The 548,753-nt window shown below is 43.9% G+C and overlaps 3 protein-coding genes, 1 long non-coding RNA gene, 1 other non-coding gene and 2 pseudogenes across 13 annotated transcripts, besides 35 other annotated features; 4 read left to right on the top strand and 3 right to left on the bottom strand.

Moving 5' to 3' along the window:
- Positions 1-16,861: 16,861 nt before the first annotated feature.
- PRR5L (proline rich 5 like) lies at positions 16,862-185,778 on the bottom strand. Of its 4 annotated transcripts, NM_024841.5 has the most exons (10): positions 105,908-106,081; positions 105,362-105,437; positions 80,781-81,069; positions 78,688-78,768; positions 62,763-62,811; positions 50,156-50,213; positions 44,590-44,681; positions 35,626-35,766; positions 30,731-30,857; positions 16,862-19,724 (listed from the first exon to the last, which is right to left on the bottom strand). In NM_024841.5, the coding sequence occupies exons 3-10, from the start codon at positions 80,942-80,944 to the stop codon at positions 19,330-19,332; spliced, it is 1,107 nt and encodes a 368-aa protein (NP_079117.3). In that variant the 5' UTR covers positions 80,945-81,069; positions 105,362-105,437; positions 105,908-106,081; the 3' UTR covers positions 16,862-19,329. The 4 variants fall into 4 exon arrangements, with proteins under 4 accessions (NP_079117.3, NP_001153639.1, NP_001153641.1 ...); NM_001160167.2 differs by lacking the exons at positions 105,362-105,437; positions 105,908-106,081 and adding an exon at positions 185,628-185,778; NM_001160169.1 differs by lacking the exons at positions 30,731-30,857; positions 105,362-105,437; positions 105,908-106,081.
- Positions 26,291-26,815: an enhancer, noted in NCBI's record as "H3K27ac-H3K4me1 hESC enhancer chr11:36476801-36477325 (GRCh37/hg19 assembly coordinates)". NCBI's record gives its function as "activates a minimal SCP1, AML or CMV promoter by ChIP-STARR-seq in primed H9 embryonic stem cells {active_cell/tissue: H9 hESC(primed)}" and the evidence as "EXISTENCE:reporter gene assay evidence [ECO:0000049][PMID:30033119]".
- Positions 40,294-40,383: an enhancer, noted in NCBI's record as "active region_4632". NCBI's record gives its function as "activates an Ori minimal core promoter by ATAC-STARR-seq in GM12878 lymphoblastoid cells {active_cell/tissue: GM12878}" and the evidence as "EXISTENCE:reporter gene assay evidence [ECO:0000049][PMID:35858748]".
- Positions 70,533-70,827: an enhancer, noted in NCBI's record as "tiled region #14138; K562 Activating DNase unmatched - State 8:EnhW". NCBI's record gives its function as "activates a minimal TATA promoter and a strong SV40 promoter by Sharpr-MPRA in K562 cells {active_cell/tissue: K562}" and the evidence as "EXISTENCE:reporter gene assay evidence [ECO:0000049][PMID:27701403]".
- Positions 104,300-104,871: an enhancer, noted in NCBI's record as "H3K4me1 hESC enhancer chr11:36398745-36399316 (GRCh37/hg19 assembly coordinates)". NCBI's record gives its function as "activates a minimal SCP1, AML or CMV promoter by ChIP-STARR-seq in naive H9 embryonic stem cells {active_cell/tissue: H9 hESC(naive)}" and the evidence as "EXISTENCE:reporter gene assay evidence [ECO:0000049][PMID:30033119]".
- Positions 104,557-104,706: a silencer, noted in NCBI's record as "silent region_3266". NCBI's record gives its function as "represses an Ori minimal core promoter by ATAC-STARR-seq in GM12878 lymphoblastoid cells {active_cell/tissue: GM12878}" and the evidence as "EXISTENCE:reporter gene assay evidence [ECO:0000049][PMID:35858748]".
- Positions 115,893-116,187: a silencer, noted in NCBI's record as "tiled region #5372; HepG2 Repressive non-DNase unmatched - State 24:Quies, and K562 Repressive DNase matched - State 9:DNaseU". NCBI's record gives its function as "represses a minimal TATA promoter and a strong SV40 promoter by Sharpr-MPRA in HepG2 and K562 cells {active_cell/tissue: HepG2 | K562}" and the evidence as "EXISTENCE:reporter gene assay evidence [ECO:0000049][PMID:27701403]".
- Positions 192,492-192,741: an enhancer, noted in NCBI's record as "active region_4631". NCBI's record gives its function as "activates an Ori minimal core promoter by ATAC-STARR-seq in GM12878 lymphoblastoid cells {active_cell/tissue: GM12878}" and the evidence as "EXISTENCE:reporter gene assay evidence [ECO:0000049][PMID:35858748]".
- Positions 192,492-193,280: a biological region, named in NCBI's record as "H3K27ac-H3K4me1 hESC enhancer GRCh37_chr11:36310336-36311038".
- Positions 192,578-193,280: an enhancer, noted in NCBI's record as "H3K27ac-H3K4me1 hESC enhancer chr11:36310336-36311038 (GRCh37/hg19 assembly coordinates)". NCBI's record gives its function as "activates a minimal SCP1, AML or CMV promoter by ChIP-STARR-seq in primed H9 embryonic stem cells {active_cell/tissue: H9 hESC(primed)}" and the evidence as "EXISTENCE:reporter gene assay evidence [ECO:0000049][PMID:30033119]".
- On the top strand, positions 192,642-209,774 carry COMMD9 (COMM domain containing 9). Of its 4 annotated transcripts, NM_001307937.2 has the most exons (7): positions 192,642-192,704; positions 195,221-195,245; positions 201,229-201,354; positions 203,450-203,589; positions 204,943-204,977; positions 205,826-205,929; positions 207,294-209,774. In NM_001307937.2, exons 2-7 carry the CDS (start codon positions 195,222-195,224, stop codon positions 207,432-207,434), a joined length of 570 nt encoding a protein of 189 aa, NP_001294866.1. In that variant the 5' UTR covers positions 192,642-192,704; position 195,221; the 3' UTR covers positions 207,435-209,774. The 4 variants fall into 4 exon arrangements, with proteins under 4 accessions (NP_001294866.1, NP_054905.2, NP_001095123.1 ...); NM_014186.4 differs by lacking the exon at positions 195,221-195,245; NM_001101653.2 differs by lacking the exons at positions 195,221-195,245; positions 201,229-201,354.
- Positions 244,573-244,867: a silencer, noted in NCBI's record as "tiled region #15199; HepG2 Repressive non-DNase unmatched - State 24:Quies". NCBI's record gives its function as "represses a minimal TATA promoter and a strong SV40 promoter by Sharpr-MPRA in HepG2 cells {active_cell/tissue: HepG2}" and the evidence as "EXISTENCE:reporter gene assay evidence [ECO:0000049][PMID:27701403]".
- Positions 249,930-538,004, bottom strand: LDLRAD3 (low density lipoprotein receptor class A domain containing 3). Of its 3 annotated transcripts, none has more exons than NM_174902.4 (6): positions 537,922-538,004; positions 445,817-445,963; positions 400,288-400,413; positions 383,605-383,739; positions 254,636-254,981; positions 249,930-252,906 (listed from the first exon to the last, which is right to left on the bottom strand). In NM_174902.4, the coding sequence occupies exons 1-6, from the start codon at positions 537,965-537,967 to the stop codon at positions 252,669-252,671; spliced, it is 1,038 nt and encodes a 345-aa protein (NP_777562.1). In that variant the 5' UTR covers positions 537,968-538,004; the 3' UTR covers positions 249,930-252,668. The 3 variants fall into 3 exon arrangements, with proteins under 3 accessions (NP_777562.1, NP_001291193.1, NP_001291192.1); NM_001304264.2 differs by lacking the exon at positions 445,817-445,963 and adding an exon at positions 297,958-298,073; NM_001304263.2 differs by lacking the exon at positions 445,817-445,963.
- Positions 299,233-299,527: a silencer, noted in NCBI's record as "tiled region #9208; K562 Repressive non-DNase unmatched - State 23:Low". NCBI's record gives its function as "represses a minimal TATA promoter and a strong SV40 promoter by Sharpr-MPRA in K562 cells {active_cell/tissue: K562}" and the evidence as "EXISTENCE:reporter gene assay evidence [ECO:0000049][PMID:27701403]".
- Positions 302,509-302,727: a silencer, noted in NCBI's record as "fragment chr11:36200889-36201107 (GRCh37/hg19 assembly coordinates)". NCBI's record gives its function as "represses an EF-1alpha promoter that drives an FKBP-Casp9 reporter gene in an ReSE screen in K562 erythroleukemia cells {active_cell/tissue: K562}" and the evidence as "EXISTENCE:reporter gene assay evidence [ECO:0000049][PMID:32094911]".
- Positions 328,540-328,709: an enhancer, noted in NCBI's record as "experimental_21355 CRE fragment used in MPRA reporter constructs". NCBI's record gives its function as "activates a minimal promoter by MPRAs in K562 erythroleukemia cells, with activity observed for the non-introgressed 11:36174992 variant allele {active_cell/tissue: K562}" and the evidence as "EXISTENCE:reporter gene assay evidence [ECO:0000049][PMID:34662402]".
- Positions 331,589-332,788: an enhancer, noted in NCBI's record as "P300/CBP strongly-dependent group 1 enhancer chr11:36170828-36172027 (GRCh37/hg19 assembly coordinates)". NCBI's record gives its function as "activates an origin of replication core promoter dependent on BRD2, BRD4, P300/CBP, MED14 and CDK7 cofactors, with strong dependence on P300/CBP, by STARR-seq in HCT116 cells {active_cell/tissue: HCT116}" and the evidence as "EXISTENCE:reporter gene assay evidence [ECO:0000049][PMID:35650434]".
- Positions 332,017-332,196: an enhancer, noted in NCBI's record as "active region_4630". NCBI's record gives its function as "activates an Ori minimal core promoter by ATAC-STARR-seq in GM12878 lymphoblastoid cells {active_cell/tissue: GM12878}" and the evidence as "EXISTENCE:reporter gene assay evidence [ECO:0000049][PMID:35858748]".
- Positions 332,076-332,649: an enhancer, noted in NCBI's record as "H3K27ac hESC enhancer chr11:36170967-36171540 (GRCh37/hg19 assembly coordinates)". NCBI's record gives its function as "activates a minimal SCP1, AML or CMV promoter by ChIP-STARR-seq in naive H9 embryonic stem cells {active_cell/tissue: H9 hESC(naive)}" and the evidence as "EXISTENCE:reporter gene assay evidence [ECO:0000049][PMID:30033119]".
- Positions 337,804-338,411: an enhancer, noted in NCBI's record as "H3K27ac-H3K4me1 hESC enhancer chr11:36165205-36165812 (GRCh37/hg19 assembly coordinates)". NCBI's record gives its function as "activates a minimal SCP1, AML or CMV promoter by ChIP-STARR-seq in naive H9 embryonic stem cells {active_cell/tissue: H9 hESC(naive)}" and the evidence as "EXISTENCE:reporter gene assay evidence [ECO:0000049][PMID:30033119]".
- Positions 358,037-358,206: an enhancer, noted in NCBI's record as "experimental_21343 CRE fragment used in MPRA reporter constructs". NCBI's record gives its function as "activates a minimal promoter by MPRAs in K562 erythroleukemia cells, with activity observed for both the introgressed and non-introgressed 11:36145495 variant alleles {active_cell/tissue: K562}" and the evidence as "EXISTENCE:reporter gene assay evidence [ECO:0000049][PMID:34662402]".
- Positions 370,250-370,773: an enhancer, noted in NCBI's record as "NANOG-H3K27ac-H3K4me1 hESC enhancer chr11:36132843-36133366 (GRCh37/hg19 assembly coordinates)". NCBI's record gives its function as "activates a minimal SCP1, AML or CMV promoter by ChIP-STARR-seq in primed H9 embryonic stem cells {active_cell/tissue: H9 hESC(primed)}" and the evidence as "EXISTENCE:reporter gene assay evidence [ECO:0000049][PMID:30033119]".
- Positions 371,824-372,347: an enhancer, noted in NCBI's record as "OCT4-NANOG-H3K27ac-H3K4me1 hESC enhancer chr11:36131269-36131792 (GRCh37/hg19 assembly coordinates)". NCBI's record gives its function as "activates a minimal SCP1, AML or CMV promoter by ChIP-STARR-seq in naive and primed H9 embryonic stem cells {active_cell/tissue: H9 hESC(naive and primed)}" and the evidence as "EXISTENCE:reporter gene assay evidence [ECO:0000049][PMID:30033119]".
- Positions 371,872-372,051: an enhancer, noted in NCBI's record as "active region_4629". NCBI's record gives its function as "activates an Ori minimal core promoter by ATAC-STARR-seq in GM12878 lymphoblastoid cells {active_cell/tissue: GM12878}" and the evidence as "EXISTENCE:reporter gene assay evidence [ECO:0000049][PMID:35858748]".
- Positions 372,872-373,395: an enhancer, noted in NCBI's record as "NANOG-H3K27ac-H3K4me1 hESC enhancer chr11:36130221-36130744 (GRCh37/hg19 assembly coordinates)". NCBI's record gives its function as "activates a minimal SCP1, AML or CMV promoter by ChIP-STARR-seq in primed H9 embryonic stem cells {active_cell/tissue: H9 hESC(primed)}" and the evidence as "EXISTENCE:reporter gene assay evidence [ECO:0000049][PMID:30033119]".
- Positions 373,396-373,921: an enhancer, noted in NCBI's record as "H3K27ac hESC enhancer chr11:36129695-36130220 (GRCh37/hg19 assembly coordinates)". NCBI's record gives its function as "activates a minimal SCP1, AML or CMV promoter by ChIP-STARR-seq in primed H9 embryonic stem cells {active_cell/tissue: H9 hESC(primed)}" and the evidence as "EXISTENCE:reporter gene assay evidence [ECO:0000049][PMID:30033119]".
- Positions 374,567-375,510: an enhancer, noted in NCBI's record as "H3K27ac-H3K4me1 hESC enhancer chr11:36128106-36129049 (GRCh37/hg19 assembly coordinates)". NCBI's record gives its function as "activates a minimal SCP1, AML or CMV promoter by ChIP-STARR-seq in primed H9 embryonic stem cells {active_cell/tissue: H9 hESC(primed)}" and the evidence as "EXISTENCE:reporter gene assay evidence [ECO:0000049][PMID:30033119]".
- Positions 375,511-376,455: an enhancer, noted in NCBI's record as "NANOG-H3K27ac-H3K4me1 hESC enhancer chr11:36127161-36128105 (GRCh37/hg19 assembly coordinates)". NCBI's record gives its function as "activates a minimal SCP1, AML or CMV promoter by ChIP-STARR-seq in naive and primed H9 embryonic stem cells {active_cell/tissue: H9 hESC(naive and primed)}" and the evidence as "EXISTENCE:reporter gene assay evidence [ECO:0000049][PMID:30033119]".
- Positions 380,116-380,285: an enhancer, noted in NCBI's record as "experimental_21313 CRE fragment used in MPRA reporter constructs". NCBI's record gives its function as "activates a minimal promoter by MPRAs in K562 erythroleukemia cells, with activity observed for the introgressed 11:36123416 variant allele {active_cell/tissue: K562}" and the evidence as "EXISTENCE:reporter gene assay evidence [ECO:0000049][PMID:34662402]".
- Positions 390,625-391,151: an enhancer, noted in NCBI's record as "H3K27ac-H3K4me1 hESC enhancer chr11:36112465-36112991 (GRCh37/hg19 assembly coordinates)". NCBI's record gives its function as "activates a minimal SCP1, AML or CMV promoter by ChIP-STARR-seq in naive H9 embryonic stem cells {active_cell/tissue: H9 hESC(naive)}" and the evidence as "EXISTENCE:reporter gene assay evidence [ECO:0000049][PMID:30033119]".
- Positions 391,152-391,679: an enhancer, noted in NCBI's record as "H3K27ac-H3K4me1 hESC enhancer chr11:36111937-36112464 (GRCh37/hg19 assembly coordinates)". NCBI's record gives its function as "activates a minimal SCP1, AML or CMV promoter by ChIP-STARR-seq in naive H9 embryonic stem cells {active_cell/tissue: H9 hESC(naive)}" and the evidence as "EXISTENCE:reporter gene assay evidence [ECO:0000049][PMID:30033119]".
- LOC101928510 (uncharacterized) lies at positions 404,165-418,783 on the top strand. The gene is made up of 2 exons (NR_135064.1): positions 404,165-404,321; positions 414,805-418,783. It is a non-coding gene; the product is annotated as an uncharacterized LOC101928510 (long non-coding RNA).
- Positions 442,888-443,395: an enhancer, noted in NCBI's record as "H3K4me1 hESC enhancer chr11:36060221-36060728 (GRCh37/hg19 assembly coordinates)". NCBI's record gives its function as "activates a minimal SCP1, AML or CMV promoter by ChIP-STARR-seq in naive H9 embryonic stem cells {active_cell/tissue: H9 hESC(naive)}" and the evidence as "EXISTENCE:reporter gene assay evidence [ECO:0000049][PMID:30033119]".
- Positions 448,653-448,947: an enhancer, noted in NCBI's record as "tiled region #260; HepG2 Activating non-DNase unmatched - State 22:ReprW". NCBI's record gives its function as "activates a minimal TATA promoter and a strong SV40 promoter by Sharpr-MPRA in HepG2 cells {active_cell/tissue: HepG2}" and the evidence as "EXISTENCE:reporter gene assay evidence [ECO:0000049][PMID:27701403]".
- Positions 463,098-464,297: an enhancer, noted in NCBI's record as "MED14-independent group 3 enhancer chr11:36039319-36040518 (GRCh37/hg19 assembly coordinates)". NCBI's record gives its function as "activates an origin of replication core promoter dependent on BRD2, BRD4, P300/CBP and CDK7 cofactors, and independent of MED14, by STARR-seq in HCT116 cells {active_cell/tissue: HCT116}" and the evidence as "EXISTENCE:reporter gene assay evidence [ECO:0000049][PMID:35650434]".
- Positions 471,862-471,968, bottom strand: MIR3973 (microRNA 3973). The gene has a single exon (NR_039769.1). It is a non-coding gene; the product is annotated as a microRNA 3973 (primary transcript).
- RPL12P31 (ribosomal protein L12 pseudogene 31) lies at positions 484,300-484,918 on the top strand (annotated as a pseudogene).
- Positions 494,875-495,376: an enhancer, noted in NCBI's record as "NANOG hESC enhancer chr11:36008240-36008741 (GRCh37/hg19 assembly coordinates)". NCBI's record gives its function as "activates a minimal SCP1, AML or CMV promoter by ChIP-STARR-seq in primed H9 embryonic stem cells {active_cell/tissue: H9 hESC(primed)}" and the evidence as "EXISTENCE:reporter gene assay evidence [ECO:0000049][PMID:30033119]".
- Positions 503,994-504,495: an enhancer, noted in NCBI's record as "NANOG hESC enhancer chr11:35999121-35999622 (GRCh37/hg19 assembly coordinates)". NCBI's record gives its function as "activates a minimal SCP1, AML or CMV promoter by ChIP-STARR-seq in primed H9 embryonic stem cells {active_cell/tissue: H9 hESC(primed)}" and the evidence as "EXISTENCE:reporter gene assay evidence [ECO:0000049][PMID:30033119]".
- Positions 509,729-509,918: an enhancer, noted in NCBI's record as "active region_4628". NCBI's record gives its function as "activates an Ori minimal core promoter by ATAC-STARR-seq in GM12878 lymphoblastoid cells {active_cell/tissue: GM12878}" and the evidence as "EXISTENCE:reporter gene assay evidence [ECO:0000049][PMID:35858748]".
- On the top strand, positions 513,193-515,256 carry WEE2P1 (WEE2 pseudogene 1; annotated as a pseudogene).
- Positions 537,654-538,093: a silencer, noted in NCBI's record as "silent region_3265". NCBI's record gives its function as "represses an Ori minimal core promoter by ATAC-STARR-seq in GM12878 lymphoblastoid cells {active_cell/tissue: GM12878}" and the evidence as "EXISTENCE:reporter gene assay evidence [ECO:0000049][PMID:35858748]".

Raw genomic sequence — 548,753 nt, 5'->3', positions numbered from 1 at the left:
GCTGCTATAAAGACACATGCACACGTATGTTTATTGCGGCATTATTCACAATAGCAAAGACTTGGAACCAACCCAAATGTCCAACAATGATAGACTGGATTAAGAAAATGTGGCACATATACACCATGGAATACTATGCAGCCATAAAAAATGATGAGTTCATGTCCTTTGTAGGGACATGGATGAAATTGGAAATCATCATTCTCAGTAAACTGTCACAAGAACAAAAAACCAAACACCGCATATTCTCACTCATAGGTGGGAATTGAACAATGAGATCACATGGACATAGGAAGGGGAATATCACACTCTGGGGACTGTTGTGGGGTGGGGGGAGGGGGGAGGGATAGCAGTGGGAGATATACCTAATGCTAGATGACGAGTTAGTGGGTGCAGCGCACCAGCATGGCACATGTATACATATGTAACTAACCTGCACAATGTGCACATGTACCCTAAAACTTAAAGTATAATTAAAAAAAAAAAAAAGACTGCATTTTACGAAACAAAATTAGGCCTAAGGAGAGAGGAACTTCCATAACTACTTTAGGTCCAGTGAGAAAAACAGATAAATTGAAAGTGTGAATTTGTTGGGAATAAATACCATGAATTTATTCCCAACAAATAGAGGCAGAAAGGGCTGTGGCTGTCTCTGCCTTCTCCCTAGTTACCAAACTCCCTGATTGGGTTTTTAAGCAAAGCTGCCTCTGTTGTGGAGCTATTAACAGCATTTTTAGGAAACTCTATGGGTCAACCCCTTTCTCTTCTAAAGTAGACTCAACTTCCCTAAGTGGAGTACAAAAGCTGGTAAGATATGTAATTACTTTATAAATGCCACCTTAATTTTTAAATTAAAATTCCAATGTTGTTAATCCCAGAGTAAGCAATGAATTTTTTAAAAATATTCCACTTCTTATTTTTGGTCAACTTCTCAACACTTCTATCATCTAGTCTATTCTGTACATGTCTGTTACTCTGTTGTCACCTTTTTAAAATTAACTGTTCTACCAGGGCCAACAGTGGCAAGAATACTTTACCATGACACTTGTAACCTTGTCAGGGAATGTTGCATAATCACAATAATTTTTGCTTCACCTGGGTAGGGTTTTGCATATTTCCATAGAAAAGCAAGTCTGATTGTCACAGAACTTATATTCCTGAAAGGTAAATTATAAAACCACACTGAAAAATAGATTCCCAAATTCTGAAAAATAATTGTTCCTGCCCTTCCCACTTTCCCACTTGTTCTAATATGATTGGCAGAGACTGAATTTTGTTTTTAATGTGAGTATTGGGGGTGGGGGACACTTGTCCAGGGAGGTCTGGCCTGTCTTGATCCTAGCTTCATTTCCCCCCAGGTCACTTAACCTGAAGCTAAATAGGTAAAGTAAGACAAAGCGCCAGCAAAAGTGTTTAAAGTAATAGTGGTGGCTCCGTACTTTGGGAGGCCCAGGCATGAGGATCACTTGAGGCCAGGAGTTTGAGACCCCAATACAGTGAGACCCCACCTCTACAGGAAAAAAAAAATTAAGTAGCTAGTCATTGCCTTTGTAATAGGTAGGAACCTGAAAGTAAAATTTATTTCAGCCCTAATGTGGTATTCCTTTGGAGCCATTTTGAAAGAAGAAAAGGAAAGCTCAGGTCTTCTGAATACAGCTGGGCTAATAGAGTTAAATTTGACTTTTAAAAATGCCTTTAGCATCAGTTTTTTGCAATGTTTTTTTCCTTTGGCTCAGAACCCACAGTAAAATTATATAGATTGATCATAGAAAGAAAATTAATATGCATACTGACTCAGCTGAAACAAAAAGGTTTATGAAACACCTCCTTTTACCACATTCTATGCTTTCTGGTATTTTCTGCCCTTTTTTTCACTTCTAAAATGTAGTCCAGGACACAAATGAGTTTATAAGACTGCAGCTTGCCTCTTGAGTCAAGACTGCCCGGAAGGTTAGAGGCCAAATTTGTTCACACACACACACGCGAACGCTGTCAAGGATCTTTAGTCCACAGGGGTCAGCCTGACCTCCCAGGACCCTATTTTCAGGGCCCTCCCAGCGCAGCCTTTCTCTAATTCCATGTGGTCTGGGCTCCAGTCCATCCAGCCCCTGCAGCCTCGCCTCTCAGGGCCTGGTCCTATTGCGTCTGCCTCTCCCTCCTTCCCCCAATCTGAGGTAATCTCGTTTTCTGGAAGGAAAACCCCATCTCCTCTCTTTTCCCCCAATATTCAGGTCCTCTCCCACTCCACTTCTCTAAACTCTTGGAAGAACTTGAGCTTTAGGAAAACAAAGTCCAGAAAGATTTACAAACTCCTTCGTTGTATTTTGTTAGTTTTGCCCCTGCCTCCCCTGAGGCAATGAGATAGGGTCTTAACTGTTTGAATGAGAGCAAAAGGGAAAAGAGGGTTGGGACATCTCAAAAAAATTACTTTCAACATTGAACATCTCCTTAATTAGAATGTGCACTTTCAAGAAAGGGGTAGACCTCTCGTAGATGGGAATCAAAGATACCTATTTTTGGCCCTTGTTAAAGAATAATTTTAAAAAAAGTATAATGACTCTCAAAACAGATACCAAATGAGCTCATGTGAAAGTTTTATTTCCCTCTGAGGAAATAAGGCACATGTTATAACTGACCCAAAGGAGAATCCAAAGAAAAGATACTCTTATGGACCAGGAATATTGAAATAAATATGCAAATGGAGCCAAAACTTGCTTCTTCCACACTGCAGGGAGAAAGTCAAGAGAACCTCCTGGATAAGACATAATTTGCATTTCTAGAACAATTATTTTGCATTATTATCAGTTATGTACAGGACAGAGTTGTAAAATAAGCTCCTTTAGACTCAAAACCAGATAGCCCTGTTATTCTATTCCAACTCTTATTTTAATCCTTCTTAGAATCAGCTATAAGCTGAAGAGTGTGCATAGACTAGACAATGCATAGTGTGCACAAATTTTTCACCACATTTGCAATAATTCAATTCAGTGTCTGAATTATAAATAAATAGGTTTTTGGTGCCCATTTCAGCCTAGAATTGGACTTCTCTTGTCAGTTGATGTGAGATGATAGCTGCTTATAGCTCCTACAAAACTCCGAACTGGAGGACATTGACAAGGCAAGAATAGAGCAAACCCAGCTCAAGAACCATGTGGCAGTAGGTGGCAGCAAAAGTCTTTCTAAAGAATGCAGCTTTCAGGAAATGCAGCCTTCAAAAAAAAAATTATAAAATAGGATTAACCTCGAGTCCTTGGACCTTTAAGGAGTCCATAAATCCCCCTGAGATTGTATGCAAAAGGTTACACTTGGTGCATTTTTCTAGGAAGAGGATTATTAAATTTTTGCTCTAAGTCTGGTGAAAATTACAAAGCACTTTCAGCAAATATTGGAAATCTTCTGTCCCAACTGTCATATTAATGAGTTAGCCGCCAAATCAGCTTCGAATTAGAAACAGCTGAGGAGTTATTACGTCAAGGCATATGAAAATGATATTTTTTAAGGTCAATTAAAAAGTCAAATATCAGCCATGTCATGTGATTCAACCTATTTATACAGATTCCTGGTGGTTTCCAGCCCCACCTGCTTTCTGATACAGCCAATAAGTGGATGAACACCTGAGATCACCTACCACATCCAAATTAAAGTTTATGAAAATGGATTGTTGGATTCCAGCCCATCCCAGGCCTCACAATGTTAAACTTCAGCTAACTCCATCTACTCTGAACAGTGTGAATCCATATGGCCTTAGATCATCACCAGCACCTAGTTTACCAGGCGATGTTCTCAAGGTGTCTAGTCTGAGTACCGTCAGCTTCAGAATCTCCTGAGGAGCTTATTAAAATGCAACCACCAAGGCCTACGTCAACCTCCCTGAATTAGACTCTGATGGTGGGAGCTGGAAGGGGGAAGAATCTACATTCAAACAGGCTCTCAGGTAGCTCTTCTGCACCTAAAGAGTAAGCACAGTAGATAGGAGGAGAAAGTATGAGTTGAGGTATATCAGCTATATCAAAGTATAATTGATAAAACATTAAAATCATGACTCATTCAAATATAGACACATGTCAGAGGTTTTATTCAGCTCGTTAGCTTATGATGGAGCCATTAGCTGGGAAAGCTGATTCTTGCAAGAGCACTCGAGGAAAAGGGCTTTATATAATCCACCAGGAAAAAATATTTTCAAAATGAAAAAAGTTAAAATTAGATTGCTAGGTTACGGATGAAACTGGTTAATGTCCTGCAGGCTAATAAAATCATAACCTTTGGAGTTATCTCTCTTACCAGAAATGAAAATACAATTAACATGTAACTTCACAGTATCTAAATAGCAAAGTCAAACACAGATACATTCTTCTAGAAAATTAAATGATCCTTGGGTGGACTTGTTAAATACTTCTCCAGTGTGACATTGAAAGAGCATGCCACTCAACTTTTTGCCTTACACGTTCAGGTTTTAAATAACTCTTCTATACAGTGAATGAATACAGCAGAACATAAATGGGTGGACTCTACAACTCTGGGTAAGACAATTCAGGCAGTTCAGGCTGGAGCAGATATATTCAAAAGCAAGAACCAATTCAGAGGGAGAAGAAAACTGACTAATATAGAGAGTTGATAGATAACCTCTTGGATTTATTTTAGACACTTAACTACAATCATTTCCTCCTCCTTTTTTAACAAGTGATTTGTCCTCTTCGTAGTGTTTTGTTTATAAGCTAGCCATTCCCTAATGATTTCTCTTAGAAGTTTCTCCTAAAAGTTCACTAAATTTTTGAACTTTGTTCTTTTGTTTTTAATCTAAAAATTTGGGTGCTGTGTTTGTTTAAACATCAGAAATGTCCTCTGATTTTTATGAAACAGTTACCAACCTGGGGGATTAAACTGTGACCATCAAGAAACATGAATCTAAATAGAAAAACCATGTGTTCCAAGCCAACCTCAATGTTTTCTCATAACTTCTTTTGCCTTTAGAGAGAGAGATTAGGAATGAGTATCTCTGTTGTAAATAAACATCTAAAGTTCACCAACTTCATTTCATTTTAATTCCTTCTAATTTCCAGTAAAATTAAAATACAGTAATTTTTTGTAAAGTAATCTTGATGGTTATCTCTAAGTAGGATTACTTCTTTGTACTTCTCTGTATTTTTCTTTACTTTCCTGTATTTTTTAACCCAAAAACTAACTTAATTTTTTAGCTAACTTAATTTAATTAGCTTAAGTTAATAAATTAACTTGATTTTTTAAAACCTACTTCATTGATCAAATTTACCATTCTTAAAGTTATTGATAATATCAACATCTACCACTTATTATTGGCAATTTAATTTTTTAGAATTGATGTTTTATTTTAAAATAACTATATTGAGGTATATTTTACATATTGTAGAATTCACCAATATCAAGATATTTGTACACCAATATTCATAGCAGCATTATTCACAATAGCTAAAACATGGAAACAACTCAAATGTCCATCAGTGGATGAATGGGTAAACAAAATGTGTTATATATATGCAATGAAATATTTCAGCCTTAAAAAGGAAGGAAATTTTGACAAATGGTACAACATGGATGAACCTTGAAGATATTAAGCCAAGTGAAATAAGCCAGATACGAAAGGACATATTTTGCATGATTCCATTTATATGAGGCACTAAGAGTAGCAAAATTCATAAGAGACAGAAAATAGAATGGTGGCTGCCAAGGGCTAGGGGAAGAGGGGATCAGGGAGTTAGTGTTTAATAGGTACAGAATTTCTGTTGGGGAAGATGAAAACATTATGGAGATGGGTGGTGGTGATGGTTGTACAACAACATGAATGTACTTAATGCCACAAAACTACACTAAAATACGGTTAAAATGTTAAATTTTAGCTTATGTGAATATTTTACCACAATAAAACACACATACAGAATGAAATTCTGATACATGCTACAACTTGGATGAATCTTGAAGACATTACGCTAAGTGAAATAAGCCAGGCACAAAAGAACATATAGTGCGTGATTTCACTTAAATGAAGTACCTAGGGCAGTCATTCAGAGAAAGCAGAATAGTGGTTGGCAGGAGCTGGGGGAAGGAGGGGATGTAGAGTTACTGTGTAATGGGTAGAGATTCTGTTTGGAAAGATGGAGAAAGTTCTGGAGGTGGATCATGTAGTAATGTAAATGTACTTCATGCTACTGAACTGTACACCCAAAACTGTTAAAATGGCAAAGTTATGCTATGCATATTCTACTGCAATTTAAAAAATAAGCAATATCAGGTGTACAATAATTTTTAGTAACTTTACCAAATGGTGCAACCATCAACATCAATTAGTTTTAGAACATTTTCATCCCTGCAGTAAGATCCCTCATGCCCATTTACATTTAATCCCCATTGCCATCCACAGCCCCAAACAATTAGTAATCTACTTCTGTCTCTATAAATTCTATTCAGCTCCCCTGGGCATTTCATATAAATGGAATCATGGAATAGGTGGTCTCTTGTGTATCACTTCTTTCATTTAGCACGTTTTTGAGGTCTGTTCATGATGTAGCATGTGTCAGCAGTTTGTTTCCTTTTGATTGCTGATTAGAATTCCACTGTATAGATATGCTTTGTTTTGTCTATCCATGCATGTCTCAACTGATGGGCATTTAGATTGTTTACAGTTTTGGCTATCATACATAATGCTACTATGAATACTGTCATGCAAGTTTTTGTGTAGACATGTTTTTGTTTCTCTTAGATAGATACCTAGGAATGGAATTGCCAACTCATGGCAGTTTTAGGTTTAGGTTTTGAGAAACTGCCAAACTGTTTTTCCAAGTGGCTCCACTATTTTACATTCCAACCAACAATATACAAGGGTTCTCATTTCTCCATATCCTTGCCAACATTTGTTATTGTCTGTCCTATCATGTCCATTCTAGTAAATGTGAAATGGTATCTCACACTTGGATTTGCATTTTGCTGATGACTAATGATGTTGAGCATCATTTCATGTGCTTTTTAGCCATTTGTATATTTTATTTGATAAAATGTTCGGTTCTTTTGCCTGTTTTTGATTGGGATGTTTGTCATCTTTTTAATGATTTCTAAGAGATCTTTGTTAATTCTGAGTGCAATCCTTGAACAGATACGTGTTTTACAAATACTTTCTCCCAACCTGTTGCTTATCTTTTCCGGTTTTCAGTGGTGTTTTTAAAACTGCAAAAGCTGAATTTTGATGAAGTCTAATTAATGGTTTTCTTTTATGGACCATGCTTTTGATAGCATATCTAAGAAATATTTGACTAACTCAGTATCTCAACAGTTGTCTTCTCTGTTTTCTTCTAAAATTTTTATTGTTTTAGCTCTTACATTAAGCCTGCAATCTATTATTGATTTTTCTGTATGGCTTGAGGTGAGTATCTAATTGTCCCACCACTAGTTGTTGAACAACATAGAACAGTTCTCCAATCAATTGCCTTGCATCTTTGTAAAAAAAAAAATTGACTATAAATGTAAGGATTTATTTCTGGGCTCTCAGTTCTGTTCCATTGATCTGTCTATCTTTGTGGTAGTAGCATTTTGTCTTTATTACTGTAGCTATAATAAGTTTTGAAATTTAGAAGTGAAAGTCCACCAAGTTTGCTCTTCCCTTTCAAAATTGTTTTAGCTATTGTAAATATTTTGTATTTCAACCTAAATTTTAGGATCTGCTTCTCAATTTCTACCCAAAAAGCCTGCTGAAATTGTGATCAGAATTGCATTGAATTTGTAGATCAGCTTGGGTACAATTGCCATCTTTGCAACACTGAGTCTTCCAATTCATGAACATGAAATGTCTCTCCCACTATTTACATCTTCCTTAATTTCCCTCAACAAAGATTTACACTTCTTTCATCGAATTTATTCTGGAATATTTTATTCCTTTTGATGCTATTGTAAGTGGAAGGTTATTCTTAATTTCATTTTTGGACTATTTATTGTTCACATATAGAAATACATCAATCTTATATCCTTTGACCTTGTTTTATTATAGTTGTCTTTTCCTTCTAAGAGGGGCTTGTAGGTGTGTGTATGCCTCAAGATTTTCCACATAAAGGATCATGTCATCTGAAATAAAGACAGCTTTGCTTTTTCCTTTTCAAACTAGATGCCTTTGTTTTTCCTTTTTGCCTGACTGCCCTGGCTAAAATCTGCAGGACTATGTTGAATGGAAGAGGCAAAAACAGGCATCGTTTCCTTGCTCCTCATCTTTGGGAGAAAGCATTCAGTCCCTCACCATCACATATGATGTTTGCTGTAGGTTTTTGCAGATGTCCTTCATCAGGTTGAGGAAATTCCCTCTATTCCAAGTTTGTTAAATTGTTTTGTTTTTTATCATGAATTGTGTTGGAATTTTGAAGTTTGTTTTTTAACTCTATTCATAGTAAAGACATCACATGCCAATTACAGAAATTAGGAACATATAGACAACTAAAAAGAGCAATATAACACTCAACACTCATGATCTTACCTACTCAGAGACAGCCTAAACCTTTTCTCTGCCATGTGTATGTATATGTGTATGAATACGTGTGTGTGTGTATATACCTTCTAATCCTGCAAGGTAGGCAGACATGATTAACTATAGCTTGCAGAAGAGAAAAAGATTTGCCAAAGGCCACACAGCTGGTTTAGCTGGGCATGAGAAAGGATCTGACTGATGGCAGTGGCAGCAGAGCAACAGAGAAAAAAGAAGGTGGGGTTTAAACCCTAAATAGTGACCCCTGATTTCTCTGTGAGTTGGTTCCCTACCTTGTGCCCACTGGCTTTCTGGTGGCAGGTTTCGGGGCTGAGCCTCATGGCTCTCACACATTGTGTTGGGGGAACCCACAGAAGGGATTTCTCTTGAGTGGAGCAACTTCCCTGTGGGAAACTAGGGGCTCTGAGGGGCTGCCCAGCAAGCTCTTGCCTTTCTCAGTGACTGTAATTCTGCTTGGCAGTGGATAACTACATTTTCCAAAGAGTGGAGGAGTTTACATTGGAGTTAAAAGCAAAGTCTCTGGAGCTGAACTATGTCTTGGTCCACATTCTGGGGCTGCCACTTATTAATTACTCCATGGCCTTGGACAAGTTAACTTACCATCTCTGTGCCTCAGTTTCTTCATGTGTAAAATATTAATAATAATAGCATCTACCTCACTGGGTTGATACGAGGGTTAAAGGAGATAATATAGAGAAAGCAAGGATTATGCTAGCAACTGGCTACAGTAAACCCTAAATAAGTATTAAATGTTATTATTACAATTATTTGCCACAGAAATATCCTTGGAGATCTCAGAAGCTTGGAAAACACATAGGTTTTTTGGACTCCCCCTACATAATTCTAGTTGTCCATCACCACAGCAGATGCCACAACCTTAGCCCATTTTCTCTGGAGGCTTTTCCAGTTGCACCTGCCCAGATAGTAAGAGGAGCGGCAGTTGATGGCAATATTCTGAGAGAAAGTGCCCCTCTGGTAGCTCAAGGGTAGATATAAGGCTCCATCCCCAGACTACCCACTTTAGGAAGTGCTTTATTTCATGGTTTCCTCCATGTTCCGCCTCCCACCCTGAAGATGGGCCCATTTGTTTCTCACTCTCAGGGCTCCCAAGCCCCTTCTACATAAGCCTGCTGCCTGTCCCCTCTTTCAGCCATATTTACATTTGGGGGAAAGACCATGGTTAGAGGTTGCTTGGGAAAGATTATCTGAATTTTTCTGCTCTGGCCACCCACATATGCATGCATGGATTCAGCCCGGGTCAGACAAGTCTCTCTTTATCCCCAAGTACTGCTGAACCCTTCCCCTTCAACTCCAAAGGAAAGACTTAACAGAGGTGAAGTCTAAAACCATGTGAGATGGTGCTCCTTAGAAGCAGCTGATTGGATCAGGGATGGATTCATGATTCTTGAATCAGACCAATCAGATTCTTGAGAATTTGGCACAAGAAATTCAAAGAAGTTAGGCTGTGATCCATGAATTGGAAGGTTCCTTAGACTCAGATTGGGATAGCCTTTTGGGGATCATGTGTACCCAAGGGCAGAGTATTTACAAAGAAGTGTGTGTGTGTGTGTGTGTGTGTGTGTGTGTGTGTGTGTGAAAGAGAGAGAGAGAGAGAGAGAGAGAGACAGGCAGACTACCTTTTTCAGAGTATCTTTTTCAGTCCAGAGTTCCAAGAGTCCCTGCAGAATGTCCTGCCCTTGGGTTAAATAATACTCCTGTGTGCACAGGACCTCTCCAACTAGTTCAGGCAAGCATACCACAGGCAGTATGGTGCTTAGAGCAGAGCAGCGATTAAAAGCTCTCTGGCAAGAGATCAGACAAAACTAGGTTTGAATGCTCTCTCTACCATTCTCTGGTTGTGTGACCTTAGGCAAGTTGTTCAAGTTGCTCAACCTCTCTGAGCTTTAATTTCCTCATCTAGTAAAATGGGGATGATAATATTTACTTCATAAAATTGCTCAGAGGACTACACAAAACAAAAGAATATGAAATACTTAGGATGGTGCTTGGCATATAGTCGATGACCAGTAAATGATAATTTATGTACAGGTTAAGCATCCCAAATCCAAAAATTGAAAATCTGAAATGCCCCCAAATCCAAAACTTTTTGAGCATCAACATAATGCTCAAAGGAAGTTCTCACTGAAGCATTTTGGATTTTGGATTTTCTGATTTGCGATGCTCAATTGGTAGGTAGGTATAATGCAAACATTCTAAAATCTGAAAAAACCCTGAAATCTGAAGCACTTCTGGTTCCAAGCATTTTGGGTAAGGGATACTCAACCTGTATTGCAATTCATATCTTCTCTTTGAATTGACCTTTTATCATTATGAAATTTCCATGATTCTAAATTGGTAACAGTTTCTTTTGCTAGTGTTTACATGGTATATCATTTTCCATTCTTTTATTTTCAATCTGTGTCCTTATATTCAACGTGTGTTTCTTATAAACAACATATTATTTTTTATCTTGTTTTACTAACTTTGTCTTTTCATCAGAGTGTTTACTCCATACATAATTACTGATATAGTTGTGTTTAAGTCTGCTAGCTTGCTTTGGGGCATGACCCTTACTCCTAGACTGTGGCCCTTTGGGGGTCTCAACCAAAGCCCAGGATGTTTGCCAAAGCCCTTCCACCTCAGTGGGACTTGAACCTCTAGCTCCTCAGCATCATGTGGCAGCTGAACTTGGTTCACATATTTAGCATCCCAGTTGTTTTCCTTTCTGCTGATTTCCTCTAGTTCTCACTGTACCTGCACATCTTAGGAGTCAGCCAACAACTTGAGGGGAACTTGTGTGCATACTTCTCATTCAGCCCTTCCTATCATTTTACCTTCAAACTCCAGCAGCTCTGCAAGCTTTAAACTCTCCTCTTAGCCTAGTTAGACTGCTGCTTTCTGCTGTTTACTCCCTTGTACCCTCACCCACTCCAGGGACTCGGGGAAATCCTCTCAGGGGAAAAGCCAGGAAGAATGTGGAGCTTTCCTCATGTTTCCTTTCTCTTGGGGATCACAGTCTCTCAGGTCCTGCCTGCACTGGATGTTCTCCAGTTCCTTTGAACAGTTCCTTTATATATTTTGCCCTGCTTTCCTAATTATTTTATAAGGACAATTAATCTGATACAAGCCATTCCCATATGGCCAGAACCAGAAGCCTAATGCGATTTCCACTTATTGAACCCTTCTCAAAACGGCTCTAGACTAGGCAGCAAAAGTTTCTGTTGGCAGGCAAATGACTTAATCCTTACTTCAGCCTACAGAGAATGAAATGACCTCATAAGTTGGACCACAAACAAAGCTATCTGAGATATTTGACTGATATCAGACTGAAATTTAAGCACTTGTTAAGAGTTAAGAGTTATGCAGTCCTGAGAATATAAAAGAATTCAGAAGTCTATTTGGTTCAAGGTATTTACATGGCTTAGGATGTCTCTCAAAAGTCATTAGACCTAGGCTAGAATCACCAAGGAAATGAAAAGCCAATCTAATGAGTGACTTAGTGAGAAATGCATACTGCTGAAGGTAACTGAAGAACTAGGCAATTGTACGATACAGGAACAAGGGCTCCGAGGTCACTTCTTTTAAGCTATGAAGTCATTGACTAAGCAACCACAAATAGGACCCAGTGTCTCTTGGGGACTCACACAAGGATCAAGTATGCTCCACCTATAAACTCAAGAATGCTGAGAAGCAACCACCAAAATTACTGGAAGGGATATAGTTTTCTTAGGTGGGGGGAAAAGAAGCCACTCAATGTCTGCAGCTCTGGGTCTCACACCCAAAGGAAATTTCTGGTAGTGATTTGCCTTGGTTACCTGGAATGGTTATTATCTTCTTTAGTGGATATTTTTTCAACCCTGGTTCATCAGTCAGGGGCTAGTCAGAGGACAAAGGCCACATCAAGTATTTTAACAGACAGAATTTAATATAAAGAATTATTAATCAAAAATTGGACAAATAAAATGGCAAAGAGGGGACCCAGAGGAATCACAGAGGTGGTAACTACAGGAAGCAACTACCACCCTTAGAACTGGGGAAACAAAAAGCAGTGTTAGGGGTTATTGAAATTTAAAAAGTTAGAGGAGGGGCCCCAGAGGGCTTCAGAATTCTGAGGAGGGGTCCCAGGCTGGACAGTGCTTGTATCTCTAAGGGGAGATGTTGAGGCTGGTTCTGGGAATGTGGATAAACTGCAAACAGTAACTCAACACTGCTGCTGGACCCAGCTGTCTATGCTAGGTGATGTGGACAAAGACAGGATGAGCCCAACTCCTCTCCCTCCACCAGTCCCCCAGGCTCCCTCTAGCGCCCTCCATTGGCAGAACCTACCAGGGACCCAGCTGACAAAGCAGCAATGTGGTTTGCAGAATCCCAGCCACAGCATCACAAAAAAAGGAAAAGGCTCGAAACTGAGAGACAATATCTCACCAACACTTCAGGAAGGTTTAGATTTAAGGGTAGAAATATTACAACTCCACTTTAAAATGTATAATTGAGAATTAATTTAGACTTGTGATTTTTTTAATGGTGACATCTAAGTTTAAGTAGAGTATAAAAACATTTAAGAGCACCTAGATTTATCTTTTAAGTTAAATTTATTCACTTCTATAAGAGTTTAAAATTTGGGATGATTTTGCTTGTGGTCAGAAAAACCAAAGTACTTAAAAAATAAATACATTAAATTTCTAAATCTGTTTTAAAATGTTTGAAGTGCTAAGCTATGCTTGTAAATAAGAGCAAGCATTATTGAAACACTCCTCCAAAATTATTGCCAAGATCTGCTAGACTTATAAAATAGAATAATATTTGTAAGCTGAATTTAAAAGCATAAAAAAGTTTAAGCTTTGCATCTGAAATGGAATATTGATTCTAAAGACAAAATTATGTTTATTAAATTAAATATAAACTTATTAAATTATTACTTTAAAGACAAATTTTAACATAAGTTTTTTTTTAAAAGCCCCGAAATCTTTTCTACATAAGAAATTTACTGTCCAGGATACCAGAGTCCCTACGCCATGAGGTTTTCTAGAAATGACTGCAGAAAAGCAAGAGATGCAGCTTTGTTCCTCAGCTTTTCTAGAAACGCTGGAACATCTCTTACCTTGTAGCAAGCTGAGCAGATTCTGCCCCTGGCTTAGCTATTCTTCATTTTCTATCAGGCTAGGGTACCTCCTAGAATAGAAAGGGATGACCACTGGACTTGTGGTGAACCTGGGGTCAAGTCCAAGCTCCATTGCTTAAAAGACCCAAGGCTCAGTTTGCTCATCTGCAAAATGAGGGTGACACCTGCCTTGCAAGGTTGTTGTGAGGAACAGCCTAGTACTCGGCCCTCATGCTAGATTCCTGAATGCAGAGAGGGTTAGGACAAGGAGGCTCTTGCCTGAGTTCACTGGCCTGGGACACTCCCTCTTCCTGGCAGGAGAGCTTCTTCAAAGAGATGGCTCTTTGATTGCTTCAAAGAGCAAACAACAGGTGCTCTCACTGTCCTCAGGACTGTCAGATCCCAAAGCAATCTCTTACCACAGACAGAAAGAGGGCAGGCCAAGAAAATGAGCTGGCTCTGGAGCAAAACATCCCCAGGAACAGGGTTAACTCTCTGCAGGGAAGTGGCAGACATTGGCTGGAGCAAAGGCAAGGAGTTGGAAGAAGGGCTCAGACTCCCACCTGTGTTCACTGGGTCACCTGGCCACACAGCCTCAGTTGGAACATGCTTGGAGAGAGCTGCATGGGGAAGATCCCTACCTGGAGAAAAAGGAGAGAGGCGGTGTCCTTTCTGCACATACCTGGGAGGGGCGGGGTGGGGATCAGAATTACACCATCCCATTCATTTATTCAATGCACAGGACTTAGAAACTTCTCTATTGTGAGGCCCTAAGCCTGCACATATAAATCCTACCCATTCTTGACTTCCTGGATTAAGCCCCTGAGAATGTATAGAGGTTGAAGTGGCTGCTTCTATCTGGAGAAGTGAGGAGGGCCCCCAGGGAGAGGGAACAGTGGGAGCATGGCAGGGGATGTGGAGATGAAAGGCAGCTTCCTGGGACAATGAACAGTCCTGGTGAAGCTGTTGGTCTCCAACTCGAGGGAGTCAAAGAGCAGCCAATGAGGCCAGGAAGGTAGGTGGGGCCAGCTTGTGAAGGACCTTGAAGTCAAGTTTAGGTGTGTGGATTATATCGAAAGCCAAGGAAAAGTTTTAAGCAGGGGTTGCATCTTAGATCAAATGGGAATGTCCATAAGGGAGAGATGGAGTCTGTACACAAATACAGGAAGTACCAAGTTGTGTAAGTCCAGACTGGGGATGGTGAGGGCCTGACAGAAGGCAATGAGGCAATTAGAGATTGGAGCCTGGGACTACAGAATCATGGTCTCTGTGGGAGTCTAGGCCATGGTGGGTGGAGGTCAGGCCGTAAAGTCCCCAGGCCATGTCACCCAGTCTCCCCTGAACACTGAGACCAGCACTTCTATGCTGCAGTTTCATCTTCCCAGGCTCCACAGTACATCCCATGGCTGGCCTTTCTCCTGCTGGGAGAGAGATTTCAGCAGAGGCGGCAGCAGAGCAGTACCCACAGAAATCTTCAGTCCAGCTGAGGAGGGATGGAGACAAGAAGAAGCATGCCAGAGAGGACACCAGTGTATCTCTGGCCAGCTGAGGGACTCAAGGACATTTAAGGACTTTCAGAAGAGCTTCAGCCAACTTACCACTGCTCCTTAGCGTGAAGGCAGAGCCCTGGGGGGGACACTTTTTGTCCATCTTGCTTTCCTTCTCTTTTCCCATCAAATTCCACTGGGCCGGAGGACAAGGAGTTTCCTCAGTAGCTAAGCTGGTCTTTTGGGAGCTTGCTACCCACAAAGAGTAATCAGTAGAAGCAGCAAAACCTAAGGATTATGTGGTAATCATTATTCTGTGGGGCAGAATAAAGACTCCCCCTCCCCCATCAAGGATGTCCACATCCTAATCCACAGTACCTGCAATGTATCCTACAAGGCAAAAGGGACTTTGCAGATGTGATTAGAGACCTTGAGTTGGGAGATAATCCTGGATTATCTGGATGGGCTCAATGTAATCAACAAGGGTCCTAGGGAGGCCGAATGTAGTTTGGAGTGATGCCATGTGAAAGGGACTCAACCCACCATTCACTGCTGGCTTTGAAGATGGAGGAAGAAAGCCACAAGCCAAGGAATATGGGCAGCCTCTAAGAGCTGGCAGAGGTAAGGAAACAGATTATCCCTTAAAGCTTCCAGAAAGGAATGCAGCCTTGACACCACCTTGATTTCAGCCCAGTGAGACCCGTCAGACTTCCAGCCAACGAACTGTAATAATAAATATGTTGTTTTGAGCTGCTAAGTCTGTGATAGTTATGGCAGTGATCGGAAACAAAGCAGATCGTAAGGCTGGCTCCTTGTCACTCAGCTCTTGAGTCAGTTGACTTGGAGAGAGACCTCCTTTGGCCATTCTACCCACCGTCATCCTTTCTTCACTCTCCAGTCACTGGCACTTTGCCATTTCATCCAGTGTTGTTTGGTAGTTGTGATGCTTGTGTTGACCTGATTTCCAGCCTTCCCCCCTATAGTGTAAGCTCCATGAGAGCAGGCACCTTGGTTATTTGTCCATCACTGTATCCCTAGTACGAAGAAAAGCGCCTACACACAATGGAAACTCCACAAGTGTTTGATGGGTAGATGGGTGGATGAATGAATATGATGGTGCACTGCTATGTCATGGGCACACTAATGACATGAAACCTGTTGAGGCAGAATGCTCAGTGGTTATTTACCATAGTTATGACCTGCAAAGGCTCAACCAAAACATACACACTCTCCTTTTACACCCTACAGGATGACTAATCAGTCACACCTCTTCAAAGGCTCTTATTAAGTCTTTAGCGGTCTCAGACTGTTGCTGCTATAAGCCTCCTAGAAGTATTTATGCAGAGTAAAACATAAATTTCCTCTGCCAAACAGAATCAGAGGGGAATATATGAGATCATCCATGAGTACATATGGTAACTGTTCCCTCTAGGTCAAATACTCTGGGAAGAAAGGCCAAGCTGGTTTTAGAAAAAGTATTGGCTTCTCAGACTTTTTTCAGTATTTTCTAGCTCCACAATATGTTTCTCCAGGAAATGAGTTGCCAATCCAGTCCAGGATTGCAAACAAAACCCAGGGAAGACTGGCTGAGCTAAGGCTGCTGTCTGACTGTGGAGTAGAGGCAACAAGAAAAGAGGAGGCAGAAGTTGGGGCAGGGAGTTTGAGGGAAAGATGCATCAAGATCTAATTTGAGGAAAAAAAAAAAAGATCTGATTTGACTGCTATACTTGCAAATTCGATCAAGACACCCCTGGGGCACCCAGCATGAGAATAGGGTAACATGGACAAAATGTTGTTTATTGAATCCATTTTGGAAACAGACAACATGAAAGGTTTCTGTGAGCTCACTTGAAGAGTCATGATTGCTTCCTGTCATCAAATGTCAACCATAAGAAAATCCTAGCATAAATAATGAAAATGAATCTAGGAGAGAAAAAGTGGTTAAGGACACCTCAGCTCTCACTCCAATAGCTCTCTGATAGCTAACATGACCATAAACATCAATAAAATTTTTTATAGGTACAGTCTATTTACTGCACAAATATCAAATGTGTACATCGATGGTAAAAAGTTGTAAACTGGCTAACAGTCATCAGCACTTAAGTACACTGGGTCTATACTGACACTTCCATTCTCATTTTAAGAGCTTATATATTTAATTGATGACTGCTCTCCTCATCAGGGACATTTAAGATATGGAAAAGGCATTTATATACACACGCACGCATGCACATATGCTTAACCTTACAAACTGAAAAAGTAAGCCCAAGCATGATTAATTAATTACTTTGCCTGGATCAATAAATACTAGTCTCAAATGTTAAGTGTACTAATAAGGACAGAAGCTATCAGTTACATAAATTATCATGTTGCTACCTACTGATGCTCCATTTGCTAATGCATGTTAGTCAGTCTGTAGACTTTATCCAACACATACATAGAGATTATTTTTTTGTTTGTTTGAAACTCTCAGCAGATCAGCAGATCTCTTTTGGACATTTCTCTCCCATCACTCTTAGGATGAAAATGAAATAACTCTTAAAATAAAATTTCTAAATTCCCAGCCATCAAGAGCACAATTCTAATCAATCATATTTCAAATCTTCACTCAGAAGGGAAATGCCATCAAGAGTTACATAATGAGAAGGTCTCATCACCGTGGCAGCTTAGACTGATCTTCACCTTCTCCCAGCACCCTCTTGCCATATTGGAAGCCAAGGTGGCTCATCTCTTTGAGATTTCATAAATACCAACAGGAAGGGTCAGAGGGGGAGCCTTGTCTTTTTTTCTGGAGCTGTTATCAGTGAGACCGACAACTACAAAGAGGAGGATAGGGATTCAAGGTGGATAAAAGCCCCCAGACCTGGAGGGAGCAGTAGAAGGATGCAGCACCGTGCCAAGGCCTGCTGCCCCCAAGTGCTTCACATGCTAGAAATTCTCAGCATTTCTTTAACCACAGAGAATAAACATCCTTCCAAAAGGTCCTGCCCACATCTCCCCTCTCTCCCAGCACTGTAAAGCATGGAAACATTCCATTTTCCATGCTTCCTGGAGAATCCTCTGCCTATGAGGCAAACTGGGTCTCCCCACCCCAATGCAGCTTTTCCTAGAAACCATGAAATTTACGAATTTACACAAGCCATTGTGGGTTCAAGTCCAGCTGCTTCTAGAGCTCTGTGACCTAACAGCCCTGCCCACCATGGATCTCTTTATCCTGAACCACTTCCAGTCTCTTTTCCCAGGAGCTCTGCTTGTGTTTTTAGTGTGAAGACTCACCCCACTGAAAATGAACAGTGCAAGATCCTATGTGCAAAATTTGCAAACATTTTTTTTTTTAAACGATACACATTTTAAAAATTCAAGTCAAATCCAGATAGATAGATACAGGCCAGTTGGTTGGTATCAGCTGGCCCCTCATACCCACCATAGGAAAGCATGATGAGAAAGTCCGTTTCTGAAATGAGAGAGACAAGAGGCACCAGCTTCTTATCTGGGGGTGAGTTCCTTGAGCTTGAGAGGAAGCCTGAGAGGGAAATGCTAAGGCTCAATGAAAGACAGGGCAGCTCCAGCCTCGCGGCCCTCCTGGGTCAAAAGCCAAAGGCCTCTGTGCAAGCAGCACATAGGATCTGGATGTAGGTTGAGGATAGATCCTCACCCACCAGTGGGGTAACTTTCCCAGCAATTCTGAAACTAAAATAAGGAAGGCACATTCCCAGAGCCCTGCTGAGTAGGGGCTTCAGGCTATTTTCACTCTACACAAAATGGGGGAGAGGAGTTCCCTCTCCACTAATTTTTCACCCATAAACCTCCACATCACTAGGAACCTAAAGGGGAACTCCAAAGGCCAACACATCCTTGGTGGTTATATGTGTTGTCCTGACAACCTCCTGCTCCAGAAATGCCAGGAGCATTGGATATGTCATTGGGAGCATCAGGCAGTCCAACATCGGAGGGAGAAAGGCCCAGAGATGAGGATCTGAGTCAGGCTGGCAAGGCTGGAGTCAGAAAGTGACCATTAGGCAACTGGTCACTACAATTGGTGGCTACAAAGAAGTGGTCACAGTCACCAAAATAAAGAGGTTTACAACAACGGTTTCCCCTTAGGTCATTTTGACCAGGACAGTACCCTAAAGGAAATAAGGCAGCATCGCATAAAGCAAGAGCCCCCCTCAGTAATCCACGGAGATGGAGGGGTCCTCATCCTGGTTGCAAAACAGGAGATGGAAAGGCCCAGGGGTGGCGACTCAGCTGAGGGAAGCACAGTTCAGCTCCGAGCCCTCCTGGCTGCCCCTGGCCCCCTCCTCCAGTCCGTCAGGGTTGTCAGTGATGTTGGGCTCACTGGAGCACTGCCGGTGGGGCGGGGGGAAGCTGGGTGGCAGGAGCAGGCACTTGTTCTCACTGCTGGCCTCCTCCCCCAGGCCCGAGTGCATCATGGTGGCCATGGCCAGCAGCTGGATGTCCGAGTGGGCATTGGCCACCGTGTGCCGCCGCACGCTGCCACACTTCTCCAGGTAGGCTTCCCCCTCCTGCTCTGTCAGTGGGGTCAAGACCATCTCATTCAGTGGCCGGCTGACTGCGGTTATCGGGGAGGCATAGTTCAGGACAGTCACCTTGGGCCGGACCCTGGAGTGCCGCCTGGCTGCAAGAGAAAAATCAGCAAAGACTGTTATTGGGGAGGGGGTATTGGTGCTTAAAAGCTCCTAATCCAACTGGGGGAAAAGAACAAGGTGCTCAACCTTTAGGAGCAGCTCTTAGGTGCAGCCCTGCCACAATGCAAGGGAGGAATCTGGTGATACCTAAATGTTTCTCTTGCAACTTTACCTGTTTATGCCAGATCCTGCCTGTAACCAACCCTACCCCACATATTAGGTGGTCACCAACAGACTTTCCTTGACAGATAAGAGTCAAGGGAATCTGGTGTGTTTTTCAGCTGCTGCCTGAGCTTCATTGGGTTTGCCCTAAAATTCCCTTTCAATCAATGTCCTCTGAGGACCTGAGCATTCCAAAAGAAGCACCCTGGCTTCCTGCAGGAGTGGCCTCTCCCATGCCAACAGGTGATATAAAAGAGTCTTCCTAAGCTGAAATCCAGAGGAAGAGATAACTGGGGAGTTACCTCAGTTGTCAAACCCAAGGTAGCAGGACTATCTTGCAAATCATACAGAACCACGACTATCAATGGCCCTCATCTCCTGCCAGGTGAAGGGTCTCAGACCTATGTTCTGTTCAAGTCAATTCTCCTGGACTCAAACAGCCTTTAGCATCATCAAAGAACAGGCTAGGTTCCATGGATCACCCCAAGGAGGCAGACACAGGAAGGCTGGATACTAATTATAAAACTGCTGCTTTTTGTTTTTTTTTTGAGACAGTTTTGCTCTTGTTACCCAGGCTGGAGTGCAGTGGTGTGATCTCAGCTCACTGCAACCTCCGCTTCCCAGGTTCAAGTGATTCTCCCACCTCAGCCTCCTGAGTTGCTGGGACTACAGGCGCCCACCACCATGCCCAGCTAATTTTTGTATTTTTACTAGAGACGGGGTTTCACCATGTTGGCCAGGGTGGTCCTGAACTCCTGACCTCAGGTGATCCACCCGCCTCAGCCTCCCAAAGTGCTGGGATTAAAGGTGTGAGCCACCACGTCCGGCCTAAACTGCTGCTTTTGAATTCTCATCATGTTCCAAAAACTGTGCTAAACCTAGACATTTTATCTTTTGAATCCCCCCCAAAACTGAACCTAAGTCATGGTATTGTATCAGTTTCCACTTTCCAGATGAGAAAACTGAGTCTCAGAGAGGGAATAGCTTACCCAAGGTCATATAGATAGAAGGTAGTTTAAGCTGGGACTCAAACAAGGTCTGTCTCTCTCCAGACCCTTGCTCTTCTAGCTGCCCATCCAAGGCCCACAGATAACTAGGGTAGGTGAAATACCTTAAGGGAAGGATGAGCCAAGTGGAGGGGCTTCAAGGGCCAGAAAAAGCATGCCCATCTGGAGATAGGAAACTTGCCTGGAGGATGTACACTGGAGATGGACCTTTAGGATGGCAGAACTCCCAGAAGCGGTAAAGGGGTGACAGAGTTCTGAGCAATGGCAGCAGCCTGAGAAAGCTGCTGAGACAGGTGCACCATCAGGTCACAGCCTGGCTGGAACAGACTCCAGGAGAGGTGCCCCGGCAGGCAGATGGAAGCACCTGTGGTACCAGGTCACAGCACAGCTGCGGGGACGCAGTTAACATCGAAGGTCATAGGGCAAGATGGACTGTGCTCAGGAAGCTTCCTTGGGCAGAAGTGTGGCAGAATGGGCTGGAGCCAGCGAGGCCAGCAGCGAGGAAAGCCAGGGAGAAGGCTCAGGTATTATATTCCATAATAAATAGGGATCGCATGTGAAAAAAGGTAATGCTAACATCAGTGTCAAAGTGAGAGGTGATCAGGAAAGGAAGTGGAGTTGTGGTGATGACAGTAAGGTGAGGATGACCGCTAGAGACACCACAGAGATACTACAGAGATACTACAGAACCCCACAACTAAGAGATCATGGGAGCGGGGCAGGGAGGAGGAGCTGTGGGACAGAACAAAGGAACGGCAGACTTGGGGGAGGGGCGAAGGATGGGGAGGATGCAGAGGAGGCAGCTTGTGAGACCCAGCGCCGGGTCCTGGCCACATCGCGTCTGAGATGCTGAAGGGGCAACCTCCACCGGCTGACAGACATGCAGTTTTGAGCTGGGAAAAGAAGTTTCTATCTAAAGACAGAAATTTGGTCATTTTCAAATAATATTTAAGGACAGTGAGAAATGTTGATAATATTTGGTGACAAAAGCAGAATATAAACAACAGTATTATATGCATTTTGTCCCTTTTTAAGCAAAACTGGGGTTATACTGGGTGTTGTACTCACCCACCACACCTGTGTATAAAAACTGGGAAATGCTACATCAAAATATCTAGTTATCATCTCTGGGCAAAGGTATTACCCGGTGATTTTTAAAATTTCATTATCTTTTTATTGATACGTCTTTAAAATTTTCATTCCCTATGTGGGCATTTTACGACAAGAAGAAAACATTTTAGGATATGAAAAATCAAAGTCCTCTGGAACTTAGTAATGGCTGGGGCCCTCCGAGTAAATGTGACCTCTCTGAAAATGAAGATGGGGTAAAGGACTACATTATTCCCGTGTGTACACCTATGCTGGGTGGATAAAATGAGAGGGGCTAACAGCACCACTTTCAGAGGGGCTAAAGTATTAACAGCTAACACACAGGATAGCACTTAAGAATGTTCGGTGCTGATCTGAGCATCTTGTATCTGTGAATAATTAAATCCTCTCAACCCAATGAGCTGGGTACTGCTATCACCACTGCCACCTTACAGATGGGGAAACTAAAGCACAGAGAGGTTAAATAACTTGTTCAACATTGCAAAGAAGAGGCAAAGCTGGGACTGGAGCACAGATGGCAGCCTCCAAAAACCGGGTAAGCCCCATTGCCTTTCCAGAAGGAAGGAAACCCTAGGGTGGGTCAGAGAGGCAGGAGAAGAACCAAAAAACTCAGATAACTGAAGCCTCGGGAGTAGAGTCCCAAGAGAGGAAGCAAATCTGACAGCAGCACCCCAGCTCCCAGGGCCTCTGCTCTCCCACCTTCACATGGGCTGCGCTAGGGCAGAAACATGCACAGAGTTTGGAATAGAGTAAGCACCATGACAAGGCTGGGTCCCTTGGTCCCAGAGAAGTCCCCCAACTCATGCTCCTCTTGAGGCAGTGCTGCCTCCTCTGCCACCTAGGCCTGGTATCATGTCACGAGCTGAGCGGCTCTGGACCTGAGAGAGGCAGAGGCGTGGGATGGTCCAGCCACTGCAACCGGTCTGGCCTGGGAGAGAGTAAATTTGAAGGCACGGCCATGGGAGAAACACAGCTTCAAAGGGCTGGGGGATGGGTGGATTCTGTTCTGGGCCTCCTCTTCTTTTCAGCCTCCTTTTCTGCCAGAGCACACCTCTTCCCAGCTTCCCAGTCACATACACCATTTCACCTGTCTCTGCCTTCCACAGTGCCCATATCTCTGACACCCTGAAGACCCAAGAGAAAGGTGTTCCCTCTGCCAGCCAGGCAGGACAATGCTGTGGGGAGAAAGGGAGTGGGGCCCAATGGTATCAGTATTTCCACCACACTTGGACAGGAGGGGGAACACCCCACTTTCCAAGAGGAAAGCAAACCATGCTGTTCACAGACTGGCCCATGGGGACACGTGGCTCATGCTGCTTTAGTTTACTCTCTGCTCTTCCAGTGGATCTGGAGGGCCCTAGACACGTGTGTCAGCCACTTCTAGAGCCAATGCTCCTGGAAGGAGATCACAGCAAGACCTGCCTACATCCATCTGCAAAGCTCACAGCAGCTCCCGTCATCGGACTGTTGTGTGTGTGTATAAATAATGAAGAGAATGAAATTCTAAACCTTTGGACTAAATCTTGAGTCTACTGGCTCAGAAGCCCAAGGGGCCTATTTGGTGGTGACAATAACAATTTTTCAAAATCAAAGGATATTACATAGAATTTAGAGTGTAGAGTGTGTTCCCACCCATGATCTCGCTGTTTAGTCCCAATCTCCCTCCAAAACAGAGTTGTTCTTAGTATGCCCACTGCACAGATGAGGAAGACTGAGGCTCAGCCCCGTTTCTCTTGGGTTCTAGATGGCAGTGCCCAGACTTTCCCCACTACACGCTGCTGTGTCTCAGGTGACTGCTGCTGCCCTCAGAAGACATGTTCCTTGAAGCAGCCCACCCACTGAAGTCAAGTAATAGCAAACACTGCCCCCCAGCAGATGCTACACAAGAAGCTGACACTGGCGCCCCTCTTTGGAGATAAGAGACAAAACGCCAAGGAGCAACCAAGAATACACCAGGCATTGGCAGCGGTTCTTTCTGAAGCATGGATGCTCGTACTCTCCAAGTTACACATTTCTATAATGTTCCCACATTCTTATAATACCTGTATTACTTTTATGATCTCCAAAATCAATAACTATAAAACAGAAGCACCAGAAGAGTTCAGAGCAGCAAGGATCCCATTGAAAAACTGTCCTTAAAAAAAATGCCCTTGAGAACAATTCATTTCTCTCTCACTGCTGATAGAAGTACACACTTCAGATTGCTGTTGGGAAACCCATGTGGGGACCTGAACCCTACAACCAGTCTAGCAGGAGACAGGACGAGACCTGTTTAGGGAGCATTTGCTTCATGCAGATGTCTGGGCCTCTGAGACTGGGTACCTACCTGCCAGGAGGGGTTTGTGCAAAGGGGAGGGTCAAAGAGGTAGACAGTAGTGACATTATTTCTAATGTTGCTAGAGATTTCGATGTTTTGTTTTGTTTTTTGTTTTGTTTTTTTTTTTTTTGAGACGGAGTCTCACTCTGTTGCCCAGGCTGGAGTGCAGTGGCGCGAACTTGGCTCACTACAAGCGCTGCCTACTGGGTTCACGCCATTCTCCTGCCTCAGCCTCCAGAGTAGCTGGGACTACAGGTGCCCACCACCACACCCAGCTAATTTTTTGTATTTTTAGCAGAGACAGGGTTTCACCGTGTTAGCCAGGATGGTCTCGAATTCCTGACCTCATGATCTGCCTGCCTTGGCCTCCCAAAGTGCTGGGATTACAGGCATGAGCCACTGTGCCCGGCCTCGATAATGTTTTATAAGAGTATGGGAGACTCCTCTCTTTGGGGAAGGGGTATCTGGAAAGATACAGTATTAATGTTAGATTTTATAACATGGCTGAAACTTGGAAGAAAGGCTGGGACCAGAGAAGACAGAGGGTAAATCGAGAGAACAGGAAATCAACTTGCTTGGCAGACACATGCAGCATCTTTGTAGGAAATGAGAATTCGTCAGATGATTTCCGCAGGTCCCAGCCCACTGGGATGAGCCAGGGAAAGGTGTCTCCAGTGATCCTTGGAGGGCCCAGGCAGCAAATGGACAAGAGAAGCCACTCTGGCTGCTCACAGGCCAAGAGCTGGAGCCAGAGGGGGGCTGCCCTGGAGGAGGAGACCACAACACCACCTGTCCCCACCTTCAACAAACACTACTACCTGTACATGCAAAATGCTGCACTAGCTGCAGAGAAGAAAAGAAACATAAATCTGATGTGGGGCCCCCAACAGGGGCTTGAGCCCAGCACACTTGTGTACCTCCATGCATGTATGTTCACATGTCAGGGGCACGAGTTCTTAGGAGGAACTATTTACTAAGCATCCATGATATGCTAGGTACTGTACCAAAAAGGAGGTGCTCCACTGATGGCTTCTAACCACTTCGCAGAAGAACCTGAAGTTGAGATGTGGAATAACAACAGTCATAGTTAGTGATGAAACCAGGACTCAAACCCAGAGCTGACAGCACAGGCCCAGCTTGTGACCCACATACACAAATAACTGTTAGAACAGGTCAGTGTGGCAAATGTCAGGTCAGAGATAGAGACGACAGCACCCTGGAAATTCAGAGGAGAAGGAAGAGAAGTCACAAAGCCTATTTCAGATGGGCTGTGCTTCTCTAGGCTTGACTTACAGACTGAACCACTCACTCACAGGAGAGGTCTGTGCCAGGTCCTGGGATACAAAATCCCTGCTCTCAACGAGCAAGCTCAGTGTAAGGGAGAGGCTGAGAAATAGGACATGGCAATACAGCAAGGCAAGGCCAAGGATGTGGTTTGGGATCCAGGGGAGGGATTGGGGAGGTACACACAACCTCCCCGGGGAGTGATTCCACGGACGCCAGGCCACCTTTAGCTGGGCGTCCATAACATAGCAGGCAGCTCTACCTGGCCCTTACCTGAGACAGGGCAGCTTCTTCCTCCTGCTGATCCTGAATGGAAGGACAGGGCCTCTGTGCTCAGCCCTCTGTGGCTCAGAAGTTGCTCCAGGCCACACAGCTGAGCCCCAGCTCTCGTGGTTTCCAAGGCCCTGCTCTCTCCACAGCTGCCTCAGCCTCTCTCCCCCTGCTGATGACTCACAGGAGAGGCTACAGCTCTTCCTTCTACTTTCTGGGTGGAATGTTTTCATTCCCAAGATTGGGTGTGGGCAGAGCCAGGACCACAGGGACCGCAAGGCTGTGTTGAGTCCCCCGGGCAGACAGCGTTTCCTTGCTAAGTTCCCGCCAGACTCCAGAGCCAAGCCTCAGACAAGTGCGTCAGCTGTGTCCCCACTGGGAGGTCAGGCCTGCTGGGCCCCTTGGGAGGCCTTAAAACTGAACGCCAGGCCCGGGGCTGGCAGACAGCGACCGACACTCTTGCTTCTTGTTCTCCTCCCCAATCTTTTTCTTCTCTGCTCCCGGGAAGGCAGGGCCCTGTCACCCAGGGAAGGGAATCTCCCACTAAGGGACTGATTACCCTGTGGGTACCCCCTGGGGCTCCAAACCAGCCCTTCCCTTGCAGTGGTGCCCTTTTAGCGGGAAGAGGGCCGGGTCCTGCCATTTCAGCTGGCATCTCCAGGCCACCTCTGCCTCCTCCTCTTCCCTTTCACACGGGGTGAGGCCAAGGGGAGGCTTTATTCCCTCCTCACTCACCAGGAGCCCTGCTGAACACTGGCATTCACTGGCATTCATCCCCTGCACCGGAGCCAGCAAGAGCAGCTCCTTTCAAACCCCCAGAGAGATGCAAAGCCTGGATAAGGCCGTCCTCGGGTCCTTTGTTGGGGACTTGGTTCCCAGGCTTTTGATCTCCCAGGCTCCCTGGCCAGGCCCCACCGGAGCGACCGCCATAATAAGGCCATTGTGACCCCAGCACACCAAGCCCGTGGTGGGTGTCCCTCTCCAGGCTGGCACCTGAAAGCCGTGAATGCTGGCTTGTCACGCAGAGAAGCTACAGTATCCTGAAGGAGAAGGGCCCTCCCCCAGGCAGACACAATGGAGGGAGGCCTGTGGGAGGCCAGGGCCTTTGTGTGGGAGAAGTCGAGCGTGCTGCTGAGTGTGTGCTCGGGAGGGCCCTGCAAACATCAGGGAAACAGCCTGGAGACTTCGGGGACTTGAAAGATGGGGCAAAGGCCAGCCTCTGAGGAGTCGGCCTTTTAAAAAAAAGTTTCACTATCCTCTTCCTCCTCCCTCAGCAACTCCCACTGTTGCAGAAAAGTGGCTGCTTTGGAGAGAGCGGCACGTTCTCTCTCACTCTCATCGTGGGCCTCTGACCTATGCGTACCCAGGGGTGAGGCCTGGCTGGCAGGAAGGGACACCTCCGGAGAATCCTCGTGCAGTCAAACACAGGCGCGGGCGCGTGGGTGCAGTGCGGAGCCCCGGGAATAAACCGCTTCTCTGGCTCTGGTCACCTACCCTGCGGGTGACCTGGAGACTGAAAGCACAACAGTACCTTGGAGGATGGAATGAGTTACGCGCCAAAACCCTGGTCAGTAATCCAGCGTGAGTGGTGGCTTCTGAAGGGATGAGTGGCCCCCACACCCTCCGCTGCCTACGACCACGCCTACCTATCCTCCGGCCCAAGTGAGCCACGGCAAAGCCCTCCCATAGGTAAAGGGGTTTATCACCCCCAACCCAACTCCTTAGTTTTTACTTCAGCCAGCGATCTCAATGCTCTCCTCCCACAGGCAAAATAAACCTTTTACTAAGGGGTAGACGGAGGCCCTGAGAGACCTCTCTTTATCTGGAAAGCAGTGTCCTCAGTCAGGATGGGCACTGCTGTGACCATTTTAGCTTCTTAGTATCCAGAGACATGGGGTGAAATGTCTGGCTTAGGATCCCTCTTGGGCTAAGGAACACCTCCTGGGCTGTCCCCTAATAAAGTCACCTCCTCAAAGTTAGCAGCGGTCAGTGGGGGTGGGGGTGGCGGTAGAGCATGTGGGGCAGCTGATAAAGTATCCACAGCTTGAGGCATTGGAATCCTGGCTCCATGTTACCTTAATCCTCACTTGCTTCCCCTGTAAACCTGGGAACAGCAGTGTCTGCTCCATGGTCCAGCATCCAGCACCCCCAGCACCATACCCAGGACGAGGTCTGTGTCCAGTAGCTCCCCTTGCCATCAGCTTCCTTGCAACTCTGAAGCCCTTTCAGTTCCTCTAACGCTCCTTCCTCTTGCTCACCTCCTGTCCTCCAAACCCTCCCAAGCTCCTCCCCTTGGCCTGGGGATAGTCATCCCTCTCTGTTTACTCAGCTAACTTATATTCATCCTGCAGGTCCCATCACAGACATCATTACTTCCTCCAGGTAGTCTTCCCTGATTCCCTAGTCAAGATGAAATCCCTGTGCCCTGGGACCCGTGGCCCCTGTACTTTCCCCCTCAGAACATGTGTACACTGATGAGACACTGCCTTGTTTGTGACTTCTTCCCTGGGCTGTGTGCTCTGGAGGGCAGGGATGGGTTGGCTTCATTTACAGATATAGCTATAGCACCTCCCAGTGTGCCAGGACAGGGTCTTAGTACACATTTGCTGAAATGATAATTTAAAATTAACCAAAAGAGGGTCACATCCTTCCCTCCCCGCCCCTAGTGCGACAACTCTCTAGAGGCAGGGACTGTCCTAGGTACAAGAATAAAACCTTGAGTCTTTGCTTTATAATTTGGCAAAAGTGTGCATTATTCTTATTTTAGCTAGAAAGCTAAAGCTATCCCCTCTTAGAGTGAGTCCTCACTGAACAAACTTCCCAATTGACTCTTGTTCCTGGGATAGGACACCAAAATATGCCACCACAAAATATGCCTCTTGGGCATAAGGATTTATGAACTGAAGGCAGTTAAGAAGCAGATACAGGAAGCTCTCTGTCCTCCCTCTATTTGCTTAAAGGCAGGATATAGATGTATAAAGACAAACGGTATCCCATCCCACTTCTACCAGGGAGAGCAAAGGTTAACCACTGAAGACAATTTTAGACCCTTATCAGCCAGCAATGCCAACAGAGAAACCTACATGAACAAGCCTCACTAACCAGCCCTTATCTGCCATCTATTTCCCTTGCCACAAGCTGCCACCCCTGAAGACTCAAAGTTGTTTTTCTTTGCCTTATCACTTCTCTAGAAATTTATTTTTTGTTGTTGAAGATGCTATATAAGCTGGAATTCAAAGCCATGTATTTAAGAACTACTGACTCCCTGGGTGTGACCCATGTATGTATGAAACATACAGTTTTAATAAGCTGCTGTTTGTTTTTCTCCTGTTAATGTGTTACAGGGTTCTGTTCCAACTAAGAGCTTAGGAGAGTTGGAAGAAAAACTGTTTTTCTTCCTCTACACTGGCATTAGGCCCAAACAATGGTAGCGTTCCTGCCATGGCCCAGCTAACCTGCTGACGTCCTGACAGCTCCCTGGATGCCCCAGTCCCCCAAAATTCAGTGAGCTGAGCCAGCAGGAAGGTGGACTCCAGGGAGACCGCAGCAACATGGCACCCCAGCTCAGAGTGGGGCTGCAGAAGACTGTTTTCCTTCAGTGTCATTGAAACTCTGGCCCATTCCAGCTCCTGGGAGGAATGAGTGAGGAAGGGAGGGAGGAAGGAGAAGAACCAGCAGGCAGCAGGCTGGGGCCAGCACCCTCCGATCTGTGGTGGCTGTGGTTAAGCTGGTGTCTCCAGAAAAACATGAGCAGGGTGGTGAAAACTGCCAGCTGGCCCTGGCTCTTGCTGTGGTAGAGAGGCCCAGGAAGGGGCAGGAACCTCACTGGAGGACGCTCCTTTCTTTGAAGCTCAACTATTACAACTCCATTAAAGTGAGAAGAGGGGGCATCAGGTTCCCAATTTGAGTAATCCATTTCTGCCTCTGCATCTCTCCATGGGTGCTGGCTCCCCTGGCCCTGAAGTACCGTTGCTGCCATCATCTAACATTTTTTGAGTGCCTACTATACGCCAGGCACCATTCCTGGGGACAGAACAATGAATAAAACATTTCTGCATTTTGAGCGTTTATATTTCAGACAATAACTGGGTTTTTTATTATTATAATTATTGGAAGCCTTATCATACAGCTATTTCTACAAAGACTGGTCTGAGAGCTATTTTGTATTATAGAGATATTTGTACTGAACCCATCTAGACTGCAGTGTCACTGAGAGAAGGAACAGATCTGATTCATCTCCAGATTTTCCATGGTGCCTGGTACAGAGCCTGACACTCACTGATGCTAGGTTTACAGCCATCAAAAAAAGGCCCCAACAGGATTTGTCCCCAAATGCAAGAGCCCCTTTCCTTGCCATGTGGTGGTACCTACAGAAATGGAGTGGGAGACAGCAACTCGATAACATCTGGCCATGCATACAAGTTGGCCTGACATTTCCAGTTGGTTTCAAAGGGAAATCTATCTCAGGAGGTTTCTCTACTCAACCAGAGGGAGGGTGTAACAAAGCACAGTTTCTGGTGTCAGATACAGAAAGATTAATGTCCTAGGCGCACCAAAATGATCAAAGCCACTGATCAAAGATGTGGATCAGACAAGCACCACCGCAAAGGCACAGTATCGGTCCTTGGGGAGGAATCATCAAGGGGGAGAAGGTTACTGCAACCTCCAGAGGCCAGGAATGTGAGTGCTTAAGATGCACGGATTTGCACTGACCCGCACAGGAAGCAAAAGGCTGTGCTCAGTTAAACAGTGCTGGTATCAGTGCTCAGTTAAACAGTGCTCAGTTAAACAGTGCTGGTATCATGATCACTGGGCCTCTTGACAACTTGAGAGCTGCACTCCTTACCCAGCGTGTACGTGGGGCCTGAGAAGCTACGGTCCCCGCTGATGCCGAGGAAAGGAGAAACCACTTGCTTCACCAGCTCCTCCAGTTGCAAATAACTCTCACTTGGGCCTGTGGGCTCGTGAACACTCTGGAAAATGAACAGCCAAGATACACAAAGGTCAGTGTTCATTGCCATGACCAGCAGGTTCTCACTCAACAAATCCTGATTGTCCTCCTCCAATGTACAAGGCTGTGTTGCTGGCAGGCAGCATCCTTGCAGTTAGGATGAAGGAAACTGAGGCCTGAAGCCTTAGTCACTTGTCATGGGTCACTGCAATTAGAACTGTGCATGGTTAGTACCACAGCAGCCTCTCCCACTGGGCCACCAATGCAGTGTGGGTGTCCCACCTCCAAGGCTGAGATCTGGCTGGTCTCAAAGACAATAATCCTACCCATACTGTCATCGTGACTGGTTCATAAACAGCACAGAGACATTTAACATATATTAATGCACGGAGGTCTCCTGACAATGCAAAGAGGAAGGTGCTCTTATTATCCCCCTTCTGTGGATGAAGAACTAAAGACCCAGAGAGCTTAAATACCTTGAGCAGAAAAACACAGCCAGTAAATGGCAAAAACCCTGAACTGGAACCCAGGCTATCTGGCTCTGATCCCCTCTTCTGCCACTTGCTAACAGGCTAGAAAAGAAGAGAGGAAAGAATATGGAAAAGTTCAGGGCTATAAGAGAAAGGGATAATTCTTTTTGAGCCAGGAATAGTTTTAGCGCCAAGATGAAGAGCCAATTAAAAACCCCGGCATGACAGGAGTCCTCAGAGCTAAGCCCTGAGTAAAGAATGGTCAAAACCAGAAAGGAGCCAGTAACCAATGTTTTCTAGAAAACTGGCAGACTCCTGGGGAGTTCAGCTTCTTGCTGGAAAGGACTCAAACATGCTGTCATGTTGAGGGGCTGCAAAGAAGCAAAGACCACCTGGCAGGAGAGGGGACTGGCCAGGAAAGAAACAAATCTCCATGGGGCTGTGCCCAGCCCAAGGGGTTAACATGCAAATTCTCGAAATGGAGTAGACTCTAAATCACTTTCACTTTCAAAGTAGACTCCACTCCAGTGCAGTGTTTCAGGGATTGAAGGGGAAGCTGTTCAGGTAATGAGGCAGGAAGGGCTGACTCCTGCATGTTGGCAATCCCAGGGGGAGATGTAAGCTGCCAAGGAAACAGGCTCTTCCTTGGCCCCTTTATGGTACCATTACACTGAGATGGGTGCGGCCAGGGGCTGGGGGAGAGAGGACACAGCTTCAGGAAATACAAGGAAGCTGAGGATGGGGCTATGGTGCAGATTTGGAGGTAGAAACAGGGCCAGAAGAGATGCAGAGAAAATGAGTGGCTTCTCCCCCAAACCTTCCATACCTGCTAAACAGGGAGGGACCACAGAAAAAGGAGAAGTGGCAAAAGGTGGGAAGAAAATGGATAATGAACACGTGATTTGGAGCTAGATGGTTTTCTCTCAGAAAAGTTGCTGCTGAGAACTTGGCTTGTGCACAGCCCTCTAGGAAGGTGCTGTCCTCAGCCCTTGGCTTGGCTGCCAAACAGCTATGGAATTTGTGTGGTCCAGCGTAAAATGAAAATGCAGGGCCTCGTGTTCAAAAATCATTAAGAGTGTCAAATGCTGATGGGAGAAAATAAAACCAAGCTCAGGGTCCTCTGAGTACAGGCTGCACACCCTGCCTGGCTGGGGCCCCTGAGAATGCACCATTCCGGTGGTCTCAGGACCTGTCTGCATCAGCTGGGAGGAAACAGATCTTCACAGTGGTCAATATCTCCGATTCTGCCTCTCACTGGGGCAGTTTGAAGGCAGAGCACATGGCCCACTGTAGGAGTATTTGTACAACTTGGGAAGGGTGGAGTTGGGTCAGGGACATTGTGGAAGAGCGACAGAAAAGACGGAGCTGAAGGCCTAAGAAAGAGCTCTTTTCTCTGTAGTAGGGTCAGGTAGTTTTGAAAAATATCAGCCCCAGGTCTCATGGCACTGTGGAAAGTGCATGTCTAGGGAGAGAATGGACAATTCTAAGTACGGAGGCCCAAATTTCCTGTAGCAGATATGGCCCCAGGGCAGTGCCACCTGGAAGTTCCATTCAGATCCAGAGGCCATCGCCCTTGCTGCTCAAGATGGACTTGGGCCGGGGAAAGATCCGGGTTCTTCACAGTCACATCCCCAGCCCCAGGCTCTAGAGCTCCTGGCAAGGAAGAACATGGGCCAAAGGCAACATTCCCAGGAAGCCCTCAGGGGAAGTGATGCCAGATGCCCTGCAGGAGAGAGGGACGATCTTTAATGGTCTGTAGGATGCCTGTGGGGCGTTTCCAAGTACCCTGGGAGACTGCAGAAGGGAGGCAGTAGTTGCCTAGAAAGGCTAAGTGGAGGTAGGAAGATAAGGGCTAAGGGATGGGGAGCAATCCAGCTCTCTTAATAAATGAGTACAAGACCTTGAGAAAAGTCGCCACCTTCTCTGAACCTCCATCTCAGCTGTGAGATGGGAAAAATAATGGTATAGACACAGGAGGAACCATTTCCTTGCCTGACTTTCTGGAAATTCGCCATGATCCCAGAGCTTCTTTGACTGTACTTCCCTCTGCCAAGAGAAGAAGCCCTACATGACGGTCACCAACATGGGTGTGAGGTCAGGGACCCAGCATCAGTCCTGCTCAACCTTCTACTAGCTGGTGCTATATTCCCTGGACAGTGTTTAATTAATACCTATTATGTGCCAAAGACTATGCTGGGTGCTGAGGGCACAAGGGCAAGGAGAAAACATTGACCTGCCTTGATTAGACAGGGGCTTGAGGACCCCAGAAGACAAAGTGTTCTGAGCAGGAGGAATGGTGATCACAAAGATCCCACGGCAGCCAGGAGAAGCCAAGAAGACCAGAAAAGTGAGTAAGTCAGGTTCCAGGCAGGGATGGAAGGGTGGGAGATGCTGAAGGCCAGGGTACAGACTTGGGCTGTTTTTCTAAGATCGATTGGAAACCACTGAAGAGTTTGAGGCCGTCCCATGGAGAGCAAATGGGGGTGGGGACCAGAGCGCATGAGGGTAGATTCTCCTGGGCAAGCAGTCTCACCTGTCTTTGGGGACTCAGGGGTATGATGACAGCTTTCTCATATGGCTGCAGGGCTACCTGGCACAGGGCCCGGAATGTTGGAATGTGATAGACACAGGCCCTCCTGTTCCAGCAGCAACAGGTGAGAGTCTTCACCTGCAGGACTGGATCAATTCTCCTTCCCACAAAACCAAACAAACCGCCACCGCCCAAAACACAAAGGAATCGCTTCTCAGCCCTAAACTATTATAAACTGATATGGGAAGATGGGAGCCCAACTTTCCGAATTTTCCTATCAGAATCCCAAAGGGCTCATTTTCAAGACTCCTTATTCAGGAAGCATGCTCTAATTAAGGCTTCTCAGACCCGAGCCCCACATGCATTTTTCTATCCCCCTCCTTCTCCATCTCTTCCATAAAAATACTTGACCTGGCATTCCGGCCAATTACACCCACCCTCATCCTATTAGGCAACTCTTCCTCCTCTCTAATTACAGGAAAGGGGGAGAATGCCCAGAAGGATGGCCCAGCTTCAAGGACTGAAAGAGAGCACCAGCTGGGGGATGTGGGGGAAGGATTGGGGCCCCAATGCCTGACATTCCATCACTGCTGTGAGGGCAGCAAGGGGTCATCACTAGCCTGATCAAGGATGAAGCCATCTTCCCTGAGGAAGGGCTCAGAGCTAATGCTGCAGCATCTGAACTTGTTACAGAGGTGAAGAGGCATAGTAGTCACCTCTTGGGGGTGTCCCTAGCCAAAAACCCTACTCGTCGAGAATTGTGTGCCCCCACCCATAGGAATGAGTTTGCCAAGGCCATGTTTATACTGCTTGATCTTATTCAAGGGTCATGGCTGATTGGGCAAAGAGGAATCATCTAGCCCAAGCTGGACCAATTAAATTATTTCCTCTGGGGAGGAAGCACAGTGTGCATAATTCCAAATCTTACTGCCTCTTCCTAACTGAGGGACCTCAGGCAAGCACACAAACTTACTAGGTTTCATTTTCCTCACCTCTAAAATGGGAATAACAATGCCTACTTCATACAGTGATTGTCTGGATTATCTGATTAAGGAAACAACACACTTAACGTCCTTGGCCTGTGCCCGGCACATAGCCAAGGACCAATATGTGTTAGCTCAAATTCCTAGTATTGATTTAGAATTGGGATTGAGTGACACTAGGCAGCCACTGGGCAGTCTCTTACTGGAAGCACATCAGCTGTGAGGTGTCACATTCGATCAGGTACAAACCAAACACAGAACATAAGCCTGCAGGGAGAAAAAGACCAAGTCCAGGAAAGATAGGATAAGATGAAGACAGACAAAGTAGCCCAGATACAAGTAGAGACTAGAAAGTAGAGAAAGGATGGTGGCTTCATGGCCTGAGACAGCCTCATTCCTGGTTGTAATCCCTCCTGAAGTCCATCTGCCCTAGGAGCTTTTCAGGGAGTTCCTCATCTGCTTAAGCTAGGCCAAAGTGTATTCTTTGCTGTGACTTGCAACTTGTGGCTCCCTGGCATCACTGGAGAGGGGAAAAGGGCATCTACTTCCTGAATGAAAGACTATGCTTCCCTCACTCCCCAGTGTGGTCCTGGCACCAAGCACAGCACCAGGACCTAACAGGTGCTCAGTGAATGCACCTCAAATGAACAAATGAATGAATGAATGAACACGGGCCAACAAACTAAATAGTAGTAAGCCAAGCTAAGGTGCTCTGGTCACTAGGTTCCTTCCCCCTCATCTCAGAAAGGCAATCTCTTCCCTCGCTCCCTCCCTCTGCCTTGGGGCAAGTCTCCAGCACAGCCTCACCTGCAGGATGAGCAACATCTGGACAATGGACGAGGGCAGCTTGGACTGGGCCAGCAGCAGCAGGTCACCCAGCTTCACCTTCAGCAAGACTAGGTCTCGGAAGCCCAGCAGGGAGATCTGGCGGATAGTCAGCTCCTGGCCCTAGAGGGGACAGAGGAGAGAGGGCCGGGAGGTGAGAGCTTACTGAATCTGCCACCGACCATGTGGGGTTCAAGACAACACATGTTTATATAGCACCAAAGATGGGATGAGGCGTCTGCAAGGGCCAGTGTGTCTTTCAAAGAGCCAAAGACCTGGCTCCTCTAGAATTAAAATGCTGTTAAGATAAGGCATGACTCAACCTGCCTACCTAAATGACCGAAAGACAATACAAGGCACATATAATCAGGGCCACACTATTATAAGTGCTATGAGTGGTCACGAAGGAGAGAAAGAGAAAGATGGGAGAAACAAAGAGAAGATCAATACTACCTCCCTACATTCAAGGCCGTTTTCTCAACTTCATCTATAATATATCTGAACATCTATCATACAAATAAAGAAGGAAAACACAGGACCTCTTAGATTGTTGTATAAATACTGTAATTTAGGAAGAAAAATAAATAGGAAAGTAGGAGAAAAGGGATTTGTTCAATTGTGGGGATGGGGTAGGGAGCAGAAGGTGAAAATAATAACTATAAATAAGCTAACATGTATTAAATTCTATGTGCTAGGCATGATTCTACATAGTTTAGATGTCAACCTGTGTAATCCCCACAACCACCCTTTGAGATAGGTACCATTATAAAACCCATTTCACAGATGAAACACCCAAAAACCCAGAGAGTTACTCTAATTCAACCAAAGTACAGCTGCGTTTCAAACCCAAACTTCTTGATTTTAGAGCTGCTCAAGTTTCCCAAGACCAAAAGAGAAAGGAAGGTGCACTTTTCAGTCTCCTTTACACAATACATACAACATGCACTAAAAATCAGTTGTTCTTGGTAGAGCCAAACCCATTTCACAGATGAAACACCTGAAAACCCAGAGACTTACTATAATACACCCAAAGTAGAGCAGGGTTTCAAACCCAAACTTCTTGATTTTAGAGCTCAAGTTTTTCAAGAACAAAAGAGAAAAGAGGGTGAATTTTTCAGACTCTCCTTTGCACACATACATACAAATGCACACTAAAAGCCGGTTGTTCCTGGTAGAACCAAAGACATCATTAGGGTACCCTCCCAAGCTGACCAAGGTTTAAGGATGTTTTATATTTCCTGCAACTCCATAGAGTTTTATAGAAACATGGTCAAGAGTGGTTTTGCTATCTCCATATCCCCTGACCCCCCACATCCAACAGATACACACAATCACCACCCATACATTTCAATACCATAAAAAATTATAAATAGAGCTCACATTATGTTGGGTGCTTTAAATAAGTTATCTTATAATGAGAGACTTTGACTGGGTTTTATTCCTTCAATATCTTTTAAAAGTTGGCCAGTTGGTACTACCTCTGTTGGATGGATTGATGGACAGAGATGCTGAGGCAACAGGAGAGAGCCAGCATTAGGCAGCATTATTCTGGCCAGGTCCTGGCTCTTGGTCCTTTGTGATGCTGGAAGCAGAGGGGACATAAACAACTTTTTGTTCACAACCTTCCAGGGAAGTGAACAATAGAACTGTCTGATTTAAACTATAGAATGTGGGAAGAGAGAAAAAGGAAGACTGGGGCAGGCAACCTTCTAGAAACTAGAACAGCAATTCTGGTGGGAAGGAAAGACTGCAAAGCAAAAGGAAACAATTCTAGGACCTCCTGCTCCAACAACTGCCAAATCACTTTCCAGAACTGATTATTTAGGAATTCCCTAGAAGGTCATCAAGGCATCCCGAAGGACTCTTCATTCCCCTGAACTGCACTCCAAATAGACGATTATTTTGCCTTATTGTTTTTGGTTTTGTATTTATATTATAAAACATTTAAAGGCAAAGATTAAAACAGATCAGAAAAAGGGCTTAAGGTAAAGTTACAAGTCCTCTTCGTCTAATCTCTTATTCTCACTCCACACTGGTAACTGCTCCTTGAGGTTTTTATTTATATTCTGAATTTCTCCAGAAAGTTCCTATATCCACAAAATCACATATAAAACCTTTAAACCCACACAGAGATTATACCCCTCCTACTGTTCTGCAGCTTGCTTTTGTTTCACTTTGTATATTTTGGACATCTTTTCATACCAGCACATATTGACCTCCCTCACTTGTAAGGCTGCGTAATATTCTACCACTGTGTGAACACACTGTGTGTAACCAACCATCTCCTGACCAAGATGCTTTCATTTGCACACGTGTGTGTGTGTGTTTCAAACATATTTATCCATGCCACGTTGGGCATATTTTATCAGCATATCCAGATTATTCTCCTGCAAAGGAAAATTACTCAATCCAAATATGCCTTTAAAAAGTCGTAAAAAAATACTGCCATGTTGCTCTCCAAAAAGATTGCATCCATTTGTACTCCCAGCAACAGTGTATAAGAGAGCCTACTGTCTTACACCAACTGGGGGGATGATTTCCTAAGTAGGATGACTAGGAAAATACAGGTCATAACCCCACTTAGGCAACTCTCAGGAGCTGTGCCCACACTTCCATAACAGTGCCAGTATATGGTAGACACTCAACAGTCACCCATTGTCAACTCATCTGCTCAGCCCATGACGTGGGAAAAACTCATCCAAATAACTGGATTATCTGCTGTGATTCCAACACATTTTATTGTGCAGAGAATAATAATGATATTGATGATGATGGCGACAATTCTTAAGCCCTTACTGTGTGTCATATGCAAAATTAAGTGCTTTTCAAGTATTATCTCACTTACTCTTCTTAACACTCCTGTGAAGCAAGTTTTATTATTTTCTAGAAGAAAACCAAGGCTCAGAGAAGCAAAGTTATCTTCCCAAGAATATCAAGATGATAAGTGGCAGACTGACAATGTGAACCCAGGTCAGTGACATGGTTTGGATATTTGTCCCCTCCAAATCTCATGTTGAAATGTTTTCTCCAGTGTTATAGGTGGGGCCTAGCAGGAGGTGTTTGGGTCATGAGAGCGGATCCCTCATGAATGGCTTAGGTGCCCTCCCCTTGGTGATAAGTGAGTTCTCAATTAATTCACATGAGAGCTAGTTGTTTAAAAGAGCCTGGTGCCTCTTCCCCCATCTCTTGCTTCCTTCTCTCATCATGTGATACACCGGCTCCCCATCACCTTTCTGCCACGGTTATAAGCTTCCTGAAGCCTCACCAGGAGCAGATGCTGGTACTGTGTTTCATATACAGCCTGCAGGACTGTAAGCCAAATAATAAACCTTGTTTTTTTAAATAAATAAATTACCCAGTCTCAGGTATTCCGTTGTAACAATGCAAAATGAACTAATACAGAAAATTGGTGCTAAGGAGTAGAATGTTGCTATGAAGATACCTGAAGGTGTGGAAGCAGCTCTGGAACTGGGTAATGAGCAGAGGTTGGAAGAGTTTGGAGGGCTCAGGGCTCAAAAGATGACAAAAAGACAAGGGAAGGTTTGGACCTTCTTTGAGACTAGTTAAATGGTAATAACTAAAATACTGATAGAAATAGGGACAGCAAAGGCCAGGCTGAGGTGGTCTCAAGTGGAAATGAGGCAGTTATTGGGAACTGGAATAAAAATCACCCTTTTTATGCCTTAGCAAATAATTTGTCTGTATTGTGTCCATGCCCGGGGGATTTGTGGGAGGTTGAACTTAAGAGTGATGACTTAGAGTATCTGGTAAAATAAATTTCTAGGGCGGGCACAGTAGCTCACACTTGTAATCCCAGCACTTTGGAAGGCCAAGGCGGGTGGATCACAAGGTCAGGAGTTTGAGACCAGCCTAGCCAATATGGTGAAACCCCATCTCTACTAAAAATACAAAAATTAGACTGGCATGGTGGCAGGCGCCTGTAATCCCAGCTACTTGGGAGGCTGAGGCAGGAGAATAGCTTGAACCCAGGAGGTGGAGGTTGTAGTGAGCTGAGATTGTGCCACTGCACTCTAGCCTGGGTGACAGAGTGAGACTCTGTCTCGAAAAAAAAAAAAATTATAAGAAACAAAGCATTCAAGATGTGGCATGGCTGCTTCGAACAGCCTAAGATCAGGAATAGGTGTAAAGGAATGACTTAAAGTTGGAACTTATAATTAAAAGGAAAACAGAGCATAAAAATTTGGAAAATTTGCAGCCTGGCCATGCAGTGAAGAAGGAAAAGGCATTTGCAGGAGAGAAATATAAGAGAGCTGTGGAACAATCACTTCCTAGAGAGATTTGCATGACTAAAAGGGAAACAGGTGCTGATAGCCAAGACCAGAGTTTAAAAAAGGCATTGAAGTCATTTCAGAAACCTCTGGGACAGTCCCTCCCATTACAGGCCCAGAAGCCTAAAGGAAATAATGGTTTTGGAGGCCACGCTCAGGGGATGCCTAGTGCTACCTCAGGACACTGCTGCCCACATCCCAGTTTCTCTGGCTCCAGCAGTGGCTCAAAGTGCCCCAGGTACCATTCCAGCTGTTACTCTGGAGGGAGCAAGCTATAAGCCTTGGTGGCTTCCACATAGTGCTAAGTCTACAGGTGCACAGAGTACAAGAGAAGGAGGCTTTGCAGCTTCCACCTAGATTTCAGAAGATGTATAGAAAAGCCTGGGTGCCCAAGCAGAAGCCTACCACAGGGGTGGAGCCCCCACAAAGAGACTCTACCAGGGCAGTGCCAAGGGGATATGTGGGGTTGGAGCCCCTGACACTTCCTAGTGGAGCCGTGGGAAGGGGGTTCTTGCCCTCTAGACCCAAGAAGGGTAGAGCCACCGGCTTGCACCCTGAGCCTGGAAAAACCACAGGCACTCAACTCCAATCTGTGAGAGCAGACCCAGGGGCTGGAACCCTTCAAAGCCACAGGGGCAGAGCTGCCCAGGGCCTTGGGAGCCCATCCTTTGCATCAGTATGTCCTGGATGTGGAACATGGGGTCAAAGACTATTTTGGAGCTTTAAGATTTAATGTCTGCTCTGCTGTGTTTCAGACTCAAGTGGGGCCTGCTGTCCCTTTCTTTTGGCCAAATTCTCCCTTTTGGAATGGGAATGTGTACCCAATGCCTGTGCCACCATTGTATCTTATAAGTAAATAACTTATTCTTGATTTTACAAGCTCGTAGGTGCAAGGAACTTGCCTTGAGTCTCAGATGAGACTTTGAACTTCTGATTGAGTTGATGCTGGAATAAATTAAGACTTTAGGGGACTATTGGGCAGGAATGATTGTATTTTGCGATGTGAGAAGGACATGAGATTTGGAGTACCAGGGGCAGAAAATATGGCTTAGATATTTGTCCCCTCCAAACGTCGTGTTGAAATGTGATCTCCAATGTTGGAGGTGGGGCCTAGTAGAAGGTAGAGTCATAGGGACAGATCCCTCATGAACAGCTTGGTGCCCTCCCCTTGGTAATGAGTGAGCTCTCACTCTTTAGTGAGTTTTCACTCTATTAGTTCTCACTCTATTAGTATGAGAGAGCTAGTTGTTTCAAAAAGTCTGCCACCTCCTCCCTGTCTCTTGCTTCCTCTTGCCATGTGATACACTGGCTCCCCTGTTGCCTTCTGCCATGAGTGAAGGCTTGCTGTGGCCTCACCTGGGGCAGATGCTGGCAACTACACTTCTTGTTCAGCCTACAGAACCATGAGCCAAACAAGCCTCTTTTCTCTATAAATTACCCAGTCTCGGGTATTCCTTTATAGCAACACAAACAGACTAACACAGTCAGTCATGAGCTAACTCTGCAGCTCATGCTTTGAACCACTTTGTTCCTCTTTGGCGCTGCTCCCCCTCCCTCATTTCTTCCCCAGATTATTCTGTTGCCATCATTTCTTCATATGAAATACCTGTAGTCATTTGGGTCTAGACTGGGCATGGGTAGTTATAGCACTCACCTGGAGAACATGATGGATTTTGCCTTTGGGACTTCTAAGCCCATGGTTAAACATTACACTCTCAGAAGAAAAGGCCTGGATTTATAAGTGACCAGCAGGGCATACTGAATCAGTACCTAGTACCTCCTGTGTTTAAAGGTGAGTTTAACCGGGCCAAGGACAGCAACATGCCACAACCATTTATGTTAGAACTGGCTCCAATATCCCAATCTCTCAATATCTAAATTCCTCCCCAGCATAGGTGGGGGGGAGGTTTTATCTTCAGAACTCCTCGCTGGTTCCCAACCCATAAAGGCCTTTTCTATATGCAGAATCTGGCCTTTGATGCAAGCAGAAAATACTTTTAAGGGAGGGTATGGGGTACCCGGTTTATACCAACCTGCCACATAAACAAGTTAATCATTGCTTTCTTAGAGGGTCATTTGGGGCCATTAACCAGAGCACTGGCTTGTTACCAGGACTTAGCCATCTCTTAGGCCCACAATGAATCAGAGAAGGAATTCCTACTAATCCAGAATTCACTTTTCTGTTCTTGTTTTAGGCTTGATGGGGAAAGCATAACAAAACCAAGCCTGTCTCCTCACAACCTACGTACTCCAAAAAAAATAACAGTGCATATCCCTGTTACCCAAATGCCATCCAGTTTCTCTAGGCTAAGCACAAAGAAAAAGTAAAGCCTAAGAGATACAGTCCTATAAAACTATAAATATGTGAACCTGGATCAGCTGAGAACAAAAAGGAGGAGGAAGGCACAGTTTGCCTTTTTCAGGGTATGCTATATACCTCTGATGACCATTTGCTGCAGATCTTCGCCACCTCCCCGGAATATTCCCTGTCCACAATCTGAATATGGACATGCCCATCTCACCCAAACCCAATTCAGCTAATTGAATAAAGCAGGGTTAGCACATGCGAATGGCCTCAGGAGTTGACAGGAAAAGGGAAGCCAGCAAGGTGGGGGCCATGGCAAACTCGAGAAGAGAAGCAGAATTCAAGTCAGTCATTGGGGAGTGAGGAGGTGAACAGGGGCAATATTAATTGTTGCCAGATCTTACCATCTTCCAAGAGAACTGAAACAGAGCTATCCTTAGACCCACATGTCTGGGCTCCTGCCTGGCTCTGAGCTTTTAAAACCCCCCTCCCCAACCTTTGCCCTCTTGACTATACTGGGGCTATGTCCACCCAGATCCTGCACTCTCCATTCTAGAACCATCTGGACACCTGCACCCTGGAATTCCCTACACAAATGGCCTGAAGAGAGACCCAGGGCCCCTCGAAATGGTGGTACCATGTTGCTGTCCTGGGTCTGGTTCAGTTTGCCTTTAAACGCAGGAGGCGCCAGGTACTGATTCAACATGCCCCTTTGTCCACCTACAAATGCAGGTCTTTCCTGCACACCCCTTCTAGTAGGGCTACCAGATAAAACACGGGATGCCCAGTTAAATTTGAAGAGTTTTTCAGTATAAATATGTCCCAAATATTGCATTATTTGCTTATATATGCAATTCAAATATAACTCAACATCCCGTAGTATTTATTTATTTCGAGACAGGGTTTTGCTCTGTCACCCAGGTTGTAGTGCAGTGGTGCAATCTCAGCTCACTACAGCTTCAATCGTCTGGGCTCAAGTGATCCTCCTACTTCAGCTTCCCTAGTACCTGAGACTACAGACACAAGCCACCATGCCTGGCTAGTTTTTTTTAATAGAGATGGGTTGTCATCATGTTGCCCAGCCTGGTCTCAAACTCCTGGGCTCAAGTGATCCACCCACCTCAGCCTCCCAAAGTGCTGTGCCCGGCCAACATCCTGTATTTTTATTTGCTTCATCTGGCAACCTTATCCCCATGCCTATCTTCCTGAGACAAGACTTACTGATGGCTGATGAGTGACTACTGTAAGGAAGGGGAAGGTTTCTGCAGGCTACAGGACAGAAGCTTCTATCTGTACTATCTTACTGGAAATGTTATGGGGTGGGTCTAACATGGAAAATGGAATCTATAAGCATAACCTCCCAGGTTTTAAATATTTGACAAATGTTTTCAGCAATCCAAAATTCCTTTAAAACACTGTTCAGACCAAACAATCTATGTGGTATAAGGTCATTCTACCCATTGCTTAATGGCTGTGTTCCTCTGCATACGACGCCCACACTTCAACAATACCTAATTACATACGAAGCCTCAACCCCAGTGGGAGGAGAGAAGAGGGAGTACACTGCAGCTTAAGTGAGAGAGACATGTATTTTGGAGAGGAACATCTATGGGTCAACCTCCCTTAGCGGTGGCTTCAACCTGGCAGTGACCATCGTGGTATTAGCTCTACAGAGACAAGGGGGCAAGGGTATCAACACAAATGGTAGGAGTAGAGGCCACAGAATAAGAATACTAGAGGTGTCATTCACATTTTATTCTAAATTCCTTATTTTGTAGGAGATACAATGGAGCTATGCTCACAGAAGATAAATGACTCTGCCCAAGCCCACACTCTTGAATCTAAGTCTACAGATTCCTAGTCGAGCATTCTTCCTACTAAATCACGTAGGATCCCTTACAGAGGAACACGGAATGTTACTCCTTTTTCATAATTTGAATGTGACGGCAAACTTGCTTTAAAATTATGCTTCACAAAAAAAAGTAGGGGGAGAGAAGAAAGATAGAGGCAGGGGAGAAAGAAAGAAAAGAAACAAGAAATCTCCCTTCCCCCATCTTCTGTACTTCTGAAAACTAAGAAAAACAAACCACTCCAAGAATATAAAGACATACTCAAAACCAAGAGGGTAACAAGAGCCTACAAATTGCTAGTTATGCAGGCACTCTTCTTCACTTGAAGTTAGGCCCTAAATATAGAACCAGAGAGCCCTTAAACAATCTCTAAACTCCTTAACCAATACAAGCGCCCAATCTCCAAGTTTTCTCCCATTTACCAGGAGCCCTCAGGCCGCAAGGGCCAGGAGAGAAGACAGATCGCTGAGGATGGCAGGAAGTGTTCCCCAATGAGACTAACCTGAACTGGATAAAATATTGCCTGCAGGGTAGGGAGAGTCTCAGTGAAGAAGTGGTCCCAGACTTCAGCCAGAACCTCAATGCGATTTTCACCTACAAGAGGGCGAGAAGATGGGAAGGGAGGAAGAAAGAAAAGAATTCGTCATTACTTGTAGGAGAGGCCAGAAGACAGTTCCACATAAAATGTCAAGCTGCACATGCTAAAAAACTTGCAGCCAGGAGCTATTAAAGCCCAGAGAGCAGAGGTGTGGTGCTACAGGATCTTAATTCCAGGCTAAGACCAACAGAGATTCTCAGGGCAGAAATATATTCCATCTCACAAGGGTGCACGTATTGATCCTAACTCTCTGGTCTTACTAATAAGTAATCTAAACTTACTAGTCTTCACTAGTAAGACTCTGAATGGGAGGCGCAGCATTAGGTGTGGGGAGGAAAGAGAGCTCATTACTTACATTTGATCTACAAGGTTTTACTATAGTAAATGTAGGACTGGGTGGGAGAACTCAACTGAAAATATGCAAATATGCCTTTCCATCCTCCAATCCAGAAAAGGGAGCTGACATCTTAAAATCACATAGTAATTGTTATTACATGAATTGTTACAACATTATCCAGCACTATGCTAGTTTACTTACCTATAAGATATCTCATGACTAGACTCTAATACCCCCGCTTTACAGGCTCAGAGAGGCCAACTAACTGCCCCAAAGTCACACAGCTCGAAGGCAGAGCTGTGATTCCAGAACCCATGCTCTTGGCCAATCTTATCCAGGAAGATCATGTGCACAGCTATATACTGTTTTGTTTTCTTACTCATTAAGATATTGGCTTTATTCTGGGTTTCAGCTGTCAATGGAGAGAGGCAGAAACAGAACTTGGAAACTGTTTCCTCCACCCACTTTACAGTAACTGGGAAGGCAGCATTCTCTGAAAAGGCCATCTGCAAAACACAGCACCTGCCTCCTGATGCTGTCCCTACTCACTTTGAGGATCAGGAAGCCTAAGCTATGGCCAAGTGTCCCTGCTACCCCAGGCTGGAGAGCACACAGGTCACCCAGTGCCATCAGAAGGCTGTGTGAGGAACTCTGCACCTCCAGGAAAGACGGGCCCTGGCAAAGAGGAGCCTGCACAGCATTTGCTGTTTAATGACCTAGATATCAGAGCTGATATTGGTCACTGCCTCTGCTCATCCCAGGCAGAGAAACTGGGTCAGCCAAGATTAGACACTGAGAGACGCGTTTGGCAAGACACTGCCAGTTCCACTGAATAAATCTTGAAAGATTCATTTGGCGCCTCCCGTCTATTAATTTAATGGGCAATAAAAGCAGTGGCTGGGGAGAGAGAATAGAACAAGGGCATGACTAGTAGCCAGGAGGTCCAAAGATGTGCAGATTTTGAAAGGTCAGGGTGAAATTCACAGGGGGAAAATGCAAATCCAGGGCACCCTCAACTTGCCTGTGCAAACCACTGATCACACTTTATCGGAACAGCTTATTCACTTCTTCTCTGTCTCGTCACTGGAACGGGATTGGGAATGGAGCCCCATCTGTCTTGCTCATCATAGTGCTTAGCATGGTGCAGCCACTTCAATAAATCAATCTTTTAAAATCTTTGCGTGAATGGATGGAAAGTGCCAAGTGTATAGATTTTTGCAGATACTGGGGCTGGTGAGTGGAAGGAGGTTACCATTTAACCCAAATATGGGACAGTGTAGAACAGGACTTAATAGTTAGCATGAACATTTTCCTTTGCTCCTAGGATAAAGAAAACATCAGTAATATGATCTACACAGCCCAGGAGAATCTGCCTCCTCCTCCTGGGTCTTGATCCTCTCTTTTGTATTCCTGTCAGCCTTTGGGCTCTAATCATCCCTCTTTCAGTCACCATTCTCTGTCATGCCACAGGGCCTTTGCATATGCTAGCCCTTCTGCCTTGACTGCTCTTTCTCTCCCTTCTTTACCTAACCTACTTCTGTTTATCTTTCTAGTTGCAGCTTGAACATCACTTCTAGGGGAAAGTCTCTCCCCATTGGTCAAACCACCCCGCTGCAGATTGTATTCTTAGTACTTGTCCTAGGTACAGTTTTATACTTGGTGATGATTTGATTCATGTGTGAGCTCCATGAGGGCCTGTAATGCTGTGATGGTTTTTCTGATTCCTGACTCCCCAGCACCTAGCAAAGTACTGGCTCATAGTAGATAATCAAATAAACATTTGATTGAAGCAGTCACCATCCTCTTTCAAATATAGGCTATGCTGTTTCACTGCAGGGAGGAGGAGGGGGAAGTCTAAAAGGACCCTCTCACAATCTGAGTCACCCTGGTTCCTAGAACCAAGGTGAACTCCAGCACCTGGATAATTTACCCCAAAGGGCAAAAGGTTACTCCAGCTTCTTTGTTGATGTCCCTTATCTTAAGCCTTCTACAACCAAGACAAGCAGAGGCCCTCTTGACCTGAAGGAGGGGAAGAAGAGAGAACCTTGCAGGTCAGCACTGGTGCCTACTTACTCCCCCTTTCAATGCCAAGACAGGATGCTCATTGGCACACAAGGTAATTCTGCAACCCAGCAGCAGTAAGACGCCTCCCGAGAACCCAGGTCTAATTGCTGGCTGCAAACTTCAGAGAGTAAGGGAGGTTTTGGAAAGCGTTCAGAGAAGAACATCTGACAGACACAGACCCAGCAACAGGGTAGCCCTGGGGGAGAAAGAGTTAAAGAACACAGGTGCCTTCCCTTCCAGAAACAGCCCATAAGTCAAGGACTTAGCTCCCTGCAAAAATGAAGGGGGTTGGATGGATGGTTCTAGGTGACCGTCCTATAAATCTGCCCTCTAATGTAACGCAGCAGTTTAGGTCACCAGAAGTATATAGGTAAGTATAAGAAACTTCCTAAGACTCAAGGTCACTAAGGCTCTGGAAAAGTTGAAGTTAACATGGCATCTTCTGCCCACAAAACAGCAATAAGTGGATATGAACAGCCACCTGTCTTTTCTGCATCAGTAAAGAAGGGGTGTGTATATATAGACATGTAAGTACCTAAGCGGAGATGTCGACAAAGAGGAGTTTGTTCAGTGACTGGACGGATCATATTAATTGTTTTCAAACTTTGTTTTATAGCAAGTTTTATCCAAACACAATTTTTCTTGGAGTTCTAATACATAAAATTAAAAAGTAGAGATGCCTGGTTGAAGATGGCAGAGTCCCTTAAAGGTTCCCCACATGCCTATTCACTGTACAGAACAGGCCCCAACACCCAGAACTCTAAGACTAGAAGAGACTCAGAGAATATGCCAGGCCTGGTGCTCTCAGGCCATGCCAGGGCAGGGGGACAGAATCTTGGATGAACTTTGTTCATCCTGTCTAGCCCCATTTCTGAGTTTTCACTCTGAGTGTATCTATGATGAGGGTTACTTGGGTGAGAGACATTCAACTTCCCCTTTTAAGGGCACTTGAACCTCTGGTTTTATTCAGTTTCTTTTTCATAGAGCTGTTTTTCCACATTTCCAGGAGCTTGTAATAACTCCCCAGATAACATACATACAATTAATATGGCCAGGGATAATGTTTCCTTTCCCTCCCTTTACCACGCAGTTGTCTTCCACATTTTTGTACTAGCCTGACTCCAAAATGCAAAAGAGGGCTGGGCACAGTGGCTCATGCCTGTAATCCCAGCACTTTGGGAGGCCAAGGCGGTGGATCATTTGAGGTCAGGAGTCGAGACCAGCCTGGCCAACATGGTGAAACGCCTACTAAATATACAAAAATTAGCTGGGCGTGGTGGCACGTGCCTGTAATCCCAGCTATTCAAGAGGCTGAGGCATGAGAATCACTTGAACCTGGGAGGTGGAGGTTGCAGTGAGACGAAATCATGCCACTGTACTCCAGCCTGGGCCACAGAAGTGAGACTCTGTCTCAAAAAAAGAAGCAAAAGAGCCACTAAATTCTTGGTCAAAGCAAGTCACCTAAGAATAAGCCCCTTCCTTTGACACATGAGAGGATAAAGCTAATGTAGCATACACATAAAATGGAATATTAGCCTTAAAATAAGAAGGGAATCCTGTCACATGCTACAACATGAATTTGAGGACCTTATGCTGAATAAAACTAAGCCAGTCTCAAAAGGACAAACACCATATGATTCCACTTATAAGACGCCTAGATTAGTCAAAGCATGGAAACAAAAAATAAGATGGTGGCTGTCGGGGGCTGAGGAAAGGGGGCAATGTTGGGAGTTGTTCAATGGACGTGGAGTTTCTGTTTTGCAAGATAAAGTTCTAGAGATCTGTTACACAACAATGTAAATATAATTAACACTACTGAACTGTAAAGTACTGAAATTATAAAGAGGGTATATTTTATATTGTGTGGGGTTTTGTTTAACCACAATTTAAATTTTTTTTTCTAAAGGTCTTGGGTTATTGGGTATTTATAAGGTTGAAAAAAAAATGTCATCGATGTATTCAAGGGAAGAATGGCTACAGGTTCAGCCAACTCTCAAATGTGCAAAGGTTAATTTCTAACCTCTATTCTTCCCAAGGCTTGGTAAGCATTAACTGTTTGCCAGACCTTGGAACTTTCCAGCGTCAGTTTCTCATTTTCCTTCCTACTTTGTCTTTCTAGGAGCCCCTTTCCTGGACACACTCGTGTCTTTCCCAGGGAATGGGAAGAAACAAAAGGATGATGACATGACACCTAATAAGTCTGGATCTGGAAGTAAGTTTGATCTACGGTTCATTAGGCTGGAGCAGAAAAAAAAGAAAGGGTCCGGTATGTTCGCCTGTGTGCCAGGTATGGTGTTATGCCACTCATGTGCCTTATATTCCCTACAACCCCTCACCCCAATTTATCACTTCAAAAATGATAAAAGCTGAGACTTGGAGAAACTAGTAACTAACCAAAAGTCACCCAAGAAGGAGGTGGCAAGCTAAGATCAAGCCCCACTTTGGTGGGAGCTAAGAGTAGCCCTTGGTAGAGTCATGGGGTTGGCTAATTCTTGCCTTTGGAACCTGTTTCTATCTCCATTCAGTTCCTTTCTTTCCTGTCAGTTGGACTTTAAACTCTAAGATCAGGAAATTTCCCTTTATCTATCAAATCATACCCTATTGAGTGAGTGCCTGCTTAGCCTAATGTCCTGCAAATGGACAGGACTCCTCTCTTCTATGACTCCCCAGAAATATTACAAAGGCCTGTAGGAAATAGCTCGGGACAGACCAGAGGAAATAGCATGGAGGATTCACAGTATAACTTATACCTTCAAAGGTGACCACCAGCCTGCATCCCATTAAAAACAAAAACAAAAACAAAAACAAAAACAAAACAAAAAAAAACCCTGAACAAGGTCTCCAAAGAAACCACCCCGTCCCACTACATTTTTCTGAAACACAGTTCTGACTTGCACTGCTGTGAGCAGCTGACTCAAATCAAAGTGCTGCTGCCTAGGTAGGGAGGAAACGGACAGGGTGAATCACTCGCTTGGAGCCTGCCCCTTCTGGACAGAAGCATCTCAGCCGTCCAGACATCAAAGACTGAGTCACAGAGGCCCCAGTCTACCAGGGCTGTCTTGTACTTGCCTTCACACAGCTTGATCTTCTCCTCCACAAAGAACAGTCCTTTTGCAAGAAGCTGGTTCTGCCAAAAGAGAACAAAGAACATAAGAATTTGGACAACTCCAGAGCGTAAGTGATGAACCCTCTTCCACTTCCAGTGGGCAAGGGCACAGAGTTCTAGGCACTTGTGTTCTAGCCGTGCCTCGGAGTTTAAGAAGCCTTTTTTCCTCTTGGAAGGTTAAGGCTTCCGGAGAAGACAGTGAGACTTCCCATAGCAAAAGAACGAGTGAGATAAGAGGCAAACCCAACCGCCACCCTCATCCCTCAGACGAGGGAAGAGGCATGACACAAACTTGGGATGAATTCGCTATTGTTGACACCCAGTGTCCTAGAGGCCCTTAGTGATCTAAACTCACAAAAGGAAGCATTGAGGCAATGGGAAACTATGCAGAAATAACATATTTTTTTTTAAAAAAAAAGATAAATTTAGGGCTTCTCACACTAGCATGAAAGAGACTGCGTGCAAAATCTTAAGCAGCAGTGAATATGCATCTGTCAATGAATGTGTGCATGGGAAATTGTGGAAAGAGAAAGTAAAGTCCTCTTGCAACTGCAACTAACAATTGTTGAGCGTCCTGTCTACATCATAAGATTTATATCCTTCATCTCATTTAATTCAATCCTATCAAGTTGGTGCTACTGTCCTCACTTTACTGATGGTTAGTGAAGAGACTGCTCAAGGCAGACAGACCTGGTCTTCCTGGGTCTGTAAGCCATGTTCTTTCCACTCCACTTCGCTGCCTTCCAGCAAGTCTTCCCACCCAGACCCCTTTCTTCCCTTGAAAGGCTATAGTTGGCCCCCTAAGACTTCTGCAAGTCACAGAAGCTCAGAGATCAATGACGGGCTGGTGTCTTTACACTCATGTCATATTATTAGATTACCCAGGCCTATGATTATGGGAGAGGCAGCTGCAAAGGTGATATGTATCTTACCAAAGTACCTAATGCATTCTTTAGCCTTCTCCATTATAAAACCCTAGATCCTACTGCAATGATAAAAGAAGCATATGGAGCAGAGTGGAAAGAACTTGGGTATCAGTTCAAGTTCCAGCTCAGCTACATTCTAGCTGTGCGATTTTGTATTTAATTTCCCTGAGTCCCAAGCTCCTCATATGTAAAATGGCATAATACTAGCAATACCATAACATTCTTCATTATAATCATTATAAACACATTAATCATTATAAACACATACACACAGTATTTTATGTCCTTAGTAATCAGCACTGGTGGTAGGAATAGTAATAGCTGCTATCTCAGCCCAACTTCTTCAAAAAAGGAGTGGGAGGCTGAGAGTCAGTAGTGAATGGGCCTTTATAAAATGTACTAATAGAACATTTTATCAAAGGTACTATCCCATTTCTGTGATGGATACACATTAACCAAATTCATACTCCTATTAAGATTTACAAAATATGACCTAATTTGAAAAAGTAACTGGTCATCAGGTAGTTCTTTCTTTTGAGATGGAGTCTTGATCTGTCACCCAGGCTGGAGTGCAGTAGTGGGATCTTGGCTCACTGCAACCTCTGTCTCCCAGGTTCACGCAATTCTCCCACCTCAGCCTCCTGTGTAGATGGGATTACAGGCACCAGCCACCATGCCCAGCTAATTTTTGTACTTTTTTGGTAGAGACGGGGTTTCACCATGTTGGCCAGGCTGGTCTCGAACTTTTGACCTTAAGTGATCTGCCCACCTCGGCCTCCCAAAGTGTTGGGATTACAGGTGTGAGACACCACACCCAGCCACCATGTAGTTTCAAGATGGCAGATAGAACACCAAATCAAAGTTACAGTGACACCATATAGGAATACACCAACTTTGTTAAAGGAAAAAAAAAAGCAATTCCTTCACAAAGAATTGTGAAACACACAGGCAATAAAGACAAAGCCCTAACCTGTTCTTTAGCTTCCAGCCAAGTTCATGAATCCCAGCTGGGTCATGGCAAGACTTTCTGGGTCAGAAAGCAAGAAAATACATCAGCACCAAATCGACATCTTGTGACAGCTGAGCTGGACATGAGTGGTCTGTGGAGGTGTGTTCAGATGGCAACCACTCCACCTGAATGCTTCTTAGCACAAATCTCATTTGTGCCCTGCAGTCTCCACCTGGTTGGTCCCTTTCACCTAGTCCAGGTGAGGTTCTCAGAACGTCCCCTTAGCATTCTGTGCATGGGCTCCTAAATGTCATTCTTCTCAGCACATCTAGTGTCAACACTGATGTTCCAGGCTTCTATTAAAACAACTTTCCTAACCCTCCCTAATTTCACATTTCTGAGATGCACCTATAGAGGTAATAGAGATCGCCTCTGTGATTCAATTTTCATCATTTTGTTCTATCACTATAATTATCTACATGGGGGGAGGATAGGGGGAACTGAGGCATGGACAGAAATGAAAACCTAGTCCAGGTGATAGCATGAGTTAACAGAAATTAATTCAAACCATTCATTTGTTAGAATTTTAGGTCCTTAGGAGTGAGGACCATATCTCATTTTAGTTAGTACCCTTGGCTCCTGGTATAGTACCTAGAACATAGTAGGTGCCTAATAAATATTTACTGAATATATATACTGGCTATTTTAGTGATAAAGATTTTTTATTTTTAAGAAGCCAAGATAAAAGACAGAATATTTTAAAGAAGAATAAGTGCTATAGGGTCCCTAAGTTTGTTGCCATTTTCTTCATTTGAATTAGAAAATCATTTGAAAATTACATTGTCCATATCTTATGGAATAAACCTCAAATCATGGCCTGGATTTTCCTTTCTTCTCCTTTCTAGGTCTTCTCCCTTCAAGGAGACCTTAGGAAAAAAAATCTTTTTTATATATTTTCAAGGAAAAGTAATTATTCCTATATTATGGAGAAATGATAAAGAAAATACTCTTTTAAAATTTGTCACAATACACAGCATGGAAATTCTATAGCTTAGACCAAAATAAGAGAAACACAAACTTGAGGTTAGAAGGGGTCTTAAGAATCATCTATACATTCTCTCCTCTCCCCAGTCCTACAGTCAAAATCAATTGGTCACACACATTTTGATGATATTTAGTAGATCCATTTCCATTTTCCAGGAGGCTAAAGTACCTTTCAAAGGCATCTTGAAAATCCTTATATAACCCCCTGCCCCCAGGAGTCTGTAGATTTTGCTCTTATCTTATAGCTGTATAAACCGAGGCTAGAAGTAGGGTCTCCCTCTCCAAAATTCCAATAAAAGACATGAGAGTGAGGCTCAGTCTCTCTACTACTCATGTTTTATTCAGCACACACTATCAGAGTAAGGATCTTTTGAGTTAGCCAAGCCCCAGGACTCTCTTCACTGGGGAACCACTGCCATCCACCCAATGGAGCTGTGCCCATCCATTCATGCTCCAACAACCGAGCCACAGCTGCATCTTCCAGCTTTGCTAATGGGTCTCAAACTGAACCCCAAATCTCCTCTCTAGAGAATTGGAGCCCCAAAGGGTCTTGCATTCTTAAGGCCCTTGTACTCTGAAGGCCTCCACTTGCAGTTGGGTGCTCTGCAGTTGATTCTTAGTATTTTTATCTTTGAATTTATGTTTTATAAGTGAAGTCTGAAGGGATAACAGAACATGCACTGGGGTCTAAAGCCCCAGCTCACCCATGGCCCTGCCTCCTCACCACCTCCCCAGGAGGGATTTTCAGGCACCTACACCTCACCCCTGGTGCCTGGGCTCCACCACCAATGTCACCCTACTCCCAAGGTGCTGACAGAGTCATGTTGGTGGAGGCCTCCGCACCGGTACAGGGAGAGTCAGGACTTGGCATGCACCCTGCAATGTTGTGGGGAGAGGCATAGTGCCAGCCATCCTGCACTCCCTGGACTGGCAGTGCTGCAGTGCAATTGCTGCTGACTCAATGGGGACCTCTCGCCCACTCTCCATCTAGGTACCAAGAGTGCCCAGTGCAGATGTGCAATCTCTTGGGGTTACCTGCCCACTATGAGCTGCAGTGGCAGGCCAGTGGGAAGGGGAGATTGGCATCCCCACACCAGTCTGGTGAGTAGAGTTGTTTTAGAAGAAGCCAGGGACACCAGTGTTGACATTAGAGGTGGTGAGAAGAATGGCATTCAGGATTCTTGCACAGAATGCTGAGTACCCACATGTTCCTTCTGCACTGGGCTCTGCAAATTATGAAGCTCACCCTGTCACTTCACCTAAAGATAGGCCAACTTGACATCTGTGGGGCTTAAGCCTGCTCAAATGGGTTGAAGGCGGGGCGAAACCCAGCCTTGGGTTTCAGGCAGCCATCTTGCATTGTTTGTTCTTCCTAAGTGTCCAGTCTTCCTGGACCTCACCTCACAGTATTCCCATCCCCTGACCAATGCCTGACTCCAGAAGTTTCTGAGTGTTTGCTGGCTGCTGAGCTGTAGTGATGGAGCTGTATGGTAACAGAGCTGGAGATGACCCAAGTTTCTCTTGTCCCACTCCTTGCCTGATGGCACCAACCCCACCACCTCCCCAGGCAGAAGACTAAGCCAAAAATGGTTACTAAATAGTAACCACCCAGGAAGCAACTTGGGACTTGGAACTGGGCCCATTGTTACTTAATGCATCCTCTCCCCACCCCATAAATGAACTTGGACACAGTCAAGTCGCACTATAATGAAGTGGCAAAGGAGATGGAAGTGAAAAAGAAAAACAGCTGACGTATCTAATTTTCCTAAGACATAGAAAAACGGGCTGCAAACAGAAAAATGAGGCTTAGCTAGGAAAAATGTAAACAAGATGTTTGGGGAAAGGCGTCTAAAACCACCCAGTCTTCAGTGGACAGGAAAGACCCAGCTCCTCCCGGGTCATCACAGAGGGTGGGTTGGAAAGGTGGGCAGAACAGAGCAGAGGGTGGCCATGGGTGGTGTGGGGCTACCAATGATGCATGCCTCCTGCCAAGCAGGCACCTTCACAACCCGGTGGGATGGACCCAGATGAGACGGATAACCAAGAAGGCTAGGTACAGGGAGAACCCCATCTTCCCAGCAGGAAGAACTTTCCACACAGACCAGGAAGCAGGAATTCTGTAAACACTAAGGCTGCTAGCTACCGTCCCTTTTAATGTTTTAGTGGTGATGACAATGCAGTAAGAATGTCAGTGGAGTCAGTTATTGGTTTTTACTCAGTGTCAGACACTGTCTTACAGTCTTTTCCTGCCTTCTCACATTTTACTTTCGCCACAACCTATCCACTTTTTGCAAATAAAGAACTTGAGGCTCAAAGAAGCAACTAGCAAGTGTGAGACCAGACTTTGCACCAAGGTTGGTCTGAATCCAAAGCCCATATCTTTCCCCTATTATATTCTTCTGGTTTACTTAGCAATAGTAATAAAAATACTGATACAAATACTTATACCTTGTTGACTGCTCACTATGTAATCAGGCACTTTGTGTACGTCATCTCACTTAGTAACCACATCAACCATATGAAGTAGTTCCCATGATTCCACCTGGATTACTATTAAGAAAACTGAGCATCAGAGAGACTAAGTAACGAGGCTGAGGTAAGTGTTCTAACAAAGTAAGTGTTCTAACAAAGATTAGAAGTGTTCTAACAAAGATTAGAAGATTAGATTAGTAAGTGTTCTAACAAAGATTAGAACCCAGACCTACTGGCAGAAGGGCTGGTGCTTTTAGACATCATGCTCTCCTGCCTTAGAGAGGTGTCCTATGTCCTTGCCCAGAGGAGAAAGCAGATGGGATCCATTACAGATTCAGATACTGGGGCAGTTGGCTTGGCAATCTCAGGCCATGTAACTGGGTTCTGCCACAGGGCCTCCACCCAGCTGGGCCTTCCTCTCGACTATCCACATTCAACATCTAGCAAGGGGAGTGCCTGGCACTCGAGTGGATTCCATTTCCAAGTGAGATATTCTTTCCTACCCCAGAGGGGTGGCAGCTGTGTTGCTCTGCCTTCCCAGAACCTGTGTTAACCAGTTTCACTCCAGACATTTGCTTCTGGTGATATCAATGTCTTAGAAGGTTCCTGTTGTTGGCATAAACCCAGGGCTGCAAATTATAGGCCACTTCCAGTTTTTTTTTTTCCTCTATGACTTTGAAAGGCCAGCCATCACCTCTAATGATGTGCACATCTCCTGTGAACCTGGATGCCTTCCTAGATAAACAACAAAGTCTTACAAACACAACTTACTCCCAGGCCCAGAGAGTTCCTAATAAGCCAATGTTGGTGTGTGTGGGTGTGATGAGACCCGCGAGAAGTCCCCAGATGGAGATTGAAGAAGTGGAAATTCGGTGCTAATGCTAATTCTTCATTTAGCACTGTTTCAGCCATAGTTAAAGCGTGCATTGGGGCCTTAAAAAGGTTATGTTTATAAGGAAGAAGGAAGACAGTCCATGTCTGACTTGCTGAACATGCAAAACGAAAACAACAACAAATAAAGTAACCCTGGAACTCCTCCTGCCTGGGTTTTTGGGTTTTTTCCTGGAGATTCCTTGAGGGCATTTTAAATATAATCCAAGAGATTTTTCTTCTGTGGCCAGATGACCTGGGCTGGGTCTTCATGCCACCATTTACTAGCTGTATGTATTTGTATCTTAGACAAATAACCCCCATCTCTGAGCCTCAGTGGCAGCATCTGTAAAAGAGGGATATGTAATAACAGAACCGTCCTCATCAGTTATCAGGAGGAATAAATGAGTTAGCCCAGGGGAAATGCTGAAAGCATTGCCAGACTTGAGCGTGCCTCACAATCATGCAGGACTCATCAAAACGCAGATTGTGGCTGGGGGCGGTGGCTCACACCTGTAATCCCAGCACTTTGGGAGGCCGAGGCGGGTGGATCACCTGAGGTCAGGAGTTCGAGACCAGCCTGACCAATATGGTGAAACTCTGTCTCTACTAAAATTACAAAAATTAGCTAGGCATGGTGGGGTGCGCCTGTAATCCCAACTACTCAGGAAGCTGAGCCAGGAGAATCACTTGAATCCGGGAGGCGGAGGTTGCATTGAGCCAAGATCGTGCCATTGCACTCCAGCCTGGGTGACAAGAGCAAGACTTTGTCTAAAAAAAAAAAAACAGATCACTTGGGCCCTAACCCCAGAGTTTCTGAATCCATTAAACTTTGCTTCTCTAACAGATTCCCAGCTGATACTGAAGCTCCTGGTTCGGGGACCATACTTTGAGAACCTTCAGCTTACAACAATGCCCAGCATGTACGTGCTTGAAAATGTTAGCCGTCACTACCATTATCATTAATTCTGTTCTCCTTATAGCTCTTCAAGAGCCTCAGAGAAAGTCACCTTATTGCTTTCCATATTGAACAAAAATTTCCCGACGCTTCCAACTCAGTTTCTACTTCTCATGCCCACTGAATCACTGAGTGTTTCCACTATTTTAATACCACGTTGTTTCCAGCATCTGCTCCTACCTTTTATGCCTCCCCCATCAATGCCCTAAGCCTGGCTCCTGCCATTCCTTTCTCTTCTACAGTAAATCACCAAATTCCATATATAATGAGTTCTTGCAAATACATACTTGTGTAGAATACCACACTTCCATGATTTAGGAGGAATTCTGTCCTCATAGAGCTTGAAAGGATTATAAAATCCCTAATTACACCTCATCTTCAGAGCTCATTTTCGGGTGATATATTTTCAGCCTTTGGTACCCATGTGTTCCTTTCTTCCACAACTGATGTGCAATAACCTGAGTCCAATGAGGATAAAGATTTGCCACTTCTGCAAGCCTATTGATTTTCATCTTTATCTCAATTATATTAAGACCTGTGGTCATCAATGTCAAGATCCATTTTTTTCCACGGAGACTCATAAAGTATGATAAAAGTACAATCAAAGTATTCAACTAATTGTACAAAATTCAAATAATTGCTAAGGAGATTAAGAATGGCAAAGCTGCTGAGAGGTGACCTCTGACAGGCAGCGAGCCCCACAGCGAGTAGCCCAAGACACCCAGGGGTGCTTCTCGAAGCCCCCAGTCTGGCTCCCCCTCATTCTCGCCCCTCACAGTGGCCAGTGGGAGCTTCTAGGCCACCCCAAAGCTTATAGATTCCACAGTGCTGTTCTTCTCTAAGTACTGGCCAAATCAAAAAATGCAACCTCTGATGACCTCTCACCTAAAAACATAACTTCTCCTCTGTCTTCTCACCAGATCCCCGCTCCACTTGTTCAAAGCCCCCCTGTGTAGATAGGCCCCAATTTTACCTTCAAAGCAGAGTGTATGTGGAATTCCTTTTACTACTTTCTGTTCACCCAATTAGCTCTTTTTCCATTTTGGGAGTCCTGCTTGTTAGAGGAGCCTGTCCAGCTGATCAAAGAACAGCTGAAACTTCTCTCTCCTCCTCAATTTGGATTTAGAAATCACAAAAGTTACCTTCACCACTCTTGATCTTCTCTCCATCCAGCTTGCCGTGAATCCTTAGAAGTCCTACCTTTGTCCCAACAAAGTATAATTGCCTTTTCTGGGCCTGATTTAAACTCTTTGCCATCCATCCGGGTCTTCAGTTAACGCTACACTCCTTCAGCTCTCTGCCATATGCTGTAAACTCTAGGGGAAACTGGCCTCCTGGGACTCTTGCAGATATGAGCAGCAAATGGAAAAATACATATATATGCATACATGCACACACACGTACACATACATGCACACAAATGTATCTCACACATTACCAGGTATCCATGACCTATTGACAACGGTAGTAGCTAAGTTTCCTCTCTTCCTAGTATTAACCCATTCAAAGCCACTGACTCTAGCCTGAGTTTCTATATCAAGCAAAACTCCAGTTCCAACAAAAGGAATTGAACTTTCTGGGCTTGGGGCAAAAGCTTATAACACACAAAACAAAGCCAGTAGATACAGAATAGCAGAAAGTGCAATCTGCAAACACACCCATGCTCTGAACCACCAAGATACCTAATGAGGTAAATAGGAAAATCCAGAACGTTTCATATCATCAGTTTCAAAAATTACAAGAAACCAATTATCCCTCAGAGCTGTTACTAGTATATAGTGTTTCTCTCGGAAACCCCAATTTTCCTTCCGGACACAATTCAAAACAGAGGGAAAGGGAAAAAAATCAATACTGGAAATGTCAGAGACTTTTCCAGCCAGTGCCTTATGGACGTGTAGCTGGGCTTCTGCAGATCACACAGCTTGTCTTCTCTGTGTGCAGGCATGAGATAAGCACAATTTTCCTACCTGCTTTCTCTTGGCCTCACCTGGGGTCATTTTCATTATTCCCCACTCAGGACATTCTGTGTTAAGACTCACAGAATGTAAATGAGAATGTTCGCTTTCAAAAGCAGAGCCACAGAAAGGGCTGTATGAGTGGCAAGCTCAGAGTTGGGGGTCAGGGTGAGGAGACAGACTTGACTGCTGAATGCAGATGTCTAGGCATGGCCATCTGAGCCTCTGCAATGCAGAGCCCAGCACCCAGGAAGCCCATCTTTCACCTTTCCCAACAGCCAGGTCCATGGTTTTGGTGACTTTCCTGTCCACCCCTGGGTTCCATTCCTCATCTGTCTCCAGGCCTTCCTTCTGCCCCTTTACTGGAGGAACACACTTTCTGGAGTTCCTCCTGACTTTCCCTCCTGAAACGACATCTGACAGTCAAATGTGAAGGCTAAGCTCGCCTCTACAAGCCTTCCCTCTGGGACGTGTCTCCTTATATGGAGATTTCTTCTGTAAAGTGAATGGTTTGAAACCAGCCCATTTTTAAGCAGTGCCTGGTAATGGGCTTTCCAAATCTGAGTCTCTGTTGAACCACCTGCATGACTAGGGCCAGAGCCAGGGCCACCTACATGATTATTCTTTGCATACTATTTTTCTTATATCAATCCACTTTTTAAACAAGTAAATACGTTTAAAACAGAAACCACAGCAACATAATTTACACTAAGTGGAATGGAACTCAATGATCAACTCAATGCCAACAAAATAATGTTAAGAAATCCTAACTAGTCAGCATCCCTAGCTGAAGACACTAAGTTCGAGGACTGCTCCTCCTTCTTCAAACGAGGGAGATTTCCAAGTCCTGGAGGAGGGGAGAGGACACCATGGTACAACTCAAGATCCTCTCTAGCACAATCCCAAGGGCGAAAGGAAAATAAAAGAGGAGAGCAGTTTCTAACCACAAGCCCTAATGTTATTTAATGTCATTGCACGCATCGCCTAAAATCATTTCAGTGATCTGTGGCAGAAAATCCCTCCCTCTCTCCCAGGAAGGTTTACTGAGTATCTACTTTGTTCCAGGAACTTTGTAGGGAGTGGGGAACCAAAAGACTAAAAAAGAAAGAAAAAAAAGCTGTGTGCCCACATGACACTTAAAATCTATTAAAAAAAGAAAAAAACAAAACTGTATCTAGGAGAGCCTTCTTTCCAGATCAGCACCTTAAATAAACTTCGATTTAAAACTGTGAAAACTAGTTCTCGCCCCACACCCCAGCAAGAGATTCTGTATTCACAAAGCAGCATTTCTGATTATGTTCCCGGTAGGAAATGACAAGTGGTTATTAGTTGTTAAGCATCTGGCATGCTTCGTAAGCAGTATTAACCGCCCCCAAAAACCTCAAGGCTTCCCAGATAAACAAGTCCCCACCCAAACACCCTTTCCTATCTGTCCTAGGGGTAACCCCCAGCACCAAAAGACAAATGACATTTAAAACCTGATTGAAACCACACCAAACCATGGAGCTTTTAAATGTCAAGGAGGAAGGCAATTCAACCCAGCAGGTTTCTCCAGGACTGACTGAAAAACCACTTCTCTGTAGTTAGCTTTAAAAAAAATCAATCAGTAGAGACAGCAAGAGAAGAGAGTGAGGCCAAGACTGACCTTTGAGTCAAGGGTGACTGAAATGATTCACATTTGTGACTAATTATCTCTCTCTTAATCTTTATGTTTGTCTCTCCCTGAACAGGAGCTGTCTTCCAAGCAGCTGAGACATATGACCCGATTGAATTCCAGGCTTCTGTTGGGTCTTGGTTTGTCCAGATTTAGAGGAGCTGTCCGTGTGTGTGTGTGTGTGTGTGTGTGTGTGTGTGTGTGTGTGTGTTTAAACAACTGACATGTCATTCTTTTAAAGTGCACATAAAAGTTTAAGCTTCCTGAATCTCATAAAGAAAAATTATAAAAGGATGCCTGTACTGTTTTCAAAACCTAAAATCTCTTTAAACTGTCTTAAAAGTATGCTCTATTTGGACACAGAATAACATTGCTAACTTGAAACCAAGATGTTAGGCATTTCATGCTACTTTCCCATTAAAAGAGATGGATTACACCTTAGAATAACACATAGGCACTTATATAAACTTAATAAGCACTTATTACTGTCTTACTCTCTGCTAGTCACTGAGCACTTTTTATAAATAACTTATTTAGTCTTCACGACAACCCTATAAGGTTTGGTCCTATTACTGCTGTTTCACAGAAAAGGAAATACAGAGAGGTAAAGCAACTTGCTCAAGGTCACATAGCTAGTAAGTGGCTATGCTGGGCACTGAACCCAAGCACTCTGCCTCTAAAGGCTGTGATCTTGACCACTACCCTATACTGCCCCCCTACACACTACGTACAGAGTGCTTTACATGTGTTATTTCACATAAAGCATATAATAAACTTTTAAGGTAAGTTGTATTTTTAGTCCCATTTCGCAGATGAGGAAACTGAGGCACAGGGAGGTGAAACAGCTTGCCCACTCAGCAAATGAGTGAGAAGTAGGGATTCTGACTTCACTAAGGTGCCGTCCAGTCAGTGACTCCTTGTCACTCAACACTCCCCATTCCCTCTCCACCATATGCCTTTGGTTAGAGTCATGAAAACAGCTTGCGTCTGTGAATTAGAAACTATCCTCTGATTGGTCCTGGAACCTTAAACTCACTAGCTTTATACCAACAATGTATAGACAGGGGAGAAGTCTGACTGATCCAGACAATGGATCCAGATGTGGTATGATTCAGGGTCCCCTGGGGGACCCCCACTACCCAAACTCTTTCAAGGGATCCCCATGGTCAAAACTATTTTCTCGGTAATACTAAGCTATTTGTTTTTTTCCCTTACATTCTCCACGAGTTTACAGTGGAATTTTCCCAAAACTACGTGGCATGCAATATCATTACAAATTGAAAGTGAAGCAGATATAAGAATCCAACTGTCTTCTATGAAGCCAGACAATGCAGAGATCTCCTTTCTATTTTATTCTGAGTTGTTTTTCATAAAAATGTAATTAGCACTAGTATGTAATAGGCTTATTACTTAAATACATTAAGACATATTTTAAAGCTCTTCAGGTTTAATTTCTATTATGGTAAAGATAGACATAACCCAAATAAGCAATACGTTTTACGAGTGTAAAGGGGTCCTGAGACCAAAATGCCTGAGAACTGCTGCATGAGACTGTGATCTCCATTAACTGCTGGGAGACACAGGAGTGGTGCCCCTCTGCAACGTGCAGCACACAGCAGGGACTTGAGATACGTAATTTTGTCTGTTGAAGGAATGTCCAACTGTACAGTATTGGCCACCCCTTTTAGGTCCATGCCCCCACATGCATGATAATGATGGATGCTCAGATCCACACAGCTTACCTGAAAATAGTCTGTAATGAATGATCCAAGTTCACTCTTCAACAGCCGCCTGGGGAGAAGGGAGAAGAGAAACACCGTCAAGCAGCCCTTGATGGTACAGCTCATGGTGACAATGTGCTCACCAGTGGCACGGGGTGGGGCCAGGTCTGAGATCTTGAGGGCACTTTCTTAGGTCCTGGTCCCCCTTCCCCCATTGTTATCATGGAATTGCAGTGATGGGAAGCCTAGAAGGAGATGCGTTCCTCAGTTCACTCTGAGAAAGTAGCACTGTGAAGAGGGCAGCTGGCCAAAGGAAATCCTAATTCTAGCAGAGCTGGTAGGGGCAGGCCAGGGCACCTGACTTTATATGAAGCAAAAAGAAGGAAGAGAAAGATCATCATTTTGCACTCCTCCACATTTGCAGAGCACTTTATAGTTTAAAACACATTTTTCATACATTCTTCAACTAAGGATTATAAAATGTATGTGGGGTGGGGTAGGAGTAATTATTTATTATTATTATTTTTTTGAGACAGAGTCTCGCTCTGTCTCCCAGGCTGGAGTGCAGTGGCGCAATCTTGGCTCACTGCAAGCTCCGCCTCCTGGGTTCATGCAATTCTCCTGCCTCAGCCTCCCGAGTAGCTGGGACCACAGGCGCCCGCCACCATGCCCGGCTAATTTTTTGTATTTTTAGTAGAGACAGAGTTTCACCATGTTAGCCAGGATGGTCTCGATCTCCTGACCTCGTGATCCGCCCGCCTCGGCCTCCCAAAGTGCTGGGATTACAGGTGTGAGCCACCGCGGGTAGTAGTAATTATTATTCTTCCTGTACAGATTTTTAAAATTATGCCTCAGAGAGTTCCCCAAAATAAGTCAGTGGCAGAGCCAAGATGTGAACCCAGACTTTCTGCAAATTCAACATCTTTTCCCATAACTCCACCCTGTCTCTCCTCCAAATCCAGAACCCCCTCCCCTCACCCTAACTTAAAATTCAACTTGGTACCATGGTTTGGGTGGTCTTACAACCCATGCCCAATGGACTGAGGCAGTCTTCCAAGGGGACCACAGCAGGGACAATAGAGAGATTTTATTTATCCAGCAACGAAGATGTATTGAGCAGCTCTTTATGTGTTACACGTTGTTCTAGCACAAGGAGTTCAAAGGTGAATGAGACAGACAAGGTCTCTGCTCTCTTCTTGGGGGCTGATGGATAGATAGCACGTTAATAAATATACTCACAAGATGATTTCAACGAATCTTAAGTGCTAATAAAATACAAATGGAAAATAGGGATATTGACACCAGCTCTCCTTTTCCCTGTGACAAATAATGGAACTATCCATACTATTCTTTATTTTGATCCAGACAAGGTAAGGGAACAAAAAGCAAGAATAACTGGCTCCCCAGATCCAGTGAGTAAACCCTTCATGATTTCAAATGACTTTCTTTGCTCATCCCATTGGCTATGGCTATTAAGGAGCAAATGCTCAAGTTTCTGACGACGCTTGCTGAGTATTCACTCCCCCAAAACACGTTCACTCATGTCACTGAAGGATAAACAGGAGGTTACAGCAAGATGTTATGTGCAGAGAAAACAGGCACAATAAAATTAAGACAAAAGAATAGAGAACCACCCATGATTTGAATTACTGTAGCAGAAAAAGCCCTGGAAAGCCACAAACACACGTTGAACAAAGAAAATACCTTCCTTTTCCCATGACAGAATATTTGTCTGTTGTGGATGCTGCATTTTGAGGGCCAATTTAAAGGCAGTCTCATGGAGGGCCACCCTGTCAACACAACCCAGGAGTTCTCTCAGATGTGGGCAGGTCTGATCCGAGAGGGAAGCCTTCATCAAAAGCCACTGGACTAAGAGCGGGTTGGGCATCACTAGTCTTTGAGGCAGAGGCTAGACATGTCTCTCAGACAGGAAACAGCAACCTATGGGGCAGCCCCAAGTGGACGGAGGCTTTGAAACAGGAAGAGGTAAGGAGATTGCTTCTGACCACAGGAGGGAGAAACACCTCCTAACAAAGTCTTCGTCATCCTTGGGAAGTCTCAAAACCATAGGTGAAGAAGCCAAGCTTTGCGCACAAGTGGAAAAACAAGTCCTACTGATAGGCTACTTAGGAGAGAGCTTCCCAAGGAGATATCTTGGGTACTCATGATGCTGAGGGACTAATGTGCTTCTGAGATCAAATAATACGCTGTGGAATTGGTGTCCCAAGGAACCCACAGTGGGAAAACACTATGCTCATGAAGATGCCATGGGTAAGATTGAAAAAGAAAAAGGTCGGGGTTAAGGGGGACTTCAAAATAAAAAACTATGGACACACTCCTGGAGAGCAGCACGGAGGAGGGATCTATGATGGTGTAATAATTGTGAGTTTGGGCTAGATATGACTGAACAAGTAAAGGTTGCCCCAGGCATCTCACAGCGGGATGCAGAAAAGCATCCTGATGCTACCCAGTTGAGGAATCCAAGACATCTCCTCCCCTCCTATCAGGGAGGGCACGAAGGGGCTTCACTCTACAGGGAGGGTGGAAGCACAGCAGCCTTACATTGCAGCTAGGGTGCAGCAAGCCACAGCCAAGGCCAGAATTCTGCAGAGTGTCCCAGGAAGAGAAAAGTCTAGGTAGAAATCAGCCAATAACAGAGCAGAAGCTAAAGAGCAGACAATGCAACTTCCAAGACAAAGACTTAGCAGAAAGGACTCTGAAGCTAGAAGCAGCTGTAACAGGGGGGATGAGATGGTAATGGTTAGGAATAAAGAAGTAGAACATGAAGAGGGGCCTTTCGCCATGCTGATAGTGATAACCATTTCTTTACTGAGGAGGAACCAGACACGATGTGGTAATCTGCTTTATATACTTTAAATGTAATGGGCCATAGCCAGGTACAGTAGGAGAACCACACACTTGTCCTTTTATAAAATCCAGAATGCAAAACCTTCTCCACTAGGTACTGTTCATAGAATTATCTGAACAGAAAAGACCTTTCTTAATAATTTAAGTCAAGATTCTATTGCTCTACCTGGGCAAATCAGTAAGCTACACTGCCCTTATCCCTTACAAAATCCTGCCTTCTGTCTGGGCATGATAACATGGTTAGACAGGGTCACATGTTATATATATATATGCAGAGTTTTTCATTGCAGCAAAATATAGAAATCAACATAAATATGCACCAATAAAGTGCTAATAAAAAGATTATGTTCATCCAGGCAATGGAATTCTATGCAACTATTTTAAAAAGGGTGTGAAGAAGTGCTCTAAATAATATGAAAGATCTAAGTCATAGTAAGCAAAGAAACAATGCAAGATACAGAACAGTGTGTACATACAACAGGCTACCTTGTAAAATGGGAAGAGAAAAATAAGAATACACATTTTAGTTTACACAACACTAACATATTTGTTGGTCAATTCCACTCTTATAACTTGCTGTTCAAGTCTGTATTACTATATGAAGGGGTTTCCCCATAGGCCCTTAGAATTGAAATATATAGCTCCTTGATTTTTAAACACAGAGAACACATATGCATTTTATTTATTTTTTAATTAATTAACTGTTTTTTATTGAGACAGAGTTGCACTCTGTTGCCCAAGCTGGAGTGCAGTGGTGTGATCTCAGCTCACTGCAACCTCTGCCTCCCGGGCTCAAGCAATTCTTATGCCTCAGCCTCCTGAGTAGCTGGGAGAGCAGGCGCGCAACACTGCTCCTGGCTAATTTTTCTATTTTTGGTAGAGATAGGGTTTCACCCTTTTGGGCAGACTGACCTCAAACTCCTGACCTCAGGTGATCTGCCCACCTTGGCCTCCCAAAGTGCTAGGATTACAGGCATGAGCCACTGTGCCTGGCCCACAGATGCATTTTTAAAAATCATATGTAAAGAAGCACTGGGTTGTGTGTCCTCTTCTCTATGTCTACATGTAAAGCCTTGGAGAAGCTTGAAGTTGTTGCTGGAAATTACGTAAGGCAACACAACACTTTAGCCAGCTTGATTCCCTGAAGTTTGAGGAAGATGCTGTCCCACAAACACCACATCACCAGAACCCAGTCTAGTCCACAGACCCTGTAGAAAGTATCCAGTATCTACTTTAAAGTTCATATGGAACCAAAAAAGAGCCCGCATCACCAAGGCAATCCTAAGCCAAAAGAACAAAGCTGGAGGCATCACACTACCTGACTTCAAACTATACTACAAGGCTACAGTAACCAAAACAGCATGGTACTGCTACCAAAACAGAGATATAGATCAATGGAACAGAACAGAGCCCACAGAAATAACGCTGCATATCTACAACTATCTGATCTTTGACAAACCTGAGAAAAACAAGCAATGGGGAAAGGATTCCCTATTTAATAAATGGTTCTGGGAAAACTGGCTAGCCATATGTAGAAAGCTGAAACTGGATCCCTTCCTTACACCTTATACAAAAATTAATTCAAGATGGATTAAAGACTTAAACGTTAGACCTAAAACCATAAAAACCCTAGAAGAAAACCTAGGCATTACCATTCAGGACATAGGCATGGGCAAGGACTTCATGTCTGAACACCAAAAGCAATGGCAACAAAAGCCAAAATTGACAAATGGGATCTAATTAAACTAAACAGCTTCTGCACAGCAAAAGAAACTACCATCAGAGTGAACAGGCAACCTACAAAATGGGAGAAAATTTTCACAACCTACTCATCTGACAAAGGGCTAATATCCAGAATCTACAATGAACTCAAACAAATTTACAAGAAAAAAACAAACAACCCCATCAAAAAGTGGGCGAAGGACATGAACAGACACTTCTCAAAAGAAGACATTTATGCAGCCAAAAAACATGAAAAAATGCTCAGCATCACTGGCCATCAGAGAAATGCAAATCAAAACCACAGTGAGATACCATCTCACACCAGTTAGAATGGCAATCATTAAAAAGTCAGGAAACAACAGGTGCTGGAGAGGATGTGGAGAAATAGGAACACTTTTACACTGTTGGTGGGACTGTAAACTAGTTCAACCATTGTGGAAGTCAGTGTGGCGATTCCTCAGGGATGTAGAACTAGAAATACCATTTGACCCAGCCATCCCATTACTGGGTATATACCCAAAGGACTATAAATCATGCTGCTATAAAGACACATGCACACGTATGTTTACTGTGGCACTATTCACAATAGGAAAGACTTGGAACCAACCCAAATGTCCAACAATGATAGACCGGATTAAGAAAATGTGGCACATATACACCATGGAATACTATGCAGCCATAAAAAAATGATGAGTTCATGTCCTTTGTAGGGACATGGATAAAAGTGGAAATCATCATTCTCAGTAAACTATCACAAGGACAAAAAACCAAACACCGCATGTTCTCACTCATAGGTGGGAATTGAACAATGAGAACACATGGACACAGGAAGGGGAACATCACACTCTGGGGACTGTTGTGGGGTGGGGGGAGGGGGGAGGGATAGCATTAGGAGATATACCTAATGCTAAATGACGAGTTAATGGGTGCAGCACACCAGCATGGCACATGTATACATATGTAACTAACCTGCACATTGTGCACACGTACACTAAAAGTATAATAATAATAAAATAAAATAAAATAAAATAAAAAATAGAAATAAATAAAATAAAGTATACAGTATCATCAGCTGTGTTTCCATATGTATTCCTTATACATGCATAAAGAAACTCTGGAAGAATACCCAATAAGCTACCGTTACTAATACTTATCTTTAAGGAAAAGAGAATGGAAAACTGGTTTCTGGGATACAGGGGTGGAGACTCTACTGTATACCCTTGCTATATGCGTAAAATTTTTGAACCATGTCAAAACAATCCTATTCAGAAACAAATTTTTAAGATTCTGAAGTTAATAACCACCACCAAGGTTACCGCAGCATGGCCAGAAGCCCGAGAAAGAATCGCAGGAGTAAGTCCCTACCAAGGTCATGACATCAGGAAGCAGGGTGTGTACCAGCTAACAGAGAATCCCACAAGTCCTGGGAATCCACCAATCCAGACCTGCCTCAAGCTGGTAACCCAAGAACCCTTGTTCTCAGGACTATAGAGAGTGAAGAGATGAGGAAAGGGGGCCAGGAGTCCCCAGCAGTGCTGGCTAGGCCAGCCTGTGAGCAGACTGTGGCTGAGTCATGTTACAAATCTACAATCCATGTATATACTCTGTTTATTCTGCTTGCATTGGTTTATAAGGAAAGAATGCTTCTGAAAAAAACCTCTATTCTTGTCTCAGCTGAATTGAGAGAAGGGGATTTTCCACACCTCTGTTCCGATACACCATCTCCAGTGGAACTTGGCAGACGCTTCCTCACTTAAAAGCTACCTTCCCCCCACCAAAAAAAGAGGAACTCAGAGTGGAGACCCCATTCATTAATTCTTTGAATCTTAGCCATTTACTGAAAACATAATGTTATGTGTTAGACATGGTTCTGGATGCTAGAAGAAAAGGATGAAACAGAGCTCAATGATTTCTCCTGGGCCCTATGAGAGAGTGATCTGGGCCACTCTCTTATAGGGCACAGGAGGTTCATCTTACCCAAAAGATGACAGTAAAAAATATCAAGGCATTAGACACCTAGGCCAAAATCACAATGGGACAATTCACCCTGTAGCCTGACTTACTTTTACCAATTTAATTTGTAAAGAACAAGAAAGAAGAGAAAAGCTGGAGAGAGACAGCCAAATTAAAGAGGCTGTGGTTTGTGGTTCCCTAGATGCAGGGAAGATGAAAATCCCGATTCCTAATACCTAGGCCATAAGCTCCTTTGAGGCTCAGGCCTAGAATCTGGCAGCCTTCCTTCCGCTTTTCCCACTCTATCCTAGGGTTGCTGCCCTGTCAACAGAAAAGCAATTACTTGTTAGAACAAACAATCATCATCATCATAACGAATAATAAACAAATTGCTCCTAGGATGGAACCCGGCATTTTTTTCTCCAATTAAAGTTTATTGAGCACTTGCTGGGTGCTGGACACCACTGTCAACAATGTAGGCGTTCCCACATTTAAGCCTAAAACAGAACTGTAAGCAGCAATAATATCCTCAATTTTAATATACAAGGAAACTGACCCAAGCAAGCACAGGCCAGAGATAACAAGTGTCTTGTTGAGATCAGGGAGCCCAGAGCTGCCTGGCTCTGCATCCTGGCAGCCACTTAGTAGCTGTTGTTAGCAATGACCCGGGAAAATTCACTGATTCTTCATACTTCAGTTTCCTCACCTAGAATGTGGGGAGGATAAGGATACCTACTTCACAGGATTACTGCACAAGTAAAATGGGTTAATCCTCATCAAATTGCTAGAACGCTGCCTGGCCCACAGCAAGGCTTGGCAAGCATGAGCTACTATGATTTCACCCAGGACTCTGAAGCCCTGGGTCTTGAAAACTCCAGCCCACTGCTTCTCGCATCTTCCTACAAGTATAGCCACACTAGCATTTCCTACACTGGGATTGAGGACCCAGGAGAAATTCATAAAGCAGGTAATATGTTAGGTAGGGCCAGACTAGCTGATGAAAGGATAAGAAGGTAGGAAGGTGGAGGCAGAGCTTTGGAGAAAAGAATTGCCGGGACGTGTAACTGACATGAAAGCAACCCCTCAGCCTCAGCAGCCCCCATATGCCATCTGTTTCACATATTGGACTTCCATGCCTGGTTTCATTTGAAAACAGAATTCTGCTGCTACCAACCACCACCACAAGCCACTGAGCTAGAAAAAGGGAAGCCGGGAGCTGAGGGTAATGTGAAGGGGACACTTACACGGGGCCTGACCAAAATGAGAAACTGGGCGTGAAGTTCAGCCAGAAGCCAAAAGGAGCCATAACAGGGGGAAAAAATGGGGAAGCACTGACTGGTCTACATTATCTCACCCTTTCTCCCTCCCAGGCTGACCAGCTGAGACACCACCCCAGTTGACAGGATTTCCTGTTATTACACAGACCTGCGATCTCACGCCTCACCGTCTTGTCAACTCAACTTCCCACTTCTGTGGGCTTAAAGGTAAAGGAGGCATTACTAAAAGCTGGAATCAAGCTGGTGGAGAGGCGCAGGGACAGCAGGATGGCAGCAGAGTGGGCAAGCGCGGAAGTGACAGAGGGAAATCACCTCGGATGGAGTCAGTCTGCCTTGCACACAGAGAAAGACCCAAGGTGGCAAAATCCCGCTGCTTGTCCCAACTCTCTTCCCACATGAGGTTAAAGACGATGAGGCAGCTTGCAAGAAGTGCTGCAGGTTAGCCAAGATGAGTTGGAATAACCATATCAGTAGTTAATATTTCTGCGCCATCTGGCAAGTAGGGTTTGCCCCAAGTTCTCTGGCCCTGCACCCTGGCCCTTTGGTGAGATCCGCCCAGACCGCCTCAAGATCCAGGAACAGCAGGGGTCCTCCAGAGTCCTGTGCCCAGTGCTGTAGCTGGTCAGTGCCCATCTAGCCTGACTGCTGAATGCTCTGAAATCACCCACCTCACTTCTGCAATAGGATATGTTTCAAGGAGGCAGCTTCTCTTAAGCAGGAACAGATAGAAAGGCCCCCTCCCCTTCTCTGGTCCATTCCATGGGAGCCCATGGGAGGTGGTGTCCTTGACTCAGGACATGGAGTACTCACACCCTTCGGGTGTCGGCATCCTAGTGGGTGGCAGTGGGAATAGTGAGAAACATGGAGGAAACTGACGAAGAGCATTTATTGAGCTCCTAGTTATGTGGCACACTATGCTCGGCAGTCTGCACACAGAATCTCAAATTCTCCAACAGCCTCACAGGTAGGAGTGTATCCTCATTTTGCAGATAAGATCGATGCTCAGAGCTTTGCCAGGGGCCATACATTGGTAGATCCCAACTCAAATGGAGGCCAACCTAATCAGGCAGTGGTACCCCCCATGCCACAGGGGCAGGCAGGCAAAGAAGGGAGGCAAGTGAGTGTGTACTGTAAGGACCAAGAAAGTCCCTCTAAAGCCAGCAGCCAGGCCTCAGCTCCCCTGACAGGCTCCACACCAGACCGTGAGTCCAGTGCCCAGATCTGACCTTTCCAGAGAGGCCGGAAACCTGGAGTTCTAGGTGAGATGTCCAGATTTCTAAACAACTTTTAGGCCAAACCACATGCGCCAACCCCATGGGTTTCCAATCTGCCATTTCTAACAACCCTTCTTAACCTGAAAGCCAAGTCTGTTTCTCAGCCACAGCAGGTACAAGGTAGTAACACATCATCAGGCAGAGTCACCCAGACCAAGAAGAGCCCTCATCTTAATCCCTCCAAAACTAGGCTCCTCAGAAGGGCAATGCCCCCCTTACCTCATGATCTATTCATGAACCTATGTCCAGGTACATCAAGCCCAAATCTGGATAATGCCAGCTCTGTGTGGCTCTTGCAGCCCACTTACTAAGGGTTTAAGCATGTGGGAGGCTTGGGTTCAAATCCCAGCTCAGGCACTTACTGGCTACATGACTCTGGGTGAGTTATTCCACCTCTCTGTATCTGTACTTCCTCCTTGTAAGACAGGGATACAGTATCTATCTCACAGGGTGTGGGGAGTTTTAAAAGAGTTGACACATATGAAGCACTTGGAACCTGGCATATACTAAAAGGCTAAGCAAGTGTCTGCAGTTATCATTACCTCGTGGCATCAGGCCTGGGACTGGTCTATGGCATCAGCCTGTGAGCTGGATCCAGGCTCACCTTCCTCCCGTCCCCTCCCAGCTCTTCCCCCCTACTGTGGGTCCCCCTCTCTTACAGTCAACACTCTGTTAAAGAGATGGAAAAATCGGAGGTGGATTTCCCTTTGGGTTTCAGGCAACCAACTGACTCAGAAGGAAGATATTTCAACTCAGACCTGTCAGAGATCAAACACAATTCTTGGAACCTCCTCTTTCCTTGAAAATCTCTGGGGTTTTCTTCACACCACCTCCCCCCTCCCAACAAGAACAGAAGCAGGGTGGTTGGAGAGAGAAGGAAAATGTGCGTTTCCTGTCTCAGGCCGGCTGCAGATAACTGATCTCTGGTTTCCGGAAACTTCATCTCTGAGCATTTATTTCTGCCGAGAAAAAGTCCTCCCAGGGAGTTTGAGGAGGCAGGAGGGCATGGAGTGAGTGGTGGTGGCAAGAACGTTAGATCCTCAACTGCCCTTTCTGCCTGCTCCCACTTCTGATTTCAACTTGGATATCATTTTCTCCTAGGTCTAATTGTGTGCCCATCCTCCACATGCCCCCAGCACTCCAGATTCCACCATCACCCCTCTAAAAGCGTTGCCTGAGAACTACCTGCCCAGTTCCTCTCTCATTCTGCTGTAAGATCTCCAAGACACAAACCACCTACTCAATGACCACCCCAGTATACAGCCCAGTACTGGGCAGAGCACTCCACATTTATTCAATAAATAAATCAATGAATCAATGGCCCCTGCTTCGACACACACACCCCAACACTCAAAGACTGAAAGCACTTATAAGAACATTGGCAAGCAGGTTCTTCAAAGAACCAGCAAACATCAGTCTTGCTTTTTTCACACTTTTCTAATTCTTCTCGGTTACATAAAATCAGTGGGAGAGGTGGCAGAAAAGACTGTTTAGGGAGAGTGTGCTCTTGTGTCAGCTTAGCTGCTCTTGTTCTTGGAAGGGCTCATGAAACCCAAACCTCTAACCCAGACTTTTCCTCGCTGCCAAAATGCAGCCACATCAGGGGTGAGGCTGGAGAGGGGTGTTAAAAACCGCACTAACACCCCATTGAGAATTCAAAACAAGAAGACTCCCAGAATCAGCCCGAACTCTGGCAGATGGAAATTTAGGGAAGCCAGAATTGTTGATTGGGATGCCTGGGGATTTAGCTAGAATACGTCTATTCTGAAAGGTCATTTTCTTGCCTTGAGAGATATTACAATGTGCAAGCTGTGCCTAAGGCAGTTTCAATGGGAAATATTCTGATTTATGGTTTTCATATCAATAGACCATGTGCCCTGACTTTTACATGGGACAACATTGGCCGCTATATTGAGGTGAGACGTTTCTGATGGATTTTTTTTTTTTTTGAGACAAATTCTCTCTCTGTCCCCCAGGCTGGAGTGCAGTGTGGCACGATCTTGGCTCACTGCAACCTCTGTCTCCCAGGTTCAAGCGATTCTCCTGCCTCAGCCTCCCAAAAATAGCTGGCTGGGATTACAGGCGCACACCACCACACCTGGCTAATTTTTGTATTTTTAGTAGAGTCAGGGTTTTGCCATGCTGGCCAGGCTGGTCTCAAACTCCTGACCTCAGGTGATCCACCTGCCTTGGCCTCTCAAAGTTCTGGGACTACGGGGTGAGCCACCGCACCTGGCCTGACAGATTTATTCTTAAAGGGTGGAGAAACCTGTCTTTGGATCCAATACTGTGTTTTAGAATTTGACCATCCTCAGTCCCAAGTTCTTCCTCATAATTACTTCAAAGTCTATCTGCTAACATTTAAACTAGAGTCTATTTTCAAAGACATGTCTTAAATGGAAAGGCCACTTATAATAATGACTGCATTACAAGACTCAGTTACATAAAACATCTACCTTCCTAGTCATCCTTTGCATTGGCTACTATTTAAATAAATTTGTATTTCCCAGGTACATACTAACCCTACAGATAGAAAGTGGCCAGGGTGGCTGGGATGAGTGACCCAAAGAATCTGATTTAGGCTTTGACTCCAGACTTGGATACTCCATCAAAAAGTTTATTACCATTTGGGTTCAGTAGAATGGAGAACTGAAAAAGTCATTTCCTCTTGTTCTTTTCTCTGTGGAAAGGAGAAACAGCTGGCTCTCCTTGTAAGAACTTAGCCTCACCCAAACTTCAACTCCAGGCACCACTCTTTGAGGATTCTGTCCCAGACTCTCTAGTTCAAAGTGAGCTCACCTCATCCAAACTGCTGGAGAAGTTTTTTCTGAGACAGGATCTTGCTCTGTTGCCCAGGCTGGAGTGCAGTATGCATCATCACGCCCAGCTTTTCATTTTATTTGTATTTTTTGTAGAAACTGGGGTTTCATTAAAGCTGGTCTCAAACACTTGGACTCAAGCGATCCTCCTGCCTCAGCCTCCCAAAGAGCTGGGATTACAGGTGGGAGCATGACACCTGGCCTGGAGAGGGTTATACACAGCACTATTCATGGGGCAATTCATCACGTTGGCCTGTGTTCTCATGCCTCGTACTCACCCATTATGTATCACTTTACTATTTCTTAACTGTTCACAGTAATAAGAATCATATGGCTAATATTTATTAAACCTTTATTAAATTACCAGACCCTGTGCTAAGGATGCTTTTAGCATTATCTCAATCCTCCCAATGACCATGAGGTTAGTGCTATTATTATCCTCATTTCATAAAAGACAAAACAGACTTAGAAAAATGAAGTCACTTGCCCAAGGTCACACAGCTAGCCCAGTCTTGATCCCTGGTCTCTCTGAATCCAGAAACTGCTCTCTTTGGTTAAAAATTTCCATTAAACTTAGCACAAACCCTCTTGCATATAACAGGACTGTCACAACTGAAAAATGGGCTGAAGAACTGAGGCTTCTCTGTTTGCACATCTCTTTCTGACATCCCTACCATCCTGTGCCCCACCCTCTCCACCAATCCTGCCTCAACCATGTTGAGTTGATAGATCTGTTCTGCAAACAAGTCTTCCAAAAGGAAAATCAAAACCCAAGTGTCTACTTGAATGTAACCAGAGAGCAGCCTATTTCAGTGTTTAAGATGCTGGAATAAAGGCAGCTGTGTTTACCTCCACACAGGCACTTGCTGATGTGGGAGGGCTAGCTTCATTCAACTTGAGACATCCAGGTCACGTCAATGCCTGGGAGATACTTCACATCTTCAGTTATATTCTGTGTCTCTGATGTGAAAGCCTATCTCCATCCTCTGGCCTTCTCTAAAATAGTGTGGCTAGAATGTAAGGTACAGAAACATGGGGAAGGAAAGCTCTGATTTTTTTTTTAAGCTTTGGCTTATTCTGGGCTCAATTTATATCTGGGCACATAGTTTCAAACCTCAACCATATGTATTTCCCACTAGTCTGAAAAATCAGTCAAGACACAGAGGAACATCTAGCAGCCCTAACCCCAACACTGGAAAGGAGGGCTGGGGGAGTGTCATGCTCCTCATGATGAGTGTTAGTCACAGGATGTGATAAGAGATGGGCTCACAGAGACCTCGGGAAAGGAACGATGGCAAAAAAAAAAAGATCAGGAACCATCAACTTAATCCTTCTCCCAACATAAGACCTCTCTTTCTGACACTACAATATAGTGCAAAGAACAAAGGTGTTGCTATGAGTCCCCCCAAAATTTATATGTCAAAGCCTTAACCCCCAATTTGATGGGATTTGGAGATGGGCCTTTGAGAGATACTTGGGTTTAGATGAGGTCATAAGAGTAGGGCCCACATGATTAGTGTCCTTATAAGGGACATCAGAGAGCTCTCTCTCCCCATCAAGTACAAAAGAGGTCATGTGTACACACAGTACACATCTTCCAGTCGGGAAGAGGGCCATCACCAGGAATGTAAATGACCGGCACCTTGATCTTGGACTTCCCAGCCTCCAGGACATTGAGAAATAAATTTTTGTTGTTTAAGTCATCCAGTCTATGGTATTTGTTATGGCAGCCCCGGTAGACTACTACAGGTATCTAAGTCAGAAAGGAGTTCAAATCCTTTTGCCACTGCTCATTGCTGTGTGACTTTTATTTAATTTCTCTAATGCATGATTTTCTCATTTATCAACTACTCATAACAAAGGGCTGTGGGGAGGGTTGAATGTGTTGATGGAGGAGAAAGGCACCTAGCATTTTCTGGGACTCAACACTCTGAAGCAGCAATGCCTCCCCAATGCATGCAATGGCTGGTGTTATAAAAGGGCAGCTTCTTGGCCATATTCAATCCACAGATGTGTTTTGTTTGGCCTGCACCAATGTTTGGGGAAATTTGGATTATTTACCAACATTTAAAAGTCAGAAAATTTACATAAACATCTCAATTTCCAGTTCTTCTTGAAAAATAAGAGATGTATCAGTGGGCCTGTGTTCTACCAGGGTAATCCTCTTTTGACAGAGGGCACGATCTCACTGCCAGGCATCCACGCCAGCTTCACCCATTCAGAAGACCTGCTTGGTACCTGAAGTCTTTTGAGTTAGCAGCTCCTGGGCTACCTGGGCTGGTGAAATCTGGCTTGACCTGTACCTCTCCCAGCTGTCCACAAACAGAGCTTTTAAGTACAATTTCAGGATCAGCCTCCCAAAGTGAAAAACAATTAGCACATTCCTGAGTCACTGTTTTATTTATTTATACTTCTATTGTGAACTAAAGAACCTCATGGAAAGGCCAGAATTTTAGTTCTTGGAGAAAAATGAAACTTCGCAACGTGTGTGTTGGCTGACCCCACTTTGCCCCTGTCACTCAACTTCTTGGGGCCTCAGTTTCCTCCTTTGTAAAATGAGGCCTTGGGCTAGATATCTTTTGTCTTTTTCCATATTTATGTAAGTAAGATGTGAAATTCAAGAACATGGATGGAAATTTAATACAATTCTAAAGACTTTAATGAAAGTAGAGCTCTTAAAACACCTCAATGACCTTAATGCAGGCCTTAACTAACAGTAAACAGGAACAGAACAATGGACTTGTTTATTGTTCTGCCCACTCCAGGGTTGGGTCTTTAGCCTTGAAGTTCTGCACTTAACATATCCAGAAACGAATGAATACCAGGACATGAAAAGACCTGATGGAGGCCAGGCACAGTGGCTCACGCCTGTAATCCCAGCACTTTGGGAGGCTGAGGTGGGTGGATCACGAGGTCAGGAGTTCAAGACCAGCCTGACCAAGATGATGAAACCTCGTCTCTACTAAAAATACTAAAATTAGCCAGGCATGGTGGTGGGCACCTGTGATCCCAGCTCAGGAGACTGAGGCAGGGAATTGCTTGATCCCAGGAAGCAGAGGTTGCAGTGAGCCCAGATGGTACCACTGCACTCCAGCCTGGGTAACAGAGCAAGACTCCGTTTAAAAAAAAAAAAAAAAAAAAAAGACCTGATGGATCGATCTCCTGTCCCTAGAAGATCCTGGTGCTCTGAGCCCTGCCTGACTTGCTGCTCTCATTTCACCAAAACATAGACCTAACTGCACAACTACTCAACTTCTGGTGCTCTATGCACATGGATGGGCCTTCTTTTGGTTCCTTGCTCATTGCAACCAGAGGAACTTTGCATGCGCAGTTTCTACCAACTGGAGCCCTGTTCACCTAGGTAATTTCCATGGATGTTTCAGATCACAGCAGCAGCATCACATCCACCATTCCTGGCCTCCTTGACAAAAATCAAGTCATTTTAACATATGCTTTCATCACAGCAGCTGTGTTGGAGTAGCTGTCTTAGTTGCATGTTTACATTTCACATGTGTGGCTAGTTGACTAATGATTCTCTTCCCAATGAATATAAATTCCAGGAGGGCAAGGTCCATGTCTGTCTTTGGTCCTTGCTGTCTCTCCAGTGCCTGGCCAACAGAGACGCACTCAAATGTTTGCTGGTAAGTCACTTAGTAAAAGGAAGAACACAATAAAACCTCAAGCAGTCTGGTTCCAACAACTAAGCTGAATTGCCTATTATGGTGCCTAATGGTTAGGAAGGGCACAATAAATGCTTACAGAATAAATGACAGCTGCCATCTATCAACTCTCCACCCCTTCCCCTACAAAACACACTACATACTGAACAAATGATTCTCTATGGATCAGAAGTCTAGACAGACACAGGTCTCAGAACGCAACAGCCATGAAAGCAGCATAGCTGACAGAAGAAGCAATAAGAATCAAGCAGGAAAAAAAAAAAAAAAACCCTTAAGGCTCCTAAGGCGGTAGCCCCTATGCCCCTGCTCAGGTTTATAGGGGAAAATGGCACCAAGTCTGGCCTGCCACATACCTGATGTTTTCGTTCAGGGCATAGAGCTCGTTGCTTTGCAAGCCACCCCCTTTGAAAACGTTGATCACAGCAGTCTGAACGCTACAGGAAAAGAGAATAACCCCTGGTTAGAGAATCTCCCTTCTTGGGCCATTTCAATAGCAGCTCAGGGCTGAAGGTGTGTGGAGTGACCAGGAAGCTCATAGCACAAACCTGGCCACACTCTCCATCCATCCTCCATTTCCTCAGTGTCCTTGGAGAGAAAGGAAGACCAAAGGCGAAAGGACTCAAAAGCAGCCCCCGCTTTCTTGCAAGCCAGCAGGTCTTCCTCCCTCACCTCGCTGGCGGCCCTGCTGGTGCAGCCACAGTCAAAGGCAGCCAGTGGGATCTGATCGCAGGAAACTGCATGGACCTGGGAGATTCCAAATGGCATTTCCTGCAAGCAGAAGCTGACCCATGCCTGCGGTTCTTTCACAGCCACTGTCTTCACAGGGAAGCTTGGTGGCCTTGAGCTAACATGAACCGGTAAGTCCTTTCCTTTTTAACAGCACTTTCCTTGGAAGAATTTCTCGCAGGCCAGCCTTACAGGCTCCTCACATGTCCACTCGTGTGAGGTGTACCGGCAGTAGAGTTAGTCCCTTGAGAGGCCATATCAGGGCTTACTCCACAGCCTCTGGGACGACAGCCCAGTGTTTCAGCAAAGGAGCTGCTTACAATCTTGTCTATATTAAGGCCCCTGGCCTTTCCTTTAAAGAACAGGGATCCATTTAACACCAAAACATTTTGGAGCCCCCTCTCTCCATCCCTATCATCAGAGTCCTGCTTTCTGTGTCCATTCATTTAAAATATCCATAATGGGCTGGGCACAGTGGCTCACGCCTGTAATCCCAGCACTTTGGGAGGCAGAGGCAGGTGGATCACTTGAGGTCAGGAGTTCGAGACCAGTCTGGCCAACATGGTGAAATCCCGTCTCTACTAAAAATACAAAATCAGTCAGGTGTGGTGGCACGCACTTGTAAACCCAGCTACTTAGGAGGCTGAGGCAGGAGAATCGCTTGAACCTGGGAGGCAGAGATTGCAGTTAGCCAAGATTGCACCACTGCACTCCAGCCTGGGTAACAGAGCAAGATTGTCTCAAGAAAAGAAAAAAGAGAAAAGATCCATAACGATCCAAACTACAAAGAATTCAGTCATGCTTCAAAATAATGATGCATTTAATTACTCCAAACAGTGTCTGCAAAGATTTGAAAAACAGTAGCCCACAAGCATATAAGACATAGTGCTGATTCAGTCTGCTCAATTCTTGGTGCACAAAAGGTTGGCTAGACACCTAACAAAACTCTGTGCCTCCTCTTCCAAGCACCTGTGGCTCACAGGTCTTCATAATCTTGGGTTTATGCCAATCATTTAATTTTTCACAGACATGTTTTATCTTCCCAAGTGGGAAGTAGGTTACTTAAGGTTTCTTATAGAAGCCCACTCTCGGATAGGCTGACAGTTTCAGGTGTGACTAATGAGCATGAATAGTGACCGTAAATTCCAGTGCAACTGTCCCAGTCTGGTAAACTGACTCTAACAGGCCAGAGGCCCTCAGTGGTCTATTTTCTGGCTACTGAAACAAAGAAAGCTAACAGACACGCTGGATATTAAAAAAAACTTGCTCTCTTGGCCAGGTGCAGTAGCTCACACCCATAATCCCAGCGCTTTGGAAGGCCGAGGTGGGAGTGATCCCTTGAGGCCAGGAGTTCAAGGCCAGCCTGGGCAGTATAGTGAGACCCCATCTCTTTAAAAAAAAATTGCTTTTTTAATTAGCTGGGTGTGGTGGCATGTGCCTGTAGTCCCAGCTACTCGGGAGGCTGGGGCAGGAGGATCGCCCGAGCCCAGAAGTTTGAGGCTGCAGTGAACTATAATTGCACGACTGCACTCCAGCCTGGGTGACAGAGTGAGACCCTGTCTCTTAAAAAAGGAAAAAAAGAAAATTTGCTCTCGTCATTATTTACCCCCATAATCACGGCCTTCCCAGAATCAGCAGAAGCTCAGTCAGCCCCCGGATGCCTCCCTCCCTGCCATGGCCCTTGGCAGCCCTCCACCCCACATCCTGCAGCCTCCTTCACCTGTTCCAGGCTGAGCTGGAGCTCAGCTGCAGAGCCTGCCGAGCTGCTTGGAATCGGGGAAGGTCGCTGAGCACGGGGGAGCTCATGAAGCGCGGTCTAGGCCTGCGGAAGGAGCCCATCTTGTGGAACTCGACGGGCAGAATGGGAGCGAAGCCGCGGGTCATAAGTCCTGGTGACAGTTCAGCTTCACCTCTAGGACCAGAAGGTTCCGAATGCCCTCGGAAAGGGCTTCTCCAGGGGCTGCCTTCAGGCCCTCAGGCTTTCTTAAAACCACAAACGTAGCCAACACCTGAAAAGAGAGGGAAGCTTTTATTGAGAACTCCTGGCCTGAGAACACCTCTTAGAGGAAGTTGGCTGGGACTTTCCAGCCTAACTACCCCGAAAACAACTGCGGGACCCAGCAATAGCATCTATTCCCTGGCAGGTTCCCATTCACAAGTTTGCACAGGGCTCTTTTCGGTTGTAACAGTGTGGTCACCCTCAAGTGGGAAGACAGTGACAATGGGGCCAGCCTAAGGCCAGTCCTGCAGAAAAATGATTTCTAAGCTGTGCTAGACTCTGGTTCCAATATGCAGCCATCAGTTTGAGCACTGCCTGGGTTCCTGTGGCCCACGATGTTGTGCAGTAAGAGATGGATTTTTAAAAAATGTCTCAAGGAGGACACAAGAGCTCCTCATCCTGGCATTGATGACCATCCATGATATGCCCTTACCAAGCCAGTCTGCATATATTGCTCAGTTTTTCTCAAAGTATCAGTGACTCTTCACTCAAGCACATCTCACCTTCCCTTACCTGCTGTTCCTTCACTCATTTCATCAGGACACACTCACTGAGTGTTTGCTATTTATTAACCACTGTGAGTTGCAGAACATCCAAAGATTTCTAAGACCAAATCCCTGCTCTCAGGGTACTCAGCCTATGGAGAAGATAACAGTCTTTTCAAGTATTCACTCATGCAATAAATATTTATTGAGCAGCTACTATGCATAGCCACTCAGGCACTGGGAGATATAAGATGGCTCCAGAGGCCCTGGTGCCCTGCCCCGTGGAGCTCGCAACCAGCAGGCACTCTTCTATGTCATGCACAGTCCTTCCCCCACACTTTTGCTCGTACCAACTACTCCTCTTGCCCAGAATTCTCTTCCTTTTTCCCTCTGCTTATTTAAACCCAACTCGCCCTGCAGGGTTGGGTTCAAGGACACTGTCCCCTTGTAGCAGTTGCTGGGAGACTTCATGGCTTCGCGGTTAAAGGCAGTGGCTTCAGGTTTGAGTCTTAACTTGGCCACTCCCAAGTTGTGTGACTTTGAACACACTGAGTCTGAAGTCCTCAGCTGTTACTAATGCCCACTTTCCAGGACTGGAGAGATGAAATGAGATCATGTGACATGGCTGGCAGAATGGCGGAGCCATGGGCCTCAAGGACTGGCTATTTCCATTCAGATGAATTTCTTTCTTTCCTTTACACCTTTGGACCTGTAATTTCAGTCTCTTATTCTTTAGTGACTCTAAAGTCTAAATGAATGACTTAAAAGGCGAGAATTAGAGTTCAGCAGAGTGAAGGACAAAAGGAAACACCACGAATCTCATAGTCACTTTTTACTTGACGGTTTAGTAGGTTTAGCCCAGAAGTGTTTTCACTGCCATCTCTCTCACCAGCTAACTCTGCTATGTCCCAAAAACTAATGATGCAAGAAAAAGATATTCTAGCCTTAAGTCAACCTTCAGGTTGCCAGGGGAGAAGATTTTTGCAGCTCCAGCTGGTTAGCACTTGAAGAAGGAGGAACCGAAGTCTCACCTCCAAATCAAACATGCTGTTGTGGTCAGAAGAGTGAGTTAAGCCACTCAGATGGGCATGGAGGCAAGCCATCGAGAGGGCACGGGAGGTGTTAGCAGCTATCTGCAGGCAACAGGCATAGCAACAAGGAACTTGTAATACGAAGAGGCAGAAAAGAAATGGCTTGTCCTGTCTCTTAACTTTTTTCTTTTAAGGAAAGCAGACTTATGTCCTGTTTTCCTGTACAGTCTTTGCCCCTTCACCCCCTGCTCAGAATGAGTTCAACAGTTTTGTTAAACTTTATTAACAAAAGAAGCATAACAGGCTGTCAAGTTTCAGAAGGCCTCAGCAGCTTCATAAATGCCACTGCAACGTGGAAAGATCTACACAAACCAAAAAATGAGGTGATGAAGAAATAAAGCCACAGAAGGTCCTTCCATATCCTTAAATTGGCTAGCTTTGGGATTTAACTCACCCAGTAAAGGTCACACTACTAAGACAGGATCCATTTCGCTGCCATTCTTCAAATGGACCTGCTAAATGCAATTCACCTGTGTAATTACAGGATATTAACTCCCTTTATGAGGATCTTAAACGAGTTAATGGAGCTGCCTCTCATTCCATGGCACTGGTACAGGGAAGTAGAAAAGTGAGCAGAATGGATCGTTCCAGGTGTTTACCCACCATCTTCCTGCCGAAACATCCACTTCTCCAGGAAACTGTAAGACACTGAGGACCGCAGGCTGGCTCCTGTCCCCGTCCACTTCTCAGTTAGTGTTCCCAGGCTGCCTAGTCCAGCAAAGCGCCTGGGCAGCCACAACCACGCACTCAGCCTCTCTTAAATAAGGGTCATTTTCAGCCTACGACTATGGCTCCCGCGGACTCAGATAAACTGCACAGTCACACACAACGAGTTGCCACTGACTCATTTTTCTCCTCCCGAATCCGCCACTCTCAATCCTGACAGCTGAAGAGAATGTGAAGCTGTCTTTGTCTCCACTGTTCCTACTGCCGGGCAGAGCCAAGAGACCTCCCCAGAGCAGCACAGGGAGGAAGGAGGAGGCCGTTGGGAGCATTGACAAGAGTGGCCTAAAGGGAAACGCTGATACACCCTGGGTTCACCTGCTACAGCGCTGGCCCGGCAGGCGCGGGCCTGTCCTGACCTATATCTGACAAGTCAGAAAATGACAGAACAGATGGGGCCTCGGAGTGGGGCCAGTCCAGGTCCCATTGACAGATGACAAAGGTATAGCAAAGAAGCAAAGAAACACATCCAAGGTGCTCGAGGCAGGAAGAGAGCCAGGACTGTGAGAGCTATTCCCCGACACCTGTTTGAGCATGTTCCCCAGCTCCCACCTAGGCCATTCTGCAAATTCCTTGAAGACAGGCATCGGGCTTTATTCACCTCTATATCCTCAAGACTAAGCTCACTGCTTAGCCTGGAATCCCAGCACTTTGGGAGGCCGAGGTGGGTGGATCACCTGAGGTCAGGAGTTCGAGACCAGCCTGACCAACATGGAGAAACCCCATCTCTACTAAAAATACAAAATGAGCCGGGCATGGGGGCGCATGCCTTTAATCCCGGCGACTCGGGGGGCTGAGGCAGGAGAATCGCTTGAACCTGAGAGGCAGAGGTTGCGGTGATCCGAGATCGTGCCATTGCACTATAGCCTGGGCAACAAGAGCGAAACTCGTCTCAAAAAAAAACAAAAAAAGAAAGAAAAGAAAGAAAAAGATGAAGGAAAAGAATTAAGAAGGCATTGGCTAGGCCAGGCACAGTCACTCACGTCTGTAATCCCGGCCAAGGCAGGCGGATCACCTGAGGTCAGGAGTTCGAGATCAGCCTGGTCAATATGGCAAAACCCTGTCTCTATTAAAAGTACAAAAATTAGCCGGGCATGGTGGTGCGTGCCTGTAGTCTCAGCTGCTCAGGAGGCTGAGGCAGGAGAATCGCTTGAATCCGAGAGGTGGAGGTTGCAGTGAGCCAAGATGGCACCACTGCACTCCAGCCTGGGCAACAAAGCAAGGCTTCTCTCTCAAAAAAAAAAAAAAAAAAAAAAAAAAAAAAGGCATCGGCTGCCTGGCTGACATGAAGCCAAGCATTGTCACAATACATAAACTTACTCAACCCTCACAAAATACCAGTTGAGCTGGGCACAGTGGCTCATGCCTGTAGTCCCAGCACTTTGGGAGGCCAAGATGGGTAGATCTCGAGGGCAGGAGTTCGAAATCAGACTGACCAACACGGTGAAACCCTGTCTCGACTAAAAATACAAAAATTAGCTGGGCGTGTTGGCGTGCCTGTAATCCTAGCTACTCAGGAGGCTGAGACAGGAGAATCGCTTGAACCCAGGAGGCAGGGGTTGCAGTGAGCCAAGATCGTGCCACTGCACTCCAGCCTGGGCAACAGAGCAAGACTCCATCTCAAAAAAAAAAAAAAAAAAGAAAAGAAAACTTGAACATCAGAGAAGTTAGGTAACCTACCCAAAGTCACACAGCTAGTGTGTGGCAGATCATTGACTGGTGCCTCATTCTCCAGCCCATTCCCACTTTTCCATGCTACCAAACTCAGCCAGAAAACTAGAATTGAAGCCACTAAGTTAGGAACTAAATTTCCTATCAAAAGTTCAATCTCATGCCCCTGAGATAAATAAGCTGGCATAAGGAACTCTATGACCATATTTGATGGGGCAAGAGGAGTGGTGAGAAAGGATGAAAGGAGAAAGAACAGCTGCCTTAGACACCCACTCCCTATGAGCTGTGTGACCTTGATCAAGTTACTTGACCTCTCTGAGTCTCAAATTCCTCCCACATGAAATGACCCTGAGTGACTACCTGAGGGTTGGAGGAGGATTAAATGGATAAATATTTGTCAAGCACTTAGAACTGTACCTGGCAAATAAGTGCTACATAAGAGCTCGTTCAATAAATAAAATCATGTTGTCGTAGTTATTTCTAAATTGCCAAGCCATGATAGCAGTGGGAATACAACAGCAGCTCCCTCTGCTTCTGGTGACGCAGTAGCGTCTGGAAATACTCCACTGAGGAGCAGACAAGTCCTCTGAGCCGCCATCCCCATCACAGTGCACCCAGGCTTGCCTCCTTAGCCCTTTAATAACTCATGACCTTATTTACTGACCCTACATCTCTGTGTAGCAAGTTCCTCAGTTTGAAAGTGTTTTTCTACACATGGTGTGCTTCTAAGTCTTACCTCAGTCCTGTAAGGCAGATGGAGCAGACAGTCTGTCACAAATTAGGAAACTGAGGCCTGAGCAGGCGCCTGACTTGGCCAAGCTTGGAAAGCTGTCAGGTCAGGGCTTCAGCCCCGGCCGGAAGTGTCCCAGACTCACGCCTGGCTCACTGTTGAGCCTGCCAGGAGATTCCTTTTTTCTTTTTTCCTATATATTTCAAAATATTTTCATTATGAAACATACTTTAAAAGTTTATACACACGCAAACATACATTTTAAATAATAATAATAGGCCAGGCATAGTGGCCCACGCCTATAATCCCAGCACTTTGGGAGGCTGAGGCGGGCGGACTGCTTGAGCCCAGGAGGTTGAGACCAGCCTGGGAAATGTAGTGAGACCCTGTCTCTACAAAAAATAAAAATAAAAATAAATTATTCAGGCATGGTAGTGTTTGCCCATATTCTTAGCTACTGAGGAGGCTAAGGCAGGATGATCGCTTGGGCCCAGGAGTTCAAGGTTACAGTGAGCTGTGATCATGTCACTGCACTCCACCCTAGGCAACGAAGCAAAACCCTGTTTCTATTAAAAAAAATAACTAATAAATAAATAATGATGAACTAGTACCTACTTAAGAAATAGAATGTTACCTTGGAAACTCTATGTGCCCCTATTTTTCTGATAATAGCATACTTGGTCATTTATTATAACAAACATAAGCATTCACATAACTCTATAACAAACATAGTGAAAGGCCTCTTTCTAGCCACTTAGCATAGAGCAGCTCTATCCTGTAGAACTTCAAGATGACAGAAATGTTCCGTATTTGTGCTGTCCAATATGGTAGCCACTAGCCATATATGGCTATTGAGAACTTGAAATGTGGCTAGTGCAACTGAGGAACTGAATTTTAATTTTATTTAATTGTTAATAGCTGCACACATGTGTACACACACATTCTTATTAATATCCTAAGAATGAGTAATGTTTTTCTTTCCTTCTAATAACACGTCATGGCCATCTTCCCATATCACTACATATTGATCTACTTTATTATGTTTAATGGTAGCTTGACTATTCCATTTAGGAGATATTACATTTTATTTAACCAGTCCCCTATGGGTAGATATTTAGGGAGTTTCCCCTTTTGTGGTTACTGTAAAGAATGAGCGAATCTGTGGGTCTTCGGGATGACATGACCATGTTTGTAAGGTGCCTTCTCAGCAATGGAACTTCTGAATCAAAGGGTCCAGAAATTCTTAGTTATGACTCCAATACCCACCCCCACCAGAGCCTAGAAATAGCATTGCAGAAAAGATGTTGAGAAGTATAATGCTTATAGCTCTGAAGGATGTACAGCCACAAATGTGTATCACTCAGAGCTCTGGGGGCAGATAAACCCTAAAATCAGTGGTCACTTTGCCATTCACTCACTGTGGTAGGCAGAAAAACATCTCCCCACCCCCCACAAAGATGCATACACTTGTCACCAAAACCTGTGAATATTATCTTATATGGCAAAAGATGCAATTCAGATAAGAATTTTGAGAAGAGAAGCTGGTCCCAGATTATCCAGGTGGGCCATAAACGCAATCACATGTGTCCTTATAAAGGGGATGCAGAAGTTACTAGAGACAGAAGAGGAGAAGACACAGACACGCATAGAGAAGAAGGTGATATGGAGACAGACGCAGGAACTGGAGTAATGCAGCCACCAGGAGCTGAAAGAGAAAAGAAGCAGATTCCCCCCTAGAGGGAATACAGCCCTGCCCCACCTTAATTCTGCACTTATGGCCTCCAGAACCATGAAAGAATAAATTTCTGTTGTTTGAAGCCATGAAGGCTGTGGTCATTTGTTATAGCAGCCACAAGAAACCAATAAACTCACAGTGTGACCTTGGACATCTCTGAGCTGCAGTTTCTACATCTGAAAAGTGAGAATAGGAAGAGTTACCTTGGAGAGCTGTGATGACCAGAAAGATTGTCTATGAAGTACTTTGCATGGTTCCTGGAACTGTATAGGTGCTAGACACAGGTGCAGTGGAGGCTGAGAGAAAAGGCACCCGAGTCAGGCTGGTGTCACCACTTCCTGTGGGGCATTGAGCAGGTGATTTAGGATTTGCAAGATATTGGATGAGATGACTCAAGTAGGGCTTAGAATACTCCTTGAACACAGCAAGTGCTTGATAAATGCTACCTATGGTTTCTTTTATTGCCTCCATTAGTACTACCCCTGTATTAGCCCGTTCAAACTGCTATTACAAAATACAGCAGGCTGCATGGCTTACACAACAGAAATTTGTTTTCTTACAGTTCTGGAGGCTAGAAGTCCACGATCAAGGTGTCAGCAGGGTTGATTTCCTTTGGGGTCTCTCTCCTTGGTTTACAGATGGCTGCCTTGTAGCCATGCCGTCACATGGTCTTTCCTCTGTGCACTCATGCCCTTGATGTTTCTCTTTATGTCCGAATTGCCTCTTCTAGGACACACACACAAAAATGGAAAGACATTCCATGTTCACTGATTGAAAGAATCGATATTGTTAAAATGTCCATACTATCTAAAGCAGTCTACAGATTGAATGCAATTCCAATCAAAATACTAATGACATTCTTCACAGAAATAGAAAAAACATCCTAAAATTTATATGAAACCATGAAAGACCCAGAATTGCCAAAGTCTCCAGAGCAAAAAGAACAAAACTGGAGGAATCACATTACCTGACTTCAAATTATACTACAGAGCTGTAGTAACCAAAACAGCATAGTACTGGCATAAAAAACAGACACACAGATTAGTGGAGCAGAATAGAGAACCTAGAAACAAATCCATACATTTAGAGTGAACTAATTTTTGACAAAGGTGCCAAGAACATACACTGAGGAAAGGACAGTCTCTTTAATAAATGGTGCTGGGAAAACTGGATATTCATATGCAGAAGAATGAAACTAGACCCCTATCTTATATATAAAAATCAAACCAAAATAGGTTAAAGACTTAAACCTAAGACCTTATACTATGAAACTACTAAAAGAAAGCATTAGGGAAACTCTCCAGGACATTGGACTGGGCAAAGATTTCTTGAGTAATACCCCACAAGCACAGGAAACCAAAGCAAAAATGGACAAATGAGATCACATTGAGCTAAAAAGCTTCTGCCCAGCAAAAGATACCAATCAACAAGGTGAAGAGACAACCCACAGAATGGGAGAAAATATTTGCAAACTATCCTTCTGACAAGGGATTAACAACCAGAACATATAAGAAGCTCAAACAACTCTATAGGAAAGAAATATAATAATCTGATTTTAAAATGGCCAAAATACCTGAATAGACATTTCTCAAAAGAAGACCTACAAATGGCAAACAGGTATATGAAAAGATGTGCAACATCATTTGATGTGGTTTGGCTCTGTGTCCCCACCCAAATCTCATGTTGAATTATAATCCCCATGTGTCAGGAGAGGGACCTGGTAGGAGGTGATTGGATCATGGAGGCAGTTTCCTCCATGCTGTTCTCATGAAAGTGAGTGAGTTCTCATGAGATCTGATGGTTTTAAAGTGTGTGGCAGTTCCAGCCTTGCTCTCTGTCTCTCTCTCCTGTCACTATGCTTTCCCTTTGCCTTCCCCCATGATTGTAAGTTTCCTGAGGCCTCCCTAGCCATGCGGAACTGTGAGTCAATTAAAACTCTGCTTTATAAATTACCCAGTCTCAGGTAGTTCTTTACAGCAGTGTGAAAATGGACTAATACATCATTGATCATCAGAGAAATGCAAATCAAAACTACAATGAGATATTATCTCCCCCTAATTAAAATGGCTTTTATGCAAAAGACAGGCAATAGCAAATGCCGGTGAGGATGTGAAGAAAAGGGAACCTTCATATACTGTTGGTGGGAATGTAAATTAGTGCAACCACTATAGAGAACAGTTTGGAGGTACCTCAAAAAACAAAAAATAGGGCTACCATATGATTCAGCAATCTCACTGCTGAGTATATACCCAAAAGAAAGGAAATCAGAATACAAAGGAGATATCTGCACTCCCATGTTTATTGCAGCACTATTCAAAATAGCCAAAATCTGTATGCAATCTAAGTGTCCATCAACAGACGAATGGATGAAGAAAATGTGGTACATGTACATAATGGAGTACTCTTCATCCATAAAAAAGAATGAGATCCTGTCATTTGCAACAACATGGGTGGAACTGGATATCATTATGTTAAGTGAAATAAGCCAGCCACAGAACAACAGACTTCACATGTTCTCATTTATTTGTGGTAGCTAAAAATTAAAATGATTGAACTCACGGAGACAGGAAAATGATGGTTACTAGAGACTTGGAAGGGGTAGTTGTGGTGGGAGGAAGGGGGGATGTTAAATGGGTAAAAAAATATAGTTAGGTAAAATGAACAAGATCTTGTACGTGATAGCACAATAGGGTGACTACAGTCAACTATATTTTAAAATAACTAAGAATATAATTGGAATGTTTGTAACACAAAGAAAGGAGAAATGCTTGAAGTGATGGATACCCCATTTACCCTGATGTGATTATTATGCATTGCATGCCTGTACCAAAATATCTCATGTACCCCATAAATATACACACTAAGTACCCACAAAAATTAAAAATTAAAAGAAATATTCTATGCCCAATGTCTCCAAGTTAGAGAAACTAGAATTTTGGTCCATATTTCTTTCGGAAGGACCAATGCCATTTACATTAAGAAAAATCCCCTTCAAAAGCAACTTAAAAGTTTTGGTGCTGAAAGGGTTAACTTCAGTTATCTGGAAAGCCCAGGCCCTGGGTCCGGGAAATTCGGTGGCAGTTACAGGGTTACTGGGAGGTATCACAGGCCTTGCTAACACTCAGCTTATATGAGTTTCATCAAAAACTTCCAAGATGTGTTTCTAGGAGAAAAAGAATGTGTCATCTCACTTTCTCCTCACAGCTGCCACGCCAGGGCATGGAGATGGGGCACAGCCCTGCCTGCTGGGGCAGTGGGTAGAGGAAGATGCTGCACTTAGTGGAAAATGCAAATGAATTCCACTAGGGCTCCAACCTTTGACTCTGAAAAGGGAAGTAGAATCATGGCCCAACAACTTAAAATAAAGAAGTGGGTGGCTTATAATAACTCTGAGGCTTCCAGGAAAAAGCCATTCTGAGTGTAAGTAACAAAGAAGTCAAAGAAAACAGCCATGCCATCTGATGTGCCTGCCTGGAAAACAAGGAGAAACTAGTTACCACGGAAACAAGAGAGATGGCCTCTTTTACACACAACCCTCGGAAGCTTCTGCAGTCAGAAAGCCCAGCGTGCAAATCCTTCCCTGGACCATGAACACAGGAATGACCCAATGTCCTTCCACACCACCAGGATTTAGATAATGATCGGTCAAACTCAACTGATCCATTCTCTAATTGCAGTCAGAATGGTCTTTCTAATGACAACCTTGATGATCATGATAGCACCATTTACTGACTGCCAACTGTGAGGCGGGCACTTGACATGTATTATCTCAGCATTTTAAAAATGAACTTAGAGGGTCTTGACTTTTAGTGAAATGGAATAGAAAATATCGGAGTGCATCACATTTGGAGAAAATAAATTTATTCATGATTACTGGGTTAAAATGCCTCATTTATTTCATACCTCATATGGCACTCAAAACTACATGAAAGCACCTGTTTGGAAGCACCTGTGTCTGATCTTACAACCACCAGAAGGCAGGTGCTATTACCAGCCCCAGCTTACAGAAAGGCAAATGGAGGTACAGAGTGTTTAACTTGTCTCAGGTAACACATCTCATGAGAAACGATGCTGGAACTAGAACCCAACAGTCCATAGCCCACAACGCTTATGTCACTCTTTGCTGCGATGCCTTCAACTGTTCCCCACAAGTCTTAGAATAAATTCACAAACTCCATCCTCACAGGCTCACTTCTCACCACTCTGAAGTCTGCTCATTGGCCTGCCTTCATGTCTTCCACCAGCACCTGCTCTGCCCCACCTCAGGACCCTTCCATGTGCTGTGGCCTCTATGTGAAATATTTCCCACCCAACTCTCCAGGTTCAAACCTGCACCCCCTTTATAGCCCACCTTCACTTGCTCAGAGACACCCTCCTTTCTCCTCACCCCTGATTAGGTTCCACCACCCCAGAGAGCACCCTCCCCACCTCCTTTGTCGTCTTGTCATAATCTGCCTTAATAAATGACTACAGAATTATTTGTTATAGGTTTGTGAGGCCCATAAGGGCAGGCACTGTCTGTCATGTTCTCAGGTACATCCCCAGGGCTTAGCACAGGGCCTAGTGAAGCAGGAATTCCACAGATATTCTCTGAATGAGTAAATGAGCCAGCTGTGTGTGAGGCATCATTGCTGAGAGACAGGAACCATAAGCAGGTGTCGGCTCAGAACATCAACATTTAAAATTACATGGGCATTTTGGGAGGCCAAGGCGGGTGGATCACCTGAGCTCAGGAGTTCGAGACCAGCCTGGCCAACATGGCGAAACCCCCGTCTCTACCAAAAATACAAAACTAGCCAGGTATGGTGGCGGGCGCCTGTAATCCCAGCTACTCAGGGGGCTGAGGCAGGAGAATTGCTTGAACCCAGAAGGCGGAGGTTGCAGTGAGCCGAGGTCGTGCCATTGCACTCCAGCCTGGGTGACAAGAGCAAAACTCTACCAAAAAAAAAAAAAAAAATACATGGGGCTTCACCATGGGTAAACACCATGGTACTGAAATCTGACTAACTTGGCTTCAAATCCAGCCTCTACAGCTTATTAGCTGGATGACCTGCGTATGTTCCTCATAGGCTCTGAATTTCAGTGTCCTTGTCTGTCAAATGGTTGTAATGCTTATGTGCACGTTGTTAAGATGAAAATGAGATAACCTAGATCACGGCCTCGCCCTGAGTAGGGGCGCAAAAAGCTATAGTTAGTATTAATATTTTTATACAACATTGTGTTCTTCACAAAACCCTCTTAGGCTTTGCAAGGTGATGGGTGGTGGGGTTGAGGGAGACAGGCACTTGAACGCATGGCTGGAGGGAGAGCAGTCTGAATTGACTGCTGTGGAAGGAAATGTGACAAGATCTACCGAAGTGACAAAGGCCATACCCTCTGACCAACAAATGTATTTCCAAGAATTTTATTCAAGGCACGTCAAGTGGCTTATGTAACATGGGTTTTTACTGCAGCCTTCTTTATAACAACAATGAGCTGGAAATAAGTGCTCACCAACAGGGAACTGGCCATATGTAAACTATGGTGTCCCATATACTGGAAGGTGATGCAGCTCTAAGAAAGAGCCGACCTTGAGCCGATCGTGGTGGCTTACGCCTGTAATCCCAGCACTTTGGGAGGCCGAGGCAGGCAGATCACGAGGTCAGGAGATCCAGACCATCCTAGCTAACACGGTGAAACCCCGTCTCTACTAAAAATACAAAAAAATCAGCCGGGCTTGGTGGCGGGCGCCTGTAGTCCCAGCTACTCCGGAGGCTGAGGCAGGAGAATGGCGTGAATCCGGGAGGCGGAGCTTGCAGTGAGCCGAGATCGCGCCACTGCATTCCAGCCTGGGCGACAGAGCGAGACTCCGTCTCAAAAAAAAAAAAAAAAAAGAAAGAAAGAGCCGACCTTGAATGAAAGAAAGGCTAAACACAGAGCCACGTGTACATTATGCTACCATCTATGTAAAAAGGATTAAAAAGAGCATTTACCCTTTTCACTGCATGTGCGTAAAATGTCTCTGGAAGGGCAAACCAGCAACAGATAACACTGGTTTCCCCTAGGGCAAGGAGCTGGGTAGCAGCGACACAGTAGGGAAGTCTTTTCTCTATAAGCCCTTTTGGACTTTTTGAATTCAGAAACATGAAAATGCCTTACTTCTTCAAATAAATAAATGTAAAGGCAATAGTGACTCCCCTAACCTCCTTTCCCCAAAAGGAAGACAACAAATAAAGGTCATATGATTTCTTCAAAGTCACCCAGCTGTTAGGAGGAAGTCAGGATTCAGCTTCTGATCCCAAGTTGGGCTCTAGCAATGACAGTTCATTCATTTGACACCAATTTTATTTATTCAGCATTTATTTCACAATAGGAGTGACCCTGTGCAGGAACATATGGGCTAGCAAATAAACACTGGCAGGAAAAGTAGATGAAAGGAAGAACCAATTTCTTTTCTTTTTTCTGCGCTATGCATCATAAATGGGCCGAAAGGGCCAGGCTGGGACCAGTTTAGGGAGTGAGGCAGGTGTGGACAGTAAGCTTGCTTTACTACCAGCACCTGCCCTGGCTAAAGGAGGCAGCCATTACTCAATCCGATCTGGTGTTTGCCATCTTAGGATATAAGCCTGGTTTTGCCAGATCTGATTTTTCCCAAGAAAGTCCAAAAATCCAAATTTTTAGAAATGTGAAATCACTGGATTTGTAAGTGTTGGCAACTAATTCACCAGGCCAACCAGCACTTTGAAGGCCAAACATGTAGGTTTGTGACCTTTATTCTACCCCATCACAGCTACAGCCTCCAGCCTTCTCAGACCTTTTATGTGGAGCCTAAGCCAGGTATAAGGTAAGCCTGCACTAATCAGTCCCTGTGGCCTTGGGCAAGTCACTTCACTTCTCTGGGTCTGCTGACTCACCATTCAATTAATGGTTTGGCCCAGCTGATGGCCACGATGATCTTTCACCATCTCTGGCTGTGCATTCAGCCCCTACCCTGGGAGCCATACACACTGAGAACCTTTGAGAGAGGAGGCAGGGGCTGATACCCTAACACAATACAAACTCAGAACCATCCCTCAGCCATGTTTGAACTCCCACCTACCACATCATCTAATTCACCAGCCTCTTAACTTGGCAGCTGTCTTATCTCACTGTCAGCCCATCACCGATTTCTTTTTTTTTATACTTTAAGTTCTAGGGTACATGTGCACAACGTGCAGGTTTGTTACATATGTATACATGTGCCATGTTGGTGTGCTACACCCATTAACTCATCGTTTACATTAGGTACATCTCCTAATGCTATCCTTCCTCCTCCCCACACTCCACGACAGGCCCCGGTGTGTGGTGTTCCCCACCCTGTGTCCAAGTGTTCTCATTGTTCAATTCCCACCTATGAATGAGAACATGCAGCCCATCACCGATTTCTCTATGAAGTCTTATGTATGACATACTCCCCTATGTATTATATACACACCCAGATACAGGGTAAGCCAGCAGCACCCAAGGTACTGCTAAAGGAAACACACAGAAGGCAGAACCCTCCAAGCCAGCATAGGAGACTAGATCTGGACCCCACGCCTGCCCCTGCGCCAGCCCATTGGATGGAAACCAGGTCACAAGCAGATTTTCAAAAGTGGTGGGGCCATTTGGTCAAATCAATTGTCAACCATGACTATTTTATTACCATTATGACTGCTGATTAGAATAATATTAACTATCATCAGAGGCTGGCCATGATGGTCAGGACTGTGTCAAGCCTCCATTTGCATCTATTCCCTCAGTTAATTTCTACTCTAAACCAAGGAGGTAGGTTTCATTAGGCTCATTTTGCAGATGAAGAAACCGAAGCATAGGGATTCACTTGCCCAAAGGCAGAAGACTAGGAAGAGGAACCAAGAGGCAAATCCTGTGTGATTCCAGAGCCTGAACTCCTGACCCCTGTCTTAAACAATGCAAGTGTGTGCCACACACAGAGCCGAGAGATTAAACGCCACCCATTTCTTCCCTGCATAAACATCACCCATAGCTTCTTACCTTAGAGCAAGAGGACTCTGCCCCTCAAGCAAGGAGTCTCTGTTTCCTAGTGGCACCCACAGACCAGGCTGCAGTTGTTGTGTTTGTTTACTTGTTCAGTGTCTGATGAGCCCTGACAGAATGGAAGCTCCTTAAAGGCAAAAATCTTGCCCGTCTTGTTCACTATTGTATCCTGGTGCCTAGCATAGTACTGAGCACATAAAAGGTACCCAATAAATATTTTTATTTTATTTATTTTTAACGTATTTTTAATTAGTTTTACTTTTTTTTTCTAAGACAAGGTCTCGCTCTGTCACCCAGGCTGGAGTATGGTGGCACAATCACAGCCCACTGCAGCCTTGACCTCCTGGCTCAAGCAATCCTCCCACCTCAGCCTCCTGAGTAGCTAGGACTACAGGTGTGTACCACCACACTCAGCTAATTTTTTGTAGAGACAGGTCTTGCTGTGTTGCCCAGACTAGTCTTGAACTCCTGGCCTCAAGTGATCCTTCCATTGCGGCCTCTCAAAATATTGGGATTACAGGTGTGAGCCACCATGCCTGCCCAAATATTTTTAAATGATGGAATGAAAGGTGCACTTCCAAGCCACCAGGAAGAGTAGCCTTCCCATTTCTGAGAGATCAGAATAATTTTCTTTGCTGCTGACTAAACTTGGGTCCACCTAAGCATTATTGTCCACGGGGACGTAGACCTGGACCACATGGGTGAGCAATCCTGAGTCTGTTTGCTGGTCAGTGGAGCCTACAGACATAGCAGAGCAGAAGTGCCTGCTACATAGCATAGCACAATTGTTTCTATTAAGGACCAATCTTTGCAACTCTTAGGAGACAAAAGCCGGCCAAAGAATGAACACTGACTCTCACAGACAAGAAAATGTTAAGGGTCAACTGTGAACTATGGAAAGGGCTCAACAGGAAGCAAGAGACAACTTTCTCAGGCGCTACTGGAAACCGAGTGCAGAGAGAAGAGTCTGAGAGTCCAAATTTGCACAACAATAAATATTAGGGCAAACAGGATACACGCTCAAGTGTTTATCTCTGCTTAACGGTGTTCACTAAGTGTCCACAGGATTCAGAAAGCTGACAATTTAGATGCACCTAGAAGTAATTATATCATCACATCATCATCACCTTGGCCTGCAAGCCACTGTATAATCACCAGAAAAATCCCCTTCTGTGATACAAGTTAAACAAAGCTGTGGGAAATAACCACACATCTTATTTACTCATCTATAAGCCTACTTTAAGTATCAAGTTTCTTGGAGTGCATATTGTCTGGGTGTGGCCCCCAAATGTCATCCAGAGTGATTCTGCAGCGCCTACCAGATGGTAAGCCAAAAAGTCTAGACACAAACAGTAGCTAAGACTGACCATTATGTGAGTGAGCAATTACATTTCTGACATGTAACGTATACAAAACCCTGGTGAGTGAAAGAGTAGTCAAAAGCTACAGTCTGGCAGCCAACAAGAGTTTTAAGTGTGGGAAAATGTGCTCTAGATTAAAATGTGCAACTTACTTTAAAAAATTAGCTCTACTCTCTCATGGCAGAAATAAGATAAAATGGTTTTTTCATAAGAAAAGGAGATAAGGCTGGGTGCAGTGCCTCATGCCTATAATCCCAGCAATTTAGGAGGCCAAAGTGGGAGAATCCCTTTAGGCCAGGAGTTTGAGACCAGCCTGGGCAATCTAGCCAGATCCCAACTCTAAAAAAAAAAAAAAAAAGCCAGGCATGGTGGTACATGCCTGTAGTCCTACCTACTCAGGAGGCTGAGGCAGGAGGATCCCTTGAGCCCAGGAGTTCAAGGCTGCAGTGAGCTACAATCATGCCACTGCACTCCAGTCTGTGTGACAAAGTGAGACACTATCTCCAAAAAAGAAAGAAAGAAAGAAAGAAAGAAGAGAGAAAAAGAAAAGAGGAGAAAAAGAGATGAAGGGAAGGGAAATTTCTTCTCAGGTAGTATAGCCAGGTATAACAGGCATTGAATAGAGGCTCAGAAAACTGATGGAAATATCCACATATGATCATTTCATGGAGGTAATGATTCCAATTCAAGTCCATTTAACTCAACCAAACATTAGAGTGTCCACTGGATGCCAGGATCTGAGTAAAGGAAGTTACAGGGGGCAAAGAAGAATAAATCATCTTCTCCCAGGGAGCTCAGGGTTTCTAAGGAAATATCCAAAAGTAATACTATAAATGCAGACACCAAGGGCTGTAATTGAAGATGGACAACTGAGACAAGATTGAGGCAGAAAGGTTAACTCACATTCTGGAGTTACGAAGCAAAGCTAATGAAAGGTCAACTGAAAACTACAGGTTCTCTACTTCCTTGCCCATAACACTAAAGAATATGGGGCCTGGAGACTGGAAAGGAAATTTTGAGAAGGAAGAACAAGTTTTCATAGGCAAGAAGCTTTAAAAGTTCAAGGTGTATCCAAGGTGTTAACTATGAAAGACCAGGTGTAGGATGAAAATATCACATTTCAACAAATATCTAGGGAGTACCTACTACTCTTGCCACAAAGATGAGCCAGATATGGCTCCTACAATAATATAATAATAAAAGGGAATAGTAATTGGTCATGATTAAAGAAAAAGACAGGGGAGGCCGAGGCGGGCAGATCACCTGAGGTCAGGAGTTTGAGACCAGCCTGGCCAACCTGGTGAAACCTCATCTCTACTAAAGATACAAAAATTAGCTGGGCGTGGTGGCAGGCGCCTGTAATTCCAGCTACTGGGGAGGCTGAGGCAGGAGAATCACTTGAACCCGGGAGGCAGTGATTGCAGTGATCCGTGATCACACCATTGCACTCCAGCCTGGGTGACAGAGCGAGACTCCATCTCAAAAAAAAAAAAAAAAAAGGAAAAGAAAGAAAAAGACAGGAAAGCCTAATGCTGGGATGGGAAACAATGCTTACAGCAGACCGAAGCAGAGAACGTGAACAAGATTAGCGGGTCAGGTGGGGAATGTGGCAAACTAAAGAGTGTCCTCAGACTCCTTTTGGTTTATTACAGAAAAGCTGAAAACCTGTGTTCAGATGTCAACTCTCCCAACTTTTAAATACTGGAGAAAATCATCTTGTTTTCTTCTTTTCCCCAAAATACAATGCAAGCCAAACAGTACATGTCTGATGCCAAAGTTTGGCCCACGGGCTGCCAGTTTGAGACTGGCATGGGACTGAGTGGGGACAAATGTACACAGCTGTTGACTGTGAGGGCCAAAGAAAAGAGATATTGTGAAGGTTACAGAGCTAAGCCTCAAGAAAAAGAAATACAGCCCTGGGAAAAATAAATAAAGTAATTGAACCAAAAAAATTAAACTCCAGAGGCCTGTGGTATAACATTTGCCACTAACATCTGCACAGCACTTTATAGTTCCTAAGGCTCTTCCTCATGTTATCCCACTTGGCCCCCAACAATCCTAGGAGGTAGACACTATTATTATTCCTATTTTAGAAGTGGAGAGTTTCTGGTTCAGAGCATTTAAGCAACTTGCCTGTGTGGTCCCATAGCTATGGAGGGATAACACCAGAACTCAGGTGTAGATCTTGTACTTTTTCAGACTGTCAAAGAGAAGAATTCCAGGCCATCTCTATCACCTTATTTTTAAGGAATATAGATTCCTGGGCCCTCCCCTAGTCATTTTCATTCACTGGGCCCAAGATACCTAAATTTGTACTTCCCAGATATCTTCCAAGTGATTCTGATGTACAACTAGGCTTGATAACACTGGTCTAGACCAATGTCCTCAACTAGGGGCGATTTTGTCCCACTGCCTGGAGACACTTTTTGATAGTCATAACTATGAGAGTGGAGGATGCCATGGGCATCTAATGGGTAGAGGCCAAGGATGCTGCCAAAAATCCTACTATGCACAGGACAGCCCCCACCACAAAGAATTATCCGCCAAAACCATCAATAGGGCCAAGGTGGGGAAGCCCTGACCAAGGCTCTAGTGCCCTGCTACCCGCATTGTAGTCTGGGAATCAACAGAATCAACATTGCCTGGGAGCTTCTTAGACATTCTGGCACCAGCCCAGACCTACTGAATCGGATTCTGTGGTTTAACAGGATCTCCAGGTGATGCATGTGCGCTTTCAGAAGCACAGCTCTAGACCATGCTTCCTTGGCCATCAAGGAATTTTAGAACAGAATGGAAGCTTAGTGGTAGGCCAAAGTCATTACTTTGTAAATAGGGAAACTGAGGCCCAGAATAACTGAGCAACTCACCATGGTCATACAGCTTGCTTATGGCAGAGCTGAGATCAGATTCCAGATCTCAATTCCTCAACCTGTGTTATCTCCATGATGCCCGTTAGGACCAAAATGAGGGCTCATTCAACAACCCTGCCTCTCTGAAAAGTTGATACCAACCTTGGTGGGGAGGTTTTCTTTTGTTTGAGACGGAGTCTCACTCTGTCACCCAGGCTGGAGTGAAGTGGCGCGATCTCCGCTCACTGCAGCCTCTGCCTCCCGGCTTCAAGCAATTCTCCTGCCTCAGCCTCCCGAGTAGCTGGGACTACAGGCACACGCCACCATGCCCGGCTCATTTTTTGTATTTTTAGTAGAGATGGGGTTTCACCATGCTGGTCAGGATGGTCTCGATCTCCTGACCTCATGATCCACCCGCCTCGGCCTCCCAAAGTGCTGGGATTACAGATGTGAGCCACCGCGCCCGGCTGGTGGGGAGCTTTTTTGAGGCCTGAAAGGAATCTATTGTCCTGTTGGTGAATAATTTAAAAAAAAATTATCCCAAACACCACAAAAGAGTACCATGTTTACCCAAGAATTCAGCCTGCGAGATGTTTTACAAGGAAAGTGGCCATACTGCTTCCATAGTGGTGGTGTCCGGGAGCTAGCATGATGAAACAGTTCTCCAAAATGATGGCAGCAGTCGATGTGGTCTCCTCAAAGACATCTGGGGAATGATATTGAGCCAGTTCCAGAGAAGTATTTAGAATTAAATGGCAGCATAAAAGGGTTTACACCAAGGATTTATGTGGCTGAGGTCACAAGCAGGTTGTGACAGGGTTTGAGGCAGCTTAGTTAAGTCTGATACAGACACACATCAGAGCCAATGGTAGATTTTTCTCCCCCTCCCCACCCACCCCTACCCTGCCCCCTGTCCTTGGGAAAAAGATAAAAACAAATCCTTTCAGCTATTCTTCCAGGCTCAACTTAAGCTAACATATACTCCAGTTCCTAAACAGCTGAGTCCATTGCAGTCCCTTAATCCTAGTATTTGCTGGAAACCCAACTGCTGCCAAAGATGCCATCAACAAAATACAGGACACATCCTGTGTCAAAAAGAACCAGCAAAGTTGGAGAAAGTTCTGTAATAGGTAATGTAAGGAGAGAACGGTAAAGTGGAAGTGTTGCCGGCATTTGGTAACCAGCTAAAGTGAAACCAGAATATTGATGTGTGGGTGAGGGAAACATATTCGCACCTCAAAATTGAGGGGAGAAAAAGAAGAATGAAAGCTTTGCAAGTTTAATACACGAGTAAATACATAATTTTATGTAACATATAATTCTATGCTAAATAAATTGAACAAATAATTAATGACAGGTTGTTTGGAGGGGGTAGATGTTTACAAGGTCTTCCCGTAGGCCACGGTCAGATGGATTTCTACTGCTCTCCACAAACCCTTCTAGCTGAGCCTAGCTGTGAGCTTCTGCTTTTTAACGAAGTTAGTATATAGTGATGTCATTTATTATCCTGCTCCAGAAATGCAATATTTTTTAAAAGGGGGGGAAAGCAGAGAATGTCCTCTACACATTTGAAGAATATATAAAAACCTCTAAAATCTCAGAATATGTTACAGCTGGAAATTTCAGGGAGTTTTTTAAAAAAGTCAGCTTAAATTTAATAGACCGTTTAAATTCTTAGTTGATGGTAATTAGGGAGCAAGAGGCATTTCTTTAAATGCTGCTAGACAGAACTTAATCCAATTTAGGTAATCACTAACCTTTGCTTTTTTTCTCTCTTTCTCTCTCCCGTACATGAAATCCGAGGATTAATCTACAAAGGCCATAAACTGGCAAAGCATAAAAAAAGAATATTTAAAGAGGGAGACTGAGTGACTGGAACCTCAAAGGGCCAAGTCTAATTAAAATGCAAACAGGTCCCACAGGCTCCCTAATTTATATTGACTATAAAGCCAACACCGGGCAGCAGAAGGCATCGGGAGGGAGGTGGAGACACTTCACCACTCTTCCCTTCTGGGAACCTCATCTAGTGTGTTCTGCAATGCGACAGCCATCCTCGCCCAGGCCAATGCTAGTAATTCTCTATATTCACAATATCCACAGCGCCTGACTTTCCTTCTTCTGTGGCATCACTACTGTCAGAATTATCCAGACTATCCCTTCAGGCTTCATTGTTCACCCACCTCCTGTCTCCTCATTTTAGAGTCCCTGAATAGCTCTGGCCTTGACTTCTGATCCAGAAACTTCCATGTGAACCACTAGGATTTTCTTGAGAACTTGGGACCCTGGGTTCTCCATGGAAGGCCTTCAAGGGTAGATATCAAAATGTACTGAAAAGAGCAAGACGCTTGAGTTCATGGCTGTGTGACACTGGGAAATTAACAACCCTCTCTGAGCCTCTGTTTTCTCATCTGAAAATAGAGAAAATAATACCTTCCTACCTGAGTTGTTGGGAGGCGCAAATACCATTACCATAGCTATACCTGACTCACAGAAGTTGCCCAATAAATAAGTCAGCTCATTTGTTTTAACTGTACAAGTTTCAAAGTAAATCTTGGATCCCCAGGTACTGACAAAAATGTGAATTAACTCAAATTCACCTCTGATGCCCCATCACTGCCATCCATCCCCCTCCTTGGCTCCATGTGAAATCTTCTCTTGTAAAACAGTGCTTTCTGCTTATCAGGGTACCGCTCTCTTTGTTCCCCAATTCCAAACCCCATAATATTCTGTACAAAATCCACAAAATATTTTATTCCTATATTTCAGCAACTAAAATATTAATTCACACTGACTTGTTAACAAAGGGTCATTTCTACAAGCATTGCCTTTAACATGTATTTACATTTTACATACAGAGAGGCAACTCTTGAGAACAAACCTTTAATGATGAACATTAGACATTGTAAGGATCTTTCAGAGGAACTCACACACTGTTTTTCAAATCAATTCTGTATTGGGTCTAGCTCTGCAAAAAGAATGAAAAGGAAAAAGGCTGCAATTTAAGAGAGATTTCAGCATATTTTACCTTGTACAAAAGGAACAGCCACAGGAAAACAGACACATGCATACCTACAAATCATTAGTATGGAGAAATCTGAAAAAATTAAGTAATCCACAAAGTCCTTACTGAATTCAATTTTCTACAGATAAATGGCTTTAATGCTGAAGATACATTAAGTCAAGGAGCAAAGTGAGGATTATGATTTAGGTCTGGACTATCAGCAAGAGATTTTCAGATAACCAATATAACAGTTTTCTAAAGACAAGATTAGGGCTTTTTTCCCCAATAACTGAGCCAATTTGTAACATTCTGTGAAATTTTGAAAATAAATAAAAAGCCATCCATCTAATCAACTATAACGTGAGCTAATCAACAATGGAGAATTGAAGGGAAAGACATGTCCAGACTATGAGTCTGGAGTAACAAATCTGTAATCCATTCTCAGCTCCATCCCTGTGTGTATGGCTTTAGACAAATTACTTAAATTCTCCAAGCCTCAGTGGGCTCATCTATATGATAGGGATATAATAGTACCTATATCATTGTTTGCATGAGGAGTATATAATATTATCAAAGTCTCTCAGTGCAAAGTTTAAGACATCATTAAGACCTCAAGAGGCATTTGCACCTTTCCCCTTTTTAAAACAAGTGGCACATATTTGTAATGTTCTAAGACAGAACATTATTGAAATTTCACCCACAGAAATAAATATATATCCATGGCCCTCTGGACCTGAAAGAAATGAGGTCCCACCCTTGAGAAACAAAGTAGTCTAAACTAAGCCTTTGAGAAATAAGCTAGTTAGACTTTCTTATTTCTAGTGCCTTTCTTCTTTTACATATTAGTGGTTCCAGTTGTTAGAAGCATCAGTAACATACTCAAAGAACAATGGTTGCAGTTGGAAAAACTGAAGACAACTTTGTGGATTGACCAAGCATCACTTCCCTTATCTGAAAGGCTACATGCTACAGAAACCGCTCTAAACAGCACCCTTGATCCTGATTCTAGGGCTGCAACCAGAGAAGACTAACCAGCCAGGTTCCACAGACAGGAGCCCTGCACCTTCGTCAGTCATACTGGGAACCTTACCAGGGGCTAAATTTTAAATGTGGCTAAATTAGTTTCTGCAAGCTCCATTTCCCCTCCTGACCCGCTAGCTGCTTCGTGTTGTCAGTAACAGCGCCTTCCACCCCAGAGCAATTTACCACAGCTCAGCACTTTGACATTTTGCAGTATGTAGGGCAATGAAATGTCATGACTGCAAATTTCTACGGTGGTCAGGATCACCAAAGAGAGGTCAAAAAGGGTAGTCTCCCGGGCTTGATCAGCAAGGGTCCCTTGAGGATGGTGGGGGATGAAGGCAGTACATTGGGCCGGTGGCATCCCTTTGGTCCTTAGCATGGGTCATCTGAATGTGCACGTGTCGTCTGGGCAACAGGTCCAGAATTCTGCCCAAGCAGGGAAGCCCGGAGATTCCAGCCCAGAGCTTTTTCCACGCGGGTCTCCGGGGCAGACGTGCAGCTCAGACGCAGCGCGTGAACCTTTCGTCTTGTGGGGCGCATCGCAGTAATTGAAACCTTGCGCACCGCAGGACTGCCGTGGCGTCTATAAATACTCACCGCCTAACTGCTGACAAACAAAACGCGGGCTCCCGGCACCGCGGGGGAAGAGGCGGCGGCAGCATGTGACCGAGGACAGGGACTGGGTAGAACTGGGGGTAACCCCTTTTGCCAGACAGGAAGGCATCCCAGAGCGGATTCCTGAAGCACAGTTAGCAAGCACACAGCCTGGTCCCACCCCGGGCGGCGGCCTCAAGGAAAATGGGCCGGAGGGTTGGGCAGGCAGGGTCCCAGCTGCCCGGGCGGGGCCCCTAGAGCGCCCCCTGCGTGCAGCGAGCCCGGCATGCGCGCACAGTAAGCGCGCAGAGGAAAGCCTCGCCGAAAGGAAGGCAGGCGGGAGAAATAAAACGGAAGGGGGATACTGCGGACTCCCAGCGCGGGGTCCGCAGCCGGGCCGTCCCAGGGCTTGCTCACAGCCCGTCCCGGCGGGATCCCCACTGGCTGGGCCCTGGCCCACCCTAGTCCGCAGAGCGCGCGCGTGCAGCAGCGCACGGGACAAAGTGGCTCCCTGCCCTGCCCTTCTCTCCCACGCCTCCCTCCAGAAAAAGGGGGACCGCCGGGAAAAGGCTGCTGCAGGCGCGAAATCTCCCGTGCTTAAGCGGGGTCAGCTCTTTAGATTTGCCCCCCAGAGGGAGAACGAGAGAGTCAAACAAGCCGACTTTCTTTTTCGACCTCCCGGCTCAGCCTAGGTCCCATGATCACCAGCATCCGCATCCCACCTCACGGCGGTACTTCAACCACCCTAAAGAGCAGACCGGGAGCGTGGCCTGCCCACCTCCCCACCATGGTGGTCTCGAGTAAGATCCCCTACGCCTGCCTGCAGCGTCCGATCGGAGGATCCTTAACCATGCAGGAGTTCCCACCTGGTTGCCCCCCCAAACGTGACACTTTTCCCTAGCTCCTACCCCCGCCACGCCGCGCCCCGTCAGATTAGCGCGCGGTAATTTTCGCTCAATCCTGCGCGGTTGCTGAGCCTATGACTCCGGCCCCTCCCAGAGACGCCCCCCACCCACCACTCACCTCCTTGGGGTCCCCGGCGTGAATCACCCCGAGTCGCGCACACCCGCCGCTCGCCTCCGCCCCAGACTCCGCGCGCCTAGGAAAAAGTTTCCGGTCTTCCCGAGGAAGTTTTCTCACCGGAGAGAAATGAGCGACCTGGATGGTTCTCCCCGTCGCGCTCTGCCCAGCTCTCCCTCCCTCCGTCCCTCCCTCCTCCCCCAGCTCTGCCCTCAGATGGGGTCCCGTCCAGCCTCGGTTCCTCTCCAGCGCGAGTCAACAAACGCTTCGGCCGCGGAGCTCCCACAGCCGGGCTGGTGACACGTTTCCCTCCTCTCTCATCTTACGGCCGCCTCCTCCTCCTCCTCCTCCTCCTCCTCCTCTTCCTCCTCCTCCCCCTTCTCCCCCTCCTCCCCTCTTCCTCCTTCTCCTCCCACTTTTCCTGTCCCGGGCACCTAGCTTTAGTGTCTCTCCAATGTCCCCCAACTCACTTCACCCCATCTCACTCCTCCTCCCCTTCAGCAACTCTCACCCTGCTGGGGAGAGCGGAGAGGGGGGCCCTGCACTTACATCCAGTTCAACAATTTCAGGAAATCCAAGCTTTTTGACTTAAAAAAAAAAAATTGCCGAGGAGGATGCAGCAGGTCAAGGGAGCTCCGTGCTTGCGTTTCTCTCACACAACGGGAGATCTGCAGCCGACCCCCGCCCCCGGCCCAGCTGCCCCGCAATGGGAAACTGCCAAGCCAAGAGGTGATTCTGGGGCTCACTTAAAAAGGAGCAGGGCGGAGCTGAAGAGAGGAGTGGAGCCTGGAACTCTGGCGATTCCAGAAGTTGTTTTAAGTGCATTGATGAAAATATAATGCAAGTGAAATCTTTCCCTTGTTTGCAAATTCTTTTAAAGCTCCCAAACTCATTTTCTAACTGCAGGTTTCATGAATTAGAGGGTCCTTCAGAGTTTGAAACCACAGAAAATCAACAAGCCAAAAATTAAAAATAATGCATAATTATTTTGAAAACTGTTGGGTTTTGTTTTGTTGTTGTTCTTGTTGTTTTTTGCAGGTGTTAAGAATTTAGTGCAGCTGTTTGCAGGACTCACTACCTGCATCATTTCACCCTATGGTTGAGCAGGAAATACTTTAAAAATGCTGCCCGATCGCACATCACACATAGGCTTTGAAACCACAGTGACATTTGCTGAAGAAAAAGATGTGCATGTCCTTTTATCTCAAAACTGAGCAAGACTCATTTTCATTTTTTGATTTGGTCATTGCGACCCTACAAAACCTATGTGTTACGGTGGTTGTGGGCATGAGAGCGGGTTGAAGAAGTTCTGGGTGTCTCATTTGTCCTGCGATATTAGGTAAAGCTAAAAGATCCTCAACAGAAGCCCTAGAATGATGAAGGGCTTTAAATTTCATCCCAGGAATCACACACAATGAAAGAGACTGGGCATGGGACACATGCCTGGGAAACAAAATCTTTTTTTTTTTTTTTGAGACAGTTTCCCCTCTGTCATCCAGGCTGGAGTGCAGTGGCATGATCTCGGCTCCCTGCAACCTCCACCTCCCCGGGTTCAAGGAATTCTCATGCTTCAGCCTCCCGAGTAGCTGGGATTACAGGCATGCACCACCATACCCGGCTAATTATTGTATTTTTAGTAGAGATAGGGTTTCACCATGTTGGCCAGGCTGGTGTAGAACTCCTGACCTCAAGTGATCCACATGTCTCGGCCTCCCAAAGAGCTGGGATTATAGGCATAAGCCACCGTGCCTGGCAAGAAACTGAGAGGACAATGAGCAGGGAGGAGACTTAAAAGAGGCTCGTCTAAGGGATTAAGAGCCAAAGCCTGGAGCCAAAATGGCAAGGTCTCCACAGCAGCTCCTCTTCTTCCCATACTCTGGTTATTAGCCAAGTTACTTAACTTTGCTGTGCCTCAGTTTACTCATATGAAAATGGGGATAAAAGTAGTAGCTCTGTCTTAGGGTGGCTATGAGGATTTAGTGAATTCATACAGAAAAAGTGTTTAGAATCCCTGCTGGGATTCAAAGGATATTAAGCTATTATTTTTCCTATCATTATCCCTAGGGCCTGGGAAGTGGAAAGGGAACTAGTTCTACCCGGCTGCAGGGAGATCAGTTTGGGAACATCCATTCTACATTGCTAACTCTCTCAATCTCCTTCAAGTTTTATTTCAATAAGACCTACCCTATTCCACCTATTTAAAGTTGTAATTCGCCCCTCCCTCCCAGTCTCCCTCATTCAACTCTGCTTTTTTTTTTTAATAGCATCTATAACCTTGTAACACATTGTATGGTTTACTTTAAGAAAAAAATTTTGGCCGGGTGTGGTGGCTCACGCCTGTAATCCCAGCACTTTGGGAGGCTGAGGCGGATAGATCACGAGGTCAGGAGTTCAAGACCAGCCTGGCCAACATAGCGAAACCCCATCTCTACTAAAAATACAAAAATTAGCCGGGCATGGTGGCGGGTGCCTGTAATCCCAAGTACTCTGGAGACTGAGGCAGAGAATTGCTTGAACCTGGGAGGTGGAGGATATAGTGAGCACTGCACTCCAGCCTGGGAGACAGAGCAAGACAAAGAAAGAAAGAGAGAGAGAGAGAGAGGAAGGAAGGAAGGAAGGAAGGAAGGAAGGAAGGAAGGAAGGAAGGAAGGAAGGAAGGAGGAAAAAATTATTATCTGTCTTTTACCACCTCCTACTTTCAGGGTAGAACATCAGCTCTATAAGGGATCGGTTCAGTTAAACAAATCTGATGTTTTTAATTCACTGATATTGCCCAAGTTTCTAGAATAGTGTCTGGCACATAGTATGTACTCAGCAAATGACATAGAAATGAACTTATTTAGCGTATGCTGTACTGATTGCCTATGGTGGGCAGGGCATTGTGCAATAAGAAAAAAAAGGTTAATCATGAGGCCTGTCTAAAGATGAAAGAGTCTCCTCTGGGAGAAGCGTACTTCCTGGTAAAGAGAAGTATTCACAACATACGAGCATGCCATAAAAAAGTATTGAAGGACTGAAAGGGAAGTTTAAAGAGGTTAAATTCTTTTCTAACCCTAAGAGTTTCTCATTTTGTAAGCAGATATTTTTTCTTTCTTTTTTTTTTTTTTTTAAAACAGAGTCTTGCTCTCTCGCCTAGGCTGGACTGCAGTGTCTTAATCATAGCTCACCATAGCCTCAAATTTCTGGGCTCAACTGAGCCTTTGCCTCAGCCTCCCAAAGCACTGGGATCACAGCCACCACGCCAAGCCAGAATTTTCTTAAGAGGAGAAGTAGTCAGTATTTCCATGGAAATCAGAGCTTCTCCTTAAGGACCATTAATGCCAATATATGATGCTTGTCACCAGCCAAATTCTAACCAAAATTCTACCTAAATGTCAATGGGACTTTGCTTTTTCTTATTAAGAAACAGAATCTTCATAGGAGAAACCAGTGTTGGTCATTCTAGTTAAACATTAATTTATGAGGAGGAAATTCTAGGTCTTTATTAGATATATACACAGCTTGCCATGTCCACAACCTCTGAAATGGAAGTCAGTCCAATCAAGGCTCCTGTTGAAAGAGTAGCTATCCCTGAGGCAGCCCCCTTTAAGACTAAGGGTGGGCACCTAACCCAGGTGCATCCAATCCATAGATTTGTGCTGTGAAAATTTTGGCCCCAAAAAGTACACTTCACCAGTAAGATTACATTTCAGGAATGTGAACACACACACACACACACACACACACACACAACTATTAGGCAGCGCAAAAGCTGAAGTTTGTGACTTTATCTGAACTCTAGATTCTAAAAGCTGCACACTGGCTGTGGGCTCGTTAAATGTTCTATATTAGATTGTATTGTTTGAACCTTATGAGGTCAACATTGTTTGAACTACTTGCCAATATTTTAAAATTAGAAAACGTCATGCAAAAATACAGATTTTTCAGCTTGCCTTGAAAAACCTAGGGGACCTGGCATCATTCTTGCTGCAGACCTGCACTCTGTAATTGGCTAGTTCTGCAGTGCTTTTTCTCCCTTTTAGGGAGAACGTGCAGTTTCCAGTTTGCCACAATCCCAGCCACTCCCTGCTTCTCTTGTTACCAGTCTGATCGCCCATTTTCCTGCCACTCTGAATGCAGCTTGCAAGGGATGCGGACACATAGTTAGAAGGGGCCAGAGCTATGAGCAAGCAGAAATTATGCAATAGAATGGCATGGGTTCAAACCATTTTACAAAGAAAACCTTGCTTGGAACCACATAATTTGAACACTATTGAGATAAAGGAAGCAGTAGAAGACAACTGGACATCAAGACCAGGAGAAGCAGAGGCCCTCCCTGAGAGGCTGCCTTGTGATCAAAACCACCTTTCAGATTCTGTTCTTCCAGAGGTCCGTTGTTCTACTTTTGCTTTGTTCCCATGACAATGCCTGCCCACCCCATTCCCATTACTCATTTCTACCCCGCACAGAGCCTAACCAGACCAAGTTCAGGCAGGGTTAGGTGACTTGTTTGAAGTTATACACAGGCAAAAAAGGACAGGACAGAGATCTCTGTCCACACTCTCTTCCTCTGATTAACTGCTTCCATCTCTGAATAATAATGAAAATTACTCAATTTACGCATTATCGCATTTATTTATTCATTTTATTATTATTTTTTTTTATTTTTTTGAGATGGAATCTCTCTCTGTCACCCAGGCTGGAGTGCAGTGGCACGATCTTGGCTCCCTGCAAATTCTGCCTCCTGGGTTCAAGTGACTGTCCTGCCTCAGCCTCCCAAGTGGCTGGGATTACAGGCGTGCACCACCACACACAGCTAATTTTGTTTTTTTAGTAGAGACGGGATTTCACCATGTTGGCCAGGCTGGTCTCCAACCGTTGACCTCGGGTGATCCGCCCACCTCTGCCTCCCAAAGCGCTGGGATTACAGACCTAAACCACCATGCCCAGCCCACATTATCACATTTAATGCCTTAGGGGTCTGAGATACAATAGGTGTGAAACAAATGTCTGCCACGTTTAGGTGTTTGAAGTTTGATCTCCCTCCACAATAACCCTAGTGTCTCATACTATGATATAAAAGTATTCCAATGAAGAAAAACATATATCCTCCCATAAGTTTTCTCCTTTTGTAGATGGAAAAAAGGAGGCCCTGATAATCCAAGATCCTTTGTTAATGCCTAGCACAACTTGTGAGGAGCACAAGTAGATCTCCCAGCCGTGTGCAACATAAGAACACACAGTTTTTCAGGTCCTCAGAGCTCAGGTAATAAAATGAGTTAATGTAGTTACTCATGATAAATACCAATCTAGATATAAAACTTGCGTAAGCACTCAATATACCACCACAGCACTATACTATCCATAAAAATGGGACCATTTGAGAAATATGCTCAGCATCTGATCTAACACCAGGGTGTAAAATCAGTGACCTTTGGTACAGCATGGAGATTTAGCACACAAATGATAAAAGTTTGCCCTCCTTCTGCCTTCCTTGTAACTTCCACAGTAGAAAAATTGAGAACCCTGAAGTCTGCTTTTTGGGAGAATTTTGGATGACATAAGCAAAATAATTATTTTAGTCCCTTTCATCCTTCTCTTGTTAGCAATGGGGTATTTCTGGTATGTTGGGTTTTATCATCGTTTCTGTCTTTTGGTATTGGGGAGTGTCTGCCCTCCATTCTAAAGTGGCTCGTAGTGAATTAAATCTGACTGTCTGAGAATAATTTGAATAAGCAAATCTTAACAGGGAAAAAAGAAATTTGGTGATCCTACTTGAATTTTTCTTGGATAATTTTCTTCTTGTTTTGTTTTTTTTGTTTGCTTTCTTTTGTTTGTTTTTTTTTTTGAGATGGAGTCTCCCACTGTTGCCCAGGCTGGAGTGCAGTGGCGTGATCTTGCCTCACTGCAACCTCCACCTCCGGGGTTCAAGTGATTCTCCTGCCTCAGCCTCCCAAGCAGCTGGGATTACAGGTGCCTGCCACCACACCCAGCTAATTTTTTGTATTTTTAGTAGAGATGGGGTTTCACCAGGTTGGCCAGGCTGGTCTCAAACTCCTGACCTTGTGATTTGCCCGCGTTGGCCTCCCAAAGTGCTGGGATTACAGGCGTGAGCCACCTCGCCCGGCCTCTTGGATAACTTTCAAGGATTTCAGTTATTCCTTCCCACAATCCTAAGTCAGTCATTTGGTCAACAAATACTGGCTGGCCACTTATTGGTGTCAAGCACCAGTGATGTAATGGTGAACAAGAAAGACAAGGTTTCTAACACCAAAGAGCAGAAGACAAACATTACACATGGAAACAAATGCATAAAGGAGATCATCTCAAGTACTGATGTGTGCTACGAAGAGGACAAACTAGAGTGACTGGAAAAAAAGAAGAGAAATGCTTTACATAGGGTCATCAAGGATGATCTTCCATAGAAGATAACTTTGAAATTGAGACTTAAATGATGAAAAGAGGCATTTATGGAAACAGAAGAATGTTCCAAACAGAAGAAATGGTCAGTACAGAGGCCCTGAGTCAGGAAGAAGCATGGCAAGTTAGAAGGAGAAAGCAAGCCCCTATGGTTGAAGCATAGGAAACAGGTGGGGTGGGGGACAAGATGAGGTCCAAGCAACAGAGCAAGGTCATGGTAAGGTCCTGGTAAGGAGTTGGTCACAGTGGGAAGTCACCACTGCCATGATCAAACATGCTGCCATTGTATTGCCCAGTTCATTTCCTAGAAGGCCTTTTGCATCAATGGAAGACACTCCATTGCAAATAATCCCCTCTCTGCATCTTAAGACAGGATTGAACAGGAAACATTCCAAATAAATACTGAGTTGCAGGCTGGGCATGGTGGTTCATGCCTGTAATCCCAGCATTTTGGGAGGCCAAGGCGGGTGGATCACCTGAGGTCAGGAGTTCAAGACCAGCCTGGCCAACATGGTGAAACCCCATCTCTACCAAAAATACAAAACAATTAGCCAGGCATGGTGGCAGGAGCCTGTAGTCCCAGCTACTCGGGAGGCTGAGGCAGGAGAATCGCTTGAACCTGGGAGGCAGAGGTGTGGTGAGCTGAGATCTCACCACTGCACTCCAGCCTGGGTGACAGAGTGAGGCTCCATCTCAAAAATAAATAAATAAATAAATAAATTCCCAGAGTTATCCAAAACACAAGAGATTTTCGTCTTTCTTGGTGATTGTAGATGCCTTTGGGGGGCATCTGACCAGACCATACCGCCTTTTCCAGGAACCATCACATACCTCAGACTCTGCAGAATGGGGCAGTGGATTGTCCTAGACCTGTATCAGGTGACTGGTCCTGGGACTGGGCACCTGACACATGAGTAGATGAGATGTGCCAATCAAAGTGTCCTTTGGGATACAAACTAAGGAACCCACGTGCTATATAAGATAACTGGTCTCCCAGCTTCATCCTCCCCCAGCAGAAGCTGGCTTCTGGTTTCCTCACAACACTCAGCCTCAGCCTCAGCATCACTCTCTGCACTGCAGTCATCAGGACTGGCCACCTTATGCCCTGCATCCTTGTCTCTGCCCATCAGTTCAAAGATCAGGGCCTAAGGTTGTCTTAATCACCCCAGATTATCATCACCACGTGCTTTTATCCATCCCAGTTTCTGACCTGTCTCCCAGCCCTTCCTCATTCCCAAACCTCCTTTTGTGCACCCTGAAACCCATAGTCCATCACCAGCAAAATCCCCTACACTTCGACTTCTTTCCTGAGCATTTCCTTTGCCTTTATGTACTAACTCAGTGGTTGTCAAACATTTTTGTCTCACGACTCTCTTTAAAGTGATTGGGGACCCTAAGAGCTTTGATTTTCGTGGGTAGTGTCTATCAATACTTACTGTATTTGAAATTAAAAATTAAAATTAATGTATTCAGTTTAAAATAATAGTAAAACCATCACATATTTTATGGAAAATAACTATATTTTCCAAAACAAAACAGAACAAAAGTACTGGGAAGGATGGTATTGTTTTACATTTCTGAAAATCTCTTTAATGCCTGGCTTAATAGAAGACAGTTGGATTCTTCTACTGACTTCTGCATTCAATCTGTTGTTGCATTATCATACATTACGTAGACTCTGGAAAATTCCACTACAGACTTGTGAGAGAATGAGAGTGATAAGGTGAATAATATCTTAGTTTTCTATGAAAATAGTTTTGAGCTGTGGATCTCTGCCAGGTCTTAGAGATTCCCTAAGGGTCCCTGAACTACATTTTGAGAATCGCTGTTCAAAGTGAACTCTGCTTTTCTGCTGAGGCCCTAAAAATCCTCTCAAATGATGGTATTTTCTCTCCCACACTCATGGCATGACTGGACTTTGAGGTGGAGTTATTGTTTTCCTTGTTTTTTTGTGCCACTTCCAGACCACAATCCCTCCCTAAAATCCCCATCAAGCCATTAGACTATTCTACTCGCTATCCCCTGCCCCTGTAGTGGTCATTACAGATTCCTGGGTTATCTCCCTCTTGCCTTGAAATTTTCAGACCTGGTTTATGATCACTCTCTTAGATGTTGCTCTTTTCATAATTCTCCATGATTTCAATATTCATAGAAATAATTTTTCCAATATCCCAGAAGCTCAGATCCTTGACCTCTGCCCTGATGACCTTGTTCTCCAATCTACGGCAGCCACTTACTCTCACGGTCAGCCTTGACGTTTTCATTTCCTATTTACACCCACTCCCACTCTCTTAACACCACCTCCCATCTTTCACGGTCATTCTCTCTAGTACTTTGGCTCCCACAAATCTTCAGCTCCCCCGAGATATACTATCTTAACCCACGGCTGGTCATCCTCAAGTCCTCACTTCCCTCCTCACCCAGATTAGATTCCCTTATTATATTAACTCCCTCACATACACCCTGGACTCTCTTACCCTTTTTTTGTTTACCTCATACACTTCATTGTATTTACTTTGAGAGAGAGACGGCAACAGAGAGAGAGAGAGAGAGAGAGAGAGAGAGAGAAGTTCTCTGGTCCCGGCTCCCATGAAGCCTGGCTTGGGCTTATTTCTATGAGACACTCCTTTTATTTGAGATAGTGGGGTCCAGGGTCCAGGTCAAGTTGTCCTTTGAAACCCAAATATCTTGACCAGAACAGTCATCCCTTCTAGTATAAGCCAAACCTTAGGTCAATCAATGTTTCCTTGTGGGGAAAAAGGCTAAGGTTTGGACTGAGACCTGGTAGTACCATTTAAGGACAGTTCCATTTGAAGGCAGTGAGAGTCTCAGTTGCAGACACTACCTGTTTCTTAGGGATTTCATGAGGCCTAAATGAGGTTTAGGAGAGCCGTGTGAAATACTTGGCACAATGCTTGGCACATTGTAATACATTTTTTAGTAACAAAGAAAAATAATTAGATACCATATTTGAAATAAGAGAACTTGTGTGTTATTGACCAACCATTATGTTTGTTTCCCCACATAAATAATCTCAATTCTTTTATGGCAAAGCCTAGTATTTTATTCTATTCCCAATTTGTTGAACATATGTTTTAGCCTTTATTTACATTCTGATGTGTATTACTGCATGCTGTTGAATATAAATGAGACTTCAATAAGTGGTCTGAGAATATGGAAATACAGTCGTAATCTTAAAAATAAAAAATGACATTTACACCCTTCCCACTTCAGAAACAGATAAAATCAAGATAAGGAACATAATCACATGAATATAATATAAATAATGACATAAGACAGCAGTCTGCATTGGATATATAGAAAGGCGAATGGAATAAGGAAAAATTTGTGTATGCTTATTCATTCCTGTCTGTGGGAGAAGGGAGGAGAAGGGAAGGAAGGGAGGGCAAAGAAGGGGAGAAAGAAGGAGAGAGGAGTTTTAAACTCTACTGTGAAAGAATTCTGGCCAGGATAGTTTATTTAGGCTATTCAAGAGACCCAATCAAAAATTCCTCAAGGCAATCTCAGCCCCTTTCCTCAGAGTCAAAGCCTACTGTACAACCCTCTAACCACTAATTTAGCGTCCTAGGCACCATAATACAAGGTACATCCCATACAAAGTAAGCTTTGAGGGATTAACTCATGCTAACTACATTCCCCAGAGAGTGACGAATAAACTAAAATACTAATTAATTAGTAATTTGGTTTCTAGGACTTTCTACCTAAAATCACATTTATAAATTATCTCTTTAGCAAAAGAGATGTCATTAATAGGAAATGTATTTGTTTTTCATTTTACTCAAAATCTTCCTTTGCAAAATAGAATTTACATTATACTCTAAGTATGGCATATGCCTCCCTCTTCCTCCCTTTTTGTCCTCTCTCTCTCTCTCTCACACACACACACACAAATATGGAATTGATAAAAACAAAAAAATTACAACTGACATTAATATTAATTGCAAAAAAATATGAATTGCAGATGTACCATGTGCTGACACTATGTGAGGTACTTTGCAAGCAGTGGCTCACTTACTCCCCAGACAACACCAGGAAAGAGGTGCTATTATTATCCCCATTTTATAGATGAAGAAGTTGAGATTAAAAGAAACAGCTTAGTCATTTCCCAAGGTCCCACAGCTTGACAGAGGTAGAAATAACTACAAATTATACAGTTTTATTTCCCAGTGTAAGTTCTTCAGTCATCTTGACCTCCCAATTAAGGAAGAGGAAGTTGCAAAACTGTTTGGGGAAGATAAATATTCTCATCCAAACCACTCATTGCAGGGAGGTTTTCTGCTGGATGTGAGAAATTAGATTTCTGCAAGAGCAGAAAGTGAACAGAGGAAAGATGCCCTGTCCCCTAGCAGCACCTGTACCTAGCAGTGCTTGAATGTCTCACTCAGTCAAGGTGAGACACGCCAGCCAGGTGGATGGCTGCCCTTCACAAAGAACTCTCTTCTTTCTCCAGCGTTAACTGGTGGGCAGTTCTAGTCTGACAATAACACAGACTGGCCCATCACTCAACATCTGCTTCAATTCTTTTCCTAAATATAATACTTGTATTACCAGAGTTTTGGTGTTTCAGCCTGGCTTTCATTGATGAAGTCTGGCTTAGCTATCCTAGATGGGCATTTCTCAAACTGTTCCCCAAGAAGGGGAAGGGATAATACCATGAAATGTTGCTGGTGTTGCTGGAGAAACATTCCTTAGTCTAATAACTTTTGGAAAAATACTCCATGCAATACTGTAAAATGCAGTCGTATATTAAGAACTTGGAGGTGGTCTTCAGAAAAAAAAATTCAATAGTTTAATTTCATTTCATGGAATACTATTAACAGCTTAAGGAAATAATATTCAGCAGGATATAATTGGGAAATGTGGTCCTAGACAAAAGAATTCCCTGTCAGTCAAACTTGCTTCGAAAGGACCCGAGACTGTATAAGACGAGGGGAGATCTTAATTGAGTCTACTCAGTAGACTCTGCTTTCGGCTTTTTAATTTCTTGGATGACTGGTCTGCTGATAGTCTCCCAAATTTACAGAGAAAAAAAAAAGCCCTGCTTCAGTTTCCACTGCAGAAACAAAGCAAGTAAACTTGAACGATCATTCCCGCTAAGTGCTTTATCATAAGAACCAGCTACCTCCTTCACAGAAGGGATGATGAGACCTAACAGATATGATCTAAGGACGTTTGATAGGAAATCAGCATGAGCAGCCATTATTTACTGAGTTTACATTAAGTACCAGGCCCAGACTAAGCCCCCAGCAGATAGTAACTCGTTTAATCCTTACAGCCTGCCTGTGATGTACGGATCACTGAACTGTCTATTGGGGAATATCTAGAACTTCACACAGTGCCTCCTCCACTGAGCAGCCACTCAATAAATGTTCACTAGAGGAAGGAAGAGAGAAAGGAACGGAGGGAGGGAGAAAGGAAACAAATTGAGGTTTAGAGATGTCAAATTGCCCGACGTCACACCTTTAACAAGCAGGAAAGTCAGGACTCAAACACGGGAGAGCTGAGCTCTTCCACACCTGGACAGACTGCCAAGCTTCCTGCTGACTAACACACAGCCAGCCTCTAGGAGCTGGCTTGAGGTCCTGGCTACACTTGCTAAGGATGTTAGCTTTGGGCAGCTTGTAGCTTGTATAATCAAAACTGCTGTGTTTATATGGCACTTTTTTTGAGTTTGTAATAATGCAATAGGTAAAATTTACTGAGCACTTACTAAGCTAAGCACCAGGCACTATTCTAAGAACTTTACAAAGCTCATTCTCCATGACCATCCTAAGAAATAGGTGCAATTATAACCTACCTTACAGATGAAGACACCGAAGAGCAGAGGGGTGAGGTGACTTAACCTCTAATTAAGTGGTGGAGTCAGGACTTGAACTGAGGCAATTTGATCCCCAAATCTCTGCATTTAACCTCTTTACTAAATTCATTCCCTCTATCTAATGACAGACCTCACGAGAGAAGGAAAGGACAAAGGCAAGTCCCATTCACAGTTGGATAGTTAAATATGTGTATTAATTTAACCCCCAAAAATGTTTACTATGCATAGCTCTCAGCACATCACAAGTGTCAACTCATTAATTCTCCTAAAACATGAAACAACACTATGAGCCCAGTGCAATTATTATTATTTCCATTTCACAGATGAGGAAACTGAAGCACAGAGAGGTAAGTAACTTGCCCAAAGTCACACAGCAAATGGCAGAGCTGAAATTCACACCTGGACATTCTGCCCCCACTAGTCTGTGGGTTTAACCACCACAGAGTGCAGCCTGACAAGAACATGCAGGTGCCTTATTTAAAAGTGAAATACCCTCCCAAGACCAGTGGCTAAAAATGGTCTCTAAGAGGAAGGCAGAGCCATCTGTAGACCTGGAAATTAAACAGGGCCATGGAGCTTGAATGACTTAATCACTGTTCAATTTAGATTTCCTGGTTGAAAGGGTTCCTGTTCGTCCTACTGGAAATTAACAGCCGATTGCTTCTTGGCATTCTTGTGGGAGGGGTGGGCCATTTTCCTCTGGCCCAGCTGTTTCTGGAAGAGTAAGTGCCTTGCCAGTGTCAGGCAGGTACAGAAAGACTGGTAGGTAAAGGGGACCAGATCCCTTTGTCAAGTGAGCTTAGCAGAAATCAGTCAACTCCTGCTTTTTCTGCTGGTCTAGGAGCTGGGGCCCTTCCTCCACTCCTTGCAGGAAACCTGCCCGGGGGTTGATTCATCTCTCAAAGGCGGGTCAGGAGGAAGGGGAAAAGAAAAGACAAGAGTCAGGTCATTTATTATCAGAAGGGGCAAAAGAGCTTCTAAGGAAGCGGTGAGGAGCTGTAACCACAGCATCTGCAGAAAAGGCATTGAGCTATTAACAGTGAATTCTGCTTAGTACAGTCAATCTGTCCCCAGCTAATCTGGAAAGAAAGATATGAGCTCCCAGAGGTCAAGGAGTGATGTCTGCCCTCACACTTCGAAAGCACTCCAGGAATATATTTTAAATAACTTGTGTCATGAATGTAAGTTAACAGCAAAGAATTGGGCTTACTTTTCTCCTGGTCCATAAATATTTGCCTCTCTTTCTGTCTCCTGGTATGATGCAAAGAATGGTGTGTGGAATCTTGACCACAGCCTCATTCCCGGCCACTCTTTCCCTCTCACCTCATCCTATGCCCAGGCACACTGAGATGCCTGTGGTCTGGGAAAGGCAGTAGTTATTGCACACAGGTCGAGGGTGCAGAGACAAACCAGGCTCAGGCCTGGTCCAGTGACATAGCCATGTGAACCTGGGTGCACGACTTAACGTCTCTGGGCCTGGAGAACCTTGTTCTCTTTCTCCCCCTTAGAAATACCCACTTCCCCTGCAGGAGCCAGGTCAAAGGGCTGCCCTGCTCCTCCATCCCAGGCAGGCTGCCCAAGCACTCAGCACACACACCACCCCCCAGCCCCCACCCATGCAGCATTTGCCTCCTCTTGTTACAGTGATCAGTTTACCTGTCTGTCGCCACTCACAAATTATAAAATCAATGACAGCACATTATTTATCTTTGAATCCCCAATATCTAAGCAATTCCTGGGCTATAACAGAGAATCCATAAGACCTTTTATGGAAGGAAGGAGGAAAAGTGGAAGTGAGAAAGGAAAGATGGGTGGAGAGAAGAAGGGAGGACAGACATAATTGATTATGCTTTCAAACAGAAACAGCAGGCATGGTGTGAGAAGTGCTAGAAAAACATTCTTTCCCCAATATGTCAATTCTGCTTGCCCAGTGTCTAAAACGTCCTTTTTTGGAGATTTGTTCCTGGGGTAAAGATACTGTCTCCGGTTCTCCTTGTCATTGTTTCCCACCAACCACCGCCCCCGTCCGCCCACCCCCACCCCGCCAAGGGTGATGTGTGAAACTGTCAATAGCCCAGCACCTTAGCATTCACTTGCAAGATAGATTTTCTAAAGACAAGTGGGGAAAAGGCACGTCAGCACTTTGGTGCTAAAAGTGAAGGAATAGGGTCCTCAAAAAGGGAAGGGAGGGATCCGTTTCAGTGAGTCAGAGTCATAAGAATGAGAGCATGCGATTCCCATACCCACCCTGCCCTGCCCTCCCATCAGAAGCATTCTCCCTTGCCTACATCACTCGGAGCAAGTTCTGTTTTCAGGACGGAGCCGGTGACCGGTTCGCCAATGGAAGGCAGGAGTCTCTGGTGACTGCCTGCTGCTTCCGTGCTGACAGAATGTCTTTTTTTTTTTTTTTTGCCTTTTATGTACTCATTTGTTATTACTTCAGCACCCCCCGACTTTGAACTTGGTAAGGGAAAAGACTCTCTCTACTAGCATCCTCCAAACTGAAAGGACCCTCAGAGGTCACTTTATCCAACTGTGCCTCATGCTGGAATCGTCTGTATCACCTCTCCCAAGCCCCTCGAGGGAAGAGAGGCTCGCGATCTCTCTTTAACAGCCATTCCATTTTAGAAAACCACAAGAGTTAGATATAACCTAGAACCTGCTGCTCTAAAACAAAGGAGAAAAACAAGTAAAAACAAGTGACTTGTGTTAGGTCACACTTAGGAAAATTCTGCAGAAGTCCAAGGGTAATGAAAAAGGTTGTCTCTTTACCTCATTTTTTTCAGTAGACATTGATTTGCCCACATAAATGAACAAGTATAAGCAAACACACTATCGTTTGATCACATTCCCACAATGATTTCTTTCCTCTGGTAGAAACAGTAAATACCTAGAGATCAGTGACTCAAACTTTTTGAACTCAGTAACCCTTTAAAGTCTTAGAAATTATTATGAGCCTTAAAGTCTTTTGTTTTTATAAGTTATATCTGTTGATACTTAACATATTAGAAACTAAAACTGAGAAAATCCTTGGTTATTTATTAATCGATTTAAAAATAATTTTAAAAGCCATTACAAATTAACATAAGTAATGTATTTTTATGAAAAATAGCTATATTTTCCAAAAGCAAAAGGTATATATAGCAAGAAAAGTGGCTTTGTTTTTTATTTCTGCAAATCTCTTGAATATCTGGCCTAAGAGATCTGGATTCTCGTATCTGCTGTGCACTTAGTCTGTTGCAATACCAATGCCATGTCACCTCCGGAAAACTCCACTGTATACTTGTGTGAAAATCAGAGTAGAAAAGGCAAATAATATATTAATGTTGTTAGTCTTGTTAAAATAGTTTTGAGCTCATGGACCTCCTAAAAGGATCTCAAGCAACTAAGATGAGTTACATAGGTGGGGACCAGTGCAAAGTGAAAGTGCTGTTTCTTGTCCAAAAGTTATAAAGCATTTCAAGACAGCCACAGCAGAACATTGAACTGAGCTCTGAGCATGGGGCCCTGCGTGACTTCACAGTTCCTGCAGGCAACTTCAGGGGTCTCTGACCACATGTCGAGAACTGCTGCTGTAGAGTTATACTTGCTTCTTGAATCAAATGAGTGGCTTAAGACAATTAGTGTACACCAGGGTGATATCAAGTTAGGAGTGTGTGCATGTATGTGTGTTTGAGCTGCTGGATCACCAGGTGTAAGTGTTCTTGAGTAATAACATATACCTAACAAGATAAAAGCATGACTTACACAGATTTTCCCCCTGGGTGTATATCATAAAACCTTACCCTCTTATTCAGCCTATTATTCCACACTGACCCTAAACATACACACACACATGCATTTATGCATGCACACACATACGCCTTGAGCTGATGGCTTGCATGCATGTGGGTGTGTGTGTTACATGTGCGATGTTACATGTGCACATACCCCTTTGTGTTCCAAATGGCTGCACACCAGATAGTCAGATATTTGTCATGGTTTCCTGTTTTGGGTTTTTATTGGGTGACAGGCTTTGATCAGCAAAACTGACATCTCTCGTCCCCATTTTCCTGTTTGGTACCTTATACATAGTAGGCACTCTAAGCATTTGCTGAGTTATATTTTATAACTCTGGTGGTTAGAGAAAATTATGCTTATTAAATACTGTTAGCAACTGATGGTTAGCACATAGATATCCCATTTGATCCTCCTTCCTGAGAACTCAACACTTAGGGAGGTAACCATCCCACTAATAATAGGTAGACTTGTCCAGAGAAGAACAGTATGTCATTGTCATTCTACTAGACACAAGGTAGCAATATTTCATGATTCTCCTGAGATTCAGGCATGAATTTAGCTAATAAAGAACATAAGTTTTCTGTTTTGTGTGTCTGTGTGTGTGTGTGTGTGTGGGTGTGTGTGTATGTGTGTGTGTGTGTGTGTGTGTGTGTGTGACAGAGTCTCACTCTGTCGCCCAGGCTGGAGTGCAGTGGCATGATCTCGGCTCACTGCAACCTCTGCCTCCCAGGCTCAAGCAATTCTTATGTCTCAGACTTCCTAGTAGCTGGGACTACAGGCGCGCATCACCATGTCCAGCTGATTTTTGTATTTTTAGTAGAGATGGGGTTTTGCCCTGTTGGCCTTCAAACTCCTGACCTCAGGTGATCCACCCACCTCGGTCTCCCAAAGTGCTGGGATTACACGGGTGAGCCACTGCACTCGGCCAGGCTTCTGAAGTATTTAAAACAATGCCCTATAGTTTCTGTTATAGACCAGTCTGGATTTATCCCGTCTCTGTCTCTGTTGATCCGCTCCTTTGGGACATACTGTTAGTGTCTTCATGGCATCTGCTCTGGAATCATCATGTCTGTATCTTATCTGTTATTTTCTACGTTTTAATGAAAGTGTTACACTAATTGCTGACATCTTTGCATCATTATTGATTGTCAGCATTTGATCACAAACATTTGTGTCTTCCTAAAGAACAAAACACCAGAATAAAATGATAATTAATATGTAAAAAAATTAAAATTAAAATTAATGCCCTAGACTCCAGTAACAAATTAATCCATTTCAAAGAATAGTATACACTTGTATAAATATAATGTGGACTCTATTACAATTCTGGTCAAATCACCTCTCTCTCCAACACCGAAGGAAGTGACTGTGGCCTCTCTCCCACGCTAAGACAAAATCTTTCAATAAGAGGATTAATCTTTCACCTAAAATGGCAGAACATCCTTCTATTCTCATTAGAAGTTAATACCGCTTCACGTACAAAGGACCCCTGGATCTTTAGTTCAAATCTGCCACTTACAGATGAGGAAACTGAGGCTCAGCGACATGAAGTGACTTATTTGTCCAAAATCACACACAGCTATTTAATGGCAGCACTGGGACTCAAATGCAGTTCTCCTAGCATTAGATAAAGGACCATCCAACCACAAGAATATGAGCCTGCAAGTCAGTGTGGGTCCACGTTACTGAAAATCCAACCACTGATTACTAAAAATCCAAGCACTGATGTATCAGGGATTGTCAATAAGTAAAATGCAAAACATCTCCAAATCTAGCCAGGTGCCAAAGCCCTTAACCAGTGCCCTGAGCACTATCGCCTCCCAGATGTATGAAGTATCTTTCCTTCCTCTTCAGTATCTTCATCCTCTTCCCCTTTGCCAGCCCTTTTTCTTACTTCCATTGTGTATTTATCACCTTGGGAAGAAGAAAAAACAAACCTCTACATGGCTGGCTACTCCTTGTAGTTGTAATTCTATTTCTTTCCTGACAGTTACTGCCAAATTCTTGGAAGTTATATACAGGCGTACCTTGGAGATATTGCAGGTTTGGTTCCAGACCATAGCAATAAAGTGAATAATAATATCACAATAAAGTGAGTCACACAAATGTTTGAGTTCCCTGGTGCATATAAAAGTTATGCTTATACTATACCGTAGTCTATTAAAAGTGTGTGCAATAGCATTGTGCCTAAAAAATGTACATACTTTAATTTAAAAATACGGCTAAAAAATGTTGATCATCTGAGGCTTCAGTGAGTAGTAATCTTTTTTGCTGGTGGAGGGTGTTGCCTCAATGTTGATGGCTTCTGACTGACTGGTCAGGGTGGTGGGTGCTGAAGGTTAGGGTGGCTGTGGCAATTTCTTAAAATAAGACAACAACGAAGTTAGCCTCATTGATTGATTCTTCCATTCACAAAAAACTCTTCCTTTCACAAGAGATAGCTGATAGCATTTTACCCTCAGTGGAATTTCTTTCAAAATTGGGGTCAGTCCTCTTAAACCCTGCCGCTGCTTTATCAACTAAATTTATGTAATATTCTAAATCTTTGTTGTTATTTTGACAATGTTCACAGCATCTTCATCAGGAGGAGGTTCTATCTCAAGAAACCACTGTCACTCATTAGGGTTGAAATCAACTTCTTCTAAACACCTGTTAATGCTGAGGTTTCAACTTCCTCCCATGAATCACAAATGTTCTTAATGGCACTTGAAATGGTTAATCCTTTCTAGAAGATTTTCAACTGACTTTGTTCAGATCCATCAGAGGAGACACTATCTATGACAGCTTTAGCCTTACAAAACGTATTTCTTAAATAATAAGACTTGAAAATCAAAATTACTCCTTGATCCCTGGGCTGCAGAACGGATGTTGTGTTAGCAGGCAGAAAACATTAATCTCCTTGTACATCTTTATCACAACTTCTGGGTGACTAGGTGCATTGTCAATGAGCAGTAATGTTTTTAAAGGCATCTTTTTTTTTTCTGAATAGTAGTCTCAACAGTGGGCTTAAAATGTTCTGTAAAACATGCTGTAAGCAGATGTGCTGTCATCTGGACTTCTTGTTTCCCTAACAGAGCACAGGCAGAGTATATTTAGCATAATTCTTAAGGGCCCTAGGATTTTGAAAAAGGTAAATGAGGACTGACTTCAACTTAAAGTCACTAGCTGCATTGGCTCCTAAGAAGAGAGTCAGCCTGTCCTTTGAAGATTTGGAAACAACCACTGACTTCTTACTAAAATGAAAGTCCTAGATAGCACCTTCTTCCAATGAAAGCTGTTTGCCTACATTGAAAATCTGTTTAGCCACCTTCATCAATGATCTTAGCTAGATCTTCCATATAACTTACTGCAGCTTATCCATCAGCCCATGCTGCTTCACCTTGCACTTTTATGTAATGGAGACAGGTTTCTTTCCTTAAACCTCATGAACCAACCTCCTGTAGCTTCCAACTTTTCTTCTGCAGCTTCCTCACCTTGCTCAGGCTTCATAGGATTAAAGAGAGCTAGGGCTTTGCTCTGAATTATGCCTTGGCGTAAGGGAATGTTGTGGCTGGTTTGATCATCCATCCAAACCACTAACATTTTCTCCATATCAATAATAAGGCTGTTTTGCTTCTTATTATTATTGAGTTCACTGGAGTAGCACTTTTAATTTCAAGAACTTTTCCTTTGCATTCAGAACTTGGCTGTTTGGCCCAAGAGGTCTAGCTTTTGACCCATCTCAGCTTTCAACATGCCTTCCTCACTAAACTTAATCACTTCTAGATTTTGACTTAAAGTGAGAGACATGATCTTTCCTCCACTTGAACACTTAGAGGTCATTGTGGCATTATTAATTGGCTAATTTCAATAATATTGTGTCTCAGGAAATACCAAGGCCCCAGGAGAGGGAGAGTCAGGGGAACAACCACTTAATGGAGCAATCAGAATGCATATAACAGTTATGGATTAAGTGTGCCATCTTATCGGGTACAGTGTGTGGTGCCCCAAAACAATTACAATGGTAACAGCAAAGATCACTGATGATAGATCACCATAACTGATAAAATAATAATGAAAAAGTTGGCAATATTGTGAGAATTACCAAAATGTGACACAGAGACATAAAGTGAGCACACGCTGTTGGAAAAATGGGGCCAATTGACTTGGCCAGAGGGTTGCCACAACATTCAATCAGTAAAAAGCACAATATCTGTGAAGTGCAATAAACCGAAGCAGAATAAAACAAGGTATGCCTGTAAACCCTGGAGGCTTCCCTTTTCTCACTTCCCTCAACTCCCTTGAGGCCTCACAGTCTGGCTGCCACCCCAGTACTTTACAGAAACCACCCACTCAGAGGCCAATGATCTGCTTGTTGCTAAATCAAATGGCTTTTACTTGGTCACAATTATCCTTGATGTCAATGATCATGCTTCCCTACTAGTGACAGCCATCATAATAATACAGAAGCTTTGATACTTAAAAATAGATCAGGTGTTGGCTGGGCATGGTGGCTCATGCCTGTAATTCCAGCATTTTAGGAGGCCGAGGCAGGCAGATCAATTGAGCTCAGGAGGTCGAGACCAGCCCAGGCAACATGGTGAAACCTAGACTCTACAAAAAATACAAAAATTAGCTGAGCATGGTGGCATGTGCCTGTAGTCCCAGCTACTTGAAGGGCTGAGGCTGGAGGATCATTTGAGCCTGGGAGGTCAAGGCTGCAGTGAGCTGTTTGTGCCACTGCACTTCATCTTGGGCAACAAAGTGAGACCCTGTCTCAAAAAGAAAAAAAAAAGCAAAGATCAGGTGTTAATAGGCTGTTTGTAAATTCAGTAGTTAAAAGCATGGGGCTGGGTGTGGTGGCTCACCCCTGTAATCCCAGCACTCTGGGAGGCCAAGGCAGGCAGATCACCTGAGATCAGGAGTTCGAGACCAGACTGGCCAACATGGTGAAACCCTATTTCTACTAAAAAATTAAAAAAAAATTAAAAAAAATAGCTGGGCATGGTGACACGCACCTATAATCCCAGCTACTTGGGAGGCTGAGGCTGGAGAATCACTTGAACCCAGGAGGCAGAGGTTGCAGTGAGCTGAGATTGCACCACTGTACTCCAGACTGGGTGACAGAGCAAGACTCTGTCTCAAAAAAAAAAAAAAAAAAAGCAAAGCAAAGCAGAGCATGGGCTCTGGGGTCAGACTACCTGGTTCAAATCTTGCTTGTACAATTCACTAACTGGGTCCCTTAAGCAAGTTGTGCCTCCGCTTCTAAATCTATAAAATGGGCACATAACACTAACTAGTTCACAGAGTCTTGGTGAAAGTGCAATATGCTTAGAACTGTCTGCCACATATTGCATTCTCAGTAAATGTGAGTTGTTGTTGATGCTATATTTGTAAATCCAAGGAGAACAAGAAGAGATTAAGTTTGCAATCTTCACTCACATATCCACCAAATAGAAATGTTAGTTTAGGCTCTGAAGTTTATGTTTCTCTTTGCCACCGTAAAACATTGCTGTCTTGGACATCCTTCCTTAAAGTGGATCAATTCGTAAACCTGTTGAGGCAGATGAGACCTCCCTCTGCTGACGGTCTCTAGAAATATCTGAGAGGTATGGGCTCCATGACCCAATCACCTGAGATTCATTTTAATGAGGAACAGATTCTAATGAATGAACTTAGCCTCACGGAATGCCTATGGCTTACAACAATCATCTCCAAGCAGCATTTTCTCCCAGCTACCCCTTTACGTTCTCCAACCTCTAGCCATCTCCTGAATTTGCATAAGGCATCTGAAATTGATGCTGAGCTCTAGCCACATATTCCAGATTTTTTCCAGTTTAGTCTTCACTTTTCCTTGCCCCTGGCTAATAACTGTCTTGTGTGTAAACTCAACATTTTTCACATACCGTATGATTCCCTCTTTGTTCTGCACCATCATAATAATCACAATCACAAAGGAAGACGTTGCTTAAGTGCTCACCATGTGCCAAACTCATTTCTAAGTATTTAATATGTATCATCATCCCCATCATCCAATGTCTCACTTCAAAGGCACATGTAGCATTCTGCGTTTTCTCACTTTCTTTTCTTTTTTAAATAAATATAGAATGGTCCTATTGCAATACATTTTCTCACTTTCAATTTTAAAAAATGACCTCTACTTTCATTATGACTGCAACACATTCCTCTCACTGCTTCTGTGCATATAGGAAATAACAGGCTTAGTAAACTTTATGATACCTCAAAACCCACCGCAGATGCAACCAACAAATTATTGATAAGGGACAGCCAGATGGCTAAAGCTAAAATAACTGCCCCAAAGGCTTATTCCAATCTTTGGTGGCTGTTGACGTGCCTTTGCCTGGAGCACAACTTTGTTCCTAGCAATAAAATAGTATAAACTGAAAGATAACTAGAGCAGCTTCCATAGGTTTGTTCCATGTTTACCAGGTCCCAGTCTGTGCTCTCTCTGTGCTAAGAGCTTCACATGTATTATCTTATTTTTGTTTCGTCTTCAAAACAGTCAGGAAGTGACTACTGTTATGATTTCCATTCTACAGACAAGGAAACTGAGGTTAAAGAAGTAATTTGCCCAAGTAATAGTAAGCCAGAATTGAGACACAGGTGCTCCTGACAATGAAGTCTGTCTCAGCCGCCCAATGCCTAGGTTGACTTCTGTCACGGTGTACTCTCCTGGCTTTCTAGCCACTTCTGACTATTGATTCTTTGTCTCCTCTGGCTTCTCTCCTTTTTCCCTTTCTCCATGGACTCTTGAAGTCCTAGAAATGGTCTCTCATTTTCACAGCCACTGAGCTTGATTATAAACCCTCTGGAGCAGGGGTCCCCAACCCCCAGGCAGCGGATCAGTACCAGTCTGTGGCCTGTTAGGAATGGGGCCACAGAGCAGGAGGTGAGTGGTGGGCAAGCAAGCATTACTAGCTGAGCTCCACCTCCTGTCAGATCAGCTGCAGCATTAAATTCTTATAGGAGCGCTAACCCTATTGTGAACTGCACATGTGAGGGATATAGGTTGTGTGCTCCTTATGAGAATCTAATGCCTGATGTTCTGAGGTGGAACAGTTTCATCCCAAAACCATCTCTTCCTAACCCTCCGTGGAAAAATTGTTTCCACAAAACTAGTCCCTGGTGCCAAAAAAGTTGGGGACTGCTGCTCTAGAATCCAACCCGTTCATTCCTGTCTCCCTAAAGACTATGACAGCACCTGGCAATAGTACATACACAATATATTTTTGTTGAATGAGTGAATGAACAAATCACTTTTCTCAAGATTATTAGGAAAATAGTAATCATTTCATTCTAAATGAATGATAGGAGCTTTACCCTTTTCAATTTTCTGGTTTTCTTTGACTCATGTGATGCTGGAGCTCATCAATATAAGACATTGGTTCTCAAGCAGGGGCAATTTTGTCCCTCCACACCCACTCCTCTGGAGACACTTGGCAATGTGTGGAGATGTTTTTAAATGTCACCACTATAGATGTGCAGAGAAGGAGAAGATGCCAGTGGCATCTAGTGGCAAGGATGCTGCCGAACATATGACGTGCAAGACAGAGATGCTGCTAAACATCCTACAATGTGGGTGACAGTCACCCACAACAAAGAGCTATGTGAGTTTGAGGTTGCAGTGGGCTATGATTGTGCCACTGCACTCCAGTCTGGGAGACAGAGCAAGACTCTGTCTGTAAGAACAAACAAACAAAACCAAATATTTTTACACCATCCTTCTCAGTCAAGTGGGCCAAGGGCTTCCTGTCACTTCCACGACAAGGCAGAAATCTATGTGACCCACAGGACTGTGCCCAATATGGCTGTCCACCCCTCCAGTTCATCTCACACCATATTCCCTCTCTCTGTCCTCTCTGTCCAAAAGTCAATAGTGCTGAGGTTGAGAACACTGGTATCAGGGTTTGTTCTTCATAAAACTGGTATCCTGGTATCTGAGGAGGGCCAGGGATGTCTAAGCCCCACTGTTTAGCTGAGTGCCAAGTACTGTAACCTGGGATTAGCACTGCCCTCTGAGCTGAATAGAAGAAACAGGGGAAAATTGGGGATCCATACTGAGGATCCAGAGATCTAATTACTGGTCCTGAAGCCAGGTACCGACATGAGTTACTCCTGTAGGCAAGTTGTTTAACCTCCCTGGGCTCAACTTTTCATCTGTAAAGGGGAAAGGGGGAAGGAGTAAGGTGAGCCCTATCTAGATCTAAAACTCTCTAATTTCAAAGATAAATAGATGGGACTCAATTAACTAAAAAGCTTCTGCATAGCAAAAGAAACAATCAGCAGAGTAAACAGACAACCCACAGAGTGGGAGAAAATCTTCACAATCTAAACATCTGAAAAAGGGCTAATGTCCAGAATCTACAAGGAACTCAAACAAATTAGCAAGAAAAAACAAAAAACAAAAAACAAATAATCCCATCAAAAATGGGCTAAGAACATGGAGAGACAATTCTCAAAAGAAGATATACAAATGGCCAACAAACATATGAAAAAATGCTCAACATCACTAATGATCAGGGAAATGCAAATTGAAACCACAATACCATACCACCTTACCCCTGCAAGAATGGCCATAATCAAAAATATAAAAAAATAATAGATGTTGGCGGGGATGCAGTCAAAAGGGAACAATTTTTTTACACTGCTAGTGGGAATGTAAACTAGTACAACCACTATGGAAAAAGGTGTGGAGATTCCTTAAAGAACTAAAAGTAGAACTACCATTTGATCTAATAATCCTGCTAGTGGGTTTCTACCCAGAGGAAAATAAGTCATTATACAAAAAAGATATTTGCACACGCATGTTTATAGCCGCACAATTCGCAATTGCAAAAATGTGGAACTAGTCCAAATGCCCATCAATCAACAAGTAGATAAAGAAATTGTGGTATATATAAAAAAAATATATAAATATATATAAATATATAAATATATATAAATTATATATAAATATATAAAAAATATATAAATATATAAATAAATATATAAATATATAAATATATAAATATATAAGTATATAAATATATATTTATATAAATATATAAATATATATTTATATAAATATATAAATATATAAATATATATTTATATAAATATATAAATATATATTTATATAAATATATAAATATATAAATATATATAAATATATATTTATATAAATATATAAATATATATAAATATATAAAAATATATATAAATATATAAATATATATGTATATATAAATATATAAATATATAAATATATATGTATATATAAATATATAAATATATATACATATATATTTATAAATATATATATTTATTTGATATATATGTATATATATTTATATATATTTATTATATATTATAAATATATATAAATATTTATAAATATATATAAATATATATATAAATATATAAATATACATATATATAAATATATAAATATACATATATAAAAATATATATAAATATATATAAATATATATATTTATATATTTATATTATTAATATATTAATAATATTAATATAATGATTATATATAAATTATATATATTTATAAATATATATTTATATATAAAATACATATATTTATAAATATATATTTATATATAAAATACATATATTTATAAATATATATTTATATATAAAATACATATAAAATATATTAAAAAATAAATATATAAATATATAACTATATAAATATATATAAATATATAAATATATAAATATATATAAATATATAAATATATATAAATATATATATATAAATATATAAATATATATAAATATATATATATATTTACCATGGAATACTACTCAGCCGTAAAAAGGGATGAAATAATGCCATTCACAGCAACCTGGATGGAACTGGAGACCATTATTCTAAATGAAGTAACTCAAGAATGGAAAACCAAACATCGTATGTTCTCACTCATAAGTGGGAGCTAAGCTATAAGGATGCAAAGGCATAAGAATGATACAGTGGACTTGGGGACTCGGGGGAAAGGGTGGGAGGGTGGTGAAGGATAAAAGACTATACACATTGGGTACAGTGTACACTGCTCGCGTGACGGGTGCACCAAAATCTCAGAAATCACCACTAAAGAACTTATTCATGTAACCAAACACGACCTGTTCCCCAAAAGCCTATTGAAATTTTAAAAAAGAAAAAATAAATAAACAAAACTCTAGTTTTAACAAATTCTGAAACATGAACTTTTTTTAACTGGTTCTCTGTTTCATAACCAATCCCAAGTCAAGCTTTATCTTTACCTTTAAGAACCTCTTGCCACTGTCCCTCTTATTCTTCACTCCCTCTTATTCTTCACTTCTCCACCACTTCCTCCTCCCCGGCACACACATGCATACACACACACTCACACATTCACACACACCCACACCCACACACACTCTCACATTCACAGACTCACACATCCACACACTCACCCATCCCACACACACACTCACTTATACCCCCCACACACACCCACCCCACACACACTCACACCCACCCACCCTCCCACACACACACCCACCCTCCCACACACCCACACACACACTCACACACACACTCACTCTCTTCCTGCATCCGGGCCCTCATTGTCACCACTTGGATTACAGCAAGAAACTCCTAACTGACCTCTTTTTCTCCAGGGTTAAACATTTTAACCTGGATTCCCAGCAGCCATATAGCCTAAGGTATGTTTTCCTCCTCCTTGTAGAAGAGCTTCTCATCCTCCCCAGAGAGTTGCTCGTGTTTCAGATTCCTTCTGCAAGGAAGCTTCTCTGAAGTCAGCAGAATTGCCTCTTTTTTGCTCACATTCTAGTGCCAGGTTCCATTTTCCTCTTGTGATTTTTCACCACCCCTTTCCTGCAGCTAGGAGAGCAGTACTGGCCCTGGATTACAGTGCTCAGCACTCAGCTAATTGGTAGGGCTTATAAATCCCAGGCCCATCTCAGCCAGCAGAGCATAGGTTTTAGGAAATAATAATAAATCCATACATCTGTGTGCTTACAATGTGTCCAAGCATCACCTAGGCCACAGAATGGGGAAGATGTGCCTCAAACACACTGTGAGAGGCTGGGGTAGGCTCATTGTTTCTGCCTGCCAAAGACGGGCACCACGGGATTCCAGAGAAAGAACAGAAGGCCCCTCGCCTTCCTTCCCATGAACAATCGACCAGAAGGAAGCGGGATACTTGGCCAGGACTTCCCTGCAGGAAACCTGGGTCCTACTCGGGCCTCCTGTTTCCCCTCCCTCACTGGCCCTGGTTCAGTTCCAGGTGAATGATCAGCCTGTTTGGTAAACAGATGCCAGAAAGAGGCAAGTACAAGCTCCTATGGAATTTTTTTTTAACTTTAATTTAGTTGCTTTTAGAAACAACAGTTTTTGAAATCTTCAATTTTTCTTTTTTTTTTTTTTTTTGGCAGAGTCTTGCTGTCACCCAGGCTGGAGTGCAGTGGTGCAATCTCAGCTCACTGCAACCTCCGCCTCGCGGGTTCAAGCTATTCTCCTGCCTCAACCTCCCAAGTGCTGGGATTACAGGCGCCCGCCACCATGCCCGGCTAATTTTTGTATTTTTAGTAGAGATCAGGTTTCACCACGTTGGCCACACTGGTCTTGAACTCCCGGCCTCAAGTGATTCGCTCACCTTCGTCTCCCAAAGTGATGGGATTACAGGTGTGAGCTACCACACCCAGCCAAAATCTTCAATTTTTCAGCGAGGGATGCTAAGGACATTTTACATCAAATGTACCCTGAACATACTGTGTGCCTGATACCCCGCTTGGCCCTGAGAGAATAGGAAAGAACAAATCTTTTACTATACGTGAGTGGTCACGGGCTAGCTAACTAATTTTCTGAACTCCACTGCTCATCAGTAAAGTAGAGACATTGGTAGCGGAGTTATAGGGGTGTTGTGATGTCATTCAATATTGATTATCTGTGAAGACATCTGGCACCATTTCTGACACACAGCAATCTGCTTGAACTTGGCATCAATTATTCATTCTAAAATAATTTTTTTAAATAGCTATTAATATGAAAATATGTAAGACAAAGACCCAACTCTCTCAGATCTTACTTACAGTTATGGTTATGACACAGCCATGTGAGATTATTAATTTATGATGCAAATCAATACAGCATAGAATTACCAGCCCAAATGGGCAAGGCAGACAGAGGTGCCCGGAAGTTCCAGGAAGGAGATAAACACATGGTCGGAAGAGGCGGGGACTTGGTTAGTTAAAGCAGGAGTGGGATTCGGATGCATAGAAAGGTGAGGCAGGGAACTCGGGCTTTAGGCACTGTGTCACCTTCGATTTACATCCTTCATTTCTCTCTCCAAGGATATATCCATGGAGTCTTTCATACCTCATCTGCCTTATTAAATAGGAACAATAGATACCGTGAAGGCTGTTTTACAGATGAAAACAACCAAGGCCCAGAGAAAGCCATGCAGCCAAGCTATCACCTTGGTTTTGGCTAAGAAGAGTATGGGGTGAAATGTTGTGAAGTTAAGGGGACCAGCATGTCAAACACAGCTACAGGAGCAAACTAGAAGACTACTCCCGCAGCTGTTAGAGTAACGACCACAATAATAAGAACCAAGCCAACAACAAACTGTTAACATGTACTGAGCACTTACTGATTGTGCCAGACATACTGGAAAATGCTAAATGTGCATTGATTCATTTGATTCTCATAATGGCCCCATGAAATAAGTATCATTATCATAATCTTATTATGGCTCTTTTACAGAGGAAAAATGGAGGCTTGGAGAGATTCAGAAACTTTTCCAGGGTTGCAAAACCAGGTCTATCTATCCCAAAGTTCAGGCCCTGAACCACCATAGGAACTTTTTTCCCCCTCCCCAAGCTCCTGAATCTTGCAGAGACCAGGTCCTCCTGAAATACTTTAGAAGGAGGCTATGTAAGGATCTCGCCCTTACATGCTGGCTGGACCATCATCTGCTTGACAAGAAGTGGATATCAGTGGTTCAGGGCACAGCCTGGAGCATGGGTAACAGTTCCTTTCTCCTCTCTAGGATGTGAGGGCAGCTTTTATTTCTTCCATGCTTGCCCTCTCTTCTTCAGGCTCAGCAAGCTCCACTCCTCTTGACAGCACTTCCACACTCTTCACCTTCCCAGTCTCTGTCTTCAGCAAACATCTAGTTTGTCCATGTCTGCCTTACAACTCAGCACCCCAAAATTAAAAGGAAGTCCTAGATATGGTTTGACTGTTGCAAAAAACACTGGGACTGTCCCCTCTATTAATCAGAAAATTATACTTTCATTACCACCATCTCAAACTAGGTTAGGCTTTTAGCAACTGATGGTTTCTTGAAGCTTGTGGTCAATCAAAATCCCCTTAAATCAAGTCAAAACTGTCCCATTCCATAGGCAAAGTCATTTCTATACATCTGGGAATTCCCACTGCATATGTATTTCATTTTAGGAACGTGAAAAAGAAATTATGAAACAATACATGTGTTTCATTTCAAATCAAAGAAAACAGAAATGAATAAAGAAAAAATGAATAATCACCCTACTGCCAATCCCACCCTTTTTCTCCCCAAGGTAACCAGTATTAATAGTTTGGAGCCTATTCTTATAAAACACATACACGATATTCAAAGTTTCTTTTCAAAGATATTATACACTATGCAAAGTATCTGCAAACCATGACTGGTAGACAAAATCTGATCCACTGCTTGCTTTTGTAAATAAAGTTTTATTGGAACACAGCCACGCCTATTCTTTTGTGTATTGTCTATAGCTGTTTTTGCACTACAATTGCCAAGCTGAGTAGTTGTAGCAAAAACTGTATGGCCCACAAAGCCTACAATATTTACTATTTGGCTCTTTACAAAAAGCTGTTTGCCTATTCCCATCCTATGTACTATACTAGCTTGGTTTTTCATTTAAGTAAACATTGTGGTCTCCCTTTAGGTCACTGCCTACGGAGCTAATATTCTTTTAAAAGCTATCTAGTATTTCATAATATGAATGCTCCACAGTTTCGTCTATTATTTCACTATTGCTAGACACTGAAATTGTTTTCAGGTTTCTGTCACTATGGACAATGCTGTAATAAAACACCCATTTCTTTTTTTTTTTCTTTGAGATGGAGTCTCACTCTGTGGCCCAGGCTGAAGTGCAGTGGCGCAATCTCGGCTCACTACAAGCTCCGCCTCCCGGGTTCACGCCATTCTCCTGCCTCAACCTCCCGAGTAGCTGGGACTACAGACTCCTGCCACCACGCCCGGCTAATTTTTTGTATTTTTAGTTGAGCCGGGGTTTCACCATGTTAGCCAGGATGGTCTCGATCTCCTGACCTCGTGATCCACCCGCCTCAGCCTCCCAAAGGGCTGGGATTACAGGCATGAGCCACCACGCTCGGCCTAAACACTTATTTCTTAAATCCTTCAGAAGGCTGGGCCGGTGGCTCATACTGTAATGCCAGCACTTTAGGAGACTGAGGCTGGAGGATCGCTTGAACACAGGAGTTTGAGACCAGCCTGGGCTCAAATAATAAGGCCCCATCTCTACAAAAATATTAAAAAATAAATCCTTCAAAAGATGGATTTATTTTTTGAAATAAATCCCAAGATGATAAGGCCCCATCTCTACAAAAAAATTAAAAAATAAATCCTTCAAAAGAAACTGAGTATAATGAAGAGAGCCAAGGGGCTCTCAAGAGAAATACAGCCCTAATCTCAAACGTGACGCTCTCACTGTGTCAATAAGCCTCTTCAAGCAGCAGTTATAGCCAGCCCTGGGTGTTGCCACGCTCCCGTGAAAGGAATTATACTTTTAGGAAACAGAATATGTCTCCAAGTGAAAATCTTGTCCTGATAGACTCACCTAGACGCTTCCCAGCTTTCTGCCGAAGCACAGAGCTTTTCCCGGAGCATCTGCTGTTACCTGACCTACCCACACCTCCCACTAAACCCTCCATTACAACCATTAGGCTGGGGCACCTACCACTGCATCCAGACAGGGCTTTCTGCCACTGCCAGGGCAAGAGGCACCTTGGAACAGGGGAGGAGGAGTTAGGCTCAGGAGAGAAGATACCTTTGATCCTAGAGATAGAGGGAATATACACACAGGTCACTTGTTTCTAATCTTTTGGGGATCACAGACTCCTGAAAGCTATAGACCTTGTCTCACCAAAAACTATGTCTGTTTTTTTTTCTGCATGAATTCTTCATAAATTCAGGGCATGCACAGAATTCCTGAAAATGCTATCCACGGGGCACAATCCCTAGGTTAACAACCGCAGCTCCAGGTACACTGCAATCATGTTCCCTACGGCGGGTTACACACTGCAATCATGTTCCCTATGGCAGGTTACCCGCCCCTTGTCAGGAGTTTAAGACACAGCATATCTCTCTGTGATTCATTAACACTTCCCTTCCTCCCATCATCGACCTTGTGCCTGCTGTTCCAAAGGACTTCCTTGGGCTGGCAGTCACGTGCCCCCTTCTTCCTCTACCTATCCTGTTTGGGAAGATAAACTGACTTCCTAGCCCTCAAACCACCTCTCACCGGGTGCAGAACACAACCATCAGTCCCACGGGCCAACACCGTCCTTCCTGCCGCTGCTCTCACCCTGACCTCCCTTCCTAGCCTCCAGTCAAGCCCAAGCTGGAAAGACCCTTTTCTCTCTAGCCCTTTGCCATCTGGAAAAGCCTTCTGGAACATTCCTGAAGGCTGTAAATCTTTGTGAACTAGTTTTTCCTTTCTGGCCCCTGCCTGAAAATTTGATGACTTTGTTGTTGCTAAATTTTAACAAATCAAGCTTGGCAAAAATGCTTCAAAAATGCCAAATTCAATAGTCAAGGAGGAGCTCCATGGGTATTTGTGCTGCCCCTTCCTTACTGGTCAGAAAAGTAGCACTAATTAAACCTGATGGCTGGTCAGTTCATTCTCAGTCAGAATCCTCATGGTTTTCATTTATCTTGATTTTTTAATCTCAGTCTTGAAAAGTAATGCTCATTTTTTGTTATTTACAAAAACAGAGTGCACTTTTTGCATTCTAATGCCTCATAATGTCCATTAAACTGTTCTTGCCCTTTGACCCAGTAATACCCTTTCCAGAAATCTGCCCTGATAAAATACTAAGAAATATAAACAAAAATCACCTTCAGAGATGGCCGTTTTGTTGTTATTGACAATAGCAAAAGTACAAATGAAGTTAATGTCCAAAACAGGTGGTACAATATAGCCATAGAATGGAACATTATGTTTGCCTTAAAAATGATGTCAATAACTTTTAATAATATCAAGAAATATTTATAACATGTTAAGGAAGCAAAACACAAAACTGTAAATACAGTGCAATCTCAACTAAATGTGCATGGAAATAGGTCTGGAAGTAATACACCAAGACTTAACATGATTTTCTGTGAGTAGTGGAATTAGACTATTTCATACATTTATATATTTTCTGATTTTTCTATGAGCATGTGATTTTTTTTTTTTGAGACAGAGTTTTGCGCTTGTTGCCCAGGCTGGAGTGTGCAGTGGCACAATCTTGGCTCACTGCAACCTCTGCCTCCCAGGTTCAAGTGATTCTCCTACCTCAGCCTCCTGAGTAGCTGGGATAACAGGCACATGCCACCACACCTGGCTAATTTTTGTATTTTTAGTAGAGACGGGATTTCTCCATGTTGGCCAGGCTGGTCCCGAACTCCTGACTTCAGGTGATCCACCCGCCTCGGCCTCCCAAAGTGCTCGAATTACAGGCGTGAGCCACCGCACCCCACCAAGCATGTGATATTTTAAAAAAAAAAAAACAACATAAAACTTATTTCTACATTGTAAAAAGAGCATGGGCTTTAGAACCAAATGCCCTAGATCTATATTCTGACTGTGTCCTTGGATAGGTGACTTAAGCTTTCCAGACCTGTTTCCTCAACAGTAAGTGGAGGTAATAATAGCATTTACATCACGGCGTCATTGCGAGAATCACATACCTTATGTACGTATACTTAGTTTCTTTTTGGTAAGTGATGGAAACCACTATAAAGGCTGATGGGTGAAAGTTAGCTGCTCTTCTACCACCTGAGAGCAAATCTCAGACCAAATCTTCCACACTACCAACATCTGCTCAACTTTTAGAGTGAGCAGAAATAATGTGGTTCCTACAGCCTTTACTGCGTGCTCAGTGAAGTCTTTGTTCACTGTCTTTTTAGCTGTTCAGGCCAACCTCCACCTTGCATGAAAGGGTCCCCAAGGTAAGTGAAACCATATTTCAGAGGCAAGGTTGTGAGACCTTTACAGACAGCCTCAGGCAACAAAGAAATCCTCTAAGTAGCTAGATGGAGGAACTTACAAAGGTCAAGGCGTCTTATATACTTTTCACACAGGGTAGACACTAACAATACTTTTTGTCTAATCTGCAAATCTTGCATATCACTCACTGAGAGTACATGTACTCCCTTACAGATGTTGAACTAGAATTTGTCTCTCTTTTCTGTTTTTTTAACATTTGAAACAATTCTGAATGCATTTCTGATCAACATGGAATTCTGATACAAATCACACAAGCCAGTCACATCTTGGTCCTGAAGGAATCATTCTGGGGTCTTTGCCCAGCTGCCTTTGAGATCGTCAGCCCTTCATGCTAAATTGTGAATCCCCATAAGCTGCCAATCACTTTAAGAATCGCTTTTGCAAAACCATGATCTCCTCGAAACATCAAATTGTTCTTGCCTTTCAATTTAACAATTCACTTATTGAAGTCTGTTCTAAAGCAGTTCTATCCAGTGCCCAGCATGCAGTCCCTGGTGCATCACCAGTATTTTTTTAAATGCCTGCAGGTTTTAAGGAGAGACTATGAGAAAAAAACAATGTGCCAAAGTGACACATGAATTAATTTTTTCCCATTTCTTTCTAAAGTGCGGCTATATTTAAAGGGAGAAGAAGACTGGATTGTAAAGGGTCTCTGGTCAGAACACTGAGAGGAAAGAGTCAGCCCTGACCCTGAAGTTCCTAGGACCAGAAAGGGTGCCCCATCCCACCCGTTTCCAAGTCTCGCTGAACCTCAAGGGATCCTAGAAGGAGGCCTGCTTGGGTGTTCTGAGAGTTCTCCATTCAGGGTGGTTTTATCAGAGAAATTGAACCAGAAAGTACTCTGCTCAGATAACAGGATTAATTAACATTCTTCTCATTCTTCAAACAACTGATCAGTGTGGAATACCACCCATGTCTTACTGGAGGTAGACCTGGCACACATAGAGCTGCCTGAGACTCTCCTGGGATTTCTCGAAGTCATTTCTTTCTCCTGAACCCTAGGCTTCCCTAGGGATAATGTATAATAATAACACTCCCCTTTGTTCTTATGGGGCATATTTCGCCCCCGTCTGCCCTACTGATCTCCAGCTTTATATTTCCAGGTTAGTGTTGATAGACCAAAGCCAGCCTACATAATAAAGATAATGGTGATAATAATACGGTTTATAGAAACTTCTCTACAGACTGGTACTAGGCTAAGCACTTGGTGTTCACCAATTCACCCTTAGTTGAGCCTTCATGGAGTGCGGAGTAGGACATGGGGAGTGCCTCAGCTCCCTCTGCCGACCCACCTTGAGTCTGCTGTATCCTCCCAAAAAGATCTGCCTCCATCAAGACGTTCAGAAACAATGGCTACTTTGCTGAAGACGTTATGCAGAGACGGGCTTGTAGATGGAATCACAGCGTGGACCAAACAGTAGGTACTTTGAAACATTTCCATTAGCTGTCCAATGTCCACCCAACATTTCTTTCCGCTTCCAGTTGTCTCTTCGTTTCTCCTGTTCTCTTCCCCACCTTTGCCTCTTTAATTCCCTTGGATATTCCAGAGCCATTAAGCACTGGCTCTCACCTTGCAAAGCCCACCTGACATCTCAGCTTCTGGAAAACCAGGTAAACACCACAGAGCCCAACGACTTGACCTCAAGCTCTTGTCTTGTGAGGAGGGGGTTCTTAGCAAATTCTGGCCACTATTATTATCTGATATAACCCTTACAACATTTATGAGAGGCAAGAGCTCTGTACTGTTATTGTTCCCATTTTGTGCAGCAAGAAACAAGCTCATGGTCACTTGGCCAGATTCAGAATTGGGAGCTCCAGAGCTGTGGGTGGTCTTAATGGCTCTGCTTACTGTGACGGCATGTCCCATTGAGCTCCAGATAGTTCCAATTGAAGCCTGTGTTCTTCACTCTCAAAGCACTCTGGTCTGGAATCCTATGATCATCTTAACTATGTATGCTAGAGGCTTGTCCATTGTTACATCCACAGCACCTGGCATATCGAAGTACCCAGTGAATATCTTCAGCTCTCAGGTTGGTCTTTGGACAGCCGTCACCCCCTTGAACCAGCCATATTCCCTTTGCCTCTGAATTATAGAAGCTTTCAAATGAAATTCTGACTTGAGCCAAGCGTATAGAGGGCTCACTTTCCCATGGCTGCCAGGCAAGTAACCCTGCCCCCAAATTAATCTCTCTCTGTGTGACAGGCTCCATTTATCATGTTGTGGACTCTGCAGCACAGGGAGGCTCAGGAAGGATGGGCGACCACCGTGGATATTGGCATAAAGGCCAGTATGCTTACTTAGTCCAGCACCATGTTTCATATCTGCCTCTCCATCTGCCTGCCTTTCCCGGAGAGAATCTGGGATGGAGATGGATTACATTTGTTTATGGGCTTATGTTTCAAATGAGAGTTGGACGGAGGCTTAATAGAATTAATTAATTCCCTCTGTTCCATGAGAGATAGAAGAAAGCTCTCTCTACCACAGCTGGCTCTGAGATGGCCCCAGAGTCACTGCTAGGTGTTCAGCTGGGATCCTTTGATTGCCCCCATCTCTAGTGCAAGTTCAACTTTGTTTAGAGCAATAAAGAAAAACAGTCTTTCCCTGCTTGCATGTTATTTGTATAGGAAATCAGCTCTGGGGTTTTTGTAGTTTTGATGTGTCAGCTTCAGGCAGCACAGGGGGCAGGGGCAGTTTCCTCCCTGCTTCTCTCTCCTTTTAGAGCAGAGACACAAATTCCATTCTCTGTATTGAGAGGTAACAGTGCAGAGCTTCAAAGCAAAGACTCTGAAGCCAGAATGCCAGGGTGTGAGTCCCAGACATTTCACTACTAGTGTGGCCCCAGTTCCCTCATCTGCAAAGTGGTGCCAGTGTAACAGTACCTCTTCCCAAATTGGCTGCAGTGATAAAAAGTAAAGCACTTCGAACAGTGTCTGACACATAGTGTTATATGCATGCGCACTCTGTATCATTATTATCAGTTATTATTTGTGACAAGCTAGAAAGGAAAATGAATATGGCTATAAGGGCCCAAGTCATAGGGAGGAGGGACTGTGCCATCTTAGACAGCACATACCCCATCTGCACTTGGCAGCCTGAGCCCATGGGCATACAGACCCAGTGTTTCCAAAATAGGCCAGTTTTTCAAGAGAAACTAAAAATCCAGACTTTGTGTGACATCTAATTTGCAAATGCTGACAACAAATTTAGAAACATTATTAAATACTGGGCTGGACAGAACAAAACCACACAGATTGGTGAGCCCAGTCCAGCAGGGGGGCTCCAGACTGCAGCCTTTGCTCAGTTACTCCTTCCTGTCACTGCAGAATGGATGAGATCAAAGCTGTACACAGAAACACAGCTGTGCACTGGATGGCAGCAACTGTGCTGTAAGGACGCAAGGAGGGAGAGACCAGAGGTTGAGAGCTCAGAGAAGAAGTTGGGTGCAGTCATTTAGGCAAAACACAGAAAGAGGGAGGGACAGAGGGCTGGCAGCTGAGACTCGGATGGGGAGTGGTAGGTTGGCAGTGCCCAGGCTGGGGCAAGGCCATCCCAGCCCAAGAAAGCTTCCTAATGGGGTGGGGTAGCTGGCATTGTCCACATTGTGGATGGATATTTTAAATAAAGGCAGTAAATCTTTAAATTATGAGACCACCATTGTTTTCCAGTCACCTTCTTACCATAGTGACTAAGAGCCTAGGCTCAGGAATCAAGCTGCCTGGATTAAATCCTGGCTCCACCCCTTACCAGCTGTGTGAGTTTGGGCAAGTAACTTAACCTCTCTGTGCCTCATTTTTATCTGTAAAAATTAATGGTGTGTACCTCCTAGATGTCAAAAGAAAGAAATGAAATGATATACATGAAAGACTAGCATAGTGCCTAGCACATAGAAGTTAATAAATATTATTGTGAATATGTTATAATAATTTAAATAAGTGTCAGCTTTTATTCCTCAATAAACCAACAGGGATTTACAAAGTACTTAATATATACAAGTTTTAAAACCAGATTCCAAGGCCAGGCATGGTGGCTCACTCCGGTAATCCCAGCACTTTGGGAGGCCAAGGTGAGTGGATCGTCTGAGGTCAGAAGTTTCAGACCAGCCTGGCCAACATGGCAAAACCATGTCTCTACTAAAAATACAAAAATTAGCTGGGTGTGGTGGCCGGCGCCTGTAATCCCAACTACTCAGGAGGCTGAGGTGGGAGAATTGCCTGAACCCAGGAGGTGGAGTGTATTAGTCCATTTTTACACTGCTGATAAAGGCATACCTGAGACTGGGCAATTTACAAAAGAAAGAGGTTTAATTGGACTTGCAGTTCCACATGGCTGAGGAAGGTCTCACAATCATGATAGAGGGCAGAAGGTACTTCTTACATGGTGGTGGCAAGAGAGAATGAGGAGGAAGCAAAAGTGGAAACCCCTGACAAACCCATCAGATCTCATGAGACTTATTCACTATCACGAGAATAGCACGGGAAAGACGGGCCCCCGTGACTCAGTTACCTCCCATTAGGTCCCTCCCACAGCACGTGGGAATTCTGGGAGATACAATTCAAGTAGAGGTCTGGGTGGGGCACAGCCAAACCATACCACGGAGGTCGCAGTGAGCCAAGATCACGCCACTGCACTCCAGCCTGGGCAACAGAGTGAGACTTTGTCTCAAAAAAACCAGATTTCATAGGCAATATGAGGATTTTGAGGAGTGGTCCAACATCTTATTCCATACAAAATTCCCAACACAGAGCATGATGTCACATGTGAACTATGAGGCCAATAAATATTCCCTACATAAGGGGATCCTGCCGTCAGGGAATCTAGAATGAGGGGTTGAAGTGAGGGGTAAGATCTAAGTGTGTAAAAAATTAACAATGAAAGATTTTAGCTTTTCAACTAATCCAAAGAAGAGAAATCCAAGGCAGAAGAGAGTGATTATCTGAAGAGATCTCATGGTCATTTCTAGAAGAGTGCCACGTCAGAAGTCATTTCAGATTCCAGCAATTACGGGAAAGAATCATGGAAACAAAATTACAGCTTGGATGTCAAGCAAGAAAGCATTTCAAGCGGGGTGAATGAATGGAGAGAAAGTGACAAATACAAGGTGTGTTTTAGAGACTGTGAACAAAGGAGCTCAATGGGGATAGAGTATTAAGAACTGCAAGTAAGTAAAGGAAACCTGAAAAGCTGGGTTGATACTTGATTGAGAAAGGCCTTCAATGCCAGGCTATGGTAGAGACTACTAGATGTCTCCCCTTCTTCCTTTTTAACAAGACATCTAATTTATTTTCCTAGCATAGACTGTATTTATCAGCCTTACTGGTAGCTGGGTATGGCCACGTGACAAAGTTCTAAAGAATAAGACTTAAAGGAAAGTCCTATGCACAAATTCTGGAATGTGAACATAATGGCTGAAACTTTGGCACCATCTTAGATCATGAGGCACAATGTTAAAGATGATGAAAGGAAAAGAAAGGGACCAACCTCCCTGATGAATATATCAGCCTGGGACATCTGACCTCTGAACTGTTTCACATTAAAGAAACTTCTTTGTGATATAAGCCATTATTATTTTGGATCTTAACCTGTGCCTGAAATTATTCATAACTGATGAGCAAGCCAAAGACTTCACACTTTCGTCCTGGAGCAGCAGGCAACCATTGGAAGTTTAGGAGCAGGCAGGTTGTAAGATGAATATGTGGTGTGGAGGATACCATGCGGAACAATATGGCAGCAACTGTGCAGGAAGGACGCAAGGAGGCTAAGAGCTCAGAGAGGAAGTTGAGTGCAGCCATTTAGGCAAGAAGAATAAATGAGCATGTGCTGAAACCTGTTTGGAGGTAAAACCATTCTAAGAATTGGGATTTTAAAAAGTCATAAATACACAAGAAAATTTTCTTAGTCCATTTGGAATGCTGTAACAGAATGCCCTAGGCTGAGTAATTTACAAAGAGCATACATTTATTGCTCACAGTTCTGGAGGCTGGGAAGTTGAAGATCAAGATGTTAGAGGGCTAGATGGTGAAGTCTTGCTCACTGCTTCATAGATGGCACCTTTTGCTGAGTCCTCACGTGGCAGAAGAGGGGAGAAGCCGGAAGGGGCAAGTAGACTTCTCTAAGCCCTTTTGTAGGAGCACTAATCCCATTCAGGAGGATGGAGTCCTCATGGCCTAATCACCTCTGAAAGGCCCTCCTTCTTAATACTATTGCATTGGGGGTTATTAATTTTGGGGGGATGACCCATGGGGGAATGACCCATGACCCAGCGACCGTGGCAAATACAATGCATTTTGAAAATGTTGAAAAGGTTGTTGCTTTTTAGCAACAACCTTTATGGCCTAACTCCTCTATGTCTTGGTTTCTTCTTCATCTATATGATAATGGAGATAATAATTTACATGCCAGGATAACTGTAAAGATATTTATTTATTTATATATGTTTGTAGTATACCTGTAATGTGCCCCCACACAGTGCTAGATGCTCAGGATACAGAGGTCGACAAAACTCTTAAGAAACAGAGGTACCCATCTATGAGGGACAAAGCCAATAAGTAAATAATGATATGAGATAATTTCTTCAGTGACAATTGCTATGCAGTTTAGAAAACTATGGTACATAGGTGTATTACAGGTGGCATGCAAGAGGATTCTAAATGGGAAGCAGACATTTTTAATTGTAATAGCTATATGTTTATAACACATCTTAGAAAAATACATGCTTTTCTATTGATGAGAATGACGTTTATTTATTCAACAAACATTACTTAAGCACCTACCAGGTACTAGATTAGGCACTAGGGGAATACAGCAGAGAGCAACACAGAAAAATCCCTGACATACCAGCGCTAGCATTATACCTTAAAAAAAAAAAAAAAAAAAAAAGGCCAGGCGCGGTGGTTCAAGCCTGTAATCCCAGCACTTTGGGAGGCAGAGGCAGGCAGATCACTTGAACCCAGGAGCTCAAGACTGGCCTGGGCAACATGGCAAAACTCAGTCTCTACTAAAAATGCAAAAATTAGCCGGGTGTGATGGTGCATGCCTACAGTCCCAGCTACTTGGGAGGCTGAGGTGGGAGGATTGCTTGAGCCCAGGAGAAGGAGGTTGCAAGTGAGCTGTGATCGTGCCACTGCACTCTAGCCTGGGCAACAGAGACCTCATCTCAAATTAAAAAAAACAATTAGTTTTCTTTTTAAAATACATTTAAGTTTGAAAAAGAGAGTCTATTTTTTAAGTAAACAATGCCTGGTTGGTTGGCAGATATGGCAAAAATGGTGAGGGTGATACAAAATCAGCCACATTTGGATGTGCTGGGTCTGAGGCAGCTCACTAAGTACCCATGGGAAGAAGGGTTGTCCAGGCTGGTGCTCTCTCCTCGAACCTCATGGCCACATTCCCTCTCATGTTCTGCCTGCCTCCTCCCGTTTTCACCCCAAGTCATGCAGTTACTCCTTTGACTATGTTCTGCGGCTTACACAAGATTAAATCAGAGTATTTCCATTTCAAAATATAAGAAAACCCACTAATAGGATTCACTGCGGCAAAGCTTTGTAAATGAATAAATGAAGAAAACTTTGAATAAGAAAATATTTATAAAGAAAAGTCGTTTCACTTTTGCTTATTATATAGTTGGCTAACCGTGAGTCACACTATGGAGAACATGGTTTTTTGAATCTATATTAATATCCTATAATTATCCTGTCAAAGCTCCCACTTAAGTAGACCATGTTGTATTTGCATTCTAAATAAATACCACGTACTCAAGAATAATTTTTCTCCTTGAGTAGATCAATAGAGCCCTACTTCTCCAGTTAAATGAACAATATAACCATATCACAAGGTGTGGCTGCTTTCCCTGGAGCCTGCTGCACACCAGTCCTGTTTCTACCCTAAATAATTCAAATTTCCCTTATAGGAAAACAGGCATCAATGAACTGTACAGTAACTTTCATTTCCACAAACTTTACTCATTTCACATTACCCCCCAAACACCACACACACACACACACTGCCACCCAAGCAGACAATATTTATAGAAAGGTTTCTACTCAGCCAAGCATGGTGGCTCATGCCTATAATTCCAGCACTTTGGGAGGTCGAGGCAGGCAGATCACTTGAGCCCAAGAGCTCGAGACCAGCCTTGGCAATGTGGAGAAACCCTGTCTCTACAAAAAATACAAAAATTAGCCTGGCGTAATGGCGTGCACCTGTAGTTTCAGCTACTTGGGAGAAAGGCTGAGGTCGAGGCCACAATGAGCCATCATTGCACCACTGCACTCCAGCCTGGGCCACAGAGTAAGACTCTGTCTTAAAAGAAAAAAAAAATCTCCACTCAAAACATAGATGGAGACTTAAATAAACATTTTTGGTGGTGGTACAGATCAAATGATAAGATGAAATACTATTCAGCATTTCAAAAGCAATACCTAACAAAGATAATTAGTGGGTGAGTGAGTGTTTTGCAGTCAGAGCTCAGTGGAAGTGTTTTGCAGTCAGAGCTCAGTGGAAGTACAAAATTATTCCTTAGCAACCTCAGATCAATTAACAATATGAATTATATATAATGGATTCATTCATTTGATCACTCAACAAAAGTTTATTTAGTTCCTTCTGCCTTGCTAAGTACTGAGTTAGATTCCAGAATACAAAGGTGAACAAAAGGAGCTTACAGTCTAGTGTATGAGGAAGATGTAATCAAATTACCACACAAATATAAAATTACGAACTGTGAGGAGTGCTACATAGAAAAGGTAAGTGTAAAACAAAAAGGAGGCCTGACCTATGCTGAAGAGTTTAGATCAACCAACCAAAAGCCAAAGGATAAAGAGTGGTTAACCAGGCAAAGAGGGAGGGGAAAGGGTTACAAGCAAATTGAAATAGAGTAAATAATAACCTTGATGGTGTACCAGAGGAGCTGAAGCCAGCAAATACTTGGTGGAGTTCAGAACTAGTCAAGAGTAAGGTACAAGGCAGGCAAGGGCCAGATTGCACAGGTTCTTGGAGGCCATGGCCAGGAGCTTGTTTGGACTATATTCTGAGACCAGTGGAAAGCCACAGAAGAACTTTAAGTAGAGAGGGAAATACAATCAGATGTACATTTTGAAAACCAGATACAAGTGGCAGTGTCAAAAATACCTGCTAATTGTCCCTCAGTATCCATTTTTCCTTTCTCCCACAGTCATGAAATTTCCCCGGGACCCAAGACCACCATCCAGGATAAAGACTACATTTCCCAGCCTCCTTTGCAGTAGGTGTGTCTCTGTGACTAGAAGATGGCCAATGGCATGTGAGAAGAATTGCCAAGTGGGAGGGGCTTCTAAGAGACTCCCATGTGCTCTTCGTTTTCTTTGGCCCTTCCTCCATGGTGCAGCCTGGAAACCAGATGCTACCCATCTTGGACCATGAGGATGAAGCCTGTTGTGCAGGAGCAGCACAAAAAGGGGATCCTGGGTTCTTGACAGTGTGGACTGCTTTACTAGCCTTGGACAGCTCCTTTTACTTTTTAATTTATTGAGCTATAATCTACATACACTTTTTATATACAATAAACCCCTGCATCCATTTAAAGTGTACAATTTGATTTGTTCTGGCAGTTGTATACAACTGTGCAACTACCAACACAACCAAAGTTCAGAACATTTCTACCATTCCCAGAAGATTTCCATGCCCTTTTGCAATTCATCCCCAACCCCACACCCAGAATGAGGCAATCGCTGATCCACTTTCTGTCACAGACTATTTCTCATTTTCTATAGCTTTCTATAAACTGACTCATATGTGACACACTCTTCTGTGTCTAGCTGCTTCCATTCAGCATAACTATTTTGAGATTAATCCATGCTGTTCTATAAATAGTTCATTCTTTTTTATGAGTGAGTTGTATTCTGTTGTATGGTTGTGCCACACTTCATTTAATCCACTCAGCAGTCAATGGACATTTGGGTTGTTTACTGTTTGGGGCTATTGTGTACATAAATGTGAACATTTACATACAGTCTTTATATAGATGTATGCTTCATTTCTCTGGGAGAATACCTGGGAGTGGAATGGCCAGGTCGTATGGTAGGTGTATGTTTAGCAATATGGGAAACAGCCAGTTTTTCAAAGTAAGTGTGTCATTTTCCATCCCCACGAGCAGCGAATAGGAGTGCCATTTGCTCCAGATCTTCCCAATACCTGGTATTGTCAGTCTTTTGAATTTTAGACATTCTAATGGGTTCTCAATAGGCTACCTGGATTTTTATATGAGTAAAAAATAAAATTTTAAGTTGTCCTTAAGCCACATTATTTTGGATTTGCTATCACTCTTAGCCAAAGCTAAATTCTATTGAATATAGAAAACAAGGAAGAAAGAGGAAGACCAGTTAGGAGACTCCTGTAGTTCAGACAACAGATGATGGTAGATTGGAGTAGGGAAAGCCAGTGGACATGGAGAAAAATGAATGGTTTATTAGTCCATTTTACATTGCTATAAAGGAACACCCAAGACTGGGTAATTTATAAAGAAAAGAGGTTTATTTGGTTCATGGTTCTGCAAGCTGTACAAGAAGTATAGTGCCAGCACCTGCTCCTGATGAGGCCTCAGCAAGCTTCCACTCATTGTGAGAGGCAAAGGGGAGCAGGCATATCACATGGCGAGAGAGGGAGCAACAGCAGGAGGAGGAGGTGCCAGGCTCTTTAAACAACGAGCTCTCACATGAACTAATAGAGTGAGAACTCACTCATCACCAAGGGAAGGTCACAAAGCCAGTCATGAGGGGTCCACTCCCATGACCAAAACACCTCCCACCAGGCCCCACCTCCACCACTGGGGATCACATTTCAACATGAGATTTGGAGGGGACAAATGTCCAAACCATAGCAGATGGATTGGTGAGACATTTAGGAGATAATGGATGTAGGATTCCATGATAAATTAGGTAAGGAGGGTTAAGAAAATCACTCAGGTTATATAGTAGATTAACAGGGTCTCAGAACAAGGCTTATTTAATGCCAGAGAATACTCCCAACTACCGCTCTCTTTGTCCCCAAGATGCCAAAGTCACACGGAGGAGAACTGGCAACAGCTGCAGCTTCAGCTATGGCAAACCTACAGTTTTGCTGGTTTGGTTGTTTGTATCTTTGTTTTGTTGTGGAAGAGGGCATTTTAGGCAGAAGGAAAGAGGATGTACAAATGATGGTGTTGGCATTCATGGGTTTTTTTTGTAATGCTATTACATTTTTGTTAATACTAATTAAATTATTATTGTTATTGATTTCTGTGTGTACCTCCTTTTAACTTCAAATCCAGGGGGGATAAAAATTAAAGGACTTAAATAAGAATGAACCCGTCTAAAGCCAAGAACTAGACTAAGAGCTTTAGGTGAATGATTTTTTATTTCATCCTCACAACAATCCTGTGGTTTTCTGCATTTTACAGGTAAAGAAACTAAGACCCGGAAAGGTTAAGTAACCTATCCAACGTCAAACAGCTTGTAAGGAGTGACACTTATGGTTTGGAACTTCATTTCCAAATATATATACCTACATAGACACATTCTGTTTTTCTGGAGAACCCTGACTAATACAAGCTCCAAATTATAACCACCTCTTTGAATCACATTTTTCTATGAACTCGTGGATATACATGAATAAAAATCTGTCTTTTCTCTTGCTAATCTCTTTTTTCAGCTTAGCTCACAGTTTAATTCATGGTCAATCTGGCTAACATTGAATGGATTTATTATAAGGTTTGAAAATGAGTTTTAATATCAATAGCATTTCAATGCTAAACTAGAGTTTGCCATTCTCTCTTAAAAGGATAAAGTTTCTTGGATTATTGTTCTGCTCTTAGTAGGAAGTTATGAAAGTTTGTTTTTCTTTTACTTTTTGAATAATCTACTGAGGAAACAAGGATTCTCTGTCTTATCAGAATAATTTCCTATGCTTTATGTTATCTTTATCATGTTTTTGTTTATTTAAGAGAACCAAATCTTTTTTTCTAAATGACCTATGATTCTATTTCATCAAGTGTTCAAACTTTTTGACATTTTTGACAACTTTCCAAATGCAATTCTAAATGAATTCTTCTTAACTTCAAACTGATTTTGAGATCAAGACAGCGCCTGAAAAATCTGAAAGAATTTATTCTCTTGCCTTGTAAAAAGAGAGATGTTAAACAAATTAGGTTATTTGACATTCTAAATTGCCTATGAAGCATGTCAAATAAAAAGGGATTCTTAACTGTCTCTATGTTATATTAGTATGGGTATATGTTATTAATATAAATATTTCAGAAATGTATAATGTTCTTAGAAATCTGTCAATGTGGACCAGGTGTGGTGGCTCATGCCTGTAATCCCAGCACTTTAGGAGGCCAAGGCAGGAGGATCAATTGAGGTCGGGAGTTCAAGACTAGCCTGGCCAACATGGTGTAACCCCATCTCTACTAAAAATACAAAAATTAGCCAGGCAGGGTGGTGGACGTCTGTAATCCCAGCTACTCAGGAAGCTGAGGCAAGAGAATCACTTGAACCCAGGAGGTGAAGGTTGCAATGAGCCGAGATCACACCTCTAACACCGGCCTACACAACAAGAGTGAAACTCCATCTCAAAAAAACAAACAAACAAAAATCTGTCAATGTCCTTGCTGTCCGTAATATGTCCTGGCAAATGTTATCAGTCATAATTCTAGCTATTGTCTCTAAATGTTGTATTAATATGTCACAGAGACAATGAAATTTTCTTATCAATTACATTATAATGAACTCTCATCATACCTTTAACCACAGCCATTTTAAGTCTTTTGTCATCAACAGATAATTACTGTTTTACTCTAATGACTCCTTGAATGATTTTACAATCAGCAACTGGGCAAAGTGCTTCATGTTTAACAAAAGGGCCTCTCTCAAGACCCACGGAAAGGGATATGACAAGTACTCAGAAGTACAGGTTTCTAATTACATTACCTAAGTAACTTGATGATTATACCACTAGACTGAGTTAAGATTTCCAGAACTAATAGAGGAGATAGGGGTTCATTAAACTGCTAAGATCAAGCAAAACAAAAATGAATTGCATAGGACTAAATGAATTGATGAAGAAGAGTTAAAATTTTTGTGGCCTTTTTGTTTGGAATATTGTTAGTTCTCTAATGTTCTATTTTCTGGGGATATAAGGAACCCCTTTCTCTTTTCTCTTAAACTCTCTATACTTACAGCAATTTAGTAGATTATATGTCTGTAAACAAAAATGAAACATTCATCTTTTTCTCTCTATAAGCCCTGCAGAATTCAGAAACTCTTATTGAGTATTCTTATTTTCATGGCAATACAGCTATTTGCGTAAGTTTAATAAAAATCTCTTCCCCTTGAAACAAGAAATAATTGGAAACATAGGTTATATTATGAAGGCTTTGACTAAATTGTCATATTTGAGACTGATGTGCCTTGAATCAGATATGACCAATATTTTAACAACTAAGTTTGACTTTATGGAGTCAATGCTTTAAAAAGCCGTCTTGGAAAAATAGACCTGGTTCCTGGACTACAGGGTTCCCAGCCTTACAGATGAGTAATGAAGGTCACTTTTGTGGCAGTCTCAGGAAACTGTATGTTTTGAAGACCTCAAGAAGATAGGAATTCACCCAAATCTATAGGGACTACAAGTGAAGTCTGATAGCAAGCTCTTGGCTTGACTTTTTGCCTCAAAGGCTTTTAAAGGTCCAATATGAGGTTCATTATAAAAGTTCCAATAAAGCACATTTTTAAAAGTTTGTATGGTCAATTACCATTTTTGCTGCACTTATGCAAATAAATGACCAGGCCATATTTAATGAGATGACTTATTTATAAACAAGGGTAATCTTACTTTGATTATCTTTGAGCAAAATGGGAATAATTGTAGAAAGAAATTTTATATGCAGTGGAAAACTATGACTCACCCTGTGGGTTATCAGATTCCAGTCCTATTCATTGTCTTTGAGCTGTTTTTATCTCAATGTAAATAGGATCCTGCTCTTTTACACATTTTTTCAGTAATTAATGTTTCCAATTTTTCTCCCACCTTCCTGACTTGAGAGCTAAAACTGCCCTTTTCCCGAAGCTCTGGAAGTTGAAACTGGATGGATTGATATAACTTCAAAGGATTTATCACAACAGTTTGGTCCAGTGAGAAAGTTCACTAGAACACCTCATCTTCCATGCCATGCTCAAGGAAATAACCATGACGATAACATTGCCACTGTCATCCTCATTTCATCATCCAAAGACACTTTGGGCCCAATTTCTAGAAATCTTCTTGACTGGCTGCACTCTAGACTAAAAGAAAAAAAGAAAAAAAATGAGTTTATTGTCTGCTTCAACCATTAATCTTTGTTTTTGTTTTGTCTCCATAGAAATGCCCTTTATTAAATACCTGATGGTTTCCAGCACATAAAGGCCTAACTCCCACCTGCACCACTGCCTCCTGAAATGATTTACAAACGTGTAACCTTTCCCAGGATTGGAAGACTGGTTAAATGGAATATGGGGCAATTAAATAATTCTGCTCCTTATCTGTGACATTTCTAGGGAAGTTTCAGATGAGGGAATGAAGAGAACCAGAATATACCACTATAAAGAGTATTTTTTCTGAACATCCCTCATCTGCCTAAAAGCAGAGCCTCCTAAAGAAATTTGATAGCCATTAATGCCCTCTGTGGGAGTTTTGCAACCCAGGAAGATAGATTCCTATCACTGGAGATGAGAAGTTGGCATCGGGAAAAACATATACTGCCACTGTATTAAAGAAATACCTGAGACTGGGTAATTTCTAAAGAAAAAAGATCTGATTGGCTCATGGTTCCACAGGCTGTATAGGAAGCATGATGTTGGCATCTGCTCAGCTTCTGAGGGGGCCTCAGGAACCTTTCAATCATGGTGGAAAACAAAGAGGGAGCAAGGCACTCCACATGGCTGGTGCAGGAGAAAAAGAGAGAGAGGGCTGAGTTGCCACTCACTTTTAAACAACCAAATCTTGTGGGAACTCTATCACAAGAACAGCACCAAAGGGGTAAATGCGCCCCCATGATCAATCACCTCTCACCAGGCCCCACCTCCAACATTGGGGATTACAATTGGACATAAGATTTGGGCAGGGACACAAATCCAAACCATATCAGCCTCAAAACTGATATTTCCCACTCATATTTCTGAGTCCATTTATCTTTCCTAAAAGTCATTTGTTTCCCCATAAGTGTTCTTCTCTCCCTCTTTCCCCTATTGTGATAGTATAAGACCCCAAATTCTAACTGCTTTTTAAAGTCACATTTTTCTGTGAGCTTCATGTACATACATGAATATTGCTAATCTGTCTTTTGTCATGTTGACAGAAAAGGCAAACTCTGTAACATATTTCAAGAGATTTATTCTGAGCCAAATGTAAGGACCATGACCTGTGACAACCCCAAGAGGTCCTGAGAACATGTACCCAGGGAGATTGGGTTACAGCTCGATTTTGGAAAATGCTACAGGCAGACATCAATCAGTAAGTGTAAGGTGTACATTGGTTCAATCCAGAAAGGCAGGAAAACTTGAAGTTGGGACAGGGGGTGCCGACAGGGGTACCTCCAGGTCATAAGTAGATTCAGAGATTTTCTGATTGGCAGTTGGTTGAAAGAGTTATTATCTAAAGACCTGGAGTCAATAGAAAGGAGTGTCAGGGTTAAGATAAGGGATTGTGGAGTCTAAGGTTCTTATTATGTAGAAGAATTCTCATAGGTGACTATGCTTAGAGGAAATAGATGACCAGTGATTTCTATTCAGACCTTTAAAAGTGCTAGATTCTCACTTAATCTCTTGAGAATCAGAAAAAGACCTGGAAAGGGAAGAGGATTCTCTGGAGAATGTAAATTTCTCCTACAAGAGAGAATTTTGCAGGGATATTCCAAAATATGTCAAAGAAATATATTTTGGGTAAAATAATTTCTTTCAGGGCCTGCTGTCATGTGATGCTATACTAGACTCAGGTTGGAATTTGGAATCTTATTGTTACAAAGAGTCTGTTTTGTCAGTCTTAGGATCTCTGTTTGAATGTTAATGCTGATTGGTTGTGCCTGAAATTCCAAAGGGAGGAGGGTAAAATAAGGCATGTCCAACACCCCGATTCCCATCATGGCATGAACTAGTTTTTCAGGTTTACCCTGGAATCCCCTTGGCCGAGAGGAGAGGTCCATTCAGTTCGGTGGGCATCTTAGAGTTTTATTTTTGGTTTACAGTCAGTTTCATTTGCAGTTCCTCAATTACTGAATGTAAGAAGGTAAAGGAGAAGTATTTCCTCCTCACAGTGTAAATGAAACAGAGACTGCTTCCACAGGTTGTGTTAAATTAATAGCTACCTGTATACAAGAATTATTCTGCTTGTCCAATGGCCCCAACTGGGGGCACAGAGTCAGAAAATTCATTAAGTCATTTTTCCACTCCACTTTAACTTGTGATTTAAAGGTTTCAAACCACCCTCCTGTTTCATCTCCAGCTGGCTTCTAGTGGAATTCACCCAGTGCAGACAAAAGGGTTTTATTTCTGCCCCTAACTAGGTGAGGTGTTAACAACCACTTACCATGATATTTAATTGGGTTCTTAAGACTGGTTTAGATTCTTTAAATATTTTCCAGGTGGCATTTAAAAAGTCATTTCAAGAGTTCAACTACTTTAACTGAAACAATCTAATGGAGCCTCTGCCAGCTAGCTCCTTGTGGGGATGGGGGTGGGGGTGGGAGGAGGGAGGAGCCTGTTCAGCATACCACAGGGGTACATCAGTCAAATGAGGAATAGAAAACCTGCTATAGAACAAATGACTGACCCAGGGTCTTCAAATCAATGGAATTGGGTAAAAAGAGGGGAGAGGGAAAATTATTAGAGATTAAAAGATTAGACTCAAGAGGTAGATCAATCAAATGTAATTTTGGTTTGGATCTTGATTCCAATAAACCAAGTGCTAAAAGATTTTTTTGGAGAAAACTGGGAAAATTGAATGTGTATTGGGTATTAGAAGATCCAGTTAGAATTGAATCATAGATGGTTGTTAATTTAATTGTGAGTGATAGCAATAATGGTTTGCCTGTGTGTGTGTGTGTGTGTGTGTGTGTGTGTGTGTATCTATTGGGGAGACACACTAAAGTGTTTAGGGATAAAAAGTTATAACATTTGCAGTTTACTTTAAATACACCTGGGAGGAAAGGGTGTATATTGGAGGATGAAGGGACACAGATTAAATAAAATCAGAAAAATGCTGATAATTATTAAAGCTGGGTGATGGGTATGCAGAGGTTCACTATTCTAATTTTGTATGTCTGATATTTTAAATAATAAAAAAGTAAAATATAAAGGCACACATTGTTGCTGGTAGTGTAAATTAATACAAATTCTTTGAAAAATAATTTGAAATACTCACCAAAAATAATAAAAATGTTTACCGCTTAATAAAAAACAAACAAACAAAACCTCAGCATTTTTGCAGACCAACAACTGACTCACAGGAATCTATCCTAAGAAAATAATCCCGGATATGTGTAAAGATTACTGAAAGGATATTTGTCCTGGAGGAGTTTAGAATGTCAGAACATGAAAAACAACGGTAATTGCCATCAATAAAAATTAGTTTAACTTATAGAAAAAGACTATGTTGGTGTATTACATCATCGAGAGACAGGAGTAGCTGGATTTCCCAGGCCGACTAAGAATCCCTAAGCCTAGCTGGGAAGGTGAGGGCATCCACCTTTAAACAGGGGGCTTGCAACTCAGCTCACACCCGACCAATCAGATAGTAGAGACAGCTCACTAAAATGCTAATTAGGCAAAAACAGGAGGTAAAGAAATAGCCAATCATCTATTGCCTGAGAGCACAGCGCCAGGGACAATGATCAGGATATAAACCCAGGCATTCAAGCCAGCAACGGCTACCCTCTTTGGGTCCCCTCCCTTTGTATGGGAGCTCTGTTTTCACTCTATTAAATCTTGCAACTGCACTGTCTTCTGGTCCATGTTTGTTACTGCTCGAGCTGAGCTTTCGCTCCCCGTCCACCACTGCCGTTTGCTACCGTGGCAGACCTGCCGCTGACTTCCAACCCTCCAGATCCAGCAGGGTGTCTGCTGTGCTCCTGATCCAGCGAGGCGCCCATTGCTGCTCCAAATCGGGCTAAAGGCTTGCCATCATTCCTGCACGGTTAAGTGCCCGGGTTGGTCGTAATCGAGCTGAACACTTGTCACTGGGTTCCACGGTTCTCTTCCGTGACCCATGGCTTCTAATAGAGCTATAAAACTCACCGCATGGCCCAAGATTCCATTCTTTGGAATCCGTGAGGCCAAGAACCCCAGGTCAGAGAACACGAGGCTTGCCACCATGTTGGAAGCGACCTGCCGCCATTTTGGAAGCAGCCCACCATCATCTTGGGAGCTCTGGGAGCAAGGACCCCTGGTAACATCATCATGAAAAATGCTGTTGAAAAATACTAATATAAAAATGTACAAAATGGGTTTTTAGAAAGATTACAAAATAATTGGCACCCTACAGTCAGACTTTCACTAAAATTAAGAAAATAAAAAGATCTTATTAAGAGAATGAAAAGATATACCTTGAAAGTCACAATGATTTTCTCTAAATAGTGGGAATATAGATGACTTATTTTCTACTTTTTAGTTTTCAGTATTGTCTAAAATTCTAAATATAAATATGTATTTGTTTTCAGATTAATTTTAAAAGAATATGTTAAAATTCTTAATGTTAAATGTCATGCTTTACAAATGCAAAAAGCACTACTTTTTCTTAGAATTTTTTGGCAATGACTATTTTTTGAATTTAAAAAATTGTTTTTAATTTTTGTGGGTACATAGTAGGTGTATTTATTCTTACAATTTTTTTTTATTTGCAGTAAAGTACACTAATTTCAAGTGCCCAACCTAGTGGTTTTTCTACATATGTACACACCCAGATGTTACCACTACCCACATCAAGATATAGAGCGTTTCCAGCACCTCCTGTTTTCTTACATACATTTCCAGTCTATTGCCTTCACTTAGAATTAACCACTATTTTGACATCTATAAATATTGTCAGATTTGTACTGTTCTTTAACATTATCTAAATTGAATGATGCAGTATATATTTTTTGGGTCTGGCTTCTGGAACACAGCACAGTGTTTGTAATTCATCTATATTCTTGTGTGTTCTAGTGATCCATTCTTTTGTACTAACTGTATAGAATTTAATTATCTAATTATGTCATAATTTATTCATTATCTTGTTACTGAGGCATTTGAGCTGTTTCAAGTTAGGGACTATTAGGAATCACTTTTCTAGTAACTTTGTTAAGTCTTTTGTGAACATATACACCCATTTCTCTTGGGTATATACCTAGGAGTGAAATAAATGGTTAATTATAATAACTGCCAAATAGCTTTCCAAAGTAGCACCATTTTATATTCCTACTAACAATGTAAGAGACTTCCAGTTGTTCCACATCCTTGCCAATACACGGTATTATTAGTCTTTTAAATTTTAGCTCAATTTTTTAAAAGACAGAGTCTTGCTATGTTGCCCAGGCTGGAGTGCAGTGGCATAATCATAGCTCACTGCAGTGTCAAACTCCCTAAACTGAAGCAATCTTTCTGCATCAGCTTTCCAAGTAACTGGGATTACTGGTGCTCACAACCTTCAAATAATTTTTAGTAGGCCTTCTCCCAATGCTTAACAGATTTATAGCTAATGATTCAAAATTAACCAGGACACTTTTAAATCCAAGTGATAGAAAGTCAAATCAAAATAGTGTCAGCAAAAAACAGAAACGTATGTTTCATACCACTGGAAGGCTGTGAAGACAGGTTTTTCATGTCATGGCACACACAGAAAATGATAATATGTATAAGAGCCCACAGGAGTCATCTTAAATCGGCTCAACTCTGGTTGCAGTTGGAGGCAGCATGCCTGCTTCAGCCCAGCCTGGCTACCAGGCTGAAGGAACCAACACACAGAGGACTAAAGCAGAGACGATGAACCCAAGTTGATGCTCAACCCTGCTACCTTTGGCACCCTGGTTGGAAAGCTCTGAGGTCGGTAACAGGTAACACAATAAAGAATTGCTATGGGAACCAGGCCAATATAGTAGAACAGGGACTCAATGATACGAGAACCCACTTCCTACTAGTCTACCTCTCACCACTCTTTATCTCTTTGTTTTGGCCTTATCCTTTCTCCGTGGGCTGTGGATGGTAGCCACCCAGAATCCTTAGCTTCTGACAACTTCTATCCAAGAGAATGGGAGGGGCATCAGTGTCCTGGGGCTTCTGCAACAAAGTACCACAGACTGGGTGGCTTAAAAAAAACAAAATTTCTCCTCTGTCAGTTATGGGGGCTGGAACACTGAAATCAAGGTGTGCACAGGGATATGCTCTAGAGAAGAATCTAGTTCATGCCTTTCTCTTAGCTTCTGGTGTCGTCGCCAGCGATCCTTGCATTCCTTGGCTTGTAGATGCCACTTGCCTTAATGATCACTTGAGTTTCTGCTTCCAACCTCCCACGACATTTTCCTCCTCGGTCCCTGTGCCTCTTCTCTTTTTATAAGGACTCCAGTCATATTGGATTAAGACCCAAATAAGGTCACATTCATAGGTATGAGGGGTTAGGTCTTCACCGTATCTTTTGTGGGTAACAATCCAATCCACAACAGGGGGCCTACTCTTCCCCAGCAATTCATAACACCTGGGCAAGGGCTGCCTCAGGTTATGTGCCTAGCCCTTTAACTTATCTTTGGTGTCCCAAAGATGCAGTACTATAGTTTGTTTAGTCTGGATCACATACTCAACCCTGTGATGAGGCCAGAGGTGGGTGGTGGTGCACAATGATTTGACTGTCAAATATTCAAAAATAACATGGACTAGAGAAAGAATTCCCCAAAGAAACCAAAAGAAATGGTATGACCAAAGTACGGTAGGCAGATAAAAACAATATCTACAACAGTTCACTCTAAACCATAAATCATTCTGTTTTCTGGTGTTGTATATATTATAAAATTCATTTTGGGAGGCTCACCAAGAATTTATGGTGTACATATTGTTGGAGATATTTTACTGAGATACTTTAAAAAAGTAGATACCCTGAATTACTGGTAACATCTACTTTAAGCCCTTTCTAGGGAAAAACTGTCAGGCACACAGAAGATTTTCTGACTGCTGAGATAATTTCATTGATAAAAGAGCTGCCTTAATCTCTGAAGCAGTCAATGTAGGTTCATTTCAAAGAACATTTTTGAAACAATTAAGAATTATAGATATGTACAAACTGTTCAAAATAGTGATTCTGAGGAGTAGACCTGAGGGCTGGGGAGACTGTTATGGGTTGATTACATCCCTCACAAGCTCATATGTTGAAGTCCTAAGTCCCAGGAACCTCAGAGATGACCATATTTGGAGACAGAGGCTTTGAAAAAGTAATTAAGATAAAACGACATTAAATAAGTGGGCTTTAACCCCATATGACCGGTGTCCTTATGAGAAGAGATTAGGACACAGACACCTGCAGAGGGAAGGCCCCGTGAAGACACAGGGAGAAGATGGCCATCTACTAGCCAAGGAAGAGGCCTCAGAAGAAACCAACCCTGCTGCACCTTGATCTTGCACTTCATCTAGACTCCACAGTGTGAGAAAATAAATGTCTGTTGTTTAAACCACCCAGCTTGTGGTCCTTTGTTGTGGCAGCCCCAGCAAATTAATACAGGGACTTAGCGACAACACGGAGGATTAAAGCAGAGGCGGTGAACCCACGCTGATGCCTAACCTTTGCCAATCTTTGTTTCTTTCAGGGCATGCTGCTTCTGTATTCTCAGGCATGCTGTATGGGCACTGCCAGCCAGCTTCAGAGATGGGTCCAGGTCCTTTTAGACATGTTAGTTGATGCCCAACCTCTAGGGACACAATTTCTTTCTGCAGTGGATTCATGACCTAACCTGGGCAAATGAGCCTTGAGAGGACATATGCTAGAAGCTCATGGAAAAGAAACTTTCTTGCTTTTCTGAAAAAGCTACTGAGAGAGCCCCTTTACTCTTTCTACAGGATCTGGAGGAGGAAGCAGGCAGGCCCTGGGTCTACTGGCAACCATCTTGTGATCATGAGTTGAGACTATATTACCAGGAAATGATCCCTACAGAAGGCAGAGTGCAGAGAGGAAGAAAACAATCTGAGGACATTATTGAGTGCTGTATTAAGCGCAGCAAATTACATGGGCCAATAAATACCTTTTCTTTCTTAAGCCTGTTGTTATAACTGAATGCATCCTACTATAATGGTTAGAAAATAAAATATTTTTAAAATAGGCCTCTGTTACTTTTTTAACTTTACAGAAATAACTAAAAGCAAACAACAACATCAAAACTCAAAGAATTATTTTTTAAAATTCCATAATAAGAACTGTAAAAAATAGGAGAAACTTTCTTTCTAACAGGAGCCTATTTCTAGAAACCAATTAAATCATTACAAGTAATAACAATTTCTCTTTACAGAGTACCACATGCCAAGCCATGTACTAAGCATATTATATGCAGTATCTCATTTAATCCACACAACAATCTCAAGAGGGTTCTATAAATATCCTCATTTTACAGATGAGGAAACAAAGATTCCAAGAATTTAAATAATTTGTTTAATGTTGCACAGTAAGAAAAAGACTAAACAAAGATTGAGTCCTGATCATCTAACTCTGAAACACCTACTCTATACCAGTTCACACTCTGCCTTTCTAAGCAAGTAGCATGCATAGCTCTAATCCGTACACCACCTTACCAGGTAGGGCTTACAGCAGATGAGGAAATTAACACTCACAGACATTATGTAACATGAGGGAGGTCCCACAGCTAGCTAGTAATTATACAAAAAGATAAGCCACAGGGCACAGAGCGTCGTCTCAGAGATTAACAGGCAAGATGATGAATACATGGAAAAAGCCACCAAAGCTTGGCACTCAAAGAGCCCTTAAAGATTCCCAGTTCATAAAAAAAAATTAGCTGCGTGTGGCGGCAGGCACCTGTAATCCCAGTTACTCGGGAGGCTGAGGCAGGAGAATCGCTTGAACCCGGGAGGCAGAGATTGCACTGAGCCGAGATCGCACCACTGCACTCCAGCCTGGACGACAGAGTGAGACTCCATCTCAAAAAAAAAAAAAAAAAAAAAAGATTCCCAGTTCATCACCTTCTTTTTGTTCTTGAAGAACTGAGACCCAGAGACATTTCTTATCTTGCCCAGGGCAACACAGCCAGTAGGGGCAGAGGTACGACGACACAAGTCTTTGTTAATCAACATGTTTTTCTAATACACAAGACTGCCTTTGATGAACTGCATTTGCAGGGCACCTGCTGAATACACTTGATATGGGAACTTTTTCCTGTCTTAATGGAGTAGATCCAGCCTCCAGTACCTGTTTGTCTTAATAGAGTCCCCTAATTTTCCCTACAGAAACAACCTCTTTCCTCCTGCGTGCAGCCTTGAGAGGGCTGGTAAATCCCCCTCCCCTGGACATGCGACTTCAGTCACAACAATTGAAATTTCTCTCCTGGGAATTTGTAATTTGTCTATGCTTTATTTTGATAATAAATCTTTGTTTTCCCCCAAGGAATTTGGAATCGATTTCCATTGTCCACAACCTAAGAACCTATAACACTTAAGGCCTTTTTCAGTTGCAAGTGTTAGGAAACCCAAGCCAAATACACTTAAGCAAAAAAAAAAAAAAAAGGAAATTTAGTGTCGTCTTAGATGAGGGATCTACAAAGTATTGCTCTTGTGCCAAGCCCTCCCCACAACTGCCTGCCTTTGTAAGTAGTTTTACTGGAACACAGCTAAGCCCATTGGTTTATGTATCACCCATGGCTTTTGTACTCCAATGGTAGAGACCAGTAGCTGTGATAGAGACGACATGACCCACAAAGCCTAAAGCCCTTACTATCTGGCCCTTTACGGGCAAAGTTTGCCAATCCCTGACTTAGGTAGATTAAAAGTCAGGTGCCGCTAGATCAAGGGACTCAGATGACATTTCTAAAACCCAATCCGTCCATCTCTTGGCTTCTGTCTGCTTTCTTCCTTGTGTTAGCTCTATTCTCAGGCTCTTCCCTGTGGTAATAAGATGACTGCATCAACTCCAAACCACATCTTCTCAGCTTCATCCTGTCCACCAGCAAATAAAAGTCTTGGGCCAGGCCCTCACTGGTCCTAATCAGCCTTTCACTGTGGTCCCAGGGATGAGACTTGCTGATTGCTTTAAGCCAATCACGATTAACTGCAGGAGCTCAGAGTGCTTGCTTCTGCTCCTAAATTTCCTTTATCCCCTTTATTTCATACAGTGCCTACTCAACAGTTAATAATCCATTTTATTCCCAATCAGGAGAGAAAAAAGTGATGAGTATTAATGGATTCTATTATTAAAGAAAGCCTTGATATGTGATTTAGTATTAGGACCTTTCTAGTAAAAAATCGAGAAAAGTCAAGGAAATCAGTTCTCATCAGGCCAAGCTCTCATGAACAGCTTCCTTTGTTATGTTTAAGCCTCTGACATTTGCCACATAATTGAAACCTTCTTTTTGGCCTTTCCCTCCCATTTCCCTTCTCTCTCACCTGTCCTGTGATCCAACTTTCTCTCAATTTCTCTTCACTTTTCCAGATATCCAGGATCCTTCCTTGGCTATACTCCATGGCTGCTCAAATCTCCGTCTCCCTACACTACCTAACCTTTCCCCTGAAATCCTATCCTAGCACAAATTTGTGCACTCCAAAATTTCCTCCTTTTCTTTTCTGCACCAACCACTTGCACTTTTAGTTAGATGCTAGACAAGCAAATAGATTAAACTGAATTACATCAAAATGTCCATCGTGATTCATAGCTAACAGTAGCTCCACATATCCATCCCTCTCAGGCATGTTGAAAATGAGCCCAAACGAACACCAACTGGCAGGACTTCGCAGATTCACCAAGTTTCAGGGTTGGAAGGAAATTAGCCAATGAATCCAATGGTTCGCAACTAGTAGATATTAGTGGGAAGTGTTACAAGCAATATGGTGTAAATAGTACCAAATAATTCATTTAAATTATTGACTTAAAAAAGTAAAGCAAAGATAGGTAAATAGAACCCTAGTCAGGCACTTAACAATGGAGACACATCCTGAGAAATGTGTTGTTAGGTGATTTCATCATTGTGCAAACATCACAGAATGTACCTGATACAAACCTAGATGGTACAGCCTTTGCCACACCTGGGCTATATGGTATATATTGCTCCTAGGCTACAAACGTGTACAGCGTATTACTCTACTGACTACTGTAGGCAATTGTAACACAATGGTAAATATTTGTGTATGTAAACATAGAAAAGGAACAGTAAAAATATAGCATTATAATCTTACAGGACAACCATCATATATGCAGTCATTGACCAAAAATGTTATTATGTGGTATATGACTGTATATTAAAATTAGAGACTTCTGTTTATCAGAAAATGTCCATAGCAGCTAAATTCTCATATCTAGACTATGTAAATAACTTTCACAAACCAATAAGAAAACTTGACACTTGAACACGTATTTCACAGAAGTGTCAGGATATTCAGGTGGCTAATAAGCATATGAAAAAGTGCACACACTTATTAACCCACTGGGAAGATGCCAATTAAAACCACCAGGAACCAGAATGATGAACAACTGGAACTCACATCACACTGCTCATGAAAATGCAAATAGGTATAGCCATTTTGAAAAACTACCTAGTGTCTACTAAGCTGTTTAGTACTTGCTGAACATGGACAACCTAAAGCTGAACCAACAATTCTACTCCTAGGCATATTATGGAACTAGTCAAATAACTCCGAACACAAACTCAACTTATGGGGAGTTGCAATTTAAAGTCTGTAGGAAAAGCGACAAATCTCCAAAAGACCTTGAACCTTCCTTAAATTGTCCATAAAATACAGTATACAGACACACTATCTCTACCATTTGGTGCATGCTAAACAGTTTACATAGCAAAGTTCATTTGATCCTCACAATTCTACTAGACAGGTTCTATGAACCCCATTGTATGGATAGGCTCAGAGAGGCAGAATAACTTGCCCAAGATCACACAGCTAAATTGAGAGAGAGCTGGGGTTTAAGCCTGACCCCAGTCAGTGTTAAGACGCTTATCCATTCCTTACTACCTCTCCAGCTGGTTGCCCTCACTAAGGCAGACAAGCCCTGTAAAGGCGGAGAAGAGAGAAGAACGTTTGAAGCTTCCCTGTGCTCCGACTTCCCATGGCCTTATTTCATTCATCAACCCAGATGCTAGCCTTTTCTGGAAAGTGTTGGTTTGGGTTCTCCTCCAGTTTCCCATTCAGAGCCTTAGTCTAGACTAGGAGTGAAGCCACCTCTGTACAGATTATAACTGAGGAAATTATGACAGTGAAAAAGATCAGACCTAATTGACTCCATCTTGCTCCTAACATTTAAGCTGTCCTTGTTCATTCCTAGGCATAAGCTGAGCTAACCTTAGGAAGGAATTTAGTTTATAGTTTTACTCTGAAACAAAATTGATAGTAACCCTTTCCCAAAAAGACCCCCTTCTTGCCTGGAGATCAGTCTGCCTTTGTAGGACTAACAAATTAGCTACAAAATTAGAAATTATGTTTTAGGGGTCATGCAGCCTCTGGATGCAAGAGTCTGACCCTTCCCAAATTGCTCCTAGGGATAACATCACTATTGTAAAACCTAAGATCAGTGCTTGAGATATTTTGCAGACCCTGCACTGGATGGATCAGCTGACACCACCCAGACCGGTAATCTGGCTCAACCAGTTCTGTGATCTGACCCAGGAACAGAAGACAGCAAGAAAACCTCATTTCAACCCCCTCTATGCTTCCATTTCCAACCTCACCAATCAGCACTTCCCACTTCCCAAGCCCCTACTTGCTAAATTCTCTTTAAAAAATCCCATCCCCAAATGCTCTGGGAGACTGATTTGAGTAATAATAAAACCTTGGTCTCCTGCACAGCTGGTTCTGCATGAATTACTCTTTCTCCATTGCAATTCCCCTGTCTTGATAAATCAGCTCTGTCTAGGCAGTGGGCAAGGTGAACCCATCAGATGGTTAAAGAAGGAGCTGGCAAACCACAGCCATGTCCAGCAGATCACCTGTTTCTATAAAGTTTTATTGGAACACAGCCAGACCCGTTTGTATCCTTTATTGCTGCTTTTGCCCTACAATGGCAGTGTTGAGTAACTGCAACACAGACCATATGGCCCTCGGTGCCTAAATTATTTTCTATCTCGCCCTTCATAAAAAAGTTTGCTGATTCCTGTCCTAGACTAATACACTTCCCCTCAGTCAATCCCCTATAACAATCAGGAGGAGGTTGATTTTGTCATGTCCTGGTCCCGATAAGCCTCCTGGTCACCCAGGCTCCATCTCCATGAACAGACATCTGGAGGCTCTTAGTTCAGAAGAATTCTGAGGGGCTCCAAAGCTGTTTTCTGCTCCTAACAGGCCCACCCACTTCTTAGGTAGCTAATCCTAGAAGGGCTTGTTTCAGGGAAGGCACCTACACTCATCTGTGTGAACTGCGTTTATGTCTAATTATCACACAGCACAATATTGGTTTTTGCATATCCTTTACAACATCACATTAAATTTGCTGCAAGCTTTATTTGATCTCAACACTAAAGTCTGCTCATGCATATTCCACCTTCATAACTAGTTGCTTGTGGAATATGGCCAATTGCTCACAGTTTATACAAAATCAAAGGGAACACTGGTCAAGAGTACTGAACTATTCTCTTATACTTCAGATTAATTCTAATGTGTCACTGATGAAAGGAAATTACTACAAAGCTAACAGCCCAAAAAGAAGTTCAGATTTTCAAATGAAATATCAAGAGACAATTATTAGTAAGTTTATGGACTGTGTAGTGATTTAATACTTCTAAAGCCAAAGCTATCAGCTTAAATAACTTCTGTCTTGACTAAAGCCTTCAGCAAAATAACATCAGGATTTCCAAAATACATCTATACATCAAATCAAAATACAAAATACATCAGGAAAGGAGGCAAATATGCTTTCTTATCCTAATAGTTCAATTAAAAACATATGCTTTTAATAATAATAGCTATGCTTTTCTAAATTCTTACATTGGACTAGACTCTGTTTTTGCATGCAGTATCTCATTTCATCTCCCCGACAGTCATAAATAAGTATGATTACTATCCCCATTTTACAATGGAGGAGACTAATGTGTAGTGATTAAGTAACTTGCAAAAGTTCCTAGTGCCGTCTAGATAGCCCTGTTCACTCCTTTGTGCCCTATAGTCCTTATACACACATCATAAAAAGTTGTCAATGCCCATTTTCTACTGTGAGAAATCCAACTTAGATGAAGGATTCTGCTATATAGTTATACAAAAAGCATACATTGTGATGCTATTAGACACCAGGCGCTGTTCTATGTTTTGCAATCATGATTTCACTTCTTCCTAGCAACCTCCACAGTCCTTGCATTATCTTCATTTTTCAGTTGAGTGACCTGAGACTCAGAGAGGTGAAATAACTCACCCAAGGTCACATAGATAGTGAACAACAGAGCAGGCACTTAAATGGGGAATGGACATTTGGATGTCTGCAAAGTGCTTTGAGACCCCTTAAGGAAAGCGCCGTCTTCATACATCAATGAATCTAGTTGAAGACGTTGGGCTGCGATGTGTATGATGGAGTAATATTGAGGGTCAGAGCAGGGACAGAGCTAAACAGCTCCGCTTACTAAAAAGAGTAAGGAATTTGAAGTTCCCCAGAGGCAGAGCAAAAACAACACTGGAGGCTGCTATGGAGCAAAGGGCATCAAGGGGAACCCTTAAAACATAGCCAAGTGGGACTTTGGAGAGAAGAAATCCTGAAAGTTGTGAAAGTGGTTTGCAGGGATGTGCAGGTGCATGTATGTGTGTGTTGAAGTATGTGCAATATACGTCCCCTCACCCCCTCCTCAGACCTCACCAGCTTATTGTGAGCCAAGTCCACTTTACTGATGTGTGGGGAGATTCTTTCCAGATAACTTAACCCTAGCTGTGGACTGTTGCAAGGCAAAAACAGAGATTGCTCATGTGGGTACAGGAGCCCAAGCCCAAGGGACCAGCTGTCCTCCCATCCAAGTTACGTAAATAATTTACAGGGAACTTATTTCAGTTCCTGCTTGTCAACTACACGATTCATTTGAATTAGGTCCTCTTTAGTACCAGGTACTAAACAAATAAACGAAAAGACTCATTACAGGGTATTTGAGACTAAGTTTCTACACTGCTCACTATCAAACAGGTATCTTACCCATGTTAATTATTTAACCCTCACAATACTGTGAAGTAGAGATATTGTAACCACCATTTTACATCAGAGAAATTGAAGCACATGGAATTTAAATAACTAGGTCAAAACCACACAGCTGTTAATAAGAGCACTGCTGGGACTTGAATTCAGGCAGTGTGGCTTCAGAGCCCATAATCTGAACCACTACACCAAACTGCCCAGTGCATGCTGCCTAGAGTGTAGTGGACTGAGGAGAAATCAGCAATGGCAGTAATTGCAGTGCCTTCTAACCTCCCACCTCTAGTTCCTGAGTTGACCATGGGCAAACTCTATTTAGTATTCTTCCTCAAGGTAGATTGAACTGGCAATGCAGACAAGGTCAATCATGCTGTTAAAACTACAGGTTGGCTGCTTCTGGAACCTTAATTTGAGGTGCTTGGCTTTTTCATACAGGAAAAGACATCGGGAATGAACTTGGACTCACAAGCCAGATGTCCAGTCCCAGGTCCCTCCATTCTTAGAGCATCTCTGCCCCACTCCCCATTACATTTGTCATTGGCTCACCTGCTGCTTCAAAAGGAGGCAGCATTTGGCTACCCAACAAAGCAAAGTGTCTCCAGTCAGAACGCAGGGACCAGGACAAAAACCATCTTTGATATATCAAACATTTTGAAAACTTGAAACATACATAACTCTTTGAGCCCCGAATATTGGCGTAGCTTAAACTTCTTCCTCAAGGCAGGATGAAACATGTAATAATATAAAGGGTTAGGAAATCCCCAATAGCACAGCTGATACCTGCTTTTTTCTCACCCCAACCAAGATTAAATCATCAAGAGGGAAACTTTAGGTACATTTCTTGACCAAGGTGTAATCTGGTTTTCTTTCTGTGAGACAGAAGACTGAGAACTAACAATTTGGTGCTGCTGAAGGTGGCGGTGAGGGGGTTCCTATTAGAAGAACTATTAACTTTTAGAGTTGTTTTTACAATGGCATTAAGCCATTTGCTTTGCAACTACACAGGGAATAAACATTGATAGGATGTTCTGTGAACACAGCTGCACACTGACATCTGGCATTGCCTCTGGAATCCTAGAGGATACATCTGTCAGTAAAGCGGCTCCTCTGGAGACCCCCACACTCAGCCCTTGGAAGCTGGAATGGAAATGCAGCTGCTGCATCACACAGAAAAGTCAGAAAAGGGCAGGTTGCCCTGCCCAGGCTGAGAAACCATAGACTTGGTTCTACCTCAAGTAGAGGGGTCAGGGTCTGTAATCCTCACCACAAAGATGACTCAAACTCATAAAAGCAAACACTAAAAGCTATTGAGCAACTACAATGGGCCAGACACTGTGCTGTGCACGCTGTATGTTATACTTCATAATAGTGAGGTGGGTAATACCAGTATTCCTGTTTTACAAGGGAAGACAGAGGCTCAGAGAGGATGAAATAGGGACCTAGTCCCACGTGTTTAGTAAGTGGCAGAGCCAGGACTTGAACATTGGTTTATTCTGATGGAGGAGACCATGCTCTTATCCATCACCTTAAACCACCTCTCAAGTGAGTGGCAATGAACAGCTGGTCCAACAGATCATACAACACTCTGGCTGGCTCAGCCCTTAGCAGGCATACTTCCAAGCACCTACTTGGTGTAAAGCACACCTGCTGAGTGAAATGTAGACAGCACAGCAGTGCTGTGTTTAACAGATGGAGATGGTGATCTTTACCTTCCGAGTACACAACCCCTGTTCTCCCATTTGTACTTTCCCATCTTTTCTTCCCCCACCTTTTTTCCCTTTCCCAAAGTCATGGTCAGATACACTCTGATGACTCATGATCTGAGGAACAAAGCAAGAATTTTAATCAGTTGCCCCTATGTCTTCCCCTCTTTGAGTCTTTCTCTACATGTCTAGGTAGATACAGGGAATATATTTACGTGCTTCTCAAAAAACGGTATTCAGTAAAAATTCTCTCTGCCACCCACGCTCCCACCTACCCTGTTCCTACTCCCAAGCCCTACCTATTAGTATTTTCTTGTGATTCTTTCCAAATTTCATGCATATAAAAGACACTGCAAATATGTTATCTCCTCTCACTCCTTCCCATTTTATTGGCACTTTTTTCATGTGAATATTCAGGGGGGCATCTTCATTCTCTTTTATAGCTACATAGAGTTACAGTGTATGGATTTACCATAATGTATTAATATTTAATCTTTCCCATATTACCAAACATTCAGATGGTCTCCAAGCTTTTGTTATTCATAAGTTGATACTTTGAACTCCTTAAATATATACCTCAATTGGCTAGAGCTCAGAGAGGAGAAAGATAGATAGACATCCAAAATTCCAACGCTATCCACCACTAAAAGCTCTCAGAGTAAAAAAGCAAAACATTCAGCAAAAGCCCCTGTGTGAAAAGATCTTACTGTGCCAGGAGACTGCCATATCTACCTTTTTCCAAAGACCCCATTTCTCCTCAGCCCAGAAAAAAAAGTGACATCTTGAACTAGGTAACCCCATACATAGAGCATTAGTGCTTAATGTCTTATAGTTTTCATAAAAGTAGTAAACCTCTCCAATTTTTTTATTATAACTTCAGTTGGTTTGTTAAGATGATATAAAATTCAACCCAGCATAGCCTACCAACCCATGAGGGGGCCAAGCAGGGAGGCCTTTGCTTCTTTGGCTGGGCCCATTAGGAGCCAAGCAATAGCCCACTCTACCAAGACATTTGCTCCCCTGGCTCTGCCCCATCCAAGCCAGAAATGCTTGCCTGAAGTTGTGAAAATGTCCTGTTGGTGCTAGATATGTCACCAAGAGGTGATATTTCTTCTTCTACCTCTTTAAGGTTTTTACTAAAAACTGCTATGCCAAGCAGCCACGCCTTAGAATGGGACTAGCACTGAACAAAATGAGAATTAAGAAACTTTGAACACCCTTGACATCCTTTCCTTCCCTAAACTCAATTGCTGCATTCTCAAGCTCTTCCTTCCTCCCATTCTCCCTGTAATTGATGCTATGGGGTGCATTATGCTCATGCACATGGAAGGCCAGAAAATTCAGGACTGATATTCCTGGGAACATTCTTTTTTTTTTTTTTTTTTTTTGGAGACGGAGTCTCACTCTGTCACCAGGCAGAGTGCAGTGGCATAATCTCGGCTCACTGCAACCTCTGACTCCCTGGTTCAAGCGATTCTCTTGCCTTGGCCTCCCGAGTAGCTGGGATTACAGGCACACGCCACCATGCCAAGCTAATTTTTGTATTTTTAGTAGAGACGGGGTTTCACCATGTTCGCCAGGATGGTCTCAATCTTCTGACCTTGTAATCTGCCCACCTCGGCCCCCCAAAGTGCTGCGATTACAGGCGTGAGCCACCACACCCAGCCCCTGAGAACATTCTTAACCAGTGACTAAGGAAGTTGCTGTATAAATATTGCAAGTCCTTTTCCTCTTGTGTGGGAGAACTCTTGGGTGCATGTTCCATGCTGGTTCTGGGAGTCCCCTGGTAGGATTTAGCTTCAGTCACCCACATGGGTAATTTTCTTGACAATTCATCTTTTATTGGCTACTTTCCCTTGCCCACCTAACTTCCTTACTTGTGTAACAGTAACCTTCCAAATAAATTACTTGCATTTGTATCCTTGTCTCAGGGTCTGCTCCTGAGTGAATTCAAACTAAGAGGCTCTACTTCGCCCCTATTAAATGCTCTCTGGGTGGACTCTAATGGGCTCATTCTTATTAAAGTGTAAACAGCTCCTAAGGATCAGGGGAGTGAGTTTCAAAGTGGAAATATACTTAAGGCAGTAGTTCTAAAGCAGTGGGCTGGACACACGGGAGTTCTTGATGCGCTTGCTGCCAAGTTTTGATCTAACGGTAAAATCTATTTTTGCAACAACTGATCGTACTTATTGTTATTCACTGTCAGACAGAGTTGTGAACCGAGAATACCCTTGGGGACAGAGTAAATTGGGGTACCATTTGTAGCACATATGAGTAAAGAAGCCCAGCATTATGTCAAGCCACGGAATGATGATGTGTTCTTTTGAGAGGACACAACAGGCTTCCAGGTCAGGATGGTAAATTGTTCTGCTCTAATAGTGATGGTGGTGGTCGTAGTGGGGATGATGGTGGTGGTGGTAGTGGGGATGATGGAGTCATTCTTTGACATGGAGTCAAAGAATTGCCACATAACTAACGGGATAATCATGGGTGATGTACAGACACTTTGAGACATCATAGAACTGTAAAAGTGACTGTGTTGTCATTATGGTGGACTTGTTGAGTATGGATGAGTCTCTTCATCCCTTTAATCTGAGAAGTGTGCCAAAACACACATACAAAATCTTTAATTGTGGCTTTCAGATCACAGCCAGTGAGAGGGATCTGGAAGAAAGAGAAGACAAGGAAACATTTTTGGAGACTTTGAAATCATATACCACCACCACCATCATCATCCCCACTACCACCACCACCATCATGCTCACTACCACCAACAGTAAAAGACTTGGTTCCAAATAAGGAATGTTTAAACTGACTGTGATATTCAGTTCTCAGGTTTACCTGTTGATTTTCTTTGAAGAAAATCCCATCACTAAATGTACAGTTTGAAAACCATAGATATGCCTGATAATTTTATTCTTAAAACTACCATTAACTTGCAGGTGAGGAAAGTAAAGTTGAGAGAAATTAAATGACATGCCTGAAGCCACAGACTAGACGTGAGCTAAACTAGTACACAGCTGTGGTCCAAAACCTCACCATGTCTAGTGCTCTTTCTTCTACATTATTCTACATTTGCGTATTGATGATGAAACACATGGTTTAGTAATTTCTTGGCGTTGATGCTTGTTTTGGTGAGAATAGGTCAGAAAACAGTTTATAGAAAGTTCTTAGAATTTAGGCTGCTCCAAGAAACTCACCAAAACAACTCCAAGTCTTTCCCTCCCTGAGCCATACTTAACACTTGTTATTCCAGGAGCTGCTTCGATGAGACATATTCTCACAGCTTATCTAATTTGTCTACACTCTCCATACACTTTGCTGAATGCCCTCAAATTTCACCTGTATCCGTCTACTATTGCTGCAATACTGCTGCAAAATAAAAACTTTGTGACTGAGGAAAATAAGCCTTTCTTTTTCTCACTTACAGATCTGCAGGTTGACTAGGGCAATTCTGCCTTAGTTCAGGTTTGTGTCTGTTCCATGTGACTAATTCTGGAGCACAGGGAGAAAGGGCAGTGGCTACCCAAGTTATGCTCTTCTGTTGGCTGTCAGAATAGCAGAAGGCCAAGCCAAACAGTGCAAGCATTATTTAAAGCCTCTGATAGAGTCATATCTGATCACATTCCATTGACCAGAACAAGTCAATGCCCAAGCCCAGAGTCAGTGACTCAGGAAGTGTACTGTGTCCCAAGGTGGAAGGGAAATGAGTGAAGATTTACTGAACAATACCTCAATCTATCACATCAGCTAAAATTGTGATTCCCACGAAGGGAGGTCAAGCAGGTCTTTCCAAAGTCCTCTAAATCTAAAATGCAATACTATTAATCAAGTTAGTCCCATAAGCTGCGAGGAGGAGACCATCCCAAAGTGACCTTTCCTGAGACACCCAGGGGGAATGTGTAATGGCACTCTTCCAGGCTAGAGACAGCAAGGTAGAAATTATCTAGTGGAGACCATGGCATTTCAAAAATCAACTACTTCACTTCTAAAAACCTGCCTCAAACCAAACTTTCAAATCCCCTTTCTTTGAGGATTGGGGCCTGAAGATAGAGAGAAAGAGCAGATGTGGACGACTTATATTCTCCATCCTCAATAATCAATTTCTAGCAATGGAAGTCTTGGCAAAGACACAGAATGGCACAGCAGCTATAAACAGGCTACTGAGTTTCACAATTGCATGTTTGAGTCTCTACCAATGCTGGATACATTGGTTCTTCCTTTCAACTCTACAACATCCATTTCCCCTCTTTCTTCCTAATAAAATCCCAATTTTTCTCAGGAAATGTTCCCCCTCAGGGGACAATGACCCACCTCCAGCACAAACCCCAGGGACAGACTGAGAGGGAATTCCATTCACCTTGCCAATGATTGGTTCCCAAGTAGGTAAGTGACCTAGATTGGGCCAGTGAGACATACAGTGTGCCTGTGGGGGAAAGTTTGCTGGAAAAAAGAAAGAGATTTCAAGAAAAATTTCATCATTCCAAGGAGAAAACTCTAGGAATAAACTGTCCCTCTCTTCTTCCCCTGGACGTAGCAAAGGGAAATGTGGGGAGTACTTTTATTTTTTCAACATTACACAATTATTACATGTTCTTTTTTAGCACTGTGAGAAAATAGAGATAAGCAATACAAGAAAAGGAAGAAGAAGTTCACACCTGATCCCATCGCCCACAGAAATCACTGCGAACATTTGTGCGTATTCTTTCAGATTTTTTTGTTGGTGGCTGCTTTCAGAAGGAAAGGAAAGGGGAAAAACTGGTATCCTCATGCACTACTTCTGGGAGGGTGCATTGGCTTGGCCTTCTGCTATTCTAGATGTCATTGCTAGTGCCCTATTTCTGCCTGAGGATGTAGGCAACAGGAAGATGGCAGAGCAGAGAGGTGGAAAGAAGAGGCACCCTGAGGACATTGCTGAGCTGCTGAATCAACCTCCCCTGAAGCTTGCCCTATGTCCTCATTTTTAAATGAGATAATAAAATATCCTTGTTGATGACTCTTGACTTGAAGTTGAAAGCGTCTTAACAGTATCTACCTCTGCCACTTCCTAGCAGTCTGCCTTTGAGTAAGCTGCTTAATTTCCTTAACTTCATTTTTGCGCCAGTACCTCTGTCATGGAATTGTGAGGAGTGAATGACAAGGCATATGAAGCATTTGCAAACTTGTTGTGTCTAGTAGCTGGGAAGGGGGAAATATCTCACAGCATGATTTTATTACAGGGCTTTTTGGTGCCTTCTAGCAAGAAAGTACAGTTCTGGGGAAATAACTGCAGTTTCTGCACTTCCTTCATGTTTAGATTTGTCGCCCCCTGGCCGTTTCTTCTAGAAATTTACAACAAAAACCATCACAATGGGAAGGGCTCCTGTCCTTTTTAGGGTGTGGCAATCAGGGTCTTTTGTAGTCATCACTACCAACCCTGTGAATGGGTAGGAGCCTCAAGGAGAAGAGATGTGGGGGGTGCTTTTATTTTTTAAACATTATACAACTATTACATGTTCTTTTTTTTAGCACTATGAGAAAATAGAGATAAACAATACAGGAAAAGGAAGAGGAAGTTGACACCTGATCCCATTACCCAATGAAATCACTATGAACACTTGTGTGTATTCTTTCAGACTTTTTTGGTGGTGGTTGCTATGAAAAGGAAAAGGAAACAGGAAAAAACTGGTATCCTCATGCACTGCTTCTTGGAGGGTGCATTGGTAAAGCCTTTATTAGAAGGCAACTTTGCAAGATCATTAAAAAATAATAATAATGCACCTCCCCTTTCACTCAGCAATTCCGCTTCTAGAAATCCATCCCCTGGAAGCAACAACGAAGGTAGTAGGTACATAGATTCAAAGTGCCAGCACCCACTACTCACAAAGCAAAGACTTGGGACCAACCCAAATGTCCATCAATGACAGACTGGATTAAGAAAATGTGGCATATATACACCATGAAATACTATGCAGCCATAAAAAAGGATGAGTTCATGTCCTTTGCAGGGACATAGATGAAGCCGGAAACCATCATGCTCAGCAAACTATCACAAGGACAGAAAACCAAACACCACATGTGGGTTTTGAACAATAGGTGGGAATTGAACAATGAGATCACTTGGACACAGGGCAGGGAACATCACACACCAGGATGGGGGGCTGGGGGAGGGATAGGAGAAATACCTAATGTAAATGATGAGTTGATGGGTGCAGCAAAGCAACATGGCACATGTATACCTATGTATCAAACCTGCGCGTTGTGCACATGTACCCTAGAACTTAAAGTGTAATAATTAAAAAAAGAAAATATGGTACATATACATAATGGAGTACTATTCAGCCATAAAAAAGAATGAGATCCTGTCATTTGAAAGGAGATTCCTGGCTAAGTGACATAAGCTAGGCCCAAAAAGACAAAGTGCCAGCACCTTTATACACATCTTATGTAATTCAGTCAGTCCTCACAGCAACCTTACTTTACTTAATAACAGCTTTATTGAAATATAATTCATATACTAACTCAGTCCATTTAAACTGCTATAACAAAACGCCATAAACTGAATGGCTTATCAACAACAGAAATTTGTTTCTTACAGTTTTGGAGGCTGGGAAGTCCTAGATCAAAGCACCGGCAGATTCAGTGTCTATTGAGGGCCCACTTTCTGGTTTATAGACGGTGCCTTCTTGCTGTATCCTCACGATGGAAGGGGTGAAGGGTCTCTCTCCAGCCTTTTCAGTAATGGCAAAAATCTCATTCAGGAGGGCCCCACCCTTATGACCTAATCACTTCCAAAACGTCATCACATTAGTAATTCGGTTTCAAAAGATGAATTTCAGGGGGACGTAAATATTCAGACCATAGAACCTACCATACAATTCAACCATTTAAAGTATACAATTCAATGGCTTTTAGTATATTCACAGATAGGTACAACCATCACCACAGCAAATTTTAGAACACTTTTATCACCCCAAAAAGGAAACTTCATACCCATTAACAGTCACTCTCCATTTCCTCCCTTCCCACTCAACCCCAGCCCCTAAAAACCACTTATCTACTTTCTGTCATTATACATTTGGCAATTCTGGACCTTTCATATAAATGGAATCATATAATATGTAGCTTTTTATGACTGACTTCTTGCACTTAGCATAGTGTTTCAAAGGTCATCCATGTTGGATCCTGTATCAGTACTTCATATCTTTTTAATGTGACATAATATTCCTGTGTGTGAATATGCCAAATTTTATTTATCTCTTCATTAGTTGATGAACAGTTGGGTTGTTTCCACCTTTTGGCTATTATGAATAATGCTGCTATGAACATTTCTAAACGAATTTTTGTGGCAACATGTGTTTTTATTTCTCTTGAGTATATACCTATGAGTGGAATTGCTGGGTTAAATTGTAACTCTGTGTTAACCTTTTGGGGAATGCACAGACTGTTTGCAAAGCAGCTGCATCATTTTATATTCCCACCAGCAGCACATGAGGATTCCAATTTCTCCACATCTTCTCCCACACTTGTCATCTATTTTTAAAAATTATATCCATCCCAGTGAGTGTAAAGTGCGTCTCATCATGGTTTTCATTTGCTTTTCCCTGATGGCTAGAGGGAGATTATTACCATGACTTTCAATGTACAGATGAGGAAACTGAGGCACAGAGAGGGTAATTAATTTATATATCATGGCTTAGTAAGTGTCCAAAATTGTGTGTGTACAACAGTACATGCAGAAGGAAGTTCGCTGCAACACTATTTGTGAAAACAAAAATTATAACTGTATGTTTACTAGCAGGGGTTTATCCCTGCAGAGAACCATTATGCAACTATCAAAGAATGAGGAAGGACCATTCATGCTGACACAGAATGAGCTCCAAGACATGTTGTTAGTGAAAAAAGCCAGCCACAGAATCATATGTACAGCACAAACCTGTTTGTATTAATACATATATGGATTGGAAGGCTCCTCACCAAACTGTTCACAATATCCCCTAAAATAAAAGCTCCATGAGAGCAGGGATTTTTGCCATTTGGTATATGGTGAATGGCTGTATTGCCAACCTTCAAACAGCATAGAATAACAGCTGAATCTGTTGTTAAATGAACAATTCCTTGAGACAGAGGAATGAAAGGCAGGAACATATGTAGATGAACCCATTTTATTCTGCAGATCCATGTCCTCTACACATGAATTCATGTAGTAGTTATATTATTTTTGACACAGAAAAAAATAATGAGGAATTCTTGAGGCCTTTAGCAAGAAAAAGATGAGGTCCCCAGAGAGTTGGTATATAACTGAGGAATGGCCTCAGTCTCTTCTGAGGATGCTGCGAGGACCCTCCTGGGCCACAGTGTCCCTCATTTCAAGTGAGTGCAGCTCTCACCCAACTGAGCTCCACCTCTTAGGGTTGAATTGGGGTTGATTAGCTGGTGGGGCAGACACAGGCCTGCTCCTGCCCTGCTGGACATCCCACCCTGATCAATAAGCCACTCTTTCAGTTAACAGAAATCCAATGTTGGGTTGCTAGCAGTGAATCTTGTTTTCATGCCTGAGAAGATCTTAAAAATCAATAAGGATTAGAGGGACATGACCATGTATTGTTCGTTCTATTGTTTTTTCAATATTTGTTTAATTTTTCATTCCAGTTAAGCCCTCTGAAGAGGCCCAAGGATCAAGGGCTTCTTGTGAAACACAGACAGGTGCATACGTCACATCACTCAAGGCTAATGGCAGGTTAGTGAGTTGAGAGACAATTAGGGAAGGGACCAGGAGCTGTGGTTTGACTCTGTTTTTCCAGTCAAGTCAGGATAAAGGAATGATCTCTATTTTATAACAGGTGCAGATTAAAAAATTCAAACAGTGAAAATGGCAAGTTGCACCAAAAGTGAGGATTAGTGGAAGCCAGGAAAGAGATATGTAGGTTGGGTGGACAACAGTCTGCTCCTCACAGTTGAAGGGGATGTTATGGTTCTGATAATGTCTTCTCGATTTTTTTATGAGCAAGGTATCTCCACATTCTCTTACTCTAGCCCTTTTCTCCTGCCAAGAAGGCACAGAGCTAGGTGTTCAGTGGGGTATGGATTGGGCATTGTCTTTGACTTCCCTGACACAACTGTTCAAGTACCAAGTCCTATAGATTTCACTCCAAAATAACTTTCTATTACATCTATTTCTCTCCATCACCACTGTTATTGTTTTAGTTCAAGTCACCATCACCTTGAGTCTGGATGTGTACGGTTGCTTCCTAAGCTGTCTTCCTGTCTTGAGGAAGAGTCCTGCTTCCCTCCACTTCCTTCTCCACACAGAGAGACTAAACTCAAGAGGCAGTGTTGCCTTGCGATTAGGGCAGCGTGGGCTCTGGAGCCAGGATGCCTGGGCTCGAATCCTGACTCTTCCAGATATGTGACCTTGAGCAGGTGACTTCACTCTTCTGTGCCTTGGCTGGCTTCTCTCATAAATAGAGGTGCTAATCTGCACATCCTTGATAAAGTCATGGTGAGGATTAGGCGAACTCATATAGATGAAGTGCTTAAAACAGGGGCTGCCAGATCCTAGCAACTGCACACACGTGAGCCAGCATCTTTCTTTTTTATTTTTATTTTTATTTTGAGACAGAGTCTCGCTCCGTCACCCAGGCTAGAGTGCAGTGCACTGCAACCTCCACCTAACTGCAAGCTCCACCTCCCAGGCTCAAGCGATTCTCGTGCCTCAGCCTCCCGAGTAGCTGGGATTACAGGTGCCCGCCACCATGCCCAGCTAATTTTTTGTATGTTTAGTAGAGATGGGTTTTCGCCATGTTGCCTAGGCTGGTCTCGAACTCCTGAGCTCAGGTGATCTGCCTGCCTTGGCCTCCCAAAGTGCTGGGATAACAGGTGTGAGCCCCCGCACCCAGCTGAGCCAGCATCTTTCTGAAATGAAGCCCCCCTAGTTATGCTGTGGTTGGGACAGAGTCCAAACTTATAAGACTCTATAGGACCTGCCTACCTTTCTCTTCCCATCTCTTGGTGACTCTGCTTCACATTTGACACTCACGTTAAATGTCTTTTTGTTCCTCTAGCAAGACAGGCCAGCAGGCCTACACACAGGCTGTTCCCTCTCTGCCTAGTACATTCTCCCCAAAATTCTTCCCCATCCCCGCTTCAAGGATCACTCTTCCTCAGGTCTTAGATGCTGTTTTCTTTAGAAGCATCCCTCATGCATCAAATTCTGATTAGAGGCCATTCATTGTGTTCCTGTGGTACCCTTACCTCCCATCAATGCGCTTGCTACTTTGTATTTTCCAGTTTTTACTACAAAATATTTCACACAGAAAAGCCAAAAGCACAGTGCAATAACAGTACAGTAAACTCCCATATACTCCCAACAATTGGTAACGTTTTGCCATATTTGCACATTCTCTTTCTGTCTCTCCTTCTCTCCCTCTGTATTTATTTGTTTCCAAGTAAATTACAGACATCATGATATTTCACTCCTAAATATTCCAGCTTGCATCTCCCCAAAAGAAAAAAAGATGAGGGGGTATTCTCCCACCTAAAACACAATAATTTCATCACACCTTAAAAAATTAATAATTCTCTAATATCACTGAATGCTTGGTCTACATTCAAATTTTCCCAGTCATTTTCCAATTCTCTCTTAGGGTCTTCCTGCTCCATTGCATTTGAATTGCTCTTTCATTGGCCCAAGGGCTCTGTAAGGAATGGAAGGTGTCCCCTCTGCTCTCCTCTCCCAGCACGCAGCTCAGGGCAGCCCCTCCGTATGTTTATTAAAAGAAAGGACAACACCCCGACCCCCCATGCCCCACTTCCTCCAGCTGGGAAGGGTCCTCGGCCCCCTACACACACACTGACCCATCATGGCATAGCATCCCTTCTGTAGTTCAAGTCAGAAACCTGAAAGACATTCTAGACCAACCCCTCCCTCAGGTGGCTGCCACTCTCTCCAGCTTAACCCCTCCCCATTCCCATGATCTCAGCCAGGGCTTCGGTTCTGCCCTTCATCTTCCCTCACCCCTCTCCCTGAGCCTTGACGCCTCTGATGCTCAAGTGTGTCCCCGTCCTGCCTCAGAGTTCCCTCTAAAAGACAAACCCACTCTGGTCACAACTCTGCTTCAGACCCTTCTGTGGCCCTCCCAGGGCCCAACCTGCCTACCAAGTTCCAATTTGGAAGCTCCTCCACCTTCTTCCTCCTCCCTCTTCTGACCCCTGCCCTCCCTTGACCCCGGCCTGTGCTTGAGCAGTTCAAAACCATCCATAGATCTCCAAGCACACCATGCTTTTCCATGCCTCCATGCCCTCTCCCTGAATCGCCCGCTTCCAGTGCTTTACCTTTCTCTGAGAACTGGAGAGAAGCTCAGACATCATTTTTCCCAGGGCCCATTCAATGACCTGCCCTTTCCTGGCAGAGAGCCCACAAAAGTCTTGGGCACAATAAATGTTTGTTAAATAATTGCTGAGTGGGTGAACAGAAATATCATCCTCCCCTTCCTCACTGGACGGAGACAGCTGCAGCTCCAGCCCATCCCAGGCCTGTGCCCTGGGCCCCAACTTCAGCCCGGCCCAGCCCAGCCCAGCTCTGCACGGCTGCCAGATGAACCTGACACAGCCTTGGCAGGCAGCCTCTGAACCACTGCCAGGCCCATATGTAGCTTTCCCTTTCCTAAGGAAGAATGGGCAATGACAGGCTTGGGCTTCTTTATTTGTAAAGAAAATAATTAAAAATCTAAACAAAAAAGAGGATTTTTTTTTTCTTTTAAATAGCTTCATATTCGGAAGTCATCTTTAGGTTAAGTACCTCCTGGGAGCTAGAAGGTGAGATGATATGGCCCCTTCTGCCTTGAATAAAATTCTCAGAATGCAATATTGCTGATATAGTTTGAATGTTTGTCTCCTCTAAATCTCATGTTGAAATGAGATTGCCAGCATTGGAGGTGGGGTCTAGTGGGACATGTTTGGGTCACGGGGGCAGATCTTTCATGAATGACTTGGTGCTGCCCTGGTGATAATGGAGTGAGTTCTTACCCTGTAAGTTCACAAGAAAGCTGGTCATTTAAAAAGAGCCTGGCACTCTCTTGCACCCTTTCTCACCGTGTGACATGCTCCCCCCTCACCTTCTGCCATGAGTAAAACTCCCTGAGGCCTCACCAAAAGCTGAGCAGATGCAAGTGCCATGCTTGTACAGCCTGCAGAAACGTGAGCCAAATAAACCTCTTTTCTTTAAAAATTACCCAGTCTCAGGTATTCCTTTACAGCAACACAAAACAGACTAACAGAATTGCTTTTATGCATTTCTACAAAAAAAAAAGATATTTCACTTGTACTTCATTATTCTGCTGATTAAATTATAGTGGGGCAGGGATGGAGGACTTTCAAGCAGTCAAAGACTTTCCTGGGTACACAGAGCTCATCTCACAACATACTTAAGAAAGCTCCTGATGCACCTGTCACTCCTGTTGCCAGCCCCTGCATCACAAGTGGTGCAAGCAGCGATGAAGTGTTTGTCGTTGTTGTTGTTGTTGTTGTTTACCTTTATAGTTTTCTGCTAAGAAGAAAACATTTTAGCAGCACAGACCAAACTCCAGTAGGTAAAAGCTCTAAGAAGCCTGGATGATGAAGGCCCAGAGAAGTAAATAATGAAGTGGGTTAAAGCTTGAATCTCTACTCCCCTCCCCGCCACTCGCTGAATAATCTCTTTTGGGTGAATTCGTTAACCTTTCTGAGCTCCAGATTCCTCTTCCATATGCAGAAGAACTCCTAGGGTTCTTTATGAAAACTAAATGAGATGCTATTTGTGTAGCAGGATGTAAAAATGACTATGGTCTCAGTTCAGGTATTGCCAAGGACAAAAGACATGTTTCAAAGTGAGCTGTGACACTGAGGCCATCATGCAGGGCTGACAAAAGAAGTGGCACGAAACTGGTTTCCCTCTTAACTGACCATCTTCAGCCCACAAAGAAAGCTGGGTGAGAAGAACAGTTGGTGGTGTAGAGGAGGAATTTTGGAGAAAGCAATAGGAGCACTCCAAGTCCCAATTGCCCACTACCCACCCTCCAAGATTGGCCTCCAAGATGCTGTGTCCCTGGAGGTTGACTGTCACTGAGGGCTGATGTCTGAATCATGTCTGTGAATCCCAAAATACAAGAGAGATGGAGTGATCAGCTGGAGTGGAGAGAACGTGGTAGCTTTGGATTTCCTGGGATAATGAAACGAGCATTTTCCATAAGCCAGAGATGTACTGTGGCCAACCTCTGGGATGTGTAGGTCCTTCTGACAAGGACCACCAGGAGGAATGGAAATTTACCTTCAGAGAAAAGCTGACAGCACTTGTTGTGGCCTCAACTATCCTCCCAAAATTTATATGATGAAGCCCTAACCCCCAGGACCTTAGAATGTGACTGCATTTAGAAGCAGGACCTTTAAAAATGTGATTAAGTTAAAATGAACCCCTTAGGGTAGGCCTTAATCCTCTCTGACTGCTGTCCTTATAAGAAGAGGACATTTGCACATGCCAAGAGACACCAGGAATGCACACACAGAGGAAAGACCATGTGAGAACTCAGTGAGAAGGTGGCCATCCACAAGCCAAGGACAGAGACCTCAGGAGAAAACAAACCTTCCAACACCTTGATCTTGGACTTTTAACCTCCAGAACTGGGAGAAAATTAAGTTCTGTTGTTTAAGCCCGGGGCCCCCAACTCCCGGGCCATGGACCAGTACTGGTCTGTGGTCTGTTAGGAACCAGGCCACACAGCAGGGACAGAGAGAGCACGAAGCTTCATCCATATTTACAGCTGCTCCCAATCATTCACATTACCACCTGAGCTCCACCTCCTGTCAGATCAGCAGCAGCATTAGATTCTCATAGGAGCACAAACCCTATTGTGAACTGCGCATGTGAGGGGTCTAGTTTGCATGCTCCTTATGAGAATCTAATGCCTGATGATCTGTCACTGGTTCCCATCACCCCCATATGGGACTGTCTAATTGGAGGAAAACAAGTTTAGGGCTCCCACTGATTCTACACTGTGGTGAATTGTGTAATTATTTCATTATATATTACAATGTAATAATAATATAAATAAGGTTCTCAATAAATGTAATGCACTTGAATCATCCTGAAACCATCCCTACCCTGGTCTGTGGAAAAAAGTGTCATCTACAAAACTGGTCTCTGGTACCAAAAAAATTGGGGACTGCTGGTTTAAGCCCCTCAGTCTGTGATATTTTGTCATGGCAGTCCCAGCAAACTAATACGGCACTGCTTAGATGCCAGGGAACTAAGGAAGGAGTCTTATTAGGCAACCAGCTTCAAGGGACCAGCAACTCAGAGATCCCCAAAGATGAGAAATAATGGTGCTCTCTGAAGTATCCACAAGATTGTGCCTAGAGAGAAAGAACTAGGTTTACACACCCACCAGAACCTGCCACTGAAATGCCAGCTTGCCACAGCATTAACCAAGTACGGACTTCCAGCTCCTTTCCTGCCTCTTCTCTTTTCCCCTTCCCCCTGCCAGGAGTCAGAATCATCAGTAAGCCAGAGGAGAGAAGGATGGAAGCTTAACGTGGGAAATGAGAAGCCAACCACAGACCCCCTTTCCAAGCTGCAGGCCCCACTGGAGGAGGGAGAAAAGTCTCCACTGGGAACCAAATTCAAAGATCTGGCTGATTCCCTGGGACTGGACATCCCAATTGCTGAATGAGGCTGTGCTGGAACTAAAAGCGACTTAAGAACTTTTGATTCCTGAAGGGGGCCCATAAGAGTTGTGGACCTACCTTAATTTTCATCCCAGGGCAAGGGAAGAGGGAGGACCTGCTGAAAAAAATTAGGGACAATGATAGGCAAAAATAAAGTTTGCTTCCATAATATACCATGAGTCCTGTGTATTTGACGTATGTTCTCTTACATATGAGGCAACTTAGCCTGGTCTCTGGCCAAAAAAGAGATACCACTCATTGAGCAATTCTTACCCTTTCAAATTCCTTCACTGTCGTCATTGAGCAATTCCATCTTCTTCAAGCAAGACAAAAGCTGATGCCAATAGAAAAATCATTTAAAATAAACAAACGAAAAAATTCCTTAAGCTGTCAACTTGGGTGCAGATGTTCTATGAAGCCAGAAACTGAATGTCACCCTCTATACACCATGACCTAGAGAAGCAGAATAACTCCAGACCAGCAGGGCTGGGCGGGTCTAAGATTCCCATACTACTTAAGAGAAAACTGAATTCAAATCCAGGCTCTGCCATTTAACAACTGTGTGACCCCGGGTGAATGACTTAAATTATCCGTACTTCAATTTCCTCATCCATAAAATAGAGATCATAAAGTATCTATCTGATGAAATAGCTGCAAAACAGTTAGAATGCTGCCTGGCACAGGGCAAAGGACTCACAATACACATAGCTATCATCATATATCATTGCCTCTCAAAGTGAAATATTGTGATGACCTTGGTTTATTAGCAGGATGTTGTAAAAAAAAATGCTTTACAAGGGGCATGATGACGAAAAGCGCAGATTCTAGAACCCGACTCCCTGGGTTTGAAAGAAGCAAGAATCTGAGGCATGTTGTATAAGGGTTTGCTATCATTACTATTCATTCAATGAGAGACATACAGTAATAGGTATACATATGCAATACATAGAGAAAGAGCTTAGTACTAGCAGCTATTATTAAGGCAACAGCCACCTCAGTAAATCTACATGGGCCATGAAGACCCTGGTCACCCAGAGATATCAGAGGCACTGAACAGGGCCAGACAGACAGAGGGTATTTTTCTAACTGGGAGGCTGCTGAACTTGACCTCTGTTGCTTTTCATTATTTATTTAACAGCAGATGGTGGCTTTCAAGAAAATCGGATGTCTTGAAGCCAGAAACCCATCCTCCTTGGGCTGGATACTCAGCCATCCCCTGCAACCCCACCCCCTAGCCCCAAGCTCTCATTGTCTCTCTTGTGTTACCTGGTCTGGTTTCTTCTTCCAGGGCAGGTCCCACCTTGCTGGGGAGAGGTGAATGACCATGGCCTTCCAGCCTCCCGAGAAGGGGATGTTCCAACGGGCGCAGAGATCTCTGGGCCTGGCTTGCCACTCACTGACCTGGGGCCTGAAGACTGACAGAGAAGCAGGCAGAAAATATAAAAAGCTGATACCCCCTGCAGGAAATCATTGTTTAGCCCATTCCAGACTAAAAAAACAAGTGCAACATTGGAGAAAGGAGGGTAAAGTGTCATTCGGGGCCATTGTTACAGCGGCTGCTCTGTGTGGTGGGGAAACAAAGCAGGCCTGTGTATGTGAGGACAATGCTGTTGTGTTACTAGCTGCTTCTGTGTTACTCCTGGGGACAGGAGGATGAGAAACGAGGCCACAGTGTCTTCCCTGGTGGACTTCACTCATCATAGTAGCCAGGCCAATCAGAGCTGGGAGAGGAATTTTGGACATTTAGCCCATGGCATTATGTAATAAGGGTCAGGGGACGTGCCTTCAGGTGTGACCACCTGCCTCTTTGTTAGTCTTCTATACATGAGAGATCACAAATGTCCCTCTCCTTTTCTCTTACTTGCTTTCAGAAACTTACCCCAAGTTAGAGCTGAAAAGAATGAGACATATCATTTCTCTAAACACAAATGTCATCCACTTCAATGCCTAACTTTTGTGATGGGACATCTGGCTGGGACTAAACCTCAGCCATGCAGCACGTTAGCAGCAGTTGGCAAGACTAGATGAATATTATAAAGCTTGCACCCACTGAACCCCCATAATGAACCAGACACTAGGTCATGAGCAACCTTGCAAAATGACCTCATTCGCTCCTGACTTCAAATTCTGACTCTGCAACTATTACCCATGGACTGTGAGCAAGTGTTTTCTCTGGGTGTTAGTTTTCCCATCTGTAAACCGGGATTATGATTGGGTTCCTAGGAGGATTAAATGAATTAATATATGCAAAACTCTTAGAACAGTGGCTGGCCCATAAAAGTGATCAAGAACCACAAATCACAAATTAGATGCCCACATTACACCTGAAACTTGCTTGTACTCATGAGGAGATGGTATGGGGATGGCTGGAAAGCCAGGATCCCAAGTGTCTGTATTTAGCCCTGTTACCTACTATGGCCTAAGTTCACCCTGTTAGGTCCCTGAAGGAATTGGGCACTAATAAATATTCTCAAGTATGAGACAGGTGACAAATGTGTGGAGAGGGCCCACTGTGATGCAACAGTGTGTGGCGGGAACTGTGGGGATTTGAAAGCTCACACCAGTCTTCAGAGGGCAGCCAGGGCTCAGCCTCAGCCAAATACTGCAATGCAGAAAGGTGGAAACAGCATGGTTGGGCCTGCACATTTTTAAAGAAAAGCCAGAAGGCTGGATTTTTTATGTCGAGTTTTCCAATTTTGAAACACTGTGGACCAAACACAACATTGTTAATGCAATGTGAGCCCTAGATCATGCAGTTTGTGATGCCTGATCTGGAAATTTCCAGATTTCCAGCATTTCCAAGCCAGTGCAACCCTGCTGACACTCAGAGCTTTTGTCCCCAACTTGCGCTACGGTCTGAGTGTATGCGTCCCCCACAAATTCATATGCTGAAATCTTCACCCCCAGGTGATGGTATTTGGAGGTGGGACCTATGGGGGGTGATTAGGTCATGAGTGTGGAGCCCTCATGAATGGGATTAGTGCCCTTATAAAGAGGCCCAAGAGAGCTCCCTTGCCCACAGCCACCATTTGAGGACACAGTGAGAAGACACCATCTGTGAACCAGGAAACCGTCCTCATCAAACATAGAATCTGCCAATGCCTTGGTCTTGGACTTCCCAGCCTCCAGAACTATGAGCAACACATTTCTGTTGTTGATAAAGCCACCCAGTTTATGGTATTTTGTTATATTAGCCCATATGGACTAAGACGACTGGTGAGCTGATCAGGCCACGTCAAAGCCACAAAGGGGGCATAAAGTCAAAAAGATTGATCAGCCCTTTCCCCCTGCAACCCACCCTCATCTCTGGACTGAGACAAAGGTGAGGAAAAGGGAAACTAGGGGAATAACAGGAGGGTGGCAAGGGCTCTCCTTAAAGGACTGCAGGACCCTGGGCCTAATCCACCTCCTGCAGGCATTCCTCTGACAAAGAAGGCAGCCAGGACTTAGTAGTGAAACCAAAGGGGAGAATAGGAGTTTATTTAAGCTTCCATAACCTTCATCAGTTACCTCAAATGAACCAAAGTAGCGTAAGTGACAAAATGTGTTTGCTATGCAAATGCACCTTAAAAACAAGACTGCTCACAATGAGATACCACTTCATACCCGCTAAGATTGCTATAATCAAAAAGACAGAACCAGTTACAAAATGTGTTTGATATACCAATGCAACTTCAAAACAAGACGGCTCACAATGAGATACTACTTCATACCCACTAGGATCACTATAATCAAAAAGGCAGAGCCAGATGCAGTGGCTCCCATCTGTAATCCCAGCTACTCAGAAGGCTGAGGCAGGAGGATCGTTTGAGGCCAGGAGTTTGAGACCAGCCTGAGCAACATAGCAAACATATGTTTTAGAGACAAAACATATTTTTTGTCTCTAAAACAAATAAAATCAAATTAGCTGGGTATGGTTGTGCATGCTTGTAGTCCCAGCTACTCAGGAGGCTGAAGTGGGAAGATCAGTTGAGCCCAGGAGTTTGAGGCTACAGTGAGCCATGATTACACCACTGTACTCCAGCCTGGGTAAAAGAGCAGAGACCCCCATCTCTCTGTCTCTTTTTTTTTTTAAACAAATGTTGGTGCAGATGTGGAGAAATTGAAACCCTTATACATTGCTTCTGGGGACTGTAAAATGGTGCAGTCACTTTGGAAAATGGTCTTACACTTCCTCAAAAGGTTAAACACAGAGTAATCATATGGCCCAGAAACTCCACTATTCCACTCTTCAGTGTATACTCCAAGAGAAATGAAACACATGTTCACACAAAAACTTTGTACATGATTGCTCATGGCAGCATTACTCACAACAGCTAAAAAGTAGAAACAACTCAAATGTCTACAACTGATGAATGAACAAACTATGGTATATCTGTACAAAAAAATATTATTCAGCAAAAAACGAATGAAGTACCGATACAGGCTATAACATGAACGAACCTTGAAGAAGTTTCTCCTCTTATGCTAAGTAGAGGAAACGAGTACAAAACATATGATATGTGGTCTTTTGTACTCGTTTCCTTTACTTAGTATAAGAGGAGAAACCGTATCATATGATCCAATTCATGGGAAATGTCCAGAAGGCAAAACCATAGAGACAGAAAGCAGATTAGCGATTGCCTAGGGCTGGGTGTGATGGGGAGAATTGGGGGCAGAGGTGGGTGTTGATAGCTAAAGGATATGCTGTTTCTTTTGGGGATGATGAACATGTTCTAAAATTAATTGTGGTGATAGTTGGACAACTCTGTGAGTATACTAAAATTCATCGAATTTTACACTTCAAATGGATAAATTGTATGGTATGTGAATGTTAATTCTATTTCAATAAAGCTACTATAAAAAAACCCTCAATACTAAGATTGCTGCCCTTAATCATTTTCTACTAATAAATTCTGTGTCCATATCCCTTGCTTCATATCTGCCCCACTGGAGAAATCAGGGCAAGTGTTCCAAAAGGCTGGTTTCCCCCAAGGCTCAGGGCTCAAACTTGGGTGACTAACTGGCCTGGTTTGTCCAGAACTGTCCCAGCGCTAGCCCTGAAAGTCCTGCATCCAAGGAAACCCCTCATCCCTGGGAAAACTGGGATGGCCAGTCCCCCTCGTGCAAACCCTTGCCCACAACAGGGGAAAGCTCTGCCCTTTAGCGTTGCCAATGACTAGAACTGAGAATCCACATAAGCAATCCTTCCCCTTTTGGGGTATAAGTCATCCTTGAGCTCCCCCTAATGGCCAAAAGGTATTTTTATTATTGTTCCCATTTTACGGATGATGAAATTGAGGTTCCAAGAGGGGAAGTAATTTGCTAACAGTACACAGGAGTTGGAAACTGAACCTAGGTCTTTTCCCAAAGCCCAAGGTAGCCCTTCCACTCACTCATTATATTGTTTCTCACCATCACCAGACTGATTGTACAGGAACACTCTTAGATTGTTCTTGCTGCCTGAGGAAGGTAGTCAGACATGCAAAGAGAAGAAACACAAATTTACAGCTGTGGGACAACAAGGAGACATGTACAGCTTGGCGGTTAACAGTGCAGAATCTGGAGCCAGACTGGCCATATTTGAATCTGGGCTTTGCCACTACTTAGCTGTGTGACCTCAGACTACTTAATCTGCCTATGTCTGTTTCTCCATATGTAAAATGGAAACAATACAGTGTGTGTGCTTATATATGTATATGTACTTATGTGTGTGTGTACATATGTGTGTGTATGTATATACATACGTATATATATAATATCATAGGATAGGAATGGGAAGTAAATTAATCAGTAAATGTAAGGGCTTAGAACAGAGCCGGGCACATAACAAGTTTATTAAATAAATGAAAGTCAGCACTGATTCCTATATTCAGAATTGGAAAGAAATTAGGTTTGGCCTAATGAAAACCAGGCAATGGGACCAAATCACAGAAATGAACTCCGACATTCTGTTTTGTTCCCACCCATGAAAATGTTTATGGTTTAGAAATTGCTGGACATTCTGCAGACCACAGACAAACCTTTACATGCAACATGGCATTGGCAATCTGGGCAGCCCTACCAAAATGGGATGACATGGTGCCATTCATATCATACCAGCCCGCGAGAGTAAGGAGAGCTGGGAATCCTCCCACTGAAGCAGCTCCTGTCGCTCAGCTCTGCTCTCTGAACTAGATGGGTGTGATGAACACCATTTTACAGAGGTGGAAACTGAGGCCCAGAGAAGTTCAAGAATTTGTACACGGAAAAGTTAATAATGTGTAGAATTAGGATTCCAACTCAGGTTGAATTCTAAAACCCCTATGCTTTGCTGCCACCATGCATTAGTTACTATTGCTGTATAACAAATTACTTCAAAGCTTCATAGCTTAAAACAACAAACATTGATAATCTTAATAGTGTTTGAAGGCCAGAAATCCAGGCGTGGCTTCGCTGGGTGGTGCTGGCTCAGAATCTCTCATGAGGTTGCAGTTAAGCTGTTGGCCAAGACTCCTGCCTTCTTAAGGCTCTACTGGGCCTAGACAATCTGCTTCTCAGGTCAGTAATGAAGTTGTTGGCCAGATGCTTCAGTTCCTTGTCACCTAGGCCTCTCTGTAGGACTGTTTACAACATGGCAGTTTGCTTTCCCCAGAGCAAAGGATTCAAGTGAAAGAGAGCAGGGCACATGAGAGAGCACCCAAGCCAGGAGACAGGAACTTCAGTCTTTTTGTTAGTTTTTTGGTGCAGTCTTGTATAACCTAATCTCAGAAGTGATATGCCATTCACACCCACCATTTGCTATTGGTCATGCATACCAATCCTGGTACATGGTGGGAGGTGTCTACACTAGGTTGTGAACACCAGGAGGCTGGGATCATTGAGGGCCATCTTGAAGGCTGGTGACCACACTCCTCATTACTCTAAAGTAAGACAAGAAGGCACAATCCTGCAAATACCAAGGCAATATCCTCAAATAAGTCACAAAATTTCATCTTAGTCTAATCACTTTTTTGGGTGGTTGTTTATTTAACAAATATTCAATTAACCCAAGACAATGGGCCCAGCCCTATAGATACAGGCAGGAGTTAAACCTAGAACCTACATTGAGTTATAACAGAAACCAGGAATCAGGCCATGAGGGTTCATGGAAAAGAGAGGCCAAGAAAGAGAGCTAGAATCAGGACCCTGTGACAAAATGGTTCTAAAATCTTCTAATCCAGGAATGGGTTCCTCCTTAGACAATTTGATTTTTGGTTTCCTGGGCCTTGACAACATCCCCACAGAAAATGGAGTCGGGGAAGGGGAAGGGGGAGGAGAGGAGACAAAGGAACAAATGTCCTTAGCAGCTTACCAATTTCTGGAATTTCACAAATGGGCATTCTTTCTTAAGCTCGAATATATCAGAACCCATTTTTTGAGCTGGAATTTGCTTAAAAAAAAGTGGAGGGTAGGAAAAGAAAAGAGCCACCCAAATACTAAAGGTAGATAAAGGAAATGTCTGTTTTGATGTACGGTCTCTGAGAACAGGGCAAATCAGAGTCCAGTACTGCCAGTGCAAAATCACTCTTTACAATTATATTCATTATAATTACCTTTTTGAATAAATGAACTAAATCATTTCCATTAACCTCCTCCCCCATCTCACCCCCGTATAACAAGAACCTAGCTAGGTAGTAGCTTTCATTCCATTCCTCTCTTGTCCCCTCTCCCAAACACTTCCTCACCTGCTCTTGTAATCAGATCTTCTCTATGACTATGGGAAAGTTACTAAAAACCCTAAATGATTATTTCCCAATCTGGATAATACTAATAATACCAGCTCCAACCTACTACATAGGCTGAAAAACTATATACGCAGAAGTAATTTTACATTCAAGACAGGATGTGTGCATGTGTGTGTGTCAATTCCAAGAAGCCCGATATGCACAGCCTCATTTTCATTCCAAACACTGGTACGCCGATCACTCCTGAACAACTACGTTTCCAAGGCGCCTGCCAAGCTTGCAGGTGCATTCCCCAAGTGCGCCAGCCCACCCACATGGGTCAAGGGAAAACCTGTTTCCCTGACTTGGTAAGTAGACAAGTCAAGCCAATTTCCTCCCCGAGTAAACCATCCTCCGCCCTGGTCCCCCTAGTCCTTTGGTTCTAGAGTCTCGGGGTTTAGTCATCCAGCCGCCGCGTCCGTCTTGATCCGCGCTCACTGCCGCAGCACCACAACCGAAACGCCTTCCCCCACTCTGAAGGACTACAGCCCCCGGCAGGCCCCGCGACAACAGCGACAGCCACGTGACCTCGCTTCCCTGGGTGCCACGGTCATGTGACTTCGGCAAGATGGCTGCCCTGACAGCGGAGCATTTTGCAGCACTCCAGAGCCTGCTCAAGGTAAGTCGAAGGGGTGGGGACAGCGTGAGGTGGCCCTTTGTCTCCGAGACTTTAGACGGAGCAGGAATTGGGAACAAATTGACCCTGGTTTGGAGCCACAACTCTGCTGCTTGTTCTCTGTGTGATCCCAGGCAAATCGTTGCGTCTTTCTGAGCTTTTAAAAAGTAAGAACAAAATATCGTTTTGACAGGAACGTAAGATAAAAAAAAATAAAATAATGGGCATGAAGGCGCAGTACAACCTCCTGCTATTAGTCTTTGGGATTGGTTTTCGGTATTGGTGCATTGAAGTGGTAATTGCTAGACCCACGTTGTCAGTTCCCCATTTCATCCCGTAGCCCCTCCTGCATTGCACAATTAAGAAATTATCTCCTACTGCGTCTGCCCAGCCCTCCGAATGACCTGTGCGTTCAATGTTCCCTTGAGGTCCAGATTTTCCCTACTCTCTTTGACCTGCGAAAGGGGCAGGACATACTCCTGATAATCATTTGAAAAGTTGTGAGGTTGAAAGGGACCTACTTCATAGGGCTTTGTAAAGCTCAAATGAAGTATTATTATTATTTGAGACGGAGTCTAGCTCTGTTGTCCAGGCTGGAGAGCAGTGGCGCAATCTCGGCTCACTGCAACCTCCGCCCCCCGAGTTCAAGCAATTCTATGCCTCAGCCTTCCGAGTAGCTGGGATTACAGGCGCCCGCCACCAAGCCTGGCAAATTTATGTATTTTTAGTAGAGACGGGGTTTCAACATCTTGGCCAGGCTGGTCTTGAACTCCTGACCGCGTGATCCACTCGCCTCCGCCTTCCAAAGTGTTGGGATTACAGGCGTGAGCCACCGCGCCTGGCCGGAATTATTTAACTTATGATTTGCCCTGTAGGAGAAAGGGCAGCTTTATTTTCCTTCGTAGAACTTGTCGCTAGCTATTTGCCCGTTGTCCGTCTGTCTCATAAGAATGTAAGATCCATCAGGGACCTTTCCTTTCTTCCTCTCTCTTTTTTTTTTTTTTTAAACACCAGGTGAAGAGGGTTGAGTTACTCTCCTCAATTTATGGCACATCATCATCATCGGTCCATGTAATAGTCTCTGTTTTGTTTTACTTATTTATTTTTTAATTGCCTTCTCAGTGTTCATTAGCATTCTCCACTCCTAAGGGGATCTACTCTTTTGTTCACAAGTGTTAATGCCCAATAAGTAGAACAATAATACCTGGCACACAGCACGTGCTCAGTAAATAGCTGTTAAATGAATTAATAAATGAAGTAACAGAGCTGGGACTGGCAATCTAGGGCTCTCAGCTCCCAACCCAGTGCCTTTTCACCTTCATTTTGGCTGCTCTGTACCTACCCCCGCCCCTATACCTGTTGGTCTTATGCACTCTTTTCTTTTAAAAACTTTAAAAGATTAGTGTGTAGTATACATACAGAAAAGTGCATAAACCATACATTTACAGTTAAATGATTTATTACACACCAATGTAACCACCACCAAAGTCAAAAAATGAAATGTTACCAGTACCCCAGAAGTCCCCCTTTCGCCCTTTCTTTGCTTCCTCACTTTCTTCCCCAATGGTAACCTCTATGTTTGCTTCTGATACAATTCATTTAATATTGCCCATGTTTGAACTTAACATAAATGGAATAATACAGCATATACTTTTTTTTTATGCCTGGCTTCTTTTGCTCACCATTATGTAGCAGTAGTTCATTGATTTTCATTGCTACTGTCCTGTGTACTTTCTTTTCTTTTTTTAAAAAAATACTTAGACTTTTTATTATGAGATAATTATAAATCCATATGTAGTTGTAAGAAATAATATAGAGAGATCCCATTTATCCTTTACTCAGTTTCCCTCAGTTCTGCAGGATTCTGCGGAACTATACATAATATAGTATATATACTATTATGTATAGTATGTATATAATATAGAGTATACATACTACACGATATACATAGTATGTAGTATACATACTACGCGATATACATAGTATGTAGTATACATACTACGCGATATACATAGTATGTAGTATACATACTACGCGATATACATAGTATGTAGTATACATACTACGCGATATACATAGTATGTAGTATACATACTACGCGATATACATAGTATGTAGTATACATACTACGCGATATACATAGTATGTAGTATACATACTACGCGATATACATAGTATGTAGTATACATACTACGCGATATACATAGTATGTAGTATACATACTACGCGATATACATAGTATGTAGTATACATACTACGCGATATACATAGTATGTAGTATACATACTACGCGATATACATAGTATGTAGTATACATATATAGCATACTTACTATTATGTATGGTTCTGCATAGGGGAAATTGGGTAAAGGATAAATGGATGTCAATACCTAATGTCAAAAGTATTGATATTGACAGTCAAAATACAAAACATTTCCACCACCACAAAGATTCCTCATGAATAGCCACACTCTCCTTAACCTTTGGCGTTATTCATTTCTCTAATTTTGTCATTTCAAGAATGCCGTATAAATGGAATAATACAGTAAGTAACCTTCTGAGATTGACTTTTTTCACTCAGCCTAATTTTCATCCATGTTGTGTGTATCAATAGTTCTTTCCTTTTTATTGCTGAGTGGTATTCCATGTAATGATTGTCCAACAGTGTTGTACTGTGTAGTTTTCAGCATGCACATCCTGTATTTCATTTTTTGAGCAATTGCAAATGGTTTTGGTTTTTTTTGGTTTGTTTGTTTGTTTGTTTGTTTTGAGAGAGTCTCGCTCTGTGGCCCAGGCTACAGTTCAGTGGCATGATCTCAGCTCACTGCAACTTCCACCTCCTGGGTTCAAGGGATTCTCATGCCTCAGTCTACCAAGTAGCTAGGACTACAGGTGCCCACCACCCCTCCAGGCTGATTTTTTTTTTCTTTTCTTTCTTTCTTTCTTTCTTTCTTTTTTTTTTTTTTTTTTGTATTTTTAGTAGAGACAGGGTTTCCCCACGTTGGCCAGGCTGGTCTTGAACTCCTGGCCACAAGTGATCCACCAGCCTTGGCCTCCCAAAGTGCTGGGATTATAGATGTGAGCCACCATGCCCAGCCCGTATTTTTAATTTTAGTGTCCACATGTTCATTGTTAATAAATAGAAATACAACTGATTTATGTATGTTTATCTTCTACATGCAAACTTGCTAAACTCATTGTTTCTAGGAGTTTTTGGTATATTTCTTGGAATGTTCTACATGGAAAATCATGTTATTTACAAATAGAGACAGTTTTATTTCTTCCTTTCTGATCTGCACACATTTTATTTCCTTTCCTTGCCTTATTTTAGTGGCTAGAATTTTCAGCACTGTGTTGATTCAGAGTGGAGAAAGCAGATATCTTGCCTTGTTCTCAGTTTTGGGGGCAAAGCATTCAGTCTTTCACCATTAAGTATAATGTTCACTGTAGGTTTTTTGTAGATACTGTTTATCAAGATAAGGAAGTTCTCTTCTATTCCTATTTTTCTCAGGGCTTTTATCAATAATGGATGTTTAATTTTATCAAATGCTTTCTCTGCATTGATTTATATCATGTGATTTTCTTTGTTAATGTGATGGATTACATAGATTTGCAAATACTGAACCAGCCTTGCATCTGTGGAATAAATCCCACCTGGTCATATTGTATAATTATATATAATTATATGTCTCTATTTGCTAATAAAATATTATACATATATATAACTGATCTCTATTTGCCATTATTTTCTAAGAATTTTCGCATCTATTTTTATGAGGGATATTGGTCTGTAGTTTTCTCATTTTTCTGTACAATTTTGTGCGGTTTTGGTATCAGGGTAATACTAGCTTTGTAGCTATATAAAATCATTTAGAGAGTACTCCATCATCTTCTGTTTTTCTAGTGGAGATTGTGTAGAATCAGTTCATTCTTTTTTTAAATGTTTGCTAGAATTCTCCAGTTAAACTATCTGGGTCTAGAGACTTTTTTAGGAGCCTTAAAATTGTGAATTTAATTTTCTTAATAGTCATAGGACTATTCAGATGATCAATTTCATATTAGGGGAGTGGAAGTAGTTTGTGTTATTTGAGGAATTGGCCCATTTTATTTAAATTATCAAATTTATGTTTATAGAATTTTTCATTAAGTTCCCATTATCCTTTTGATGTCTGCAGGATCTGTGATAATATCCTCTATTTCATTCCTAATACTGATAATTTGTGTCTCCCCTCTTAACTTTGTCTGTCTTGCTAAAGGTTTGTCGATTTTTATTGACATTGTCAAAGAACCAGCTGTTTCTTTCATCGATTTCTCTATTTTCAATTTCATTGGTTTCTGCTCTTATCATTGTTACTTCCACTGCTTCCTTTGGGTTTATTATGCTTTCCTGTTTATAGGTTCTTGAGGTGGGAGCTTAGATTATTGATTTGAGACTTTTCCTCTTTTCTAGTATATGCATTTAATACTATAAAATTTCATCTCACCACTTGCTAGGCTGTGTACCACAAATGTTGATATGGTGTGTTTTCATTTTCACTTATTCAGTGTAATTTTTAAAATATCCCTGAGACTTCCCATTTGACATATGGATTATTTAGAAGTGTACTGTTTAAGTTTATAAGTGTTCAGATATTTTTCTGTTACCTTTCTGCTATTGCTTTCTAGTTTGATTCCATTGTGGTCACATAGAACACACTCTTCATTACTTCACTTCTTTTGAATTTGATGAAGTTTGTTTTATGGCCCAGAATATGATATGTCTGGGTATGTGTTCAGTGGACACTTGAAATGAATTTGTATTCTGCTGTTACTGGGTATTGTTTCATGAATATTAATTTAATTGATTGATGGTATTGTTAGTTCCTTCTATATCCTTGTTGAATATCTGTTTAGTTATGTCAGTTGTTGAAAGAGGAGTGTTGAAGTCCTCAGCTGTATTTGTCATTTGGTCTGTTTCTTCTTACAGTTCTGATAGTTTTTGCTTCACATATTTTCCAATTCTGTTGTTGGGTACATACACATTTAGGACATCTTCCTGGTGGATAAAATCTTTCATTATTAATGTCCCTCTCTGTCTCTGGTAATTTTCTTTGCCAGTGAAGTTTACTTTATCTATTATTAATTTAGCCACTCTTACTTTCCTCTGATTAATGTTTGCATAATATATCTTTTTTCATTCTTTTACTTTCAACCTGCCTTATGTCTTATATTTGAAGGGAGATTTGTTGTTGTTGTTGTTGTTGTTGTTGTTGTTGTTGTTGAGACAGGGTCTCGCTCTGTCACCCAGGCTGGAGTGCAGTGGTGCAATCTCGGCTCACCGCAGCCTTTACTTCCCAGGCTTAAGCAATCTTCCCGCCTCAGCCTCCTGAGTAGCTGCTGCTACAGGCAAGTGCCACCATGCCTGGCTAATTTTTATATTTTTTTGTAGAGAAGAGATTTTACCATGTTGCCCAGCCTGGTCTTAAACGTTTGGGCTCAAGCTATCCACCTGCCGTGGCCTTGCAAAGTGGTGGGATTACAAGCCTGAGCCACCACGCCTGGCCAAGAGTTTCTTATAGATAGCATTTGAGTCATATTTTTAATCCACTCTGCCAATTTTTGTCTTTTAATTGGTACACTTAGACCATTTACATTTAGTATAATTATTTGTATGTTAGGGCGTTAAGTCTACTGTTTTATTTTTGTTTTCTGCCTGTTCTCTCTTGATTTTTCTTTCATTTTACTTTTTCCTGCCTTCCCATAGGTTAACATTTTTTTAGAATCCTATTTTGGTTTATCTGTAATGTTTTAAAGTGCATTTCTTTTTATAGCCTTTTTAGTGGTTGCCCTAATTACTACATTCTATATACGTAACTTATCACAGTCTATTGGTGTCATCATTTTACCAGTTAGGGCGAAGTATAGAAACTTTACGTCCCTTTATACCTCTTTATCTTCCCTCATTTATAATTGTCTTAAATATTTCCTCTATATACGTTTAGAGCCACATCAGATATATTATATTTTTTGCTTCAGCCTTCAAACATAATAGAAAACTCAAGAAAAGAAAGAGAGCCTACAGTATTTATCCATGTTTTTGTTTGCCCTGTTCTGTCTTCCTGATTGTGATGGTTTATTTTAGGTGTTGACTTGATTGAGGGATGCCTAGATGGTTGGTGAAGCGTTGTTTCTGAGTGTGTGAGGGTGTTGCCAGAGACAATTGATGTGTGAGTCAGTGGACAAAGACAGGAAGACCTGCCCTCAATGTGGGCAGGTACCATCCCATTGGCTGGGGACCCAACTGGGCCAAACAGGTGGAAGATGGGGGATTCCCTTTCTCTCTGTTCTCTCCCTTCCTTCTAAAGCAAGATGCCTTTTCTCCTCTTACCCTTGGACATCAGACTCTGGGTTCTTCATTTTTTGGACTCTGGGACTTGCACCAGTGGCCTCCCAGTGGCTCTCAGTCTTTTGGCCTCAAGCTAGGGGCTGTACCATCAGCTTCCCTGGTTCTGAGGTGTTGCCAGACTTTGACTGAGCCAAGCTGCCAGCTTCTCTGATCCTCCAGCTTGCAGACGGCCTATTGTGGGACTTTGCCTCTGTGATCATGTGACCCATTTCCCCCTAATAAATCCCCTCTTACATACCCTGTTGGTTTCGTCTCTCTGGAGAGCTCTGGCTAGTACACTGGTGTTCCATGGTTTCTTGTTTCATTGTTTCATATCTGTTTAGATAATTTATTTTAACCATTCTTTTACGGCAGGTCTTGTGACAGATATTCTTAGTTTTTCTTCAACTGAGAATGTCTCGATTTCTTCTTCATTCCTGAAGGATATTTTTGCTGGGTGTAGGATTCCAGGTTGACAGTTTTTTTTTCCCTTTCAGCACCTGAAAAATATTGTCACTTCTTTCTTGCTTCCATGGTTTTTGATATGAAATCTGCTTTCATTCTAATTGTTTTTTTTAAATAGGTAAGGTGTCATTTTTCTCTGCTTTAAATATTTTTTTCTTTGTCTTTCATTTTCGAAGTTCAATTATATGTCTGGGTATGAATTTCTTTGGATTTATCCTGTCTAGGGTTCACTCAGGTTCTTGAAATATATAGGAGTATGTCTCTAAGTAAACTTGAGAAGTTTTGAGCTATTATTTCTTTGAATATTCTTTCAGTCTTGCCCTCTTCTATCATCTCCTTCCAGGACTCCAATGATACAAATGTTAGGTTTTTCGTTATAGTCCCGCATGTCCCTGAGGCTCTGTTCATAGTTTTTTCTCTTTTTTCTGCTTTTCTGAGTGGGTAATTTCTACTTCTCTGTCTTCTGGTTCACTAATTCTTTCCTCTATTCTTTCCATTTTGGTGCTGAGCCCATCTACTGAGCTTTTTATTTTGGTTATTTTATTTTTCAGTTCTAAAATTTCCATTTTGTTGTTCTGTATATCTTCTATTTCTTGGCTGAGGAGGCGATTTTAAAAATTGTTTCAAGCGAGTTCATAATTATTTGTTGAAGCATATTTATCTGGCTACTTAAAATTCTTTGTCAGATAATTTTAACATCTGTCATCTTGGTGTTGACATCTATTGATTACCTTTTTTCATTCAGTTTGAGATCTTTCTGGTTCTTGGTTTAATGAATGATTTTCAGTGAAAACCTGGACATTTTCATATTATGTTCTGAGAATGGATTTTATTTAAATTTTATGTTTTAGCTGGCTTTCTGTGGCACTGCTTAGGCAGGGGAAGGGGGTGCCACCTCATTACTATCAGGTGGAAGTTGAAGTCCAGGTTCCCCACTTGGCATCTGTTGATACCTGAAAGCAGAGGTTCCTTGTTACCACTGGGTAAGGGTGGAATCTCTGACTCCACGTGGTCTCCACTGGTATCACAGAATGATGAGGCTTGTTACCAGCTGGTGGGGATAAAGGTCCCAGCTTCCTACTTGGCCTTCTCTGACACCTCCCCAGCAGGAATGTTGGGGTACCTCATTATAGCCTCACAAGTCTTCTTACTCAGGTCTAGGCCTCCCACTCAGCCTTTGTTGACATAGAGGTGGGTGGGGCTGCAGTTTTTCTATGATATTTGGCTGGAGTGTAGCAGTTGTCATCTAAAACTTTTCTGTCTTGCAAGGCTGCCTCTTTGTTGGTCCTTTAGCTAGACAGAAGAGCTATTTATTGTAGCGTTTTTCCCCCCTCTGCATCCATTGTCATTTCCTGTTGCCCTCTTCTTCAGCTGAAAGTCTGGGATATATGAAGCAAAAAAAATCCAGGGAACTCACCACTGTGTCATTCCTTGTATTATGAGGTCCCTAGCAGATCTGCCTCCTCTCCTGCTTCCAGAGTCTTATGTATGTTTTCTGTATATGTCCAAAGTTTTTGGTTGTACTTAGCAGCAAGATTAGGGAAAAGTACATCTATTTGATCTTCCTAGAATCCAAAGTCTTATGTACCTTTAAAATTTAAGTCTCAAAGGTATCATGTATGACAAAGACATTATTACTCAAAACATGTGTTTTCAGAGTCTGAGTTTTTTTTTTTCCTATCTGTGATTTAATTCATAGGCCTCCTCGAAAGATGTTGTCAGACAGCTGTGTCAAGAAAGCTTTTCCAGTTCAGCCCTTGGCTTGAAAAAACTCTTGGATGTTACATGTTCCAGCTTGTCTGTGACCCAGGAGGAGGCAGAGGAAGTAAGTGTGGTCAGAAATGATCTTTGGCCACTGGCCCTCTTATTAGTCTCTTTCTTGACTTCCCAGTCATTGCCATGTCCAAGGAAAATCCCTTGAAACATCTGTTGACACTGTAGCAAACTTTTATAAATGGGACATGAATGGGAGAACTGTACCCAGAATCAGAGCTCCTGACCATTTTCTTTCAGACCTATTACCTAGACAATGTGGAACAAAAGCCAACCTTTCTGTGATTTTCTTTTCCAACCTATAACTTGCTGATGCTCATAAATTGTTAGCTGGATAGCTTAGGGCAGACTTTTCAGGGATCTTTGAACAGAAGGTTTGAGGCCTGCATAAGATTCAGGAGTAGGCACTGCTAGATTCCATCAGGCTTCCTGAGGGGTGCTTTGTGTATCTCACTCCCTCCTCACCCCTCTGTCCCACAGAAGGTCCCCTTCTCCTCAGCTCACCTGATCTCAGCAGGTAGCCAAGAGGGAGATTAAGGTAACTTGTGGTAAGTTATTATGTAGCAGTGACAGCCTTATCTTTCCAAGGCAAATATGTTTTTAAAACAGCACTTTCTTCATCTAAATGGGCCTATGTTTTTGGATTTTTTTTATTTTTGAGACAGGGTCTCATTTTGTTACCCAGGCTGGAGGGCAGTGGCATGGACATGGCTCACTGCAGCCTCGATGCCCCAGGCTCAGGCAGTCCTCCCACCTCAGCTCCACGAGTAGCTGGGACTGCAAGCATATGCCACGATGCCTGGCTAATTTTTGTATTTTTTGTAGAGACAGGGTTTTGCCATGTTGCCCAGGCTGGTCTTGAACTCCTGAGCTCAAGCAATCCACCCACCTCAGCCTCCCAAAGTGCTGGGATTACAGGCATGAGCCACTGCACCTGGCCTATGTTTTTTGTTTTAATTCTGGACCTTGTTTATTGAAGTGAGCTGTAGAAAAGGAAAAGGAAAAAGCAAGATTTTGGAAGTGATTTGGAGACTTATTTTGGGTTCCCCCCCAAAGTAGATTATTTGGGAGATGATTCTAGAAAACACAAAGCAGTGGGGAAAATCAAACAGGGAAGGCAAGTCAATGAAAGAGGATGTTAAGAGCAATTACTGCTATGGAAAACTTGGGATCCTGTAAGAAACCAAGTAGAACACCTCTCAGAATTGTTCCCCGGGAGAACAGAGAGGCTTGGCCATTTATCCATGAACACCCACTCTCACTGGTGGAAGGTTAACTTCCCTTCACTTCCGGGTTGTGTCAGGTAATCTGCAGTGATATCAGAGAAAGCCCTAAAGCAGAGAAACAGTTACCTCCAGAGAGCTTTTTTAGGTTAGCTAAGTATTACTCTATTCACAAGACCACCATAAACCCCTCTTACACTTCAAAGTTACAGATTCACTTAGAAGGACCTAGGATGGGAACACAGCATTTTAGCAGGACGGGCAGACATGCCTCTTCCCAGGAGGAACCCGCACAGCCGGCCAGGAGCTGTTTGTTCTCTTTGCCCTCCTAGGCAACCAGTTGAGAGGAAAGGACATGAATCCTACCACCCTGGATTCAAGACCCTCACTCCACAGGAGCCGGTATCTTGTGTCACGGTTCAGTAAGCACAGCTTCAGGTTCTCGAAAGGAGCCTGTAGCCACACATAGGCAAGTCCAGAGCTACCGGCACCCCAGGTATTTATGCAGTCCTCTCAGTCCAGAGCCTTGGACCAATGCAGTGTTGCTTAGTAACACAGCTGACTTTGCACTGCTCTCAGGTTACCAGGGAAACAGCACCAGAAAGTTAACTGAAGGTCAGATTCTCATGCAGAAGGAAAAGGGCTATATTAACTCTTTGTCCACAAGTGGAGAGTTTCTGACAAGCTGTCAGCTTCCTAGGTCAGGGAGCTGCATCTGTCTTCTAAAGCAACAGGTGAACTCCGAGGCAGGCCAAGGCATGTGGGGCATGAGCATGTGCCACAGAGGCCTCTGGACTTGTGACTCAGTTGAATGACCATAGCAGTGTGCAGCCTTCGGGGTGTAGAGCCCTGCCCCTGGCCCTGCCTTGTGCCCCCTGCCTGCTGCTTCTGTTACAGCTACAGGTGGTTCCGTTTATCTTGCAGCTGCTCCAGGCTCTGCACCGCCTCACTAGGCTGGTGGCATTCCGTGACCTGTCCTCTGCCGAGGCAATTCTGGCTCTCTTTCCAGAAAATTTCCACCAAAACCTCAAAAACCTGCTGACAAAGATCATCCTAGAACATGTGTAAGTGCTCATTTCTTGAAAGTCCCTTCTAACTTTTACATTTCTTATTATTTTTATTCTCATTCTAGAAGTAGTAATATGCTCATTGTTGAAAACTTAGGAAGCCCGGATAAGCAAAAAGAAAATAAGACACCTGTAATTCCACCAGCCAGATGTTAGTGGTAGTCTTTTCTTAATGGAAAGCCTTTTAAAACATGTTTTTTTTTTCCTCTTTACACCTCTGTAAGAGGTTGATGTTTTGTTTTTGTTTTTACAAAATGGATCATGCTGTTTTGTAACTTGCTTATTTTCTGTTAACAGTATTAACGATAGTGAAATTTCACGTCAATGTTTACCTTCAATATCATTGTAATGGTTAAACATATCCTGTTATAGGAAGAAATGATGTATAATTTTAAAATTTCTTAGTGTTGGACACTGAGGCTGTTGGCATTTTTTCATTTCAGTGAACAATTTACAATGAAAACTTTGCTCCTGTGCTTAATTATTTTTTTACTGGGTTAAAGGTAATGGACATTTTGAGGGTTTGGCCTTAAATGTTCAAGTTGGCCATTAGAAATATTGCAGTATTTTTCCACAGTAGTAGGATACAAGTGTACCCCTCTCCCTACGCCTTCACTGAGGGGATTTTTTTCTTACATTTTTCCCAGTTCCACAATGGCAAATGGTACCTCATTTCAGTGTCCCTATCTTTGACACTAGTGATGTCAGATATCTTTTTCATATGTTTAATTGATCTTTTTTTTTCTTTTGTGAAGTATCTGTATATTTTCTTGGCTGGGAAGTTCCTTTTAAACACGTACATTTTAAGCAGAATTGATTAACTATTGGTTAGCAGAAGGCTTGAACAGACCTCTCTAATAGCAATAACTGATAATGCCTATTTACCAAGGGTTTTATTGTATTTTAAGAACTTTCTCATACATGATCACATTTTATTATGTTTGTTGTAGCATTAGTCAGGTCTGTTTGGATGTGTTTTTGCAGAAGATGCAATATTTGTGTATGCAGTAGGTGCTCAATAAAGAGAAGATAAGTTGACCTTTTTTTCTGTTTTGTCTTTGAACAAAAGCACAAAAGAACAATAGCACAATAAGATTACAATACATTGTATTTTCTTCTTTTTTGTCCTGAACTATGAAAACTGACAACACTTAGGGCCTTAACATCACTGAGCTTTGTAAAACAAATAAACAAAAGACTTTCTTGGAGGGAGGGGTTTCTGTGGTCCTTTCCTGTTAGCAGGTGATGACAGGTCTGAAGATCACAGGAAGGGCCAGTTCCCCTCTCTATCAGAAGAGTCAGTCTCATCCCCTTTCCATTATTTTTTCCTCATCTTTCCCTCTTAAACAGGTCTACTTGGAGAACCGAAGCCCAGGCAAATCAGAGTGAGTACCAATAAATCTGCCCCTCCCTTCTTACTTGTCTCCCCAGCCCCAGCTCTCAGTCTGCCAAGTGATCAGAGATTTTGGCAGAAACCAAAGTGAACCATTCTAGTCTCAACCCATACTCTGTGTATGGTGGGTTTTTTCCCTAATTCTACTTTTTAACTTTTTTCTGATTATAAACATTATTATATAGGCATGTTGTTAAAAAACAGAAATATCCAAAGCAGAAAGTGAAGTACTTAAAATAATGGTATTTCAATTGTGAAAAAAATTAACAATAATCAAAAATAGTTTGAAAGGCTGAATGAAAGTCCATGTTTAATAAATGGTCATTACAGTAACTCTGAGCCAGCCACAGTGCTGGAGCAGTTAATCTGCTCAAGTCATTTAGTCCTCCCTTCAGCCCTGTGAGCTAGGCTGATGAGCAAACAGAAGCTCAGAGGTTAGATAAGTGGTAGCACCTGTATTCAAGTCAAGTCCATTTATCTCTAAAACAAGAGCTCTTACCACTATTGCTGAAGCTACACATTTCCTAAGGCTCAGGCCATGATTTCTTCTCTGCTTTATGTCACTTCTCATTCTGCCCTAACATCTGGAGGGCTGGGTGTTCAGGTAGAAGCCTGGATACGCTGCCACTGTGAATTAGTACCAAGTGCAGGCAGCACAGAGCAATGGGTAAGGCACATGACTCGCTGTGGGTCTCGGGCTTTGTTTATCTGTCTTTCTCAGAGACTTGCTGCATAGACCAATGCATTGCATGTGTGCAGTCCTCAGAGCCGCCTGTCGTACAATAAATGCTTGGTAAACACGGGCGGCATGAGCATTGAGCTGAGCTGTTCCTTCCACAGTCTCTCTGCCACGCCTGGTCGATCTGGACTGGAGAGTGGATATCAAAACCTCCTCAGACAGCATCAGCCGCATGGCCGTCCCCACCTGCCTGCTCCAGATGAAGGTACATTCACTATCATGCCATTAGAAAGAAGAGGCAGCACCCCTATGGCCGTCTAAAACACTAGTCTCCAAGGTTTGGGATCTCTAACCCATATATTTTTTTAAATTACCATCCCCTTTATCCTCCTTTGTTTAGTTACAACGTGTATGTGTACTACTGCAGTAACATACTATGGACATATTAAAACAATAAAACAAATACAAAACATATTTTTAAAATAATTTGCTGATACCTAAAGGTAACCCTATACTCTTAGCAGTTTAGCTTTAACAATAGTAGTGTGCTTCCAGATTTTGAATAGCCTGCCCGATCATTTCAGTGTACTTCAGCAACTTCTTGTCCAGTGATTAGGCTGTCATTATTTGTAATGTGGCTGCTCAAGAGTTTCTACTAGTCGCTGGGAGCAGTGGCTTACGCCTGTAATCCCAGCACTTTGGGAGGCCGAGGTGGGTGGATCATGAGGTCAAGAGATCAAGACCATCCTTGCCAACATGGTGAAACCGCATCTCTACCAAAAATGCAAAAATAAGCCGGGCGTGGTGGCGGGCTCCTATAGTCCCAGCTACTCAGGAGGCTGAGGGAGGAGAATCGCTTGAACCAAGGAGGTGGAGATTGCAGTGAGCCGAGATCACACCACTGCACTCCCACCTGGTGAAAGAGTGAGACTCCGTCTCAAAAAAAAAAAAAAAAGTTTCTACTAGCAGCTGGAGAAGTGTCAGGTCTTCATTTTCTTGCTCACATACCTTTGCTTCATTGGTGTTGTCTTCATTTTATAGTTATTTTCAGGAATCTTTTTAAGCTACATATCCATATTGTAGTGTTTGTTTAGTTAAAACTAGAAATGTAATGCTGTATCTACATAACCAGACACCCAGAAAGTTACCACTTGTAAGAAAATGAAGAAGGGTGCCTCTAGCAATTAAGTTTTAAATATTAGTGAAGCTTAACTTCTTTATTTTTTAAAACTAAAGGTTGTAAGATTGTTCCTGCATCCCAATGCAGGATTGTCTGAAGTATCCAACAGAACCTGCTCCTTAAAGTACCAATGTAAACACACGTAATGTTTTCTTGCTTGAATGCTGAGAGTTAGGGTATCAGAGAGGTGAGTGAGCCTTGGCTTGGCCTTCTTTGATACCTACCCAAGGCACTTGTTGCAAATGGAGACTGACCCAGGCCTCTGAGGTATCTCCTGTACTCTCCCTTACTGCTAAATGACCCAAGGGCTGGTACTCTCTAGTGCTTAGGAAAGAGCCTCTCTTCAGAGGTTCAGCAGAACTGAGCTCAGCCTCGCAGGTTCAGGGCTCACTTACAGGGATATGGGAAAAGAGGCAGCTTTGACTTTCTGGGCTGTGTTCTCGTTTCAGATCCAAGAAGATCCCAGCCTATGCGGAGACAAACCCTCCATCTCAGCTGTCACCGTGGAGCTGAGCAAAGAAACACTGGACACCATGTTAGATGGCCTGGGCCGCATCCGAGACCAACTCTCTGCCGTGGCCAGTAAATGATCCAGCCAGCTGCCAGGGCCACTGCCATGACCCAGCTGCTCATGAGTGATAAATGTCTCCCCATATGCAGGCTGCCCTTGCAGCTGCAGCTGACAACAGGCAGGATGGTGGGGACAGCAGGGGGCTACTGCCATCCAGAAGTTACAGTTGGATTGGGAAGAAGCAGCCAGATCCCCCGCTGTTCTCACTCATCTTCTTTCTCTTTCTGAAGCTGGAGAGCAGAAGCCCCCATCTTTGAAAAGCTCCTGAGTGCAACTTAATTACCACCATGGCAGGGTGAGGGAACATTTGCATCGTCAGCTGCCTCTGCATAGCTGTTTGAGAAATTCAGGCCCAAATCATGCAGCCTATCCAATAAGTAAGTTTATTTCCAACATTAGCTCTAATTAGTTCATTTCCAATCCCAGAACACATGGAGGGAATCGGACAGGTGATGCCAGCAGTTCCTGCTCCTCTGTCAGGGAAGCCAGGCAGAGCCCACAGAGCATGGTCCATCCAGAGTGTTCCCTGAGCCCCCTCCACCATACTGGAACCCCTCTTCAGTGTAGGAAGTCTGAAATGGGTGCTAATTCCCTTCTTCATGAAACCAGGGCCCTCTTCCTTCATCTAATGCAGCCACTCCTAGGTGAAGAAGTGGGAATAATTGGAACTAAACAACAGTTCTAAAACTTCCATGATTTTTGTAGCTTCTTTTGTCCCCAAGTTGAAGCTTTTGGCCAGTACCTTCTCTAGTTTTTAAAGATGATCCCAACTTCCTAATTCCCAGCTAAGCCCTTGACCCATGGTGTGACATGAAATCAGGCAATTGAATCGCACCACTTTCTGTGTTTTCACCTGTTACGTAGAACAAAAGGAAGCAAGGTGGCCAGGCGCAATGGCTCACGCCTGTAATCCCAGCACTTTGGGAGGCCGAGGCAGGCAGATCATGAGGTCAGGAGATCGAGACCATGGTGAAACCCCATCTCTACTAAAAATACAAAAAATTAGCTGGGCGCGGTGGCGGGCATCTGTAGTCCCAGCTCCTCGGGAGGCTGAGGCAGGAGAATGGCGTGAACCTGGGAGGCAGAGCTTGCAGTGAGCCGAGATCGTGCCACTGCACTCCAGTCTGGGTGACAGAGAAGGACTCGTCTCAAAAAATAAAAATAAATAAAAAGGAAGCAAGGCTAATCATCAGTATGTGCTTGTTACAAGAGCTATGATGAAGGCACTCCTTCGAGTTTAACCAAATGAGATCATCTCTGTCATGTGCCTCACGCCTCACAGGGACTCCATGTGTGAAGATTCCCCCTTCACTCACCAGATCATCTCCATGGCAACAGCTTGCAGCCTGCTCTTGGAGTGCTTTGTTTTGGCAGCTTCTCTGCTAGTTTGTGTATGGAGTGAATGGAGGAGGTAAATCCACAGATTAAGAATATGCTGTCAGGAGTCAGGCAGCCAAGGTCAGAAGCCAGCTCTGCTTCTCAGTGGTAAGGTGCTTGACTTCTACATCTCAATTTTCACCCACTTTGTACTTTTTTCCTAAATTAAATGAGTATAATAGTAGTACCTACTTGATAGGACTTTTGTGAAAATTAAATGATATAATGCACCTAAAAACAGTACTGTTACAACTAATAGGAAAGGCTTTGATTATTAATGGATGAGAGTAGAAAGCTTGGTGCATTTATTGTCTCATCTACTATAACAGAGTTGGTGTGAGAATTAGTATTATCATCCTCCCTTTATTGACCAGGAAACCAGCTCATTGAGATTGAGTCATCTGCTGGTAAATGGTCTCATTAAGAGGTGGACCCATATTTCTCTAGCTTTCTCTTTACAACACAGGACTTTGCAAGGAACATATAATTCTGTGACTAGCGCCATTTGGAAAATGTTGAAACTGAAGTAGAGATGAGAGATCTTACGTCTGCCTACCCAGTGAGATACGAGGAAGGTCAAGGGAAAAAAAATTCCAAGCTCTTCTTTATCTGCTATAGGAAATGAACATTCAATTTTTTGCATGCAACGACAAGAGGTCAAGGACCCCAGAAGCCAGCCCGCTACTTCCAAGTTGAGAGCCCCTGGTCATACCCTCCAGTTGAGCTCAGATTTGTCACAAATTTACCCCTCTCCTTTCCTTCCATTCCCCATGACCTGCAGAGAGAGATGTCAGATACCTTCCTCTTGGCCTCCCATGGGCATCCATAAGAAACTTACTTGAAGCAAGAAGCCCAGTATAGGTGTCTGGGCAGTTGGACATTTCCTCTAGCCAGATCTGTCCGAATAGAGCCATCTGGGTACATGACGCAGAGGGCATTTGATAAATAACTGGAAAAGTCAATAAATCTTTGCTACCCTTCACCTCGTGATCATTTAAGGCATTTGTTTTCCTCTGTTAGTGATGATGGATTGTTTGTAGATACCGTATTTCTGGTTGGCCTGGCCCTATCTCAGAAGGGCCTCCTGGCTCTTATCTGTTGATCTCAAAGGAAGTTGGCTCATTCACTGCTTGTCTGGTTTCCCAGTAGTACTTTGTGTGATGAAGCAGCTGTATACAAACTGTCCTTCCTCAGGGTGTGGCAAGGTTTGGATGTCCAAACTCCATCCACAGAAGGACAATGATCCATCTCACTGGTGCCTGTGCTGGCTGCCCAACACATCCCACCCAGCCACCCACCAACAGGGGTCAGCATCTGCCTCAATCCTGATCAAATGCATGTGCCACAGCGATTGTCTCATGAATGTTCATGATTCCAATCAGCCAATCTGAGTCTGTCCCTGGGGCTTTCTCTGCTGTAATTTCTGAGACCACCTCCTGCCTCTAGGCTCTGACAGCCAGGCCAGTGATGATGAGGTCCATCTTCCTGCCACACCGAAAGCTCATCTGCAGTCGGAGAGGCCATCTAGACCCCAGAGGTTGGGAAGAAGATGAGAAAATCTTGGTACCTGATGCCATTCCCACTCTTCCTCCTTATGTATTCATCAGGACGGACCAGGCTTGTGTTAAGGTGTACCCGGGATTTGTTTTAATCAGGAATGGCAAGACTCACAGGCACAGAGGTGATTGTCATGAGGAAGAAGTCTGTGCTCACAGAACCCTAGAAACAGGAGGCATGGCATGCCACGTAGGGCCACATGGGGAAGGACCATCTCTCTGGGGCTTTTGGGGAAGTTGGAAACAGGTGCTCTTTTTCCTTCCCGTTGATCATTAAACATTGAGTCCCTCGTCTCTAGGGAGGGGACTTCTTATTTACCCCTGGGTTGGGAAATAAATCATGACAGCAGCAATCAGACAACAGCAGAGAAGTGTGTGATCTGAACATCTGTGGGATGCCGTGATCCCTGGAGGAGCCCTTCACACTGATCCCATGAATGGCCCTCAACACATGCACGAGCAAGGAGCAAGCGTTCCGACAAGTGCTCTCGCAGTACTCCAAGGAAGAGGCTGAAATTTGACTCAGCAAAGCCCAGAGGGAAAAGGGAAAGTGGTTTATGAGTGTCCTCAGGAGCTATCACATCCTAGACACTAGGCACTTTCATCTAAATGACTCTGATGACCCCAGTGTTGTCAGTGCTCCTCAGTCAGTGGATCAGACTTGCCCTTGGCATGAGGAGGATAGTCAGTCACTCCTGGTCCCCTTCAGAGGGACCTTTTGAGAAAAAAATATAGCCAATTACTTATGTAACCCCAGGCACTCTGTCCTGAATCCTGGGCATTCCACCACCGTGGAGAAATAGGTTAGTCCCAGACACATGACACCAGCCTATGAGGCAGCTCCGGGACTCAGCTGCTCGAACGAGCGTCGCAATTTCAAGTTGGGAATTAACGGCAACACCTGACAACACAACACAATGCAGTAGCCATCAAGCAGGAAGCCCGAGCACTCCACTCTCAGCTGTACCTTGCCAAGCAGTGGCTGCTGTCTGTCGGGAGCAGGTAGCAAGTCAAGATCAGTCTAAGGACATTCCATGTCCATCTGGCATCAAACCACCCTGCTACCTATGCCAGTTGTTCTCAGGATTTGTTTTAATCAGGAATGGTAAGACATAAGGCACACAGACGTGGAAATGATTATCATGAAGGAAGAAGTTTGTGCTCATAGAGCTCTAGAAGCAGGAGGTGTGGCACACGGGGCCACATGGTTCGGAAGGATAAGTGTTGGTCAGGAGGCAGGGAGAGGGGAGAGCATGGCCCCAAGCCTTTATTGGGGTTTTCATAGGAAGGAATGGTTAAGACAAGGTACATATGCTGGCTAAGTTTAGGGTTGGATAGTTTGAATAATTTGGATGGGTTCAGGGCCATAGGGATGGTCCCGAGTTGTCTGACCCTAGGGTGACTTAGGGCAGAGAGAATATTGGCTTGGTGTGTGAGAGTTTGGTTTTAAAAAGAAGAAGATGGTTGGGAGTGTGGGCTCCAGATTAGCTGGTTTGTACATCAAAGGCACGCTCCCAGGAGAATTGTTTGCCACCCCGCCCCCGACCCGTGTGTCTCTCTCTCTCTCTCTCTCTCTCTCTAGGAATTTGCTAGCCCTGAATGGGGTGACCTCTTTGGATCAAGGACCCAAATGTTAGCGCATGAAGAATACAGAAAATAAGAACATATACTCAATACAAGGTTATGCTGCAGTAACAAACAATCCCAAGGTTGTAGTGGCTTTTTACACAACTAAAGTTTCTTTGCCAATGCTGCACATTCACTGCAGGTTGGAGGAGGAGGGCGGGTAGTCTGCTCACTGTAATCACTAAGGGCCCAGGATGATGGAAGCTTCATCTCAACACATGCCTCCACAATCACCAAGGCAGGGAAAGGGACTATGGCAAATTGCACCTGTGATCTTAAAGCTCCTGCCCAGAAGTAACAGTCAAATCATATGGGCACACCTAACCATGAAAGGGCAGAGAAGCTGAATCCTACCATGTGCCAGGATGGAAGAGAAGTGGGATATTTGTGATTAGTTCTGATGACTACTGACACCTGTCATTGGAACCAAAAGATTCCTCTTTTGCTTAAGCAAAAGGAAGAAGAATTGTTCAAAAGAATTGTGGCCAGGTGCAGTGGCTTGCGCCTGCAATCCTAGCACTTTGGGAGGCCAAGGCGGGCAGATCACTTGAGGCCAAGCGTTTGAGACTGGCCTGGGCAAGATGGTGAAACTCTGTCGCTACATAAAATACAAATATCAGCTGGGCATGCTGGTGTATGCCTGTAGTCCCAGCTATTCAGGAGGCTGAGGTGGGAGGACTTCTTGAGCTTGACTGAGGTGGCAGTGAGCTGAGATCGCACCACTGCTCTCCAGCCTAGGTGACAGAGTGAGACTCTGTCTCAAAATAAAAATAAAAAAGAATTGTAATAATACATGCCCCAACACCCCATTTCAGCTTTTTTTCTCATGATATAATGATAAATCTCCTCACCTGTGTGGCACATGAGAGAACTTGAAACATTTTCTTAGATATCATCTTACCTCTTCACACAAACCTTCTGAGGTTATTGGAGCATCCATTCACAAGTATTTGTGCATTTTACTGAGGACAAGTCAGCTCAGAGTAGTCTGGGGCTGAGCTGGAACTTGTGTCTGGGGCTTTCAACTCAAAAGCCAGTGTTTTCTCCATTCCTGCCTCAATCTGGGGAAGAGAAAACTCATGATTCTTTGCAGATCGCCTAAATTTCCCCTTAATTTGGCAACTTTTGGCTCACTCCGTCATCAGTCCTGCCTTACCATCTCCATCTGGATCATGGTCATTTTCCTTTGCCTCCCTTTTCTGGTGATTTTTAGGTCCAAAGACAAATTGGCACGAGGACCAGACATTTGGGTTCTTCCCACACAAGCCAATTCTCTGAACACACACAGTGGGCACCATGTCCAATAGTCATTAGTCAAGCTCTGTGGTCTGGTATTTACAAATTTCCAGGAAACGAGTCCAGCGTGGTGCGAGAGGCTCTCCGTTACTTTGTTCAGTAAGCTGAGATGTTATCAGAAGTGACAATTTTTAAAAAAATTATTATTTGTTTTAATATTTTAATCTGGAAGCCATTGGCTACCTGGCATTTTGAAAGTTTTCCAGTGGTTGAACATTTACAAGAACAATTGTGAACCTGTGCCTGTTGGCTTCCAAATACTGATCGTTCCTAAACATTCTCTTACCAGCATAATGTTGACCTTTGCACAACTTCCTTCTTTCTTTGGTGCTCACATTTCTGTGATTTAATCGTCCTTTTTACAAGTACTTTAAGAAAGAAAAAATAAAAAAGATTTTCTAGTAGTATTCCCTGGTTGGTGTCAGAGGACCCTAAACTCTAAGGAGAGGGAATGGTTCTTTATTTGGGGAAGTGTCAAGAGCTCTTGAAGGTTAGTCTGAGAGGCTGAGTTTCTATTAGCCTCAGGTCCTTGGGAAAGTCTCTAATGGGCTTTTAGGTCTCATCTGTAAGTAGAGATGATAACTACTTAAGTAATGCATCTCATAAATTTACAGTAAACTGCATAGACCCACAGGCTGAAGAATGGAACTTTCTTGGCTATTGTTATCAATGTTGAACTAGCCATATGACCTAACACACATACCACACAGTAAAATACAATACTGTCCCAACAAACTGAATGATAAAGGATTTGAGAGATGCTCTGGGATATCAGAGGGCATGGGGTCATTGTTATACACATGCTGGATCCCCAGCTCAGGGGATGGCCTCTGCTTAGAATTTCAGGAACTCTGATAAAGCTCTTACTCAAGATATTTTTGCTTATTTGCTTATTAAACATCAGGGAGCAAGAGTCACTGTATTAGGATATTGATTTGGCTGCTTTAACAAAAACCCAGTTTCCATGGATTAAAGAATTTAGAAGTTTCTCTCTATGTAAAAGTCTGAGCTGGTAGGGGCTTTGAGTGGGTAGGATCGTTCTGCTCTGGTTTATAGACTCAGAATCCTTCCATCTTGTTTCACCAGCCACCAAGTATTGCCCTCATTGCTGTGAGCAAAGCCTGTGCCCCATCACCCTCCAAGTCTATATCCCAGCCATGGGAAAGAGGGAAGGGGAAGAGGATGAGGAGGAGGAGGGTATACCCCAGAAGTTGCCACGTTATTTTCACTCATATCCCACTGGCCTCAATCACATGATCTATACTTAGCTGCAAGATAGGTTGGGAAATACAGTCTCTGCTGGGTGGTCTTGTGTGTAGCTAACACATTGGGGTGGGGGAGGGCAGGAGAATGAGCTAGTGGGTTTCTGTATTTTACTGAAATAGAGCAGATAGTGAGAGACAATTCACAGGTACGGTCATAAACACCCACTCAGCTGACTACAGCTCAGTGTGGCTTAATTTATCAGTTGCTTTCCTGGAAGCAGCTTTTCTGCAGGAAGAGAAAAGAACAGAAAGGAACTATGCAGTGGTGGGGAGGAGCAGGTGGTGATGTGGGTGCTTCTTGAGGACAGAGACCATGTCTCATTCACTCGGTATCCATGATATCTTCCACTGTGACTGGCGCACAGTAGATTGCCCCATAAATGTCCCTTTGCATCCCACTTCTTCCACAAACTCACAGGATTTGACCTGTGTAGTAAACCATGCCTGAATTAGATTGAATGCAATAGAATGGCAGACTGACAGAATTCACGCTCACTTGAATTGCTCGTCCTAAATCGACCTCAGCTGGGCCCTAATTCACCAACTAGGTGATTTCATCATTCTCCAGCTTGCTTTCATTCTCCAGCATTGATTTCTGGCCTTTATTGGTTTTGAGTCTGTGAGCGTGGGAGATTTGTTCATAGCAGTCTCCCAGCCACACTATTTGGCTTGGGTAGGAAGAGGTAGGGATTGGGAACTCTGGATGAGGGTAGGAAGGAGCTGCTGCTGAGGTGGTAAGTGGAGGGGCAGACGTGGATCTTCTGAGCTCCTGCCACTGTAGAGTTCAGGGACCAGCACTTCCAAGGGGTCAGCAAAGTCTCCAACTGCTGGAGGAGGGCAGGAAAGAGGCACTAGCCCTGGGCCTGAGCAGAGGTGGCAGCATGGTCACCAGGGCTTTGCCCCGCCATGCCCTCTCTCTGGAATGCCTTCCCTTAATCCTGGCCTAATTCCTATTCATCCTTCTGGATTCAGGAGCAGCACCTAACAGGGGCCCAGGAAGTCAAATTAACTGGCCTGTCTTCCCCACCTGCGTTTTCTCCATCATTCCTCAGCACACTGCATTTTAATGGTCTGTGTCTGTGCCTTCCCCCACACACTGTTCACCTTTCTGTTCCCCACACCTGAGCGCACAGATAATGGGCAGCTTCTGTGGGTACCGAGAGTTTCCTGGCACCAGCTGAACTGGAAGTGTATCCCTGGGGCTACTTCTATAAAAGACATTATTGGTCAAGGGGCCATACCCTGTTTGGTGACCCAAGGTTCTCATGCGCAAAAGCCAAACCTCACCTGGGCGCAGCTGGAGCTTGCCCAAGATGCCCAGCAGATGGCGCAGTCGTCCTCCTTATCTTCCCACCCTGGCCTAAAATCGGAACAAAGACCAGGGAAGCTGAGGGAAGGTGGGGTAGTGGGCAGGCCTCTCCTAGAACCCCGCAAGGGGAGACGCTTCCTGCAAAAGAAAACCTCAGGCCCAGACCCTTCACCTAACAGAACTCTCCTGCTCAGGCCCTGGGCAACATAGGCAGAGAAGGCAGAAGACAGAGCAGGCAGCGCAGGCCCACCCAGGGCACCCATTCAACCCTGCTCCCCAGACCCAGCTGCAGAAGCCCCCAGGGTCTCCTCGGTGCTTCTGAAATGCCACCATTAGGGCCCATTAGATACAACTCTTCCAGATCAGGTTTTGCTCATGGCAACCATGCAAGTCCCACAGTCAGTCCACAGTGGAACTTTCTACACCTGGACAGGTGGTGGAGCCAGGATTCAAATTTAGGTCTGCTTAGAGCTAAGTCTCAGTTTCTCATCTCTAAAAGGGAGAGATGGAAAGTACTTTTTCCTGGCAATGCAGCTTGGAGGGGATTCATTGTACATGAAGGTGTCTGAGAAATAAAAGATGCCCAGTGTTGGTTTAACTTCAAATATGTACACAGGTGCCTCCACTGGGGTGAGCCCTTCCACACATCAGAGGACTCATCAGTTCTTTTCTGAGAGTAGGTTTGATGTGATGGGGTTGGGGATGGGGGGACATGGCAAGGAGTCCTTGTCACCTCTCATCTGGACGAGTCCAAAGGCCTCCAAACTGGTTCCCTGCCTCCCATCGTGCCATCCCTCTCACCCCGCCTCCCATCCTTCCTCCTCATTGCTGCAGGTGTCTTGCAAATGGAAATCTGATGTCACTCTCCTGCCTAAAATACTCAGAATAAAGCCCAAACTCAGAAAAATATTATTCAGTGTCCTTTACAACCTGATTTCTGACGACATTTTAGTCTCATGAAATAAAATTAAGAAATGGACTTAAATCAGAATCAGCAGTGCCAGGGCCAGGGGCTGGAATGGGTCCTGGGTGATGATTCGGGTCAGCTCTGGGCCTCAAGGCCAGAAGCAGTGACAGGATGAGGAAGAAGGGAATGAGAGGGCTTGGTAGCCCGCATTGTCCAATTCTCGATCTGCGTTTTCTCAAGGGCAGGGCCTGGGACAGTGCCTGTAGTTACAGATACTCAGTCAGGATTTGTTGAATGCATGTAGGAATGAATGAACAAATGAATGAAAAAAATGGCTATCCTGACTGGGACTAGGGTTGACTGAGTGGTCACTCAGTCAGTGCCACCAGCCACTGCCTTTTGCTAACCTCAGAGGCTGGAAGGGGCACTGCTGGAGGACAGTGAGGCTAAGGAGAAGAGAGCTCGTCTCAGCTGCACCATCTGGGACCCAGCTCTAGGGGTCTGGGTAACAGTGACATCAAGAGCAGAAATCCTAGAGCCTGCTATGCCCACAGCCTCTGAATGCTTGTCCCAAACCTCCCAAGAAAATCACCCGGGCTGCAGAGCCCCAGGGAACCCCCGTGGTCATCCAGGGTGCATGGGCATGACTGCTGACCATCTGTTTCCCAGGATGGATTTCTCCCTGGCACAGATGGTGAATCCAGACTCCTCTCTCCCATGTCAAACAGCCAGCTGTGGAAGACACTGCATTGCTGCAGTCTCTGCCTGGTCTCTCTCGTGACCCCATTTTCCACATCATTCGCCTCCACTCCTCTCCACATGTTGGTTTCATTTCAACCTTACCCAAAAAGAACTCCTCCCTCTGGTTGGTCTGTTGAGCCATCTCACAAAATGAAATTCATAGCGTCTGAAGCAGTGGGAAACTCTTCTCTTTGCTTGTTTAGCAGAGACATGGGTATCCCTTCATCCCCCTTCACAACCTTAGCCCATCCTCATCATGATCTCTCACCTGGAATACTGGATTAGCCTCCAAAGGGCACCCTGCACTGGCCTTGTCCTCCCCAAGTCCAGCCTTCCCAGTGCTTTCCAGAAAGTAAACTTGATCTGGTTTTACTCGCTAAACCTGGTCCCACCTTCCCGGGCTTCTCCATCTTAGTAAACAACAGCTCCAACCAGAGACGTGGGAAACATCACTGCCTCCTTCTCTGCCTGCTGCTATACCCACCTTCCTCCCATTTAATCCATTAGCAAGACTTGCTGGTTCTCTCTCCAAAATATACTCACATTGGTCCATTTCTCTCCATCTCTGCACCACCTTGGTTAATGACTCTGTCATTTCTCACCTATGGTAGCCTCTAAGCATGATGACATCTGACACCCTCTGCCTCCTGAGCTCATAACACTTTCCTCAGCACTCCATTCACACCAACCTTCCTTCAGTTCCAAGAGTCCTCCAAAGTCTTTCCAGCCGCAATGCCTGTGCACTCACTGCATCCCCCACCCACCCCTCGCCCTGCTCCAAACTGTAACACTCTTTCCCCTGCTCTTGAAAAGACTGGGTTCTTCCCATTTTTTTAATACTTATCTAAAAGATCACTATCTTAGAGAAAGTTTCTCAAGCTATGCTCTCTAAAGAGGATTCCTTCTTTTATTCTGAATCACAGCATCCTGTTCATTTCTTGCCCCCCACCACTCCACGCCATGGAAAGTCTTATTAATTCAGTGAACTGATGTGCATTCTCATTTATTTACCATGGTCGTTGTCTGTCTCCCCACTGGAGACATGAAGATGAGCAACTTGTCTATCTTGTTCGATGTTATATCCCCATAGCCTGGCACGGAGTACCTGCTCAATAAATATTTGCTAACTGAATGTAATAAATGAATGGAAGATGCATCATGGCACTGTCCTGCTTTTCTCTGTCAATGGCTTCCCATTGTCCCCAGTATGCTGTCAAAACTCCAAACTCCATAGGGCTCCATTAGAGTTTCTTCACGACCTTACCTCAGCTCACCTTTCCAATGTCTTCATTAGGTTTATGGGGAATCAATCTGGAAAGGTTCAAGTCATAATGGGTTCCATGGTGCAGACGAGAGCACTGGCCTGGCAGTGAGAAAAAGGGACATTGAACAAATGATCTTTATGATTCCAGGCAGTGCTTCCATTGTGCAGTCTGAGGTTTGTTTGAGTGTGTGGTTAGTTTGTTTGTTTGTTTGCTGTTTGTTTTTTAAACCATAGCTGGGATGAAACTCTCAATCAAGAAGCCAAGGGAGAAATTTGAGAAGAGAAGCAACAGCTCTTGCTGTCTTGGATGGCTGGGAAGGGATATGCAGAGATCAGGAATCCCTAGTGCTGACTCGGGCCAGGCAGCGTCAGGAGTCTCAAGAAAACAAACCCTGGAGATTGGCAGGTCCAAGAGCAGGGCGGGGGGCCACACCGGTCTCGTTCACCTTCTATCCCCAGTGCTTAGTCTTTGGCACATGGTAGGTCCTTGGTGAAAGGTTGGGGGGAAGCACATGCCACGGGGACCGGAAACCCCGTCCCACTCATGTCACTGCTGAGTGTCATCGAGATCACAAGAAAGCCCCCCAGGCCATGGTCCCTCTCAATGAGAAGCATCTATGGATGGCAGGGGCAGGGCTATTTGCCCCACTCGTCTGCCCTCCTCAGACCTCAACTGAGCCTTCAGCCGCCCCCAGTGTACATGTCCTACTGGCCCAGCCTCAGTTTTGCTCCCTCCACTGCTAAACATATCTGACAGATCAAACATATTTGCTGGCTCTTTGCAATGGCTCTGTGTCTAGATAGGGTTTCTTTTCTTTTCTTTTTCTTTTTTTTTTCTTTCTTTCTTTTCTTTTCTTTTCTTTTTTTTTTTTTTTTTTTTTTTTTGAGGCAGGGTCTCGCTCTGTTGCCCAGGCTGGAGTATGGTGTAATCTGGGTTCACTGCAGACTCAACCACCTGGGCTCAAGCAGTCCTCCCACCTCAGCCTGCCAAGTATCACACACCACAACAGCCCACCTGATTAAAAAAAAAAAAAAGTACAGATGCAGTCTTGCTTTGTTGCCCAGGCTGGTTGCAAACTCCTGGGCTCAAGCAACCCTCCTGCCTCAGCCTCCTAAAGTGCTGGGATTATAGGCGTGAGCCACTGTGCTCAGCCCCTGGTTTCTTGCTCTAATCCTCCCAAGCCCAGCAGCACCAGGCAGCTGCCAGGATTGAAGAAGGCACCTCCGAGTCTCTAAGTCAGCTTCCTCAGAGAGTGTTCCCTCGATTCCTAGGTGTGCGGCTCTGGGTATAGACCTCCGGGCTCAGCCCTGACCACAGATATAAATTGAGCCTCTGCAGCAGGGATGGGGTAGGAGGAGCTGAGGGTATCTAGGGGCTTTTTCATGAACCACAGTCCTTCCAAGCAGCACAAGCTTCTCCACAGCAAACCCCAAAAGCTGTGTGCACTTCTGATTAATCCACTGAGATGAGTCCGCTGAGAGGGCAAAGTATCTCCACGTTCACACTGGGCACCAGAAGTTGTCACACAAAGCATCTGGCGGGCATGCACACTAGGTCTTTGAATCCTCATATCCCTCAGCGGTGGTTTTATTATCTCCACTTCCTCAGATCAGGAAACAGAGCCTTGGAGATGAGAAATAATTTGCTGGAGGTCACAGCTAGGTCTGGCCCCACGTCCAGTGGTTTTCAGTTTCTGGACAAATTCAGGGCTGGGAAGTTACAGTGTGGAAAAGGATCATCCTCAGAAGATAAAAGTGTCAAAATCGACGAGATGGCCCCCCAGGAGTGCCAGTGATCTAAAGCTGGGAGCTCCAGGAACAAGGAGAAGGATGGCTGCCCCAGATGGACCGAGACCGGTCAGAGACAAAGGAGGCTGGGTAGATGTCTGGGAGCCTTGTGACATTAGGAGCAGCTGGAAATAGAGGAGGGAAAGAAAGAAGGAGGCTCAGGAGGTGGTAACATCAAAAGGCTATCTCATGGCAGGGGGGATGCATGTTATTCCAGGTGGCAGGGCAAGGTTGGTGTGGGGAGGACAGTGGGGAGGGATAGCTGGCTGGCTTTGTAGGGTTATTCTCTGGCTCTAGCGGTTGAGAATGGTAAAAGCTAGTGCTTTAACATCAGGTGCCTCTGTAGGTTCTTCAGAAGCCTCCATCCGAGGGTCCTAACACAGGTGCCTGTCTTCTCCAGTGGCCACTCAGGACTAACACCTCAGTTTTCTGTGATCCACTCCATTTACAGGTTTATTCTGTTGAAGCCACATCAGCGCCTCCAGGCTGAGGTTATACGTGGCTTGTAAATCCTAAAATATTTACCGTCAGGCTCTTTACAGAAAAAGTTTGATTAAAGTTTGATGAAAAAATAGTATATGTTATACACCTTGCTTTTTTTTTTCTTTAACCCAGTAACCTATCCTGAAGGTCTCCTTCTATCAGTACTTAAGAGCTTCTTCATTCCTTTCTAGGGCACACAGTATACCATTGTCTGGATGGACTATGATTTATTTAGCCAGTTTCCTATTGGTGGACAGTTAGGCTGTTACCAACCTTCTGCTATTACAAATGCTGCTGCAATAGGTAGATTTGTACAGGAAGCTGGAGAAAGTTCCAAGAAATGTATATGCCCAGATCTCAGCACAGATCTCCTGAGGCAGTGTCTTTGGAGTCAGAGTCCCAGGCATCTGTATTTTTAGGAATTCCCCAAGCGTTGCACATGCAGCCAGGTTGGGGAATCACATTTACAGCTCATGCCTTCTGACGACAAGAAAGGCTGGATCCCCTTTGCTGGTCCCATAAGAGTCCAGAGAGGGAGGCAAGCATCTCTCATCCCATAGAGGAATATCAGTCTTCAAGGCCTGGTTGGCACTGGCCCCCCAAAGATTGGACAGAAAATTAGGAAGCCAAAGTGGTATTGTGATCTCAGAGTTTTTTTGTCTCTATTGAGACACAGTCAGAGCCTGTTCTGGCCCAGGGCAATGATGGGGAGGTACAGGGGTTGTGGACCATGTCAAGGGACCCCCGGGGAGGCTGAGCTGGGGACATGACATCTGACTGAGACTGGAAGCATAAGTAAGAGTTAGCCAGAGGGTAACAGCTCTTGCTATCTTGGATGGCTGGGAAGGGATATGCAGAGATCAGGAATCCCTAGTGCTGACTCGGGCCAGGCAGCGTCAGGAGTCTCAAGAAAACAAACCCTGGAGATTGGCAGGTCTGAGAGCAGGGCGGGGGGCCACACCAGTCTCGTTCACCTTCTATCCCCAGTGCTTAGTCTTTGGCACGTGGTAGGTCGTTGGTGAAAGGTTGAGGGGAAGCACATGCCATGGGGACTGGAAACCCCATCCCACTCATGTCACTGCTGAGGGTCATCACAAGAAAGCCCCCCAGGCCATGGTCCCTCTGAATGAGAAGCGTCTACGGATAGCAGCGGCAGGACTATTTGCCCTGCTAGTCTCCCCTCCTCAGACCTCAATTGAGCCTTTAGCTGCCCCAGTGAACATGTCCTACTGGCCCAGCCTCAGTTCTGCTCCCTCCCCTGATAAAGGAGGGAGGGACACAGGGAAGATGGCCAGGCAGAGGGACAGCGCATGCAAAGGCTCAGAGGAGACAGTGAAGGGCTCAGAACTGACTGCAGGAATTCACGCTCATTCAGTCTGGCTGGAACCTCCAACTCATGGGCCTGTAATTCTTTGATTCCTGTTTTTTTTTCTACTAGGCTATGAGGTTTATAAGGGCGGGGCCTGTGCCCTTTTCCTCCATCCCTTTCTCTTTTTCCTCCCTCCCTTCTTTTCTTCCTTCCCTGCTTCTTTCCTCATTTTGCCTCTTGGCTATATCACTGGTGTCTCAAATATTGGTGAGTGAGTGAGTGAATGGACTTAGGTCTGGGAGGTTGCCCCAGGGAGAACCAAGTCTTGAGTGGTCTGCATTTGTTCTGAAGCTCTTTCTCCTCTCTTCTGTCCCTCTCCACCAGCACAGTGGTTCCCAGGGGTGCCTCTACAGCACCTTCATGCCGTCTCCAGCCCAGCAGTCCCCAGCTGCTCCTGCATGCTGGAGGTGGGGCTGCTGGGAGCCTGGCCAGCTGTGGGAGAGTAGGAAGAAGTGGGTCCCTGCTGACCTGTCCTTCCTTAAGCTTTGTCCTGGACCTTTTCCCTCTGAACCTTGCTGCCGACGAAGATGGAGCACCTGCGGAAGCTCTGTACTCCATCCAGACAAACAGTGGAAGCTGCACGGATAGTCCTCCCCAGGGCTGGAGCTGCCAGGGCTCAGAGGCTACCACAACACAGAACTCTGGGCCTCACTACACACGTGTCCTGGCCTCATCCTGAAGCTTCTCACTTTTCTAAGCTATGCATTCAGCGATTCCTGCAGGGGGAGCACTAGTCCAGAAAGAAGGCCCGCCATCAGCTGCCCAGTCCCGGGGTAAGTCGCCTGCCCTCCCATCTGCTGAGCCCTGGGATAAAAGAGACTCGCTCATGCTAGGAATGGGGCTGGAATCAGGTACTCCTCCCAAACCCTTTTTATCCTAGACAGTGCAGACCTGGCTGTGATCTGCCTCCTTTCCTCAGAGCCCCACCCTGTGGCACCGTCAAGTGAGGCTCCTTTGTGATCGCTCCCTCACGAGTTGTAAAGAGCGGTTCTCTTCTCTGTTCACAACGTGGGGCCATTTGCCATGCCCTTCAGTCCCACTGTCCACACTAGTTTAGGTGTAGCCCTCACCTGGACTCCTGACATCCTCCTAACAGGCTTCACCCCTTCTGTTGTCCCCTGAAATCCATTCTGTGCCAGATGGCTGAGTGGTCACTTTAAACCCATCAGATGTCATCACTCTTACACTTAAAACCTGCCACGAGGCTCACCATAACACCTGCGCTCCTTGTCCCAGCCTCCCCGGCTCAGTGGGCCCCCTCTCCTCCCTGCACTTTCCCCAGGCATGCTGACCTCCCTCTGTTCCTCAATCACATTGAACTCCCTTCTGCACAAGACCTTGGCACCAACTCTTTGGTCACCCTAGAATACACTTCCCCCAGATCCACATGTGGCTGCGCAGGGTTCAGCCCCAGTGTGACCTTCTCAGGGAGGCTTCCTTGACCACTCAACCCAAAGTCACAGAGCATCTTTTTTACATATCACACTTGCTGAAATGATCTTGTTTGGCATTGTCTGTGTACTCCCACTGGAAGACAAGCTCTAGGAGAGTGTGAACCCTGTTTGTCATTTTCACTGTGGGGTCCCCACCTTCTGGAGCTTGAATTCCCTTCTCTTTAGAGCTCTGCGGGAGCTATATCTTTGTCACGGTTCTGAATCTTTTCAACAAACACTTTTGTTAGGCAGGAGGTCCAGCAGCCCCTTGCTTTTGGTTTTCAAAACTTAACTAAGATTCACAAATTAGAGCTCAGATCCAATCTCAGAGGACAGAGAATACTCCAGTTGATTGGCTTCTCTTTCTTTGATGTGAAGCCCTTTCATTTCTCCTACCTGCCTGCTGCCTTGCCCCACGCCATCTGCCTCCACCCTCCACAGACGGGCCCCTGGCCCCAGCCCTACTCCCTTGCCACCCATCCATCAAAGGAAGACAAGATCGGCTCAGGAGCCCCTGAGCTTATCTGAATCAAAGAAAACTAGGAAAAGAAGATACAAACAACATGCAGGGAGGGGAACAGGGCTATCAGAGGCCCTGGTCACAGAAGAAGTCAGCCAAGAAGCGTGCCAGGTGTCTGTGAGGGCGCGCAACCCTGACCCAGTGACTCACAGCGTGATGGACTCACTCTTGGTCAAGCTTTCCCCTGCATGAACAGCACCCACTGAGCCAGGGAGACTCTAGGGGAAAGTCCTAGAGAGCTATGTCTTAACACCAGCTTTGCCTTGCAATTTTTAAGGTGTCTGCATCTGTTTATTCCCTTGTCTCTTTATCTCCTCTTTAACCACTGCCCCCACCCCCTGCCCCAGGTGATATGAGAAAGAAAATAATAGCAATGTGAGCCAGACACTGTTCTGAGCCTTTTAAATGCTTAGAATGTTTCATTCACACAACAACCCTGTAAAATGAGAACTATTATTCCCTTTTTTTCACAGAAAACTGGGCACCGGGGAAGTTATGTAACTTGCCCAAGTTCGCATAATTAGTAAGGAGAACTGGAATTTGCTCCCAGGCAATCTTATTGCAGAGTGTGTGCTCTTAGCCACTCTACCACTTTTTCTCTAGTAGGATAATGGAGGCGAACAAGCCTGTTAACTGTGACACCCCCATGTAAGCATTCATTGTTTTTCAACCTCTTCTTCCCTGGCTTCTAGCATCCTCTGTGTCTCTATTCGAGTTTTTCTGCCCTGGGGCACAGAGGTGCCCAGGTGGACCCCTACCTTCTGGGAACCAAGCACCCAGTGCACAGCCTGGCATAACAGGTGCACAGGTGTTTATACAGCTGGACTCCACCTAGGAGGGTGGTTGAGGAATGAGGGAAGGAGGATAAAATGGTGGAAAAGCTGGAATTCATAGAGATTATTGATCATTCTATTAGTAATAAAAAATAGCTAATGTTTACTGAGTTGTAATTCCATGTCAGACATGGTTTGAAGCATTTCAGGTATCAAATGAAATGGTTATGCTGTTGATAAGGGTAAGATTATATATCAGATAAGTTGATATTTGGAAAGCTTATGCTGTCCAATCTCACAGATGGCCTCCAGGGATCCTCGCCTCCTGGTATCCTTATCCGTGCTTAGTCCCAGCCCAAACTGAGTCAGGGGTGACCTGTGTGACGCCAGTGCATCGTGACTTCCCCCTTGGTCTCTTGGATCACTCACTCTGAGGGAAGCCTGCCCCCATGCAGGGAGGACACTTAGGCGGTCCCATGGTGCAGCCTGTGTGGAAAAGAAATGAGGCCTCTGGCCAACAGCCACGTGAGTGAGACAACTTGGAAGTGGATGCTCCAGCCCCGCTTGAGCCTTCAGATGATGCAGCACCAGCCAATATGTGACAGCACCCTCACAAGAGGCCAGAACTGCCCAGGGAATCACCCCTGAATTCCTGGTCCATAGAAACTATGAGATAGTAAATGGTGGCTGTTTTATGGCACTGCATACCAAAAATAAAATTCTAAGGCCCCCAGTCATCTGAATGGACTTCCTCCTCAGCCAGGGCATTCTTAAAATTTAACCTGAAAGACTAGTTCAGGCCTTGATGAGAAGTAGAGGTTGGATATGTCTCATTATACCTCTCTAGCATTAACATCAACACAGACTTTAGTCTGATAAGAAACATTTTACAACCTATTCTCTCTGAAGCCTACCATCTGAAGGCTTCCTCTGCAAATAAGAATTTGGTCTCCACAATATTTTATATTAACCCAGACATTCCTTTCTATTGATCCCACGTCTTTAGATAAACTCAACCAATTGTCAATCAGAAAATTTTTACATCTACCTATAAGCTGGAGGCCCCTGGTTCAAGTTGTCCCACCTTTCTGGACCAAACTAGTGTATTTCTTAAATGTATTTGATTGAAGTCTCATGACTGTCTAAAATATATAAAACTAAGCTGCACCCCGACCTCCTTGGGCACATGTTCTCAGGACCTCCTGAGGGCTGTGTCATGGGCCATGGTCACCCATATTTGTCTCAGAATAAGCCTCCTCAAATATTTTACAGTGTTTGACTCTTTTTGTTGACAACACTGAGTTTTGGGGTAATTTGTTATGCTGCAATAGATAACGAATACATCAACTCTCATTTAGTCATCACAACAACTTTACAAAGTAGATCCTTAAATTATCCAGCATAAAGCTAGAATGGGTGGTGGCAGGCTTCTAGCCCAAGGAGTCCCACCCCAGAGCCTGCTCTGTAGATGTTCATGGGATGGTGCCCCTCTCTTGAGAGATTCTCTGGGAGACATAGCAGACCACAGTACCAGCCTCTCCTCAGTATCACCTTAAAAATTAAAGAGTACTGTGACCCTTCTCTAAAGATTTTGACTCACCTTGTCTAGAATGGGGCCTGTAGCCAACTCAAGGCCTGAATATTTCAGGACTCCCTAATCTTCTCAGAACGCCTCAGTATGCAATTATGGCTATCCCATTTGACTAGTCAGGAGGCTTAGACTATGCTGCAGTGACCAGAAATCTCAGTGGTTTAACACATAGAGGTTCATTTCTCCTTCCTGTCTCAATCTGACAGCAGGTGGGCAATTCTCCTCCATCTTGAACTGTGCCATCTGGAATACATGGCTTCCTAAATCACTGCAACAAGGCAAGGGAAAGAAAGTAGAGACCATTCGACATGTTTATAAGGGCCAAGACTGAAAGTAACTTATATGATGCCCAATATTCCTTGGCCAAAGCCCAGTCACATGAGCCTAATACCACTGCAAGGGAAGCTGGAAAATATGAAAAGCAAATGCATATCTGGTGAATCACATCAATGCTCTGCCACACCTATTATTTGCTGGCAATAATATACTATGTTGCAGATTTCTGTTTATCTTGATTTCTCAACTAGATAGAAGCTCTTTGAGGTCAAGAACAACCTTTAATTTCTCCCCTATAGGGCTGATCACTTGGTCACTGCTAAATGTGCTCTTCTGGATAAACTGGTGACATGGTCATTCTAAGGAAGTGACTAGTGGCCATGTGACATAGAGTCTGACAGATTTGGGTGCAAATCCTAACTCTAACCCTCGCTTGGCAAGTTCTCTAAGCCTCGGTTGTTCTGCCTGTGAAATAGGAATGACAATGACTGTTTTACAAAGTTAGAGTGCGAACTAAATGAAATAATTTAGAATATCAATTACCTGCCACACGTCATGCAACAGAGAGGAGGCTCAAAAACGATACCTATTATAATCTACAAAACCAGGGGCATCAAGAAGGATGAAATTCCTGGGGGCCTATGAGCCCCTTGAAATTGTATGCAAATATTTTGTATATGTAGGAATCCATAGGGACCTTTCACTACTCACTTTCCTTGTTTATTTATAAAAACACACATGTCATAATTCATTGTACAATGTTTACATATTACAGATTATAATAGCTCATGCATATTGAGGGCTTACCATATTCCAGGCACTGCTTTGGGTGCTTTGTGTGCATAAATCATGGAGCCCGTGAACTAGAGGCTGTTATTTTCATCCTTATTTTACAGATAAGGAAACCGATTCACAGAGAGATTAAGCTGCCAAAGGCCCCCCACAGCCAGTAAGTAGCTGAGTTGGTCTCAACTCAAACCCAGGCGGTCTAACTACACAGCACATTTCCAATGTCAGTCGTACTCAGACCAGCAGCAGCAGCACCTGGGAGCTTGTTAGAAATGTGAATTCTTGGGTCCCTCCCCAGACCTACTGAATCAGAACTCTGGTTTTTAATGAGCCCTCTCGATGATTCTGATGCACGTTAAAGTTTGTGAACCCTGTGCTCTGCTATTGTGCTGCCTCTCCACCCCATCAGTTAGTTCTTCTGGTACCTAGCACAGGTCTGTGGCTTACTAAGTGAACAAATTAATACTGTCACCTACACATAACTCTGGTTCAAAACCTTTCTTCTTGCATCTGATGTCAGAAGCATCAGAAGGAAAAAGCCTGCCCAAAATAAATTGGAAAGTGTCCTCCTTTGTCCTATTGGGGTCACCTGCACCCCTAGCTCTCCTCAAACTGGACAAATCAGCCATCAGAGCAGATCACTGGTCAAAACCAGACCAGAGCCCCATGCTGTCTGCATGCCAAGGAGAAAGGCAGAGAGTGGCTGGCTGTACCCCCAGGATGCTATTTTGTTCCTTGCCAACCACCATGCATCTCAAACAAGTGTGCAGCAAACAGATTGCAGCCCGGGACTCTCCCCACCCTCTGCCCCAGCTGTTCCTGCCTTGACGCCCAGCCTCTTCTCTGTGATCCCTCTGATATCCAGATGGCAGCAGACACAGTAGCAAAGGCAGCTCCAGGCAAGCAGCTCCCAAGCCAGCTGTGTATTTGATTAACAAGAAAGCCAGGCAGATGCAGCTTATCGGGAGGACTCACAAAGGCAGCGAGCAGACGGCCACAAAATGCCAGCCTGTTTTATCCTCTGCCCAGCCAAGGGAATTTTTCATGTTGATTCTGATGTTTGTTAAATGATACCATAATGACAGCCACTATGACGAAGCCCTTTCTATGGGTCAGGCATCCTGCATTACAACAACCTTTTGGTGGAGATAGTGTTGTTATTATTATCCCTAATTTACACATAAGGAAACTGAGGCTTAGAGTGACAAAATAACTCATCCAAGGTCACAGAGATGGTAAGTAGTGAAGTCAGTTTTCAGACCTGGGTCTACTGGACCCCCAAGCCTATATGACTAACCACTGCACTACACAGTGCAAGCCGGCACGGTGCACTTGAACTTGGGCCTGAGCAGGCCTGATGGGGCTCTTCAAGCAGCTACAACCCATATGTGCAGCCTCCTGGAAAGCATCTCAAAAAGCTTATTGAGTGTAATCTTCACAGCCAATTACTGAATAGATCCTCTTTGTTTAGAATTGTGATATTTTGTTGATCATGGATTTTTTTGCATTAATTTTGATTTTTAAAAATATTGCATTAAAATATTATTTATGTTGGCTACTGAGCTTTCTGGCACCCCCTTAAATTTTGTGCCCAAGACAAGGGTCTCACTCACCTCACCCTAGTCCCAACCCTGTTTAATTCTACAAGGTAGGGCGCTGGTGCAGTGTGAATAAATTATTGCACATCTACAGATGGGGAAACTGAGGCTTGAGGGGGACAAGGTGTGAATAATTTACCTAAGGGCACACTGCAGGTGGCTTGGGATATATTTAGTCCTGGGCTTGTCTGACTCCCGTGCCTCTGTTCTCACTGCACAAAGTTGCCCCCAGAGCACATCTTTGAAGTCATTCAGGACTGCTTTGCTACAAAGTTGGCCTTCCGAGACGGCCAGAAACCCACCCTGGGACTCCTATATCACACAAGGGTGATATGATGGCAGATTCTGCAGAGCCACCAGGGCACATTGGCTCTGCTCACCAGGTAAACTCCTTGATCTGCAACACAGAAGTAAAGAGAGGGAAAGGGCCTCAAACTAAAAGGGCCCTGGAGGACGGATCTTTTATGCCTTTCCCGAGGCTGGGGATGCACTGAAGATGCAGAGGCAGCTCCCAACCCACCATGTGACCCACCCACCCAGCAGCCTGCGGGAAGATGAGGACATCAGGCTCTTTGTCTCTTTTGTCTTTGGTTTCCCAGCTCCTCTCTGAGAAGCCACCTCATCTATTGGATGGAAATGATGGAGGCACTCTTTCAATAGGGATGCTTTGTTTTTCTTCTGGTTTAGGCCTCAGCTGGGTGTTTAATGTTCCCAAGGAGACAGCTAGTCTGGGGAAGAATGGGAAGAGGCTTTGCCTTTGCCCCATCCCCTGCTGGGCAGTTCTGTGTCTTGGCTCTGACTGAGGAGCTCTGGAGGCATGAATCTTGGGCTCTCTGGACAGAGGTCACTCTAGCAAGGTTAGGAGCCTGGAATGCAACAGAGAGATATCAGGGAGGGCAGCCAAGGGCTTCTAGCCTAGGCAGCTCAGGTTGGTTTCAGAGGCTCAGAGCAGAATTTGGGAACCCAGTGGCCATCCTAGGCCAAAATATAAACCATTCTCCAGAAATGAAAGAGGAGAATTCAGCCCCAATGCAAGCCATCTTCTTGCTGTTACTGGTGTCTCTTGGCCTCAGGCCACTTTTCAGAGGGTTGGTCACCCACTCCCCAGGCAATAAAGCCTCAGCTCCCAGCACTGGCACTACAGGGCACTAGAAGCCAGAGATTTGGTGAGCTGTAGTCTTCTCCTTGGATATAGGCTTGAGTTGTGGACATCTTCTGTGAATGTCTATTTAGGCATCTCCCTGCCTCTGGTCCTTGAAATACAACAGAGTTCTAAGAAAGAGTTGACTCTGTCACCCCAAATGCCCAGCCCAGGAGGACTGCCCTGAGTTTTTAAGGCAGTAGTACTTTAAGAAATAATGGTAGACATGATAGTGGGATGAGATATCACTTGGCTTGTATATAGTTATCTACTACTGCATAACAAATTATCCCCAAACTTAGTGACTTGAAACAGCATTTATTTTCTCACAGTTAATGTAAATCAAAAATCCAGGCACAGTTTAGCTGGGTACTCTGCCTTAAGGTTTCTCACAAGACTGAAATCAATGTGTTGACTGGGGCTGTGGTCTCATCTGAAGGCTTTGCTGGGAAGGGTACACTTCCAAGCACACATTAGTAGGATTCAGTTTCCAGCTGTTGGCTGGAGGCCACCCACAGTTCCTTGACAGATTGGCCTGTCCATCAGGACAAACATATAAGAAGAAAAAGATAAGTCAGTGTTTTCTAACCTAATCATGGAAGTGACATCTCATCACTTTTGCCTTATTCTATTGGTTGGAAGCGAGTCAGTAGGTCCAGCCCATGCTTAGGGAAGGGGATTACACAAGGGCAGGAATATCAGGAGGCAGAGTTCAATGGGGTCATGTCAGAATCTGCCTCCCATAACCTTTTGGGCTGAACAGGCTTTTTCTGCAAGCTATACATTCGTCTTTCTGGAAACCTTCTATTAACTGCAGGGAGTTCCTTATACAATGTGGCCATAATGACACTGGCCATAATGGATTGGACAAGAGTAGAATACCTGACCAAAGACAACCCCAGTGGGGTGGGGGGCTCAACTCCATCAGAACCCATTTTTGGCAAATTTGAATGGAAAACTCAGAGAAAGACAAAGATCATTCACTTATTCAAAAGAATTCCAGGCACTGGGTATAAAATGGTACACAAAACAGGCATGGTCCCTGTCTTCACAGGGTAGATAGGCAGAGGTGTAAAGATGCAAAGTGCAAAAGCAATAGGCAAGAACTGGGAAGGCCATGAACTAGGTAGGCCATTGGAGATCACGAGAAAGCAGCAGCTATGAGGGAGGTAAAGAGAAGAGGGAGAAGGATAGTCAGTAATGCAGGAGAAATAGAAGCAGAGGCAAAACATAGCTGAGCTGCCCCAGTGGCAAGCCCAGGTTTAAGGAGAAATGGATGACTGCTCACTAGCTTAGCAACTCTATTGAAGAGATACCATCTTTCCTGAAAATCCTGCAGATCAAGGAGGACTCTGGTTGGCCCAGGTTGGGTCACTTGCCCATCATTGAACCAAGGGGCTGGAGTTCCCAACCAGCCATCTCTGAGTCACCTGCTAGGCTAGGGGAAGGTGAAGGAGCTGGGGTCAGCTTCACTTAAAGCACATGAAAAATGAGTTTTGATTCCAGAGGCAGAGACCCTGGGCAGGTAAAACAAAAGATGTCTATTGTACATGGAGTTTAGAAGAGGACAACTAGGAATTGTTGGGTGCTAATGTCTCTCTGTGAGGCATCGCTGGACAGATTTCGGATAGCTGTTTTTCAGTTTCTACACAACTATGGGCCATTCATTCCTCCAATGGTTCTTCTGTGTGCAACCTCCACAGGTAATCCTCTCAAGAAGTTCTGAATTCTGAGCACAGAAGGCATGTTTTGATCCCTGGGCCAGTTGTTTAAATCAGAAACTCAGATGTTTACTTCCATTTCTAGCTTATTGATTTCTATTAGGCTACATGTTGAAAATTTTCTACACTGGCAACTTTTCTTTCAAACATATTTTTTTCCTATTCTCCTATTTTAGGTCAGAGGACATTAAAAAAGAGAGAGGATGACTCTCTCTTGACTTCGGCTGTGGGTTCACTCAACAATACTGTTATGAAAGGTTCTTGGCATCTGTTGATTCATCCTTGTTTTCTTTGCAAATTCAAATCTTTGTCTAAGCTGCCCTGAAGCCATAGTGTGCTGGAACTGGCTTGTGCTGACTCTTGACAGCTTCTGTACCCCATGCTGCATTAGGTCATATCTTGTGGTTAGCTTGAAACTGGCTATGGTGGGAGTATTTACAACATGGAAATCTGCAAATGTTACGATTCATAGCTTTCCTCTACTCCCCCAACACCAAAGAGCTGGTGGTTAAATATTCACCAGCACACCACTGCCTTTTAGGAAAAGCCTTCTGACATGGCCTTATTTTAACAACTTTCCTATTTCCTTGTGCTTTTAGGGCCATTTAAAAAATTACGGCATAGCTGAGTTATTTAGTTTCTCTCTTTATCTCTCCTACACTGCTACTTTTAATATTTTCCCTCACCAGAGAGCCTGACAATGCAGTAGACTAGTTGGTATATATCTGATTGCTGGGGACAATCAGTGTAACAAAACCCTGAACTCTGCAGCAAATTTCTGCCTTCCTTCCTGAGGTTTACAAAAATACTTTAATTATATCCCTCAGTTTAGCTGTAGACCGTGGTTAAAATTCAGCTTCTATAGATATGCCTTCTGGTCTAGTAGTTTTCAGGGGCTATTTTGCAAGGTAATTGTTCTTTTCCTGAGACAAACTTCCTTAGAAGCTCACGAGAGAGAGCAGAAGAAGTAGAGGAATGTAAGTGGTGGTGATGAGCAAGGAAAGAGAGCCGAGCACAGAGGAGAGAGTTCTGAGTCTGAGCAGGAGCTAAGTAGAATTTTTGTGACAGGTTCTGTCCGTATCAATGCTTTGTTTTGAGTCCTTAGTCTATCCATCAAAAAAGCTGACTCCTGAACTTTGAATATGTTTTTCTCATCATTTTCCAGAGCTATTGTGAAATGTATTAATTTCCTAATTTTGACATGTCACAATTTCCCCAAAATGATCAGTTCTCAGTGTCGGGGGCTGAATTTTGTCTCTCTGAGATTCATATGTTTAAGTCCTAATCCCCAGTATTTCAGAATCTGACTGTAATTGGAGATAGGGTCGTCACAGAGGTAATTAGGGTGAGCCCTAATCCAATATGACTGGCATCCTTCTAAGAAGAGAAGATTAGAGCCAGGTGCTGTGGCTCAGGTCTGTAATTTCAGCTTCTCAGGAGGCTAAGGCAGGAGGACGGCTTGAGGCCAAAAGCTCGAGACCAGCCTCGGCAACATAGCAAGACCTCATCTCTAAAAAAATAAATAAAAATTACCTGGGTATGGTGGTGCATGCCCTTAGTCCCAGCTACTAGGGAGGCTGAGGTAGGAGGATGGCTTGGGGCCACAGTGAGCTATAATCACATCACTGTACTCCAGCCTGGGCAACAGAGCAAGACCCATCAAGAAGAAGAAAAAAGAAAGAAGAAGGAGGAGGAGAAGGAGAAGGAACAAGAAGGAGGAGGAGGAAGAGGGGGAGGAGGAGGAGGAGAAGAGGAGCAATTAGGACACAGAAAGACACTGAGAGAAGACCCATATGACAACACAGGGAGAAACCAATCCTGCTGACACTTTGATCTCAAACTTCTAGCCTCCAGAATTTCAAGAAAATCAATTTCTGTTGTTTAAACCACTTGGTCTGTGGTACTTTGGCATGGCAGCCCTAGCAAGCTAATATACTAAGTAAACAATTTTGTTTTGTCACTTACCAAGTTAAAAGTAAATTCGTACAAAAAGCAGGAGTTCTGTTAGGAAAAGGTTGAGGCTTTGACCTAGCCAATCTCATGACAAAAAGACCACCATAGTTAGTCAAGAGTGTGTGTACTTGTAAAGAGTGTTTCAACCAACCAAGCAGAATCTAGGAAGAGGTCACACAATCAATGATGCAACAATTGTTGACCTTGGGACAGACTGAACAAAATGACCTTCTTTTACACGTTGATAAGATAGGGAACATCCTCATAAAATTTGGAAAGGGATTGAGAGCAAAATCTGATCCATCACTTTTGCATGAATTAATTGCTTATCTCCTGAACCTCCAACTCGCAGTCCTCAGGGCTAGCTTGGATGGGATTGGAGCCTACGCCTCCAGCTATCCTTGTGGAGCACTCTCTCATGCATTTAACAGACACAAGACAGTGCAGATCAAATCAGAGCTGCACAAGATGAGACTTTGTACAAACAGTCAAATAAAAACAAAAGCAAAGCAAGCAGGAAAAGAATAAGCAGATTAAAGGCAAAAATATTCAACAAATGATGCATTTCCAAAAAAGAAGTGCTAATTATACAAAAAGACTGAGATCTCATTTTCTTGTACAAAGAACTCTTTGGTTATGAATTCTAGGATAACAAAATAAATTCAGCAAAGACATTTTAATGAAACACGTCAGGGAAATCCACAAAGTAAGTAGAATTAGGGCACAGAGGACCTGGGCTCAAAGCATCTGTTGTCAAGTCCCATGGAATTCTGTCAACTAGGCGTTTTCAACACAATCTCATCGGGACCTCTGGATTTATCAAAGGAGGAGACCACCACTCAAAATCTGAATATCTTTCTTAAGTAAGGAATACCCATTGTGGTCAGGAAAATTTCTCCAACCAAAGCAAACTGCCAGTCTTTTATAGAGTTGTTGGGAAGAGTATTTCAGGTTGTGTGGCTTTTAGAAGCAGGGGTGGGTTGATATCAGCCTTAGAAGGATGTTCACATAAGTGAGTCCACCAGGGATTGGTTTACTTCCACATCATGAAGCTGCTGTGGATTGGTTGGCTTTCAGAGTTTTGTTCATTGAAGTGAGTTACCACTCATCAACTTGTCCAAATTGTAAAATTAGCTTTTCTTTGATACAAAGATTATAGGACTGTCATTGATGGATTAGACAGGTTTAAAACAAAGTGATGGAAACTTGTCATCTTGACTATGGAACAACCAATTATTTCCTAGGATTGTGGGAACACCATGTAACAATCATTGTATTTTACCTATTTATTTGGCTTATTGCCTTTCTCTTCACTGGAGGAGACATATAGGTTCCATGAGGGCAGGGATTTTGATGTATTTGATCCCTGCTGGATTTTCAGCATCTAGATCAGTGCCTAGCACACAGTAGGTGCTCAATAAATATTTACTAAATGAATGAGGGAGTTTGACCTCCAGACCCTGAACTGTAGAAGCCACAGGGAAGATATGGTTTGCTATTTGCATTACTTTTTAAAAAAAATCTCTTACCAGAGGGGCTGAGCTGGATCTAATCATGATAAATGCTTTTGAATTTAGGGTGATTAATGAACTGTGGGACAAGGCTAAGTGTGTGGTATGCTCATTGCCTCTTTTTTATTTATTTATTTATTTATTTATTTATTTATTTATTTATTTATTTATTTTGAGATGGCATCTCACTCTGTTGCCCAGGCTGGATTGCAGTGGCACGATCTCAGCTCACTGCCAGCTCCGCCTCCCGGGTTCACGCCATTCTCCTGCCTCATCCTCCCCAGTAGCTGGGACTACAGGGGCCCGCCACCATGCCCAGCTAATTTTATTTTGGATTTTTAGTAGAGACGGGGTTTCACAGTGTTAGCCAGGATGGTCTCGATCTCCTGACCTCATTGCCTCTTCAGATCACGTTCCAACTCTGCTGATGCTGTACATGCAACAAATTTTGGACACTGGAGGCATCACTTGGATCATTAATCTTGCAACATTCTTGCCCTGGCTTTGTAGTAATAGAGACTTTCTGCCTTTGGTCTTTTCTTCCTGGAAAGTGAATTCCAGGAAGAGATATATCATAGTGACCAACAACTTAGGCTGTTAGTAGAGGTGTCACTTTGAGAAAGGTCATTAAACTTTCCCGAGCCTCAGTCTCCTCCTCTGTAAAATGGAAATAATAATAGAACTCATTCACATACTTATTTTTGTCATTGTCATCACCAGCAGCAAACATGGTCATCCATGCTGTGGGTCTCTAACAAACTCCCCAGGTCCCAGCACTAGCCTGCCAGGACCCTAGAGTCAACAAGGGTGGACAGAGAGGTCATGAGCTTTTCTAAACAGCTGACTTTCATGAGAGTTAGAAGAGGAATGGTGAGATAAAAGTTACTGATAGGCATAATCAGCCCAAAATGACTATATTTCATCTATACATTCAATGGGAGGAACCAAGTAAATCCAAGAAAGGTAGTGGTGACAGATTCTTTTGTTTGATTAATTCAATATCTAAACTCCTCCCCGCTCACCCAACTTCACTATAGAGGCTGGAAATGTCAAATACTTGCTTTTCCAGCCTCCCTTGCTGCTAAAGATGGTGACATGACTGTTTGGGCCAATGACATGTAAGTGGAAATCTGCTGGGGGATCAGGAAGAGCTTGCTTTCCTGACAACAGGGACATAGTTATTGTTGCCATCTCTTCCATCTTTCTTGACTTGACTTTGGACATGATGCCTGGATCTGGGGCAGGCATCTAGTGAGTGAAGCAAAAGCATTATGCCTGGAGCTGGGACAGACATCCAGTGAGTGAGGCAAAAGCATTAGGGAACTTGAAAGTGACTTCCAGAGATGCCAGCCCTGAAATCACTGACCCACTGAACCAAGGCCAGCAGCCACCTATAGACTTTTGCTATTAAGAAAAACAAAACAACAACAACTGACGAACCATATTTGAGTCAGATTTTTTAGTACCTTGCAGCCCAAAGTATTCCTAACTGATCCAATGCTGCTCGACCAGGAAGGAAGCCAGTATTGATTGAACTCCCTCTGCACATCCTCCAAAGACACATTGCATATTAGTTTTCAAAGGGCAGCTATGGTCTGCAGAGTACCTATAGGAGACCTACCAAGGGCCTGAAGAAATTTGACTGTAATTACTTTTGCATGCTGATAATCTTTGGGGGCCTAGATTCAGATCTAGGAGGAAAATGAAATGAGGGCTGTAGTAGGCAGAATAATGGCCTCCCCAAAGACGTCTGCATCCCAATCCTCATCCTAAGTAACGTGTTACCTTACATCATAAAAGGGATTCTGCAGATATTATCAAGTTAAGAATCCTGAGATGGAGGGATTATTCTGGGTCATCTGGATGGGCCCAATGTAATCATAAGTGTCCTTGTAGGAGGGACATGGGAAAACGGGAGAAGGACCTGTGACCACAGAAGCAGAGGTTGGAGGTTGGCCACGAGACAAAGAATGTGGCAATGTGTAGAAACTGGAAAAGGCAAGGAATGGATTATTTACAGGAGCCTCGAGAAGAGATGCAATTTTGCCAACATCTTGATTTTATCCCTGTAAGATCCATTTTGTACTTCTGACCTCCAGAACTGTAAGGTAATACATTTGTGTCATTTTCAGCCACTATGTTGATGATAATTTGTTCCAACAGCAATAGGAAACTAATACATGGGCCTTCTACTTTCAAATGTGCTCTATCCTTTTCTAAAATCAAGGATCCGGCTTTTATCTTATTATAAAAATCAAAGCCTACTCTGTTATATTAATTAGTGCTAGACTGGAGAAAATACGATTTTCCAATAATATACTCTAAGGTCTGTCCCTTGGGTGTTTCTGGCCCTGTGCTGGTCTATGCTAGCCTGTTTGTACTCAGATCCACCCACCAGCCTTTCCCTGCTCTCTGCTCTGCTTCACACTGCAGAAAACTACACTTTCAAGAATCTCTTTCCAGCTGGCATCCAGCTAAATTTGGCCAATGGGCAGCACTGACAGAAGGTGGGAAGAAGGGAGAAGCCAGAATATTTCTTCATCTTTTGCTCTGCCTCGAGTGGCAGCCCCAGCTCTGGCTGTATTTCCTTGTTGGATCCAGTTCCTACTGGACAGTTCTTGCTTCTGTAGTCCTGGGATCCAATGGGCATCAGCCACCATGATTTTGGCTCCTCCCTTGGTCCCTGCAGCCTGGGAGTGAAATGACTCCCTACAGTTTCTAGTCTCTGGGTTGTTCAGCTTATCAGCTCTTCCACCCCGTGAATAACCAATTCCTCATACTAATTGCCCTTTGTTTAAAAGACCTACAGTGGCTGCTTTTCTGATTTGCCCCCTCCTACAAAGCCACTGCAGACAGTCCCACAGTCCTGTGTTCTCTGGTTTCCAACCAATTTACATGCTCTGAGGGTGTGGACTCTGTCTTCTGGGACTACGATAGCACTTGACATGTGCTGGGCTAAGTCTGTTATATTTGATTTAGCCATGGTTTAAAAGAAGGGGACAACAAGTCTGGCAGTGATGGCTTGTTCTCTGTTTCCCACTCTCCCTTACACAGTAACAGAATCCTTGGCCTTTAGCTAGGCACTCCACATGGCTGCCCCCAAAAGCCCACCCTTCCCAACGTCCTTACCAAGTAGATATGGACATACAACTAAGCTCTGGTTGATAGAACATGAGCAGAAGGGAGGTGTGCAACTTCTGGACTGCACCATCCTTTTCTCCTCCTCCTCTCTCCCGTTGGCTGGACAATGGCCATGGTGGTGGGCCATCGTCAGACAAGAGGACAAGGGCAACACCCAAGGACGGCAGAGACACAGGATGGAAGGAATCCAGTCCCTGATGTCCTGAAGCCATCATAACAGCCCTGGATTCCTTGTGTTTGAACTGCTAGAGAGTTGGGGAGAAACAGACATCTATCTTGTTTGAGCAAGTCTAGTTTTGGTCTCAGCCAAGCAGCCAAACCTATAGCCTAATCACCGCAGTGACATCAGGAGATGCTGAGATTGGCCTGCAGTCAGCCCCTCTGTGCTTATGCCCTTGTGGCACTGTCCTTCCCTCCCTTTGATGGTGATCCATGAGACGAAGAACTTTTTTGTTCTGTAATGAATTCTTACCTCCTGGCACAAACCATACATCGCAGACCTCTACTACATGTTTGCAGAATGAATGATGGAATCAGAGGCCTGAGGTATATTTGCCACTTGTCTTCAGCAGGGGGTCACCATGAGTACTCAGGATCTCTTGACCTGTTGGCTTTGGCTTTCACATGTCCGTTAATCACATTAGAATCACAGTATTACAATGACTTAATAGTTACTTATTTAATATTCTTACTTTACCCAGGTGGAAGTTAAGCCCAAAAGGACCACACAGCAAGCTAGGAGTAGAGCTGGGATTGAAATTCAGGTTCACTGCCTATGAGGTCCATGCTTGTTCTACTGCTCCAGGGCCCACTGTCTATATGTAAACTTTCCAGTGGAATTGCTTCTGTTCTTCCCCTGAGTCTGGTTCTGGGAGCTCTCTGGCTCTCTTGCATCTCCTCTCTGATGGTTTGGATTTGGAGTATCAGGAAGAAGAATGTGTTGGGAGCTCAGCAGGAAATATCCTTTGCCTGGGTGCTCTGCGGCAGTTTCTGGGAAAAGTCTCCTCTACTGCAACACCCCAGCCTGGGAGCAAGGATATCCAGCTCCAGTGCCTGTAAGTTGGGGGTTAGGTTTGAAGCAATAGCCTCTTTCTTCCTTTCCTGAATTCTGGCCTATAATGTATCAATACAGAGAACTGAACAAAATGGGGCTTAAAAGTCAGGTTCGAGAGTACGCAACCAAGACTGAGGCCAAATGAAGCTTTTCTTTCTACCTCTATCTGTGATGTCTCTGCAGAAATGGCCACACTGAGCATTCGATCTAGTTCCAGATGGAAGAGCTGTTGTCAGAGAGCAAACACCTGGCTCAGGCTTCCAGCAGTGGACTCTGCAGAGTCTGCTTTCCACCCAGAGATGGAGGGCAGGTATGCTCAGGGCACCTGTTTCATATGGTCCCATCAACTGGCAACTCTCCTACATGCATGCATCAGATAAGCTAGCCCTCCTCCAGCAGGGAAGAAGTAGCAAGGAGGGTGGAGAGAGAGCAGGTTCCCCTTTCAATGAGCCAGTATGGGGATGTGCAGATAGCAGGAACAAGAATCCTTTGGAGGAAGTAGCAGATGATTAGGGAGAGACCAGCTCAGTCTCTCAAAGGCTGGGGCCTTGGCAGATGCATGGGTAAGGTGGAAAGGGAACTTGGACCCAGACCATTGGGTTAAGATCCTACCTACCGTCATCACTTATGAGCTCTGTGACCTTGTGTGCAAGTTATTTAACCTCTTGGCTCACAGGTTTTGCATGTGTAAAATGGAGATAAGAGTGCCTATCTCATGAGATTGCTGGGTGGATTAAATGAGATAATGCCTTTAGAGCACCTAGCCCAGTGCCTGGCACAAAGGAAGTGCTAAATAAATGTTTATTTCCTTCCATAGTGGGAGGGTGGAAGAGGCGAGATTCTGAGACACAAGTCATGAGCTTAATCTGCTGTACTTGGTGTCATGTGGGCCCAGGACACTGCAGTGGATAAGCCATGGAGTACAATCCAAGAAAGTCCCCTGAAACTCTCCCCTCCACTCTGCCCCGTGAGCTGTTAGACCACACAATCTCTGTCCCCTGAACTCCTTCCTCTCCCCTGATGGCCTCTGTCTAGTTGGAGAGATGCTGAGAATATGCCCAGCATGAGTCCACCAGGCACCTGCCAACTGCCTGTCCCCTCCCTCCCTGCTTAGACAGATCACCCTTGTCAGACGCGGCAGCATCCCGCTTCATCACTCTAATTGCAGTGTGGTTTGCGTTCATCAAGGAAACAGCAGGGATTCCAAATTAAATTCCAACATGCAATTTAGTCAAGATATAAGGCCTATTGAGATACTATCTTCAGAATCCTCCCCCAGCCCTTTCTTTGAGAGGTAGAATTTCCCTGCTGTCAGTGCTGCCAAGCCCCATGCCTGTCTACTGGGACCAAGACTCTCTGGAATGGGGATTCTCCCTGGGCTGCTGGCCAGTTTCTCTCCCATTTTACAGACAGGGTTGTTGAGGCATAGAGAAGGGTCTTAGACACGGAAAAAGCCCTGGGGTGCATGGAAGCCAGGACTGGCCTGGGCTTGTCTATCTTTGGGAATTGTGCATAACAGAGTATCTTTCTGGCATACCCTGAGATGACAGAGGAGCCCATTCTGAGTGGTAGGAAGGGCCATGGATCTCATTGTGAAGAGCAGAACCATTCTATCAGCACTCGTTTGCTTGAAAGAGGCTTCTGAGCAGGGTGCAGGCACAAACCCACTCTCTCAGGCTTCATACCAATGGGCCAAGCCCTTCCTAGCAGACCTCTCGTCCAGGGGCTTCCTGACTGCTTCCTGCCCCCAGTTTCTGCCAACTCTGAAATGTTTCATGACACCAGAATTAAGATGACAAAGTCAGTGGGAAACCACAGATATGAGTGGGTGTGGTGGCTCACAGCTGTAGCCCCAGCATTTTGGAGGTGGAGGCAAGAGGATTGCTTGAGACCAGGAATTCGAGACCAGCCTGGGCAACATAGCAAGACCCTGTATCTACAAAAAATAAAAAAAATAAAAAATAAAAAAAATCCAGGTGCGGTGGCCTATGCCTGTAGTCCTAGCTACAGGGGAGGGTAAAGCAGGAGGATTGAATGCTGCAGTGAGCTGTGGCTGCATCACTACACTCCAGCCTGGGTGACAGAGCGAGACCCTATCTCTAAAAAAAAAAAAAAAAAAAAAGAAAGAAAAATTAAAAAAAGAAAACCACAGATGTGAAGAAGCAATTAAACTGGGAAGTCGCAGAGTGAGGACTGTTCTTCTGGCTCACTCCTTTAGTTCTGCCCAGACAGGCAGTGGGTATGTGCCCAGACTGAGAGCCTCTCTCCAGAGGAGCATCTGCCACGGCACCATCCACAGTCTGTGGTTGTTTACTGCCAGAGACAAATCCACCCCAAGTAAGCTTTGGACTCAGATGAGAAGTACAACAAAATGCCAAAACACCCTCTGGGGTCCAGGGATCCCTGCAGTGGGGGTTGGGGTACAGGGACACCAAAGTCATGTGAGCCGAAACCCTGGAAACTCAGCTAAAAAGAAGAGCTTCTGCAAAGCCAGCCCTGCCTGGCAAAGCTGCATTTCTCCAGAGGCCCTGGATTCAGCCCCGAAAACTGCACAGATTTCCAACCATTTGGTAGAAGGAGAACCATGGCTTTAGGGAACTGATTGATTTTGAGAGCAGCAAGGCAGCAAATAACCCCTAGGGAAGAAACATCCAGTCCTGCTCTAGAACCTGAAGGCAGGAAGTAGACATTTCAATCCAAGCCTGATGTCTTCACTTGAAGGTGGAAGGCAGTGACTGCCCCGCACCAATTTCCCCAAAAGTAACAGCAAACAGAAAAAGGAGGGGACATCACTCATCTAAAATGATGGTAAGGGTAAAACAGTGATTAGAGCCTGGGCTTTGAGCTCACATCCGAGATTGAGTATTTACTAGCTTTTGGTGTTAGAATAAGCTCCTTATATCTCTAGGCCTCAGTTTTCCAATCTGGAAAGAGGGTAGAATATCCATCTTCCATGGTTCATTCAGAGTAGAGTCAGCAAATTTTTCTATAAAGAGCCACATAGCAAATACTTTGGGCATTTTGGGCCATATGGTCTCTGTTTAATGCTACAACTCTGCATGAAAGCAGCCAGGGAAATAGTACATGAATGGGAATGGTATGTCCCAACAAATCTTTATTTACAAAATAAGCAGTGGACCAGATTTGGGTTGTGGGTCACATTTGCCAACTCCTGATTCAGAGGATTATGTGTTAGCAAAGTGCTTGGCACAAAATAACTGAAGAATAAATGATGTTAACTACTACTATTATTATCAGCCTTGCTGCTCTGCGTTTGGCCACTTAGATCATCAGGTGCCAGTAAACAGCTCTACTTCCCTTCTCCCTGCATTATCCTGTCAGTCAGTCAATATATTAGTCCATTTTCTCATTGCTATTAAGAACTACCTGAGATGGGGTAATTTATAAAGAAAAGAGGTTTAATTGGCTCATGGTTCTGCAGGCTGTACAGGCAGCATGGGTAGAGAGGCCTCAGGAAACTTTCAATCATGGCAGAAGGCAAAGAAGAAGAAGGCACATCTTACGTGGTGGGAGCAGGAGGAAGAGAGAAAGCAAAGGGGAAGGTGCTATACACTTTTAAACAACCAGATCTCATGAGAACTCACTATCATGAGAATAGCAAGGGGGAAGTCCACCCCCATGAATCACTCACCTCCCAACAGGCCCCTCCTCCAACACTGGAATTACAATTCAACATGAGATTTGGGTGGGGACACAGAGCCAAACCATATCACTCCATTTCCAAAAAGGGCATGTGAATGGACCCACTCAACTCCTGGGTGCAGGTGCAGTCAAGATTTTGTCCTGACATGATTTGCTTAATGCAAATTCCCAGTTCCTTAGCATTTAAAGGAAGGGCAGTTTGGATTCATAGTGAAGGAACAATGACAGGACTTCCCATTAAAAATGTCTATTACCCTTCACAAGGGACTTTCCTTTGCAATATCATGTGGATTTCTCAATGCTGCTTGAAGAGATAATGACTATTACAACCATTTTGTAGACAAGACACTGATTTTTGGTAAGACACACTGATATGTGTGAAGTCACAAGATCAGGAGCAGAGCTGAGACTTGATCTCAGATCTTTGGACTCTAGATCCAGTGCTCATTTCTCCCACAACTCATTGGGCTGAATATTGGATTAGTTAGGATCTTTGCTGCAAATGATGAAGCCTATTTTGCTGATTTAAACAGAAAAGGAATTCATTAAGTGACTTGAAGAGTTTCTGGGAGGGCCAGAGGATTGGGCTTGAGCAGAAGTCATTATTCTCAAAGTATTGGGGTAGTCAGACACGTGGCTTCACAGTCTTCTCCATGAGCTTACTTGTTGCAATACCATTTTGAAGTCTTCATGTAGCAGCACCTTCTTGGCCTTCCTTGCCAGCTCATTTCTCCATCTGTCCCAGGCCCCAGGCTAGTGGCCTTGGAGATAATGTCCCAGATCCTCCAACTTTCCAGACCATCCCTCCACCAGCTCTTTCTGCAACAGGATAAGCCCTAATTTCCATATGAAATCCCTTATTCCTGTAATACTTGTAGTGGCTCTGACTGATCCCAGCTGATACACCAGGCAAGCACAAACATCATTTTCATGAAAAGATCACTTATTAGATCTAAGCCAAGCCAGCAAGTGGGGTCAAGACATTCACATTCAATCATTTCCTGGTAACTGAGGGCTGAGTTATTTAAGCAGTTTATTTTTCATGTAAAAGGAGGCTGGCCCTGTCTTCTCTTTCTATAATTTCTTACCTCTTTTCCCTGTTTGAACAAAGTGTCAGTTTCTTATCTCCAAACTGGGGATGCCACCATTTTCAAATAGAATCTGCGGTCCTATCCCTGGGAAGTTGCCTGGCATGTCGGTGTGCTCTTAGTTGATTCACAGACTAGCACACCAAGAACACACTTCCAAGATGGTCTGGCCCAAGTCCTCTTGCAAAAGAGTCATACCTATTGAGGGGTCACCAAAAGAGCAGGCCCCCAGGTGGGCATGTGTTCAGGTACCACCTCCATCACTTAGTCCCATTCTTCACATTCCAGTGTATTGTTTATTATTTCAAGGTATTTCAACTCACCTTCCCAAGTTCTCATGTACTGCTTTAGTCTAGGGATCAATCAGTATCTTGGTCAAGAAGGAGTCTGGTACTTCCATCTTCCACGAATCTCAGTGTGGCCACAGCTGAGGTCCCAAAGACATCAATAGCAATATTCCAAGTGGCTGTGGCTCCTGATGGTTCTCTGATGGGGAAGAGTATTCTAGGGATCTTGAGAAGCTGTTCCAGTAAAGGGAACAGCAAGAACAAAGTTTGGGAGCTGAGAGTCTGCCTGGTAGGTTCGAACCAGGAGGGTGGTCAGGATAGCTGGAGCAGGGTAAGGGAGAAGGGAGAAGCCAGGTGGTGGAAAGTCCCATAGACTAGCATTTTGATCTTTCTCCGCAGTGAGTTGACAATTATTCAAAGAATCTGAGAATAGGCTGTGAGCGGTGGTGTGTGCCTGGAAAAGTTATTCAAAGATTCTGAGAATAGGCTGGGAGTGCTGGTGTGTGCCTGGAATCATGGCATTTTGGGAGGTAAAGGTGGGCGGATCGCTTGAGCTCAGGAGTTTGAGGCCAGCCTGGGCAACATGGCAAAACCCCATCTCTACAAAAAACACAAAAATTAGCTGGGCATGTTAGCCCATGCCTGCAGTCCCAGATACTCGGGAGGCTGAGGTGGGAAGTTCACTTGAGCCCGGGAGGTTGAGGCTGCAGCGAGCAGAGATCATGCCACTGCACTCCAGCCTGGGTGACAGAATGAGACCCTGTCAATAAATAAATAAATAAATAAATAAATAAAGAAAAGAAAAGAAAGAGATTCTGAAAATAGGCCAAAGGGAGGCAATCTAGGGGAGAGATGATATGAGCTGTGTGGGGTTGAAAAGTTGTCATTCTAGAAAAGCCAAATTTGGACCTGACAGAAATTTTCACCAGATCCCAGATCTTGGATCTGATTAGATGGAATGGTTGGGTGTCTTCTTTCAGAAGGGAAAGAAGAGTGCAAACACAGGTTTGGTCACCAGCACCAAAATCCATTTCTGGTTCTTCCTGGACACACAGCTAATCTAACTTCTCAGCCTCTCTTACAGGTAGGTCTGACCATGGGACTGACCAGGCTCTGTGCAATGAAATGTGAGTGAAGGTGTGTGTTGCTTCCAGGTCTGGCCCGTAAACACTGCCCATGCATGTGTGCTCCTTGGAATGCCTTTTCTCTGCTGGCTCACTGGGATGACTCACCGTCAACGGTGACCTTGAAAAGCATGTAAAGTCAAATACAGCCTGATATTAGAACTTTAGAGTGAATTATCCTTGCTCAGACTATAAACTCAGCCCAACTGAGGCATCAGTAATATTTAAATTAACATGCTTCCTCCAATATTTCATCACAGCTCCCCATGATTATACCTTCAAGCTCTCAATATAATGGAAACTCAGCCCCTCAGCTCCAGTGACACAAGCTGTTCCAAAATTTCTAGTGGATGGTTCTCTAGATATTGACACATCCTAACTTTCAGGTATAGACAAATGGTTAACTATGGAAAGCCTCATTAACTGCATGCATACTTGAGTCTAGGTCTTTAGGTAGCTTGATAAGGGTGATGAATGGGAATATATTTCTGATCCATCAGCTTAAAAATACTGTGAAGGATGGGGAAACTCTTGGCAGGATAATTGCCCCATTTCAGTGGTTGGGAGACAGTTCTGAGCCCAAGAGATATTTGGGGTATCTTTAGGGTAGAATTCCTCCTACACAGCTTATTCATGACCGTCTCACAAAAGTATACATGATCCAACCCCAACTTGAAACTAACCTTGCCTCATAGGTTTAAGGAAAGGCTGTTGAGTCTCCTGAAATTTTCACTGCAACGTTGCCTCTGTTTCTTTCAGACCATATAATGCCCATGGTTACATTGTCTGAAGCTTGTAGTTGTCTGCTATTTTCTTATGTATATTACAAATTGTACCAGCCAGTTGTGAGTCCCATTCTTTGGTGGGGGTTTACAGCAGATATATTGGTATTTGGTCTACTACCAGACTCTTTCCATATGGGAATTTTCTCTTTCCCACTTCATGTAATTCAGGTGGGGCTGTCAATCAAGGGACTGAGACCCACTCATAGTAGTGGTCACATGACCAAGAACAACCAATCGTGAGTCCGTTTAAAGGTTTCTATAGATGCTAGGAGAGAGTGCCTCTCCTGAGACTGTGAACCTGGGTTTTCTGGACTCTCTTTTCCATGAGCAAGCAGGGCTGAGAAACTGGCAAGGGAGGAACAAATTCCTAATGAAGGCTGTTGAGCAGCTGGATCCAGGTCTGCTTGAACCCAAAAGTTCCATAATCTTGGACTTGGTTGCTTTAGACAATATATCTTCTAAAATTTAATGCAATTAATCATGTATGAGTCAGATTTCTATAACTTACAACTAGGAGTTCTAATTAATGTCCTATGAACTTGTTTAGCTGTAGGATGTCAAGGGAGTCAGTATATTTTCTCACTGACCTTTTCCCTAAGGGTCTCACTGGGTGCATAGTTATGTACACTCATACACTTCCACTGCAGCCACCTGAATCTCTTTCTCATTCAATTCACTCTTAGAATCTACTGCTTTGCCTGTGGGTTGCAAGCTCAACGTAGAAAATGGACATACCACGTCACTCACTCCCATGGACCTTCTCTAAAAGACAGATTCCTGTAATCCCAGCACTTTGGGAGGCTGAGGCGGGTGGATCATGAGGTCAGGAGATCGAGACCGTCCTGGCTAACACGGTGTAATCCCGTCTCTACTAAAAATACAAAAAATTAGCTAGGTGTGGTGGTACACGCCTATTATCTCAGCTACTTGGGAGGCTGAGGCAGGAGAATCACTTGAACCTGGGAGGCAGAGGTTGCAGTGAGCCGAGATTGTGCCACTGCACTCCAGCCTGGGCAACAGAGTGAGACTCTGTCTCAAAAAAAAAAAAAAAAAGACAGATTGCTGTGTGAGTTCATGACCTTGAAGAACTCCCAGTAAGAGTAGTTTTTTGTTTTTTTTTTTTCCTAGGATTGCTATATTGAACCCAAATATTTAGGATTTCATTAAGAAAGCCTCTCTTCAGCTTAATCCTGTATCTTCTTATTTTGGAAGAGAACTAATAGGGGCCTTGAATTGTCTGCTTCATGAGTTTTTCTATTTTTAATTTTTTTTCTTTTTTGAGACGGAGTCTCGCTCTGTCACCCAGGCTAGAGTGCAGTGGCTCGATCTTGGCTCACTGCAAGCTCTGCCTCCCAGGTTCATGCCATTCTCCTGCCTCAGCCTCCCAAGTAGCTGGGACTACAGGTGCCCACCACCACGCCCGGCTAATTTTTCTTTTTTTTTGTATTTTTAGTAGAGATGGGGTTTCACCATGTTAGCCAGGAAGGTCTCAATCTCCTGGCCTCATGATCCGCCCACCTTGGCCTCCCAAAGTGCTGGGATTACAGGCGTGAGCCACCACACCCGGCCTATTTTTAATTTTTTGAGATTGGTGTCATTTCAAGGGTTCTAGTACTCCAAGCCATTAACACAACTGTTTCTTCTCTTCAGTGTCCTTAGCTTTACATCTATGAACCCAATGTGGAAGTGATCCTTTAGATTACTGACAAACCACAGCCCACAGGTCAAATCCCACCAGTAGCCTGTTTTTGTAAATAGTTTTCTTGGAACACAGCCACATCCATTCAATTTTGTATTGTCTATAGCTGCTTTTGCAGTTGCTACAGAAACCACACGGCCACAAGCCAAAAATATTTATTCTCTGGCCCTTTAGAGAAAGTTTATCAACCCCTGCTCTAGCTGAGTATTTTACAATCATTGCAAAGCACTAGCATCCATAAAAAATGCTCATCTTGGCATCCATAAAAATGGTATTCATGGCTGGGCGTGGCAGCTCACGCCTGTAATCCCAGCACTTTGGGAGGCCGAGGTGGGCGGATCACGAGGTCAGGAGGTCAAGACCATCTGGCTAACACGGTGAAATCCTGCCTCTACTAAAAATGCAAAAAAAAAAAAAAAAAAAAAAAATTAGCCGGGCATGGTGGTGGGTGCCTGTAGTCCCAGCTACTCGGGAAGCTGAGGCAGAAGAATGGCGTGAACCCGGGAGGCGGAGCTTGCAGTGAGCTGAGATCACGCCACTGCACTCCAGCCTGGGCGACAGAGCGAGACTTCATCTCAAAAAAAAGAAAAAAAAAGGTATTCATAAGGTACCTCGAGGGATGATGAAATGAGTAACTTGACAAATCTTTGGGGCTTGGGAAAGTCTACTCTACATCACTTGGGGCAGGGCATGACATAGCATATATTTGGGATACACATGCCTGACAGCCCAGTCTTCATTTGAGGAATCTGGGATCAATACATGATCCAAATCTTGGTACTGTGGGTCTTGCATTTGGATTTCCATGTGGATTTCATTTCGGCCAGGGCTGGAGTTACTGTCCCTGTTCATGATGGTGGTGCTGGTGACCTATGGGGCATCCTAACTTCCTTCCCAGGCAGATGTCCCTGCTGCATTGGCCAACATGTGGCTCCAAAACTAGACTTAAAAAAGCATAAAGATGTTCCCATCATTGATGGGGACAATCTGAGCCATTTGTGTTTTGAAACTAATTACTAGCCCACCTATCCAAGAGCTATAGTGTGCTCCTGAATATGTGGTCAGAATCTGTTACAGTTATCACAGCTACTTGTCCTTTTCCCTTGAACAATGCTGTAGCAAAGGCAGAAACACCCATCTTCCAATATGATTTCCCAGGGCCCATTACATTAACTGGTGTCCACAACTTTGCCTCTGTATTCCAATCATATCAGCTGCAGAATCCTGAAGCATCCATCACATTTTGAGGTCCCACCAACATATTCTTCCTTTTTCTCATTTTATTATGGCATAAATTCATTGCAAAAGCTATGACAGAAGTGACTGTCCACTGTTTATATTGCTATAAGGGAAATGAGTGGGTCAAGGACCATTTGCACAAACAGAAAGAATGAAACTGCAAATTTATTAGAAAGTATAAAAATTAAAAAACAAAACCAAGCCTAACCAAAACACAAAAAGCAACGACACACAACCTTTCCAGTTTACATTAACTTTGAGCGTCACACACTATTAACCACTTAGTTGCATTTTTTAAAAATGTCAATTTCAAGGTAGAGGGAGCTGAGTCAGGTAATAGGCCAGTCATCACAGTGTAACTAATTTAATGCTAAAATAAAACACGGATCTCATTTGAGAAAAAAAGAGATGAGACTATTTTCTGGTTGGCGTAGATTTAGGCAATGTATAAAAAAGCTTCCTGGTTGGAATGAGTTAAAAAATATTGCTGGCCACTAATGTGCCATCTTGAGTTGGAAAACAAACCCCCTCCCCCCCAAAAAAACCCTGCCGCTTTGGTGTCCTATTTATATATTTTTAAAAACATTCATTAAAAAAATCAAATCTATAATAAAAATGTCCCTGTTTGTTTTAAAAAAGCATTAGTAGGCATCCCTTATCTACTAAAACCATTTGTTTTTCCTAAGATGCCTGGAAGCAGAAAAGCGAGTGAGATTAACTCACTGCGCAATTAATTAAAATTAGAATTCTTTCCTCTAAACAACTTCCAGAGCACCAGAAAGAAGAAGGGGCCCCATCAAAGGGAGAAATAAAGCCCTTCTGACTCACAGGAGATGAAATGTTCAGCCAGAGTTCTAACACATTCTGGCTGTCATCAAAAGTTCTTTATTGGATTACTCAGAAAATAACTCAAGTGCTATTTTAAAAATGAAAGATACAGGCAGCTAGGTTCCTTTCCGTTTTTCTTTCTTTCTTTCTTTCTTTTTTTTTTTAAACAAAACAAAATACCAGTGGCTAGCTTTTCTGTAACATCCTTTGGATTTGGTTAAAAAAAGAAAGAAAAGTCTACAGAACAGGATCACTGAATGCCACTTTAGCCCCACTTCCTGCAGGCTCTGTTTTAATTAGCGTCAAACAGGTTACTGAACATTTCTTCAGCTGCGGAAAGAAGTTCTGAATGGGTGACAGCTGCCCGGAGTGGCTCTACCTGGTTCCATTTTACCCCTCATCAGTCAGTGTGGTTTCTTGCCAAACAACACCTAACGTTTTACCCCTTATTCCTGCAGGGAGGCGGGCCCTGTGGCTGACTGGACACAGAGAAAAAAAAGAAAAACTAGCACAAACATAGAGACTATACACGGAGGGAGAGAGGAGTCCCTCTTTCTGCTTCCTTCAAGAACTTGATAAATAATAACCTCAAAGTGCAACAATGCACAAATGTCTGGCACACAGGTTAGTCTGGAGTGACTTGTTATCACGGGGCTCAGCGGGGCAAGGGTGTGATCTCCTTTTGCATCTTTCTTTGGACCTTGTTAAAGGAAAAACAAAAAAAGAGACAGCTTTCCTATACACATATAAATAGTCCCTTAACTAGAAGGGAAAAAACAAACACACTGTTTCAAATGCATTTCTAAAAGATTTAAAATAGATCCAAATGGAAAATCTTGACTCCAAATTGTCTCTTGCCCATGTGTCTCAGAGGAGAAACTACTGGGATGTTGGGAGAGGCCTGACCCTGACCCTAACTCTAACTAGAGGTGCTGGTATTGGGACCTTGGGAAGAGGAGCGTGCACAGTGCAGGGAGCCAGGAGAGCTTGCTGGAGGTATTGAACATGGCTCTCACCTGTGATAGAAACCAGTGTCCTCAAGTCCAAATGCACAGGTAAAAAGGACTTTGCAAGTGTTAAGGGAACTTTGGAGGCCAGTGTTGAGGCTGCATGAATGAGCAAGACAGGCTGGGTGTGGGCCACAGGGACATACAGCCAGGTCAGACTTTGGGCCAACTCAAGTTAGGTCCTCATTCCTTGGCTACGGGCAGGTCAGCTGGGAGGGTGACAGTCCAGAAACCAGGTAAGTGGCTGTAGAGCCAGGGCAGGTGTAGGGTCTTGGCAGCCTGCATTTTAGGAGCTGAGAACTTGGATAAACTCATGGGAGGGGCTCCCTGCCTATTTTAGGATGAGGCTGATGATATATGCTGCTGAGGAAAGCTCTCAGAATGAGCATTCTTGGGCAAATTTCTAAAGCCAGAATTTATACAGGGTAGATGGTTTCAGAGTCCTTCACAAAACCAAAATAACGTTGCGACTGCTGAAGGGTGTTACTCACGTCCAAAGTTTTCTTTGGCCACTGACTCTGCTGAACTGGGGGCATCAAATAGGATTGTGCAAAGCAGGTTTTGATGCTCAAATGGAATTTTTTTGGGGGGGTGACCATCCAGTGATGGCCTCCTGGTTAGATCATCTAACCCAAATCCCCAAATGCTATAAGGTAACTACCCAGCAGAGAGAATTGGGTCCAGCGTCTCCTGCACTTCTGAGCATCCAATATAGCACAGAAACATTGCTCTCTCCCAGCCTATTTCAATACTGTTTTATATGCTGTCTCTCCAACAGAAACAGAATAATGTGAAAAATGAGGGTGTGATCTCGGGTCCCAAGGGAAGAGTGACCTGACAGAAAAGACGCACAACAGATCATGTCAACTGAGACGCCAGAAAAACATCTCTGAAGTCTGGGGGAGGAGGGGAATGCAGAGATAGTTAATATCCCAAACTGTAACTTGAGACACCCTTACAGGTGCTTAAAGAGCTTCCCATGAGCACAAATTGTTAGAATGGCAACAAGTCAGAGCAGATTAACCCATATGGACTTTGGAATAACTGGGACTTATACTTCTTCAGTGCCCTGGCTGGGCTCAGAGTCCCTGGGCTCAGCAGTGCCCTCCTGGGGGCCAGGCTGCCCCGGGCTGTGGCTGGTGTCTTCCACGCTCAGGAGGCTGCTGGCTGCCTGGGAGCTGGCACTGTTGGCACTCCCGGACCGGGAGCGGTAGGGGGGCAGGTCGGCTTGGTTCAGAGATTCCGTGTCAGAAGAGTAGGGCGGTGGAGGAAGGTCATACCACGCAGGCCTGTGATGGGGACAGCAGGGGGGCAGGGGCAATGGAGACAGGAAGAGAAGAGAACACATTAGGGCCAAGATAAGCCAACTTCAGCCCATTTCTGAGACAGTGTTTCCAGTGCGAAATGAGATTTTTCCCTCCAAGTACAAAGACAATTAATTCAAGGACCAGGAACCACATCGGAACAGAAAAGGCCAGTGTGTTCTGGCTGGTTGGTGTTGACCGGACGGTGCCAAAACCACATCCTCTGGGTAGAACCAGAATGAGGTCGCCCACCAAGTCCCTCGGCTCAACCTGGGTGGTTTGGCATTGCCACTCTGCTCCATCAGCCAAAAGCCCTGTGGCCAAGAGGCTGGGCTGGTATCTTGACTGGGCCTCTGATGGGAACATGGAATTGGCATTTCTATTGAAAGCCAACTCTTCCTGGCTATGAACTGGGGTGAGAGGACATCCTCTCAACACCTCGGTCTGTATCGGCAGAAGGGGCTTAAAAGGAATGAATTTAACAGAAAAGACATTTTATTTTCTAGCTCTCATTTACTGAAGGCTTCTCATGAGCCAGGCACTTTGCCATGCCCCTTACATTCCTTACCTTATTTAATGCTCACAAGAATGCTGGGAGGTGGGCATTACTTTCATGCCTGTTGCTCTGGTGAGGAAACTGAGGCACAGGGACATTCAATGTCTGGCCCAGCATCAGAAATAACTGGTAAACAGCAATGCTGGGATTTGAACCCACGCATTCTGTTTCCAGATTCAGCAATTTTAACCTTACCCTATGCTGGGTGGTCCAAATGAAGAGGTTATGAGTGGGAACTTTATTAGGTGAGGAAGGTCCTGAATTCTTACACTTATTTGCAAAGAGATCCTTAAGCGCCATCCTCTCCCCTGACCTCTGAAACTTTATTCACCTTCTATGAGGAAGGAAAACGAAGATTCAATAATGTAAGAGCTGCCATGGAAGAGGGTCCAAGGAAGAGCCCAGTCACCATCAGAACACGGCCAGCAAAATGTCTAATGCCATACACGGCAGAGCTTGAGGAAGAGGGATGCTGATCAGGAAACGGGCCCACTGCTTGCTTCAACTACAGAACTCTGCTTCCTGGCTTTATACATACTGGGAGTTCTTGTACAATTCCATTTGCAATGTGGTACTGCTTAAAAAAGCTTGAAAGTGCTCCTTTCCACCTCCTTTATTTTATAGATGAAGCCAAGCAAAGTTAAGGAACTCACTGATTCTCTCATTCATTCACTTCTTCATTTATCCATTCATTTGACAGATATTAACCAAACCTCTCACATGTACTGGGCACTGCTCTGCAGTAGCAGGTGAGGCTCAGAGCTAGTCTGTGGCCAGAACATGGACCAGCGTGACATTCCCAGGAGGAGCAGGCCAGGATCCTAACTGTATGTTCCTCAGACAAGTCATTTAACATCCCAGAGCCTCAGTTTCCTCATCTGTAGAATTTGGAAATTTCCTGATTTGTGCAACTATCACCATAATCCAGTTTTGGAACATTCCTATCAGTTTCCTCCCTCAGCGAGGTGCTAAGAGGATTAAATGAGGTGATACATGTAGAGAATTTTGCGAGGACTCGGCAAATGTCAGATGCTGCCACTGCCTATAGCAGCTGAAGCCAGGCTCTTGGCAAGACCTAAGAACCTCAGTGTGTGCACCTATTCCCCTCCCCGCAATGGATGACCTCTCCCGCCTCAATCTCTTCCATCCAGCACACACCTCTGGTCCAGCAAGGCCTCGGAGTAGGAGGGTGGGGAGCCTACTTCCGACGCATTCTGCTCCGCCTGGCTGGCCACATACTGGATGCCATTATTGACGTTGTAGGTGACGTTGCAGTGGTGGGGGTGGTCCAGGACCACCAGGCGGGACAGCAGCACAGGGTGCTGCAGCCGGTGCACGGGCAGCGTCATGAGGTTGTTCCGCTTCCGCTGGTGGTGCAAGACCAGTGCCAGCAGGGCCACCACCAGCACAAAAATGACGGAGCTGCCGATGATGGCATAGGTGATGCTGGGGTAATACACAAGTTGGTTCTCTGAAGTCACAAACACCTGCCCACTGCCGGGTTCTGAGAAACCCAAGAGAGGAGAGAAAAGAGAGAAGGTTACCAGTTTGGCTAATCTTTGTGTTTCAACATCAGCCCCAGAACTTGCATGCGAATGTTCACAGTAGCCCTATTCACAATAGCCAAAAAGTGGAAACCGCCCAAATGTCCACCAACCGATGAACGGATAAACAAAACGTGGTACATCCACCCAAAGGAATATTATTCAGCCATAAAAAGTTAATAAATACTGATACATGCTACTGCATGGATGGACCTCAAAAACATGATGCAGTGAACTAAGCCAGACACAAAAGATCACATATTGTAAGATTCTGTATATACAAAATTTCCAGGAAAGGCAATTTTACAGAGACAGAAAGTAGATTAGTGGTTGCCTGGAGTGGGAAAGAGAATGGGGATTAACAGTCAATGGGTATGAGGAATCTTGTTGGGGTGACGGGAATGTCCCGAAACTGGTTTATGGTGATGGTTGCACAAATTGGTAAATTTCCCCCCCGCAAAATCACTGAACTGTAAACTTAAAATGGGCAAATTTTAAGTACTGCAAATAATATCTCAATTAAGTTGTTTTAAAAAGTATCATATGCTATCCAGGGAACAGGAGTGAGAGTTCTTGTAGCAGAAATCCGTTCTTTAGTAGAAATGTATAACACACCTCAGGAACACAGGTAGTACCTCTGGGGTCCTCATACCTGCAAATCATTTATTTCAAGCCAGGCTTCACATGGAGCTTTTGGGATGGAGAGCCAGCACAGCCCAGGCTAACAGCAGGAACTCCTGGGCTCAAATCCCAGCCCCTCAAAACTTGCTTGCTGTGTGCCCTTTGGAAGTGTTACCCTCTCTGGGCTGCAAAATGGAGATGTAATAGTGCCCAGTTCTTGGGGCTTCTGTGAGCCTGAAATGAGTCAATACTCATCAGGCCCCTGAACATAGCTATACGTTATGCTCTGTAAGTGCATGTGTTCGGTACATACAAGTACATGATTCATTATTTATTTATTTATTTATTTATTTATTTGAGACAGGGTCTCGCTCTGTCACCCAGGCTGGAGTGCAGTGGCACAATCTCGGTGCACTCAACCTCCGCCTCCTGGGTTCAAGCAATTCTCTCACCTCAGCCTCCCAAGTAGCTGGGACTACAGGTGTGTGCCACCATGCTCAGCTACTTTTAGTGTTTTAGAGATGGGGTTTCAACCATGTTGGCCAGGCTGGTCTCGAACTCTTGACCTCAAGTGATCCAACTGCCTCGGCCTCCCAAAGTGCTGGGATTACAGGCGTGAGCCACTGTGCCTGGCCAAGTACATGCTTTATATCACATCTCTCTGCCTCATAACAACTCCATGGGGTAGGTGGTGTGATTCTCCTTTTTTTTTTAAGATGAAGAAAATGAAGCTCAGAGAAGTCAGTTCCCCTGACCAAGGCCACACAGTTTGGAGGTAAGGAGTTGTGCGTGAGTTGAGTCCAGGGGTCTGACTTCAGAACCTGGCCCCAGCGTTCTGCTCTACATCACCCGAATAAGACCTGCCAGGCAATCTGCAGGCACTTCCTCGGGAGTTCCAGGGTGAAGGTCTGGTACACATCCCACCCCTGCAGGTTGCTATCATAATAGCCTTCTCTCCACACATGCTAAGGAGCCATACTTCAAGCACCCAGGTAAGGAGCTTCCCAGTCAGCAGGACACACCTGGCTACCACTGTAAGGTCCAGGCAGGTGGAGGAAACCAGGGGTCCGAGCTGGGGACCCCTCATCTTTACAGAGAGCTGCCACTACCTACTGTCATGGCCTAGCTGGAAGAATAATCTAAATGCAGCTCAAGTGAGTAAACTTGGTGGCCAAGACCCTGTCCTTGTTCTGCCTGTGAGGCAGTGAGGAGGTTTCAGTGGGTCCACAGGGGTCAAAATGTAGCCATGAAATAGCAGCAGTGGCAGCGACTACAGGTGACTCATGTCCTCTGTCCTGGCATCGGCTAAGGGCTTTACTCCATCCCTCATCACTAGGTGTGCGTCTGTTTTGTTCACTGCTGTATCCCCAGAGAGTAGGATGGTGCCTGGCACATAGTAGGCACTCAATAAATACCTGCCACTCAATGGGAAAAAAATCTGTTTATTCACATGCCCTAGTAAAATGAGTGCTGTTGTTATTGCTATTTTTCAGATAAGCAAATTGACTCAGAGAGGTGAATTATTTTGTCTAACATCACCTAAGAAGGAGGCAGAGGAACAGGACTAGAATCTAGATGTTTCTCCTTCAAAAAACCACAAACCTGCGAAACACATTGACTTCTCTTCTTTTCTGATATAAACATTTTCTGATTCCCCAAATGATCCCAATCTGAGACAAATGAGGACCTTCCCCTTCAAGGTCCGGCTCTGTGTGTTAATTTGTCTCTCCAGCCACACCCAAACACAGACTAAAAGCTACAAAGATTCTCCAAGTCCGTGGTGGTCACTCTTTCAATGATTCATTGCACAGAAAGAAGCAAATAGGGGCCCAGCAGAAAAACAGAATCATGCTGCACTACAATTAAGGGAGGGAGGCAATTTTGGATTTTTTCTGGAGACAATTAGCTGTCATTCAAGGATTCTACTGGAGTTTTGTCTGTTCTCAGTGAGACAATTAGAAGCTGGGTGGAGGCTTGTGTATGTGTATGTTTCAGAATTCTGGCTTAAACTAAAATAACTTCTTTATTTTATTATCTAGCAGGGAGAGCTGTAGAGTTAGGAGCCTTGGGGGAATCCTGGAGCCACTGCTTCTAGCTGTTTGAGCTCAAGTGAGTCACTTAACTCTTAGAAGCCTCACCCTCCTCGTCTGTGAAATGGTGGTGGTCCTGGGTAAACAACAGTATCCGTGTCTCCCTGGACTATCCAGATGGTAGAGTATAACATATACACAAGTGCTGAGCACAGTGCCTGGCAAGGGTTTGCCTCAGTCATGCTAGTTCTTTCTTGTAACAACCACCACTACAACAAAATAATAATTATTATTATATAATTATATAATATATAATTATATAATAATGATAAAATAGACATAACATAAAATTTACCACTGTAACCATTTTAAAGTGCACAGTTCAGTGGCGCTTAACATTCATACACATTATTAACGTTCACACATGTTATAGTGCATCCATCACCACTATCCAGCTCCAGAATTTTTCATCATCCCTCACTAATGAACACTAGATTTTAGTGTTGCTGTTCTTACCATTATCCTCACCAACTTCTCGCAACTGGGGGTAGAAAGCTGGGGGAGCCACCTCTGGGGGATGGGGCTGGGGAGAAGATATGAACAGACTGAGTTCCATTCCAGTGAGATGTATTTTTTTTATTTTTTATTCCTTTTTAATGTTTAATATGTATTTTTTGAGACAAGGTATCACTCTGTTGCCCAAGCTGGAGTGCAGTGGCGCGATCTTGGTTCAACAGCTTCAACCTCCTGGGCTCGAGCCACCTTCCCGTCTCAGTGGCTGGGACTACAAGGGTGCGTCACACAACCTAGCTAATGTTTGCATATTTTGTAAAGACGGAGTCTCCCTATGTTGCCCAGGCTGGTCTTGAACTCCTGGGCTCAAGTAATCTATCCATCTCTGCCTTCCAAAGTGTTGGGATTACAGGCGTGAGTCACCACTCCTGGCCAGTGAAATGTATTTCTTAAAGGAGGAAAGTGGGTAAACTGTCACACAGAAAACAAATGGTCCAGAGATTTTAAAACGCTGACTTCTGTGTAAACACGTGAGGTTTTAAGAATACAAGTGGGAGCCCTTTAAAATGCATGGGATATAAAATGCCTGTGGAACTTAATGGGCTCACTTATGTCTCCGAAAGCAGGCTCTCTTCAGACCTCTCTTCACTTTGGCAGGCGAGACGCAGCGATCACATTTGCCTGAGAAATTATGATGTTGCATAACTCAGTGGTGCCTGCTCTCGTTTTTGCTGTGTGTAAAATGTCATCTTGTGTTAATTCATTAACTAGGCCCACTTTTCTTAAGAGCTTAATGAGCCTGCTGGCCAAATTACTAATATCAGAGTTGCCTAGGACCTAAGTTCCAAGTGCATAATCCATGGATAATGAAGTTTCCATTTATTCTGGCTGTCCCTCAAGCTAATGCCCTTGTGCTCCACTGTCAAGCATCTTGAATTCTTGTCCTGTACGTGCCGCTTCGACTGTACTAATTCCAGGCAATCTGGTCACTACCTAGAAACTGCTGTTCTATCAAGACTGCCAGTAGCTCCACAGCTGCCTGTGGAGAAGCAGGCTGTGTTTTGTACAACTCCAGGGGTGCTCTTCACCTCAAAGTCATTACATATTTGTTTAGTTATCACGACAGCCTTCTAGCAGATGGCAGCCAAGTGTCTTGAGGAGGAGTACCTTTAACTAATTCACTCAGAGGTGCTGTCTGGACCAGCAAAGGCACTCAAGCAGCTGACACTTGTGACTTGGTGTTCTTTCACTTCCAAAAAAATCCCCTCCTCCAGATGCAAATTAAATTTCCTACCGGATACCATTTTTCGCCTATCAGATTGGCAGAAGCAAAGTTTGAGCTCATATACTGCTGGCCAGGTCTCAGGCAAACAGGTATATTCGTGCCTGGTATATATGCAGGCATGGCTAGTGGGAGGGTAAGTCAGTACCAACCCAGGGTGGTGGAGGAGCTAATAATATATATTAATATAAAAATGTGCATATTCTTTGAGATTGGCCAGGCATGGTGACTCATATCTGTAAACCCAGCTCTTTGGGAGGTGAAAGTAGGGGGGATGGCTTGAGTCCAGGAGCTCGAGACCAGCCTGGGCAACATAGGGAGACCCTGTCTCTGCAAAAAATAAAAATGTAATAATTTAGTAAATTAGCTGGGCGTAGTGGCATGTGCCTGTAGTCCCAGCTACTCAGGAGGCTAAGAAGGAAGATCTCTTGAACCCAGGAGTTTGAGGCTGCAGCGAGCTATGACCATGCCACTATGCTCCAGCCTGAGTGACAGAGCGAGACCCTGTCTCTAAAAAACCAACAAACAAAATGAGCATTCATGAAAGCATGGTTCATAACAGCAAGATATATCAGAAACAATCCAAATGTTTATCAGTTGCAGCCTGGCTAAATAAATTATGGTGTATCCGTACAATCTTGTACCTATTTTTAAAATTAGGGAACCTCTACATATACTGATATGGAACCATGAGAAGGATATATAAATAAGGGGAAAAAAGCAAAGTTCAGTAGAGAATGTATAGAATATATCTGGAAAGACACAATATAACCAGTAACACTGGGAGCTTCCAGGAAGGGGAATAGATGCTTGTGGAGAGGGAGATTTACTTTTTATTGTTTACTCCTTCCTACTTTGTAGCATTTGTTCTGTATTATCTATTAAAAAAATAAGCACTCTGTCTTCTTCCTTTAAGACTTGCCCAGGCTGATGGTGCATCTCAGTTTCTTTATTTTTATTTTTAGACATAAGGTCTTGCTATGCTGCCCAGGCTGGTCTTGAACTCTTAGGCTCAAGCGATCCTGCCACCTAAGCCTCTGAGTAGCTGGGATTGCAGCATGTGCCACTGCACCTGGCTCAGTTCCTTTATTGTTTCCTGTCCTTCTCTCCCTGTAGGTGCTTCTTGGGGTTCAGGCCTCACTGTTTCATGCTCACTTGGAGACCCCTTACTGACTCATGAGTCCCTGAGGACAGCTTCCAATGCCTCCAGCCTGACCTCTTTTTTTTTTTTGAGATGGAGTCTCACTCTGTCTCCCAGGCTGGAGTGCAGTGGCACAATCTTGGCTACTGCACGATCTTGGCTCACTGCAACCTCCACCTCCTGGGTTCAAGTGATTCTCCTGCCTCAGCCTCACGAGTAACTGGGATTATAAGCGCATGACACCCACCATGCCTGGCTAATTTTATATACTTAGTAGAGATGGGGTTTCACTATGATGGCCAGGCCAGTCTTGAACTCCTGACCTCAAGTGATCCACCCACCTCAGCATCCCAAAGTGCTGGGACTACAGGTGTGAGCCACCGTGCCTGGCCCAGCCTGACCTCCTAAGTCCAGAATTCCTGTTCTGGAATATTCATTGCCCTTCAAACTGACTCTTCCTCATCCCTTTGAAAAACTCCTACCTTGCAATTTTTTTAGAAGTATTTTTTTTCAGTTTGTTCTTCCTCCAGATTATATATTTTAAAAGTTAGATTTATTGAGGTACACCTTAGGCATAATAAAATTTGCCCTTTAAAAATGTGCCATTAGATGAATTCTGACAAAATGAAACAGTCACATGTCCTCTTCCACAATCAAGATATAGACCCTTTCCATCCCCACGAAAGGTATTTTGTGCTTCTTGTGGTCAATCTTCTCCCCTCATTCCAAGCCTCTGGAAACCAGGGGTCTGTTTTCTGTCCAAATAGATTCACTTTTTTCCGGAAAGCCATATAAGTGGAATCCTACAGTATGCAGTATCCTACAGTATGTAAAAACAAATTTTTACATAGTCCTTTGCATCAATTCTTTCTTAATGGTTTGTGTTTTTTATATTCTATTCCATCTGACTTCTTTCACTCAGCACACTGCTTTTGAGATTCATCCATGTTTCTTTGAGTGTTAATATTTCATTCCTTTTTGTCCCTGAGTAGTATTCAGTTGCATGGATGTATCACAATTTGATTCCCCAGATGAGGGAGGGTACTGGGCTGTTCCCAGTTTCAGGAATGCTGGTCTTTGTGCTAACATATATTTTCATATTTCTTGGGCATACATAGGGCTGAGAGATTTCTGGGTCATATGGGAAGCATATGTTTAACTTTAGAAGAAATTGTCCCACTGTTCTCCAAAGTTGCTATAGCATTTCCCATCCCCACCAGCAGCAATGTATGAAACTGTCAGTCATCCTGTGTCCTCACCAGCACTTAGTAATACCAGTCTTTTTAATTTTAGCCATCTTAATAGGTATTTAGTGGTATCTTATTGATACCACTTAAAACCTCTTATTGAGGTTTTAATTAGCATTTCCTAATGACTAATGATGTGAGCATCTGTTCATGTACTGATTTGCCACAGCTTATCTTCTTTAATGAAGTGTTTATTCAAATCTTTTGCCCATTTTTAAATTGGTTTGACATTATTATTGGATAGTAAGAGCATTTTATATGTTCTGTGACATAGTATTTTATCACAAATGTGTTTTGCAAATATTTTCTCCTAGTCTATGGCTTATCTTTTCATTTTCTTTACAGTGTCTTAAAAAGAGCTTTTTGGTATTTTCTTTTTTAAGACTAGTCAATGAAGAAAACGTTTCAAAACAAATTTTTATATAGTCATTTGCATCAATTCCTTCTTAATGGTTTGTGTTTTTCTATATTCGATTCAAGGAATCTTCCCCTAAATCATTGTTTAGAAGAAGTCTTATAGCTTTAGCTTCTACATTTATGTCTATGATCCACAGCAAATTAATTTTTGTTTATGGTGCAAGGTAAAGGTCAAGGTTCTTTTCATCTCCCCATTTAGCTTTCCAATTTTTCTAACACCATTTGTTGAAAAGCCTATCCTCTCTTATTGAATTACCTTGGCACCTTTGTTGAAAATCAATTGACCATACAAGTCTGAGTCTATTCTTAGACTATCTATTTTGTATGATTGAGCTATACAACTATCTTTATGCCAATAAGGGTGTTGTTAACTACAGCTTTATAGTTAAGTCTCGAAATGAGGTAGTGTGTCTTGCACGCCTTTTTCCCCCTTCCAAAATGAACTTTATTTCTGATTATAAAAATCCATGTTCATTATTTAAAAAAAAATAATATAGAAATATTCAAGGCAGACAAAATGTCCCCTCCTCTCCCCTAAACCTATTAGGATTCTACTAGACATGGTTTACAGTTTGGTATAGACCATGAGCTGGCAAACTTTTACTGTCAAGGACCAGATAGTAAATATTTTATGCTTTGTGAGCTACACAAGTAGATAAAAGCTGTCATGGACAATATGTCAATGAATGAATGTGGCCGTGTCCCAGACAAACTTTATTTACAAAAACAGGTAGCAGGTCAGATTTGGCCCACTGGCCATAGTTTGCTGTCTACCCACAGCATAGATCTTTGAAAACTGCTCCCTATGCTTGTACACACACGTACTTTTCTTCATGTTATATGGATACTTCAGCATGTGGGCATCTTTCCTTGGCTCCCACACCTTTGTGAAAGAACAGCCACATAGTATCCCACTATAGAGATAAACTACAGTTTATTTAGCCAAACCTCTATTGAAGTACCTTTAGGTTGCTCCCCATTTTTGCTATTACAAACAATGCTACAATACCATTCAGGCAGACAGTGAGGGTCATGAGGGGAGGGGCCAGTGATCTTTGGTCACTGATGCAATTATTTCTTTGGATGAATTCCTAGATGCTGGATGTTTACCTGGCCATCTGGTCTGCCAGGTTTGAAAACTTGGGGTTGTCTTGAACATTCTCCTTTTTCTCTGTCCACATCAAGCAACCAAGTATGGTCAATTTCTACTGTGCTGTGTTTCTCCAGCCTCTTAACCTCACGTCCATTCTCATGGCCACATCCAGGCCCAGGCCAGGAAGAAAACCTCCGTGAGAGTCTTGCCACCTGTAGCCTCTTCGGACTCTAGTCTTTTTGCAATACTCCCACAAGTCTGAACATTACCCAGGACTGTGTTGCTGTGTAATTCTTGTAGAATTCTTCAGATCAAGGAACCTCAGTGGCTCACATCACCCTGTTTGGCCTGTCGTTCACAGACAGCACTGTTCCCTGTGATTAATTTCCCAGCATCAACCCCCAGAAGGGCATGGGGAAAAGTCCAGAGTTGGAATGAGGAACACCATTTGCCTTGTGACATGTCCTCATTCCTGATTTGAACTAAATAATGATACTAATAATACTAACAACCATCACCACCATGCATATTTACTTTGAACTCAAAAACAAGAGTAAACATAATATCATCACCATAATTATCCTGGCAGCTCTTACCCTATTCTCATTAATATCTGATGTGTTTTACACATTCTAACACTTTTAATCCTTGCACCATCTGTATTGAGTTGAGTAGTGTCCCTCCAAAGGTATGTCCACCCAGAACCTCAGAATGTGACCTTATTTGGAAAAAGGGTCTTTGCAGATATAATTAAGGTAAGAGTTTCAAGATGAGCTCATTCTGAATTAGAGAGAGCTTTAGATCCAATGATGAGTGTCTTTATGAGAGACAGAGAAGGAGATGACACAGAAACAGACAAGGGCAAAGGCCATGCGAAGTTGAAGGCAGAAACTGGAATCATGCAGCCCCAACCAAGCCAAGGAACACCAAGAATTGCCAGCGGCCCCAGAAGCTAGGAATGAGGCATGGAACAGACTCTCCCTCAGAGCCTCCAGAAAGAACAAACCCTGCCAGTACCTTCAATTTGCACTTCTGGCCTCCAGAACTGTGAGAGAATAAATTTCTGTTGTTTCAAAGCCAAGTTTGTGGTCATTTGTTATGGCAGCCCTAGCAAACGAATACACCCTCCTATGAAGTAGACCGTTTCACAGGTGAGGAAATGGGAACACAGGTTAAGGAACTTGCCCAAATACTCCCTATACCTGAGGAATTATTAATAGCTATTATCAGAGCTAGCTAGTAGAGAAACCAAGAGGAACCCAGGAAGTCTAGTTCCAGCATCTGTACTCTTAGCCCAAAGCTTTATTTCATTTTACATATGTGGCTATCTTACCATTAAGTTCTCGGTGGGCAAAGACCAGGCTTGCTCCTTCTTGGAACCCCACTCAGGGCTCACCACAATCTGGGAAATACAACAGGTACTCCACAGTGTTTTTTGATATTGGTAAACTAACTCTGAAACATGTCAACATGGTAATTCACAATTTCTTCACTTACAGACAGAGTCAAAACTACAGGAAAGCAAACATTTCAAGAAGAAAATGAGGATAACCTAGATGCTGAGCAGTGAGCACTGAACCTCTTTCTTCTACTCTTCCTTTGATATACACAATTTCCCTTCTTCTTTACAACAATCCTGTGAAGTGTGCCATTTTATTAACAGAGAGGTTAAGTAACTTACAGAAGGTCATAGAGCAAACAAGTGGTACAACTAGTCTTTGGGTGCAGGAGTCTGAAGTCAGAATCCATTGCGCTATCCTGAATACTTCTCTCTGCTCCCTCCTCTCCTCTGTCCCATTTATCCTGAACATCTGTCACCTCACTGTACTGTTCTTGCAATGGGGTCCCTTTCCAGTAACTTCAATGAATACTCAATCTTAGAGTCTGATCAATATACTGGAAGTGTCTTCTGTGGGATGGCAAGAGGTATTTCATGAAAAAGAGTACCTTGGTCAAACAGGTGTGACAACGACTGGATTAGACAAGTTAAACCCCTTCCCCCCTCCTTTTTTGTAGCTGTTTGGAGGGAAGGTACAGAGATCAAACTGTCTAGATTCAAACCTCAGCCGTGTCACTCACTAGCTGTATGGACTAGGAAAAGTTACTTTGCCTCTCTGTGTCTCAAAATCCTCACCTTTAAAATGGGATAATAGAACCCACCCCCTAGGGTTATTTTTTGGATAAAAAGGGAAAATATGTATAGAAATGTTTAAAGTGGTGTCTGGCACAAAGTAGCATTTGACAAAACTTTTAGTTATTATCAATAGCTATTATTACAAGACTTGTCAGAGCCTTTACTAGGCAAATGTCCACTGTGACTCTTCATGAAAGGATGTGATTATTTCCTCAACCTCAGTGCTAGGCTGAGATGGACAGAACATACACCATATTCCAAATATGTGCATTCCCAACATTCTAGAAGATATCTTCTCACAAATCAGAAAGGGGAATCCCTGGCCTTTGGGCAGGCTGTTGGAGGAAGCTCTGGGTTGCAGCTGCCGATGGAAGAAGATGAAGCTGAGAGACAACTATCTTAGCCCCATCCTCTCTTCTCGTGATACAGTGAGGCCCAGGTCCCAGGCCACATCAGTTAAGGTTCGGCATCATCATCACTGATGGCCAAGCACTGGGAGCAGCTCCTGAGCATGAAGTGAGAGATGCCACTGTGGGGGCTGTATGACACTCTGCCGCGTCTTACATTTGTCAAGAACTGAGCATGCAGGAGCTGATGCTGCAGAAATTCACAAGGAGTCCAAAGGCTGCCCTGGTTCTGTTCTTGGGATCTGCGAGTTTGTCACGGCCCCTTGCATAATCAGTTCATCGGTGCTACTCCTGCCTGTGAAACTTTATTACCCGGGGAAATGCTGAGTGTGCACACTTGGAGCTTCAGAGTGCAGAAAACTTTCTGAGTAATTTAGGGGAACGGGCTGATACAGAATCACTGTAAGCAGGGCTCCCAAGGGGGAGCTTTATCCACCATGAACAAATTCATGGCTTCTTGAGATTTCAGATCTGAACACAACGACCCTGACCCAACAAGCTCCAGCATCTTGGAGGGCAGGGCTGTTCGTTTTGCACACACTGGGTTCTTGTTCTCCAGACACTGGGCTCTTGGGCTCCAGTCCCAGTGCAGGCAGGATGAGCATGCCCGAAAGGGGAGCACAAGACATATCCGATGCCAAACGGGACTCTGCACACCAGCCTCAACCAATCCCCAGTCCTGGTGCCTGTGCTTCATAATCTCCCTGTTCCCAGCCACTGTCCCTTCCACCTGCCTCCACTCTGGCTCCCCGTAGTGTCTTTTCCACATGGCTGCAGGGTGCTCCTTCTAAAAACATTCATCTGTTCATGTCACTCCTCAGCTCAAAACCTTCCAGTGGCTTCTCATGTACTCAGAATAAAGTCCAAAGTCCTTAACATGGCCTCCAGGCCCTGAATAATCTCATCCCCGTTGCTACTCTGACTTCCACTCCTGCTCCTCCCTGGCTGCTGCTGCAGACCCGTTGGCCTCCTTGATGTGGTTCTGGAACACACCCAGCATGCACCTGCTACAGGGCCCTTGCCGTCTGCTTAGCACGACCTTCCAGGGCATCCGCATCACTCACAATTCCATTCAAGACTCTACTCCTTTCTGGCCCACCGACATCACTCTCCATCCCCCCACCCACCTCGTCTACCTTCACAGCACTGTTACTGCCTGTCATTGTACATTCTATTTGTATTTAATTGTCTCTCTTTCCTACTGGAATAGAACTCCCTGAGGGCAGAACTGAATTCTGCTTGCTCATCCCTGAATCCCCAAAGCTCCAAATAGTAAAAATTTGCTGGGAGAAGCCGGCAGAGTGTCTCTAACTCTGTGGCCCTGTGAAGTCTTGGCTTGTGCATCTTTCCTATGAGACTCCATGCCTTCATGGCCATCATTCCATTCAGCCTCACAGGTGAGAAAAAGAAGACTGAGAGAAGTGAGGTCATTTGCCCCAGGTCACACAGCCAGGAAGTGATTGAGCTGAGACACGAGCCCAGGTCTGTCTGGCCAACACCCAGAGATGACACATGGTATGAGGGCAGGTCCCACTCAACCAGTTTTCCCGGTGATCTGTTTTGGGGAAGGGAAAACCACCCTTGTGGCTGAAATATTCACACTGTTATTGATGGGCACTGGCTGAGCTCAAGATTTATAGAGAAAACACATGTTCACTGTACAAAAACAGTCTCATCCTTCTAGAATCTTCCTTCTCACAAATGAGGTGGGATCAATGTAACCCTTTCCCAGAATCATCTAGAGATCCACCAACTCGCAGGACCAAAAGTGTGGGGCCAGTGCAGGCAGACTCCTCTCCCAAAGTGGCCAAGATGGTGCCTTGACATAGTCACTCCAGGCCAACCCTGCAGACTGGACCTGGGTCTGCCCCCACTCACAGCCCTTCCAGGACTTCTTATTTGCCAAGGGTCAAGTCCCACGCCCTCATCATGAAGGTCAAAGCTCTTCACCCCCACTTTCTCCCCACTCTCCTCTCTCTCACTGCCTCCTTCTCTAGCCAGCCACGCCTAGAACAACTTGCCTGACTAGTGCCTAAATCCTGTCAACGCTGGGCCCCACAGCCTTCTGGTTTAAAAGAGGCAACTGAAAGCATTTAATGAAGGGACAGCGGGATTAAAATTGGGACTGTAAAATCAGGATGAACAACTTGTACCTGCCACAAAGTTTAGATGAACACTGAAGACTGTTTTAAATTTGAGCCGAGTGAAGCGACTGTGAGCTTGCTTCTGTAGTTTCCTTTTACCTGGACGAAGAGTCTGACCCTTCACACTAGATTAAAACGGGCCTTGGGAGTGCTGAATGGCAGAGAAGAGAAAACGCTGCTGAGAGGGAGGCAGGGAGAACAGTTGGGATTCACAGGGGCACAGAGCCTCCAAGCTGTGATGCGATGGAGGGGAGTCTGGCTGGGTCCACAATTCATTCGTCCACTTGGAGAGCCCAGATCCTGGCTGGGCCCTGTGCTCAGGTGCGGGGAGCAGGCCTGACCCCAATGGCACTCCCAGGGTGGGAGCGGCCCTGGGGGTCCCATTTCACTCCTGCATGCCTCCTACCATGGCCTCTGCCACAGTGGCAGCCACACTTTCTCAAGCCTGGAAGCATCAAGGGATTGTCTGGGCCACTGTAAACCAAGGGCATCCCCACATCCACCCTGACTTTCCTGTCTAAAAAAAGCATCCCATGGGGCTGGAGCGCCTTTGCGGATCCCTATTCCAAGCACATCACCCATCCCAATTTAGATGCGGATTGAAAAAGTTTAATTTAAAGGGCAGACCAGCAAATGACTGAATCAAAAGAGAGCCATGAAAACCCCGCTGAACCATTACCATGGCAACTCAAGTTGCTAAAATTAACTGAAAAGAGGGTGATGGGAAAACTGGAGCTGCGCAACCTCAGACCGGCCACAGCAGGGGCCATCCTGGCCCCAAGCCAGAGGGAAATGAGAGAGGAGACCCATCTGCCAGGATGCTGGGAACCAGGACCATTGAGAGCTGGGAGACAAGTGCCCGAGGATTAAATTCAAAATGAGAGGGAGGGAAAGCAAGGGGAGGGGGAGTGGAAGAGGAACAGGGAGGGAGAGAGGGAGGGAGCGAGGGGGAGAGAAAGAGAGGGGTGGGGGAGAGAGAGACAGAGAGAGAAGAAAGTTCTAAACTGAAGACCGAATGAAGTAGACACTTCCCTGGAAATTTTCAGTCATTCTTATTCCAAAAGACTGCAGAGGTTTTCTATCTGCCTAACCACTGCCATCCTTTGGGCAAATGGGAGCAGGGAGTCTCCCTGAAAGCTGCATTCCATCCTTTCAATAAGTGCTACTGAACAGCCAACTGGTATCAATGGCCCCTAATTTCTAAGCTGTTCACCCCAGAGAGTTTCTTAGAATGGAGGAAAGCCCCCAGCAGTCCCAGAGCTCTTTGAAGCCTGCTAAGAGCTGCTGTACACCCTCAGAATTTGATCTCTGTGTCTGATGAGGAAGGGCCCAGTGATAAGCCAGGGAGTCGGGTGGCTAATGGCCTCTTTGCTAAGACACAGACTCAGGGCAGTTGCAGAACTGGTTGGAGGGTAAGGCATTTAATTGGCTGTTTAAGATAGAAAAGGGCTTTTTTTTTTTTTTGAGACAGGGTCTCACTCTGTTGCCCAGGCTAGAGTGCAATGGCATTTTTTAAGTAGGAATTCAGATTGCCACTAAAACTCAGTGAGAGGGTAATTGGGAGCTAGGGCCCAGGTGGCCTTTTTAGAACTCTGCTCAATTGTGTCATTGCTTCAGAAATGTCAACAGAAGAATGCAGTGAAAATGAGGGGTAGGAGTTCTTTGCTACCTCTCCTACTGCAGGCCACAAAAGCAGCAGAAGCCAATGAGAGACAGCACGGGAAGGGGGTGGGACTTGGTAATGAGCTCATGCACCTGCACCGGGATCAATCTAATCATTCTACCCATCCAAAGGGAAACCTCTGAGGCATCTGCCTCCTCTGCATCGAGTGGCTTCGCCAGATCCAGATTCCTATATATGATATCCTGGGCTGCTCCTGCAGGCCACATCTGGAAATGACTATCCATGCCTCTGGAATTTGCTGAATAAGGAAGGCTCTAAAGAACTACTATTTCTATTGCTTACTGTAGCTATTTACCTGTAGTGTTTGGTGGAAGCCGCAAAATTAAATGCTTAGCAGACATTCTTTGAACTCAATGGTCAGTTGGTTTCTGGTCCAGTAATAAGGCTTGGCCAATTACAATACAATAGTTTATTGAGCCTGCCGAGTCAGCAGCCAGAGCGAATACTGCTAACTCAAGCAGGATGCAGGGAGCGGAGATGCTTTGATCAGTTTGTGAGTGTGGTGTAATCACACACAAATAGCATTGCAGGGAAAAGCAAACCCTAAAAACTGGAGAGAGAAAAATCTACTTCAGGCAGGCCATTGTTGCAAATAAAACCTCACTTGTGGGAGTTGGGAAAGCAAGTATCATCATTAAATAGCAATTACAATCCTGGGCCAGGGACCCCAGGCAGTCACTGGAGCTGCAGGCCTCAGTGTTAAACCTGGTTCCTTCCTTTCCTTTTCCATTCATGTCCAACTCAGGGGCAGGTCCTGCTGATTCTGCTTCCATAATATGGGACAAGTTACCATCATCTGTTGCATGGATTACCATGTGAACCTCTACTTGGTCTCCCAATTTCTGATCTTGCCCCTCTCCAATCCATTTTCCACACAGCACCTACAAAGCTCGTTTTAGGAAATAAATAAGACCATGGTATGTTTCCTGCTTTATATTCCCACCAAGCATTGCTCACTGTACTGGAAATACAAACTCCTAGCAATGGTTTAGACATATGATCTCTACAAGAGGCCCTTGGCTCTTCTACAACCTGCCTGTTAGCATCCTGTGTTCTAGCTCAGGGGTCAGTCCAGCCTACTGTCTGCTTTCATAGATAAAGTTTTATTGGTACACAGCCATTCCCATTCATTATGTATCATCTATGGCTGCTTTCATGCTACAATGGCAGAGTTGCATAGTTGAGACAGTGACTCTAGGGCCCATCAAGCCTAAAATACAAACTGACCCAAGAAGGGCTAATGTTAATTCCTTGAGGAGACCAATACTACAATGAACCATGAGCTTAGAGATGCACAGCTTTTATTCAGCTTATAGTCTCTTTGGGAAGTTACTCTAATACACAAAATGCGGCAATCAGCATGAGGTAACTATAACTGCTGTAGAAAATAAATGGAGAAATGAAGAAATCAAGGAAGAAATCAAGCACACCCCTCTCCCGCTATCCCTCCATTAGCTCTTTTGCTTTTTGTTATCTGTAGAAGTAAGCTACTGAAATGTTCCTACAGGAAATGGCAAACTTGGTCTCAATCTTGGCTATGAAATACCTGAACAGTTAAAAATCTATCTGTTCTTGCCACCACCACCTCCCTGGGTGGTTGAGCAATACTGCCTGCCTGTGCAATCCTGTCTTCTGAGAGGTACTTGGATGTCTCATATTTATACTTCTTGAAATGAAGTCTTGGTGGAGCATTTGAATGTTCTTTAAGACAAGGTGCTGGAGGCTCTATTCCAACACCAGTGGGCCTCCTGGGCAGTGGGTCACTGAACCCGGTTGTTCCATAATAGATGAATAACTACAGGGTCTCGGGCTGTGGAGGATTCAAAGTTACTCATTCAATTCTATAAAGAGGAAATAATAACCAAGTATCCCTGGGCCGCTTTAGAATCCCTGTTGAAAGCCCTCGAAACACCTAAGACAGACTGGAGAGCTCAGACAAGCATTTTAAACATTAATGGGGCTGTGTTTAAAACAAGAAAGTGAAGAAATCAAAGTCTTCTGTTGCCAACAGAGGGCCCAAGCTGGCCTCCTTAGGAAGAGGAATAAAAGGACCTACACCGTCTGATGTGATACAAAGATGAATCCCACGGAGGGCAGGCAGCAGAATGAATTCACTCATTCATCCTACATTTCCTAGCACCTACTAAGGGCCAGCCAGGGTGCCAGAAGATTCTGAGCCACTGTTATGGGGCATGAGTTATTGGGGAATGGATGGGGAGCTCTGGGAACCTCAGGATTACCATGGCTAAGATTATTTAAAATATATTTTTTGAATAGGCAAAATATGCATGATTCAAAATTCAAAAAGTAAGAAAGGATTTGCAGACAAAAATAAGTCTGTTTCATGTATCTCTCTCCTAGCCATGGGCTTCCCCTCCCCAGAGGCAACCCTTGGCACCCATTTATTTTGTTCAGTTTCTTTTTTGTGAAGCCTTCCAGGAATAGTACAGGCATATATTAGCACATATCTATGGTTTTAACATGCATGGTTACACCCTGATTTTTTTACTTAATTAAGCACATCAATACATACTTTTAACCAATTACCATTTTGTCTATTTAATAAATACCTATACAGCACTTTCTATATGCTAGGTTCTCCTTTTTTAAAATTTAATTTTTTATTTGGAGATAAGTTTAGACATACACAAGAGTTGCAAAAATAGTACAGTTTGGCCAGGCATGGTGGTTCACACCTGTAATCCCAGCACTTTGGGAGGCCGAGGCAGGTGGATCACGAGGTCAGTAGTTCGAGACCAGCCTGACCAACATGGTGAAACCCTGTCTCTACTAAAAATACAAAAATTAGCCAGGCATGCTGGCATGCGCCTGTAATCCCAGCTACTCAGGAGGCTGAGGCAAGAGAATTGCTTGAACCCGGGAGGCGAAGGTTGCAGTGAGCCGAGATCACACCATTGCACTCCAGCCTGGGTGACAGAGCGAGACTCAGTCTCAAAAAAAAAAAAAAAAAAAAAAAAGTACAGTTTCTGCAAATCCTTCATCTAGGTTCCCCTAGTGATGATCCCTTTCCTAACCACAGAACAACTGCTAAAACTGAGTTAACCTTGGAACAACTGTATTAACTAAGTTAATAGAATTGATTCAAATTTTGCCAGGATCCCACATGGCATTGATCTCCTCTAATCGGTGACAGTTTCTCAGTCTTTCCTTGTTCTTCATGACTTTAATACTGTGAAGAGGATCGAGAAGTTATTTTGTAGAATGTCCCTCAATTTGGGTTTTTCTGATGTAGTTTCACAATTGTGAGAATATATATTATTGAAAAGAGTATCAGAGCATATTCAGTGTATCCCATCAGGGGATACCTGAAATGCATTCACTGATGATGTTAACTTTGATCACTTTATCTGCCAGGATTCTTCACTGCAAAGTTACTATTTCTGTCTTTGTAGTCAATAAATATTTTGGGGGAGATTCTTTGAAACTATGCAAATATCCTGTTTCTGCTTAAACTTTCACCCACTAATTTTAGCATTCATCATGGACTTTGCCTGCTGCCTGCAGCAAATATTACTGTGTTGTTCTCATGGTGTTTTTTCCCCCCTATTTCCTTGATTCCTTCTACATTTCAATAATTACAATTTTTCTATAAGGAAGATTTGCTTTCTCCAATTTATTTATTAATTATTTATTTACTTCAGATGGACTTGTTATTTAAGCTACTCTCTGAGTTATAAAACCCAATATTATTTGAATGGGTTCCCTCCAAAATACAAGTACTGCCAATGTAATGGTACTGAAGGGTGAGGCATTTAAGGGCGATCAGGCCAGGAAGGCTCTCTCCTCAGGAATGGGATTGGGGCACTTACGGAAGGGGCATCATGCAATGTTTGGCTAGCTGCCCTTCGGCCACCTGGGGACACAGTGATTGTCATCGCTAGAGGATGCAGCAATAGGGTAGTATCTTAGAAGCAGAGAGCAGCCCTCGCTAGATGGCTGAACCTGCTCGCGCCTTGATCTTGAACTTCCCAGGCTCCAGAACTGTGTGAAACAAATTTCTGTTCTTTATAGATGATTCAGTCTCAGGTATTTTGTCACACCAGCACAAAACAAAGGCATTATTATTTATTTTGTTGCTCAGGTTGTTTCACCTTTGGCCACGGGGAACACTTTCAGGTTGGCTCCCGCATCCTTTCAATGCACCTCCATGTTCTTATTTTTTTGTTGTTTGGTTTGGGGGCTACTTGTTTACTTTCTGGGAGAAGATGCTTCGGGCTCATCTTGTATTTCCCAGCCCCAGGCCTAGAATCAACTCTAACTCTTCTTAATAGCTGCACAGTGAGTGTGCCATTTGTGGAGATGTAGAAATGATTTATTTATAACCAGGATCTATCTATTTCCAAACTTTTCTATTATAATCTTTTATGATAAAAATCCTCGTAGGTGGGCTGTTTCATACATAAGCAGTTGTTAAAGTAAAACCTAAGCATTTACAAAGACCTAGGAGGCCCTCTCTGAGCAGCCCCCGTGTTCTCTCTCTGCCCTCGCTCCAGATGTTCTATTCCCTTCCCCAGTGTGGTGGACAACCTCTGAGGCAGCTCCTCCAATGCCTGCCTTTTGAGATTCATGCCCTTTTGTGATCCCTTTCCCGTGAGTTGTGGTTGGACTTATTTCTCACTTTTTTTTTTGAGACATGATCTCACTGTGGATACAAGCCCTTCAATAGCCCTTCACACTCCAACACCCAGGCTGGAGTGCAGTGGCACAATCATGGCTTACTGCAGCTTCAGCCTTCCAGCCTTAGGTGATCCTCCTGCCTCAGCCTCCTGAGTAGCTGGGACCCCAGGTGCATGCCACCATGCCGGCTAATTTTAAAAATTATTTTTAGAGACAGGGTCTCCTTATGCTGCCCAGGCTGATCTTGAACTCCCTCTGTTTCCCAAAGTGTTGGGTTTATAGGTGGGAAAAACCACACCCAGCCATTTCTCATTTCTAATTAATGAAAGATGATGGAAATAAGATGTCACTTCCAATACCAGGTTATCAAAGGACTGTGGTTTCCGTTCCATCTTAGCTACCTGCTCTTGATCATTTTCTCGTTTGCTTGCTCTAAGAACCATGATGTGAGCTGCCCTATGGAGAAGTCCACGTGCCCAGGAACAGAGGGAGGCCTCCAGCAAACAGATAGCCAGTGAGGGACTGAGGCTCTCATTCCAGCAACCCACAAGGAACGGAAACCCCCTAGTTGAAACTTCAGATGAGACCACAGTTCCAGCAGACAGAAGAAGTGCAATCACATGAGAGATCTTAAGCCAGAGAAACTCGTGTACAAAAAGTAGAATCAGGGTCGGGTGCAGTGGTTCATGCCTGTAATCCCAGCACTTTGGGAGGCCAAGGTGGGTGTATCACGAGGTCAAGAGTTTGAGACCAGCCTGGCCAACATGGTGAAAACCCGTCTCTACTAAAAATACAGAAATTACCCGGGCTTGGTGGCGGGGGCGCCTGTAATCCAGCTACTCGTGAGGCTGAGGCAGGAGAATTGCTTGAACCCAGGAGGCAGAGGTTGAAGTGAGCCAAGATCGCACTACTGTACTCTAGCCTGGGTGACAGAGCAGGACTCCATCTCAAAAAAAAAAAAAAAAAAAGTAAAATCAACAAGTCTTGCTAGTGACAGGGCTGTACAGGTAAATCATTCTAGAGGTGCTTCCTTCCTAGGACTGACGCTCTCTTGACCTCGTATAAGAGCCTGATGCTCTCTTGGCCAACATGACCTCCTGTTCACATCTGGCCAGCCTTCAAGATTCAAATGGCCACTAAGCCACTTTCTCCTTGACTTCTCCCCTGAGTTCCCTAACTAGAAATAACCACGCTCTGCCTCTGCCTCCCACTGTGCTTTACCTGACCCATGTCATGGCACATCTTACTCTCTCCCACGTTGTAGAGTTACGGACATAGCTAGTCTTCCGTAAAGCAAACATTAAACTTGTCAAGGGCTGGATTCTCCTCTCAGTCATGTTTATAACCCATCCCTCTCACTGCTAAGCACTTAGCTCAGCCTTGCACATATATATTAGTATTCTAAAATATCTGTAAAGCTAATATGTAGTAATAAGCCTTAAATGATGGGTTCAGGACCAACAGGCAGCCCCAGCACCTACCGCATACAGTATTAACTCTTAGAAGCATTATTATCACCACTCGATATTTCAAGAATGAATGTTTGCTTCTCTAACAAGGATGTAATTTTCTCGACTCTTCATGATTTTCCTCTCCAATTTTTGAATTTCTAAGTTGAGAAGAAATAAGAAATAACTCCAGACCAAAAGTTGAGGGCCTCTAGCTTAATTCTGCTATTTTCATACATCAAGTGCTTCTTCTGGTGATACTTCCACCCAGAGCAACAAGGAGACACCGCTGTTAACACCAACGGAAAATCTGTACTGGAGACCCAGGGAGCAGGAACTTCCAGGCAGGAGCATAAACAAGATTCATGTCAATTAATATTCTACTCATCGCTTCTGAGCATTTGCTGGCCACCCTATCATTGCCGGCAAAGCTCCTCTTGTAACAGTATCTATGTCCAATTGCACTAATTGAACACACAAATGAGGGAGATAAAGGGAGACTCAGCTAATTGTATTTTTTCATTGGCTTCCGAGGAGAAAAACCCATAATCAGTCATAATTACAAACTTCCCTTGTGGTCTCAGCAGCACAGGCCCCAAATGGAGCTATTCTGAGGCATCTTGCTTGATGGCAGACAACAGCTCTTAAACCCTTTTTTGATCTGTAAAGACTTTGGGGGAATAACAGGAGATGCTGTGGACCTTCTTGCTTCCTTCTGCTTACATCCCTCAACTTCACACCTTCAGCTAAAGATACTGTCATCTGTGGCATCTCCACCATTATCAATTCTCTCTGTGGATAAAAGTCCTTCAACAGCCCTTCATCAGGGACACCAAGACAATGACAGGGCTGTGTGAAGCCGGTGACTGTCCTACTCCTTGGAATTCACTTTTCAAGACGCAGAGGGGAGCACGAAAAGAGCCACAATACTGGGCTTTTCCTCTAGGAAGAGAAAGCTGTAAGCTGCCTTGGGGCATTCATAATGATGACAGTCAAATGTGGGGTAAGCTCAGCTAAAGGCAGGAATCCCCCGGCCCCACGGAGAACACAGAATGGCTTTGTTGCCTTAATCTGTCCTAAATTCGTAGGTTTCTGTTACCATTAAGAATAAGGCAAAACCAAAATGAACAGAACATGGCGCTGGAGTCCCAGCTGAGCTTGGAAACTATAAATCTTAGTTTCCTCTTAGTTTCAAGTCACTTATAAATGAAGAGGAGGAAGAACCTGGGAACCTGAGGGGAAGATGGGGGCTGTGCATTAGGGCGGGGGCAAGAATAGGCGGCTCCAGCCTGTTGTCATAGGTGCTCAAGGGACTTCTGCAGAACAAGTGCCAATGTGACAACCCAAGTGACTGTCTGGCAGGAGACAGGAATGTCCAAATACTGAAATGATAGCTTAGGAAAACTTTGCAAACTTAAGAACCAGAGGAAAACTGAAACCATTAAAGAAGAAACTCCAGGCCGGCACTGTGGCTCACGCCTGTAATCCCAGCACTCTGGGAAGCCGAGGCAGGTGGATTACCTGAAGTCAGGAGTTCAAGACCAGCCTGGCCAACATAGTGAAACCCTGTCTCTACTAAAAATACAAAAAATTAGCAGGGCGTGGTGGTGGGTGCCTGTAATCTCAGCTACTCAGGAGGCTGAGGCAGCAGAATCGCTTAAACCCGGGAGGTGGAGGTTGCAATGAGCAGCCATTGCACTCCAACCTGGATGACAAGAGCAAGACTTCATCTCAAAAAAAAAAAAAAGAAAGAGAGAGAAACTCCAATGACATCAAGAAAAACCCAACATGCCAAAGAAGAGCACGAGTTGTCTAAGTGTAGGAGGGACATGGGAGGAGAAGAAGGACCAAGCCTGGAACTGTTTGGCCACTGGTTGGCTCGTTTTTCCACTTTGGGCCAACTACTTACCTTCTTTGTACCTCAGTTTCCTGGTCTCTTTATGCTGCCCCGGATATAGCAGGAAGAGATGGCTTGGACCTGACCCCCTTGCTATGCCATATTTATGACAAGGGGATACCCAGGATGTTCTGCCCAGAGCCTCCGATTTTCCTCTGACATGCACATTGTAAAATGCTTCTGTCTCACTTCACCAAGTTTGCCCATAAATACATTCAGCCCCCAAATTGCTTTAACTACAGAAGAAGGAAATTGCTTCACTTGGCAAAAGGTTCTCCCCGGGTCAGCTAATGGCAGTCTGGTATGTACGTCTGTGATGGATTTTTTTTTTTTTAAACTAAAAGCCATTGTGCTTAATGAGAATTGGAAAAGTGCCGTGGAACCAGCATTCACTGGGGCCCATCCTGGCCCCTCTGGTGAGCTGTAACTGCCTTCAGAAATCACACACTATTCCAGAAAGTAACAGCTGACCTCAAAAAGTGTGCTTCCCAAACCAAAGAAAGTCACTAGCTGAGATGTTGTGACCTAACAGTGAAGGGGCAAGGGTGGAGAAGCCTTCTGGGGTTATGCATTTGGAAATGAGAAGCTCAGACAAAGTGCTCCATGTTAAATAAAAACAAGACCCCGTAATCATTACAGTGAGGGACAATCTACACTTCTTTAACTCTTTGCTGTGGAGATTCTAGAAAGTTCTTTGCAAGTATCCAAATATCATCTCATGTGCCGCCTGGGGAAATTTTCCAAGATGTCCAACACTCGCACTCCGGCTCTTACCACCAGTGAGCAAAATTAAAGACTGCCTTTGTTGGGCCAGGTTTTCCTACCTGTTGGATGGGTGCCCATGGACATTAAAAAGGAGTTGAGACGATGATGCACTGACATCCAACACAGACCACAGACTCTGGAGGCTGACAGACCCATGTCTGAATCCTGGCTCTACGATTTATTGGCTTTGCAACTGTGGCAAGTTACTTAAACTCCTGAGCCTGTTTTCCTCATCTGTAAAATGAAGGATAAGAGCATGCATCTCATGAGGTGTTTGTGAAGATCAGACATGGTCGTTATAAAGTATGTAGCACAGGGCTGGACGCGGGGGCTCACACCTGTAATCTCAGCACTTTTGGAGGCTGAGATGGGAGGATCGCTTGAGGCCAAGAGTTCAAGGTCACGGTGAACTATGATTGCACTACCGTACTCCAGCCTGGGCAACACAGTGAGACACTGTCTCTATAAAAAATTTAAAAATTTGCTGGGCATGGTGGCATGCTCCTGTAAACCTAGCTACTCAGGAGGCTAAGGAGGGAGGATCGCTTGAGCCCAGGAGTTTGAGGTCACAGTGTGCTATGACGGCACCATTGCACTCCAGCCTGGGCGACAGAGCAAGACTCTGTCTCTTAAGACAAATAAAAACACATAATTAAATAAGTATGTAGCACAGTGCCTGGCAAACAGTCTAAGGGGTCATTAAATATTTGCAGCTGCTGCTGCCAGTGCCACCATCACATCCCCCTCTGCCGTGTCCTTCTTCCTAGCTCCCTGTCAGGGTCTGACTTTACTGACTTAGGTGCCCCTGGGACATCTATCTGTAGTATGAAGGTGACCTTGGAAAAACAAGGGAGATGCATGAATTCCATCTACAGCCTAAACTGGGGACTTATAATAATTTCCTTCTTTTTCTCAAGTTGAAGAAAAATGAAAAGTGGGGACTTACAATAATTTCCTTCTTTTTCTCAAGTTGGAGAAAAATGATAGTGAATGAGTGGCACACAGCACACAGATCTCAGGATCTGTGGTTCAAATCTCCCTCTGCCATTTGCTACGCAAGTGACTCTGAACAAGTTCCTCAAGTCTCAAACTTCGGTGACTAGGAAGATGAAAGATGCATGTCAAGTGGTCAGCATCTCTGGCCTGTAGGAATGGCTCAACCGTGAGAGGTGCTGTTACTATTATTATTGGGTATTCCTGCTATAGTCCAATTCCTACATCCTGCATTATAGATAAAGATGTCCCCTGCCAGGCGCAGTGGCTCACACCTGTAATACCAGCACTTTGGGAGGCTGAGGCGGGTGGATCACCTGAGGTCAGGAGTTTGAGACCAGCATGGCCAACATAGTAGCCTTCTCTACTAAAAATACAAAAATTAGCTGGGCGTGGTGGTGCACACCTTTTATTCTGGCTACTCCGGAGGCTGAGGCAGAATTGCTTGAACCTGGGAGGTGGAGGTTGCAGTGGGCTGAGATCCTGCCATTGCACTACAGCCTAGGCGAGAAGAGTGAAACTCCGTCTTAAAAAAAAAAAAAAAAAGATGTCCCCAGGAAGTACCCAAGGAGGGGTCTTTGACACAAGGTGGAAATGAAACAAAGTGGCATTTGCATAAGGCTGAGCTGTGCTTATTTGCCATAAAAATCTATTCCAAGGTATTGCTGTTCAGGTCACACCTGGACAATGATGCATGCTATGCCTAAGGTCCAAGGAAGCTAGAAATCTGAAAATTAAAGGAAGAGTTGAGAAAAACCACATCCGCGACTGCCTCCTTTCCAGCAACTGCCTCTTTTATATTTTGGGGTACTATTTGTTTGGAAAGACTTTGCTAATAGTTTGAGGAGACTACAACACAACACAAGGCAGGCTTGCCTGGCTAAGCCAGCTAGAAGTTTAATTAAATACAATTGCTTGCTGTGTGTTCCTTTCCCAAATGGTTTCATGCATATTCATCGTTGTAATTATGGAAGTGAAAAAATCCACGCCTAATTATTCCGTGCTCCCCATCTTTCACATGCCTAGAATTTTTGCATAATGACTGTTGAAATTAATTGCAAGTTAGTTAATTTTACACTTTGTCCTTTCAAAACTTAATTGAAAATTAATTTAAAAGATACAAAAAACCCCACAAAAACCCACAACAAAAAAATCCCACTACCAGGCATTATGGCAAATCTGGTTTTTCAGACTTACAATGGGCACTAAAAATGTGATGTGATTACTTCTAACTTGAGTGCAGTGTTGTACTTGTCAAGCTATAATAAAAGGCCAGTCCCATAAATGTCTCAGAACTCACATCTCTATTTTTTCTACCATACAGCAACAAAGACTTGTATTGAGTGGGGAGGGCTGTCAGTGGTCCAGCTGTCTTCTGGTTGCTGGTTTATCATGTTGTCCTTCAGAAATTACATCTCCAGCCTTCAAAGAAGACCAGCATGTGGTTTCCATTGTCACTCCATCACACTTCTACCTTCAAATAACTCTACTGGTCCCCATTTTCAGGACCCAACTGCAATCTGGCATGCAAGAAACTTCACTTTCATGCTCAGCAAACCAACAGAAAACATTTCTTTCTCCCCCTCTGTTACTGCACTCTGTTCCCATCAGGTCTTTTATTTGAGTTACTCCCACTAATCCTGTTTTGGGGATCCCTTCTGCGTGGGACCAGGAAGGAGACATTGATCATGTGTCTACCATGTCCTGCACTGAGCTTTCAGCATAAGCAAGAGTTTCATTTAATTTCATCACCTAAGAGTTCCTGACATATAAATCTATCATTATTTCTTGACTGGCTGATTGATAGAAGAACACTTACTGCAAGCCCATGGGTTGAGCACCATCGGCCCCACTTTGAGAGAGAAGGAAAGGCAAGTTCAGAGAAATTAAGTATGCTCCTAAGTTCACACAGCCAGCAAGTGGCAGAGCAGGCATTTGGTGCCAACACTGTCTTCCCCCACCCCATCACCATGTTGCCTCTCCATCCTTTTCCTGATGGCCTGCCATCTTGGCAGTTCAGATTTTAGCTTTTGCCAGCTGTGGTATCTTGGCCATGCCTTTCTTGACCCTGAGTCCTGAAAACGGATTGTTATGGACTGAATGTATGTATCCCCCTCAATTCATATGTTGAGGTCCTAACCCCCAGTGTGATGGTGGTTAAGATGAAGCCTTTGGGAGGTTAGGGAGTAATGAGGTCCTGAGAGTGGGACCCCCATGCTAGGATTAGCGCCCCAGTGAAGAGGGAACACCGGAGTGCGTGCTGAGGAGGACGCCATGAAAAGCTGGCTGTCTATAAGCCAGGAGGGCCCTTACTAGGAACTGAATTGGCGGGCCTTGATCTTGGACTTTCAGCCTCCAAAACTGAAAATTTCTGTTGTTTAAGCCACCTGGTCTGTTTTTTTAATTTTTAATTTATTATTTTTTTTAGATGGAGTCTTGCTGTGTCACCCAGGCTGAAATGCAGTGGCACGATCTTGGCTCACTACACATCCGCCTTTCTGGTTCAAGTGATTCTCCTGCCTCAGACTCCCAAGTAGCTAGGACTACAGGTGCATGCCACCACACCCAGCTAATTTTTGTATTTTTAGTAGAGATGGGGTTTCACCATGTTGGCCGGCCTGTTCTTGAACTCCTGACCTCAAGAGATCTGCCCACCTCAGCCTCCTAAAGTGCTGAGATTACAGGCATGAGCCACCACACCTGGCTCCAGTCTATGGTATTTTGTTATGGCAGCCTAAGCAGACTGTGAGATCATTCCACAGTTTTATTAGATGACCTTGGTTACTCACTTTATTCATTTTGGACTGACTCAGGGTTAAGCTGTGAGAATATAAAGGAAAATATAAGAGAAAAATCAACTCAAGAGGGAGAAGACAACTCTTTATGACACAAAGGAAGCTGGACGGGCTACTGTTAGAAGGTTGAGGCCTGTGACATGCTAAGCAGCGGCTGTCAATCCACCTGGAATGAGCCAGAAAGCGTGTGCGCGCACGCGTGCGTGCGTGTGTGTGTGTGTGTGTGTGTAGAACCACAGCTTCCTGCTACTCCTAACATTATATAACAGGGACCCTCATTGAGAGATGTCTTCGATCGTACCACAGAGGAGATGAATGAATCAACTTGTATTGAGTAGATGAGGAGGAGAAAGAGGTGGAAAGCAAATTAACATAGCACAAAGAAATTGATTTCTTTTTAAGCCCATAGAAGTATCTTCTATAAAGGTGACTTTTGTGATCTGAGCCTTCAACAATTTCAGAAGAAACAATCCATCCTCTAAGAGGCTCCTAAGATTCGGGAGTCTCTTAAGACCCTAGGAGCAAATTCTTTAACAGGATCCTTTAGTGCTCTGGCTCCAGGAATATGAAAGGTATTTTAAGAAATAAGGTGCTGTGGCCGGGCGCAGTGGCTCACGCCTGTAATCCCAGCTCTTTGGTAGGCCAAGGTGGGCGGATCACGAGGTTAGGAGATCAAGACCATCCTGGCTAATAAGGTGAAACCCCGTCTCTACTAAAAATATAAAAAATTAGCCGGGCGAGGTGGCAGGCGCCTGTAGTCCCAGCTACTTGGGAGGCTGAGGCAGGAGAATGGGGTGAACCCCGGAGGCGGAGCTTGCAGTGAGCCAAGATCGCGCCATTCCATTCCAGCCTGGGCGACAGAGTGAGACTCCATCTCCAAAAAAAAACAAAACAAGAAATAAGGTGCTGTGCCTGTGGATACATTTTTCCTCCAAATGTGTAAACAGAGGCTTTCATTCCAGATAAGCCCATAAATGTTGATGTTGATCACAAACCTAAATGAAGTGTTCAGACACAGCCATAAAGCCTCTGGATCCAATTTGCACATCAGGAGAATACACTGTAAGGTACCTGGAGGCTCTAAGCAGGTGCCAGGAGGTAGCCTTGCAAATAGATGGAAGTCCAGAGCTAGGTGTGTGCCAAGAGCTGTCAGGTGAGAGTGAAGAAGGCTGGCTCTAGAAGCAGAACCACCCTGCTTCATGCAGAGGCAGGAGTGGGATGGGGGGGAAGCAAACCAGGCACGGAACTGAGCTGGAAGGTCTGCAGTGGCTCTTGGCTCTCAGGATGTTGGTCCTGCTGGCTGACACAGAAAGGTATCCTCAGCATGCTGCTTGGTAAAGACAGCACATTAGTGGACAGTATATCTTTTACGAGAGCAGGATGCCATTTATGTTGATGAGAAAGTGTGTGTGTGTGTGTGTATTTCTAACCATTCATAAAGAAGGTGTAGAGGGCTATATATAGCAAAATGTTAATAATGGCTATGATTGGATGGATAAATTATATGCAATGTGAAAGGGGGTATTATTTTTCTATATTTTCTGAGTTAATGATCTTGTATTGAATTAAGACCTCTCCTTCATCTCAGGTCAATCATCTGCTCTTCAGAAAAGCATTTGATGACCTTCATGCTTATGACAGATCCCCTTATTCATGTTCACCTAAATCTAGTTATCTCTCTTTCATCATAGCACATGCTAGAGTTATACATTTACTACAATCTTCTGTTTGTTTGGTATTTTTTAGAGACAGGGTCTCCCTCTGTTGCCCAGGCTGGGGTGCAGCAGTACAAACATAGCTCACTGCAGCCTTGAACTTCTGGGATGGAGCAATCCTCTTGCCTCAGCCTCCTGAGTAGCTGGGACTACAGGTGTGTGCCACCACGCCCAGTTAATTTCTTTTTTTTTTTTTTTAAGACATGGGGACTTGCTCTGTTGCCCAGGCTGGTCTTGAACAGCTGGCCTCAAGCCATCCTCCTGCTTAGCTTCCAAAAGCGTTGGGATTACAAGCATGAGCCACTATACCTGGTCTATAGTCTTTTATTCAGTGTATGCCTCCCTCAGGAAACTTGGTGCTCCATAAGGACAGGAACCATGGTGGGTATAGTTTCGCTTTGTTTTGGTGGACAACTTTGTTCCCAGCACCTAATAATAGTAAAGATGAAGGTAACAGTAATGAGATCAACAGCAGAGCAGCAGGAGCAGAAATGGCAGCAGTGGCAGCTAACACTTGCTTAGTACCTGCTAGGTGTCAGACCCCAAGGACTTCGTTATGAGGTCAGTATGGTCAACAGCCCCATTTTCCTGAAGGGGAAACCACAGCACAGAAAGACTGTGTACCCAGCACAACCTCACACAGTTATCAACCCGGGCAGTTGGACTCTCGAATCCATGCTTGCGACTGTGATGCTACACTGCCCTTTTACCCAGCACTTAACTTCACACACAGAGGCACCTCATAAATATGTATTAAATAAAAGATTGATCACACATTCCTTTTTACAATCCTGAAAAAGTCATCTCCGTGTTTGGATGAGGGGAAATACAAAATCACTCCTCTGGGAATGAGGCAGCAGAATGAAAGAGGTCGTTCTGAAAAAACAGAGTTTTCTGGAAAGAAGTGTTCTTTTTCAGACAGCAGTGCTTGACTCTGAAGAAAAATGCCCCATACATGGTTCACACAAGTCCTAATGTTTTTAATTTTTCTGAATGCAGAAGGGCGTAGGGAATGATGGGGTTCAGTGGCATTCTCTTTAGACATTCTACAGCCGGGACTCTGGGCTCAAGTTTCTATAACTTGATAAAGTCAAGAGTTGTGGTTCCTTTTAAATGACCAATGAAAGTGAAGCAATCTCTCATTTGAAACCTTCCCAAGCTCACAGTAAGAGAGCCAGGTCCTAGAGAATGGATAGGGAGCTACCACCAGGGTTAAGATATGCCAAGAGCCTTGTATGTCGCATGAGGGATTTGGGTAAAACCATGTAGGCATTACTGATCCCTCCCTCAAAAAAGCAGGCAGAAGTGGTTATATTTGCATGGACTTAGCAGAACATGACTGTATGCAGAGCTGAAGAGCCCCACGTGCATTGTTAGCTAGAAATATTTAACGGATTAGGACTGCGTGTACCAGCAGACAGACCTGATTTAAGTTTTTCACATGATATGAATTCTCCAGGGTAAAACCCAACATGCTGGCATCATTCCAGGTTAAAGCAGGAGATAAAACTGGAAGAATTCAGACTGCTCCATTCATTTCAAACCCAGAAAGCGAGGCTCTCCTTATAGCTTATTGTTTCAGGATTAGCGTATGTAATGTTAGTGCCACACTGAATACCGATGAGATGGGGCCTCACTTCATTAAGCATTTGATATGTTTAAACTGCTACCCCATTTCAAAGCCTATGGAAATCATCGCACACTGACAACTTGTCCTACAAACGGAATGCAAAAGCGTGACTTCACGGGCTGCAGGTGAGCTTTCTCTCTTTCTCTCTCACCTTCTAGTCATTTTTAAATGTGGAGGAAAAAAGTGTGCTTTTTCCAACTCCCTTGTGTCTTAGAGTAAGAAAAGAACACATTTTCTACCATTTCCACCATTTTCTGGCTCATGCCAAAGATATTAGATAACTCAGTAAAGCCAGATGTATCCTATTCCTGCCAGAGCTCAGAAACAGACCCAGCTACTAGGCAGCTGTGAAATAGAGCAGCAGTCTGTCAGGATTTAATTAGGCCAGCTTTTTGGATGGGGTATGCTTTTTTTTTTTTTTGTCTTTTGGGGTAGGCATTTTGGCAAAAAGTTGGGATGGGCTGACTGTGGCTTAGTATGTCCTTGAATCAGGTGATGCTTGACTGATGGGAGGTAGCAGGGGGTAACTTCCCTTTCTTTACGTGCAGATGCTAAACACAAGTAAATATAGACCCAGAGGTATCTGAATTTTATGCACATATGGGGAATTAACAGTGGCATGTCTCTGGCTCTCCTGTCTTTCCTGCTTCAATGCCAAATTCACCATGTCACTGCTGGGTCAAGTGTCTTGGGTGACTGAGGAGGGGAGCCACAGAGGGATTTAGAATATATTTTTCCTTAAGAACAGTGACTCAAAGTCAGGCCATGAACAAATATACACAGGCACAAGTCTGATGCATCGAAGGGCTGTTTTGCAGCCCTTTAGTCTGGCTTTTAGAATTATGAGTCCTTTCTCCCTATTTTAAAATGTTCAATTCCTATTCAGCTGTTCTTTCTATACTCTGAGCCTTAATCATGAAAAGCTACTTGAATGTTCAAAAGGAATTAGACGGTGGGACTTCAGGGGCCAACAACAGAGAATCAGTTGGAACAACATAAATGGCCAATAACAGGGGATGAGCTGGACCCTGCACAATGTTATAAACAGTGGTTAGGTGTAACTAGAATGGTGGTGTTCACAGTGTGCTTCTGGTCCATAAGAAATAGGTTTTCATGGACTTATGTGCAATGCCAACATAGTACGATGCTTCTATGCTTCTAGAAAAATGCACAACTTTCCCTGCTGGCTCAACATCTTCCTCATCCTACCACTATTCATCCTAAATACTCCTACTGTTACTACTAATGATGGTAATGATGATGATGAAGATGATGATAGCAGCCGTGGCTAACATTTACCAAGGGCTTTCTAGAAGCTGATGTCTTTATGAAATGTTCTATATGGATTACCAACCTCATTTCCTCTTTTAAAAAGCTCTATAACAGAAGTATGGTCCTCACTCCCACTTTGCACATGGTAAGACTGAGGTACAGAGAGGTTTAGGAACTTTCCCAAGGTTGATTGGAAGAAATGCAAGCCCAGTGATGAGCTGTCTGACTCCAGAGCCCATTCTGTTAATTATTTTAGACTACTGCCTTCTCCGCCTAATTGTCAGGTCTGAACAGGCAGGGACCACATCTGTCTTAGTATCACCGTATTGTTGTAAATAAAATTGTGCTTGACACACAGCAAATCTCCACAAATCTAGTATTGTGGACTGAATGAATGAGTCAAGGATGACAGAGTTTTAGAGAACTGGGAATCCCTGAACATTGCTTATTTTTTCAGATGGGACAAAGCTATTGTCTTCATTGTGTCCTTACTGGTAGGGGTATGGTTGAGTTCTAAGACAAGTGGATTCACACTGGGTTTCTGGCAGAGATTGTGAATTACAGTTGGGCAACCATGAACCCATGGAGAATAGGACTGTATCTAATCACCAAGACTCCAAGTCCTGGGAGTAAACCATATGCCCAGTGGTGGCACCAGGCTTGCCAACAGACATCTCCACACAGGAAACCTGAGATAGGACCTGGAGGATATGGTGGTCACTAGGTGGTTGAAAATGTTCCTGAATTTCTCTCCTTCCAGATACACAATAGGATTACACTTCCCTGGCCCCTTAGAAGTTCTGATCTGGCTAGGTGATGGGCTTTGGCCAGTGAAATGTGAGTGGCCTAGCTCCCTGGGTAACTAAGATGAGAGACGCCTGCCCTACTAATCCATCATGGACCTACAAAGCAAGTGGGAAACAAACCTCTATTGTTTGAAACTGCTGAGACTTGGGCCTGTAAGTTACCAAAGCACCACCTAGCATATACCAACTCAGGGGGCTAAGGTACACAGACAAAACATCCGGGCCCTGCACCTAAGGAGCCTGTATTCTGGCAAAGCAAAAAACCATGCACAAATGAAACAACAAGGGGAAGGGAACTGTAATATGTAAGCAGCTAAATGCCAGATGTGATACTAAGAACTTTATGTAATAATAATCTCATGTGTTATCTCACCTCTCAATGTCCCCATTTGTAAACTGGGAATAATGACAGTATTCCCAGTTTATAAATTCCTATTTGGTGAGAACATTGAGAAGTAAAATAACATTCCCAAGATGTCTCAGCTAGTAAGTGGCAGAGCTAAGATCTGAATCCAAATCTGTCAGACCTCCAAAGCCTCAAGCCCTTTCCACTACACTCGGTGGCTTTTCAGGACAAGGAAATTTACTCAAAGCTGCATGAGACCAGTGCTGGCTATAGCCCCAAAGGCTGCTAAGACAAGGCATAAAGGAATGAGGAGGGTAAAGGTGTCAGGGCGAATTTTTGAAAGAAGTGGGTTTCATTTCAAATCAATTATTAAAACTAAGTGGTGCTCTTAACAGGAGAGCTGGGAGGGGCATGCGACAACATCTAGCACACAGAGGCAGTAGGCACAAAGGTAGATGAGGAATAAGGTGACTGGCTGGACAGAAAAGATGCAAAGCACACATCTCAGCGTGCAAAGCTTTAAATAACAGGCTGGGGTGTTTCGATCTTCTAACCGCAGTGGGCTCCTCAGCAGGTGTGGGAAGTGATAAAAGCCGTGTTGATGTAAAATTGTTCTGGCGACTGTATGCAGGATGAGCTACAGCAGAAAGAGGGAGAGAGACTCAGGGTGGCCAGATAAGCTATTTTGGTGGCCAGACAAAAGGAAAGTAGGCCTGAATTAGGAGAGAAGCTGTGGAAAGGAAAAGGCAGGAAAGTAATAATCACCTTCATGAATTGAGCTCTCACTAGTTGCCATATTTTGGGCTAAGCAATTTGTATACATTGGCTCACAGAATGTTCCCAACACTCTCGAGGATGCAGCATTACCCCCATTTTACAGATGAGGAAACTGGGGCTCGGAGAGATTCCGTGATTTTCCCACAATGATACAGCAAATATAATACTGAGTTAATAGCTAATGTATGATAGGTGCTAAAAGCATATCCTAGGTCTTCTTTAATGTTACAACATAGACACTACTATTATTCCCATTTTACAGAAGAGAAAATGGAGGATCAGGGAAGTGAAGTAACTTCCTCTGAGTTGCACCCAGCTAGTAAGTAGCAAGGTCCAGATTTGAACTCCGTTGAGTTTGGCTCCAAAGTCCATGCTCTGAATTGCTATACTCACGAGCATGTGCATTTGGCCCCTGAGGCTTTGGCTGGTTTGGCCGGGGAGCAAGTGGCAAGATCTCATCTCAGGAAAGGAGTCTCCATCATTCACCCTAAAAGGTTCCAGGGAGACAACTCCGGTAACACATTCTGCATTTGGAGTTTGTAATGGAAGGTGTCACAATTCATGCCCTGGACCTAATCCAGGTTGCCTAGGAGTGTGAGAGAAAAAGAGAATGAATTCTTATCCTGCACATATGCCAGATATATGCATGTGGCTTTGCTTTGAAGAGCAGGGCAGCATTATAACTTACCCCACAAAGCGGCCTTGTGATGCTTTGTGTGTGACCCAAACCCATTTAGATGGCACTTCTGCCTTCTCCTCTAGTTTGTGGTAGACCAAAATGCTCAGAATTGGGTTTTTCAAAAAACCACTCATCCTGCAGTTACCTGCAGAGAAAAAAGTCAGGTCACAGGCTTCTGAAATGTTCCCACAGCATCTGTGCTTCCATCATTAAGGTGGATCCAAGATTGGGAGACAAGTGGGGGTGCAGTGGTCTTCTGCATGCCCAGATCATCTGTTGCGAGGCTAGAGATGCTTGAAAGAGGTTTTTGTTTGATAGCTCACGTTTAAAGTGCAAGTACTGTCACAGACCAATTGTTCCTACCAGCGCATTCTTGAAATTCCACTTTTATTTCTATCAAAGTAACATGTGCACACAATTTAAAGAGTCAAATAGTTGTAAGAGGCTTGATAAAAGCGATCGCATTCTTTGACCCTCATCTTCCAGAAGTAGTCATTTTCTACTATTTTGGTTAGCTCTTTTGAAAGCTTACTGCCTTATCTCTAAATAGCATGCTTGTATGCTACTTTGTGATTCTTTAGTTTGAGGAATTATCTATTGTCTTCCCACTCTAAAAGGTGAGGATTTAGTTCTAGTTTATTACCATCTCTGCCACTGCCACACATATGCCCATTTTCAAGCCCCTTAGTTAGACAGTAATTACAGATAATCACTGTTTTTATTATCTTGATCAAGAAAATGCTACAGATGAACAACACAGGTATACTATGATTTGAACACTTTTCTTCCTGGGAAAACAAAAGTTTCCCCCTCCCCATTTGTTTAGCATTCCATATATTTCTCAATAATTCAAACACAAAGTCTTTCCCAGATTCATAAATCTCTTCTCAACGAATTCAAATACATTAAGTATTCTATCAATTTCTTCTTTGTGCGTGCGTGCGTGCGTGTGTGTGTGTGTGTGTGTGTGTATATATATATATATATATATATAGAGAGAGAGAGAGAGAGAGAGAGAGAGAGAGAGAGAGACAGGGTCTTGCTCTGTCACCCAGGCTAGAGTGCAGTGGCGCGCTCATAGCTCACCACAGCCTCAAACTCCTGGGTTCAAGCAATCCTCCAATCTCAGCCTCTGGAGTAGCTGGGATTGTAAGCGAGCACCACCACGCCCAGCTATAATAATTTTTAATTTTTCTGTAGATATGGGGTCTCAGTATGTTGTTCAGGCTGGTCTTGTATTCCTGGCATCAAGTGATCCTCTTTCCTCAGCCTCCCAAAGTGTTGGGATTACAGGCCTGAGTGAGCCACCATACTACTTGGCCTATCAAGTTCTTCCTATAGAAATCTCTCCCCACACCTTCGGATCCACCACTGTCTGGACAAAGGGCTCCCAGGCCTGATACACAGCCGCCACCCTGTGATGGCCCTTCAGTGTCATTCCAGAGGCTCCTTTTCACTCTCTAAGGTTGGATCCCCAATTTCCCATATCCTGTGTCTTTCTTTTTCTTGGTTTACTCCCTTGGTTTTGGTAGACCGTATTTATTAGCAGCTTCTTGAAAGGACTGTATGAGACTAACTTTTTAATCATTTCTGAAAATGTCTTTATAGTACAGAACTTGAGTTGAAACGATTTGTTTCAGAACTGTCTTCTCATGTCCAATGTTATTGAGAAGACTGACACCATTTTGATTCTTGAACCTTTGTAAAAACACTTACTTTCATTTATGTATTTATTTTTGTAATGCCCTCTCTAGAAACTTGTAGGATCTTCTTTTTGCCCAATGTTCTGAAATTTCATAATGATGTGTTTGGTGTGGTTTACTGTCATTCACCAATCTGAGCATTAGGTGGGCTCTTTTCTGTCTGAAAACCACTGTTCTTTGGTTCAGGGAGCATTTTCTTCAATTTCTCATTTTTTTTCTCTCTTCTCTCTAGAATTCCTACGATTTGGATATATATCTCCTAACCCGGTCTTCAGTTTTTCTTATTTTCAATTTCCTTGTGTTTTTCTACCTTCTGGGATATACCTTCAAATTTATGACCTAACTTTTTCCATTATTATGTTTTTTTAGAGACAAGGTCTCACTCTGTTGCCCAGGCTGGAATGCAGTGGTGCAATCATAACTCACGGCAGACTTTAACTCCTGGGATCAAGCAATCCTCCCACCTCAGCCAACTGAGTAGCTAGGACTACAGGCATGTGCCGCCACACCCAACTAATATATTTTTTAAATTGTTTGTGAAGATGGGGTCTCACTATGTTGCCCACACTAGTCTTGATTTCCTGACCTTAAACAATCCCAACTTTTTCAAGTTAAATTTCTATGAGTCCTTTCCTGTTTAGTCCTTTAAAAGAGGGGAGGCATCTTATTTTTATTTCAAGGATTCTGTATCTTCAGTCATCTTTTAGGTTTTTCTGTTTTAAGTTTCCTTCTCTTGATATAGCCTGTTTCCCTCCAAAATGCTTTTCTCCTCTTTCTCCTCCTCCTCCCCTCCCCCCTCCCCCTAGATGTGTGAGTGTTCTGTCTTTCATATTCAAGGTTTCTGTCAAGTGTCAAATGTCTGGTGATCCTTGGCTGACACTCATTTTTAAGTGTGGGACACTAAAAAGCTATGTGGCACATATACACCATGGAATACTATGCAGCCATAAAAAAGGATGAGTTCATGTCCTTTGTAGGGACATGGATGAAGCTGGAAGTCATCATTCTCAGCAAACTATCGCAAGAACAAAAAACCAAACACCACATGTTCTCACTCATAGGTGGGAACTGAACAATGAGAACATTTGGACACAGGAAATGGAACATCACACAGTGGGGCCTGTTGTGGGGTGGGGGAAGGGGGGAGGGAAAGCATTAGGAGATATACCTAATGTAAATGACGAGTTAATGGGTGCAGCACACCAACATGGCACATGTATACATATGTAACAAACCTGCATGTTGTGCACATGTACCCTAGAACTTAAAGTATAATAATAATAAAAAAAAAGTAAATTCGTGGTTACGTAGGCCTAGGGTGTAGATGGGGGTGCAGGGGGTGATAGCTAAAGGACAAGGGTTTTTTTTTTCTTCTTCATTTTTTGAGATGGAGTCTCGCTCTGTCACCCAAGCTGGAGTGCAGTGGCACAATCTCGGCTCACTGCAACCTCCGCCTCTCGGGTTCAAGCAATTCTCCTGCCTCAGCCTCTCATGTAGCTGGGATCACATGTGTGCCACCACGCCCAGCTAATTTTTGTATTTTTAGTAGAGACGGGGTTTCACCATGTTGGCCAGGCTGGTCTTGAACTCCTCACCTCAAGTGATTCACTCACCTCAGCCTCCCAAAGTGTTGGGATTACAGGTGTGAGCCACTGCATCCAGCCTAGGGGTTTTCTTTTTGAGGTGATAAAAATGTTCTGAAGTTTATAGTGATGATGCTTGCAAATTCTGCAAGTAGACAATGCAGTGATGGTTGCAAATTCTATAAATATGTTTAATGTGATGATGGTTGCAAATTCTATGAAAAACCCAAATTGTACAATTTCAATGAGTGAAAGCATGCTATGTGAATGTCTTAATAAAGCTTTTATTTTAAAAAATGGAAAAAAAAAAAAAGCTCTTGGTTGTGGGCTTCACCATTAGATGATTCAGTTGCGCCACTTCATTGACATCCAATCTCTTAAACTGGTGAGTTTTCCCAAAGAAGACTTTTATAAACTCCTGCTTAGAAGGAATATGAGCCTGGCTGGCTGTGTTCTGGGACCTGACTTGAGGAAAAGGGCTAGTAGTTTCAATGTTCATTATGTTGACTTATGCTAAATCCCTGTTTTCAGAAACGGACCCCCATTCTCAGCTGTGCTTCATATCTGGTATTCCAGAGACCTGTTCTACCCTCAGCAGAGAGTAAGCTCCAGTCTTCTGCCTGGGTGTGAGAGGGGCAGTCGCTAGGCTGTGTAGCATAGGGAAGGAATATGAAAGTGTCATAGCTTCCTAACGAAATTTCAACTAATCTTCCCATTTTTAGCCCATCTCTTCTGTTTCCAGAGTTATCTCAAGTTGCCAATTCCCAGGCCTTCTGGAAGTATATCTGGTTGCCTCTTGGTTCTCCTGAGTGCCAGCTTAGAATTCCATTTTCTGAGTTCACTAATCCAGTCATAGCTCACCCATTTGTTCTCCAGCTTCCACAATTTTTTTTTTTTTTTTTTTTTTTTTTTTGCTGGTTTTCCTCTCCTTTTCTTTGTCCCTGTGGATTTACCCTTTAAAAAACCATTCTTTTAGAGGAAGGAAACAGAGGTAAATGTGAGTATTCAAGTTACCACTTTAAACTACAAGTTTTGAAGGTAGGTAGTCATATCATTTACTCCCCTCAACTATTGAAGGCACCTGGACTTCCCAGGTAAGTGATACTAATGGAATTCTGCGTGCCCTGTGCTGCGGTGACCAATCTCTTCTCGATGTGGTGCACTTTTCAACATAGAAAGCATGCTGGGTCAATAGTAAGAAAATAGGGGTTAATTCTAGCTCTGATTCCTACTCATCGTTATCCTTGGTATCATTTGTAGTCTCAGGATAAAAACCACCAACCTATGTACTTTCAGGGTTCTTAGTAGGATCAAACAGGATAATGACTGTGAAAGCACTTCAAAAAGCACAAAGTACTACAGAAACACAAGGCTTTGCTATTACTTAAAAACCTCACTTTCATCTCTTGAAATTCAATCTAACGTTATCTTGGCCTGTCTTCAGGAGACAGAGGCTTGTCTCCAGTAATCATATAAATCATCCTTGTGGCATTCAAAAGAAATGTCCTGTAGTCACACAGACATATGACTTGGGATAGTGTTTCTCACCCTACCAACACTGTCCTTGTTGCTAAAACCAGCCGGTACCACAGCATCTAAAACAAACACACCCAGAATCCAAGATTTTATTGCGGAGAAGGGATAAGTCAGATGAAACTCTTTTGGGGGAGTCCATTTCACAATGTGTCTGCTTCTCAGCTGAGCTGTATGTCCACCTTGACTAAAGTTAGAAATACGGAAAAAAGAGTGGTTAATATATCCAAACAGTGGATATATGATAGCCACTGAAAAAGAATGGGGTGGCAGTGCTCTATGTAGTGCCATGAAAGATGTTTTGTAGGATTCCGTTCCTATAATAAAACAACATAACCCTATATATGTGTAGGTATTTTTCTATCTACACATCTATATATTTGTATTATATAGGCACATAGATACACGACATGCATATATAGAAAAGTCTGGTTGCATTTTCACCAAATCATGCTGGTCACTTCTGGGGAACTGAAAACAACTTTTGCTTTTTACTTTATATAGTTCTAAGCAGTTTGCTCTTTCTCATAATATGCATAGGTTACTTCTGATCATAAAAAAGGAAAGACTAAATGTAAATTAAAAGAGTAAAAAAAACCCTAGGATCTGAGAAAAGAAGTAAAGGTAATAGGAAGCCAAGGAAAGATGGATATAGGAGAAGAGGCTAAGAAAGGGGCCAGAATTAGCAGGAGTTGGGGGCAGGTCACACACATCTGCTAGAGACGTGCAAGCAGGTGTATCTCCTCCCAGCTGGTAATCACAAATGGATCCCCTGTGGGCCATGGCAACCACCTGCACATTTATGCAAGCTCCACTATCAACTTAAGGGGAGGAATAACTCATTTTTTAAAAACTGTGTAATTTCCATACAGCAAAATGCACACATCTTGAGTATACAGGCTATGACTTCTGAAAAATGCATATGCCCACGTAACCCACAGGGGGGCTCATTTTAAACAAAATCTCATAGCCATATGCAAGTGCATGAATCTGTAGGAGATGAGCTCACTCAGCCACGATCAGTCACAGGAATAGGTGGTGAGTATGGGATTCATACCCCATCCGTCTCACTAATTCTGAATCTGGACCTGCCTGGTAGTGCTATCTAGTCTTCTGACTGCATTTCCCAGAGATCTCCTGATTCCTTGTACTCCTAATTTGGGTTTCTCCTAGCTCAGTAACTCACATGTCTCTTGGCAATGAACATGGTAACCCTAGACCACACATGCAATCAGTCTGGCAAGAATGTACTGGCCTGAAAAGATTTTTGGATGTGGACCAACTCTCTCAAATAAGCCAGCTACCATTGTCAATTTCCCCTTTCAAAATGGGAGCTGTTAGCTCCTGTGACTCACTGCAAGAGAAGACTATTTTATAGACATTGCCGGCAACTGCATATACCGTAGTTTCTCTGGGCTAGCATAATAACCATGATATCTCATATTTACTGAGTGCTTATTACATGTCAAGCATTATACTCTAAGTACCTTACATGATTGATCTGTATAACACCACCATGAGATAGGTACCACCATTATTTCCACTTCATAGATGGGGAACTCAGGCACAGAGATGTGAGTAACTTGCTCGAGGTCATAGAATTAAAAAGTGATAGTGTGAGGAATGGGAACCCAGGCAGTTGGTGACTCCAGGGTCTGTTTTTATCTGCAAGGCTATACTACACTTTCTCTCATTCAGGGAAGGACAGGCAGACCAGGGTTTTAAAGTGTCACCTCCTGTCTCCCTGGCTAGAGCTTTCTTTGCCTCTGTGGCCTCTAATATATAAAAATGTCAAGTCCATCTTTCTTCTAAAAAGAGGTAAATATACAGTCATCTCTAGGTATTGCTAGGGTCACAAAGGCGTCTCTTAGCTCTGTCTAGACATAAAGCCAACAGAGCATAATGCATAACAGTGCTTTATAGCCAGAGGTTTTTATCTTGTTATTTCTTCTCTGAGGAGTTGGCTGATAAATCAGACTTCACCAGTAGAGAAGAATGTGTGTTTTCAAGGGTGACTTTCAGAAGCAGAGTGAAGGGAGAGCAATAATGTGGTAAAGAGAGGCATCCTTCAGAACCAGTGGCAATCTCACCTCGAGAGGCCAATTAATCCATGTGAGGGAATAATGAACTCGACAGTGAGGGAGCCCAGGTACAGGCTATCTCCCCACTTTTCAATGACAGACACTGGAGCACTCTTTCCAGCTCTCATTTATCAGTCTCAGTGGTGAACACAAGCCATCTTGTGCCACTGCATTCCTCAAACTGCATTTATTGTCTAGAGGCACATGGTGATCGTGACAGGGAAGACTAGCCCAAGTTCATCTGAACAGCTGTGGTTCCTATACCCTAAATTCTCAGCATCTAAAGATTTTTACCTTTTATGGAATCCCCTTTGTCTCCTTCTAAAAGTACTATTTGATCTTTTTATTGCATTAAAGTTACTGGTGCTTTAAGACTTGGTCCATCTCATTTGAGATACCTGGAAACACTCTAGGGAGAACAAAGGTGAAAGATCTGGGCAAAGGTCAGTAAAATATTCTACCCAACTACAGGCCAGAGGACAGCTTCAGTTTTGTCTCTCCAACATCATGGGCTGGAATAAACAGAGGAATGGTTCTATAATTCTAGCGCAGAGACTTCCAGTTCTAGTAATATGGCGAGCTATATATGCAAACCATCTCCCCTACTGGGGAAAAAACCTAATTCTAGAGTAAAATATATTTTTTAAGATTCTTAATATCATCAAAAAAGTAAAAAAAAGGAAAAGGTAAGCATCTGGAAAATTGAGGCAAATTTTCTTCCAAGGGCAATGGTGAGCTAGACCAACTTGAGTTTCAGTTTTGCCAAAAATTGAGAGGAACATTAAGTCAAGATCCAGGGCCAAAGTGGAGAGTCTAAAGGAGACCCTCTGTTATGCTTGGACTCCAAAGTGCTAATTTTTAAGGTGAGGATGAGCCAGAAATAAACCTTCTCCAGATCAGAGGACTGTGGAGAAGGCTGTCTTTGCAACAAATTCAACAAGGGAGATGTGGAAGGATTTATTCACCATGGATGGCCTTCTCATGGATTGTATACCTTGGCCTTGCATTACTCAGATGGTCCAGGGAACCTCAAAAACTTGGTTTGAAATGGTCCTGAACTGGTAGTACTCCTAGGAACCTGTCAGAAGCCAACCTAAATCTCTCTGGAGAAAGGCATCTTTTATCACAGTCTTCAATGAATTTCCAAAAATAATTTTTCAAAGACAATGAGTAATATACAGTCAAAAATACTAAGTACTGGAGGATCCAGGATACCATGAGTAGACCAGTAAAAACAGCAGATATCAGAAATAGACATGTAAAGACTTCAGATATTAAAATTATCAGACCTAATCATAAACATATTACTAAATTTCATGAACATATTAGTAAATTATTAAGAAATAAAAGCAAAGCTTGAATATGTCCATCTGCAGGGAAGAGTAAACTATTAAAAAATGATGGAAGACTGGACACAGTGGCTCACATTTGCAATCCCAGCACTTTGGGAGGCCAAGGTGGGTGGATCACCTGAGCTCGGGAGTTTGAGACCAGACTGACCAACATGGAGAAACCCTGTCTCTATTAAAAATACAAAATTAGCTGGGTGTGGTAGCGCATGCCTGTAATCCCAGCTACTCGGGAGGCTGAGGCAGGAGAATCACTTGAACCCGGAAGGTGGAGGTTGCGGTGAGCCGAGATGTGCCACTGCATTCCAGGCTGGGCAACAAGAGCGAAACTCCATCTCGGGAAAAAAAAAAAAAAAAAGATGAAATATATTTGGAAAAAGAACCAAATAGAACATCTAGAAGTGAAAAATACTGTAGCTAAAATTAAAAACTCAATGGACCCACTTAACCGTAGATTAGACACAGATGAAAAAAGAATAAATGAACTGAATGATAGCTCAAGAAGAATTATTCAGAACGCAGCAGAAAGAGACACAAAAAGAGAAAATATGGACGAGAGGTTAACAGATATGGATTGAGGTGATCTAAAGGAAATTCAAATTATGGTGCAGAATCACCTTTGGAGCTTATTAAAACATGGATTCTGGGGCTCTAATACCACTCTTTTGATTCTTCAGACTAGGTTGAGTCCCAGGAACATGCAATATTAGCAGGTGTGGTGTCCATCTATACTTTGAGAAGTATTAGAGTAGTGACATCTAGGTGGTAAAGTTCAGAAGTTAATTTTTTCTTCTTGTCCAAACTAGACTAAGTTTTTCACCCTTCACTGACTGCAACCTTTTCATCCAGCATAGCTGGACAGAGTGTGCAATATTTCTCCACGTAATATGGTCAACATGTTTTACTTTAATCCAATAGAGGTTTAGATAGGAAAATCAAAACATATTTTGAAAACCAGTATTTCTAACTTTCCAAAGCAAAAAATCTTTTACAAAGCAAGTAATCACACCCTAGTTCTGCTTTGAGTAGGTTGAAATTTATTACCTTTGCTTAAATTAAGGTTTGTAAAAGTACATGCTGCTTTTCTTTCATTCACACCAGCTTGTGAAGTGTCTCCCAAAAGTTAACTAACACCGTGTGTCTAGGGCTGGATCACTTAAGCTCTCTGGGTCTCCCACCTTCCCACCATCCCACCGTCTACGTCCCACCATCTACAGTGCCTGGGACCCTGTAAGTACTCAAAAACTAGAAGCCATTATTCATAAATGATAAATTCAATTTTGTATTGTGGTCCCAACTGGATAGGCCCCCTTCTTGTTTCCTCATCCCTTTAAATTCCTTGTGCTTCTTCAAAGACAACAACTTCTTGACACAACTGTCTTAGCCTAGCTCCTTGGTTTAATGCTTAATATCAGGCTCTGCATGTGTTTAACAAAAACCAAAAGCTTGCATTATTAAACTGAGACACACAGCCCCCAGTCATTCCAGGAATGCCTTCCCAAAGACACAGAAGACAATAGATGAAGGGGGATGTCTGTGGTTTGTCATCATGGTCTTCTCTGCAGAACGGTAGCATGCACTATTAGGGGTCTGCAAGAGCTTCAACAGGGAACTGAAGGTGAGTGGCAACATTCCACAATCCCTACTCCAGGGGAAGTGAACAAGGGGCTTGTGGAACTTCAGATACCAAGAGGAGGAGCAAATCTCCTAGGCCTGCAAATGCTCTAATAAGCAGCCAACGTTGCCAAGATTGGAGCCCACTCACTCCCTGTCTTCTTGAAGGGGAAATCAAATGAGGAGAGAAAAAAAATAGTTTGTTGAAATGATGCCAAAATTTTGAGCCAAGAGGACCGAATTCTGAAGGTCACTCAAAGGTACTGTACTTCTACCTATATTTCTCTACTTTCTAAGTCTCTATACTACCTTTCTTTTTTTTTGCGGGGGCAGGTGGAGGGGAGAGTGGTCTTCTTGCTCTGACAAACCTATATACCTCTTGGTGATAAGCACTATGTAGTTTCAAGCCTCATATATTCTATCTGGAAAGGACTGATTCACAAACAACCTCACACCCTGGACACAATTCCATCCTGGGGATCATTTCCAAGCAAGAGGAATGCGGAGTCACCTCCTATTTAAAGCTGATCAATTTCTTTACCTTCATTCTCCTCACTTCAATGATTTGTTACTGGCTACTTCCACCACTCCTGTCTAGATAAGCTCCTCCTTTCTGTTATCTGCAGGCTCAGATCAGTGTCAAGGCCAAAGTCAGAGAGGGAGGGAAGGCACAATAAGATGCTTCCTAGCAGCTAAGGTCACTCAGTCTGACTTTTTATTTCTGATGCTTTGGGTCAATTGTGAGATAAGGATGTGCATATGTGTATTACAGAGAGAGAAACAGTGAGAGAGAGAAAGTGTGAGAGACAGAGACAGAAACAGAGAGAGAGAGGAGACGGTTGACAACTGACTTCCATCCTCTCATCCCCACTCAGGGCCTTCTAACTAACAATTTAATGACACTTACATTTTCAAAATGTTATCCAACCATTAGTAATTGAGGACCTTTTCAGAAACAATGTTGGGCTGCCTTCTCAGGAGAGAAGGAAAGCTGTAATTAGAAATACGGCAGTGTATTCAAAGAGGCCACATTTAATTAGTCGATTTTAATTTAATTTAGGTAGGGTCTATATAAGACAGCTCATATCCAACCCCACAGCAGGAGATGCCAGAGGCGTTTCGGAGGCTCCATGTGAAAACCTAGGGTGCTTGTTCCCAGGGACGGTCTGGACTTTGGAGTCTGAAGGCCTAAGCTTGAGCCCCTGCCCTCAGGAGCTTGGCCTTGGAAAAGACACTTCACCTGACTCTGTTTCCTCATCTGCAAAATGTGGATAATAAAGCTACCTACATTTCAAAGGCTGATAACAGGATTACTGGGAGGTGATGCTTATCCAGCACTTAATTAGCTCAGGGCTCAGGACACAGTAATTTGTGGAAAAATAGCTGCAAAAAGACAGAGAACAATAAGCAGGGGTAGTGAGGAAGGCTTATTTTTTCACCTTAGTCCTGTAATTCTTAGATTTTTTTTTTTTTTTTTACCATGTGTAGGTATTACTTTTGTAATGAAAGCTAACTAGTTATTTTAAAGACTAGCCAGAGTTTTGAAGTGGTGCCAGCAGTTAATACATTTTATTGGGAGAGGTCAGCATCTGATCGTTAAAAAGTTAACATTGAGCCACACACGGGGACAAGAGTCACCAATCTCTGCCCGAGATCAGCTACCCAAGGCCACACTGAATTTCAGGAGGTAATATATCCCTAGCTGAGTTCCTGATGTGTTCTTTCTGCAATGTGTGCCCCTGCCCCATCTCTGTTACTGGTAGCTCCGTCCTTCCATTTCTTTAGGCCAAAAACCTTGGTGCCATCCTTAGCGATTCTCTCACACTCTACATCAAATCCACAAGCAATTCCAATGGTCTCTACTTTCCAAGCATGGCCCGCACTGACCGTTCTTACCACACCAATTGGCACACGCTGGCCTTGGCCACCATCCGCACCCCACCCCCAACCCCCACCTACCCCTTATTACAGCCAGAGTCTCCCATCTGCTTCCTCATGTCCACCACTACCCTCTGCAGTCTATTCTCAACACAGCAGCCAGATGATCCTGTCAAAATATGAGCCACATGAGGGTACTCCTCCACTCAAAACTGTCCATGCGCTCCGTGTCACCCAGAGTAGAGGCAAAAGTCCCTTCAATGCCTCATAAGGCTTCACTGTCTGGCACACGCCTCCTGTCTTCAGCTGTCCCCAGCTCCCGCCACTCTCCTCGCAGGCCTCCTTGAGCACCTTCCTACTTACTTCTACATGTACAGTGCCTCTAGACTATACGTCCATGAAGACAGGGATTTGGGCTCATTGTATTCACTGCTGTACAACCAGTCTCTAAGACAGAATCTGCCACAGGGCAGACACTCAACAAGTGTATGTTGAGTAAATGGCCCAACAGAAAGGTGTTCTAAGAAAGCCAGCACAGCAGTTGTGACCTCTGCAACTCAGGTCCTCTGGGCCACAAGCAGAAGAGAGTGAAGAGGCAGACAAATCCCAGCTGAAGAAGAGCTGCTGACTTAGGATGGAAGAGACCTTCAACTAATGCTGAGGATGAGGAAAAATGATAGTGTACCGAGGCAGGTAGGAACCCCCTGGAACCAGGATGCAGAACTGAATGTGGCACTTTGGGAAGAAAACTGACACAGCATCTACCCTGATCTGTGCGTTGGGCTGGCCATTTTACATATGTTGTTTTTTGTTTGTTTTGATTATTTATTTTTTTGAGACAGGGTTTTGCTCTGTTGTCTAGGCTAGAGTGCGGTGGTGTGATCACGGCTTACTATGGCCTCGATCTGGGTTCAAGCAAGCCTCCGACCTCAGCCTCCCAAGTAGCTAGGACCACAGGCAAGCACAGGCTACCATGTCCGGCTAATTTTTTATTTTTTTGTACAGATGGGGGTCTCCCTGTGTTGCCCAGGCTGGCATCAAACTCCTGGGTTCAAGCCATCCTCCTGCCTCAGCCTCCCAAAGTGCTGGAATTATAGGCATGAGCCACCGAGCTCAGCTACATCCGTTGTTTTATTCACTCCCTGCAGTGGCCTAAAAAGGCAAGTATTATCCCATTTTACAGATGAGGAGGCTGCTTAGGTCTGCACAACTAGGGAACTGAAGAACTGGATTCAAACTCAACTTTATTTGGTCCACTGCCCCAGTGGTTCTCACAAGGTGTTTTAGTAGCAATGAACTTCTGAGCTGAGACGCTTGTAAAAAATACAGGTTTCTGGGCTCTAACCTTTTTTTTCTGAGACAGAGTCTCACTCTGTTACCCAGGCTGGAGTGCAGTGGCACAATCTTGGCTCACTGCAACCACCACCTCCTGGGTTCAAGTGATTCTCCTACCTCAGCCTCTCAAGTAGCTGGAATTACAGGCACCTGCTACCACTCCCAGCTAATTTTTGTATTTTTAGTAGAGATGGGGTTTCACCATGTTAGCCAGGCTGGTCTCTAACTCCTGACCTCAAGTGATCCATCCGCCTCAGCCTCTCAAAGTGCTGGGATTACAGGCATGAGCCACCATACCTGGCCTATCTGGGCTCTACCTTTTCATTCGGAATCTCCAGGGATGCAGAACAAGAATGTGTACTTAGTGAACACCCTGGGATTCCCATGTCAGCCAGAGCATTCTGTCTCCCTGCTTCATTGTTGTTCAAGTCAGGGAAAAGATTAAATTACAGAGACAGGTCCTGCTCTGTTGAGAATTCAATGCAGTTCACAATTAAGGACGGCTTCTGATAGCAAAGGCAGACAGCCCATACTCTGGGTAACAAGGCATGCTTTTACTTCTATGACCTCAAGACACTTACAATCAAATTGGTGGACAAATCAAGGTAGGCAAGTGTCAGGAATACAAGTTCTCCACCATAAGTGATGGAAAAGCAGTATAAATTACATGCTATGGATGTTCAAAGGCAGGAGGGATGGGAGGGTCTCTGGCACAGAAGTGAAAATCAGCTCATGATTCATCAGGTAGGTGGTATTTGAGTCTTGAAGGATGGAAACAACTTTAGCAAGTGGAGATGGAGACAGAATATTTCATGTGAAGGGAATTAGCGCTGGTCAGTGGAAGGAGAGAAACTGCAAGATCTTTTTGGGTAATGATCAACAATCCAGTTTTGATGGGGCATAGAGGTGGGGTATATGTCCACTGGACTCAAATGCACGGCTCTGAATGCCATGGTGAGGAGCTTACTCAAAAGGGGCATTTGGAAGGGGTTTGAGTGGGAGAGGTAACAACTGAGAAAAACAAATATGACACTGAGTGTAGGATGGATTTGGCGTACGACGGAATGAGGAGGTGGGAAGACCACTGGGCAGATGAACCATGGAGGTCAAAGAAGTGTGGCAGGTTCCAGGAGAGAACCCTCAGCAGTTGGGCTGGCGGCGGGGAGGGGAACAGTGGGAAACTGAAATCCTGGGCTGGAGAGGAGGTTGAAGAAACTCTCACTGGGAGGCCTTAATTCTTCTCCATAGAGTTGGAGGCAAGGGCTTCTGCAGGATGAGACTGAGGGATTGAGAACAAAGTGGTATAAAACTGTGGTAGCATCAAAAAACTGAAAATAGGGAAAAATGGTGGTGAGGAGGCAGGACTAACTTGCAGCTCCCACTCAGAAGGACAGAACAGCATGTAGAAACTCACATCGTGAACTTTAGCTCCAAAAACCACCACAGGAACACAGCAGGAAAGCCACAAGATTTCACAGAATCTTTGAAGGAAGTGGCTTGCCACTGCAAACTCCATGAGACAGCCAAAAAACAAAAACTCTGAATTCAGACAAAAGACATAATCTCTTAGGAGCTCTATGGCACTGCCTATGGCCTGAGAAACCCAAATACTTATCCAGGCGACCTTAGGTTGTATCAGCTGATGCTCTCTTGAAAGCATCACCTCCTTGCTGGAGTCCAACCAATCGGGAGCACAAGCAGCATTTGTGAAAACCAGCGGACTATACAAAATTACAACCAAGGACAGAGTCCACTTCACTCCCCTGCTACCTCCACCTGAGCAGGTGCTGGTATCCACGGCTGAGAGACGTGAAGATGGATCACATTACAGGACTCTTTGACTCTCTGCAGGCACTCCCTAGCACCAGCCTGGAGTCCAGTAGCTCCACTGGGTGGCTAGACCCAGAAGAGCAATAACAATCATGCAGTCTGGCTCTCAGGAAGCCCCATCCCTAGGGGAAGAGGGAGAGCACCACATCAAGGGACCACCCTGTGGGACAAAAGAATCTGAACAGCAGCCCTTGAACCCCCAATCCTTCCTCTGACAGAGTCTACCCAAATGAGAAGGAACCAGAAAAACAATTCTGGTAATATGACAAAGCAAGGTTCTTTATCATCCACAAAAGATCACACTAGCTCACCAGCAATGGATCCAAATCAAGAAGAAATCACTAAACTGCCAGAAAAAGATCTAAGAAGCTCAATTGTTTAGCTACTCATGGAGGCACCAGAGAAAGGTGAAAACCAATTTAAAGAAATTTAAAAAGTAATATAGGATATGAATGAAAAAAGTCTCCTTAGAAGTAAATATCATCAATGAAAAACAATTACAACTTCTGGAAATAAAAGACACACTCAGAGAAATGCAAAATAAACTGGAAATTTTCAACAATAGAATCAAACAAGTAGAGGAAAGAACTTCAGAGCTCGAAGACAAGGCTTTCAAATTAACCCAATCTGACAAAGACAAAGAAAAAAGAAAAAAAAAATTGAACAAAGCCCCCAAGAAGTTTGGGATTATGTTAAACCACCAAACCTAAGAGTAATTGGTATTCCTGAGTAAGAAGAGAAATCCAGAATTTTGGAAAACGTATTTGAGGGAATAACTGAGGAAAACTTCCCTGGCCTTGCTAGAGACCTAGACATTGAAAGAGAAGAAGCTCAAAGAACACCTGGGAAATTCATCACAAAAAGATAATCACCTAGACACATAGTCAACAGGTTATCTGAAGTCAAGATGAAGGAAATAATCTTAACAGCTGTGAGGCAAAAGCATCAGGTAACCTATAAAGGAAAACCTATCAGATTAACGGCGGATTTCTCAGCAGAAACCCTGCAGGCTAGAAGGGAGTGGTCCTAGCTTTAGCCTGATTAAACAAAACAATTATCAGCCAAGAATCCTGTACCCAGTGAAACTAAGCTCCATAAATGAAGGAAAGATAGTCTTTTTTAGACAAAGAAATGCTGAGACAATTCACCACTACCAAGCCAGCACTTACAACAACTGCTAAAAGGAGTTCTAAATTTTGAAAAAAAAAAACCTTGAAATACACCAAAATAGAACTTCCAAAAAGCATAAATCCCACAGGGCCTATAAAACAGTAACACAATGAAAAAAAGAACCCCACAAGGTATTCAGGCAACAACTAGCACGAGGAACAGAATAGGACCTCACATCTCAATACTAACATTGAAAGTAAATGGCCTAAGTACTCCACTTAAAAGAGAAAGAATATCAGAATGGATAAGAATTCACCAACAGCAGACAAGTATCTGCTGTCTTCAAGAGACTCACCTAACACATAAGGACTCACATAAACTTAAGGTAAAGGGGTGGAAAAAGACAGTCTATGCAAATGGACAACAAAAGCGAGCAGGAGTAGCTATAGACAAAACAGACTTTAAAGCAACAATAGTTAAAAAAGACAAAGAGGGACATTATATAATGGTAAAAGGATTAGTCCAACAGGAAAATATCACAATTCTAAATATATATGTACTAACAATGGAGCTCCTAGGTTTGTAAAACAATTACCTCTAGACCTAAGAAATGAGATAGACAGCAACACAATAATAGTGGGGGACTTCAATACTCCACTGATAGCACTAGACAAGTCAAGACAGAAAGTCAGCAAAGTAACAATGGACTTAAACTATACCCTAGAGCAACTAAACTTAACAGATATGTACAGAACATTCTACCCAACAACTGCAGATATACATTCTATTCATCAGTGCATGGAACATTCTCTAAGACAGACCATATAATAGGCCACAAAACAAGTCTCAACAAATTTCTGAAAACTGAAATTATATCAAGGATTCTCTCAGACCAAAGCAGAATAAAATTGGAAATTGACTCCAAAAGGAACCCTTAAAACCATGCAAATACATAGAAATTAAATAATCTGCTCCTGAATGATCTCTGGGTCAACAATGAAATCAAGATGGAAATTAAAATTCCTTGAACTGAACAATAATAGTGATACAACCTACCAAAAACTCTGGGATACAACGAAAGCAGTGCTAAGAGGAAAGTTCATAGCATTAAATACCTACATTGAAAAGTCTGAAAGAGCACAAATAGACAATCTAAGGTCACACCTAAAGGAACTAGAGAAACAAAAACAAAGCAAACCCAAGCCCAGCAGAAGAAATGAAAGAACAAAGATCAGAGCAGAACTAAATGAAATTGAAACAAAAAAAATTACAGAAGATAAATGAGACAAAAGGTGGTTCTTTGAAAAGATAAACAAAATCAATAGACCATTAGTGAGGTTAACCAAAAAAAAGAAGAGAGCTCCAAATAGGTTCAATTAAGAATGAAATGGGAGATATTTCTAGTTCTAGATCCTTGAGGAATTGCCACACTGTCTTCCACAATGGTTGAACCAGTTTACAGTCCCATCAACAGCGTAAAAATGTTCGTATTTCTCCACATCCTCTCCAGCACCTGTTGTTTCCTGACTTTTTAATGATCGCCATTCTTTTTTTCTTTTCTTTTCTTTTTTTTTGAGACGGAGTCTCGCTCTGTCCCCAGGCTGGAGTGGAGTAGCACGATCTCAGCTCACTGCAAGCTCTGCCTCCTGGGTTCATGCCATTCTCCTGTCTCAGCCTCCTGAGTAGCTGGGACTACAGGCACCTGCCACCACGCCCAGCTAATTTTTTTGTATTTTTAGTAGAGACAGGGTTTCATCATGTTAGCCAGGATGGTCTCGATCTCCTGACCTCGTGATCCGCCTGCCTCAGCCTCCCAAAGTACTGGGATTTCAGGCGTGAGCCACTGCGCCTGGCCTAATGATCGCCATTCTAACTGGTGTGAGATGGTATCTCATTGTGGTTTTGATTTGCATTTCTCTGATGGCCAGTGATGACAAGCATTTTTTCATGTGTCTGTTGGCTGCATGAATGTCTTCTTTTGAGAAGTGTCTGTTTATATACTTTGCCCACTTTTTGATGGGGTTGTTTGTTTTTTTCTTGTAAATTTGTCTGAGTTCTTTGTAGCTTCTGGATATTAGCCCTTTGACAGATGAGTAGATTGCAAAAATTTTCTCCCATTCTGTAGGTTGCTTGTTCACTCTGATGGTAGTTTCTTTTGCTGTGCAGAAGCTCTTTAGTTTAATTAGATCCCACTTGTCAATTTTGGCTTTTGTTGCCATTGCTTTTGGTGTTTTAGACATAAAGTCCTTGCCCATGCCTATGGCCTGAATGGCATTGTCTAGGTTTTCTTCTGGGGTTTTTATGGTTTTAGGTCTAACATTTAAGTCTTTAATCCATCTTGAATTAATTTTTGTGTAAGGTGTAAGGAAGGGATCCAGTTTCAGCTTTCTCCATATGGCTACCCAGTTTTCCCAGCACCATTTATTAAATAGGGAATCCTTTCCCCATTGCTTGTTTTTGTCAGGTTTGTCAAAGATCAGATGGTTGCAGATGTGTAGTATTATTTCTGAGGGCTCTGTTCTGTTCCATTGGTCTGTATCTCTGTTTTGGTACCAGTATCATGCTGTTTTGGTTACTGTAGCCTTGTAGTGTAGTTTGAAGTCAGGCAGCATGATGCCTCCAGCTTTGCTCTTTTGGCTTAGGATTGTCTTGGCAATGCAGGTTCTTTTTTAGTTCCATATGAACTTTAAAGTAGTTTTTTTCCAATTCTGTGAAGAAAGTCATTGGTAGCTTGATGGGGATGGCATTAAATCTATAAATTACCTTGGGCAGTATGGCCATTTTCACGATATTGATTCTCAAAGATCTAGATCTAGAACCAGAAATACCATTTGACCCAGCCATCCCATTACTGGGTATATACCCAAAGGATTATAAATCATGCTGCTATAAAGACACATGCAAATGTATGTTTATTGTGGCATTATTCACAATAGCAAAGACTTGGAACCAACCCAAATGTCCATCAATGATAGACTGGATTAAGAAAATGTGGCATATATACACCATGGAATACTATGCAGCCATAAAAAAGGATGAGTTCATGTCCTTTGTAGGGACATGGATGAAGCTGGAAACCATCATTCTCAGCAAACTATCGCAGGGACAAAAAACCAAATACTGCATGTTCTCACTCATAGGTGGGAATTGAACAATGATAATACTTGGACACAGGAAGGGGAATATCACACACCTGGGCCTGTTGTGGGGTGGGGGGAGGGGGGAGGGATAGCATTAGGAGATATACCTAATGTAAATGACGAGTTAATGGGTGCAGCACACCAACATGGCACATGTATACATATGTAACAAACCTGCACATTGTGCACATGTACCCTAGAACTTAAAGCATAATAATAATAAAAAAGAATGAAATGGGAGATATTATAGGTGATACCACAGAAATACAAAAGACCATTCAAGGCTACTATGAATACCCTTACACACACAAAGTAGAAAAGCTAGAGGAGATGGATAAATTTTTGGAAATATACAACCCTCCTAGATTAAACCAGGAAGAAAAAGGAACTCTAAACAGACTAATAACAAGCAGCCCAATTGAAATGATAATTAAAAAATTGCCAACCAAAAAAGTCCAGGCACGGACAGATTCACAGTTGAATTCTATCAGACATTCAAGGAAGAATTAGTACCAATCCCACTGAAACTATTACAAATGATAGAGAAATAGAGAATTCTCCCTAAATCTTTCTATGAAGCCAGTATCACCCTAACACCAAAACCAGGAAAGGACATAACCAAAAAATAAAATTACAGACCAATATCCCTGATGAACATAGATGCAAAAATCCTCAACAAAATGATAGCTAACTGAATCCAACAGCATATCAAAAAGATAATCCAACCATGATCAAGTGAGTTTCATACCAGGGATGCAGGGCTGGTTTAATATACGCAAGTCAAGAAATGTGATACATCACATAAACAAAATCAAAAACAAAAATCATATGATCATCTCAATAGATGCAGAAAAAGCATTTGACAAAAATCCAGTATCCCTTTTTTATTAAAACCCTCAGCAAAATCGGCATAGAAGGGACATACCTTAATGTAATAAAAGCCATTTATGACAAACCCACAGCCAACATTATACTAAATGGGGAATAGTTGAAAGCAGTCCCCCCGAGAACTGGAACAAGACAAGGATGCCCGCCACTTCTATTCAACATAGTTCTGGAAGTCCTAGCCAGAGCAATCAAACAAGAGAACGAAATAAAGGGCATCCAAATTGTCAAAGAGGAGGTCAAACTGTTGCTCTTCACTTATGATATGATCATATACCTAAAAAACCCTAAAGACTCTGGATCTTCTAGAGTCTCCTAGATCTGACAAATAAATTCAGTAAAGTTTCAGGATACAAAATCAATGTGCACAAATCAGAAGTACTGCTATACACCAACAGCGACCAAGCTGAGAATCAAATAAAGAACTCAACTCCTTTTGCAATAGCTGCAAAACAAACAAACAAAAAAACACCTTAGGAATATACCTAACCAAGAACATGAAAGACCTCTACAAGGAAAACTACAAAACACTGCTGAAAGAAATCACAGATTACACAAACAAATGGAAACACACCCTATGCTTGTGGATGGGTAGAATATTGTGAAAATGACTATATTGCAAAAGCAATCTCCAAATTCAATCTAATTCCCATCAATATATTATCATAATTCTTCAAAGAACTAGAAAAAACAATCCTAAATTTCATGAGGAACCAAAAAAGAGCTCTCATAGCCAAAGAAAGACCAAGCAAAAAGAACAAACCTGGAGGCATCACATTATCCAACTTCAAATTATACTATAAGGCTATAGTCACCAAAACAGCATGGTACTGGTAGAAAAACAGGCACATAGACCAATGGAACAGAATAGGGAACCCAGAAATGAAGCCAAATACTTGCAGTCAACTGACCTTTGACAAAGCAAACAACAACATAAAGTGGGGAAAGCAAACAACAACATAAAGTGGGGAAAGCACATTCTATTCAACAAATGGTGTTGGGATAAATGGACAAGCCTCATGTAAAAGAATGAAACTGGATCCTCATCTCTCACCTTATACAAAAATAAACTCAAGATGGATCAAAGACTTAAATCTAAGACCTGAAACCATAAAAAGTCTAGAAGATAACATCAGAAAAACCCTTCCAGACATGGGCTTAGGCAAAGACTTCATGACCAAGAACCCAAAAGCAAATGCAACAAAAACAGATAAACAGTGGGACTTAATTAAATGAAAAAGCTTCTGCATAGCAAAAGAAACAATCAGCAGAGTAAACACACAACCCAACAGAATGGGAGAAAATCTTTGCAAACTATGCATTCAACAAAGGACTAATATCGAGAATCTACAAGGGACTCAAACAATTCAGCAAGAAAAAAACAAATAATCTCATCAAATAGTGGGCTAAGGACACAAATAGACAATTCCCAAAAGAAGATAAACGTCACGCCTATAATCCCAGCACTTTGGGAGGCCAAGACAGGTGGATCACGAAGTCAAGAGATCGATACCATCCTGGCCAACATGGTGAAACCCTGTCTCTACTAAAAATACAAAAATTAGCTGGGCATGGTGGCATGTGCCTGTTGTCCCACCTACTCGGGAGGCTGACGCAGGAGAATCGCTTCAACTCAGGAGGCGGAGGTTTCAGTGAGCCAAGATCGCGCCCCTGCACTCCAACCTGGCAACAGAGGGAGACTCCGTCTCAAAAAAAAAAAAAAAAGAAGATATACAAATGGCCAACAAACGTATGACAAATTGCTCAACATCACTAATGATCAGGGAGCTGCAGATCAAAACCACAATGTGATTCCACCTTACTCTTGCAAGAATGGCCATCATTAAAACATCAAAAGATAATAAATGTTGGCATGAATGTGGTGAACAGGGAACACTTTTATATCGCTGGTAGGAATGTAAACTAGTACAACCACTATGGAAAACAATATGGAGATTCCTTAAAGAACTAAAAGTAGATCTATCATTTGATCCAGCAATTTCATTACTGGGTATCTACCCAGAGGAAAAGAAGTCATTATATAAAAAATACACTTGCACATACATGTTTATAGCAGCACAATTTGCAATTGAAAAAATATGGAACCAGCCCAAATGCCCATAAATCAACAAGTGGATAAAGAAAATGTCAGATATATATGTGTGTGTGTATATATATGTATATATACGTATATACGTACATATATACATATATACGTATATATGTATATATATGTGTGTATATATGTACATATATGTGTATATATATGTGTATATATATATACACACACATACACACCATGGAATATTGTTCAGCCATAAAAAGGAACAAAATAATGGCATATGCAACAACCTGGATGGAGTTCAATACCATTATTTTAAGTGAAGTAACTCAGGGATGGAAAACCAAACATCATATGTTCTCACTTACAAGTGGGAGCTAAGCTATGAGGAGGCAAAGGCGTGAGAATGATATAATGCACTCTGGGGATCCAGAGAGGGAAGGGTGGGAGGAGGGTGAGGGATAAAAGACTGCACATTGGGTACAGTGTACATTGCTCGGGTGATAGGTGTACCAGAATTTCAGAAATTACCGCTAAAGAACTTATCCATGGAACCAAACAGCACCTGTTCCCCAAAAACCTATTGAATTAAAAAACTTAAAAAATACAAAAACCTAAAAATAGATTTACCCCCATGATCCAACAATCTCACTGCTGAGGATATATTCAAAGGAAAGGAAATCAGGATACCGAAAAGATGCCTGCACTCCCATGCTTATGCAGCTCTATTAGCCAAGATACGAAATCAACATAAGTGCCCATCAATGGATGAATAGATAAAGAAAATGTGGTATGTATACATAATGGAATACTATTTAGCCACAGAAAGAATGAAATTCTGTCATTTGCAGTAACAAATGACAGGAACTAGAACTGGAAGACATTAGGTTAAGTGAAATAAGCCAGGCACAGAAACACAAATATTACATGTTCTCACTTACATGTGGGAGCTAAACAAAATTGATCTCACAGAGGGAAAGAGTAGAATGATGGTTACCAGAAGCTGGGAAGGGTGGCAGGGGTGAGGCTGGGATAAAGACAGTTTGGTTAATAGGTACAAACGTAAAGTTAAACAGAAGGAATAAGTCCTAGTATTCAACAGCGCAGTAGGGTGACTACAGTTAACAATAATTATATATTTCAAAACAGCTAGAAGAGATGATTTGGCATGTTCCCAGCAGAAATAAATGATAAATGTTTGAGGTGGTGGATATCCCAATTACCCTGGTTTGATCATTATGCATTGTATGCATTTGTCAAAATATCACATGTACCCCATAAACACTACAATCATTATGTATCAATAAAAAAGCTCACAGATCAATAAGAAGGATTTGTTTTGCCCCAGGAGGAGCAGGGGTCCAGCTAATGCTCCACAACTGTAGTCTGCACTCACCCAAATCAGAAATAAGACAACTCTTCTGGGAGAGTAAAAAAGCAGGGTGACTCCTATAATGGGAATACAGTCATTCCTCATATGTCATTCTGCACAGCCATGCTTCAACCTCAATGTGAAACTCTTTTAAACGTGTTCAGCTCAAAGCATGATGTGGGCTGTGTTCTGTCTGAAGTCCATCTCCAGGCAGTCCTGAAAGTCATCTTAATTTGATGAATTAGAGAGCTGAGAAATCACAACATCTGGAAGTCTGATTTCTCCATGCTACCATTGTTAAGGGGAACCCAACTTTTCCAGGGCAATTTTATCTCCTCACCACCGATTTTGGTCGATACTCCCTGGCTAATGTTGAAGTCACTGGTTTCAGACTTCGGCTCTAACACACACACAACTGTTGCTAAAAAGTGAAATGAGTGACATTTACTGCTTTGCTTGCTTTGTGGAGGCTACCCTATTGATCACAACTGGGATTTACTTAAACATTTCCTAGCAGAAAAATAACTCCTGATTCTATCTCCTTCTGAAAATGCCAACAAATATGCCTGAGGCAGTAAAAAAAAAAAAAAAAAAAAAGAAGAAAGAAAAAAACGGAATAAAATCATTTATCCATCCCCTCTACAACCATGTTGTTTTGTTAATATTATAACTTTAATTATTTCTCTGGTTCTTGACAGTTCACGTTGTTGGTCTAACCCTCACCCCGTATTGATTCTCCTCCTGTTAAAAACAAGCATCAGGGAGGCACCAAAAATTGCATGCTCAAGCTTAGTGCTATGCCAGGAGGTTATATCATGCATATTAAATCTGGACAGCATTTAGGCTAAAGCAATCTTAGCTTTATGATCTTGTTGGTTTTTAAAGAAAATGTTAATGAAATATACATTACTTATGGCAGACAGCAATCCCAGTGGGGTCCATTTCAATTAGTATAGTTTGTTCAAATAAAAAGCAAATTCAGCTCCTCCTCATTTGTCACCGGGCTGCCCTGCAACCTGAAGGCAGGGCCAGAAGAGAAAGTAGAGGAGAATATCGATGAGCGTTTTCAGACCAACTCGGGAGTCTAAGAAAGAGGAGGGGATTCCTGACCAATTCATTCCCACCCACAGTGACTCTGAACTTCTCTTCTATGAGAATGACAAAGCATTTTAGTTGGTGCACCTTCCAGACACTGCATCCATGTGTCAAGGTGGCAAATTACCAGAAAAGTCAAGCATTCTGGCTTTGTGATGATGTTCTTAGGTCTGTTGTAGGCCTATGTCTTAGATACCGTGCTAGCTTCCCAGGGCTGCTGTAACAAAGTGCCATGAACTGCGTGGCATGAAAACAATAGAAATGTATTCTGGAGGCCCAAAGTCTGCAATCAAGCTGTCAGCAGGGCGTGCTCCCTCTGAAGGCCCTAGGAAAGAGTCCTTCCTTGTCTCTTCCTCGCTGCTGGTGGTTTCTGGCTATCTTGGGTGCTCCTTGGCTTGTAGATGCATCTGGTAATGATTCTACTCTTTACCTCCATTGGATCAATTGTGTTTAGCTCTCAATCTCTGTTTCTGTCTTCACGTGGTCCTGTGAGTCTGTGTCTCTGTGTCCAAAATTCCTTCTTCTTACAGGGACATGAGACATATTGGATTTAGGGCCCACCCTAATCCAGTATGACCTCATCGTGATGGTTAATTTTATGTGTCAACTTAGCTAGGCTATGGTAATCAGCTTTTAGTCCACCACCAGTCCAGATGCAGCTGTGAAGATATTTCTTCAGATGAGATTAACATCTCTGAGTTCAAGCAAATAGTGTGGGCGGGCCTCATCCAATCAGTTGAAGGCTTTCAGAGAAAAGACTGAGGTTCCCGGGAAAAGAAGGAATTCTGCTTCCAGACTCCCTTCTGACTCAAGACTGCAACATCTACTCTTCTCTTGGTCTCCAGCTTGCTGACCTGCCCTGCAGATTTTGGACTAGCTAGCCCCGAACAACTGCATGAACCAATTCCTTAAAATAAATTAATATCATTCTATCTACATCCTATTCTATTAATTCCATTTTCCTGAAGAATGTTGACCATAAAACCATCTTAACTTGATTACATCTGCAAAAACTATATCCAAATAAGGTCACATACACAGGTGCTGGGTGGTTATGAATTTATGGAGAACATTATTCAACCCAGTACAGATATGGTAGACTAGAGCCTCGCTATTCAAATGGTGCTTGGATCAGCAGCAGCGGCATCTCCTGGGAATTTGACAGACATGCATTCTCTCTGGCCCCATCCTGGACCTACTGAATCAGAATCTTCATTTTAACAGATCCCCAGATGATTTGTGTGTACATTACAATTTGAGAAGTACTGGGCTAGAAGATCATGTTTCCAACCATTTACAGTATTTATAATAAAAGGCTTGAAGTCTAGACATTGTAAAAGTCAGATAGCTCTAAAGTAAAGGGTCAAAGAGGAAGAATTAAGAAACAAAGTAGAAATAACAGGGAAATTTGAAATAAGTCATCTCTCTTATTAATCAATATACACCTTACCAATAGTGGAAAATAAATAAATATTTGTCAAACAAATGGACAAAAGAATACATGAATGAAATGGGCTCTTTGTAACAGAGGTTTTCTAACAAACTGGCTTCTATTTACAAGGAAAGCCTTTAGGCAAAAGAGAAAAATTTCATTTCCACCCTCCAGAGTCCAGGTCACCTTTCCCCCTTCCATGTCTCACTGAGAGGCACTGCCATGCCGATGTGATTACCTGGTGACAGTGTCTCACTTGAATACTCATGTCTTGCTCTAGGCTCCCACTGTAACTCATGTTGACATGGAGCAATGTTTCATTTCCAGATCCATATGTATGAATTTTTAATGAACTGTGTCAAAGAAATCAAATATTTCCCCCTGCATTCCCACTCTATGGAATCAGATTTTGACCTTCTGCCAAACAACTATAAATCATGTTCAGCGGAAAGAGCAGGAACCAGGGGCTACTGCACATAGATTAGCCAGTCAATTTCCCTCTGTCAGCCCTTCACCTAAGCTGTCTAGGATGGGAGAGGAGGGAGGAGAGGAGAGGATGGAATAGAGGAAGGAAGGAAGGAAGGAAGGAAGGGAGGGAGGGAGGGAGGGAGGGAGGGAGGGAGGAAGCAAGCCAGTCAGCCTAGAAAAGAAATATAAACAGTAGGCACTCAACGGTTACTAAAATATTTAAGCCATAAAAATGAGATCACTTATTTTTTGAAACCTGGGTGATCATCTTGTTAACTAGAATCTTTGGATCATTAATTCCCTGCTTCTGTAATTTGGTCTTATATTTCTTCATGTAAGATGACTTAAAACTGGGGGGTGGGAGGGGGAGGTGAGAAGTTTGAAAAAGTAGAATGAAAATAAATAATTTCCTTTTTCAAGAGCACTTTCCTAGAATTTCCAATGAACTATGCAAAACACAGCAGGACCTTCCTAAATAAAGGCTCAATCAACACTTAGAAGGGAGCTGCAATTAGATACCATTTCTTGCCTAGCAGTGCAAGAATGATTTTTTAAAATGATAATATCCTATGTTGGCAATTACGTGATGAAAAAAAGGTTCTATCAAATTGCTTGTGGGGGTGTAAACAGATATCCATTTGGATAACAAGTTAGTAATATAAGTGTAATGGGCCCTAAAGGTGTTCATACCTCATATAAATCTTACGGTAATCTATCCTAAGGAAGTAATTCAAAAGACGAAAGCAAAAAAAAAAAGGTTTAAAGCCATCACAACTTCGTCTACAACAATGTATTGACAAAATCTAAATGTTCATCAATAGATGTGTGGCTAAGTAAAATAAGATGCACCCATTTAATAGAATATCATACAACCATTAAGAATGCTTACTAAGAGTTTATAACAACATGGGAAAATATTTATTAATATAAGTGGGAAAAAAAGTAGGATGTAAAACTGAATAAAAAGTATCACGGTTGCAAGAACAAAAAGCCTCCATTGCCTAGGCATGGAAAAGGATATGGGAGGAAATACGCCAACTGCTAATAGTGATTATTTATGGAAGCAGGAAATGTGGGTAAAATTTTCCCTGTTCTATATTTTCCAAACATCCTGTAATGAGTATATGTACTTTTATAATGGGAACATAAGATTTTATTGTGCTTTTGAAAAGCAAGTCAGTTGTATAAGTAAAATTCTAAAAGATATCTCTTTCAACAAACAATAGCAACTGGGTCATGGCTAATTCAAGGTGAAGCACATTTGTAAATATCAAATTTTCTAATCTAACATCCAGATCTGGGACATAGAAGAATCTGGCGGGCTGCCTGCTCGCAAAGCTTCTATCTCTGTCCAAAACACTGCACTTAAGAAGTTAAAGGAAGAGTCAGAGCTGTCAGCTTTAAGCCAGTAGATTCTAGGATGATTCAAATAGCTGTCATAGACACTCCATTTGCTAAAGCTCACTCACTGGAAGGGGATCTGCCACACAGGGCTGAAGAACAGACACACGGATGGACAGACATGGATTATATCGGACCCTGCTGCTTGCCAGCAATCATCCCCACTCACAGCATTTTCCTTTCTTGGCAAGTTTGTACACTTAAAAGCTACCAACTCTCGCTTTTTTACCCTGTTCAAGCAAAAAATTTTGAAGCAAGCCATCTGTGCCTGGAAATGAGCAGCAATCTAAGACCATATGCAAGTGCAGGGGCAGGGGCACAATTCCATTTGAGTGATGAGTTTATTGATAAATGTTCTAAGTGGCTGACTCTTGTTCAATTTTAAATAAAGCAACACTTGGGTATTTTAAATAGGTGAAACAGCATCAGCAGCAGGCAGCTTGTGATGAGCAAACCCAACGCCCATGTGCTTCACATAAGACATCTTAACAATTTTCATCACCATGGAAGCTTGTATGAGATGCACAGGGACAGAGCGTGGCTGAGATTCCCAGGGCTCAACCATGATATCAGCTCCTGTGTGACCTAGAGGATCACCCAGGGCAGTGGTAAGAGGCTGGAAAATGGCTCCTTCTAGAAAGATGTCTTAATTCAGTTCTGTCACCGATTTCCTCTCTTCCCACTGGAAGCTCTAGGTCTCTATTTTCTTAATCCAGTCAGGCAGGACATAGATCAAAGCAGTGAAAACTGAAGCCACTCAGCACTAGGGACAAAGATGAAAACGGGAGCAAAATTGAGGTGGCTCATTCAGTGCTCTAAACCAGTGAACTTCCACCATTTGAGACACTATTCCCCCAATATATGTATATTTCCATTATATACATGATCCCGTCAATCTATATATCAAATCTAAAGCTTTTCTTTCTTCCTGCCCTTCTTCCCCTCCCCTTTTCCCTTTCTCTCTCCCTTTTCCCTCCCTCCCTCCCTCCCTTCCTTCCCTAAACAATCACCTTGCACACATCCCTCTTTGGAAGACTGTTCTAAACACTCAAGTGGGTTATCAAATGGGTGCAGGAGTGAAGGGGTGGGAAAGGCAGTGCATTTCCTACCTTTACAGTCTTGCAGAGGGAAACCATCCTGAAAAGGATTTCCACATATGGTTGGTAGGTATCTTACATCACCATTCTCCGAAATCTATTTACCTACACTGGGCACTTGACTATACCCAGTCACACATCATATGCAGGGAAGTAAGGCTAGGCTTCATTAATGTGGATCCCATAAGCTAATTCAAACCAGGCTGGGCTAAGCCACACCTCGGTGCTGTGTATTAAGAAGAATGGGTCTGCTGAATAATCAGAGTGGAGAAAGTGGCAGCAGTCAGGGGGATGTTTAATTGCTGGAAGGGAATAGACTCTTTTCAGGCTCCATTTATAGCCAAGCAATCCATCTACCAATTACAGGCAAGTTCTTATCCAGACATTAAAGCAGGCAACTGCCTGTGTTGGAAATCAACCAAAACTGCTTATCTTCAGCCTTCCATAATTCCAGACCTTTTGCTGATCCGCCCTGGCTTCTCGCCTAATGCGTTTGCATTGCTTTTTCTGCTCCCACTTTTAGCCCCTAGAGTTTACCCTGATATCAAACACCCATGAAGACACACAGGCAAGGCAGTGAGCAGATCTTTGTTTTAACTGCTTGGGGAAGGAAGAAGCTGTTTGGTCTCTTGGGTCTGTATTTGGCCTGCTGAACATCACAGCTGCTGAGCCCTTGTGGATAGGATCCAGATATAACGACAACCCTGTTTCCCCCTTTGCATTTGAAATATTCCAGAAAGGGAGACTGTCATGAGAAGGGGATGGGGGAAGCTGCAAAGTTAGCCAATGCATTTTAAAAATGGAGACTCCATACCAAATTGGGCATTTCCATTGCAAATCAAGCATTCACTGGGCCCACCATTAGCCAAGCTCAGGATCCTGGCTAATTAAGTCAGTCTCCAGTGGGAAGCTATAGACTTAGGGACCACGGCTTAGCTCCAGTCTGAGAAGCTCACGGCTAAGGCTCTGCTTCATTCTTCATGCAATGTCTAGCAAATCAAAGCTAATGTGAGGAGCACAGCCACAGCTGACTGGGCCTCCCCTCAGTCATGTGCACTCAAAGCCCAGGGCACCACTGATTCACATGTCATTTCCCTGCATTAACATTCTGTCTGGGTTCTAGCTTCACACTCAACAAGTCTATTGCAAGCTATAAATCAGGAGACGAAGGACAGGGTGGTGTGCCAAGACATGTTCTCAGACATGGTGCACAGTGACAGAAACCATCTTAATAATGCGATCTTTAGAGACTCAAGGAAGATCGGACATGCTGTCATTTCTCCCTTGATGAGGAATCCTGCCAGGGAGAAGTGACTGATATCCCAATTCTTCAAAAATGCATCTTTCTAAAAATGTAGATGAAACTTACAAAAATAGCTTTGATGCTCCTCCAACTCAACTTTTTCCCCAGCACCCTGCCCCCACCGTGGCTTAAAAATACCACGCCAGGAATTTATATTTGGTTCAAAGTTGCTTAGCACATCGAGGCTAAATACAGCTTATACACCAATTTTGCTTCCAAAATTACTTACTTGTAAATGTATAAAACCGTTAACGGAATGATTTATAGTTTTACTTCAGTTCTTTCATTACTGATTTGCAGAGATCTCTCTAGGGGTGATTATTTTTGGATATTTCTAAGTCTGCGGACTGCACAACTCTCGATAGATGTTAACTCATTCTCAGAGAGCCTCATCGTAACTGAATTATGCATCTCATTCATTTAAACATTTAATGAACACCCATGAAGCATTAAGTACAGCAGGGCACACAAAGCTGACTAAGGCAAGGGCTTGTGTCCTCAAGAACTTACACTTGTTCTCAGTCATCTTGTAAGCTGGGAGATGTGTTGATACAGTGGCTAAATTTAGTGGCAAAATAAAACTTCCCTGGTCTGAAGCCCAGGTTGTATATGTCTACCAATGTATCTTACCGCTCTTCTGTAAGAGGAATTTGCCGGGACTGAAGTGGAGTTGGCCTCTGAAGATTGTTGTACTCCATCCATCCATCCATCCATCCATCCATCCCAAAATGAATCAACAGAATGTAGACTCCACAAGGGTAGGGATTTTTATCTGTTTCCCCCACATTTATAAACACATCTACAGATATGTATTTAGAAATATATCTACAGGTATGTATTTATAAATACATCATATATTTATATGATGGCCTGTCTGCTATTTGTAAAAGTTTGTATCTCACCCTGCTAGCAGGAAGCAGTTGCCAGAGCCTGATTTCTACTTGGAACAAAATCACTCTGAAGTTCCATTTCCTCATTTAGAAAATGGGGATAGTATTATAGATGCCATAGGATTCCTGGGAGGAATCAAAGGGGTAATATAAGAAATGTACTTTACACACAGTGCCTGGTACCCTAAAGCTCTTGACTAATGTGGAGTATCTTCCCCTCTCTGCTACAGGAAAGGGAAATCAGAAAGAATGGGAAGCCCTCACTGTGCACAGAAGGAGAGACGGGCATTCTGAGAGCTTCAAGATCCTGCTTCTGGCCAGGCGCGGTGGCTCACGCCTGTAATCCCAGCACTTTGGGAGGCTGAGGTGGGCAGATCACCTGAGGTCAGGCGTTCAAGACCAGCCTGGCCAACATGGTGAAACCCTATTTCTACTGAAAATACAGAAATTAGCTGGGTGTGGTTGCAGGTGCCTGTAATCCCAACTACTCGGGAGGGTGAGGCAGGAGAATCACTTGAACCTGGGAGGCGGAGGTTGCAGTGAGCCCAGATTGCGCCATTGCACTCCAGCCTGGGCAACAAGAGCGAAACTCTGTCCCTCCCCACGCCAAAAAAAAGATCCTGTTTCCATTTCGAGTTCTCACTAAGTCATTGTGTGACTTTGAGCTGGTCACTAACGCATTTTCAGTCCCGATTTCTTCTATGTGAAAATACTTTTTAAAACTGAAAACCAATATGAAAGGGTAAACGATACCTATGAAAAGAACCAGACAGCATTATTTTATTCAAAGATCCTCTCTGACAAGCAGAGTTCCTGGGTTGAACGATGGGCCAAAAATTTTTTAAGGGAAAAAACTGACCCCTGAGAGCCTCATTAAAAGAAAGATAAACTCCCAGGAACCATATTTTATTTTTTGCTGCAAGGCTAAATATGGGTTAAGAGGAAAAAATAACTGCTGGGATAAGCATTCATGTATCTTATAATTAAATATTTCAAGGAGGATTTGGTGCAACAGGGGTCGCTAAGCTGCCATTCACTCCCACGGGCCTTATCTCCTCTGGCTGGGAAATCACGCTGGCTTTCTGTGAGCGTGATTTTCCCCCAGGATTCACTGGGCCACGTCCCTCGAGGCTGGCCCACACAAAGGGCAGAGGGGACTGAGAACAAAGATGCGGTGCCTGCAATACGTCCCACAAAACAGCAAGCTGGAATTTTATCACGTTCACTTCACCAGGACGTTCATTCACCACACAGATTCAGGTTTATTCTTTGCATCTCAGGCAAGAACAGGGAAGGGAGATGCTTTTCTTTCTGTCAGACTGTGGCTTATCTGCCTCGCTCACAGCCAGTAAGGCCACGGATTTATAAATTTTCCTGCAACGGTCTTATCAACCACTAGCAATGTGCAGCAACGTGGGACTGAGTGTTTTCAAGGGGGTCCCAACAAAAGCCCTGCGGCTCTGTGTTGCTGATGAGTTGCCGGAGGACTCACTACTGGGCAGGGAACATAAGACTCAGGCTTGGGATGGAAGGAGAGGAAGGAACCGTCCTGGCCCTCCAGGGTAGGGGTGGTTATTCTGTGGGCAAAGGTCATAGGCCTTTGCCACCTTGATTCTTGTCCCCTGAGTTCTCCTTTTTTTTTGAGGGCCTCGCTCTGTTGCCAGGCTGGAGTGCAGTGGCATGATCTGGGCTTACTGCAGCCTCAACCTCCCAAGCTCAAGCAATCCTCCCACCTCAGCTTCCCATGTAGCTGGGACTACAGGAGCATGTCACCACATCTGGCTTTTTTTTTTTTTTTTTTTTTTTTAGTTTCTGTAAAGACGGTGTTTTACTATGTTGACCAGGCTGGTCTTGAACTCCTGGCCTCAAGTGATCCTTCTGCCTTGGCTTCCCCTGGGATTACAGCAGTGAGCCACCGCATCTGGCTCCTTTTTCTTTTTAGAGACAGGGTCTGACTCTGTTGCTCAGGCTGGAGTCCAGTGGCGTGCTCACGGCTCACCGCAGAATCAACCTCCCGAGCTCAGGTGATCCTCCCACCTCGGCTTCTCCAGTAGCTGGGACTACAGGCAAACACCACCATACCCAGCAAGTTTTTTAAAATTTTTATATAGATGGGGGTCTCACTATGTTGCCCAGGCTGGTCTCAAATTCCTGGGCTCAAGCGATGCTTCGGCCTTCGTGTCCTAAGTGCTGGGATTACAGCCATGAACGACCACACCCGGCCAAGTTCTTTTTCAATGGAATTGTCAACATGTATCACTGTCACTATCTCCTTATCTCACTGTTCTTCTTCTTCCTCATTTCTATTCAAATCTGAGTAACAGTTCAGCCCTTCCTTTAATTTCCACAATTTAAGAAAGCAGCCAACACGTACAAAATTACAATTAGAAAAACTGGTGTTCTCTTGCACAGTAGGGCAGCTATAGTTAATAATAATGTATTGTATATTTCAAAATAGCTAGACCTTTCTGAATGTAGTCACCAAAAGAAATGACACACATATAAGGTGATGGATGTGCCAATTACCCTGATTTGATCATTACACAACGTATACATGGATTACAACACATTGTACCCTGTAAATATGTACAATTATTACGTATCAATTAAAAAAAATAAAAGACAGTTGTAGTAAGAAGAGGCTATCATTTTAACAGCATTAATTCATTCATTTATTCATTCCACAAAGTCTTCAGTGAGCATCTGTCACACCACAGGCACTGCTCCAGCTGATGGGATATGATGATATACAGAACAGAAATTCCTGCCCTCACAGAATTTACATGGTAGTGGGCAGAGACAGAGAGTAGATATAATAAAAAGTTATAGGGTATATTGTTTGGGAGAAGATAATAAATGCTGTGGCAAAAAAAAAAAAAAAAAAGCCCAGAACATGGTAAGTGGAACGAAGAGGGAGCGGGGTTGGTGATGGGTTGCAATTTTAAACAGGGGGTGGGGATGGGGATGGGGTTCTCCTTGAGAGGGTGGCACCTGATAAAGAGCTGAAGGTGGACCCTTGGGTATATGGAAGACAGGTGTTCTAAGTGAACAGAACAGCAAGTGCAAAGATCCTGGGGTGAGAGAGTCTTTGGTGCATTTGAGGAAGAGCAAGGGGGCTTTTTCCTTAAAATTCAATGAAACTCAAAGGGAATTACCCCCGGACAGTGACGTGCCTGGAACTCTCACAGCTGAGGCAGCTCTCATAACTCATGTGCTGAGGCTATCTTCATAGACTATCCCACTGGAATGTTTTTTCAACATCAGGTCTCAACCAAATAGTATAATAAGTACAGAAACTAACATAGTGGGTCAGGGCCAGCATAAAACGAAAAGAAGGGAATAGAATGTATTAAAAAATACCTGCGTCAGTGTGCTGAATGTAGAATGACTTCCTATCTGTATATTTGTGATATAAAAGTAGTTCTTATTGTAGGTTGGGGTCCAAATTGCTTAACAGCTACTAACCAACAGGTTACCTTCTACTGAGTCCCCAACTTGCCTCCTTGTAGCAGTGCCTTCTGCTCCCAGAACCTGGAAGCATCTACCCGTGACAGATCTAGATTCCTTATAATCTAAGCTCAAAAAGAGGCTCAGAGAGAAAAAGATGTTTCCTCAACCACCAGACCTTGCCTGTCTCAGCAACAACTGAAATGGAGACACTCCGCTCCCTCCAAAAGACAGACACCCTGCTTCCCACCCAGGGGCTATATCTTCCTGTGATGGTCCCAATGGCTCCTACTCCACTAGAATTTTAAGACACTCAAAACAGAGACCCGCAAAATAGTAGGGGCTCCCTTCCCTTATCATGACCCCCAATCCACAGAGTGGAGTTTAACTCATGGGCAGTTTGCTGGAAAATAACTCCCTGGCCTAACCAATGTTCATCTGTTCTCTGGGCCAAGAACCCCATGGTTCATTTGGGACTTTAAAAACTGACTAAATAAAAAGAAATTTTAAAAATCAACAAAAGTGCAACAGAACCACTCACAAGCTGCAATGTGGGAAACTCTTCAATTAACTCCCTCTCAAGTTTTTCTCTTCTGACAAGACCAAGTTTGTCTGGCATCCCCCAGAGGTCTCCCTTTATCTGGACAACTCATTTTGAGTTTTTGGACTACATCCTGCACTAAGCAGGAAATTATTAATGTTCCCGTTTAAAGGCATGAGGGGGCAGAGATCCTCTATGATGGTTTCGGGGGTGCAGGAAACTGTATACAATCTGGAGACCCCATCAGCCCCTTACAGCATTACTGGGAGCATTCTGAATGGGGTCCTCTCTTTCCAGCAGGAGACCAAAAGATTGCCCTTAATAGAATTGTTTAAATTGCCTAAAATTGCTGCTTCTATTCCAGGCTGAAAATTACAGCCCTTACGCTGTTTCCCATCCTCTCCCCAGGGTTACTCAGTGCCCCAGAGGAGATCTGTACTAACAACATCATCAACAAAACCTGAATGTACTTTGTGTGGAGAAAAATATTTGCAGCTTTTCAACCAGATCCGAAAAGGCAGTGACTGACATACACACGTTCTCCCAAATGAATTCAGATTTTCCTTTTTTTTTGGCATGACAAAACAAATTACCAGCTTGATTTATGTTGCCTTCTGAAATGTTACAAATCAAATGCTAAAAATCTCTGAAACCATATCATGCTGAAGATGATGAATGCTGATCTTCCTTCTTTGTCATTTTCTGCCAGCTGGGTGGGTGCCATGAGGAGGGGAGGGGATGATGAAGAAGTTATTGTTGCCAAATAATGCCACATCAGGGTGTGAGTGTTGAGACAGTCATTTCCTTACCTTAACTCCCCTCTAAGAGAAGGCTGTGTGTGGGTAAACAAACAAAACCCAATCTGTGTATATTTCAAGGACGTAGATCTTCTGAAAACTGCTGTTTACTGCAGTGAGACAGCACTGCCTTGGGAGACCCAACTTCTTTCAGCTCATGCTAACAATGGCAAATGGGTGGACCTGATCCAAGTGGCCCTGTACTGCCCCATCCATGTTCTGCCAAGGCACCTGGCCCTACCCAGGGTCCTGCTGGGCAGAGCTGGCTATACGAACAAACTTGGGCTTTGAGTTTGCAGTGACAATGTGTATGTGCAAACAGCTCTTCAGTTGGGGATCGTGCCACTCCAAAGGAATCACAAGCTGCTTTGGATTCAATCTTGAAGCCTCAACCAAGACTGCCAACTACTGGCGGTCTTTTTTATCCCTTCAGGTGCTTAGCTGTTGATGAGGTTATACAATTTCCACTCAGTACGTTCTTCTCAACGAAAGCAAAGGACTTCTGACACATCGCAAGGCTCTACCTCGAATCAGCAGAGTCAATCTCTTGTATGGAGTCTCTAAAAACTGCTCCCTGGGTGATTCTAATGTGCAACTAGGATTGAGAACCACTAAAGAAATGGTGAGGCAGAACATGACTCATCTAAGAACATAATTTCCCAGCTCAAAGCTCTTTCCTCCACAGAGCCCTGCAGGTGGCCACATGCTACTATTGCTGGCTCAGCTTCTTAAAGGCAGGGGGAAGGCAGGCCCAGGACTTTTAAGGACCAAGACTAGGCTCCAACAGAGGATTTTCTAGATAGGCGCATCCCACTCTAGTTTCCATTGAAAAAAATCTTGCTACGCACCTACTATGAGCCAGGCGGGTACCCCTGGGAATAACAGGGGTGAACAAGAGGCCCCTGCTGTATCCTAAAGTGATGGATAACTATGTTCTTGAACTAGGCTAAGTGCTTTGCATTCTCTCATTGTCTCATTTAATCCTTACCACTAGTCTGTGAAGTACGTATTATTATCCTTATTTTACAGAGGAAGAAACTAAGGCTCAGAAACATTAAGCCACTTGCTCAAGGTCACACAGCTGGGAAATAACACAAGTCTGACTTGTTCCAGGCACGGAGGCCAGCGTGGGGAGAAAACAGGGAGCAAAGATGAGCTGGGGAACAGACGCGGAAGTCAATATAACTATGACTTCAGCGGGCTCTCTCCAAACAAAGTTTTAGATGAAATTCTTTAAACAAGAAGGAAGAAAATAATTTGGAATTTCTGGCAACATTTTGAGGCAGAGCTTCAAAGGACCCGGATAAATAATGAATGTCACTGAAAGGCCACAGAGCAGAGGGGCAGAATCACATGCTCGCCATGCCAAGAGCTGCTGAAGAAAGAAAATACTTGACAGCGTGATCTGTGGGTTGTTAACAGCATCTGAAAATCTTTCTAGGTCAGCAGATTTCCTAGACAGCTGTGATCCACTCTGGGGAGACTGTCAGCCATTGATTAATTCCTAATCAATGAGAAAGCAAATGATGGCAAATGAACCAGCCTGAACTGGAAAGATTGTGGGTCTGGGGTAAAAGGCCATCCTCTTCCCAGCAGAATTCAAAGTAAGGGCAAGGGTGAGAGGGTGGAAAACAGGGAAATGGGGAAGAGGAGGAGCTGCCCAAGGAAAGAGGACAGGAAGGGAGAGAGAGAAGCAGACAGACAGATGGACTGGGCCTAAAGACAGCATGAGCTCCTGGGAGAGGGACTTGTGGTAGAGGCCAGGGGAGACTGCCTGGGGTCACCTGGTGGTTGGTTTGTCCATGATGGAAAATTTTGTCTCAAATGAGGCTGTCATTAGGATGCACATGGATGTCCCTCTGACATAAGTTCCAAGAAAATTAACCAATAGGAACTGAATGATAAGACATGAAACAGATTCCTAATTAAGTTACCTGACTCCAGACTGACTGCAGCTGCAGGTTCTGAAATGGGTTTGCATGGGAGGCTACAGGCAGTATGGAATGGGGGAAAATAACGGGGTTTTTGGTCAATTAAGTTCAGGAAACACAGGTTAGACAACAACAAACAATTTCTTTTCCCTACGACTTCTCTAAACCTCTGTTGTGATTTCTAAGATTGGGAAAGTGCCTCCCAAATTCATGTGACCACAGGCGGAGCTGCTTGTGGATTTAGGGTTCTAAGGAACATGCTTTAGGAAAGCTACTTGGGTACAAAGGGAATAAGTGGGGTCCAAGAGCCCCTAGGCTGTGCCACCTGGGGTCTAGTCATCTCTTGGACACTAACAGTGGGTCACCATTTACCTGTCCTGGCTCACCCGCAGGCTGGGTACATCAGTGGTGGTAGTATCATGGGCACATTCTTCAAATTTAAGTCCCCCAGATGTTTAAAGGTGTGACTTACTTTCAGTCGGTGTGGCATTCTCTGAGCTCAAAATTGGGACTCTTTAAGAATGCCAGAATGCGAGAGAACATTCTGGATGAACTCATCTCTTTACAAAAAGAAGAACAGAGGCCGAGGAAGTCAAGCAGTTTATGCCAAAGTCTCTGGGACAACTCAGTGGTTGAGACACAACTGGAACCCGAGGCTTCTGGCCTTCAGTCTGGGATGAAGGTGCCTCTCCAACTCCCCCACACCCCACTGAAGGCACAATTCCAACCAATGTTTAAAAACTTAGAAGAACAGTATCCTTGAACTGTTGGAGAGGTGGTAAATTCTACTTTCCCATGGCCCGCCTACCTCTTGTTAGTCTATCGATGACACTTGCACATGATTTATCCTGTTAAAAAAAAACATTAACAAGCAAAGCAAGCTAGAGAAACCCCCTAATGGCAGGAATTTAAACATTTGCCCACCACTAGAGCAAATAAATATGCACATAGCTGCATTCCTCCCTTCTCCTTTGTTCAAGAAGCAGAAAAAAATAAGGCCAAAAGAGAGCACTTGGGAAATGGGTCACTGGGATTGCAAAAAGGGATGTTCCACTTAGCCATTCAAAATGTGTCTTGCTAATTAAGAACATGTACTTGGTAACAGGGTCTACCTTTATGACAAATTTACAGACAGATCCAGAAATAGATCAACCAAGGTAATCCAGAGACAAGCCTCAATGTCCTAAGAGAGGGAGGGGTGCCAACTGACCCAGCAAAAGGTCTGGGAAAGCAGAGATACCCCCAACTGTGTTCAATTAAAAGTTCTCTCCCACAGCAACCAGAGCCAGCCAGTGCTCAGACAGAAACTTATATGGAATTTACTCATCTTGCTTGACAATAATCTCCGGTCCCTCCTGGGCTCAAGTGCTTTCTGCAGCAATGTTAGGTGGCATTTATTCACTCCTGAAGTATACATTCAACAAATATTTGCTGCAGGAGGACCTGTTCTGAGAAGTGGGGATACCACATCTACAACTCAGAGTTCCTATGCCCATGGAGCACATCCTGGTCAAGCACCCCGACTATGCTGGGCATCTCTCGGCGTCCTCCAAGAACCCGAAGCCATTAAGTGTTACTAACCCCTTTGTTGGAGATCCTGAGGCTCAGAGTGAGAAAATAACTTGCCACAAATCCATGGTAAATGGCAGATTCAGGAGTGGAACCCAGGTGAGCAGGACCTCAGAGTATTCATCCACAAACCTTAATCATCCCTGCCTCAATTAAGAAAGGAGACTGCTTGATTGTACCCTTGACTGAAAGCTTCCTCTCCCTCTTTGTTGGAGGTCCCCAAGAGCACCCCAATTGTGAAGATTTGCTAAGAGGACTCACAGGACTCAGCATATACTTGTACTCACAGGCACAATGTATTAGAGCAAAAGGTTACAGAGCAAAAATAGCATGGAAAAAGGTGCATGGAGTAAAGTCTGGGGGAAACCAGGTGCAAGCTGTCAAGCGTCCCAACTATTTATCCTAAAACAGACCTGCTATTTCAACTTTTTTCTGCACACCTTTCTGTTAGAAAAGCTGATCTGTGCAAATGGCCAAAGGGAGTTGGAAGCAGACAAAGCCAGAAGTATAGATGAAACCCTCCCTGAAAGAAGAATGGATGAATTTGTAAAACAGACTATATGGAGGATTTTTTTGGTGGGAGTGAATAGGGACACGGGTAGGGGCTGGGTGATTTCATTATGAAAGAGGTTTGGAAAGGGGAAAGCACTGGCACCAGCATCAGAGGACCTAAGGCTCTGTTTGACTTAAGGTCAATTCCTATCGCTAACGAGCTGTGTGACTGTGGCCAAGTCACTTAACCTCTCTGGTTTTCTCATCTGTAAAATGAGACGAAAGCTGAATTAGATAAACCTCTAATGGTCTTTCTGTCTCTGATAGCATCTGGTTTTATAACTGACTAGAGATTTTCTTTAAAATGGAAAGATTCCCTGGTGAATTTAGAAAATGACTCAATTCCACACAGCTTTCAGGAGCACGTGTATCACAAAGTGAGACTCATCTATGGATTCTTTAGCTAAAGGAAAAGGAAAGTGTGTGTTGGAGGGAAAGAGAGCATTTCTCAGCCAAGTGGCCAATTTGCGGTTTCAGTTCCCTTAGGAGGCGTTTGGAAATTCAGCATTCCTTGGTTCTACCAGTTTTTACCTCACTCAGGAAAAGGGAGTTGGATGGGCTGGTTTGGGAAGCTGGTGGTGGTCACAGAAGTCACTGCAGACACTTTGGGGTAATTTTCTCCAAGTCATCCAGCTAAAGTGTTGGGGTCAAGTCTATGAAGCTCTCTGGTAGCCCCAGCTCATGATCTAGCATTTCCTTGTAGTGGTACTAAGAGACAAGACAATAGTACTCAGTGGGCTGGGAGGAACTGTTTATTTTCCTTCCTTTTATTCTATTGATTGATTGTAAAGTCTAGCCTGCTTGGTAGAATTCATGCTAGCGCCAGGGTCTCTACTACAGACACTGATGTGTAACTGGCACTAGACAGGACTGGGGATTTTGACCAATATACATTTATCAAGCTCAATGGAGGAGGTGGAAGACTAAAAACAATTCAAAGTGGGATCCCGCCCTCACGGAACTTAGCATCTATTAAGGAGGGAGCGGAGTGCCATGGAAAGACCATGGGCTTTGGAAAGAGACCTGAGTTGACTACAGCCCAGCCCAATTGTTTACTAGCTATGTGGCCCTGGGCAAGAAACTTAACATTTGTAGCCTTAGTTTCCTTCTTCGTAAAATGGCGGTAACAGAGTCCAACTGTTAGGGCTGAGATTATCTATATGAAGGTCTTGGCACAGTGGCCAGCAGTGCCTCTCTTCTGTATTCGATGTAAATGGCACCCCCTGAAGTTTTGCGATGTGCACCCCTGGCCCATCTTACTACACAATACTGTGTATTGTGTAGTAAGTGCTCAATACACAGTAGCTGCTATTATGACTGTCTCTAATGTTACCATGTGGGTACATCAGAGCTGGGATAGAATTCAGGTCATTCCCAGATATGAGCATGATTCACTGAAACAGCACCATGTGAATTACAATTTGAACAACTGGAAACCTCTGGCCTGGCTAGACTGGTGAGGGCGTTCTAGACAGACAGAAAAGTGTGCCTGAAAGGTGGGAAACCAAGGATTGTTCAGAGGTGCCTATGGGTGCATGTGGTGAACAGATCAGACCTCGGAGAACTTTCCATGTCCAGTAAGAGATTCAGCTTTATGCTACTGGCAATGAGGGGCTATTGTGTGTTTGAACACAGACAGCAAGACAAGCAGGACTGGGCTTTCAGTGACAAGGACTGGAGGTCAGGAAGGCTCATTAGAAAGCTACTGCAAAAGCAGGAGGTAGAGAGAAGGCCAGAATTTGGGCATGGGCATTCAGCTTCAACAAGGGATCTTTCTTTCTTTCTTTCCTTTTTAATTTTTTATTTATTTATTTTTTTGAAACAGAGTCTTGCTCTGTTGCCCAGGCTGGAGTGCAGTGGCTCAATCTTGGCTCACGGCAACCTCTGCCTCCTGGGTTCACACCATTCTCCTGCCTCAGCCTCCCAAGTAGCTGGGACTACAGGCGCCCGCCACCACGCCCGGCTAATTTTTTTTGTATTTTTAGTAGAGATGGGGTTTCACTGTGTTAGCCAGGATGGTCTTGCCTTTTTTATTTTTTTTTAAAGAGACAAGGTCTCGCTCTACCACCCACGCTGGAGTGCACTGGTACAATTATAACACACGGCAGCCTGGGACTCCTGGGTGCAAGTGATCCTCCCACCTCAGCCTCCTGGGTAGCTGGGACTACAGGCGTGTGGTACCACGCCTGGCTAATTTTTAATTTTTTTGTAGAGATGAGGTCTCACTTTGTTGCCCTGGCTGTTCTCAAACTCCTGGCCCCAAGTGATCCTGCTGCCTCAGCCTCCCAAAGTGTTGAGATTACACGTGTGAGCCACTGTGCCTGCCTTCAACAGGGAATCTTTAAAGAGTAATATTCATGCCTCATTTATGGAACAAATATTGTTCTCAGTTCTCAGATACCGGTGTCCAAGACAGACACAGCCACTAGGAGGCAACATTGTTCTTCCCTAGAGATGGGACACCACACAGTCCCCAGGTAAACGATACCCCCTGCAGCCTGGTGGATAGTTCAAGAAAGCTGTTTTGGGGAATGAAAAAGGACACCCCACCTTCCACCTCATCCTACCACACTCCCTATTCCACCGTTCACGCCTGCCCTGGCCTGGTGAATGCCAAAGCAATGCTGTAAGAGAGACCCAGGGCTTTAGCCCTCAATTCAGCCACATTCATGAGTCATGAGTCATGAGGAACATGAGTCATGAGGAACAGTCATGAGGAACACATTCATGAGTCATGAGGAACAGACGCAGAGCCTCAATGGGGCCCCAAGTCAGCAAGGGATGCACCTGCCCCAGCACTTCTGGAAGCTCTGGCACTGTGTTCAGTGCCCTCATACCCTGGTCACCAAGCCCCAGGAGATGGTTTTCTACCCAATTACCAACTGAGACAAACGTGGCAGGACACTACAGCGCTGGGAGCCACAGACCCTGGCCACCAGCCCAGAAGCAGACTCACAGCTCTGACATTTTCAACAGGTAGATAGGAGCAGCGAACAGATTCAAACTCCCTCTCATCCTCATCTCTCACCAGCTGGACAACACTGCTGTGCAGGGACAGCGTCTCAGACACAGACGGTGCTTCTTGAATCATTTGTCTTTCTGGGGCCTTCCAAGTTGGGTTATTTTGTCCTATCCTTTCTAGCGACTGCATACTGATACTTTCTTTCCCCTTTTTCTCTTGCTTCCTGCCAACTTAACTTTATCCAGGATGGTCTTTGCATTTGTTGTGCCCACAACTCTCCAACCGCTATTCTTTTGTAGATTTTATCTGACAGATTTCATTTTACCTTCTGCACAGGCATCTGACCATCCCCTGACGTCTGATGTCTTCTCCCCTCCCAGGCCTGAGTGCCTGATCATTCCCTCAAGAATCTTGCAGAAAGGCCATCTTCCCTGGCTACTCCCAAATGGAGTTCAAAGCTCCCCTTTTCTGCTACCTTGGTACTCAACAGAACTCATCATGTGGGCATGAGTCTGTCCCTCTTCTTAGATAAGGAGTTTCCAGACGCTGTGGCCAGGTGTTCTCTCTTTATCATCCCAGTGTGCGACATGGGGCCTGGTTCATCATACGTATCAACACAGTTGGCTAAATGGATGGATGCACAAGGTAGACTGAATGAAGGACCATTTCACTAACTTCATTTGTCTCTCCTAGAGCAGCTGCCACCACCATCTGTTACAAAACCTTCAAACTGAAATGTTACTTCAATTCCTTTCCAACACTTTCTGCCTACCCAAGCCAGGGGATGCCTCCTTCACAGAGCTGGTCATCTGTGGGTAGCAGAAGACAAGTGAATGCACCATGTCCCTCAGACCTTTGAAGATATAGCTTGGGAGTCTTGCTGGGGTAAAGTGGTCCTGGCTCCATTCCCTGGCTGCTTCATGTTCCCAAGGGTCATACAAAGACCCAGAGTCTGAGACTGCAGAAAACCCCAAGACGGCCCTATCTCCTTCTCCTTGGCTGTCACTCAGATTCCCACCCAAACCTCCTCCAACTCCATGACTCTAAACACAGGATAGACTGAAGCATTCCCTTCTAGTTCTACTGGTAAATATAACTGTCAGAAGATTTTTCCAAAAGCAGGCAGTGAGAGAAAAATCATAAAGGCAGCAAAGTCCTCGTTAGGGAATAGAAAAGTTGGATTTGCCACCAAATGAACCGAGATGCCCCTACAGTCACCCCAGAAAATACACCCTGAGTGTATCGAGATAGTCATCTGAGCACTCGCAGATGTCTCCTTCCCGCTTCCAGATCCCTAAAGTGACAGGGCAGGGGTTAAAACACAAAGATCACAGGGTTGAGAACCAAGGAGAGGACCATCACTGGGCTCCTTTTCTAAAATCCCTATGCTAGATATATAACATTTATTTAATAAGAAAAACAGAAACAATGAAAACAATCTGGCCAGGTGTGGTGGCTCACGCCTGTAATCCCAGCATTTTGGGAGGCCGAGGTGGGCAGATCACTGAGGTCAGGAGTTCAAGACCAGCCTGGCCAACATGGTGAAACCCCGTCTCTACTAACAATACAACCATTAGCCGAGGCTGGTGGTGGGTGCCTATAATCTCAGCTACTCGCAAGGCTGAGGCAGGAGAATCGCTTAAACCTGGGAGGTGGAGGTTGCAGTGAGCCAGGATTGCACCACTGCACTCCAGCCTGGGCAACACAGTGAAACTCTGTCTCAAAAGAAATAAAAATAAAAATAAAAAACAACTAATGGAAAAAAGGAAAAGAAATAAAGGCCCAGGCAATAAAGACTCAAGCTGGTGGCTCACCCTTGTAATACCACAGGGCATATGCAAAGTCAGGTATTGCTTTGCAGTGATGTAAGAGGTCAGAATCACAGGAGTCTGGCAACTGCAGTGTCAGATACATCATACCACAGCCCCATGAGGAGATATTCTGAAACACTGATTGTTTTAGGAATTGTTAATAACTTGAGAATGTGTACATGATACTATGTGTAGGGGGTTGAACTGTGTCCCTCAAAAGTTATGTCCATGTTCTAACCCCTGGTGCCTGTGAATATGACTTTATTTGGAAAACGGGGTCTCTGCAGATGTAATTGAGTTAAGGAACTTTAGATGAGATCATCTTGCATTTAGACTTGACCCTAAGTCAAATGACTGGTGTCCTTTTAAAAGTAAATAGAGGGGCCGGGTGTGGTGGCTCATGCCTGTAATCCCAGCACTTTGGGAGGCCGAGGCGGGTGGATCACAAAGTCAGGAGATTGAGACCATCCTGGCTAACATGGTGAAACCCTGTCTCTACTAAAAATACAAAAAAATTAGCTGGGTGTGGTGGTGGGTGCCTGTAGTCCTAGCTACTCGGGAGGCTGAGGCAGGAGAATGGCATGAACCAGGGAGGCGGAGCTTGCAGTGAGCCGAGATCATGCCACTGCACTCCAGCCTGGATGACAGAGCAAGACTCCGTCTCAAAAAAAAAAAAAAAAAAAAAAAAAAAAAAAAAAAAAGTAAATATGGGGGCCAGTCATGGTGGCTAACGCCTGTAATCCAGCACTTTGGGGGCCAAGGTGGGTGGGTCACTCGAGGTTAGGAGTTGGAGACCAGCCTGACTAACACGGTGAAACCCTGTCTCTACTAAAAATACAAAAATTAGCTGCATGTGGCAGTATGCATCTGTAGTCTCAGCTATTCAGGAGGCTGAGGAGAGAGAATCACTTGAAGCTGGGAGGCGGAGGTTGCAGTGAGCCAAAACCACGCCACTGTACTCCAGCCTGGGTGACAAAGCAAGATTCCATCTCAATCAATCAATAAAATAAAATAAAATAAAATAAAGTAGAGGGAAATTTGGGACACAGAGACAAGAAATCTTGGGACTCCGGGGAGAATGCCAGGTGAAGACGGAAGCAGAGATTGCAGGGATGCGTCTACAAGCCAAGAAATGCCAAGGATTGCTGGAAGCTGCCAGAACCTAGGAGAAAGGTATGCAGTGAATTTTCCCTCAGGGTCCGCAGAAGGAACAAACCCTGCTGATGCCTTGATTTGGACTTCTCTTCTGAACTGTACGAGAATAACTGTCTGTTTTTTTAAGCCACCAAATCTGTAGTAATTTATGCAGCCTGAGGAAACCAATATACAATATACTATGATATGTAGAAGCAGCTTATATAGCTCTTTACAGGATAATCTCAATTATATGGTATGAAAAGGATGGACAATGGGTGTATATTACTCCTATAAAGAGAGAAAAGGTTATGAGAAACATACAAAAAGTTTGCCATCTCTTATCACTGATGGATTATCTAAAAGCAAAGCCTTGCTGCCATGTAGCAGTTCTTACTTTCATCGGACATTTGATATTCAAAATAATCCAGGGAGGTAAGTGCACAGGGTGACATTATTCTGATTTTATGGGTGACAACTTGAGTTGGAGTGTGATCAGGAGGCTGAGCAGTGACTGAGTCTGAATAAGAATTTAGGTCTTGGTGCTTCTCACCAGCACCCATTCATTTGGCTATTTACCTGGTGTTATGGGCTGAATTTTGTTCTCTCCTAAATTCCTGTGTTGAAGTCCTAACCTCCAACACTTTTTTTTTTCTTTTTTTTATTGATCATTCTTGGGTGTTTCTCGCAGAGGGAGATTTAGCAGGGTCACAGGACAATAGTGGAGGGAAGGTCAGCAGATAAACAAGTGAACAAAGGTCTCTGGTTTTCCTAGGCAGAGGACCCTGCAGCCTTCCGCAGTGTTTGTGTCCCTGGGTACTTGAGATTAGGGAGTGGCGATGACTCTTAACCAGCATGCTGCCTTCAAGCATCTGTTTAACAAAGCACATCTTGCACCACCCTTAATCCATTCAACCCTGAGTGGACACAGCACATGTTTCAGAGAGCACAGGGTTGGGGGTAAGGTCACAGATTAACAGGATCCCAAGGCAGAAGAATTTTTCTTAGTACAGAACAAAATGAAAAGTCTCCCATGTCTACCTCTTTCTACACAGACACGGCAACCATCCGATTTCTCAATCTTTTCCCCACTTTTCCCCCCTTTCTATTCCACAAAACCGCCATTGTCATCATGGCCTGTTCTCAATGAGCTGTTGAGTACACCTCCCAGACGGGGTGGTGGCCGGGCAGAGAGGCTCCTCACTTCCCAGTAGGGGCGGCCGGGCAGAGGCGCCCCTCACCTCCCGGATGGGGTGGCTGGCTGGGCGGGGGGCTGACCCCCCCACCTCCCTCCCAGACGGGGCGGCTGGCCGGGCAGAGGGGCTCCTCACTTCCCAGTAGGGGTGGCCGGGCAGAGGCACCCCTCACCTCCCGGATGGGGCAGCTGGCCGGGCGGGGGGCTGACCCCCCCCCACTTCCCTCCCGGACGGGGCGGCTGGCGGGTGGGGGGCTGACCCCCCCACCTCCCTCCCGGACGGGGCAGCTGGCCGGGCGGGGGGCTGACCCCCCCACCTCCCTCCCAGATGGGGCAGCTGGCCGGGCGGGGGGCTGACCCCCCAACCTCCCTCCCGGACGGGGCGGCTGGCCGGGCAGAGGGGCTCCTCTCTTCCCAGTAGAGGCGGCCGGGCAGAGGCGCCCCTCACCTCCCGGACGGGGCGGCTGGCAGGGCGGGGGGCTGACCCCCCCACCTCCTTCCGGGACGGGGCGGCTGGCCGGGCAGAGGGGCTCCTCACTTCCCAGTAGGGGCGGCCGGGTAGAGGCGCCCCTCACCTCCCGGACGGGGCGGCTGGCCGGGCGGGGGGCTGACCCCCCCACCTCCCTCCCGGACGGGCGGCTGGCCGGGCGGGGGGCTGACCCCCCCACCTCCCTCCCGGACGGGGCGGCTGGCCGGGCGGGGGGCTGACCCCCACCTCCCTCCCGGACGGGGTGGCTGCCGGGCGGAGACGCTCCTCACTTCCCAGACGGGGTGGCTGCCGGGCGGAGGGGCTCCTCACTTCTCAGACGGTGTGGCTGCCGGGCGGAGGGGCTTCTCACTTCTCAGACGGGGCAGTTGCCAGGCAGAGGGTCTCCTCACTTCTCAGACGGGGCGGCCGGGCAGAGACGCTCCTCACATCCCAGACGGGGCGGCAGGGCAGAGGCGCTCCCCACATCTCAGACGATGGGCGGCCAGGCAGAGACGCTCCTCACTTCCTAGATGGGATGGCGGCCGGGCAGAGACACTCCTCACTTTCCAGACTGGGCAGCCAGGCAGAGAGGCTCCTCACATCCCAGATGATGGGCGGCCAGGCAGAGACACTCCTCACTTCCCAGACGGGGTGGCGGCCGGGCAGAGGCTGCAATCTCGGCACTTTGGGGGGCCAAGGCAGGCAGCTGGGAGGTGGAGGTTGTAGCGAGCCGAGATCACGCCACTGCACTCCAGCCTGGGCACCATTGAGCACTGAGTGAACGCAACTCTGTCTGCCATCCCGGCACCTCGGGAGGCCGAGGCTGGCGGATCACTCGCGGTTAGGAGCTGGAGACCAGCCCAGCCAACACAGCGAAACCCCGTCTCCACCAAAAAAATACGAAAACCAGTCAGGCGTGGTGGCGCGCGCCTGCAATCGCAGGCACTTGGCAGGCTGAGGCAGGAGAATCAGGCAGGGAGGTTGCAGTGAGCCGAGATGGCAGCAGTACAGTCCAGCTTCGGCTCGGCATCAGAGGGAGACCGTGGCAAGAGAGGGAGGGGGAGGGGGAGGGGGAGGGGGAGAGGGAGAGGGAGAGGGAGCCTCCAACACTTTAGAATGCGACTGCATTTGGAGGCAAGGTCTTTCGAGAAGTGATTAAGCTAAAATGAGGTTTTTGTTTTGTTTTGTTTGTAGGGTGGGCTCTAATCTAATGTGAAGACATAGCAAGGAGATGCCATCTACAAGCCAAAAAAAAGGGGTGCTGGGAGAAACCAGACCTGCTGACACCTTGTGCTTGGACTTCCGGCCTCCAGAACAGTGAGCAGATGCATTTCCGTTATTTAAGCCACCCAGTCTGTGGTATTTTGTTAGCAGCCACAGCCAACTAATACACTTAGGAAGGCTGGAACACACAGTCTCCATACCTGTTTCTCTTTTTCCTGTGGCATTCTCCCTGGGCTCAAACAGGAAGTGGGAAAATACATAATTTCCAGGTACAGGATCCTCCTGCCCAATGAGGTTATTTCTGAGCTAACAACAGCCAAGACTTTTGGCAAGTCTATTTTTGGAAGAAGGTCCGCCCTGAACCGTGGAGAAAGAGAGTGGTCAAAGCCACATTCACCTGATGTGCCAGCTTCTTCTGGTTTCTCATTCAAGGCCACCACGGGAAAGAGGTAGAGGACGCCAGGCCTTGGGTTTCCTTTCTGGCCAGGGAGTTCTTTGTGACTTTTAAGCAGGGGAAGCAAGGCTGCCGGAGACAGCGCGTTGTGCCTGGGGAACAGGTTCACAGGCTCACAGACAGAATTGGGTTCAGATGCTGGTTCTGATCACTCCTAGGTGACCCCAGGCAAAATGCTTTCCCAGACTGAGACTCAATGTCCTCATCTGTAAAGTGAAGTTAACCCCACCCGCCTCACTGGTGAATATGCATCTGCAATGTTAAGCACTTAGCATAGTGCCTACCACATAGTACGTGTTTAATCAATGTTTGTTATGTATATTAATGAAAAGGTTCACCAATTTGGCTCCTTTTTCAAATGTACCTAAATCCCATTGGGGTGGTTTGCCTCTTTTCCCCTGGGTTCCATGAGCCTGGGAGCTGGATTTTTGCGTGACTGCACAGTGCTTTCAGATTTCCAATTGTTTTTTCCTTCAATATTTAAAAATCAAGAGCTTTCACACAGAAATTCCAACCTCTGGCTCCTTTAGATAACCTGGAAGAGGTAGTAATGCAGAAAGCGCCCTCCTGCTTGAAAATGCCTGGCTGCAGCTGGGTTGGGGGCTTCCCTTTGGTGTGGCACGTGCCCTCCAATGAGTGTGAGTCTCACTTCACCGGCTGCACCGGGTGCACCACTGCCCCTCCCACCTGGCTTCTTTTAGACGTTTGTGCTTAAGACTAAGTGCAGGAGGCGGGGGCGGGAACCAGACAGTGGGTTCAGCATGCACTGTGGATCAAGTAACCGAATCCTCTTCCACTCAGACTAAAGGGCTAAGAGGTGCTGAAGGTTGAGGACATCCAGACTTCATGAGGAGCCAGGTTTAAGGCTGGTAGGTGAACAGTTGTCCTAGTAAGAATTCAACCTCAAAATTTCACCAGCAGCTACTAAACGGAATATGATGACAAATCACAAACACACAGCAGAACTACAGAGTAGGAACAAACAGGCACATGGATATTCTTGTGTCTATGTCTTCTTCAGCTCACTTAATACAGCTGGGATGTGTGAATGAGGGAGACTGCAGTCTACCCTTTCATCAGAGTAAAACCATCAGAGAGGTCAGAAACTAAGGAGTGACTCTAGTGTGTCACTGCATTCAGAGTGTCCCAAATGGAGGTCCACAGAGGCTGCTAAGGATGGGCACCATCTGTCCGGAAACCCCAGCCATGGCTGGATGGCTTCCCCAAAAGTGAAGAAGGGGGAGGCGACTGGAAGCAAGCAATAGTGGTTTATTTTTCCTTAGAAAATGGAACAAGTTAGCCTGCACATCCTGTCTGAGATTCAGGGAAAGGTCCCAATTGTATGGTTAAGGAAAAAAAAGAAAACAACCTCTGATACTGCAATTTCACAGAGCAGATCGATATTGCAGCTTAAATGGGAATTTATTGCCTTCAGAAATGCAGATGAGGCTATGCACTGTGTTTTAGCCTGCCTTCCACCCAACTATTCTGCTGACTTCCTGTGACCCTGGCTGCTCCAGCCAGCTACCTCTTCAGGTAATGGAGAGTGCTCCATTCAGAGCCTGCTTGTCTGCTCGGGCCGGGGGCACCTGGCTCACTCCACGTGTTGCCATAGAAACTACTTATTTGAACATGCCCTTCATCTATATGGGTTAGCGTACATCCCTTCTTCACCCATCCCTGTCTCCCTTTACTGACTGATTCCCTACTCCCACCCCCACCAAATTCTCCTATTCTGGCTACTGCCTAGACCAACGACCCAGTAAGCATGTACTAAAGTTGATCAGATGCACTACAAGATCAAACCCCAGACCTCAGGACAGGGATGGGGCTGTGGGTTTCCATTCAGGCAGCTGTCTCCATTTTCCCGGAGGGATGCATCCGCTTCCACATCCTCCCCAGCCTTCCAAGACGCACATAAAAATTCGATCCCTGCTTTCTCTTTACTTTTATCTCTGCTGTGTGCTCTGGGGAGTTTTTACAAAACAAACGAACATGAACTTCAAGGTATGGAGAGTGTAAATCACTGCAAACTCTCCCAAGCCTCCAAATGCTACAAAGCTACTTAGCCAAGGACCAAAGAAAAACTCGATAGGTGATTATTCTTATTAAATAAACATTATCCTGCCTTTGCATTGCTTCCTAGTTGACAGAGCATTTTCACATATATTACTGCCATCGAATCCCCATGACAGCCCATACAGGAAGCAGGGCTAGTACCACGCATATCTCCATTTTGGATGGAACCATTTTTTAAAATACAGACACACACGCACACCCCCACACGGAGAGAGAGAGAGAGAGAGAGAGAGAGAGAGAGAGAGAGAGAGAAAGCTCAACAGCACCCAGAATTAAAACCAGCTAGGATTTTGTCACATTTCCATTAATTATTTTTCACATTAGTAGTACCTTTCGGATAAGGCAAAGAAGGATGCTTTATCTACTTCAATTGCATTGCCTGCTCACCCCTCGTGCTCCTAGGTAATTATTTTCTTCAGTTTGTTTTGCAACCTGAAAGTCTATTTTTAATACTTTCATAGACACATTTCTATCTATGATAAATAAATAATATTGGTTTCCATATGCTTTTAAAGTGTACACAACGTCAGGCACGGTGGCTCACGTCTGTAATCCCAGCACTTAGGGAGGCCGAAGTGGGCAGATCGCTCGATCCCAGGAGTTCAGGACCAGCCTGGGCAACGTGGAGAGACCCCATCTCTACAAAAAATTAGCTGGGCATGGTGGCGCACACCTGTAGTCCCAGCTACTCAGGAGACTGAGGTGGGAGGATCGCTTGAGCCCGGGAAGTAGAGGCTGCAGTGAACCGTGATAGTGCCACTACACCCTAGCCTGGGTGACATAGTGAAACCCTGTCTCAAAAATTGATGTGCTGCATGGTATTCCATCACAGGATTTGTCAAATCCCCTACAGACAGGCATTTAGATGGTTTGTTAATTTTTCATCATTACCAACAATGAGGATATGAATGAGCGTATGCGCATCCTCTTCTACACAGGCCAAGGTATTCTCTGGTGTGAGAAGGGTCCTGCCATTTTGGTTTACTTTGCCCTGCCTACTAGAAGAAGTGCACATCCCCTCATAGGCTCATGGTTCACCAGATTTCCCCTTCTGCAAACTGCCCAGGTAAGTCTTCGTTAAGAACAAACATGCCATATTCAGAGGTAACAAACACAGCTTTCCAAGACAAAACAAATCATTTCCCTTGTCCTGCTCATCACTGCTGACTGTTCTTTTCATGGCTGCCAGAGGGAATATTTACTTTTCCCTAGCATGGTGCTTAGCCCAATAAGAGATATGTCATTTTCCAGAGCATCTCCAAGCATGTAAGGCTGACCTATTCTTGACTCAGCCTTCAGGGCTGCCACAGAAGAACCAATCAGTGCCCAGCTCTAAACCCACAGCACATTCACTTCGGCTGGATTCCTGCTGCCAAGCCTTCCAGGGGAAGAGAGGTTGCCCCCTATTCTTTCCATACTAGGTTCTTCCCAACATCCATTCTCAAAGGGCACTCCCACGCTATCCCTTCACCCTCGTCTCCTGGAGATAATTTAAACACAGGCCACAGACAGACAGAGACACCAACTGCCTTCTTGCTGCCCTCCCGAAACTGGCAGGGTTTGGTGGTTTATGGGGAAGCGCACAGGTTTGGACTCATCAGCTGTGTGACTACGGGTAAGTTACTTACCCGCTCTGAGCCTCAGATATCTTTCCTGTTAAGATGAGGGTTGTTGTAAGAATTAGAGAAAATATACATGAAGCGACTGAAAAACATCAGGTGCTCAATTCATGGCAACCAACAGCAAGCCAGGAGGCTCTTGTTAAAAATCAATACAGCAAACAAGGATCTGCTCTGTGGAGACAGAGAAGTTACAATGTGGTCCAAACTCTTTAACAGTGAGACCTGAATGGGGAGACAAAATGAAGACACACACAGACCAAAGTTGGGATCATCTATAATTGACGGATGAATTATGCGGACTGGAACTGAAGTCTTCATGGAGAAGGCAGGATGTTAAGTTGGGTCTGCCCCCACTCCCAGGGGACATTTGGCAAGGTCTTAGAGACATTGTTAGTTGTCACAACTTAGGGACCAGGGTGCTACTAGTATCTAATGGATAGACCTCAGAGATGCTGGCTAACATTCTATAATGCAACAAAGAGTTTGCCAGTCCAAAAGACCAGCAGTATCAAGCTAAAGGAACCCTGAGTAGGGCCACAAAGAGAGAAGAGCATTCCAGGCAGGCTGGCAGCACAGGGATAGCAGGGAGTAGAAGTGAGAGTTGCATTTTCCTGAGATTATAAGGACATTTATCTGGCTTAAGCCAAGGCCACCAGCTAGGGCATAATGGGTGGGAGAAGAAAGGGTAGGCAAGGTGTGTATAGGTAAACAGTCAGGTTCCCTATTACATAGGGATTACATGTTACCCTATTACTGTGCTCTCTGCACAGGCAGGACTCACAGAATCAGAGAAGGTTAACTAGAAAACACCATCCAGACCAAGGGTCTTAAACTTTCTACCACCACAAATCTTCAATGTCCACCTACCCCTCAAACCCCCCAAGCATCACATGTTCTGACAACTGCCATCTTCTAAACCAGAGGCATTTTCCAAGTAAGATGTGTAAGGGCAGCTTGGTAGCAAAATCTGTCACCAAAATGCAGCTATTAAATACTAATTAATATGATTCCCATTTTTAACTAATCATAAACAAATGTCACTGCCAAACCAAGCCTCTGACCTCCATGAGATAATGGGTGTTGCTATGAAGTTGGAGTGAGTCCAGTCAAAGGCAAAGACATCAGGCACTTCTAATTAATACTGAAAATAGTCTGAGAGCCACCTCCACCAATATGTTTGTCAAGACCTTACTTTGGGACTCTTTGATTTGGTCAAACTACTTTACTGCACAAAAGATAAAAGAGACTATCAATAAAAACTAACTGATCTATTCCCGCATCATGTGCCAGGCACTGTGCTAGGCACGACACACATTATCTCATTTAATCCTCCCAACCACCCAAGGAAGTAGGTACTATTAGCAATCCCATTTACTTGCCTTTCAGAAATGTTATGGTCACAAAGTTAAGAAAGGTGAGAGTCAGGATTTGAACCCAGATCTCTCTGAATCCAGAGCCCATGTTCTTGCCCACAAGGCAATAGATGGTTCCCTTGCAGAGGACAGCCTGCTGGTGTCACTGCCAGCCTTGGACCCAACTCCCTGATCTTCAAGCACTCAGGGTGATGCACCTCAAATGCAACAGATTAAAGGGCCCCTGAGTTACGTATGGCCCAGTAAATTCCACCCTTAAGATGTGGTTTGACTTTTAAAAAAACTGAACACTTTCCTCTTATCTCATGTTAAAAAATAATGAGCACAGCTGAACTAGAGACGTCTGTGAATACAGACAAAACAGTTACCCATCACAGAAGCAAATAAATATGTAAATGGTTACCCATTCCTCTGCTCACTCTGCCTTCATCTCTGCAGCAGGGAAGAGCGGCAGCAACGGCGTTTTTCAAGAAGTGGTTTAGGATTATGTGGTGGAATTACTATTTATCTATTCAAAATATAAGGCTTGCTAATTAGGTCATAATGGTACTCATCTATCATGTGAATTTGGAGCATATACTGTATTGATCTACAATGTTGTCCACGGGCACAATGTGCTTATTAATACCAGCTTAGCTGTGCCGAGCTGTTCTCATGAAACTTCAACCTCCTGGAAACCAATTTAAGTCATCCAGGCTGACTGCAGATGAGTGGCATGTTGCTATTACACTGTTTCCATTAGGACTGCTAGACTTGAATGCTTCACCTTCAGAATCTTTCCCCTGGATTTTGTCCAGAGTTCCCAAATTGCAGAGGATCTGCTAATTCTGATGAGAGGTTACAGATAAAATGAACTCATGAGATTATGTCATTAGAAGTTGGTTGGGTAAAAACTGAACTTGTAGGTATGTGAATTGAGCCCTACATCTGAAAAGGTGTTCAGGCAGGCAAAGGATATTAAATGTTCTGGCTACCCCAGCAGGTGTCAGAGATGTCCCTTATTTACATACACAAACAGTGACAGAATGGTCCCATCACAAATCCATTTCCTGGTCAACCTCAGTTCAGGTTGCTGGCCAGTGACAAATGAGGCTTAGCATGGCTGCGTTATGTTCCATGGACCTCTTCCTAATATCTATGCTGAATTCTGGCCCTGCCAGAATTTGCTAGTTGTAGGGCTTTGGGTAACTGTGTTAGGCTGTTCTTGCATTGCTATAAAGAAATACCTGAGTCTGGGTAATTTATAAACAAGAGGTTTAGGCTGGGTGCGGTGGCTCATGCCTGTAATCCCAGCACTTTGGGAGGCTGAGGCAGGTGGATCACTCGAGGCCAGGAGTTTGAGACCCACTTGGCCAACATGGCAAAACCCTGCCTCTACTAAAAATACAAAAATTAGCCAGCTGTGGTGGCACACACCTGTAATCCCAGCTACTCAGGAGGCTGAGGCACAAGAATTGCTTGAACTCAGGAGACAGGGGTAACCGTGAGCTAAGATCGCGCCACTGTACTCCAGCCTGGGTGACTAAGACTCTGTCTCAAAAAAAAAAAAAAGAGGATTAGTTGGCTCACAGTTCTGCAGGCTTTACAAGAGGCATGGTGCAGGCATCTACTCAGCTTCTGGGTGGGCCTCGGGAAACTTTCCATCATGGCAGAAGGTGAAGGAGGAGCAGGCATGTCACATGGTGAAAGCAGAAGCAAGTAAGACAGAGTCTGGCGGGAGGTGCCACACACTTTTAAACAACCATATCTCAAGAGAACTCACTATCATAGAGACAGCACCAAGCCATGAAGGATCCGCCCCCATGATCCAAACACCTCCCACCAGGCCCCACCTCCAGCACTGGGGATTACAATTCAACGTGAGATTTGGGCAGGGACAAATAACCAAACTGTATCAGTAACTTACTTTACTTCTCTGTACACTGGCCTCAATTGTGAAATAGGAAAAACAGGATCTACCTTGTGGGGTTGTTGTGAAGTCTACCTAAGACAGTGTATATGAAACATCTGGTGCACAGTGGGCACTCAGGCTTTTATGCCTCAACTTAATCCTTCTGAGATAGGCCAGCATGCCCCCTGCAGCACACATTCATGAAGGCCAATCGGCATAGAGCACAGGACTCAGTGTACACAGATTCATGTGCACAGATGAACTGGGTTATATAGAAGGAATATCTTATCCTGAAGGAATAATGCTAGCAGGTCCTTCAGAGCTAGAGTGTTGGTAGTGTTGATCCACGAGATGTAACTCCAAGAAATAATTCCTTGGTTGGGTACTTTTGGAAAATGCCAAATACTGTATCTCCCACTTAGGGATTTATTTTTTCTTCTTCTTTTTTTGAGATGGAGTCTCACTCTGTTGCCTGGGCTGGAGTGCAGTGGTGCTATCTCGGCTCACTGCAACCTCTGCCTCCCGGGTTCAAACGATTCTCCTGCCTCAGCCTCCTGAGTAGCTGGGATTACAGGTGTGCACCACCACACCCAACTAATTTTTGGATTTTTAGTAGAGACGGTGTTTCACCATGTTGGCCAGGCTGGTGTTGAACTCCTGGCCTCAAGTGATCCGCCCGCCTCGGCTTCCCAAAGTGCTGGGGTTACAGCGTGAGCCACCGTGCCCAACCCCACTTACGGATTTCTAAAGCATCCAAGACTTGTAGTAGTTCCAAAACAAAGAAATCTGTTTGACTTCATTTTACCTGGGGTTTTTCATGCTTTTTAAATCACTGTTTTGGGAGATGGGTAGGTGATGCCATGAAGGAGTTTATCATTTTAAACACTCAGGATAATGAGAAGACTCAGAATGGGAACAGAAGGCAGGAAGAAGGAAAGCAAGGTCAGAATTGTTGCCACCCCTCAAGGCTTAGGGGCCAGAAATAACAACTCTCCAGAATCTTCCCAAACCCCAGCCATGGGGAAAGGGCAAAAAGCCAGCAATCAATCTTTCAAGAATCAAAATGCACAGAACTGGAATGCAGAGGCACGACTTTTCCCAGACATTTCCCTGGACTTCTGGCTTTGATCTGAAAGACCAGAGACAAGCCACAGCAAAACTCTGTGCTTATTAAACCGTGTGTTTAAATGATTTATACAGAAAAGTTGAGAGGCTGCATCTCCAGGCTGAGTCAAAAGAAGGTGGAAGCTCAGTTATCCCAAGTATCCACCAAACATCACTCTTCTTTTGCTGCACCTACAACAGTGAGGAAGAGGAGGGAAAGAGAGAGGGGAAACAGGGAAAATGGAGAAAAGAAGGGTGCTGAGAGTGGAGAACTGGGGACATAAGAGTAACCAGGAGAGAAACCTAGAGGCAGGGGAGCTGGAAGAAGTCATTAGTGTTTCACCCCCTTTAATACCCTCATGGTACCAGGCAGATGATACCTCCTGGTCCCCAGAGAGCCGGCAGCACCCACCACCAACTTGCCAATTCTGAGCTATTCTTCCTGCTGCAGATCAAAAGACAGACTTCCCAGCAAGAGGGGAGGTTCTCAAAAGCAAGTTAAACATAACTGCAACTGAATGAGCCCAAGAGGGAATGAATGATTCCATTTCTCAATGAGGTCCGTAACAGATGCCCAATGTGGCTGCAGCTACCTTCAGCTGAAAGGCTGGGCTCAGGCTTGCAAAAACTACACTGCTGCCTTCTCCATGAGATGTGAAGGGGGCCTACAAGAGTTCCCTCGAACAAAAATGCCATATCTCATTTCCCACACACCACTGTTAAGATGATATGTAAAATTCCCTCTCAAAGCTTGAGAGCTCTGGATGAAGAAACCACTTCCTTCAGACATGCAAATGCTGCAGACCCTATGGAGTGAGAATCTATGATTAAGCAGCCTAAGACATGACAGGAAAAATAAGATCAGGAAAACTCGATTTTTACAGGAACTGATAAAAGTGCTTATTAATATCATTAGTGCTTATTAATACCTAATGACAACAGACACTGCATATTAAGGAGACTATCAGTAACACTTTACACATCTTAAAATTGCAATCATTAGGAGTGTACAATGCATTTCAATGTATCCCCCTGCTTTCTGGAAGCTTCTCCGGATCTCCCTTTTCAGTTTCCATAAGATGCTGATGTTATGATTTTTGCCTTGTAGGAGGTAACTTGCAGACAAACAAGATTTTTTCCCCAGTGTCTGGTTGCCCATCCAAATGTCTGATGTCCTTCTGATTTTATCTCCATTCCTGTTATACTTGATCCAAAATTATCTGGGTCGCTATGCATGCATGTGTGTGTATGTGTGTGTATACATACATGTTATATATATATATACTTGGAAATCTGAAAGAGGGAAGAAGGAACAAAGCCAGATTTTTCTCAGCTTTCAGTTCTTTCAACTAGAACAGACATTTAAGAACCCACACCCAAGCAGAACTGGACCATTTTATCCTTCGATGTAGAAAATGGGCCGGGCGCGGTGGCTCATGCCTGTAATACCAACACTTTGGGAGGCTGAGGCAGGCGGATCACAAGGTCAGGAGATCAAGACCATCCTGGCTAACACGGTGAAACCCTGTTTCTACTAAAAATACAAAAACAAAATTAGCCAGGCGTGGTGGCAGGCGCCTGTGGTCCCAGCTACTCGGGAGGCTGAGGCAGGAGAATGGCGTGAACCCAGGAGGCGGAGCTTGCAGTGAGCTGAGACACAGCCTAGGTGACAGAGCAAGACTCCGTCTCAAAAAAAAAAAAAAAAAAGAAAAGAAAAAGAAAACGGACTTGGGCTGGGCATGGTGGCTCATGCCTGTAATCCTAGCACTTTGGGAGGCTGAGGCAGGAGGACTGCTTCAGCCCAGGAGTTTGAGACCAACCTGGAAAACAGAGCAAGACCTTGTCTCAGTTTTTTCCAAAAGAAAAGAAAAGAAAAGAAAAGAAAAGAAAAGAAAAGAAAGGAAAAGAAAATGGACTCAGGCTGGGCATGATGGCTGACACCTGTAATCCCAGCATTCTGGGAGGCTGAGACAGGAGGACTGCTTGAGCCCAGGAGTTCGAGACCAACCTGGACAACATAGCAAGGCCCCATCTCAACTAAAAAAAAGAAAAAAGAAAATGGACAAATGGACTTGGCCTTCTTAGGCCATAAGGAAGATGAATCATCACTGCAGGAGATGCCAGAAAATGCAAAAGGAGAGCTAAGTAAGTTTAAGTTTCCAGATAAAAGGTAAACAAAGGTAAAATTTAATGAGCACATACCATGGGCCAAACACTAGACAAGAGGCTGTTTTAATCAGTATCTCATTTATCCTCTCAAAATAAAAACCCCAAAACACTATAAAACTCATTCTATTATCCCCAAAAGGGGGGAACTGAGGCTGGGGAGAGGAAGTCACTTGCCCAGGGTCACGTGGCTGGGAAGCCACAGAGCTGAGGACCAAACTCAAACCTGCTGACTAACGTGGTGCTCTTCCCTCTGTATACACGGCCCCGCATGAGTACGTTACTTATGAGTGCGTTAAAACAAGCCAAAAACCCCACATGGGCTTAAACCGCTGCATTCACTTGACAAGCACTATGTAAGGTCCTCTCCTATCGGGACTGTAAGGCGCTCAAAAGTGATGTATGGATAGGAAGAAAAAACGCAACATCACCTGAAACCCGAATTAAAAATCCATGTGCTTCTGAGTCCTGAACAATTTCTCTATCACAAAATATTTACTGTGGCTTTGTGACCTTCGACAAACCACCCAACCTTTGTGTGCCCCAGTTTTCTCATCTATAAAACGGGGAAATAATGACACCTACTCCTTCTGGGTTGTTGTGTGATTTAACAAATTTTAAATATAAAGCACTAAGAACAGTGTTGGGCACACAGTCAACACTGTGTAAGTTTAGCCACGCTGCATTATTGCTCTTATTAGATAATCACACATCATTGAAGCATGTGTACACACACACACAGTCACACGTTTTCTTTTTCTCTTCTCTCACACAAAAACGGGTTATTGAGACACATTTTCCAACAAGAGACAGTGGACTTGGCAAAGGAGCCTCTTAATGCAGCCTCCTTTATTTTCCGTCTTCCGCTCTCCTTTATAAATAGGTTTGGCAAACTGATGCTTAATAGCTTAATATCGTGTTCATATTAATCTCACCCTGTCTGAACTTCAAAGGGACACACTGTTCTGACTGCTAATGAAATGAATTTTAGTTGTAAGTTTCCAAGGGATCAGAGCTGGAAAAAAAAAAAAATCCCAGCTGATTTAAAAAGACAAACATCTCCTTGGTGCTCTTTTAAAGCTATTTGGGTTTTACAGAGCCATCGCCCCAAGCAGGGGAAATCCAACAGCCTTAGCCTGGCCAGCACAAGGTCCCACAGACGCTAGATGGCACTAGAACATGCTCGAAACAAAGACCACCCAGCACCTAAGCTCCTCTGGTCCTTTGCCCAGCCCACCCCAGGCCCCAGGTGGGTTCAATGAGGCAAGATGTGTGATATAGACTATACAAACTGGAATAAACCATGCAAATGTTAGAAACTATAAATAGGAGTCAAGGAAGCAATATTACATGCTTGGACAAAATACACCCAGGTATTCTTTTCTGGATTTCAAAAGGCAAATCATCACAATAATTCAGTACTTAATGCTACTGAGCCATACACTTAAAAATGGCTAAGACAGTAGGTTTTCTGTTATGTATATTTCACCATAATTTTTTTAAAAGGCAAAGCATCCCCAATAATAGGAATAGTATAGTGTTTTCATTCCTAAGAAATAAATACAATAATGTAGTCAGTTACCATCTCTTACTCTGGTATAATGTATTCTAGCCCCAAAGCAACAAAAAAGTAGTTATTTTACAAACTGGCTCGTTCCAGGACACTGCCAGGCAGCTCATACCTCTGTTCATTTCGAAAACCTCACTTTATATAAATACCAACCTCCCTATCCTTGAGAAGGCTCCGAAGCAGGTTATTCTCATAGAGAGAAAGCTCTTATGCCCCAAACCAGCTTTGAGATGCGTCTGCTGCTGCCTGGAGCCTCACCATCTCCAATTCATTTGCGTGGAAAGGCAAGACAGCTCGTTTAAGCACAGATTACTGGTGGTGGGGTGAGAGCTGGGAGAACAGGGAAAGCCTCTCAAGGCATGAGCCTTACAGGCATGAGCCACTGTGCCCGGCCTAGAGTGGTTTTTCTGATGCCAATGTGGATAAATCTGCTCCTCTGGTTGGCCACCCTTTGAGCCAACTGCACAGCTCAGGTTGGATTCCAGCTGGAAGTCAGGTGAGGCATCCTGAGATGCCTGGTCTCACCTGGGTTGTGACGGGTACCAGGTAGAGGCTTCTGGCCACCAGCAGGGTTAGATAAAGACATTAGGATCCTGAGAATGGGAGGCAGTCCATGAAAGAGATAGTGCGCACTGGACTTGGACTGAGAGAGGCCTGGGGCTGAATTCCAGATTCCAGAGCTGGCTCCTTCCAGTAGAGTGAACCTGGGCAACTCTCTCAGCCTCAGCCTCTACCTACCACTGCCAAGTGGGGATGATGATAATAGCTCCTCAACCAGCTGCTGTGAGGACTACGTGGGCTGATCTGTAAGAAGGACCTAACATTAACATAGTGCCTTGATGAAGCCTGAATGACTCGCACAAAGCAGGCGCTCAGACCAGGGTTGAGGAGAACAGGGGAGCTGGAGGGGCTCGGAGTCATCACTATCTTAGCAGAAGTGGTTGCTGCTTTGTGGATAAAACTGGCGGCAGCTTGCCCCAGCCCTGCGAGTCATTCAGGCTTCATCTGGGCAAGGAAGCATTCCCTCCAGCCTTCTGCCCTCCAAACTTCCTTCCGAACCTTTTGATGGCCTCACGCTGTCCTGAGGATCAAGGCTGGGATCTTAATACTTTTTCTAAAATCCAGCCCCTTCCAGCCCCCGTGGACACATCCAGACAAGCCTCTGCACACTTCATTTGTGAGTTCTATCCCGTCAGCCCCATTCTCTTTACCTTATGCCCTCACAAATGCTGCTCCCTCCACCGGGAAGACTCTTCTCTTCAGGGTCTTATCACCCTTCAGGTCTCAGCCAAATGCCCCTTCCTCAGGGAAGCCCACCGTGCTACTATCGTGTCCTACACTTTTCCTTACACGAATCATCACACTTGAAATTGCCTGTTCAATGCCTGTCTCTCAACTCTTCAGTGAACTGTAAGCATAGGGTCTCAGCTGATAAAAGCTAGCCATTACTATTACTATCCATTCAACAAATATTGACTGAGCCCCTCCTGAGTTCCAGGCACCACTATGGGGGCTGAGGATACTGCAATGAACAACAAACAAAACACGGAAGTTCCCTCCTGGAGCTTTTATCTTACAGAGGGAGACTAGCAAACAACAAGAATGAATGTAAGGACAGTGTACACCCAGTGGTGATAAATACTACAGAGAAAAATATAGCAGGGAAGGGAAAAGATGCAGTTTGATAGAGGGTGGTCAGGGAAGGTCTCACTGAGCAAAGACCCAGAGGAGGTGGGTGGATTGGGGAGAGTGTTGGGGGTGGTGAACATTCCAGGCAGGTTTTAGGGCCAAGAAGGAGGCTTAGGGCAGATGTTTCAGCTGGGATGCCTCCTTCCACATTTTCTGACTGCCTCAGAGCAATGATCAATTGCATGGCCTCTCTATGCCCTAGGTAAGGGAATCCACGCAACAACCTAAGTCATGCCTGTGGCTCCCGGGAAGGGACCTGGCACAAAGGACGATTTATAAAATCTGAGTGCAGAACATCCCTTGGGGTCCCAGCAAGGTCGGATTTGATACTGGCTCACCTCCTCTGAAGGGACTCTGGGACAGGACCATTCCTAGTTCCTCGTTCAACTTTCATATTGGCCTTCTAGGTTGGCACAGGCTATTGGAGATGAAGGCTCTGGGGCTGATTTCACAGGGAATCCCAGACCACATACCTCTGCTCAATGTTCGAATCAGCAAAACACCAAGTCCTGCTTGCAGCAGCCTCTGCCATCGACAGTTGCAAGCCAAATCCTTTGGGTTTTGTTTTTGTTTTAGAAAGGACTTAGAAAAGGGCTAATAGTGTTCTTCTCAGAAGCAGGCAGAGAACAAATGCCATATGCTCTTCTAAATTAACCTTCCCACACAATGACCGGGACATTTCTATCTGGGAAGGTCTATTAAATCTCTCGAGCTGGAGGCAGGGGCTGGTTCCCTCATCATTATTCCTCTCTACTCCCCAAACATCAAATCTAGTATTGAGACCTGTACTTCTACTTCCCTGACATCTCTTGACTTTGTCCATTTCCCTCCATCTCACAGGGAAAGCCACCACCATCCCTCATGTAGACTACAAAGGTAGCATCCCAGCCAGTGTCTCTCTACTAACCTTGGCCTCTGCCCATCACTGTTCCACCGATGCTAGGGTGATTTTTCTTTTCTCTCTTTTTTTTTTTTTTCCTTGAGACACAGTCTCACTCTCTTACCCAGGCTGGAGTGCAGTAATGTGATCTCCACTCACTGCAACCTCAGCCTCCTGGGTTCAAGCGATTCTCCTGACTCAGCCACCTGAGTAGCTGAGACTACAGGTGCCTATCACCACACCAGGCTAATTTTTGTATTTTTAGTAGAGATGGGGTTTCACCATGTTGCCCAAGCTGGTCTTGAAGTCCCGACCTCAGGCAATCTACCCACTTCAGCCTCCCAAAGTGTTGGGATTACAGGCATGAATCACCGTGCCCAGCCTAGAGTGGTTTTTCTGATTAAAAACTGGATTGTAGTTCTGCCCTTTGGGCTCCCCACTGCTCTCGAGATAAAGTCCAATTTCCCAGGTGCACGGGCTTCTACAGTCCTTTATGATGGCACCCTCTGGCATCTCTACCCACGAGTCCCAGGGGGAGCATCTGTGCATGGTGGTTTGGTAAGCTTCACTTGTTGAAGCATCCAGCACAAGGCTGGGCAGAAGAAATTGCGGTTAAATGCGTGAGATGGACCAATATTCTCCAGCTAGCAGGAGGCAGAGGAGCTCCCTGTCCCTGGGCCAGACCCCTATGGGGAGGGTATTTATACAGATGCTGATTAATTGTTTGCCTACACACAGTATTACAAACAAACAGGGAATTAATTCTTCATCTTTCAGTTCCCATTCTAAGTTTAATTGCCTACATGTCATATACATATATATATATATATATGTAAAAACAACTCTGCCATCAATACGCAACAGTTGAGTTATGAACCTCCCGGCCACCTGATGCCTCAGATCAGTGAGTGTGGGGTAGCTCCTGCCTCCTCGGTGTACATCCACCAGGAGGAGGCTGCTTTGGGGAAACAGCTGGAGAAATTCCCAACATATATCTTTGGAAGGGCATTAAAACACCTCAACTGGTGGACCTTTGACCCAGGGAAAGTAAAGGCAAGTGCATATTTTGGGTACCTGCAGAAGAACAAAAAATACAATACTAGGTAATAAAACAGTGATTCAGAGCATGAGCTTTGGAATCAAATTCTTACAAGCTGTGTGATCTTGGGCAGGTCACTTAACCTCTCTGAGCCCTTACATCCTAAACTGATATGAAGCAGATTTGAGGAGCAAATGACATAACCTAAATAAAAAACTTAGCATGGTGGCTCAGACATGGTAAGAAGTCTACTCAGGTTAACTAACATTATAGCTTTACCTACTGTTACTTCTGATGTAGGAGCAAAAACTGTTGTCAAAGCCTCTGTATCACAACAATAAGACTAACCCAGCAGCATCAAGCATTTCTTGAGTACCTACTATGTTCCAATCCTGTTCTAAGAATTTCACAAATATTAATCACATCTTCCTAAAAATAACCTAACAGGCTAGTACCCCAATTTTACAGATGGTGAAACTGAGACAAAGTGAGATTTAAGGAACCAGCCAGGATTAAACAGCATGTACTATATAAATTCAAATATATAAGTGAAAAACACCTTCCTCTCAGTACTGTTTTATTGTGTAACTTTCACCATAAACTATTCATAATTGATAATCCTTCAAACCTCTGTTTAACCCCAATTCCATATGCAAATCTGTAGTTTTATTATATTAATATTTCATTATATAAACAATAAAGTAAAGACATTCCTTAAACCTGTATCTTTAGCTTCTAACAGTCATTTTTTTGCAGTCTTCTATATTAAGATTGCAAGATCAAGTGTTGACAAGAATACAGGTGTTGGTTATTTTTTAATGCGTGTCTTTCTTTCAAAACACAACAGTAATGTGCTCAGTGTAAAAAACTGAAAAATGGGCAAAACCAGACATTAAATTCTCTACAATCCACCACCAGGGATGACCACTGCTCACATTTGTTGAATTTTCCTTTTGGGCTGATTCTGCACAATTTTGTTTACACAGTCGAGTTCACAGGATGCACTTGCTCGGCAGTGGGTTTAACTCTGGGTGATTATGCATGTTCTAATTACTTAGCCATTCAGGACACCCACTGGTCTTACAACATAGGTTCTCTGCAGATTATAACTCCACAGAGTTCTTTCTTCCTTTCAACAGAAATTAAAAAGGAAATTAAAGCCACAGACATACCAAATAACACCAGGAACACTGGAGTTCCCGGAGACTAAAAATCAAAAGGCAACTTAGACCACCCAGCATCCCATTATTGCATACGTGAATGAGCTTCCACTGAAAAACCCAAACAAGGCTGATAGCCCTGATGGATGATCCGGGCTCCAGACTCCGCTGCCCCAAAGGCACAGCCAACAACTGGCTTCTTCTGGGGACCAGCCTCCCGACCCTGACCACACCGAAGGCCAATCCTCAACCTCTTCCCTGCATGCTGGAATTGGCTGAAATGGGGCTGGCAGGGGTCTTGGTGATAACTTACTCTCTCCAATAAGAGATCTGAGCATATTGATTACATTAGGAGTGATTACAGTGGGATAAAAGAAACCCTGCTCTTGGTGGGTGTAAGCCTTGATTTAGGAACAGGGCACAGGGCTGGAGAAGGTAAATGGTGCCTGATGAGCAGATTCACGCCCAGGAACTGAAGGACAATGCAGTGCCCTTGAGAGGCCAGCAGAGATAGGTGATGAGGGGGCGGGCAGTGCAGGCAGCGGGGACCAGCAGCAGACAGAAGCAAGGCATCGGGAGCAGTGGTGGGGTTCTAACGCTTCCTGCGGGATCCTGCCAAAGGAGAACCAAAGGCAAGAGGAGAGCAGAAAGCAGGACTGAGCCCTCCAAACAGCACTGTACGTGAAGGGTGGGGAGGAGCATCGCAGGCGCAGATCACAATGTGCAGACTGACTTCCTGGTTCCACAGTGTCTCCAAATCGGCCTCATTTGTCCCTGGTGGGGTCCCAGCATAAGCCTACAGCTTCTCTATCAGCTGCCTTCCAAGGGGGGTAGCCTTTTGCAGCAGATCAGGTTGAGGGGGTTATGGGAGGGGACGGAACAGGACCATAGAGCCTACCAGCCACACCCTCCATGTGGCTTGAAAACATCTTGTGCACTGCAGGAGCAAGAAGACACCATTCTCCACCACCAAAACTCTGTCCACCTCCACCAAAATAACTTACGGAATCACAAAAAGTGGTCTCCCAAATCTGTTCACCTTACAGCACTGTTTGGGCAGTTGGGTGCCGAGTAGTGGAGATCAGCACACCTTAAAGAACAACCCTTTGATCACCGTGTCATCTCAGATGGAGCAGTCTCACACTGAGCTTACAAACTCACCCCATCGACCAGCTGAGGCCTGTTTACCCTTCTGCGATTAGAAATTCATTCATCCATTCAACAAACATTGACTATCTACTATGTGCTAATGATTTTAATCATGATGACTAACAGCAGTGAAACATGTACTGCTTGCTGCGTATTAGGCACTGTACAAAGCATTTTTATGTCTTAATTCATTCTACACAACAATATCATTATTCCTATTTTACAGGCAGAGAAAACGAGGACAGAAAGAGAAAGTCATCCGCCTAAAAGTCACATAGTCGACAATAAGTGGCAGAGCTGGAATTTGAACCCGGGAAGTTGCTTTCAGAGACCATGCTCTAATGCACTCTACTGCCTCTGTGTACCAGGATCTAGGTACACATAAGTGAATGAAACAAGTATGATCCCTGCTTACATGGAATGCACAGATCAGAGTGCAGACCCACAATCATAAAGGCACAACTGATAAGTATGATAACTGCCCTGGAACAAACACTCTGGACACTGTGAACAATAATACTAAGGGTGAGGAGGGAAACAGCTAAGGTAGAACGGGTGACCTTGCAGGAACACAGTTCTAGGCAGAGGTAACAGCACCTGCAAAGACCCTTAAACAGGAAAGAGCTTGGCATGTCTAAGAAATGGAAATGAGGAGGTCAAGGCAGGCAGATCACTTGAGGCCAGGAGATCAAGACCAGCCTGACCAACATGGCGAAACCCCGTCTCTACTAAAAATACCAAAATTAGCTGGGCATGGTGGCACAAGCCTGTAATCCCAGCTACTCGGGAGTCTGAGGCATGAGAATTGCTTGAACCCAGGTGGCAGAGGTTGCAGTGAGCCAAGATCATGCCACTGCACTCCAGCCTGGGCGACAGAGTGAGACTCTGTCTCCAAGAAAAAAAAAAAAAAAGAAAGGAAAAGGAGACTAGCGTGCCGGACAAGGTGGAGGATACCAGGAGAAGATGTGCTTGAAGACCAGTTAGAACATACAGGGTATGTAGTCTGTGGTAAAGGGTTCAGATTTCACTCCAGGTGCAGTGAAAAAACTCCCAAAATACCCACCTTGCAGAGCCCAGTTGGGAGAGCCGTGGTTAAGGGAATCACCAGGCTACCCCAAGCTGTGTGACTTTTGTCAAATGAGTTCATCTCTCTGGGTCTCACTACCCTTATATGTAAAACAGGAATAAGAATACCTACCTTATAGGGTTGTTTTATTAAAAAAGTCAGTTACAAATGCTACCTATGCTAGTGCCTGGCATATAGTATATTGCTTCCATGATACTTGGTAGCCTCAGCCTCCACAAACTCCAAGTTTTCTCCATGTATTCAATAGCCTTCCTATTTTAGTAGGGGAAGTGAGACTGATAAGGGTAGAGACAAAAAGGAGAAGGAATGAGGCCAAATTAATTTGTGATCAATACTTCTTGTAGCTATTACGGTGACAGGCACCAGATAAACACAAATAGAGCTGAAGACCAGCTTCTCTGCCAGCTGTTGCCATCAGTTGCTTTGGACAATTATGCAGGCAAATGCATAACCTTTATATAATTAAGCATTCCCTGACATCTTATTTGCAGCTCTTCTTTTTTCATCCTCCCCCTTTTATTTAGTCTGCTTTCAGTTGTGAAGGTCCAGCTGCCGGCTTCACTCGGATGCGCTGACTTACGGTAATTTTGAGTTAAGCTTTATTTTACAGTCTATGTAAATAATGAGGCGGAGGCAGACTCAATAAAAGGCAGCCTGGCTTCAGCCAATATTCAACTCTACAGCCACAGCCGGACTTTAGGAGTCCGGGTGGTTGGCACAGACCCTCGGACAAGAGTCAGGGGGTCGGCACTGTGCCACAGCCTGGCTGGACTCCTGGAAAACAGGACATCTGCCAGGCCAAGGGGCAGACATTTGTGGCTAGGGCCTACTCCCCCTCCAAACTTCACTGTGAAAGAGGCATAACTGTTTCCAATTCTTCACCCTTTCCACACCCGTGCACTTGGCCATGCCACCTTGCAGCCTCTCTGGCTGGAGATAGAATATATTTATCTGCCCCACTGATCTTGGGCTTGGTCATGTGACTTACCTTGGGGTCAATGGGACAAATGAGCAGATGCTTAAAATATGCTTATAGAGCTGGGCTTGCGATTTTGTACTTCTAATACTGCCAGGAGAAAACCATGCTGTGGGGCAGCACATTGCTCCCAGGAGAAAGAAAAGCAGGTAGGGCAAACCTGCACCAGCTTGTAGAATGGAGCTAAGCTTGGTGAGCTACGATTAGCTGAGCTCTAGGCTGGGTTCAACTCTTGTGTTGCACACATCATATTACATTTAAAAATAAGCACTGATGGTTACTCATTTGAAAGTATCTGCTGAATACTTATTATGTACCACACTTTTATTATTATTATTATTATTATTATTTTGAGACGGAGTCTCGCTCTGTCGCCCAGGCTGGAATGCAGTGGTGCCATCATAGTTCATTGCAGCCTTGACCTCCTGGGCTCAAGTGATCCTCCCACCTCAACCTCCCAAGCAGTCGGGACTACAGGCATGTGCCATCATGTCTGGCTGATTTTTAAATTTTTGTTGTTGTTGTTGTAGAGACAAGGTCTCACTGCGTGGCCCAGGCTGGTCTCAAACTCCTTAGCTCAAACAATCCTCCCACCTCAGCTTCCCAAAGTGCTGGTATTTATTACAGGCATGAGTCACTTTCCTAGCCTTGTATGAAATTTTATTTTATTTATTTATTTAAAAATTGAGATAGGATCTCGTTATGTTGCCCAGGTTGGTATTGAACTCCTGGGCTTAAGCAATCCTTCTGCCATGCCCTCCCAAAGTGCTGGGATTACAGGCATGAACCATCACACCAGGCAGTACCATGAGTGCATAGAAAAGGAAGCAAGCAGTTAGATAGGAATTATCTGTTCACAAGTTTATCTCCTTCACTAGACTACAGGCTCCTAGGGGCTGGGGATGGAGTTTTTTCCTTTTGGTTTCCCAGCACCTAAAACAGTTCCTGCTTAATAATAATAGTAATTATTATTGTTATCATCATCGTCATGCAGTAACCACAGAACGAATAATTGCAGTGTCTATTTATGGAGTCCTACCATGTGCCAAGCCTGTGCTAAGCTCTTTACCAACGTTATTACACTTGATAGTCACAATTAAGGAGATGAATCCTGTTTCCATTTTTCAGATGGAAAATCTGAGGCTTGGGGAGGTGGCTTCATCAGTTCCTAACCCTCATGTGTACAGCACAAGCCCTTCCCACTTCTCCCCCTGCACTGAGCCTCCAAATCCTTGACCACTCTGTTCTGGATGGCATCTACAAATTGTTCATGCCCATCCTTTTGCTTCCTCGCTTGGGCACACAGCACAGCCCTTCCTCATCATTTTCTGCTTGTTTACTTGTTCCTTTGGTCCCCCAAACCAAACTAAGAACCTCAGGTAAAAATCCTAAGGTGCATGGATTGTGTCTGTGGAAGGCATAGTTAAGAGCTTGGGCTCTGAGGTCACAAGAGTGTGGGTTCGAATCCTGGCTCTGCCATTTACTGGATGACCTCATGCCTATCCCATTGTCTCCCTTAACCTCACTTTCCCCTCCTGTAAAATGGGGATTGTGATAATAGAAATAACTTCCTCAAAGGATTCCGAAATGGTGTAAAACACGAATGAGCAGTGCCTGGCATGCCGCGAGGGCTCAGTAACACCAGCCATTGCAGTGCCCTCCCTCTCTTTACCCGATGGCAGGTGGGAGGTGCTGGATTTGTGAGGAAGAAGGCCTCACGGCCTTGCCTGCTCCCACACTGGCACAGCATCACCACTCCAAACTAGAGGCGACCTTTTGGGTTTATGTACTGTGTGAGAAGCACAGAGGCTATGGATTCCTAGCATAAATCATAACAGATAGCTCATCAAGCTCTTATTTATACAAACCAGCTCTCCCTGCCTGAACACTTCTGTGCATGTCTCTCTTTTGCGATACTACTTCTCCAGAATTCCACAACCAGCAATTATTTTCCCGAACCATAATAATTTGATACTCATGGCGCACCCTTCCCAGGAGCCATCGCCATTGTGGTGGTGGACAAAGTGGGCCCTTGCTGTTTTACAGGACAGGGTAGAATGCCCTGGGTGTACGTGCTTACATGATGGCATTTCCATACTTTCCTCAGACTGTTCCACAGGCTGAAATATCAGCTCTGTGGCTCTTCATTTATATTCCAGCCTCGAGGCTGCACTCCACCACCCCACCTCTCTCCCTCCTCCCCTTTTCCTACCATGTGAAACAATTCCTCTCCCCCGGGTGTCTTCTGGCTCCAGTCATCACTCTCACTTAGGCAAACCCTTTCTATGGATTTCATTCCCCTAATTTTCTCCCATAAATCAATCCTCCCTTCCCTTGGCCACTGCTGCTCTGTCTGGATTACTCCTCTGGTCGTTTATTCATTTCATCCAATTGCATATTCAACGAATGGTTATTGAGTGTCTATGATGCCCTGGATACCGGGGACAGAATAGTGAACTAGAGAGGCGGTGGCTTAGTTGGGGCTGCTCTAACAAAATACCATGGACCAGGTGAACAACAAACATTTATTCCTCCTGGTTCTGGAGGCTGGGAAGTCTAAGATCAAAGTCCTGGTAGAATTAGGGTCTGGTGAGGGCCCATTTCCTGGTTCACAGACAGTGTCTTCTCACTGTGTCCTTGCACAATGGAAAGACAGAATGTGCTCCCTTGTACCCCTTTTCTAAGGGCATCGATGAGGGCTCTGCCCTTATGACCTAATCACCTCCCAAGGGCCTCATCTCCTAATACAATCATACTGGGGGTTAGAATTTCAGCATATAGAATTTGCGGGAGACACAAACATTCAGACCCACAGCAGGCAGTTTAGTCTCACTTCTGGAGGTGTAGACTGGCATCTGGAGGTGGGCTGCTGGGTTCAAACCTGGCCCCTTCACCTACTAGCTGAGTGACCCAGGGCAAATTAACTAATGCCTCTGGGTCTCATTTTCTTCATTGGTAAAACGTGGATACTCATCACTGCCTCATGAGGTTCCCCCAAGGTTTCTTTTTTTTTCAAATTCCTTTTTTCCCTGTGCTAACTTAGTCTAAGATCTCACAAGGTTTAAATAAATAATATGCATAAAGTGCTCAGGAGAGTGCCTAGCACATACTAAACACTCACAGGACAGTTTCCAATGAGTACAACTACTGCTACAACTATCACTATCTGTGGAGCAGAAAATATTCTGGTGAAGGAGATTGGCACTGGTTCTCTGCAGGAGACGTGTGTGGTGTTATAAGGTCACTCAGTGAAGAAGAGATCTAACCATTTAAAAAAAAAATGCCTGTTACATCATCATACAGCTTCGGCTTGTCCCAACTAAATATGAAGACAGAGACAATCACACACTACTTGTGTATTTGTTTCCAGACTAGAAATATAGCCAAGGGAGTCTATGCAGTGTATTTATTTAAAACAGCAGACAAGGGTGCCAAGACAATTCAGTGAGGGAAAAAATAACATTTTCGATAAAAGATGCTGGGACAACTGGACATCCACATGCAAAAGAATGATGCGTAACTCCCACCATACATAAATATGAACTCAAAATGAATCACAGACTTAAAAATAAGAGCTAAAACTACAAAACTCTTAAAAGAAAATGTAAGAGTAAATCTCTGGCACTTTGAATTAGGCAATGGTTTTTAGATATGACATTAAAGGCACAAGCAATAATAACAACAAAATAGATGAGTTGGACCTCATCAAAATTAAACCTTTGTGTGGCAAATGATGCTGTTAAGAATGTGAAACGACAACTCAGAATGAGAGAAAATATTTGCAAATCGTGTATCTGATAAAGGAATTGTCTGAAGAATTAAAAAAAGAACTTTTACAACTCAACAATCAAAAGACCTCAACTTACAAATGGGCAAAGGACAGCAACAGACATTTCTCACAAGAAAGCATACAAGTGACAATAAGTACATGAAAAGATGCTCAACATCATTAGTCATTAGGAAAATGCAAATCAAAACCACAGTGAGATATTATTTCACACCACTAGGATAGCTGTCTTCAAAAAAAAAAACAACACAGAGAATAATAAGTGCTGGTGAGGATGTAGAGAAGTCAGAACCTTCATGCACTGCTGGTAGGAATGTAAAATGTGAAACAATGTAGCAGCTTTGGAAAACAGTCCAAAATAGCAGAAAGCAGTTCCTCAGAGTTAAAACAGAGTTCCCACATAACCCAACAATTCCACTTCTAGGTATAAACTCATGAGAAATGAACACATATGTCCACACAGAAACTTGCACACAAATGTGCATGGCAGCCTTATTCATAATAGCCAAAAAGTGAAAAAAATCCAGAAGCTGATACATACTGTAGGTTAGAATCAAGAGTGTTCTTTGAATGTGAGGACTTTTTTGCTTATCTTTTGTGGTGGATATCAAGAAAATTACGGACGAACCTTTTTTATTTTTTATTTTTAGCTCATCAGCTATTGTTAGTGTATTTTACTACACTAACAATTCCCCAAGGCAATTCTTCTTCCAATATGGCCCAGGGAAGCCAAAAGGTAGGACACCCATGGTTACATGAACCTTGAACACGTTATGCTAAGTGAAAGAAGTCAGTCACAAAAGAACACATATTATATAACTCTATCACTATAAAATCTCTAGAAGAGGCAAATCCATAGAAACAGAAATCAAACTGGGGCTGCCCAGGGCTGAAGGAAAGGTGCAGGGAGTTCATAGGGAATGACTGTGTGTGGGTATGGGGGTTTCTTTCTGAAGTAATTAAAATGTTCCAAAATTAGACAGTGGGGATGGCTGTCTAACTATGTGAATACACATTGAATTGTGTGCTTTAAATGGGGGAATTAATATGGTATATTAATTACATCTAAATAAAGCTGTTAAAAAAACCCTAAAACAAAATAATATACTTATTGACTGATACCTTCTGTAGTGGTGCTCAGGACCCCCAAATTGAATCCAGTTCAGTTTAGGGCTTCTACTTGGCAGAAAATGAGGTATTTTTTTTCTCTCTCTCTCCCTCCTTCTCTCTCTCTCTCTCACACACACACACACACTCACTCTTACTTTCTCACTTCTGTTTGGAGACATGTGTGTCAAATGGCACAGTAGTAATGTGCTGATACCATATACAATGCCATGCAGACGTTTCCCTCTAATCACTACACCATAAGTTAATTTTTTCCCCTTAACAAGGAGCATGATGAAAACAGACCTCAGTTTTAGAGTCCAAAGAACCAGGTTCCCATTCGCAGTTCTTGCCATTTCCTAGCTGTGTGACCTTGCACAGATTACATCATCTCTCTTGGTCTCCATTTTCTCCTCTATAAAACAAAAGAGTTGGTCTAACACCTTTCAACCAGAGTACTATTGGTATCTGGAGTGGGACAATTCTTTGCTTTGTAAGACTACCCTATCATGGAGGATGTTAAGTTTCCCTGACCCTATGATTAAATGCCAATCACATCTCCACCCCTACGCCAACACTGTGGAACTCACCATCCACATTTCCAAATGCCCTCTCTCAGCCCCACATTTTTCCACCACCTTTGGTTAAGGATCACTATAACTAGATATTCTCCAGGGCAACTCTTCTAGCTCCAAACACACCTTGATGCTGGCCTTGGTGCCTTCTCCTTTGATAACTTCTGCCCCATAGAGCCCTGATTACACTTATTTCCACTCTCCAGCTCTTTCCACCAATGTTTATAGATATCTTACATAATAATCTGAATTTTACCACCATATTAGGAGCTGAAGGATTGGCATAGCGGAGAAGCCACCATTTAAGGCATCAAGGCCATCACTGACACTGCTCCTGAATCAGAGCAGAGCTGAAGTGGAAGCTCAGTTGCAGACACCACAGCAGCCACGGCTGTCACACTGCCCATCACACTGTCACGCTGGGTGGGAACCAGGGAGCCAGGCAACAACCAGTTCAGTTCCAGCTCTGCTGGGGTGTTCCGATGTTTTAGGTTTGTCCTAGTTTAATAATTCTGATAATCCATGGAATGGTTCAGATCCAAAATACATTACTGAGATACAGAGAGTCACAGTGGTGGAAATGAAAATGACAATGGCCAAACCCAAGATCAGTTCAGAAGTCAGCAAACGAGTGTAGTTCTTTCTAGTTTTTGCTTTTGTTTCAGTTCATATCCCAGTTTTAAATATAGTATGTATTAAATATGATGTGAAGTCAGATTTTAACACCCTGCAAGTGTGAGAATTTTGCAATTCTAATAGAAAACACACCATAAATTAGTCTAAGGTGACTCATCTACGCCAAATGTCTCAAAGTGTGATTGTCTAGAATGGATCACTGATCTCAGAGGCTCCTTCCTCCTTTTCCTTCCAGATTCTACCTCACAACTTTTGCTCTAAATGATTACTTAGGCAGGCCAGGTGCGGTGGCTCATACCTGTATAATCCCTGCACTCTGGGAGGCCAAGGTGGGCAGATCACTGGTGGGTAGATCACCTGAGGTCAGGAGTTCGAGACCAGCCTGGCCAACATGGTGAAACCCCACCTCTATAAAAATACAAAAATTAGCCGGGCATGGCAGCTCGCGCCTGTAGTCCCAGCTACTCAGGAGGCTGAGGCACGAGAATTGGTTGAACCCGGGAGGCAGAGGTTGCAGTGACCCAAGATTGCGCTACTGAAGTCCAGCCTGGGTGACAGAGTGAGACTCTATCTCAAAAAAAAAAAAAAAGAAAAAAAGAAAAAGAAAGGTTACTCAGGCAATGACAAGGCAAGTCTTTGTCCTGATAAATAATCAAAATATGGTTAATTTCCCCAAACTAATCAAGAAAACTAATCAAGAATTACACGTGGCTTTTAAACTAGTGCCAGTTGTTATTTTTTTATTTTTTTATTTTTTATTTTTTTAGTCTCCTCCCTTGATATCTGAGGTGCCAATCACTAGAAATGAAGAGAACCACATAATGCAGGGAGTCTCTCTTGTCCAAGGATGCATCCCAGGTGCCTAACACTGAATTAACAAAGGCTAATACGAGATTCAGCTCTGTTATTTGTAATACAGTTTCTCTGAACACAATTGGGGGAGTTATTATAGTGGGCACTTTAGACAATAGAAGCGCCTTATGAGCATCCCCCCATCCCCGCCTTCCTGGAAGAGGGTCGGTTTCACCCCCAGCTATATGTGAACATTCCACTGGTATTTCCTTTTTTTGTTAGGCCAGGAAGCAAGATACCAGATGGAACCAAGCTGGGACGCTGGCTTCTTGCTGGTAGGCAGGAAAAAGAAAACCCTTGTCAGCTGTCAGAGACAGAGTACACTGGGGAACCCATCTGGTTCTTCAATTTGGTGTTTTTCGAAAGATGGAATGGCTTGGGCTGGTAGCTCTGATGGTTGCTGGTTATATAGGGGAATGGTGGTCCATGGGGAATGGAACTCACACTTAGAAGTACCTGCTAAGTGCTGGACAGCCTTTCTCACATTTCCTCCCAGCAATCCTAGAGGCAGGCCTGGTTGCCTTTGTGAAGCTCAGAGTGGTTAAGTAACTTGCTCAAAATCACAGAGCTACTAAGTGGTACAGCTGTTGCCTGACCTATCCAGAACCTGGGCTCTTAATGTTTTATATCATGAATATGTTAATATACATGCTAAGGTAAGGGGGAGGCCTTGCAAAACTAGCTTACTCCTGAGATTTATACCCAAAGCAGAAGGACTTTATTTTTAAAAACTTTCTCACATCTAATGTTCTCCTCCATATCCTCCATGCCTAGCACAGGCCTGGCACAGAGAAAGTAAAGGTATCTCAGGCTTCAGTCTCATGCCAAGGAAGTGAGGGATCAGGGACTCAGGCTCAGCTTCCATCAGAAGCACCATATACAGCCTCGCTGGATGATGCTTGAGGTGAGGAGGGACTGGGGCGTCCTTTTGCGGATGTGACCGTGGGGTGATAAGGAATAGCTGTGTGTGACAGAAACATGACACAGCAGAGCTTGAGGTCAGTAGCCTTTCTGGCCTTCGTGTGCAACCTCAGGGAGTGGTCATCTTTGACAGAGTTCAGGAACACAAGGGCCACATGAATGCTCTCTTGGGAAGCGGGGGTCCAGTGAAAGGTTCGAGCTGCCCCTAGGAAAAGTAAGACTCTGAAAATGGGTACCTACTATTAGCTTCTCTATCAAGACGAGCACACTGACGATGCAGCAAGGAGATGCCTTTTTATTGACTGAGGTTCCAATCAGCAACTACTACATAACAAATCATCCCCAAATTTAACACCATCTTTATCATCTCTCACAGTTTCTATGGTTTAGGAATTTGAGAAGGAAGCGGTGGTTTTGGTTCCAGGTCTCACAAGTCATTGCAGTCAGACAGTATCTGCAGCTGGGACAGCAGTGGCTGAAGCAGCCAGGGGTGGCCCAAGCATCTCTCTCCTCTCATTGGCCTCTCCAGGGTCTCTTTGTGTAGATAGTTCGGGCTTCCTCACAATATGGCAGTCTCAGGGCACCACATTCACATGGTGGCTGAAGCTCTCAAGAGGGGTATTCTGGACACGGAAGAGGCCATGTCGCCTTTTATATCCTATTCGTAGAAATCACATAGCATCATTTCTGCCATACTCTACTGATCAAAATAGTCACAATAGCTGGCCCAGTTTCCAGAAGTAGGGACACAGTCTGTACCTCTCAAAGGTAGGAGTGCCAAAGAATCTGTGGATGTACTTTAAAATTGCTGCACTGAGAGTGGAAGAAAGACAGAAGTAACAGGGCTGTGGATAGGGGAAAGGGAATGTATTGGGAAGAGAGACGCACCATGGAGTCACGTCCCCACAAATACACAGCACATTTCCAGAAAGAAAGGCAGGCAGGCACTGGCCAACCAAAACGAGTTTGAGGAAAAATCTATAAAAGGTTCTGTGCCACACAGGAAAGACTGCCTGACAAATTAGCTAATGAGGACAAGGCATCTGTCCTTGGAGGTCTCCTCCAGATGCAAATTGGCCCAAATTTGAGGCCAACTGACCTCTATGGAAAAAGCAAAACCAAAGTCAGATTCCTGTCATCCAGAGAACAACTGTCACCTTGATCACACTCCAAAATCAAGATAAAAGCTTGGCTTTCCAAGGGTCACAATGGGCTTACAATAAATGAGCCCATGTAGGAAGAAATAAATATGTGAAGCACCTCTTCCACTTGACATTTGGGGCAAAGGAGACGGGCAGCCACTACAGGATGTCTCTCAGCCCCGATAGGCAGATTTCTCCCGGTTGGCACCGCACAGTGTTGCAGCTCGACCCATTTCACTTGAGTGAGCCCAAGGAGGGACAGCATGGACTGAGAGTTCTCTCTCAGGCTGTGTGAACTGATGTCACTCACAGCAGCAACAAATCTTCTAAAAGTCTTCTAAAAGTTCCGGTGTTGATCAGTGCAAAAAACCTACAGCCCATGCTACTGCATAAGCTAACCTTTGACCTATCGGCTCAGTCCAAAAGAGTCTGTGGCAAAGACTGTGGCTAATCAATCCCCAGTACCCATCCAATCTCCCTTTCTGCCTTTTCATAATATTATAGAAAGTCCTGACTATTTTGATCAATAGAGTATGGCAGAAGTTGGCTGGGAATGGTGGCTCACACCTGTAATCCCAGCACTTTGGGAGGCCGAGGCAGGTGGATCACCTGAGGTTAGGAGTTTGAGACCGGCCTGGCCAAAATGGCGAAACTCCGTCTCTACTAAAAATACAAAAATTAGCTGGGTGTGGTGGCGTGGGCCTGTAATCTCAGCTACTCAGGAGGTTGAGGCAGGAGAATCGCATGAACCTGGGAGGCAGGGGTTGCAATGGGCTGAGATCATGCTGCTGAACTCCAGCCTGGATGACAGAGCAAGACTCTGTCTCAAAAAAAAAAAAAAAAAAAGTGATGCTATGTGATTTCTACACCTAGGATATAAAAGGTGATATAAGTACCCACAATGAGAAAGAAAACATTGATCAGCCTCCCTTGCAGCTAGGTGTGGTCATGTGAATATGTCATGATCAGGCAACCACATCATCAGTGAAAGTGATGTGTATAACTTTCAGGTCATCTTCTTATATATCAAGCTATCTGTCCTGGTCTCCCCTTCTTATTTCCTTTTTCTTTCTTTTTTTTTTAATTTCAGTCTTCTCCTTCTGTACTTCCCCGCTTTCTGATGTCTCAGAAATAGTAACCACTGTAGTGGTCTTGGAATTCCTGAGGAGCGGAGAGCTCCCTGTTGGCCTAAACTGCTCATCTCTGGGGTATTCCAAGTGAGAGATCTTTTTCTCATCGAAGGCACTTATTAAGCCATAACCTGCATCTCATTTTAGCCACTTCACGATGGGATCTCTTTGTTATGGCAGCTTACCCTATGTTCTAACTAATACAGAATCCCTGGGCCACCTCAAATATTCCACATTAAGAACCTAATGTGAGAAAGAATCATAGAAGAAACCCTAGAAACTAGATCCCAAAAGTCCCTCAAAAGATGTGCACATATCTGTCTTTCTGAACCTTTTCCCTGTCTTCCCATTCCTTCCTATTTGTCAGAGGTATGCAATGTAGGTCTTCCATGACTCCATGTATGACTGACTGACACTGACCATTCTTGGTAAGAGCTTGCAATCCACTCAAATCAGTTCAAATGAAGGGAAAGGCATACTCTAGAAGACAGAGGCTTCACTGAAAAGGCAGAGATACTGGGCTTCCTGGGGATTTGGGAAAACATCTGAGGAAAAAAAGCAAATACTCTCTCCATCTCTCTTTTGGGGATGGCCACCTCTGGCCTCTTGGGCTGGCCTCTAGGTGGACCAGCACTCTCTACTATGAATTCTGCCTTTCCCAGCTGTAGCTTCTATGTGACTGTGTCCTATCCTACGGAATGATTTGCTTAGCATCCTAAGGCTGATTCAGCCCTGAGTGTCTTTGAAAGAGACATTCTGATTTGCTGCTGGCCAGCTGATAAACAGACTAGCCTAGGATCAATTGTCCACTTAAGGTTTGGTCAACAATGACTGAGATGGCAGGGAGGTGTCTTGGAGAGCAGAGGGCTGCCCCTTCCAAAGGTCATGAGTGCACGGTCTGGAAGTTGCTGAGGACAGGGCAACTAATTTAACATACATTAAGTCCCCTGGCACTCTGGATATATGGGGAATTCACGTTTACTTTTAAATAGAAGGCCTTATGCAACATTTCTCAAGTTAGTAGTGGTCAAAGAGATGGTTGTGTATTCCTGGTCTTTCTCTTCAATTAAAAAATAAGCTACTAGAATGAAGCAGCTCATAGGAATTCTCTTGACTCTCAGCACCTAGCAATGTGCTCTGCAAAAAGGAGGGTTTCAGAGTAGCAGAGGTATCCATGTTGGCTGGATTTTGAAAATCCAGGAATAATGTTGCAACAACAAGCCTGCATTAAAAAGGATGTGCTATGAGGATCCATTTCATAAAGTGTGGTTTGCACAAACTTATTCTCTCTCTATTTCTGCTGTAGAGGTACAAATAAATTTTCTTAAAGAAAAAAAGGAGGGTTTCAATAACAGCTGACCTACTGATGCAAATTTGAGCAGCAGACACATGATAAAGGGCACAAAATCTCAAGGAAGAGAACCAATGGGAGAAGATGGGTAAGTGTCATTTAGAGGCATTCCACAAAATGAACTAAAGATGAACCAGACTGGGCCGGGCGTGGTGGCTCACGCCTGTAACCCCAACACTTTGGGAGGCCGAGGCAGGTGGATCACGAGGTCAAGAGTCCAGGCCAGCCTGGCCAAGATGGCGAAACCCCATCTCTACTAAAAACATAAAAATTAGCCGGGTGTGGTGGCAGGCGCCTGTAATCCCCGCTACTCGGGAGAGTGAGGCAGAGAAGTGCTTGAACCCGGGAGGCGGAGGATGCAGTGAGCTGAGATCGCTCTACTGCACTCCAGCCTGGGCAACAGAGTGAGACTCCATCTCAGAGAAAGAAAAAAAAAAAAAAAAGATGAAACAGACTGATAACATGGTGGGTTTCCAGAGAGGAAAACAAGGTGGAAACAAGAAAGAGCTGCTTGGAGTACTTGGGGGATGTGACAAGAACTGACATATTTGCAACACAGAGCACATTTCCACCTTTCACTGGCCACAAAGCTATCAGGAAGTCAAACTGGGGCCAAAAAAAAAGACATAACTGACCTGATTGAATAACCCAGGTAAGTTTTTCAAGCCACTTGTTGGAAGCAGGAGGGGGAGGATATCCCTTCTATGGTCACTGAGCTTCCCAAACTCTTCTCACCCCTAGAAATTCACAGGTCTACGATTCCCCGATTCCCCAGGCTCATCCTGCCTGTAGGCTAGCAGGGCTCAGTAAGACACAAGGATAAGCAGAATTCTCACGGCATGCAGTGATAACGAGCTGCTCCTATGAATTTCTTTTCCAGGGTTGAACATCTCATTTCTCCTGGGTTTCTTCCTCTGTCTCCACCTTCTCATTGGATCCTGCAGGGAGGGGGCCCCCAGCAGTCAGCCTCAATGCACCCTAACAGTTTCACGTCTCCCACTCCCCACACATACACATGCACACTTTGCTCCAGCCATACAGAATCTCTGTCTTTGGCTATACTATTCCCTCTCTGGCTAGATGCCCAGCCCCACGTTTGTTTTCAGGTCCATTTTTATGTATTTGTAAAGACTGGGCAGCGATTTCATTTCTCTGAAGCCTTGCCATATCCCCCTAGGAAAAACTGTCACTCCTTGCCAGCCTCAAGCTCCCACGGCATGCTGCTCATTCCTCTATTACAGCATTTATCACACTTGAGGGTAATTATCTGCAGGCTATTATGTTTCTCCCTTGCAGGACTGTGAGCAACTTTGAGCTGATCTATAATAGTTTGTATTTCTTCCAGTACCTGGGTGAGACCGGGCAATTGCAGGCACTCTGCAAATGATGTGTGCATGAACGAATGTTAGAAAGACCCAAGAGAGTCAAAGGGTGTTGGGGGTTGGGGAGCTGAGAGCCACAGCAGTCAGTCCATGGAGGGATAAATGTCCCCTCTACAATCAAGCAGCACAACACAGCAGTCTTAGGGCTCCAGAAACTTGCAGAGCAAACTTGCAGAGAGACAGCAAGCCCTACCCCTGATCCCTGACTGCTCTGAAACTCAGTCCTTCCACCTCAGGAGGAATCACACTCTGCCAGGTGTCCAGGATGGACTCCGCCATTCACCGGGGAGAGAGAGCTAGGACAGAGGCAGGGACCAACTGGAGAGGGACAAGGAGGGGAAACCTGCACCTGAAAGAAATGGGGGAGACTAAAGAAACAGCCCTAAAGATTACCGCAGTAACAAAGTTATCAGGAAGCAACTACTGTCTTTGAGTACAGAATCATTCTGACTTGCTTCTAAATGAAAGACGTTTCAGAAATCTTCAAACTCCTGCTGCTGTGGTTAAAGAAAAGGAAGCTTTTGTCATGCAAACACTCTATTACTAAGAAGAAAACCCCACCTGTACACAAAGGCAGCAATCAACCTCTCCCAGCCTCCTTCAGTTTCTTCGAATGGAGTCAGCATTTTTGCCTCTCTCAGCCCAGCTGGGCTTTCAAACTCTAAATTAAAAGTGGAAAAAAGGCTTCCACATTCTTCCTGTTAAATGGACCTCCAGCAGCTTCATTCTATGAAAATCTACAGGAATTCCTTAAGGGTGATGATTCTTTCCTACGGACTCTCTAATGAAGCTCTTGACATCACTTGCAGCCACAAGGTTTGGCGTAAATACTGACCACCCTTCAAATTCCAGGTTGTGACATTTTTGATTGGATCCCCTAAACGCAGACTATTTTTTTTTAAATATAAAGCTTTTTCCATCCATATTTGGAAAACTAAACTAAAATTAGCACTTCTCCTATCACATGCCCTGCACGACTTCTGTAGAAATTATCTCTGCCTGCTTAGTCACTTGGTTCTATTTGGTGACAGAAAAAAGCAAAGATCTCTCTATTCCAAAAGTATAAGCTCTTTTACTCTCAATTACCCAGACTAGTGGGGGGCCTGGAGCAGCAAAGTGGAAAGCAAGCACAATCAGAAAATAATACGGCAGATTCTCTAGTTCCACAAAATTAGTATCCCCATGGTGATAACGCAGCTTGCTACTCTCATCCAGTTTGTCATCAAATCTTGGCGATTCTAGCCTGAAATACTTCCTGAAGCCATCCCCCATATGTTCCCACTGCCCCCACCTTCACGTGTCTTATCCGTGGCTTCCCACGGCCCATGGGAGAGAGCGCAACATCCTTCCCATGGTTTCCCAGGCCCCCAGTCCACGCAGGCCACCACGGACCACTCCAGCTTCCCTGCAGGCTGTTCTTCCCCCGTCCATGACAAAGATTCTCTCCTTGACCAAACTCCACTCCGGTTCTTCTGAGCTCTCTTCTCAAAGAAGCCCTAGCTTTGGGGCTTCTGCGTTCCTCTCTGCATTGTCTGATTCTAGCAAAAGCCCTATGAGTCAGTTTAGCAAAATCCTCCATCTGCCACATGCTCACCCTTGATATCTGATCCTGTTCCTCATCCTCCACCATCCTCCACCATCCTCCTGGCCTGCCTTCAGTGAGAATCCTGTTAGGTCCATTGAGTCAGAATCCCCCCTTACCCTGATGTTTCCTCTTAGTAATTTTCCACCCACTAACCCCACCCTACTGCTTGGCTAAAAATTCCCACTTTTCCTATTATATTTGGAATTGAACCCAGTTCTATACTGAGGTCTCTTTTCCCTGATGGCAACCATTTTTCTAGATAAAGTTTGTTTTTAGTGCTTTACCATCTAGCTCTGGCTTTTCTTTGACATCCACCCCAGGGCAGCCACGTGGATCTGCCAGTTCCTCAAATGCATCACGCTGTTTCTCACCTTGGGATCTGCTTACCTGCCATTCTCTCTGCCTGGAAGGATCCTTCTCCGCTGACCCTCCTCTCTCTTGTCCAGTAACTCTTCCCCATCCTTCTGGTTTCAACTTCAGCATCTTGTCTTGAGAAAGACTTAGCACCCCACTGACTGCCCTGCCATTCACTTCCAGAGTGTCCTGCGCCTGTCCTTGCAACACATTCCTCACGCTACTGACCAACCGAACACCTGCTCTTCCTATAGAATATGAGCTCTATTAGAGCAGAGACCACATTTGTCTGGTTCCCTATTACCGTTCTTCAATTCTAAGATACAATTTTTATTTTACATTTTAACATTCTGAAACTGGAATGCATCTTTTTTTTTTTTTTTTTTTTTTTTTTTTTGAGATGGAGTCTCGCTCTGTCACCCAGGCTGGAGTGCAATGGCGCGATCTCGGCTCACTGGAAGCTCTGCCTCCTGGGTTCACACCATTCTCCTGCCTCAGCCTCCAGAGTAGCTGGGACTACAGGCACCCACCACCACGCCCAGCTAATTTTGTTTTTGTATTTTTAGTAGAGACGGGGTTTCACTGTGTTAGCCGGGATGGTCTCGATCTTGATCTCCTGACCTCGTGATCTGCCCACCTCGGCCTCCCAAAGTGCTGGGATTACAGGAGTGAGCCACCGTGCCTGGCCTGGAATGCATCTTAAAAACAACACTGTGCCATAATTTAATGGTCAGTATTGTTTCTTTCTCAGCAAAACATAAAATAATGATAGCTCTTACAATAGATGGCATTTTAAGATTTAACAAAATTTGGTACGTGCCTTTGTCTCCTGGGCATAATGCCTGGCACACAGTAGCAATCAAAAATACAGTCATGCGTTGCTTAACGACAGGGATATATTGTAAGAAATGCATCATTAGGCGATTTCATCATGGGGTGCACATCATAGAATTAACTTACACAAAGCTGGAAGGAGGAGCCTACTACACACCTAGGTTATATGGTACAGCCTGCTGCTCCTAGGCTATAAACCTGTACGGCATGTTACTGTACTGAACACTGTAGGCAACTGTAACACAATGGCAAGTATTTGTGTATTTAAACATAAAAAAATACAGTAAAGACATGGTATTATAATTTCATGGGACCACAGTCATATATGTAGGTTGACTGCAATGTCATTATGCAGCACATGACTATACCTGTTAAACTACAAACAGAGGCTGGGCATGGTGGCTCACACCTGTAATCCCAGCACTTTGGGAAGCTGAGGTGGGCAGATCACCTGAGGTCAGGAGTTCAAGACCAGCCTGGCCAACGTGGTGAAACCCCGTCTCTACTAAAAATACAAAAATTAGTGAGACATAGTAGCGGGCGCCTCTCAGCTACTCGGGAGGCTGTGGCAGGAGAACTGCTTGAACCTGGGAGGTGGAGGTTGCAGTGAGCCAAGATCGCGCCATTGCACTCCAGCCTGGGTGACAAGAGTGAAACTCTGTCTCAAAAAAAAAAAAAGAAAAAGAAAAAGAAAAATTACAGACAGACATTTCCTGAGGATCTAATATCAATCAGTTTTGCTATGTAGCAGACACATCTTAAAATCTCAGTGGTTTACAACAGCAAAGATTCACTGGCTTCTCCTGGATCTGCAGGCTGGCTGTGGCTCTGCTGGCTTCAGCTGGGACAGATCCTGAGCTGCAGGGTGGGTCCGGGTCAGTTCCATGTGCCACTGCATTCTCCTTGGACCAGCAGCGCCCAGGGTATATTCTTCTCCAGGAAGATCTCTGAGATGCAAGAGGCCATGCTGGTCTCATGCTGACTGCCAACACACCACGGGCCAAAGCAAGCCCCGCATCCACGGGGCAGGGACATTTCCTCTGGCCATTCTGCCAGGTCACACAGCAGAGGGAGGGAGTGAAGAACTGAAAGTAAAAATCCAGTCTATCACAGACCCCATATGGTGGTGGTGGGTTTGGGGTAGGTGGAGCGTGTGAAGGGACACCAAACTCCAAGTTTCAGCAGTAGCTAAAGGACAGTTCCCTCGATGAACTATATACAATATACCCTGGTCATCACGGATGCAGGACACAAAAGCCACAGAGTTAGCAGTGTTGGTCTGATTTGGTGACCCCTCTGCCTAGCAGCCCTTAGGACCCTCCTCCTGGGGTTCCCCACCTCTGAGGTTTTATTTGAGGTATCTATTTGAGAGGGTAAGGCAAGAAGCAGTCACTGTCCCTAATTCTTTCTTCTCATAGATACATATATATTCACTGTGAGCCCAGAATCCAGCAATAAATCAAGGTCAGTCACCAGCTAACTTAGGCATTAGAACTCCAAGGGGAAAGTGCAACTGTCCAAGGTCCTTAGAACACAGATATTGATGGATTAGGCCATGGCTTTCAAGGAACATGGAAGGGTTCTGACTCCACTGACTCCAGGTCTGGGGCTGTTGTAGAGAGAGATAATGAGGTCTGTGCACCAAGTACAGAAAATGAACTTGAAATACAGGCTGGGAGGTGTCCTCCTAACCAAGCATGGCTCTACCAAGTCCCACACCATAGGCAGACCAGGAGTTCTCCCTACCAAGGCGATTCTTTACTAGCAGCTCTCCTTACCGAGGCGATTCTTTACTTCCAGCTCTCCCTGCCAAGGGGATTCTTTACCGGCAACTGTCCAGTTCCCACACAGCATCCAGCACTTCCAGTCTCCCTTGGAAGCTCACTTTCCTTCGCTCTTGCACTCTACTCTGATCACTCTCTGGCAGTTTCACATCCTCTTGGCTATATTTCTGCTCTGGCACTTAGTGAATGGCTGTGCCTTGCTTAAGTGTGACTTCTCGGGGACTGTATTAGTTGGCTACGGCTGCTGCAACAAAGTACCACAGACTAGGCAGCTAAAACAATAGAAATGTATTGTCTCCTCGTTCCAGAGGCCAGAAGTCCAAGATCAAAATGTCCGCAGGGTTGGCTCCTTCAGAGGGCTGCGAGAGAGAATCTGTTCCGAGCCTCTCTCCTGGCTTCTGGTGTTTGCTGGCGATCTCTGCTGATCCTTGGCTTGTAAATGCATCATCCCAATTTCTGCCTTCACCTTCACATGGTGATCTCTCTGTGTGATGTCGGTGTCCAAATTTCCCTTCTTATAAGAACACCGGTCATATCAGATTAGAGCCCCACACAACTCCAGTATGACCTCATCTTCACAAGTAACATCTGCAATGACCCTATTTCCAAATAAGGTCACACTCTGAGGCACTGGGGTTTAGGACATTAACACAAGAATTTCAGCGGGGGAGGAGGACAATTCAACAAGGGGCCAAGACCACTTCTATATCCCTGCATGCAGCCAGGGGCCTGGCACAGGGGAGGTAACACCTCACCTACCCATTACCTCCCCAAGGACAAAAATGCCAACTTGAAGAATGCATACACTCTTACAACCACACACACCGCCTTGTCTTTCTCTCTCTCTCTCTCTCTCTCTCACACACACACACACACACACACACACACACACAAATTCTGCAGAAGGAACAGGACAAAGCTGTCAATGTTAGCTTCCAGTGAGGTGCCAAATCTCACAGCCAGCTTTTCAAATTCTCCTCAAGCCTTATCACCAGGATACAGCAAGCAAGATAAAGAAACTGCCAAAACACTTAATTAACTCTCCCGGCATTGGTGGCTGCTTGAGAAGAGCTTAACTGCCAGACATTCCTCAGGAGGAGGGAAGGTGGACAGGCACATTATTCTTTTTCATGGAAAGGAAAACTTTTGGAGTACAAAGAGAGGGAAAACATGCCAGTCTTCATACTAATCTCCCCCATAAACTCACAGGCCAAGAGTAGGACTGACCGCCTGAAAGTCCTGGGCCCAGCTCAGTGTTACCAGACAGGAGTCTTATGGGGTGATGAAAAACATGAGTCTGTCCGTCAGTGTGATGAGCCGAGTCCCCATCCTGGCTCCACCACCTGCTCCCTGTGCGGACTAGACCAGGAACAAACTATGTGTTCCTCAGTTTCTTCATCTAGAAAAGGGGTGTGATAAGAGCACCCACTCTCAGAGGGAATCTGTGAGAACTGTACAGGAAAATACAATAATGCTCAGAATGGTGCCTGACATGCAGTTAGTACTCCAAATGTTTGCTATTCTTATAAACCCCTGCATGATCTTCCAAAGGTTTCACCGATCACTGTGACCTGAGTCACCACAAGCTCTCTGTGGTTAGAGCAGTGAGAATTGGAGCCCACCTGAGAAGTATTCAGTATGTCAGTTATCTAATGTGGCAGAAAAAATGACCCCCAAAACTTAGAGGTTTAAACAAACAAACATTTATGATCTCACAGTTTCTATGGGTCAGAAACCCAGGAGTGGCCACACCCTGGCTCAGGGAGTCTTACAAGGCTACAGTCGGCGTGTCAGCCGGGGCTGCAGATGTCTCTGTTTGACTAGGGGAGGACCCACTTCCAACCTCACTCATGTGGCTATTGGCAGGCCTCGGTTCCCCGCTAGCTTAGGTTGGAGCCCTCCTTCCGTCCCTTGCCATATGGGCCTCTGAGTAGGGCGGCTCACAATATGGCAGCTGGCTTGCCTCAAGAGTGGGAGAGAGCTAGCCAGCGAGGGCAGGCAAGACAATGCTAGAGTGGCTCCATCATCTAACCTCGGGACTGACAGCCGCCACTTTTGCTGCATTTTCTTTGTTAAAAGCGAGTCACAATCCATACACTCATGTCTTACCATAATGATTCACAATAGTCAAAAGGTGGAAGCAACCTAAGTGTCCATCAATGGATGAATGGATAAACCAAATGTGACATATATACACCTGAATACCACTCAGCTTTAAAAAGGAAGGAAATTCTGAGATAGGCTACAACATGGATGGACCGTGAGGACATTATGCTAAGTGAAATAAGCCAGTCACAAACATGGAACATGAAGAGAGAAAAGCAGGATTTAAAAATGCAAACTTCAAACGGCCTACAGAGGGACTTGTCATTCTTCTTAAGGGCAAACAAAAATCTGCTTCAGTAAAACACTGGGATGGGCGTGGAAAAGGGTGTTGCCCAAACCTTCGGCACGCCTAACCTCCACGTCTTAGACTTGGGAGTCTTTTCACTGAACGTCTTAGGGCACCCTGAGTAAGTGAGTCCAGGACACATACACACTTAAGAATGATTAAATACTGGGCCAGGCACGGTGGCTCACGCCTGTAATCCCAGCACTTTGGGAGGCCGAGGCGGGCGGATCATGAGGTCAGGAGATGGAGACCATCCCGGCTAACACGGTGAAACCCCGTCTCTACTAAAAAATACAAAAAAATTAGCTGGGCGTGGTGGTGGGCGCCTGTAGTCCCAGCTACTCTGGAGGCTGAGGCAGGAGAATGGTGTGAACCCGGGAGGTGGAGCCTGCAGTCAGGCTGAGATCGCGCCACTGCACTCCAGCCTGGGTGACAGAGCGAGACTCCACTTCAAAAAAAAAAAAAAAAAAGATTAAATACTGTATGATTCCACTGTATGAGGTACCTAGAGTTACCAAATTAATGAAGATAGAAGTAGAATGATGACTGCCCGGGGCCTGGGGGGAAGGAGAATAGGGAGTTATTTTTTAATGGGTATAGAGTTTCAGATTTGCAAAATGAAAACGTTCTGGAGATTGGTTGCACAACAATGTGAACATACTTAACATCTACTGAACTGTATACTTACAAACGGTTAAAATGATAAATTTTACAGTAGACAAATTTTGACACACGCCAAAAGAATGGGATCTAAGATCTAATCACATTTGAAGGGATGAGATTATACCAAGGCATGAATACCAGGAGGTGGGGATCATCAGAGGTTGCCCGCCACATTCAGTCAACATTTGTAAGGCCACCTGAGTGCCGCCGACCCCCAACATGTATATGGCAGGACCTGCTAACTCTCAGATGTGTCCCTCCCACAGAGAGTTCCAAGCAACAGAAAAGCCATCGAAAGCCTGCTCCACAGCTATTACTTTATTTCTTGGAAATGGGTTATGTTGCCAATCAATGAAGCCCCAATTAAAATTCAGTTCCACCACAACCTTCTTTGGTCTCTAATACATCTCATATAGAATACAAAGACAGAATAATGACTGCACTTTCAGGGCCCCATTCTCGTGCCCAGTTCCTTACAGACTGTATGTTAGTTTTCAAGGCCAAGGATAAGGAGGGGAACTAAATCCCAGATAAGGAGAGAGAGGAGGAGGGGCTCCCATAAACTGGTGTTGCTAAAGTGGAGAAACCACTATTTCATACCCTAGTCAAATTGGAAGAGAATTATTTCAAGCACTCTCTTTCTGGTCTTGGAGCCAGCCAGTTTGCTCTACCCCATCAAGATAAATATGATAAAATATCATTTTCTCCCACATAACTGAGAGCAAAGATCTATTTTTAAGGGCTACACACCCAGCAGAAGGAGAGAGAACAAAGTTTGACTAAGTGAGCTCATGTACAGAGGTGCTTAGCAGAGTACTCAGTGCATCAAAAAGTATTGTTAAGATGGCAGTGGGTCGGCCGGGTGCGGTGGCTCACGCCTGTAATCCCAGAACTTTGGGAGGCCGAGGCGGGTGGATCACGAGGTCAGGAGATCAAGACCATCCTGGCTAAGACGGTGAAACCCCGTCGCTACTAAAAATACAAAAAATAAGCCAGGCGTAGTGGCGGGCGCCTGTAGTTCCAGCTACTCGGGAGGCTGAGGCAGGAGAATGGCGTGAACCTGGGAGGCGGAGCTTGCAGTGAGCCGAGATTGTGCCACTGCACTCCAGCCTGGGCAACAAGAGTGAGACTCCGTCTCAAAAAAAAAAAAAAAAAAAAGATGACAGTGGGTCAAATCCTATGTGGCATAGGGCAATATTTTGTCTAGTCAAACTATCTCTGAGATTCTTCAGGAAAATACTGCATAGAGCTCAGTGTGGGTCAGTTTTCCCACAGCACTGATGTGCTGGGGTTCCTTTGGTCAAGCACCAAAATGAGTTAGTCGGTTTGGACATAGAGGTTACATGATGCAAGAAAACACACCCTTAATACCAGAGTCTCACTCAGGGCAGGGAGATGTGTACACCCTACGAAGGATGAGGCTGCAGAATTGCAGACAGCTAAGGGAACTCCAGATCTGTCTCCCATCTCACACTCACTGCAGGGCAGATTCCCACTGAGGAAATGACGGAATTCTCTACCCAATTTAAACAACAATAATAATACTTGTTATTATTTTAATAAATCGTGGATATCTGAACTCACATAACTTAAAAACCTATACGGTGCAATATCACACAGGGTGCAAATTAAAACACAGCATTAATAACAACACTCTACCAAGAAGTCTTTTCTAGTCTTCAGCACTTAGCAAATCCACTATGTACAGAGCACAATGCCACCACGTAGGTTCGGCAGGATTTGAGAGGCAAAACGGGCACAGGTCCTGTTCTTGTTACTCTTCTTGGGTAGCTCACAGCAATGCCTTCCACAAGTGGGCACCTTGTGGGGTGGCTGTTATACCCATGAAACTGACAGGTGTCAGCAACTGCCTGGTGGGCCTTATTTTCTGGGAGCACGTGCATATGTAGCTTATTTTCTAAGGGGATGCCCTCTGGCTAAGGAAGGCACAAAGCTGAGATTCTAAGGAAAGTATGTGTCAAGAGTTGGGCTTCATATGTATGTGTCCACCACTAACTTTCTCCATAAACCTCATATTTATGGGACGTGGAATATGGTGAGAGAGAAAAAGCAGAATTTAAAAAAATAGGAGCTTTAAACAGCCTACAGAGGGACCCACCATTCTTCTTAAGGGCAAGCAAAAATCTGCTTCAGTAAAATACTGGGATGGGCACAGAAGAGGGTGTTGCCCAAACTATTGACAGGCCTAACCTCCACATCTTAGACGTGGGAGTCTTTTCACTGAACGTCTTAGGGCACCATGAGTAAGTGAGTCCAGGATACATACACACTTAAGAAACTGTATAGGCCGGGCGCAGTGGCTCACGCCTGTAAATCCCGGCACTTGGGGAGGCTGAGGCAGGCAGATCACAAGGTCAAGAGATCAAGACCATCCTGGCCAACATGGTGAAACCCATCTCTACTAAAAATACAAAAATTAGCTGGGCGTGGTGGCACACGCCTGTAGTCCCAGCTACTTGGGAGGCTGAGGCAGGAGAATCGCTTGAACCCGGGAGGCAGAGGTTGCACTGAGCCAAGATCACGCCACTGCACTTCAGCCTGGGTGACAGAGCAAGACTCCGTCCATGCCATCCCCCCAAAAAAAGAAACAATCGCCATAGAAAATGTTCCTCAATCCTTCCTATCTATGCTAATACTTACTTGATTTTGCATTCTTGTTCCCTATTTGGTGTCCATCACTGGCAAGACATTGGCATGTTTGGTTTTATAAAAATTTGATCTTGTGTAAAGGCCAGCAATACGTTGCGTTCAGTCAGAAGTTTGGAAATTTCTAGGCAAATGGCAGGATTATAAACCTCTCTCAGGTGACTGTAGAATGGTGGAGCTCAGCCTTCAGTGTGCATTAGAATCACCTTGAGGGCTTCTTAAGTAAAACGCCGATGGCTGGGCCCACTCCCGCCAGTTGATTTAGCTGATCTAGAACGGGGCCTGAACAACTGCATTTCTGGCTGGGCCCACCGACACCAGTTGATTTAGCTGGTCTAGAATGGCGCCTGAACAACTGCATTTTCGGAGTTCTCATGTGATGCTGATGCTCCCGGACTGAGGATTATACTTTGAGAACCACTGTGAAGAGTCGACCCAAGAAAGGCATTTTCCAGGCAAAGACAATCAGAAGCTAATTCTATCCAAGACTCGCCTCCCACAGCTGTTCTCTGCACAAATCTTGGCAAAGTCTATGCCAATACACATTTTGTCTTTTCTTTCCTATGGACCTCAGGCATATAGATTTAGATTGACCATAATCCTTGGTTTGTAGCCCACTCTCACCAGTTGTTATGTATGACCATCTGTTCATTCACTCGTTCATTTTTAATAGCATAAACACCAATCAAAATAAAAGCTAGGACCTTGAAAATAACCTACATCTAACTACATGGAACTTATCCATCATCTATCCTACCTCCCAATATATGAGTTAACCAGCTAAGCAGTTAACCATCATTCTCTTACTTTTCTTTTCACACTTTTATTAGATCTATAAACTATGGTACAATCATACAGTAGAACACTGAACATAAGTCAAGACAAACAATCTCCAACAACAAACAATACAGGTGAATCACAGCAATATAATACTAAGTGAAAATAGGAAAGATTACATACAGATGATACCAATTTATAACATTAGAAATATATATTCTTTCGGATGCCTTAAAACAGATGTGCATTTTAAATCTTAGTATTTCTAATCACTGAAGAAATGCTAAAAAAAAGAGTCCATGAGTAAAGAAATGTACCCGGTCAGTTTTAACTAGGGAGGACATGACCTTATCCCATTGTGTCCTCCTCAGACTCCCTAACAAAGCTCATCTTCCCATCCTCCAGCTGCATCCCTCAGCTTCCATGAGACAGCCCCAAAATCAATAGCCCAGACACAAGGAGGCAATTCACAGAAAAGGAAACAAAGCAGTAAACAAACATGACGGGAAAAAATGTGAACTCTGCTCATAATCAGAGAAATGCAAATGAAAGCATTTGGGGAGGTTGTTATTCTATGACTACCAAATTAGCAAAAATGGGAAAAAAAAAATAGGGCAGCAGTTGTGATGCCTGTGAATGTCTGTGATAGCACAGTAAAACTGACAGGCACAGACAATGATGTCAGCAATGTAAACTTAAAAAAGAAAAAAAAACACAGCTGCATGCTGAGGTGTAACAGACACCTGTGCAGACATCCCACTCTGCAGACTTTATCCCAAAGAAGTAATTCAAGGGAAAGAAACAACCTGGATTGCCCCAATAAAGCGTTGTCTCAGAAAACCACAGGAGAGTAACATGACAGTATGTAACACAGTTGGGGCATATTACAGTTTTGAAGAGAAATGTATAGATGATATTTAATTCAGGAACAATACAAAATTCAAAATGGTAGGTGTGTTGTAGTTAAAGCCACGTAAACACGGGTACCTACCTGTACAAGGGCTGCAAGGCTGAGTGCAAAAACTAACAGAGCTATTGTGTTTGGAATGGGAATGGGTGTTGCTTTCTGCCTTTCAGGGTGTTCCATTACTGCAGTGTTGTGTTGCAATTATCTTTTTAGAGCTTGAGAGGTTCCTACCTTGAGAACTTTCACAGCTTTCCTCATCACTGTTGTCTTGACAGTTATTCTGTCCATCGCAGATGAAGCTCTTGTCAATACAGAGGCCGTTCTTGCAGTGGTAGCGGGCGGTGGAGCAAAGCAGAGGGTTTGCTGCTGCAGAGGGAAAACACAGCACATTACCAGGGAGGCCAGCAAGTTCCCTTGGGGACCCTGGAACTTCTTCCAGCCTGGCGTGTGTCCCGCTCAGGAAGCAGTAAGCTTATCTTCTAAGCTGGCAGACTCAAAGCCCATGCTGTAAGGCTGGCCAGCCAAACCTGGACACAAGACTTACTCTGCCTCATTCTAAAACCTCCTGGGGGTCTTTGGAGAGATCTGCCACTCTGGTTAAGTAAGTCTGCTTAATAACTGAATATTGATGCCTTTCAACACCAGCAACAGGAATCTCTCTGAGATGCATCAAATCTTGGGTTCATCAACATTTACCTTTTTTGGTGACAGCACAGGGTCATTCTTAGGAACATTAACTTTTAGACCAGGCTATAATACAGGGATGCCTTTGGCTCCTTTTTAGAACTTTCTAGTCTCTTTTTAAACTATCCTAGGCTGCTGTGCTTTTGGAATTCTTTTTAATTTTTTTTTCCATTTTTGTTTTTTTATTTATGCAAATATACGGGGTACAGGAGAAATTTTGCTACATATACATAATGCATGATGTGATCAAGTCAGGGTATTCAGGTGTCCATTACTCAAGTGCAGTACATTTTTGTTAAGTATATTCACCCTACTCTGGTTTCCTTTTATCTCACTCTATGTTTGTATCTTTTAACCCACTTCTCTTCATCTCTTTATCTTCCTCCCTTCCCCCTACTCACCCTTCCAAGTCTCTGGTCTCTGTTATCTATTTTGCCACTCTCCACCCCGACATGCTAAATGCCTCACCCGAAATGGTCAACCCGAAGGCTGGCCAGCAGCCACTGAGGGGTCTGGGCAAAACCTGAACCTCATGGACATATCCTGGAGGAGGCAAGAGTGAATGGCTGGTAGCATAAGGGACACATGGAGCAAAGCCAAGCCAGAAGGAGTAGCTGAGGCAGGGATTGACGCACCTCTCTGCCACTGTGGAGGTAATGACATGATCTGATCCCACAGCCGTGTAGGATACTTCCAGTTCCCTAACTATATATCAGCCTTTTAATTCCTCACTTATTCTTTATGACTCACTAAGGTAAACTTAGTAGCCTCGATTTCTTCTTTGCAAACAAAAAAGCCCATGAACCTAGTTGGTCAGTGAGCATTTTCTGAGCAGCTCCTCCATGAGGCTCCTATTCTAGGCACTTTCTGAGACCTCAAAAGAAATGACAGATCTGGGCCGTCCCCTTAAGAAGAAGTGTGACAACTGGCCAGTACAAGGTCAGCACAAAGCTACTTAACAACACAACAGCAAATCTCCACAGAAAACTAGTATTTCTACAGTACAATTTACCTGCAGTGTGATTCAAACAAGGTTCATTCCAGGGCTCTGTTTTCAATAACTAGTTCAGCCAAGTAGAAATTACTCCAATCCCAGCTCTGCCACTTATTAATCTTGGGCAAATTACTTCACCTCTCTGAGCCTCAGCTGCTTTATCTGTGGACAGGACCCTCTACATGATTTGTGAGGTCCAGTGCCTACTGAAAATGTGGGATCTGCTGTCAAAAATTATTTTAAAAACTCAAGATGGCAAGAGCAGAACATAAAACCAAGCATGGTCCCCTTCTAAGCTAAGCACTGGCCCTGTATGGCTACGCCAGCCACAGGCCAAAAAGCTGATACTGCTACTTACGGCATTAATCTGCACATCAAATGATATCCGTGGGAAAATGTACAGTGCCCAGTCTGACATGTAGCACAGGCTCAGGGAATGTTACACTCATTCCCCTCATTATGTGAATCTCGGTCCTACAGAGTGTGGCCCTCCCACAAGGAGCAACATCTGTAATGATGAAGAGGGGTCATCCCAGAGCTCGGGGAATGAACTGAGCTGGCACCCATATTCATGTGGTGGGTACAGCACCAGAACAGACGCCAGGCCCAGCACAGAAGATTGCTATGTTGCTACAGGATCAGGGCCACACCAGCTCTAGCGTCTCTCTGTGGTCCTCAACGGCAAGATGGCAGTTGTAATCTACTCCCTGTGCTTCGCTGAGGTGTTGTGAACACACAGAGATCACAGCTGCAAGGACTTGGTTAACTTCACAACGCTATCTAAAGCTGAGGAACTGAAGACTTTTTTATTTTAACTATTCAATTCCAAAAGTTTGATTTGAAAGGTCAGAGAGGTGGGGAAATGGAGGAAACCAGTGCTTTCAGTGTTGAGGATGATGGACCAATGATGTAAACTCAAACAAAAGTGGTCTGGCCTGAAAATGGAAGTTTTAATTATTGACATCGCTGTGGGCCAGAGAATGGCTCAACTGGATCAAGCTGAAACCGAGGTCTGACTTCAGCCAAAACCGAGATGGAGAAATCCAAAACCACAAATCACGTCTGGTTTTTGTCCAAGGCAGCTCTCCAAACCCTTGTGTCCATCAACATCCCACCGTGGTGGCCTTCAGCTTCTCTAGGACCTTGTGGGTCACATCTATGCAACCAAAACATCAGTAACCACCTGCTCACTCAGACAGCCTGGGAAAGGCATTCTAAGTGCTCCAAGACGGGGCGTTCATAAGCTTATGTAAACGTCCTGATGGGGAAAGCTGTGCAGAGTCATCCTTGCTGAAACTACTGTCATCTACTTACTTTTCCTTCAGTCTTAGACCCTTTCAACCTCTCAAACTTTCCAAGGAAAAACGCCACATACGTGTTTATGTGTGTGTATGTCTACAAGTAAGTGTATGTATGTTTAAAAAGCAAGTCACAGATTGGTTTTAATGCATATAACCCAAAAGACTAGTAGCAAGAATATATAAAGAACTCTCAAAAATCAAAAAGAAAAGATAACTCAATAGAAAAAAAGGGCCAAGGATGTAATCAGGCAATTGACATAAGAGGAACAGCAAATGGTCAGTAAAACCGTGAAATAATGTATACTGTCACTGGTGATGACGTGCCACACTCAAGGTCTTAAAGTACCAGGTCATTGGCAAGAATGTGGAGGGAGAGGAAGTCTCATAAGTTACAAGTGGGGGTGCAAATTGGTACGTCCACCTAGGAGGCCCATTTAGGAATAGTAAAGCCTATGGTGCACATGGCATGGCCCAGGAATTTCACTTCCAGCTATATACTCTTCTCTAGAGAGACTCTTTTTTCTTCCTTTTTAAGAAACAGGGTCTCAGTCACCGACTGCAGTGCAGTGGTGTAATCATACCTCACCATAGCCTTCAACTCCTGGGCTCAAGCAATCCTCCCACCTCAGCCTCCTGAGTAGCCAGGACTACAGGCATATACCACCACGCCTAGCTAATTATTTAATGTTTTGTAGAGACAGGGGTCTTGCTATGAAGCTCAGCGTGGTCTCAAATCCTGGCCTCAAGCAATCCTCCCACCTCAGCCTCCCAAAGTGTTGTAATTACAAGTGTGAGCCACTGCAAGACTCTTGAAGAAACAAAAATGTTTACTGAAGCCATTATTTGCAAAATTAAAAAATCAGAAATGACTAAAATGGGCCAGACATGGTGACTCACACCTGTAATCCCAGCACTTTGGGAGGCTGAGGTGGGTGGATCATTTGAGGTCAGGAGGTCAAGACCAGCCTGGCCAACATGGTGAAACCCTGCCTCTACTAAAAATACAAAAATTAGCTGGGTGGTAGTGGCGCATGCCTGTAATCCCAGCTACTTGGGAGGCTGAGGCAGGAGTATCACTTGAGCCTGAGAGGCAGAAGTTGAAATGAGCCGAGTCCGTGCCACTGCACTCCAGCCGGGGTGACAGAGCGAGACCCCGTCTCAAAAAAGAAAAGAAAAGAAAAGGCTCAAATGTTTACTTATAAAGAATGGATACCATGTGTTATACTGTTACAATGCCAGGGCTGGCTAACTGTTCCTATCAAGGGCCGGATAGTAAATATTGTAGGTTTTGGTAGCTGTTTGGTCTTTTGTCTCTGTTGTAATGACTCAACCTTGCCATTGTGTCACAAAGCAGCCACAGACAATTTGTAAATGAAAGGCATACTATGTATGCATACAATTTTATGTACAAAAACTGGTGCTAGGCAAAACAGGGCCATAGTGCATCAACTGATGCTGTGTTGTAGTGAAAAATCAATGAACTGGTGTCAAGATGGATAAATCCCACAAATACAATAGTGAGGGAGGAAAGCAAGCAGTGATGGTGCCAGGAAGCAGACAAATGCCTGGGCAGACAGGGGCGAGTCCCCGGTGAAACCCCACCTCCAAGCCAAAGACAGTTTAAAGCCTGAAAGCCAAGCTACAAGTCAAATCCACAGACTGGATTGAGAAACTGTCTTCTTATTTGGTGCACTCTCCTCTGATGGATCCCCACCATCACCTATTTTACATATACCTACCCTTTCCTAATTGGTTTTCTACATTGTCACGCCCACCTTTGAGTGGTGTCTTCAACTTTAACCTTTTTTGCACAGTCACAAACCAATCAGCATGGACTCCCCATTCTGAGTCCATAAAAAGCCCTGGACCCAGACACACTGGGAGAGAAAACCACCCCTGCATCCCCTCTCCACTGAGAGCTGTTCTATCACTCAATAAAATTCTTCTCTACCCCCATTCACCCTTCAAATTGTCAGCATATCTCATTCTTCTTGGACATGGGACAAGAGCTCAGGAACCACTGAACGTGGGTACAACCTATAACACAGGTGGGCTGAATGGGCAGGGTGCCTCCAGCAGCAGACCTGGGGTGCAGTAAGGCCTGGGCGGGGCAGGGAGCGTCACTGCCTGTGGAGGTACCTGACTGGCAAAGTGGCCCAGAAAAATCCTGTGTCAGTAGTAGGCTATGTACTGTACTATATTACGTTAATATGAAGTTACCCCATGCAAGAGAATGCTACTTATCATAGCAGGATTAAAAAGATATATACAGAAAGAAAAAAAAAACCTTAATGGGAATAAACAACCCCAAGTCCAGAGCAATGGATGCCTCTGGAGAAAAGAGAAGATCCCAAAGACGTATGGCTGAGATTTCTAATTATATTTGGTAATATTTTATTATTTTAAAATTCTGAAGCAAATACAGCAACACAATGATACATTTTTGAAACTGGATGTTGGGAATGCAGGTGTTCATTTTACTTTACTTTTCCTTTTCAGTATGTTTGAGAAACTTTGCTAAACATTTTTGAACGTCTAGTCTAGCAGAAATGTTTCAGTGAGCACTCACTTCCCTTCCCTTTTACTCTCCCATCATAAAGCTCTCCCTGGTCCACAAACACCTCTTAATATTTAGTATCTTTCACACTCAGGGGCATAGTTGCTCAGGAGACATAGCTATATCCTTGTATACAACCACACCTAGCATTCCACCTTGTCAATGACTCCTCATAAAACACAGTGTAATCTCCCCCATCCTTTGCAGGGCAGAAAAAACAGAAGCAGAGGATGGTAGAGGAACACAGCCCAAACGTAGCAGCAAGCCACAGAAAAATGCCTCCCAACCATCAAAATATACATCACAATGTTCATGCCTTGAAAGTGCCAGGAGCTTCCTCAAGGAAAAGGCCTCAGGCCATCAGCTCTCTCAGGGTCTATGGCTTCTCCATTTACGTAAATTCCAACAAGTTCTGTATTCCAGCTCCCAAGGACAAAGCAAATAAAAAGGGAGGGGGATGCCACTTACTGCCTTGCAGACAAACTGGCAGCAAGAAATAAAAGCTGACAGCCAGAGAAGGGGACAGAAACGCTCTAAAAAGCAACCTCAAGAATTCCAAAAGCTAAAAATTTGATCACACGGTGGTAGAGAGTGGAAAAATAGATAACAGAGACTGGGAAGGGTGAGCAGGGGGAAGGGAGGAAGATAAAGAGATGAAGAGAAGTGGGTTAAAGGATACAAACATAGAGTGAGATAAAAGGAAACCAGAGTAGGGTGAATACACTTAACAAAAATGTACTGCACTTGAGTAATGGACAGCTGAATACCCTGACTTGATCACATCATGCATTATGTGTATGTAACAAAATTTCTCCTGTACCCCATATATATGCATAAATTTAAAAAATAAAGATAAAAATATTTTAAAAAGAATTCCAAAAGCACAACAGCCTAGAATAGTTCAAAAAGAGACTAGAAGGTTCTAAAAAGGAGCCAAAGGCAACCCTGTATTATAGCCTGGTCTAAAAATTAATGTTCCTAAGAATGACCCTGTGCTACTACCAAAAAAGGTACATGCTGACAAAGCCAAGATTCGATACGTCTCAGATAGATTCCTGTTGCTGGTGTTGAAAGGCATAAATATTCAGTTATTAAGCAGACGTACTTAACCAGAGTGGCAGATCTCTCCAAAGACCCCAGACAGCTCAGATTTCACTACATTTCTTCCAGACCCTCTGCAGCTATTTACTTGGCTCAGCCAGATTTCAGAATGATTGCATTTGGGACTATGGTAGACAAGTCTTAGGGGTTTCTGTGGTCCCATGGGGCCTGGTCCAGGACCCTGGAAATAGTAAATGCTCAATGAACAGATCATAAACAGACCAGGAAACATTTCATCCTCTGGGATGTTATGTTTCACTATCTTTTAGCCATATTTAACGTGCTCCAAATGTTTGTTTTCTTTGTCCTCGTTGTGGCTTACCAGTCACTGAGAAATGTATTATGTTACTCAGTTAACTGGGGAGAGGAACATTCTATTTTACAATATTTATTTCACTAGGGGTGGAAAAAATTGTCTGCAGAGTTAACTTCAAAAACTGAACCATAGGCTCAAAAGCTCCTTGGTTATTATTACCCAAAAAAACACAGGGTTCTAAAGCTCTATTTCCCAAGCCACAACACTCAGGAAAAAGAACTTGTCTCTCTCTCTGGCAGAGGGAGGGAGGGAGGGAGGCAGGAGTGAAGGGAACCGCTTAGTGGTTAATTAAACTGGCAGGGTTTACTTCAACCACATCTAAAAGATAAGACCGAGGGACCACTGCGGTCTCCCAAAAGCAACTGACCTGCTTCAAGACAGGAAATGAAGCAATCCGTCTACAGTAGGACTTAGGAAATGTACTCTTTAATTCATTTAAAGTCTGTGAAGTCGGCTCCTCTCCTACCTCAAAGGGTCTTGACAAAAACACATAAATGAGAAACTCCTTGTCATTAGCCCCCACAATTCCCATCGGCTTCTCCATCCTGAGGTGGTCACCACTCACTTCCCAACCTCATAGCCTCCACACAGTCCTTGTCTTCCCAGCCCCAATTTCCCTGGAAACCAGGCAACTGAGGGAGAGGGGGCTGCACTGAGACTTCTCTTCTAGAGGATAGAGGGCGCCTGGCCCCAGGAAACCAGAGCCCACTGAAGGAGTCTCCCTGCAAATCATCCCGACAACAAGCCCTGCACCCTTTGTGACTTGGAAAATGCTCGCTGCCTTGACCTTGGCTTGCCTATTGACACCTGTCAGTTCCTCCTTCCTAAGTCTGCTCAACAGGTCCTCTGGGCCTCTCCCAGCCCCAAGGCTACCAGGTCCCCCAGCCTCAGCAGCCTTTCCCCCTCGAAGACAGAACGTAGCCTATGTACAGCCGCATTCTGCACATGGAACTTCTTCTGTGTCTGTAGGAGAGGAAAGGGCCGCCACTCTGGGCAAGCAGGCAAGAGGCAAAAATACTTCAGTCTTGCTTCCCTTTTCCTCAGGCTCTAAGGACTCGAGGATTTTAATTTTCAAAACCCCTCTAGAGTCAGTGCAAGGGGCCACTGGCAGAACTCAGTCATTGCTAATGGTAGTCTGTTTCTTCCTTGTCGGTAAAGGCTTCCTGGACATGGTTATCTCCTGTCCAACACCCAACCCTGCCTTTTCCGGGGAACAAGTCCAGTATCACTGCTTCAACCACCACCTTTCTGTGGATAGCTCCCTAAACCTTCCCCCAGAAATAAACATCTTTCTCCTACTGCCTCATGGGTTCCTCTGCCTGAACACCCTCTCACCTCAAACTCTGCATGTCTGAAACTGACATTCTCCCTTCTGCTCCTAGCCTCTCCCTCTTCCTGTGGTCCTACTGCTATGAAAGGGCCACCATTTCCCAGTTCCCCAGTCTCCCATCATGTGATCTTCTTCCTCTCCTCATCCTGCATCTGCTCATTATCAACTGCTTCTCACTGAGTATAAAATATAATCTTTTATATTCTCAACTTCTTATGATCTGCCCCAGCTGACAATTCCAAGCATACATTTTGCTGTAGTGGTTAGAAGTGAAAGTGTGAAGTCCACCTGGGCTCAAATTTCAGCCTACCACTTCACTAGCTATATGATGTTGGAAAAATTATTCAACTTCTCTAAGCCTCAATGTCCTCATCTATAAAGTGAGGACAAAAATAATGTCTCTGTCATAAGCTTTTATAAAAATTAAATGAGCAAAGCATGGAAAATAGCATGTGGGCCATAGCAGGTGCTCAATAAATGTTTATTATAATAATTATTAGCCAGGTATGATGGCTCAAGCCTGTAGTCCCAGCACTTCAGGTTGCTGAAGTGGGAGGATAGCTCGGGGCTAGGAGTTTGAGACCATTCAAGGCAGCATAGCAAGACCCCTTCTCTACAAAAAAAAAAAAAAAAAGTTTAAAAATTAGCCAGGCAAGGTGGCATGCACCTGTATTTCTAGCTACTTAAGAGGCTGAGATGGGAGTATCAATTGAACCCAGGTGTCTAAGGTACAATGAGCTATGATTGCACCACTGCACTTTAGCCTGGGCAACAGAGTAAGACCCTGTCTCTAAAACATATGTATTGGGCAAAAATTAGCTGGGCTTTGTGGCACACGCCTGTAATCCCAGCTACTTGGGAGTCTGAGACAGGAAAATTGCTTGAACCCGGGAGGCGGAGGTTGCAGTTAGCCGAGATCGTGCCACTGCACTCCAGCCTGGAGACAGAGCGAGACTCCATCTCAAAAAAAAAAAAAAATGTATTGGGAATACACATTCATATAATAGTTAAAAGTTCAGGCTCTGTATTTATACCGCCTAGGTTGATACCTCAACTATGCCACTTACTAAGTGTGTGAGTATGGGCAAGTTATTTATCCTTTCTATGTCTCTGTTCCCTTATCTATAAAAAGGAGGTAATAATACTATCTACCTAAAATGAGATCATCCACGTAAAGCATGTAGAAACAGGCCATACACAAGGTAAGTGCTCAGTAACTGTCAGCCAAGCAGTTCACTTGCCCTGAAAGTTTGTATACTATACAGGCAAGTCAATATGCCATTACGAGAAAGCATGAGAAGTACCATTTATTCAGTATATGTTTGTCGCTTGCTAAGGCTGAGCCTGATAATATACATGGCGCTGGAAATATAGCTGTGAGCCACACTATAATACCACCTCATGGCTGTCACAATGTAGTAGGGAAGACAGTAAGTGTGGGGAAGGATGAAGCAGGGGACAGAAACAGAGTGTGAGACTGGGGAGGAGAGGGGTCATTTTTCATAGAGTGGTCATGGAAGGCCTCTCTGATGAGTTGACATTTGTTTGAAGAAAGTCCTGTATGGTCTGAGAACACACAGGAGGATGACCCAGCCCAGCCTTGGCAAACCAGAAAGATTTCCAAAGGAAACCAGTCATGTGAGAGTCTTTAAGGAGACCTTGACGATGCAGCTTTGGAGTACTGGGAGGAAAAATTCTCCTGTTGACACTTTTAGCTCGGCTAGTCCACCCAATAAAAGACACAGCTTTCTGAGGCTACAACTGATGAATTGGCTGAGAGGTGAAGAGGAAATGGGGACTCTCATCTGGATTGACATGAATAGAGCTACAGAAATATGCCAGCAGTGTGGAGCTCTGTGCACAAAAACACAGACATACTAGCTAAATGATTCAGTGGTACTCAGAATTCAGGCAAGAATTTGTCATCAGTGGAGAGATACAGTCCAGGACACAGTGGTTTTTCTGGGCACAACTACACTAAAAGCTGTAGCAGAAGATCTTCAGCTTGAATCAATTTTCTATCGTGGTCCCCCAGAAACCCTGCCGTTTCAGTTCTTGGCTGGAGTCCTCATCCTTACTGAATGAGGACTGGGGTGAGAGCCGTGCTGCCAGCCAACCCAGGGTTTCACCTCCAGCCAAGAACGTATGAGGACAGCGGAAGAAAGAGGCCAAACAGCAAAAAGCAGAAAGGAAAAAAAGTCAAAGGGCAAAATCTCAGCATTGTGAAGCTCTAAAAGAAAATACTGGTTTTGGGGGGCTGGGTGGGGTGGCTCACACCTGTAATTCCAGTACTTTGGGAGGTCAAGGCAAGCAGTTGGCTTGAGCTCAGGAGTTCAAGACCAGTCTGGGCAACATGGCAAAACCCCATCTCTACCTTTTTTTTTTAAATTTGGCTGGGTGCAGTGGCTCATGCCTGTAATCCCAGCACTTTGGGAGGCCAAGCAGGGTGGATTTCTTGAGGCTAGGAGTTTGACACTAGCCTGGGTAACAGGGTTAAACTCCGACACTACTAAAAATACGACAAAAAATTTAGCCTGGTGTGGTAGTGTGCGCCTGAAGTCCCAGCTACTCTTGGGCAGCTGAGGTAGAAGAATCACCTGAGCCTGGGAAGTCAAGGCTGCAGTGAGCTGTGTTCGTACTACTGCACTCCAGCCTAGAAAATGAGAGTGAGACCCTATTTGGGAAAAAAAAAAATTATATATACTGGGTTTTTGCTTATCCTCACTCCTGAGTGCAAAATGAATGCTAAACCTGGAAAACACATGTCTGCAAACCAAAGTTCTTTAAAAATATAACTCTCTAGTTATTTTTGTTAAAGTCAAGACATCACCAAACAGAACCACTTCTTTAACTTTTATTTATTTCTTCTCACCATTTCATTATGGAAGATTTCAGACATATACAAAAATACAGCCTGGTTTATTGAACTCCATGGGTTTAACAATTATCAACTCACTGAACATTTTGTTTCAATCCCTGATGGAATTGGCTTGAAGTGCATCCCAGATAGCACATAATCTCTTTATATACTTCACTATATTTCTAAAAGATAAGGACTTTAAAAAATAGACACAATATCATTCTTACAATTAAAAATAAATAATAATGCCTTAATATCAAGTATCAAACCATGATTTAAATTTCTCTATCTCAATTTTTTTAATAGTTGATTTGTATGATCAGCATTCAAATATGGTCCACACATCACATTTAGTTAATTTGTCTTTTACTCTCTTAATCTGTAAGTTCCCTTTTCCTCTGTTTTTTTTTCTTAGAGTTTATTTATGAATGAAACTGGGTCTTAAAGAATTTCCCACATTCTGTATCTAAAAGTTTGCCTCCCTGTGGGGTCATTAACATATTCCCCTGTCCCTGAATTTCCAGTAAACTAATGGTTAGATTTAGAGGCTCAATCAGATTCAGGTGGGATGATTTTGGCAGAACAATCTCATAATGGTGATGCGTATTCCTTTGCACTGCATCAGACGACTGTCTTTTTGTGCTGCTGAAACTGGCTTATAGAAGTTCCTGCTCCAGGTCAGATGCAGTCATCACACCTCACTCTGGCTTTCCCACTGAATATCACTTAAAAAACCTGAAGAGAATGCATGCAGTAGCTGTGAAGGGTAATTTGGAGCAGGCCAAATGGAGAATAAGACCAAAATTTAAACTATCACCAAAATGGTGGCGAGTTTACCGTATTTTCTCCCTTTTGGAGCCCCAGGGAACTGGAAAGAACCAGAGACACTAAGAAGAGAAAGGAGCTCAGAAAAGCTAACCCATAAAACTGTTTACAAACTCCTAGGATGATCCCCTCAAGCTGCATGCACATGGACCTGGTCCTAATCAGCACATCAAAGACTGAACTCACAAACTACTGGTAGGGCCATAGGCAGGATACATCCAAATAGCATTGCAAAAACAGCGTGAAAACGATTGTAACCATAGCCCACAGAGGGCTGGTAGAAAACTGTGGCCTGACCTGCGCAGGTCATTTACCTACAAAAACACATATATAAGCACTCCCGCTAGGCTTCAAATAAGACCCAGAGTGTCACACATAATAATCAAAATATCCAGAATATAATCCAAAATTTCTTGTCATATTAAGAACCAAGAAAATCTCAATTCATTTGGGTTAAGACAATCAACAGACAAATGCCAAGATGACACAGATGTTGAAGTTATATGATGAAGATTTTATAGCAGCTATTACATAAATGCTCGAGTAAGCAATCACACACACTCTCAAAACAAATGGAAAAACAGAAAGTCTCAGCAAAGAAAGATATAAAGAAAACCAAAAAGAAATTTTAGAACAGAAAGATACAGTAACTGAAATTTAAACAACTAAACAAAACAAAACACTATATAGGCTTGAAAGCAGACTGGAGATGACAGATGAAAGAGTAAGTGAGCTTGATGACAGATTAACAGAAATTGTCCAATATGAACAATAAAAAGAAAAAGGAGTGATTAAAAATGAACAGAGCTCTGGTGTGGTGGCTCATGCTTATAATCCCAGCACTTTGGGAGGCTGAGGCGGGCGGATCACTTGAGCTCAGGAGTTTGAGACCAACCTGGGCAACATATCAAAACCCACCTCTACAAAAAATACAATAAAAAAAAAATTAGCCAGGCATGGTGGTGCATGCCTGTGGTCCCAGCTACTCAGGAGGCTGAGGAGGGAGGATCACTGGAGCTCAGGAAGTTGAGGCTGCAGTGAGCCATGATCGCACCACTGCACTCTAGCCTGGGTGATGGAGTGAAACCCTGACCTACCCCCCAAAATATAAAAAAATAAAAACTCACAGAGCCTCAGGGACTTGTGGGACTATAAAAACAGATCTAACATTGTTGTCATTAGACTCCCATAAAGAAAGGAGAAAACGTATAATACTTTTAAAATATCTGAAGAAATAATAGCTGAACATGTATAGCAAAAGACAAAAACCTACAGATTCAAATAGCTCAGAGAACCCTAACAGGATAAACTCAAAGAAATTATACCCAGACACGCTATGATCTAACTGATGAAAACTAAAGACAAAAAAAAAAAAACAGTTCAAAGCAGCTAAAGAAAAATGATATATAATCTACGGGGAAACAACTTGAACGACTGTAAATTTCTCTCCAGAAATCGTAAAAGCCAGATAGAAGTGGCATACTTAAAGTGCTTATAGAAAAGAACTGTCAGCTCAGAATTCTATATGCAGTAAAAATATCCTTTAGGAATGAAGGTGAAATAAAGACATTCTCAGATGAAGGCAAGCTAACATAATTTGTTGCCAACTTCAGAAGAATTGCTAAAGGAATTTCTTCACAGAGGAGGAAAATGATACTAGAAGAAGACTTGGCAATATCATGAATGAAGGAAAGAGTGATCAAATGGTGAATATCTGGGTAAATACAATACCTTTGGAACTCTTCAAAATATGTTTGAATATTTAAAGCAAAAATTAAAACACGGTCTTGTGGGGTGGCTAACGTACACAGATGTATTATATAAGACAACTATACTCTAAAGCGACCTAGAGAGTGGCAAGGTTTCTATTAATACATTCTACTTGAAGTGAATCCACACTGATTCAAAGCTGTGAGAAGACTGACTGGTAGATTCAGGAGTTTTCAGCCTGATCTCTCCATTATGAAGGCCCCATCAATTTTTTACCTAATGGTTTTAAGCAGTCATTGATGATCATTACCTAGACCCATTTTTCATTAGGAGTTACAAAATGAAGATACTCTAATTTCTTTATTCTTCTATTAGCTGGTATTCTTCAATAAAAAATAACCTTTTAAAGTCAGCTATTTGATTACTCTGAAGTATAATTCACATAGGAACGAGGGGATAAATAGTTTGACTCATACTTTTATTTACCACTTTCCAACATAGTGAGCTAGAATCACTATTTTTTCTAATTAAAAAAAATTGTATTTACTTATTTATTTTTATAGGGATGGGGTCTTGCTATGTTACCCAGGCTGACCTTGAACTCCTGGGGTTAAGTAATCCTCCCACCTCACACTCTGGAGTAGCTAGGGTTAAGACGGGTGCCCCACCTCGCCCGGCTTCAGAACCACTATTTTTAAATGGTAGCTATGTCAGAGGAAGATGCTGGCTTAATCCTCATTGGCATAGTTTGGAATGGGTATAATTTACTCATTTAGAAAATTAAAGACCAGACCAGGCATGGTGGCTCATGCCTATAATCCCAGCACTTTGGGAACCCAAGGCGGGAGGATTGTTTGAGCCCAGGAGTTCGAGACCAGCTTGGGCAACAGGGTAAAATGTCATCTCTACAAAAAAAAATTGCTTTTAAATTAGGAGGGTGTGGTGGCACACTCCTGTGATCCCAGCTACTCACAAGGCTGAGGTAGAAGGATTAGCTGAGCCCAGGAGGTTGAGGCTGGAGTGAGCTGTGATGGCACCACTGCACTCCAGCCTGGGTGACAGAGCAAGACCTTGTCTCAAAAAAAAAGAGAAAATTAAAGACAAATGTCCAAACATTTAAATCATACAAGGTCTTTAATTATGGCAGGGAATATATAGGATGACATAATCATTTAGAATGCTTATACTATAATGCGTCATACTTGCATTTTATTGCCATTGGATTATTCTGGGGTGTGTGTGTGTGTGTGTGTGTGTGTGTGTGTGTGTGTGTGTGTGTAATTTCTCCCTTAGATTATAAGATCCCCATGGACAGCAGGAAGCAGAGATCAAGCTGATACTCACTTACTAAAGGATTAACTAAAATACAAAAGAAGTATATTGTAAGTCCAAAATCAAAGGCAAAATCCTAGTAACTATGGTCTTCTCTTACAGTTTTGTTTTAAACCACTATTTTAAAAAATCAATTACTCTGTGCCAGCCATTATACTGACTACTTTTCGGTTATTATTTCATCTAATTCTCCAGCAATCTAGTATCTCCAACAATGGGATAAATATGAATAGTGTCTCATTCTAACTTACGGGATATGGGCAGTTTTGCTTTCTTCTTTATACTTGTTTATATTTTCCAAGTTCTTTACAATAATGAGAAGAAAAATATTTATTAAAATATGTGGTGGGGGTACAAAAAGGGATGAATAGGACAAGCACAGAAAATGTTTAGGGCAGTGAAACTATTCCGTATGATACTATAATGGTGGCTATGTGTCATGATATACTTATCAAGATCCATAGAATGTTCAACACCAGAGTGAACCCTAATGTAAATTATGGACTTGATGTGTTAACACAGGTTTGATCGTAACGATTGTATCACACTGGCCGAGGATATTGATAATGGGAGAAGCTGTGTATGTGTTGGGGCAGAGGATTTGGAAAATCTCTGTACCTTCCTCTCAGTTTTGCTGTGAACCTCAAACCCCTCTAAAACATAAAGTCTTTTATATATATATGCACAGAAAATAAACGTGTAAGTTTGTTCAGAGCCAATGATAATTATGAATGCTCAAGTAGTCTAAACATTTTGAGGAATGGGGAAAGAAGAAGAAACAGTGACCAGAGTGACCAGTGGCAGGTATGAAGCAACCTGATGGGCGAGCTGGGCCAGTATTAAAGGCGAAGAAGAGAGGCTTGAAGGTCACTGAGGCTGCTGTACGCAAAGTCATTGTGGACAGCAGGATGCTAAAAGGAAGGATCTGCATGTATCCAAGGCAAGGAGTAGTTAAACCCAACAGCAAGACTGCTAAGCTGCAAGGAAAGAGGGAGTGAACATGAGTATGTGTGTGCATGCACACTGATACCAGGGGAATATTATACAGCAGGTAAAACAAATCAGGGTGGTCACAGTCAAGAAGGACATTAACTTCATCTATGCTACTTGAACTGTTTTCTCAAGAATAAATTTTTATAGTATGCATACAACTAACATATAAACACTTTTTGTCTGAGACAGGGTCTCACTCTGTTGCCCAGGCTGGAGTGCAGTGGTGCCATCTCAGCTCACTGCAGCCTTGACCTCCCAGGCTCAAGCATCCTCCCACCTCATCCTCCCGAGTAGCTGGGACTAGAGGCATGTGCCACCATGCCTACTTAACTTTTGTACTTTTTGTAGAGATGGGGTTTTACCTTGTTGCCTAGGCTGGTCTTGAACTCCTGGACTCAAGCAATCCTCCCTTCTCAGCCTCCTAAAGTGCTGGGATTACAGGTGCAAGCCACCACACCTGGCCAACTTTTTTAATAAAAGAATTCAAAGTAAGAAAAAAGTAAGCAAACACATAAACATTAAGTGTTGTATCAGTCAGATGAGGGTCTGAATGAACCTAGAAATGGCTCTGCTTCTTATGAGCTATGTGACCCTGGATGAGTTAATGTACTTCTCTAACTTGAAATTTCTTATCTGTTAACTAAGGATAATACATCTGCATTTGCAGAGCTATTGTCAGAACTGAAAATACAGCAAGCCTCAGGCTCAGTGCACTTGGTAGAGCCCCTGATAAATGGTGGCTGAACATTTACAGATTTACACAAGAAGTAGGGAAGAACAGAATCTGGGTAACAGAAGAGAATGCCTGAGCCTCTAGGTATAAGAAGCACATGATGAGGGTGACCAATGTGGACAAGTTTGGCTGGCGGGAAAGAACAAGGGATCACAGTGTTCAAGTGCGCAGCACTTACTGCAGTTCTCTTCATCGCTGCCATCGGGACAGTCCTCAAACCCATTGCACCGGAAGCGACCAATGATGCAATGGATGCCGCTGGCACAGGGGAAGAAGGTTGGGCCACATTTCGACTTAGCCTTGGCTGCAGGAAGAAAAAGAAACAGCAAGACATCAGGAGATGTTCTCAGATGACTGCATACTCATCCCACTAACACTGAATGTGAAAATGAGTCCACTTAAGATTCATCTTAAAGTCCTTGAAGCTTTCTTCTCATTACCACCACCCACCTCAAACACCCAGCCAGATTGGACACCCACACGCCACATTGTCTAGAGAGGAATGCTTCAAAAGTACCCAAGAGGATAACATAGCCCCTGCACCACAGCAGGTGCCAATCAAAATGTGCTGAACAAAGCCATGAACGAAGAACAGGTAAGTAAATGGATGACGAGTAGATGAAGGTGCTGAAGCACCAATCAAAATTCATTCCCTGAATGTCAAAGGAACTGTAATCAACATTCAGTAAGTATTCACCATACTAGGAAGTGTGCTGAGAGCTTTGTATGGATCATCTCATTTAATCCACCCAGCAATCACCCAATGGGATGATGGGCAGAAAAGAGGTAACAAAACAGAACCGCAACTGCTACGCTTACAAAGACCTCCTTGCAAGGTTGGCTCTTCCTTGGCTGGAGTCTGGGAACTTGGATTTTGGGAGACTTTGCACCACCCTACCTAACAAGAGTGGCTCACTGTACCTAAACTGTTTATGCAAACAGTACAACTTACACTGAACACCCCTGCTTTCCTTACTTCTGGGAGGCTATAATTTTGGTACATGCTGAACAGAGGGTGCCTACGTGATCAGCCCCTGATAAAAATTCTGGATACTGAGTCTCTAGTGAGTGTCCCTGGTGGATAACCTTCCACATATGTTGTTACATTACAACTCATTGCTAGGGGAATTAGTGCATCCTTTGGGCTCAACTGGGAGAGGACTCTTGGAAGCCTGAACCTGGTTTCCTCTGGACTTTATTCCATTCGTCTTTTACCTGTGTTGATTTTGCTTTGTATCCCTTTGCTGTAATTAATCACAGCCATGAGTATGATCATATACTGAGTCCTGTGAATCCTCCTGGCAAATCGCTGAATCTGGGGTGGTCTTGGGAGCCCCAAACAAATGAGTATGGTTCTTATCACCACTTCATAAATGCGCTTTGAGAGATGAAGTGACTTGCCCAAGGTCACACAGCTGGAAAATCAAGCACCGGGTGAGGCCCGGCATGCAGATTCCAGAAGCCCTGATTTCAACCAACTCAACAGCATTGCCTCTCTCTCTGCCAGAGGCTGTCACTTTTCACAACAGAAGGCAGACTCCTGCTCCAAATAAATTCTTCTTCCACTCATGCTGCACAAACAGTTTTAGCAGAAACTGCTGTAACTTGGGCTTAATTGAGTGTCCTGCTAAATAACAAACAGCCCTGTGGGGTAATGTACTCTCCCGTTAATGGTTCTGGTGCTCCGGCTTGCGATTAGGAGATGTAAGATGAGACCTATTGCTACATCCCAGGTAGCAGGCCCTATGTAGCATCCCTCTTGTCTTCTGTCTTAGAGGCAGGACCCATGGTCCTCCAAGAAGGAAGGGCCATTTCTTTGAAACAAACAGGCAATAAATTACCTCCATGTTCTTGCTGTCTGTAACATGCTGACTTTGGCAACAGCCAACTCACAATCATCAGGGTTTTAAGGCCTGAAATGTTCCAGGTTTCAAAAACCCATGTGGCTTTGTTTCACCTTGGAACTTCTGTCATGGTACTGGTGAACTCTTCTCAAAGCATAAACTCTGGACAGTCCTGGGTTCAAATTCCAACTCTATTTTTTATGACTTTGGACAAGTTTCTAAATTTTGGTGGACTTCAGTTTCCTTACTGTGGCATCCTGATAAGTAAGCAACAACAAGTAAGAGGGCCCAAGTCGGGGAGAACAATTGTTCCAAGAAATGGCTAATCACAAACCCACTGGCCCAACATCCTTTCATTAAATACCTCGTTCCACAAGTAGGCCCCTAGTCTAGCACGACCCTATAAAACTTTTCTCCAGCCCCTGTGGCTTTGCAGATAGCCCCTTCGCTGCTGTGCTGCCTCTTGCACCCATGCAACATATTTTTGTACTTTCGCTAACAAATCTGCCTTTCTTTACCTATGACTGTCTCGGTATTCTTTCACCACCCACAACATCAGCCCCAACCAGTTGTATCCACAGCACTTATCAGTAAATTGGAGGTGATATCTACTACCTTGGGCTCTAGCAAAGATTAAGTGAGATAATCTATACAAAACAGTATAGAGCATAGAATACAGTAGATGCTCAATTAATGGTAATGCTTATGCTATTTATCATCATCCTCATCCTCATCCTCATCCTCCTCATCATCACTAAGTTCATAGAATTTAAAAACTGATCCTTGGGCTGACAGAAATTTTTTTCTGATGACCAAAGTTTAGAAAGCTTATTATGAAAGGTCTCTATAAACTGGTATGAAGTGATTTCTAGGACATACTGATAAGTCAAAAAAGTAAAGTAGAAAAGAGTATCTATAGTACTGATGGCAGCAGTGGGCTGTTCAGAGTGGCCGCTGCCATCACACCAGCTGCAGTAAGGAAGCGTGAGCTGTGGCAGCAGGAGTGGCTGCAGGAGCAGCAGTGGCGGCAGTAGGTCCCCTGTGCCCTGCGTCCCTGAGGGAGCCAAAAACCCCACCCTCACACGGCCTGGTAGGATCCGCTCCCAGACCTGAAGCCTCTGCCACAGTCTTAACCTCGCTCTCCGCTGTATCCCAGGGGCCTGCGAGCACCCAGCTGATGGCACAGCTGGGACTTATGGGACTGGCCCTGGAAGCGTCAGGTTCATTTGTGTGGGGTTGACTGGGGCTGCCGTACCACCTGCACCTTGCCCGCCACCCTGGGAGCCACTGTGACAGGGCCAAGCTGAATCGTCCGCTGGTAGGGAAGCAGTGTGGTCGGTCATGGAGAGGCAGGCAGAGAGGGGCACTGAGGCAGAGCTGGGCCCAGGGCAGTGCCACACTCTACAGTGTCAGCAGAAGCATGGAGCAGGCAGGAGTCCCACCCTTCTGGGCATGGCTGCAGCCACCCAAATTGCAGCTGCAGATGCAGACATCTCTGCACTCCCTGGGCCCCCCTTACTCCCACAGGCTCAGAGGTGTCTGCTCCAGCTCCCTGGCCTCTCCCTGCTGTCAGCACCCACTCAGATCATGGAGCAAAGTTGAGGATGAGCCTGGGAACTATTGCAACCCAGCCGGATGTGTGCACGCTCAGGGCAGCACTGACACACAAGTCCCCTGCCACTTCAGCCGCCTCCGGACTTTGGGTGAAGACAAACATGGGAGGGAGACCAAGGGGGTGCTGAAGACAGCTTGGCACTGCCCTGCAGGTGCCCGTTGGTACAAACCTGGGCACCATGAAAGGCAGCAGGAGGCAGACATGCTCCTAGGCAGAAGGGGTAGGTCCCAGGTGAAGCCCAATCTTCAAGCCAGGGAAGGCCTGAGGCCTGAGGGCCAGGCTGTGGGTCCCGCAGACTGGAGTGGGAACTTTTCCAGGCCTGCCCATGGATTAATCAGCATGCACTTCCTCCCCTCTGAGGCTCATAAAAACTCCGGACTCAGCCAGACTTGAGGAGACAACAGGACAAGCTGCAGAGAGGAGCTACCCTCTCTGCTGAGAGCTGAACACTCATCAAGATACCCTGGCTACGGAGAGGAGCTGCCCACTGTGAGTCTCCTCTGAGCTGTTCTATTACTCAATAAAGTTCCCCTTTGTCTTGCTCACCCTCCACTTGTCTGCGTACCTCATTCTTCCCGGATGCAGGACAAGAACTAGGGACTCACTGAATGGCAAGGCTAAAAGAGCTATAACACAAACAGGGCTGAAACATGCTGTTTGCCCACCATGTCGCAGCAGACAAGAGGAGAGAAGAAGGAAGAGAAGAGCTGTGGCCCTTTGGGGAGCCCAGACCTAGGAGCAACCCCAAGCCAGGTTTGTGATACACTCTTTAGGGCTCTGTGGTTGCTGAAGTCTCCAAGGTTCTGGGCACCACACTGCATTCCCCAGTGTCAGCCATGGAAGCTGCTTAAGGTATGCCTGGTCCACCTGCAGCCTTGCAGGGAGCTGGCACCCATGCTGGTGCCTGGAGCTGCCTGCCCCACCACAGCTGGCATACCTGGCTGTGCAGTGGCTGAACTCCACGCTCGCTCACACAACCCTCACTGTTCTGCAACTGGCTTGCCCTTGGCAGGTATGGGATCTAGGCTGGTAGTGGGAGCCGAACGCAGCCTGCCAGGTCAAGTAGGCAGAGAAGCCCAGCAGGCCAGAGCAAAACTTGGGCAAAGGTGTCACTGGCCACAGAAATTTCCAGTTGGCAAAGTGATACCCCAAAGATCCCGTAACAGTACTTTGCTGCCCTCCATATAAGAAGAGAAGGGGTATAAGAAAACATACATGTATTGGCTTATCTGTGCAAAAGAAATACAGGAGGATAAACCAGAAACTAAAGAGATTGGTTATCTACAGGGTGTGAGTGGGAAAGGAGTGAAAAAACATGGGGAACTGATATCAGACAAGATAACAGGATGAGAAGGTTACACATTTCTCCGAGTATATCTATCTGACTTAACATATACTTGTGTAAATATACTCAGAGCAGTGTATATCTTAGAACTACGGTAGTATTTTATATACCCCAAAAATAAACACTTAAAATCAATCACATGTGGGGAAAACTCAAAATGAAATATAAACAATAACAAGTAAACATAACTGTATTACTAGTAAATAACACCACCACACTGAAGGGGATGGGGAAGAAAAGAACCAGCCTAAGTAACTCAGGAAAACAGTATGTTGACTAGATTCCATAAAGCTAAAGAAAAAAAAAATCTACAATACTGTACACTAGTTATATTTGTTTCTCCCAAGGGTATGGGTCATCAATTCTGAAACTGTCTTCTGGGTGCACTAGGGGTGAACAAATATGTAAATATATTGTAAGATTTCTGTCAGAGAAAGAAGTTGCAAATAAAGAAAGTGGGAAGGCTAGGCCAGGCGTATTGGCTGACGCCTGTAATCCCAGCACTTTGGGAGGCCGAGGTGGGTGGATCACAAGGTCAGGAGTTCAAGACCAGCCTGGCCAAGATGGTGAAACCTCGTCTCTACTACATATACAAAAAAATTAGCCGGGCGTGGTGGCGGGCACCTGTAGTCCCAGCCACTCAGGAGGCTGAGGCAGAGAACTGCTTGAACCCGGGAGGTGGAGGTTGCAGTGAGCTGAGATTGTGCCACTGCACTCCAGCCTGGGCGACAGAGAGAGACTCATCTCAAAAAAAAAAAGACAGTGAGAAGGCTAAAGTGAATCCTGAGGCTTTGGTTCATTGAAACTGAACCAAAATTTCCAATGGAAATTTGAAGGAATTGGAGGTCACCAGTATGAACTCAAGGTCTTTAAAAATTAGACAGACAGGATGGATGGATGGATGGATGGATGGATGGATGGATGGATGGACGGATGGACAGACAGACAAAAATAAATATTGACTTGTGTGTATGTAAGGGATAATGCACATACATACATTTCCTAGCTCTGTCTGCTGAGAGAAGACTAGAAGCAGTACATCTCAACAGCAATAAGCACACCTAGCACCCAGATCTTGGTTTCTAAATACCATTATCCAGCAAAGAGAACCAACCTCCTTGGAGAAATAGTTGATTCCAGGAAGAATATACAAACAAGATGAACCCAGAGTATCTTCTGTTGCCAGAAGTGTCAAAATAAAGTAAATAAGTGTCCAAATATCATGGGGGCATGTCAAAAGGACACAGAAGTTAACCTGAAGTTCCCAATAGCCAAAGCTAGAACCATCCAAGCAACAAAATCAACAACGGTATCAGATTATGACACAGAGAATAAAATAAATATCTGAGGCCAACAAAATAAGGATCTAGTACCTGAGACTGATACCAAAAATTGTTGAATAAGTAAGTAAAAAGGGGAGAAAGGAAAGTTCTTCCTTATTGAAGACTTCTCATTAATAAATGTAGAAGAGGTGCAGGAAACAGAAAGTCACCACGAAGCAGACACTATTGTAATAACTGTTACAGGCAAGATCTGGCAATGGATGCTAAAATTAGAAAATAAACACTTGAGGAGAAATAGGATATGCACAGTGTCAAAGTATCTTCCGCAATATGTTATTAATTACAAAGAGAAAAATAGTAACTTGACAGTGGAGAAACTTGGTAGATACCACCTCAGCCAAGGGACCATGGTCAACATCATCAGTAATGAGATACACCAACACTACAGTCCCTTCATATAAGATGCTGTGTCAGGGGTCCCCAAGCCCACACAGATTCAATGATTCACTAGGCTAACTCCCAGGACTTGGCATATAATCAAAGCTAAGATTTCTTACAGTGAAAGGCATATGAAATGAAGTCACAGGAAACCAGGCTCAAGCTTTCACAAGGATTCTTCCAGGGTAGACACACAGGATGTGCTTAATTCCTCCAGCAACAAGTTGTTGACAACATGTGTGAAATGTCATCCACCAGGGCAGCTCATTAGAGGCTCAGTGCTCACGGTTTTTATGAGAGGCTGGTCACACAGGCATTCTCGGTACACCAAATTTCCAGACTTCCAGCAGAAAAACAGCATCAACTACACTGTCTGCACAGCCAGTTTAGGCACAGTGAGCCACCATTAACAGTTGGGTAATGGGAAACCTACTGAAATTTAGGTTCCCAGCTGCCAGCCAAGGGCCAATGTTCCAAGCAGACTTTTCAAAGGGCAGCAGTCAGGCCTGCTGCGTTAATGCTTTTTCTGCACAGATGGGCATTTTAGCTTCTGCTGGGAAAGTCTACAGTAACAGAAAAGCAGAGGAGTTCCATTTTCCAGGGTCAGGTTTGCCCCTCTGCCAGCTCTCCAGCCATCGTGTCCTTCCAGACAGGTTCAAGCTTCTGACACACGGTCCTTGATCAGCCAGTCTGGTTCTGATCACCTTTTGAGGGATGAGGGAAGAATGCTTATAGGCTTTGCCATCTACGCTGAGAGTGTTTCCTCAAGCCTCAGCACATCACTCCTCTAGTAAGAACGTCACTGCCTTCCCATTACGTTAGAATAAAACCTAGAGTCATCATGCTGCTCTCCAATTCCAGGCTTTCTCATGAAGGCCATGAAGATCTTCCCATCTTGGAAATCTTAACTACACAGGCTTCCTTGTTCCTTCTCAAGCCCAGCCAGCATATTCCCACCTCAGGGCCTTTGCACTCTCTGTTCCCACTGCCTGGAATGTCTTTTTCCCAGGGCTCAGCATGGCTCACTCCTCCATCTTACTCAGTCTCTTGAATCATTGCACTATCTGCAGTAGAACCTACACTCCCACCCTTAGTCGCTCTAACCCTCAGCCTTCTTTTCTTTCCCTTCACAGGACACATCACTACTTGGTCTCCCCAGTTTTGTATTAAGCTGTTTGGCTAACGCCTCTGCCTTCCAGCCTCCAAGAACGTACGCTCATTTGCATACTTTCATTTACCATTTTTAAAGGAGCTGCACCATACAGTGCCTACACCATGTGCCTCATAAATATTTGCATAATGTCCAAATGAACCTATAAAAGGAAAGAGTGAGGCCGGAGAACATGGCTAGCATTTTCTGAATGCTTAATATGAGCTAAGCATTGCGCTCTGTTTCACAGATATCTTTTTCTTTAAGTTCTCACACACACAAAAAAAACATTTTACAGATAAGAAAACTGAGGTCCAGAAGTGAAGTAACTTGACACTGCTAATAAACAAAGTCAAGGTTCAAATCTTTCCCATGGCACAGCTGCTCTGCCGCCTCCTTAGATTTCTCTAAGGACCAGCCCAGCTCCAGAGGACTAGGTTTTATGGGAGAAAGAGAAAAGAGTGAAAATATGAATAATTATAAACGAATTAGCCATCATTCAATTAACCAGCTCTTTGGCCCTGCCCTTGCACCCTTTTCAGGAATTACTAATGAGACTTCCTGCCTGGTCAGCATGCTCAGTTGCTGTTTATGTCAGGGAAGCCTGTCCTGTTATGATTTACATTTGCATCATCACATGCCTGCAAAGCAGATCACAGGCAACCAGCCGAGTGCCTGGCAGGGGCAGAGAGAAGCCTATCCCAGACAACAGCTGTCAGCTGCTCCCTGCCTGCATGACTTGCTACAGGGCTGTGGGGAAGGGGGGTCCTGGGCAAGGCCCCGACTGTCCCTCTCTCACCCCCTATTTCCACAAAGGGGAGATTTCCTCGTAGAACTCAGCAGCGCCCGACAGAAGGTGAAAGACTGACCCTGCCTGTCTTTAAAGCAGCCCTGACAAAGGCAGACAGGGTGACTCTACTCCATTGAATACTTGAATTCACCACTTCTCAAGGATCTGGTCCACAAACTTTTCAAAGCGGCAGCTTTCATTAGCAGGAAGATGGGGACCAAGGGTCTCCTGTGAGTTGGGTTTATTTCCTGATCTAAGTCATGTCCCCACTTTTTAGAGCCTACTTCCCACAGTCCTGGAATTCACAGATCAGCAAAATAAAAAATAAAAAAAGTAGATGAGAGTGGAGGAAAGACTAATACAATTGCCAACTTTTTATTTTACACAAAGACTTACAAAAACACCAGCAATGAGCTCTACTTACTAATACCCTAAATAAACAGCTGCCTTAGCATCCGAAATACAGGAAGGCAAAGTCTCAGAGTAAAGAACTCTCCACCCTGAAAGGGTAGAAACTTTATAGCTACATGTTCACTAGATGTCCTTATTTTTCCCATTTCACCAGAAGCCAGTGACAACCAGGTCATAAATCAGAGACAGTCCTGGGACCCATATTTGGGGTCCACGTGAGAACTAGAGGGGGCCAGGAGGCATTCCAGTGTCTCCAGGTTGTGATATCCTAAGGACAAAGACTCGTGTAACAGCTGGGGCACACAGGCAGTCCACATAGGTGCACTCAGTAACTAATTCTCACGTTCCACAGATGACAAAACTGAGGCCCAAAGAGGCAACTGGACTTGCCCAAAGTCACATAGCTATTTAGGGTCAGACTGGTCTATAGTCCAGTTCTTCTGCTCTAGAGTCCAGCTTCTTTTAACTACACTACACTTTAGGCAGGGTACCCTAGAGCCATACCTGATCAAACCCCTCATCTGGGACAGGTACAGGAGAGACTCCCAAGAAAAAGCCCTTCTCCCACAGGAGCAGAACTGTCCAGGCCTTGTATAGAAGGCTCTTCCCCAGACATCATGCCTGTAGCTCCCAATCTGTCTGGGAAGGGCTCAGGGCTGCTCAAGGTCCTGGAGGATGATGGAAACTTCAGCATGGGCTTGCTGTCTCTGGCCACCTCCCCAGACTCTTCCCAGGCAGCAATCATACAAAAGAGCTGGACAGAGGCTGCAATGTGGAAGCCTCTCTGTTCCACCAGAACAGCCATGAAGTCAGCTAATCAGACCTGCTGCATCTCTCAGGCTATGGAAACAGCTCCTGCTGTAGCTGTGGGTCTCCAGGATCTCTCTTCTAGACCTCTGTGGTTGGCCAAATGAGCAACAGCTACTCACCTTCAACCCCTGCTCACCTCCCACTCCTGCCCCAGGATCCTGCCAGTATGTGGCTGAGAGAGCCCAACGAATGAGGAGCTGTTCCACAATATCACCACCCTTGCTTTTATAAACACAAGACATAGCTCACTGTGAAAAAGTCAAACCATGGAGGAACATACAAAGACAGATGTAAAATTTATAACAAATTGCCACCACGTGGGGAAGTATTCTGTGGACATTTTGGTAAACATGCTCTTACAGCATGGTCTCAAAAACTAGTGTGTGCAAATGGATTGCCCCAGGACCTTGTTAAAATGCAGTGGGTCTGGGGTGGAGCCTGGGATCCTGCATTCCTAACAAGCTCCCAGGCGATGCTGCTGGCTCCAGGTACCACACTTCCAATAGCAAAGGGCCACTGTCTTGTTCACTGTGTATCTCCAATGCCCAGAGAAGTGCCAGGCACACAGACTACTCAATAATTACTGACTGAATTAATAGGCAGAAATCCGAGCATGCAATTTTACTTAAATGCACCCTTAAAATATATGCTATCCTGAAACCTGTTTTTGCTACATAATATGTTGTGACATCTTTTCTTGTCAATAACTACTGGTACACATCATCATTTTTAATGGCTAAGGGTAACTTTACTGTGTCTATGTATCCATAAATCCCGTTACTGATGGACATTTGGGGTGTTTTCAATAAACAATGCACAGCCAGATACATATATTATTTTTCCCACTTGTATATTATCTCGTGAAAGTATAACTGCTAGGTCAAAGGACATGCATGCTTTACATTTTGGTATCCTTTTGACTGTTGACTGCCTCCTCCCTGAGGAACTGGTATTGTCTTCTGGCCACAGACAGCTATGAGAAAAGCCTCCAGCCTAGGATTGTCTGCGATGGGCTGATTCTCTCAAGTTGGCAATGACGCTCCTAGAAGCACAAAGGCTGAGATCATCCCATGGTTCCTCTGCATTTTTGTTAAGTTGCTCCTTAACTGCTGCTGCGCTCTATTATTCTCCATCCATCTCTGTCTCTTTTCATTTTAACATCTGTGTATTTCATTATTCTGCAAAGTAGGGGACACTCCTGTCTGGTCAAGGAAACCATGACTCTTCTTTTTATCATTCTAAATTTGCACCGGGTACAGGGCATCGATCTTTGCTGGAATTGGTTTCTCTGGGTTGCAGGAATCATGGCAAAATGCAGCATCCTCCTTCTGTGAGATGCTCCTTGAGTTGACTTTCCTGGGCTACATGGTCTCCTTTGACTAAGGACCTTGACAAAGGGCAAGGGCAGGCTCTCGCTCTTAGGACTGTCCTACTTGCCAGTATTTCTCCAGAATTCCCCATCCTCTGGGGCAGTGTTGCAGAGAACAAGTCAGTGATCCACCTGCAGCAGGATCCCCAGGGACGCTTGTGAATATGCAGATTCCTGAGTCTCTCCCCTAGGGGAATCTGCATTTTTACTAAGCACACTAAGGATCTCAATGGGCACTAAAATGTGAACATCCTGCTCTGACCGATTCTACCACCTTCTTATACCCACAGAGCAAATGGCCTCATGATTCCTTTCTTCCTGATGTTATTGCCGCTCCAAGAATCATGGCTACACAGCCAATGAGGGACCTACTCTGGCCATGACTCCTTCAAGCCAAGTCTAATACACCCCAGATAGAGGAGTTACCATGAGATAAATATCCACAAGGAAACAACTGGCCTCTTTATGATCTTTCCCCATTTCAACACTGCTCTCTTCTTCCCCATTTGTGTGCAAGATACAAATTCTGCTTCACACACAAAAGCTGTGGGCTCATATACAAACGGTTTTTGTTCAAGCAAAAAGGCCCTTTTTAGAGCTTTGAAACTTACTCAGTTCTGTCTACTTTGTAAGGATTTACATTTACCTGTGCCCAACAGAAAATAGGATTAAAGAGGCAATAAAGAATCTGCCCCTGTTTGGCCAATATCAAAATATTCCTAAGCATTCTATTACCTGTCTGGTGCTGAGTCAGTTGTGTGGGGATTCAAAAGCGAAGCTGACAGGCTCTCTCTGTGATAGTGGAAGACAGAGACAGGTAAAGGAGCCTCTGCATGTAATGCAAATAGTGCCCTGATTGGGGAGCTATAGGATGCTTAATCTCAAACTAGGAACGAGGCTGGCATCAGAACAGGCTTCTCAGGGGAAGGTCGGTTTCAGCTGAGGTCGGCCACGGTCTAGGCGGAAAAGCAATGTAATATTTACAGCATGAGGCCTTACTCATTCCGTTTTTCATTCCACTAATATTAATTCACAAACTCTGTGTCGCACCTGCAAAGAATGAGAATACATAGAAGACACCTAGGCCACATTTGAAATTTTAGTGTTTGTGGAATTGTGGAATCAAAGATGTTCCAAGCCGCCTGTGTAAAGGCCTGGAGGCAGAACAATGTGGTAAAGGAGCAACTGAAAGGAGGTCAGTATGAACAAGCTTCTCATATACGCAAAAGTACCTGGCATCTTTTCATTAATTAAAAAAAAAAAAGCCCTATTTCTCATAAAAAAATGTGCTATGAACCAGTTACAATTCAGCTCACTGTAAAGATGTGAGAATGACAAGGGCTAATCAAAAGTATATGTTAGAAAAGAATCAAAGTATAAAATTCACATAATTTGAATCAACATGCACAGCTCCCCAAAGTGAAAACCGACATGTGGCCATTGCTAGCTAAAAACTGCAAAAAGCGGTCGATCTGATGTTGCTGCTATTAATATATTCAGTCCTCTAGCTCATTTGGTAAAAGGTCAAACTGTGGTTCCTTTGAAAATGACTTCATGGTTGGGGACAAGAAAGCAAAGAAGGCCTTGTAAAAATAACTGACTTCTAAAAAGTAATCTGCCTGGATTCTCCAGGAAATCTGGGGGCTAAACGGGGGAGCTCCTTTATTGTGGTCCCAAGGCAGATGACAAACAGCCCAGAAAGCAAACTCACTCCTGGAATTCTAGCCTTTGCAAAATTTATGGCTTGAGCAAAAAGTCCTTTGCTTGTTGCAACAGTTCAGCTCCACATGACTACTGGAGTAGACTCCAAGTTTTATTGATCAGATATTGCAATGTATTATTTCTTCCTAAAATAACATATTGGCTGTTTCAGACGTACACACTGGGGAGTGAAAGAGCAACAGACCATACGCTAACTGGAATATAAATACAGAAAGAAGGCATCCAGTTGAAACAGCTTTGCCACAAGATTCTCTCGTAGAAAATTCTTTCCAAAACTCTTCTCTTTTATGCTGAGAAGAGGAGGTCTACAGCCTAGGGTTAAGAGGTCAGAAGGACTCAGAGATAAGAAGCATCTAGGTTTCTGGGCTGGGCGCGGTGGCTCACGCCTGTAATCCCAGCACTTGGGGAGGCTGAGGTGGGTGGATCACGAGATCAGGAGATCGAGACCATCCTGGCTAACACGGTGAAACCCCATCTCTACTAAAAATACAAAAAATTAGCCAGGTGTGGTGGCACATGCCTGTAGTCCCAGCTACTCGGGAGGTTGAGGCAGGAGAATCGCTTGAACCCAAGAGGCGGTGATTGCAGTGAGCTGAGATTGCGCCACTGCACTCCAGCCTGGGTGACAGAGTGAGACTCTGTCAAAAAGAAAAGAAAAGAAGCATCCAGGTTTCCACCTCAGTTCCACCACGTAATCACTGAGATCTTGGATGAATCACTTAACTTCCCTCAGCCTCAGCGTCCCCATCTGTAAAAGGAAGATAAAGATGGTATAGAACTCCCAAGCTGTTGTGAAAATAAAATGAGATTTTGCATGTAGAGAATACAGCAAAATGCTTGCTATCTGGTAGAGATTCAGTAATGCCCTCCCTTCCCTAACATAGTTCATGGTTCTACAAATTGCTTTACACATAGACGGCTAGTCCTGAGAAAAATGAGGTGGAAATCAATGTAATGTTTAGACAGTCTAAGGCTTTGCTCTTTCAGTTATTCATTCCACCAACATTAATTCTCAAACTCACTTTATGCCACACACAGAACCAAGTGTGGGGGCTGCAAGAATGATTCCTGCTAGCAAGAGGCCCTTAGCTAAAAAAAACACCTGGCCAAGAGAAAGAGAACGAAAAAGAGACAATAAGCAGATGATTGCAATGAGATGTGGTAAGCACAACAGAAGCTGTATCAACATTTGCCTTTCAACAGTTAATTATGGCTAGCTGTGGTGGCTCTCACATGTAATCTCAGCACTTTGGGAGGCCAAGACGAGTGGATTGCTTGAACTCAGAGTTCAAGACCAGCCTGAGCAACATGGTGAAACCTTATCTCTACAAAAAAAATACAAAAAAAAATTTAGCCAGGCACACGCCTGTAGTCCTAGCTATTCTGGAGGCTGGGGTGGGAGGATCGCTTCAGCCCAGGAGGCAGAGGCTGCAGTGAGCTGAGATTACACCAATGCACTCTAGCGTGGGTGACAGAGCAAGATCCTGTCTCAAAAAAAAGTTAATTACAGCAGTTAAGCAGTTAGATGTCAGCCTGCCTGGGTTTAAATGTTGTGTCTACCACTTATTGGCCATATGATTTATGGTAAGTTGGTTACCCACTCTGTGCCTCAATTTCCTTATCAGGAAATAGAGAGATGAACACTACCAACCTTGCTCAGTTGTTGAGGGGATTAAATAAGACAATGTAATAATTACTTGGCACTTTTTCTGGAACAAAGTATTAGCTATGATAGTTAATACTATATTTGCTATCGTTTTATACATTACATCTTATTATTTGATATTACACTATAAAATATAGTATTATAAAATATAAAATGTAGTGTTATGTAGTATTGAGTGTTACAGATTATCCAGCATTATTATACAGTATTAGCTATTATTACTATTCCCATTTATTATTATTATCATTTCAGACACTTTCTGCCCAGCAGTGGATGCTTAATTAATACGTGGGGAATGGCCAGAATGCAAAAGGAACTCAGAAAGAGTGGGACCCACTCAGCCTGGGGAAGCCAAGGAGTACTTCATAAACCTGTGCTATTTTAGTTGGGTATGAAAGATTATTAGGAGTGTGTTAGTGAAAAAAAAGAGGGAAGGACACTCCAGACAAGAGGAATGGCATGAACTGAAGCTCAGAGTTGAAACAGGTTATGGCTTGTACAGAAATCTGGGAGAAGTTAGGACACCTGGGACATGGGCTATGCGGCAGGAGATGCGTCTGGGAGCGAGGCAGACAGGAGTCTGGAATTATCCTGGAAGCCAACAGACATCTTTCTAAAGGAAAGTGATGAGTCAGATTTGTTTTTTCTGAAGAAACTTTTTATATGAACTCACAAAGATATCATGAGGCTATTGAAAGTCAAGGAAATCTCCTCATCCCCCCAACAGCCCTGAGGGAGCAGAAGAGAGACAAGCCCATAATATTCTTCGTACTTTTAGAAAGAAAGACACTATAAACCATAACAGAATTCAAAGTGGCTATCATCGACCTTTAAAGTACTTTTATTACGAAGAATGACGAGGAAAAAAAAGGCAAAATTTCCACCAAGCAAGTTTGGGATTAGGAAATTATAATGTAAAGGGGTTTTTAAAGGTTATTTATTTTGGCTATTTGTAATGCACACACATATGTGGATAAAGAGGTTTTTGTGTGCATATACATTGGAATGAAAATTCTAGAGAATTTATAAGCAGGAAACTAAGATATTCCCAACCGCTGCTTCTACAGACAAATCTTGAGGGGTGAGGAAAGATCTAAAAAGATAATAAATAAATGTGGGTTAGGTAACTGAGCCTCTGGAGGCTTTTCACTACTTGGTGGAAAAACTTCCTGACAGTGGATCCAAGTCCCTGGGATTAAGACCAGATGTGAGCACAGAGATTCAGGGAGAACAGAATAGTTTCCACCTAAAAAAAGAGTCTTTCAGTAAAGGTATCATCCAACTGCATGAAAGGTGATATCTAAGGGATGACTCCTAACAAGCAGTAGAAAAAAGTAAGAAAAAAAAAAAAAAGAAAATGAGTGAAGAGTGTAAGAATCACAGACAGTTTTCAAGTCTGAATGAACTCAGAGAGGACTCCATTCTAGACCCTTTTCCATCTCACTTAGGCAAGGAGGGTTATCTTTGCCAAAAGAAGAAGGGTTTACTTTTCAGAGCCTCCACCCTCTCCCATCCCCTTGGCTCCTAGCAAACCTTGAGGTTTTCCTTCTTCAAACATCCTCGCTTCCGTGGCATATTCTTTGCCTTCGGACTCCAAAGAGGAAGCTCATTTCTGATGAGCTCTCTAGAGGCATCTCTGAAAGGTTTTCTTGGCCCTCCCCACATGATCCACATAAACAGCAGAACCCTAAAACTCAGGTTTTGTCTCAAAACACCTGCAAAGGGCAGATATAAAGGCCTACAATGTGAAGATAAGCCACTGTAACACCCACGGGAACTGAAGACTTCCATTCAGATACATCAGAGGTGAGTGTGTCAACAGGGCAGAGAGGGAGGGAGGCTCCTTCAGGCTGTTCCCACAGCCTGCACAAGAAAACATTCTCTGTGTCATGATGTAACTTGAAAACAACTCTTTAGGGAAAATAGTACGTTAGTGCACCACAAGTCTTGCTCTAGGAAAGGTTTCACCAAGGCATCCTGAAATTTCTATAATGCCTTCTACATCAGTCACAGGAATCAGAAAATCCCATGGCTATCATCTCTTGGTAGCTATGAGCTAACTTTAACAACAAAATACTGATCCTCAGCTTCTAACTTATCCAAAAAAGCAGTGCCTTCAATCCTGGCTGCATATTAGAATAGCCTGGGAGGCTTAAAAAAATATTTGAAATCAGGAGAGTATAAGTGGCTATACTAATATCAGACAAAATCGAATTTAAGACAAAAAAAAGTTCAGTTCCTAGAGTCAAAGTAGAACTTTTATGATAAAATAGCCAATGTCTTCTATCAGGAAGACATAATTACATGTACTTAAAAACAGAGCCCCAAGATTCTTGAAGCAAAAACTGACAGAATTAAAGGAAGAAATAGTCAGTTAAACAATGATAGTTAGAAACTTCAGTACTCCATCTTCAATAATGGATAGAATAACTAGGCTGAAGATCAACAAGAAAACAGAAGGCATGAACACCACCACAAAGTGGACCTAATAGAAGTCTACAGGACATGCTACCCAACAACCACAGAACACATTCTTCCCAAGCATACATGAAACATTCTCCAGGACAGACCAAATGTTAGGACATAAAACAAACCTCAATACAGTTAAAAGGAATGCAATCATATAACATATGTTCTCCAACCAAAATGGAATGAAATTAGAAATCAACAACAGAAGGAAATTTGTGAAACTCACAAGTATGTGGAAATTAACACACTCCTAAATAACCAATGGGTCGGAAGATCAAAAATAAAATTAAAAAATAATTTGAGATGAATGAAAACAAAAGCACAATATACCAAAACAAGGCTGAGAGTGAAAGTTATAGCTGTAAATGCCTACATTAGAAAACAAGAACGATTTCAAACTCATACACAAAAAAACTATTAGAACTAGCCAAGAGTGGTAGCTCATGCCTGTAATCCCAGCACTTTGGGAGGCTAAGAAGGGCAGATCACTTGAGCCCAGGAGCTGGAGACCAGCCTGGGCAACATGGCAAAACCCCATCTCTACAAAAAAAAAAAAAAAAAAAAATTAATTAGCCAGGTGTGGTGGCCTGCACCTGTAGTCCAGCTATTTGGGAGGCTGAGGCAGGAGTATCACTTGAGCCTGGGAGGTCAAGGCTGCAGTGAGCTGTGATCACACCACTGCACTCCTGCACTCTAGCCTGGGCAACAGAGTGAGATCCTGTCTCAAAAATTTTTTAAAAAAAACTATTAGAACTAACGAACAAGTTTAGCAAGGTTGCAGGAGACAAGGTGGATACACCAAAATCAATTGTATTTGTATACACTAGCAATCAGCAATCCAAAAATGAAATTATGAAAACAATTCCATTTCCAATAGTATCAAAAATAATAAAATACTTAGGAATAATTTTAACAAAAGAAGTGTAAGACTTGTACACTGAAAACTACAACACATCACTGAAATAAAGAAGACCTAAGTAAACAGAAAGCCAAACCATGTTCAAAAATTGAAAGACTTAAAATTGGGTAAGATGGCAATACTCCCCAAATTGATCCACAGAGTCTATGGAACCCTTATACTAAAATCTCAGCTAGCTTCTTGGCAGAATGGACAAGCTGATCATAAATTCATATGGAGATTCAAGGGACTCTGAATAGCCAAAACCATATTGAAAAAGAAGAACAAAATTAGAGGACTAACAGTTCTCAATTTAAAAATGTACTACACAAAGCTAGAGTAATTAAGACACTGTGGTTATTGGCATAAGGGTACACATATGGATCAATAAAATAAAATTGAGTGTCTAGAAACAAACCTTTACTTTTCTAGTCAATTGATTTTTGACAAGAGTGCCAAGAAAATTCACTGGATAGTCTTTTCAACAAATGGCTGAAACAACTGGAAATTCACATATAAAAGAACGAAACTGGACTCCTATATTCCATATAATGGAATGAAGTACTGATACATGATACAACACAGATGAACCTTGAAAACATTATTCTAAGTCAAAGAAGCTAGACACAAAAGGCCACATACTGTATGATTCCATTATATGAAATGTCCAGAATAGGCAAATCTGTAGAGACAAAAAGTGGATTAGTGGTTCCCAGGGACTAAGAGAGGGAAGAATGGGGAATGACTGCTAATGGGTACATGGTTTCTTCCTGGGGTGATTAAAATGTTCTAAAATTAGATAGTCGCAATAAATTGCACAGCTCTCTGAACATAACCAAATAAAGAACAAAACTTTCTGGTAAATCCTGAGATCTAAGAAGACTGGTGACATCAGAAATGAAAGAGTTGCTTTTTTCCAGGAAAGTCCTAATTAGCCAATTCCTCCCCAGGCAAAGTTAGGCAATACTGGGGGATGTAGTGGGGTGGGTGTGGATAACCCTTCTGGTCTTAAGTTTGAAGTTTACATTTGTTTTATTTCAGTTCCTTCCTCAGGGAAGGACTTTCAGGCCTCTCAAAAAAGTATCAAAGAGCTGAAACTCACCAGATCACCACATCCAGACAATGAAATGCAGAGACTCTCTATTCATCATAATCGTTTCCTTGCCCTTTCCCAGTTCCTGTTTTCTTACACATTGTTACATTTCTTCCCTGCTATACAAAGCTAGTTTTAGTGGGTCAACGTATTAGTCCCTTCTAATAAAGATACACCTAAAGACATACCCAAGACTGGGTAATTTATAAAGGAAAGAGGTTTAATTGACTCACAGTTCAGCATGGCTGGGGAGGCCTCAGGAAACTTACAATCGTGGTGGAAGGGTAAGCAAACACGTGCTTCTTCACATGGCGGCAGCGAGAAGTGCCAAGCAAATGGGGGAAAAGCCCCTTATAAAACCATCAGATTTCATGAGAACTCACTCACTGTCATGAGAACAGCATGAAGGTAACCACCCCCATGATTAAATTACTTCCCACCAGGTCCCTCCCATGACGTGGGGATTATGGGAACTACAATTCAAGATGAGATTTGGGTGGGGACACAGCCAAACCATGTCAGTCAGGGAGATGGATTTGAGACTGACTGAGCTCCCATCTCCTAAGCTGCAGCACCTAATTAAAGGCTTCTTCCTTGGCAATAATCGTCGTGTCAGTGATTGGCTTTCTGTGTGTCGAGTAACAGGACCTAGACCGAACCCCTGGTGTTTCAGTAACAAAAAGAAAGACTTACCTGGCCCCAAAATGTCAATACTTTTGAGGTTGAAGAACCAACCCTGTACTAGGGAAAGGTCAATACTCTTGGATTTTTTGCCTTTTCAGATTTACAGAAACTTTATATTCTATATCATATGGGCTATAGCCCATATTAATGGTTAAGACTATAAAGTTATTTTTATCATAGAAATCAAACAGACATGGATTCAAATCCTGGATCTACACCTTACCAGAACCGTGACCTTGGACAAGTTACCTAACTGCCCTGGGCTTTTCCTCTCTCATCTGTAAAATGGGAGATGAAACTGACCTTACAGAGTAGCTGGGAGGATTAAATGAGAAGATGCCTGTCTAAGGCTAAGAGTTTTTATTACTATAACTACTGTTTTTTTTTTTTTAAGTTCCCAAAGTGGCTTGGTATCAGAAAATGGGTGACTGGGTCACCTAAAAATAGGGCTATTTTATCCAGTAACAATTAATATGCAAACTGGCAATTTTATGAGCTAATAAGCAATTGAAACATACAGTTGATATTCCTCACTACTACATTATAATCTAGCTAAAGAGAGACTTACCAAAGACCCAGTTGCCATAGTAATAAAAGTTTCTGTGGGTCTTACTGATAAATGCTTTCCATTTTCCAGGCTGAGCTTTATGCACAAGCCCCCTGTGGTCGAGTCTTTTCTACTTACTAAACCTATTATCTTTCTGCTGCTCAAAAACCAATTTATTATAGTGAAAAGAGCCGCCCAAAACAGGGCATGATGACAGCCTATCATTTATTGTGGGTTTTTGTAATGGAGCTCCCCAGTTAGTAGTATCAATTAGCAGCTCAATAAGACATGCAGCTGCTGCTTAGCAGCTCAGTAAGACATATTAAACCACCTTCTATCACCTCCACTATGCCAGGTACCAGCACAAGATTGCTTCATGCTTGGCCAGGCACAGTGGCTCACACCTGTAATCCCAGCGCTTTGGGAGGCCAAGGCAGGCAGATCACTTGAGGTCAGAAGTTCGAGACCAGCCTGACCAACATGGTGAAACCCCGTCTCTACTAAAAAAATACAAAAATTAGCCAGACGTAGTGCCACGTGCCTGCAGTCCCAGCTACTCAGGAGGCTGAGGCAGAAGAATCACTGGAACTCAGCAGGCGGAGGTTGCAGTGAGCCGAGATTGCACCACTGCATCACAGCCTGGGCAACAGAGCGAGACTCTGTCTCAGGGGAAAAAAAAAGATTTCCTCATCTTTACCGTAAATGAGGAAGAGGAAGAAGACACTCTTACTAAATGTTTATTGTGTGTTCTGGGCTTTCGTGGACTTTACCCCACTTAGGCTCCACCAAAAAACTGTGAGGCAGGAATGATTACCAACACTGCACAGAAGACAGGAAGCATCACAGTGGTTAGGTAACCTGTCCAGGGACACACTTTTATATACATATTTATCTGTTATAAATTCATATTTTCATAAATTGAGTTGGCTGAGATAAATAAATAGTTTAAAATGTGGAAAATGGGATGTTATAAGGAAAAGCAGAAAAGAAAGGTAATAGACAAAAGCATTCCACAAACTATTATATGATTACTAGTATCAGGGCTCAAATTTTAGTTGAGTTTCCTTGTGACCAAAACAACAAAGGAAGCATGATCAATAGTGAGGATGGAGAGAAGTATCCAGAACATTAGAAGTGAACTCTTTATAAGACAAGAGATTTTTGGTGCTCCCACACCATAACCCCATCACACAAGCAAGTAAATCATAAAATGTGAGTCAGTTACAAAATTTGAACCCAGATCAGACTGAATCCCAATCCTACAAAGGCTACCCTAAGGAAGGATGAGTGTGAATTCATCATTCAAATTCCACATTCATTTCCTCAACAAGCACTGTGGTGGGGTGATTAAGAGCAACAACTCTGGAGTTGGACCACTTAAGTTAAACCCCAGCTCTGCAACTTTCTAGCTACATGGCTACATGATCTTTGATTGTGAGTTATATAACTTTTTTTTTTTTTTTTTTTTTGAGACAGAGTCTTGCTCTGTCGCCCAGGCTGGAGTGCAGTGGCGCAATCTCAGCTCACTGCAAGCTCCGCCTCCCGGGTTCACGCCATTCTCCTGTCTCAGCCTCCCGAGTAGCTGGGATTACAGGTGCCCACCACCATGCCCAGCTAGTTTTTTGTATTTTTAGTAGAGATGGAATGTCACAGTGTTACCCAGGATGGTCTCAATCACCTGACCTCGTGATCCACCTGCCTTGGCCTCCCAAAGTGCTGGGATTACAGGCATGAGCCACCTCACCCAGCTGAGTTATATAACTTCTGATGCCTCCATTTCCTTATCTGTAAAATGAAGATGCCAATCATGATACCCATCTCGCAAAACTACTTTGGAGATTAAATGTAAAGCACTTAGACTTTTTAGTCTCCATTACATAAGTGTAAACTATTACTATCCCTCCTATTCCCATCACTGTCTATTGATAACTGGCTATGTGCTAGGCATTGTGCTAAGCATGGGTGGATAGAGCCTTTCACAAGGCAGGGGAGGTCTCACTCTCAATGGTGCTCTAGTCAGGGGAGGATGAAAAAGAAAAAACAAAAAACAAATCAGGCAGTGCTAAGTGCTAGGTGGTGATGTACGGAGATGTGATAGTCGGCAACCGTACAAGTAGTTTGGGTGTTGAGGAAAGGAATATCTAAGGCAGAAGCAGTTCCAGAGAGGTTTAGAAGACAAGAAGTCAGCCAACCAAGGGTAAGAGGGGACAGCAGCCAGGCAGAGGCAACATCTCAAGAACATACCTAAAGCCTGGGAAGAACTTGAAACAGAAAGAAGGGTTGTGGAGTGGGGCTGAAGCAGAGTGCCCAGGGATGGCAGGGGAGGGTACAATGAATCAGAGAGGTCAGCAGGAGCCAGGTCAGGTAGGGCTTCTTCAGCCTGGCTAAGGAGTTTGAGTTCAGAATTCTAGCTGTGATGAGAAGTCATTACAGGGGAGTGACCTTATCTTTTTTTTTTTTTTTTCTGAGACAGGGTTTCACTCTGTTGCTCAAGTTTGTGTGCAGTGGTACAATCATGGCTCACTGCTGCCTCAACCTCTCATGCTCAAGTGTGCCCCAGCCTCCTGAGTAGCTGGAACTACAGGCATGAATTACTGACCAGCTAATTTTCTCATTTTCTGTAGAGACAATGTCTCACTATGTTTCCCAGGCTGGTCTTGAATTCCTCGGCTCAAGTGGTCCTCTTACCTTAGCCTCCCAAAATGCTGGGATTACAAGTGTGAGCCACTGTACCTGGCCTGATTTATCCTTTATAAAAGACCACTCAGCTGCCCTGTGAGAAATGCTCTGAGAGCACAGAGGGAGGCACAGAGGGAGGTAAAGGAAGCAGGAAGACCAGTCCAGGGAGTGACAACAGTGCCTTACACTAGCACAGGAGTGGGGAAGACAGAGAGCTGTGAATGAACTCAGTATCCTCTAAATCAGGGTTCCTCAACCTCAGCACTCTTCACACTAAAGCTGGATAATTCTTTGTTGAGGTGACTGTCCTATACATTGTAAGGTGTTTCACATCTTTCCTAGCCTCTATCCATATACACCAGCTGCAACCCCAATTGTGACCATCAAAAATGTCTCTATACATTGCCAAATGACTATGAGGGTTAAAATCACCTCTGACTGAGACCCACTGCTTTAGAAGTAGAGTTGACTGGGCTTGCTAATGGATTAGAATAGGGAGAGTGGGCAATTACTAAAACAGAGGACTCAAGAAGGATTTCTAAGTTTTTGTATGTAACAAGGTAAGATCATCTCAGACATTCAGAGGGCTCTCCCTCTATACCAGTGGACTGGGTTTTGATTTGCAGTGCCACTAAATCATTCATTCATTCAAACAGTCCACAATGAGTGTCAGCCAAACCCGATGCCAGGGATGCAAGCATAACTTAAAGAGCTCGCAATCTGACAGAGACGCAGACCTATAAGCAAATGGAGTTGATAAAGTAGGTCATATGCTTCAGAAAAACCCCCAAGACTGACCAGAAGCGTGAAGGAAGACGTGGCTCTTTGCTTCTGGGGGAAGTGGTGTGAGTGCTCCAGTGAGATTCCAGTGTTGTGCCTGGAAGACAGAGGCACAGAGGGAAATGGCATGTGCCACAGCACCAGGGTGTGAGACAGAGCTGGCGGGCGGAGAGCAGGAGGGAAGGAGCTGCTGCTGAAGAGACAGGAGGGACCAGCCAGGAGGGCTCTCTAAGACACACTTGATTTCATGTGCAATCTGGGAGCCACTGGAGGGTTGTTGTTATTATTCCTACTACTTATTACTAATGATTAAAGGAAAATCAAAGAGACATCTCCTGAGTGCTCAGAGGGCATCAACCCCAGTGCTGGGCGCTCCACTGAGATGAGGTACTTCATCCCTCCTCCAGATGAGAAAACTGCAACCTAAAGAACTCAGTGACTTGCACAAGATTTCTTGGCTGACAAGTGGCAGAGCCAGGATGTGAACCCAGACCAGCTGGCTCCAGAGTCCACGTTAAGCAAGGAAATGGTGACGCAAATGTGTGGTTTCGGACAATCATTCAGGAAATAAAAATATCTGAGGATCACTAGTTTATGGAAATAAATGAGCAAGGGAAAATGTATTAGATGGAAAGGTCAGAATTCATTTCCAGGCAACTGACGATCCAGGGAGGAAGACCAAGAAGGTAGAAGGGCAGCCAAGAGATAGTGGGCAGAATCTCAGCAAACAAAGGAGAGAAGACGAAGAGGCAGTCTGCAGTGTCCAGTACCGCTTCAAGGCCAAGTAATAGCGTATTTCAACATTTGCTGGATCTGACAACTAAGAGATTCTTGGAGCAAAACATTACTGTGGAGGATGCAAAAGCCAGGTGCAGAGGGCCAAGGAGTCACACACTGGCTACAACAAAGGAGAAGGAACAAGAGCCAGTGGGACACTAGCTTGAGGAAGAGTTTGGGGCCAAGGGACAGACGAAAGATGAGGAGGTAAAGAAGTAATTACTGCGAGGAATTCACAAACTTGAGTGTAGATTAGGCTCCCCCGGCGAAACAGGATACAAGTGGGCTTCTGGCCCCATCCCAAACCCAATAATCAATGTTTCCCAAGTTGGCCTCAATCCACCAGGGACCCTGACGATCACAGGAACCACTGAGTGAGGCGGCGTTTCTCATAGTGTGGTTCCTGGGACACTGGCAGTTTCCTGAGTCTATCCTAGGCCTCCTGATTGAGAATATCCCAGAAAGGTCCTGGGAAGCTGCTTACTGAAGACTCCAGGTCATTCTGATACAGCCAGCTTAGCTCCCTGAAAATCATAAACTCTAGACCCTTGTGGCTCAAAGTGTAGACCTCAGACCAGTGCATCAACAGTCACCTGGGGGGTTGTTTGAAATTCAATCAGCCTTACCCCACATACCTACTGAGCCAGACTCTGCATTTTACCAAGACCCCCATGCCTTTTGAATGCATATAAAGTTTGAAAAGCTCTGGACTGCAATACAGGGAGGATTTGGGGAGTGAAGGGAGAGGTATCGTGTACCCTCCTGCCAGACATATTTAGTGGAGAGTGCCCTGAGAATGCTTGCTGCTAATTTTAACAGGAGATAGCAAAGTGTTCCTCAAAGAAATCTCCTTCAAGGTTCTGATGCTTCAAGCCACTGCTGCACCCTTCAGGGCTGAGGAGCTAAGTCAATCATGATTTCAGACATTTAAAATGCAATATCTTTTTGCGGCAATGGGAAAGTATTGCACTTTATGCATTCCGAGAGCTCCAAGTGAATCCTGAAAACCTCCTCCATACAGACCTGCCGTGGTGTGCACTTACCCACAGGGGGCAGCACAGCAGAGTGGTTCAGTGGCTCAACTCAAGCCAGAATGTCTGCTTTCAAAACTTGGCTAGGCCACCCAAGTGCCTCAGCCAGTTACTTAACTTCTCTAAGCCTCAACTCTCCAACTGTATAATGGGGATACTAGCAGAACTTAGGTGATGTGAGGACTGAATGAGATCATCCATGCAGAGCATTGGGCACAGTGCCTATTATATAAAATTCAGTTGCTGTTTAAAGGCAGGCTGTCAGCCAGGTGCGGTGGCTCACACCTGTAAACCCAGCACTTTGGGAGGCCGCGGCGGGTGGATCACAAAGTCAGGAGTTCGAGACCAGCCTGACCAACATGGTGAAACCCTGTCTCTACTAAAAATACAAAATTAGCCGGGCGTAGTGGCGCATGACTGTAATCTCAGCTACTCAGGAGGCTGAGGCAGGAGAATTGCTTGAACCTGGGAGGCAGAGGCTGCAGTGAGCTGAGATCATGCCACTGCACTCCGGCCTGGGTGACAGAGCAAGACTCTTGTCTCAAAAAAAAAAAAAAAAAAAAAAGGGCAAGCTGTCTGACCCCAGAACCCCTACACTACATGCTCACTTAGAGTCTCTACCATTTTGCATAACCTTAAAGCTACCCAAACTCATTCCTACATGTGCAGGTCCACCTGCAAGAAAAACATTCTGTATTTTCACAAGGAAGAGAACATTCCATTGAAAATTACAGAGGTCTGTAGTTGTAAGGGTGCTTGAAGGTAACATAACAGAACCACTTTATAGATGAGAAAACTACGGCTGAGAAAAGCGAGAGTGCTCACCCACAGCAAGAGTTCATTCTTTGCACCAAAGTATACTAACTAGGAAGACCACAGGCAAGTGTCTTTTAGCGCTGTGGTTTCTACCCTGCACACGGGCACTGTGGCTGCACAGGCAATGGCTGAACCAGGGAAGACTGGCCCTTCTGGGCCGATAGTGCCATCTGCCAGTCCCCCAGGCTGTGCTAAGCAGTGGGAGTGCCCCTAGCACCATGGAATTAAATGGAGAAGCCAGTGAGGCTGCCAGGAACCCTCTGTTTCTGAACATGAAAGCCCTTCATTAGCTTCTGCCTCTGGTTTTAAATCCAAGCAAAATATCTGGATACCATGGCTTGAACTGATGATAATAGGCATCTATGCAAGGGCTGAGAGAGAAAGAGAGGGAGGGATAACACTCTCCAAGAGTTCATACCCCTTGGGACCCAAATCAAAAAGGAGAAAAGTTGAGAGAATATTTCCCTTCAGAAGAAAAATTAATTACAAGCAGGAATTGGGGTCAGGGCAGGTGGAAAGGGAGGATATGAGGCTGTTAAAGTGAATCAATCAAGTGATCCTTTAAAAGTGCTGAGAGAGCAAGTGTGTGTGTGTGTGTGTGTGTGTGTGTGTGTGTGTGTGTGTGTGTGTGTGTGATCCATCCACACATCCATCCATCCATCCATCTATCCATCCACCCATTCATCTATCCATCCATGCATCCATCCATCCATTCATCCAACCATCTATCCATCCATGCATCCATCCATCCATCCATCCATCCATCCATGCATCCATCCATCCGTGTATCCATCATCAATCCATCCATCCATGCATCCATGTATCCATCATCCATCCATTCATCCATCCATCCAGGCATCCATCCATCCATTCATCCATCCATCCATCCATCCATCCATTCATCCATCCATCCACCTATCCATCCACACATCATCCATCCATCCATGTACCCATCATCCATCCATCTATCCATCCATCCATCCAAGCATCCATGCATACTTCCATCCATCCATCCATCCATCCATCCACCCACCCATCCACCCATTCATCTATGCATCCACCCATGCATCCATCCATCTTCATTCTTTTTAAGCAGCAGCTTCTGTTGATGTTTTACAATTCTGTTCTTCCATCAGCAGAGAAATCAAAGAACTGGGTGATGTCAATCCTGTAAATAGCCAGCATCTCTGGGAAGATGCCAGAGGGCATGTTTCTATTTAGAAGGAAAAGAAGGCTCAGTAAAGTAAAACCCCATGCTCTAGGTTCCATGCAGGGTCAAGAAGAGCTGCTCTTCTACCTTGCTCGGCCATGGCATACCGGTCTACTCTGGAATTCACTCACAGAGGTACTGTTTTGTTTTTAAAATTGCTTGTTTTGTTTTGATTTTACTCACATCCCCTGCAGTCATACAAAGGGTAAATACAATGCTGCTCCTATGTAATTTTCCTCAAGGCCAGCCTTAAATATAAGACTTCAAAAAGGATTGCCGGTTGGTGGGAGAAAAATCCTGGCAGAATTAACAAATTAAGTGATGACACAAATCTGCCTTTGTACTCCCACTGTCTGGAATGAAAAACAAAATATTTCTGAAATGCAGAAAATGGGGGGGAAACCTGGCACACAACCTGGGATATTAAACAGAGAGCGCAGGGAAAGTGTGTTTCACATATGCATTGTTTTCATAATCGTTTACACTTGCCAAAGTTTGGTTTGCATCAGAGGATGATTATACAATCCACAGTTTATGTTTTCTTCTGAAATATACCCTACAGGGCAAAGGGAAGAGTGCAGGATGGATGGACTCTAGGGAACCCCATCCATCACCTTGTCTGTGGGCATAGCTAACTGCTAGCATTAGGGTGACTCCTTATAAGAGTCACATGACAACTTCTTGGAGGTGCTCATACAATGTTTCCAGGTAGCCCCTGTAGTAACTGTGAAAGGCCCCATCTCCTAATGGTGCATGGCCCATTCGCAGTGTCAAGGGCACTGAAGAGAGATCTTAATGGCATCATCTAAAAATTATCCTTAACCATGAACATAAGTCTCTTCTTCTGGGGTCACGGGAAGAGGATTCCAAGCAGATGTGCACCAGTCACTTCTGATTGTTAGAACAGTAGTGTTGCTGCTGCTAGTGGCAGCCAAGGCTGATGTCTACCAGGCACTGTACCAAGCACTTTGTATACATCCTTATGTTTATTTCTTGGACAGGTGGCGAGACTTACCCAGCCGTACAACACAGCCAGTCATGAGTGAAGCTGGGAGCTGAAACCATCAAAAGCCTGAGCATTTCTATTAACAGGGAGCTCATTAGCACGTAAGGCGCTCCACAGCTACCTTTAAAGAGTTGCAGAGAGATTTTGGCTCATTATGAGAAATAAATTTCTGAGTACTCTCATGCTATGATAGTTGGAAGTGAGCTCTGTTCTGAAAAAAGACAATTACAGTGCTGTCTTTGGAATCACAGATGTCAAAATGAGATTTAAAAAAAGAAAGAAAAAAAAGGCTGCTTAGAGAGCAAGTCCAGTAGGAATCAACTCTTTTGTCTGTTTACCACAGAAGCCTCTGTGAAAATCAAATCTCAAGCCCAATAGATATTTTTTACAAAATAGACTTATAGCTGCTTTGTTTTCGGCAAGGACAAGAGTCCATGCTCCAAGCCCCCATGGCTCAGGTGCTCTCCTTTCTCCCTTTGGCACTCCAAGAAGTACAGTTAGAAAAACAGATAGGGGTCCTACTCCTCACTGCAGAGTTTAAAAAAAAAAAAAAAATCAGACCTCAAATCAGAGAGCTGGGTCCTAGCAAATCCTGATTGGTCCTTATGACAGATATGCTAGACCCTTCACACATCAGCTTCTAGGACCTGGGCAGCATTTCTCTTTATGCTTTAATTTTTCTTTATGGTCCAAGGACAACCAGTTGCATGTACTTAAAGATGACATTGTTAATAACTATAGCTAATTCTTTTCAACAACTAAGAAGGGTCAAGCATTGTTAATACCTGTTAAACACTTAACAGGTACAAATGTATTTAAACTCTAGGAGGTAGATTCTATTTTATTATTTCCCTATTTCACAGATAAGGAAACTGAGGCACAGAGAGATTAAATAATGTGTCCAGTATGCAAAGGAACTAGGACAAACCCATGTTGGCCTCTGTCAAGCTTGTGTGTTTTCAAGCACTCCACACACTGCCTCCCATGCCAAAATAAGATGATGTTAGAAATGAACAATTATCATTATCCCACCTTCCAGAGATACCCACTGTTAACAGGGATATAATCTTATTGGCAATATTTGTTGAAATTTCCAACAGACAGGTGTCTCTTGCTGAGAATTTCATTTCTGGCTCAGATAAAGTCATCTCCTCTCATGGGCATTGCAACAAGAGCATCTGCGATCTATTTGATTTCTTTAGGAGATAATACGCATGAAAGAACTTTAAAAGCAAAACAAAGCAATAACCCATATCATGTCACCATCCCATTACTTAGCACTCCCTGTTCAAAACAGTTTGCTTTTGAGGCCACCAAACTAACTGCAATGCATCTGCCTGGACTTAGCAGAAGGAATGCTCTGCTGAACATTCCCCCTACCCAGACATCAAAAGAGGCTGGCAATGTAAGATTTGTCCAACCAACTTCCTTACTCAGTGAGACTCAGTCTAGTCCTATGACAGATGAGTTTCAAAATTCAGTGAGCACCAGACTCCCCTGGGCTGCTTGTTTAGATGCAGATTCCTGGGCTCCACTCTGTTTCTAAGAATTCTATTCCAGCAGCTTTTCAGTCATCCCCAAATCTGCATTAACAAATGAGTAATGTGACCCATCAAGCACAGTTTAGAAAGTACTGGTTGGGCACTGTCCCTAAGAGCCCAGGAGCCCAAGGTGGCAAAGAGCTTAGCCCTTTATTTTGTGGTTATTCGAGAGACGACTCAAAACTTAGTTTGTTTCACTTTTCTTTTTCTTTTTCTTTTCTTTCTTTTTGTTTGGCAGCACCATGCTGAGCCACCAAGATAACACTCCAGTACTCCTTTATTCATTCCGAAAATTTATGAGTCGTGTCATTATGGTTAGTCTGGTGACTGACAGATGATGGCAGGCAAGCGTTTACAACCTTTTTTACCATAACTTTTATACAGGAGAATTTAAAGCATGAAGTAATGTCAAGAACTGCAACAAACATTTATTGAATGCTTACTGTGAAGCAGGTGTTGTTCTAAGAGCTTTCCAGAGAGTCATTTAATCTTCACCAGCCCGTGACACGGGAACTATTCCTATCTCATTTTACAGATGTGGCAACTGAGGTACAGAGAGGTTAAGTAACTTGCCCAGGATCACACAGCTAGGTAGAGGTAGAGCATGATTTGACTCACTCATCCCACTTTGGCGCCAATGCTCTCAACCATGTTGACCACCAAGCACATGGCTACTTCCTTCCCTTGGCTTATGTGGCCCTGCCTGACTGACCCACCACATACTTCTCTAGGTGCCCCTGAAACCTTTCCTCTCCCTTCCCACCAGCCATAGGAATCACCATAAGCAGGCCTAAATATGCAGCATCCTCTTCTTTCTTTACCCTCAGGGCTATATTTAGGCTTTCTTTTTCCATGAAAGTCCTTCCACCCTGCAATGGACTGGATGTTTTTGTCCTCCTGAAATTCTTCTGTTGAGTCCCTAGTCTCCAATCTGATGGTAATAGGAGGCAGGGCTCTTGGGAGCTGGTTAGATCATGAGGGTGGAGCCCTCATTAATGAGATTAGTGCCATTATGAAAAAGGCCCAAGGGAGCTCAGGCATCCTTTACACCATATGAGGACACAGTGAGAAGACGGCTGTCCACAAACCAGGACGCGAGCCCTCACCAAACACCAAATCTGTCAGTGCCTTGGTCTTGGACTTTCCCACTCCAGAACTGAGAGAAATAAGTGTTGCTGTTTATAAGCCACCCAGTTAGTGGTATTTGAATGGATTAAGATACTGTCACTCTGAGAAGATTAAATGAAAAAAATAAAGCAGAGGGTCTTCAACTCTACATCCTTCTAAAGGGACACTCAGTATAGGCTCTGAGTGCCAGTAGTGACGAAAAATAGAGAGGATGCAGCAGTCAGGTCTTGAATCAAGGCAGCCAGCACTGTCACCACTGAACTACACTCAACTTTCCCTTAACAGCATCAGACTGGCCAGTGGCCTCCATTCCAGGGAACTGGGAACAGCCCTAGTTTGGATTTTAATGTCAGACAAGTGGCAGAGACCCACCATGTTCTGCATCAGGGCCATCTGCTCCCTGTCATCCAACAGCTTCACTCAGTGGCCCACCAGACTGCCTGCCCTGCTGCCTGGGGACCAACAACAATCTGAATATGTGGTCTGAGCATCAAAAAGCAGGCACTGCCCAGGGCTCAACAGGACAAGGTCTACAGACATGCAGCAGAGTGACGGTGATGGGCTTGCACAGGCTCAGGAACACACATACAGCTACCAGCAGGATCCTGCTACAGTTCACTTGTCATTGGCTAAAATGTTCAAAACAGCTGAGGGAAAACATAGATCATGGAAACCTCCTTACCACAATCACTTACTCCTCCAACAGTGTCCAATCCATCTTTGAAGCATTCTCTCTTAGCTCTCTATGTGATTCAAGAAAGCAACAGGATGGCCTCTCTCCCTCCTCTCTCCAAATAAACAAAATTCTCGGGTCTATTCTCCTCACCTCTCTCTCAGAGGTCAGTAAACATCACAGGCTTTATTGCTAGATCCTGAAAGAGCAGGAGAGGCAAACAACACTTCACTTGACAGGAGACAGCAGGAGCCAAGATGGTCTTCAGATCCTGCATATTTAAATCTCATAGAGAATCTGAGACACTGATTTTTTGCCTCTCCACCCTTATCCCACCAAAATGAAGGGCAAGGACAATAGAAATAAGTAACTCAGGTACATGCAAGTGATGCCTTTTCAGGGGAGTAAGGACTGTATTTTAATTTGAAATTAACCTAAAGCTCTGCAGTGCTATAGAACATGGAATACTTGCAATGTAACCTACCTGAGTCCTTTGCCTTCCAATCACTGATTCTAGAACACCCAACAGCCTTTCAGACCTAAGACATTCCCTACATTTTATGTGACTCCTCTTGTAGTGATCTGAGAAAAGGACATGACATTAACCATGTCAAAAGCTAAAAGTTTCTGAAATGCTTTCTAAAGAGGGGTATGCAGTTACCTTTTGACTTCAAAGATTCTCTACCCCCATCTCCTCCCACTCCCAACCTTTAGAAAATATTCAAGTGTTACTAGTGAGAGAGTCTCTCTGGTCATGTGTCTGCATTATATGAATGCACCACATTCTCTTTTTCTAATTATTATTTTCTCATCTGTCTCAAGATTTTTTTAAAAAGCGATCTGGCAACTGCACACTAGCTATGTTGCAGATAAAAGTGCAAGTCTGCATTAAAAAATAAAAATAAAGACTGCACACCCTAACTTGGATCAGCAAGATTTGTCTGGATGTGCCAGGAGAAAATTTTTTTTGATGTTCTGTGATTTTGCAGCCATTTAAATTTTATTAGCCATTACCAAGCGTATTACCACTGACTATATTTTGCAGTTACAGCCAAGTCCTGGCAATGAGAGCATGCTGGAATGACAGGGGCCCAGGCAACCTGACCACACTCATTCCAGAAACACAGAAACATGACCCTTGCCCCCCAGCTCAGAGTTATTTCATTAAGATTCTCCCCTTGCAAGCAGAGAAAAGGCAGCACACAGTGCTGATGATAATGAAGCTCTCTGGAAGTGGGGAAGAAGACTGGCGAGATGGAATGAAGCTGATATTTGTGCAAAAGAATTGGTTTAAAAGACAACTTTAAGACGACTCCATACCACTCACTTCTCAGCTGGTGACAATATTGGCATTTAAATTGGTAGTTTCCAAGAAAGCAGTGGCAGGTCCCAAACAACAGCTGCTATCACCTAGGAGGGACCAAGGGAGATGGAAGAGGCCTGGTGGGATTCTTGCAGATGCCGTCCAAGTCCCCCTATCACCACCAGAATAGGATTAGAATGGCACCAGCAGAGATATGTGACAGGAGACTTAACTAAATAATGAAACAAACGTTCTAAGAACTGGGGGATTTAGTCACTTCAGAAAATGAAACAGTCACTCTTCTCCTGGGAGATACTTAATTGGATAAGTTCTTCTCAGATTTTCTCTAGGCTCCAGGAAGCCTTATCTCAATAGACCTGACTCAACTTCTTCCCAACCAGAGTCTTGGGTCTTCTGTCCCAGCTTCAAGGGAGGGAGCACCGGGACCCCAGGTAGATAGTCTGATTCTTCTCACCTCCTGGGCAGGGGGTGGGGGTGTCAATGGGAACTCGACAGCATTGTAGTTGGAGTGGGGCTCCCCATCCTAGGCTGTCCCCCAGCCCACTCCTCAGAACCAGACTATCAAGAGATCCCTGGATTCCATCTCCTGAAAATGGTTCAGGGAAGAGGAGGTGCTAATTTTGACTAATGTGCTGTAAACCTGAACATCCACAGTATTTCTGAAACAGAACTGTCACCTGTTAGAAAGGAGAATCTATGGAGAATCACCCAGCTCATCTTTGACACCTGAAAAAGCCTGGATCAAAAACTCTCGCCAACCCTGGAGGCTCTCTCTCTTACATGGCACAATGCATCCCTGGGGAAGGCAGAAGATGGAAAAGTGTATCGTATTAAGTGCCTGCTATGCACCAGGAGCCAGCACTTTCATATGTATTCTCACCCTGCCCCTTTTCACATCTGCTCCCATTTCCCAGATGAAGGAACTGAGATTCCAAGAAGAGAAGTGACTAGCTAGGGGCAGAGCTGGGATCTCCACACTGCCAGGAAGAGTACAGCTGACATTGATTGTGTGCTTCCTCTGTGCCAGCTGCTGTTTGAAGGGGTTTCAAGGTTTCAGCTCATTTAATTCTCACAAAAATGCCATGGGGATGATGAGGAAACTGAGGCCAAGTACCTTGCGTAGGTTGCACAGCTCCCAGATGATGGAGTCAGGATTCAATACTGGCAGTGTTGGGTGCAGAGCCAGGTCCTTCTCACTTTGCACCCTGTCTGCTACCCTCTAAGCACAGCATCCAAAGGAAAACATACACACATGGTGCATTTATCTGTTTGGAAATGTTCAGCACCATTGGCTGAAATATCATATGCTAACAATCAGAGAAAATTAGTGCATTTCATTGAATCCAAGATGCCACTGAGTGCAAAGCATGCTACTATTTTATGTACAACTAAGAAAGAAACAACTCTGCCAATTAAATTAGGACACTGTGTTTTCTTAGCCCATTGAAAAATGTGGGGAAAAAATGTGTGTCTCGGAATTTAAAAAACACTGGAGGCCTTAGAATGATCAAGACGGTGAAATGCATGAAAGATGCAGAATGGACATGGTTCTCTGTGAGTGCAAAAAGTAACCTAATATCTGATTTCTCAAGAAAACCTGATAATCTAATTTTTATGTGCAAGCTCTTGCTTTATAAACACCGACAACTAATTATTGTTTTTAGTGTCCTTGTGCAGGACAAACAAAACCTGACAGCAGTCCAAACTGGCTGGGACCCCCAGTTGGAGCCCTCCCAGGTCCCAAACAGGGCTGGAGAGTGGAGAGCTGGTGACACTGTGTGCTTAGTCCACAGCAGCCCCCTCCAGCCCCAGGGCTACTAAAAGCACAGAACTTTCACAGACTGCCATACATACTAACTAGCATTTAGAGTATCCTCACATTATGGAAATGGCCAAATGAAGGCATCAGATTATAGAAGAAAAAAGAGTACATCCACCTGACTTTTAAAATATATATATTTATTTATTTTCTCATTTGAATCACCCTTCCTGCTTTATTGACACACTTGGTTTTGTTCCATAACCACCATGCTACAAAGGCAGAGGTAAAACAATTAATAGCGATATTCCCCAAGTGAATGCAGTGAGCATCCACACAGCTTGGGGACCACCAGGCAGCTAAGTTTGCAAAGGCCTCCTCTGGTGGTAGCTGCTGGTCACTGGGAGCTTTACCTCCTCAATATTTACCCAGTGTAGCAGGTTGAACAGTGCCCTGGGACCTGTGAATGTGACCTTATATTTGGAAATTGGGTCTTTGCTGATATAATGAAGTTAAGATAAAGTCATACAAGATTAGGGTGGGTCCTAATCCAATGATCAGTGTCCTTAAAAAAGAAATCTGGACAAAGAAGCAAAGAGACACAGGGAGAGAACCATGGGATGATGGAGGCAGAGACGGAGTGATGTATCTACAAGCCAAAGAACACAAGGATGGACAGTGTATTAGTCTGTTCTCATGCTGCTAATAAAGACATACCTGAGACTGGGTAATTTATAAAGAAAAAGAGGTTTATTGGACTCTCAGTTCCACATGGCTGGGGAGGCCTCACAATCATGGCAGAAGGCAAAGGAGAAGCAAAGCCACGTCTTGCATGGCGGCATGCAACAGAGCTGGTACAGGGGAACTCCCATTCATAAAACCATCAGATCAGGCTGGATAAAGAAAATGTGGCACATATATACCATGGAATACTATGCAGCCATAAAAAAGAATGAGTTCATGTCCTTTGCAGGGACATGGATGAAGCTGGAAGCCATCATTCTCAGCAAACTAACACAGGAACAGAAAACCAAACACCACATGTTCTCACTCATAAGTGGGAGTTGAACAATGGGTATGCATAGACACAGGGAGGGGAACATCACACACTGGGGCCTGTTGGGGGTGGGGGACGAAGGGAGGGAGAGCATTAGGACAAATACCTAATGCACGCGGGTCTTAAAACCTAGATGACAGGTTGATGGGTGCAGCAAACCACCATGGCACATGTATACCTATGTAACACACCTGCACTTTCTGCACATGTATCCCAGAACTTAAAATAAAATTTAAAAAGAACTTACCATGTAACCAAAAACCACCTGTTTCTCAAAAACTACTGAAATAAATTTTTTGAAATGAAAAAAAAAAAAAAACCCATCAGATCTCGTGAGACTTATTCACTATCATGAGAACAGCACAGGAAAAACCCACCCCCATGATTCAATTACCTCCCACCAGGTCCCACCCATGACCACATGAGGGTTATTACAATTCAAGGTGAGATTTGGGTGGGGACACAGAGCCAAACCATATCAGACAGCTAATCAGTGGCCAAAGTATATCAGACAGCAAATCAGTAGAAGTGAGGACAAGGCAAGGAAGGATCCTCCCCTAGAACCTTCAGAGAAACCACGGCCGGGCCGACACCTTGCCTTAGACATCTAGCCTCCAGAACTGTGAAAGAATAAATATCTGTTGTTCTAAGCCACCCAGTTTGTGGTATGTTGTTACAGCAGCCCTAGGAAACTAATAAAACCAGAAAGATTTGGAGCACTTTGTACTTCCTCCCCTTAGTGTAAAATTACCAACATCTTCAAAAATCTACCAGGGGCCTTTAAGAAAAGTTTGAATACAGTCAAACGCATGTTAAGTGTAGCCTGACAACCTGGAAACGTCTGTATGTAGGTGGGTGCTTATCAGATGCCCACCTCAAACTTCATGCTGTGATTCCAACATCTGAACTGAAAGTCTGTCCTCATGATAGGCCACAAGGCACAAAGAGCACATCTGGAGTGGCAAGAGGGGGTCAGGAAGACAGTAATTTTTGCAAGTTCTAGGCCTACAGTGCTGAAGGCCATAGGGAGTGGTGCTGACTTCAGGCCAGTGTGGTGAAGGTGGAAAAGACTACATACTCATGGAGGCTGAGAAGCCTGAGCGCTGAAGCAAAATATCGTCATTAAAATCCACTTAGGTGTTTAATTGTGCAGGGCTCCAGCAGAGCTGAGAACAGCGGATGGCAGCCACTCTGGGGGTGGGCGCCCACTGCAGGTCCATTAAGACATAGGTCCCCATCTGAATGCAGAAGAGGTACCTCCAAGCTTCCTTCCCTGCAACCTCAAGAGCCTGGCTCACCTCAGCCCCTCAAATGTTTGTTTCCTTCCCTTTTGCACCAGTTTGGGCATCTGGCTGGCTCCCTGGAGCTCTAAGCTAAAAGCTATTCCATGTGAGCTCATGAATGTGTGTCCAAGACTGGACAGTGAAAAGCAGATACTGGCCTAGCAGATGAAGGTGTTTCTGTGGCACAGGCTCTCAAACTAAGAGCAAGAAAAGACCGGGCGTGGGAAGGGGAAGCGGAGGATGGAGGTGTTGGGAACAGGGGAGTAATAACTCCCAGCATTGCTCTGGCCAGGAAATGTCACCAGTATACATGTGTTTGAGGGAATAGGGTCAGCTAGCATTCACTGAATGCTTAACTCACACCAGGCACCAGCTACAAGCCTCATATTAGCTCATGTCAGACTCAGAGCTGATCTTCACCTTCTCTGCACCAGGAAACAGTACCTATTGTTTAAATCCAGTCCTTTCTAACTGGCTTACGGCCTGCACACAGCACTTACTAGATGTTTAAAACATCACCCCTGAAATATCACATCTCTGGGATAGGCACTGCTATTATCTCCATTTTACAGATGAGAAAATAGGTGCATGGTAAGCCCGGGGGCTGCACAGGTCATAAATGGAAGCTGGGGGAAGAACTCAGTACTGTCTGGGCCCAAAGCCCCTGTTCTTAACCATAGCATTAATGGTTTTGCATTTAAGACTAAAGAAATTTAGTGAAGTGAGGATCATGCCAGGAATTAGGTGAGACATTTAAAAACCAAATACAAACAGAATGACTCAATGAGAAAAGAAGCAACGCTAATATACATAGGTCTTGGATTTCCCGCACACCGTAAGCGCTGTGAAAGAGCATGTCTTTTCATTCTGAAGTGTTTAATGGACAGAGCTTTAAACCACGATATTCTCTAGACCCTTCAGAGTGCCAGTTATGTTTTCTGAGGCTCAACTCCTTCAGAAGGCCCTTGGAATTCAGCCCTTGGCTAGCAGTGGCTTGCCAAGAACCAAGATGCAGAAAAAAAACCGGACATCTCACTCATACGAGAAAGCCAATCCTTGGCACTCCTTGGCTTGCAGGTGCCTCCCTCCAGTCTCTGCCTCTGTTGTCACATGGTCTTCTTCCCTCCTATCTTCATATTATCGTCTTATAAAGACAACATTCACATTGGATTAAGGGCCCACCCTACTCCAGTACAACCTCATCTTAACTAATTACATCCACAAGGACCCCCATTTCCAAATAAGGTCACATTCTGAGATACCGGGGGTTTGGATTTCAACATATCCTATATCCTTTTGGAAGATACAATTTGACCCATAACAGTGAGATTCTTACTTGCAAATTGTTAAAGGAAAAAAATGAAAGCAGGATGTCTGCAGACGTCAGCCTGTTAGACAGCTGCAGGAAGCTATCATTCACTATATAATAATTTTTGGGGTTTGTTTTGAGATACGGTCTCACTCTGTCACTCAGACTTGAGTGCAGTGGCACAATCTCAGCTCACTGCAACCTCCACCTCCCAGGTTCAAGTAAATCTTGTGCCTCAGTCTCCCAAGTAGCTGGGATTACAGGCTCCCGCCAACACATCTAGCTAATTTTTGTATTTTTAGTAGAGTCAGGATTTCACCATGTTGCCCAGGCTGGTCTCAAATTCTTGGGCTCAAACGATCTGCCCACCTTGGCCTCCCAAAGTGCTGGGATTACAGGCATAAGCCACCATGCCCAGCCTATAATAATTTTTTTTTTTTAAACAAAGGAGATAGTTTGATGGTCGTATTAGTTTGCTAGGGCTGCCATAACCAAGTACCACAAATTGGACAGCTTCCACCACAGAATTCACTGTCTCACAGTTCTGATGGCCAGGAGTCTGAAATCAAGGTGTTAGCAGGGTTGATTCCCTCTGGGGGCTGTGATGGAAGGATCTGTTCCAGGCCCTCTCCTTGGAGTGTAGACAGCTGTCTTCTTGCTCCAAGTCTTCACATCATCTTCCCTCTGTACATATTTCTGCTTCCAAATTTCCCCTTTTCATAAGGACTCCAGTCGTATTGGATTAGGACCCACCTAACAACTTCATTTTTACTTGGTTACCTTTATAAAACTCCATCTTTAAATAAAGTCACATTCTGAAATACTGGGGGTTAGGACTTCAACACAGGAAAATTGTGGGGGAAGGCTGGGCTATAATTCAACCCAAAATGATAGTGTTGTGCCAGTTCTGCTTTCTACAGAGTGATGGGGAGAACTGAGCCCACTGCAGCTGCACACAATGACTGACAGGTTGCCTTTCTAAGCCACAGCTCATCAGCCAACACATCCCCTTCTTTGAGAAATGACAGAACGGCCCAAGAGAAGCAGCAGCAAGCTCTATCCATCCTATGAAAGCTTCCTGATTTCCAGAGGCATTTGGTGTGTGGAGCCGGCATTAGGTGCCCTAGAGAAACAGCTGAATTCCTGGTAAAGCTTAGAAAAGGTAAAGGATAACTCAGAATCCAACTTTTTCCCCACATCTCTACTTGCCCTGCAGTGCAAGTTTAAAAGAAAATATATGTGGCACCACCTAGAGGCAGAAGACGAGGCAGATGCTAAAAAGGAAAAGAGGAAGAGTATGGAGCCTGAACAATCTCAACCCCAGCTTTCTTGCTCTTATATTTCGTGGTGATCATTTGCCCAAACTTGCCCTCTCAACCCTATCTCATGGATTTATGCCTTTACACCAGAGCAATAATAACACATGTTCAAGAAACGGTCAGGAACAGTAAAAGCAAGTAAAATTCAAATCCCATTTTTGCACCTACTTTTCTATCTCTGGATTTGGAGATTCATTAATATTTTATCATTTAACAAAGTCCTCAAATTTATCCCTCCTCCACACCCCCCTCAACCAAACACACCCACCAAACATAAAGGGCCAGGTCTGTACATGGAAAGTCAAAGACATCAATCAGTGTAACTTTCCAAAGAAGAAAATGAACCGCCTTGGGAAGACGACCCCAAACATTCAAGATCCCCTCAACCACTTGGTTAGAACACGGAGAGACAGCAGCTAAAATCAACACAGAACTGGAAAAAGATCTTAAGGCTCTTGACCCCTGGTCCCCTGTGGGTTCTGGAAATTTGGACTGCTGCTTTATTACAGAGGGGAGCACTAATCAAAGGACAGTCTCTTCAAGGAAAACATTTCAGAGACTCCCAGGACTAACGGCCATGTAAATATTCATTTCTATAAGAAACCATTATTGACGTTTTTAGAATCTTTTTAAAAAGCAGGTTTGACATGATAATATGTCATGATAGCAGTAAGATTCCATTTCAGCAGGGTAACAGATACCTAGAGAAAAAGACTGAAAGCCCCCACTGGGGGTCTCTGATGGAGGAAGGTTATGGAGACTTATTTTCTGGGCCAACAGGCAAGCTCCATGTAATCGCTCTACTGCTCAATTTCCTCATCTGGAGATGACACCAGCCGGTTACTAATAAGGCTTCCGCAATAATCAAATGAATCAATAGAATGTAAAATGCCTGGGATAGTGTGGCCTAGAGGAAGCTCTAATAAGCTCTCCTCATAATCAGGACTTCCATGGAGCTTCCTCGTTTTTGTAAAACATTATCTTTATTCCTTTTATTTTATTTTTAAGTTATTTGGATAAAACTATCACTGAGGGCACTCCACTAACCAAGAACAGAAATATACTCAAAGTGTCCCAAAATGACCCTCTTCTACAGATTCAAGAGGCAGAAAATCTAATGTCTTAACTCAGCTGGAAATTAATATTAGTCCATCAATAGGTATCTCACAAAGAAATAAAACTAGTAACTAGAGGTAAGGGAAAACACTCAATCTAGCTAGATAATTTTTTTTAATTAAAAAAAGTAACTTTTCAATTATTAAATTAACCAGAAAAATATTTTTTAAAGATGTTACCCAGGGCTGCCAAGACTAAAATAAAGTCATAGTTTTCACATGTTGCCAACAAACTGGTGCAAACCTTTAGCAAAACAAGTCGGCAGTCGGTGTCAAGAGCCAGAAAAGGCGCCTTCCCTCCAACCCAGTAATTTTAATTCTGAGAATTTAGCCTAAGCAAATTTCTCAAAACAGAGGGAAAGTCATGTCCACCCTCCTGTTCACAAGTGAGCACTGTTTCCCATAGTGGAAAACTGGAAAGAAGAGAAATGCCAAATTATGTGTAAATAAACCATATTATAGCAAGTTAATGGCACTAAAAATGATAAAGAGAAAAATGGGGGGAGATACAGAAAAACTGTTAACAGGTTGAAATGTTACATGAGAAAATGTCAAAATATAAAACTGTACACCCCTGGCGATTACACTGGGGAAAAGCCTGAATGAGAACTTCCAGGATGCCAATAGTGGATCTGAGTACAGATGCTTTTCCTCCTTCTCTGCCCTCAATTTTTACAATATGTGATCTTATTACCGTCACGATTAAAAAAAAAAAATCTTCCTGTCTGGTAAAAATCCTTCCTCTGCTGTGGATACAGAAGAGCTGCTCACTGCCTCATATCCCACCATGACACACCTCTCCAGGCTCTTTCTTGCCCTTCGAAAAGGGCAAGAATTCTTTTTTAAGAAGCGTATTATCTTTCCAATGCCAAAGCTCCACAGGGCACTTGAAGTAATCACCTCTCCGAGGCGAGAACACTGCCACCTTCACTCACCTCCCCTTAAGTACCCAGTTGCTCCAAAGAATCAGAGAAAGGGCTTTGTAGCTCATAAGCAAGACACAGAACCAGTCTCCCTCCCTCCGGGAAGGCGGCAGAAATTCCACATCAGCCGTTTCCATCATCCTTGAAAAGGTGGTCAAGTTGGTCACCCTGGAGACCTCAGCCCTGTCCACCCTGACTCTGGCTGAAACCATTGTATATTTCTGTCGTCTGGTTATGCATAAGTTCTTTAAATGATCCTAAACATTTTGACCAGCAGAAGTAAAAGTGCAGAAGAGACTGAAACAGAAGAGACTGAAACATAGAGGGATGGTTAAGTTACAGTGTCACTACTTGACAGAGCATTAGGCAGCCTCCCAAAACAACTGTGAATCCTCAATATAGAATGTGGCCAAGGGCCTCTAATGTTAAGTAGAAAAAAGCAGATAATTGAACCGTATTTCCCCATGACAACGACCAAATAAAATAGTTGATACAGATTTAACCAATAGCAGTTAATGTTTACAAGCCACTTACTGTATACAGGCACTGTGCTGCGTGCTTCATACAGGTTAAAATTTCACAACACTGTTAAGTATCAGAAGCCTTATTACCCCCATTTTGGAGAGGAGGAAATTGAGGCACCAGGAGGTTAAAGAATTCTCTTTAAACCTCCCAAAGGCTAAAGTTTAGAACATTCTGGTAAGTTTCCCACGATCACACAGCCCCCTAAGGGGGAAGAAGGGCTCTGATTTTGACACAAATCGGCCTTCTCAAGGGCTCACACCCTCACTCCTAGGCTGAAAGGGAATATATAAGAAATTTTAGGCCGGGCGCGGTGGCTCACGCCTGTAATCCCAGCACTTTGGGAGGCCGAGGCGGGCGGGTCACGAGGTCAGGAGATCCAGACCATCCTGGCTAACACGGTGAAACCCCGTCTCTACTAAAAATACAAAAAAGTAGCCGGGCGTAGTGGCGGGCGCCTGTAGTCCCAGCTACTCGGGAGACTGAGGCGAGAGAATGGCGTGAACCCGGGAGGCGGAGCTTACAGTGAGCCGAGATCACGCCACTGCATTCCAGCCTGGGTGACAGAGGCAAGACTCCGTCTAAAAAAAAAAAAAAAAGAAAGAAATTTTAAATGAAAGTAGAATTTGTTTTAGAAAAGGGACTTTTTCTCCTTCCCTCTACTGTCTAAACTTTCTAATGTTCTGTTTTCACGATTTAAAGACAAAAAAAGAAGGGCTACAGAGAGAGGTTAATGTATGTTTGGGGCGCATGGTTTTTTAATTATGTTTTGCTCAAAGGACTAAATAAATGCCACTCAAACCTCCACCACACTTGGGGGTTAAGGGTAGGAAGTCAGGGGAAAAAAATAATGGAGAATAGCCAAGAATGAGCCTGTTCCAAACCAAACCAAGCAGCTCCAGGCAGCTGCCGGCAACATCTTTTTTAAAAACATTTGCTCTCCACCATGTCTTCCAGTTTGAGCATGAATTCTAAAATCATGAGACTGGAGTGACAGGACACAGAATGCCATAGAATGCACTAATATCACACAGCTGCTATTGACAAAGCTGGGCATACAATTTAGGAATCAACTCCTTAATCCTGCGTTCTTTCAGAAACTGATCATGTGCCAAACATTCCCAGGTCAGCTAACGATAATCCGTATGTGCCGAAGTTGAAATATACACCATATCTCAAAAATGGTAACTTGGCACACTTGTACAGTGTTTAATAAATCCTCAAAACCAGACAGATGACAGAGCTCACCCATACTATGTCATTTGCTCAGATTACTAATGTTATAGCTCTAGTAATTCTGAGGCCATGTTAGAAACAGAGAAAAGCTAAAATAGACATAATAATACTTTTAAAAAATAATTCTGCAGGCCGGGCTTGGTGGCTCACATCTGTAATCTGTAATCCCAGCACGTTGGAAGGCGGAGGTAGATGGATTATTGAGCTCAGGGGTTCAAGAGCAACCTGGGCAACGTGGTGAAACTCTGTTTCTACAAAAAATAAAAATACATTAGCCAGGCGTGACGGCGCACTCCTGTGGTCCCAGCTACTAGGGGGATCAAAGTGGGAGGATCACTTGAGTCCAGGAGGTCGAGGCTGCAGTGAGCTGTGATCATGCCATTGCATTCCAGCCTGGGCTGGAAAACAATAAACAAACAAACAATTCTGCAAAAATAAAAATTCAGTGTGTATAGTGATCAATTCAGAAAGATCATATGCAACAAGCAGTATGAAATATTCTCCCCAAATAACACACCCCCAATTTTCCCATCCCAAAAACTTCTCTGAAGGGCAGGAGCAGGCACTGGGGATATGGGACCCCTTGGATGGGCGAAGGACCAGTTTCAGAGGGGGCAGCTTGCTCCAGAGGTGTGTGAACTCCAAAGCCAGTGCCCGTTCCCATGCGTCAACAGACTCGGCCCCAAATTCTGGTCAGAAATATGTTAAAAATTCAAATGACTGACTGGGCACAGTGGCTCATGCCTGTAATCCCAGCACTTTGGGAGGCTGAGGTGGGCGGATCATGAGGTCAGTAGTTTGAGACCAGCCTGGCCAACATGGTAAAACCCCGTCTCTAATAAAAATACAAAAATTAGTTGGGCACGGTGGTGGGTGCCTGTACTCCAGCTACTCAGAAGGCTGAGGCAGGAGAATCGCTTGAACCCGGGAGGTGGGGGTTGCAGTGAGCCGGGATCACACCACTGCACTCCAGCCCCGGGTGACAGAGCAAGACTCCGTTTCAGGGAAAAAAAAAAGTTCAAATGATTAACCTGTCTTCAGCTATTTCCTCAGCTGGCTTCCAGGGAGACAGCAGGCTCAGAGCCAGGACACATAGTTCTCCTGTCAGACAGGCCACGTGGCCTGGTGCCCAAAGCACATGAAAGAGCCAGGAACCATCGTCCAGTCATGTGGTCTCAAGGCAATCCCCTGTGAGACAACCCTGTGCCCACCACTTGTCAGTCATGCTTCCTACCTACCAGGGCACCCAGGAGGACAACCACACAGGGCACCATGGCCAAGCTCACTCTGCAGAGACAAACTGAAGAGGAAGAGAAATACACCTCTGCAGGGCAGGGAGCAGGATCATTTGACACCACGGACCCCTCTCAACTCACATCCCCGGTGCCTCTTTTCTCGTAGATGATCATCAACCCAAATCTCATGCATGTTTCGGCGTCATGAAACAGGTAAAGGGCAGAAAAGGAGGTGGGGTGGGAAGGATCACAAAACCATTTGATCCTGGTGGTGCCCATTAGAAGATGATGTCCCCAGCAAAGCTCAAGCCATATCTATCGGCAGAGAAAAGGGGATGGGAAAGCACGTTACTATGTATTCAGTCCCAACTCCATGCTGAATACTTGGCAGGATGCTATGCCTCATTTAATCATCAAGAAAATTCCACGGTGCTCTGTAAGATGGTCACCAGCATGGACTCTGGTGTCAGGCAGCCCTGGGTTCCCAAGTCCAATGTGCCACTTGCTGGTTTTAAGATGCTGCAGCCACATAACCTCTGGGATGCTCAGTTGGCTCGTACATAAAGCGAAGGCAAGGATGGGACTCCAGGGTAGGGATTAGTAGAGCCTGATGGTAAAACCTTCTGCTCTCTCAAAGCGTTGGCTCCACCACCACCAAGATCCCTGTGTCTACACAGAGCATGTGACTCTGAGATGGAGATACAGCAAAGAAGCAGGACTGCTGGCAAGAGGCACAAAACCACCAGCTTGCAGCAAGCAGAGTGTGCAGGGTCTAAGCCTGCTCAGGACCTGCTCCCCTCTGCCCCAGGATGGCTGCCACCCCACCCCAGCAAAGGGCCAGGCCACTCACGGCACTCCTTCTCATCACTCTTGTCGAAGCAGTCAGGCAGCCCGTCACACTGCCAGGCGCCCGGGATGCACCGTCCATTGCTGCACATGAAGTTGCCTGGTATGTTGCACTCATTGGTGAAGTTGTTCCCGGGGAGCAGCTGGCTCTCTGTCAGAGAGAGGGGACAGGTCAGACGGCACAGCAACAGCAGGGACCTCAGCGCCCCTCAACTGAAAGGTGTGTGGTTTGGTATAGGTGAGACTTCTGGTAGATGACTCAACCTCTCTGACCTTCAGTTTCCTCATCTGTGAAATGGACTAATAATCTGCCCCAGTCCACCTCCAGAGATTCTGAGAGGACTAAATGGAGAAATACAGGGAACAAACATACTTGAATGTCAGGCACAAAATGGGTGTTCACTGACTTTTTTTCTTTCTCCATCAAAGACTGGTTGTAAAATCCAAATGTTCTTTTCTGGCCATCAGCAGTGGTTAAAAATTAAAATTCTAGACAGGAGTGAGCACTGGACTCCCAATGTCTCCAACATTAGGAACTGCAAGATCTTTCCAGGCCTCACACTCTGTAGCCCTTACAATCACAGAATCCTTGAAGTTGGGCCAAGTTGGAAGGAATACCGGGAGATCATTTCACTCTAGGAAACAGGAGCCCAGACCTATAAAACCAACCTGCCTGAGGTGGCACAGGTAGAAAAGGCCACATTGAATCTTGAACTTGGGATTTGTAACCTCCAGCAGGGTCCCAAGGTCATGGAATTGCCTTTCAAGAGTTACTGGAAGCTGAGAACCAAGCTGCAAGTTCAGATTCAACTCCACTGAACATGGTCATAAAGTGCCAAAGCCCCCAACCCGAACAGCCAACCCTCAGGCTAGAAAGCAAAGAGAGAACACCAGTGCTGTGGCGGTGGAGGTGGGCAGGGTGCTGAGTTCATCTACCAGTAGACCCTGGGGGGAGATTTTCAAGGGAGCCAGGATCTGATCGATCTGACCAGTCTGATCCATTGTGATCAATGGCTGAGAGATAAGGAGCCATGTGAGTAAAAGAGTTTTGGGGAAAAGCAGGAAAAAAAAAAAAAAAGACCAGTCCTTCAGCACACCACAACTCCAGAGCTCCCTCCTGAGTCATTCCATAAGCATTTACTGGACATTTATGACCAGATACTTGTGCTATGTTCTAAAGATGCAGAGATAAAGGCTAGGGCTTATTATACCTTTAGGCTGGAAAGGCACACACAGCAAAATAAGAACAGGGATGTCTAGACCCGCCTCGGGGTAGCAGAAGAGAAGGTCCCTGATTCTCTTTCATAAACCTTGCCAAAGAGAAGCATCTCTAGATTTCCAGATCCCTAACATCATATCCTCCTACAGGCCACTATCCTTTATGCGTGCTGTTCTTTTTACCAGGGATGCCCTTCGGCCTGCTGGGTCTCCCAGTAAATCCATACACACCCTTCAGCAAACAAATATGTCGCCTTTCCTCTGACGTGTCCCCTGGCTTTTCCAAACACAGATGAGCACTAATTCTGTAGTCTGGTGATAGTACCACTGGGGTGATACTAAAAATATTTTATAACTAGAACAAGCGGGCAACAACCAATTGCAATGGACACCGTCACAGGCAAGCAACACCCCACCGGCCTTGTTGCATGGAATTTCCCTTGTAGACCATCTGCTGCATTATACAGAATTAATAACGCACATGCACGTTTCATTACTGAAAATGAGCTTTCATCGCTCACTGGAGAACTCCAGGAGAGAAACTACAATGAGGGGCTCTACCCTGCCCAACTGCCCACATCAGAATCCTAGAAATCTCCCTTGTCCCCTCCTCAATCTATCAACCCCTATATGTGGCCAGTCCCCGACTCTCCATTGCCACAGTTGCGACTCCAGCCAAAGCAGCCACCCTTTCTTACAGGGATTGCTGCACAGCACAACTTCCCAACTTGGCCTCCCTGCCTGCCAGCTTGCCCCTCTCCAACCCACTCTCCCCTCTGTGGCCAGAAGGATCTGTCTAAACACCAAATGAATCATTTCTTAACTTTAAAAGGTCATTGAATGGCTCCCTGGTGTCCTTAAGATAAAGTCAAAATTCAAATAAATCAAAAAAGATTCCGAGAAAGAGGGTAGCATCTACAGTGGATGTTGATAGACACACAGAGATAAAAAGTAAGCACCCTTCAGGTCTAGAGAACAGTGTCAGCAAAGACTCTGTGCAGGAAGACGTAGCCCAGAGCATGGAACAACATGGAATTCAAAAATCATGCAGCTCTGATTGTTAGGAAATGCAAAGGTATTATGCTACTATTTCTCCTATTCTGCTGCAATTTCTCCTATTGTAGTGCAAAGTCAGCCATCCCTAATTAATCATGATGCTCTGTTCCACCGAGCCAAGAATCAATATGAGACTCCCTCTCAAGACCGGACTCCAGAAAGCCACCAACAACCCTGAGAAGAACATGAAACCAATTCACCATCTCCAGGCAAGGGCTTGAGGGGGACCCTAGAAGGGCAGCCAGGTACTGGATACTAGCCAGACAACAAATGCTCAACCCAGAAAACCCCCACATTCCAGCTGTTTGCTAACAACTGCTCTGTTGTTAGAGAACTGCTCTGTAGCAGAGAACTCTTCAGGGGCCTGGAATGTAAGGGTCATTCTGCTTTGTTTGGAAATACTTACACTTGCATTTGTAGAGTTAGCTCCTCCAAGGCAAGCCCCCCTGGAAACGTCACTGCAACTGTGAAATCTTGTTCTGATAAACAGATTTTTGGAGCGGGAAAATTGGCCAGATTAGATTCCAAAGTACTTGCTCTGAGAGTCAATAAGGCTGGCGGCACATGGACTTGACAAATGGATGGGTGGATGCAGAGACTAAATACCATGTCTGTTACACACAGGTGGTCCTGCCAGCCATGGGGCTCAAAGTGCTTTCTCAGCAGGACCAGGGATCCTGGGGCCTGGTGAACAATAACAGAGAGGCACATGCTTTTTGCTCTTCTGAGCAACCGCATTAGGCATGCAGCTGGTGCACAGCCGTGTGCTTTAGGGAAGTGACATCATCAAACTCAAAGCATGAGGAGGGCCGGTAACGGTAGCTCACACCTGTAATCACAGCACTTTGGGAGGCCGAGGCGGGTGGATCACTTGAGGTCAGGAGTTTGAGACCAGCCTACCAACATGGTGAAACCCCTTCTCTACTAAAAATACAAAATTAGCCGGGTGTGGTGGTGCACACCTGTAATCCCAGCTACTTGGGAGTCTGAGGCAGGAGAATCGCTTGAACCCGGGAGGCAGAGGTTGCAGTGAGCCGAGATCACGCCACTGCACTCCAGCCTGGGCAACAAGAGCAAAACTCTGTCTAAAAAAAAAAAGGCATGAGGAGAAACTAAGGCAAAGGCAGGTTAAATCTTATTGATTCTGTCTTCAAAAACCTGCCTCAAACCCATCCAATTTGCATCACTCAACTGGCACCACCCAATCCAAGCCGCCATTATCTCTTGCCCTTTTCAACCATGGGTTTTCAACAGGGATCAATTTTGCCCCCCTGGGAACATATGGCACTGTCTGGAGACATTTTGGGTTGTCATGATGGGGAGATGGGGGTGCTATTGGCGTCTAATGGGCAGAGTCCAGAGATGTTGCTATACCTCCTGCAATACACAAGACAGCCCCCACAATGAAGAGTCATCCCGCTGAAAATGTCAATAGTGCTGAGGTTGACAAACCTTAGTTTCTTAATTAAAAAACCTTTGGACTTCTCACTTCTCACTCCTTCCAGGTCCTTCTCTTCACACAGAGTGAGATTTTAAAATGCACTGATGGGTTCTCCGTGTCCTCAGAATAAATCTAAAACTCTGGCCATAGTTTACAAAGCCCAGCATGGTCCAGTTGCTGCCTGCTTCTAGATATTCATTTCGAACCATCTCCTGCAACACATCTCAGTGCCCCCTGCTGTGAGGCCTCCAGATGTGCTGTTTGCTGACCCCGGACATTCTTCCACCTACCTTTCATCTGTGTAACAGGCTCAATTGTGTCCCCCCAAAATTTACATGTTGAAGTCCTAAACCCTAGAACCTCCGAATGTGACTGTATTTGGAGATGAGGATCTTTAAAGAGGTAATGAAGTTAAAACAATGGCATTAGGGTGGGCCCTAATTCCATATGACTGATGTCCCTCTAAGAAGACATCAGGAAAGAGACCATGTAAGAGGGAAGACCATGTGAGGACACAGGGAAAAGACGACCACTCATTAGCCAAGAAAGAGGGGCCTCAGAGGACGCTAATCCTGCACCTCCATCTCAGACTTCTAGCCTCCAGCACTGTGGGAAAACAAACTTCTGTCATTTCAGCCACCCAGTCTGTGGACTTTGCTATGTTAGGTTGGTGCAGAAGTAACTGCATAATGCACAAGGCAATTACTTCTGCACCAACCTCACAGCAGCCCGAGCAAACTAATACACTTGGCTAACCTCATTCATCCAGACCTCAGCTTACATCACTTCTTCAGGTCCCTTCATGGACACTCAATCTAAAGCTGGTCCCCGTTTTTCACGCTGGTAGTGTCCTGTTTTCCTTTAACCCAGCTTTTGCTTACTGGTGTGTCTGTACTGTCTCTCCATCTAGACTGAACACTCCGTGAAGGCAGAGAGGCACTGTTTTGTTCAACTGTGTTCAGTGGGCACCTGACCACTCTGTAGGTCTCCAGTAAATACTTATAACCACTCTAAGAAGAAAGCCAAGTGTTCAGGCACTAATTTATTTCCTCCCTTTCCCCCATACTCTTCCCTAGAAAGTTCCACCTGCCCCTTGCCTCATCCCCCTAGAATGTGAGTGGAATCTGTACATACATAGTTAAAATAAGGGACATGGGGGTGTCTGGATTTGTACAAGTAAATTACTACCCAGTCTGCTTTAAAAGAGGTTAGAAATCTTTTCAGGCCGACAGCAGGACTTTCTAGTGGCTGAAATATTTATCCCATCTTAGTGCCTTGGGACACATTTAGAATCCAAAAAAGACAAGCATTAGCACGAAGTTGGCTAGCTGGGGTTTCTCCTCCTCCCTTCTCTTTTTTTCATTAAGCTGAAAAATGAAAAAGAGTTGCCCATTTTCACTGCAGCACATCACTTACTTAAAATAACTACACCATCTGCACCAAGAATGAAAAAAAAAAAATTACAAGTCCCATTCTATTGGACAAAGGCAAACAGCCTGCTGCAGAAGCTTCTTCCAAAACTGCTGGCTCCCACAAATTTATATTTGACAAGGGGGCCCAAACTGGGGCAACTACAAAAACTCAGACAGCTGCTGCATTCCACTCAAATTACTCCAGAACATGCAGTTAGTGATGTTGACTTTTCCAGCTGAGAAATGGGAATTCCATCCTACCAGCTGGAGTCCTCCTGGCTCTCTCCTCTCCTACTGCTGTTCTTCCTGCCCTAGGGGGACCCCTTGTCATGATGCAATCTAGAACTGACATCTGGAAACCATGACAGCCCTGCTTTCCAACTTCTGCCCAGTGGCCTTCATTTTTATCCTCTGCTTCCTGACAATCTGGATCTGAAGGCTCAATGAACAGCAAAAGCAAGACAGACACCCATACATAGGTACAGACACACATACGGCTTAGCATTTGGTTTTGCAGATCTCAAACGGATCTTGTCTAGAACCTCCCCAGAGAATTAACCACCTCTTTCCACTGCCCAGTGCCAACAAACATAGTGTCATGAGGCCACTGAAGGCCACTGTCTGTTTTCCGTGACTGTCTTCTTCAAACGTACACACACACACACACACACACACACACACACACACACACTCCATGCACAGGCACAGGCCAGTGAGTGAGCGGCTCTGCAGTGATCTGTTTACAAACATCCCCAGAAAGTCCCTGAAGACCTCCTCGACTCTAGGTTGCTCCACACAGTAGCATCAGTGACAGAAGGAACCAGAGACATCTGTCCTGTGCACTTCCCATTCGGTTCCCATCAAACTGCTTCCTGCTGGAGCCTGACTATGAGGAGCACTCTAGCTGTCACCAAGAAGAGTCACACAAGGCTGTCTGAGTTTGGGGCGAAGATGGGCCTTCTGGGTCTAAGCCCCTGAGCACAGCCAGATCTCTAGCTCTGTCTAGACTCTTCAGGCAACCCTGCCCTGTGAGCTCATTCCAGTAGCCCCAGCCTCCATTTACCCATCTGTTCAAGGAAGACAGCCCAGGGAAATTGGTGAGAAGGTATAACATGACCCCTGGGTTCAGCCCAGGACCATTGGCTATTGATATCCACAGATTTCATATTTACACTGCCTATGACCCTAAAAGAAGATGGTGTGCAATTCTGCAGCAGGAACAACTGATGGATGGAGCCAGTCACCGGGATAGTGAGTGGGCCTAGCTGCCTACTGTGCCATGAGGTGTCTGCACTTTGTATAGCTATATGGTTGTTTCTCCTACAAGGGTAAAGCAGCATGAGTCACAAAATGATAAAGGCTTCGTTCCTTTCTTACAAAGCGAGTTAGTAAAGAAAGCCAATGGCTGTTATTAATGGGGCAAGCAAAGAGGTCTAGGTAAAGGACAGTTTTTCACCAGGAAATAGTTTTATGAATTATTTTCGTGCTGTATTTATAGCCTCATTAAGGGCCTGATAGCTGCTACTTACATTTTTTTAGTTATGCTTCAGTGCATTTCATGAGGAAAATTATGTTGCAGCAGTGTTAATCTAGTGGGGGTTTGCAGAGCCATCGGGATACGGCCTTTGTGAGATCCAAAGTCCACAGTTTGGGGGTCTGACAGCAACTCTGGAAGATGCTGTTTGTCATGATACTGACCTCCAAGATGAGCACTGAGTCCTGGCGCCACCCTTGTCCCATCCCTCCTCCTGCTCCCTTTAACAGCCCTCAAGATAGCAATTATTATGGACTTTTCACTAGGGAAGACCTGACATCTACGGAAACACATACACATGGCAGAAGTGGAACATCAGTTTTTGTTTGTTTGTTTGTTTGTTTGTTTTGAGATGGAGTCTTACTCTGTTGCCAGGCTGGAGTACAGTGACACGATCTCGGCTCACTGCAACCTCCGCCTCCCGGGTTCAAGCGATTCTTCTGTCTCAGCCTCCCAAGTAGCTGGGATTACAGGCATGTACCACCACACCCAGCTAATTTTTTTGTATTTTTAGTAGAGACGGGGTTTCCCCATATTGACCAGGATGGTCTCGATCTCCTGACCCTGTGATCCGCCTGCCTCGGCCTCCCAAAGTGCTTGGATTACAGGCGTGAGCCACTGCGCCCGGCCCTTCAGTTCCTTTTTACTCCTTACAATTGCCCTATGAAACAGGCACCATTTCCATTTTGCAGATGAGGAAACTGAAACTGAAGAAGTAACTTGCCCAAGGTCACACAGCTAGAACAAGTCTGCAAATGGCCAGAGTAAATATTTCAGGCAGTGTAGGCCAAGAAGCCAAATTAAGGTACCTATATAAGAGGAGAGAAAAGAATATTCTACAAATTTTTTATTGATTAAATTCAAAATATTTTCATAATCATTGGGAACAATTTTCTGTAATATAGGTCTACTAAGAAAAAAAATGGAATTCTTTTTGGGAAGGGTAATTAACATTTCACTTAATTGAGGTTCAAAGTTAGTGCTTCCCATTATCAAAATATATTATAAATGTCTGATTTTTTTCCCAACCATTTAAATATGTAAAAGCCATACCTGGTTCAGAAGAGTGTCTACAAGCAGGTGATGGCTGACTTTAGCCCATTTGCCAACCGACTCCCTGCACTAGACAACTACAGGCTTATGTAAAATAAGAAAATGACAGAAGTGGCCAATCCCAAGGCATATCCTCCCTATCCCATCACATCCACCACTCTGAAATGAGCCCCGTTGTTGACTGGCTGCTCCCAACACCATGTCTTCTTGCTGCTGCATCCTCAGCAACTAGCAAGTGCCAGGTGCCTGGAAGACTCTCCACAAATGCCTATTGACTGCATGAACAGGCAACAGAACCTGTTGAACCTTAAGAACCTTTCCAGTTCTGACATTCTTAAATTCTGTGAATTTATCTAAACAGGAGTTGACCCCATTTATAATCTGCCACGCAATATGCAATGGATAAATGAGATTGGGGTGAAGAACACTTCTGGGCTCCCAGGAGTAAAGGCACTGAAGTCAAGAGCTTCTGGAAGAACTTTTGCAAGCGCTTGCTTTTCACTCACACCCATGTCCTTGCCAAGGGCTGGCTGCCGGTCAGACCTGGGAGAGAACCCAGAGCAGGAGCCATCCTCCTATGCCTTCTGTCTTTTCAGCTCAATCAGCAGCAGCAGGAGGAAGTGAGCTAGGCATGCCACTAAACTGAAGGAGGAGACAACTTTACGACCAATTTTATCTGGCTTGTGATAAGCCAGGGCTTATGAGAGAGCCAATCGACTCTGCACTTCAGCACCTCTCAGGAACAGCCACTGCCCAAAAAGAAGGATTTTGCTACAACCTCAAGTTCAGCCCAGCCCCTTGTGCCCAAGAACAACTGCAGCAATTTCCACAGCCACTGGGAACCATTCGATAGTCTCTCTTCTGCTCCATGCAGATGCCTCCAGGCAGGGCAAATAAGGAAAATACCAAAGCCAACTAAGCAATAAGGCCAGAAAAGCAAAATGATCTTCATATAGGCCCCAAAATGTATCTCTATGAGCTCAGGGTAAGGAAGAAATTCTTAAATAAGACTCAAAGGAGAGGCCACAAAGGAGAAGACTGATAAATACAACTGCATTAAAATGTAAGACTCCTAATCATCAATAGATATAAACAAAGTTGAAAGAGAAGCCACAAACTAGAAAAAGATTATCTGCCACATGTATAACCCACGAAGTATCAATATCTAGAATTTTCTGACAAAATGATATAAGAAAATACAAGCAGCCCAGTAGAAAAATGGACAAAGCCCATGAACAGGTACTTTCACCGATGAGGAAACTCAAATAGCCACTTAATATATACTCAATCTCACTTGTAATCAAAGAATGATTAATGGAACAAGAGGGCTCTCTTTTACACCCAACTTGCAAAAATTTGAAGCCTGACATTCTTAAGTGGCAAGAAGATGGGGAGGAACAGGAACTCATACACGGCACATCTGAAGAGCAATTTGGCAACTCCTAGTGAAGCTCACACACTTTTGTTACTGGAAAAGGGTCCCGACCCAAACTCCAAGAGAGGGTTCTTGGATCTCATGTAAGAAAGAATTCAAGGCGAATCCAGAGTAACGTGAGAGCAAGTTTATTAAGAAAGCAAAAGAATAAAAGAATGCCTACTCCATAGGCAAAGCAGCCCCAATGGCTGCTGGTTGCTCATTTTTATGGTTATTTCTTGATTACATGCTAAACACAGGGTGGATTATTCATAAGTTTTCTAGGAAAGGGGTGGGCAATTCCTGGAAGTGAGGACTCCTCCCCATTTTAGACCATATAGGGTAACTTCCTGATGTTGCTATGGCATTTGGAAACTGTTATGGCACTTGTGGGAGTGTCTTTTAGCATGCTAATGCATCGTAATTAGCATATAATGAGCAATGAGGACGACCAGAGGTCATGTTCCTCGCCATCTCGCTTTTGGTGGGTTTTAGCTGGCTTCTTTACTGAAATCTGTTGTATCAGCAGGTCTTTATGACCTGTATGTTCTACTGACCTCCTATCTCATCCTGTGACTTAGAATGCCTAACCTCCCGGGAATGTGGCCCAGTAGGTCTCAGCCTCATTTTATCCAGCCCCTATTAAGATGGAATCACTCTGGTTTAAATGCCTCTGACACTTTGACCCAGCCAATCCTAATAGATACCCTAGGCCTAGGGACAAACATGTATATGTGCACAGGGCGACAGCAAGAGAACATTCAGTGAGACACTACTATAATACAAAACTGTAAGACAAACTAAATGTTCATCAAAAGGAGAATGGATGAGAAAACAGGGTACATTCACACAATGAAAAGGCTACTCAGAGCTTCAATTAAATGAACTAGGGTTTACATCACTCAACATAGGTAAATCTGAGAAACTTACTGCTAAGTGAAAAGAGCGAACTGCAGAATATCACCTACATCCTGTTTAAAAAATACTATTTTAATGGGTACATACAGATTTTTTAAATGTACAGGAGAGGTAAATATCAAATTCAGGGCCGGGTGTGGTGGCTCACATCTGTAATCCCAGCACTTTGGGAGGCCAAGGCGGGCAGATCATCTAAGGTCGGGAGTTTGAGACCAGCCTGACCAACATGGTGAAACCCCGTCTCTATGAAAAATACAAAAATTAGCTGGGCTTGGTGGTGCATGCCTATAACCCCAGCTACTCAGGAGGATAGGGCAGGAGAATCGCTAGAACCTGGGAGGCAGAGGTTGCAGTGAGCCAAGATCATGCCACTGCACTCCAGCCTGGGCAACAAGAGCGAAACTCCATCTCAAAAAAAAAAAAAAAAAAAAAATCAAATTCAGGATCATGGGTACCTCTGGCAACTGGGATCGTACATAATGAACTTCAACTGCAAGATTTGTCTTAAAAAAAAATCTGGGCCGGGCGCGGTGGCTCACACCTGTAATCCCAGCACTTTGGGAGGCCGAGGCGGGCAGATCACAAGGTCAGGAGATCAAGCCCATCCTGGCTAACAGGGTGAAACCCCGTCTCTACTAAAAAATACAAAAAATTAGCCGGGAGTGGTGGCGGGCGCCTATAGTCCCAGCTACTCGGGAGGCTGAGGCAGGAGAATGGCGTGAACCCTGGAGGCGGTGCTTGCAGTGAGCTGAGATCACACCACTGCACTCCAGACTGGGAGAGAGAGCGAGACTCCATCTCAAAAAAAAAAAAAAAAATCTGAAGCCAGCATGGCAAAATATTAGAATTCAGTGGAACTGGGTGCAGGCACACAGCGGGATTTGTGCTATTCTTGGTAACTTTTCGCTACCCTTTAAAAAAATGTTTCATTGCTAAAATTTTATTATAAGGAACAAAAATTACACTAATATTTTAGGAAAAAAAACCCTATGAAAGACATATGGAAGCATTTACCACTATATTCTCGCTTCAAAAACCCCACCAACTACAAAGGAATGCGAGATAAAAGGGGGCAAGCATTCATACTGGAAAAGAAAGAGCAAATGCAAAGACCTTCTTCTGGGAGATTCCATCTATTATGAGCTCTTTTCATATTCTGAAAGGCAGCAACAGTTGCAGGGCAGAAGCTGATTGTGGAGGAAAAAATAAATGTTATCTCCTAAGATAGATTTACCCACCAAACTTACTAAGCCATGACATTCCAAAAACAGAAATAGCAAGGCCTAGCCAGTAGGTCAGATATTTTTTGAGTACTAACTCCCTAAGAAGTCAGGGTGAGGAAAGCCACAGTAAAGCTGTCTTCCTTAGAATAGTCCACACCATCTGCCTCCTCGCCCCTCAACATGGGGCTGCAGAAGGCTGAGCAAGGCTCAGATGGGCTCAGTTGAGGATAGCCAAGGCTGTGACTTGGTAGGGCCCCCTGGCTTTTGCAACTAAGGAAGGGCCAAAGGCACAGAGCACAGTCAAAAACCAGGGTGGCCAGCACAGAAGAAGTGGTTTGAGGGTGCAGGATGGGGGAAGGCAAGGAAACCAGACAGTGAAGCCCAATCCCTTGTCCTCCCTTCTGGGAAGACAGTCTGTTAAAAAGAGCATGAGCTCAGGAGTGAGCCAGACTTGGGTTCTAATGCCTAATTCTCTTATAACCATAACTAGCTGTGGCAACTTCAGACAAGTGAGCTACCCTCTCTGAGCTTCAATTTTCCATTTGTAAAACTGAGGAAACCCCACATCCCTGGCAGCATTGCTGAGGGATAGAGGGATGATAGATACAAATAATGACAAAGATATGGCTATAGATATAGATATGGATATAGCTATAGATATAGATATAAAACATATATATAGGTAAAATGTGGACATACAAGAGACAGAAGGATAAAGTATATATAAGAGAGCAGGTGGTATATACTTGGGGTTTAATAAATGGTACTAGTATATGTTACTCCTTCCTTCCCTCCATACATTCTTACGGACTCTCTGAGTCAGAGAAGGCTGGGTCCCTTTTCTCTTCCTGCCTCTCTAGAGTGGGTGTAGCCTGGTCAGATGGGAAGCCTGCTGGAATCTGGGCTGGTTAGCTGGAACGTGGTGGTCACTTAGATCCAGAAAAGCAGATTGTGGGGCCAGACACCAGGTTTTAAGGACACAGTTAAAGACCTCCCAGTGCAGACCCTGGCTGTGTGTCTTCTCATACATGATGGCCTCAGCTCAATTATTCCTAAGAAATAATTAGCCCTCCTTAAATCATTCCTAGATCTCTTTAATAGCAGCCAAACTATACACATGAACGAACCCTTCCAAACAACTATAAAGCTGTAAAGCAGGTCAAATGAGAAAGGCATATGGGACTCACCACTGGGCTTTGGGGGAGTTGCTTCACTTCCCTGAGCCTCAGTTTCCCCATGCATAAAGTAAGGCAGTAACAGACGACAATCAAATTCCCCCACTCATTCTTTGTTTCTGTGGACTCGTAATCGTCCCCATAGCAGGCAAACACACATCATCTGCCTGTCCTAGATAGAGTCTTCAGCATTTAAAAATAATAAGTGGGATTGACATAGAGCTCCTCCTCTGAGGGACTGAAAATATCCTTGAAAGGCAGGTACTGAAGATAGTTCCTCTTGTTTAATAGAGAGAGACTAAAACCCAGAGAGCAACCAGCTCATCAAAAGGCAGTGCTGGAGCTAGCCAGAGAATCCAAGTCTCCAGCTCCCAGATGAGACCCAATTCTGGCCTCTGCACTTTACAACTCTGACCTTCTCTACTCAGCTAGGAGACGGCTAGTCCCCATGGCCCCCTGCAACAGGAGAAAATAATCTCCAAAGGGACGGGAATCACACCTACCTCCCGTTCCCTATGGATTAAAGGGTCTCTCTGGTTCACTTCAATTATCCATAATCTTCCATCATGTCTCAGCAAATAAATGATTATTTGGCTTATCACTTCTGATTGGGAAAGCAACCCCGCCAGGGAGATCAAAAACGCCAGCCTGTTTCCGTCAAGCAAAGAGGGTGTGCATATTAACCAGTGAGTCTTTTTAAATTTTCTTAAGTAGCTTAATCCATTAAACTGGTCCATCCCGCTTCTACAATCTGCTCACACAGGCACACTCCCTCCTGAGCACGACGACAGGCCCTCCATCATGAGGAATTAGCTGACTTCTTGAGCAAATGATGTTTGTACATCTAGAAAGTGCCAGAGTTAAGCAGTGTTTACTGCTGGAGTCCCCACTTTAGTATGCATGTCTGAATGATCGCAGCTTTCAGACCTCCTGAGCAAGCAATTTACCTTTGCAAGAGACTATCAGGTTTGGTAAATCTGTTTTAAAGGGCTGAAACTGTGTAGACGAACCTGTTTGGGGTTTCCAGATTGCAAAGGGTAGCCTATGAAAAGGTAGCTTATGACCTTCCAGAAAACGAAGCAAGTTTAAAAATTAAAGATGGATTATAGAGCCCTTCTCATTTGAGTCAGCCCTGGAGCCCATACACTGAATTCTATTACCATTACTTTCCAAGCTCAGGGAATTACTTACCCACCCTGTGCCTCAGTTTCCTTATATATAAAACAGAGATTGACCAGATGCAAACTTGACAGTCTCCCTGGGTAATCAAAGGGCTGTTCTGTCCATCTTGGTATTGGAGCAAAGTAGTCACAGACCTGGAAACATTAGAATTCTCACTGTGTATCACTCACACAAGAAAACCTCTTAAAGAAAAAAAAAAATACTAAAATTCAGTAGAAGCTTCTGAATTTTTCACACATTTTATGACAGCATGCAAATAGTGGCCATAAGATTAACTAGGGCTCATTTCTTAAAGGTGTTATAATTCACGATTAAAGAATTACTATGATATAAAGACTAGATGTAATGTAGGTACATAACACGTCATTTCATAAGACAAAGCATTCTAATGTAGTTACATGATTAATAATTAGAGGAAGGGTGATCTGAAGTGTAAAAGGATCCACCCTGAACTGAATACAATAGAATCATACCAGGCGAGATGAAAGAACAGAAGGGAACTGTTTATTAGGAAACGATTTTTCAGTAAATTGAAATAACGTGCGCCACAGTGTGGGTCCAGTTCTTCAGGTGACTCCATTGCTCCCTGCTAACAGGGGCAGCTCAATATCAAGACACTGGAAGAAGTCAAAGGCCTGGTGAACGCTGAGACCATGATTAACCTTTAAATACGTTTGAGGCCAGGCACAGTGGCTCACGCCTGTAATCTCAGCACTTGCAGGGCTCAGGTAGGAGGATTACTTGAGCCTAGAAGTTCAAGATCAGCCTGGGGTATATAGTGAGACGTCATTTCTACCAAAAAAAGAAAGAATTAAAAATTAGCCAGGCATAGTGGCATGTGCCTGTAAGTCACAGCTACTCAGGAGGCTGAGGTGGGAGGATCACTTGAGCCCGGCAGGCAGAGGTTGCAGTGAGCCAAGATCACGCCACTGCACTCCAGCCTGGGAGACAGAGCCAGACCCCCTCTAAAAGAAAACAAGGTTTAAACCCTACAGTCTGCATATTCTTCAATCCCTTGCCATCTGTCCGGTTCCCACCACCATCACTCTCTCCTGAATCTGTCTTCACAAAGTCACCAGGGGGCCTCCCAATCATTGAATTCAAACGTTAATTTTCCATCTCTTCCTTAGGCACAATTCTGCTGCTTTGGATCAGCTAGATCATTCCCTCCTTCTGAAACTCCATTCCCTTGGCCACCCTCACACCATATTCTTCTCTTCCTCTGCCTCCCGTTAACACACACCTGGCTCTCTGATCATTCCTTCTCAGTCATCTCGGAAGCTCCTTTCCCTCCTTTAACAGCCTTCAGAGTTTTGCTCCCAACTGCTTAAACAAGCGATATCTTCCCTAGTTAAGTCATTTTGTCCACTATTAGTTGGACCTTCACGGTGATAACTTCCAAACCAACACCGCCAATTCAGTTCTCTTCCCTTCAACGACATCCTCCATCCACCCTTGGCTTCACATTTCCACCCCGTATTGCCAAAGATACTTCCATCCCTGGCACAAGCTCAGCATGTCCAAAACAGAATGTTGGGGTTTTCTTCTAAAGCTGCTCCTCCTGCATCATGCGCCATCTCAGCTGGTAGAACCACCAACCATCCCTCTCCCTCACCCCCACCGCCATCAACCAACTGATGCTTTCATTAATATGTCCCATCCCTGTCACTCACAACCCTAGTCCAAATGCTTCTCTTACCTCTTTGGCACTAATGGCTTCCTTACTGGCTTTCCTGGCTCCAGTCTTGGCTTCTAAAAGCATCCTTCACACAGCTGTAGAACAAATCTGACCACGTCACATGCTGTTTCAAATCCCCATTCCACAGCGGGTAAAACTCAAGGTCCCTGGGTCAGCAGAGGTGCCCTGGGTATCCTGGCCAGCCCACCTCTCCAGGGGTTTTCTCCCTAGTCCCCCAAGACAATGTACAAGCCCCCACTCAGACCTCTCAACATAACTTATGCAAACCTCTATCTCTTCATTTACCATAATGCTCCACAAATTTCTGTTGGGTGCCTTTCTTCCCCCGACAACTCATGAACAACTTTTAAACTACAGGAGGGAATGTGTTCTAATGTAGCCCAGAGCCCACAACAGAGTGTCTATCGAAATGGAGAGAGAAAAAGAAGGAGGGAAAAATGGACAGTTGCTTCCCTGTGCTAAAATACTATAAACATTTTGTGGATTATTCCTTCAAATTAGGATTATTCCTCCATCTTGTGGACAGTCCCTATTTGCATGCATTTTAAGATTACAGAACTAAAACATGTCTCTTCACGCTCAGATAATAACTTGCTTATTTTAAAAGGTAGGAGCGGGCATAGGAACCAAAAATTCATGTTTTTATTCATATTATTTTTTATTCATATTATTATTTTCTTTCCTGAGAAGGCTATGGACCCTAGGATTTTCTGTGAGGCAACCTTTACCTCCAGATTAGCTTGAGTGTAAACCAGTAATTCTTCATGGCTCAAAGTAAAAATTCAAATGTAGTCCAGTCCTTCATACTGCAACTTTGGCAGGTAAAAGCTTGCCTCCAGAACTCCGGGGCACAAGGACTTTGCATGTGATAACATGTGCTGTCAGCATCATCTGACACAGCTGCCCATAGACAAACCCAGCATTCTGTGATGACCCATGCCCACAGAGCCAGCTCACAGGGAATCAAGGTCAGACACATGTTAAAGGGGAAGAGAGCCAGGCCCAAGTGCATCCAGCAGGTGACAACGCCTCTCTGAGTCAGCCCTCTGTTTCTGCTCTGCACTGGGTGGCAGACCGCCTCTCAGTCACGCCTCCAGTCCTCCATCCACAGAGAGGTTGATTCACCTTCTCCCCATGGTGAATCCCAAACCATTAGCACCCTAACTTTGGCCTTTGTTTCTTTCTGTATCCAGGGAATAGTGACAGCTGCAACACAGTGTGATGGGCTACTGTGCTCTGGGACTCTCACCCAGAGCAGGCAAAGGCACAAGCCCTTTACTACTGGAGAGGTAAGGGTGAGCTGGCAGGAATGAAGGAGCCTAAAGGGGTTCAGTCGAAAGCTTGCCTCTGTTATCAACGGCCACTGAAGTGCTGGGACCCAGGCCCTTGGCCACCCCATTCCTGGAAGCTCTGGTGTCCTATGAACAATGAGGCCAGGTTATCTACCTATATGGAAGGTGGCAGCTCTCCACATGACCTGGATGTGAAGAGAGGAATAATGGCTCCACACGAAGCAAGACTGACATAGGAAATGCCAGCAGAATAAAGAAACATAATGAACCAGAGTGCCAGCACATCTCCAGAGACTCTCCCTGTCTCTCCTTTTGTCAATCAAGTGCCTTTATGCTAACAACATGAGAGACCATGGTTTTTAAGAGACACGGGGCAAGAGATTCAGCTTTGCACTGAACACCCGCGATAATCAGCTCCAACAGGCTCCAACCCCTGCCTGGCATGGCTCACTTTCCAGCTCAGATCACAATCTACCCCGTGCTGCACAAATGATAATGCATTTACAGACAGCCGGACTCTCCAGCCAGGAGGAAAAATTTCACCTAATTAAATAAAAACAAAGCAGAAAACCAAAGCCTTCAATGCCAGAAAGAAGAAGTACTTGGTCTTTTATAGAGTTTTATAGCCAGAAATGCCCATCGAGATTTTTTTTTCTAAATGTGTGTTTTAAAACAATCCTCTATGTCCCTAATTGGAACTCCTTAAGAGAACTGCAAACAAACCAAGAAAAAAATGAATAAAGAAAACGAACAAGCATGGCACAAAAAATAAACATGGCTAATAAATGAAAAGATGCACAGCCTCACTAGCAGGTAAACAAATGCACGTGAAATGCCATTGTTTAGAACAATGCGACTGGCAAAAGTTGAAAAGATGAGTACTCTTGAGGGTTGGCAGGGTGAGGAAACTGGCACCCTCAGACCCTACTGGTGGGAGTATAAATTGGTACCATCTCTCTAGGGCCATTTGACAGCACCTGGCACAATTTATAATGAGCTTACCTTTGGACCCACTGATTGTATTTCTAGGAATCTAGCCTTAGAAATATATAAATGCAGGGAGAAACACATAAAAGGCTGGGTTTTTTTTATTTATAGCATCACTTGTAAAAGTCCAAAACTTTAAAGAACTCAAGTGTCTATAAGAGGAGATAGGTAAATGAAAGGGATCTTCAAAGTTTGTGAAAATGCATATTATGAAAAAATTATGCATGGATTTTAAAATTTTTCTGTACCCAAATAAACTCATACTAACTTGTTATAACATGTCTGAACAGGATCGAGCTTGAGGAACTAAGAAGGATAAGACATCAGTTTGAAAAAAGCCCCTATTGGAGCAACATGAATTCTGCTAAAACTGAAGCAAGAACAAACATCAAATTTATGATGAAGCTTGGGTGAAGGGATGATGAAATCACTGATGCTTTACAAAAAGTTTATGGGAACAATGCCCCCTGCCAAAATCAGCAGTTTACAAACACCTAACTCATTTTAAGACGGGGCAAGACAGTGTTGAAGATGAAGCCTGCAGCCGCAGACCATCCACATCAACTTTTGAGGAAAAAATTAATCTCGTTTGTGCCCTAATTAAACAGGATCCATGATAAACAACAGAAATAATAACCCACAGACATCTCAACTGGTTCAGCTTACACAATTCTGACTGAAAAACTGAAGTTTCTACCTGATGAATGCCAAAACTGGTGCACCCAGAACAGCTACACAGTAGAACAGAGCTTTCAATGGAAATTTTAAACAAGCGGGACCAAGATCCTGAAGCATATCTTTGAAGAACTGTATTAAATGAAACATGGGCCAGATGTAGTGGCTCATGCCTATAATTCCAGCACTGTGGGAGGCCAAGCGGGTGGATCACTTGAGGTCGGGAGTTGGAGACCAGCCTGGCCAACATGGTGAAACCCCGTCTCTACTAAAAATACAGTCATGGGGCATGGGGGTGCACGACTGTAATCCCAGCTACTCGGGAGGCTGAGGCACTCGAATTGCTTGAATCTGGGAGGTGGAGGTTGCAGTGAGCCAAGATCACGCCAATGCACTCCAGCCTGGAGAACAGAGCGAGACTCAAAAAAAAAAAAAAAAAGATGATAAAATATGGCTTAATCAGTACAATCATGAAGAAAAAGCACAATCAAAGCAATGGCTACCAAGAGGTGAAAGTAGTCCAGTCACAGCGAAAGTTGACCAGTCAAGAGTAAAGGTCATGGCAACAGTTTTTTGGGATACTTGAGAGCTATTTTGCTTGTTAGCTTTCTGGAAGGCCAAAGAACAATAATGTCTGCTTATTATGAGAGGTTTTGAGAAAGTTAGCCAAAGCTTTGGCAGAAAAATGCCCCAGAAAGCTTCACCAGAGAGTCTTCCTCTATCCTAGTAATGCTCCTGCTCAATTCAACTCATCCAACAGGGCAATTTTTTGAGAATTTCAATGGGAAGCCATGAGGCAGCCTCCTTACAGTCTTGGCTTCTGATTTTGTTCCCTAATCCTAAAAATCTTTCAAAGGCAAATGTTTTTCTTCAGTTAATAATGTAAAAAACACATTGACATGGTTAAATTCCCAGAACCCTCAGTTCTTTAGGGATGGACTAAATGGTTGGTATCATCGCTTACCAAAGTGCCTTGAACTTGATGAAGCTTATGTTGAGGAGTAAAGTTTATATTTTTATCTTTTAATTATGTCTTTCCACAAACTTTCTGAGGTCCCCTCCTATGATGCAATATAGCCATAGTACCACATCAGCCTTTAAAAAGAATTCAGGAGTTAGAACGTACTGACACGGAAGAATAGCCACAATAGAGTCAGAAGGGAAAGAGCAAGTTGGAAAACAATATGTATAGCAGAATCCCATGTTTGTTCATCGCTAGAGATGTAGATGTATAGTGTACTGGTATTTACATTTATATCTGCACAATCTTAGAACACACACTCTGCAGGGAAGGAACTGAGAGGTCCTTTTAGAATGTGGGTATATTTTCTATTGGCATCTTTTCTTCAGAACCAATTGCTTAAAGTGTCACCATAGTAAATATGCCTGGAGAACTTACGAAAGCGGCCAAGATGATTTAGGGGAGAGGTGGCATAGCGCTGCTCATTGTAAAAATACATACACACAGAGAAAGATTTGTTCCTTTAACATTAAGAAACAAAACCCAAAAGGAAACAGTCATCTTACTCACCAAATTACAAAATATTTTCATGAAGCATTCCTTAAAGCACAAGAGAAGTAAGTTTGGGATAAGAGTACTTGATACAGTCAGAAACTAATAGTCCCAAATGTTGGCTCAAACTAAAAAGAAAAACTGAACAAGGAATCACTTGGAGAAACCTGTGGGTGACTGCTTATTAATGAGTTAGCATAGAAAATGACCCAAGGGCTATGTTTCCTTTTATTCCCTTTTAGAACACAAGTGTATTCTATAAAAGCTCTTATGAGCCACCTTCCACAGCCACACTTCTCCCCTCCCTTCTGGCCAGCCCCACTCCCCACAAGAGGCCCACACCTCAGTTGCCTGGGTGGGATGCCTCTGACTCTGATTAAGGGATGTAAACGTCATTCGTCCTCTGCGGGGAATGTGGCAGGTCTCTCCAAATCTCACTTGCCCTCCCTGTGAGCTCACACTTACAGCCTGCTCTGGACTCCTATTTCCATGCTACTGGGTCTTCCAGGTGGCATCAGGCCACGATTTCTGCTGGAAAACAGACGAGCTCATTCAAGGGCGCCTGGAACAAGAGTGCTGGAGTCTGGAGCCCAAGGCTTGTGGGAGGTCGGGTCGCCAAGGTTTTGGAGTTGTCCTTGCAACCCAAGTGGGTGGAGGGTTATCCTACAACCCACCTCCTGGAAGATGAGGTGGAAACTAGATCTTTTTAACGTGGAGTAAAAGGAGCCAGACATTCTTGCCAGTTCAAAAACAGAAGAAAGGAATCTGTGATGTTGGAAGTCAGAACAGTGGCGGGGGGCAGGGGGAGGATGGAGTGGGGGCACCACCGGGGCTCTGGGGTTGGCAATGCTGTACTTCTTGAGCTAAGCCCTGGTTCCCCAGGTGTGTTTACTTCATGGAAATTCATAGAGCTCCCCAGTTAACATCTGCGCGCTCTTCGGTATGTGCGTTAAGTTTCTATAAAAAGTTTACTTAAATAAAAAGTAAAAAACATGTTTTTGAACAGCACAGCTGGCTTATAGACACCATTCCTCTCCTTTCTTCCTTCTACAGCCTGAGCAACCAGCAACCTCACTATCAAGTCCAAGAGTTCACAATGCAATGACAAGGGGTGGGGACGGGGACAGGCAATGGGGGCAGGGGGCGGGGGGGGGGAATGGCATGTCCCGGATTTATTTTTAATTGATTCACTCATTTTCTCTGAATACTCAAAACAGCCCCACTCCTTTTCTGCAATGCCCAAAATGGCACGAGCCACACCCTGATAAACCCCAAGCATGCAAACTTCTCAGACCTGGCGCAAGGCTCTGCGGTGGCATCTACTGAAGCTCGGCTTAACAGCCAGACTCTGGGATGCATGCAGAAAAGTCTACATGGCTGCTGTCGCTTCAGTTCCAAAATGAATCTGAACAGGGAGTAGGGGACTGCCCTGGAAGCCAATTCCAGCTCCAGTTACAATCCAACTCACTTTCCAAACTCTTCTGGGATTATTCTTGGTTATCAGGAATCCTAGGGGGTTCTTCACTGAACTTTTCCACATGGTTCGTCTGGGGGCTCCCCCCTTCTTTTGTTTAAACATTTTTTATTTGTCTTTGGCAAAAAATAAAATAAAAATAAATCATAAAGTTTATAGCAAGCTATACAGAGAGAAAAGCCATCCAGAATAATTTATGTTTGATGAGTCTACAGATTAGACAACTGAATGCTGATTTCTGCCTGCAGCCAAGGGAGATGTCTGAACCTGGCTTTCTTCCTCTTTTCTGCCGTAATAATTCTTTCAAAAAGGCACTGCCCTGTCATCACCACTGCCCAGATAGATGTTCAGGAAGGAGTCTGAACCCTGGGAGAGGAAGGCTGATTTCACCTCGCCAGCAAAGTTTCTGCCACCTCCCCATGGCAGGCGGGAAAGGAGGGAGCAGGTGTGATGGGCCACCCAGCCAAGGGGAGTTGTGACTTTAAGAGCACTCCAGGCGTTACCATCACTGCAGGTACCATGCACATCCCATACTGCACCCTTCCAGCCGCTTCCATTCCTTGGGCACAACAGAAGTTATCATTTCCCATAATGGTGTTACACAGCATTTTCATTAAAGCCTAGGCTGGTAATACCATTCCTTTGTATTTAGTACACAGCTCCATGCCGGTCATGCACCCCTCTCTCTGTCTATCTGTCTGTCTCTCTTTCTCAGATCAGCTTCTTGTGTTCCCACAAAACAGCTTCTGTTCAAACTTCTGCCCAGAGCAACTCCATCTCCAGACACCTCTCCAACCCCAGTAAAAATCCCAAACTTGTGTAAACACGCAAAGGTCTGCTCAAAGCTCAGCCTCCAAGAACAGGGAGGCGTGGAAGGAACACCTCAGCACACACTTGCCAGGCCCAAGAATCACAGGCCCACAGTTCAGCAACAGGACACACAACCAAAAACCACAGGAGGAAAGGTTTCAAAAGAAAGAACCAACTGAAGACTTTTTTACAAAGTATCTTTTTGAGGAAAAAAAAGGGGGTGTGCCTGCAAAGCCTGCCTTACCTTAGCTCTCCACCAATGTCTTCCTGATCCTAGCGGACAACACTTATCTATGGGGCAGCAGCAAAACTGGTGGATGGGAGGCAGAAAGATTTCAAGGCATCTGTAACAGCCACTGTCAATCACCCCAGCTAGAGAGAAGGAAAAAAACTCAGGCACACTCCCCTGGGGGTTTGCAAACTCCTGAGAAGAAAAGGAAACAGACTTTGTAAAACACCATCCAAAGAAATAGACATCACTCCTAAAGAAAATATGGCACATATATACCATGGAATACTATGCAGCCATAAAAAAGAATGAGTTCATGTCCTTTGCAGGGACATGGATCAAGCTGGAAGCCATCACTCTCGGCAAACTAACACAGGAACAGAAAACCAAACACCACATGTTCTCACTCATAAGTGGGAGTTGAACAATGAGAACACATGGACACAGGGAAGGGAATATCACACACAGGGGCCTGTAGGGGGGTGGGGGGCAAGGGGAGGGAGAGCATCAGGACAAATACCTAATGTATGCAGGGCTTAAAACCTAGACAATGGGTAGACAGGTGCAGCAAACCACCATGGCACATGTATACCTATGTAACAAACCTGCACATTCTGCACATGTATCTCGGAACTTAAAGTAAAAAAAAAGAAGAAGAAGAAACAGACATCATTCCTTCAAAGTCCCTTTGCATCAGCAAACTGCTGAGAGGCTAAGAAGCCCTGCTAATAAGCACACAATTTCAGAAAAAAATGTATTATTACCCAACTGCCCTTATGAATCAGGCATTATCCTCAGTACTGCTCAAAGGACAAGAGATAAGAACACTCAGCGATATTTGGAAAACAAAATATTTCTCAGGTTGCCTGTACAAATAAGGAACAGCATTTCTATCTCTAAATATACCAAATATAATACCTTTGGGCAAGCTGATTTATACAAAATGGACATTTTTTATATTTCAAAATTAACGGTAACTTTAGAAGTATAATGGAAATAGAATTGAAACTGCATAAATTTCCAACCTCTGCTCCCAAACATCTGACTTTTTTCTTTTCAACTTTTCCATCCAGCTTTTTTCCAGTTTTAAAATTCCCAGAAGTTCACATCTTGAAATACAATAGTCCTCCCTTTTCTGCAGTTTCGTTTTTTGCAGTTTCAGTTACCCTCAGTCAATGGACTTCTGAAAATATTAATGGAAAATTCCAAAAATAAACCATTCATAAGTTCTGAATTGTGGTCCAATTCTGAGCGGTGTGATGAAATCTCGTGTCGTCCTGCTCTGTCCTGCCCAGGATATGAATCTTCCCTTTGTCCAGCATACACACACTGTCTACACTATCTGCCTATTAGTCACTTAAGAACGGTCTCAGTTATCAGATCAACTGCCTCTGTCTTGCAATGTTTGTGTTTCAGTAACCAATTTTATTTAATAATGGCCCCAAAGCACAAGAAGAGTGATGCTGGTAATTCAGGTATGCCAAAGAGAAGCTGTAAAGTGCTTCCTTTAAGTGAAAAGGTGAAAGTTCTCGACTTAGTAAGGAAAGGAAAAAAAACTTATGCTGAGGTTGCTAAGATGTACAGTGAGAAAAAATTTTCTATCTGTGAAATTGTGAAGAAGGAAAAAGAATTTGTGCTAGTTTTGCTGTCACACCTCAAACTGCAAAAGTTATAGCCAGAGTGTGTGATAAGTGCTTAGTTAGGATGGAAAGGCATTAAATTTGTAGGTGGAACACATGGACAGAAATAGGTTTCAGTTGACAGCAATTTGGTACTATATTCGGTTTCAGGCATCCACTGGGGGTCTTGAAATGTACCCCCCGAAGATAAGGGGAGACTACTATAGAATATATTAATCAGAATTCCTAACCCCTAGAGACTTTAGAATATAGAAGAACAACAATCTAAACTGATTAAAATCAATAGTAAGAAATCACTTTCGAAGAAAATAGCAAACTTCTATGACCGTACCTGCCTTCTTCCCCACAGTCATGCAGTTAGACTATGAAGTCAAACAGTCATGATGCTGGTGACAGGCCGCCACTCAGACTTCCCTTAGACGTGATGCCTGCATTCGTGGAGCACCCACTATGTGTTAGAGCCTGCACTGGTGCTTTCTGTTTGTCATTTAATCCACACTGCATCGGGTAGCTACTTATACCCATTTTCCAGATGAGGAAATTGAGGTTCAAGATGACAAGCCAGGTAATGAGAACTAGCATGCAAATCAGGCTCTAACTGGCTCGCTAAATCTCTTTCCAACTGACCTCTGCTATGTCCCCAAAATAGCAGAATAGACCTGTTGATGAAGAATACATAAGTTACAATTGCTTATGGTTCTCTCTCCACCCTTTCAAAGGTTATAATATCAGTATTATTGAGGTAGCAGAACTTTTGATACACAAATCCCAAATTAATTATACATCTGAAGTGTTGAAGGACCACCCAAATCTAGACTACAGCAATGACCACTGTGTTCTCACTTCTAAAATTCCTAGCCAGTGACCTCCTCAACAATGACATTTTTCACTGATTGGGGCCATGGAACAAGATATTTATATTTAATAGATACCCGCTGCCTATCGCATGCTCTGTTTTGTAGTAAGCACTCATTCAACTAACTGATTCATTCATTTACCCAAAAAGAAAGCATTAGACACCTACTATACTCAAGGTTGCAGGGAATACAAGACTTGAGCACATCAAAAACCTACTATTGAGCAGGAGAGAAGAAGTGTGCACCTAAAGAGCTATAAAATTAAAATTATTTTATAATTATAAAAGTTGGAAGTCATAAATGCCACAGAAGAAAGTAAGAAATGGAATGTAAGAATTACTAAGAGGGGCTGGGTGCGGTGGCTCACGCCTGTAATTGCAGCACTTTGGGAGGCCAAGGCAGGCAGATCACCTGAGGTTAGGAGTTCGAGACCAGCCTGACCAACATGGAGAAACCCCACCTCTACTAAAAATACAAAATCAGCCAGGCTTGGTGGTGCATGCCTGCAATCCCAGCTACTCAGGAGGCTGAGGCAGGAGAATTGCTTGAATCTCGGAAGCAGAGGTTGCAGTGAGCCAAGATCGCACCATCACACTCCAGCCTAGGCAACAAGAGCGAAACTCCATTTCAAAAAAAAAAGAATTTCTAAGGAGGGGGAAATTTATTCCAGGGGAAGCATCATGGAATGCTGCATGGAATAATTTCCACCCAGGCTGCTTTGCAGGTTGGGTATGATGCAGACCTCTATTCCAAATGAAACGCTGAGCTAAATGGAGGCATGAAAGCAAATGGTCATGGAGAGGAGGATATAAGGGTGGGAAAAGCTTTAAGTGCCAGACTATAGAACTTGGACTTAACTTTATACACAAGGAGAAGCCAACATCATCCGTTTTTGAGCAAGGGAGTGACATGAGATGAGTAATGCTTCAGGTAGGTTAACCTGGCAGCCCTATGTAGAAAGAGATGGGAAAGAAAAGTAATAAGAAAATCCAATTTGGAAGCTATTGGAAATTTTTAGGCATCCATTTGGGAATCAAAGAGTTGGGTCTATCTTCACTAATTCCAAAATATATTCTTCTTCTAATAAGAAATATTATGAAGGGCTGGGCAAACTTAAAGTAAATAAATCTATTTAGTCTCTTGACTATTTGCTGAAGGCAGAGACAACTCAAGTCATCCATCTCTGGCTTTGGAAAACAGCAGATGGTATTTTTGGCAGCAGATCCACTGTCCTAGTTATATGTTTTGCTAAGGCTAATGCTGTACTTTGTTTGCATTTCTTCTGCCTGCACCATTGGAGCAAGGGGCAAGCAATCCTAAAATGTAACAAGCAATACAGAGAGCTACCCTGGGCTTCAAATTTTAACACTCAGATACTCCAGACACAAACACAATAAAGTAGGTTATACTCTTCAGTCCCTTATTCTGATAGTATTTTTTGAGGCCTGAGCACTTTGTCAATAATTCTGACCAGTTTCCTTCAAATCTTCAAAACCCCAAAGACAACAAGCAAGATAAAAGCAAGGAGTAGAATCCGATCATGAGTGGCTATGTATACAAAGCTGGAGAATTCCTGATACTGGTTACAGATTTCTGGAAAACTTCTTCGTAAGAAAAATAAAACAATCTTTTTGAAAACTGTGTTATTTGCAGACCTGCCTTTTTGATGTGCTCTTTTCCATAATATGAATAATGGAAAAAAAATGTTGCAGGAAATGAAGTGACTCATAGAATTTTCTGCATGGATTGAATTTCTGCAACTTTCGGTAAGCAAATCAGCAACAGAACGAATGGCATTTGCATTTCAGCAACACCCAATCCACTTATAAGGGTGCATGACAGTGATTATAGTGGAGGTGGGAAACCCATTCTTTCCTAAAGAGTCTAATTTTATCTTCCCAATTCCACTTTACATCTTTCAGCATAAACCTCTGGCTGGGTGGAAATCCATTTCTATTCGGATAGAAACTAATTTTTCAGGTATGTAAGTGAAAAATAATACAGGACTGTCTTCTCCAATGCTATTCTTAGCCTTTTGTAAATCCAGGTGACCAGGATAGACAACCAGATCCTGCAAAGGGAGTTCGTCAAAGCCCTGCCTATGATGACTGCTCCCAGAGCAGGGGGTCTAAACTATGGTTTGGAAGCATTTGATTTAATACTATTAAAAGGTCTGTCTCAGAGCAAAAAAGGGAGTTTCCTGGGAAGCACTGCCAAGATAAGGAAATTAACTCTTCAGGAAAGTTCCAGGAAGAGAAAGGTAGAAGTAGCCACAGATATGAGTTGGGGAAAGGATGGACATTTCAGCAGTATGAAATCCATTTCACTGGATACCAGGAAACCAGGATAAAAGTGAAGGTGTGTACTTACTTGGGCCTTGATCTCAGAGTGTTGGAGAAGAGAGAAAAAAATACAAAGGAGGGAGATATCTAGCCGTGTCTCCATGTGGAGACAAAGGAAGGTAAGAGAATGGTCAATTAAAGGGAATAAAAAGACGATATATATTATTTTCATAACCAAAGCTGTAGGAGACTGCTATAATCTCCACAGTTGTAATGCTGCTGTAAAAACATGTTTTTAAAAATAAGGCCTCAGTGGAAATCGAAATCCAAGCTGGAAAGCCTACAAGGAAAACAAGGCAGTACTTCTTCCCTGAACAGCACAGTTTCCTGTGAATACACAGTGAATAAGAGCGGATTCATTTCTTAAGAAGACAAAACAAAGACCTCAGTTCTCTTGAATATGCTTATTAATATTTAGCCAGTTAAACATGGGCCTTTCCCAGTTGCAACTTGCCAGCCCATAAATATTTACTAGGAATTGACACAGGCACATACAGAGACAGATAAAAAATATATATATTCATTCTTTCTCACCCCATAGGACTGGAACACCCAAAGAATTGCCTGTGTATCGACAAACCCAATCTTGCAATAGGAGCATTTAAAGTTACATTTCTTGACCCCAACAAACTCCTGGGAGAAAGGATCCCTCTCCCCAGATTCTAAATTCCTCCTTATATTTTCTCAAGCCTTGAAGAGGTCCCAACACCAAATAGGAATGCTACCGTCTTCCATGAACCCTGGAGTTGGGATGGAGGAGGCTTTCCTTGAGGTACAACTGCACTCTCATCAAAGCACAATCTGTATCTAATCCACATTTTCAGGCCTCAGGTGCACATTCAAATGGCTTTTTGAAAAAATATAGGATTTTACCCAATTTGTTTACCCATTCTGCCTGGTTTGCGTCCCCAAGTGTTCTTTACAAATGACAAATAATATGCCCTCCTCACATAAAAATGGCCCTAATGATAACTACCATTTATTGGGTATTCTCCATGTGCCGGAGCCTTTACAAGCATCTAATATTTATAACAACTTTAATCAAAAGACTCATTTGCTCCCTTCCACAAAGGAGAAGAGGCCACTCAGGTAGGCTGAACAGTCCACCAGAGGTCACGTGGAGTAAACTGAGTGTCTGGGATTTCTACAAGGGTTGGGTCTGCCTAAACTTTATTTCATCTTCACTCAATTCTTTTATCTGGCCACAAAAACATAGCCATGGAAAAATCCAACCATCTCACACCCGCTTCCCAGCACCTGAACTACAAGCTTACATTGCAGCCTGTCGGATTCTCCTGCCAGTTTCCCCTCAGAAAGAAAATTTACGAGGACTGTACTAAAATCACTGGTCTGCAGAGGCTGCAAAGTGACTTCTAGTTTTAAAAACTAACACGAGTCTCCCCCAGAGCTGATTATTAGGGCTGATGCAGCTCATAAAATGGACCATAAGACCATTTCTGTTCTAACAGTTTTGTGTTTTCCTTTTCCAGAGTGCTGGCTGAGGAGGACTGCTGAAGAAATGCCTTCCCAAGCCGCCGGTCCTTCCACACTCAGGCAAGCCTCAGGACTGCCTTCGCCTCTTCCCTCCCTCACCTTTATCAGATTCTCTCCAGTATGCACAAAGGAAACATGATTAACCAGCCTCCCTACCAGAGGGTGATCTCAGATGGGTCCCAGAAGCAGGTTCTAATTTACTTAAGTGATGAGTCTCTCCAGTTACTCAATCCTACAATACCGGCCAGTAGATATAATTGCAAAGCAGGTAGGCTAGACTCACCAACCTGCCAATTCAGTGCCAACAAACATTGCAAATTACAGGGTATAAATTTAGCAGGGTGGGTCTTGACACACATTCCTGCGAATTACACCTTCTCTCACTAGTAGAAAGTGCATTAATTACTTCGGGTGCATGTACGACTTCCACTTACTCGGAGCTTTCTGGAAAGCTATGAGCAACTCAGAGTAATCCATGAAGATTAAAGTATAAATAAATAATGACTGCTGGAGGAGGTGGGATTTTTCCAAAGCTCTTGGAATCAGAATTGTTAACTTTCTCCCCCACAGACTGAGAGAGTCACTGAGGCCCACTGTGTGGGGCTGGGGACAGAGTAACCCAGGTCAAGGCACAAATATGGGACCAGTAGGGCTGAACCTTGAGCAGGATGGTGGCAATGGAGCAGCCATTTCCTCCCTCTTGGGCTAAAAGTGCGACTTCCCCTGCAGGAAGGGGAATAGTCGACATCTGGAGCAAGGCAGATGCAGCCAGAAGTAAGGTCTGAATCCACGGGCTTGAGCCCATAAGGCAATTTCACCCTGTGTGATAACAGTGGAGCACTATTTATGCACCAGGCACTGAGCTAAATATCTACATCCTGCATTGTCATGGGATTGTTCACCACCACCATGTGATGGAGGAAGGAACCAGTGCTAAGTTTACAGAGGAGAAAACTAAGGCTCAGAGAGTTCAAAAACTTGCCCAAGGAAACATAATCAGACAGTCATGGAACCCAGGTCTGTATGACTCTAAAACCCACACTCTTAAACACTAGGAACTGCAGCAGCTATGGAGAGGCAGCGAGCCCAAGGTGCCCAGTCTGGGATTCGGGGAGGGTGAACCACCATCACACATCCATTCAGTAACTCCTACTTCGTATATGCCTGGCACACAGCTCAGCGCTTTCACTAAACCTGTTCCATTTAATTCTCAGAACAACTCTGGGAGGCATCTCATCCCCTTGACTGCACCCTTAAGGAAACCAAGGCTGGGAAAAGTCAAGAGCATCCAGCTAATGAGTAGAAAAGCCAACATTTTAATTCATCCATATGCTTCCTAAAGTCATGGCTTTTCCCCTAATCTGTGAATTAATTGTAACTCTGGTAACTATGGCGCCCACATAATTTAGGGAGAAAAGAAGGATTAAACAGAATCAAACTGCTGGGGCTAGAGGAAAACACTCAATGATGCTACCCACCATTGAGGTCTCTGAGCCCATATTTCCTGTGGGATGAGGAACGACTGGGCATCTATAGTGGGCAAGGGCGCAGTTTTTGTTTAAGTTGCTCAACATCTTAGATATGGTTTGGATTTGTGTCTCTGTCCAAATCTCATGTCGAATTGGAGGAGGGGCCTAGTAGGAGGTGACTGAATCATGGGGATGGATTTCCCCCTTGCTGCTCTCGTGATAGCAAGTTCTCATGAGATCTGATGCTTTAAACATGTGTGGCACTTCCCCCTTCGCGCTCTCTCTCTCCTGCCACCATGTGAAGAAGGTCCTTGCTTTCCCTTCACCTTCTGCCATGATTTTAAGTTGCCTGAGGCCTCCTAGTCATGCTTCTTGTTAAGCTTGCAGAATTGAGAGTAAATTAGCCCTTTTTTCTTCAGAAATTACCCAGTCTAAGGCAGTTCTTTATAGGAGTGTGAAAATGAACTAATACAGAAAATGGGTACCAGGAGTGGGGCACTGCTGTAAAGATACCAGAACATGTGAAAGTGACTTTCGAACTGGGTAATGGGCAGAGGTTGGAATAGTTTGGAGAGCTCAGAAGAAGGCAGGAAGATGTGGGAAAGTTTGGAACTTCCTAGAGACTTGTTGAATGTTCTTGACCAAAATGCTGATCGTGACATGGACAATGAAGTCCGGGCTGAGGTGGTCTCAGATGGAGATGAGGAACTTATCGGGAACGGGAGTAAAGGTCACTCTTGCTATGCTTTAGCAAAGAGACTGGTGGCATTCTGCCCCTGCCCTAGAGATCTGTGGAACTTTGAACTTGACAGAGATGATTTAGGGTATCTCACAGAAGAAATTTCTAAGCAGCAAAGCATTCATGACCTGGCTGTTTCTAAAAGTGTATGCTCATATGCATGAACAAAGAGATTATCTGAAATTGGAACTTATATTTAAAAGGGAAGCAGAGCATAAAAGTTTGGAAAATGTGCAGCCCGGCCATGTGGTAGAAAAGAAAACCCTATTTTCTGGAAAGAAATTCAACCCTGCTGCAGAAGTTTGCATAAGTAAAATGGAGCTGAATGTCAATAGCCAAGACAACAGGAGAAATGTCTCCAGGGCATTTCAGAGAACTTCACAGCAGCCCCTCCCATCACAGGCCAGGAGGGAAAAATGGTTTTGTGAGCAGGGCCCAGGACCCAGTTGCTCTCTGCAGCCTTGGGACATGGTGCCCTGTGTCCTAGCCACTCCAGCTCCAGCTAAAAGGGGCCAAGGTACAGCTCAAGCTGTGGTGTCAGAGGGTGCAAGCCTCAAGCCTTGCCAACTTTCACATGGTGTTGGACCTGTGGGTGCACAGAAGGCAAGAGTTGAGGTTTGGGAACCTCTCTCTAGATTTCAGAGGATGTATGGAAACTCCTGGATGTCCAGGCAGAAGTCTGCTGCAGGGGCAGAGCCCTCATGCAGAACCTCTACTAGGGCAATGTAGACGGGAAATGTGGGGTTGGAGCCCCTATACGCAGTAACCACTGGGGCACTGCCTAGTAGAGCTGTGAGAAGGGGGTCACCATTATTCAGACCCCAGAATGTAGATCCACTGATTGCTTGCACTATGCACCTGGAAAAGCCACAGGCACTCAATGCCAGCCTGTGAAAGCTGCCATGGGGGCTGTACCCTGCAGACTCACAGAAGCAGAGATGCCCAAGGCCTTGAGAGCCCACCTTTTGCATCGGTGTGCCCTGGATGTGAGACATGGAGTCAAAGGGGATCATTTTGGAGCTTTAAGATTTAATGACTGCCCTGCTGGGTTTCAGACTTGTGTGGGGACTACAGCCCCATTTTTTCAGCCAATTTCCCCCACTTGAAACAAAAGCATTCACCCTATACCTGTATCCCCATTGTATCTTGGAAGTAATTAACTTGATTTTGATTTTACAGGCTCATAGGCAGAAGGGATTTACTTTGTCTCAGATAAGACTTTGAACTGTGAACTTCTGAGTTAATGCTGAAATAAGACTAGGGGACTGTTGAGAAGAGATAATTGTATTTTGCAATGTGAAAAGGACATGATATTTGGGAGGGGTCACGGGTGCAATAATTTGGTTTGGATGTGTGCCCCCACCCAAGTCTCATGTCATATTGGAGGAGAGGCCTGGTGGGAAGTGACTGGATCATGGGGCAGATTTCCCCTTTGCTGTTTTTGTGACAGTGAGTTCTCATGAGATCTGATGGTTTAAAAGTGTGTGGCACTTCCCCCTTCACTCTCTCTCTCTCCCTCCTGCCACCATGTGAATAAGGTGCTTGCTTCCCCTTCGCCTTCCACCATGATTGTAAGCTTCCTGAGGCCTCCCAGCCATGCTTTCTGTTAAACCTATGGAACTGTGAGTCAACTAAACCTCTTTTCTTCATAAATTACCCAGGCTCAGGTGGTTCTTTATAGCAATGTGAAAACGGACTAATACAACATCCATTCTCCTTCTACTTTATTTGAATTATCACTTTCTCAGTGGCTATAATGTAGTAGGACCATAGGCAGAGGTTCTACCCTTTCTAGCCAAAGGGAGATCATGTAATCTAAGCTGAACTAACATGATGCTCCGTCCCTGGAGAGTGACTCTTTAGAACAGGGACAAAAGCATTCCAACCCTTCCAAGAGACAGGATGTCACAGGGCTCATTTTTGCTGTAAGACCCTATCAACATTCTCTCACTTTCCCTCCAAGTCCACTCAGCTTGGAAGCTCACAGGCCTCCTGACTGAAAGGACTCAGGCTTCAACAGGAAAGGCTGAGAAAATACAGTTAATATGGAAGAAAAGCAACACACCCCATTCACAGTGGCAAAATCTGTGTGTAGTCTCTACTGAAACAGAAAAGGGTATTAGAACAGAACCTGGCAGCTTCCAGATGTGACACACACTCACTCTAATAGGAGATACTTCCTGCACCAGCCAGGCCAGGTAAGATCAGGCTTGGCCATTAGAAGAGTGACCTGTCACAGCCAGATCACCCTCTCATCACCTCTGATATTGATAGGGCATTTTCTCTTTATCAACAGCATTTGGTGGCTTAATTAAACTTGGAATTCTTGAGCACTCAAAGTTATGACCTCAATCCTGACTTCAGGAAATTGCACATTCTTTGTCTTAATTGGAAATGTGTACGGTTTTCCCTAACAAAATGTGATGATAACGTAATAACACATGCAAGGTTACTCTATATGCCAGAAAGCTAAGGGATAAAATGGGCACTGTTGTACGGGAAATAGCTGTTCTTACATATTCCATTTGTAGGATGCCTGTGAGCTTCTATGGCATAAATGCCACCTTATTATTTAGGCAGTCCATCTCTAATTCTTTTCTACTGGAAAGTGGGAAGCAATGTGGTAGGTGTGCCAAAGGGGCCCTTCTCCAGTGAAGCAAGCCAGGCTAAAATCATTTTTGCAAGCTATTTATCAGGAATAACATTTCTGACTTCCTCTGACCTTGTCCAGTTCGATGACACTCACTGTCCTAAAGCCAAGTGAGGTTCCAGTGGACCCTCCCCAGTCCAGGACGGGCCTGATGAAGACCTAGTGTGACCCTGGGTGGCTGGTAAGATAAGCCAGAGTTAGAAAAAGCACCGGGAGATGATGTTAGCTGAGGGTATCAATGGGGCCTTTGAGATGATCGCACGTGCTCCTCTCCAGGCAGGACAGTCACAGGAACAGAATCATGCAACACCAGCTCTGACTCTAGTCGTTGAAGGGATGATGAGGACGACACAGGAAGGAGTGACAACACATGCACAAAGCAGTGAGCTCCAGGCTCCTGACCTACGGGGCCAGTGCCAGGCAGCTGTCTCTGCTGCAAGCCATTCAACTCTGGAGGAACAAAGGGATGTGGAATTTCTGGGGATTTTTCTGATCAACAGGAATGACTGTTAAGTGTATGCTAGTAATAGCTACAAACCTGTCATTCACAGTGATGTTTGTAACAACAAAAACCTGGAAACAACACAAAGCCCAAAAGCAGGGAGTAGTTAAATAACTTATGGAACATCTACTGGATTCAATTCAATACAGCAATTAAAACTGGTTTAGAAGAAATGCGAAAGCAACCCCCCTAGACGAGGAGCCCCAGCAAAAGGGGCCCTTTGTGTTTTGTAAATGTTAATTAATATTAGAACAGAGCTGCTCACTGGGTCTCAAGTAACCTAAAAGCCTATTGTTTTCAACAACATAAACGACAAAAAATAAAGCTAATAATTTTAAAACTATACTAACCAAAAGAGTTGGGGTAAAAAAGTCTGAGTGAAAACCAAGTTAGAAATGCTTTTAATGAATAGAAAAATGTCCGCTGTATATAAAATTTAAAAAGAACGTTACAAATTATGTGCACACACACACACACACACACACACACACACACACGTATACAATATAACTGAAAGAATACTATGCCAACATTTTCTGAATGATAGGATTACTGGTGATTTTTATTTTCTTCTTTCCAACTGTATTTTCTAAAACAAAGAACAATAAAAACAGCAACAAAAGCCCTTTTTTATTTTTTACGATTGTAGGGGAGGTTAAAGACCACCACAGAAACAAACTGCCAAACAGTAAGTCAAAGTAGGTTGAGCTTTGATTCTGAAGCAACCATTTCACCCAAATTATTAGATTAAAAGATTTTTTTATAAAGAAACTACTCAGGTAAACATACATGGAGCTCAATAAAGAATTCCTCTACAGAATCTTTCTGTAATAAGTGTCATCCTAGTTTGTACTTTGGAAATATAATAGATATTTTACATATCAAGAACACAGACTTGGGGGAGCGGGGAGGGATAGCATTAGGAGATATACCTAATGTTAAATGACGAGTTAATGGGTGCGGCACACCAACATGGCACATGTATACATATGTAACTAACCTGCACGTTGTGCACATGTACCCTAAAACTTAAAAGTATAATAAAAACAAAAACAGAATACAGACTTACAACTGACAAGCCAGACTCTAGGAAATGACCACCTTCTCCTTGGAGTCATTTTTTTCTCCAAGCTCTCTTTCTGGCTGTCATCTATTTTTCCAGGCACTTTCCTGCGAAAGAAAGTACCACTGAATAGAGAGAACACACAACCCTCAAGGTATGGGTAAACCAGTTCTACCACTTCAACAGCCAACACTCCTTGAGTGTGAAGGACTCAGTGCTAGGGACTCCTGCAGAATCTAACCACACATTTCCCATCCTTCCCACGTGTCTCTGCTTCCCTGGGGACCCTCTGAAGCATCCCCTACCCGCCCACCTCTGGCTCTCAACCCACTCTGCTGGAACCACTACAGCAGCCTCCTATCCAGCCTCCTGGCCCCCAAGCTCCTTCCCTCTCCAGCCCTTCCCACACCGAGGATGGGTCATGTCACCATCTCCATGTCACGCGCCCCAGCTTGAAGACTCATGGCCTGCATGACCAAGGTTCCACCTGCCTTCCTACTTTCATCATCCAGGATATTTCCTCCCAACAAACTAAGTTCCAGACACCCCAAACAACCTCCCATTCTCTAGACATACCGTTTAACAGCATTAAATATTTCACACATATAAAGAAATATAGTTAACATAATAAATGCTCATGGAACCAGACCCCAAATTCATAAATTTTAGTATTCTGCCATCATTTCCTATCTTTTTTAAGTAATAAAATATTACTGAGATGGATGGTTGAAAAGACCCTCTCACCCATCTTCCTTTCTCTTTGTTCCTTTCCCATTTTAACCACAATCCCAGTGTGTATCTGCTTTACAACTCATTTTCTACTTTTACCACATACATTTCAACTGTGTGTGTATGTGTGTACAGACATAAAACACTATACATGGTGTGTATTTATATTATATATGTTATATATTATATATACATATATTACACTATATAGTATATAGCATGTATACATATATTACACATATATACAAAAATATATGCTATATAATATGTACATACACACATACACAGAGTTTTGTGTGCTTTTAAAATAAACTCAAGTGGCATTATACCATATAGATCCTTCCTTTTACCTACTCTAAAGTCTCCTTAGAGATTTATCTGCATCGATGTGTGAGGATCTAGCCTATTCATTTTCGTTGCTGGATAGCATTCCACTTCATAGTAGTACCGTAATTTATTTACCCAGTCCCCTGAGATGGATAATGAGGCCATTTCCAATGTTTACCACTGCAGACAGACCTGCAATGAGCATCCTTGTAAATGTCTCCATGGGCACAGGCAGAGACCTTCTCTGAGCAATAATGTTGCATCCACAGGATGCAAGGATCACCCTGCCTGGATATTACTAGGCCTGGGGCCCTCATGAGTAGGTCACCATCATCCCTTGGGGAGGACCCTGCCATGGCTGACAGCACCACAGGGGGCCTTTGATCCAACAGGAGATTTCCAGGAGGCCAGTGACACACGTGGAGCTCCAGAAAAGACAAAGAGGTGATACACCCCTCCCTTTGGGTCTTCAGAATTAGTGCACTTTGGGTTAGCCAAAGGAGCTGAATGGAAGAGCGTGAGGGAGACTTGGGATTGGGCAGGTCGTGGACATGAAGCCTGGAGAAAGTAGTGGGTAGGATGAGAACGCAGCCGCCTCCAATGAGAAGCCAAGAACACCAAGAAGGAGTGAATCTGCAGGCAGCAGGAGAGATGAGGAGGGGCAGGCTCGGTTCTGGAGAGGCTTGTGGCTGCAGCCAGGCCCCTGGAGCAGTCCTGCTTTAAACGCCGTTTCTCCGGGTAATCTGGCTGACTCTCAACAGAGAGGACATTCTTCAAGGATCAGTAATGCCACCACTACCATGAGGCTACTCCAGTCCAACCAACTGAAGGAACCTCTGCATCCTCAGGGTCGCAGCACTTTCCTGCACCTCTTTTATAACATACATTCGGTTCTAGGCTGCACCCAGTTAACTGATTGTAAGTCTGTTCTCTACACAGATCATAAAGGCCCCATGAACACACACATTCTGCCACTAACCTGTCTCCCGTGCAATACCAAGCACAGGGCTTTTTGCACACAGTAGGTGCCCAATCGATGTTTCGTGACTGAATAAAAGCTGTGAGCTCCTTAAAAGCAGAGCCCATGTCCTCTTCATTGTTATCACACATCCAGGGCTTTACACAGTGTCAGGTATAGAGTTGGCCCTCATTAAATGTGTCCTGAACGAATGACTGAAATGTGGGCTTACATGAACAAATGCATCTGCCTGAACGACTCTCCCAGGACTCATACCAATGATCAAATTTCAAAGTGGAGGTGACCAGGCCAAAGGATAATTTATCTCCCTAAAGACGCTAAGTGTCAGTTAAATTGCTCTATTTAATAGGGCCTGACTTAGATGGGCCATTTCGAACAAAAGCAATAACCGCTCTAGTAATGAGCCTACTTTAAAGTGCTATTACTATTACTACTCCGAATCCAGAGGATTCCTGGAGCCATCAGACCAAGACCCTAATTAGAGATCTGCAACCTTCATAAACCACAGACCCCTGGGCTCACATCTTTGACCTCCCTGGAACCACAGAGGATATTTTCCAAGTGAATCCAGGATACTCCTCTCCAGAGGTTCATTCTAGGACTGTTTTTTGTTTTGTTGTTTGATTGTTTGTTTGTTTGTTTAGATCAGCCTGCCCAACAGGCTCTGAGCATTTCACATAGCTGAGCACACAAGCCTGACAAAGGGTGAATATGCTTGGCTGAAAGGAGCCTGGCAGGGAAGGCCTCAGAGAATCAATCTAGAATTAAATGTGTGGATTCTACTTCATGGGTGCATCCAATGTTCATTGGCCACTAGGAGCGTTTGCAAGCATCAGAGAAGAGGGAGGAGGAAAAATGCCTTTCTCTGCCACAACAGATGATAATCTCTGACAGACAACAAGAACAAAAAACAAACACATATTGAAAGCATATGACTAGGAAATTTGCACTACCAAAAATCAGCTCAGAGTTCCCCCTTTAAAAAGGAGGTGGTAAACACCTCCTCAGCCTCAGTAATCCCAGGGTTAGAGAAAAAGGAAATGAAAGACAACACCTGGGGGAGTCCCATGTTAACAGGTGGTGCAAGCACCCTCCTCCAGTGAACGCCCTGACCCTGTCCCTGGCTGCCACCTGGCTGAGTCAACTCCCTTCTAGAGAAGACCGTCCAATCTGAAAAGGCAGCAAAGGCCCAGTGCCCTCGCCACAGCCTCTTCTAGAAACCCGACATCTTCAGCCAATTATCAGATGACAGCGAAAAGACAGGAGGCCAGAGTCCGACAGACCTGAACTCCAGTCCCAGCCCCACCACTTTGCAGCTGTGACCCTTGAATTCATAATCTAGTTAAGCCTCACTTTCCTGATCTGTAAAATAGGAATAAGAATAGTCTCCACTTTTGGCTTTCGGCTTGGAGGAGGCCAAGGTGCAACTTTATTGGGTCATCCTGAATCCAGGTTCATCTGACACCAGCTGCCTCCAGCACACCACTGAAGTTCAACCCCAACAAGATCAAAGTCGTATACCTGAGGTGTACCTTGGATAAAGTTGATGCCATGTCTGTGCTGGCCCCCAAGATTGGCCCTCTGGGTATGTCTGCAAAAAAGGTTGGTGATGACACTGCCAAGGCAACCGGTGACTGGAAGGGTCTAAGGATTATAGTGAAACTGACCATTCAGAACAGACCCAGAGTGAGGTGGTACCATCTGCCACTGCCAGAAGGGTTTCTGCAAAGCCCTCAAGGAACCACAAAGAGATGGAAAGAAACAGAAAAACATTAAACACAATGGAAATATCACTTTTGATGAGATTGTCAACATTGCTTCACAGATGTGGCACTGATCTTTAGCCAGAGAACTCTCTGAAACCACTAAAGAGATCCTGGGAACTGCCCAGTCTGTGAGCTGCAATGCTGATGGCTGCCACTTCATGACATCAACAGTGGTGCAGGTAGAATCCCCAGCTAGTTAAGAAGCACAAAGGAAAACATTTCAATAAAGGATCATTTGACAACTAAAAAAAAGAAACAAAAGTTTCCACCTAATCATAAAAATAGCCATCATTTTATGGCCCATTTTGTATGCCAAGTGCTGTATGTGTATTACTTTATTTTCAGCCATCCATCATTCCATGAGGCAAGGACATCACTGTCCTTGTTTGACATGAGAAACTAAGGCTTAGAAAGGCAGACACTATATTCCCAAAGGTACATGGTTAACCCATTCCCAAAGCTGCATGGAGGAGTCCAGACTTGAACCAGGTCTGCCAAAGTTTGGCAATATCGTACCTACTGTACTGAGATGTTGGAAGAATTTGGATGAGACAACCCACACTGTGCACAGGGGCTGGCACATTTAACCAAAAACAGTTAACTGTTATTGTTTTACTCATTATGATTTATATTTGTGGCTTTGATTCCCTTCATCATGGTCCTTGCTCCTGGCCCTCTCAATCAGGTGAGAACATCAATTATTGATCTAAAGAACAGACCTCCACTCGATATAGAAACTGTGCAGGCAAATCTCATTTTGCTGTGCTTCACTTTATTGAGCTTCATAAGTATTATATTTTTCACAAACTGAAGGTCTATGGCAATCCTGAACGCAGTAAGTCTACCAGCACTATTTTTCCAACCTCGTGTGCCACTTCATGTGTTTGTATCACATTTTGGGAATTCTCATAATATCTCAAACTTTTTTATTATTATTATATCTGTTCTGGTGACCTGTGATCAGTGATCTTTGATGTTATCATTGCAAACATTTTGGGGCACCTCAAACCACACCCATATAAGACAACAACTTCATCAATAAATACATGAGCTCTTACTACCCCACCATCAGGCCGTTCCCCAATTTCTTTACCTCTCCTCGGGCCTCCCTATTCCTTGAGACGCAACAATAATGGAATTAGGCCAGTTAATAATCCTACCATGGCCTCTAAGTGTTCAAGAGGAAGAAAGCGTTGTACATCTCTCACTTTAAATCAAAAGCTAGAAATGGTTAAGCTTAGTGAGGAAGGCATGTCGAAAGCCAAGACAGGAAGAAAGCCAGGCCTCTTGGGCCAAACACTTAGCCAAATTATGAATGCAAAGGAAAAGTTCTTAAAGGAAATTAAAAGTGTTACTCCAATGAACACACAAATGATAAGAAAGCAAAACAGCCTTATTGCTGATATGGAGGAAGTTTTAGCGGTCTGGAGAGAAAAATCAAACCAGCCATAGCATTCCCTTAAGCCACAGCCTAATCCAGGGCAAGGCTCTAACTCTTCAATTCTAGAATGCTAACGAGGTGAGAAAGCTGCAGAAGGAAAGTTTAAAGCTAGCAGAGATTGGTTCATGAGGTTTGTGGAAGGCAGCCATCTCTGTAATATAAAAATACAAGATGAAGCAGCAAATACTGATGTAGAAGCTGCAGCAAGTTATCCAAAAGATCTAGATAGCTAAGATCACTGATAACAGTGGCTACACTAAAAACAGATTTTCAATGTAGATGGAACAGCCTTCTTTTGGAAGAAGATGCCATCCAGGACTTTCATATCTAGACAGAATAAGTCAATGCCTGGCTTCAAATTTCACAGGACAGGCTAACTGTCTTGTTAAGAGCTAATGCAGCTGGTGACTTCAAGCTGAAGTGAATACTCATTTACTTTTCTGAAAATCCTGGAGCCTTTAAAAATTATGCTAACTCTAACCTGCCTGCACTCTGTAAATGGAACAACAAAGCCTGGATGACAGTGCATCTGTTTATAGCATGGTTTACTGAATATTTTAAGCACACTGTTGAGACCTACTGCTCAGGAAAAGATTCCTTTCAAAATATTACTGCTCAGTAGCAATGCATCTGGTTACCCACAAGCTCTGTTGGAGACATTCAAGAAGATTAATGATTTTTAATGCCTGCTAACACAACATCCATTCTGCAGCCCAGGGATCAAAGAGTCATTCCAACTTTCAAGTCTTATTTAGGAAATACATTTTTAAGGCTATATCTGCCATTGATACTGATTCCTTTGATGGATATGGGCCAAGTAAATTCAAAACCTTCTGGAAAGGATTCACCATTTCAGATGACATTAAGAACATCTGTGATTCGTGGGAGGTCAAAATATCAACATCAACAGGAGTTTGGAGGAAACTGATTCCAACCCTCACAAATGACTTTTAGGTGTTCAAGACTTCAGTCAGGGGAGTAACTGCAGATGTAGTGGAAAGAGCAAAAGAACTAGAATTAGAAGTGGAGCCTAAAGATGTGACTGAATTGATGCAATCTCAGGAACAAATTTAATGGATGAGGAGCTGCTTCTTACAGATGAGCAAACAAAGTGGCTTCTTGAGATGGAATCTAGTCCTGATGGAGATGCTATGAACACTGTTGAAATGACAAGGATTTAGAATATTCCATAAACAGCTGGCAAAGCAGTGGCAGGGTTTGAGAAGACTGACTCCAATTTTGAAAGAAGTTGTTCTGCGCATAAAGTGCTATAAAACAGGCATTGCGTGCTACAGAGAAGTCTTTCATGAAAGGAAGAGTCCATTGATGTGGTAAACTTCATTGTAATCTTATTTTAAGAAAATGCCACAGCCACCCCAACCTTCAGCAACCACTACACTGATCAGTCAGCAACCATCAACACTGAGGCAAGATCCTATACCAACAAAAAACATTAAAACTGACTGAAGGCTAGATGTTCATTAGCACTTTCTAGCAATAAAGTATTTTTAATTAAGGTATATACTTTTTTTTAGATATAATGCTATTGTACACTTAATAGACTACAATATAGTGTAAACATCACTTTTTTTTTTTTTTTTTTTTTTTTTTTTTGAGACAAAGTCTCTCTCTGTCCCCCAGGCTGGAGTGCAGTGGCACTATCTCGGCTCACTGCAAGCTCTGCCTCCTGGGTTCATGCCATTCTCCTGCCTCAGCCTCCTGATCACTTTTATATATACTAGGAAACCAAAAAGTTCATGTGACTCACTTTATTGTGGTGGTCTGGAACTGAACCCATGGTATCTCTGAGGTATGGTAGGCTCCCGGAACCCTGCTGAAGTACAGGACTGTTCTTCCTCCCATCTCTGCTCCTATATCCACAGCTGGACTCCTAACTAATCAGAAGCTTCTCTGTTCCTGAGATGGGCACCATTTACCAACACTGAATTCCTTAGGGGTGGGAGAAAAGAAAACCTTTAAATCTATGTGAGTCCTTTAAAATAACGTGGGAAAACGTCCTTCCTGGAGAAGCAAATATTTATGCACATAATTAACTAAGGAGGTAGAGTGTTCTTTCCAAATCTTAAGCAAAACTTGGTGGAAAAAAAACAGACCTGCTTATGAAATGGCCTCTCACAGACACTGGAAGGGGCCACACGTCTGAATCAGCTCATGAATCCTCTCCCTATTAAAAATATACCACTCATCTGGGCTAACCCAAGACTTTTCTGGTACCTCACTCCCTACTCCTCATTTACTCCAGTAAAAATTCTTTTTTTTTTTTTTTTTGTATCTCTGGCCAGGACTGCGCAGTCAGGGCACAATTATCTGATACTGATTCCAGAGCTGCAAGAGAACACCAGCTCCTCTTTTCTCCCTAATGACTTGTATGTCTTTTCTTCATTTTCTATGATCCCCTATCTTAAATTTGACTTTCAGCAGAAGGGCTAGAAGCCAGCAAGCCCTAAGTGGCAGGCAGCTAGAAATTTCTAATGTTTTTACTCTACAGTCCTGAGAAAATAGCATCTATGCTTGAAAAATAAACAAATGGAGCCTCCTCGCTCAGCCAGGGCAATGCACAGGGTGTCAGACACTATGCTCAATGCAAAAATGTGCAGCCAGCCCTTCTCTGTGCCCTGAGCTTCCCTAAGCAATTCACACTATAGGTGAAGGTATTTATAAGGAGGCTATTCCTTGCTGGTACTTTTTTGTTTACCCCCAAATTTGCTCAATCTTTTAACTTGTTTTTAAACACTACCCAACCTCTTAGCTAGCACAGTGAAATGGGAGTCAGAAGAAAGACCCAGTCTGAAGTCTCAACTCAGTCATTTATAAATTGTGTAACCCTGTACTCACTTCTTAAGCACTGGGACGCCATTTTTTAAATCTGTAAAATGGAAAGGAATCCATAAAAGTGTGGATTATGGATTCAGTATCATGGCTCATGTCCAGACACTTTTAAAGAAAAAAATGGAAAAGACTGGAATAAATTAGAATATATCAGATATGAAGGGTATGTTTTGATTCACCTTTATATAAATGTTCTTGTTTGCAATGTAAATGTGATCTTTAACAGCATGACTAAGAGATAAAACTCACACACTATACAATTTACCCATTGAAAGTATACAATGCTATGGCTTTTGGTATATGCAGAGTTGTGCAACCATCACCACAATCAATTTTAGAACATTTCATCACCCCAAAAGGAAACCCCATGCCCATTAGCAGCCATGCCCTATTTCCTCCCAAACCCCCACTCAGCCCTAGGCAACCACCTATCTACTTTCTATCTCCATGTATTTGCCTATTCTGGACATTTCCTATAAATTGAATGATACAATATGTGGTCTTTTGTAACTGGCTTCTTTTCATTTAGCATAATATTTCCAAGGTTCAATCATACTGTAGCATGTATCAGAACTTTGTTCCTTTGTATGGCTGAATAATATCCCATTGTATAGATACACTACATTTTATTTATCCATTCATCCACTGGGGAACATGTGGGTTGTTGCCACTTTCAGGCTATTATGAATGCTGCTATGAACCACCAGCACACAAATTTGTGTGTGGACATACCAATGTGTTTCCATAAGTCACTGTCAACAAAGTTTGATGGCAATAGGCTACAAGATTACTGAGGAATAGTTAAATCACTTTGTGATATTTTTAATCAACTCATGGACCTTGACTTTGGAAAACGAAATAAAGACCATAAAATCAAGGTTGCATTCTTGTTCATGCAGCCACCTGGATCTCTGTGGCCAATACTGCTTTCCTACTATCTTGAAAAACCAGTCATTTCAGAGAAATCTAACCTTTGGAATATGCATCTTCATTGTCCAAAAAGATTGAGACGGGGGCACTTCCATGCTCACAGGAGCTGCTGAACTCTCAGGAGAATTCAGTGATGAATAAATTTCCTTGTTTAAACCAACTCCCATTCCAAGATGTAAATTCCTGCATCATCAGGTTTCAGACAAAGGATACTCACAAGCATACAGCCATACAGCCAGAGGCCAAAACTCTGAGCCTCCCCTGCTACACACACACACACACACACACACACACACACACACAAACAACCATTCAATTTATGAACTGCTCTGCATGCAATGTGACTCCTACAATTGTAGCTATCGAAAAGCTGATGTAAGAAGAGAGGCAATGGTCAAAAGCAGCTCCCTCCACCAGCAAACCTGCATTAATAATTTAGCTATTAACAGCCATGTAACCAAAGAAGCTTACGAGGGAGAGCTCTGCAGAGATCTGTGACACTAGGAACATCCCCGTGCCCACTCCCTTTTCTATTTTCTACTTCAGCAACAGAGACCCAGTTGTTGGAAGAAGCTGTCGCCATTGGAGAAAAGGAACATGACAAATTTGTGAAATCTAAGGAATAAATACAATTCCTATATGCCTTAAATTTATGGCCCTCACAAAGCCTAAAAAATATGATAAACCATTATAGGTTTTTTTCTGTCTTCCCTGGCTGGCCGCAATTAATTTCACCATGTTCCGGCATAATACGGAATGTAATATATGGAGGTAAGACATTTAGAGTCTTGCAGTGAATAAGCCTTCTGCAGTTTGGGGCCCCAGGGGTAAAAGAAGCAATAATAACAGGACTCATTTTGGGTAACCATTTGTGTGCAGTTTCTAGTTTGCATTGTTAAGCAAGACAAAAGTGCCCGAAGGAACCCACAACAGTACTAGGCTAAGTTAGACAAAATCCAAATGCCTAACATATTCTGTAATTGAGATGCATGGGGGCTCTTATACGCAACCTAGAAGAGCATCATGCTGCAAACAGAAGCTGTGCATTACCAAACAACAGAAAATGCTCTGGTTTTATTGATACGATAGCCTCCAAGGTCTGAAAAGACCGCAGAATTCAGTTAGAAAGTTCCATATAGGCACTGCCAAACACTCTACAACAGCAGAACAATGGAAACTATTATTTACTGAAGGCCACCTATGTGTGGATACTGTGTTAGGACTTTGCCATGTTACTGAGGTTAGCACTGAGTCTCCCAAAAAGATATGTTCAAAGCCTAACCTCCAATACCTCTGAATGTGACCTCAATTGGAAAAAGAGTCTTTGCATATATAAAGTTTAAGAAGAGGTCACACTGGATCAAGGTGAGTTCTAATGCAATGAGTGGTATCCTTATAACAAGAGGGAAATTTGGACACAGACAGGGAAGAATACCATGTGAAGATGGAGGCAGAGGCCAGGCACGGTGGCTTACACCTGTAATCCCAGCACTTTGGGAGGCCGAGGCAGGCAGATCATTTGAGGCCAGGAGTTCGAGACCAGCCTGGGCAACATGGCAAAACCCCATCTCTACTAAAAAAAAAAAATACAAAAATTAGCTGGCATGCACCTGTAATCCTAGCTACTCAGGAAGCTGAGGCAGGAGAATCACTTGAACCCAGGAGACAGAGGTGGCAGTTAGCTGAGATCACGCCACTGAACTCCAGCCTGGGTGACAGAGCGAGATTCCATCTCAAAAAAAAAAGATGGAGGCAGAGATTGAAGTTATGCAGCTGCCAGCCAAGGAATGCCACAGATTCCTGGTGACCACCAGAATCTAAGAGAGAAGCATGGAGTAGATTCTCCCTCAGAGCCTCCAGATGGAACCAGCCCTACAAACACCTTGATTCAAACTTCTCTCTCCACAACTGTGAGAGAGTAAAGTGTCCACTGTTTTAAACCACCCAGTTGGTAAGAATTTGTTACAACAGCCTTAGGGAACTAACATTACTATAAATAAAATCCTTACGGCAACCCTGAGAGCTGGGCATTTTCAAACCACCCCCCATGCCTTTATAGGTGATGGAAAAACTGAGACTCAACATAATGTCAAAATCACATAGAGAACAAATGGAGGAATCAGGCCCCTAGGCTGTATAACTCTAAGTAAACCCCAAGCCCAAACTACTAGCTAAGAGGCACCAAATATTGCCATTGTGTCTGTAGAGTGGTTTTCCTATGAGGTTTTCAGATGATCCCTGGAAGTCTTAGCAGAGCAATCAGGCAAGAGAAAGAAAGGAAGGGCATCCAAATAGGAAAAGAAGATGTCAAGCCATCTCTCTTCACTGACAATATGATTCTATACCTAGAGAACCCTAAAGACTCCAACAAAAGGCTCCCAGAACTGATAAACAACTTCAGTAAAGTTTTGGGATACAAAATCAATGTACAAAAATCAGTAGCATTTCTACCCACCAATAACATTCTAGCTGAGAGTCAAATCAAGAACACAATCCCATTTATAATAGCCACAAAAAATTAACAAATAAAATACATACCTAACCAAGATATATTCCTTGGTTAGGAATACATATAACTAAGCAGGTGAAAGATCTCTATAAGGAGAATTACAAAACACTGCTGAAAGATATCATAGACACAAACAAACAAACAAAACCTTCCATGCTCATGGATTAGAATAATCAACATTGTTAAAATGGCCATACTGCCGAAAGCAATCTACAGATTCAATGCTAATCCTATCAAACTACCAATGTCATTTCCCACAGAATTAGAGAAAAGTAATTCTAAAATTCATATGGAACCAAAAAAGAGCCCAAAGAGCCAGAGCAATCCTAAGCAAAAAGAACAAAGGTGCAGGCATCACATTACTGGACTTCAAACTATACTATAGGGCTACACGAACCAAAACAGCATGGTAATGGTACAAAGACAGACACATAAACCAATGGAACAGAAGAGAGAACCCAGAAATAAACCTGCACACCTACAGCCATCTGATCTTTTACAAAGTCGACAAAAATAAACAATGGGGAAAGGACTTCCTATTCAGTAAACGGTGCTGGGATATCTGGCTAGCTATAAGCAGAAGAATGAAATTGAACACCCATCTTTCACTATATACAAAAATTAACTCAAGATAGAGATTTAAATATAAGACCACAAACTATAAGACTCCCAGAAGAAAACGTAGGAAATACTATTCTGGACATCAGTCTTGGCAAAGAATTTATAGCTAAGTCCTCAAAAGCAACTGCAACAAAAACAAAAATTGACAAGTGGGACCTGGCCAGGCATGGTGACTCACGCCTGTAATCCCAGCACTTTGGGAGGCCGAGGTGAGCAGATCAAGAGGTCAGGAGACCGAGATCATCCTGACAAACACAGTGAAACCCCAACTCTACTAAAAATACAAAAAATTAGTAGGGCATGGTGGCATGTGCCTGTAGAGCCAGCTACTTGGGAGGCTGGGGCAGGAGAATCGCTTGAACCCAGGAAGTGGAGGTTGCAATGGGCCAAGATCGCACCACTGCACTCCAGCCTGGGTGATAGAGCAAGACTCCAACTCAAAAACAAAAAAAAAATTGACAAGTGGGACCTAATTTAACTAAGGAGCTTCTACATAGCAAAAGAAACTATCAACAGAGTAAACAACCTATAGAATGAGAGAAAATATTCACAAACTATGCATCCCACAAATGTCTAATATCCAGAATCCATAAGGAACTTAATTCGAAAAGCAAAAATCAAATAACCTCATTAAAAAGTGGGCAAAAGACACGAACAGCCACTTCTCAAAAGAAGACATACAGCCAGGCACACTGGCTCATGCCTGTAATCTCAGCACTTTGGGAGGTTGAGGTGGGAGAATCACTTGAGCCCAGGAGTTCAAGACCAGCCTGGGCAACATAGTGAGACCCCATCTCTACAAAAAATAATTTAAAAATTAGCAGGCATAGTGGCGCATGCCTGTAGTCCCAGCTAATTGGGAGGCTAAGATGGGAGGATGGCTTGACCCGACGAGATTGAGACTGCAGTGAGTTGTGACCATGCCACTGCACTCCAGCCTGGGTGACAGAGTGAGACCATGTCTCAAAAAACAAACGAACAAAAAAGAAGGCATACAAGTGGCCAAGAAACATATTTTTAAAAATGTCATTAGAGAAATGCAAATCAAAACCATAATGAGATACTATCTCATACCCGTCAGAATGACTATTATTAAAAAGTCAAAAAACAACAGATGCTGGTGAGGCTGTGGAGCAAACGGAACGCTTATACACAGTTGATGGGAATGTAAACTAGTTCAGCCACTGTGAAAAGCAGTTTGGAGATTTCTCAAAGAGCTTAAAACAAAATTACCATTTGACTGACCCAGCAATCTCATTACCAGGTATATATATAAAAGAAAATAGATCATTCCACCAAAAAGACACATGCACTCGTATGTTCAACGTAGCACCATTCACAATAGCAAAGACATGGAATCAAACTAGGTGCCCATCAACAATGGATGGGATAAAGAAAATATGGTACATATACACCATGGACTACTACATACACAGCCATAAAAATAACAAAATCTTGTCCTCTGCAGCAACATGGATGCAGCTGGTGGCCATTATCCTAAGTGAATTCATGCAGGAACAGAAAACCAAATACCGTATGTTCTCATTTATAAGTGAGAGCTAAATATTGGGTATTCATGGACATAAACATGGCAACAACAGACACTGGAGACTGCTAGACAGAGGAGGAAGGGAGCAGGGCAAGGGCTGAAAAACTAAGTATTGGGTACTAAGCTCACTACCTGGGTGATGGGATCAATCATGCCCCAAACCCTAGCATCTTGCAATACCCTCATGTTACAAACCTGCACAGGTATCCCCTGTATCTAAAACAAAAGTTGAAATTATTCTTTAAAAAGATGATCCCTAAAAATATGCAGACTTCAGTAGTTTCTTGCCAGCAAGATATACAAATGTGTCATAACAAGATATACAAATGTGTCATAGCTGGTACTTGACCCACCTCCACCACAGGAGGCATGAATATTCTCTTTAGGCAGACAACTACATTAGCAAAATTCTAAGTGAAGCAGCCCCGTGAATGAGACGAATACTCAAACAGATTTTAAATGCCTCATTCATTCAACTCAACTAACCTTTGCTGAGTGCTGAGAAAAGTGTGAGGCAGACAGCCCGGTGTGAGAGATCTAGAGATACAGCCCTTGACTTTGAAGAGCTCAAGTCTTCATTTTCTCTAGTAAATGGGCCCAACACTACTCATGCCTGAGCTTTTACTCAGATTCAATGAACTAATTACCAAAAGGTGTGCTCTGCATCATCTGTGGCAGAGAGTGATACTCATCTGACAGTCCTCCCATTTCCCAGGTTAGGCAGGGCCACGTGACTAGTTTGGGTCAATGGAATGTGCAGAAAGGGGACATGTATCACTTTTAGGGTGAACAGAGGAGCTGGCAACAACAGGTCCTGCAATCTCTTCTCCTGCTGTGGCAATGTTGCAGACGGTGGAGTCTCAATCAGCCAGGAGAAAGTGACCAAGACAGGTAGAGCCCTCGCCCACTACTGCCATCCAATCTGCAGGGGCTTTTGTGTGAAAAATAGGCTTCTATGTGTTAAACTTTCCAGGAAGTTTGTTACCACAGCACAGACCTCTCCTACCCTGACTAACACATTATCTAACACATGTCCTTACATAAGCATATCACAATAAATAACAGGTTAAATTCCAAGATAAAACCACATTAATTCTTGGAGCCTGAACATCAACAATATTCTGGTAGAGAGAATTTACCATATATTGTACAAGTTCTGTTCACATTTCTTTTCTTCTATATCAAAGAGACACAAAAATAAAACGAAATAAATTATCTCTCCTTTAACCAATCCGGGGCATTGCATATACAAAATGTTTTCAGAATTCAGCCTCTTCCTAGAGATAATCAGCCACTGTCCAGTTGCAATCCCAATGGCCCTTTATGCAGAGATTTTTGTCTTATTTTTGTGGCCCCTAACCTAGATGGATCTGGATCTTCCTGGATCCAACAAATGCTTGGGATATGAATGTCTCTCATGAACAACGGCAGCATTCTCACAAAAAGTCATCAACATAAGTCTCTCGTCAAATACTCATCTGTCCAGACTGGCCTCAGGGTACTGTCTCCTGCCCTCTCCTTGGGCACAACCCAGCCTAGATTTTGCACCTTCCACACACCATAAATTGAACTCCACTGTATTAGTCTGTTCTCACGGTGCTAATAAAGACATACCCGAGACTGGGTAATTTATTTAAAAAAAAAAAAAGGCTTAATGGACTCACAGTTCCACATGGCTGGGGAGGCCTCACAGTCATGGCGGAAGGTGAAGGAGGAGCAAAGGCACATCTTACATGGTGGCAGGCAAGAGAGCCTGTGTAGGGGAACTGCTCTTTATAAAACCATCAGATCTTGTGAGACTTATTATTCACTATCACGAGAATGGCATTGGAAAAACCTGCCCCCGTGATTCAGTTACCTCCCACCAGATCCCTCCCACAACACGTAGGGATTATGGGAGCTACAATTCAAGATGAGATTTAGGTGGGGACACAGCCAAACCATATAATTCACCAAAGTATCTCCCACATTTGCCTCCCTCAGGGACCAAGAGACTGACTAGAGCCCAGGTACTAAAAGGCTCCAGGGCAGAGTTTCAGCCTACCATCCCAATGGCCAGAGAGTCCCACCATCTCAGCAAGACCACCTTACGGAATCTGCAAAAATATCCTCTCCCCGAGTCTACTCCATTTCCTAACTTGTCTAAAAGGAAAAGCTCAAAATGCTAGAGATTTACTAACTCCAAGAGAGACATGCAATAGGGAATCCACAGAACCAGACAGTGGAAGGGTACAGGAAGCACCAAGTCAAGAACAATAATGGATCTGACATGTTGGCTGATGCCCATAATCCCAGCACTTCAGGGAACAAAGGTGAGTGAATTGCGTGAAGCCAGGAGTTCGAGATCAGCCTGGGCAACAAAGGAAGAGCTCATCTCTACAAAAACTGTAAATAAAAAGTGAGCCTGGCATGATGGCATGCACGAGTAGTTCCCTGCTACTTGGGAGGCTGAGGTGGGAGAATCGCTTGAGCCCAGGAGTTCGAGGCTGCAGTGAGCTATGTTCATGCCACTGCACATAGTGGGACCCTGTCTCAGGGAAAAAAAAAAAAAAAAAAAGAACAGGCAGGATGCGGTGGCTCACGCCTGTAATCCCAGTGCTTTGGGAGGCCAAGGCGGGCAGATCACCTGAGGTCAGGAGTTTGAGACCAGCCTGACCAACATGGAGAAACCCCGTCTCTACTAAAAATACAAATTAGCCAGGCGTGGTGATGCATGCCTGTAATCCCAGCTACTCGGGAGGCTGAGGCAGGAGAATCGCTTGACCCCGGAAGGCGGAGGCTGCGGTGAGCCAAGATCACATCATTGCACTCCAGCCTGGGCAACAAGAGCGAAACTCCATCTCACAAACAAACAAACAAAAAGAACAATGAAGTTTAAATGTGCTCTGCAGCCCCAGAGCCTGCTTGGTGAGAATCTTGGTGAAGGGACACAGAACCAAAGAGCTCACCCCACCCGACTCCCATCTAACCAAAGCGGTACAGATGACCTGTTTCACACATTAGCTTTGATGTAAAGATTTCCTTGCTGAAAAGTCACTTGCTGCTGAAAGTGGCTTAGACTGTGGGACTCCCAGCTCTCCATCTGTCTGTCCTTGGACAAATCAGTTGACCTCTCTGAGACCCAGATCCCTTCTCTATAAACCAGGGCAATAAACCACTTCACAGGCCTAGCATGAGGATTAACAGAAGTAATTATGAAAAAAAAAATGCCTAATGCATTGTGGGCGGTCAACAAATGTTCCTTCTCTTCCCCATAAACATAAACACTGGCCAAATAAGTCAGCTGCACATGAGGCTGAAGATGTTTATTTTGCAATTAGTAGTGTGAGGGCCCTTTCTAAAATGTTTGCTGGGAACCCAAAATCTCTAGGTAAATCAGTATGTCATGCTGTTTTCCCAAAAATGGAGCAATCTATTTCAACAAGTACTTAATGAGCACCAAGAAGACATCAGATTTCTCAACAAGCAGAAAAAATCCTTCATCATTAGCAAACTTTTTCTTCTTATAAGGACATTTGTCATTGGCTTTAGATAATCCAGCATGACCTCTTCTCAAGATCTTAACTTGGCCAGGCACAGTGGCTCACGCCTGTAATCCCAGCACTTTGGGAGGCCGAGGCAGGCGGATCACTTGAGGTCAGGAGTTCGAGGCCAGCCTGGCCAACGTGGTGAAACCCCGTGTCTACTAAAAATACAAAAGAATTAGCCTGGCGTGCACCTGTAATCCCAGCTACTCAGGAGGCCGAGGCAGGAGAATCACTTGAACCTAGGAGGCAGAGGTTGCAGTGAGCTGAGATCGCACCACTACACTCCAGCCTGGGTGACAGAGCAAGACTCTGTCTAAAAAACAAATAAATAAATAAATAAAAATCCTTAACTTAATTACCCTTTTTCCAAATAAGGTCAGATTCACAAGTTCTGAGTGCACATACCTTGACCGCCACACACCCCCCTACAGGGGTCTAGGTGTTGCCATCTGAACGGTAAGCCAGCCAGTGAGAGCACTGCATGCCAACCTCCTTCCAAACCTTCAATCTAGCCTCATAGCCCAAACAGGTCCATGCGGTTTGTTATATGGATACGGGGAGAGAGCAGTGACCAGAAATATAATGCAAGCCACATATGTAATTAAAATGTTTCTAGTAGCCACATTACAAACAGGTAAAAAGGAACAGGTAAAATTAATTTTGATGGTATCTTTTATTTAATCTATACACCCAATATAGGGTTGATATATGATCCTTATCTTCAATGTGTGTATGACGGAGGTAAGGAAATAAGGCTCAAATATATTTAATAATCAAGCAAGTTCCCAGGATTAGTTCAAAAGCAGCAACTGGCCAGGAGCGGTGGCTCACGCCTGTAATCCCAACACCTTGGGAGGCCAAGGCGGGTAGATCACTTGAGGTCAGGAGTTCAAGACCAGCCTGGCCAACATGGTAAAACCCTGCCTCTACTGAAAATACAAAAATTAGCCAGGCATGGTGGTGCACACCTGTAGTCCCAGCAACTCGGGAGGCTGAGGCAGGAGAATCACTTGAATCTGGGAAGCAGAGGTTGTAATGAGTTGAGATTGCGACACCGCACTGCAGCTTGGACGACAGAGCAAGACTCCGTCTCAAAAAAAAAAAAAAAAAAAAAAAGCAGCAAACAGGCCTAAACACAGACACAAGAAATGTCACAAGCAGTGGCCTTGGGAAAGGAATGGAATGCACATGGGTATAATGAATTCAGAAGAAAAGGCCACCTTAGAGAGAGCTGAGCTGTCTTCAAGCTGCACAACAACATGCATGGGAAGAGAGGAAGGGGGATGACAGACTGTGGGGCAAGTGGCAGCTACCCAGACATGCCCTTGAGTGGATTTTTAAAAGGCACACCTTCTGGGCATGCACAGTAAGTCCATGGCTTCATGAGTAGGCTACTTTGTGCAAATTAGCACATATTAGTTATGGGTTGAAATGTGTCCCCCAAAAACAGTATGCCGGAGTCCTAACCTCCAGTTAACTCAGAATGTGGCCATATTTGGAGACAGGATCTTTACAGAAGTGATCGAGTTAAAATGGGGTCATTAAGGTGGGTCCTAATCCAACATGACTGGCGTCCTCATAAAGAGGGGATATTTGTACACAGAGACAGACCTGTACAGAGAGAGAGTGATGTGGAGACACACAGAGAACATAATGTCACGACGAAGGCAGAGACCAAGGGAATGCTGCCCAAGGAACGACAAAGAGTGCCAGAAAGCCACGGGGAGCTAGGGAAAGGCACGGAACAGATTCTCCCTCACCACCTGCAAATGGAACAAACCCTGCAGACACTTTGATGTAGAACTTCTGGCCTCCAGAACTGTGAGACAATAAATTTCTGTTGTTTAAGCCACTCGGTCTTGCTACTTTGTTACACCCACTCCAGAAAACTATTTAATAATATAGTGCCTGTTCCTGAGTGCAGGCACACAACTTGGCCCTGAACGTAGGACTAACTGCTGCAACCCAGAACAGCCGAGGAAACAACACTGGTGATGGAAGGCCCAAAGAGCTCCGACTCCCAGGCTACACGGCCAAGTAAGAAGGAATCGTCCTTTAGTTTTCAGTGGAAGAACCAAAAGCAGAAAATACAGCTTTTCTAACATGCAACAAAAGCATGCCTCAAGCACCCAAACGCTCACCCCCACAGTGTGTTCTCAGCCTGTGCTGAGCAGGGCTACAGCTGGTTCCTGTCGAAAGCTAAAGCCAGGGAAATGCCAACTTGATGGGAGATGCCAAGCACCCTTGCATTTCCAAGTCTATCCTGCCAATGCGACTTTGGCAAACTGCAGGCAAGGAGAAGGCCCTACTGAAATCGACTTCCTTTTCTAAAGAGAAAGAGAAGGTCACAGCATCAGGACCATCTAAATGAACATTAAAGAAGTGTACTCCTAAAAAAATCTGAGGATCTGAAAACAAATCTTTTCATCAGCGTGTGCACCAGCTATCAGAATCTGAGATATTCATGAGTTATTTTTCTGTTCTTAATACTAACAGCCAAGGACACCCCCATTGTTCTTGTTTGTTTTTCACAAACCTTAACCCACTTAATCCCCACAGCCACCCACTGAGGTCGTTATTGCCTCCATTTTGCAAATGAAGACACTGAGACCAGGAAGGTTAAGTGACATGGCCAAGGTCACATAGCTGAGAAACAGACAGCAAAGTTATAGTCCCAAGTTACTCTGCCTGCAGAGTTCTGGTTGTCACCACAAAACCCTCCCTCCCTCTGACTCAGCCCCCCCACCCCCAACCCCCGCCCGCTGCCCACTGCCCTCACGTTTCCCAAAAGTATGGCCTAATGACGTGAGCATTTAGGAAATAGAAGTGAAAGGTCCAAGTCACAGCTGTAAGTGGACCATGGCCCCAAAGGGAAACTTACTTATATTTGTTTTTCTTCTTCTTCCCGTATGTGAGATTTCCCCCAACCAATCTGAAAACCAAAATCCAAACGAGGAAGTCTTGCCTCCCCTGGGGTCAGCAGTGGCCCGAGGGTCCCCAATAATAGCTTCTAAACTGGGGTCCCCAGACTGTGGGGGATTTCCAAGGTTCCCACCACTAGTTCAAAAGCAGTAACCAAAATTATCCTTTTTCCTAAACACTGGGCAATTGACATATCAAATATCTTTGTTCTTGGCTGAAATCAAAACACATCTGCAAGGCAACAAGAACGACCTCTAAGTAGAAACTCTCATAGCTATATCTGTATTTCATTCATGTTTTAACAATACAAATTATTATTTAATAATTTTGCTATTTCAAAACATCTGGCTAGCGGGGAGAATATTATAAAAGAAGTCTTCAGCTGGGTTGGGCAGGGAGTGAGTAGAAAAGGATTTATCAGCACCTGTTCGCATTTGGAAAACCAGAAAATACTTTCACAAGGCCCAGGAGCAGAATCCAAGTTTCTCATTAATAAAATAATATTTCTCATAGTGTCATTCTCCCAAACTTTAACAAAGTTCACATACACTCATTAACCTTCACAGTAGGGGAGCTAAATGAACTAGAATTTCCATTTTATATATATAAACAGAAACAGAAACCTCATTTTCAAAAGGAGTAACTCAAACCAACTAACTAATCTACCAGTGGATCGGTTCCCTAACAGGAGCCAATAAGCCGTATAACGCCCATCCCAATAAAGCCAATGGTATCAAGGAAGGGGAAAATGCCAGCACAGTAATTCTTTTCTGTGGTTTGACTGTCCATGGGTCATTTATTTCACTATATGAAGCCTCAATTTCCCCAGCAATAAAATGGGGATAATATCTACCACATAGTAATGAAGATATAGCTGTAAATTACTTTGAATTGCCTGGATAATCAGCATTATGCAAACTGATGAACTCATTAGAGAGCTACTAAACACATTATAAATCTCATAAAAATACTTCTCTGGAGATTAAGGCTCAATTAAAAGGCTTCATTTTTAAATAATTTCCATCACATTGTTATTTTAAAGACAAGAACACTTAAACAGCCGGTTTAGATATTTCTAGCAAAGAGACATCAGGCCTTCTCTAACATTCTTGATGATGCTCCGCATTGATAAACAATTGGCCAATTAAAGGGAAGAGGATATATCCAGTAGAATAGTTGTGAGCCTGGCTGAAATCGGGAGACCAGGAGAGCCCTCCCCAGGAGAATGCCACTGGCTCAACAACCTTGTCCCAGGTACATCAACCACCACATCTCTCAACACGGAGCAACAAGGCTCAGTATATCTTATAAATTCTCTTTCAAGTATGGTACCTAGGAACTAACCTAACTCGATTTTAACTTGGCTTCTCCCAATGTCTTCAGAAGAGGCAAATAAACTCCAACAACCTAAAACAAATGGATCAGAGGCTCTGAGACAGACAGTCTCAACGCTCGTCTAAAGCTCCGCTAACCTGAGAAATCCAATCCTCACACTACCCTGTATAGCAAGGACTAAGCCATGGTCAACCTCAGGAAGGAAAACTCTATCATACTACAACACAACTGCAACTCAGAGACTTCCACACCCTTCCACCATCAATAAATATCCTGTGGCCAAAACTGCAACTTCATTTTCCAAGTTCAGAGAGGTCATAGGTTGGATGAGTCCCAAAGCAGCCAAGGGGATCAAGCAAGCAAATATGGAACGGCAGCTAAGTGTTTTTTTGCACACAACTCTCAGAAAGCTCTTCCACCTAGTCAAGCCTGTGACCAAACTCTAATGCAGCACTGTCCCATCTAGGAGCCCGGGCCCTACTCGGCTGGAGGGTACCCAAAGGAAAAACCACATGCCTGTTTCCTGGTGCCCACCACCTGAATTATCAACCAGGCTAGTTTCCACAGATTGGGTCTGCTTCTTCTTGTCTTTCCTCACCATGTTTATGAAAGCAACACTCTAGGCAGACACCTCAGATCCGGAGTGGAGCATTATTCAATGTGTGGAAAGAAAAACAACTCAAATATGAAAGCAAATGGCTGAGAACGAACAGCCTTATTAAAGAATCCTTTGCAAATCTGAGATTCTGGTATTCACTAATAAGGGAAAAATGTGTAAACCATTCAGCAAAATCCAAAATGAGCCCAAGTTCAGGGAAACCATATAGTAATAGCTGTGCCCCTCAGAGGATAAGCATAATTTAAGCTAAAATAACTCCTCTTTCCTCCCCTGACCTGAAGCACTTGGAATGTTAGAGAAACAACTCTGAATGCAGGTGTTTAAAATTTTAATGTTTCATTGAGCTGACTATCCTGGACTCAGCTGGTGATCAATTTACCTATTAACTGTCTTTTCCAGCTCAATAATCTGCTCTAGGTAAAGCAATGCCTCCTGCTTAGGAGAGACCATGAGGCTAAGAAAACAGCGAATCCTTTCAGGACTGACACATAGAGGGGCCTTCAGGTCTGGGGTACTGGGTCAGAATCACATGTCCCAAGCAAAGCAAAGCTGGGGTCCCAAAGATGTGTGAGGAACAGCCCATCTTGAATCAAGGAGTTTAGTACATCAAGAAGAGCTACCACGACAGCAAACACATTTAACTGATGGCCGTACTGGGTCGTGTTACACAATGTCACAAACAGAATGGATGAAGCTGCCCTGCCCTGGATGACCCTGCACGAAGGCTGAAGGGAGCAGTGCAGCACTGCAGGCAGGCACACCTCGAGTGAGTGTGAGGCTGGAGACAGGCAGGGATTCCATTCACAAACGACTACAGTTTGGATTTTGCCTTTGATGCAATGGGAAACAGCCTTCAGTGTTACTTCCCTTCCTCCTAAAAATGTGAATTAGACATCCTGGTTATTTTAAATAAGCTGGCTTACCTTGCATCACTTGGGAGAATCACAAGCCATTGTCAATCAGTAAGAAGATCCCCACTGTGCCTCACTCTGGAGCATATCCCATGGAACCCACACAGGAAGCTGCAGCCCTATTATAAATCCATATCCACATCCTGGAGTCTGCCACGGTGACCACTGATGTAGGGGCTCAGGTTTGAAACCACCATCTGTTTTCCCTAAGCCCACCATCTGAAGGCACTGCTATGGTCTGAGCGTCTGTGTACCTCCAAAATTCTTATGTTTAAATCTAATTCCCAATGTAATAGTGTTAAGAGATGGGGCCTTCAGGAGGTGGTTAGGTCATGAATGGGATTAGCACCTTTATGAAAGAGGCCTGAAAGGGCCTTTTTCCCCTCCCACCATGTGAGGACCACCTATGAAGCAGAGCGCCCTCACCAGACACGGAATCTGCTGGTGACTTGATCTTGGACTTCCCAGCCTAGAGAATTGTGAGTGATCAATTTCTATTGTCTATAAATTACCCAGTCTAAGGTTTTTTGTTATAGCAGCTTGAAAGGACCTAAGACGGGCGTCTCATTGGGCCTCTCCCTACCTGTACTCTCCCAGGATACCTCTTATTCCTCTAGTAAAGCTGCTTGGGAGAATGATCATATTTTCTGTAAAATAGCCCTGTGAAGTTTTCAGAAGTAAAATTCTGGAATTTGGTCCTCTTCCCTTCATAATGAACCCCTTCATACACTCCTCCCGGCCCCATTATATGTTTTCCTTTTCTAATTACTAAAAAGACTCCTGATTTTACTTAAGCACATTCTCCAGTCTTCTTTGCAACAAAATGTGGCTGCGTTTTGGCCAATGGGATGTAAGCAGAAGTTCAGTGTGTGACTTCCAGGAAGGATCCTTAAGAAGACGGAGCCCATCCTTCTTGGTGCCTTCTGCCTTCCTCCAACTGGAATTCAGATGACATGGCTGGTATTCAAGCAGTCATCTTGGGCCATGAGGTACTTAGCACAGGAATACCAAGTAAGAGGGGGAGCTGGGTCCCTGATAGCATGGAGCTAGCACCATGCCACCCTGAATTACCTACCTCCAGCAGGCTCTGAAAGCCACTCAATAGGCATAACACATGCCTGAGCAATGCAGTTTTCATTCTAATAAGGTGAGTTATTGAATTCGAGCTTGAATTTCAATAAATCAGTAACACCCAAAAAACCACATTTGTAAATATGTTGTAAGCATGCATATTTCTAGAACTCCAAGATAAATAAAAAGCCAAAGCAACACAGCTAAACACAGACACATGCATGCATGGACATGTGTGTACACACACGCACACACACACAAACACACACCTTAAATCACCGTCCACCTTGCGATATAATAAAATTCAACTAAAATAGACTCTTTTGAAAATGGAAGACTTATTCATTCCAACATCGTCTCAGACACCTCATAGTGTCCTTCCCCACCCCCACCAGACTAAGCTCCTAGAGAAGAGACTTTGTGTTATTCAACTCAGTACCCCCAAGTGACTAACACGATGCCTGGAACATAGTAAGTTTCATGATGAATGAAGTCAAATTCATGCACTGTCACAGGAGGGGAGGAAATGAGGGTACACAGGAAATACTAGCATCCCCTTCCTGACTGTGTCTATGTCTGTGTTTCCAGAAAGCATCCCTCATCCATTGCCCCTGGGCCTCCATACCTCTCCTGTACACGATCTCCTTCGGAGGCCACCTAGCCAACTCTCATCACCTGTTTTGGGGAGAAACTTTCCAGCTCCAACATCCATAAAGTCCCATATTGCCTCCTACCCTCCTTTCCCACCAAGATATGACCCCTCTGCATCTCAGGAAGAGCTGGACTCACAGAACTAATCCCTACAACTATGCCTGTCTTAATTATGAAGGGACATAAGGATCTAACTGTGTACACTTCCAAGTTCAAATTCTACCATGACGCCATTCATTCACAACAAGTTTAAAGAATTACCAGGCAGGTTTCCTGCCAACATCACCCCACCCCATCCATGTGGTCCCCAACTCTGAGATCATCACATTTCTGCTTCAGGAACTAGGCCCTATCCTTCCTTTCAGCACCCTACACTCCTAGGAAAATGAGACCCCTCCACCCCTCACCAGCCCAACTCCTCTTACCTGATATCAAAAAGGGTCCCTCTCTTCAACTGATTCCCCAACCTGCCCAGGGTATCTTCTATATGAACATTCTCCTGAGCCTGGGCACACAATGCTCTACTCACCTGTTCTCAGAAGTCTCTACCACCATCAGCACATCCAAACACAACTGACAACTCTTTTTGGCTTCACACCCTTCTTCTAAAAAAAAAAAAAAAAAATCCCCAGTGCTCCCTCCTGTTCCTGGGCAGCTCTCTGGCTCAGCCCATTTGAAGGTTCCATTCTCCAACCTTCTCTCATGAATCACGGCATCATCCTATACCTCTCTGTCCTACAAAGCTCAGTACCAAAGATTACACCAGTTGCACTCCAGTGCCTATACTGTTTGTTATTTCGTTTTGGTTTTTAACTTCCTTTAACCCATCATCTTTTAATTAGAGTCTGAGTTCTCTACCCCCTACAGGTCAATCAATCTATAATGACTTTTGGGAAAGGAAATGGAAGCATTATTTTGGCCAGGAACTGTAGGTAACAAAATTGACTTAAGGAAATGTGGGGAAAACGAAAATGCAGAGAACACAGCTGCCAGAATTTCCATCCTTCTTCCAGATGCCTGTTCTGCATGCTCTTGTTCTTCAGGGAGAGAGATTGGCACTAATCCATCAGCAACTCAAACACTCCACAGCTTTGCTATTACTGCTGTTTGCTATTACTACTAGGACAACATCTTCAAGTTGCAATGACACACTTGATTTCACCAAGAAGCAGTGGTGTGGCCAGAAAAGTAGTATTTAACAATATGAACATAATCCCTAATAAAATACAGAATTTCGGGGCCAAATGTATGGAAACAGGTAGTAAGCTTGTCCTATACCCAAGCAGTTCCTAGGTTATCACAGCCTGGAGACATGGATTATGGACATGAAGTCAGCAGGCAGCATATGTATCAAGTTCAGCCAGTGAAGAGCTGCCAAAGGGTCTTACGAAATGAAGTCCACAACTGGACAGAGTTAGGCTCCACACCTAACCAGGGAATCAGGAAAGATGAGCTCAGCCCCATTGCATTTACTTCTTGCAGCTGGCTTCACTCCTTAAAAGTTGGTGGGGTCACAGAAGCAGGTATATACCCATAGAAATTTAAAGTAAAATAAACCTAGGATGGCAGGTGGACTCTTAAGGCCCCACCATGGTCTTCACCTCTTGGCATCATGCCCTTGTGTGATCCTCTTCCCCTGAATGTGGACAGGACTTGCAACTTCCTTCTAATCCATAAATGGAAGGTGACCAGATGTGTGTATTGCAGCTCCCATCATGCTGGAGTCCTTCTCTTTCTTGCTGATTTGATGAAACAAGAGACTGTATGGAGGACCCACATGACAAGAAACTGAGACTGGCCTCCAGTCAACAGCCAGCAAGAAAATGAGGCCTTTAATCTGGCTGTCTGCAAGGAAATGAATTTTGCTAATAACCTGAGCTAAGAATTGAATCCTTCCCCAGTCGAGTCTCAGATAAGACTGCAGCTTCAGCTGACACTTTGATTTCAGGCTTTCAGAGAGCCCAGCTAAGCTGTATCCAGGCTCCTGGCCCGCAGAAACTGTGACATAGTAAGTAAGTGTGTGCTGTGTTAAAACATGGAGTTTGTGATAATATTGTTACACAGCAGCAACAGAAGAGAGGTCAAGTCAGTGAGCAAGAATGAATGTTCAACAAATGATCCGAACAACTGGGTAGCCCCTGAAAAAAAAAAATAAAGCTGGATCCCTCACTCTCACATGATATAACCATAAATTCCAGGTAGAGGAAAGATTTAAATAGAAAAATACATCAAAAGAGAAAACATGCTTTTAATGTGTAATTTTGGAGTGAGGAAGGCCTTCCTAAGTGAAAGTCCAAAAACTATGAAAGAAAAGACTAATAAATCTGATTAAGAGAGAAAATATATCTGCAACTTGTATCACAGAGGGCTAATTTCTGTAATATGTAAGTAGTTCCTACAAATCAATAAGAAAAAGATTAATTACTCAATAGGGAAAAAAAAGCAAAGGCTATAAACAGTTTATAGAAATGAAACTACACATGGTTCTTACACTTATGGAAAGATGTTTCCTCATTATAAGAGTGAGAAACACAATGAGACACTGACTAGGATCAAAATGTGTGATAACACACTTGATTGAAAAGCAATGGGAAAAATGGCACCCTCATTTAGTGCTGGTGGGGAGTATACTGGTGCAGCCTCTCTAGAGGACATCAAGGCAGTAACTATCAAAACTACAAATGTGATTGGGCACGGTGACTCACGCCTGTAATCCCAGCATTCTGGGAAGCTGAGGTGGGCATATCACCTAAGGTCAGGAGTTGGAGACCAGCCTGGGCAACATGGCGAAACCTCACTTCTACTAAAAAAAAAAATACAAAAATTAGCCAGGCGTGGTGGCGTGCACCTGTAGTCCCAGCTATTCGGGAGGCTAAGGCAGAAGAATAGCTTGAACCCAGGAGGCTGAGGTTGCAGTGAGCAGAGATCACGCCACACACCACTGCACTCCCGCCTGGGAGACAGAGTAAGACTACACCTCAAAAAAAACAAAACAAACAAACAAAACACCTACAAACACCCTTGACTCTTCAACTCAACAATTCCATTTCTACAGGTATTTAGAATGACATATGCATAAGGCTATCCAATGTAACATTGTTTGTCACAGCAAAGATGTGAATCAACCTGTCTACCAATAGGAGCTTAGAGTGAAATAATTTATAGTGCATATATAACAGAATACCATGAACCATACACACAGAATAAGGAATCTTTCCATTCTGAAAGAGAGATCTCTGAAATATATTTAGTAAGTAAACAACGACAACAATAATCAAAAAAAACAAAACAAAACAAAACAAAACAAAACTGAGGTGCCTCCAGGGAGGAGACCAGGGCAGCTGGGGTCAGGTCAAAAGGACAGCTTTCATTATGTGCTCCCTTTTTTTTTTTTTTTTTTTTTGAGATGGAGTCTCGCTCTGTTGCCCAGGCTGGAGTGCAATGGTGCAATCTAGGCTCACTGCAACCTCTGCCTCCCGGGTTCAAGTGATTCTCCTGTCTCAGCCTCCCAAGTAGCTGGGATTAAAGGCACACACCACCATGCCTGGCTAATTTTTTTGTATTTTCAGTAGAGACGGGGTTTCACTGTGTTCCCCAGGCTGGTCCCAAACTCCTGAGCTCAGGAAGTCCATCCACCTGGGTCTCCCAAAGTGGTAGGATTACAGGCGTGAGCCACCGCGCCTGACCTCTTTTATACCTTTTAAATGTTGAACCATACGATTGCATTTCTTTTTCAAACAATAAAATTCAAATCAATAAATACATATAATTTGTAGAATAGGATGCATGGTATGCTACAGTTTCTGCAAAGAAATTAAATTCAGACTATCTATCTGCTCAGACATACCTACCTACATACATTCTTGCACGTAAACAGCTACCTCTGAAGTAGCACACAAGAATCTGAGGGCTGGTTTCCTCTGGGCTGGAGAATGGGTAACCAGTAAACTGTGCAGTGAAGCAGCAGGGATGAGAAATTCTCTTTCCAATTTTATACCATTATATCTATTACCAATTTGAAAACAAACGATTAAAAAAAAAAAAGTTTAAGCTGTTGTGGTTTCTCTGGTCCTCTGCTCTTCCCCCTTTAAGATTCTCACTGATGAATCGCCCTAACATCTCCATGCTGATAACTCCTAAATCCTGGCCCGTGTCTTGAACTGTCATCCTGAAACAGTCTTTCCCTCAGTTTCTCAGCACAGTGGTCTGGTGATTCCCCTTCTTATTCTCCTACGGTGGTGCCTTCCCTTAAGATCTGGTTTCTGTGAAACTCTGGGGTTTCACAGAGTTTTGTGCTTAACAAGTTTTCGTCTCCTCCTCCTCATTGGTACCCACAGCTGAGTGGTCATCTAGATGCCAGTACTTTCCAAATCCCCATCCCTGCCCAGATCTCTTGTCTGAGCTCCAGATACAAAAACCAGTTGCCAGAGAACATCTTACTGACAACTGGGACTCCTCCCCCACACCGGCAGCTCCTTCAGTGTTCCCATAAACCAGTGAATGGAGCCACCATCCATTCAGATAGAATACTGGGATCTTCCTGGATTCTTTCCCCACTCCTTCCCCATCCCAATAATCAGTTTTAAGGCTCCTACACAGTTCTGTAATCTGTCCTCTTCCTCCCACCTCTGTAGATCTCCCTGGTCCACACCACCTTCCTCTTTCCTGTGAGTTCCCGGCTGTTCTGAATACCCACAATATTGCTCCCCTATCCATTCTCCGCCCTGAGGCTCAATTCATCTTTTTGGTTCTATATTCGTACCCTGGGACTGCCATCACAAAATGCCACTGACCGAGGGGCTTGAATGACAGACATAGTTCTGGAGGCTGGAAGTCCAAGTTCAAGGAGTCAGCAGGTTTGGCTTCTCAAGAATTCTCCTTGGCTTGCAGATGACCACCTTCTCACTGTGTCTGCACATGGTCCTTCCTCTGTGTATGTGCATGCCTGGTGTTTCTCTGTGTATCTAAAACTCCTCCTCTTACAAGGACATAGGTCAAACTGGGCTACAGCCTATCCTAACAGCCTAACAGGTAACTTAATTATCTCTTTAAAGGCCCTATCTCCAAATACAGTCACCTTCTGAGGTACTGAGGGTTAGGGCTCAACATATGAGTTTTGGGGATGCAAATCAGCCCACCACAGTGTCCAACAGGTCATGTCACTCCCCTCAATAAAATCTTTCACTGGGGTCCCAACGCCCTTGAAATAATATCCTTTCCAAAACATGACCCCTGCCTACTATTCTCTCTCCCAGATGGAAGGGTAGTGTAGGCAGGGGTGGGAGTTCAGATGGGGGTAAGGGTACAGGCAGAATTAGAGAGATCAGGAAGAAATGGCACCCTTTCATTATCTCCCTTCCAGTCATGCTTCTTCCAACTACAGATAGACTTTGGGCAAGCTGTCTAAACTCTCTGCAGAATGGGCTGGGTCCTTGATGACCCACAGGCCTGGCTGAGCACCAGGGAGAGATGGCATACTCCACCCCATGCTTAGATCCCCTGGACAGAAAATACCAGGCCTGTATCCTCTCTATAAAGGTAAAGGTTCCCCCAGAGTCAATCAAGGAATCTTCTGGCCAAATCCAGGATTAGAAGCAGATCTAAACTGCAACTGGGCAATCTCCCTTTGAGACTAAACTGCTCATTAAGATGTCCTAGATACCCAGCATTAGAAAGTTACCACCTTGCTGGCTCCATCATGAAAATGAATGCATGGACTTGGCAGCGGCATTATGCAAGACCTGATTTGTCTGTCTCCACTTATGAACTGAGTGACCTGGGGCAAGATGCTTAACACCTCTCAGCCTTGATGTACTCATCTATAAAATGGGGTTAATATTCTTCTAAGTAGTTCTAACTATACTAATTCCAAGGGCTGCTGTAATTAATTGCCACGAACTGAGTGGCTTAAAACAACAAAAATATGTTCTTTCACAATTCTAGAGGCTAGAAGTTCAAGGTGTCGGCAGGGCCATGCTTCCTCTGAAAACTCCAGGGCAGAATCCTTCCTTGCCTGGCTTCTGGAGGTTGCTGGCAATCCTTGGCATTCCTTGCCCTGCACCTACATGCTCCAGTGTCTGCCTCTGTCTTCACAAGGCCATCTTCCCTCTGTGAGTGTCTGTGTACCCCCTCTTATTACAAAGACACCAGTCATGGGAATTAGGGCCCACTCCAGTCCAACAGAACTGTGTCTTAACGAATTACATATGTCAAGACCCCATTTGCAAATTGGTTTGCATTCACAAGTACCAGGTTTTAGGGCTTCAGTGTACCTTTTCAGGGGACACAATTTAACCTGTGACACCTACTTGAATGATTGTGAGAGGATTAAATAATGACCTAAAAGCACTAAGGACAGTACCCGGAGCACACAGTAAGCACTCCACACAGAACAGTTTTCCTCTTCCAGTGTGTGGCTAACATACAGCAGGCTACTTTCCCAGAAGATCAGGCCTAGCTTCTTTGCTCCTCATAAAAACAAAAACCACAAGCAAGAAACCAAAAGCAAATAAGCCGGTATCCTCATGGCTAATGCTGTATTAAGACTTTTAAAATAAACAAAGCAGGACTTGGTACCATGTCACTGAAGTAAATATTTTATCAGTGGGTCTCTGAAAAAAACTCCACGCATGCACGTGGGCCCCACATGCCTCCTCCCTGGAGGAGCTGGTTCTGCCAATAAGGGGCCTCAAGGGCTGCTTGAAAGCAGAGAGGAGTTTACTCAAGGTGTGCACCTCTGGTTCCAACATCTGGCTGCATTCCAGCTCAGCAAAGCCTTCCAGAAACAAGGCAACACGGGGCCTATGGACACCTAAAGCCCATGCTGAGGCTGAACCCTGAGCAACCTCAACACTGGTGCTTCCCAGGAGAGCCAGGCAAGAAAGCTCAGCCAAGGAAGTGATTAATAAATCATGGGCAAAGCTTTTTCCCATTCTCTGCTCGGTGGAAACCAAAACGCCTATCACAATGATCAAAGCTGCTGCCTGCAACTTCAGATTGACTTTGACTGAGCTCATTAAGTCATAAGCTTCTGCAGAGTGGATTTTCTCCATGGATAATGCTTGAAAATTAGGAAGTTAAGTGGCTTGGGAGAACCTGGGACCCATTAACCAACTAGCCAGTCAGAGCTTCCATTAAAAGAGGAAAATGGCTGAAAATCTGAAATCTGTTCTTGGGCAGCTGTTCAAAGATTCTATTATGAGTTTTCAGGGGAAGCCCCTTGGGGTTCACACCAGCGTGAGCAGAGAAGCCTCCATGGACATGAAGTGAGAAGGACCTCGACCGAGAAGACAGAGGCCTGGGTTGAAATCCTGGCTGCATCTGGAATATTAGGGATTTCTTTCCTCTCTCTGAGCTTCGGTGTCCTGAGGGGGAAGTGCCCCCCAGTCTGAGGCATGTGGATTCCACGGCTGGAACCTGTGTATAAAATCGTGACTCTGAGCCGGGGACTTGGTACGCACACCATATGCACTTAGGAAAGGGCTGTTCGTAAACAGATCTGTAGACGACAGAGTCCCATCTGCCAGTTACCAAATGATGAGGCCACACGTGAGGAATTTAACCATCTGAAACAGCTAGATGTTAGCTGGTAGAGGGAAAGGCAGGCTAGAGTTGTGAAACCTGCCAGGTTAAATAATTTTCTCCTCTTTCTGCAGAATCACGGTGTTCTCTTGCAATAGATCTTGCCTATGTTGTAAAGCTCTTTGGCTGAGATGGATGACAGAAATATTAACAAAAAACTGAGGCATTAAACATAAATTAAATTAAAACATTAAAACTGAGAAATTAAGCTTTTCCTGTTTGGAAGAAGAGACTCAGAATGTAGGGCAAAAGAAAGCACAGGGAAGCAGGGAGGCCCAGAGCCAGATCCCAGAGAAGAGTGAAGTGCAGAATTCAGAGGCAATGCTTACATTGCCCAGGACTCCTCTCAGTAACGTGCATGAACTCAACACACCTCGGGAAAAAGAAAAAGAAGATCCAGATCAGATTTTGAGGACTCCAGTGTCACACCTTCTCAAATATCCTGAGACACCAGGCCAACCAGGCAACAGGAACAAGCAGCCACATGGTGCCAGCCCCTCTACTCCCAAAAGCCCGCTGAGCCAGACGTTATTTCTCCAACAGCAAAGCCTCCTTCCAGAGGCTCTAAGCATTTGATGCTCACATCCACTCCTCCCAAGGATGAGATGACCTCACTGGCTCTGGTCAATACTAATCCCTTCACCCCAAAGTCCTATAGAAAATTATTCCTTCAATCCAGTGTCAAGAGGAAAATTCGAGATGATCTTGAGGAAGCTGGTCCAGAGGAAGGCAAGGAAGAACAAGGGCTGCCTGCTGAGACATGTGTTCTATGAGAAACCAACATGGCTTCCTACTATAAAAAAGAATGCTCGGAGGTAGAAAAAATTGGGGTTGGTGAATTTGGTACAGTCTACAAGTGCATTAAAAGCCTGGATAGAAGTGTTTATGCAATAAAGCACTATATGAAAACTTTTTCAGGATTTCACCTGAGAATTTGGCTTTGCGTGAAGTTTATGCTCATACAGTGTTTGGACATCACCCCACCTGGTACATTACTACCCCTTACAGGCAGAAGATAACCATATGATCATTCAGAATGGATACTGCAATGGCAGGAGCTTGCAGGCTGCTATATCTGAAAACACTAAGTCTACTAATCACTTCCAAGAGCCAAAACTCAAGGACATCCTTCTACAGATTTCCCTTGAACTTAAATACAGCCACAACTCTGGCATGGTGCACCCGGACATGAAACCTTGTAAAACCTTCCTTTGTCACAAGATGCAAAGTGACTCCTCTGGAGTCACAGAAGTTGAAAATGAAGCTGATTAGTTTCTCTCTGCCCATGTGATATATAAAATTGGTGACCTAGGCCATGTGACATCAATAAGCAAACTCAAAGTGGAAAAAGCAGATAGTTGCTGCCTAGCAAATGAGATTTTGCAAGAGGATTATTAGTACCTTCCCAAAGCAGACCTATTTGCCTTGGGATTAATCACTGCAATGGCTGAAGGAGTAAGGACATTACCCATCAACAGTGCTGCAAGGCACCATAACCATGAGAGTAACTTCCCAGACATTCCTCAGGAGCTCTCAGAAGACTTTTACAGTCTGCTCAAGCACATGATCCACCCTGATCCAGGAGAGAGACCTTCTGCAGCAGCTCTGGTCAGAAATTGGCCCTGGCCCTCCCTGGGGAAAGCAGAAGAGCTCTAGCAGCAGCTGAATTTGGAAAAGTCCAAGACAGCTGCACTGGAAAGGGAACTAAGGGAAGCCCAGCAGGCCCAGTCCCTGCAGGGAGACTTCCATCATGGTGACCCTCGGGTCTTTGGGACCACACGGGATCAGAAAACACCAAATGCCTGGTAGGAGGAAAGAGTGCAAGGTCTTCAAGCTTTACCTCAGGACAGCATGAGCCTCTGAACTAAAGGAAGAAAACAGGAAACAGCCCTTGCTTGGCCTTATGGATTAGGAGGTTGCCCTACCAAGGATCCCAGGGATTCGCTGTACATAGAAAGGAATAGAATTTGGTTTTGAATTCAAGTAACAGTTTACAAGAAAATGTGCCTGGATTTCCACAGTACTTCCCAGGTTATATGATGCTATTTCTGAAAAAGAGTTCCCAACCCCTTTGTGGAAGTGGGTCTCCTAATATATATACCCTTTCTGATATTGTATTTACTAAATAAATGGCTTCACCATTACATGAGGTGGGTAAAAGTAAGACTGTATATAACTTGGACATCTCTGAGCTGGTTGTTTAATTGCAGAACAAAAACGCTGGATGGAGAAGGTTCAAGGAAAACTTGACATGGCTGTTCTCCATCTACTTGCCCTGTCCCTCTTGTGGCCACGTTCTGACTGGTTTGATGTTCCAAGCCTCACCAATTTCCCTTTATTTTATCAGAATTTGGCCTTGTTTCCTATTATTTCATCATACTTTATCCAAATCCTTTTTATGTACACATTTTTAAAGGAAAAGAATACTGCATTTTTGCTTTTTGTTTTTTGGGACGGAGTCTCACTCTGTCACCCAGGCTGGAGTGCAGTGGTGCGATCTCAGCTCACTGCAACCTCCGCCTCCCGGGTTCAAGAGATTCTTCTGCCTCAGTCTCCCGAGGAGCTGGGACTACAGGTGCATACCACCACGTCTGGCTAACTTTTATATTTTTAGTAGAGATGGGGTTTCACCATATTGGCCAGGCTGGTCTCAAACTCCTGACCTCTGATCCACCCACCTCGGCCTCCCAAAGTGCTGGGACTACAGGTGTCAGCCACTGCGCCCAGCCTGCATTTTTAAATAAAGCATTTTATCTTGTCGAAAGACAAATTACAGGTAGAGTACTCTTCTTTGTCATACCGTCACTAACAAAGAATGAAAAATTTACGTTAGAGAACATTTTACGTGATAAAAGGGTAAGAGAATTCAGTAGGTCAGTAGTAACATGCCTTGGCAGTAGGGCCCAGATTCACAGATCCAAAAGTTAATAACAGTCAGGATCTGCTATAAAATAATGTTGGTCATAAAGGTATTTGATAAATTGTTTGTGTCATCTTAATGAATGCAACCTGTTAATGATTAATGGCTTTTTTTACTGTTGGATTTTCTTCTTTTCCTGATTTTAAAAAGCGAATTTTTTAAATTGAATAAACCCTCACACTATTCTTTAAAAAAAATAGTGTGTCTCTGACCCCAAAGACTATTTAAGAGCATTAAATGAGACAGACCTCTCTCCTAACATACGCCTGGCAGATGCTAAATAAATCTTATTCCCCCATCTCTCTTTGGTTTCCTCCCTCCTCTCTCCAGAATTTTTTACCCATTCCTATCTTCACAAAGGCCTCCCCAGTTTCTCGGCACATAGTGAGGACTTCCTGCTTTAGAAAACTCTTCCTGAAACCCTAAATACCCACATACCTGAAAACAAATTACCTACACCCTCCCATGGCCCCCAGCCACAGCCTTGGAGCCTCCTCTCTTCCAGTCAAGCCTCTGAACAGAATAGTCTCTACCAGCAGTTCCCAAATGTGTGTTACAAGAACACCCTGGTCCGTGAAAAAGGGTTCACAGGTTAGCAACAAAAGTAGAAAATGAAGGCACAATTGCAGCAAGCTCTTCTTAGAATTAAACTTATTCCACTTACAGGACCATCCTTCATTCTGATGAGCCATTACAACATTTTTGTATTAAAACATAATTTATTTTAGAAAATAATGATTGGATAATTAGAGAGTGATTTGGTTTTCATTATTCTCATCTGATCAAATAAAAGCGGGTGACTCAACATCAAGAGCCCAAGCTTTTGTTTTTTTCTTTTTTTTCATTACTTTACTGGTCCATAATATCCAAGCCTGGGAATTGTGTTTATTATACTAATCAGTTTCAGTTGGCTGCCTCCACTTCCGCCCCAGCTCAACTCTTCTCAACACTATTTTTTTTTTTTTTGGAGACAGTCTTGCTCTGTTGCCCAGGCTGAAGTGTGGTGGCATAATCACAGCTCACTGCAGCCTCAAACTTCCTGGGTTCAAGTTATCTTCCTACCTCAAGCTTCTGAGTAGCAGGCACTACAGGTGTGCACCAGCATGTCCAACCTAATTTTTGTATTTTTTGTATAGACAGGGTTTCACCATGTTGCCCAAGCTGGTCTTGAACGCCAGGGCTCAAGTGATCCTCCCACCTCAGCCTCCCCAAGTGCTAGGATTACAGGCATGAGCCACCACACCCAGGCTCAACCCTAATTTACAAACCCAGCTTCTACTCTCACCATTCAAGTGAAACCATTCCCTCAATGGTGTCCAAATCTGGGCCTTCTTCCCTCTAGCCTGCATCTGACAGCCTAGACCAGGCCCTGGTTACACTCAGACAGACGACAGCCTCCAAAGTAGAGGCTAACTCCAGGCTTTCCAAACAGAGCCCTGAGCAAGGGAAAGCCTTCCCAGTGCCTATGTCCCAAAGCCCAAACCCCAAGTTCTAAGCTGGGTCTCTGTGGCCTCATCACTACCCCATCTACCAAAGCAAGACTGTGGGGCTGGAAAAGCCCAGGACTCACACAACCTCGCTCTCACCCAAGTCCCAGCAAGTTGTTCAATTTCTCTGAAACTCAGTCTCCTACTGGGTCAAATCACGATCATGACAGTCTTGACCTCATAGGGATCTTGAGGGGATTCAAAAAAATCCAGTGGGTAAAGCACTTTCCCCAGAGCCTGGGACACAGTAAGCACCAAATAATTGGGAACATGGTTAGTAGTAGGAGTGTTCCTAGTAGACAATGCCCTCTTTCTAGTTTTATCTTCCATTGCTCAAGACTCCAGCAAACTTGTAATACTTATGGCTTCCCAAATACACTGCATAGTTTCTCTCCTCTGGGACCCAGCCCACGCCATCCTGGAATTCCATCACATCAAGGACTGCCTTCCCAATCCTTGTTTATTCATCATGGCCGGAAGAAATGGGGACCTCCTCTAACTCCAGCAACATTAGGTCTATATCACTCTTGTGCCACTCACCACATTACTATACAACACCTTACTCAGAGACCCACGTGCACGTTTTCCCTCTTTTCATAAATTCTTCATTACTTAAGGTCAGGGGAAAGTTCTGCATATCCAACCATACCTACTATATTGATTTACAAGTAAGCGAACAATAAGCAATTGTTTTAAAAAGCCAGTGACAATAATACCAAACAGGTCATTTAAAAATAGATGGTAAGCACATACAGAGTGGAGACTTCTTATGGCCAATGTTGAATTTCTTCCCAGGACGAAGAACAGTAGTGTTTACATGTGGGTATATATGTTACAGAAATACCACAAGTTGGGTCTACATCCTGCTGTTTTCCGCAAAGAAAGCCAATGGCTGAGATGATGATTATTGCCAAGGAAGAAGGCTTTAATCGGGTGGCAAAGCCGAGGAGACTCAGTCTTAAATCAGTCTCCCTGAATAACTAAAACTAGAGGTTTTAGGGAAGAAATGTAACAACGTGTTAAAAAAAAAAAAACACACACACACACAGAACTGGGAGAGGCAAGGAAACAATTGTAATGAATGAGGGGTTCTGACATCTAACTGTCAGAATGTGGTGATCTGGTGAGTTTCAGTTCTTTGATATTTTTTTTAAGAGGCCTGAAGATCATTTCCTAAGGAAGGAACACATATTAAAAAAATGTAAGTTTCAAGCTTTAAGACCAGAAGGGTCAATTTCTATGTTTACCCAAAAAAACTATCTATGGGACCGTTGGTTGGTTTCATACATGCACAGACACAAATATGTTCATCCCAAAATCTCAGGCAATGCAAGTGGACAGTAATTAAAATTTTAATAAAATGGCATTTAAATCCATCGTCCTTGTGGCCTGGCCTTCCTCCCTCCACAGTTGTGACTGACTGTCACCATATAACTCTACTTTGTTCTCCCATTAACATCTACATCTCTGTAGTTCTGATCTCTGTGTTGTTTTGATTATGTCTTCTTCTGGTATATCTACTTCTGGTTTAGTCTTTACCACATTATTTCCATATCTTCACTCAGATCACCACTTCCAAGTGACACTGTTATTTATTTTGCAAAGCCAGTCTTTTTACCCTCTGTTTCGTTCCCCACCCACGTTGAGTTCTGAATCCACTAAATGTCCTTTTCATGGTGTCCTATGTATGCAAATAGCTCAAGTCTACAGAGATTTTAATTTCTTTTCATTCTACTTTCCTCTTCCATCTCGCAAACAAATATAACATATTTAAACAGGAAAGGGAACAGTCAGTGTGTCCTCCCCTAAATATGCTTAGAGAAAGGGCATTTCTATTTCATAATCTTTGAGGCTCTTTAGTCCACTGTATGAACTCATTAAACTGGAGGTGGTCCAGAGAGCCCAGGAAACTTAATGAGCCTCCCAGACGCAAGCTGTTCATACCCTTTTGAAGTCAGTGTGGAACCAACATATGGAAAATGATCATCAGCCACTTAGTCCTGATGACGGCCCCAGAGGGTGGGTATACCCTCTTCCACCCAAAATTCAGGAAGAAAAAGGTACTTTCTGTAGAGGCAAAACGAGACTGAGATGAGCCGTTTGAACCAGCAGCAAAACTAAAATATACCTGGAATTCTGAAGACTCTGCTTCCAGAATCTCACTTAGCACTGACCCTGCACTATGTCCTAGGTCATGAAAGAGAATACCCCTAGAACTTGGAGACAAGCTCAAGTTCAAACTCCAAAAACGTGAGGATTTTAGAATCAACAAAAAAGGAAAAAGGCTATTTAAATGTATTTCAAAAAGACCAAGAAGACAGAGGGAAGAACATTTCAAGGAGGGGGAAAAAATGCAAATAATAAATTTTTTAAGTGAAAATGTGAAAATGAGGAGTCACCAAAGTCTAATTTCTAGTTCATGATTAGTGACCAGAAATTTCAGGACTGAAATTTTCAGGAGGATCAAGAGTCCTCATCTCGGTTTTAAGACCACAAACAGGATCACAGTCATCCCTGGCTTAAAATATCCTCATTGTACATTTTAAAATAACTAAAAGAGTATAATTGGATCGTTTGTAACACAAAGGATAAATGCTTGAGGGAATGGATACCCCATTCTCCATGATGTGATTATGAAACACTGCATGCCTGTATCAAAACATCTCATGTACCCCGTAAATATGCACCTACTCTGTACACACAAAAATTTTAAATTTTAAAAAAATTTTAATATTCTCATTGTTGTTAGAGTAAAATGCAAAAGCTTTACATAGCCTGCTGTACAAACCAAAGCACAACTGAGAAGTCACTAAGTAGAAACTCATTCATTTATTCAACAAGCTAGGCACTGGGGGTTTGAGATAAATGACACTCCCAGCCCTCAACCCTAGTCTCGGCATGGATTGGTAAGCATGTGGTGAGTGCTCCTGAAATGCCAGCATGGGCTAAGCAACCTGCATTCATGATCTTGTCTACTCTCCCCAAGAATGCTGTGAGGCTGCTATTAACCTTATCCTCCTTTTACAGGTAAAGAACACACTGAGGCAGAGCAGCTCTGTAACTGGCCTAAGTAAGGTCACGCAGCCAGGATCTGACCTCAGACTGTTTGGTTCAAGAGCCTGCCTTCTGAACCATCACTCTCCCACACCTCCAGTGGAAGCGGAGCCTAGAAAAGGGCTCACCACTGCTTTGCTTATCTTCTTGCAGCAGTGCACCCTGGATGAATGGTCCCAGCATCACAGAATGAGACACCCTCCAGGGAGGAGGAGCACATGGCTGACGCTCACTGCCTTCTATACGCTGAGCCACGGGGGCACCAGAATCCACACAATTGGGAAACATTCTGATCTCCAGCAGAATGAGACCTTATCACCCAGTCCTACGGTCCAGAGCTGGGGCCTGGACGTTCATGCCATGCCAACAGTAGAACAACCGCCTCTTAACTGCCTGTCATGAATGGCCTTGGGGTTCCCCATCCATTATCCACCTCAGCGGGAGATGAGGGAACAGGCCTGGCCACAGCCCACCACTCCCCTGACCAGTCATCAGGGGCAGGCAAATTAAAACCAAAGCAGGCCGGGCACGGTGGCTCACGCCTGTAATCCCAGCACTTTGGGAGGCGAGGCGGGCGGATCATGAGGTCAGGAGTTCAAGACCAGCCTGGCCAACATGGTGAGACTCCGTCTCTACTAAAAATACAAAAATTAGCCAGATGTGGGAACACAAGCCTATAATCCCAGCTACTAAGGTGGCTGAGGCAGAGAACTGCTTGAACCCAACAGGCGGGGGGTTGCAGTGAGCCGAGATCGCGCCACTGCACTCCAGCCTGGGCGACAGAGCGAGACTCTGTCTCAAAAATAAACAAACAAAACAAAACAAAACACAGCAAGTCACCACCTTGCACCTTGGAGAAACAAATTAAAAACTCTAAATTCCAAATGTTGGAAGAAAAGTGGAGAAACAGATGCTCTCATAAACCACTAATGAGAGGATAAATGGGCAGGACCATTTTATAGAGAAGTTGGCAATATCTACTCAGGTTGAAAACGTGCAAATCCTTTGATCAGCAATTCTACTTCAAGGATATTATTATAGAGAAAGTCCTGCTATTATGCACAAAAATTTTCACTGCAGTGTGGCTAGTCATAGTAATAATCTAAATATCCTTTTAAGAGATGAATGAGCAAAGTGTAGTATATTCATATAATAGGATATTCTACCGCAGCTAAAATAAACTGTATCTGTATGTGGCAATGTGGATAGAACTCAAAATTATAAATGGGATGGAACTCAAAATTATAAAGGTAAATGAAAAAAGCCAGCTGCAGAAGCGTAGGCCATTTGATAGCCACCTAAGCACACTTTAAAATCCTATGCAAGGGATGTAAGTGCACATCAGTAGCAAAAGACTAAAAACAGGGACAGAAAGGATATATGCCAATTTGGGGATAGTGATGACCTCTGGGCCAAGAGAGAGTAATGGGATGAGGCAAAGTCTTTGACTCTATCTGTAATACATTTTTCTTTTTTTGGCGGGGGATGGAGTCTCACTCTGTCACCAAAGCTGGAGTAGAATGGTGAGATCTTAGCTCACAGCAACCTCAGCCTTCTGGGTTCAAGCAATTCTCATGCCTCAGCCTCCCAAGTAGCTACAGGGACCACAGGTGTACCCTACCATGCCCGGCTAATTTTTTTTCTGTATATTTTTAGTAGAGATGGGGTTTCACCATGTGAGCCAGGCTGGTCGCGAACTCCTGGCCTCAAGTGATCCACCAGCCTCAGCCTCCCAAAGTGCTAAGATTATAGGTATGAGCCACCACACCTAGCCACATTTTTCTTTTAAGAGGAAAGCCTGAATTATAATGACATATATTAAAAATCTGATAAATCTATATGATAGGTACACTACTGTTTGTTATACTGTTCTCAGATCTTTTACGCTATTCGGAAGATTCAATAATTTAAAGTAATTAAAAATATATTTTAAAGCACCCAAGTTAATCTTATAATCATCTAGGCTTAATAAACATTCAAGTATAGAGAACAAGCATAAATAAACTGCAATACTGTGTGTTAAGTTCTACACGAACAAATACAAGTTACAGGCAGCCATTAAGAAGTCAGAGATTAATTCTCTGATTGGGAGTTGAAGATGGGAGGACACTTTTCTAGAATAGGAGATTCACTAGCCAGGTTTCAGAGGGTGAACAGGAAGCTTTCTCTGATAAACTGTCTGCAAACACAGTCATATCCTTAATTAATAGTGAGACCAGACAGCAAACAAGAGCACACAATCCATACGGCTGCGCTGAGCTGTGGGAAAAGTTGCGAGCTGGGAGACGGCGTTCCTTCTCCATCAGGCTGACCAGAATCATGTGCTAAAAAAGCCAGCAAGAAACAGGGATCACTATGGTACCGACACCATCTTGATTTGTATCAGTTCACCCGTGTGGCAAGGCCTGGGAGCCTGGAGGCCCAATGCTGCTGGGAGGGGCAGGGGATGGAGGGTCCAGTGACCACAGAGCCTTCTTGCAAAGTTTCCAGGAGGGTCTGCAATCTAGACGAGAGCAGCGCACGTCTGCACACGTGAATCAAGGTCTGGGGTGGTTGTCACCTTGTACTCATGTAGTATGGTTTTCAGTCTTTTTTCCACCCCCTAGGTAACACTCTCCCATCGATCTCAATGAGGGAGAGGAAGAGTGGCTTCCTCTTCCCCAACCCTTGAATATCACTGCTGTAAAATGTAGGGGGTAGTTAATTGATGGGAAAAGGTGGACTGAAGAAATTGGAAGAAAAGAAGATCCAAGGCTGGGCAACAACAGGCTTTGGAACAAAATGCAATAGTAACACCAATGATCAGACCAGGCACCCAGGAGTCCTGAGAGAGCCTACAGGAAAAGGAGGGCCCTCAAGAATTGACCTACACCAAAGGTCAATTCTTCGAGGTGACTGACATCAGATCTCTAGCTTTTAGTGAGTGGGGACTACTACGGCCAGATTGGACTGAACAGAAGAAAATAAAGAAATGAAGTGCTGGGCACCAAGCACCATGGGGCAATTTGTACCTCACACACATACACACTACAAATTTGAATCATCTGTTTCGTAAGAATTTTCTTTCCGTGGAAGAATTATTCTACAGTAACACTGTCCATTAGAACTTTCCTCAATGACAGAAATGCTCTGTGTCTGTGCTATCCAATCCCATCAGCCACATGGGACTATTGAGCATCTGAAATAGGCTGGGTGTGACTGAGAAACTGAATTTTTACATTGTATTTAAACTTAACTAATTTAAATTTCAGTAGCCCCAGGTGGCTAGTGGCCACCTTACTGGAGAACACAGGTCAGTGACATCCTTCTTAATGTCTGCATAGTATTTTAGTATACTGGCACGATAACTCTCCCCTACTAGTGAGCATTTTGTTAGTCTCCAGTGTTTCACCACTATAAATGATACTGCCACAAACACAGGTATCCTCATTGCCAAACTTTTGTACACATTGCAAACTATTTCACTGAGTTAAAGTGCTAGAAGTGGAATTGTGGAGTCAACGGGTAATTTCTGTTTTTAGGGATTTCCTACATATTAGAATCACCCACTTAAAATAACACAGATGTGTACGGCATTGTATTTTTTTCTTTTCTTTTCTTTTTTTTTTTTTTTTTTTTGAGATAAGGTCTCACTCTGTCACCCAGGCTGGAGCGCAATGGCACGATCTCAGCTCCATGCAACCTCCGTCTCCTGGGTTCAAGCGATTCTTCTGTCTCAGCCTCCTACCTGAGACTATAGATGCACACCACTGTGCCCGGCTAATTTTTGTATTTTTAGTAGTGACGAGGTTTCGCCATGTTGCCCAGGCTGCCCAGCCCAAACTCCTGAGCTCAGGTGATCCACCTGCCTCAGCCTCCCAAAGTGCTGGGATAACAGGCATGAGCCACCGCACCCAGCTCATTTTACTTTTTACTAGCTGTTTTTACATCCTACACGATTCCAACTGGATTCTCATGACCATCATGTAAAAGCAGAGGGGCCAGGTAATGTCATCTCCTACATATAGACAAGGATATAAGCTGTGAGGCAGCATGTTGCTGGCTTGGGTGGGTCAGATGATTTTTACAGCCAACATCAAAGAATACACCCAGCATTCTGTGATGGGAGACTTCTTGTACTCGTAGATTAGTGTAACATGGGAAAACGTCTATGCTATATTCAGAAGTGAAAAAAGCAGGACATGAAATTATATTCCACGTATGATCAAAACTATCTAAAATCAATATAAATAAATAAACCAATGTGTTAAAAATCTTTAGGTGGTAGACTGTATGTTATGTGTTTCTACCTTTTGTCCAAGTTTTTATAATAAACCTATTACTAATCAATAACATTTAGTGAGCAATTATAAATAAAGTGTGGCCAGGTGCAGTGTCTCACGCCTGTAATCCCAGCACTTTGGGTAATCCCAGCACTTTGGGAGGCCGAGACAGGCGGATCACGAGGTCAGGAGATCGAGATCATCCTGGCTAACGTGGTGAAACCCCATCTCTACTGAAAATACAAAAAATTAGCCGGGCGTAGTGGCGGGCGCCTGTAGTCCCAGCTACTCAGGAGGCTGAGGCAGGAGAATGGTGTGAACCCGGGAGGCAGAGCTTGCAGTGAGCCGAGATTGCACCACTGCACCCAGCCTGGGAAACAGAGCAAGACTCCGTCTCAAAAAAAATAAATAAAATAAATAAAAATAAAGTTAAGTGTTTTGCATGCATTATCTTATTTAAAATATTTCTACATGGTAAGGACCATTATTATACCTATTAACAGACGAAGATGTGATGGATTTAAAAAGTTTAAGAAACCTAGCCAAGGTCAAGGCAAGGAACTGGAATCTGAACCCAGACTGACTCACTCTAAAGCCTGTATTCTTAATCACCACATCAATGCCTCTCAAACTTTAATATGCACATGTATCACTTGGGGATCTTGTTAAAATGCAGATTCTGATTCAGGTGATGCTGATGCTGTTGGTCTGTCAACCACACTAAGAGTAGCAAAGCTCTACACAATCCATATTGTAAAATCTTAAAAGAGAAAATACACTATATTCAACCAGGAAAATGTTTTCTAATAATTATTTTGAATTTTATTTTTAGAGATGGGGGTCTTGCTATGTTGCACAGGCTGGTCTCCACTCCTGGCCTCAAGCGATCCTCCTGTCTCAGCCTCCGGAGTAGCTGGAATTACAGGCATGAGCCACCATACCCAGCTCTGTTATCGAATAATTTAAATAACATGAAAGCTTAATAATATATAACAAAAATACACCTTCTCCTCAGTAACCTTTACATCCTCTTTCCATCCATATGAGAGGCCCGAAGCTGCTCTTGTAAATTCCCACCAGCAGACTCCCCTTGGGCAGCCACTGGTGTCAGACTCACTAAGCCCAACTCAAAGTTAATCAACCTTCTCATCTCATTAGCAGGAAGGATTTTATCCCCATAGCTTCCATGAGTGAGCACTTCTGTAGATCCAGGGAGCAGGTGTGTAGGAAAGGCCCCTGGGGGCTCCCCAAGGAACTGGTCAGTCCCACCCACCATTCCCACTGCACACACCACCCAGTCCTCAGCACCTGATGAGCACTTCCCCATTCCCACAGACTTTACTTAAAACATTAGAACTATGTATTCTCTAAATATTTTAACCTTCCAAAATTTGGCAAGCACCAGCTAATTTTATACTTGAAGAACCTTCAACATCCTTTCATTATGTTCCTAATTCTTCATGTCTTTTTATGTGGGATGATCAGATATTTGTTTTTTAATGAATCTTTTGTCATTTGCAGTAACCCTGTTTATCTATTTTAATGCTTAATGCTATGAAATTACTTATATGATACCATAAAAGTAGTCCTTACATAATGGATTTTATTTCCTTAACTTTTCACTCTATTTATATCTCTTGAATTTTACTACGTGTCCGAAAGTGAGCAGATAGGTGATTTCTTTTAATAAGAGTAACATTTTGCTTTACATTTAGTCTTTAGTTGATGTATTCATATCACCTTCCACTTACCTTTAATGTTATATTTACTGATGTGCTTCCTTCCTGGAATCATTTGCGTGGTTTGACCAGCAAAGTTTTATTTCCTTTTAAACTAGACCAGAAGATAACCAATTGTTCCTTACTATTTCATGTGTTTAATACTGTTTTTTTGTTTTGTTTTGTTTTGAGAGAGAGTCTCATTCTGTTGCCCAGGCTGGAGTGCAGTGGTGCAATCTCAGCTCATTACAACCTCCACCTCCCAGGTTCAAGCGATTCTCGTGCCTCGGCCTCCCGAGTAGCTGGGATTACAGGCATGTGCCACCATGCCCGGCTAATTTTTATATTTTTAGTAGAGATGATGTTTCGCCATGTTGGCCAGGCTGGTCTCGAAGTCCTGGCCTCAAGTTATCTGCCCGCCTCGGCCTCCCAAGGTGTAAGCCAGTGCACCCGGCCTAATACTGTTATTTTATAAAACAGACCTGCTTTAATTTATTTCCTCTTGGTGACCTCTCCTACTTGTTCAGTAAACTATGTAAACTCCCTTCAAATGGAATTAAGATGCATAGCAGTTTTCATTAGCCTGTCAGAAACCCTTTTGATATGTCACATGCTAGTCTCATAATGAATCTAATTTATCACCTGATTTAAAATTGCTATAATACATTGCCCTCTCAAAGGCCTCTTTTTCTTTGTCTTTTTAAGCCAAGGGATATCCTGTAAAGATCTTTCCAAGTCTTTGAAGATCAATGAGACTGTTCTAAACTCCAGCGAAGGAGAAGCAATTTTCACCAAAAGGCAAAGTTAGCTTGGCCAGGTAAATTTCATTCACCATGGCTTAGTCTGACTCTCCCAATTCCGTCTCTTTTTCAAAGTCATAGTCATGTCTTTAGTGATCCCCTTCATTCCTTCTTGTAGGGTAACTTACAGGAAATCCTACTGTGTGCCTGATACTATGCCAAGCACTGAATCAGGTTCTGGAGTATAACAACAAATAAGATAGACATCAAAAACACAATAGACTCCATCCCACCTCATGGAGCTTTAGTCACACAGGAAAAGAGAAGAATTCTTTTTTCTGTTCAGGATTGTTGCCAAGTCACATTTTATGGGTACTTTTAAAAGATGTTGACGTTGCCCTTCAATTCTGGGCAGTGTTCCTTCCGCTGAATATATATACATTCATATTTTGTACCATCTCTGACTGTTCTGGTATGCTTATTATTCAAAAACTGAACCCTATTATATTTTTGACACCTGTTAGCTTTTCTTGTATTGTCATCATTATCATTTACTTGAATAACACAAATGAACTCTGGGTATGCTAAACCTTTATTATGTCACCACTGCCCTTCATAGGATCCACCGATGTTTATTGTTACACTGTAACATTTACAAGATTAGTTCTATCTTTCATTAATACCAAATATTCTTAATGTAAAAGTCATTCTTTCCAACTTTATCTCTTTTACAGTAGTAAGCATCAACTCATTCCAATCCTGCTTCCCCAGGTTCCTGCCAGCTGGGCTCACTTGCTAGTATCATACTTTTTAATCAAGCTTATGCCAATGTTTTTATCAATCTGTTTTTGAAACACCTTATTTAGTTCTGTTCTGGTTTCTCTTAGCATTAACCATTCTTTACAGCTTGAACTCTGATGAAATACCCTATGTTGCTAATCACTCTTCCCCTCCCCAAATTCCCCCAATTTTATTTTTATAATAAAAAAACAAGTTAAATTTAGAACTTTCCAAATCAATCAAGAGGCTTTTTTCAACGGACTGTGGAACTACAAGTGTGACTAGGGCTCATTTTTCAGCCATGTCCAATTAGTTTAACGACGCCTGGAGAACACTGCTCTGATTCAAGGCTAAAGCTGAAGGAAAATGTTCCAGTAATGCCATCAAAGAGGACACACTTCTGACATTCGCTAAGCCAAACTCACTCGGTCTTATAATAATGAGAAGGGATTTTTAATGCAATAAAATTAAACACCCTTTATGCTTTCATTTCTTTATGCCAACAAACACATAAGTGTCCCACTGCCACCTGGAACACTGGCACCTTGGGTATGCAAGTCTTCTAAATCAAGTTATTCATAAATTCCACATCCTTGCAGCACCCGGATGCCCAAGGCCTGTTCCAGAGTAAGCTAAAGGGCCTGCCCTCCCTCCCCGTGGCCGCTCGCCAGGACAGAGACAACATCGTCTGCACACTGCGCTATTTGTCTGTCAAAAATCACAGTTGGATTTGGGCAACAGCGAATTCACCCAATTTATCACCTGTCTCTTGATATCACAATGACTCAACAAAAGGAGAGTCCGGTTCTCAGGTCTCTGGAAAGGCCTTGGGAGTAAGTTTAAAATCCTGGGGTTCACTCTGCTCTGCCTGTAGCTAACACTTTACAGGCCTGTGGCATTACTTTCTCACAAGACATCACTGCCTACTTTCGCACAAGAGCCCCTTAGTTTGAAGCAACAAGATGGGGCCAATTATTTCTAGTTTCTTTCTGGAGCAACATATTAAAATTTCAGCTTCCACAATAAAGAACATCAATCTCTAGTTCAGGAAATGTTCTCTCATACATGGACCATATAAGCTTAAGCTCAGGGTCAGAAAGTAATTCTAAAAATACTTTAATTTCTCTTTTGATACGAGGCATTATCATCAGTACTGTATCTTTGTCTAGAAAATATATTTCCAGACTTTTTGAACAGTGGGCCCTTCTATTTGGCACCCAGCACTATTTGAGGGAAGTGCTGAAAAGAAATTGCTTTTGGTTGGTATTCCAACAAAATATTCCCATAAAGGGGGGAAGAATTATCTCTATCATTAATATATTCAAAGGCAAGTGTCATGGTGCTGAAATAACTTGTTTATTCTTATTTTTGTTTAATAAATTCAGTCTTTGCAAAAGCCAATTTCAACACCTATACTGATACGTTCTCCACATAGGAGAACAGCAGTTTCTATCTGCCAAAGACAGGCCATTTGAGTAGAATCAACTTGAGATGCCCCCCACTCCAATGGCTCTCTAACAAATCATTCTATCCAACACGATAAGCATGAAGTCAATATTGACATCCCTATGCAATGCTGGAATTCTCCAGCACAAGGTAGACGGTGCAATTCTTCTCCCAACACATACAGACTTGGATTTCTATTCTATACCAAAGCAGCAGGGCCAGTGGTTAGGAGACCAAGTCTAAGTCACGCAGACCCACGTGCCAATTCTGAAACTATCTCTTACTGGTCGAAGGTTTAGGAAAGTTACTGAACCTTTTAGTTTCCTCATCTATAAAACGGTAAAGCATACTACCCACCTGAATAAACTACTCTGAAAATGAAATAAGATCCACCAGCAGGGAAAGCATTAAATAAATTATAGTATGTACACACACCAGAAAGCTGTTTTTAAAAGCATGGGTAGGTATATAAGAGCCGAAAGAAAGATGGCCAAGAAGACACTTTTATTTGATGTTGTAACATCTCTGACATCAGGATGTACCTAATGGCCAACTGCATCTTCTAAAAGCACAGGGTGGGCGGAAGCTGTGATTTATTGGTCACTGGCAGTGCCTGGGTAAACTTGGTCACAGCTGTTCCTATTTCGTCACTTCCCTCCAGTTATGTGCATGGCTGGTACTACACAGGTTGAAGTGACCTGCTATTTAGAATGTCCTTCAAAAGATGATGTTAAAATGTGGCATTGAAATGAAAAATTAAACACATTTGTGTATACACAAAGAGGCAGGGAAACAGCATGAATTTGATAATAGTGAAGCAAATATCTCTCACTGCAAGAAATTACCATAATTCCATATTTTCTTGCAAAGCAAGAGCCAGCCCTTTAAGAGAATTAAAAGAGGAAAACACAAATAACTGAAGGTGTATCAGCTGTGCTTCTGAGATAGCAACAAAAGGGGTGTCTGTTCAAGAGCCGAGCAAAGCAAGGGAAGGTGAGGGAAACTGCCAAATTGCTTGGGACTAACTGAAATGTCTAAACAACAGGAGACAGATGTGACGCATTCACATGGCTCAAAATAAAATTGATGAAATATAGTACTTGAGTTAAAAAGCCAGCCAAAAAACTACAAATAGAGACAAGCAGGAGCTCATTAAATTATGTCTCTGTGTGTGTGTACCTGTATATAATTATAAATCCATGTTAAAGCTAAATTGATATATACCAGACAATTCACAGTAGTTACTTAAGGGAGGGGAGAGAAATGGGAAAGGAAGATGAAGGAGGATTTTAATGTTTTATTATTGCCATTACTTCTAATTTGTATGAATTTTGTATCATAAGCACGTACTCAGTCTGTGTATTTTTTTTTAATTTTTTATTTTTTGAGACAGAGTCTCACTATGTCACCCAGGCTGGAGTCAGTGGCACGATCTCGGCTCACTGCAACCTCCACTTCCCAGGTTCAAGTGATTCTCCTGCCTCAGCCTCCCAAGTAGCTGGGATTACAGGTGCGTGCCACCACTCCCGGCTAACGTTTTGCATTTTTAGAAGAGACGGGGTTTCACCATGTTAGCCAGGATGGTCTCGATCTTCTGACTTCGTGATCCGCCCACCTCGGCCCCCCAAAGTGCTGGGATTACAGGCATGAGTCACTGCTCCTGGCCCCCGTGTATTATTTTTGCAGTGTTTGTAATTCAAGAAGTTTATAACAAAATAAGACACGTACAGTGCTTGCCACCCTGCCAGACAGAGTAAACCTTCAATGAATGGGAGCCACTCTCACTCTTCTAGACACCACAAAAGAAAAAGTATCACAGACACTTAATATATGATCCCAGTCCCTCAAGGAGCTTTCAATCTAGCAGGATTTAGAAGGTAAGAAAGGTTTTACATATACAGTATATATATATAACCAGGGTATACACAGACATACACATACACATACACACATACACATATATACTGTGTATGACCATAAGGTAAAGAAGGCTATTGTCCAAAAGCCACAGAAGACATTTCTAGCTCAAACCTCAGAAGCCTAGAGCTAGAAAAGTCACAGAGCACCAATACACGTATACCAGTATTTTATCTTGAAAGCTAAAGAAGCAAACTAGGACATGTGTCATCACCTCTGAAACCTGTTCAAGAATGACACATTGATTAAATATCCCTGAAGACGCAGTACCCATGTTTGCCTGGGCACTGTGACATCTTCACGGCTCTGTGTTCCCATCAAGGTCCAAGATCCATCAGTACAACTCCTGTCTAGAAATGCCTCCGAGATTACACTGGCAGAGAGCCTCTACCCTTCCCAGATAACGAAGAAGGTCAACAATCCCATTTCCATCAGTGGGTCATTTGGGTCTTCAAGGGCAAAGAACAAGTTTTACATGGCTTCGCCTACCCCTGGAAATAGACACAGTGCCTGGGTGTGGCAGAGATGATGGCACAATGACGAACAACCAAATAAAATATTAAGAAATTGCTAACTATCCAAAGACAAAGAAAATGACATTTGCACACTCAGGAAGCTAAAGCTCCTCACTACAGAAGGCTTTTCCAAGAGGGCATGGTTTCAGATAAATGGACCTGAACTGAAACAATGTGCATTTCTCCCCAGGAAGCCATCGTCCTCCTCTGGGTGCCACCTTGCATCCTGTGAATTCATGCCCAAAAGAAGACAGCTGCAGATAAGTTATGTGGCTAGTCTGAAGAGAGGTGGAAGCACAATTCTTAAGGAAGGTTTGGAACAGAGCAAAGCAAAACGACAGCTGGAAGGAAAAGTGTCTTAAAGGAACTGAAGTGTTATAAAGTGACACAGAGCAACAAAGAGACTTTAGAGAAAAAAGTGTACGATGAAAACTTCTAAAAACACACACACACAGCTTGCCGCTAGTAGAGATGATTTTCCCAAGCACCTGCAGAACGAATCAAGTTGTAAGGCCTTTTGATGGCAAGGGAGAAGGAATTATGGGGAGGGAAAGGGGAGCCCAGAAGAACAATACCTACTCTGTGAAGTGGAGGAAGGGGAACTTCCAGGGTTAGGATTTCAACACAAGACTTCCAAGGCAATCTGGCAGCTTGTGCTCCTATAGCCCTCCCTCAGGGCTGCTGAACCTCCCAGGTTTAACATTCAGGGAACCAGGTGGCTTTTGGTGTCAGCTGTCACCTGCCTATCACCTGCTTTCTCTGCATATGTCTCTCCCAAGGAAACCACATATAGAAAATTCCAGAAGTTTTCACTCTGACACAAGAGGAAAGCGAGAGGGAAAGGGTCAGTGCTGACGGCATTCCTGGTTAAGAATGGGTTTTCCCATGGAACTGTGTGGCTACAAAACATAAAGCCAAAGCCCAAAGGCCCTTGGGAGGAGGATGGCATCTTGACCCCCTGCATCCAGAAGACACACTCAGGATGCACAGTAATGATGCACAGTAATGATGCACAGTAATGATGCACAGTAATGATGCTCAAGATGCATGGCAAGGACACTTGCTCATGCTAGACCAGGGGTTCTCAACTAGGGGCAACGTGGCAATGTCGGGAGGCATTTGTGGCTGTCACCGCTGTGGGTGAAGAGTAAGCCAATACAGGCATCAAGAACTAGTGATGCTGCTGTGACCATCCCGCAATGCACAGGACAACCCCCACAACAAAGAACTATCCAGGCCAAGGTGTCGTTGGTACCAAAGCTGAGAAACCCTGCCCGAGACTAACCCCATCCCTGCAACCACCTCCAAAAGCCCTAAGAATCCTATCTCAAGTAAACTTTTGCTCTCCCCCGACCAAGCAGTTACTCTGTCATAAAAGTCCACGTACTATATTAAGATGTATTAAACATCAAGCCAATGATGTGACGAGCAAATACGGCATATCAAAAGTACCTGGCTGCTCTCCCAGCAAACATCTTCAAGGTACTCCTTAGCATCCAAGTGAGTAGATTTTTTCACAACAATAGAAGAAGGCAGTTACATACATATGCACATGTGTGCATGTGCACACACACACACACACACACACACACACACACGATCAGCCAACTTAAAAATCTCCCTGGTTGTCAGGTAGAGGCACTGGCAAAACAACAACAAAACTGCATGGTTAGAATGGTCCAAGCATTTCCTAAATATTTTGAAGACAGAAAGAGGGGAAAAGAACAAACAAGAAAACCCAACAACCAAAAATAGATCCATCCCTGGGGCAATCCCATAGCTAAAAACAGTTCCATCACTCCAAGGCATCTCCATGGTGGAAAGTACCTTATTTTTTTAATTCTAAAATACAATAAACACATTTTAAGAGGGGAATACGAATTTAGAGCTCAAAGAATGAAAACGAACCCCCATGTAACTACAATTCGGGTCAAGAAATCGAACCCTGGCTGGTATCATCTCCCCGCCTAGTGTTTGTCACTCACCCACACACACAGCAAAAGGACCAGAGTTAGTCTGAAAAAGTTTCATCTTCACATAAGGATTGAGATGTATTTTATGTATTTACCATGAACACCAAAGTATCCTGCAAAGAAAGCTGATGTCTCTGCTGAATAGATCCTGGGCAGTGACCACAAAGTGAACAGATTTGGGGAGGGGGAGCATTCATGTAAACAATCTCACTGTGTCAATTCGCAAGAGCACTGTGGAGGAAAGGCATGGAAGCATGGTGCAGGAAGCCTGGAAACAGAGTGGGAAAAGCCCAGGTAGGGGGCAAAGAGAAGCTTAAGTTAGAATCTAGGCTTCAGCCTTTACTGTGGTACCCTGGGTATTATCAATCTCTCCTGAACCATACAATGATTTCCTGCCACATGATATCCTTGGCAAGTTTCAATGGGATCATGTGCTTAAAGTAATGAGCAAAGCATCTCACACACAGGAGATGCTTCACTGATAGTGGGTTCCCTCTCTTTCCCTTGCCCACAGAAACAGGCAAGGTTGTAAAGGCCAATTCTTTTTTCTTTTTTTTTTTTTTAATTGAGGCAGTCTTGCTCTGGAGTGCAGCGGCGCGATCTTGGCTTATTGCAACCTCCGCTTCCCAGGTTCAAGTGATTCTCCCACCTTGGCCTCCGGAGTAGCTGGGATTACAGGCGCACGTCACCACACCTGGCTAATTTTTGTATTTTTAGTAGAGACGACGGTTTCACCATGTTGGCCAGGCTGGTCTCAAACTCCTGACCTCAAGCGATCCACACATCTTGGCCTCCCAAAGTGCTGGGATTACAGGCGTGAGCCATTACTCCGGCTTAAGGCCAATTCTTTAACATGAAATTACTTGATTATAAGTGTTCCTAAACTCCAAATTCTCTAAACTGCTTTACAAAGGTGACAATACAAGTCCACTTTCAACTTATCCTGCAGACTGGCTGAAAGGTGTCTAAACCACTCTTCAAGGCCCAGAATTTACCACCCCACCCTCTCCTACTCCCATCTCTCTCCCTCCCCCACTTATCCCAGAGTAAATGGCCTAAGTCGGCTGTCAGGAAAAAACATCTCACACCCCAGTAGGGAGCCTTAGTCACATCTCTTTGAAGATGAAAAGCAACAAGGTGTGTTTATTTGTACTCTGGTGTACAAGGCCTCTTTTAGGCCTCATCTTCCCGAGCTGAGCTGTGCTGAGATGTGCACAGCTACTCAGCAAGTTAAAAACAATAAAACCCACCCCTCACACCGTTAAGCAGATCTTTCCAGGAGAAAAGGTCAATACTCACTCCTGGGAGTACACTCACTCCTGGGAAAATCAAGCCTTTTCACTGATACAGAATGTCAGGAAGTCTAGGCAAAGGTCAGTCCTGGAGGAGGTGAGAAGATGGACCATCATCCAGCATGGCTGCCTTTAGAAATGTCTCAAGCCATACGCACTTAAACCCACTGAGTCCACCCACATGCAGGAAAACTGGACATCAGATGACATGACTTGGGCTTAGTCTCTCTCGCAGGATACATTAAAAAATAGTAACGGTGAAAATCAATGCTTCACTTCCCTAACACAAATAAAAACAAAGGAAGAAAAAAATATGCAAGGTGTCTGAGAAGGTTCCTGAATAAAAAAGGCCTCCAAACTGCTCTTGGAATGTCAGTGGCTTTCCAGCCCCACAAAGACTCAGGACTCTAACTACGGTTCAACCTTGACCCTGGGATTCTTTCACAGACTATCAGATGGAGACAGAGATCCAAAGTCTTGGCTTTTACAATCTCTCTTGTTTTATCAACTTCCCAGAAGAGGATCCAAGCATAGGCCATGGGATGGAGGGGTAGGGTCTCTGGTCTGGCTATGAAACCCAAACTGAACCAAACAGGCTTTTCTTATGGGCTGGGAGCCCAGGAGCATCTAGTTGACATTAGGAAAAAGGACCAGCCCTGTTTCTGGCAACACTTGGGTCAAAGTGAAATCTATGCTAAAAAGATGATGCTTAATGTAACATGAAAGATGCACACACTCCAACCTGCCTAGATGTTTCTAAGGCAGCAACTCTAAAGGTAATTCAAAGCCCACAGATAATGGAAAACCCACCAGGGACAGTTGGACTATTCCTCCCCCTATCCGTCTGCTCCTTGCTATGACCATTTTATTTATTTTAGCCCTATCTCAGATGTACACACACACATTAAATAGCCACTGCTGACCAGAGAGGGACAAAATTAACTTTACAACTATTTTTACAGAGATGGAGACTCAACTAAAGCAACCCAGTACCAACTGGGAGATGCAATAAATAAGTTTCCATTTGGCTACAGTGGCTCTCCCAGGACACACACAAGAGCCAGCTTCCATACTGTCCTTCTCAGGTGCTATGAGGGGACACACCACAGCTACACAGATTGAATTTGTGAATCCAAACAGGTCTTCATATCTGTAGACGCCCTGAAAATCGACCTGCTCTAACAGCCTCCAAACAATTCACACCTGCTCCTGGCTGCCCAATGTCCTGTGAGAACTCTCTCCCCAGGTGGACTAATTTAAGGGCACTCTCACCCAGACCTGGTTAAAAATCCACAGCAGTCACCAGGAGGTCTAGTCCCTCCCTGGAAGCCCAGCAAACCCATAAGCATCTAAATGGGGTATCAGAGGAGTGGAGATGATGTCATGGGTCTGAGAGCAGGAAAGGCTGCCCAGTGGGCTGTGAGGATGCCCAGGACCAGGGACATCAAGGAAGAGAGGAGATATCCCTTTAACGCATTCATAACTCCAAGGCACAGCTAAGAATGAAGTGAGCCTCAACTTAGCAAACCCACAGGCCACCAAAGACACCTCGACAGCCAAGCTGCTAGAAGCACTTGGCAAAATAGGGCAGCTATTGGACATGTGGATGGCACAAACACCAGGCAGGCAAGATTCTGCTGAAGAAAGTTCACTGGGCCCTGTCACCCACATTCTAGGCATCAGATGCCCAGAAATAAACGTCAAGGGGCCAAGGGCGGGCCCAGTCCAGGAGGGACAGCTGACAGCTGTGGGCGGCGGGCAGGGGCAGAGGAGGAAGGGCTCCCAGGCTGGAATTCGGATCATGCCCACATCAGCAGAAAAGTTCCTGGGAACAGCACGCTGTCTGGAAGGGAAAGAGGCTTGCTGCGGTCCAGGCCCCGGGATGCACACGCGGTGGTGATGCCAGGTTCAAAGGGCCGCCGGATGAAGCCCCGTGTCCTCTCCCAGGGCCCCTCGCCGGTCAGGGCGCCCATCGCGGGGCAAGTAGGGTGGTCAGACGTCTTAAATAAAGCTTCGGTTCCCAGGATCAGTGGGGAAAAATGAATTCCCAGATCCGGCCTTGCTTCAACTCACTTTACCCAAACCAAACAGTCCCAGAGAGGAATGAAAGGAAGCAGCTTTGCTACTCCCTCCGCGGTGCAGGTGGGGAAACTGAGGCACGGAGTGCACGCCAGAGACTCGGGAAGAGGCCCAGAGGAGGCTAACGCAGCCGCGCGCGACCAGGCGTCTGGGAAGATGAGACCAGGGAAGAGTTCTCTCCTCTCCTCTCCTTTCCTTTCCCCGCCTCCGTTCCTCAACACACACAACACACACACAGCCACACTCGAGCTACGCCCAATCGGGGCAGCCGCCGGGCTCCCCAGACCCGGACTGCACACAGAGCCCCGCCCGCGCACACAGCACAACACGACCCGGCGCGCACGCCCACACAATAGGACGGCTCGCACCCCGCGGCGGCCCCTCGGCAGGGTCCGGGCCAGCCCGGCGCCGGGGTCCGCCCTCCGCGCTCACCCACGCCCGGAGAGCGGCCCGCGCCCGGGAGAGGACGCGATCGCACCCGGCCGCTGCGCCCCGCGCCCCGCGCCCCGCGCCCCGCGGGAAGTTCGCCGGCCGCCCCCCGACTCACCCGCGGCGCTGCTCAGCAGCAGGCACAGCGGCCCCAGCAGCCACATGGCGCGGCCGCCGCTCCCGCTGCCCGGCGTCGTTGCTGCCCCCGCGGCCTCGGCGCTGACCCCGCCCCTCGCCGCGCCGTCCCCGCCCTCCCGCCTGGCCCTCCTCCCTCCCGCCTTCCCCGGGCCCGGCCCCGGCCCGGCTCCGCTAAGTTTTGCAAGCGCCTGGGCTGCGCGTGGCCACCCGCATGTTACCCTGGGTGTCCTGACTCCGAGGGGCCGCCGAGCGCGGCGGAGGGTTCAGCCTTTCGGTCTCTCAGCCTTTCAGCCTCCCAGGTCTGGCCGCGAGGATCTTCTAACAGCCTGGGCTCTGTTCTCTGCTTCCTTTTGTCCCTCTCATTTCTGCCTTTGCTTCCACACCCAGCGAGATGCAGCGCCCAGACCAAAACTTGAGTTCTTTACTCAAACTACAAAGTGAGTTTACTACCGAGAGAGAAAAAGTTAAAATAAAGGGTCAAATCTTATGAGAAAATTGTAGTATATTTTTAGTAGCGAGTGTGGAATACCAGTGCTTCTCAAACTTTAATATGCATCCGGCACACTTGACGATCTTGTTAAAATACTGACTCTGGTTCAGTAGATCTGGCGTGGAGCCTGAGATTCTGCATTTTTAACAACATGGTGGCTGATTCCAAGGCTGATGATCCGGGAGCCACCGGTAAGAGCAGCTGACACCTACCATGCACACAGCGTGGACCACATGAGTTATTTTGTCTGCATAGTGTCCACCTTGACCTGTTGAACGTTTGGGACCCAATTTGGAAAAAATAAAATTAAAAAAAGGAAAAGGTCATGAAAGGCAGATACCCAAATGCAAAAAATATAGCTGCACCAATGCACTTGCTTCCAGAGGGCACTGGTGAAAAGCCCCAAAAGACTTAGATGGTGGAAGAAGGGGATGACACTTCTGTGCTCCACTCTCTCTGATCCCCCACCCAAAAAAAGCAAAAGACTAACGCAAATAATTGCCAAAAACTGGAAACAACTCAAGTGTCCATCAATTGATAAATGGATCAATAAATTAAAACTTTTGGGGGCAGTGGGACTGTTCTAATCTTGATTATAGAGGTAGTTACACAACTGTATACATTTGTCAAAACAATAGAACTGCATCCCTAAAATCCACCCCTCAAAAGGGTTGAGTTTATTTACACAAACTCCACCTGGCTGAAAGAAAGGGGAAGGTATGGGTACAGGGGCAGTTATAAAAGGGATGCCTGCGTCAGATTTTGGGATGCCCTGGAGACACCCTCAAGGGTGTTAAGATTCAATTACTTTACTCTGTAATTGCGTGCTGTAGTCTGGAAACATAAAGGCTAAAAAGGATCAGGTCAAAATTTAAAAATACCAATGATTGTTCAAGGTAATGAGAAAATGTGATGTGAGGGAGGAAAGGTTAAGTTCCATAGTTCATAGTACACATGGAAAATATAAATCAATTATCTAAATGATTTGGCATTCGGGGCTTTTATCCTGGGATTGATGAATATTATGGAGATCGTCCCATGGGCTTCAAAGAATTTTAAAGCCCTTAAAATTTTATGCAAAATGTCCTGTGCATGTGGGTATGTGCATTGTTCCGGGAAGCTTGTTGGGAAGAGGCCTCCTGCCTTTGATAATAATATCTGAGGAGGCAAATAAGCAAATAATTTCTCCTACAGCTGCTCATTTGCCTCCAAACATTAGGGATACGGAAAGATAATGCAACTGACCCACTGCTATAGTTCTTATTTCCTTAGGTTTCTTTGGACACATCAACTTCCTTACTTTGCAAGTTTGACTCTGACTCTCTCTCTCGTTCTCTCTCTCTCACATACACACAGGCACACACACTTTTAAATATAAATATATTAATGTCTTTGAAATCATTTGGACTAATGTAAAACCTTATTTAAGGTCAACTGTTGTATTTATTTATTTATTTATCTATTTATTTATTTATGAAACAGAGTCTCACTCTGTTGCCCAGGCTGGGTGCAGTGGCACATTTTGGCTCACTGCAACCTCCGCCTCCCGAGTTCCAGGGATTCTCCTGCCTCAGCCTCCCAAGTAGCTGGGACTACAAGCACCCGCCACCATGCCCAGCTAATTTTTGTATTTTTAGTAGAAACGGGGGTTTCACCATGTTGGCCAGGCTGGTCTCGATCTCCTGACCTCGTGATCCGCCCATCTCGGCCTCCCAAAGTGCTGGGATTACAGGTGTGAGCCACCGTGCCCGGCCCGACTGTTGTTTTTATACTTATACTAAATCACTGCCAACCTCCTCCTCACCGTATAAGCTGGGTAGGAGATGAAACTATTCTTTATACTTTATTACTCTCCTTTTTCCCAGTTCTTTAGAATTCCAAGCGCAAAACATTCAGTTTCCAGGAAATGTGAGAGGTTTCAGTGCTAATCGTTTAGGTCTATGGAGCCAATCAATCTTTTTTAAGATTGGTTTAATAAAAATAAAAAACAAAGTGCTTTATGTCTCTTATTTACCAAGAGACACTCTGACCATGCATGTGTGCTTCTGACACGGTTTCACATTGCTGAAGGAGGGAAGAAAGAATGTCGTCTCTCTGTGGGCCTCCATACAATGCTCTGTAATTTGCAAACATTTTCTCATTTACTCCCCACAGCAGCCTCTGCAACATTACAGGTGAAAATAGCATAAACTGAACTTGTGGTGTGTCTGAGATGTGCTCCTATGCTCATTTCACTTGCCACAAACTAGCTCTGTGACCTTGTGCAAGTTATTAGCCTCTCTGAGTCCTAGTTTCCTTATCTGTAAAATGGGGATTACAGTATCACCTGGATCTTAGGGTTGCTGTCCAGGATTTAAACAGATAACATATATAAAGTATCTGGCATGATACCTTGCACATAGTAATTGCTCGAGAAACATTAGCTTTTGTGTGGTCGTGGTACACACTACAAGGCAATTGTTGTGGAAGCTAGCTTCTGAGATGGCTCTCAAAGATTCTCACCTTCTAGCATCCATGCCTTTGTGCAGTGTCCTTCCACACTGAATGGGGCTGCCATATGTGACCAATGGATATTGTGGAAGTGACAGTAGGTAACTCCAAGACTGAGTCAAAAAGGACATAGCAGTTTCTTCTTTGTTCTCTTTGATCACTTGTCTTGGGGGAAGCCAGCCACCATGTTGTAAGGACACTCGAGCACCCCTGTGGATATGTCTATGTGGGAAGAAACTGAGCTTCCTGCTCTCTTGCCAGCCTTGGAGTGAACCATCTTGGGAGCAGATCCTCCAGCCCCAGTAAAGTCTTTGGATGACTGTACCCTTGGCTAACATATGATTGACCTTTCGGTGAGCTGGAATAAAACCCCCAGATACCCCCAAATTCCTGATACACAGAAACTGGCAGATGTAATAAATGTTCATTCCTGTTCTAAGCCACTGACTTTCAGGATAATTCACATGCAGTAATAGATAACTAGTATATCTGCCTTTAAGGTCATCCATAGGGTTGACTTAATGGTTCCATAGGATCTTTTAAATAAGTTAGTACATGGGAAACACTTAGAATTTTGCCTAGTACATAGTAAGCACTCAATATATGTTAGTTTTGTTATCACAGGTTTTTTTTTAATCGTCAATATCATTACCTCTCTCACAAAGCACCTAAGACGCAGACCTTTCAAACTTTCAAAAAAAATATTTAAACTTGAATAAGAGTAGGAACATGTGGCAACTGACAAGAAGATAAAAGGAGCAGAGACACTAGAAGGACCAAGGAAAAAAAAAACCTTACCTACAAAAAGTTTACTGACACCAAGTCTGCCTTAGCTTCATTCACTTCATAAGAAGCAGAGATAATTGGAGACGTTCGACTCCCCCAGTCACTTCTGTGACTCATGGTTTCTATGGTTCCATATTTCTTGTTCTCTGCTCTCTCTTCCCTTCATCCGATTTTCATTCTTCTCTCCAATAAGAGAAGAAAATAGAAATTCACTTGAGGATTCAGCCAAGGAAGGCTTACTCTACTCCAAATTATAGTGGGTGGTGGAAACTGCCTACTGAGAAGCTGCCTGGTGGAAGATCACTGAGTCCCTCACAAATACATCTCACACACACACACACACACACACACACACACACACATACACACATGCACACACAGTTTCTACCCCCAATATAAAAGCAGGAGGCCACAGACTCAGGTAACTAAGAGAATGGGCTTTGAGGTGGCTTGATATACCTGGGCTCCTGGGTCCCACTACTTCCTAGCTATGTATGGCTGAGAAACTCAGTTTATCTCTGAGTCTCAATTTCCTGTGAAATGAACATAAGAACTGTTCCCACCTTGTAGGGTTGTTGTATGAAGCAAAAGGACTCCTTCTCATTCCTTTATTTATCTGACAAACAGTTATTGTCTGGCACTCTGTGCCAGACACTGTTGTGGGCTCTGGATTTCTGCAGTGAACAAAACCAATTCCCTGTCCTTAGGGAGCTCACAGTATAATTGAGATGTGGATGAGTATTAAATTAACAAATGACCACATCACATAGTGTCATAAGAGCATATAATGTAAGGGCATATAATATAAATTTTGGCCAGGTTTTCCCATAGTCACATTTCATTTTCTTTCTCAACTGGAAAAAAAAAGGTGGTAGATTTATTACATGTATAAACCTATTCTTGGTCTATCAATTTGATGAGGAAAGCTGTCACTGAACTGCATAGATCTGCAGAATGCAGTACTGTAGTCATGAGCTACTTCTGACATTGAGCATTTGAGATGTGGCTGTCCTCAACTGTGATATGCTCTAACTATAGAATGCAAACTGGATTTCAAACACTTAATACAAAAAAGAATGTAAAAGATCTCAGTAGGATTTACATTGATCACATATTGAAATACAGTATTGGAATATATAGAATTAACTAAAACAATGTTAAAATTATCACTTACCTTTTTTCGCTTTTATTATGTGGCTCCTAGACAATTTTAAATTTCATTTATGGCTTCCATAGGGGGCTCACAACATATTTCTATTACACAGAACTGATATAGATAATATTTTATTTCATGAATGAACACATGACCCTTTAGAGTTTCTTGCATCATAGTTGAAAATAAGTCTTCTTGTCCATCACTGACTTATGAAGGACTTTTTTTCCCTCCTAGTTTCTCCATCTGACTAATTCTGTCTCAAAGCTCTCTTAACCATATAACCTAGACACAAAGTTCATTGATATGGAAGTGATATTAATGTCATAATTTCGGAATTACAAATGCACTACAGGGTCAAGAGGAAGGCGATAAATGAATTGGAAGAAATCCGCTTTGGACAACATGAACATTTGTCACTTGGATTCAGAAAAAAACACAACACTGAGGCCGGGTGCAGTGGCTCATCCCTGTAATCCCAGCACTTTGAGAGGCCAAGATGGTTGGATCACTTGAGGTCAGGCATTCGAGACCAGCCTGGCCAACATGATGAAACCCCCATCTTTACTAAAAATACAAAAATTAGCTGGGCATGGTGGCGCACACCTGTAATCCCAGCTACTTGGATGGCTGAGGCATGAGAATCGCTTGAATCCGGGAGGCAGAGGTTGCAGTGAGCCGAGATCATACCGCTGCATTCCTGCCTGGGCAACAGAGCGAGACTTCGAGACTTCGTCTCAAAAAACAAACAAACAAAAAAACAGAAAAAAAAAAAAAAACCACAACACTGAATAAGCCTCTGTTTTCAGTGGGAAAGTTTACACAGTAATTAACTGACAAAGCAGAAGTCACAGGAGCTATTCAGTCAGCGACAAATGTGAGAAAATGATTCCAGCATGCCTGGGTCTGACTACCTTCCCTAAGTAACAAATTCTCTTTCACAAACAGGTAGGCAGCTGATTTTAATAAGAGCTCTCATAAAACCCATCTGGAAGGTAAATAGATTTACATTTTTAATCTGACATTATTGAAACATTTTTCCTGCATGGTGAAAACTCCACTTTAATAATTTAAGTTGTTTTTCTCGGTGTACCTTAGCCTACTTCTTTTAAACACCTCTTCATTTCAAGTTAGGTTCTTTGGGCTTGATTGGTTTTAATGTTTAAACACTTAATTTCAGGCACTGTTAGATTGCTAACCTGGGTCTGATGTGTGGGTTTGTAGTCAACTTAGGCGGGGGGCGGGGGTGTGGCAGAGGTGATGGGTTTTGCTGAGCTTTCAGTGAATTCCCACACTCAGTGTGGAAGGGAGTGAACAAAAGGGACAGGGAAAGGAAACTATCTTACAGCTTTCAGGGCCTTGCAACATACACGTAGTGAAAACGCAGAATCATGAGTATTGTTGGCTTTTGTTAGGCATTGATAGCAGCTCCTCAAAAATAGCTAGTGCCCTCTACCTTGTCGTCTAAGCTAGAACTGTGGGTATAAGCCTAGAGTCCTCGCTCTGCTGGACTCCCCTGCATCATCAGTCACCAAGATTTGTAGATTCCATAAGCTAATGTCTCTTAAATCCAATTCACCCCTCTCCCTCTCCCTCACTCTTTCTTTCCCTTAGTTCACACCCCCATGTACCTGTGCCTGGGTTATTTCAACAGCCTCCTCACTGGCTTTTTCAGGTCTTGTCTTACTCCTGTTCAACCTGCTTAAAAGCTCCATGGCTCCCTGTTGGTGATAGGACAAGCTCAGACTCCTTAGCTGAGTATATCCTTTATGATCTGCTGCTGAGGCTGATGACCATGGGGTAGGGGGCAGAGAAAAGGATGAAGAGTAAGACCAGAGGGTTGGGCAGGAAAGTTTTAGGGACGTAAAGGAGTTTAGTCATTATGCTATGAGCAATGGAAAGTCACAAATGCTCAGGGTTTTTTCCTGTTGTCTTTTTTTTTGAAACGGAGTTTTTGCTCTTGTCATCCAGGCTGGAGTGCAATGGCATGTGATCTCAGCTCACTGCAACCTCTGCCTCCTGGGTTCAAGTGATTCTTCTGCCCCAGCCTCCTGAGTAACTGGGATTACAGGTGTGTGCCACCACGCCCAGCTAATTTTTGTATTTTTAGTAGAGACATGATTTCACCATGTTGGCCAGACTGGTCTCGAACTCCTGACCTCTGGTGATCCACCCACCTCGGCCTCCCAAAGTGCTGGGATTACAGGCGTGAGCCACCACGCCTGGCCACAAATGGTCAGTTTTAAGCAGGGGCATGGCATGAACAGATTTGCATAGCGGTTAAAAGCAAGGGTTCTGGAATTCAACTTAAATTCAAATCTGACCATGCCACCTAGTTGTGTGTCCTTGGGCAACTTACTGAAGCTTTTTGGACCAGTTTCTCTGATTATAAAATGAGAGTTAAAACCTCTATGAGATAGGCACACTTTGTGAGAGCTAAATGAGATCATGCTTAGCATACTACTTGGCACACAGTAAGCATCCCACTATTTTTTTATTCATTTATTTTTTATTTCCATAGGTTTTGGGGGAACAGGTGGTGTTTGGTTACATGAATGTTATTTAGTGGTAATTTCTGAGATGTTGGTGCACCCATCACCTGAGCAGTATACACTGTTCCCAATTTGTAGTCTTTTATCCCTCATCCCCCTCCCACCCTTTCCCCTGAGTCCCCAGAGTCCTTTCTATCATTCTTATGCCTTTGCATCCTCATAGTTTAGCTCTCACTTATGAGTGAGAACACGCAATATTTGGTTTTTCATTCCTGAGCTACCTCACTTAGAATAATGTCTCAATTCCATCCAGGTTGCTGTGAATGCCATTATTTCTTTCCTTTTTATGGCTGAGCAGTATTCCATGGTATACATATACCACAATTTCTTTATCCACTCATTCATTGATGGGCATTTGGGCTGGTTCCATATTTTTGCAATTGTGAATTGTAAGCACCCCACTAATTTTAACTATCATTACTATTAATAATTCCTACTCTTTCTATGCTTTTTCTAACCCCTCAAGACTGAGTTCAGCCCTGTTCCCATGTGCTTTTATAACACCTTGCATTTATCCCTGTTTGTAGGACTTCTGAATCTGTATCTTAATTGAGTATTAATGTGTTATTTCCCCCATCAATCCATAGCTCCCTACGGTTGGGAACTATGGCTGATGCGTGGTAGAATGAATGACTACCTTCAATTGCTTTATACTTCGATTCACATTATCTCTTTTGTTCTCTCCTTATCTCCACTTTACAGTTGTGATAATAAAGGCTCAGAGAAATCAAGTTTTAAGCCCTAAGTCCTGCAGTGAATGAGCAGCAGAGCTGCAGCTCGTCTCAGTCCTGTGGATCGCACCATGGCCTGGAAGGAAAAGTTTAGGGCAATATAACCCCCTACAAACAACCTTCCGACAAGAGGACAAGTGTTTTCACAAGGCTTCATGGAATGTCGAAGTGGAGGAACAAAACACTTCAGCTGGAAAGATAGCACATAGCCAGAAGTCAACCCCAACCCTACCAAAAATAATGATGCCAGGAAACAGAGCTACATACACAAAAGGGAATGTGTACCAGGATACACATAATAAAGTCACCTTGGCAAAGCTGGTATCCTCCTGGCCAAGCCAGAGGAGTGATTCAACTTAAGAGAAAATTGGAAGGAGGACATGTGCCCTAGCTAGTCCATCTGAAGAGGTGTGCCAACCCACCCTGCAATGTTCAAGTCCCTGCCTTATCATTATAAGCCTGATCATAGCAAAAATATGGAGTGGTTACAATGAAAATTTCCAAGGTAGAAAAAGATCAGGCAGTGGTAATACTAGAAGCTGGCTGCATAGGCCAGTGGCTCAAATCTCACAGTGCAGGGCCAAAGAAGACAAAGTTGAAGTCGATACTGATGTGGGCCAGTTGGCTTTGCACTGAGGAGGAAAAAAGTTCTATGGTCACTGGCTAGAACCTTCATCCCACTCAGTCATCCTGCCAATGCTGGTGTTTGGGATCAAAAAGGGATTGGGAAAGAGTGTGGAAGACCTATTGCCAGTGTTGACAAGCAGGGCTGACATTCAGACAGAGCACACCAATACAGCCAGCCAACTGTCGAATAATAAAACACCTCCGGACCAGTTGGGGGCTGACCCCCCCGGGTGCCTCCCATATCACCCCAGCTGCCCCTGGAGCTCCCTGATGCAGTGACCATTTAGGATTAAAGCCTCATGCAACTAGTTGATGCCTCGTCTTTTGAATATCATTTCTGATTACAACTACTGGAAAATAGCAAATAACTACCATTCATTCATTTATTCATTTGCTCAATTCTTTGGTGGGGGGAGCATGCATGCTACTTTTTTACATTGATACATAATATTTTATATATGTGTGGGGTACATGTGATATTTTATTACATGCATGGAATGTGTAATGATGAAGTTAGGGTTATTGGCATATGTATCACCTTGTGTATCTATCATTTCTATGTGCTGGGAACAGTTCAAGTCCTCTCTTCTAGCTACCTTGAAATATATCATTGTTGTTAACTATGGTCACCCTGATGCAGGGCAGGCGAGCCCCAAAGTGGGGCTTAGCCCTCGGGGGTTCTTGATTTTGCCCAGGAAAGAATTCAAGGGCAAGCCAGGGGTAGAAGAAAAGAGCTTTATTGAGGCAGCAGTGTTACAGCACTGGTGGTGTTACTGCTCCGTGACTGCTCCTGCAGAACAGGGCTGCCCTGTAGGCCGAGAGTAGCAACTCAGAGCAGTTTTGCATCACATTTATACTCACCCACATAATAACACGCAGATTAAGGGGCGATTTATGCAGACATTTCTAGGGAAGGAGTAGTAGCTTTTGGGTCATCGGGTCATTACCACAGAAAGGGGCAATCACTCCTGGGTGTTTCCATAGCAGTGGTAAACTGACATGGCACACTGGTGAGTGTGTCTCATTGGAAAGCTGCTCCCACCTCGGCCCTGTTTTAGCGAGTCCCCAGTCTGGTTGGTGTCCGAGCCCCGCCTCTGGAGTTGAGTCCCACCTCCTACTTCAACCCTACACTGCTGTCCATCATTAGAACTGTAATCCCAGCACTTTGGGAGGCCAAGGTAGCACCTATTATTTTTCTCATTTTCAGAAGAAGAATCTGTATCTTATTAAAAGTTGCAGAGTTAGGAAATGGCTGAAGATTCAAACTGTGTTGTCCAAATCCTTAGTCTAGGCTTTAAACCATGTTAAAATATCGCCTATACTGGGACTTCAGAAAGAAAGCAAACCATAAAAAGCAACTATTTGGGGACAGGGTGAGAGCGAGGCAGAAACAATATTAGGGAATTTTTTATACACTCACTCTCTCTTTGTGGAAATATGGAAAGACAGGAAAATGTCTTGTAATGACTTGAGGAGACAGAATTATGGACAGTTCCCTATGCCAAAACTCTCAAATGTACATACATTTTTTAAAGCACACGTGTTATTCATTATTCCGAGGAAAACCCAACACATATTGAGGCCACTGATGCTTCATGCCACAGCTCCAGGAAGGCTGAGGACCAAATATTTAGCATAATTCTTCATTCTATGATTCTTCTTGGCTTGGATTTTCAAGAAGTTGAGAACACTGCTTTCTCTGAAGCAAAATAAAACTGTTTTGGATAAAGTTAAAGACAGATGACATTTAGAGTGATAAGCAGAGCTGATATATCCATATTCAGCCAGTCTATCTACATTCAGAGGAATGAGAACCAAGAATTTGGAATGGATTTATTAACAACTCATCACACTATGAGAGCGTGGGGTAATATTTTGTATGTGATGTACCAGCTGTCTACAGAGCTAAGCAAACCCAGAGATCACAGACTTTAGTCTCCTGTCTAGGTTCCAAGTAAATGGTCTTCAGGGAGACACCAAGAA

Source organism: Homo sapiens, chromosome 11, assembly GCF_000001405.40.
Source record: "Homo sapiens chromosome 11, GRCh38.p14 Primary Assembly".
NCBI classification, from domain to species: domain Eukaryota; kingdom Metazoa; phylum Chordata; class Mammalia; order Primates; family Hominidae; genus Homo; species Homo sapiens.
This window is presented reverse-complemented; position numbering and strand designations above follow the sequence as displayed.

Bases quoted from the DNA above. Each gene is read 5' to 3' on its own strand.
- PRR5L (NM_001160167.2), bottom strand. From the start codon at position 80,944: ATGACCCGCGGCTTCGCTCCCATTCTGCCCGTCGAGTTCCACAAGATG. The intron at 62,812-78,687 runs GTATGTGGCAGG...CCTTCTCCCCAG, and splicing joins GCCCTGAACGAAAACATCAG to GCGGCTGTTGAAGAGTGAAC. The intron at 30,858-35,625 runs GTGAGGCTGTGC...TTCATTTTCCAG, and splicing joins AGATGTTGCTCATCCTGCAG to AGTGTTCACGAGCCCACAGG.
- COMMD9 (NM_014186.4), top strand. From the start codon at position 192,654: ATGGCTGCCCTGACAGCGGAGCATTTTGCAGCACTCCAGAGCCTGCTC. The intron at 203,590-204,942 runs GTAAGTGCTCAT...CCTCTTAAACAG, and splicing joins AAGATCATCCTAGAACATGT to GTCTACTTGGAGAACCGAAG. The intron at 204,978-205,825 runs GTGAGTACCAAT...TTCCTTCCACAG, and splicing joins CGAAGCCCAGGCAAATCAGA to TCTCTCTGCCACGCCTGGTC.
- LDLRAD3 (NM_174902.4), bottom strand. From the start codon at position 537,967: ATGTGGCTGCTGGGGCCGCTGTGCCTGCTGCTGAGCAGCGCCGCGG. The intron at 254,982-383,604 runs GTAGGAACCTCT...TGGGTTTCTCAG, and splicing joins AAGCTGTGAAAGTTCTCAAG to AACCCGGCAGTGGGCAGGTG. The intron at 252,907-254,635 runs GTGTGTGCTGGA...TCCCCATCACAG, and splicing joins GAGGCCTTGCTGGACCAGAG to GCCTGCGTGGTATGACCTTC.